The sequence below is a fragment of the Ursus americanus genome, chromosome 12 (assembly GCF_024610735.1).
Source record: "Ursus americanus isolate L20-20 chromosome 12, mUrsAme1.1.p, whole genome shotgun sequence".
NCBI lineage: Eukaryota > Metazoa > Chordata > Mammalia > Carnivora > Ursidae > Ursus > Ursus americanus.
The window spans coordinates 55672839-56160425 of record NC_142138.1 but is presented as its reverse complement, the minus strand read 5'-3'; the positions used below and the strand labels follow the sequence as shown (position 1 = coordinate 56160425).

Sequence of the window (487587 nt, the reverse complement as noted above, 5' to 3'; positions counted from 1 at the left end):
TGTTCTAACACGTAGCATGGTTGCTGCCCCCATTCCCGTCCTGGGACAATTCCCACCAAGAAAGACTGGGAATAAACATGGTGGGGAAGGAACTCTATTCAGATTTCTGAAGCTGAAGTTTTAAATTGCACCAGATCATAAGATACAGAGTCCCATATGTAACAAATATACAGAACATGTATCCCACAGATTCTGTGCAAGCCTCTGAGCAGAGAAACTGTTGAACAGGGATTTTATTTAGTCTTCGACAACGGGTAAAGTATAACAATCCATATCCCATAATGCACAGAGCACCCATGTCAGAGTATGGAGTCTTTACATCCTAGTAATACTGGATTATTGAAGGTGGAGACGGAGGGCAATGGGACAGAAGACCTGACTTCAGGGTTTCCCCACAGCTGCCGCCAGTCCATCCCAAACTTCCTACCATCCAGCAAGGCCACAGCACAGGTCTAAGAAAAGGTGGGGGGGAGCATTCACTACAGGAACAGCTGGACTGTGGCCCATGCCTTCCCCCAACCTGTACCCTTCTGTTACCCGGGTGAGTGATTTGTGCCAACTTAGCGATTTAATTCAAGGGCACCTCCTGCAGCGTTTCCGTCCAGGCATACTCGCCAGGTGGGGCCAGGACAGAAGTACCAATGCAAGTCCATGTGCCATACGGCTAAACAATTAAGGACTAAACAATTAAAAGTCACATGGCAAGCTAACACAGGGTTGAATAAAATACATTCCCATCTGCCACTTTGACACACATGCTTTTGTAAGAGTTGGAGACCCAGGTTCCGATTTACGATCCTTAGCCTGCTCAGAGTTCCTTCCATCCTGGATCCCGGCCCTGAGGCAGCCCTGGTCCCTCCCTCCTACTCTTTAGCCTCTTTCCTTCCATTCCTGAGCTCTGGTTTTCACTGCAAGGGCCTTCTTCTGGCTCATGTGTGAATTCTCCAGCGTACACTGCCAGGGCCGATTCACTAATCTGCCCACACAGAGTCACTGCTGGCCGCCCCAGGTGCGGTCCCGATGCACGGTGCTGCTTGCCTTTGGGAGTGGGGGCCCCCAGGAGAGCTGCATACATGCCCTTAATGTGGGTGGAGGCCATCTGGGTAGGAAATATGAGGTTCCCAGCTCCTCAGACCAAGCGACAGGAAGGTCAGAATGGGCCCCTCTAAGCCAGGGCCCTTCTTCGCTGGGACTGAAATGCTCCCTCTTGGCTGGTACTGGGTCAGGAACCAATCATTCCCATATCACAGCGCAGCAGTCTAATTACTGTCATAGAAGTAGTGATACTTTCTATGTAGCTGAGCCTTTAGACAAAAATCTTGTTGCAGTTTTATGTTCATTCATGCTGTTGATGGATGGAATTGTATTTTTACTCTGCGGGAAAGTTGACAAAGCAAGAATTGGTACCTTAACTATGTGAACAACTTAGTCCCCACTTTTCAGCTGAGTCCTTTTCTGAAAGACATAATATGGTCGATGGAACCCGCTTTGCAAGAACGCTGGAGAGCAGCAGATGACTCAAAATCCACCGAGTTGGGGTTTCTTCAAAGGAATAAACCCTTTAGAAGAACTCGAGAATCCAGATTAAAAAGAACATTTCATCTCCATTTGTTATATACCTAAAAGTGAATTTTTATTAAAAGCAGATCACATCACTTCAGGAAATTCAGAAAACTATATCTAAATACATGGAACGCAAGATATTCCTCATCAATTTAGATTCTTATAGCCTCATAAAGATAAAATGCAGATGAATTGATTTAGATCAAGCCTTCATTAAATTTTAGAATTAGCTTTTGGAATCCCATGTATTGCACTGTGCGGAGTCTGATTCCTGAGCATTGTGACAAAGCCATGAGTGGATAATGATAAAGTGCATCGTTGCTAGAAATAACACAGTCTGCCTTTGGTTTGTGCTAATAAACTCTAAGACAACCTAAATTCCAATTTTAATATGAGAAATCCACCTCATTATAAGTAATCTCAAACTCTGTATGTTATCAGCATTTTCATGTGTATTCTTTGGTGAGTCTGAAATATAATTTGCTGTTTATGCTTCTAATGTAAATCTCCAATTTCTGGTTGGGCACCCTGGCACTAAGCCAGAGCTCTAATTTATTTCCATCTTTCCTTATTTCTTACATCAAAAGAGACTGTTGGTTTGAATAACAAACATTCAATTGACTTAGACGTGGGGTGGCAGGCAGCACAGGCATTACCCGTTTACCTTTTATTGCCTGTTTTGAATTGGCTTTTCTGGGAACAAAACCAATAAGACATGATGTTCCTTCATCTAGTTTTCACCCAGGTTATTTATCAGAAGACACCCCCCGCTTCCCCGCCCCATGGCGGGGTGAAGAATTCCGCCTGGAAACAGGCTTCCAACCTAACACTCTCATGGATCATCGCTCCACCGAGTCGTGAAGGACTTCATTGTCCGACAGACTCTGGCTTGGGCTGATAATTATTTTTGATTCCAGGAGCTGCTGCTGCTAACACATGTGTAAGCCGTGGGACAACAGTGTGCTGGGAACGGAGCACACTGTGCTCTTTGAGCCACCCTGAGACTTTGCAAGGGTTCCGCCGCATCCCCCCTGCCTCCCTGTCTGGCACAGTCGTTGGCCTGATAAAAGGCAGAAACAATGTATTACACCTTGGGTGGTACTTAAAACAAACTTTATTCTCAGGAACAGCAGTTATGCCTACTTGCTGCTGTATATGTTGATATTTCCTCTACATACCAAGTCTGAATATATTCAATCAAATTGCTAATCACTCAATTTCCCTGCCACGTTCCTGGTTCTCCAGGTTGCCTCTCACGATACTCCATGTAAACACTGTATTTGCGAAGATACATAGATCAGCCTCCCTAGAGTCACATGATCACATCAATCTGTGAAAATAGCATGACTTAAACATCGAAGTCTCTTAGTACTCTGCCAACAGGCTTTGGCATGATCTTGGCAATCGTTTAGATTTTTTTTTTTTTTTTGCTGTTATAATTTTTCCCAAGTGGAAATAGTCTCATATTTTGCAGAAGTTGTCCAAGCTAGTGAGCATCAATCCATCTTCCTGGGTACTAAATTCGTCAGCTGAATGTATTCAGTCCACATAGACACCAGTAAAGTGAGCGTGGAACTGCTTGGTGGCTGCTCCTCTCATCTTAAGAAATTGCAATACAGATTCCTGAAATCATTTATGCAGGAATTTTTATTCTTTAAATCTTCCAGTGTTAAAGCAACAAGAAAACACTTAGAATGTCCTTTGGTGGAATCTTATTACACTTGTTATATATGTAAACTGATATTCTTTGATGCCAGCACGTTCGTTGCCCTTACAGAGAAATCTCTGCACAATGAAACAAAACAGAACGAAAGAGGACAAAATAAAATGTCAGTCTTTGCTGCTTCGAATTAGATACATTAACAGATTGTCTGGTAACACAAATTGGCAAGAATACAAAAAATCTACATATTACAGTATTTCAAGAAAAATAACTTCATTTGAATACAAAAGGATAGATACACTTTCTTTTTTCCTAGAGCCACTCTTGGACAGTGGATGTGTGCGCTCGCACTGGGAGTGACTTCAGTGCTGCTAAGATATACGGGGTATGACTGGCTTGAGCTTTTGGAGGGGGCTGGTACACATGTGCATTACTAACATCAGACAAAGAAATCTTTCAACCAACAAGGGTTACAGAGCAACGTTCACTAAAGCACAGGTTGGAAGGGGTTCAGGGACTGAAGCAGGCCAATATGGCAGCTTGTAACAGATTTCCTTATACCCACAGTGCACTGCCAGCAAAGAATGCTTCTATTTGGTTGGTCCACACACGGGGCTGGTGGTGCTGGGGCAGCCCACTGGAGAGTAGCGAATGGTTTAAGGTTGCTTGATTTGTTTGTTGTCTTTCCTGTTTCGGGGGGCTGTCGCAGCCTTCCCAGTCGGCAATGAGCGCTGCAGCTGGCCATGTGACTTGCGGTGACCGTACCAACAGCTGCCAACTCCTCTGGAGTCAGAAATTAACAGTCTTGACTCGGAGGCGCTGTCCACGGCTGATAAATATGGCTTAGTTCAGTTAGGCCTTCTGACTTTGTACACGGTGTTGGAGTGGGGGTGTCTGAGTGTGTGTTTCCTATGTTGGGAGCGAATGCTTGCAGGTCGCGTTGGCCACCCCCCCTACCCCCCGCGGCGGGCCCCGGCCGGGGCTGGTGGCCGGTGGCGCGCTTAGACCAGCAGAGCGCTGGCGGTGCCCAGCAGCGCGCTCAGCAGCAGCAGCGCCAGGGAGCCAGGCGGGGGCGCCCCCTGGCCTGAGTCGGAGCCGCAGCTGCCCGCCTCCTCGCACCGCAGCTTCTCGCACAGGATGCCCGTGTACGCGGCCGGGCACACGCAGCGCACGTTGTTGTGGCACGTCCCTCCGTTCTGGCAGTGCAGGAGCTCGTTGTCGCAGACGTTCGCTGCAGAACGGGGGGGTGGGGGTGGGGGTGGGGCGCGGGGAGGAGAAGCAGAATCAATTTCAGTTCATTGAGTACATCATGTTTCAGCTTAAAAAAGTCTCTATCGATCTTGTGTTTCCCCCGCCTCCCTGCCACAAGCTAAGCACGTGACTCCCAATTTCCAAACAAATGTAGTTTTCTGCCTTTGTTTTTTGTTTTTTTTCTAATCACATTTGTCCTTTTCTCATAGATTTTTGCTGCAATCTTGGAGAGTATCATTGTCCATTTCAGGCTATCGAGTACAAAGTAATGGAATACTCCTGGTTTGGCAGTATCTTCTCTTCATAGAACTGGGACCTGTTGTGACCTCCTGTGTTTTTAAAGGGCAAGTGCCCGATAGGAGAATGCAGAGTTTTAAAGCCAGGTGAACGGTAGTTAAAATGCAAAGCAAGATTGCTAAAATGACCAAGAACCTCCAAGGGGGTGGGCCACTCTCCCTGCAGGTGATTCCAACGGCTGCATGCGGGAGGACAGAGCCAAAGGGAGAAGAAGCTCGAGGAGAGAGGGAATGGGACAGGGGGCAGGCAGCATGCTCCAGGCAGGCGGCAGCCAGGTCAGAAGAGAGAAAGTGGTTTCATGGGAGGAGAGTGAGGACGAGCAGTGGTATTTGCCCCTGACAGCCTATTAGGATATTCATTGCCTTGTAAATATGGCAAGTAGAGTCCAAGGTTACCTTGATTTCCCCGAGTCATAAAAAAATGCAGTGATGAGACCCTGATTACCAAAATTTCACTATGTCCGTCAATTAATAGAATCCGTTTGAATAAATCAAGCAAGTAATTCCAGATACTAAAGTTCATTCATGGTCCCTGTCATGTAATTTTCATCTCTAATAATTACTTATTTCAAAGTTCTGGTTATCCTCATTAATTCCATGCCTCCTATTCTTTTAGATAATCAAGGTTTCACTGATTTAGCAGAATGTTAAATAGAACCCAGGGAAATTAAAATAACAACAAAGAGTAAAAGAGCCAAGAACACTTCCCAGCAACATATGCTGCTTAAGCATTTAATATACAGAACCACTCTGGAGCGGGGCGGGGGGTAGGTGCAGAGCAGAAAAAGTAGATTTTTATAAGTTATAACATTTTTCATTTTTAAAAAAATGTCATGGTCAAATTTCCCCAGGGGTACCACATGAATTACACACACACACACACATGCACACACTTAATATTACTATCAAGTGCAAAGTATTAAAAAAATATCTCCCAAGTAGTAATTCAATAGAGAATGTTGCTTGTCCATTAATCATGTTCAGAAGTCATGTCACTCTCAAAAGAAGTTTCCTACAATGCAAACGTGCTAATGCCCTGTGTGCAAATGAGCTGAGGGAAGATGGTAGTGGGCACTCACAGAGTTCATAACAAAGCACCCTAACCGGGGCCTCGTTTCACCTTCTTCTACAAAAATTCCTTGGTGACCTCAAGACAGCTGCATAATGTATTGGTACAATTTTCAAAAGTACCCACACTTTCTGTCTGCAAATGTCAGAAGTGACTAGTAAGGCCCACGAGATCCTTCAGGCTCCAAATATTGACATATTATAAGGTGGTGTTGCAGGGGCTATAATGCTTAGAGAAGCTGCCTCTCATTGGGCGGTAGAAAGCTTGAATATTAGACCCAAATTATAGTATTTTATGTGTCATGGTTAAAAATGTCAAGAGCTGTAGCTGGGAGGCAAAAATCTACAAGTGTAGAGTGGTCAAAACCGGTTGTTGTTAATTTGAGAAGTACCCATAGGCTTTCAGCATTTTGTTTTGCTTACACTTCAGGAAATATCTGTTTAATTGGGGTACCAATGGAAGAAACAGATCCAAATAACTGTTTCCATTTAAACTTAAAAGATTCTCAGCATTTCTTGTTCCAGGCAGCAGATTGCTGAATGGGATATTTCCTTTCATTTGGGCACCAGAGGTAGGGAAATATCTATTCTATCAATATCGATAATTGCTTGCCTTGAATAATTGAGAAGAAATCAATAGTTAATTAAATATTGCTCCCCTTAAAAAAAAAAACTATTTTTCTTCTTGGACTTGAATGTAAATCAGTTGTTGAACAGAGGTTTCTTTCTTTCTTTTTATTTTTTTTCCAAGAAGCTGGTGATTAAGTTAAAATCCAATACCTTTCCTACATTTAAATAATCTGCTAGTTGATGCTGGTGAATGTGAGAAATTCAATAACTGGGCAAGGAACAGATGTAACCCAGGATTCATAATATCATGGGTTGGGGAAGTACATTTTTTTTCTGTAAGAGATAAACAGAAAAAATCAAACCTAGAATATATTTCATTACTTTAGAATTCACTGTAAGACTTTCACATTCAGTCTCCCGATTGTGCTATTCGACAAACGCAGAACCTCACGATATGGACAGCCTTCTGTTGGAATCATGTGGAGAAGCACATCTGAACCTGAATACAGATCTTACCTGCCATTCATAAATTTATCTTTCGTTTTCATGTCTTTTTGAGCCTAACTTGTGGTGCTCAATGAATAAACTAGGTGGTAACAAATATCACTGAGCTCTTCTTCAGCATATGACGTCTTGTACCAAACACCACGAACAGATAAAAAAAGATAAAGCATGATCTCTGCTCTTACGGAGTTCAAGTCTGGTTGGGGAGATAAAATATATGCAAGACATGATCCAATAATAATTTCATTAGCATGCCTTTATCAGCTCCCTCCACCGCAGCCAACAACTGTTGTGTGCCAGGCACCCCACTCGAGTGTGCGGTTGTTAACTCTCCTTGCCCTAAAGGAGCTCACGGTTTGGCAGAAAACAAATAAAACGAACATGCAGAAATAACTGTGATACAAAAAAAGACTATAAAGGAAGTATTTGCAAAATGCTAGGGGAACTGAGATGCTGGTGTAAATAATTATTTGGGGGAAGATTAGAAAAGATTCTAGAAAGGAGATTGTATTTGAACAATGGTGCACTCCAGGCAGATAGTGGTAGAAGGAGCATTATGGATGGGGAAACCGTAGGAGTACAGACAGGGAGACTCGCAAGTGCAGAGTGCTGGTAATGAAGCAATTGTCTCTCAACTCTAAAAGCACATTTTTTTCTGCACATTGTCTCCGCTTCCACCGACAGGGGGCACTAGAGGCCCCAGAGAAGGTGAAGGGATTTCCTTCTTCCCGTTTGATGGCTCTTCCTAACAGTGTTGCCCCAGGCTGGCCCTTCGCCCCAGCAGCAGCATTAGGTTCCCATGTGTAGCTTTATGCAGAACCAGCTTTATTCTCCCCCTTAGAAGGTTCCTGCACCAACCCAGCAGCATTCCTTCCCTAGAGGTTTGAGCTCAGCTCCAAGGGGCGCTGCCCAGGTTTCAGAGGTACCATACAGCCAGCAGCTGGGCATTATGTCCCCCCCGTTTGTGGGGTCTCCCCTCTGTCCTTTCAGTTTCTAATAACCCATCCTCTTTCCTGTGATCCCCCTGTTCAGGAGTGGTGCCGCTCCCTGCTTACACGGTTCCTACTATGTCTGAGGGACTTCAGTGTCCTCTTCTCATTTCTAAATTCCAAAACACCTGCTTAATTGTTTCCTTTAATGAATTCTCTCTGTTGAGATGCCTAGTGCGGTTTCAGTTTTCTGACAGGAGCCTGAGTGAGAGATGCATGGAACGCATCAGCGGATGGTGAATGGACTGGCGTGGCTGGATGGTGGATCTGCACAGGGAGCATGGAGACTAGAAAGGTAGGCTGTGGCCTGGTTGTGTACCTTCTACATGACACACAACACAGAGTTTCGATAATAGGATATGGGAAGCTGTCAAAGACCCACAAGCAGGGTGGTGTTTTAAAGGGGGGAGAGACAGGGGAGGCTTGGCCAGAGAAGGGACAGACTGGAGGCGAGGGGCCCAGATGCTTCAGTAGAATGGGCTGGGTCTGGTTAGAGCAATGGGGAGAGAAGGGGGCTTGATTTGGATGCAGGTGATTTGAAGTGAGTAAGAGAGATTCTGAGGTTCCTGTTTTCAGTATTCGGATGCATCATAATAAAATTTGTTAAGGAAAGTAGATTGGAGGAAGACTTTGGGCAGGGAAGAAAATGCACTTTTTTGGACTTATTGACTTTGAGGGGTCTATAGGCTCTTCTGCAGGGGTCTTGTTCTTAGTCAGAAAAACTAGTTAACCATTCAGGAGGTAGGTCATCCTGGAGATACAGGTTTGGAGCAGGAGTGATGGTGGTCATTGTTACAAAACGTGAAGTGAAGGGAATAGAAGACCTAATCTTGGTAGAATATAGAGCAAGGACAAATGAAGCCTCCAGACAGAGCACTGGAGAATATCAGCATTGAGGCCACAGGAAGAGAGTGAAAGATCAAGAAGGGTCCTGAGAAGAAAAGATGTCAACAAAAAGCAGTGATCCTATGAGGGTATAAACCAGTCCTGGAATTCCTCTTGCTGTGGGTGACTCTATCTAGGAATAAATAAACAGACTGGAAGAGTGTGAGGAAGGGCACCTTGAGGTGAGTGAAGGAAATTGCAAAATAAGCATTACATGTTCTTGATTGAATCTGACAGAAGGGATTTTGGAATGATTAAAAAAAGGATTGGAGAAATTTAAAGAATTAACATTTAACAGAGGTCTTTGGTTGTCAGTCTAAAATAGTGCTTTTCAACAGCGGATGATTTTGTCTCCCAGGGGACATTTGACAATGTCTGCTGATGTTTGGTTGTCACACCCCAGGGGAGGGCATGCTACTGGCCTCTAGTGGACAGAAGCCAGAGATGCTGCTAAATATCCCACAATGCACAAGACAGCCCCCACCCCCCATGAATCCCTCTTCTGTTAATGTCGATGGTAAAATGATGACATTCTGGATCGGGGTGTCAGCCATAGCAATGAAGAGGAGCGGTTGTCCTTACAACTGCTGGCCAAAGGGAAGTGAAGATGTCTTGGTGATTCTAGATCACAGATAGTGAGTTTTTAAGTGCAGAGCCATGGGAATTAGAGGCGACTATAAATACTTGAAGTTGAAATATAAGAGTGGATTGTCCTTGGAGGGGTGTAAATACAGAAGGCTGGGATTTCAGACAGACCTTTAGCACTGCTCACAATGAAAGAATAGGAGAGAGAAACCCAAATCACCCTCGTTGTTTAATTTGTTCTACCTTGCTCTGTTAGGAATAGTAAAATCGGGGGGTGGGGAAACGCCAGGAACTAGACAAGTTCTAGATGAGGAAACTGAAAGCAATTTCGGGAAGAACTAGAGCTAGAATTGGGCTCCTGATTTGCAGATTCCTGCTCTTTACGTAGAAAAGAACGTTGAGGAGAAACATAGTAAATGGTGGCGTACTGTGCGCGTCTTATGTTCCTCGGGACAATCTGAATAACCTCTGTAATCCACAGTGGATTGTCTCTTGTACTGACCAGCTGTTCCGCCTTCATACCTCACTGTGACTAAGCAGGGGTGTAGGTTGATAGCATTAAATCTCACATCTTCTAGACTCCTACGGCATTCTGGCAGAGCTCCAAATACCAATCAGCTCATCCATAAAATGCAACCAAAAATGTCAAAGGTCTGGGTTGAGAATAGCAAATAGGTTACATATGCTGTCCTTTCCCTTCCTCTTCGTAGAAGGCAGTTACTTAATCATGGCGCTCTCTCCATTGCCACGGATTGCCTTCAGGACTCGTCGCAACATAAGGTTTCCGGTCTCCACCACCAGCTGGTAGAACTGACATGAGGATAAGCACCCATTCACAATCCCGACACTATCTCCAGTCCATCTAGCATGCCATCACAGATCGCAAGTCCAGCAGGATTGAGTGCTACCCGACACACGCCTTGCAGTATCACTTCCTTTACTTGGTGCCCCTCTAAGTGGGTTTGTCTCAAACTGAAACCTCTGACCTTATGTAGGCAAGTATTTACATTAAACATGTCTTGATTCTTTCTTCATTGCTGTTGATAATCTAAGGGCGTGTGATCTCCGTAAACAGGGAAGGTTTGTCTTTAAATCCCTTACACGACACTTGATCCACTATTGGGGGCAAATTGTTATTTGCTAGACACCATTATGTTTATTATGAGAAAATATCCTTAGATACCAGAAAAGCTAATCCTACCTTCTACTAGCTTGACTGTATTCTAAAGGATACTTTTACCACTGATAAAAATAAGTCATTTATGGGTGTGTCTAATATCGCACCATAGAACCTATAACCCCCTGACGTTTCAATATTAGGAACGCTTTCAAGTGGAGCGACCAGAATGATCTGTGGCCCCTGAGAGATAAGGTTAGAGTATTAATGTTAGACCCAAACAGTTACGCGGCTTAAAGATGCAGCGTGGAATCCCGGTGGAGAGGCTGTAGTTGGCAAGGTGTTATAATAGCTCCGATCGCAGCTTCAGTAAGCAAGCCACAATAGAAGATAAATAAGCTTCCACAGTTGCTATGAGTTTATAAAAACACTCAGAATTTTCAAAGTGAAAAAATAAGAATGAGCGGCATTTCTTCCTCCCTGTTTCCCTTCTTATTTTTTCTCTGGCTTCGATAACGAGCCACAGGGATGTGGCTAAATTAATCAATTCTTTAACTTGTTTTTTGTGGGTTCCTTGATTGTCATACATGTTTCCTTTTCCCAAACTGCAATCTCTTGTCAAAACGTGAATGATGAGACCTTGATTCCTTTCCCTTCTGTTAGTCCTTTCTGGAAGGGATGGAAAAGCAGACATGGAGAGGGATCCCTATGCTCAAAATGGGCACCAGCCAGAACTTAGTGTTGCTGCTTGTTCTATTCTTCTTTGCTTTGGTGGCCTGAAGGGTCACTTATCCCCGTTATGGTCATGACGATCCCTTGCATTACAAAAGGGAAGTTTTCTTTTCTGTGTTTGGGTCTTGTTCAAAGCTATACATTTAGGTTCGCCCTGTCAGTGAGCTGCTATGCTTGAGCAATGCTGGGTCTGTATTTATAGACTTGAAAGTTTCTCTTTTTGGCTTTGTCTCAGGCACTTCAAGGGATCGATGCAATGCGTTGCCATGACAGCCTTCCTTGATGGTTGTATTAATAAAGTGACCTCTACCTTCCCCACCTGAAACGAGCCCAGGATTGCCGAGGGAAAGATGTTCCAAATTGTTCCCGTCCTTTTCAAAGAAACGTCAAAGAGTGAATAACCTCTACCAAACAGGCTAATAACAAAGGCATGTGTGCAACATTCAGGTCTGATTTAGGCATTTGAGATTTTGTGGCAGGGAGATAAAGAACTATGATTATGACCCATTTATTCAGCCTTGGCGGCTGTGATACAAAGTTGTGAGCTGTGAGATACATAACTGAGACTACAGGTTAGCTCCTGGGGTATGGCAGAATCTTTGCAGACTGGGGTCTAATGGCATTTTGTGATTTCCCCCCATCTTTTCTCACTTATGTCTCGCTATGACTGGCGACGTGGTACAGCGGAGAAAACATTGATCAAGAGTCATGAAACCTGGGTTCTAGTTCTGACTAGCCATCCCTTTGCTGTGAGGGTTTGGACGTATCATGAAGCCACTCAGTGACATCGACCCATCAGTCCATCCGTTGCCCAGCCAGGCACTGTTCTAGATGATGGGCACAGAGTGGGAGCCACGTGGACAATGTAGCCACTTCTGTGGAGCTTACGTTCCAATGACAGCTAGAAAGTTAGGGAAAGAGTTTGAAGTAGGTATTTCTAAAGTTCTCTTGAACTTTATGATTCGCGTGCATATTTTTCGTGGGGAGCCTATCATCTTAAGAGGCTGGACTTCTCCAATACTATGAGTCTTGGTGATGACTTGGGTGGCTGTTTTGGCTTGATTGGTTTTGCCTGTCCATCTTATCTGGTGCCCCATGGAGCAGGCATAGTTTTTCCCCTGACTTGTACTAGAAGCATGAGGTGGTGTCGAGGGAATGAGGTGAAGAGAACTTGTGATTCAGGTCGGGTCTCTTTAGTTAATGGGCCACGTGAACTTGGGGAAATCGTTTCACCTCTACGTGCCTCTCTTTCCTTCCTTCTGAAGCAAGAATAGTAACACTTCTCCTGTTCACCCACCTCCCAGATGTTGGGAACCTCAAGGTGAATTATGTGGAGGTGCTTTAGAAAATATAAAACACAACCTAAGAATACTTTGTTAATGTTCAACACCTTCTCCATCTCCCCACCCCACCCACCCCGAGTGCTAGAAGCCCGGGGTAGAAGAGTGGGGTGCTTGTTCCTATCCCGGCCAGATAAGGAGTTCGTCACTACCTATCCAATTCAAGGTGCTCAAGTGAAAACGGAAGCAAATGTCCTCCCTCAAACACAGCATCTGTGTATGTCCTCTGTGGGTATGAATCTTGAGACAGCGTGGGGTCAAACATGCAGTTCTTGAATATTTGTGTTCAGCTGTTGTGTCCTTCACAAGGTTTCACGAGGCCAGCTTGGAGGGGCAGTGCCTGTCTTCTCAAAGGTGATTTGTGTGCTCTCACTCAATGTGCATTCTCCTGCACCAATCAGAGTACAGAAGGTGTGTTTTCAGGGTCGCAGGGAGCCCAGCTTTAGCTTCTGCTTTGGGAAGGCAGGGCATAGGCTCAGATGCAAACAGTATCTAGACTGTAACCCGGAGGCCATCGGTTGGAAACACCCTTGCCTTCCTGCTCCCAACCTCCACTGCTGTCTGTGTTTAGATCCATCTGGGGACAGTGGTGCTGGGGGCATGATTCCCACGTGACAGCATCCAGCCTACTGGGTTTCAGTGTCATGAGGCCAAGGAGCAGAGCTGAAGGGGCTGTAGGGACCAATGTGGGAGCTGTCAGCCGGGTGCAGACGTGTGTGGGTAATCAAATACAGCAGGCTCTGACACTAGAGAGAAGCCATTCTATTCATAGTCATCTAATCTCAAAGTACTGATTATGGGAGTGACACTTGCTCTTGTCCCGTCAAAGGAAACACTACTCAAAACATCATTAAAAAAAAAAAAAAGCCACGCTCATTTTGAAGACGCTCGTTTTTGCAGTAGGCAGTAACCCAGCTAGCATGAAAGAAATAACAGGTGATTCCAATGAAGGAGCAAGAGGCACTGCCCAAACACCCCCAAAGTTTTCAGCCTTTGCAACCTGAAGAAAAAAAAAAAGCCTTTGCTGATGTTGAGAAAGAATGAGTTCACTGAGAATCCCACAAAGCCAAAGGCTGGGCACCTTTTCCCAAAGCGATCATTAATGATGTATTGAAATCCTATTTAGGTCAACACCTTCAGACACAGACCCAAGCAAGGTGCTCATAAAAACGGTGCTGAGAAATCACAGAGTTTCTCATCTGGTATCAGGAAACGCACTTGTGTAGTTTAATAAAAAGGCGCAGCCTCTACTCTTTTTGCCTGAGGTGAAAGATGGCGCACACACATCAGGGTATAAAGAGCTGTCTCAAAGGGCAGGACGTGATGTCAGGAGGAAAACAGCCCAAATATTCATCCAGCACGATCCCCCCTAAGTACAGACAAAGACCTCTACACGCAGCTTACGTAACACAGACCTTAGAGGGAGGACAGGAACAAACCATACCAAGATGGCACCAGGGTTTAGCTCTGGCTGGCGGGAGTGCAGGTGATTTTTGTGACTTTAATTTTCATCTTTAGACTCTTCACTTTTTCCAAATTGCCAAGAATAAATACATGGTCCTTTGAAGATATTAAAAGTGTTAATAAAAGGAACTGTTGTTACTTGAGAAAACAAAAGGCATATTTTACTGAGATGATAAAGGTGATTCACGTAAGAAATGATCCATGTGACCAAATTTTGCCATATTTCAGTATTTGTGTCATTCATATATATTTCTAGTCAAACTACCAGTTATCTTAAATGTCTACAAAAATTATCCCAGAGTATGTTCCCTGACTGGGATTTAAGTAAAAACTTGAAACCACACACGCACACACACACACACACCCCAAATCATCTCAGGAAAGATGGAAGAGTTCCTACACAATCCTGTAATTCCTAAGAGGGTCCCAGACACTGGGATTCCTTGTGCTGTCAAGACTATACAGCGTCGGGTGTAGATGGAAGCAGCAGAACTCTGGAGCTAAAGGGATGGGTAGCCCGAGGGCCCACTCAGTGTTAGCTGGTACAGATGATGCTAGATGAACGGACATTTTTACATTGGCAGATCACAGTGATGACTGTGATGGAATTTTCCACTACTGTTTCATTATAGGGGCTCTAAGTCCAGCTTAACTGCATGGAAAGAAAACATATTTCATGCCACTTGAATCTGCGGGAGCCTCCGATGGGTTCCCCTTGGACGTGTCTGTGCCATGTCTGACGTGCTCATTGTGGTTATGTTAGTACCGAGCACTGTCCCTGCACCAAATTGATGCCCAATGAATTATTTACCGAACACACAAATAACATATGTCTGCCTCTTTCTGAACGGTGGGCATATACCTACTATTTGTAGATAGACAAGTAGATCGGTAGCTAGGTCTCCATACACAGAAATACAGAGCTTATAGGCTGGAGAGCGGGAAGTGGAGGGAACTGTCTCTTGATGGCCTCCTTTAGTTTCTGGGCAGTAGGAGGTAAGGCTAGCTCCTGAGCACAAGGAGAGGGAGGGAAGGTGAGATCTTGAGGGCAGTGGTGAACTATTTGGGAGGGAACAGGAGAGGAAGCTAACAGCAGACACCTGGAAAAAGTGCCGGGCAGCATTGACACTGCAGCTCAGCTCGTATCCCATGACTTGTCAAGCTCTCCCATACCTGTTTTCCTGATGGAGAACACTAGCAGGAAGGGAATGGTGACTCGTTTGGGGTTTCTCCCTTCGATGATACAGAGGATGCCTGGGGAACGGTAGGAGGGAGGGGAAGAAGCAAGAGTGGCTCGCTGAGCCAAGTGATCCGAAAGACCCCCTTCGTTTTTCATTAGGCCAAATGTATTGGCTCTTCCTATAATCTTGGCAGGCCAGTCATATGAAGGTGGAAAAGACATGGCCCTGAAGGAATGAGTGACTTTTTTTTTTTAATTGGAAGGTATCTTGTTAAATTCACAACATGGGCTAAAGGAAAATCCGCATGGAACTGGGATGGAGGCGAGAGACTGTCACAGGCACAGAGAAGAATGCAGGTAAAAAGATTTGGTGTTCTTTGAAAGGACGTGGGAATTGTGAAAGGCGATCCATATAGCTGAAGGCAAATCTGTCAAACAGTCCACATTCTGAGGGGGAGGAAGAGAGATACTACAGGCCTTTGATACTTGGCATTAAGAATCCGAGTATCTGTGACTGAAAGGAGATAATTGTGTCATTAATTCACATGCATGTGTTTTGGGTTTTTTTTGAGACAGAATTTTGATGCCTTTGAGCACTGTGTAAAGCTAAAATATAATTTGAGGTTCCTGTTTGTCAAACTATAGCTAAATGTCTCCTTAGAGACTTAATTTTTCCTATATATACTTGGCAGGAGTGTTCTAAATATGGTCCAAGCCCTCTTAGGATTTTAAACAGCGGGGATATTTAAGTATGGCAAATAGTTACTGAAATCACACAGCAGTAACTTTTCTTAATGATTTTTTTTTTTCTGGGAATCACTGTAGTTCACTCTTATCTGTTGTGGCCTTGCTGTCACCATAACCACCTCCTGACAATGTCGAACCAAGTCTTGGGAGGTGATTTTATGATAGGATGAAACAAAGCCATTTCCCTGTTAATGCCAATGTCAAGGCAAAATGAATTGGTGTCAATAAATTCAAGGTGAGGAAAACAACATCATGGAATCAAGAGAATGTGCAAAATGATGACATGAGTCATTTAGGGAGGCCAAGCTCCAAGTAAAAATGAGTGCTAATTTTCAAAAATGTCTTCACCACTGCACCAGAGACCAAACATGTAAGTGTTCTCAAATACATTAGTGAGGTTCAGAAGGGACAAGGGGTTACATTTACAGATGAGTCACAAGCATACCTTCTCGATAAAGTCGATGGTGACTCCTTGCAACTCACATTGTCCTTTCCCATTGATACATTCCCGAGACATCCCGAATTTGAACAGCAAACTTTAGTATTTCACTGCTTACCCTGGTGTTGTCTAAAAGTCTGGGTTCGAATACTGACATCACCACTCATGGCTGAATTTCTGAGTCTCTCTTTTTTCATCTGTTAACAGAGGCATCTCAGAGATGTTGTGAGCATGAGAGATCATTCAGCTCAATGGTTATTATTAAGAGTTTTGTAAGCGTGAGCACTGCTCAAAGTCTTGCAATAAATACCCAGACTGGGAGAGCCACGGAAATGGTGTTTATGTGTTTAGGTTCATGGATTTACGTCTCCTTAGAGAAAGACTTCACACAGGGTGTGCTCTTGTGTCTTCTGGTTCATTTTCATCGTTAATAATTTCTAGCTTCTTTGGGGCTTAATAAATACTTGTGGATTTGGAAAAAAAATCATCTTTCACGCCTACAGTTCCTTACATAGAAAAAACAGCTGCTTACCTGTCGGAGAGAAGATCTATTTGCTCATTTTTCTTTAATGAAGAGAAAAACAGACAAAAGCGCTTCCTGAGGAAAACATTTAGGCAAGACAGGGATGCCAGGCGAGCTCATGAGTGACTTCAATAATTCTACACAACATAGGTTTTACTAAAACTAAACTTCAAACGTGAGGCAGAAGGGAAAGGTACTCGGTTCTTTCTTGACATCCCAAAGAACGTTTTCTTAATTTTAAGGTTAAGAAAACAGCGTAGGAATGAAAACAAATCCAGAATGGATGACCAGAAAAGGAGAACTAGAGTCATTGCAGGTGCAGAGGAGGGTGTTTTCAGGCTTCTTCTAGGAAAAGCTCGGCTCTTGTGTCTTGGGAGAGGGGTGAGCTAGTTAGCCCAAAATCAAGAGGCTAGCGAGCAAGCCGAGCCTTCCAGGGCGTTCAGATCCAGCAGCAGAAAGAAAATACAAGTAGGAATTGCTTTGGATACAATTGGGAGACTGTGAACATTATTTAAAACACAGTGAAAAGATGTTAGCCCTCCTCTTTGAAGCAGGCTAAGGCATATCCAAGGTGAGATTAAGCAGGGATGAACAAGATTTGGGTGGGCTGGTTAAAGAGAAATCACACAACAGGCTTTGAAAATATCTTGTTCTAACACATTTCACTTTCTTCGACATTTCCTATTCTTATTTTTGAATATATATATTTTTATATTAGTAAGGAGTTATTCTAGAATATACACTCCACAAAGATCAGGATTTTGGCTGTTTTGTTCCTTGCTGTAATGCAGTGCCTAGAACAGCGCCTGGTACTGTTGTCATCAGTGAATATCTGAGTGGATATTCTTGAGTGGATGTATACATGAATTTTATAGAAAAAAATCACGTATTTCATACCCATTGCTTCCTTTCTACTTCTAAAATACCTTCCCACTCTGTCTATTCTCTCTCCCCAAATCAAATGCGCAGGAGTGCTATGGGCGGATTGAGTTTCTCACAGAGCTTACAACACCTTTCACTCATTGGATAATTTTGTGCTCAGAATCCCCCACGATGTGCTGAGAATCTCCTCATTGTCTGCTTTTCTTCCCCAACATAAACTTTCCAATCCTGGTTAATCTACTCGTCTTAAATGAGCAGGCATGCACACACACACACAAACACACAAATAAGTTAAATTATAATTAAGATACCTTTGCATGTTATCTTGCCAAATTCTCCACTAACCTGGCAGGATAAGTATTATTATTATTATTATTTCCATTTTATGAGAGATATGTGGATTTTATCCAAGCCCCACAAGCACCCCAGCAGCAGAGGCAGGACTAGAACTTGGGCCCCTCTGACCCCAAGAACCATCAGTCCATTCTGCCTTCCTCTCCTTGGTTGCTACTTATTGGCCCCTGAGTCAGAGCCTCTGCTCCTGGTGTGTCCTTCCCTAAACTCCCCATCCATCTCTAAAAGTCCAGCTCATGCATGACCCCTACCGTGAAGATTTCTCGGACTGTTCCAGCCTTCAGACCCCAGTCCTGACGTGGAAGACAGATCTAGATCTAGACATAGCTATAAATGTAGATACAATTTGAACAGCCTGGATTTAAACTTTGGCTCCACCAAATATGGGTGATCTCATGAAATTACTCAACCAATCTTTGTTTCATTCATAAAATGCAGATCATTTAATTTCTGGTATCCACTTCATAGGACTGTTAGGTAGATGGGTTAACACAGACAAGGCAACCACTGCAGGGCCTGACACACAGAAAGTCCTTTGGTAAATGTCAAGGCTTATTTGACTCTTCAAAACCTACGACAGACACTCCTCCACATGCATTTCTTGTCTCCTCCATGAAAACACGTATCCTCTGACACCTCTTGTATCTTTGTTTTGGGAGTGTCTATTCTATTGCCTGGCGCATAACAAGAGAGTCTTCATGGTGTTTTTTTCCGAGCGATTTCTGCATTCTTAAGATCATGTGAGAGTTAAATCATTCCTGAGACTATAACTGAAAATAATCTGAGTTTCATTACTGACTAAACTAAACAGCAGTTTTAACAGTGTCCCTTACCTTAGTCGTTTTTAATACCTTTTGTTTCTGCTCCTTTTAATTCTTTGGTGAAAAGGACAGCAGCAAGGAGAGAGGGTCAAGGAGGACAGGGAAGGAAGGGAGATGAGGGCTGGGTTGACCTGGAGAGAACTACACACATAAAGCTCTCCAGAGATGCTGTGCTGGTCCTCCTCAGGGCGGGAGTGGAAGGTCTTCAGCTCTGCTTGTTTGGGAGTATGGATCGTACTTAAAGTTGAAAGCCTTCAGAATCTTAAATTAAAACTATATCTTAGATTTAGCTTCTATCGTGGCTATTTTATTCCAAGGACCAGAAGGATGAATAAATCTCATGTATTCCCCATCAAGAAAGGCAGAAGGGTGAACAGGCTTTTGCACTCTACAAATTCAACTTTCTGACTTCTCCTGGGGCCAAGGCTAAGACTCTGACTCAAACACACATGTTTCTTGTCGCTGGATGTGCTGCTTGGCACACTGCGTGATCCTCTCTGGGTCACTTTATCTGGTTTTATCGTCTGGGGTTCTCAATGTTTTGTACCAGTTGTTCCATGTAGATCTCTTGGTTAATCTAAAGTTCTTTGCTCCCGTTCACCCCCCTTTCCCTGGGTTCCTGCTCCCTGTCACTGCTGCGTTAGACCTTTCATGTGTGTCCAAGTCACTCATTTCTATGTACTGCTTGCTTTCTAGACCAGGTGCCCTTAACTAGTCACATCTTCTCCATATACCACTCCACATACCACTCCAGCCTATTAGGGTGTTTCAGGCAGGTCTCCGACCTGTTCAATCAGGCGATTCCTTTGTGCTAATGATGCTGTTGGTTACAGATCTTTATGCTCATCAAATCCCCCTACAATGTTCAAATGCTCTAATCCAAAGGTTTGCCGATGGCTCACCTGGCTTCGGCAAGACAAAACAGGGCAGTTTATTCACAGATTGCAAAGCAAGCAAAGATTCACAAGAGTAGGAAGTGGGCAACAGAGGTTTTCCAACAATTTAATAAGTTTCCAATGAGAACTCTTGGATTTTCTTTTGATCTAATGCTTAAATATCTAAGAATGTCTTAATAAATATTCTGGGTTATTAATATGCTAATTTATTTATTTATTTATTTATTTATTTATTTATTTATTTATTTTTAAAGATTTATTTATTTATTCGACAGAGATAGAGACAGCCAGCGAGAGAGGGAACACAAGCAGGGGGAGTGGGAGAGAAAGAAGCAGGCTCATAGCGGAAGAGCCTGATGTGGGGCTCGATCCCGTAATGCCGGGATCACGCCCTGAGCCGAAGGCAGACGCTTTAACCGCTATGCCACCCAGGCGCCCCTATTAGTATGCTATTTTAATTCATCAATTTTGTTTTGTGGCAACAAGTATAAGAAAAAAACCCCAAAGACACAAAGGTACCATGAACTGAAATTGTGTATTATTTTTTTCCAGTATTACGTAACTAATAAGATGCATGTTTATGATAAAAATTCAGTCAGTAAAGAAGAATTATGCCAAAACTTCAAGATAAATGAGTTTGTATGATCAAGTTATAAGCTACGTGATATGCATTTATTTTACAATGCTAACATCAATAGACCCTTAATTATATTGCCAAGAGCACTAATGTGAGAATAATGTGAAGATTGAATGACACATGAAAAAGTAAAGGGTTTTCAGTGATTTCCAACTTTCATCAGTTTATTTCCTACGAAGCACATAATGAGTTCATGTTGATGATGGGCACTTGCCTGATGACATCAAAATGCATGATCAGTGCTTGCTAACTGGGCTAGGAATCTAGCTCGGGAATTCTTGATTGGAAACCAGCCAAGGCACAAATGAAGATCTGAGCTGGCTGGCATGGGGGAAAGTGAGGGTGAAATCTAATTTCCTGGTTTGTTTGATAGATTCGAGAGATAACTGGAAGTTGCCTGGTATAGTTTGTCTCTAATCCACTCTTTAGGAGAAAGAGGAAAGGCTGTGACGTCATACAAAGCTGGCTCAAATCTTGGCTCTTCCACTCACTAGTGGTGGGAACGTGGCAGGGCAAATAACCTCCCTGAACCTTCCACATTGGTAAAACAGACACAACATACTTTCCTAGCAGAGTGCTTCCGAAGGTGCAACTAGGTACCGCATGTAAAAAGCTTACCAATAAATGGTAACTATTTTGATGATAGAGAGGTCTAAATGAGATACAATTGTCTATGAAACATCTGTCCGGCAGCAAGAGCTTCCTAAATATTAGTTTCTCTTCTCCTCTTAAGAAATTAAAAAAAAAAATCTCTATATAGCCCCTCTTCCTGTTTGGTAACTAAAAAGAAAAGCACATGTTGATATATCATTTTATGCATCACTTGGTACAGAGGGGGTGGCCGGGGGTGGGCGGGTAGAGAAGGGGGTTTAGTCAAAAGACAATAATGACAAAAACTACCATTTATTTATTGAGCACTTAATCTGTGCCACGGCAGTATTCTAAGTGCTTCTCATGCCTTAATTTATTGAATCCTTTCAGCAATCTCATAAGGTAGGTATTCTTATCCTCATAGTCTCATTATAGATTGAGAAACAAAGACCCAGGGAAGGTAAATAACATGTCTAAAGTCACACAGGTGGTGGGCGGCAGAGCCTGGGATCCCAGCCAGTTCTGTGGACTCAGCCACTTCGTCTGACTGCTCTGCTTTACACCCATATGCTAGAATGCTGCGACTGCTACTGCTTTTGTCCCTGTGTTTCCTTCTCTACCACACTGAGACCGGTACAAACCACTTATAAGGCATCCAGGTGGTGAGGGCAACAGAATACAGAAAATGCACATTGTGGTTGCCAACCACTTCAAAATTCAGATATAATACTGAGTTTCTCAGCAGAGGAGGCACAGACTACAATAGGTCCTGAATCCATCCCTTGTCATTACCTGCTTTGCTGCCAACCAAGTCCAAGCCTTTTGCCTGGACTACTGTGGGCTTGTTGGTTCTAATCTTGTTGGCTCTCCCCTCCTCATCCCCTCTACCATTCATTGTCCTCACAGCAGCCAGAATTATTATTATTATTATTGTCTAGAATTACTATTTTTAAATCGAAACCCCCATATCCTCAAGCACTCTACTGTTAAGCTTCTACTGCACTTAGAAGAAAGTCCACACCTCTGGTCCTGGCCTTCGGGGACAGGTGACCTGGTGCACATCTCCCTCTCCCACTCATCTTAGCTGCCCTCCCCCCGATTCACTGTGCCACCCACACTCTTCTTCCCATTTTCTGGGCCAGCTCAGCTCCTTCCTGCCTTCTGGCTTTCTCAGGACATTGTTTTCTTGATCTGGAATACTTTTCCTTCAGAACTTTCCAGAGTGGGCTCTCCCTTGACACTTGGGTATCAGCTGGAGTGTTACCTTCTCTGAAAGGCCCTGGCTAACTACCAGTCTAAAATGGTTTCCACCCACTGTTTATTCCCTTCCTTATTTCCCATCTGCCTCCCACCAGCATGTGAGCTTTTGAGAGCAGGGTCTGCGCCTATCTTCCTATTACCATATCCTCAGTACCCAGAACAGCGCCTGGCACGGAATTTGCGCTCCATCCATGTTTGTTGAATAAAGTGTAGGCTTCTCCATGGCTTGTCTCACCCAGCATCCTTCTTTTAAGGGCCTAAAAATACGGCAGGAATAATGGATTTTGTGGAAGCTCTCCTGGCTGGGATGGATTTTAATTGCTCTCCTACCCCAGGATTAGATAAACTCTTCAGAACTTCTGGGCTTTAAGACGCAAAGATCACTATAGAACACAGTTAGCACCCCAGCGCATCGCGCTGCCAGGCTCTCTAGAGTTAAATACCACCAACGTGTCACAGTGGTGGTGTTTTATGCAGCCTCGCTCCAGGGGAATATTATGCACTTGGCAATCCAGGAGAAAATTCCCCTCAGAGAAAAGATCAATCCTCATGACAGATGGATAGTTTCCAGCATCGGTTTCCACAGCGAGGCTACCTCCTAATTTCTAGTTTGGTATAAAAGTGAAATCTGAAGGATGTACTGCCTTCAAAAGAAAAGAAACTATCAAATAATTACGGCTATTATTTCAATAGAAGTGCCTTTTCCCCTGGCAGTGCAGTCAAGACGCTAGGCATATAAATATTTGTAAGAAGTCAATATGATACCACGGGCCATAGAGGAAATAATTTCATATCCCAAATAGGAACTATTGGATTTCTTTGTGAGACTTAATTGCCAAATTTATTCCAAATTGTATAAAATCCGTGCTGCCTGATAAATGATTATCAGCTCACCTCTGTCCGAGGAAGAGAGCAGAGGAGCGAGGTCACGGAGACAGAGGCTGCTGATGCCCCGCCAGCCTGCCCCTGCGGAGCCGCCAACTTGGCACTGCGCAAGCGCGCGGCTTAGCGGCACGTGGCTTGGCACTGGGCAATGAGCTGAGCAGCAGGACCAGAACCAGGACTAGCCAGCCGTGACGCCGGGGTGGGTCTCAGCCTGCACACTCGTGCTGGGAACTGTGTTTTGAGGTTTTTCTCTCCAGGCAAAGCCAATTGTTTTCTACTCTCAGTGTTCCAAAGAAAGCGGAAAGAACAAAGCGCAGAGAGATTAGCCACCGCTGTCCTAACCCATCAATGCATGAGTACGTCTGGCTAGCCGGGGGCCGGGAGGGATCCTGATTTGCGGGTTTCAGTCTCCCACTGGTAAATCCTCAAGCAAGTAATTTGCCCTGGGGGTACCTTGTTGGCTACGTGGGAAGATGCTGCTGTGAACCCTTTTCTTCAACATTCCAGAACGGTGTATTGGAACAGCTCCTTGGTGCCGGGTTCCAGGTTAGAGCGCTCCATCCCAAAGGTGTTTCAGCAAACTGTCCCCTGCTGGCTTCCCGCTAGCATCACTGCATAATGGATTTTGTCAGGAGAAACTGTGGGGAGGCTAAGGCCTACCCCTATCTGTAAGGAATCATTAATCTCTACTGTGAATAATTTCGTAAGACTTGACTGAATAGAAATAACTCCCATTGAAAGTACAGCTTTTCTTCTCTTGGCAACTTATTTTCCACTCCTGCCTTGCTCCCACCTCACCATGCCTTTCGTTTTCTCACGCTGACATCTATGTCTCCTGGCAAGGGTGTTTGCAAACCTCTCCAACAGCAGTGAACGCAGAGAATGGGATCTTCAGAAAGTATCCATTCTATTTAGAGGCTGAATGAATAGCATAACCTGAAGCTAGTGGCCTGTGTGTTAGGAAAACAAGAACACATCAGAACAGAACCTGTTTTGTCTTTTTTTTTTTTTAAAGCAAAGTTTTGGATTTCAAAAAGGATATAGGAATAAAGTTACCCTAGTCTAAGACTCAAACCAAATTAATCCGATTTCTAACTCACTCTTCTTGAACGATGTATCTACGTCTTTGCAAAGCTGCCTAAAATAGGCAATAAACTGCTCTAACGTTTTTCTCTTCGGTACAGCTCAGGTAATAATAGATATGTGAGCCAATGCTATACAAAATCCAATAATGACATTTTTAAGAGTGAAAGAGATTAATAAAAATACGCGATATGCATTGAGAATGACTTTAACACAGCAGTCTCCCAACTTTCTAAACTGTTTTGATGCCTTTTGAAATTATAGAAAGTAGAGCAAAATTAGGCAAAAATTAAATTATATTCCTTACTAGGGAATGACATTTCCAACTTGAAAATGACGTTTACATCCAATAAATAGGATTCCACATATGTAGGAAAACTATAGAAATCGGAGTGGTAAGTTTGGCCTACTAGTTTTCGGCATGCAAAAGTGTTATGCATGCCATCACACAGGTCCCAGCATATAGAAACTATAACTATAGTAATGGTAATGGTAAGATATCACAGCTTTCTTTTTTTTTTTTTTTTCCTTTCCTGTGAGTTGTTCAGGTTCAAAAAGGCCATCAGGCTATTTTTTTCAGTAACTGTTTCTTGAAGACTGTTAATATGTGAATTAACTGAATTTGCAGGTCTTTAAAAGAGGAAGCTGTGGACACTTTGCTCATTTCTGTCCATGTCACAAATGATACCTATTTTTTAGTTTTAAGCCAGATGGTCAATGAAGGCAGTGACCTCAGTAATAGCCAACGTAATTACCTACTTTATTTTCACTGAAATTGAAACTTCATTGAAAATAATTTTGTCTCTCAGTTTATTTATAGTGAAAAGTGCTTTTTACCTTTTGAACTTGAAGACCACTGGGCTGAATAAAATGGCTGGAGATCTCCTTTAATCGTCTCTAATGGCTTCAGAGCAGGCTAAAGTTAAATTTAAAATGATATAGGGTTCTTCTGCTTCCCCCAGATTGGCAGTTCCTAATTTTAAGAAGATTGCCACTGGAGTGGTATAACAGTAGAACTGATGTGCCATCCCCATTAATCTGACTAATAGATTGAAAGTAAGGGGATTTTGAACTAGCTTTTTATTATACCGTGTTGTTTAATATTTGACATTAGACATATGGTGAATAACACTCCCAAACTTTCATATAAGGATAGGTTAAAAATTAATATATCTGTTCTTGAGCTATTTGAGTAAGTGAGATCAACTTTTAAAAGGAAAGGAAACTGAGACTTTTCCTTGAATATTATGGATAGAAACATACCATCCTGGGGATGGGCTCATTGTCTAGTATCATTAAGGGGTCTGGGATATATAAATGAAAAACAAGTCCAGAAAAATTTCCTTACACTACTCATAACACAAAAAGCTAAGAAATTAATGTTCTGCTTCCTTAGATACTATGGCAAAGTATTAGATTCATAATTTTCTAATACTTTAGGGGGCGAACACATCCTCACACTACAAACTCATAAGTCTACTGATATAAATAATTTATTCTGGCAGCTTATGTATGATTCAAACTGTAATATTTATAAAAGAATGTTGCAATTTTCTTGTTACAAAAAACTTAATAAAAGAAAAATTATTGTTAGATAAACCCCCAAACAAAATAATCTATTTGCCTTTTAGAACATTACGTGAATATCTGATAGACACATGTATGTCATAATTAAGTACAACATTAAACAATATCCCCAAATTCTCTGCTAATTGAGCATAACACATTCAAAGTAACAATGTTGAATGAGTGCTCATATCTATGCATATCTACAGCACTGAGCAGAGTGCCATGCACATGGATAAATGCAAAATGTGCAAATGGAATTCAAATGCATTGCTTCCAGACTTTTCCATATATGTGCTGCTTTTCATAGTTTAAATATTGGATGGAGGATTTGGTACTAAAAGAACCAGAAACTCATACTGGAAAATAAGTTGAGAGATAGATGTATGGAGTTTCCTTTCAAATGGATGCTGCCTACAGGACTTTATTTCGCTCTAAGAATGCTTTTCCTTCTTTCCTTCCTTCTGTCTTTCTTTTAAGAGAGAGAGAGAGAGCAGGGGGAGGGGCAGAGGGAGAGACTCTCAGGCAGACTCCGCGCTGAGTATGGAGCTCGATGTAGGGCTTGATCTTAATGACCCTGAGATCATAACTTGAGCCGAAACCAAGAGTTGGATGCTTAATCGACTGAGCCACCCAGGTACCCCTCTAAAAATGCTTTTCTAATGAAGGAGAACAGACTGGAACAATTTTAAGCATACACATCTAAAATATCATAAAAAGAATTGTGCTAGTCGCGTAGCCTGAGGCTTGAGATTTGTATTTTCTTCAAGTGATACATCACAGATGTGCCAGTAATTTGATTCATGATAGAACAAAAAGGAAGACATTTCTTCAATGTGTGGATGGTGTTGGATGTGGAATTTTTGCAGACAGATTATTAATTCATCTGTACATTGAATTATATGGCTCATGATTCTCCAAACATGTAACTCCATGGACCTAAGACCTAGCGCTCCAGTGTGGTCTTACGGAGAACAGTTTCACGATAGAGTCTCTGATAGCCAATGGCACATCAAAGCACAAGTGTCATCCAAAGGGGGGATTAAAGTCTTGTATGATGGTAAGGCAACAGTATTGCCGTGTGTAGCCAGACAAAGGTATTTGCAGACCAATTCAAAACCAAACGGAACCTCTGACCCTGGGTTATAGGGTTTCTTGGTTGGTACAAGATACCTTAAGCTACTTTGGGCATAGGATTAGATGAAGGGCAGTGTGGTATGTGCAGATATATCAAAGGCTATCCTAAAACCCAGCTGAGAGTCCTAGTAAGCAAACAGGCTGGCTCCTGAGTAGGTCCGCTTGTTTCTGGTGGGAGCTCTTGGAAAAACTTAGCTGATTCATTTGACCAACAGTGATTTTATAATACCAGGGTCTTTGGGAGTAGACATGGACTTACAACAAATTCCAAAGCCAGTCTGGATGAGAGAGGACTTGCTTGTGCCCATCGTGTCTACATCTCACTCCCTTTCCTTAAGTTTGAAAACAGGGATATGGATATCTGCTTGGTGTCTGAGGGGTTTTCACTTTGTTAAACCCAGGCAGCTGAGTGAGCCCATGGCTCAGCAGATCAGCCCACGGAGGGCATCAAGGCTTCCTGTGGGTCACTCCGTTGTCTTGCTACTTTCTGTAAGCAGATCCGTTCACTCCACTTGCAGCCTCAAGCGGTCTTAAGATGCCTTCCACTGCACTATTTGATTTTCTTTGTCCTTCACTGCTCACCCCCCACCCCTTCATGAGATGGTTTTCAGTGTTTGAAGTGAAATGACCTATCTCCCATCATGATGAGTCATTGTGTTCAAGCCCGTGCAATATTCTTCTCTCTTCTAGAAATAGGTGCATCCTTCCAAACCTGATCGGAGATGATTCCATGACACCTACCCATGTTTTTAAAAATCCTGTTTATAGCATTTGCCGCCATTATGTTGAGCCATTTCCATTTTACCTCGTGCCTCCTTCCAAAGAGATGACAGGCACAGGACACGAGAACTGAGACAGTGTCTGCCACCAGCGGCTAATGATTGGATGATGAAGAGAATTCTTGCCATTCCTTGTCTCCAGGGCAACCGAAAAAGCCTGACCATGTAGTCCTGACATGACATCGTGAAAGTTGCTACCACAGTCAAGGCTTGTCTGCACATTGTTCCTGCCATGGCTGCCCAATGCTGTCACCTTATTTCGCTGGAATGGCTGCAATGCAACAGCAGTTACCGGCCCCTGGCTGACTGAGACTATTGGACCCTTAAAGTGAATCAGGCATTTATTACTTTTTGCAAACGCTCGCACAGCCGGTGAAGAATAAGCCTGCTGCTTTAGACACGATGGGCACCTTCCTGTCTCCAGCAGCCAACATCCTGTTTCATTTGATCCCGAGGGGCACCATACCAGGTGAACGGACAACATTGTGAATAATGACTTTTTATTGCTTCTGAAAGTCATCTTGCAAGGCTTTGATGTTCAACAGTCTTCCTCATTATGCCCACTTCTCACCTCGCCCTCCCTGCGAGGCTCACCCCGGAGCTGCCGTAGCTCAGTGCTCTGCCCGCGGCCCCTGACGGTGAATACACTTTGGTGTATTCACTTCCCGGAGAGGAAGAGAACTGGGTTTGGCCTCCTTTTCTCTTCTAATTTCGTGACCGAGTTTGTCTCACCTCTCTAAGTCTGGGAAACTCGGAAAGTGCTATATTCTGTTACAGGGATGCTGTGAAGATTAAACAGGATGATGCAAAGTGCTTGCCATGATGATGATGTCGGAAGAAGAGTATTTCTTTTGTCTTATCTGATCCAGGGACTGACTATCTGACAGCTGTTTATGGATGCATGGGGTCAGCCACGGTTCGATGTCTTTATTTGAATTTCTGACTGGCTTGAGGAATTAGTCAGAAAGTCTTTCCATGACCAGTTTGAGGGATTTTTTCCGTGTGAAAAGACACAGGATTTGGGGCTTGAATTGAATGCTTTGCATCCTTAGAATGAGAGCCCATCACATTTGTGTTAACAAATGCCGCCTCTCAACAGTTCGCACGCTACATGGCAGGGCCTCTCTGCGTGCTCTCGGCACTGACCTTGAGAGCTGGGGATCCAAAAGCATAGCTTGCTGGTTCCAAGTGAGCATGGGTGGACCAGCTGCTGATGCCGAGGAATAAATTCACTGCACATAGAGGGCAGGAAATAAACATTTACTCCTGTTAGCAGGTGATAAAGTGAGAGTGAAACAGAGTCAGTAACCTTTGTCAGTCGATGTTTGTTTTTCTCCAGAAGGCTCTTTCTCTGTTGTGTGGTGGTGTTCGTGTTCATAAACCCTCCTATTAATGAATACTGAGGCTTGTTTCCATCCCACTGAAAGCAAACTGGCCCTGTAGCTGGGCTGTGGTCCAAGACGAACATCGTAAGCTCTTATTACCCTCCCAGTTCCAAAGGAGGATTGAGCTTAAAAGTGTGTCTATTTTGGACCTACAGCAATGAATTTGTGTGGCATATGGGACAAGGAGTCAGATCTTTATCTTGGTTTTATAATAGCTCTATCACCTACCAATTGAACGAATTAAACTCTGCCTTAGTTTCTTCATCTATAAAATGGGCATACTAGCACTTCTTTGCAGGGTTTTAGGGAAAACAATATGAAATAATATGTGTGAAATGTTTAAGCATGCTTATGGCACATGGCGTGTTTATTACTGAAATATTTTTGAATGTAATTTAATTTATGAAGTGTTTATAATACAGGTGTATTTATTTGTAAGACTCCAGCATATTGCCCTATATGAAATTCATCTTTCCTGTTACTAAAGTCATAGCAGTTTGAAAAGAAGGACAATGTCAGCAGGAAAAGCTTAACTACATTGCAGGAGCAGAATTGGACTTATGCTGGCCTGAGGAGAGCCCCCTGGGGGTTTTAGTCATGATCTCTGGTTGTGTTTTCAAACACATTTTTCAGTGAGTAATGCACACTCTTGTAGCTGGAAACTAGGCACCTGCTGAGGGAAAGAAAAGATCCCCTGTGAACTCCTGTCTTGTCTTGAAAAGAAATGTGTTTTCAGTGTCCTTTTTGACTGTCAGTTTCTGGATGAAGTTTTTAGACTGAAATCCATGCTCTAAAGGAACATTATTTTCTGTACTAATGTTATATTTGGAGCCAGGAACAGGTAGTGCATTGCCTTCTTGATTAAAAAGTACAAGACTACCTTTATCTTCAGATTTATTAACAAATGTGAAGTTGACCGTGCTGTTCCACAAAACAATAAAATTCTACTTCGAAACTGGACACAAAAGAGAACTCTTTCTTCCACCATACAAATGGCTAATGCGGGCTGTTGTCTTGAGACGCTAATCTCATGCCATTGAAGGGAGCCCCAGGGAACGGAAGCTCCATCCTCTCATTCAAGGACCCACGGCAGGGGTGTGTGTGGGGGGGTGCCTTAGTCTTCAAGAATCCCCAGCAAGGCAGGAGGGAGAGTCAGGCATTTCCTAGATCTTGGTCACTTCCCCAGGACCAGGAGAGCAGACCTGTGATGTCAGACACCTCCTGAATACAGGACAGACTTTCAACTCCTTATCTTGCCCACACCTCCCTCCCCCACTGACTTTCAGAACATAGGGGAATCCATGTAAAGTTCTGTCCACCACCCAGACACTTCCCACTTTCCCCTGATGACTTCTGAGCACACATAATTAATCGTCTTGTCAAATATTGCTTAAAAATAACATTTATGATCGGACTCTCTATTTACAGGTTTAATGGCTCATTGACAGTTGCAAATCCTTCCAAGCTCTTCATTGATCGCCGTTTCTCACCGCAATGTGCTTATGGTAGAGCGATACCAATCACAGCGATCATTTGTAGAACTTCCTGCGGCCCAGGAACTGCGCCGAGTAATTCACAAGCGTTTCATTCTGTTTCCTGACAGCTCTAGGAGGTGGAGTCATCTCTTCTTTAGAGAGGCAAAATCTTAGGTCAGAGAGGTTATATAACCTGCTCAACCCAGGACAAGGCAGGGCCACGACCGCAACCACGATTCAAGACAGAGTTACTCAGCTAGAGTAGACCTAGAGTACTTTCTGGAAAACTCTCCTTTAAAACCAGACTCATTAGGAGGGTGCTAAGTACTCTGGACACGGAACTTTGCTTCACTGTATGATTTTATGTGCTTTACCCCGACTTCAAATTTGGTGACTTCTGGAGGGCACAGGCTGTAGAAACTTGCTTTACACCTTCCACAGCTCCTATCATGATACAGGCTTCCTAGCAAAAGGTCAATAAATGTTTGGTTATGTGTTGATGAATCCCTCAACCAAGAGTCTTTCCTCCTACCCTGCTTCTTTAGAGCTTGGTACTTCTTACACCCTGCCTGCCCCGATCAGTTCTTCCTCAACCACTAGTACATTCATTTAAAACATAAACTAATATGCCAATATCGTGTACAGAGGGACAGCACGTGGCAAAGGCACAGACTAAACCAAGATTGGCTGACCCTGGCAGAGAGTCCCCTATGAGCCTGTTGCAAGTGACAGTAACACTTCCCTCATGCGCTCCTTGCTCTTTGGAGGTTCTGTTTCCTTCTCATTTTCACATTTTGTAGTGACATTGCTGGGGCTGAGGAAGTATTAGCTCATCTTCTGTTCCTCAATGCCTTTGGTTCACCTTAAAAAGTCAGCCTTCCTTCTTCAAGGGCGCTATGACATGTGGTTAAATTGTTACTCACATTATTTCTTTTAATCTTCTGCAGGAAAAAAAAAACCCACCTTATTCCCTTCAAAGTAAAAATCTCAATTTGAGCATCTTTGTAGTATAAGAAGAGAAATCTGAACTTTTCTGAAAAATAGCACATAACAGGAATTTGCCAAGAATAATAAAAAAAAAAGACTCCTGAGAAGTTCTAAAAAAAAAAAAAAAAGAGGGCGCTGAATGTATTTCTGACATACAAATCCCCAAGGGTATCCATAGTCACCCACCTGAAAATTGTCAAGTATCCAATGGGTCTGATGACGACACAACAGACTGTTAAGTGTCCAATCGTCACTCCCGAGAAACTGGTTTAGGCCCAAGTACAGAACCTAGTCTGCTTTTGGTTTGTTTAGGGGTCACCGTAATTCAAGACCTGGCTAGCAGGCAGGCATCTTAGCATTACAGGGTAACTTCCGGGGTTTAGGGTGATCCGAAAATTGACAAACAAGTGCTGCTAAGGGTAGGGTGAATTCAATGGAGAAAAGTTGACAGTGAGGGCTTTATCTCCCTATTTGGAAACTGCAAACCTAAGAGGCACCGATTTTAGACAAAATCTTAACTAAAATTTTGCATTTACAGATGGCAATTAGGACTTGAAACAACCGCAAGAACATGACACAATGGAGTATGAAATCCCATTCATTGTTCAGTCTTTTTTTGCCCCCCAGGAAGCAGCCGTGACTAGGATCACTTTCATTTTTATCATGTCATCTGTTTGTAACTTGATTGCTTTCTTAAATTTGTTGATCCAATCCCCACCATTTTCAATGAAACCTTGAGGGTGGGTACTATGGCTTCTAGTTCTGTTAACTCACCACGTGCCCTTACGGTGTGACAGGAACTGGGTTAAGTATCGTTATGTCATTATATCCTCACAGAGAGCGAGGCAGATCTGATCCTTATTGTCAGTTTACAGAAGCAGATAGAGGCTGAGTAAGGCTAACTAATGGTACAGGACTGTAACTGTCACGTACCAAATATTTGATTGAGTCTATAAGGATTTAGGCATATTAGCTTAAGTTGCAAATATTACATTTTGTTTCATTATCTTTAAACTTCTGTCATTGCCCAAATGTTCTTACTTCTTTATCCCAAGATTTTAAAAATTAACAGGTGTTAATGTATTTTAATAATCCCACTCATTTTAAAAAAACATAAGTGAATATAAACATAATTTCTTGAAGAAAGTGGATAAAGCTATCAATAGGAATAAAGCAGCCATTTTTTTAATCTTAAACGCTTTCTCTCTGTCTTAGAAATATTTTACCAAGACATGTATGCAAGGAGGAAGTTGATTTTAAAAAATGGTAATTGGGAACCTGATAAAATATACTTCAGAGTAATGCTAGTCATGTGTGTCAAGATAAAGGAAATTAAGGTGGCTTAAGTTTTCAGTTCTCTTCAGAAAAATCAATTATAAAGCAGTTACGCTGCTGACACTAAACAATAAATCCCTGGATTTAGTTAATAAAAAAAGCCTTCCACTTTTTGAAGGTTTTTTTTTTTTTATTCAACAGAAGAAACTCATAACATTGATTTTTTGAGAAAGAAGGGGCTATTTATATCAGGTATCTTTAAATCCAGATATATTCTTGATCTTAGCCTGTATGGATTAGAAATCACTCGCCAGCTAGGGAATATGTCTTTACAAAGCTGCCCATGGTTTCCAGGGCTCCTGGCCGTGGTTGAGTGCCCTCTTCCCTCAGACTCTATTGAGGATTGGCAAACTGGAGCCCACCTGGTATTCACTTGGGGTGCAGAATAGCGAGTCAAATTCACGGCTGGCTGAACTCTCTCCAGCAACGTGTACTTACTGAAAATGTAGTCCTCTATCCTGGCTGCGAGTGGGTATTGCCTGGGGGAGTTTTGTAAAATACGGATGCTTGGGCCCGCCCCCAGAGAATCATACTTAAGTATGTGAGAGTGGGGCCAGCTCTAACTATTTCATTCGATCTCAGTTAACCTTTATATAGTCACTGAGATGTTCACAGTCTTGTCACTTTCTAGTTTTGGACGATTAGAATCTTGCTGTCATTCTTTCCCTTTTGTTCTCATAAAACCAATGACACAAAGGTTAAAGCCACTGAGAAGGAAAGTTTTTCAACAAGTGTGGTTCCGCTCATCGCTTTTCAAATGAGCAATTAATAATTCATAACAATTAACTGAGTTATGAGTTTCTCTTTCAATACGTTTCCAAACATGAATAGATTAAATGGTAATTGCCGTCAAATTTTATGTTCTATTTCATGTGCCCAATAAAAGTTTATCTTTCGGAACTCACTTTGTATTTCCTTTTGATATATTCATAACCAAATGCAATATACTATATTAAAATATTTATTATTAACCTATCAAATATTAACCACTTTTAAATTATATGGATGAAAGAAAACAAATAGGCTACTTGTTTAAGTTTTCATGATTCTCCTTATTTTAATATGATCTGGATTTGTAGAATACATGCTCGTAAAAGCTGTTGACATGAGATACTCTATGAGTTTCTGCCCCTTATACAATTTTTTCTAAGGCATACGTGTGCCCTTGATTTCCCAGCCACCAACATTCTGTGAACACTAAGCGATAAAAACAAGTAAACAAAACACCTGGGCTTTGGAATCAGCCAATCCCAAGGTTAAAATCTATACCTACCTTGTCACCCTCTAAATTCTCAAATTTTAATGCAAATATGCACACGAATCACCTAGAAATATTGTTAAAATGCAGATCAGGAAGTCTGGGGTAGGGCCTGAAATTCTCATTTCTAACAAATTCCCAAGTGATGCTGTTACTGGCAGAAGGACCACACTTCAGGTTTGCAAGAATCTAGATGACTACGTGCAGCTTATTTAGCCACTTTGAGCCTCAGTTCACTTATCCGTAAATTGGGGATAACTGCTAATGGGATTTTATACAGATTAAACAAATCAGGGTAAATGACTTGGCATAGTTCCTGGCACGTGGCGGGCACTGAATAGTGGCCATCATCATCATTATTAATTGCAATAAGGAGAGCTCATGAGAGCCCCAAACAATTTTAAAGACGAAACAATTTTCATCTAGGACTTAAAGTAAGTGCTAAACTAGAGTATGTCTTAAACTCCAACTCATATATAAGATTCTAAGATTAGCGCCTGGAGAAGAGATTCTAGAAAAGTGGTACTAGAAGTCATTCTCAGATTCCAACAAGAGTGAGGGGCTGTTGGATCTGAGACCCTTCTTAAACTGTCAGCCCTTAGAGTGCAGGGAAAACATTTTAGTTGTCTTTGGTGCTAAAATTAGCACAATCCCTGGCACACGGTTGGGCTTTAATATTTTAAAACGAATGACAGTATGAGTGAATGAATGAATGAGTAAATGAGTAAATGAATGATTGCATGAACAAGTGAATGAATCAGACAATCCTCTAGCCATCCCAGTTTGCCAAGTTCAAAAGATTTTGCAAGACTCTGTTAAGAAGCCCTTCTATCACCTTGGTTAAATTGAATTTAGTAACCAAAGATGAAATTGAGGGTCTAGACTTCCTATAGGGTTGCTATGATCTGACAGTCTCTAGTAAAAATGTGACTTCAGAAATTTCAAAGCCTGATATGATCGGATAGAATTCATATGCCATATCTGTATGTCTAAATGTAGTTTAGCATCCTTGGTGCAAATCAGCAACTTTAATTTTTATTTTAATTAGAAAGAAGACAGATGTGATATCTCAGCAAAGACCTCATAATCTACCCAAGTATCTTCCACGTGGGCATCAGTGAAAGCTGGGTCAGCAAGATCATTGAAAATGCAGCGATTGTGACATTACATCACTAATAAACTGCCAGATTATCTTGGTAACAAGCCCTCCCACAAACTCCCAAACTTTGTCTTTTTGTACTCAAAAGCATGTGAGCGATGTAGTGGTCCATATTATTGATTTTCATGATCAAGAATACAGATTAGCATAAGACTAAGTCCATAGGGTCAAAGTACTAATTAAAAAGAGCTTGAAATGTGATTCTTAAAAATAATTACATCAATATTTCATTATTTTTGTAGTTTTGTCTCCGAGACATATGCCCATTTCCCCCAAAGAGTTGTAGCTCAGAAGAAATAACTGCAATGCTTAATATTAATGCTACACTTTTGCAGAATATGGGAAGGAATTCTGTTAAAAATACATTTTAGCAACTGTTTCTGTTTTAAAGCATTCAGGGACGTCTGGATGATCTTGACTGCTAACTACGAGGATGCGCTGGTGATGGAAGTTGGGTGCAGAGCCCATGAATCACGTGTGGGCCTGAATTTCTGTGTGTATGTGTCTCTTCTGGACGAAATCCAACGTCATTGGAATTTACATGGAGATGGTCAATTGCTGTGTGCTAATGCATGTCTCTTCTCCCCAACTTGCAGCAATGAAAAACGGAAGGTTGAGTAAAATTTTTAAAAACAAAAAATTTGACAAAGATGGGATGAAGAGCACACAGCCCTTAAGTAGAGATGGTCATAAGTTAATTCTGTTCCAGAAGGTAGAGCCACATGACCCAGAATGCCCTGGGTTCGACAGTCGCAGTCACATTCCAAAGACCATTGGACAGAAGAGGCAGGGGCTCATGGCACGGACATGCTCTTTATTTAAAATAATTACCTCTGATGTCAAAGCCTATGGTAAAAAAAAAAATTCTCAGTGGGTTCTGTATGTATTTTTTTCCTGTGCCTTTGGTGTCATAGCTGATATTATTACTATAATTCTCTCTTAGTAGAGCTTTTTGCTGATACTCAAGGTGATGGGTTGTTCCTGCAGAATGCAACAGAATGATTCCTCACACCAACACGAGGAATCCTGATTGTGTTATGGCCACCCTGACTTCTCTTTCATTAGTTGCTGATTGTACTAAATTGATGCTAAATTGACTTGGCCGGCTCGTAAGCCTTTAAATGCCTGGCACTGACAACGCCTGTGATCTTGTCCTGGAAATTATATGGTCACAGCCTTCATGTTTCTGGAAATCCTAACATTTTTCTTAAGGTCAATTACAGCCTGGTAAATATGAATCGGTTAGACCAACTCCTCGTGATACCCACATCAGGATAGAAGACGCACTTTAATGAAATGTGTGTGTGTGTGTGTGTGTGTATTTCTTAATGTTCTCTTCTGTCTTCTGCTTCATATTCTCTCCACTTTATTAACCCGGTCCTCTCTTTCTTCATTTCTACTGCTGTGTGAGTTTGAAATAAATCAAACCATGGTCTGCAGGCCAAATGGAGCCTGTCTCCTGTTTACTACAGCCTCTGAACTAAGAATGGTTTTTATATTTTTAAGTGCTTGAAACAGAATCAGAGGGAGAATAATATTTCACGGCACGTGAAAATTATATGAAATCTAAATTTCAGCGTCCATAAATAAAGTCTTAATGGAACATAAATACACTCATTTATTTCAATGTCATCTTGGGCAGAGTTGAGTGGTTGCAACAGAAACTGTATAGCCCAGGAAGCCTAAAATAATAATTACTATCTGACCTTTCATAGAAGTTTGCTGACCCCTGGAATAATCACTAAAGTCTCTGTCTCCATCTTCAAAGTAAAAATGACAAAAATCCTATAAAATGCTGCAGAAAACTCAATTCATAAATACTTGCTAATAACTGGTTTGCCATTTTCAGGCATTTGAGTTGGGGAATTACCCTTTTAAAATCTGTTTTTCTGTCTCTAAAATATGGAAAATAATCTTTACCTCCCTTGTAGAAGGAGATAACGCAAACATGTTCCTGACACACGGGAAGTGCACTATAAATAACAATTTTTATTATTTTAAAGTAATTATTATTCCTCAGAACTTGGTCCATATGCAAGGAGGTAAAACCATCTGTGAGATTTCAGGATCACAGAACTTCAGACCAACAAGGAGCCTGAGAACGTCCAAGCCCTCTCTAGGATTTCACAGGAGATGCACGGAGAAGGCAGTGGTGTTGAGTGAACATTCCTTGGAGAGCTGGTAGCCGTCACAGCCAGAATCAGGATCCCTGATTTCACTGCACTCACCCCTAGAATTTAGTTATCAGGAACCCTGCCACCCTGGTTTATCCATGGCTCTCTGCCCCGGAATTCTGTTCTGATGGAGCCTGAGGACAGGGTTTTCACTTACATAAACATTTTTCTCCCACAAATGTCAAGTGGGGCTGTCCTTTTTCAATTGGGCTGATAGTCACTTAGGGATTACCTTTAGGTACTGAGCTTCAGAAAGTTTTGAGATTCTCTCTCTCTCTCTTACACACACTCACTAGTGTGTAAAGAATGGCTCAGGGTGAGACTCCGTGTATTATCTGAAGCAAGGAAAGAACTTCATGTCTTGTATTTTTGCTTGGCCTCCTGACCATCTTACTCCCAGATGGGACCAGGCTGTTGGTTTGATTCTGGGCTACTAGTAGGTAACGTTGTACCTGCATCTCTCCAGGAATCTTGGCATCTCACACACCTTCCACTGTTAAACTTCTACGGTTCTGTGCTGTGAAATGATAAAATTGGTGCATCCTTGTCATTTTCAAAATTCTCTTCAAATAAAGGGGAAAAATAGTATAGACGGGCAAGTAAATATGGCAAGTTTCTCATTGGGGTCAGAACCGAGGCCCCTCTCTGAGCTGAGCACAGGGTAGGTGAGTAGCAGGCAACCCTCAGACTGTCAGGAAATGGTCTGGAATTGCTATTATGTCCGGCTATGGGTTGCTATTACATCCACTGGATAGTATATCCACTATCTGTATCTGTCTTATGACGAACTCCAACAATTCAAGAGCCTCAGGTTTTAAATGTATTTAGGGTATGATCCAACCGTGAAGGTTGCTCTGAACAACTCACTCCTTTCAAGCTGCTCCAGCCTTTGCCTCTTATGGTTGCTCCAAATGGAGCCATTAGTGGTGTGAAGAGCTAAGGTGCTTTCCGTGGCCTGAGTGTCAGCCCTGGACCGTCCTGCTCACAGGTGGTAGCAGGTCCCTGATGCACTGGAGGTTGGTGGGCTTTTTCTACCAATCCCAAATTAAAGTTATGTTAAGAATGGAAGGGAAACAGGACTGGAACTGGAAAGTGATGGCTATTAGCGTGACTGAGTGCTGTGGCCTCGTCCTGCTGAATCAGGAGAAATTTCACAACTGGGAGCAACCCTGGGGTTCGCTCTTCTAGCTGACAAAATGAGCCTTTTTTCCCCAAGAGGACTACCCGGCATATTTGTAATGCCAACAAATTGCCACTTTCTATCTTCTGTCTTCCTAATATTTTCCTTTTTAAATTACCTCGGGGAGGCTCCTACTCGTTCTGTTTAACGAGCAGTTCCTTCCCACCCTTAGGAGTTGAACAACAGTAACATCAAGTGCCCTTCCAACGATTTCTTTTTCATCACTGTTATGGATGTGGTACTCAGCAAGGGAAATGAGGCTGTTGTTCAAGTTGCTAGCAAGGAAATTAAAAACTTGGATTCAGTGATGCCATTCATGTTCAGTGATAGAGGTGTGAGAGCCAAATGAGTGAGATCATATGTCTGGGACTGCAAATGCTCCGAAGCAGCACAGACATCCTTGTTTAAGTGACATGCCACCTGTCAATGGATTCAAAATGTGAGGTCAACTGGTGAAATGTGAACCGAACATTTTAGTGTAACACAGCGAATAGCAGGAGACTGCAACTGGAGGCAATTGAAAAATTACAAGTTAGGTTCAAGGTATTTGTCCAGGGAGGTATTATCTTCATCTCAGAGAAGCAATTGCAAGCATCATCTTAATGATTGTGAGTTGTCAGGCCTATAGACGTTAATCTCATACCAAAAAAAAAAAAAAAAGAAAAAAAGAAAAAAGAAAAAGTAAAAGAAAAGAAAGCCTCCTGATCTATAGGAGCAAAAATGCTATGATAAGAAACAATTCATCTCTAGAAAAAAAAGGATTTGTGGAAGTTTGGAGTCTGACTCTTGGAAACCGGAAGTGAGGACTGAGAACAGGGCTGGTGAGAAGTAGTCTACCCGTTGGAAAAGAGAGGTGAGACCACAGAGGACAGCAGAGTGGCCGAACTGGTTATTAGTACAACTTGAGCTGGGGATCTCTGTACACCTTCCCTTGGCCCATGTGATTGGTCTGAACGAGTCGAAAAGCTGGAGAGGCCCCAGAGGTCTTTTCACTCAACTGTTCGTTTAAGCAGAAACTCTCCAAAAAGCATCACTCATAGGGACTGTCCAGCTTCTTTCTGAACTTTTTCAGAGTCTGGGGATTTATCAGGACCCAAGGCACTCTACTGTATATTCTTAGACAGCTGGGGAGAATAATTGTTGGGAAATGCTAAGCTGAAAACCACCTCTCTCTTTTACCCACTGGTCTCCGTTGGGTCTTCCTGAAGCAACATGTCCCCCTGTTACGTAATAGCCCTCCGAACCCTGGTTGACATCGGCAATGTGTCAAGTCATATGATTACCAACCCGCTTCCGCTGGCTTTATGAAAATCCCATCAAAGACAGAACTCTCCTACCTCACTGTCTGCTGTGTTAGAACGTGGTCTCCAAGGACTAGACTCCTGATGTGGGCTGCTCAGGGCAGAAGGACTGTAACTTCTTTTGGTCTTTGTTCAGCCTAAAATTGTGTTAGTTTCTTTGCTGCTCATGACATACAGCTGTCTAGAACTGAGCTTGAAGGCGAGCTGAGATTGCCACATCTTTGTCACCTGAACAACTGTGAACACAACTTCATACCATCCTGCATTTTTGCAATTTTTGGTTTTTTAGCCTTAATTTACAGCAGTGTCTAGCACATAGTAGGCACTAAATAAATGTTCATCAAAACCCCATTGGGAACTCTTGTATAGCTATGTTAGTTATTTTAGAAGTCTCCTATTTTCTCTAGGTAGCCTTTTGGGAAAAATTTGTGCTTTTATTTCTAAAAAGTCAGTGTGTGTGTGTTTAAAAGTATCTAAGATCTTACTTTTTTTCCCCTAAGGATATTTTGAATTTTTCTTAAGGTTTGAGACAATGTCCCTTAAAAGTTTTTATTAACATTCGTTCTCTTATGCAATACTACCATCTCTGTACTACCCCAGAGTGGGGGTACTAGTTTCCTGACTCTTCCACTCTTTTGAGTGAAGAAATTCTTGTCAATGCATGTCAACAATTAGCAGAACACATCTTTTAGCAAATATCTTGATATTTGAATTCCTTCATTTTGGAAGATTCCAGGGCATTTAGATTCTCTAATTTGGCTTTGAAAAATATGTTTGTCTTTTAAATGGTTGTGTGGTCTGTAATACACTCTCACAATACCTTTTCTATAAGCTCTTTGGTCTTGACTGAAAAATATTTCACCGTTTCTATCTTCTAATTCACAATGCAAGTCTATACCTTCTTGACACATGGCACTCTTTTCTGATCTATTATATATTTCTTTTTTCTCTTGTATATCTTTATTTCTTTTTCTCTTGCATATCTTTCTTCCAAGCATGAGTTACATTCCATTTCTATGATACCTGCATATTTACGCTTGGCATTAAAACTTGCCATTCTCAATGATTATTGTAGTAGACAGTGTCAACTGTCTTCTTTCCAAAGATGTCTATATCCTAATCCTTGCAACCTGTTTTTTTTTTTTTTTTTTTTTTTTACATGGCAAAACGAACTTTATAGAGAGATTACATTAAGGACCTTGAGGTAGAGAGATTCTCCTGGATTATCTGTGTGCACCCAAGCTAATCATAAGAGTCCTTAAGAGTGGAGATCTTTTCCCAGCTGTGCTCAGAGAAAGATGTAATGTTGGAAGAAAGGCACACAGAGATGGAAGGTTCCTGGCTTTGAAGGTAGAGGAAGGGGGCTATGAGCAAAGGAATACAGGTAGCTTCCAGAAGCTAGGAAGGGCAAGGAAACAGATTTTCCCCTAGAGCCTCCAGAAGGGTACACAGCTCTTCTGACAGCTTGATCTTAGCCCAGTGAGATCCTTGTTGGACTTCCAAATACAGAACTGTAAGAAACACATTCTTGTTTTGAGCCACTGTTCGCGGCAGTTTAGCAGCAGGAGAAAATGAATAGTTATTGTGCATTCTCTGGGAAGGAAAACATCTAAACCATAGAGTTTTGTTCCACAAACCTTTCCTTATTCTTCTCCTGAGAATAGCTGTTGTGTTTTTTTTTTTAAAACTCTGTGGTTTGCTACATGTCCGGTTTTACAGTTTTATAAGGGTATTTTCACAATATTCAAACTTAATTAAAAATCTTCCTGATCAGACCATTGAGCCTTCTACTGAAGACGTTTTTCTGTTCTCAGTAATGTATGTACTGATCCCTTCCAAGAACCCATATTCTAGGCCATGGTCCAGCAACTGAATCTCAGCCTTCCCCATGCTATGTATACTTAGTTCTTGGTTTCCTATATGCTCTGTTATCTTCCAAAATCATGACACTGAACTATGTCACCAAATCTTTTGACTTTAACCCAAATATTTAGACTATAAGTTCTTTTGAAAGTACCATTCATCTAAACTAGGTAAAAATGGGGGATAATTGGTAGCTTTAATATACATTTAATATATTTACAATACATCCTTACACATCCTCCAGGAAACCAACACACCTCCTCCTTAGCCTCACTGGTTCTAGCGCGGCTATTTCCATTCCATTTTCCAAACCAAAATATCAACAAACCTCCCCTATGTCCAATGTCCTTGGTGGTGGTGACAAGTTTGCCATTACTTCCCAATACATGCTAACCCTCTGTGTTTTATGTGAAACACGGAATGTGGCTTCCTTTTGGGAAGGTTTAGCTTTATTCTCTGGGATGTGGCTCATCCTTTTTCACTAATTTCAAAGGGGCACATAAAACCAAAACCAAAACCAAAACAAAACAAAACAAGGCTTCTTCTCCTCAGTGTCTCATTCTTCTATTAGTAACCTCAACACTAACTTTGATTCTGCTTGGTCTCCTTGAAATCTATTTTTTTTCTGCTTTCTTTCCTGGCTTGGGTGCACCCCATGCTGTCTAAAGACCATTCGTTCTGTTGGTCTTCAAGTGTTTCACCTTTTATGTTAGACAGACCAGCTTACGTTTATGAAGCATACAGCAGGTCACCCCCTGACTCAGAAGGTTCACTGATGAGCCTGGAGCTCTTCGTTTCCCCCCGTGAAAGCCACACCATTGTTTTTGGGGTCAGCTTCACTTCGATCTCTTAAATCAGCCTTGCCTATGATCAAGGGCTTTTTTTTAAAGAAGTTTCTAGGTCAACAATTTGGTGACTCTTGCTGCATGTTCTGTGCTATTATTGTACAATAACTTTTAAACACGGATTTTGCTAGCATTTTGACACATCAACATGTGTTTGGAATTAAATAATTGAGTGCTTACTATGTACCATGAGGTTCACATTCATTATTTTCCTTGAATCTTCATGATTACTATATGTGTCATGTCCTAGTATTACCCCCATTTTAAGATAAAAAAACAAAACAGAACTGGGCTTAGAGAGTCTAAGTGATTTCCTCTAAGTCTTGCAGGTAGTAAGAGGTGGAGATGCAATTCAAGCCCAGGGCCAGTGTGTGTCTTCTTACTACAACTCATGGCTCACTGCCAGCACCATTGCCAGCTCCATCTACCACTGCTTTCTTCTTGGCATTGGTTTCTTGTTGTCAGGTTAATCACTGCCACTGATAATGAGGTTAACCCAAGGATGCATTCAGCTCAGTAGAAGTGTGTGGAGGGGGGTGGTGGAGGGAAGAGAGAAAGAGAGATTTGAGGTTAAGGGTATTTTTTTTTTGGAAGGGCATTCTTGAGGGCGTTCATGTGTGTGCAGACATGGGAATGATATGAAAAATATTTGTCAACCTGTGATCATCAACTAATGAGAATGAGTATCTGTTATAACACTGGCACTGGAGGCACCCTACTATGGCCAGTGTTACCCCATTAGTTGGTGGATCTTAGGGGTGGTCTGAGAGATCCCAGGGGAAGGCACTTAGGGTTCCTCAGGCTGTAGCCATTTATCAACTGACAGCAGAATTTCTATATTCTTGCATAACATATCAGCCCTATATGGGTAGATCTGAGGGAAGGAAAAAAGATTTTAGAGTGAGATCAATCTACTGCATACTCAAAGGTATATTGGAAATATGTTAATTTGATATAACAAATCTAGTCTCATCCTGTTCCAGTCCATCCTTTACAGGGCAGCCAGAATAATCTTTCTAAAACTCTGACCATTTCATTCCTCTGTCTAAAACTGTATGATGGACCCCATGTCTGTCTCCTCCTTGATGAGAAGAAACTCCTAAGCTTGGTGTTCATGAAACCATGTGATCTGGTCTCTGGTTGCCTTCTGAACATCTTCCCTCCCTCCCAACACACACATACACACACACACACACACACACACCCCTTATCTTCCCATCATATAAAAACTATTTGATATTTCTGGAACACAGTGTGTCAGCTCATGTACTTTTGCTCAAGAAGTTCCATCCTGGACAGCGCCTACTAATCCTTCAGTACTGAACCGAACATTGCTTCTCTGGGAAGCCTCACTTCCACCTGGGCTTCCCTAAAAGCACATACATAGCTCTTCCTTAGTTCAGACTACTTTCTGTCAAAACTGTTGGTGTGTCTGTCAGCCTCTCACCTCAGATTGTGAACTCCATGCCCATATGTCCACAGCAGCTATCTTTCTGCATCCTTGTAGCCTCTACTGTTAGCTCAATGCCTAATTCATGGTAGGTACTCACGAAATACTCAAGAGGGTAAAGCATTTACTTCCATAATCTCACTGATCCATTCATACCAAGGATGTGAGGTGCTGGAGCTGAGGTACAGAGGGTTTTGTATATCTCACAGCCCTTATGTGGAGGACCACATGCAATCCAGTCTTCCAATTCCAGAAGGGAAATTTGGTGACATTGTACATTTTTATAATACTCCAATAACTAATACAGAAAAATCAAGTTGGGACCTTTTTGGGATATACCTCCCCTAAGGCTGGATTGGCTTCCCTCTCTAACGTCTTTCCCTGATTACACCTACTCATTATGTCCTGCTGCATCAGGAAGTTTACATGAGCCTTTCTTTTTGAGAAGAGTGTCTTAATTGCAAAGTCTCCTTACAATGTGTGCCTTGAGTCTTGGGCTGGTTTGGGTCCTTTCTCTGTCTGTTCCTCCTTCTTTCCTCTTGACTTTTGGCTTTCTCTGGGCCTCCGCATCCAGATGTTCCAGGACCAATGACTGTCCTTTGAATTCTGCCTCCTCACATGGTCCTTGGGATCCACCAAGTCATCCATACCCCTACGGTGTTTTCTAGAAATCTACGTCAAGTAGGACTTTTAAACCATGACCTTATGCAGAGCTTCTGTGCAGGTGTGCTGCCTGACTCTTTGTCTTTTAAAGTTCCTCTCCAGCATGGCTAGAGATGCTCACCTCCAGCCCCAGGGTCCCATCTTTATCTTGGAGTCCTCAATGCCAGATTTCTCAAACTATCACCACAGTTCTTTGCTACCCATGGCAATAGTATGACAGTAAATTTCACTTTGGCTTAACATTATGCAGAAGCATAGCTTATAGATAACTATTAATTTCACAAGTAGCCGGTGAAATTTCCTGCATGGCCTTGGAATTGGCTTTAGACACTTCCTGCAGGCTGACATTGTTTTCAAGTGAAAAGTAAGCAAAGGAAGTTCTAGAGCTGTGCTGTCCAATATGGTAGACACATGTGGCTATTAGGCCGTGCAATATGGTCAGTCCTAATTGAGATGTTCTGGAAGTATAAAACACACACTTGATTTCAAGTACAGTACGAAAAAAATGTAAAATGTATCTTTAATAGTTTTGATGTTAATTATATGTGATTATATATGTTGATTATATGTTGATTATATATGATACTATTTGAGATATTTAAAGGTTAAATGAAATAAGTTGTTAAAATCTATTTCTTCTATTTATCTTTACTTTTTAAATGTGGATAACAAGACACTGAAAATTCCGTATGTGGCTTGCACAATTTGCTATTGGGCTGCACTGCTCCAGAGGACTTGCCTGGTGGCCTTTTAATATTAGTAAGCTAAATGTGTACAGATAGACTAGAAAGTTAGTGCATAATGAAAAAGCAGAAAAGGTTATGAATGACAGAAGGAAGCTTCTGCTCAGATTTTTAAATTTCTGTTCCCTGAATACGCCAACATGCCACCTGCCTGACAAACTTTTAAGAAGGTCTGATAATCCTCAGAGAAATGAGGCTGAACCAAATGGCATCTGTCTAAGGCTCGCTGCATGGTGCCTAACCTCAGAGGCTTAAAATCAATATTGATTTTTGTCATTTCTTTTACCCTGGCATTTAAATATCCCTTAGATTTATTGCCTTCAGGTTTTTGGTTAAGATTCAGCGATGGGTGTGATAGCAGGGGTGGTAATAAGTTATGTAGATATCATTTAATTTATGAACTCTGGAGCTCTGGGGTAGTTTTCAGTTCGAGAAATATATTAACCACATACACATCACCCTTCATTTTGCGGTGAGAATTTCCAAGCCGGGTCCCTATTGTGCCACTTAATTTATGGTCTGGCCAGCTACCTGGATCTGAGCACAATATTTCAATATAAGTTGCTCCCACATTCAGAGGGGAAGAAGATGGGCTTCAAAGAAGCCAGCTGGACAGTGATGGATTGCTCTCTCTCCTCTACATAGGCTGGGGCCTTAAGTAGCTTTTAAAGCTTGTCAATGGTTCGGGTCTTTTTCTGCTCTGAGAAGCTGCACGCACTGGCCTGGACAAGCGGAATCAGCCATGCTGGAGCAGGCAGAAGGCAGCTCCCAGAGTTACTTACGTTGACAGCCGGAGTGCCAGGAATTTCCCGGCAGACACTCATCACACTTAGGCCCTGTGGTTCCCGTCTTACACTCACAAAATCCTGAGCCATTACAACGATCATGGACTGAGCCCAAAGGGTTACAATAACACTCTGTAGAAACAAGACAACACACAGGCTGGAGACAAGTCCGCATGGCTTATAGGTCATAACACAGGAGCGTCACTTAAATGCATCGCTTACTTAAAGGGAGATGTCCGCTAAGGAAATGCTTTGGCAAATATGGTGATTTCGGCCCCGTTTATTGATTTCCTCGGCCTTCCATGATGCCATTTTTATGATATGGGAGGAAATTAACTGAAAACTTGTGAGGAAATAAGACATCATGCTCTTCATGGCTAACAGATCATAATAGAGATTCCATTTGTTAGGGCATTTTTAGATGGTTTAATGAACACCACGGGAAGTTTGTATATCAAGTATAAATCAATATGCCATCAATGTAAAATCTGTTTTAAATTATTCAAATAGGCTTATCTGTTACACTCAATATTTGAGAACTGCTGAACATTTTTAAAGTGCAATCTGAAAGCACTTTGTTCATTCAAAGGCACTTTTCTTTATGATTTGGGAGAGCACTTTATTTTATATATCTATCTATCTATCTCCACACGCACTGTTCTGTGCGGAGCCTGTAGGTGTTGTTTAGATGCTAGGCACGTTGGTAGGGGTTTTATGCAGCCTGGATTAACAATCATGAAAGAGAAATAAAGTTTGAAATCCCAAGTAAATTTCAACATAGGCATAATTGGAAACATACGTTTTTCATTCTAATGTTTACTGGAAGGACAATACAACTTTGTCTAGTAAAAAGTAACTAGAATATGTTCTTGATTCCTCACACACTCTTAAACAGGATGTTTTTGCTTTGGAAGCTCTATTTTGCTGAAAGGCTGAACCTGAAATGGGAATTTCTTAGGTTTCCATTAATTTGAAAGGCAACAACAGCTAGTTTGCAGCTTTTGGAATTTGGGGGCCAAAGTTTCTTTCCTCATAACCCTACTGTATAATCTGGGCAAGCCTCTTTGTCACTCTGTTTCCTTTATATTAAAATGCCCCATTAAGAGGTTTTCTTTTTAAAAACCAAATAAAATACCGACCGACCAACCAACCGAAGAAGAGAAGCCCTGAGAACTTCAGCTTATTAGCATCAAGGTTAGGGTTTTAGACTGGCAGCAGAGATTCAAGATGTAACGCTATAAAGAGGTCTGGAGGTTTGGCTCTGTTTTTGTCATTGGGATTAATTAGACAATTTCTTCAAAGAATATAGAAAGCCTTAGAATTAAGACTTATTTCACGTTGATTTAGTTAAATTTTATGTTCAACGTTATTATGATACAAACATAAGACTAATAGTGACATATGCAGGTAAAAATAAAACTAAATAAACTAAAATGCTCCCTCCTTTCCTGGCTTGGTTTGTGCTTAATAATTAGAGTTTTATTTTAAGTGGGCATTTTTTATTTTAATGTGTGTATATATGGGAGTTGTTTTCTAAAATAGTCATCTTGTCGTGGCTTTAAAAATGTGTGTACATTTATATTATAAATATGTACCTATACTTACTCAACACTTACTTTGTTTCTTACTATTTAAAGTGTATTTAAGTTGACAATGAGTCAACTTTGTAAGCACTTTGTAAACCAGGAAGTAGAGTTATAACTGGCCGTCATGAATTCGCATGCTACTCTAGTCAATTAGCCCATAGCAATTTTATTAATATAAGGGTTTAGATGCAAAGAAAGCAAACAAAATTTTTTAAAAATGCAGAATGTCTACATCATAGGACATCCCAGTGGTTGTCATAGGAAAAGTGGTTGTCATAGTGTTATTCAAACAGAAATGAAAATAAATGACGAGGAGAGGTGTGGTCTACACACCATCTTATGTACAAATATATTAGTTTTTAAAAAAGTATTATTTGTGATACCACGGTCAATGGTAGATATTGGTGATGGCCTTGGAGTATTATATTTTATTCCATGAAATTAGGAAGAATATGCAGGACGGTTAGGCTAAAAACAACATGAAATATTCTTGGAGGTTTGATTAAAAAGTTATACTACAATTGATTTATAGGTGTTAGAAGTTCTTGTCTGTAGAAGGTACTTCTGGTTACCTGATCTTGGGTTTCAGGGGGTATAAAAAAATACAGCCTAATTTGAGATATGTTTAGTAGTAACTGCTGAGCCCTGTGTCTTATTCTGATGTCAAGCTTGTTATCAGAGATTATTAGCAGTGATTACCCAAGGTCATGAACCACATATCCTCTAGCTTTCTGCTTAATGCTTGAGTTTATATGAAACAGAAGCATGCCAGGGTGTCATCTTCATGTAATTGCTGCGTCATACAGGGTAATTACATGCATCTTTGGAGACATGGCTGTGCTTGGAATTTGTATGAAAATGGGTAAGTTCACCAGTAGTCACAAAGCAGAGGTCACTGTGGCAACACGGAATAGTCTGCATTTTATATTTGTCATAATATAAAATGATGTAAATAGTTTATGACATCTATTTCAGTGCGGTATACATTTTGTCAAAGATAAGGGCTCTTCCCTTATAACCAGGGTGGTGGATTTCACTGTCATTTGTTAAAGAAATGGCAAAGTGCCTTTCTCTTCCTCAGAATTAGAGAAGACTTAGATGAAGTTCAAATTTTCCCAGATTGGTGCTTAATTCTGTGAAAGTGAATTAGGTAAATACCCATTCATTTTCATTTGTGCTTTCTATACAAAAAGGCATTAAATTCTCAATTACTTGTGGTGTATGCTCTTAAATTTAATTCTCAGTCCCGCCTCAAGCCTTTTGGGGAGCTGAACTGTGGAAAAGAGTGAACTGGTTCATGCTTTTCCATAGGGCAAGCCTTGGCAATAGGGAACCACAGGCTACCAGTGGCCCTCAGAGAGCAAACGCCAGCCTTAGCCTGGTGGGTAGGCAGCCCTGGTACCTCTACCCTTGACCCTTCAAGTGGGAAAAACAGAATCCATAGCTCTTTTAGGAAATTGTTATCAATTCATTGTATGCATATATAGACTCAAGACAAAAGATAGACTGTAGCATATACCAGCTAGCTACATTTTCCAATTCATTCTTTACAAACAATTTTACCCCTTAGGAAAAGGGCAGCAATTTAAGGAATTCTGGTATGTGGGGGAATATTATAGCTAATTTTAATGGTACCTAAAAATTTTCATCTTTGGGTTTACCAATTTACTTGGTTTGAAGAGTATAAAATACTGAATAGAAACATGTTTGCCTCAATAAAATAAAATTCTCCAAAGAGTTATAATTTTAACTAACAAACTTTCTAGAAATGGAGAAAACAACTGCTTTTGATTTTTTAAGTAGGAAAAATGTATATTAGGCTTTCCATATTTCATCTCTAGTTCATGGTATTTAAAAGACAAAAGCTAAACAGGCTGTCTTCCTGCCTGGAGATAATCAAACATAGATTTGCAACAGAACTTTACCTCTTAAAATTGAATAGGAAGTGCAGATTTTATAGTTCATAAGATTAGTTTAGGACTAGAAAAAGGCCAAAGTTCCTAAGAATAGAATATTCTGAGTAAAACATTGGGATATTATTGTTACCTGTTAGATATTATATGGAATAAAGTATTTTCTTTGAGGGCTTTTTCTTTATTCATTAAAAATAATATGAAATTAACACTGTAAAATATTTTAATCTTAGGTAATTTACATAAAAGATTTTTATTTCTATGTTCCTATTTATTTTACCTTTTCTCTTGTTTCCATATTTATAGTATGACATTTATATATTTTTACAAATGACATTCAGTGAATGTAACTGCATTCAAAATTCTGACAGCTACATGTCTTTTGGGTTATTAATAACCTCAAATCTTTGTAACCCCAATAGTTATAAAGGCAATTGCACTTCTGTTCGCAAGCACATAGCAGAATTGCTACTGTCATCCAAAAAGCATACCGTAAGTAAAAGTCTGACAAGCTTAGTTTTGCTAATTATGTCAGGATAGTTGGGAGAAGGTGTTCAAGCTTTGAAGTCAGGAAACTAACTCTTTGTGAAAGCTGTACGATTTGGGTCAATTTGCCTTACTTTTCTCTACTAGAAAATAGAAGACATTATCAGTGGAATACTTACCCCCACAGTTTTGTTAATGAGGATTAAGTAGAAAAAACATATTTTCAAGTCAGTTCACAGTTTACCAAGTGTTACCTGGGCATCCCGTAGGACCCCAGTTGGACCAGGAGTTCTTAAATGACTTACCTAAGGCACACAGCTATTAAATATCAAACTGGGACTTGAACCCAGCTCTCCGGCCTCTAAGTCCAGTGATTTCTCCACTAATTCCCAAATAATAAATAAGGAGGCACTTTGAAAAATAGAACATACTGTAGATATAAACAGTATTATGTAAACTTGGTCTAACTGATTTCAAAACAACTTGTACAGCTTGCTTATGTGATCCTGGGCAAGTAGCTATATGACCTTGACAATCCAATCAGAAAACAATGATCCCAGAATTGCAGTTTAATTAGATTTCTTTTTTGATCAAAAGACCTCCTGCCATTTTTCAGCATGTGTTTTCTATTTAAATTAGTCTCTATGTGCAAAATTCTACTTTTAAAATTCGTTGCCTATGTAGTTACCTACTGGTGAGGTAACAGATATGCATGTAGCCTTGACCATTTCAAACATATGCACTTCTTCAAAGTAAATTGTGAAGTGAAATTCCATTTATTGTTTCTTATTTTTCCATCAGCTCCCTTTCTTAAAGATGGGTTCCACTATGCAAAAGGTAGGAGAAAGTTTTTTGGGAGGTTCTCTCCAGTTGACCTGAGCAGTGGTCATGGTGGGTGGGGGAGAGTGCTTGAGAGAACCCTGTGAACCCAGTTTTCCAGAGCTTATTTACCTTGGAAGCTGAGAGAATTAATTGCCTAGAATAGCTTTGAGAAATTGTTTCTCCTTTTGGGGGCTATAAGAAAATTAAATAAATGGAATTTCATTACTATGGATGGAAAAGTCAGGCAAACTTCTATATTACCAATTGCTAATGGCTTTCAATTCCAAATGGTGATATTTTTAATTAATCGATATTTGTTGGTTACCAATTACATACAAGAGTTTATCCTAATTTCTCACACCTATAATTAAACCCCATATAGTGAGTTTCCATTTTAAAAGCTAAATGTACAACTTAAGACTTTAAGATTATTTGATATTACCAGGTTTTAAGATTTCATGCAAAAAAAAAAAAAAAGGAAGAAAGAATAATAGAAAGAAAATTTTTCATCTTCTAAACATGATTTTCAGCTAATCATCTTTAAAGCAACAATCACATAAGGATTCAGAATATATCCCCCAATTCATCCAGCACAAGAGAATTTCAAGTCTACCATAAGGGGGTTTTCTCCATTGAGAAAGTTCATTCTGGCTCAGCCGTGGTGCAAATCAACAGCCTCTTCACCTTAAATAGCTCCCCATAGCTCGAAAGGCGCAGAACAATAGCTGAAATTATAATGGAACTGACCTATGCACACATTCTCATCGTCCAGCTGTGCAGAAGCATTTCTGAAGTAGCCCAGCCTGCATAACTCACAGTGCTGCCCTCTAGTGTTGTGTTTACAGCTCACGCAAATGACTGTATTGAGCAGATCGATATAACTGCATCGATTGGAGTGGCCGAAGCATTCACAATCTTGCAAGGAAGAACAGAAATGTATACAGAGTGTATACAGTAGCAGAGTAACAGCACACTACATGCTTGGATAAAATGAGGAGTGGAGAAAAGATGGCGGGATGGCATTACATCTATGTGATGGAACATGACACATGGTGACCACAGGTGGTTGTGACTGGCATGAAAGTAGCATCTGTTTCAAGCAGGATAGAAAGGTTGGACATTCAGAACATGACTGGAGAGTGTTAATTCTTGGCATACAGTATGAATAGAAGCATTTGCAGGTGTACACCTTTTAAAATTTGGGAAGGCTCGGTTGCCATTGATGCAAAAGTCTAATTTTTGTGTATTGAGAACGTTACTGTCTTTGTGCCACTTCCCCCATTTTTTCTTCATATTTGCACTCTTAAAAAGACGGAGGGAAGTATGTGAGCATCGAGGGCCTGAGCCTGCCACTACCCATGACTCCATTGTTTAGAGTCTCATTATCATTTATGCAAGACAGTAACTTAGTCAGGGTTTCCCAGAAATGGTGGCAAATTTCATAGGGATCTAGCCACTAACAAATTTTCTTTTTTTGTTTTTTCCAAATGCTAAGAGGGAAGACAGCTTTTGTAAGCCTTTAATCAGGCCAAATCTGATGTTTGTTTATCTGTGAGAGAAAATATAAAAAGCAGGGAGATGATTTGTATGGGAAAAGTGCTCTTAAAATTTCCTTTTCACCCAAGTTTCAAGCGAAGTCCACTACAAAAGAAGGATTAGGCAGCTAATGATTGGGCAGTACCCTCAGATTTCCTTTTCTTTGTTTCCCCAGAATGCTGGAGATGCCTCTGAGGCTGGGGCATGATGGTGGGAAGAACTAGACAAGGAGACGGGGAAAGAGGAGGAGAGCAAGTGGGGAAGGGTGGAGAGTGACTAGATTTTCTCTCTGTTGCATCTCAGCGAAGCAAGACGTTGTTCATCTAATTCAACGTTTTTCAAAGAAGTGGCAAAGACAAAGCCTTTACCCGTGGCAATAATGATCAAATCAGACAGAAAAAAAAAAGTGGGAGGAGTAAGTAGGGGAAGCTAATATGTCTTCTCAAAATATGGGGGTAGGCCTAGCTGGCCATTTATGAGGAGGGTCAACCATGATACTGTAAACCTTGTTTATCTAATCTAAAAGTACTCCTCTTATTAATGTCTGGCTTTTATTTTACTTCACTAGGAAGCCAAACACAGCCACTATTTGAGCCCATTCATTCATTCATTCATTCATTCATTCAATAAATATTTTATTGAGTTGACCTACCATGTGCCAGGCACTATGCAAATCGCTGAGTTACTCTTTTGGCCTAGATAGATTTTGAAAGTAGTGCATTTGATGAGCAGAGTAAAAATGAATAGGCACTGTCAAAATGAATAAGGAAGAATAAGGAAGAGTGACTAGAATTTTTTTTTTTAACATGCTGCTACTCATCAGAATGGTGTGGGTTCATTTAGTGGAGAGCGGAGGTCAAGGTCCTGAGAGGATAAAATCAAATTTGGATAGAAGCAGAGAAGGACACTGGAAACTGTAAAGAGTAGAAGAAACCAGGAATAGGGTCAGCACCTTGGGGACACTAGATGCTTAAAGAGAAGCAAGAAGAGGGAGGCTCCTGAAAGCAAGCCACTTCCTTTAGGAGAGGCGAGTTTTGTCCTGTAGCTAAGTGTGCTGGGGGTTGGGGTTGGGAGGAAGCAGAGAGAGAAGGAGAACAGAGTGGGAAGGGGGCCTTGGGACTTGGATGTGGGAGATGGGGTAAGAACGTACCTGCATAAATGCAGTAGTTAAGGCATTCCACATTATTAACAATAAAATAATAACAACAAAAATGATACAATTACAGATCACCAAATTAAATTTTCTTGGAAAACAAGCATTTCCCTCCAATACACTATATCTCCCCGAGTTACACGTTGTTTATGCTGACATTTCTGACTTGCCAGGAAACCTAAAAAGCCTCTAAAACCTTCCTTGGTTGAGGATTTGAAATGGGGAGAAGCTTTCTAGAGGTTGCAGGAAGGAGACCCAATTCACAAATCGAATTGCTTCTCAGGACTTCTCCAGAGCTGTCTGGAATTGTTGAGGTGTGGGCACCAACAGCCCTGTCCTTTGGCTCTCCCTCTCCAAGGAAGAGGTTCCTTGGTGGTTGTGGTTCTTCACATTCACCACCCCAGACTGGCCCTTGGTGCACCTACTATAATTTATCCAGCTTTTTTTCAGAGGCATCTTTTATGTGCATAAATTGATCCTAGGAACTTTTTGAAACTACACAGAGGTCCTTGTCAAAAAGCTTGTTTTGTGGGCAAGATAAACACATGCTTAGAATAACTAGGAAACAAAGGAGCATGTGCTTAAGAAAACCAAACAGAGACACAGAGTGATCTAAGGAGAAATTCATTTAACTTGAAGGGAATTAGGAAAAACTAACTTAACACTGAGTCTTCTGTGAGGGTACATAGGGTTTACTAGGAAAAAAAGGGGGGTGTGTGGGGGATGAGCATTTCAGGTGAAAGGGGAATAGAGTGTGCAAAGGTATGAAGTTGGGGTAAGTGGAGAGAATAAGGCTGGAGAAGTTTCATAATGTAGTTCCTTTGTGGGTGTTTGAAGGGTTCGGTAAGATCTGCCCAGTGGCCAGAGCTAGACGCTGAGCTACGTCTGACAGTTTTATCCAAGAAAGAAAACATATCTGTAGATATCCAAGGTCAACACTTTCCAGACCCAGCCCATGAATCTCCACGGACACGTCAAATGTCACACTACCATCCATTATTCTTTGAGCTCAGTGGATAGTAGACATCTTCGTGACAACATTATTTGTTTCTGGGTCTTATGTGAGAACAGATTTATTAATTTCAATAGGAAAAGATAAATAATATAAGTTGTATAAATAATTATATATAGAACCATTCCAGCTAAATACCCACTATTAATAAATTTATTTTAGAAGATAAGTGGATATCCAAATGTCTTATAATCTAGGAAATGGGGTAGCAGTGTGATTCTTTTAAGACTTCTAAGACTCTTCTGAGACTTCAATAAAGCTGTCTTCTCTGGTCATGATATATTTGAGAATGTAAAATGAGAAAAAGATCTTTGAAAAACATGAGAGCACTGTATAAATGCAAGGCATCTCAAATGTAATTATTAGGCTGCTGTATTATTTTTCAGTATTCTGTTCATCTACCACTCTTTAGGAACTGGTCTTTCCATGTAGGCACAGAATCCTTCACTGATCATTAATGATGTGGTCTGAGCTACATTATCATATTAAGGCCCTGCAGGGATGATACTAATGGTTCAATAATTCTTTGATCTTCCAATTCATTGACCGGCCATGTCCTCCCTTCCCTTCTTACAAAGTATAGAGTCCACGGTCCGTCCTTACAGTGACTTCCTTTCATACACTCTCATCTCCCTTCCCCCCACCAGTGCCCACGCCAGTCATAGTCTCCTGGGAAAACCTGACCCTGCTTAAATCCACCTCTCCGCCTCTCCATGCCTACACCCTAGCAGCTAAATGTGGCTGGAGTTTTTCTCCAACTCTTTTGAAACAAGTCTCATTTTAAGTTCATGACCATAAACCTCAAAGGGACCTTTAGAACTGCCAGGCAACCCTTCCTGAAACAGGGGGCTTCTGGGCCATGACTCTCTCTTGTTTCCCCTTCTTCCCTACTCGTTGATGTAGGAAAGATGTTACGGTTCAAAGCCTAAGGCCAGGAGAGAACTCTTGAGACATCTTCCGGTGCAAAAAGGTGGTTTTATTAAAGCATGGAGACAGGATCTGTGGGCAGAAGGGGCTGCACCGGGGTCATAAGGAGTAGCCCATTATATACTTTCAAGTTGGGAGGGGGTTAGGGATAGCTCAAGTCTCTAAGGAACTTTGGAAGCAAGGTTTCCAGGACCTTGAGGGGGCTAGCTATTGTTGGGAAAAGGTCATTTATTACCCTCTAATAAAACCTTAGTCATGAGACCCTTCAGATGTATATTGGTGGGCCATATGCTTGGGGGATGATTGTCAACATGTGTCTTGGGGGTTTAGAGATAAAGGAATTTTTATATGTCAAAGTAGACTTACAGGGTCCTGGATGTCAGGCTAGGATTGCCTGTTGCCCCTTAGCAAAGTGTCAATATCGAGGCAGCTGACTCCCTAGGGGAATGTCACTCTGCCTGTTTCAAGGACTTGTCAGTGGGCTGTAGAGAGTAAGAAATTTAATAATTTTTCTTCTGCTTTTGTTTCCCACATTACTCACCATTGTTTTCCCCTCTCTTTTCCTTTTTGTCCTTTCTCCTCAAATGTTTCAGGGCTTACTTCTTGGAACTCTTTGTTCTTTGGGCTCACCCTAGAGCCAGGGTTCTTTACCTAGACTCAGGACTTCACACACCATCTATATGCTGACCTTTCCAAAATAGTTATTTCAGCCTAGACTGACTTACCAGTCAGTGAGACTTCCTCCAGACTGACCTACTCAGCATTCTTAGTCTACACTTGGACATTTAATGGTTATCTCAACTTCAACATGCTCATAACTGAGCTCTTAGGTCACCTTCCCAAACCTGCTACTCCCGCAGGCAGTCCATCCTATCTCAGTAAATGGCAACTCTGTTCCTCCAATTTTTAGCTTAAAATTCCTGCAGTTGTTCTTGATATCTCTTTTTTTCCTCATCCTGGACAAACAATCAATCAGCAGATCCTGGCTATGCTTTTAAAATACATTCTAAATCTCACCACCTCTTACTATCTTATCTCTAGTTAAAGGCGTCTGGATTATTGCTTTGGTCCCAAAACTGCTCTCCTGGCTTCCATCCTAGTGATAGTTTCCTCTCCACACATCAGTCAGAGTGACTCTTTCAAAACTTTAATTGGGTCATGACATCCCTTTGCTCATAATCCTAATGGCTTCCTATGTCATTCAGAATACAAGACAGTTTAAATTCATTCATTCCCAATTGATCTGGCCCCTGGCCTCCCTGATGGCTCATTGCCATCACTCTCATCCTCACTGGCTGTACAAAGCTCCATGTTGCTCTGCAAACATGCCAGGGACTTCCCCAGGGCCTTTGCTCTTGTCGTTACCTCTGTGTGGAATACTTTTCCCCTGGACATCACTATGACTTGTTTCTTCACTCTGCTTTGAGGTTTCTGCTCAAAGAAAATTCTGTGACCACTCTATCAGAAATAACAGCCCCCAGCCCAAACATTCTAATCCCCAATTTCCTAACCCCATTTAATTTTATTTTTGTAGAATTTGTAGTATCTGAAAAGTATATTTCAAAAAATTTTCTCCCCAATACTCTGAGTATAAATACATGAGTGCAGACCATGCCTGTTTTGTCCACAGACGTAACCATGAAACTCAAACCATCTCCTGGCACATACTAAGCACTCAAAAAATGTTGTCAAATGAACATATCAATGAATCCGTGATGACCCTGAGGTGCCTTCCTTTGTGAAACAGAGGAAGACACAAGAGGCCAGTTATGTTTCAATTCATTCCTCCCTATATGAATGCCATAAGTCTGGCTATATCCCGTATATTAAAGAGTTTAGAAAAACAACAGCCACACAACAAGATATAACTGAGTTAGTGATTATTTTAGCTGAGGGTTGTCTCTATGTCAATGAAGATCAGTTTAAGCAGGAAAAAGGAGATTTGTAAAAATTGTTAGGGTTTTATATAGTTTTTCAATCTCAAATTACATCGTAGACAAGTTTTAATTGCTGTTGTGTAGACAAGCTCATGGGGTCCTCTAGAACACATTTCCGTGGTGTGGCATGCAAGCACTGGCAACATCTATTTCCTGAGAACCACCCTCTATCAGGAAACACATGAAGCCGTCCGGCAGAGTCTACTGAAGTTTCTCAACCTCGGCACTATTTACATTTTGGGCCAAATAATTCTTTGTTTTTCTATATATTGGAGGATATTTAGAAGCATCCTTGGCCTCTGCCTACTAGATGCAGTAGCAACCCCCAAGCTGCGACAACCAAAAGTCCTCTGGGGAGGCAAAAAACCCCCTAGGACACGCACGACATCGTATAAAGCAGTTATGATTATATGGTACTCAGTAACTGACCAGTTAAGACCAATAAAAGCTAGGGATGTTTTAGAAGGAGAGTTCAAAGTTGGCTTTTCAGATCAGGAAAGATCCAACCCTCTTAGGTAAAGGTTCTTTCCGATTGCCACTGGCTGGGTGGAGGGCTGGGCAAGGAAGGGTTGCAGAAACAAGAGGTTGGAGAGAGAGTGTGAAAGAGGAAGAATGGCAGAAGAGGAAGGGTGAAATCTCCCCTTGGTGTCTTCTTTCTTACTGTTCCCTGTTGCCTCTAATCGCGTGTTGCATTGCCTACTTGTTGCAAGTAGGAGATCGAGTACTCAGAATGGCACAGGTAGTTTTTTTCTTTTTAGTCAAATGAGGAAAGCTGGTGAGAATTCATTTTAGTCCCTAAAAAAAAAAAAAAAAAAGGAAAAGAAAAAAAGAGTTTGGGAAAAAGAGTTTAGCTAGAAAGTGAAGGAATGCAAACTTTTAAAAAGTATTTTCTCCTCACTACATTCACAGAGTCACCATGCCCCTGAGGGGCCTCCGCCAGGGGTGGCAGTGAGGTGGCTGTAGCATTTTGTTGGTCCTTTTCCCACCCCCACCCTGTCTTGCAACCTGATGTAGCTTTTGAAGCTCTTCCATGTACATCATTTGATGATGATATGGATTTTTTTTATAAATCATTAGGTGACTTCTTCCTGCCTCTGGAGATGTGTGCGAACCTCATTAGTGCTATGACCCCAAGAAACCCGAGATCCAATGATGCAGGGTCAAATTCCAGGTCAAGAGGCCTCTTGTATTTCCAGTGTGCTTGACATGACATAAAAGAGACGGAATCTGTAAAAGTCCCTATTGCTTCCTTTTCTCCTCCACCTCCTTGGTTTCTTTGTGTAGATCTGCATTTTGGAGATAAAGATCTCTCTCCTGTGGCCTCAATGACTGCCTTCCGATGGGCACCAACAGGCTTGATACCCTAGGAACCTCTGGCTGTTCTGTTCCTCAAGAACTTCACCCCCCAATTTCAAATCCATTCACATTCCCCCCAAAAGGGCACCATCAGTGTTTGATATGTAAAAGCACATTGTGAGGAAAGCTTAAGACATGGTTTAAATACTGTCGGTTTCCCCTTTCCCATCTTCAGACCAGTTTCATCTTTTTCTCTATACACCACAGAAGGACTGGCACAACATTAATTAAAATCTGGAAAATGATTTGATTCTATTCAATAAGGAATAAAGAAGCTATTATGGTAATTTTCACCAAGTGCGTCAAACTAAATTCAATTTTGCTAATAAATATATTTCTTTGTAAGAGGTGTTTCATGAAAGAAAAAATAAAAAACATGACATAAGCCCAACAGTCAAGGGTGGAAAACAAGACACACCTGTCACATAGGACATTTAAAGGAAAATGGTAAAATAAAAACAGGAGTCTTCATGTTTCCTGAAAAATCTTCATTCTGTGAATGACAGATGCTAGCTGGAATGGGCTATTCATGAGTCACAGATGAGATACTGCTTGCTTTCATTTAAAGAAAGCAACATAACTATTATTTTCAGGTCATAATCAATGCTTTACCCGGTGCAGATCTGCACTGGTTATTTGTTCAAATTCATCCCAAACAATGGAAATGGAAATTACAAGGTATTTCATTTGTCACAAAGTCAAGTGGGCACAAAACATGGAACCTGCCATTCTGTTCTCATGAAAAGCATCCTTGAAACTCACTGTAAGTGAGTTTCCTTATTTTCAATGCAAATGAGCAACAATGTTAATACTCTAACATTCATGTTCTAAACAGGATCCTAAACTGTTTTAACGCTTATTCACACATTAATCTTTCAGAAAACAAATGTTGCAGCATTTTTAATTTACAGCAGTCAAATTTCTGAGTGAAGCTCTTTTTTCTCTTACAGATGACATTCTCAGTACTATTTGATGCATTGATTGGAATCAGTCAACATGCCTCACCAATCAGCTGATGGGTACACTTCACAGATATTCCAGATTCATACAGTGCAATGTTTCACAACACATAACACCATGAAATCACTGTATGAATCCAAGAATTCCTACCTCTCTTGTGGTTTGCAACTTGAACAGAAGAAACTGTTGACAAAGCTAATTTGGGAGCAACTGGATAGGTTTAAAAGAATGAACAGCACATTAGAAACAATAGTGAAACGTTCAAACTGTAATAACTTATCATCAACCCACTCGAAAAGTAGCCCTAAAGGAAGAGACTATCTGTATATGTTGTTTCTGGGAGATGGTTTCAATCACAAGGGAAGTCTTGTATTTGGCTGAAAATGGCTTAACGTTGTCAGTAATAAAGTTTAGAGGTTTTGTTTTCAAAGGCAAAAAGAATTACCATTTAAGTTAAGAATCCAGTTATGCAAGGATTATTCCAGTAACAATATGGATATTAGGATCCCCTATTGTCCCTCTCTTAAAACAGTAGTCATGGTGAGGTAATTTGCAATCTCATTGCCTCAATTCACCATGTCATTCTCTCTGTGTAGCCAAAAGCTCGTCTGCGTATAAGCCAGTTAGATCATTTTTGTTGAACTGATTAGACATCACAGAACAGAATCACTATGGTCAAGCACCCGGACCTCAGTCCCAGAGTCACCTTGAATCTGTCTACCTTTAAAAAATGTAGTCTTCTCAACATTTATTACCTTTGTGATGATATCAGTTTGCTAATGGCAGAGATTTCTCTCTAAGTTGCCTGCCATTTTTTTTCCAATTATTCATGATGAGTTGTTTGTGAAGATAGCAAGAGCAGGGTAGAGCCTGATGTTCTTTGCAGATGTTGACAAGATAAACTACGGCTGCACAGAACTGGCCTCTGCTAGAAAGTGCACCTTTAGCTAAAATTTCAAGTTTAAGCACTTTATTCAACTGCACTGCTTCTCCAATAAATTCATTTGAACTCATTATCCACATTCGAAAAATCTGCACCTGGTATTAGCTGGAGATTTCTGAAAGTTTTCAGTGCTGTGACACTGACAGAAAACATAGCAAAATAATTAAGTAGGTCTGTTTCAGGTTTTGAACAATGCATAATCTTGTTCATCTCAAAACTCACTGTGGAGAAGTGTTAAGTCTCCGATCCTGTCTTGTATAATTTGTTGAGCTATGAAATTCAATGGGAAATACTGAGTGACATTTCACTGAAAATGGTCTCATTGAACTTGCCAAGGAATAAAGCCACTAAACCTCCCTTGAATCCTCATAGAATTATACTAATAGGGGTGAGCTTGATCTGTATTTCTTCTTCCACATATGTATGCAGAAACTTGAAAAAATTCATTTGGAGCAGATGATTAAGATAATTCTATTTGCTACTAATATATGTATCTAGGACAGTCTCGATTTCATCACTCTGATCAAGGACTGAAAATGCAGTCCTTCCAATTTGACTCCCCAACAAATTGCTAATATATTTTGTTTTGCTTAGCAGCTATTTCCTGGTTCCTCCTTTTGCTCATTTCCTCCTCCATCTGTATTCATTAGAGTTTAAAAGGAACATCCTGTATGTAACGAAGAAAGGTGGAAGCCAAAAATGTGCCTTTTTTTTTGAGAAGAAAGAAGGCAAAAGAATACAATTTTCCGTTAAAATAAACTCCTATTTATACATGTCTGCGTATATCTATAGGCTAGACGTTAATGGGAATTTAACATTGCACTGCATCTTATGAATCTCATTGCCCAGTTTTTAGAAGTTCTATTTCTTCCTGTGTAGTCACACTGCTGTCAGTCTCTCTCTTTTATTTATTTACTTATTTTTGATGTTAGAAGCCAAAAAATAATTACCGCGCTAAGGACAGACAGAAAGCAGGCTGCCCTTAATGCTGCTATAAATAGTTGTTAATTCACAGAGGATTAAAAAGGGAAGCCAACAGAGAAAAATATACTGTGATGTGAAAGAGAGAGAAAGAGAGAAAGACAGAGATAGAGACAGAGAGAGAGAGAGAGAGAGCCAAATTTCTGCCAGTCAATATGGAGCAACAGTAAAAGAAAACAGGTCTCGTAGGGGTTAAAATACTGCCTTTATGTACTCCCCCCCCTTCAATACAACTGATGTACCAGTCAGGTGAGTTAAGAAGAGCAAAAGGGAGACAGTGGAAGGATGCCTGTACCAACTTACAAGTTTTTAAGACTTATTATTTGTATTCCAAACTGTGATGGCAACAAAACTCTAGGCTTCTCTAGGGACTGACCGACATCCGACCTAAATTTGATAAAGTGCTTATAACTTCTTTGCCATCTAATTTTTTCCTATGTCTTTCGCTATATTTCTAGGATGTTCCTCATATTAGAAATAACATCTGAATCATTATTCTTTCAAAGACATGGCATTCATGATAATGCTCTCATTTAGTGCTAAAAAATAGTATATGGGATTTTCCCCCTGAACATGTGGGATTTTATATCAGTAGGAATTTTACATATGCTCCTACCTTGTTTTGGGTTAGAAACCTCAAGGGAAGAAATATTCGGCCATATCCTATTAAACTTTGGAGGATCTGCATGCATCAGGAAAAATCAGGGTATGTTATTTTCAGCTATAATGTCATTTGGTCTAAACAGAAAATTATATGGACAAAGACACAAACCACACATCTGCTCTTTAACTTGGTTGTGGATGCACTTAACAAAACATGACTCCCGCACCAAACAAGAGCAAGCAATTGATGATTCCCAAAACATTGAATGGACATTAAATATATAGCCCCTTCGCTAACAAAGCTATATACATTTACTTTTGCAATAAACTAGAGTGTTCTTACAAATAACCAAATAGGGACTTCAGCATTTCAAACTGTTATATAAAGCTGGTGCCTGAAACTAGAAGATAAGGAGAAAGAAATAATTTCTCACTTGAGGATTCCATTCTCTGCAATTTATATTTACAGATATGAACTGGTTGCATTAGTCTTTCATGAGAGATTCTTCGGGGTGTGTTTTAAGTGTGAGCCATTATCTCTGCAAAGAAGTGGATTTATTTCCTATTTTTATTTAGGCAATTTCTCAGAGAAAGAAAGGGAATACTGGTGATTCTGGCTTAAGGAGAATAGTGCAAGGCGTTTCTGATCATAGCTAAGGTTTGTATGTATGGATGTATATGTCTTCATGATTTTTTTTTTTTACCTCAACCTATGTTTCTAGAGTTTTTGGTTCCAATCCAGAAGTAATTATAAGCATTGTTAATTTGAGAATTGATGTTCTTTTTTTTCTTAGATTCACCAGTGTGTGTGTGTGTGTGTGTGTGTGTGTGTGTGTGTGTGTGTGTAAAAGACTGTGGAAAACCAGAATAACCAGGTTTAGGACTGGATGCTTTAAAATTGCTTTCGTGAAGTTGCATAATTATTAAAGCAGTCATTTCATGACTCCAATCCAGCACCCATTCAGATCAGCTCAAAACTGCATCTTTTGTGTGGTCCTTTGGGACCACCCAAGTCCACAAAAAGAGCTCTCACCTCTAAACTCCTCTAGCATGTTACTGTCTGTGCTCCTGATTTCTCATTGATATGTGGATAAGGCATGAGTTTTAATATTGTTAGCTTAAATTTCATAGGTCTATTTCTCGTCTCTGTAATTAGATTGGATCTCTTTGAGGAAGGGCAAAGCCTGGCAGGAGGCCTCAGTAAATATCTAATAATTGAGTAATTGATATCAAGTGGCTAGGCTACTGTAAATGGGTATTATCAGATTGTTTCCTCCATAATTAGATTATAACAAATAACATTCTTGCAAGACATGGTACTTTCGCTATAAGTTTGGTTTTTAAGTATTTGTTTAAAAAGCTGATCTGCTGGTGTGTGTGTGTGTGTATACACAAAGGCAGACAAAATCTTAATATGGACATTACTATATCTGTCAAAATTGAAGAACAAAAAAAGAATGCAGTAATATTTTCCACATTTGTACCCAAGAGACTCAGTAACATGTAGGCAGAATACTCAAGCTATTGACTGAGTGTTGCTTTTCACTTGAGCACCTTGGTGCTGGGTAGATACTGAATTAACAGAAGAAGCTTACTGATCACTTTTGAAACACTATCCATTTGCATTTTGAGGGGATTAGTATGATTTCCAGAGATTATTTAGAAAAAAAGTGTGGTTGTATATAGGAAATTTATTTATTTACATTATTAGTTTCAAAGTAAGAATATTTCAGTTTGTCAAAATGGTACTCTCCATCTTCTTGTAGGAGAGACAAATACAGGTCATAAGTGGGGGGTGCTGTTTGCAAATTTAATATTAAGTATTCAGTGACTTGTTTTTCTTGATGAAATTAAGTAATATGATTATTTTGTTAATAAGCGTTGCCAACAAATTTAAGTAAAGACAGAAATGTATAGCAAATCAATTTAAAAGTGAGTTTTGAAAATTAGCTTCATAAACTGTATTTCATATTCCAGTATATTAAATCTTTATGCCTATTTTTAGCATTTTCTGTTTCCAGTGTTTATAATTTTTCCCTAGGATGTGAAGGTTCCACTTTAAGGATCTTCCTATATGTATAAAAAGTTAACATAGGTAATTTGCTTTTAAATTGTTCACTACCTGACTATATGGAATTATCAAGATAGATACCTCAGTTACAATCTGATCCCTACCTAGAATATTACTTTCCTCTGTATTGTGTACTTAAGATGGTTTCTTAAAATCCCTTGTATTTGCCTGGGAATAGAATTAGACATTTTTTCCCCAAATAATTTGCATTATGTGGAATGCCTAACTTCCTGAACAATCAAAACGCAGAATCATCAGCAGTCATACCATATGGAATCCTCGTCTAATCTATACATATCTCTGGGGGGATAAAATTTTATGTGCTGATTTTTCCTTGGGAGGAAAAGTGTCCTGAAAAAAAGATACTGAAATTTGTGGTCTCTTGCTAAATTCTTATAGCATGTTACTGTCTGTGCATACATGTTGCAATATTTGGCCATCATGGGATTTTTAATTTAATATCTCATTTCATTTGTTTGTTTGTTTGTTTGTTTGTTTATTAAGTAGGCTCCACACCCTGAGATCAAGACCTGAGCTGAGATCAAAAGTCGGACACTTAATTGACAAAACCATCTTATTTTTTTTTTTAATTATTTTTTTATAATTCAAGACCAAGTAAGGAAACAACTTAAAATTAGGCAGTTACTCTCCGTTTACTCTTGTTAAGATCCTGGCTCAAATGAATATTTAATCAATATTACTAACAAATGTTTAATTCCCAGGGGTAAATTAGGCACATTGGAGGTGATATTAATAATAGAATTGAGACAAATTCTATGTTATCATATTCAATTCTAATGAAAATAATTGCATAGCATGTAGCCTCTGAAAATTTTTAGCCAGTGGTCCACTTATTTCGAGTAGGTGGAAATTACAAATAGAAAACAAAAATTATACCACATTAAAAGTATTGTACTGCCTCTTTGGAAGAACTGTGGCAGAATCTATTAATTTCATTTTTTCACGAATTAACTAGGGTATATCTATGGGTCAATACGAAGGTCTTGGAGCAGTAGTTGCAGGGCAAAGGGTACTATGAGTCAGAAAAATAGTGTTTGGTCCCAGTTCTACTACTGAGGAACTGTCTGGCTGTTAATTTCTCTAGATTTCAGTGTCTTATCTGTAAATAAAGGTGCTGGGCTAAAAGATCTCTAAGGTTTCCCATCACTCCAGTGGTTCTCTCTTGGTCTAGCAGGGTCCCACTCAAGTTCATGGAAGGATGAAGCCTACTGCTCTTTGAAGAATCTAGGGGACTAAGCCAGAAGGGAAAATTATTGCTCCATGTTTTGAGAGTGGATATTTTGACTGTTGTAATGAAACCCAAACTGGAGTTGAGAAATTACTGGGGCAAGGAGAGGGATCCTCACACGTGTCCAATGGGGTTGTAGATGACCAGTCATTCATGAATAGCCGTTTATGGAAACCCCTATTTCTTAAGGCTGGCACAATACATCTGGGAAAATGGGATGGACTTGTCTTGATGATCTCCTTGACTGGACTCCAAAGACGGGCTCTAGGAGTATGGAGACCATAACCACATACTCCACAACTGTCCCCCTAAAAAGAAACAAAATATCTGGAATGTCCATCAGATGCTACTCTATTGTCATTGTTGAATTTTCAAAGCACATCTATGGGAAGCTTGGAAAATATCTACTTAGGGGAGATTTTTTTTTTAAAGATCTGGTGCATGTAAGTAGAGCTCGAATCCCAGTTTTACCACTTGGACAAGCTCCTTAACTTCTCTTTGTCTTTCTCATGTGTAAGATGGAGATGATGCCATTATTTTGCTGGTTGCTTTCAAGACTCAATGAGTTAATATTTACTTGACATTGTAGTGAGCATTCAATAAATGTTAGTTCTTATTATCCCATTTGTGGTTGCTGTTGTAATAAAAATCAGATTACTGTAGTATTAACAGTTCTTGCTGAATTGAAGTAGAGAAAATAAAGTGCTTCCCCTATGTTTTGCAGTCTTAATTATTCCCAAAGTGAATGATTCTGATATGTAAAAAAGCTCACTTAAGATATAGTTTACTTTAGGGAATAATATAGTTCTAGGGCCTCCACTGATTAATACTATTGTTCAGAAAGCAATAGAAATGATTTTGGGATACTGTGAAAAAGATTTGATTTTTAATATTTAAAGATAAAATGTTAATTTTCAAGTTTCTTTCAGTTTGAAGCACATCCATTTCCTCTATAAATCAAATATATATCCTATCTGAATTTTGTTTCTCATTAGGGAGAGAATTCAGAAAACTGTTACGTGACAGTTTGGTTGTGGCACCTCAAACTTATTTTTGTGAATCAGAAAAACTGAGATTCTAGTTATGAAAGTGAAACTTTGGAAGAAAATTTTTCTCCTCTGTACCCCAAGGAAAGCTCTGCGCTATACGTTGGAGAGAGCTATGTTGGAATTGCTGAAATTGACCATCTATTGCTGATGCCATAGTTTCTCAAGCTACAAGACAAGCTTGAAACAGAAGGCTAAAAACATTTTATTCATATCAAGAAAGCTTTAGAGGTAGGGTTGTTTTAGAGTATTAAGTTGTCTCTATCATCCATGGCACTCCCTTAGCATGAACTGTAGGCAGCTTATAACTTACTTTGTGGGCACCCTTTAAAAACAGAGTAAATTGTGACCGTGATCGCCCATCTTTTTTTTTTCTTTTCTAGAATGGTATACCATGTAGAATTTCATACTTTGGTAGTTTCATCAAGTGAGAAGGTGAATTCTAATCTCATGGTACAATGTGAAGAGTCCTAATTAGGAAATTGGACATTGAGCTGGAATCCTGCCGTGGCCACTGTCCAGATGACTTAGACAATTCATTTAAGTCTTAGTTGCCTTATCTGTAAAATGATGGCATTGGATGAGTGATCTTTACGTTTCCTAAAAATACTAATTTTTTACTTAATTTTTTGGTTCTAAAATACGGTGGGAAACAGGGTGCCACCATGGATATGAAAAGCCACTGCTGAGGGGATGTTAGTGAGCCTTCCGGAAACATCCTTCTTCTGGGAGTGTGTGAGGAAAATATCAGGCAGAGGCAAAGTCACAAGGTCTCTTTGGGTTTATATAGTTACTGCTGCTAGTACTCAGGGAATCTGGAAACATTATTGATGCCCAGAAAGGAATCTATAGAAAACCTTAAAGCTCTCCAGGAGAAATCCCTAGGGCCTTGGAGGTAATCTTACCATTTTCACAGCAAGCTGCCTACCCTCAGGAATACAGTGTTGTTAAACTGGTGGGGAAGATAGAGCTTACTGTGATAGTGGTGGGCCTGCCCTTGAGATGGCATACAGCATTTTATTTTTGCTATGAGTGACTATTTGATAAAAAAAAAATTGGATTTTTACTGTCATACAATATGTACAAACATACTTCACGATTTGCATAGCAAATTTCATAAGCTGTCTCATGTTCTATACTATACTTGACATCTCTACATTTCCCCTCTTCCTCAGAACACTGACGATGTTTAGTGGTAGAGGAAGGACATATATTAATGGGGTGGAGGGTCACAGTCCCCTACCCCTGTCCTCACACATGATGTTTGTAACTTCTGTTGACAACACCGTGAGGTACCAGAAAATGAACCTCTATTTTCCTCCAGGACCCTAAATTTCCCCGCACAAAAATGGGTCAATTCGGGGATCAACAGGTCTAAGGTGCAGTGTGGTGGATTGGAAAAAGTCTGCAGTAAGAGTAAATAAATCCAAAATTCTTCTTTCTAGCTTCTTCCATTTGGTATAACGTTATGAGCATAACTTTTGGAGTCAGACAGGCCTTTTTCATCGGATTATATTGGTCAAGTTACTCAGTCACGCTGAGCCTCAGATTCACCATTTGTAAAATGGAATTCTGTAGACGTGCGGGAACATCTCTCTCCAGTTCTGAGCAAAAGCTGTCTAACTCTTCCCAGGAAGTGAAGCAATAGCTGGCCAGCTCCTTCCTGATACTCCAAGAAGATGTCAATGATACACCCAAGCACGTAGTGCAGAAGTTCATGATTACACGTTTGAAGGTTCATCATGGAACCATTTAGGGATCTTGGCGAATCTTTGTTTAAGCTAGGAATTTCCCGATGCCCCACACAGAGATAGCAGCAAAGGTACAGATAGCAGCTCACACTTAAAAAGTGGCTTGACATTCAAGCTTTGCCTGGGAAGAGGTTAACACATGAAAAAAAAATCAATTTCCTCAAAGTGGACAACTGTTGGTAACATTACTAAACCTCTCCTTTTCTGTTTTCTTTTTCTAGGTAGGGAGTACTTGCCCCTCTTTCACTGTAATATTTGATGTATTCTCCAGGATTAAAGCAGCAGCTATGTCCTAATGTTCATTCAATTTTAGGATAACCACAAAGGTTTCATGAATGTGAAATGCTAGTTACACAAATATGAAATGGATCTGTGATGAGGATACTGGGCACATGATATAACAAAGTCCCAAAGGCATTTCACCTGGGACCTGAGCTTTCCTTGCAGAACATCAGCAAACAGTTCGAAATTAATGTAGCACACCATGCAATTTGCCATACAGCGACACTAGCCTGATCATTTTTTCCTCATTATATAAAACCTAATTAGTTAAAGGGCAATTCAAATGAAACTTTTATTTGGGGGATTTAGAAGTATTAAAGCAAAGGGGAAAACAAACAAACAAACACTGCCGCTCTTTGGATAGCATGAACATGATTATTAATAACCCTTGGGTAGGAAAATGATTAACCTTGTTGTTTTCCTCACGATCCAGGTTTCTACAGTAAATGGGTACGGAACAAAAATATTTGGATGCTGTCTGGAAAACAACTTTTACAAGGTCTCCAACTGGCATCAAATATTTTCAAGTAAGAAAACATCTCTGGGCTTTCTCACCAGGCTGATGGATCCCTGCGGGTAGCACTTCCCCTGTTTAACAGTCCTGTCAATTAAATCAAATTAGAGATGAAGTTTTAACTCCAGGATGAAGGCAATGCTCATTATAAGAGAAAACAGGAAAACGGAATATTTCCCTGAAGTGAACCATTATTTGTAATTGAAAGAGGTAGAGAGGAGGGGACGGCCAAACACCTCCATCAATATTCTAGGCTTTATATACTGTGACCTCAATCACTTAAAAGTAACTTAAAGAAATAATGTATACTTGGGTTCACAGAATGTTTTCATTTCTCTTTTGTTGCTATTCTAAGACATATTTTTATTTATTAAAAAATGTCAAGTTGTTTGAAATGGTGTTTCCTGATGTGATCTCTCATGTCAGGGGCTGGCCTACCTTCAATCTCTGAGTCAACTGCCATCTCCTTTCTTAAGTGATAATCACCCACACAAAGCTATTTGCACATTAGGCCAGTTCTTATTCTAATTGTGGTCTTTCTAGTATACTGTTTAACATAATTAGTGAAATCACTTGCTTTTCAGGACTAAGGATCAGATAATATATGCTAGAAGGTAATGCTTAGTTTATTGCTCTAGCAAAAACATCCACACCAAACCAACTATTAATTTGCATCATCAGCATCAACAAATGTTCACTTGGATAAAATTGTGAATGTTTACTTCTAAGTGTGTGATACATTTTATATACATAAAAAAATGAAACCTGAATGAATTACTGCCACATTCGGTAAAGTAAAAACAGAGATCACAAGGCTCAAATGACTATAGATCTATTTTGGGATTCATTAATTGCCGACAATATCACCAGTATTTTTTCAGCCATGGCCAAAGCACATCAAATGACCACGTTTTAAATCAAGAACCTTAGAAATGATTGGGAAACCTATTTCCTAAAAAGTAGACAACAGCGGGTACAAATGACCTTAATGGGAATTTTGTTTCAAAAACATTTTTAGAAGATGATCGGAAAGGATGACCACCCTGTCCATGCATTTGAACCTTAATACCGGTTTTGACAGTTTGGGATCGATAATGAAATCTATTAGGGCTCCAGAATCTTTAGTCATTGTGTGTATAGCATATGTATGTGAACTGATGGTTACACACATCAATAATTTACATCAATAGTATGTATCGTTCACTTTCCTTGAGATATGCTTTGATGATGAGAGTCTCACGGGTGTTACATCTGTTATAATGGCATTGTCTATATACTGGGTGGAATTATGCTCATTGATTTCTTCTTTGGGATAAGGGGGAAAGCCCTGGCAAACACCCAAACTTAGTTAAAAATCCAAGCAACTCCCTCTTCTCTGGCTTATACCTTGGAAACCCATTCCTGCTCCCTCTAGAGTAAGCAGCGAGTCATCGATGCATAAATTCTTGCCCTTTGGAGAGGAAAGGAATCCGCTAGAGCACCCAATGAGCACCTTATGAGCCCACAAAGAGGGAAGGCGCGAATGCTATTTAAGCAGCCCAGAAGATACTATCCTGTTTGATGGTTTTTTTCGTAAATCTCTTGACTTTTAAAGCCAGCAATCGGCAAGCTAGCTGTGTGTGATGTTGGGTGACTCCTGGCAGCTTTTACACCCTGTTTGCTAGAGAGATCTGAGGGAACACCCACTGCCCTCCAAGCAGAGCAGCCAGAGGCATAAGGATAGCAGGTTACAAGCTATCATTTTATTTGCTAGTGGGTTTCGGTTAGGTATTAAGGAGTTAAATTTTCCCAGGTTCCTGATAATAAAGGTGGGTGTGTTTTCCAAAGGCACAACAAAGCATCCTTTCAGGTCACCACCGATTTTCGAAAAAAAACAAAGCAAAACAAAACTGGAATTGCCTGACTCAGTGTGTAGAAGGTCAACATCTGCTGATGCTCCGAGATGGGGCACGTGGTGGAGGCGGCCGGATGAGATGTCGAGTGAGCAATACAGTCAGAAATTCCATGCAACACACGACTGACACTCCGAACAGAAACACACCCCAGCGCCAAAGAACTACTTCCCATACATCCATTTCTGAATATCTGACAGGTCAGACCGCCTGGGCAGCCCTTAATAATCAGTCTCAGCTGGCTTCCGCTTGGTCCCCTTTTGTTCTAAGATGCATATGTAAATGAAATTGTCAAGGCCTGAAAGGAGCCCACGGTAGGGGATGTGTGTATATATGTTTGTGAATACATACATATACACACACAATTAGGCAAATGCCAGGGGAGATACTAAAGCAGAACACAGACTCTGAGAGCTAAGGTTTCCCCCGCACGTCTGTAGCGTTGATGCCATGTCAACAAGATCATAAAGGCCAGGCTGTAGCATTAGGCTGGTTAACTAAAAGAATGTGAACGTTACCTCTGTTTACAAAGCCACTGCTTTTCATGGCATTTCACGTGTCTAGTGCTTAGCAGATCCACGCCCAGGTCTATTCACAGGCCTAAGTAAACTGGCTCGATTTACAAATTAGAAGACCTGACTGTGCATTGATAAGAAACGGGAAGTTGTTTTATCCAAATTATCAGAGTTTTGCATTTAAGCTGCACATTGGGTATTCACTGGCTGCTGTTTACACCACAATCACCCCGGGGGGCCCGGCACCCATGACGAAGTCTGTGAGGGGTGAGACCACAGTGAAAATTCTTCTCTTCCCGTACAGTGCATACTCTTGGCCTCCTTAGCACTCTGTTTTGAATGGGTGACTCAGCAGCCGTGCAAAGGATTTAGGCATCAGAGAGAGAGGGTGCGAAATGTAAAAACATGTGAGATCCCGCTCTGCAAAGCTGTGGGGCATTTCCTTAATGAGCATTTCAGGCTTGGTGTTGGGGTGTCATTGTTTTATATGTGAACAAGGAGCTACAGAGCTGGGAGCGTGCTCTCTGTAACGGCACTGGAGAAATGTTTCATAGAGGCTTGAAGAGGGATTTCTCTTTCAACTGCTTCTATTTCTACTAAAAGGTTTCTTGCAGGAATTTCTACTAGCAGGATTCCTAAATTCTGCATATATTTTTTATACCCCGTTCTCTATCAAAGTTAAGCCTAAGTAGTCAGGAAAAAAATGGATCACTGTATTTTCGGAGGGAGAAATGGACATACTGATTTTTTCCCCCTTTCATTCCTCCAGAAAGACTAATGATCACCAACCTGCCTCTTTCAGGCCTTCACAAAAACTGGAGTGTAATAAATTACTAAAATTCCCTCCCCTTGGTTTCATGGCATTTTCATTGTGTTCTAATGAATATGCCTAAAGCGTTCATTGGTATTCATTCTCTGCTTTTAAAAATTATGGGAGAAATCCATATTCAGTCCTAAGGAGAAAGTTCAATTTGTTGTTGGTTACTAAGTATGGGTAAATAGGACGGTTTATATTTTTGCTAAATGAGCTATGGTTACCTAAGTAATTGCACCTCTGTAAAGGTCAAAAGCAGTCAGGAGAGCCGTGGTACTGCCATATCCACGAGAAATTATGCATCGGTAACTATTTTATCTGTGCTCTCACCATATCTGTGCAGAGAACACACACAACAGTTCAATTCACAAAGAAAATACCCTCTTACATCAGAAATGGACACTGGGAAAATAGATCTTAGGAGCTCAACAAGAAAACAAAGCTAGCCTAGACTTGGTTTGGTGATTTTTTTTTTTTTTTTTTTACTTACTACCGATACTGGAAATACTGGGAATACCTGGAGAGAAAGAAAACAATAAAGAAAAAGTGTTAGACAATTATTAATACAGGCCATCTTTAACTTAATATAAACATCTCAGAAACTTAACATTTCATAGCATTCAGATCATTAGGAAATATGCACAGAAAAGGCAGGATATCTATTCATCCATCAAGCCCATTTTGCTTTCATTCTAGATCTCCTGAACTTAGCAGGGTTGGAAAATTAATGCTCAACTTCAACAGCTGGTTCAAGACAGCTTCATGACATCAAACATTTTGTGTCTGCCTGTAAGGTTAATGAACATTTGTATGTGGTTCAAAACAGATTTTAAGCTAGGCTCATGTTCTGGGCATAGAGCGCCAAATATACACTATGTGGACCCATACAAATATACCCACATATGCACCAGATCTCTTTAGATGTGTTATGAGATGCATATGTTAGCTGTTGAAAGTCATTTGGCCCTTTATTTGATTAATTTCACAGAGCCATCATTTTTAGTCCTCTTTTACTTGTCAGATATGTGGATTAAACTCTGTAATAGAAACTTAATCAAGCAGAGTAATTCAAGAATACATTAGGTTGTTCTTATTGATCATGGACTTCATCCATTCTCCCAGCTTCAATTTACAGGTTGTGCGAAGGTGGTGGGACCATTGCAGAATGCAATCGACTTGGTACAAATGTGGACAGGAATTCAGTCTGTCCCCTGAAAACTCCTAGCCAAGAGCAGGGGCACGGGAGGCAGGCTGTCCGGGTTTGGAGTTTACTCTTACGCTCACTGACCGTGTGACCTTCGGCAAGTTGCTTATGCTTGGTTTTGTACCTCTTAGGGTTGTTGCAGGGATACACAAATGGATGTGTGTAAAGTACTCTAAGTGTGGCTTGACGGGTAGTGTGTACTCTACCTGTCTTTGCTATGGATTACTGCTGTTGATACAGTCAGTTCACCAAGTAAGCAACACTACGATAGATATTGCTGGTGAAGAGTCGGAGATTTGCATCTTCTCCACTAAATGTGGGTCCTGGTGTGGATGGGAGCAGGGGATGGGGCTCAGAGAGAGCCGAGTGAGAGTCCTGCTTGGCTACTGACCAGCTAGATGATTTCGGGCAAGTTCCCAGCCTCTCTAGGCCTGTTTCCTCCCCTGAAAGGGGTTAATAATACCTACTGCATAGGGCTGCTGTGAGGATTGAATGAAATAATCCATAAAAATGTCTGACACATGGTACATGGCCAATAAGTGATAGCTGTTAATGAGATGTGCTGGCTTGTTCCCCACATCACTGGAGTGTGCTCCTAACAGGTGGTAAACGTAAGAATCATTAAACTTCTATTTTCGTATTTATCTTCGAGCAACTGCCCTCTGCTTGTTTTAACATTTAACATTTAACATAATGGGTTTAATCATTGTACCTTACTCAGAGATTTCGAGCCCAAAGAGCTATTTTCCTATTTCTTAATAGGGAGGGGAGAAGGAGGAATTAAAGCTTACGCTGATTTTTTAAAAAAACCTGGGAAGGCATGAAATTTTGTCTTTAGTGATTAAGTACATTCACAGTCTCTTGGTTTTAAATGTACAGAGTTTAGGGTGCGTCAGCTTAATTACTGATCACTCTTCCACCCAAACTGGAAATCTGGATTTCCATTTCTGTGTTTTAACTCTATTCTCTGAACTGAATTTCAAGCTGAATGCAATCTCTTCAAAGGGCTGCTGAATCCCTGACCCGCCCCTTCAGCCGACTGTCTTTGCTGCAGCGTGACAGTGATGTGGTACTGAATCTTTCCTTTTTTTTTTTTTCCTTTGTAAATCCCCTGTTGAGCGAGGTATGATGGCAGCATCATAATTTTAGTATCAATTGCAGAAGCTCCAAATTTCCCCGTGATTGAAAATCTGGCTCCATTGGAACTGCTTGCCTCTTGTAATCCGTCAAAGAGAATGGGAGTTAGGGTGGCAGGAAGAGACTTTCCTGGTGTTTTCAAACTTACAGGGAGTTAGAGGGCCATGCATAATGCAAGGCGAAGTTCTCAGGGTGTTTGGCCAGATTCAATGGAGAGCAAACCCCCAAGACTGTTTGATGCAGTACTTGCTGCAGCCGAATACTCTAGAATGATGCAGAAATGCTTCCATTCCTTTGGGGATGCCAGTGCAGGCAGAAATGTTCACTGCAGCTATATGAAGCTTGCCAAGCAAGGCCATTATGAGATCCTATTTTCCTCCTGAAGATGTGTTCTATTACCTAACATTTTGGATGCTTAAAATTCAGCCTCTTTCTCATTTTGTGGCTTAGAATTTTGTGAGGTGTTGCCAGGTGAGTCGCTTTCTATTCCATTGCTGTAAAATGGGAATTGCTTGGAAAAGATTTTTAATCCTTTCATTGGGATAAAGATTTTTGAAGTAGCAAATAACTGAACACTAGGCGATGCCCATTAGGATATTTTCAAATGTTACGGTTTTTCCCCAAATGGTCCTTACTGTAATGTCCAAACACCTTGCTTTTCATTCCCTCTAGACAACTAAAGAATTTAATAAACCCACTGCACCCATTAAAAAGGCTACAAGCAAGCCATGAGAAGTCTTCCAGATGCGTAAGGAATAGGACAAGAAAGGTGGGTGTCTTTGGGGTCTCAAAGGGATGAATCAGTGAATGCAACTGCACCTTACAACAGCGAGAGTGCCTATACACCGGGGGAACGAGAGTCAGATTATGCTCAGGAAAACTGTCTACATGCACGTTGGCAGTTTATTTTTTTATTTTTTTTAACATTCCCTGTGAAGTGACAAGCATTATGTAAAGAATATTTTTACTTTCAAAATTGAGCATGGGAGTTCTCTCTTCCCTTCCTCGTCATCTCCCTGATGTGAATTAGCCCCTCCCTGTGATTGCACACCTCGAGAAACTTACCAACTTTTATTTATAATTGTTTGTGTGTTTGCCTGAGAGGTCTGAGGGGCAGTCACCATGTCTCGTCCCTTTCTGTATTTCTAGTATCTGCCCGGGACAATGCCTGCTACAGAAGAGCTGCTCAATGTATATTTGAGCAAAACTTTATCACTTGTCACCAAGAATTTTCTATCCTAGTGAAAATACTTTTGGTCGTAGTATGATCTTGGGCCATATTAAATGTTCCACGGAAACATTTCTCAGAGTTCAGCATGAATGGGTATTTTTGTTCTCTCTGAACGTTTCCTCCATTCTGACAGCCAGAATGCCCCTCGCGACTTTGCTTCCAGAAAGTGCAGAGGCTCAAAACGCAACCTGGTGCCAACTGGGCAAAGTCACTTCATATTTGGCTTATTTCCCTTCTCTTCCTTCCCTCACACTTTCCTTTTAAACTCCTATTTGGATACTCTTACTCGTATTTGTCTTTTTCCCTAAGCCGCCCTGGGGCAAATGCAGATGTTGTGGGGTCTAAAGCATATTCAAATCTGGGAGCTCTCTTTGGGAAAAAGAATGTTAACTTTAAAATATAAAGTTAAATATGAAATTGATTTTTTTTAATTTAGAAGGATTCTAGTGAGGAATCCTGAAATTTAAGCTTCTTAGATTAAATCCATCTCTGAAACAGCCCCAAAAATACTTGTGAAAGAGAAATAGATGATAGGGAGGCAGAAAGGGAGCATGATACCAGGTAAGCTAATTCAGAAAGAGTCATTTAAAAATGAAGAGCAGAAAGGGAGTTAGGCAATAATCTCATTGAGCCTTTCACTTTACAAAAGAGGAAACTGAAGGCACAAACAGAAGCAAGAGTTTTGTCCAAGCCAACACGTTTATATTCAATACTGGAACAGGTGATTCCTAATTCTTGTCTCCCGAGACACTGCTAAACTTGCACTGAGGGAAGGAAGCACAGGTGTGTATGTGCCTCACCAGAAGCTTCTGCAATACTAGGTATCTGAGTTTACAGTAGCTGCTTCTTCTAGAAGACAGATGCTACTTCAGTCAGAGACGCACATACGTGTTGAATAAGCCAAAGGGCTTCGTGTGCGAAAAGAATGAGCAGGCGCTCGGCTCACAGGCACTTACGGTTAGTCCCTCCTCCACCGGCCCTCCCCACTCCTATATTTATTTTAATGTTTGTTTTAAAGGAATTCTGCTGCAATGAGATGGATGAGAACTTAGTAGAATTATATAATTGCTTTCTTCTCCTCCTTCGCCTTCTTCTTGTGATTTTACTAACCCTCCCACCAAGTAAATGGCTAAAGGGGGCATAGTTAGGCAACATGATGGAGATCTCCGAAATAAACATCCTAATCTTCTGAAGCAGATTGATGCAGTACTAAAAGCCATAACTCCTTCCGAGAATCAATGCAAAGTCAGCAGCTTTTCATGGAGGAAATCAGAAGGGACACAGATTTGGCATGGCTCAGATTGAGAGGAAATATTGCCCCTGTTGTGATAGATGGCTTGAAAAAAAGCCCATCAAGTTGATGACTAGATCTCCCGAAGAAGCCAGGCTGCAGGCATCCAAAAAACCCAGTCGAAGAAGAGGTGGGCGATGAGGAAGAAAACATTCTGCAGCCTCATTCGTATTCTGGAGGAATTATTTCCAATGTCCTTCCAGCCCCGGTCCCTGGTCCAACCGTGTTGATAGAATGTACAGTGAGGTGTCTACTAGGAACTTGGAAGTGAAGGAAATAAAGTGCTTTCACAGAACTGGACCATGAAACCGTCATACAGACGATCCAATCAGAGACAGCTAAAGTTATCTTACGACACAAGGGGTCTAGGACCTGAGTGTGTGGGGCAGACTTGACAGACTTGACATCAGCCTGACGTAGCCTATTGCTATGTCTGCAGAGCGGGAGAACAGCCAATCAGAAGGGGGCAACAGAAAGAGCAGCATTTGGAGGCATACGGTAGCCCTGCTGGCAGAGCATTGTCTCAGGGAGAGGGAGGGGTAACCTGTAAGCTCTCAGACCTTCAGTGTTCTGTTGGCATTAGGGAGGCTGATGTGTCAGGATGTTTCAGCCTTATGTGATTAGCGTTCGAGTCATTTACATTTCCTGATCCCATGCTCACCAAGCAACCCTCTGGTTATTATCTGGCTCTGCAAAGAGTCTTAATTACAAGGGAGAGAATACACTGGTCATAAGGACTTAACTATTATGAATATCGTCACAGTTATTTCATATTCTGGATGAATAAATTGGGATTTGGACACAGCTTATCTCCCTAGATAGTTGCTGTCTCCAAAGGGAGAATTTACTTATCAGGCTGGGATGAGTCCACATGTTAGATCTCAGTGAAATTATAATGACAACAGCATCTCACTTCATTGTGTGTTTACTATTGCCTGCCTCTGTTTTAACTACCTTACATGTATTAATCCATTTAAGTTTTATGACAACCGTGTGAGGTCAACACTTAGGTTTATTTTACAGATGGGGGAAACTCAAACACAAAAAGCTCGCCCAAGATCTTCTCTATCAGTTGGGAAAGAAACTGAGACTTGAATCCAGAGGTCCAGGTTCCAGAGCTTGTGCCTCTAACCACTACTCTATACTATCCCTTAATTTATTGTATTTATCTCCAATCTTCAAAAAACAAAACAAAAAGACACAATAAAAACACAACTCCGAAAACTAAGAATCCCCCCCCCCCCCTAAAATTCACCTGCAGCACAACATAATGTGCTCTGAACTAATTTGGTGATCAAACCTAACTGGAAGGGGTGTGAGGTGAGAATAATCATGGGTTTGCTGCAGAAATATTAAAATGTTTGATTAAGTGGTGCTACCTCATATCGTGCTGTGGGTGTGGTTATAATACGTCTACGGTGTATGTATTACCTTTTAAAATCCTAATGATTTTGAATTCCAAATCATGCTCGGTCCCATGAGCTTCCCAGAGAAGGATTGTGGATTGGTAGTTGTAATTTGGTATTCTGGTTTTAGATATTGGGCCAGCAGCTGGGTTCACATACATAAGGCTCTGAGAGGAAAGTATTCTCTTATTGTGCTGATGGAATCGGGGTTCTGAGCCTGAACGTCTGGTGGGCAGAGCCTGACAGTGCTCAAGTCACTGAGGCCATGAATGCCTTTGGGGAGGGCTGTGAAGAGCAGCCATGAACGCCCATGAAAAAAAAAGTCAGTCTTTTCTTTCATTTTATTTCCTCCAAGATAGCTGACTCTTCTTGTAGGAGATTGAAGACCCTTGTGTTGGAGCTGCTGAGCTGTGACGACCACACGTTCCAGGAGACACGGGAAGATGGATGGGAGGGCAATGTACCCACGTGCACATTACAGCAGTATTGAGATTTAGTTATTCATTCACCAAATAGTTGATTCTACAAACATTTATAAAGGCCAGGAAGACAGTATGGTCCTGTTCTCAAATTGCTAACATTTTAGCTCTTGAAGTCAGATAGACGAGTTTAAATCTTGTACTGTAATGCATTTGCTGTGGGACCTTGGGGCAACTTACTTATTAATCTTTGCGTGGCTATTTTTTCTGATCTGTCAAATGCGGATAAAAATAGCACATACCCCATGAGGACTGTTGTAAGGATTTAATGTAAGAAAGCACTTAAAGCCCTTCACAAAGTATAAAAGCCAATGGTAAACTTAATAAATAGAAGCTACCATTATTATTATTACAATTTTGGTTATAGAAAGTCAACTGATTGTAAGTGTACATACACTATCAAGAATCTAGAGTGAAAAGAGTAATTGATTTTGCCAGGGAGAATCTAGGCAGGCTGTAGTGAGGAGTTGACATCGAGGAGCAATCATGAAAAAGGAGAATCATAATAAAGAGCGAGAGAAAGGCAATTGGAGAAAGGAATAAATCCAGTATCCAGCATGTGGCCTTTGAGATTCTCGTAGACAGCTGGAAAAGTCAGTCTGGATCCATGAGAAGGATTCCAGGCTGTAATTGACTGATTACTAATAAACCAATATCGCTAAGAGGTAAAATCCACAAGAATTGATGGAAGGACAAGGAAAAGACTAAGAAGAGTCAGGGTGGAGAGCTTGAAAATTCAAAGCAAGGGCAGACAAGGAGCCTTTGAAGGCAAAGAAATAACAAGCAGAAATCTAGGAAGAGAAGTAGGAGAGATCAGGTTTAGATAAGACGGGCTTGTTCAAGCAGGTGTCAAAAGGTTCATACTCCAGTGGAGAATAGAGGAAGTCACTGAACTTTGACCTGAGAAGCAATATACTGCAATGTGCAGGCCTCGGACTCAAGACATACATGGGTTCAAATCCTCCTTCTCAGCCTGACTAGTAGCAGAAACTTTACACAAGATACTTGCACCCATCAGTCAGTAGATTTCACGTCTATAAAATGAAACTAAGAGTGTTGTGAGTTAAGAATGAACTAATGCATGTAAAGCACTTAGGAAATTGTCTGGATAATGACACACACATGTGCACACCTGGGAAAATATAAATTGGTCAATGCGAATTTAATACTAGAGAAAATAATAGAACGATCATCAAATTACTTTCCATTACTCAGAGGAGCCCTAGATATTGTGTAACAATTCAAGTTGGATTTCTGAACAAACAAATAATGTCAATGTCAGACCAATTTAATTTTCTCTCTTTGAAGAATATTAGACTGTGTAGGTAAGAAGAAAGTGAAAGATTGAATACAGCGGAACTGGATGGGCTTTCTGTCTGTCTTCATGACATTTCTATCACTAGGCTGTAGAAATTGTTTAGAGCAGAAGGTCCCCAAAAGAGTGTTTTATAGAAAGTTATTAAGTGTTCCATGAACAGTTAAGTTTGGGAAATCCAGGGTAAAGTAGGTTACTTTATTACAGGATTCTCAAATGTTTTTTATAAGGTAATATGAATGTCTTAGAGTTATTATAGTTTACAGCATCTTCTAAACTCATTTGCCATGGAATTCTTTAAAAGGTCATAGAACACACCTTTGGAAGCAGAGATATAAATGATATTATAATATCTTTCTTAGAGTTATAATTCCTAAAGGTTAATTGTTGAGTTTTCAGAATCTATATGTAGAAAAATATTGTGTGTTATTCCATAGCAATCAGAAATTTAAGGAAGTGTTGCTTGATACTTTTATTATGATCTGGACAATAGCAATCAAGTGAATCATAACAAAGCATGAAGTTGGACAGAGGTGTTATCTACTTGGAAGACAGAAATGAAATTCAAAGGACACTGAGAATACTATCAGAAATAGAAAGAAGATCAACAGGGAGAAGAAAGATGTCTTACGGAGAAAACATAAGCTTTGTAGAAAAATAAGGAAAACATTTTGATACGCATATATATATGGCTTGAAAAGACCAAGAAAACGCACTGGGTCTCAAATAAAGAGCATGGTGTATAAAGATAAAATCACAAGAGTTATTACTTCTGCCTCTGACAAGTCTATTGTATTGGAAAGCATGGGGACATGTGGTATATCTCACAGATTATAGGGATGGCTCTACTTTAGAATGCTGGGGCTCTCCGTATTCGTCTCTCCTGGCTCTATCCACTCCTTACAAAAGTGACCTTGGAGATGCTCCAGAATCCAGGACTTCCAAAGTCCTATGATTTCCAGCAAATTCCCAGTTGAGGGTACCTCTGAGTGGTGGGTTAACTGTCTGTGAAGGGAGATCTTATCAGTTCCTGGTTTAATGAAATTCTCTGAGTTCTTTTGCTAAAAGCAGGCAGGAACTGACCTTCCTGTGAAAAAAACGATCCCGGCAGCTGAGATTCTGCTAAATCAAGAGACTACCCAGGATGCACGGCGTTTCTAGGCCACTGAGCAGTTGATGTTGAGGGTTCAGAGATCGTAGCCACTCTTTTTATACTTCTTGGGTTTTGTATTCTTGTTTTAGGATATGGCATACCCTAAGTGCTCCTCTTAAATAACTGACTCGTGATGCACCACCTAGAGTTGTGTGTGTGCTCACCGGCATGTGTGCATATGTGTAAGAAAAAGCTGATATGAAATGAGAATCATGAGTGCCAGAAGTCCCATGCTTGGCTGACATCTCCACACTAAAAAATTAGAGGACTCCTGGGGCAAGCAACCCAGGAAGAGACATGAAAATCTTATATGAAAATGGAATTTGATGATGTTAATCTGGAGAAGAAAAGAAACTGGGGTCAATGTAGCTCTTCTACTACTTAAAGAGAAAAAAACTCATTGGAAATTACGAGATACTCAAGAAATAGGTGAACGACTAAGAAATAGGTTTTATAACAATGAAAACGGTCCAATAATGAACAAGCATGCCTTATGAAAAGAAAATCCTAAAATTAAAATTATTTTTGAACACTTAGTTTGGGACAGGTGTTATGCTGAGCACATTACATGCAGTAGCCTACTCGATTCTCTTAAAATCCCTATGAGGTAAGAGCTGCTATTATTCTCGCATTACAGATGCGAAACTGAGTGGTGGAAAGGTTAGTTTACTTTTTCAAGGTCACTCGGCTAGTGAACAGATAAACTGTATTTGATCCTGTAACCTGTGTACTAAACCACTGAACTGCGTATTTCCATCCTTAGCCATTTTAAAGCACAGTCTGATGTGTCAGAAATTTAGTTTAAGGGGTTCGTGCCATTGTAAGGTTATTCCATTGCAAGACTGAACCACTACAGTCATCTCTAAAATCTTTCATCTGATTCCTGCCATATTGAAGACTGAAACACTGCATAGAGCCTTCTTGGGCATTGTGTCCCTCTGTCACCTTCGTATTTTAAAAAAGTTGGGAAAAAGCCTCAAAGTCTAGAGAAGGCCAGTAAAAACTAAGGGACTGATGGGCAATGGAGTCCACAAAGAAAACTTGCTGCAAGGGGTTGCATTCCTTTGGCCAGGGAGTAATTGGTTATCTTCTGCGATATGCAAAAGATGAGGGGTTCATCATTTCCATGGAGAATATAACAAGAAAATCCACTGCAGTGAAAAATGTTGGCTGGCACAAGAAGGGGTTCCCAGTGAAAATGTGTTGAAGTAAATAAGACTTTGAAGCTCACTACGGGTAGAAGAACAGTCATGTGAGGATAGAAGTCAATGCGGCCACCGCTCAGCCCACCTGCCTTTCTGGTCGCCTTGACAAGTTGGCCAGAATGCTAGCAAGTGTTTGTGAACCTTCCTCCGTTCCATCCTGTCCCACTAAAGAAGCAGCAGATGCTGAAAATGAAATCGGAGCCAGTTTCACTTTGGGAAACCTTTAAAGTAAATATGACAAGTGTGGCGATAGGGATTCCTGGTAGCCAGCCACAGGGGCTCGCGAACAAATAACCTCACGATTCCTTCTGAATTCAGGAGTCTATGGCCCTGAACAATTGAGGACAGCCAAAAGAGTCTCTGTTAATAAAATCGCCTTGAAAAAGCAACATTTCTGCTCAACAGAGTTTTATGTATTAATTTTAGGAGCTAGACTGTCCGTTTTTTTCTTTAACACAGAAAGAAACTGAATACCCTTACAAATAGGGATGGGTTTTTTTTTTTTTTAATCTTTTGAAGAATATTTTTTTCTGCTTCATAGAAATTTTATCATAATTTCATGCCCCCATACTTCACGGCTTGTTACTCGCTCCATTACTCTTACATTTAACTTGATAAGGTCCTGGTTCCTGTGATATTAGTTTTTAGGTTTTGGCTTCTCACAGCTGGAACCTGATAACATTCTTCGCCTCGCACAGCGCCAGTGGCTTTTCCAGCCCCCATTCTCCCACTGCTCACTGTCCTGCTATTCCTGTTACTTCTCACTTCATCATAGGTATATTCTCACCCTTACCCCTCCTCTAGTTTTGAAAGAGGGGCTTTCGCAAGTGGCTAATGGGTCCATCCATGGAACAGGGCAGTTTATTCTGGAAGTAGTCATGTCTCTCCCTGAGCGTGTCAGAGCGTGTTTTCCTCTGGATGTTCAGGGATTTTAGTGGGGCGCACGTGAATGGTAATAGGGCATCTCTCATGGTTCCTGGAACCACAGATAAGGCCTGTGCTCTTTTCACAGGAACTCAGACATTCTTTTTCTTAATGTTGTACCTGCAGGTCTATAGTCATGCTCTGTAGCAAGAGGTGGCTTCTACTGACAGGCTCCATGCCAGGCATGACCTCAACTGCTGGCATTTGGAGAAAGCCAATTATTTCACCGGGCAAAGTTAGGCCATAGTGTCAATCGGACAGGGAAGCATCTTCTGGACAAAGCATCTCTCAAGTTACCCAGTAGGGGAAATGGGATTAGAAACATTTAGAGACTTTCTGGAGTTGCTTATGGCTAAAATTAAGTTACCATTGAGGGTTTTGAAGCTTGTTGTTATTTTAATAGGAAATTAATTTGGGGGAGGAAAACAAACATCTCCTGTTTCATCCACTTAGAAAAAAAAATGTCTCCTGATTTCCCTCATTTCCCAACACATTGGATGTGCGTGTTGGAAGACTGAATTTAACAGATGATCCGAGTGTGAAAATGTGCTTACAAGTGGTGAAATAGAGACGAAAGCTTTAGCTGCATTTTGAAGAGGAATAGGATAACCGTAAGAGTAAAAGCACAATTGCAAGTGAAATGGAGAGGAACTATCAGCTCATCTTGCATGGAATGCGGTGGTAGAGAGCAAAGTTACTCACAGGTATTTGCAGTGCCTTTGGGGATAGGGAGATACGAGCCTGGACTCCAAGGTCGGCCCTGATAATTCTTCTTGCATTTCCCACAGTCGGGACCTGTAGTGTTGTGCTCACATTCACAGGTCAGTTTGCTGTTGTCATATACACACACAGTGGCGTGGAGATTGCATTTGCACCTAAGTAGAGAAGAGACAAGAGTTCGTTGTAAGTCAAGTTCATCACTGAGGCTTTACCCATCTGTCTCCTGGGGGGTGGCTCTTACACCTTGCAGTGCTTGCGCTGGATAGAGGCTCTGGGCAAAATGTGGATCTTCAGGCCCCACCCTTAGAATCTTTTCAACAAGGGGGAAGGGGTGGGGTTAGAATACATACTTTGGGGAATCCTAAGACCAGTCTGTTCAGTGGGGGCCTGAAGGTCCCGTAAGACAACCGTGCTACAAAATCAAGGGTTTCCCAACAGCTGTCCAAAATATTGCCACCAGGGAGCAGTTTTCTTGTGATATTAGCAAATCTATGACAATTTCATCTGGGTTTGAAGAGCAATATTATCTTCTTTTTCCTTAAATCAGAAAGATAATTCTTACTTGTTTAAAAGGAAAGATAACCATTAAGACAATTTGCTATTCAGGCTTATTTTATAGACCCATGGAGATCATAATCATAGAGCCCATATTCCAGGCTCTAAAATGACATTACCCCAGATCAAAAGTTTTTCCCACCAAGGCCTCTAATCAATCTGAATAGTCCTTAGATTTCCCAGTCACAGCAAATAAGGTAATTACAAAGGTCTTTCAGAAATCTTCTGAATGACTCAGATAAAAGATGCTTAGAAGCCTAGAAAATAAAAAAACTGTATGTGGCAGGGGTTTGGGGTCATTAGCAAATGCCTTGCCTTTGGTGCCTGTGAAGAGCACTGTGATATATGAGAGGCAACAGCAGAATATGCAATTTCCACAAAAATACATTCCCTTATCCAAAGTCTTGCACTGTAAAATTGCAAAGGCCAACTGGATATTTGTTGAGGTAGCAGGTTATAAATTGCAACATCCCAAGCACAGGCCACATCCTCTGGGAAAGTAAAACCTAGGTTGACAGGGTGACCATGACCAGAGGCCAGAACAGTGTACGCAGGAAGCGATGTGTCCACACAAAGGGGAGAACTAGGACGCCCGAGATGGGGGGATGAAGGATCAAGACCTGTCAGCGTCAGAATCTGAAAATGTTACGTGTGTGTGTCTGTGTGTGTCTGTGTGTCATTTTTAAGATAGTCTGGCCTCTTCCAGGAACTAGGACAAAAATATAGAAAGCCAAATTTCATAAAGACAAGGAAAGATTGTGGTGTTTCACATTTGCTTTCCTTTGTGGGGGATGTCATGAATCGGAAAAAGTAATAGCAGTCTTTCTTAGGTAGGAAAATAAGATTCTTTAAGAACTGATGTTGGTTTCTATAATGTCTGCATAGCAACATCCAAGTTTCTGTCTTGCGCACAGATGATCTGTCTGGAACGCTGACCCATCCGTATGGCAAGGAAGAGAAGGAATGGCTAAGAATATTACTGAGAGCTGTTGGGCTCTCTTCTAACTAAAAGGTGTAATGCCTAAAGTAATGCCCACTCCCCACCCCCCAAACTTCCCTGGATAAGACCACACCCCCCTTCATCAGGGGTCCACTACAGTTTGCAGTACTTGTAGCTATGCTCTGCCATCTGTATAGTGATAAATTGTCATAAGCTGAAAGTTACTATTGAAACAATACCTATTCAAGTTAGATATGTAAACAGAACCTTTAAAATTAACATGTGTACAGTTTTCTAAAAAGATAAGAGAAAAATAATTCAGTTAAGTGAAATAGACAGTGTTTAATTATGAGCTAGGTCTTATAACATTCTCCTCTATGAAGGGAGTCACTTGTGTTAAGTTGCTTATGAAAGGATCTTTCCCTTCCAACATTAGCACCTTTATTTATGGGTGTGTTGTTATATATGGAAGATGTTAGAAACCTAGGTGACAGAAGCACCAACTTATACTGATTTAGCACTCTACCTGGTGTTAAAAATTCCAAATGAGGACATGAACAATACGACCCCAAAGAATGTGCTTGTTTCATATGGGAAGGACCAAGAATACAAGTAGTAACTGTAAATTGGATTAAATATCTTTTAACTGTTAATACTTTCAAACTGGTAGTCACTTTCTGAGTTACAGGCAATTTCCATTTTAAAGACTTTATATTTGCTGAGAAAATATTCCTTGAATAATGAAAGAAGGTGAAAGAAGAATAGGTGACTGTTAAGTCTTATTTCTCTCAGATTTCTTTCAATTAATGGTTTGTCCTCACCTGTCCAAAAGCTAATCCTTCAAGGCTCAACTCAATTCACTCTTCCCTGTTATCTATCTTCCTTGTTCCACTGTAGACACGCTGAGCTCTATCTTCTGATTTCCTTAAATGCTTCTGTGTATTTGGTTTGGTTGGTTGTTACCTGAAGGCTCTTTAAGCTTTTAAAATGTTGACTCCTTGCATAAATCTCTCCCATCCTAAGGGGAGAAAGAACCACCTTGTACCCTCATCTTCTTTTCCAGCTACCTCTTTAACCCTCTCCTCTCCCTTCTTGAGTTTCTTATACCTGCATTTTCCATTTTCTCATCTCCCACTCACTTTCTCGTTCTCATCAACCACGGCCTCTCTTGCCAAGATCATCCATGATCTCTTTGTGGAAAATCCATTGGATACTTTTCTTTGCCTTATTTGATCTCCCAGTGGTATTTGAATCTATGAACCATTCCCTTTCCCCTGATGTTTTGTCCTCGCTGGATTCTCAAGCTCATTTTCAGAACTCTCTTCTTTGTGTTCTCTTCATGTGCTCTTCTTAGGGTCCTGGCCCAGCACTGTCAGCCTAAGTGACTCTCTTTGGACACTCTTTTTTTTAAAGATTTTATTTATATCTTTGAGAGAGAGAGTGAGTGAAAGAGAAAGAACACAAGCTGGGGGCGGGGGCAGAGGGAGAGGGAGACACAGACTCCCCGCTGAGCACGGAGCCCTTTGTGGGGCTTCATCCCAGGACCCTGGGATCATGATCTGAGCCAAAGCAGACACTTAACTGACTGAGCTACCCAGGTGCCCCTCTTTGGACACTCTTAAATAGGTTGTCCCTTCAATTTCCTCTGTGGTCCTTAATGACTTTGAGTTATAGCAAACTTGCATTTTAAAGCAAACTTCCATAATCTTACCCCACCCTGAAATAATAAGCATACGCAAAATAAGCTCAAACATTTGAAAACATTTTAGGAGATTCAGAGATTCTTTGTTACCCATAGGGTTCCATAGAACCCTTCCCTCCATTATTACCAGGTGAAGATTATCTGATCGACAAGCTGATAAATCCTGTATCTATATTTCCATCGCGGATCTCTCTCCTGGGAATGTCCAACTCAACAGATCCCAAACTGAATTCTGAGGCTTCCCTTTCCCACCCACTCCTCCTTCTGGGGTTTCTGTCTCAGGAAATTGCATTATCTTTCAGGCATCTGGTTGAGAATGCCTCCCTCTTTCTTTCCTATCATATCTAATTTGTTGTTCCATCTCTCACCAAGTTCTGAGATCCCTCTTCCTTGATAACTCTCAAATACACACAGCTCCAAGCCATTGTCACCGCCCAAGTTGAGATCACTATCATCTTTGATCTGCTTTATTACAATGGCCTCTGAACAGAACTTACTGCCTCCAGTCATGCTCCTCCCTAGCCCAGTCTCAACACAACAGTCAAAATAATGCTTTACACAAAAATATTGGGGTCATCCTGGCTTAGAACCACTCAGACACTTGTCACTATTCTCAAAATAGAGTCCAAACTTTGTAATGTGGACTCCAAGTCCCTTTGAAGTTGGTGTCTCCTCCCAATTTCAGTCTCATCTGCACCACTAGCAACACTACTCAGTTCCTTACACTTTGCCTTCACGTAATCTTAGAAGCTGTTCCTTCTGCCTGGAACATTCTACTCTACTACCTCTACTTCTCTTATCTGCAAAATTCTTACCATTCAGGGGTCAACTTGTAAATTTCAGTGCCTGGTTCCTAAATGACATTCAAAAACCATCTACTGGTCAACTATCTGAGTGCTTCTCCGACCCACAAGTCTGCCTTTCCTGTGTGCTCCTGGGACCCTGGCAAGGCCAGTCATGTGATAAAGCTATCTCTGCCTTAGACGTAGACCGTGCTGTCATTGCTTTCTCTTCTATCCCCTTTACTGGAGTGTAAACGCCTGGAAGCAGGGGTCATGTTGCCTTATTTAGTGTGCCATCCCTAGCACTGGTCACATAATAAGTACATAAAAAATATTTGACTGATAAATGATTAATAAGCAAGTAAACTCTCTGAAAGCAGGAACTTCATGGGTCTGTCCTACTATGTCTAGCATGGTAATGGACTAAAAACAGAGAATTAATAGGCATTGTACTCAAACACACCACGTCGTGTGCTGAGAACTGCCACATGCCCTCATCATTGGTTTTCATAAGTAACCTTATAATGGGCAAAGGGAACTCTATAAAATTAGTAAGACCTTGTAAACACAATTTAATTTAAATTCCAGAGGATTTACCAAATGCCTGAAACCTAACACAAGAAAAAAATGCCTGAAAAAAATCCCTGAAAGACTCAGAAAAATAACACACTTTAGAGGAGAAAGAAAGCCCATAAAACAAAGCATCTGTGTGGCATAATTATTCTGGAATGTGCGTCTTTTGGCTTCAACCTCTCATGCAGGAATGACCACCCTGGCTCAGACGGTTTGGCAATGTGGCTTGGGCCCTGGAGGAAACCGGAGCTTCCCCAGCAGTAAATCTGCTGACCCAGCCCAGCTTCCGGGCTGTCTTGCCTCCATCCTTGGTGACAACTGTTGTGCCTCGGCTGAGAAGGTGAAAGTGGAGCCGAGGTATCACAACACTGTCTGGTATTGGAAAATGGCTCCCCTTCATTATCCACAGCTTGCCCTGTTTGCCTCACCCCATTCCAATCAGGCACTGAAATTCTTTATTTAAAGCCCCTGCCAGAGTAGCTTTTCCCCCAACAGAAAAAAAAAAAAAAAAAAAAAAAAAAAAGGATGTTACAATGCTGGGAGATTGCTCTCAATTCCTGGGGCTGTGACCTCTAGGCTTGCGATGGGGTGGAGGGCAGTTTCCGTGGCATCCACTTGTCTCTGACAGATTCATGATCCACTTCCATGGTCATCCCACTCCCACGTCCACCATCACCGTGGGCGGGGGAGGAGCTGCTCGAGAGGAGGCCTAGCAGACTTTGCTAGCTGTGAAACAGCTGATGTCCTGGAGAGCCAAGCCTATTGTCCGATTCTGTTTACACACATAGAGCTCACACCAAGACACTGCAGATAGAGTTGACTGGCTTGTACGTGGAAGATCCACTTGTGTGGAAGGGACAAACTGCACATCCCGTCAAATAAGGGCGTTGCTAAGACAGACTTACAAAAAGAGCGAGCTCTATCCTGTGATGCAAGTGATGAAAATCTGTGTATTCTTGCTTTCAACCAGGTCTGCACTTCCTGTATTTTAGTGACCAGCTGTCATGAGTCAATTTAATCTTGCTTATAAAAAGGCTCCAATGTTTAGATCTCTGCCACCTGCCAGTAGGTATGAAAAACCCATACAGTCTGTCTGCTTTTTTTTTTTTAAAGATAATTTAATATATTTATTCTGGGAAGCATGTTATCCACCAGAATTTCCTGTGAGTTAGAAGTCTATATATATAATCTATTACTAGTGTTTCAAAGAGAGGTACCAAGACAGAGAAGTTTGGAACTGGCCCTTGCTGAAGCGAAACAGGAAGGGAAGCCAGGCTTGCTTCCTTGCAAGTCAGGGATTTGGCTGCTTTTGTGCCAGAGGAAGATTCACCATGAAGTGAATGAAGTTTAGCATCAGGGCCCTTTCAAGGCCTTGGGGAAGACGCTGGCAATGCATCCGTGTGGTCGTGTGCTTTTGTATAATTCTCACAAATGAGATATTTTTGCATTTTAAAAAATTTCCTTAATGAGAGCACCCCTCCACTCCCAAAAGGTATAAATTTCAGGCCTTACAAAGCCTCCACCAGCCTCTGGTTGCAGCCCCTGCGTTAGATTGGCAGCAGCCATGCAAATGCTTTTAGAAAATGACTTAGTGCAAACACTGGAGCTTCGAAGATGGCTTTTTCAAAAGGTGATAAGTTATAAAATGTCTTTCACATACTTTTTCTGCCTCTGCAGCCCTTTGACCTTTCTCTTTTCACTCTGACACATGAATTTTTGGTTTCCACCTCAACACATGATTTACAATAGGGGATCTGCAGCAACATCATTTAGAAATTATGAGTTATTGATTATGAAATCAGATAGCCCGGGTTCAAATCCCACCTTTGCCATGGACTTGTGAGGCCACTGGATAAGTGACTTCACAAACACACAAACAGAACTAATGCTGACTGAATACTTCCAAGTACCTGGCATTGTGATAAGTGCTTTTGCCAATTTCACACATGATTTCCTACAAACCTCACAATAGTACTGTGGGATTGGCACTAATTATAGATGATGCATTTGCATATTGACGGGCAAAGAAACCCACCTCTCCCAGCTAGTATGAGATGGAACAGGGATTTAGACCGTGGGCAGCCAGCCTCCAGAACTCTGCTTTTACCACCAAAAGTGGAATGCTGTCTTTCTAAGTATGGCTAGGCCTCAGCTGCCTCATCTGTAAAACAGGGACAATAAATGGATGTGTTTCAAATAGCAGATTTGGGCATTGAATAGATAATGTATGCATGCCCTTAGGATAGTATCTGACACAAAGTTCTTAATAAGTGGTAGTTTCAATTATTATTATTTCTATAGTTACTACTGCTCCTGCCACGACTGAAATAGGCTGATTCATTCTGTAAGCCTTAATTCATAACCTATTCTTTGGATGACACCATGAGAAGGCCCGTGGGATTCAAAACTAGAAGATGACATAGAGTCCTCATCTCCAACAACATACATTTTGTTGAGTAAATAAGATGAAACACGCATAGACTAACTACAGACCATAAAGAGGGTACCACTGAGACCGCCAGGGACCACGGAAACAAGCCCCACGTGAGAAACATCATGCACCTGGGGCACTTCGTGTGGGCTGTTACTGCCAACCCTCTTCTCTGACCATGCAGAACCGGGCTGCGGCCCACTACACAAGCCTAACTTAAAAACAACAGCCGCAGCCCTATCCTGTAGGAAGACAAACAAACGGGCTTCACAAACCGAAAGACTCCGGCTCCGAAAAGCACCAATAAGCTGAGTTGCCTGCCAAAATCAACCAATCAGGACAAGGCACTTTTCTGTCCCTTATTAGCATAACGGACCTGAGTGGGAACTTTCCGGGGGACCTTTATATAAGGAGGGCTTCCCGTTTGTTCGGAGAGGCTGGCTTAAGCGCTGTGTGTTGGTGCTGAGTCTCTGCAGCTCGAGCCGTGGCCCCAGTAGAGCCTTGCCTGTGCCTTTGACCTTTGGGTCTGGCCTCATTTCCGTGGGGCCCGAGATCCGGCCTCTAGTCACAATATTCCATCTAATCCTGACAATACAGGAAAGTAAGGTGGTAACACTGGGTTGTCTCTGCACTGACAATGCTGTATTTGCGCTCAACGGCCAGAGGGACAGCCCCTAACCACTGAAGGCAGGCGGAAGAAGAAAACACCACGTTCCACTATACACCTGGAACTGTGATAGGTGCCTTCCGTATGTTATTTCACCTCATCTTCATTACCGCTGGGAGAAGGAGGTTTAAGTACCTGTAATTTACCGATGTGGAAAGTGGGGCCAAGAGCAGTAAAGCAATTTGCTCAAAGAAACACTTCTGGTAAGTGGTAGTCAAGAGTCAATTCCAAAGGCCAGGTTCATTCTAGGACATCACTCTGTTTGAGGCAGGACAAAGCAAACTGGTTCATGGGGAGAATTAGACTTGTGGTTCTAAACAGTGATATTGATACTTCTGTAGCACTTGCTACTTAAACTGTGGTCCCCGGACCAGCTGCTGCAGGATCACCCTGGGGCTTGTTAGAAATCTCAGGCTTTCCCCAGACTCGCTGAAGAAGAATCTGCACTCTAACCAGATCGCCGGGTGACTTATAGGCAGAGTAAGGGTTGAGAAGCCCTGCTGAGTCACCAGTATGTCAAAATCCTGATGAACAGGAAGACTAAAATCATGAGTGTGATCCTTGTGCAAACCTGTCTTGCACCTATATTCTGTTTGGCAATCTTTGGCCTAAACCTGATAACACTGAGGTTCTAGCTGTACTCACAAACGGAATTGACCATTTCGTTTGTAAATTCTGTCAAGTCTACTGATCTGCAGATTCATAGATCATATAATAATTAAATAATTTAACTATATTAACAGCTGTTTATACTTATTAGTCAAAATGGTATTTATTTCCAGAATACAGAAGGAGCCGTTACAACTCCAATAATAAAAGGAACAAAACAAAAAAACAAAAACCCAGTTAGAAAACAAGTGAAGGATCTTAAAAGATACTTCTCCAAAGAAGGTATATACAAATGGCCATAAACACATGAAAAAATGCTCATCATCGTTAGTCATTAGGGAAGTGCAAATTAAAACCACAGTGAGATACCACTTCACATCCACTAGGATGGTTGTAATTTAAAAAGATGGACAATAGGAAATGTTGACAAGGACGTGGAGAAATTGGAACTCTCATGTACTGTTGGTAGGAATGTAAACTTGTGCAGCCACTTTGGAAAACAATGTGGCAGTTCTTCAGAAAGGTTAACATAAAGTTATCGTATGATCCAACAATTCCACTCTGAGGTCTTTACCCAAGAGAACTGAAAACATGCCCACACACAAACCTGTACACAAATGTTCATAGCAGCATTATTCATAATAGAAAAGGGAAACAACCCAAACATCCATCAATGAATGAATATAAACAAAATGTCATATATGCATATAATGGAATATTATTTGGGGGGGAAGTAATGAAGTACCGACACATGCTCCCATATAGAAAAACCTTGAAAACATTTTTCTAAATCAAAGAAGCCAGACACAAAAGGCCACATGATGTATGCTTTCCTTTATAGGAAATACTCAGAATAGGCCCATCTATACAGATGGGAAGTAGATGAGTGACTCCCTGGAGCTGGGGAGAGGGGCAAGTGGGGGCTGACTGCTCATGGATGGGGGTTTTCTTGAAGGGTGATGACAGTCTTCCGGAATTCAAGAATAGTGAGGGTTGCACAACTTTTTGGATATACTAAAAACCACTGAATTGTACATTAAATAAGTGAAAAAATAAACTGAAAGAAATATTGTATTTGTCCAAAACAGATGTCAGAAAACAGGGGATAAGAGTTTGGGCTCTGAGGTCAAGTAATCTGGCTTTGCAGGTACTTAGGCAAGTTCCTTCAGCTCAGTTTACTCCTCTGTAAAATGAGAATCATAAAATACCTACCTGAGGGGTTGTTGGGAGCCTTACGTGATACAGTACAAGGCAGTAGAGACTGCTAATTGACGTATTCTTCCTGTTTCCACACCACTACAGTTTTAGCTGGGTGCACATTCTACATGTATAAAGACTACATTTCCCAGCACCTCCTCGAGCCAGATATGGCCATGTGACTACGTTCCACCATTGGCCTATTAGTGGGAGGGATGTCTGTGATACTCCTGTTGGGCTGCACTCCTTCCTCCATTTCTACTTTGCTTCGTGGAACCTGAACATGGTGTTAAGCCACCTTGGACTACATGGACCATGGCAGTAACCACAAATTAGTGGAATGCTGGGCCCTAGGGCAGCATTCACTGAAGTCAGGGGAAGGTGGTTCCAGATGGAGCCACCATTCCAGCCGTGCAGCACCTAACTCCCAAGAGAAAGGAGACAGAAGTAAATTTCTAGTTTGTTTAAGGCACTGTTAATGCGAGTCTCTTACACACATCTGAACTTATATTTCAACACAGCACCTGGTACAGAGTAAGCACGTAATAATTTAATATAACCTATTGCTAGTATCATTTCTATCTTAGAGCAAAAGACCAGATCTTCAACTATCAAATGGGTCTGGTCTAATCCTGATTCCATGAGGAAAGAGAGGGTTTAAATCTTTCTAGCTTTCTCCTATTCCTTTCTTCATGAATAAAACCTGGAGTCTGAGAGTAGTTACCACTTGTAAGCCAAACTGTTTTCAGAAGATTTATTTTTATAAACTATGTGATGGTCAAAGTTCAATGTGAAATAGACATCTACTTAGAACAATGTTTGGAAAGCAACCACATGCTAACAGACCAACGAAGCGGCTGGACATCTAACCTGTGTTTGCATTCTTGTATTACAGGAGAAGCGTGCAAGAAAGAGGGGTGCTAGGACTCTAGGTGTCTGCCCTGCAAACCCAGAGGGCAGGTTTCCACATAGCTTTTGTGCTCATTCTTCTGCAATATATTGAGTAGCTAATATGGCCCCTGGTTGATGGGGGCTTTCCTCTGCTGAACTTTGTTCTTGGAAGAATTGTTTTTGAAGAGTGAATGGTCTAGATTTTTTTAGAAAAGATTTTATTTATTTATTTGAAAGATACTGAGAGCAAGTGTGAGAGAGAGAGCATGAGTGGGGGCGGGGAGCAGGGAGACTCAGAGGAAGACAGAAAGGAGACTCCCCACTGAGCAGGGAGCCAGACATGGCTGGATCCCGGGACCCTGCTATCATGACCTGAGCTGAAGGCAGATGCTTAACTGACCGAACCACCCAGGTGCCCCCTAGATTTTTTTTTTTTAAACAAAGAAATTTACAGTTACACAGTTTTCTCTGGGAGTATAAAATAAAGCTGAGATCTTTATCTCAGACACTGGGACCTTACCATCTTTTAAAATATACGTAATTTATTTGCCCCCAAAATTGATAGGACAGGGACCAGAAGTCCTTCTTATACATTTAAGCAACAAATGACTTGGACATCCTTATGGCATTTAAGAAGCCCTCTAAAAGCTCCACTTAAACCTTACTGTAAACCCTAAACTTACGCATAGTGAAGCATCAGATTACATGACTCTCTAAACTACTGGTTTTTAAAGATAATATTAAAAATAGCCCTTTTCTATTTCTAAAGCTTTCCAGGGAGACTAGAGTACCATGATTATGAAATAAAATAAAAATAGGAACTTATAAATTTGAGATAATGCATCGTCCGGGATTGGAGTAGGTATACGATGGTGCCCTGTGACCTGTTTATTACACTCATGAGGAATCTGGTTAGATAAGAGGTGCCGAAGGATAAAAGACATAACAAGATAATTATCGCAATGGAGACTGCCACTGTTCTCTGCAGAACCAATCAATCTGGAGATTGGGAGGTAAAGAGCTTGCTAAATTAAAACTAAACTAATCTGAGGCCAATTAGCAACTAATAGGTGACCCTAGATATTTAAGATATGCATGGTGAATCTTTACATTCTAATTCTTTTCCAGAAAACAGAAAATTTAGGGGTCTCCAGTCCCAGAAATAAAGATGATCATTGTTCACAGAACCAGATTCTATAAGAGAGATAGGACAACATGGCATTAAGAGCTTGAACTCTGGAGAGAAAGGGTCTGAGTTCAAGTCCTAGCTCTACTATGAACCTGGCGGGTTTCTCCATCTGGGTCTCAGTTTCCTTACTTACAACATAGACTTTTATTAGTACCAATAACAGCATTGTTACGAAGATTAAATGAAATAAACCATGTAAAGTATGTATCCCAGATTCTGGTAGATAGTAAGTACTCAAGAAATGTCAGCTACTATTATGGAGAGAGATGGCAAATACACAGCTTGGCTATCTAAAAGTCCTTTACATCCCTTTTTCTCTTGACTCTCTCTTTAAAACACATGGGAAAACTAAAATACTCATTTCCTAGGCTCCCCTGCTTCTATAGTTGGCCATGTCATATAGTCTAACGAATGGGATGTGACCAGAAGTCACTTGGTGGGGTGTTCTGGAAAATATTTTTAAAAGGGGTAGCTCACAAGGAATCATTTCTCTGCTTTTTTTTTTTTTTTTTTTTTTTTTTTACCTCTCTCACTTTGCCCTTTCTTCCTTTTTCTTATGTGGGATCCAGACAGAAATACTAGAGGGACTTCAGGCTTTATGGACATAAGAATGGAGGCTCCATTCAAAGATGGGTAAGCTGGACACTAGAAGGAAACTAAGGCCTGATGGTGTTTTTACACACCGAGCCCCAGCCTGCCCACCTCCCCATGTGCTCTTGCTTGAAGAAAACAAGCCCCACTCTGTTTAAGAGAGCTTTCCTATTTTTAGAAATGGAATATATTCCTGACATAAAAAGCAATAATGAAGACCGTTGATGTATTCAAGTCCTTGTCACACATCCTGGTCCATGTTGTGGCTTATAGTCAACAACTGCTAAGCTAGATTTCTTTTTCTCCTCTTTATAGAACCACATAAGTGAAATACTTTTCTCACCTGTTTTTTGCTTCCAACTGATGTGAACTATTCCATGATAATTTCTAATATGCTTTTTGGGTTAAAAAATGTAATTCTCTTTTTTTCTAGGAGAAACTGGGACAAAAGAAAAAATAGGGCAAGAATAAACCTAAAGTCCTCTTGTGCTCTGCAAAGCCCCTGAGTTCAGTAAGGCTTTGGCTAAAGAGCTGAGAGCCATCTGATACTGTAGGATTCTATCAGGTTAGATTGTCAGGTGAGTTTTGAAATCTTTTAAATATGTACACTTATCCACTCAAAAAAGGTCTTATTTCCTCAAATCATTATATTAGAATCTGATTAGAGATGAAACAGCCTGAATAAACGGCTTTATGACTAGGAATAAAAAATCAAGTCACACCTGTGCAAAAGAAGACAATAGAGCAAACTTATTCTGTATTTTTACTTTTTACTACAGAATTTTAGAGGGAATTGAATTAGATTCCCATGGGTGGTATGGAAAATTGGGGGAAACAGCTTTCTTCTAATTCTCCCTTTTCTGAGAAATAAAATAATATCCAATAGAGCAGAGTGTACCCAGCAAAACCTTTGTTTTTTCCCTTTATTTGGTGGCCTACTTTTGCTAGCAAGCCCTGGAAAAGTTGAAGTGGAAAGATAAGAAGAAGAAGAAGAAGAAGGAGAAGGAGAAGGAGAAGGAGAAGAGAAAAGAAAAGAAAAGAAAAGAAAAGAAAAGAGAAAAGAAAAGAAAAGAAAAGAAAAAAAAAGAAAAGAAAAGAAAAGAAGAGAGAGAGAGAGGAAGGGAAGGGAAAGGGAAAAAAACAACAACTGATCAGTTAAAAGAGCCTGATCTCACTTTCTGTGACCGATGACCTAAATTGTGTGTCACTTATGATTGGAAACAAAGGCTCTACAGCAAAGAAACGAAGAACCCTGAGAAGAGAAATGAAGAACAGCAATGAGCTCTCAAACGATCCAACAGATAGGATATGGTCAGGGAAAAATAACTAGACGGTAGTTGGCTACAAGATTTATCAACATCGTCATCATCAAAGTCTCTCCATCTATATGACTAAACGTTCAGAGGTGGGGTCTGCACCAAATGTGTGAGAAGTGAAGCGTCATGAGAAGTGAAATTTCACATAATTTAATATGGATCACAGTCATATTTTAGAGTCAAATGATATGATCAAGAGGCCTGGGTTTAATCACTAACCAGCTGAATCACTTTGGGTGGGTTACACTGGCTTTCAGGGCTAATTTCTTTGAAATGTGAAGGGTTTGGTTTGTGTTTGAAAAATGCCTGATACTGGCTGCCTGACTGACCCCAACTTCTGGCAGTGTCTAAAGTGTAGAGGGTATGCATGTTGCAGTTTTTGCACCCCCTAAATTCCTTCTTCCTTTGGTAGCAACCTCTGTGGGACCACCCCTTTACATCCTCAAGCTGGGAGGTTGACGTGGGGGATTCCAACCTGCAGCTCCCAAGATGAGCAGAGGGGCTGAGCTCGGCCTACCAATCCATTCCATCAATCACACAGTGATTGTTTGAGGATGGGAACAGGACCTAATTCTTGTGACATTCGCCCCTGGGGCCTTTGCTGAGAATATGAGGGTAAGAAGTCCTGTTACTGATGGTACTGCTAACCTGGTAGCAGGTGGCTTGGAACTGGTCATGGCCATCTTGTCCACAACATGGAGAATCTCAGCCTAAAATAAAGCCAGGACAGGGGAGAGCAAAGCCAAGTGGTAGGGACAACATCCTGATGACTTTGTGTAGTCCCTGCTGCCAGCCTGTCTGAATCTAACTGTCCCAGATTCCAAGATGTGTGGGCCAATATAGTCTCTATTTTGTTTAGCTAGTTTGAATTCTGTTGTTGTTGTTGTTACTAGCAACCAAAATATCCTAAAACAATGCACCGTGTTGCTTCTCCATGATTCTACCACCTCCCAAGCTGATAGAACTAGACTGGATGTACCACCCAAAAGCAGTCATTATGTAAATTGTTCAACAACCCAAAATTTATGGCCTGGCTTGAAAAATCTGGTCAGCCAGATTTTTCTGCCAAGGATTTAGATTTGGAAAATAGACATATGTTATCATTAGGAGGTGGGCATTAGAATATGCCGGATGATTTCAAAGTATGCTGGTTCTAACCTTACATGATTTTTATAAAAAGTGTTTTTTTGTTTGTTTGTTTGTTTTGTTTTTGTTTATGGTTTTGTAAAATGAACTGACTTTTTAAGTTAAGGTGGAAAGTGCTCTATTTTGGAGTTAGAGAAGACCTGAATTTGAATATCTCTATGATCACGTTTAACTTGTTTGACCTTAGGCTTGTTCCTCATCTGTAAAATAGAGATGACAGTGAATGACTTGGTTAGCCTTTATTTTAACTTTGGAATGAGATAGCATGTCAAGTGCCACCATGAACAGTTCATAAATAGGTCAACTTGATAAGTTTTAGTTCCCACTTGGCTGTCATCATCAATCATTATGAAATATTTGTTAAACACTTACAATACATAAGATCGTATGGTTAAGATTTTACTATTTCTGAACAATCTCAGAACAATAATCCACAGAAGGAAGGGGCCTGTTGTCTCAACTTAACTACTCTAGGGTCATGAGGTCTTCTCATTTTTGTTTTATATTTAACAAAAGAAAGAGAAGAAACTTTAATGCATGGTGAGGCACCAAAGTGTGAAAGAAAGGGATCAGGACTGAATGTCATGAGGTCAGGTGGTAGGCAGGGTGAAACCCCAGTTCCCGAACAAGACCTATCATGGTGCCTGGTACGGAATAGGCTCTTTGTAAATATTAGTTGAAAGAATTATCCAGTCCCATTCCGTCACTGCGGAAATGTGGGAAACACAGGATCAGAGGAATAATAATAACAATAAAATAATAAATCAGCTGGCATTTTTGGAGCTTGTTCTGTGTTCTTCTTAAATTTTTATTAAAGATTTTATTTATTTTAGAGAGAGAGTGCGCAAGTTGGGAGAGGAGCAGAGGGAGAGAGCAAGAGAGAATCTTCTAGCAGACTCCCTGCTGAGCACAGATCCTGTCATGGAGCTTGATCCCAAGACCCTGAGATCATGACTTGGCCAAAATCTAGAGTCGGCCGCTTAACCGACTAAGCCACCCAGGCGCCCTGCTTGTTGTGTATTTAAATGTGTATCCATAAGAGTACTTTTCCTAATGGTATGCTATTTCATCTATACAGCAACTTATATGTGTAGTGATACCTACCCAGGTATCACTAGCCCCACTTTATAGATGGAAGATAAAACCAGACCTAGAGGGTTTACATGTAGTAAGATATAAAACCAAACTTGTTTTAATATGGAAACATACTGGTTTAATTTTTCTCCACACACCTCCCTGCCTCCCTTTCTGAGTCCCATTACTGATACTTTGAGCACAGTGAGCCAATAATTTTTTTCCTCAAGGTTTCAAAAACTGAGTTTTTTCTAACATGCTTTTAGTTGCCAAAGATTTTGGCTCTGGTTTTAACAGGTTATCAAAGTCACTTGATAGGAAGGAACAGAGAGGGGGATACGACTTAGTGTATGAAAAGATAAAAAAGTGTGTAACAAAAGCATCATGGCCTCTGTAGTGATTCTGGTTTTTTGCCTTAGCGTGCTTGGTGCTTGGCTTGAACAAGGTAGAGGTGAATTAACTTCCCAAGAGCAACCCCCAACCAATGAAGAAATGGATGTTTGAGGATAAATACTCCAGCTTCCTTGCCTCTTAGGGAAACATTTCTGGGAACAGCACCCTGATTGACTTTTCCTCTCTGCTTCATTTATTTCCTATTCTTTCACAGTGCTTTCTGGAATTATTTCCCAAATATACCATTTGTATCCAGATCTGTGTCTCGGCGGACACAGAACTAAGAAGACAGAGACGCATTAGTAGATTGCAAGAGGAACCATAGGAAGGAAGACTATGAGACTGTTAGGTCAAAGACCTCGACCATCACTCACTGCCTTCCCAGTAAGTAAGAAGCTCCCCCTACCCACTGTCCATGTCTGTTGATTCTTTAGTTACCACGTGAGAGTGAGTTTTGTTCCTTATGTAACAGGGTTTCACTGATTGACTGTCTTCCCCTGGGGCTCTGAATCCCTCCTGGGGTGTTCAGGAAGGAATCCTATACCGTCAGAGTCTAACTGATCCAGCCTGAGAACTCTCTAGAAAGAAGGCAGTAATTAGTACAATACCCTCCTTGTGTATTCAACTTGTCCAAATGCATAAGGATCCAAACTTGTCGTAGGATCTTCTGCCTCTCAAGTCCAAACTGCCTCAATTTGGATTCTGGTTCTACTACTTGCTTGCAGTGTGACCTTGGGCAGGTTACTAAACGTTTATATGCCTCTGTTTCCTCATCTGTAGCACTGGATGATTATAGTACCCGACTCGTAAGGTTATTATGAAGAATAACAAATTATTTTCTTCAAAGCACTTAAAAAACAGTGCCTGGCACAAAGTAAATATTGGCTGTCATTATCACCGTCCCCATCAACATCGTCACCATCCTCCTCGTCATCATTGTCTTCATTATCCTTGTCATCATTTTGGTCGTGGGAAGGAAAGCTAAAGGGCCCCAGAGAAAGCCAAGGCTTCCAAACCCCTTGTAGAATTCTATATAATGCTAGTGCTAAATTATCACGCAAAAGATGTCTGCGTACACGTGGTTGACCGACAACCGAAGCTCTTACTGATAACATTATTTTTTTTTTCTCTCTCACACAAATTGTGTAGTTTGGACACGATGTTAAACTTTCGGGTGCTTGAACCAAATCTGAAGAACGCTGTTGATCCCTAAACAACATCACTGGAAGCGGGGAGTGAGGATATGTCATCTGAAACTGAGGTGGAAGGTTCTGGTAGTCTTACAGGCCCACAGTCCTTAGATTCCGTAGAGATGGCCATAGAAACGAAGTGACCTGTGCTTTTTCTAATAAAAGCCACATGATGGTGACAATAACTGCCACGATGCAGTCTTGGGCCTTGAGATTTCTCTTCATTTGAGGGCCCGCCCAAAGAGCAGCTCCGCAACAAAAGCAAATCAAAATTGCTTCTCCTGCAAGGCTGGAAATATCAAATGCAGAGTGTGGTGCAGCCTTTTAATCCACAGGGTAGCAAAGTAAAGGTCAATTACCTCACTTAGAGGAATGAAAGGCATGTAGTAAAAGTCAAATAGATATGCCATTAGATAATATATTTCAAGCATGAAAATGAGGATTTTCTATTGCCGGGTTATATTTAATGCACTGGTAAACACAAGAGCTTTATGACAGAGAGTAAGATATGAGGCTGACAGCGAATCTGCCCGACACAGTGCCCTCTGTTCGATGAAGGTGTCTGTGTGGGACCCAGCGGTCACCATTGATTGGTGTCAGGACCCTGCCGGGAAGCAAGCAGGCCAGGCCCAAACCCGCCAGACGAGCCAGGAGGAACAGGTGCCTCTGCGGGGGCTCTAGGGATTTAAGGCTGTCAAGACACTCAGGTCGGCCAGACTAGCCTCTCTGTCTCTAGTCTGTTCTGATCTGTGAACCCATACCTTCGCTTTTCCCCTTCCCTGAAATTCTGCTGGTGCTCCTGACATCGGCTCGGCACGCACCCTGCCTTACTGCGTTGGTGCCTTCGGGGTAACAGCCTTATTCCCGATTCCCAGGGTGGCGACTCCCTTCCAAAGTTGTCCCCCACCCTAATGTATCAGAGATTCTAATCTCCATGTCTAACCTGGATTACTGTGCATGCATCCTGGTTTCTGCCTTGGTAGATGATTTGATTTGGAATGTTTGACCCTGATTTTTTCATTCTGATCACTTTCAACACCCTTGTTCTCTAGGAAGGACTCTGTCTCCTAAAGCAGTCACGTGGCTGTATCTCTGGATTGAGCTTCTCCCCTAGCTCTGCCCTCAGTTTTTCACCTCATCAGAAATATCCTCAAGGGTCACAGGCAAGGTATTGAGACTGGGAGGGGTGGGGGGTGTGCTTCTGTTGCTGACACCGGCGCTCCCCATGACCAGTCATTTTTTTTGCCTGGGGAAGCACAGTGTCTATTGGCCACCACTTAAGAAGCTGTGTGTGTGGCTTCGAGATGTTGTTTTATTTCTCTGAGCTTCAGTTTTTCACATTATAAGCACTCAAAATTTCGTTTTTCATTTTTTAAAAAAATAAGTACTTACATTAAATGAAGATATTTAGTAGAAAATGTATTTTAATATTTATTGAACCTGCAAAACTGTCACTTGGGGCCTCTGCTGGACACATCCGCGGTAGATTACATCGATGTGGCAAACTCTGGAGAGCACACCTCAGCGAGCTTTTCATTCACACACAGTAATGCGCATTCCTACCCAGTGTTCTTGGGAGAGGCCTGTGAAATTAGCTCAAATGCAGATGTTTCTGCTTGATACAGTAAGGTTTCTGGTTAGCGATGTCAATTTGGTGTGTCGTTTGCAGATCCAAGCCTTTGAGGAGACTCTCCTCTAAATCATAACGCACGCTACCCCATCTTTGATAAGACGCACTGGCCCCTGGGAGACACACGCGTCCTCTTACCTTTGCATTTGCTCATAGGAAATTAGGGGAGTGTATGACACGAGAGGAATGTGGTGGTGTGATCCCCTATTCTCTTTGGGGGGAAAATGCTATGAAGAGGAATGGGATGAAGCTTGGCACACCCAGCGTGGACTGGATTTTGGTGCCACAAGATGATGTTATGGAGGATTAGACAGACTTGAAGAAACGTACTGTTGAAAAGCACCGTTGTTTTCACATGGGCCAGGAGGTGTGACCACATTCTCTGGGTCTGGGTGGGAATGTACCTTGGAGGAAATGGAAGTTCTCCATCTTCCTGAGGCAGGCAATTAGGTGGGCTTTGGAGATAGAAAGGAGGTTTTCCTTCCCTCTCTGTAGCCAGGAAGTGCGGAACCTGGACTATGGGGTGTGGTGGTGGCTGAAGATTCCAGCCAGTGGTGATGAGATGCTCCTCCCTGCCCAGGCCACCATATCACCCCTGAGTGACGCCTTTTGGGAGTTGGGAGCCGCTTAAGATTGAATGCGAGTCTCTAAAACTAGTCATCCACTCCCAGTGTGATTCTTCAGTGTTCCCCCAAACCTTCCAGAAAGTGTTGTTAAATTTAACAGCCTTGTTTTAAGGAAGAAGGTGTCCGTCATTGGGGAAAACAGGTGTGTTGCAAGCACCCGATTAGCCGCTTGTAAGCAGGTGAGAGGGGTCGGAGGGACCCTGGAGCCACCTCTATCAGCTTGGGCGACCTAAACCTCCCCCTAGCAGAGCTGCATCTCCTTACTCTGTCTCACTGTTATTCTAAATAAGGCCCTGCTGTGAAACTAATGAATAAGTGGGGAAAGAAGAGGTATCACTCAAATAGTTCAGAGTGAACAGAGCTGTGAGTGTGAAGAGTAGGGAAGAATGTGAAGAGTGGGCACTTACACGTGCCTGGCTGGATAGCTGGGGAGCAGCAGAAGACTGGAGGTTGGGACCAAGAAAACCAAGAAATTATTCAATAAAATTTATTTATTCAGCAATCAGGTTAGAAATCACCTCTCCTCATACAAATTGAAATTCAGAGTGTGGCCTGTCAGACACTTAGGGAAAAAACACGATTCAGGGCATATGTAAATTCCAAAGTTCAGAGGGTCTGGGCAGAGCAAAGGTAACACAGCAGAGTGGGCTGGATCGTGGGCACTGGGGCAGGGTCTCCTGGTTGGAATGCTGGCCTTTGCCCTTTTAACTAGTATGTGATCTTGGACAATCCTCTTATCTTCGCAATGCCTCAGCTTCCCCATTTATAAAATGGGCATACTAATAATGTTACTATTATATGAATGTTGTGCTGATTAAATGAGTTAAAAAAAGTGCTTAGAAGAGTTACTAGCTTAATAGAAATACTTAATACATGTTAACTATTGCTATTACTATTATTATTTTCTAGGCAGAGATGAGCTGGGAGCCACTGATGAATGGCCAAACAAATGCAGAAAAAGAGGAAAGGAAATAAACAAAGAATGGGACAAATGGAAAATAAATATCACGATGTTAGACTTCAACTTAAGCATATCAGTAATCACATTTAATCTAAATCTAACAGCCAATTAAGATAGAGATCAAAAAGCCAGAGCATTTATATACTGCCTACTAAAGGAAAGAAAAAGATACATCCTGTTAACACTAATCAAAAGGAAGCTGGGATGGGATGTTAATATCAGACAAAATAATACATGTGACAGACTCAGGAGAATGCTGTTACATGCACAGTGCTCAGTGAGTGCTCACTGTATTACATCACTTATGCAGTACCTCTAATGACCGAAGCAACGAATCACAGCAGACTTAGAAGTCTAACATAGGAGCCTTTTTAAAAGATTTTATTTATTTATTTGAGAAAGAACAAGAGGGAGGGAGAGAGAGAGCATGCACGTACATGAGGGTGGGGAAGAGGGGCAGAGGGAGAAGGAGAGGCAGACTCCCTGCTGAGCAGAGAGCCCTACTTGGGGCTCCATCCCAGGACCCCGGGATCATGACCTGAGCCAAAGGCAGATGTTTAACCTACCGAGCCGCCCAGGTGCCCCCAAACATAAGAGTCTTAAATTCAGCTCTTAGCACTTTATTTACCAGCTGTGAAACTTTAGGTAAGTCAGTTAACTTCTCTCAGCCCCAGCTTCCCTATCTGTAAAATGGGGATAGCAACAACACTTACCATATAGGAATGTTATAAACGCAGGTGAAATGAGCAACATGTACTAAAGAATTCTATCACCCATTTTTTTCTTTAGGTAAAGGCAATAAAGAACTGTGGTATTTTGCACACCTGAGATTGTGGCCTGAGGTTCACCCCTGTTGATTCACCCCTGTTGCACACACCAAGTTCACGTGGTGGAGAGGGAAGGGAAGGGAGGGGAGAGGAGAGACACAGTGAAGACCATTGAAGTAGGAACATGGAACAAAAAGTAATGAGGAGTTAGAAAAATTCTCCAAGAACCCTGGAAACAATGGGGATGGAAATAGAATAAAGGGTTTCCTACTCTATGTCGGATGGATGTTTCAGCCATTTTTTTTTTTTAAAGAGCTTAGGATAGAGTAACCCTAGTAGGCTAGGAACTAGGGGATATCTACATGGCTCATATATTGGGAATATGTTTTGTTTATTATTTTATAATTTATATTTATACATATATTAATAAATGTATAAATATATAACATAATATATTTATAGTTTATAATTACAAACTTGCCTGTATTACAAGAGGAAAAAAAATGTCATTCAATTAGAGTAACATTGACATTCCTGGTTTGACTGGGAGACAATAGGGATCTATACACACAATGATATTCTATGGTTTAAAAAATCACACAGGAAAACATTTTCCTGAGAGTAAATCTGATCACGATAGCAAATGAACTTTGTTAGGCTGTAACAATAATGATTCGCTCGACAACTATTTGCCGAGTGTCTGATATGAGCTAGGCATACGGGTGTTCGATATTCAGAAGATTCAGTGCCCTTCTCCAAGGAATTTCAAATCTGTATGTTTCTACTTCTTATCTCCATTTCTTAGGGTCCTATATATAAAAAAATCAATTTTGGGCAACTATTAAGATCTACACTTCCTGCTTTTGGCAGGAACATGTTTAAAATGCCCTAGTCCCCATTCAAGATTCAGCTCCTTTTCCAATTATATCTGTAGGACACTAGTGATTTATCATATAGCTTAATGTCATTAAACATTTATTAAGCACCCATAGTGTGCAAGACACACAGAAAACAGATAAAAGACATTGTTCCTGCCTAGCAGCTCTTTGTAAAAAGAAGACTAATGAATATATGCTTATTCAATAGATCAAGCAAGCAATATACATTTTAAGAAACTGATAAATATTTAATCAAGATGTTGTACAGTAACTCTGACAGAGAATTCTAGGCTTCTTGGATTCCAAGACTGGATTCTAGATGACTAAAAATTTAAAGGTCTATAGCTTTCGTGGACAAAATGAATTAAAAATGTCTTGAAATGGAAATGTCAAAATTATTCCATATAATTTCTCCTAATTTCCCAGAAAAAAATTAAAAATTAGAAAACATCTTGAATACCCTGTAGACAAGGTGAATTAATTCTGCATCACTTCAATCTAGATATAAAGTGTGGAAGATTTCATATTATCCCAGTAGCTTATAATGATAAAACTTGGAAAAGATTTGAGGTCTGACTTTATCCTTTCATTTTGAGCGTCTTTAAATACAAACACACACATACGCAGCCTTATAGGAGTTTTGCCTACAGATCTACACCCCTGGGTTGGCATTTTGTGACCCGCTGGAATATCATCCTTGACTCTAAACCTTTTTGTTCTAAAGTTAATTTTAGCTATGAATTTCCGGGTCTCTGGAGAGAATGTGTCACAACAAACTTGACTTTGAGACAGATTTTTGGGTCTATATTTAATTAAAAGTGCCCTTACATCTGCTCAGTAGCCATCCTATAAAAGTCCTTCTGAGATGTGAGTGATGACCCACAACTTCCGATCTATATTTGTAGGTAGTATTCCATACTAGCAATTGCCAGCTGGTATCCTGCACTTTTCTCCCTACTGTGTCACTGAAAGGGAACAATTCGTTGTGTGGAAGATCTAAAATTGTGGAGATGAAATTATCACTGAGTGGACATGGTTGCAATACCATTCAAAAACCTTACTTAACTCTCAGCTATGTTTTTATTCCCCACCCCCCAAACACTCACAGAGCTACCCAGTTGAGTTGTTACCGATCTATGTCAACTGCCATTGTTGCCTGGAACAGACATGGGCAGCAGAATCTTTATCTGAGATCAACTTACTGAGGAGGCAAAGTAGAGAAGCTACTTTGACACAGTGGGGAATATAGTACATTTATGAACTGAAAGCAAATGGAGTTTCCGTTGAATTGTTTACTGCTGCTGGAGAAATAGGAGAGATTAATTTCATACTGTTTAATATAGCTTTGAAAGAATCTAAAATAAAATAATGCTTGAGCATAACAGTGGTATGCTTAAAATCTGCCCTCCCCCAAGCAAAACAAACTCAATGTAGTTTTAGACCTTTAAAATACATTTTAAATTCTTATGAATTCAGATCCTGAGGGATTATGTTAAGTAGTTCTTACAAATCATATCTTATGCCAAGTGGCATATAGAAAAAATATGCAAAAATATGATTATGTTTCATTGAAGATTCTGTCTATTCTGTATTATGGCTGAATTTGAATTTTTTATTTATAGACATCATTATATCACATATGGTAAGTGATGATAAAATATGCATGTATAAAATTTTATTGGTTTACCTATATGCAAATGAGTAAATATATTCATTCATGTGTATAATTTTTTTTATTGTAGTTTAACTTTTCAAAAATGGGGCTAAAATCCACTTGTTTCTTATGGGCTCTGGAGTGCCAGGAAGGATTAATGTGTAGTATCAGTAAGTCATTCATCACACTGGTGGCCCTTCTGTTGGTGTGGTTCATCAATTTTTTTTTTTTTTTTTTTTTTGATGGGGGGAGAGACCATTTGTATTACAGGCTCAAGTTATGGAGTTACGGTGTGAATGAAGATAAGATCTTAGGGTTGACTTTGACCATTCTGAATGAAGTCCTTCAGTAGAAGGACTATGTACCATAGTCCCAGTCAATATATCGGATCTCAACTGTTTTATAGGTTAGCATTTTGTAATAAAAATGTGATGTGAGTTGCGGATGCAAACCACGTATATAACTTAAAATTTTCTAACTAGCCATATTCAAAAAAGTAAAAAGCAACAGGTAAAATTAATTTTAATTACATTAAATTATTATTGTAATAATAATTTATAATTAATAATTATAAATTATATAATATTATTATATAATAATATTATATAATAATTATTATATAATAATATTATATAATTATATAATAATAATCAATAATTATTAAATTACATATTAAATCCAGTAATATTCAAAACATGATTGTTTCAATATTTTTTTCTAATACTCATCGAAATGAATGTATCACTGTGCATTGTGTGAAAATGTTTTGCTTCTCCTCAGTACTGTAGGTGCTGTATTTTGGAAAATACTTATTTAAACAATGAGGGGTGTGGGTGACAAAAAGTAGAGAGATTATTAGGTGTGTATTGGACAGATCTGAGTTGGGACTCCAGGTTCTGTATTTGACTATATAATTGACCTAGGTAGGAATTTAGCACTCTGAGCCAGTGTGAAGGGAGAATAATAATACTTGATTCAGGTTGGGTCAATAATAAGCAGTCAAAGTACTTAGGACATTGCCCAGCACAGAACAATTGCTCAATGAACGCTAGGAATAAGATGATGGTGTTGCTTTCTTGATTGGGAACCAAGGGCTATAGCTTGGCTACCACCCTCGGACCTTCACTGGAGAATATTCTCTACCCTACTGGGCACATCATAAATGGCTGCAGAAGCTCCTTGCAAAGTAGTATGTAACACTTAATAAGACTATTATGTGAGTCTTCTTACTAAGTCAACTCATTCCTAGAATATATCTGAACAAACTAATCCAAGTGAAACAACAACAATAAAAAAGCCTTTATTATGAAGGTCTTCACTGAAGTGTTACTTATGAAAAATAAATGGGAAAAGGTCAAAAGTTTAATAATGAGTGAATAGCTTAATAAAACTATGGTACTCTCCTACAAGGGAATATTATGCCGTGTATTATTATGCAGTTAACACGATAATCATGAAGATTATGGAAAATTACTGAAGTGATTATGCCAAATACAAATGAAAATCCAGAATACAAAATGGTAAGTGCATTCCGAAAATGAGTATATACAATATATAGAGATGTGGAAAAGCCTTGGAAGGCACTTTGCAAAACTAGAAATAATTGTGTTAGAGTGAAGTGACTTGAACTACTATTTAATATCACTATATCACATTTTCAATAAAAGAAGTGTAAACAGTTTATTACATAAATACTCATGCATTCTTATTATTTGGTCAAGCACAAAGATTTACTTAGCGTCTATTCTGTGTTCTTCCCTTCACTGGTCACAGGGGGGCAATCCAAAAAAAAAAAAAAAAGAAGGGGCAGTTCTCTGTGGAATAACATAGTCAAAACAAAAATGAAAACTGTTAGATAGACATGTCATTGTGTCTTACTTGGCTTATTTAATAATAAGAGCATTGTGTATAATATCCCAGGAGATATATATATATAATCTGTATCTATATAGATATAAAATGATTAAGTACTAAATTGAATTGAGTTCAGGTAAGAAAGAAGACGATGATCAAAGCAGGATGGTGTCTCTTGGTGATTAGCTTGGAGCTGAAGTTTAAAGGATGGGCAATCTCTGTATAAATGGAAAGAGAGGATCCACATTCCAAAGGGGGAAAAGAGAATTAAAGCACGATGTGAATGGAATTAATCAGAAAATAGACTGATGATATTAGCAAGTTTCTTTTTTCGACAGGGAAAGGATAATGGGATAATTATTCATTTTCCTTAGCTAACATTTATTAAGCGCAAACGATGGTTCAAATAAGGAGCCATCAAATTAGGCAGAATATTGAAAGTAGGTTATGTTGTAGATTAAATCATGTGCGCTGTGTATTCTCAATGATGGTCAAGCTGGATCGAACGGCCCTCCATACCTTCCGTGATTGAGAGTGTCTGTGATGAGCCCCGCATGCAGGGTTCTGACGCGAAGACAAGGCAATGCTGTGCTCCCCTCATGGGCGGAGGTCAGGATGCTGCTCTAGCCCATCTGTTCTAGAAATGGGGCTCTTTCCCTTTGTGTTCTCCAGAAAACAATCCAAAATATAAGCCCTGCCTTCACTCTCTCAAACACTGATGAAATTCATATGACAATATGCTTTATTTTGAGAAGTAAAATTAGACTAATTCATATTTATAAAATAAAGGCAAAATGATGGGACAGTGACAATTTGACAAGATACACCGAAGGCTCAGGAATACTACTTACAGGCAACCTCCTGTCTGACCAGAGAAAGATCAGAAGAAACGCCCAGACAAAGAAGGGAGGAAGAGGGTGAGGCACTGAGATTGAACTCATGCCTTTATTCAGAAAGGTCTCCTGAGCGCCTCCTCCAGGAATCAGCCACAATAAACACAGAGTGTTTAAGAAGGTAGAGAAACTTAAAAAAGACAAATCTAAAAGAGGATCCTGAAATCTTCATCTGCCCTTATTCTATTTTTGCTTAAAATGAAAATAGCATCATTCGCCTGGTGCTTTACAGTTTACAAAGTGTTTTAACATATACTCCGTGTTTAAGTTTCACAGCGACTCTGTGGGATTTTACAGATGACGTAAGAGTCTCGGAGCCTGAGGGACGTGCCCCACACCTCTCCTCCCGCAAGCAGGAGACAGAGCGTGCATCCAGGTCCTTGAACTCCAAAGTTCTTTCCGTGGCACCACATCACGTGCCTATTGGCTCTGGCTTCACGTGGGCTGGGATAAGGTGCAAATTTGTTTTCCTACTTTGATCCTGCTGCACCATGATGGTAGCTAAAATGAGGATTAACTAATGAATATTCAGTCTTTGGTAATGAAAGGAGTAGAATCACATAGCATTTACCACATTCAGCCATGGGTGTTAGGTGGTCCCATGTACCCAACAACCACAGAGTAGACATCAAATGGTGGCATTCCGAGGGGAACAGAAAGCCTCTTGCCCCTAATTCTCCTATGCTGCCTGCTACTGCATCTAGAATTTCCACCATTCAAGTTATTCCTTTGGTAGGTAAGATATAAGCACCCCTTTAAAAAAGCAATTATGCTATCGGAGGGAAATAGCATGGCACACAGATTTGGGGAACTTTATCAGAGAGAAGGCTCAAAGGAAAGTGGATAGAGATCAGAGTAATTCTGATGCGTGGGTTTCGGGGGGTGGATGCTTTTGAGGTGTCTGGGAAATTCCTTCTGGTTGTATAAGAGCACTGCCTGCATGAGGCGTGGATGTGAGATGACTCTTCCTGCAACTTCGTTCAGGGCTTTCCCTGCCCCGTCCTTGTTTCTGTCATATTTAAACCAGCCTGTTCTTGCTCTGTGTTCCATAGACCCTGCCAGTCATACTCTAAGACGCTACAAAATAGGGTAAGAGAAACCATGATGCTAATTTGACACAATTCCACAATTACGAAGTGATCCTCATAACCGAAATAGCAAACACTGTCTTTCATTGGGTTATTGCAGTAGGACGCAAACGGTTTATCATTTCTTCCATATAGAAATCTTTTCCCAAGCGTCAAAAATGATATCAGCTTTCAGCAGGATAAGGAGTGCTGGCAGTGATTAAAAGATTTGTTTTCTCAAACTCATTTCAAAGATCTTTTGCCTTTTTTTTCTGCAGCTGTGAACTTTCATATTGCAGTACGCTTTTCTTTAAATCAAGGTAATTAATAAAAGAGTTAAAGGAGTAACATAGGAGTTCCTTTAGAAGCAGACTTATGTGTCATAGTTATTGATCAATAATAAAACTAAAGTTCTTGGGACTTCTGGGTGGCTCAGTCAGTTAAGCGTCTGCCTTTGGCTCGGGTCATGATCCCAGGGTCCTGGGATTCAGTCCCACATTGGGCTCCTTGCTCAGTGGGGCTCCTGCTTTTCCCTTTGCCTGCCGCTCCCCCTGCTTGTGCTCTCTCTCTGCATGGCAAATAAATAAAATGTTAAAAAAGAAAAACACTAAGGTTCTTAATTCGTTTTTTAATAGTAATAGGAAGAAAAATGCAACAGATATATTTTGGAGACATAGCAGAAAATACTCAGTAACTGGAGAATGGATGTTAGAAAATGGCGTCTAAGCTTTTTGAGCCAGGGACCATGTATGAAATGATCTTACACTGCAAACAGAGCTTAGCATAAGACTTTGCACATAGTAGGTACTCAATAAATGTTTCCTAACATATTGTAATTAGCTAAGCAGATTAAGAATACAGAGAAAATTTCAGGAGCGTTATTTAATTTTGCAAATATTTTAGGAATTTAAAATAAGTTGAAATATTTACGTACTACTTAGGAATACAAATTATCTGTTCATTACCATATAAATTAAATTACTTGATTTCCTTGCTAAAAATCTTCCAGTGGCTTCCCCTTGTCTTGAAGTAGCTTCTAAGACCTAAACAATCTGGCACTTGCTTAAGTGCTTCACCTCGGTGTGTATCACTCTCCCCTCCAGTGCTCCACACTGGTCTCCTTTCTGTTTCTTTTCAGGGTCTTTACACTTGATATTACTCCTTTTGGAAAGTTCTTCCCCCAGAGCTTTATAGGGCTCACTCCTTCACATCACTTAACTCTTGCTTTGACATCCTGCCCTCACAGAAGCCTTCTTAGACCATTCCTAAAATGGCTGTCTTCTCATTCTCTCTCCCTGAACCAAATTTATTTTTCTTCATGGTACATTTCACTGCCCGAAATGATAAAATCTTTTGTTTTGCTTGTGTCAAGTTCAGTACCTGGCATATAATAAGTACCCAGTAGACATTTTCCTCAAAAAGTCAATGCCATTGACTGGACGGTGTTAGACCAAGGGGTCACAACTCAACTGCTTTCAGCTGTCAGGCAGATAAACGCAGCCAGTATAAGACAACAAGGTGTGGTGGGAGATACAACTACCTAGAAAGTTATAGGCTCCACAAAAGCGTATTCAAATTAAAAAATAATTAAAACACTGTGTTGACCAAATAAAATATATTTGAAGACAAGATTGGGCCTGACCTCTTTGACCTTACATAATATATGAATTTGTACATAGCAATGATCACCTAATGGTAGTTGGTTTTGGAGAAAAATACTGTTTCCAATAAATATTTACTCCCATTTCTCTTCCTCTCTTTCTTTAGTCTTCTCTGCCTTAGCATTTTTTCATTAAGATCTGAAGGTAAACAAGCACAGTTTATGTGTTCAATGCTTGACTGTTCAGCAACCTAATGATATGAGCAGTGACTACAAATGAAAACATCTCTAGGTTTTCTTTTCTTTTTCTTTTTTTTTTTTTTTAAGATTTTATTTGTTTGAGAGACAAAGAGAGGGAGAGAGAGAATCCTTGAGCAGTCTCCTCTGCACTGAGGGCTGAGCCTGACACAGAACTTGATTCCAGGACCCTGAGATCATGACTTGAGCTGGAACCAAGAGTTGCCCACCTGACCGACTGAGCCATCCAGGTGCCCCACCACTTCTAGGTTTTCTAATCACAGAAACAGGAAGCTCCAAACTCAAGAACACAGGATTCTTATAAAATTACATAAAATGAGAAGGGAGGGTGCTTGTCAAAGACAAAAAATAGAAAATGCCACCTCTGACTTCTGGTACCTACTCTTGGGTCTGCTGAGAAGGGTAATTCCCAGAGGAATGATCATCTGAGAAAAGTATGAGTAAGGCTAATGAGGCTATAAAGCCTTTATCTGACAACTGGACCTGTCCACTCTGTATTCGTGGAATCTAAGATTGATGTTAGAAGGTGCTCGGATTTCCTGATGTCTTAACTGGTCTGTGATAGGGTTCAGATTGAGTCAATCAATCTGTTATCATCTGCTGTTCATATTTCTCTGGAATCAATGTCCATGCCACGTTGCTTCAGGCTGTGATTCCCAATCATAAGCTGCGGTTTATATTTATCAACCTCAGTTATGAGAAAAAGTGGGCTGGCAGGATGTAATTGCATTGTCATGAGCTTCTAGAAGACAGACAAGGGAGGATCACAGCATAGACCACAGAAGTCAGGCACATTCTGCCCATTAGCTCTGTTTGTGTGCCCACATCTCTGTTACCCCACCAGCATTGAGGGAGCCACAATTTCCTGTGGTTTTAGCTGCCTTGTTCAGGTTTCCGCCACATGGAAGAGTATTCTGTGATAGAGATGTCTGCATTTTCAATAGTACTTTATGATTTTTTGCAAGACAATGAGCAGCCTGGTGATAGTCTGCCATCATTTAGACTAATTTATGGTGGGGCTGTCAAGCCTAGAATTAACAGGGAAAGCCTAGCAAAAATGAATCTGTCAGTTCAAGGCACAGACCTCAATCCTTTAATCACAGCTAAACTCTTTTACTTCTGGGGCACCAAAGCTGTCCTCCCAGCAGGGTGTTATGGCAAGTTTATAATGTCTAAAGGATAGAAATATGCTCAAATTTCAATTCAAATTGTGTGTTTTCAAGCAACCTCAGCTTGTGGATATTGTGAAACCCTCGGCCCTTTTTTTCCTGGGATGATTTGATTATCATCTCAAGGTGCTCTTTAGAATTCATTACTTTCAAAACAGATATTCTAATATCATAGGATATTACTTTGGAAAAAGATGACCAAATTTTCAGTGGGCTAGAGCAACACCAGGGATATAGCAGACGCACTGGATATGAAGAAAAATGTTACTGTGGACAGATTCAGCCAGAACAAAAGAACAGAAAGCCCCCACTAGTGACCAAACCTACGTGCAAGCAGCCACTTGCTGTTGATTAATTCTAGCTTCTTCAAAGAGGGAATCACAGATGCCAAGAAAAACAAATTACATACTATCTCTTCACACCCATCTATTTTCCAGTGCTCAACTCTGGACGATCACCTTTATCGAGAAGGCTTGATAAACTCAACTTTAAAAATAACTCAAATTGAGGTGTTCCCTTAGTCAAGACAGCAATATTTTCTCCCATTTACTTTTCCCCCCACAAAGACAGAAAAGCCATATTTTGATATTTACTTTCAGATTTTGCATGCTGTTGTACCTAAAATCTCTATTGCATTCTTAGGACATGTAAATCTATTCTCCCAGTGTTTAAAATGGAGTTCATAAGAATAGTTTACTTAAAAGTCAATATATCTCAAGATCTTAATGCTATATTTCAATGAAATAATCCATTCTTTAAGAGTAGTCAAAAATTTAAAAGAAGTAATTTGACCTACATAGTTGAGTAGGATGTAATGCAATAGATTCTGTTAGAGTTTCTAAATGTTTCTTAGATGTATGAAATAAAGTGCAGCTTCAATATTCTCTCTAACAAAAAGACTTCATCTATATTTCAGATGTTTCTGATCAATATTATCCTTCATTTCATATTAACTCACCATTATAACCACATATAATTGCAAAGCTTAAGACCAGATAGCCTGTTGTAAATAATTTACAGTTGTCACTGTGAAAAACAAACTGTTAAATACCACTGACGAAAACATTATGTGTATCTTTTTATGTCAAAAAATACATTTTTTTATGTCAAAAAATAAATTCCGCCCCCACCCCCAGTTTCTCTACTTTTCTCTTAGCTTTAAAAACCAGCCCATCCTCTTTCTTTTAATGTTCACTTTGTGATCCAGAATTTCTGGTCATTTCTCAACTACTTATATTAGACCAGTCAAGTAAAGAATGAAATCATTTCAAGTTTTTAAGAAACTGTGAAATGTCTGTGAAAGAAATGAAGGAGTTAAAATTTAAGCTTGGCTAAGCTTACATATTTGTGTGAAGATTCTGGAGCCCAAGAGTTTGACAAATAGATATGAAGACTAAGGTATCCAAAACAGATGTTATAATCTTGAATCATTTTCCACCACTGTGGAAAACAGTATGGAGTTTCCTCAAAAAATTAAAAATAGAGCTACCCCATATGATCCAGTATTTCCAATATGATCCAAAGGAAACGAAAACACTAACTTGAAAAGACATATGCACGCCTATGTTCACTGAAGCACTACTTAACAATAGCTAAGATATGGAAAAAGCCTAAGTGTCCACCGATAAATAAGTGGATAAGGAAACTGCAGTGAATATATGTATATAGATATACATATATATGCAGAATATGTATATTCCTCACAATGGAATTATACTTGTATTTTAGTAAAATAAACAGCCCAAAATATTCATAAAGACGTTTGTTTCTCCCATTATGGCAGTCTAGAACATACTAAAACCTTCTTATAACACAAGATCTAAAAATACTTTGATACATACTTTTAAAACTGTAAGAGTAGGGAAAATCCACTGAAGTCAGGAATGAATAACAACAACAACAACAAAAAACCCCAAACAAAAAGCAAACCACCAAGGACTCAAGTGAATGCTAAAGTCACTGGATTATTACCTTTCTATGGCCTAGAGCTTGAGAGTGGTGGTGATGGAGTTAGATGGTACTGGGACAAGATTTTGAGCCCAGTGGATCAAAAACTACCCTAAATGAGGATGGAATCCAAGAAGGATTAGAGTCTTGCAGGAAAGGGTAAATTAATGTGCACATATAAATGCAATGGAATTTTATTCATCCATAAAAAAAGTAGGAAATCTTGCCATTTGCGACAACATGGATGGACCTTCAGGGCATTACGCTAAGTGAATAAGTCAGACAGAGAAAGATAAATAATGATCTCACTTATATGTGGAATAAAAAAAAAAAACCCACCAAAAACCAAAACCAAACAAAACAAAAACCCAAACAAACAAACATAAAAAGCTCATAGATACAGAGAACACTTTGATAGTTATCAGAAGCAGGGGTGGGAGATGGCGTGAAATAGGAGAAGACAGTCAAAAGGTACAAATTTTCAGTTATAAAATAAATAAGTCATGGGGTGTAATGTACAGCAGAGTCACTATAGTTAATAATACTGCATATTTGAAAGTTGCTAAAAGAGCAGATCTTAAAAATTCTCACCACAAGAAAAAAAATCTGTAACTATGTTTGGAGATGGATGTTAACTAGACTCATTGTGGTGATTATTTTGAAATATATACAATTATCGAACCATAATGTTGCACACCTGAAACTAATGTAATGTATGTCAATTCTACCTCAATAAAAATATATAAATAAATAAATTTTTAAAAATTAAAATAAATAAATCCATCCAAAAAAAAAAAAAAGAAAGAAATTGGCAATTGATTCTGAGCCAAATTGAAACAGTCAGCTTTTGAAAGGAATTCTTACAAGTATCGATGGGAAATGGAATGAGTCCAGTTCTAGCAAGGCTGTTTTATCTATTTTAGGGCACTCTAGTATACTAGTTTTTGGTATTCTGTGGCATAGCCTGTGAAATGCTTAAGTAATATTGCCTATTGATGTGAGAATAAATATATTCAATTATATTGAGAATGTAATATTTCTTTATCTAATTCATACTTTAATTTCTTGAAGAATAATGGATGATGTCAGCTTGTTTTATATTATTTTTAATTAAAAATGAAATTAATATTAATAAATGTCATTAGATATCTATGTGATATCATACTGTATATTTTCTACTTCACTAAATTATACTAATAGATTTATTAACTTCCTAATATTGAAAGATCTGACATGTCAGAAAATCAGCTTTATTAGTGTGACCAAATCACCTCCTTTTGGCCTTGAGAAGAGGAATAACATTATAAATACGATCTAGAAGACCCTAGAATGTTTGCCTTTTCCTATTACTCCATTTCCTGCTGCATTTAGCACTGCTAAGTAAGTTTTTACTATATTGGTTATTTTGACATAATTATATTTGGGTTGATACAAGATGATTCTCTAAATAAAACTCCTTATAAGTGAAAAAAAAAAGAAATGGAATAATCAGATCAAATACAAAATAAGTATGTTTGATAGCCTTAAGAAATAAAGAGAAAATTGAAAACACAAGTTGGGAACAAGAGACTATCAAAAGTGTTCAGTAGGTTGGAAAAAAAAATTAAACACAATTTTAGAAATAAAAGGTACGCTTATGAAATAAATTTAATGGGAGTTTTATCTAGAGAGGAATCCAGTATAAGACAGAAGTAGCACTGCATATCCAAGGGAAAGGATGAATGTTATACACTAATTCTTCCAAGGCCAGCTATTATTCCCATTTTACTGATGTGGAAAATATAGCTCAGAGAGGCAAGGCAGTTGCCCACATTACAGGGAGAATAATTGTTGGGGAAATGGATTTGAACCCTGTCTGTCCAACTACAAAGATGACCATTAAGTAATATAAGTGGTATGACCCTGGTGTGACCATTCTCTTCTCACTCTGGAAGTTTGCTCTTCATGCTTGCTCTGTCTGGTTCTTTTTTACTTTCCTCTGTCTCTGTCCCTTGCATTTGATGCACTTGCTGTATCAGAATACCCTATTTCCCAGGGGCAGTGCACCCCTAGCGAAAGGAAAGTTTTTTCCCCCCAGGGCAGGAAAGAGATGATGGCAGGAATAGGGGACTAAGATGGGACTGCTGTTTTTGAATTCCTACTATGTGTAGGATCTTTACATATGCAAATCCAAGATAAGAAAGTCCTGGCTGTTACGGGGCAAGATTAAAGACACAGTTAAGCAATTTTGAAGGAATGTGTTAAATAAAGATTGCCTTGCAATAACTTCCAAATGCTATTCTGGTCCCCTAAGCCTGATCAAAGCTTCTTTTTAAACCAGGCACTGAACGTTTTATCTTGGATATAAATTTTTCACTTGTTTTGACATCTCTGAAGATTTTTTTACAACTTGCCAAAAAAAAATCTAAATATATAACGTATTTGTGAGTGCACCTTGAGAGAAATGTATTCTGTATCCAGAACAGCCATTCCAACCCATGTAGTCAAGCTGTTATCCAAGGAAGGGGCCACAGGCTGTGTCTGAGCTGCTGCCTGGAGCACACTTTCAGGGTAACCTCTCACTCCACAGCTGGGTTGCTCTCCAGTGACGGGTCATTTTCTCAGCCTGCAACCCCCAAGGGTGCCAAAATGGCTTCTTCAAGCCCTCTATTGCCACTGGCCAGCCAACTATACTAAATTCATACTTGGAGCCAAGGAAATGCAGTTCCCTCCTGGAGCTGGCGTGTCCAGGGAGCAATCTTCTCCCAGAGCCGTGTTACTGATGGAGCGCGCCTTCAGTCACTTCCGGTTGGCTGTAATGCGGCATTTCTTAGGTCTTCTTTTTGAAGCCTATGGAAATTGCACGGCCTGGACAAGTGAGACTGCGGCACATCAGCCACACAGACAGGGAGACTCCAGAGCCCAGATCAAGTCCCGGTTTCTCAGGTGGGCCTCTTTTGTTTGTTCCTGGTTACTACACCTGTAGCTCTCCTGACGTCTTCGGGCGAAGCAGCCCCAGGAGCCCCTTCCCGGAACACAAATGATGAGCAAATTACGCGACGTACGCCGGGTGAACTAATGAACGGCCTCAGTTCTGAGAAGACTTTACATCCCCTCAGTCTGGAAATGGGAATAGGGTACCGTTCGCCATGTTAGATACACGATCTAAAAAGGAAACGCTTGCAATTCAGAAAGTTTTTAAAAGAAAAAGAAAGAATAGCGCAAATCTAGGACAGGCAGTGCACTTCTCCTATGGGGATGGGTTGGGGGGAAAGAGTCTCCGAGGTACTTAAAAGGCTGCATTCAGACTGTTGGCTGTGAGGATGATCAGTCCGCAGGTGGGTTTTCTAGAATAATGGTTCTGGGCTGAAGGGTTGCCATCATGAATAATATGAAATGCCATCTGACATTCTCATGCCAGAAAAATGCCATTTCAAAGGATAAAGCCAAAGTAACTTGATTCCCCTTGCTGCTGTGTCCGTGACTTCTCACACTTGTCCGGTGACCTGCTGAGCTCACCGCCTTCCGGCAGAAACCACACAGAACTTTGAAAACCACCCTCTGGGCTCTTTGGGTTCACACAAAGAACAAGAAGGGTTGGTTATTCTGAACATTACGTAACAAGAAGTAGTTCCTGCTCATAACCTATTTTAAAATGTTAGCTCCCCTCTATTTTAATAACTAGTTCTGGCATTAAGCAGAATGGAGATCAGATACCTGATACTACCCAGATTTTCCATATAGCTTTTGAACACTGGATTTTAACTCCCAGATCAATAAATGAGACTAACTCAAACATTTAGAGATTTTCATGATCAAATCTACAACACAATGTGATCCCTACTCTCTGTTGGAATTATTGAGTCCTCTCTTTCTCAGAAAAAAAATATTAGAAGTGACATCTTGGAACTACTCTTCGAACATTCGTGTTTGAATGGTTTGGGACTGCTTTTCCTGATCGTAAAACAAATTGTGTTGTTTTGGTCGGTGTTAACTAGATATTTTATTCACTAACCAACCTTTCCTGCTATTTTAAAGCAGAATATCACTTTGTAAAGGACATAGCGAGGTTTTAAAAATTCTCCTGATTATTGAGAACACATAAATGCCTGCCTTCACCTAACTGGACAACTTGAAATACATGACCCAGAGGAGTTTTCAGAACAGAGGTGAGATGAGTGTTTTGGAGTTGAGGACATCGCCAGTATAAAAAAGTATTAAGAGAGGGTTTCTGAAATTCGGTTTTGCATTGCTGAGATATCTTTGGGCCCAAGAAGAGGGCCCAGACCTCAAAATACAACAGAGTGACAAGTTTGCTGACAAACACCTCATCGAGTGAATTTGAAAAAAATTAAACCACCAACAGATGGAATGTGTCTGAATGCCCTCCCTGCTGGTGTGTGTGTCACTGAATATCAGCGGAGTGTACTGGGGAGGCCCCACAGGTCCTGCCAAGAAGGAAAGCAGCAATGACCCAAATGCACTTCCCTATACAAAAGACTCAAGGTTGATGAATGCCATGTCTCTGCCCCTGGCTTTTTTGGCTCCTCATATTTCCCTGGGTTCCCTTTACTCTCCTTAAAAAAAAAAAAAAAAAAAAAAAAAAAAAAAAAAAACCTCAGAAAATCAGACTATAATTTTGGATCAAAGAAACTTTCCATTTATATTTCCATATAAAAAACTTTGGTAAATATCATCTGTAGTTTTAAAGAATCAATCCTCCTGTTCCCTGTAATTAAGTGGGAAAATGAATTAGTGAATGTTTCCAAACGTAAACATTAAAAACAATAAATATGCCTCCATGGTGAAGTTTTCCTTTTGGAGGGGAAGAAGTAACAAAATCTAAATTAAATTAAAGTGGTGTTCTGGGAACCAAAGTGGTACTACAGCTCAATAAACTAATGTAATTAGACAACCTAAGATTTTTTTTTTTTTCCCTAGGCTCCAAATCTAAAGCATGGGCTTTGTAAAGGCTCAGGATCATTGTTAGAATCCACTTCAATATTCGAGCTTCTCAAATTCCCAGCCAGCACACTTTGCCTTTAAGGCATTGCCTGTCTGATTATCCTGCCAGTCTCCCCATCTCCTAATGGTTTTGTGTCACTTTCAAGTTCAGCAGCCCCCTTTGGAAACTGACAAGTGTTCATTTTGAAATGGAGTCATCAAATGCATGCAGCCTTCAGGAGGCTCCTCTTTTCATGAGAACAAACAAAGGGAAATGTTTTTAGTACAAAATCCCTTTTTAACAAATAAAAAGCTTGTATTGAACTGCAGGGCTGCCCACCTCCACAAAGCCCCGGCTCTTTTTGGTGGCCCTCAGAAGCAAGCTTTTCATTGTATAATTCATCCAGGGATAGAGCATCTGCTGGGCTAATGAGCTCTCCTGCAGCCTCTTCTCCCGCAGGCGAATCCCCAAAAGCACAGTCTTAAATCAGATACTGTAAAAGCCAAAAAAGAGAGGAGTGGGGGGAAGGAAGGAAAAAAAAAAGTAGGGTAGAGAAAGCCAAGTTAGCAGTAGGCCAATAATGATACTTGCATCTGGCTTTAGTGAAGTTGTGTACTTGAAGATTTTCATCCACACAGTTAATTTCTAAGCTTGTTCTTCATGGCCAAAGTTCTATTTTGAGTATTGTATCATTTGAGCACACCTCCAATGGATATTAATGTAATAGGTCATCATGGCAGCTGGCTCTTAAATATACCGATAGCAACCTTGACCAAGAACTGATTAGAAAGGGCAGGATTAAGGAGCAGTCCCTTTTTTTTTTTTTTTTTTGCTGGGAAGTGGAGCACGACATTGGAAAGCTGATGGCTCTGATTCCTGTCCTATTACTAATTTTCCCATGTTTTACGGTGTCACCGGTGAGTCCGGCAGACATTATTAGGAAGCTATGTGACAGCATCTCATAAAGTATGTTGCGAGAGAAATCATGGCTCCCTTTTGCACTCATGATCTTTTGGAGAAATACAGTATTGTGGATTATGGGAGGTGGAGGTTGCAAACACTGATGATACCCGTGACAATTCATCATCAGCCCGCAACTTGCCAGTGATCTACAGCTATAAAGGAACAGCTTCCAGGAGGGACAGGGATGGAGAGTCTGTCTTATTCATGTTAGCAAAGATGTGCTAGAGAGGATCGTCTGATTATTTATTGGTTGTTCTAAATCCCTGAACACACTTTTAGGGCACTGTAGGTCTCCATGCAGCGTGAAGCCTCCGTAGGGTATTCTGCCTTTAGAAGTGTCCGATGGGGTTGCATTAAAATAGCACAGACTGTGTTATGAGTGCTTTCGTGATGAATTTGTAGAATTCAAAAGGCCAGAGGAGCATTAGTTATGTTGGGGTTAACAGAGGGAGCTCATTTTAGAAATTTGGTATTTGAGTTTTTCAACATCATCCAAAGTAGGTTCACCACATTCTTTTTAACAAACTCTCCAGCACAGAGCAGATGGTTCCTCTATTAACAACCATTTGCATTGAACATACTGCAATGATTTATGTACCACATGCCATTGAGCAAAGCAAAAACATTCAGTAGTGACTAATTAGTTGAGTGTAAAGACACATATCTCAATGTACAGAGCCCTCCTCTGCCTATGTTTTTCATTTTTTATAGTTGAGTGTTTTATTTGTGTAAAGCACTTAAATCTGAACCATGACATTCATCTTTCAATTGCAGTAATGGTGTAATTATGGTTCTATTAATGTTTTGGTCCTACTTTTTGGGGCAGAGGGTAGGTTAAGATTTATAGTCAGAATTTCCCTTAGGACTGATCGGTCAGTCACATTTTATTGTTAAGTGTTACAATGCTTATAAGTTACTCCCAAACTCACCAAAATGCTTATTTTTAGAAGTCCACTTTGCCTTTATAATAGAATAGAGCATAGACTAGAGATGAAATAAGACTACAAGTCAAAAAAAATGATTTACAAAGAATGACTGATTTTAAATGGATTTGAGCGTCATTTATTAATACATAATACCTTTTGTATATCTTCTCCACTAAATTGTCCACTCTAGTGAGCCCACATAATTTTTTACCTTCACCTGCTAAATCTCGGCTCCAGTTCCTTCACAACTCATGGACACACCCCTACACTGGATGTGGTTCTTAAGTTGGTAATCCCTGAACTTCCCCAGCACGCGAGGGAGTTTTCTCCCTTTTCAAATTCCCTGAAGCCAGAGGAAAAACAGAATACAAGTTGCATTAGTTATTACATTCTATGGAAAAGGAGTCCCAAACTCTTTCCCTGTCTTAGATGATCCTGGGACATTTTCTTCTCCTTTCTGCTGACCAAAAGGGTCGATGGACATTACAATCCTGTCACTGTGTGTCAAGGTGACAGCGTTAGGACTGTAGGATGAACCAATGAATCTTTTATAACTACAGTTTTCATTCTCAAGAGTTCTCCATGCAAACTGTCAAAGTAGGCCATCCATCACCGGGGAGGATAAATTCCTGTCTGCAACCCAGAGGAAATGGGGTATAATATAACTGCAGTTATCCAGGACTCAAGGAGCCAACCTGAGAAAATCTGAACTTGCTCTGCTCTGTTTTTTTTTTTTTGTTTTTGTTTTTTTTTTTTTTTTTACAATTCCTGGTTTTAATTTTCATGGTGATCTCTACTGACAGAGAACCCTGGAAATATGGGAATGATAAATTTAACCTGCTTAAGTCTTCCAAGGGAAAGGAAACAATAAAGGCAGATAACATAAGTGCATTAATGAAGGTACGATGTATGAATTATATATTAGTATAAACAGTCCACAATATAAGAAAGTGGAAAGAATTAGTAAACAAAAAAATATTAATGGTGAATGTTGATAGGGCCAATACGTTGTAGTGAGACTAATAAAAAATAATTGAAAACAAAGCAAAGCTGTTTTCAGAGTTATAATATTCAATTGTAGCTACCTTCCTGGGCTCATGGTAATAATCACCATTTATTTCACATGTACTTGCATTTTACATACATGAGTGATCTTTAAAATAACTCATCTATGAGTTATTGCTCCATTTTATAGATGAGTGAGACTGAGACTCTGAGATATTTATGTTGGGCAATTTTTCTGAAGTCTAGCAGGTAGCAAGTGGTGGGGTCTGGATTTGAACCCAGGTCTGCCCTGCTGCAAGCCACCTCTGCTGCTTTTCCATGTAAACCAAAGTTGGTTACAAGCATATGCCTCGACTTAATATTTTCTTATTTTTGTCTGTATCAAAGACTCAACTATGGTATGTAATTTCCTTTGGCGTCTTATTTTGGCAGTAAAATAATATTGGAATCTTTACATATGCCGTTGTTAGCAGCAAAATCTAATAGAATAATCAATATCAAGGAAAGGAGCAAATAATCAAATTGCAAAGAAAGACTCTTGGTTTAAACTCATCAATGCTAAGCAAATATAAAATGTGTAACCCTGAGAGATATCTTTTTGCTTCTGCAGGACTCTTGTTTTCCATAAATAACATTTATATTTAATGAACACAGGATTAACTTTGTATTGAAAATTGAGCCTGTCATTCAGTCTGATTAAACAGCATGCAGTCTTGCAAATCCACATTTTACTCAATATTTCTGCGTGTCTAGAAGTAACTCCACTGTGAATAAATTTTGTGGATATACCTATATTAGGGAAAGAAGACGGAAAACATGTCTTTCTAAGTGTGTACTGGGCCTAAAATAGGACTTGTCAACCATTAGATCATATCCAACCGTTTTTAATTGATTAACAACAATTTCATATGGTTCAACCTAACATATGGAGGTAATTGTTTAGAAATAACCTTGATGAAAAAGACACTATCAGAAGGTCCTCTAGAAACCCCCCTCCACCCTCCTCCCCCTTCCTGGTGTTACTATAGCAATCTTATCTGTATCCCTATCACTGCACAGATCACATTGCCTTATAATTTTCCTGTGAAATGTCTATCTACCCATCCAGATGGTAGCAACTTTAAGACAGGGACTGTGGCTTTTCATTTCTGTACCTCCAGCAATTGGCACACTGCCAGAAACTAGTAAGCACTAAACATTTAAGTGCTTGTATTTGTTTGTATTACATTTCGCATTTTTTTTTTCAGTTCCTGAAAGGAAGGTGAGGTGGGTCTAATTATTTCTCCTGTTACAGTGCTGGGATTAGAGTCCAAGTGATTTGATTGTCAATGAAATGATGTTTTACCCTTTTTTATTCATATGTATTGTCGTGTTCTCAAAAAACCTTTATAACATCATTTCTATTGAACTAAATTTAACGAGTTATTCTATTCATTTTAAAGACCAACATAAATAATTAAAATTGCAAAATGTTTGCCTTGCAGTAACAGTTCAATCAAAAGGTTACTGCTATGTCCAAAAAAAGACTCCTTTCGCTTTTAAATTATAGTCTATGTCTGACATTCCCTGGGCTATCTGAAGTTTTTGTTACACATTATGGCATTTTGGACATTTTCCATTCTATGTAGTGTTAAGGTTGAGCAGGTGGTTGACATGATCTCCTTTGATATTAACACTGCAGACTTTTCAACATGCTTTATTTCTTCTTCTAAATGGGTGACTCTGAAACCAGAAAAGGCTCCAAATTCTAGACAGTGATCTGCTCACTTCCCAGTCTCACAATGGCTAGGGAAGTGGGCAGACCTGTGAGAAACAAACAGCATTTGAACGGCTCTGGTGAGTTGGAGACATACCTCTGAACCAAGAAGGGCAGGTGCTCTACCCTTTATTCTTTTTGATCTGTAATCAGCCATGAAGGTAGGCTACAAAAAGTGCTTCTGAAAAGAATGTGGATGAGATTTCCCAACTCATCTGCTTATCCTGGGTAGGAGTGCAGGAAAATGCAACATGCTGTTAAAGACTTCTCTTGCAAGTTTCAGATTTCCTGAGAAACACCACTAATTTTTTTTCTTTAAAACTTCTTTTTTCCAAAGGAAATAAAACATCCCAAAGATATTTTTGTAATATACTTTCCATCCAAATCCTATTCTTTATGCTTATATTATTGGTATATTTTCCAGCTGAGCTGGAAAACTCATTGAAGAACCAAACCATTGCCCTATAATACCAGTTATTAATGGTCTGAATGCATTCAGGGTTACATATAGGGAAAGAATACTTTCTAGGTATTCTGGTGTCATTCAGAATTACCAGGCTGCAATCAACAAAGATAAAAATTACTGCCATCTGCTTGCTTCTAAAAAAATATCTGTACATGGAGAAATTTTAAAATGTAAAATAGCAATTTATTTTATTCATAGGTCATCAGTAGGCCAATTTGCTCTTATATCAACTAACAAATACTTATCATATCTATGTCTCCTGCCTCATTCTCTTACCAATCTCATGATTCCCGTTTCCTATGGGCCATTACCACTTTTAAGTTAAGTTAAAATATGAGCTCACTGTAGCCTTAAATAGGTGCCCTTCTGAATTTAGAAAATATCAATGGTACCATGACCTTTCTGGCTCCCTAGGATGAAAAATTTGGTCATACGTTATAGACAACTATGTCTCTCTCTACCTAAACCACTGATACCATCAGGCCCCCCACAGAAAGGGTAACTGCCCTGCACTCTGACTTTAGAAGGACCTTTGTATTACCAATATAGAAACATTTTTTTTTTTCTCAAAGGTTTTTGAAAGTTTGGTAAAGATTAAGCAGTTAGGAATTATGGGGGGGGGGGGGACTTCAGAGCTTAGCTGAACCTCGCCAATATCCTACCGGAAGATTCAGGCCTGAGAGAAATCAAGTGAGTATGATGGGAGGTAGAGGGGAGTGGGGAGGTAGGATGAAAATTTTAAGCATTTTCTCGTTTTGTTTTTCTTTTTGTTGTTGTTTTTTTTACTCTTAAAAAATTTTAGGCACCTCAAATTACCCAAAGTGGATGTCTAGGCTGATAGGCTCCCAGATAACTGTGCTTCCTCCCTTTCTGACCTTGGGTGATATAGTTTTGCCTTGATTATATATTCCATAAGATCTCCATTTCAATTTGCTTATTGGCTTTTAAGATATTGAAATTATTGAATCCTATTATTTAATTATTGAATCACTGAATGATTATTATTTATAAGTACTGTAAAGATTATAGTATGTATTCTTAGTTTTCCACCACCTACATAGAGCTAATATCATACCACCTCAGGTCAAATGTAAGAACTTGCAAACATATAGATCCACTTATCCCCTCTTCTCATGCTTTATGCTGTAGTTATCATTTGTATTATATCCACATACATTATAAATTTCATAATAAAATGCTATAAAATATTTTAAACAACCATATATATTTTAAAGAAATAAAGAGGAAGAATACCCACATATTTTCAATTTCCAGTGTTTTTCACTGCTACTTGAAGTTCTAAGTTTTTATCTGTTATCACTTCCTTTTGGCCTGAGAAGCTTCTTTCAGCATTTCTTCTAGTACAGGCCTGCTGGTGATGAATTCTCTGGGTTTTCTTTTACCTGAAAACGCCTTTAATCAGCTTCCATTTGTGAAAGATACTTTCACTGGATATAGAATTCTGGAGTGACCTTTTTTTTTTTTTTTTTTTTTTTCCCCTTTCTTCTTTTTCTTTTCAGCACTCTAAAAATGTTCCGCTGTCCTCTGGTCTTGATTTTTTCTGATGAGAATTTCAGTGGTCATTTGAATTGTTGTTTGCTGATGTGTAATGTGTCTTTTTTATCCTCTTTTTCCATTCAAGATTTTCTCCTTATCATTTGATTTCAAGATAGTCATCTTGCTCAGGGTTCACTGTAACTTTATGTCTCTGGGCAAACTTTGGACATTGCTCCCTCAAATACTTTAGCTCCCCCATTTTCTCTCTCCTATTTTTCTGACACTCTTATTATACATCTATTGGGCCTTTATTTTTTTTTTTTTTTAAGATTAGTATTTTTTTGTCAGAGAGAAAGAAAGAGAGGGAGAGAACACAAGCAGGGGGAGCAGCAGGCAGAGGGAGAAGCAGGCTCCCTACTGAACAAGGAGCCAGATGTGGGACTTGATCCCAGGACCCTGGGATCATGACCTGAGCCGAAGGCAGACACTTAACTGACTGAGTCACCTAGGTGTCCCCTATTGGACCTTTAGATATTGTCCTAAGGTACCTGAAACTTGGTTCATTTTTCCCCCTACCTTCTTTCTCACTGTTTTCTGTATTGGATAATTTCTACAAATCTACTGTCAAGTTCATTGACTCTTCGATCAGCTCCAATCTATTCTTAAGTACATCTAGTAAAGTTTTATAGAAAAATATACTTTTTCAGTACTATAATTTCTATTTGGTTACTTTTTATAGTCTCCATTTTCCTGTAGATATGTTATATCCTCATTTATTGACATCACATTTTCTTACATCCTTCAGTATTGTTTTATGCCTTAAAATCCTAATACCTTTGTCATGTTGAGTTTGGTCTCAGTTGTCTTTTCTGTAGAACGTGGGTTATCTTTTTCTGTTTTCTTCATATATTGAGTAATTTTTAAATTGTATCTGGATATTACAAATGATACTTTGTAGAGACTCTGGATTCGGTTACGTTCTTCTGAAGAGTATTGTTTTTGCTTGTTTGTTTAGTGGGCAGTGACTGTGACCAAATTCAAACTGCACACTGCAAACTGTCTCCTCTGCTATAGCAGCCAAAATCTTAGTTCAGTTCTTTTAGCTTTAGCGAGGCTGCTTGGAAGCTATTCCACGCATTAACAATTCAGGGGCTCCCAGAGATTTAGGCAGAGTTTATACACAGTATTTTATATTTCTCTCTTGACATTTTAGTTGTTGTGGTGGCCTCCACCTGTCCTCTGATTGTTCAAGCCAATAAAAGAAGAAGTTTTTCCATCTGAGTTTTAATTGCACCCCCTCCCCCATCATGCATGGCAGAGACTGAGGTCTACCCTTAGGGAAAAAACTGAAAAAAAGGGAAAAATCACTAGATGCATTTCCTTTCTTGAAAGTATTGACTCCTTTCCAGTATCTGTCTGCTTCTTGTCCCTCTCTAGAATCTTCAAATGTTTTTACTTTTAGTCCAGAGTTTGTAGTTATTATTGGCAGGAAAGTTAGCATAATAGGAAATGCTTGGCCATTACCAGAGGAAGAGCACTTGCTATAGTTTTCAGAGGTGCTTAGAACTACCTAGAAATCTTGGAATGGAGAAGTGAAGTATTGAGAGAAGAACCATCTTGCCTTGGCCTCTTAGATGCTTGCATAGGTAGGTTTCCATTCCAAGTCCAGGCAGATCAGTCACTGCTTATGAGTCTTAGGCCCAGGATACAGTGTCCGCCTTCCTCCAGAAGTATCAGGTTGCTATCACTCTTTCACATGGCAGAACTGGCTGGGTTGAGATGATGGCTCCTTTAAACACTCATTGGGGAGTGGACTATGGGGTCCAGGGTGGGCCAGACAGAGATGCAATTCAATGTATAACATAATTATTTAGGGATGTAGTATTTGAGCTTTCATTTGTATTCATTTCCCACCATGGAAATATTAGGGACAGACTTGCTTCTCTGTATTATTATTATTATTTTTTAAAGATTTTATTTTTATTTATGTATTTGAGAGAGAGAGCACAGAGGAGGGAGGGGCAGGGGGAAAAGGAGCAGGAGAGGGGCAAGCAGACTCCAAGCTAAGTAGGGAGCCTGACCTGGGGCTCGATCCCAGGACCCTGATATCATGACCTGAGCTGAAGTCACACTCAACCAACAGAGGCACCCAGGTGCTGCACTTCTCTGTATTACTAAGACCTGTTTTTCAGATTTATTCCTTCCTTTCTAAATTCACAGCCATCATCGTCCATGATGGTTACTGCAATAATCAATAAGGTCCTTTTTTCAAGCCATTTTATACACAGACAATAGCATAATCTTCTTAGCATTTAAAAAAAAAATTGTCATCCTCCCCAACATATAACACTCTATGTAGACCTACAGTTGTTACTCATTGCTTATCTCTAGTATGAAATCAAAACTCAGTCTGATATTAAAAATCCTCTACTACTATTAAAATGCCTGTCCTCTATGTCCCCTTCTCTAATTGCTCTTCAGCTCTCCACTACACAGAGAATCCTCTCTGCCCATTAACTATTAGCTTGACAAATTGTGATTTCCTCCAACTAGCATGGAATCCCTTCCAAACTCAAAACCCTGCTCAACATCTTTCTTCATCTCAAAGCCAAGAACAACATTTAAAATAGCAAAGGACTAAGGATGTTAAATATCTTAGAATTTCTGTGTTTTATTTTGTTAAGAGATACTATGTTTTTTCTGTTACTTAATTTTATTTACTTTTTATGTGTTAAATATACATAAGAGAATTTACCATTTTAACTATTTTGAAGTGTATGTTTTGTGACATGAAGTGTATTCTCATTGTTGTGGGACATTCACATTTGTTATTGTTGAGTTGCAAGTTTTTTTTTATATACTCTAGATAAAAATTCAGTATCAGATATATGATTTGCCAAGAGTTTCGTCCATCTTGTGGATTGCCTTCCACTCTTGATAGTGTCCATTAATGTGTAAAAAGTTCTAATTTTGATGAAGTTCAACCAATCCATTTTTCTGTTGTTGTTGCTTGTGCTTTCATGTTACATTCCAGAAATCACTGCCAAATCCAGTATCATGAAGTTTTCCCGCATGCTTTCTGCTAAAAGTTTCATATAGCTCTAATATTTAGGTCTTTGATCCATTTTGAGTTAATATTTGATATAGTATAAGATATAGATCTAAGTTCTTTTTTTTTTTTCTTTTTTTTGCATGTGGATATCCAGTTTTCCTAACACCATTTGTTTAAAAGACTGTCTTTTCTCTTTTAGTGGGATTGGCACCCTTTTCAAAAATCATTTAGTGATATATGCAAGGGCTTATTTCTGGACTCTATTATATTCTATTGCTCTATAAGTGTATCTGTGCTCTGATACACACGGTTTTGATTACTATAGCTCTGTCGTAAGTTTTGAAATAAAAAAAAAGTGTAACACTTCCAACTTCCTTCTTCTTTTTCAAGATTATTTTGGGTATTTGGACTTACTTGAGATTCCATATGAATTTTATGGTGGATTTTTCTACTTCTGCCAAAAGTGTCATTGGGATTTTGTCAGAAGTTGCATTGATTCCATAGATCACTTTGCATAGTATTGACATCTCAACCTCTTCCAGCTCATGAACAGGAGATTTCTTTTCATTTATATTCTCCTTCAATTTCTTTCAGCAATGTTTTAAGTTTTTAGTGTACAAATCTTTTGCCTTTTTGGTTAAGTTTATTCCTAAGTATTTTACTCTTTTTGTTGCTATCGGAATGGAATTGTTTACTTAATCCCCTTTTTGGATTGTTCATTGTTAGTTCATTGTTAGTGTACAGAAACACAACTGATTTTTGTGTGTTGATTTTGTATTCCGTAATCTCGCTAAATCTTAACTTTAACTTTAACTTTAATTTTTTAACTTTTTAACTTTATTGTTAAAACTAATTTTCTTCAATGATATGTTCAATGAATAGAATGTGAAAAATACAGAAAAGCACAAATACGTAAAATTATCCACAATTCCTCCACTCTGAGATAGCCATGCATTATGTTCTTTCATTTTCTTTCTCTCTTCTTCTCACAACTATTAATATTTTTAGTCCTCTTTTGCTATTTAAGAGTATATAATGAACTTGAATTATTTTAGTTAAGACATATGTTCATAAAAGGTCACTGCCTGTTTCCTTGTCTCCTCAGCTCAAATTTTTTGAAACCCAACCCTGGCTCTATCAATATTTAAAAGCCTCATTTACAAATTGTAAGATGGCTGTTATATATTTTTTAACTCCTTAGTTACTGAACCCAAGAGACAAATGTCATTTGAAGACTGCTTTGGGACATACAGTGCTATTGTTATTTTACTAAATATTTCTTGAGGGTGGGCAGGAGAGTCCAATTCTTTTCGTGGACTTGTTCTCACTGAGGAAAGAAATTATGAGTCACAATTTTGGTCTTAGAGCACCAATCACACAATAATAAAAGAAACTCACTTATCATGAATAGATATATGACTCTGATATCTGAGGTAGATAAATTTTATGCTCTATCTTTGGACAACTGACTGAAGTCTTAAGCTTTGCAACTTTAGTATTTTAGATGAAGTGGCATTACCAAAAATATTGGGCTTAACTCCAGGTCCCTTGCAGTCTTATGGAAGGGTACACAAAGGGGGTCACAGGATGCCAAGTGAAAAGAGTATAGATACTTAGAATTGTTGGTTTACATGATGCTCAAAAGGGTATTCCACAGACATTCATTCACCCCATCAGAAAATATTTGTTGAATCTCTACTCTGCCAGGCCCAGTTCTAGGCATGGGGGACAGACAGATCAGTGAGTAAAATACAATAAGTTCCATCTGGGTCTAATTTCTCATTATGCAACAGTATCATCCTTGGCTAGTTGGTTTAACCATTCTGTTTCACATCCGAAAAAGAGGGAGTTAGATTACATTATGTCATGGTTTCTTTCAGTTCTAAAAGAAATGATTTTGGAATGCTGATTCTATTTGGCATACACACTGCCTATATAATTCCAGTATAGGAATTCATGATGCTGTCTATTCCCAACCTGACAAATTGCTGACCTCTTAGACTTCCCCCTCCCATCATCTCTTCACTTCCCCTCCCCCTCCCCCTATCTGTTCTCTGTTCCCAGCAACACTGGAAGCTCTGTAATTACACATGGATGTCACCAATATGTTGTAGCAACTTCACTTCCCTGATGTTCCGTTAAAACCAAATTAGTAAAAGCAGCCAGGGCAGCAACCAATTCCTAGACAAGGTGATATCCCTTAGCCGTATACTATTTTTGGCTTTACTGGGCTCTCATTTGTTATTCATTAGCACTCCCAAGGAGCAAAAGAAAGGCAGTATGCATTTAACTAAAATCAGCCTGTGGTTTCAAGAATATCTTCCAAAGCAAATGAAAAAAAAAAAAAAGAATATATTAAATACGAGTTAATCTTATTTTCCTTTAAATACATGATTTTAGTTGATTGCTGTAATTAGAGTTTGAAAAGCTTACATTCGAGAGAAATAGAAATCTTCCAACATCTCTATTTATCTCTGAAACAGACCAGATTGTACCACTTGGCATTTCATTTTTTACATCTTTGCATCTTCCATCACAATTTCTCAAGCTTAAAAACAAAACAAAAATATCCCTATCTATTCCAATACTGTACTTAATTTCCCTTAATTCTTAAAGAAAGATACACAGTACTCCCCAAGGTTCAAAAAATAAGAGCAACAGTTAAAAAAAGAAAGGTACTCCCTATCAAGGCCATACTTTCCTTAACATAGTCTCATTTTTCCCCCAATGTAGCAACAATATAGGAAAGATGATAGCTAAAATTAGATCTCACTGTGAAATATCAATCTGTTCTTAGTGCTGCAAATAGTTCAAACATGCACACTCGTACACACACACACACACACACACACACACACTGTTTTCATTTATTTCCTTATATCATATGAAAAGTCCAATAGTATTAGAGATTGAAGTGAAAGGATTTTGTTACCCCACATGATTTCTGTTGACGCTAGTTATATGAGGGTATTAATAGATGCTTTTTGGCTAAGTTTGGGAGGTTCTGGGTAAGTAAAATGGAAACATTTCTTTATCATAGGATATCTCGGGGCCTTTAATTTGCTCACACACATTGTAATTCTCCTACAAGGAAATACTGCAAACATTTCCCAAATGTGTTTGACCATTATGGCCTTTATTTGAAGAGTAATTCTCAAAAACAAACGTAGTGTAACATTCTTATTTTGTAGATGAAGAGACTCTGCTCACAGTGGTTGGGACTTGCTCTGAGCTCACAGGGTTAATAGCAGAGCTAGAGCTAGAACCTATTTCTCCTGACTCCTAGCCAATGTTTCCTTCTATAGTAAGACAAACAATAATTTGAGGTCCTAATGTTTTAGTCTCTGTCTTCTCGATACATTCCTAACACAGTATCGGTTGTCTTAGGTACCAGTCACAAATCAAGAAAGAGCTGATACAGTAGCTATCCTAATGGAACAATATTCTGGATAGGGATCTGTGGACCATTGGGATTTGTGAGGCTCTTATATACAGATTTAAGACCTAGTCTAGGGGCACCTGGGTGGCTCAGTCAGTTAAGCTTCTGCCTTCCACTCAGGTCATGATCACGAAGTCCCGGGATAGAATCCCACATTGGGCTCCCTGCTCAGCGAGGAGTCTGCTTCTCCTCTGTCCCTACCCCCTACCCCCTGCTCGTGCTCTCTCTCTCTCTCAAGTAAATAAATAAAATCTTAAAAAATAATAAAAAAATAAAACCTAGTCTATCCATTGAGTCAAAGATTTTCAAGTGGAATTTCAGGAACAAATTCATTTCCCAAAACAAGTATTTTAAAAATTTCCTTTCCCCTTTACCACTGATTCAGTGACCTTGTTCACATAGTTTTCTTACCTATAAAAAGGACGCAGAAATAGCAACCATCTTATATGCAATGCAGTTAGTTCTGGTTAAACTAAAATATTTAGTTCTAAAAGTTACTTACTTGAAATATAGACCTATATTGCAATGAAATCAACATATTCACACAATCTGATTAAACCCATTACTATGAAAAAGCCCATGACATTAATACATTTGTTCTTATATCTGGACAATGAATGGAAATGGTGTCTCTTCCGAACCCCTGATTACATATATTCACAAAAACTCTTACACTAAATATAAACCAATGGCCATGGCCTCCTAATTTATCAGGAAATAACTCTGATCCTAGGGACAAGAAAAACAGCAAGACCAAAGATGTCAACCACTGAATTGAAATTAAAAGCATGGCTCCAGAAGTTGGACTCAAGAGCTGAGTGCACCTCTGTTTTCCATAGTTGGGGCATGTAGACCTAGCCAGAATGTAGCTTCTTAGACAAATGCTGAATTAAGTAAGGCAGGAAATTATTTCACTTTTAATTATGTGATATTTTGCCTAACCTTTTGTTTCTTAAAAAGGAGACATCTCTCCTTTAATGACCCACTAGTTTAAAAAAATCTATGGCACTGGGGAATTAAGGATAAGGAGACAAGCTCTTAAACTGGGTTGTTTTTCTGCACACTAATGAAGTTCATAACTTAATTGGAGGAATTATTAGATACATTCTTTCCTTATAATGGTGCAAACCTCAGAGGAAAGTGAGCTGCTTATGCATATATTCTCCTTATAATTCAAGAAATCCTCAAGGATTTAAAAAATATGTTCTGAATCAGAATGGCACTCAGTTGTCCACTTAAAACGGGTTCATACCGTAAATCTTGATTCTAAGCATTGCCACTGGAGTTAAGTAGCAATGCTTTTGTGTTTTTTTAAATTTTTAATTATGATTACTAAGCTTTTCATTTGAGCACTTTTATTTACTGAACTTCATTCTTCCTTTAAAAGAAGAGGAAATTAAATTTTAAAAATTTGGACGGTAAAATGGTTAAATATTCATTTAACTTGAAAAAAAAGACTAGAAGATAGGATCATTGACCGCAAATTTATGAAATGTTATTATATGAAAGAAGTAGTATACTTACTCCCTATAGTTCCAGAAGAGATAATGTGGACTAATATATGGAAGTTAAAAGGAAAAGCAGATTATTCTCAATTGAAAGGTAAACTCTCTTAAAATAAGCTAGGGTAGTTGGTAATTTCCAAGTTAATCCATTAATATCTGTGGTTTGTTTGTGTTTGAAGATGCCCATTAAGCAGAAGTGGTTGCAGGTGTTAGAAGTTTATGGAAAAATATGGGGGGGAGGTGGCAATTGACATTTAGAACATTCAGTTCATTTATTTTTTTCTCCCCAGAAAACAAGAAACTGACATCAGAATTATATTTTAGCAGTGAAGCACCTAGATCTAACATAATATGATAAATTAACCCAGTTACGCATTATAAAATTGATAAAAATGAGTTAAGAAGTTAGGGTTCAGATAAACACACAGTGACCTGGTATAGTGAAATACAAAGCCAAGAGTCATGGAAAGGGTGACTCCCAGAACATTCCAAAAGGGGCAGAGCCACAAGACTCACTGGTTCATTGTTGCCATTGAAAGATGGCACCTTTGGGAATATTCTGAATCTTCTGTATGGATTGAGCCCCCTTCAGGCTAGAGTGGCTAGAAAAGCATAATGTAGACAGCATGAAGTTTGTAATTAGCAACAAGATTTTGTCACTTTATTCTGTGTGGGATGTTAAAAAAAAAAGTCATAGACCTTCTCCGTTCCTCAGTTTTCTCATCTGAAAAATGGGGTTAAATAATCTCTGCCTGCCTCACAATTTTCTTGTGAGGATTCAAAGAAAGAAGGTACCTTCCAAGAACCTTGTAACCTGAGTGCCATACCAATGTAAAGGTATTAACGGGGGCTATTAGAATGACCTCAATTCATCCCCCCTTTTCTGATTTCCTCCTGTTTCTCCAATTATTTCTCAATTTCCTTCAGAAATTACATCTTACATGACAGTACTCCACAGAGTTCTGTAAATGTTCTATAAGTGACCATAGTCGTTTATAATTGTAAGGGAAAACCCCCTATCATATCATTGTCATCCATTCCCTACACTTCAACCATCACATGGAAGGTGATCATTTTCAAACCTATATTTCTAACTCAAACCTCTCTCTGCAACACCAGAGCAGTATTTTTAAATCCTTGACTGGACTCTCCATTTGGATCCCTACCAAAGTCTTTTCTTCAGCCCTTCCTTCTTCAAAACCTGATTGGTCACCAAGTCCTACTGACTTTGTACACAGCTCTTTCAAACCCTTACGTGATGATGGCTTTTGTGGGATTTAGAGAGCTTTTCTGGACTCCCCATTTGGGTATCAAGACTTGGGAGTTACAGTTGTTCCCCCGCGGAGCCACGTTACAGCTCTCTTTATCACCCCTGCAGTTCCTTGCTAACCACAGCTGCACTGAAATATCCCCTTACCATTGCCTTACCATGTGTCTCACCTGCGCTTTGCTGCTATATGAGAATCCATATCATTTTAGATTTCCTAGGACATGGCGGGGGCGGGGCTCAGAGGCCAAGACTCAGGAATCCTTCAGTGCTTCTTGGAGATGCTGAAGACCCCGAGAGAGAAGATGGAAGGGCATCTCGCAGGATTTGTCCACTCCACCAATTCCCAACTACCTGGATTTCCTCAACATGCTGTGCTGTTCTCAAGCGTCACTGGTCACCTAGTGCAGCCATTCCGCCCTGGCTACTTGGCGTTGTACGGCGCCAATTTCAAGTTGCCCATGCAAATGTCACATCCTCATCAAAGCTTTTCCTAGGCTTCTCAGATTAAATTGGTTTATCCTTCCCTGTCATCAGCGCATTTCACTCATTCACGTGGCAAAAGCACTCAACCCAAGTTGTCATCATTTTTTTGTTTCCGGGTCTGTGCCTGCTCTGGTTTCAGCTCCTTGAGAGCGTGACTATGCCTTGTGTATCTCTATATACCCGCCGTCTAGCCCAGCGTCTGTCCCAGGGGGAGAGGAAGTATTTTTTTGGCGACAGAAAGAAGGAAGGTGTTATAAAAGCAGAATCTGTTAAGCAGTAGGACCGCCCAACCTCAATAATTAGGACTAATTGAGAAGAATGAACCAATGCCAGGCCCAATGCTTCCAAAGCACCTTGTAGGACGCCTCTCATAGGAGAGGTGAAAAGTAAATATTCTGGACGATTTATTCAAATGTTGGCTAGGAAAATCCTGTGGTTAGAGAACTTGCAGGGTAACTGGTAAGCCTTTGGTAACTGGCAGAGCACTTCCACATCACATGTTTTTTTTTTCCCCAAATTATTTGAGAAAATTTGAAGAAATACCCTACAGTTTTGATACTTTTAAATTTCCCCAGTGTTCTTGCTTACCTAACAGCACATGTCTTTGCACTAACGATTTGAATGCCTCGCTTCAAGAAAGGGAATTTCAACCTCATTTTGTTCTCATTACAGCAAATACCCATGGCGGTGACATTCAAACTGTGAGCATTTACAAATATATCTGATTTCTCCTGAGGGTGAGAATGTTGGGGGCCTTTCTCACTCCAGACACCCACTTAGAGTGGTTTTGTCCCCACCACTTTGCAGATCCTGGATTAGGCAGGGAGGGTGTTGTTCTGAGATGGGGCAGTAGTGAGATGAAGAAAGCACCCACAAAGGTACACAAACGGAATAGAGAGCTAGCGCCCCCTGGCTTCTTTCTTGGAGATAAACAATGGGGGCACAGAAGGCAAAATCAATTCTGTAAATGGGAAGGGACCACCAACTACCTGTGAGGTGCTCGGGCAGGCACTGCAAGGGGTAAGAAATGAATAAACACCACGGAGAAAAAATTATTGGTAATACAAATGTTAAGAAATATTGTGTAACAAGGCAAGTAATGGAGATGTGTGTTAGAGTTTTCCATGCCGCTGACAAAAGTTCTGACAATTCTGTCTTAAAATTTTTGAGGTTGAAAAAGATTTTCTATTATCTTATGTCTGAAATCAGTACCCCAATACATTGCTGGTAGCACATCTTACAGATAAATGAGCACATTGTCAAATGTTTGTCTTTCAAATTTAACAATTATTACACTAAATCACATTACTTCCTTGAAACTGTTCATCTCAAAGAAATAATAAATAATGTTGAGTTTATAGTCTATAAAATCTGTGACAAAGATAGTGTCCAACTTTTCAATTAATTTAATTATGGAAAGCTTAGAAGGAAATAAAATATTTAAAAATCAAAATTTCCAATTGTGTAACTAAGAAAACATTTTGGACATTATCTGTATTTAACAGCCTATGAATCGAACTCCCTGTCTGTATAAAAAGATGTTCAGAACAAATATCTACTCTTCATTTCTCCTCTCACCCCTCATCTGGGTAGATTTTATTTATGCATTAGACGACCTTTTTGGCCATTAGAACCATCTTGCTTCAGCAGTTAATTAACACAAGTACCATAATTTAATACAGTTAATGCTACTTGATGCCCTTTAATGTACCTTCCATTAGTGATATTATTGTAGTATTACCCTGTAAATTAAAATGAGATCAAGACTAAGAGAGCCACTCTTTAATTAAGGTACTGGCACACTGCACTCGTCTATTATTCACTAGAGAAAATCACCCTGATTTACTGAAGTAGGACATCCATAAGTCAGAATTAGTCCATGAAGATTATTAGGTTTATTGAACAATGTAAGTACTACGGAGTCGCTGAGATTGCCAACAGCCATGTTTCCTCTTTTCCCTCCATTATCTTAATAAATACACAATGAGAGGGAGTAAATGGAAGCAAAATAAGTATGCGGCCAAAGAGGCATAAAATTTTTATGATGGGATTATAGTTTTTGTCACCAGTAAATAGGTATGAGATGTGTCGCATGCTTAAAGGAACATAAATACTACATTAGTCTAACAACAATCAAAACATCACTTTTGCACCAACAACGGTAGCCAGTATAAAACATAAAGGCCGTGTGCACACGTGCATGAGAAGGTGAGAATAGAATTCATTGTCAAGTCAAAGATTCTCCACCTGTTTGTTTCATAGCTGAAAAATCTCGTACTGCCTGTCCACTCTTTTATGGATAGCTGCCCGCTTTTCCCAAATAATTCATGCAATTCCCACATTACCGTGTGGGTATTAGTAGAACAAGAAGTCAAAACGTGTCATTATGATGATCAGATGTAGACACATAGTGTCGTGTTAGATGTTACAGTCATGTCAGGGATGGCAAAGAGAGGGTTGAGGGAGATAAAGGCCTGGTTATATTTTGGAAAGTTTCTATTGATGATGTCTTTGACAAGGAACCCCTAGAACTTTCTTTTGGGCATCATCAAGTATTATTCAATCTTTCTACAGATGATTTGCTATATAGAAACAGACGACCTAGACCGCCAACCCTACTGAGGTTTTCAAGGGGAAAATGTACATCTCAGCTTCTGTGCTGAACGGCTGGTGCACCAGTGGCGCCTCAACTGCTCTCTTTAGTGCCTCCATTTCCCTTATATAACTTAAAAGCTGGAGACACGCCCGAGCCGTCAGGCCTTGCTTCCTCAGTCCCTCCCCTAAGATAAAAATACCCCAGCCATCTGGTGCCTAGCACAGTACATGCCAGCAACAGTTTTGCCCTGAGGAATTTGGACAGAGTTTAGAGGTGACAGAGAAGGACCTTATGCAAGGAGCTCACCTCTACTGGACCTTTCTCTCTTGCCCAGCTGCTTCCTCACTAGCTTACAGCTTGTAAGCTTACTAGTTGACAGCTGAACAGGAAAAGACAGCAGAAGTGAGTCCCAGAGAAGGGAGGATGGTTCCTGCGAACTCCCCAGAGCCCCAGAAATGCAGTCGGAGGATACTAGTAGGATCAGGGATAAAAGAAAAGTGGTAAATCTGGTGGGAGTCTACTTTTCTAGCATGCCACTTTAAAGAGACAGTATCTCTGACCCCCATAGAAAATGCATAAAAACGCCTGTCGCTTGAAAGTGTAGTTACACTCTCTTTTTTAAATAATCAGGGGAAACAAAAACGAATGTGCAGTAACAGAAATAAGCTCCAACAATGGTTTACTTCCCAACCAAAACTTCACAAGATTGCCTTCTTTACAAGTGGAAGATGATACAGTGTTTGCAGAAGTTAGACTCTAAGGACTTTGGCTTGGATTAAAAATTTCTCAGACTGCAAGAAAACTGAATTAGATGATTTTATCTAACAGTGAAGATCACACTAGGATTCAAATTCAAACCTCAGCTTATGAATTTTGACACTTATTCTTGTAGATGAACAGAATACTTGTGACTTTGTTGTAGAATGCTATGGTTAATAAGATCAACATCAATTATTTCTATGTATTATAATCCCCAAGAATAAGAACTGGACACTGACGATCTCTTGCAATAATGTTTACGAGTATAATGGCTACATTTTTCTACAAATAGCCAATTCATATTTCAGGCCACAGTTCCAGATTGCCCTCTCGTGGTGCCCTGCTAATATATGAACTTTCCTCTACACCCTGGAACCCACAAGCTCAGTGCTGTAACAGTGCCTACCTCTCTCAGAAATATTATTTTGCTTTCAAGATATCTTCACTGTATGTCACCAAGACCTCAGTTAGTAGTTTTTAAAGAGGTCCCATTGCTAAAGACTCTTGACTCTTCCTGGAGGAACATGAAGTTGGAACAAAGCTGAGAGGAGGTGGCCACCAGTTCCTGCTACTGCCCACCGTTCAGATTCTGAAACCTCTACTACCACACCGAGGTCATGCCCACCACTCCATTCTGTGTGCCCATTATCCTTCCTTCTAGTGTTCAAATACAACACTATTGTCAAAACATAGGTTGAGTCAACTCTCGGAAAGACCAGGGAGTCTCAACACTTCTCCAATTTCTGAGGACTGGGTGACATGTCCTAAGGGATGCTGGAAGCCAGTTAACCTAATGAAGTCTGCTGTATTTGTTTAAATTTTAGGATTGCTTAATGAAACCTACACAATTTATGGGCCGTTCATATTCTTAACCTCATATAGTCTAACGTGAAACTCACTTGGCATTTATAGAATGATTGTTGCTTTGCTTTCTCTTTTTTCCATTTTGCTGTATACCTCACTCATCTTTAGTTTTCCCAACAAATTATCTCATGCTTCGACTCCCACCAGTTAGTTATTTGGATACCAACCAGACCATCGTTAATAAATCTGGTTGAACAGCTCTACCTTAGTGGTCCTGGTTCTTATGACTTGAGTTTTTCATTAAAGCATCCTCAAAATTCTTGGGAACTTGCGCAAGTGTGTCTTTTGATGTATTATCAAAACCAAAGATATGCCTGACAGTGACCACTAATGGGTTTAAACTCTGGTCCATCTGTAATTGACCCCCAGAATGAAGGGAGCCTGCCTCAGGTCCATATTAAAGTGGCAGTATATCTTTTTAAGGCAATAACCACCAAAACCCTGAAACGCAGAGCTCACTCCTTTTTAACGAATGCATTGTGCTTCCTAAATGGCTGGTTCTGATCTAGTAAATTTAAAGGGTTCTGATCTTTAAACTGGTTCTGATCGAGTAAATTTAAAGGGATATAACTTACAGTTCAGAAACTTTTTTTTTGTGCAAGACCAGGAAGCATAAACAGAGAGATGCACCATGTTGAAACCCTGTCTGGCATTTGAAAACAATGGAAAGACATAATTCTTGTTTTTCGGTATCTTTTATAGAGCAGCTGGCTTTGTTCCCCCTGGCTTCACTGCCTTAAAGATTTAAACCACCCCCTGATCTAGGGACTTCCTTGGACTCAAATAAGATGCTACTTCCCCCCCTCTTCTGTTTAAATTCTAAGAAACCCTGCCAGGTTCAGGTTCACTGAGATTGGGTCTGGGATTACAAATTACTGCTGAGTAAGAAGGGTCTCAAATTTCTCCAAACCCAGCTCTAGACTGGTGTTCCTGAGCAAATGTTGTAGTCGAAACTGCCACGTGTCACTCTACAGCTATGGGACCAACACACTGGCATTTTCTTTGAACAACCATTCTCATTCAAGTCAGACAGATGTTTTCTTACCTTCCGTGCACCTTTATGTCTGAGATCGCATAAAAATAGCGTGCCAAGTGTAGCTCGTCTACAAATATTTCCCCAACCGCTGGTCTCAAAAGCCTTATCCTCAGATCTGTGACTGTAAAGAAATCTCTGAGTTTCTTGGTTGTATCCAGCTGTCCGTAGAGAGAAGCCATATTGCGCAGCCATGGTCCAGCAAAAAATGCAAACCTGTCTTTGATTTCAAAGTGGATTATTTTGCTATTTGTCATATATCCCGTAGAGTACTCTTCGGTGCAAATGATTTCTAAGACCGTATGTTGGGATAAATCCTTCACGGATTTGGGATCCATGTGAAAAGCATCTAAGCAGTCTGTGGCGTAATACTGGTAGGGCTGCCATGTTCGTCCATAATCGAGAGATTTCTCCAGGATCATTTGGTCTGGACGCCCCGATTCAAAGGTAATAACTATGTTGTCTGTGAGCTCAATGGTTTTGCTCCACGACAGAGTGATGTTAACCTGGAGAGGCTTGGGATATTCCTTCCAAGTAGCAGACTGCCAAAATGTGGAGGGATGTCTTCCTTCAAAATCAAACATCAGCTCAGGGGGATGGGCCAGCTCAGGGGTACTTGCATCACACTCATTATTGCACATGTAGGGGTTGCCCTATGGAAGAAGAACAAAAGAGGATGCATCAAAACGCTGGTTTGACACAAGTCTTGCCATATTGCTGCTGCTGAGTAAAAAGCTAGGAAGGAAAGAAACGGGGGGGACCCTGTTTGCAGTAATCATTTTTATTTGCCCTAACTGGATTCTCCTCTTTAATAGCTTTTAAAAAAATGAGGCAATATGGTAATTTTCTTGTCTGGTTTCTTTCCATGGGCTTTAAGAAATGAAAACAGTTTATTTATCCCATATGTGTTAGACCCATAATGCGGTCCCAGAAGCACAAAGACACCGAGCAACTGTCTAACAGCTCAATACCTCTGCGTCCTCTTAGAAAGATGCTAGAGGAAAGCAAGGAAATTCCTCCATGCCTCAAGGACGTTCCTCAAGAGCACAGTTCTTTAAAAAGTCATTTTTCAAGCAAACCTTTAGAATTGGCAATGAACCGTACATACCTGCGCCCTGTTTGGGAAACAATACCCCCATACAACATTCAGCTTCTTCTTGCTTTGCCTCAAATCCATCATACTTAACTAGGTCCCTGCTTCATAAAGTCTGCTCTTAAAGCATTTACTTTGTTCACCACAAATCATTAAAATGTGGTATGCTACAGGCTCTGGGGCTTGGTCCAAACATCTGCCATCCTATTAGCTAGAGGCAAGGGGATTGCATAGGCAAAGACTTGGGGCAGGATTGCGCTCCAAGTTATGAGGACGGGAAAATCCAGTACTTAATTAGAAGGATGAGCCACGGCTACTTGAGGTGTGACTCTGTGCCGGCCCCGAGTCACCTGTCCATGGATGTTAGCCATTACTATTATTTCCCCCGACAAAGGCTGTCTCCTTCACCGTCCACTCAACAAGAAGCTGGAAATAAATCTTGTATCACAACAAGTTATAACACCACTTACGCTACACTTAATGGCTGCTTTCAGTTTTCATCAGATGATTCCACGGAAAACAGCTGGCTCCCTGATTTTTGTTTATTTTGTGTTTAAGAAAATAAATAGTATCATTTGGAGTCAACTATTTAGGCATTTCTCCCTAATCCTCTACTGGGTAATTATAAGCACGAATGGGTGAAAGAATCGACCCTCTGACATTGTCCTTAGGCTTTTTCTTGTAATTACAATTAGATTTTTTTTTTCTTTTTCATGAACTGAGAGCTTTTCATCATACCTGCAGGATGCATGAGCTGGGTCTCAAATAATGAATTTACACTTTAGACCTCGATGCTCAGTTATCAGCTGACTCCCGTGAAATGTAAGATGAACACTGGAGAATTGCTTTGGCCTCTCGAGAGGCCATTTCTCCCACCTAGTCAGCTAATACTTTCACTCTCTCTTTCCCATTAGTGCAACTGAATCCTAAAGCTGGCAACAGGTTTGGGGGACTCAAGCATAACTGAGATGGGGTAGGAGAAAGGAGAGAAGGTACGTTATTTGAGGAACAGAACTGTTTGAAAAATACATTCAAGGCATCAGTGATAATGGAAATGTTCCTGTACTTCTCTCTCAAATTTCAATTCCCTATTCCTGATCCCAGCGTCTGTGGCACTATTTATAGTATCCCCTTCAAAACGAGCCAAGGGGGGGGGGATAAGTTTCTGTTCCAGGTGGAATATATCACCAAATTTATTATTATTTAAACTCTCTTAAGCATACCAGAGAGCCAAATGCAAAGCTCTGCAAACTGGCAAAGGCTTTTTATGGAGGGCTATAAATATTGTGGAATCTGTCAAGATTTATAAATTCTAAATATATGTAAATGCACATTTTACTGGAAGGGGTCAGGTTTACACAAATCACACCTTCATTTGAAATTTACTGAAAAAATATGGTCACTTCAAGATCTACCAGCATGTAGCCATCTGCACAATCATTAACTTGGATGCTACCACCTTCCTCCTGACAAAAGCATCTTCATCTGAGGTCAAGGGTATCCAAACACAGGAAATCAACTCTGCAGGATACAGCAGAGTGAGTTATCAGACATTTGTATTAAGTTATGTTGAAAGATAGCATTTCTTTGACTTCACCATCGATGTGCAGATCCTCTCAGATGGGGATAGGGTGCTGAGACAGAGAGAGAGGCACAGCAGGCTGATTCTGGATATGGGTGGGTCCTAGCAAACCCGTTTTAGGAAATACACTTGACGATATCTATCTAAAAAGCATTCATTCCTACATTAGGTAAAAGGTGTTGACAATAACCATCATTTATTTAGCACTTATGGGCCAGATACTTTACATGCATTATCCTGGGTAATCCTTTCCTCTCCTACTTTATGGAAGAGAAAACTGAGGCACAGAGAAGTGTTACATAACTTGTGCAAGGTCATATCACAAAGTGAGTAAGGGAAGAGCCAAGACCCATTTCTCCTGCCCCTGCCCTGACCTTGTCAGTTCCCAAGGCAATGGTGTTACCTGTGATGCAACCTAGTCTTAGAAACAAGGATTGGTAGTAGAAAGGAAGAGTCTAAGAGTTTTAGAGCCCTAATGAGCATTATCATACATCTAAGATGTCTTCAAGTAATGAATCTTCCTTAGCTTCATGTAATACCTCGTTTCAGAACCTTTATTTGACCATGGAGCCCCTTTTTGCTTTCGTAACCCCTCTTTATATGCCCCAGAGGTGGTGTTCTGGAGAACATCCTTTGAGATTCTCTGCTTTGTATTACTCTTAAAAATTGTAAACGTGTGGATGCCAGACAGCACTGCACAACTTGAAGTTTGAGTCCTTTTATGAAGACATGGCCACACAAAGCACTCAGTCTCTGCTTTTGTTCCCCAAGGACACCCTTCCACGGGGGCTCCGCAGGACAGCCGGCTCAGGATAAATGCTTCCATTTACATCAAATTGTCAGCCATCAAAATGCGTGCCAGGACAAGAAGACAATTTTATTGCTTTGCACTGATCTGGTGCTTTAGGCACCTGAAAAATGAGAAAAAAAGTTTCATGCATGCAATAATTATTTATTGATTGCCCACTGTACTACTATATTTAAGGCACTTGTCTTGGCTTTCAGGATGCAGTAGTAAACAAACCCAAGTCCTGGTTTTCGGCAGACCTTTCATTTTAGTTGGGGGAGACGCACTAAACAAACAAATACATAATGTTCCATAATGTTACTTGGTGGTAGCCGCTCTGGAGAAAAATAAAACCAATTAAAGGGGGAATGGTGTTGGAGGAGGGATACTGACTGTAATTTTATATTGGGAGGTCAGAGAAAGCCTCTCCTGGATAATGTGACATTTGAGCAGATTAAGAACAATTCCCCATTTACACCAGAGATGATCGGAGTTTGACCAGAATGACAGTTTCGTCCTTCATCTGACTCTACTCTTAGTGATAACTTCAGCAGCATAGCAATTTATGGAAATGGATGAGTAAACAAATCATTTCTAATGAGAATCTACACCAAATGGCTGTAGATTCAAAAAAACAAAAAAATCGATCGAACCATTTTTATTTCATAGCCCTCATGTGCTTTTAGGAGATTCATGATTTGATGACCATTATCATAATTTACTGAGAGAGGATGATATTGACAGAAAATTAGTAGGGGGAAAAAAAAAGATTTCATTTTGGTCCCCTAAGAAAAAAGCCTGCATTTGTGGTGAGAGAGAAAGAAAAAAAGAAAAAGCTGAAGAAGCTGAAACCTTACTCTTCTAGAAAGAGAAACCTGGAGGAGAGATTATACGCTAAAATATTTCGTGTAAATATTTCACATGGGTGTGATCTGTAATACTGTTGTTACAGAGAATTATCAATATGAAAACAATTGCTGTTAAAAGGATTAGATTAATTAAATTTTCAACTACTTCAACCCCACCCTAATCCTCCCTAATACCATTAACAATGAAATTTATATAAGAAAAATAACTTTCCCCTACTTGTGAAAGCAAAGAACACTCCTTGCTGCTAAATCTAACAGATTCAGGCATTAGCAAGTGTAAGTAATTATTTTGTGGCCAGCAGGCAGCTTTAAATAGATCTTAATTTAAGTCCTACAAGCAACAGATCCTTAACTGATTGTCTATGGACAAAGCAGAAAATATTTATGACTGCACTGATAATATTTACACCATTAAGAAATGCCTAAATAATTAAACAGAATATTGCTGCTAAATGTTTTTATAACAATTAGAAGATGAAGATTGTGATGCTTAATTTCATTAAAAAAATGTTAATATTTTACCTCTGGGAGAATTGAAGTTAGTTATTAATTAGCACTTTGTAACCAAAGTAGAATGTTATTCTTCCTTAATGTGCTTTCAGAACTTCAAAGGATAAATAAAATTTGAGACATGTTTTTATTGTGTCTATTGATAGAATTACCTTCCTTCTGGCAAGAGATACTTTGACAAGCATGTCCTTTCAACCGAGATCTGCTAGACCTTTCAGAGTTAAAAAAAAAGAAAATCCTACATAAGCAGTATTAACATAATACTTGTGGTTCCTACCATTTTGAACTTCGCCTTCCAAGCTTTACCTTATTGGCAGACTATTGGGAATGACAGTTGGAAATGTCGGGAATTCTCCTAAGAGGTTCACTACTGAACTGTATGTTACATGCCAAGCAGGCATGTACTTACAAGTGGTGGTGAGAAGCATTTGGATTAACACTTACACCGATTGTGAAAAACAGTGAGACGGAGCTGCCTCACATCCATTTGCATCTGGCACGTCCTTGCTTGTTTGGTCACTAAGTGACATTTGAAAAAAAGACACATAGGTAAAGGGAACAGAAACAGTAGTCTGGGATAGTTCTCCCAACCTGCTTCCACTGTGACTTTGAAATAGATATCACCATGTCTTTGCCAATGCAAGGCTCTAAAAAGGTGAAGAACCAGGTAGCATAGTCTACTGCTCATGTCTGAGAGATGAACCACGAGCACTGTGTCTTAACTGCTGGGCTAGGCTATCATCTTGAGGAGATGCTTCCTTTACTTCTCTTTCACTGGTGTAATTTTTGGTGGTTAGGAACCCCTGCTCCCAGTCCCTTTTTGGAACTTCTTGGTTATTCCTTTCCCTAAGTCCTGGATTCTTGCCTGGCTATAAGACAGGAAGGCCCCTCCTTCCATGACTTTTCCGAAGACACTCAGACTATTCTGAGTCCAAGAGCTGATGCTCATCGCTGAGCTGAGGTGCCCCCTCCAGGTCTTAGAGCTTTGTTACTGTCGATAGAAAGAACAGAGAGAAATCAGAACCAGAGGTATGTATAATTCAAGATGGCGGATACCTTTTCCAGAAATCTGAAAGAAAAGTGTCAGCACCCCCAATACTGACAGGCCTTGATGACCCACAGCTATGGGGAGAAACTCTTCATGTCCTCACGTAGGTCCACCAGGCAGCATGTTTCCAGATGTTCATTATCCCTTTGTACATAAAGGGCAGTAATCTCTACCAATCGCAGTGCAATCTCACTTATAAGCTGTCCTGTTAATTGGCATGTTGGGTCCCAATGTGGGGTATACACATGGTAACACTACAGCCTTGAATATCATGGGATTGTCCCAACTTTAGATATTCTGAAAGTGTTGTGACAAAAGTACCTATATATCTGCCAGAGCGTGAGGGCCAAATTTTACTTTGGGAAATATGGCCGCTCTAAGCATAACAGAGGATAAAGAGTTTTGTTTTTGTAACTCCTGAGTTAAAAACCAACTGCTCTGTTTTCTAATGGGGCTCCTTGCTCATCACAAAGATTTCTTTCTGGCATAGACACAGGCTTAAGGCCTGATTGAAGCTGGTGCTTGTTTCAGTCTGCTCCCTGACGATACTAACACCATGTAGACTTTTTTACTCAGGAATAAAGACGGGAGGGCTTAACCTTTCTGCAACAAGAATTCTAGAGGCCATATCAAAGATTATGGGCCATAATAGACACCTGTCTAAATCCCCACAGAGGATTATGGTCAGGATTCTCAAACTGGTGAAGGCTACAGAGATCAAGATGACCAAGTTTCCAAGAAGGAGCCAAATTCATTCTCACGCCATAGGAGCCACAAAAAATGGATTCTTATATAGCAGCCCAAATCATTATTTTGCATGGACTGGAGAAGAAATAAATATTAACGGAATCAAGTTAGTTTGAGAGTGAATATCTACAGAAAAACACTGTAGTGAGGTGACATGTTTATAATTGGTAGGGAGATTGCTTTTTAAAATTTACTGTCCTAAAAAATATTACTTAAAAATCTTTGGTACAGTGTTTTGCCTTTATTGATAATCTTGAAACAGACACTTAGATGTTAATAATACAAAGCTGAAGTGAACTGTTGGCATTTTAAGTTAAAGTAACTTAAGGGGAGTTAAAATATCATGAAGGTGGGAATGTTCTGAGTCTGACGCTGTCATGCACTGTGAGAGTTGGTTTGAACATTTTGGATCCTGAAAGTTCTGACTTGATTCTCAAAAACTGGTTCCCTTCCTCTCTCAAACGAGAAAACAAGTCCAAGACCCACTTGAAGTCCATTTTCTGAAAGCTTCCAGCTTTTCAGTAAGAGAGTTTAGGATGACCAAAGCATCTTCTGTTGAAGTGATCACTTAACCATGAGAGGCATGAAGAGAACTTCCTAATGTGGCACTTTTCAAAAATGACTGGTTTCTGTTAAGTCTATCCTGATTTCTCATACTCCTTATTTCTTTCAAACTCCTCTCTTCTGAAATCATTGGCTGTTTAGTGGGTGCCTACCATGTTAAAAACATTGTGAAGAACACAAAAATTATATAAGGAAAGGTTTGCAATTTACTAATGGAGACTAGATCTATACAAGTGACAATCACGTGTTCCTCCAATTGGTGACTCATGCTCCTAGAGAGAGTACTGGGTGTTCTTGAGGGTAAATAGAGTCACCAACAACACTGTGTGACTTCCTGAAGTGTCCGTTTCACCCCTGGCTACAAAATTAATCATATATTTATATTAAAAACAGACATTTTATGGAATAAAATGCGAAAAGTATCTGCAAGCATTTTTAGGAAACCGCGCAAAAACATTTCATGCTTGGGGCAAACTTGGAGGTATGTGTCAAAACCACTGAACAAGAAAAGGAGGGGGATCTGGGGGACAGCTCAGCTCAGGGACAATTTATTCCATTCCACCACCTTTCCTGCATATGATACTTCATCCAAACCACCTTGGAGAGGTTGAGCAAAGCTAGCTTCACTAACACTGGGAATCGTGATTTAAACCATCCCAGCATCAAGTTCAAGTCTGAAAATATTTGCTGCACTCCACCCCTATGGCAATCTGGGTGGCGTTCTCCATACACTGAAATCTCCATATAAAAAGAAAATTTGCCATCCTCCTACCACCAAGTTATAACATACAGTATGTATTGGTGTACTTATAGAAACTTTAAGGTGCATAAGAAATACCTGGTGAGTCCAGTCCCCACCCACCAGGAATACCATTTCAATAGACTGGGCTGGACCCAGAAACCTAATGCGACAATTACCCTGGATCAATCCAATGCAGACAACCTCTGGACCACACTTTGCTAAACACTGGGGTAATGTTTCTAAGAACCATGGCTCTGAGTTAAATTCCAGCTCTACCACTTAGCTATTATGTAATTCTGAACAAGCGAATTGACTTTTTTGAGCCTTGATTTCTTCTTCTTTAAATTCAATATACTAATATGTTCTTCATGATATTAACTTGAGAAAAAATTACATAATGTATGTTAAGTGTTTAGCATCTCCTTGGCATGCAGTCAGTGCTCAATAATTAGTAGTTAGCATTAAAAATGCTCCTCCTTCTATATTTGTTGAGTCTGAGAAGGACACCAAACTCGTCCATGTCCTAAGCAGGAATCATGGGAATGATTTTTTTTCCTTCTTTTCCTCAATCTGTTTACCAGCTAAGTAAGTTCTCCAGATGCAACCCAGCACCACAGCTGTGTTCACACTACCAATGTTTTCCTTAGTTTTTTAATATTTTAAATATTTAAAAAATATTTTTCTCCTGATTACTGTTAACGACTTCTCAGATGAACTCTTTCCATATTATACTATCCCCTTGCAATCTATACTTTTCATAGCTTCTGCAATGATCTTTCTAAAATCCAGGGGCGCCTGGGTGGCACAGCGGTTAAGCGTCTGCCTTCGGCTCCGGGCGTGATCCCGGCGTTATGGGATTGAGCCCCACATCAGGCTCCTCCGCTATGAGCCTGCTTCTTCCTCTCCCACTCCCCCTGCTTTGTTCCCTCTCTCGCTGGCTGTCTCTATCTCTGTCGAATAAATAAATAAAATCTTTAAAAAAAAAATCCAAATCTAACTGTAACATGCCCCCTTCTTAAGGCTCTTTCATGGGTTTCACATTACCTTCAGGAATACCATTCAAATTCCTTAGCCTAGCTAGTAAGGTCCTTCAAGATCTGGCCTCTGTACTTTTTCCTTTTTTACTCACTCATGTTCACACCTTATGAGTCAATCACACCAACCCATGAGTATTTATATATATATGTACTATATACTGGACCATATGCATTATCATGCAATTCATCGTATTAAATTCCAATTGTTTATTTTTCCCCCAACCGGAGTTCTGTGAGGAGAAGAACTGCCACATAATAAGTATGCAACAAAAAATTATGAATATAAGAAAAATGAAAAAAGCAGAAAGACAGGAAGACAGAGAAAATATGATAAATGAAGTAGGTCTGACAGTATGGAATAAGATGGGAGGGATGTGCCCATAGGTTGGTGATTGGGAATCAAACAGGTCACCAAGCTGGGGCGCCTGGGTGGCACAGCGGTTAAGCATCTGCCTTCGGCTCAGGGCGTGATCCTGGCGATCCGGGATCGAGCCCCACATCAGGCTCTTCTGCTATGAGCCTGCTTCTTCCTCTCCCACTCCCCCTGCTTGTGTTCCCTCTCTCGCTGGCTGTCTCTATCTCTGTCAAATAAATAAATAAAATCTTTAAAAAAAAAAAAAGTTTAAAAAAAAAAACAAAAACAGGTCACCAAGCTTGCAGAACTATCTGGCATCTTAAGTTGTAGATGAATTGGTATGATGTCATATACTGGGTAAAACAAAATAAAACCAAACAAAAGCCAAGAAGTCCAACTCCCAGCGCAGAATGCCTGTGTGCGATTGATCCAGTTACTGGGACTTCTGGTGTGGTTGGGGGACAAAGACAAATGGCATGACTGTAGTTATGTCCCAGTCTTTTCCTGGTGTTATTTCATCCTCATTTGTTCTCCATTAGTCACAGCAGTATTTCTTCTAGTGGTTTAGGCTAAAGATCTCTTTTCCTCATCCCACCTTACCTCACTTCTCCAACCCACAGCATCCTTCTGAGTTTACACTGGTAGCTGAACATCAAGGGTTGGATTTGTTCTTGGGCAATTATGGAGAATAAAATAAAAATGGAGGGGAGAAGCCGTGAATGTGGAGGTTATAATTTTTACAAGGCCCAGGCATAGAAGTGCCTCAGTGGTACAAAGCCCTGGAAAATGTAAGATGTGGTACGTGGAAATGGGTGAAGAACAAGTCTGTTGGGAAAGAAGGAAGTGGTGCTGGTTTATGGCTCTCCTACTCACAGAGGTCCTGAAAATCCTACCTGATTCATTAGGAAGCTAATGAAGCTTACACCTCAAAGCCACTCAATTACACCTGGCGCTTCTTAGGCCTGCTACCTAATTTTGTGCTTGAAGGTTTGCATTTCTCTTTTTAAAAGAGGGCTCCCAAACTGTATAGGCTCCAGGCTCACAAAACTTGATCTTGCCATGGTCTGGGCCATAGGTAGTGTATTTTGGGGATCACTGAATTAAAACAACTCTTTTTTTTTCCTTCTTATTTCTTCTTTTCAATTGATTTCCTTCCCTTTTCTCCCCCAAGGTATCCTTTTCTCAGAATTTTCAAACTTGAAATAAATTTTCTCTAAATTTTCTTACCCAAGTTCACACCTGAGGGTGTGTATATATGTGTTTGTGTATGTATAATAACATACCAATATTTATTATATTGACAACAGTCTTGGTGTATTATCAACAATAAATATAATCATCATTTGTTCGTAAGGCAGAAGTAACGGTTGGCCTATCACAGCCACTGTCATGAACCAAAGTAAATTAAATGACAAAAAATATCAAGCAGCTATCGTGCGCCAAGATTTTGCTAGATCTTATAGATTAGTTTGAAATAAGGTTGATTCTTCCTCATCAGCTATAACGTGGTGGCAAGATATAATTGAGAGAAATGTATCAGTTTGAAAATAAAGAAATGTATTATAGAGGGCTATTTTGGGTAGGTTATATAGGAATGAAGTAGCAGCTAATAATATTCTAATATGCAGTTAATACATGTAAAAATGTGTTGTTAAAAAGAAGTATAAAAGCCAGGAAATCATGATGAAAGAGTTAGAACAGGCAGAGTCTCGGTTTTCAAAGATGTCTCAGATTTGCGTCGCTGAGGAAGACATTCTGTTTTTGGAATGGAGAAGGGATCAATGATCATTGAACACCTTTCATGGTTAAGAATTGTCAGATGGGCTTTATTTTTGTCCTCTCATTTAATCCTCACCATTACCTGGGAGGAAGGTGTTAGAATTCTAACTTCGCAGATGAGGAAACTGAGGTCCAGAAATGTCATGGAATCTATTCAAGATAGATCGTGGAAGTCTGTAAAGATGAAGACGAACCTAATGTTTGGGAGGCTGGGAGGTGGTAGGAGAGAAATTTAAATATACAGAGTGAAGTTGATCTTAGAGAGCACTACAATCTGGGTAGAAGCTTTTGTGCTTGATTAATTGGAGAAGAAAAAGCCATTGGTGGTCTTTACGGCAATTGACCCATACACAGTTAGCTTTCTTCGTTAGTTTTCTAGATTCCTTTCTAGAGAAAACAAAAGGTTCAAGTTGAGTGCAATATTAGGAGTTAATCGAGTCATGAAGAAGAACCAAGAAGCAGGAGTTAGAATTCTCAGAGTGGATATGCAAATAATTCCAGACGCACCTTACTTATCTTGTATCCAGCACAATTCCTGGCACGCGGTAGATAGTCAATATAGGAGGAACTTACAAATGAATGTAAAACAACCTGTTTCTGTAACTGGCTTTTCTGTTTAACAAAATAAGAAAATTCCCGAAATTGAAGAAGCAATTACATTTTTTTCTAATTCAATGATCTGCTGCATGAATCATTTCTGGGGCATCAGGTAAAGAAGCATGATCTTTCATTTTTCTTTTTATTAGAGAGGTACTGCCCAAATCCCAAACACTAGTTCACATTTCACTTAACAATCAAGAGATTCATTGTGGAGCCAGAAAGGGACCAGAACTGACTTATGGCCTCGTGACTCTATTTCCACTGAAGTCTAGGATAGGGACTGAGACAGCCTCAGAAAAAGTGGAATGTCACAATAACTTCAGTGCAGCATATAATGAAAGGGGGATAGGCTGGAGGGAAGCAAGGAAGCCAGGAGGAAGCTGTAATAATGCAGGTGTGAGAACAAGGAGCTGGATTAAACTGAACAGAAAGGTAATAGAAGAGTCAGCAGGAATTAGATGGATTGGAGGTAGAGAGCAAAGGAAAAGAAGGAATCAGTGCTGACACCAAGTTTAATGCCTGCAGACAGTAAAAACGGTGGTGATCAAGTTTTCGACTGAAATGAGTATAAGATTGGGACTCTTATTGCCTCATCCCAGCAAAGTTCCATTTGCAAAATGTTAGTGTGATGTCCAATGTTACTGAAAATCAAGAAAATGTCACAGAGATGCTCTTCATAGTGTACAACAAAATATTTCAAAGTCCTCCATCCTCTCTCTAAATACCCCATGTGCATACTTACTGATCTCCAGATTTTTTCCACCTAACTTCAAGCTCCCATCAACTTGGCCCCAAACTTGGTCTGCACAGGCTTCCTCGATCTCTCCTGGTTTCTCCTCCTTCCCCTCTTTATCTCCTTTTAGTGCTGCCTACTTCATGATAAATCCAGCTAGGCTCCTACGTATTACTCTAGTTTATAAAACAAAAGCCCAAGAGCCTGGAGGGCAAAATAGAACCCTCAGGAGCCAGTGGAAGAAGTTATGACTATTATTTAGGAGCTAAGTGGACCCAACTGTATTTCAACAAGGTGCTAGAGCTGGGAATTGCAACCCGAGGAATGAACAAGGTATGTTATCCTCCCTAGAGTAGGCTACAAAAGAGTAGAAGGCAAAGTACAAATTCCAAGTGGAAGGGACTTGAGTGGAAGAGTGAACAGGGCTGTGTTAGAAAGTAGAAAGAAACCAGTACAAATAGGAGCAGTAACTGAAAGAGAAGCCTTGTCAGCTGCAAACTATGAAGGCATGGGGGTAGTAGTGCTGGACAAAGAATCATCATTTTCAAGCCTGGATAACTGGAGCAAATAGTTACTCTTGTCAAGGAGTGTCAGTCTCTCCTGTAGTGAAGATGAGCACATGTAATAAGAATAATAAGGGTGGGGTGCCTGGGTGGCTCAGTCGATTAAGCAGCTGTCTATGGCTCAGGCCCTGATCTCATCTCAGCTCAGCTCAGCTCAGCTCGGATCCAGCCCCTCCACGCTCAGCGGGGAGTCTGCTTCTCCCTCTCCCTCTGCCCTCCCTGCACTTATGCTTTCTCTCTCTCAAATAAATAAATGGAATCTTAAAAAAAAATAATAAGGGTATACTTTCACAGTATTTTTGTGAGGACTAAATGAGCTAATATGTAAAAAGAGCTTAAGATGGTACCTGGCCCATGGTACGGCCTCAGTACATGTCAGCAATTATTATTACCATCATCATTGCCATCACTACCACTGCTATTCTCATCTATGACCCTTACAGCTTGTCATCCCATAAAAGCCTCCTTTTCCGGGTCCATTGTGCCACCAGATAATTCAGCATTCAGTTCTTCGAAGTGTGCTAGTAAAATTGAGGTGTGAGACCGTACAAGGTCTCAAGGTGCCCTTTGTGACAAATATAAAAACATCCCCAGATGGCTTTTATTGAACATTATACCTACCTCTCAGGATCAAACCTGTTGTGGTGGCTATGGTCAGTGTAGACCAAACCCAGAAGCCTCCCACCCTAGCAGAATTCAGTGTAATTAAAAGCCAGATGGGAAGAGGACAAGCCTGAGACTGAATTCACACTCTTGAATTTATGAGCAGAATAGACTTGGGGAAATTATCTAACTTTTCTGAGCCTATTTGCTCAGTTATACATTAGAGACTACATCTTATTCCCAGGAAAAGATTAAAGTGGCCAACACATTAAATAGATACACACACACACACACACACACACACACACACACACAAACAACATAGAAACTGAAATAAAGCTGGTAATAGAGACTCATTTTCTTCCACTTCCATCCACTCTCTTTTTTAATGGTTCACATCTATGTTTTCCAATATGGTTGCCATGAACCCCATGTTCTTATTAAGCATTTGAAATGTAGCCAGTAGGTAGTCCAAAATGAGATTGACGTAAGTATAAATTATACACTGGATTTCAAAGACAGTACAAAAGAAAAGAATGTAAAATACTCTATTAATAATTTCATACTGATACATGTTAAAATGACAATTATTTTGGATATATTAGGTTAGATAAAGCATATTATTAAGATCATTTTTACCTGTTTCTTTTTACCTTTGTTAAGGTAAAAATTACCTATATGGATACATTATATTTCTATCAGACAATAATGGTTTGAATAACCAACCAGATGTGATGAAGGAAACAAACCTTTTGCAAGTGAGTGCTCATATGGGTCCTTTCTACTCCTAGCCTTGCTTGAAATGACTTTTTTTTCATTGATGCCAATAGGCACTTGAGGTCTCCCTTGGGCAGACATCCAGGAAGGGGAATAAGCATCTCTCCAAAATAATAATAATAATAATATTAATAATAATAAGATAATGATAATAATAATAATGATAAAGCAACATGAGTATGAAAGGGAATGGAAAGCATAGGCTGACCAACTTGTGAAAACAAAGCCTCAAATGAGAAACAGAGTAACAAGGAGCCTTTGAAAATCTGTCTGAGCCTTGTGTATTTTATGATTGGGAAGACCAGAGAGATCAGCCACAAGCACCAAAAAGATCCTTAAAAATTACATGAAAAAAATATGATGCTAAAAATCAAACTGCAACAAGAATGCATTTATGTGCCTCCAGAAAGGTAATCAGAAATTCTTCAAATCCAATATCAATAAGTTATTCCAGAATTTAGGCATATAGGCTGGAACTACTCTTTCGGGAGGAAACTTTCCTGGACCTACCACCATAGGCTATTCATCAACTCCGCTAGAAGAAGGAAGAGTCCATGTATTTGTCCATAAATGTGAAAATACCATTTAGTTATAGCTGTTTTATTGGCAGCTTACAACCCATATTTGAGTTAATAAATATAGGTCAGGTCTCTGTAGATATTTGAAAGTGTATACAAGGAGAGAAATAAAAATTTAATCTGACCTCCAAGAAAATGAAAAGGCAATTCAATATCCTAAAGAATACCAAAAAAAAAAAAAAAACCCAACAACAACAACAACAACAACAACAACAACAAAAAAAAAACCACACACAAAAAATTTTAAAATGCCAGAAAGGAAAACAAAAAAAAAAAGTGTGATCAATAGCGCCAGATACTCTAGAGAAGATAAGGAGCGAGAAAAATCTTTTGATTTGTCTTAAAAACAGTTGTCAGTGACCTTGGAAATACTCGTTAGGATAGTGTTGAGGCAGACCCCTTTTACTAGAGAGTGTGGAATGCTAAAAACAAAAGGGGAACGCAGGGGTTTCAAAACACCCATTGGAGAAATCTGAAAATGAAAGCAAGTAAAATGAGATCGCTTAAATGGGGAAGGGAAGTAAGTAATGCACTTTTAAGAATGATCAGTGTTTGTGGACAGAGTGCAAAGAAACCTAGTGGAAAAGAAAAGAAGGGTTAAGTGTGAAAGTAAGTTACTAGCATCTACATTGTAATTTTGGAAACAAAAGATGTATTCTCAATGCAAAAAAACTTACTTATTGGCTAAATCTTTTCAGTTAGTAGCCAGGATTCTCTACAACTAAAATTATTGGATGACTGTCTCCTTTGTTCCTCACCTTCTAATTTCATTAATCTGCTGTTGTTAACTGTCACTAACAGGAACCAATACAGGGATTGATTTTAAGCAATTTCAGATCTTCCTCAATATTAGTTCAGGACCATATCAGAGGAAAATTTACTTGTCCTGAATGGATTGCACTGGTCTACTCAAGTGATTTCAGAACTGGGAAGTCAGAAGATATTGAATTTTAAATATTAGATTATTTTATATTGCACTTTGGATCTAATATTAGATATTAAAGTGTAAAATCACATTGTCCTTATTGCTAGCCTTCTTTTTTATCTTGCTGCAGGATCAGTATTGTTTTAGTACAGTATTTGATGGCTCATGAGCCTGCAGGCTAAGGGAAAATATTTACACTACTTACTGAATGGTGGACAGCCTAAGCTTTAAAATAAATGTTGCCAAATTTTAAATGCACTAAGTTATTAATATCTGATGGCCAAATCATATTTTATAATTGTAGCAAAAGAAGTAACAAACAAAAACGAAACAAATACCAAGCTAACCTAAAGAAGTGATGAATATGTTTGTGAGACATTTGTAGTGTTGCCTTCAAAAAAGAAACATTCTGGCAAGAGAAAATGCATCTGTGCAGTCTGGTGTGTTGACACCAGAAAGAAGGGGTGTAAAAACAAACAAAAGGTTAAGATAATTATGAGGATCCAAACTTTAAGACCAAAATGGGTCAACACTACTTTTCAACTGTACTCTTATGACATATATTAAGAATAATCACTATTAAGAAATACTTAAAAATATTGAAAGCAGAATGAAACAAAACGTGCACTTTTAGATTCTCAAATGGAACACAAATATCTGATTTTCACTGAACTGCAGAAAAAGTCCAAGTTTCTTGAGAAAAATACCTAATGCAATTATTTAAAACAACAACAGTAATAAAAATTAACATTTATTGTGGACCTGTTATGTGTCCGGACCATTCTCAGTACTCTATTTCAAGTACTTTATGTGTATTAAGAGGCATTTGATTCTCAAAACAAATAAACCAAACCTTTGCGGAATATACTGTTATTCTAATTTTGCTGGTGAGAGAACTGGGACTTAAGTGGCCTGCCAAGGGTGCAGGGCTAGTAGTGCGGAATGTGGACAGACCAAATATAAGTTGTTGGGTTTTTTTGTTTTTTAAGTTTTACTTAAGTTCCAGTTAGTTAACATACAGTGTAATATTGGTTTCAGGGGTAGAATTTAGTGATTCATCTCTTACATAAAACAGCCAGTGCTCATCACAAGTGCCCTCCTTAATACCCACCACCCATCAAGCCCATCCCCCCACCTACCTCCCCTCCAGCATCCATCAGTTTGTTTTTTTTAATGACCAAAATACTGGTACACTACAGTAGTTCCTGAACAGAACCTAATTTGCATTTTATCTTGTTTGAATTCTTGATACTTATATCCCTGTATAGCAAGAGTTTAAAATATTTTTCTTGAAGTGGTCAGGTGGCAGGCAGGTTAGCAATCACCTGGTTATCATCAGTGGAGTACCAAGTGGGGACTGGGTCCTAGGCATAAGAAGGTTATCAAAATAGGTGTTCCTATACATGACCGAGACTAAGCAGGAAAAGTGAATCTGTGGTGAGTACAAATTGTGGAGTACATCTATTTTAAATCCCCTTAACTAACACCAAGATTCATTCTGAAAGCTGAAAGTGAAGCTAAGCTAGCAAGTTTTTTGGAAAGCCGAGAGAGACTAGTTACATGGAAGCAGCCAGCGGAGGCTAAGACCCAAGCAGGGTTTATTCTAAAGGATATTAGCTTCTGGGTGTGAAGGGGAAAACGTGGTCTTAGGAAAGGAGAGAGTCAGGAGATGAAAGGTTTATAATACAAAGAGGCTGAGAATTGATGGCCAGGCTCTTTTCAGGTTTATATGGGAACCCTACTGAAGGAGTTGGCAAACAGCAGGCAAAGATGGTCTTCAGGAAATGAATAGAAGGGGGTTTCACAAAGGAATCTTGTTGGAATATTAGCTCTACAGGTGCTCTCCTTTGTAAGGCCTCACAAGGAGTCAACTGTATTAAAGACGAGAAGTCACGTGGCAAGGAAACCTGTCTAATTTTTACCTAGCATTTCCCAAACTTACTTGACAATTAAACTATGTCTCATACTTATGACAATGACATTGAGCTGGTGTTGCACAGAACAGACTTTGGGAAATGCTGAAATGGACACAATTAAGAAGAGGGGACAAAGTGGCCCATTAGGGGAGTTAAGGAAAATACTAGAACATCTATTTCTACTTGTGCTATTTCATCCTTTACAATTTGTTATTCTGATATGTTTCATCGTGTACAAAATGTAGTAGAGCACGTATTCCATCTTTTATACAAATGAATGTACATCTATTAAGGGCACACGTTCCCTACTTTTTACTGATGGAGTACACATCAGATGGGTTTGGAGACAAGCAGGACAGGAATGAGACCACTTTTCAGATGGCCGTTCGATACCCAGAATGCAACCATCATCTACACAGAATGGCAGGCTGATCTTATTCTTCAGCTACTTGTATTTCTTTTGATGTTTGTCCAGGATGAATTCCAGCCTCCCAGAGTACCACTGTCAGCCATCGAAAGCTGTTTGTAATCAACTTAAATGATACTTTGAAGGTAAGAGTTTTTGCCCCCTCAGAGTAAATATGAAAATAAATCTAAACATTACATGGCATTTTATTGTTATTTCAGTTTTTAAAGAAAGAAAGAAAACAAGGATAGGTCTTCTGAGTAGAAAAATCAGCATTACTTCTCTTCTTTCTAATATTGATAACTATTTAGGGTATAATATGGGATTTTAATAAGCAAAAAACCTTTTCTTTAAAGTACCTACCTCAAAAAGCATCCAACTTTTCAGTAGAAAAAACGAAAAAGAAAAGAAAATCCAGGCTCTCCGCTCAGCGGGGAGCCTGCTTCTCTCTCTCACTCTCCCTCTGTGCTCTCTCTCTCTCAAATAAATAAACAAACGAATCTTAAAAAAAAAAAAGGAAATTCATTCAGTTACTATAGTTATTTGGACTTACAAAAATCCCTTTCCCCCAAAGCCTTTAAAATTCCCTTAGTAAATGTGCTGATGTACATTTTAAAAATGCAATCTGTATTCGCAAGAATATTATTAACCTTTAAATATCCAACTGTAACTAGTTACTAAATCTTAACATTTGATTTTATTTTATTTTTTTAAGATTTTGTTTGTTTATTCGACAGAGATAGAGACAGCCAGCGAGAGAGGGAACACAAGCAGGGGGAGTGGGAGAGGAAGAAGCAGGCTCATAGCGGAGGAGCCTGATGTGGGGCTCGATCGCATAACGCCGGGATCACGCCCTGCGTCAAAGGCAGACGCTTAACCGCTGTGCCACCCAGGCGCCCCTAAATCTTAACATTTTAATGTTGATCTGCCTTCAGGGTACCAACAAAATGTGAAAGTAGAATATAAAAATCTGTTAATTTTTGAGACAATATAACTCCCAATTTAAAAAGAAGGGATGGAGCACTTGCTTAATCTGGATCCCTTTAAACAAAATAAAACGAAACAAAACAAAACAAAAACTAAACTACCAGGGTGTCTGGGTGGTGCAGATGGTTAAGCAGCGACTCTTGGTTTCAGCTCAGGTCAGGATCTCAGGGTCCTGAGATCAAGCCCTGCGTAGGGCTCTGTGCTGAGTGGGGAGTCCGCTTGGGATTCTCTCTCTCCCTCTGCCCCTCCCACTCAAGCTCTCTCTTTCTCTCTCTGAAATGAATAAATAAATCTTTAAGAAAAAAACCCCTGCCAATATAATTCTGAACAGCACAAAATAGATGTTACCACAGCTTTCAACTTTAAAAAAAAAAACAAAAACCTTAGAGTTTATAATCTGTCACAGATTACGTTTTCAAGTATAAACGGCCACCTGAATTATGACAATCATTTAGATTCAAGGTCACAGATCCAAAGCCTGTAGGGGCCAGGGAAGCAGAGTCAACCCATGAAGTGTACTGGGTGCAAAAGGAATTGAGTGTTGGGGTCTCAGGGAACTGGGGTCTCAGGGAACTGGGAGCAATTGCTAGTCAGGGCCAGCTGATGGTTCCCGTTTAAGAATTCAGATCTGGTTCTGCCCCGAATCCAGATTTTAGGTGATCTCTTAGTATTTAAATTTGATACAATTTTAAAAAGAAACATTGCAGGTGACAAAGCAACCATGTGTGTAGGCAAAACTGAAACGCAAGCTGCCAGGGTATGACCTCTGCTGTGGCAACATGCATCCTTTCGGAGATTAGTAACTGTATTTCAAAGACCATGGGCTTTGGGTGCAGCTACATTTGAGTCTGCCTTCTTATTTTGCCATATAATAGTTCTGGAACTTGATACAAGTTACTATTGTCTCCAAGATCTCCTTTCTTGGGCTGTTACACAGGAAATTGCTAATGAAGCCCTGTGGTGATGATTAAGTGACATTAACATTAACGGCCTGAGTCTCCTTTGAAATTGACTACCTTCCTTTTGCTTTATTTCCTGCCAATGCAGGCAGTAATGGGAATTCTGTGGGGTTGTGTGTGTGTGTGAAGGATCTGATTATTTACAATACTATTCTTTGTGGTTGTTGAGGCCATGAAAGGTAAAAAGAATGTAGACTAAGATTGGACTATAATCTATCACTAGCTTATTACATGCTTCTTGCTAAGATATGTAAATCCTCTGGGCCTCAGTTCCTTATCTGTACAAATGTAAAGTGGGTTCCAGACAGTCCTCAGCCTTAAGTCATTCAGAGGCAGTGACAGAGTGCTTGTGTCCTTGGCCATTGGAGTCAGACTGCCTGGGTTTGAGTCTTGGCTCTGCCACTTAACTAACTGTGAGATATATGTTATGTGACTTATTGTCCCTGTGTTTCTGTTTCCCACTCTATAAAGTGAGAATAATAAGAAAACCTCACTTTTAATGAATAAGTAAGATATGTAATGCCCCTCAAATCGTGTCCTGGACAGAGCAAATGCTTAATAAATAATAGCTATTTCTATTGCTCACAGAATCTAAAAACTGCCATTGTATGTACCACTAAAGAAGAAAAAAAATCATTTTAAATTAAATCGTGACGTAATGCTTTCTTATTAGAATTTATTTTCTATTTAATGAAAAAGGGTCTCTAGGCCTTTTTTTGTGTCACATGCTACACTTATGCATATATAAAAAGAAAAATATAAATTTAATTGATTAGATTGACTTTGCTGAATCATTTTGAAACTCCGAGTTATCATAGCAGTGCTTTTCTACCCAATATCATCTTCTGAGCGATGAGGAGCATCGGGAATGCATTATCACCTTAACCCCCCTTCCCGATCCTTCTCCTTCTTCCGATTTGTGAAGACTTTTAATTTCAAAAAAATTCCGAGATGCATATTAGTAGAGAGACTAGTATAATGAACCCGATATACCCATAACCCACGGCAACGCTCAACCCAGTGCTTCTACCATCTGCAGCTTTTTCTCCCAAGCCACTAACATCTATTTTGCAACTTTTGATGCTTACATTTCCTTGATCTTTCTAGAAGATGCAAATAGAAGCTTTTCCGGGAAGAATCAGAACCGTATTCCTTCCTCCTGTTGCCCTGAAATGGTTCGTTTTGTGAAACATCAAGGGGGTGCCCTCATTCAGGCACATCAACGGGAATCCCAGCCGGGTTTGTGCAAGGGCAGCAGATGACAACTATGTCACCACTGCCACCTGTCATGCAGCAAGTGTAGGACCTCATTGATGAGAAGGTGCATCTGACTTCAGCGATGTTGAGTCGAGGGGGGCTAAGTGCGACTTCAGCACTGATGCAGTAGAATATTATCATAAAATGTGATCCAGGGGATAGAAGACCCTTTTCTTGATTTCTCTTCAGTGACTCTAACTCACTGTTAACAACTTTGGCAACAGTGTTCTTGGGCGACATATGCTCTGCTGTATTGCACATCTGAGGATGTCCTTTTATACAAACGACTCATGATTTCTCTGCAGGAATATTAGAGTTGTTCCATCATCTTCAGGCCCATGAAAACGCAGGTCAGGACCTTGACGAAAGGTCACAGTAACTCCTATTGAAGAACTCTAACTTTTCTGCTCTGGAACTTAGGAAATTCATCATCACTATCATCTATAATCTAAAAAATTATAACAAGAAACAGTTTGTGTCATTACCCTGATTACTAAGTTACCTGGGCCATGATAAACTCTTTCAGCTGCTATTTTGGGGTCTCTTTTTTCCCCCCAGAATTCTAAAATACATGTTATTACATCTTTAATGATTAATTTTGACCCATTTGTTGAGTCTATAAGTTTTATCTTCATGACTGACCTCTATGCCCATTATATTCTGTCTCATCTTTTAAACCCATGATTTCATTTTCTCAGTATTCTGGGTATGGCTGATTTGATTATCTGCAATGTCAGGTCTGCTTTTTACTACTTTCAAATAAGATTTTTATTTCAGTTATTGTCATTTTCATTATGTAGTGTGCTCTTCTTACCCAGGCCTGCTTTTCCTCAATAGAGACAATGTCCTCTTTTATTTCATTAGGAATAAAAAATAGGTAATTTCTAAAACCATGTCTCCTATTTCATGAAATAGATCAGATTTATTTTTGAACCTTTATAATGTGACTCTTGTCTGTGCAGCAGAATTGCTGGTATGGTTATTCATCTTTGAGATTGATGTGTTGATATTTCCATCATGGAAGTTAAGGTTTTCTTCGGACATCTTGAGGTAGCAACTGTTGTTTTGGGAAGAGATAGATATGATCCTGTCATCTTAAATCTCAACCAGTGGTTCTCAAATATTAAAGCACATAAGATTTACCTGGAGAGCTTTCTAAGAATGCAGATTCCAGGGCTTTACCCCCAGTGATCTTGATTTGGCACAACTGAAGTCGGGTGCCAGAAACTGTCATTTGTTAAATGTCTTTTTTTTTTTTTTTTAAGATTTTATTTATTTATTTGAGAGTGAGAGAAAGCACGAGAGGGGGGAGGGTTAGAGGGAGAGGCAGACTCACCACTGAGCAGGGAGCCTGATGTGGGGCTCGATCCCAGGACCCTGGGATCATGACCTGAGCCAAAAGCAGACGCTTAACCAACTGAACCACCCATGTACTCCTTGTTAAATGTTTAAGAGATTTTCAAACCCACGCTAAAGTAGACAAGTAATATAGTGAACCACCCTCTTCCCATCATTCAACCGCAGCAATCATCAATAGTATTCTCATCTTGTGTCATCTACCACAGGCATCCTCATCTTATCTTTTTTTGTTGTTTTTAGCTTTTTAATTTTTATAATTTTTGCTACACTGTTTCAGAGCATATCACACACATCAGGTTATTTCATTTTTAAATCTGCAGAATGTATCCCTATCTGATAAGAACTTCTTTTTTTATACACATAACTGCAATGACATTAACTCACCTAATGAAATTAACAATAATTCCCTAATATCTCACATCACATGATAGTATTCAAATTTCCTCTTGAAATTAAAAAATGTCTTTCACAGTTAGTTTGTTGCACCATATCTCAACAATGTGCATGGATTGCATTTGGTTATGTTGCTTATGTTGGAGCAGCTATTCCTAAAACTTGTCCTCTAGAGTCTGGATAAGATGCTGGCATAGGATCCCTTCCAGAAGTGAAATGGTTTGGTTCACAGCACAAGATCAGGAAGACAATGTTTGTCTTCTACCCTTAATGGAGATGGACAGAGACAGATCAATTAAGGATGTGAGTCAAGGAAAAAGTCCAGGGGCGCCTGGGTGGCTCAACTGGTTAAGCGTCTGCCTTTGGCTCAGGACATGATCCCAGGGTCCTGGGGTTAAGCCCTGCATAGGGCTCCCTGCTCAGTAGGGAGCTTGCTTCTCCTTCTTCCTCTGCTGCTCCCCCTCCTTGTGTTCACTCTCTCTCTCTGTCCGATAAATAAATAAAATCTTAAAAAAAAAAAGGAGGGGGGGAGACGTCCAGAGGTGCTTGGAGAGGGAACCATCAGTTCAGAATGGCCCATATAGCACAAGGATATTCACATTTACCCCTTGTGCCATTAAATGATACAGTATATAAAATGTGCTTAGGGTGACCTAGCATATGGTAAGCTCTCAATAAATGCTAGCTGTTATTATAATTACTCAGTGGGACAGGGTGAATAACGTTTGGAGGCCTGGTCAGTGACTGAAAACAAAACAAAACAAAAACTAATTAGCATTTATATGTCTTTAATGCAGAGTTTAATGGCAGGTGGCAAAGGGTAAGTGCAGGAGAGGGACCTGAATGGAGAAGTGGGTTCTATAGCACAAAACAAGGCAGGGACAGGAAGGGTGACACGGTCAATGAATATCATTCTCTGTGGTGTCCACACCTGTCCCACTGGTGTTTCAAACACAATAGAGACTCAGCTTATTTCTCATTAATTTTTACATATGCTGCTGAAGCATCTTTCCTTATTTAGTGTTTCATAGGTAGTGGAGTGAGGAAGCATACAACGCTTTGTGTTTCCCAGGCACTGAGCTAGGATTAAATGATGTGAAAACAAATGAGATGAAATTCATGCTCTCATGTCCCAGTGGCAGAAAGCTAAGTGAAAATTTATAAAATAATGATACTTTATGAAACAATGTGATAAATCTAATGCAGAAGGGAGTGCAGAAGTCTGTGGAAACAGAAAACAGGGCACGCTTAGTTTGGCCTGGGAACAAGGGAAGTTTAGGTAGGGTGACCATATAATGTATAATCTAATGCCCTGAGAATAAAAGGTGGCGCTAATATTAATCAAAGGGAGACAATAGCTATAAACTAAAACTACTTTGATAAACCAGAATGGATGGTCACCTAGACTAGGCCAAAGAAATCTTTATAAGTCAAGTGATCTATGAGCTCTGATGAGAGAGAGCACAGTCACCAGGGAAGAGTGTCTTCCAAGTGCAGGAGGAGTGTGTATAAGGACAGACAGAGGGAGGGAGAGAAACCTAAGATGGCTATGAGTCCAGGACATAGCTTAGAAATGGAATAGGCAGTGTGAAGGGTGTAAGATAGGCAATGATGAAAGAAGAGTCTAGGGCTGGGCCAGGCCATCAGAGAACTGGTCAACTAAGCAGATGAGACTGAATTTTATCTTTAAAGTTATTGGGCATCATTAAAGGGAAAGTGGCACAGTCAAATTTGCATGGAAGGATAATAACAGTAGATACATTCTACTGAGGTTCCTGCCTATCACATACGTTTCCAAATGTAATGTGTCAACAACCTGATGATATGCACATTGTTATTCCTATTTCATAACCATCTACAATGAGTTGAATAATTTGCCCATAAGAGATGGAACTGGCAAATATAGGTGTATCTAACCTCAAAAATAGAGGTGTCTCTACCTCAAAATTCAATCTACACTCAACTTTGACAGCTGGGGGAGTCTAGTGAAGTGTCCACTAGAAATCCAGGTAGGAATCATGACAGGCATAAATTATGGAAGAGACAGGAGGGGAATGATCAAGGAAGAAACACAGGCAAGTCATATTAAAGAAATAAAATCACAGGAGTTGGTTTGTTGAGTGAGTAGTAGGGGCAGTAAGTAGATTTGAAGAGTCTAGATTTCTGTTTGTATGTCTGAATAAATAATGATACCATTCACCACAATGGCCAATTCACTGAAGACAGAAGTTTTATGAAAATTCAATGGGTTTTCTTTTAGAATGTTGGTATAGGATTATTGGGTGATACTTAGCAATTGGAAAGGTGAATCTGGTGCTCACCATTGCATTAATAGTCAAATCCATGGAAGCAAATTATATCAAATGGAAAGATCAGAAGGTTTAAAATGAAACCTAGGTAATGGCACCATTGAGAGGATGAACTGAGGCAGATAAGAACATAAATGAGTCAGAGATGGATGAGCCAAAGGGGTAAGAAGAAAATAAGGAGAATGAGTCAAGACAGTAGGAAATTCTGAGAGGTTGAAAGTGGTTGACAGGGGAAAATACTGCAGTAAAGTATAGTAGAACAAAGATGTTAAAGAATCTTCTGAATTAGACAACTAGTAACTCACTTTGGGGACCAAAACTGAATACTGTATCTTTTTTTTTTTTTTAAGATTTTATTTATTTATTCGACAGAGATAGAGACAGCCAGCGAGAGAGGGAACACAAGCAGGGGGAGTGGGAGAGGAAGAAGCAGGCTCATAGCACAGGAGCCTGATGCGGGGCTCGATCCCATAACGCCGGGATCACGCCCTGAGCCGAAGGCAGACGCTTAACCGCTGTGCCACCCAGGCGCCCCCTGAATACTGTATCTTTATACTTGTTAAATGTAATACTTGTTGATACAAGTTAGAATCTCAATTGTTATCTCTTATATTAGCTAGTTTTTTCTGCTTTGTGTCATCTATACACTTTATACATTCCTATCTACTTTAAGTGTATTCATAATAATAGATACAATTCATTAAATGCCTGCCTGTTCTTTATAAAAATTATTATTTAATTTACAAACAAACCTGCAAAATCCATATTTCCATCTCCATTTTAAAGATGAATACAGTGCTCCCGTAATTGTAATTCAAAGAAGGGGGGGAAGCTAAGTAGGGTAGATATTGAGGACTGTTCTCTTTGTCCTTATACCACAAACCCACTGCTCCCTTCCGGTTTCAATGGCATAAGCCCAATGCCATCAGATGCATCTTCGTTACGACACAGGAAAACTAGTGACAAATAGCAAGGTTTTTTGATGTTTCCATTCCATGGAAGAAACTGGATTATTTACTCCATTATAGAAGCAAAAGCATCTACTAATATGAAGCAAAGTAAAGATGGAGCTATCCACATCCACAATGAATGAACCAAAAGAATGGACCAAAGGTACAGGCAAAGAAGCTTAAAATAATCACATCTAAAGGGAACCAGAGGTAAAGAAACAAGGTTGAGTGAGATCTACAGGAAAATCAAAATGACACAGTTCACTCCACTGGGCTCCATTTTAAAAAGGCGAGAGTGCAAATGATTCTCCCTGCACGTCCCAACAAATTCTAATGTAAATTATATAACTGCTTCCTGACGCTGAAAACTGAACACAGTGTAAAATCCACAGGATGATTTTAATTAAAAGTTATTTTCAAAAGCAAACATGAATGGATTTTGCAAAAGGGCAAGTAAAAATCAGATGTCTGAGTGTTGCAAAGATTTCACTTACTGGGTGCACTTAGGTTGATACTATTCTGGATGAAAAACCTTCTGACTCCCATGGGGTCAGCTTCATTTTATGTGTTGGAACACCCTGAACTTCGGATGAACTCAGGCCCATAGCACATTACGTTTTCAGGTAATGTTACAAAATAGTGGATAAATAAATGATACCGAGAAAACATAAGGAAAATGCTGAGGGATTCCAAATGAACACTAAACAACTATGAATTCTCACTAATCTTTATAACTCTGTTGGAGAAGCAAAATTATCCTGCCCTCTTAAACATGACCCCATTAAACTGGGACTTTTTCAGATCACCTGCTTCATCTAATCTTCCTTGACCACCATATACAGCAGTCAAGGTCTCATTTCTTCTTAAAATATGCCCTCTGACTGTCTAGCAAAGGTACTATTACTGACTCTCCAGTTATAGGGCATATGTTCAGGGTGATTTCTTTAAGAGAGTGTGGAGTGGCGTGGAGAGAGAAGGGAGGAGATAATTTGCTCCTTTCCATTCATGTTCCCAATTGGCCCAGCCTTGGTTAGACATATGGCAACAAATGGGCGTGCAGCCCGCAGGCACACGAGCAGCTAACTACAGAAGTCCTTTGGGGATGCTGTCTGGAACTTTGGCCTTATTAGCACCATGCTCTAGCCCAAGGGTTCTCAAATTTTGGTGTGAGTGAGAATCACAGGTGGAATAGTTATTAAAAATTCAAGCGCTTGGATCCCACCTCAGTCCTACCAAATTAAAATCTCTGGAGGTGGGGCCCTGGCATTTCCGCTGTCCTCAGGCTCCACAGTTGACTCAGACACACATCACAACTGCAGAACCACTGCTCTGGCCACCAGGCTCCACGTCGTCAGCCAGGACTCTGACTACTCGCTGCGTGGCAGATGGTGCTGGCTGACAGTAGCTCTGTCCTGGTGGCCCACGTCCTGGTGGAGGCTGCCGCTGCTGCCTGCCTGATTTACATTTTCTTTTCAGAATCCTTTGTTTGCTCTCTACCATTTGGAAACGAAATGAAACAAAACACAAATCCAATATCCTTTAAAAATTATGAAAGTAGAAAAAATTATGAAAGAAGAAAAAAATCACATAATTGCAACATTCCAAGATAACTACTATTAATGCTGCAGTAAATTGCTTTCACTGTATATTCAGACAGTTGCAACTGTCCTTTTATGGAAATCGTGTGCCCCATTAAAAAAAAATAATAGTTTTTATTGAGCGGTACGTGCATTGTGGTAAGTACTTTATGCTCATTATTTCGTTTAATCCTCATGGCATCCCTGTAAGGAATGCACAAGTATGTCCCCTTTTATAAATTAAAAAATTGAAGCCTAGAGAAGTCATAGTAGACAGTGGGGAAGTGCTGGTTTGAACCTTGAAACACAGTCTCTTCTCTCACTTTAGCATTTGATATATGCAGATTTCCAAGATATTGAAAACATTTTGTAAATAACATGTATAATGGCCACATACTTTTCTACTTTAGGACCCTACCATGTGCTTACCCAATGCTTATAATCCAGCAATGGGTTATAAATTGCTCTAATGTTGCAATATCTTCAGAAATTTAGCTTTATCTGTGTTTCCAATCATTTCTTTAGGAGGAATTTCTAGAAAATGAATCAATATGTCAAAGAGTATAAATATTTAACAAATATAATTCTTGATGCACATTACCAAGCTGCTTTAAACACACAATTGTAAAAATTTCTGCACATCTTTTTTCATCTGCCTTGGCCAAAATGCTTACGGTAGCCATTTTTGATTTTTCCTCATTATAAATAAATCCTACGTGACTATGTTTGTACATTTATCTTTGCCTACACTTCTGATTATTTCTTTCAGTTACATTTCTAAAGGTGGAATTGCTGGATCAATGGGTACACACATTTTAAAATCTGTTAATACTTATGGTATTGCTAAATTATTTGCCAAAAAGATCACAATTATACTCCCACTAGCAGGGAATGTGAGTGACCATTTCTTCACACCCTTGTCAACACAAAACATTTTGTTTTTATCTGAATTTTTAAGAACTGATGAAGTAGAACAGCTTTTCACATGTTTATGTCCTTTGCCTTTACTTAAAAACATCTTTAGGTTGCAAGTCTTTTTCTTATTAATTATTTAGTTGAAAGAGTTCTTTATATTAAGACTATTACCTCTGTCAAATCCATTGCAAAATGCCCCAAGTTTTTCATTTGCATATTTCTCATGAAAGTTTTTGATATAGTGCCGTTTAAATTTTAATGTGGTCATGTCTGTCAGTATTTTCCTTTATGGTGTTTATCTTTGGTTTTAGATACAATTTAGAAAATGTATTCTCACTGCACAAAATATAAATATTCACATATATTTTCTTTTATTTATGGCATTATTTAATCTTTAAATCACTTGGAACATATTTTGGTGTAGGGTATAATATAAAAATTCTAATATATTTCAAGTAGTTAATAAATTAAGTCAGCAATATTTCTCAAAAAAATTATTTTCTTCCTATGTGAAATTCTATTTTTGTATTTATGAGAAAGACCCATACACATGCATACCAATACATTGTGTATGTATATGTATACGCACACAGACATACATATACATATAAAACAGATATATTTCTGCAGGTGTAATCAATATTTTAAGCACTCTGATTCATTGATTCGCCCATGTAGTCTTTCATTTATTTATTCAACACATATTCATGAGTATATTCTACATGCAAGCACATAATTAGATGCTTTAAACTCAATCTCATTGTTATTGTATTGACAGAGAAGAGGTCTTACCATGTAATGAGTTCTACTTTTCTCTAAACTTTATAGCACTGATGGTCTCTTCTGTTCATTAGGCACTTAATCATCTCAAGTACAACAGCATGTCTTATTTAATTTTAGACTGTTTTGGTTTGGGTCCATATGAAGAAGATAAGCTGTTTTCGGCAAGCACTATGCCTACCTTCTAAGTACCATTTCAATGCTTAAGAAATATAGGCTTATATGCACAGTACACTTTTGAGATAAATTTACTCTCAATTAAAAGTTAAGTGTAAATCACTTACACTAATACTGCAAATGAAGCAGATCAAGGGGGTCAAATTACTTATCCGGGATCATACAGTCAATCAAGGACCATGTTAGGATCAGGACCCTGGTCTTTTAGCTGTCAGTTTAGGGAGCCCTTCTGTCACCATACTCTCCCCCCCCCGCCCCCCCCCCGGCATTTTGCTTGGCTGTTCTAGATGAGCTGCTCTCCTAAATATCTTGGCATAAAGGCAGAATCCTTGGCTCTCAAGCCATGAGTGAGTGTCAAATCATGAGGAAACTTTTGCGGATTGTAATGATTCTGTTCTCTATCTCAATATGTGTATACATAGGCATTATGTGTCTGGTTAGCTAAGTTATTAGTGGCATAGGAGGATTAAATACACAAACTGAAAAATTAAATACATATGGCAAAGAGATAATGCTTGTTAAAGTAAATACAGAAATATTAAGGGTGGTTACATCATATGTTGAGGTCAACACTTTTTCAGTGGAAACATATTTGAAATTATAATTGTGCTTAGTGAGAAAAATGACTTCATATGAAAATATTCCTTGCTTTGCTTCTCAAACGAATGTATAAAAATCAATTAATGTAAAAATCAATGGAATCTAAATCTATTCTTTTGATAAATTACATTATAATATATGTACTAAGGAATCTATTAATGAGAATCTGCAATGAATATTCAACAAAATTTTTCTGAATGCTTACTCTATGCCAGGCCATATGCAGTATTCATTATATAAGAACAAACAGGACATATTACCCCTCCTTTGTGAAATTTACACCCTCTTAGGAAAGAACAAGAAGTGACTAGAAGTTTAATAGGTATAATAAAGAAAAGCTTTGAAGCTAGGGTTGAGAAAAGACTCTTCTGAAGATGTGATATTTAAGACTGAAAAGACTATAAAGGAGCTTGAAGGGGTAGAGAAGTTGAGGGCAGGAAAGAATATTCTAAGCATGGACATTTTAAGCAAAGGCAGAAGGCAAGGATTGGTGTTATGTGTGAAAAGTAGGCCAAAGTTTACGAAACTGTGGAATTAACATTAACCTCTCTATAAAGGGAGCTAGAGGGATATAGGAGTAAAGGGGGGGGGCTTTCAAAAAGTTTGGTTGAGACCTGAGCTTGCTTGATGACCGATATGAAGGGATCAATGAGAACTTGCCTACATGTGAGGTAAGGAAATGATTCATGGCACAGGTTCTTGAGAAGGAGGGAGGTGAGAAATCCAGCACAGCAGGTGTAGGGGTTGGCCTGCTCCCTTGTGAAAAGGGGAATGGAATAACCAGGAGACCCAAAGGCATGTAAGTTTTTAGATTTGATGGTGGAAAGTGGAATGAACCGGCATCTCTGATGGCTTGTGTTTTCTCAGAGAAGTAGATTGCCTGATGGGAATGAAGAGAAGGAAGAGGAAGTTGGAGGAATGGAGAGACTTTGAAATAATCACTGGGGTCAACAGGAGAGACAACGTGAGGTCTCTTGCGTGTATACCTGCATTAAACAAAACTTATCTTGGCTTTCATCTACGATGTATCTGAGAAATAAGGGAGAGAAAACAATACAAGGAAAATCATTGAACTCTGATTCAAAAGACACTTCAAAACAATTAATCCAATGAGATTGAATGTATAAACTTCCCATAAAATAAATAAACCAAACCTCCTCAGAATATAAACATTTCTTGACTTCCATTCACTACCAAACTTCTTGAAACAACATTTCATACTCGTTTCCTTTTGTTCACCCCCAACTCATTCCTCAATCCCTTGCAAGGACAACTGCAAGTGTGACAAGTTAAGTGACAATTCTCTGGAGTCATCTTACACCATTTTTCCTCAGAACTTTACATCCTTGAAACTCTTTCTTCTGCTATCTTGAAATGCCCTAATTGACTTTAAAGATTTTATTTTTTTGGAGAAGTTTAAGTTTACAACAAAATTGAGAAGTAGGTATAGAGATGTCCCTTAAACCCCCAGCCCCCCACATTTATAGCCTCTTCAACTATAAACATCACTCACCAGAATGGCATATATATATATTTTTAACCAATGATCACCAGAATCATTTCCTAAATGATTAAACCAGGTTTAATCATGTTACTTCAATGCTCAGAATCCTCCTCATGGCTTCTCATTAGTGATCGCTATCATTTATCAAGGTCTTCCTGAGTTCTAGGCAGTTTTCAAAGCTTGCCTTATATTACCTTATATTATTTATCTTCCTCAGCACAACCTAAGAGGAGTATTGCTCCCATTTTATAGGTGAGAGTACTGCAGATCATCGAGCCAAATTAATAGTAAAGCCAGAATTCAAACAAAGCATCTGGTGAACTTTAATTCTCTGCTCCTAACCCTTCCCCTGCTACCTGGAGAGTAAAGTAAAAGTAAATTCCCTGCTTCACATTCAAGGTCTTCAAGATGTGTCTCAAATATACATCTTCATCTTTTTGTTCTACCATCACTCTTCCCAACTTCAATGAGTTGAACTATATTTCTGGCAGGGATATCACACAGTGGAAAATCTTTGAGGCACTAATTCTCCAAAGAACGTGTAGTAATTAACCAAGGACCATGAAACTTAAGTATTCGATGCCGCACCTGATTGAGGAAGTAAAGATGAACTGGTCGTACCTTAAGCCAAATATTTTTAGTAGTATATTACTTCTACCTTTTTTAATTTGAGGGGATATTTTAAAAGATGGTAAATAATTATTATAATACTTTAGGTAAAGCAACACACACACTATGCACCATTTGTTGGACTTCAGTTTCCACAGGTGGTAGAATTTATTCTTCCTTTATAAATGAATACACCTCTTGCTCCTTTGTAGCAATAAAAAATCTACAGGTGTAAGAGGAATGAATTTCCCACATGCCACAGACAAACAAATGCAGCTGTAAGTAATTGTACAGATTTCAAAAGTTTTTATAAATGTGTAAGTATCATGGTTACATATGTGCGAAGGATACATTGTTTAGTGTTATTCGATTACCCCAAATCTTTCTTGGCCTGAAAAGTCTATTAATATTTTGCATAAATTTGGATGATGAGATTTCCACTTTTCTCGGCAAAATCTCTGGAATTGGAATAAGAGAGATTATGGATGTCACAATGAATCACATCAATAACCAGGAATTAATACTAATCTGTAAGTTTCTCTGTACAAAGAAAACCACTATCCGCAGACAAAAGCCAGCATATTTACAAAGGCACTTACTCTGTTGAAATATTCACCCTGAGGAAGTGAATTTACAATTCATTTCTCTCTTCTTACTTCCACCTATTTATTATAAAATCCTATTTGTTCTCAAAATGTGTAGCTACAACAAATGTTCATACAGTACTGCTGCATAATCTGTGGGAAATCAGATATAAATTACAGAAAGACAATGAATGAGGAGCATGCAATCCTCCATGGTGTTCATTAATGGGTACTTGTGACACGGTACTGTCAGCTTTAGTTTACTAATTTTCCCTTGGATGGTTCCTATTTCTTCAGCAGAAGGTGTAGGCATTACTAAGTTAGCTCACCATTGGTGGCAGGAATGAAATGACTCTCTTGTCACAATGGACATGCCATGAAGCTTAGGGTTATAACTTAGAAACATGCCTGAAGTCCTCAGGTCACATTCACTTAGCAAGTAGGAGAAGAAAATTGCCATACCAAATTAGATAATCCTCCTTATGCCTTCAGACACTTCTACACCACTGACTATTCTCATTTTCCCAGGAGCATCTGGATAATTAAGGAATTAGTTTGGGGGTGGCTCTTAGGTGAATCTAGACAGAGAAGTGAAAACATCAATAAGTCCCATGGCCTTACACCTTTCCTCAAGGATATTTGCAAAAAAACACCTTCACTAATGACAAAGTGATTGCAGGTCTCTATCTTTATAGTCTCTTTAACGTGTGCCCCTTTTTTTAGAGGAAAAGCTGACATTTATTCTTTATTGTGAATTCTATTGCTAATTCCACCGGGTAGAGGGGAGAGGCTCCTCAGATCTGGACGAAAAAGAGAACAAAGGCAAAAACAACAAATGAAGATTCACTTGGGATCTTTGAAATGTACTGCTGGGATTGTGGGCAATTGTGGGCACTCTTTGTGGACTATTGATTCTACACCTGTGGATTCCATGCACAAGTCAGATTTCTAAAATAACCACAGTTTCATGGCTGATCATAAAGCTCTCATTGTTTTCGACAATTTCTGACCTGCCTTTATGCTGCCAATATGTCTGCTGCCATTTTTAATAAGCTTTAGAGCTGGTGGATTAACACTGAATGTCAAGCACCACAATTAGAATTGCTGATCGTATGCAGAAACACTATTTTCATATATTAAAAAGCTGCCTTATTCTTGCCATAAAATTCAGCACTCACTTCTGTTGTATTTGATCATTCTTACATGTACTTTTTAGCTCTCAATAACTCTCGTGTGAATACGAGCCTTTGAAAGAAAAAGAGAAAGTTAACATAAATAAAAATGACAATCCTAAGTGGGACCTAATTTCCTTTCCCTTTTCTAAAAAGGTGCACTGACTCTTTAGCTGTTCATTTTTTCTATGATTCATCATCAATAACCACGTAATCCCAAACCTATAAAAGAGCACATTTGAAAGCTGGACCTCAACAAAGTGAAGTATGTTTCCTTAGCATGGGTTGGAGTTAGGCTTCCTTATATTCTCAAGTCATGGAGTGTAATTCTCTAGACAGGAACGATTTTACTTATCTACTCTACTTCAAATTATTCTAGATAGTTGTGCAAAATTGTTTCTGAATTTAATCCATATTTTTCTACAGCATCCAGTAGTATAAACTCCATTTTTTGGGAGAAGTCAGTATTTCCCAACTGTCTCACAAAAACCAAACGTATGTCAAAATATTTTTTATGCATATGAATGACAATCAGTGAGATACAAATTACTTATTGAGATGTCTCCATGACTAATTTAATGAAAACTAGATTTAAAGAAAAAAAAAAAACAAAACAAAAAATAAAACTAGATTTAAAGCCCCTCCTCCCTGAGGGACACCATTCTCTGCCATTCCAAGTCATTGGACCAATCAGGTATTTTTTCTTCCCTTTTCAATCCATTTTTTAAACACAGTAAAGTCTTGTATATCCACTAAAGGAAACTTAGAATACGTAAAATACTGAAACAGAGAAAAAAGGACCCATCATTATGCCACCACACTAATCATTAACATTTTGGAGGTGTTTCTATCTTTCCCTCAAATCTTGTCTTACGCATACTTTAAAAAAACAATCACAATTAAACTATATATACAATTTTTATCCTACTTTTTCCACTTGCATTATGTAAATATTCTTCATGTTTCTTCAAACTATGAAATATAAATTTTAATGGTGATAAAGTTGACCACAATGGGAATAAATTATTAGGTCAACTGTCTTAAGCATAGATTTGCTGAAGATTCAGACATAAAACAGGTATTTCTAATTTTCTTCAGTCCAAATATCATTATTTGCATACATATATTAAAGGCTTCTGAAAGGTATCTGTAAATAAATACTTTTTATTTAAAAAGGGGGATGTTAAAGCCTGTTGTTCAGCATCATAAGAATTAGGTTCTGTTCATCAAGAGTGGCCCCATTTCACTCCTTGCCTTAGTTCAGACTTTCACAAACCTGCTTCATTAAGTGACCATCTTAATAATTACTTTCTTGGTTCTTCCTTAGTATATAATAATCAATAATTAATTCGTTTACTATCTATTTATTGTCTTCCACATGAAAGATATTGTGTTAGCCACTCTGAGTGAACACTGATGCATGAAGGGGCAACACTGTCCTCAAAGAGATAATACCTAAAAGAGAGGAGGTAAGTATAATAATAAATAAAAGAAAATTACAGTAAATAAAATAGGAGTTTCAAAAAGGGAAAGATCACATTTGGTCAATACAATCAAGAAAGGTTGTCCTAAAGGGAGAACATCTGAACTGAGCTTTGGAGGGTGTATAAAAATTGAATCAGTAGAAAAGGAGAAGACATATAACAATATGAGCAAAACTGAACACAATAATCAAGGGCATGTGACTAAATAACCGAATTAGCCTAGAGTGTAGGAATCAGTGGCTGACTTAATGATGTAGCTTAATCATCAGGCAATGGTTCTTGGACTCCATCTGTTATGCCATAGGGAGCCACTGTAGGTTCTTCAGCACACATATGAGGATTCATGCAGCAAATTAAGAAAGTTAATATGGCAGTAGTGTGTAAATTGGATTGAGCAGAGAAAAAGTAACAAGATATTTAGGTCAGATCTATTGAAATGACCCAAGTCTGACAAGGCGAACTCATTGGAAATGGCAAGAAAGCAACTAATCTGACCTACTCATTCCAACACAATTGTTAAATACAAAGGAGAAATGTTACCATAAGAATTTGGAAAATTAAAAGTGAATAAGTGACAAACTAAAGGAGTTATTTGCACTAACATAACTCATGTGTGTTTGGCTCTCCTTATCACAGGAATTGGGCAAGTTAGAGCTTACGAACTGAAGATTTGCAAGGTTGGAGCAGGCTCTATGACACTGTCCCAAGCAGTGCCCTGCACCAACATGGCGTCTTATCTTTCCATGGGAAAGATGAGCAGGTAGGTCCCATGAGGGAAAAGAGCTGTAATGACTGAGAAAGGTCACAGGGACTCTAACCAAGTTAAACTAGAGTGTAGCCTAACCAGTCTAATGTGAACTGAGTGGTAGAAGTCTGAGAGAAGATAATCTCTACAGGGAAGGATTACATGCTATTCTGGGTGTACAGTGCAAAGATGGTAAGGGCTCCATTTAGAAAGTAGGTCATTCTGAGATGGCCTGGAATGAAACTGAGGGAGAGGGCTATAACGTGACCTCTGGAATCTGTAGCTAGTTGGAACCAGTGGTGAACTGGCAATAGACAGTGAGCTGGGGTTTGGGTAGGCTTTGTCCTCAGGAGAAAAAAGTGTTCAGGAAGAGCACCATGGAACTCTAGGTGCCTACAGAAGAAGGCTGACCAGTGCCTGGTTATGCCACAGTATATTTTCGGGAGCTAGCACCTGCTCAATAGCATTGCAAAAAAGTTTTGTATTTCATCAGTGAGCAGAGATGGAGAGATTATTTCCAAACTCTGGGGGGACTTACCATGGAAGACAGATATTGATATATAACTCACTATCCATCTCACTATCAAAATACACAGTGGTTTGTAGATTTCAGAATATTAGTTAGCATCAGGTGGCACGAAACCCCAGGATAGGGGGCTCTCATGAAGAGAGCTAGGACAGGCAAGGGTTGGCAACAAGTAGAGCTCTACAACAGTTTTGGCTGTTGTCTCATTGGCAACTTCAATGATTGTTTTCTATTGAATAAATCAAAGGAGTTTATGGGATTTTGCCAAACTGAAAAATAATAAAACTTACACTGTGAGAAATTAGCAAAGTTCCCTTATTGTTTTATTAATGAGATAACTAATTATCCTATCTGTGAATGATCATGGTAGTCTTCAAATTTCATTCCAAGAAAAATATGTGTCAGACTCAACATTTCTTCAATGTCTTGTCTGCCAGGCACTGTGCTAAGTGATTTCTACCAATCTTCTCAAAGTGTGGTCCAAAGACCGGTGTTGATCGGCAGGCTATTACCTGTGATAGGATAAGTAACATTTGCCAAAATGCTAATCAATGTACTACTTCTTTCACTTGAAAACTTTGCTAGGAAATAATGTCAGTTAACTATGACTATGTTTAGTAACTTAATTGATTTACATTCTGGAACAAGTTCCTTATCTTGTTATGGTAGGTAACAAACAACTCATGGACATACAGCAATCCATAAACCACATTTTAGGTAGGCTTAATTTATATACATTATCCCATTTAGCCAAGTAGATGAGTCAAACTGAATTGAGGAAAATTTAGGACAACACAGACTTTTATTTCCATTTCCTCAGTCCTATGCCAACAATATGAAAATTCCACAACTCTTAAAACATTGTTAAGTGGTTCAAGTTTCTCAATTATTTTGAAAACTTAAACATAACCATTGAGTTTCACAAGGGATAAAAAACAGGAAACAAATGCATTTTTTCTTTTGATTAGGGGGATTAATCATAAAACTGTAATTAATTAATATGCCCAAAGGAATTCAAGAAGCTTCTATATCCATGGCACAAGAACAGAATACTAAGAAAAAGAAACAAGTGGGATATAATAATAAAAAAAAAATCTCTTGTGTTTTAAAAATATTTAGTCAAAATAAAGTTAACTGAAGGGTTGGAAATGAAGCTGAGAAAATGTCTCTGAAGACTGAGTAAAAGGAAAGACACACACACACACACACACACACACACACACACACACACGAGAGAGAGAGAGAGAGAGAGAGAGAGAGAGAGAGAGAGAAAGAGGGAGAAGGTAAGTGATACAGAGATTCAACCCAGGACATCCAAAGTATATCTAATAGAGTTGGAAAAGGAGAGAACAGAGAACATTTAGAAATCAGGAGAACACAAGAAATTATCAGGAAGGGGCGCCTGGGTGGCTCAGTTGTTAAACGTCTGCCTTAGGCTCAGGGCGTGATCCCAGACTCCTGGGATCGAGCCCTGCATCAGGCTCCTCTGCTGGGAGCCTGCTTCTTCCTCTCCCACTCCCCCTGCTTGTGTTCCCTCTCTCGCTGGCTGTCTGTCTCTCTGTCAAATAAATAAATAAAATCTTTAAAAAATATATATTAAAAGAAATTATCAGGAAAAAAAAGAAAAATTCCCATAACTAAGGAAACAAATTAGTCTTCATATTGAGAGGTCTCAAAGAATGACCAAACAAACAAAACAAAAACAAAACAAAACAAAACAAACAATGAGTAAGAAGTCCAACACCATGATATATCTGCACATCTTTAAGAAATCTAAAATAATCAAGTCCAAAAAGATCATCTAGAAAGCTTCCAGATTCAAAAAGAAACACACACACACTTCTACAAAGGAATGGGAATTCAGAAAGCACCAGACTTCTTTCATCAGCAACAGGAAAAGCCAAAAGCGAAAGGAATAATGCTTTCAAAATTCCAAGGAAATATTATTTTCAACCAGAATGCCATTCTCAGCCAAATGATCAATCCAGAATGAAGATAAAATAAAGATTTTTCACTTATATAAAGTTAATTTCCAAATTCTCTTCTGAAGAAGCTACAGATGTGATCTAGAAAAGTGAAAGAGAAACAGAAGTCAGGGAAGTGAAACAGGAGGACAGAAAGGAGGAACCCTGCTGTGATGGATGTGCCGCTGCCGGGAAACCAAAGTTCATACTGAGGTTGGTGAGCAGGGCTGCTAGTCTGTAGAGCTAGGATGCCCCGGTTGGTTTATCAAGGGTCTCTTTCTTGATTGGGAAGTGATGAAATCATGTTAGCTGTTAAAATAACTTGACTCCAAGAAGAATCCAAGAGGGAGATCAACAGGAAAAAAAGGTGACAATATGCAATAGATTTTGTAATGAAGTAGATGAAAATCTTCAGACTACAATAAACATACATTGCATTGTCAATAGGAAAACAAAAAAGTAAAGGAAAAGCTGTAAAAGAAAGGATGGAGATTTGATATTAAGCAGATATGAGTCAAAAAAATAATGTGGCATAATTTGAAGCAATTAGAAGTAATTTTAAAAGAATCTATTTGACTTCATAGTAGAAATCCTCTTCTTTGAGTGACAGAAGGGTCATAGCATTGGTGCTGTAGAGAAGGAAATGTAATCATGGTACTCAGTTCATCCAAGACTAACATCAACACAGCCATAGTAGCCCTAATCTACTTGAATTCTAACTTTCAGAACCAACTTAGGGGTCAAGCATGAAAGCCTTGGTTATGGTTACAGTGCAAAATGTAAATCTTTAGAATCCTGATAACATAAAAAATAATGATAGGAAGGTGATCAATGGAATGAGAGAAGGAAAAGTAAAAGAAAGTTTCAGGGCATTAAAATTCTCACATAGGGTTAATCAAGGTGCTTACTGAAGTTGATGGAATAAGAAACCAAGAAATACATACTTTCTTTTAAAGTTACAAAGATAATCAACAAAAGACTTATATTAATAAAATTAGTATCAAATAATGGAAAAAGGAGAGCAATTAGTAAAAATAATGATATGTTATTAGATCTTCATATTTCATAATGGGGAATCAGTAGATATTGTCTAAAACTTTTAATCATGGAAGAGAGGTAAATGCATTTTAGTTATGGAGGTAAGCCCACCACAAAAATAAAAAAGAAATAATTAAAAGAAGCTGTCTCTGGGTAGGTAGTGAGATAGAATGAATTAAAAAACCCTCCAACTTGGGTTTTCTTGTCATAAACACTGAGATTTTAAAAAGGCAACAAAACAAGCAGAACAAAAACATTTGTTGAATCTCTCCTGCACGAATGGGAATACTGAAGGAACTAAAGAGTAATCTATTTCCCTGCAGAGTCTCCGATCTATTACATGAGACAAGACATAAAACGACTTTAGGAAAAGGAAACGTATGAGCAGGTGTCTGGCATGGTGTCAAATAGGAGTTAAAGGGATAAAGGGATAAAGTACCCAAGTGACATTATTTCTTCTTATTTTTGTAGCTTCTAAGAGAACATTGAGAGAACAGTTCTCTAGGAAAGACTTCATGAAAGAGGGTAGTCTACCAGCTCAAGGTACCTTCAAGGAAGTAATGGATGCATATGGTTGGGGAGGAAATACAAAGGCATTTTTTCAATAAGATGAAACCCAGGAGAAAAAAATCCAGATATAAAAAAAGTAGTGAACATGGGGTTGAGTGTGGGGGATGACAAGTAGAGAAGATACTGAGCAGAGAAACCATATCATGTAGATTTAAGGGCATGGCTTTCTATTAAGTTCTACTATATATTTTGAATCACTTTTTTCTGGCATGAAAAAATGTTATATGAAATAACGGTTGGATTTTATTTATTTATTAGACTTGAGGTTGCTTCTAAAAGAGACTGGTTTATTTATAAGAATGCAAATTTAAAAAGCCTTCTGGAATTTAGAAAAGGCTTGTCATTTAAAACCTCTATAAATTAGATATGCTCTATTCTACACAACAAACTTTTACATGTTCTTTCTCACAAGATATGCAGCATCGACAATTTGTTAAATGTGATTCTTCTGAGGGAGCCTTTTGAATTTAACCTCTACAATCCAGCAAACTATGACCTTAGTCAAATATCTGCTCATTAGAAACTGCATGTACTTTTGATTTTTCTCTGAAACAATTTCCTGTAGTATTTTCAGTTTATTGAGTTAAGAATTTTATTTTTCTCTAAAATGTCAGAATTAGCTAATAACCGAAGCTTACCCAAGACTAAGTAACTTGAAATGTAGTTAAGATTCCCAGTGCATTGTCTATTGTTCCATTATTTCAAGTGTGTTCCATGCATTGAAAATATGTTTAGCTGCAAATCTGTAGACGTGATAAAGAAACATCCCTACTGCACCAAGATTTCCAAGCCATTGTGGTCACTATGAAAACGTAACCTCTCATATCTCCAACTGTAGGGAGGGTGATTGGCTAAGGGCCTCTTTTGCTGGGCTCTAAAATCCATCTTTGGATTTGACCAGGGAGTCCACACTTCCCAAGACCTGCTCCCAGACAACTGAACACAGAGGGACGATAAGGGAATCTGTTCCTTGGAGACACAGGGTTCCTCTGATGGATGACTATGGGCTCAAAGATTCCCCAATGGCTTTGTTGAAACTTTCTTAGAACTGCACCATTGTCTAAAACTTTTCCTACCCAGCCTTCATTTCTTCTCTCCCTCCTCCATAGGGCACCTACATGGTGATCTGACAACTTTCCCAGCCTTCCCCAGCTGCCTCTCCTTTTTCCCCTCATGCAATCTGTCCCCAATAAATCTCTTGTATACCTAATTCTGTTATAGTATCTGCTTCTTGGAAGACCTGAACTAATACAACATTAAAACTCATATCTTAAGAATAGCTGATTTTCCCATCTTATCAACAAGATAGAAAAAGAAATTTAAGTGACCTAGGGAGGGTCAGGGAATATTAGGTAATGAAGATCATTGTTAATAACTTTATTATATGCATTAATTGTTAATAACTTTATTATATGCATAATTCATCCCACAATTATTGATTACTTACTATGTCAGGTACAGTACTAGGTGCTTGGAAAGCAGAGATGCATAGGACCTTGTCTTTGTTACCTACAATTTCACTGACTGGCAAAGAAGGCAATACTCTCTGGATGAACTCTAATGGAAGTGGATATCCAGTCTTATGGGAACGCAGACAAAGACACAACTTGATTCTTCTAACCAGAGAAAGGTTGAGGGTGGAGGTTCGGTGATCTGAGCCTTGAAATTTGAGTAGGCATTCACCAAGTGAGAAGGCAAGAGGAGAAGTTTCCAATCAGAAGATGTGGCATAAGCAAAGGCAGGAAGCTAGGCTACTTCTTTATGTAAATGTAAGAAGGATATGTAAGAAGTGGTGAAGAGTAGGCACGGCCAGAACTTAGAGGGGTGTCTGGGAGGGCAATAGAGAAAGGAGTAACTCATGCCATGATGACACAATGACTGACTACTAGACTGAAGTCTAGTAAATAAACGTCTTGATGTACTGTATTCCTCCTCACGCAAGGGAGGATGCCATCAATGTGTACTTACAGAGTCTCCTTAGTGTGGAATCACATTTATAGCAGAAACTATGAGGGGCTCTAAGAAAGAGGTCTGATTCCTATCCCTGATGTGCATGAGACTTCATTGGGATATATTAAATATATACATTCAAGATAACTAGCGAATGAAACAAAATTATAATTAATATCTATATTAATCATAGATATTATAGTTACTATCTATATCTTATTTTGTCCAGAAAATATTTCATGTGACAAACACGGTTATAGTTAACACCTTCTATATTCTAAGCTCCATACTAAGTGCTGGGGGATTCATTCACAGGAAAATTAAAGAGAAGCTCTCCTCCTCTGTCATTAGAGCTCATCCTTTGTAGCAGAATGATGAAAGGAAATACAAAGACATGGTAAGGGCTGTGAGAATGAGGACTTCTGGGTCCTCAGGGAACAGAGGGGCATCCATCCCCTCTGTAGGAGTGGGTAGGAGTGGGTGACAGAAGAGTGGTTAGGAAGCTTCCCGGAGAAAGTGTCTAAGCTGAGCCTCAGCACAGAAACTTCTGTAGATAATGAAATGCTAACTAATAAATGCTCAGAATAATTTTAATGTTACTCTAATACCCGCACAGAATCAAGTGTAAATTCCTCATCCAATGTATCTAATGCCCTTCACACTTTGTCAGTAGTAAGAGATCACTTGTCTCAAGTGCTTTCCTACTTATTGCCCAGAGAAAGCCCTCAGATGGCAGAATATGTTTGGTTCTTTCTAAACTTCCTAGATACGGCTTTCATCAGGACAATCCGTCCCCACTCTTAGCTGTTCCTCTAAACCCTTCTCTCACTGGCTGGAAGACCTGGGCAAGTTATTTAACTGTGCTTCAGTTTCTTCACCTGTAAAATGGGCATATTATGTGCCTATCTCATAGAGTTGTTATGAGGCATAAGTGAGTTAATTATAAGCAAACGGTCTCTAGTAAGTGCTATGTCAGTGTTTCAGACTGTTATAACTGCCCTTACTTACTGTTCAAACTCAAGTTCTACCCATGCTACCAAGTCTATCCAAATAGTGTGCCCATAGAGGCATTTCAGTTTTTTGAAATCTGATGGCACTTTAAAAATTCTTTGTGGATGCTTAGCATACAATACGTTGTAGTGTGAGTACTTTTCTCTGAATGGGCCTGAAGACAGACTGCTGGGGCTAGAATCCCAGCACCACCTCCTGTGGCTTTGGCAAAGTGACTCCTCAAGCCTCAATTCCCTCAGTTGTACACTGCGGATAATAATATTACCTGCCTCCATGGATTCTTGTGCAAACCAGGTGGCAAAATATACCTAAAGCCTAACAGGGTGGCTGGCACCCAAGAGCTCACGAAATGTTTGATGTTAATAAACTGTAAGTCCCGAGTACGCAGAGTGTGCCTGAATCCTCAAATTCCCAGCACCTGGTCCAGTACTGGATGATAATGACAAAATTGTTGTAACATTGAGGAGAGGGAGAAGGCACTAGGAAAAAAAAGTCATTGAGAGGTAAAAGGCCAAAGCTTGGTCGGTTTATACTTGATGTATTCAGCTCCATTAACAGTACAGTGAGCACTCACTGGGGCACTCTGGACGACATGAGGGTGAGTGACATGCCAGTCACCAAGAGTCCCACACACCAACAGATGAGATGGCACGTGTACACATAAAACTATTATAAGGAGGTATGTAATTCACATTCTAAACTGAAAAAAAATTCAGAACTGTGAGGAAAAAGAAAACTTTACTCATTTCTCAAATACTGATTTAACACCTATCAGTCACAGTAGGAGGCCTTCCCATGGAAACTTCGCGGAAGAAGCAAGGGGAAGAGGGTGGGTGGGAATGGCTGCTGTTCCAGTTCCCCATTTTTTGTATCTAAAAAAAAACAAACCAGGGAGACCTGGGTGGCTCAGTCAGTTAAGTGTCTGTCTTCGGGTCAGGTCATGATTCCAGGGTCCTAGGATCGAGTCCCCTATCAGGATCCTTTCTCAGCGGGGAGCCTCTTCTCCCTGTCTGCTGCTTTCCAGCTTGTGAGTGCTTTCTCTCTCTGACAAATAAATAAATAAAATCTTCAAAAATAAATAAATGAATTAAAAAATCAAAGCAAACCCAATTCCCTCTGCCACCAAAAAATAAAACCAAATCAAAACAATAACAAAAAACAAAACCCACCACCAAAAATAACCACGTTGCTTTAAATTTTGCATTTCCAAAGGCATATCTCATGTAATTCCCTTAAAAATTCTTAGAGGTGGGTGTGAGCTTGCAATAACTTTAGAGAGTTTATACCTTGTCCTAATTCACAAACCAATAAATTTTTTCATCAGGATTCAAACCTCCTAATGTCTGAGCTCAAGTTCTCCCTCCCAGTTCTATGCATTTTCTTCTACATCCTTCAGCGGCTCTCTTCCTTTGGGTCTTTCACACCTTCCTGACCTTTCCAGTACTTCCTTGTCTTGAAATTTGTCAGCTCTGGGTCACCCCCACCATTTATCAAGGCCTGTTACTGTTCAAAGAAGAAGAAGAAGAAGAAGAAGAAGAAGAAGAAGAAGAAGAAGAAGAAGAAGAAGAAGGGGAGGAGGAGGAGGAAGAAGAAGAAGAAGAAGAAGAAGAAGGAGAGAGCAGCGAGCATAAAAAGCAATAACCTTCATAGGGAAAAATAGATAAGCATTTTATTCCTTTACTAAGAAATGGGAAATTATTGATCTTTACTTCTTATCACCATACAAAAAGCAAGCTGCTTGAAATACAATGAGAGTAAGGAGTATACTAAGTAATCTTTAAGTATTTATGATGCTGTAGATTAGTTGTGTACTATAGACAATTTTACTAGAGCTTTTAAGTGCTTCCGACTTTAGTGTTTTAAACTGCTTAAGCATTTATACGTAATGGTCATATGATGATCATGTCTACTCTCTTAATACAGCAGCACTGAAAGCCAAATTTATACATTACGTATCGCTTTTAAAGATTGGTTTTTAAAGTGACTTAGTGAACACCATTGAACCTCAATGTCATCCCTCAACAACTTTTCCTTAAATGCATATTAACTTTCACTTGCTAAATATGTACAAATGGGGGAAATGGCTCCTTCTGGGGGTTTATGGCTGCCTCTGAGGGTTTTCAGGTATTCCACAGAGCCAAACCGAAGCACAGAAATAACCTTCCCAAGGGTGAACCTCCTTGTCACTTGGCTCCATGCACCTATGGGAATTCACCGTAACAAAATGCCCTGGAGGGCTGATTTGAATACCATTTCCCAGTGGACTTTTTTGTAAAATGCTCATTCATTAGCCATCGAGGACTCTGATGCTTAGATGAGCCCAGCAGAGCGCTAAAAAGTTGTGGAGCAAATGCAGAGAGTTGTTAGTTGATAATATAAACTCCTCAGGGAAGAAACAATGCCCATGATTCTGTTCTGAGAGGAGCTACAGAGAAGGAAACACTTTGCCACATTAAAACGTTATTCAAAAAAATACTAACTTCTTTTGGTTCCTTTAAGAATATAATTATTAGTATTACTTATAATATTATTATTCAAAACGCTGGACAAGACTATTGTTGATGGTAGGAACGAGGTCATTTGTAAAGGCACAGTATTGACACGAGGAGGCGCTCAATAAATATTTGTTGGCGAGTCACTTAAAAATACCAAGGGTATTTTACCGAAACTGATTTCCATGCGACTTTGAAAAGTTCTCTGCGTCCCTATTTGGTCAGAAGGGAATTTTAACTAGAAGCGACGGTTTTAGCTTAAAACTCAATCATTGTTTTTAGAACAGGTACTAAACTTGACAGAACAGGGTCTTACTTCCCCATAATTCCTTCTTTTCATTAATGTCATTTTTTTTTCAATGCATTTAAAAGACAGTGCCTGCCCTGGATTCTGAAGTCACTAATATATATTCATGAGCCAAACATGATTGGAGTGTTATCCTGCAAAGCTCTATACCTTATCACGTTCTTGTCTCAGATTAGTAGTACTTTTTTGACCCAAAGATGGGGAAATGTCTATTTAACCAGACTCAGGAAGGTCAATAATGCTTCTCTGTGTCATGTCCTTGTATATGTTAACTTTATCTCTATTACCTATTTTTCATTAAATATCAATCCATACCAAAATAACTGTTTCAATGCAATATATCAGTTTGATATTATAATTAAATTATTTAGGATTCTTATTCATGTGCGGGTTGGGTTTCTTGAGGTTTTTTGGTGTCTGCCAGTTACCAGTTTTTGTTGTTTGCAACACAACCTCAGATTATCTGGTGTTCATTATTCATAAGCTGAATCTGTTACAGAATGGAAAAGGGAAATTTGGAGGTTATAAACAAAAGTAATAAATGCTTGAAAAGGATAAATGTGTTTAGATTCGACTTGTTGATTTATAACTGGTTTTGTCTGATAATAATGCTTACAGTCTCAATTAAAATATATTTTGAATTGATTTGTGTTACCTAGAGACTAAACTCATAATCTGTGTTTATATAAGCAAAGTTGTTGTAACTATTTATATTTTCTTAGTTTTAGGCTTGTGTCTAAATATTGTGGCCTACTTTTTGTGGTAAGCGATTTGCCTTGCAAATCCTTTTGGTTGAGTCTGCAGAGTATCTTCTGTTGCTTAATGAGTTCTTCAGCACTGGTCATGAACTCGTTTGATGTGGAGTCCACTTCCTCATTATGAGACTTATCCTATACGTTGTATGTTTTTTTACAGATAAAGGATGCTTTAGCTATGTAAGGATCGTCTCTTAAAATAAATCATATTTATGCAAGTAAGGCAAACCCAGAAGCATGCTAACTTGTCTTCTTTTCAGGAGATACACTCTCATTGAAAACCTTAATTCTTAATTTCAAAGAAATATGTCAGGCCTTGACAAGGAGAAAGGAGCAGACATTGCATTTTAGGAGGTCAAGTCAATACATTCAGACTAATTAGCTTCATTTAGGAAGGGATCACAAAGTTTGCATTTTGAAGATGAATTATGAGCTCTTAGTAAATAGTCTTTCTGGCAGTATAATCAACAACAACAGAAATACTAGGAAATGCATCTTAAGTACTAGTAAATGCTGTATATGATTTACTTCCATCATCACGATCCACTTATTTTTCCCATTTCATAAATGAGGAAACTGAATCTTAGAAATGTTATATAATCTTAGGACTTTGCAGAGAGAAGAATCCAAAGAGCTTAGTTTCAAACTGAGATCTGCTTGATTATAAAGCCTGAGCTTTGAAATCACAATAGCGAATTAGCAAATAAGCCAACCATAGTGATCTACAATGGGATTTTAGTATCTTATAAAACTCTTTGCAAAAATGATAAAATGGTTCTGATTAAAGCATGAAAAACCTCAATACAAGGGGCAGGTCAAAAAATGTTAAAAACAATAATACGATAATATGTGGCTCTAACTGGCTGCACACAGCAAGTTTGTTTTGTGTTTTAGAAAGTTATGTGCTGTTTTACATCTGTCTTCCTGCTTAAGGTGACTTGGATTTGGTTTTCACCACATTTGGAACAGTCTGCTGTGCAGAAGCCCAGCTTGAAATAAAATGGCAGTTGATATTTTTCATATTGGCATACTTTGTGTAATATTCAGGGGCTTTTCAATGGCATTTGGAACATGAATAGAAATGACAGAGCCAGCCATCCTAAAAGCAAAACAATTGCTTAGACCACCATTATGAAGGCATTAATATAATTCAGCTTTAAGGCTGTTGCTGTCTACATGCTTCGTTAAATTGATGGTATTTCAAGCCAGAAGTCTGAAGGAGAAATGAAGAAAAAAAAAAAAGTCTCTAAAAGAACTCAGAGAAACGGCTAAGTATTTTAAAAACATAAAATGTAACGTGCACAAGAGTATGTCCATGCTAGCACATTTGGGTTGCAGAGCAAGAAAGAATGTCTGACACGCTAGTCTCCCACAGTCAACTAAGGGCTTCATTCATTCATTTGTTCATTCAACAAATATTTTGTTCCATATACCAGATATTTTTCTAGGTGTTGGGGATAATGATAAATGGGGGTGGGGATGGGCACGATAAAGGTCTTGTCATCATAACGTTGCCCTCATGTGCATACAGGCAGACAATCAATAAGCAAATAAATATATCATGAAGCAGTAACTGCTATGAAAAATAATAATAATAAAGCAGGGAAAACAGAATTGGATATGCCAAAGGTAAGAAATAAGATTTCTCTGAAAAGATGACAAGCAAGCAGAGAATTGAGGTAAATGAGAGTGAGTCATGATGATTGGTGGGGGGGAGGTAAAAAAATTCCTGACAGAAAGAGTAGCAAACACAAAGGCCCTGAGGTGGAGGTATGTTTGAACGTGTATAAAAGCCAAAAAGAGGCCTGTGGGGTTGCAAACTAAGAAAGAGACTAGTAGGAGGTAAAGTCAGACGGGTAAAGTAGGGCCACCATAAAGAGTTTAACTTCGGCTCTTTTTTATTAGAGATAAGAAAAACTGGAAAAGATTTTAATAGAGGAATAGCACATTATGCCTTATATTTTAAAAGAATTGCTCTGGATGCCACCTTGATAAAAGACTATAGGGACCGAGGGTGGAAACAGTTGAGACTAGACAGGAGGTTACTGTGATTACCCACGTGGGAGAGGACAGTGGCCGGGATGATTGGATTCTAGATGTATTTGTTAATAAACTGAATGTGATCTAGAGAAGACTCCAACATTTGCGGATGTGATGAAGAGAGGTGAAAAGAACAAACTCTAAAATTTGGGGGCTAAGCAACTGGCAGAATGGAGCCGCACTGAACTGGGGACGTTTGTGGGTGGAATGGTTTTGGGCAGGAAGTGGGAATCAGAGTTTTGTCTAAGATAAGTTTGAAATGTTTAATAGAAACGGAGCAACAAGTAATAGGCAGTAAGTCTAGAATTCAGTGGCAAGGTCGCGATTTGAGTTATTTGGGCTTATCAGCATGCAGTTGACATTTAAAGCCATGAGACTTGTTTGCCTGTAGATACAAGTGGAGATAGAGGAGAAGAAAGAGATTGTACCTTGAGAGGTCAGGATGGAGAAATCTGCAAAGGAGAGTGAGAAAGAGTGATAAGAAAGATACAAGGTAGAGGGGCCCAATAAGCCAAGAGAAGAAAGAGTTTCAAGAAGGGGGACGTAGGGCCACCTGGGTGGCTCAGTCGGTTAAGAGTCTGCCTTCGGCTCATGTCGTGATCCCAGGATCCTGGGATTGAATCCTGCAGAGTCCCACATCAGGCTCCCTGCTCAGTGGGGAGTCTGCTTCTCCCTCTCCCTCCACCTCTCCCCCTGCTGGTGTGATCTTTCTCTTTCTCTCTCAAATAAATAAAATATTAAAGAAAAAAAAAGAAGGGGGAAGTAATCAACTGAATCCACTGTGTCAAAAAATCAAGAAAGAGAAGTCTGAGATCGCAGGAGATCAGTGGTGATATTGATAAGAACTGATTTGCAAAAACGGTGGGGACAGGAGCCTGATTAGTGCCGTCAGAGAGAGAATGGAGGAAGCCGTAGTAGAGAAAGCCAGTACAGACAACTTTTTCAAGGGAACTTTGTTGTAAAAAAGAAGAGAGAAACAGGGCAATGGTTAGACGGGTGAGAACTTAGGTTAAGGTAATTTTTTTTAAAGATGGGATATATTTTAGCATATTTGCATACACAATGTTAGAGAGGGAAAGTGATGATGCAGGAGAAAATGTAGAATATCTGCCACAGTGTCCTTCCTTTGGTGAGAAGGGATGGGATCTATACATGCAGAGAGAAGTTCACGATAGATCGAACAGGGGTCAATTCATCCATAGTGATGGAAAGAAAGGCAAAGTTTGGGGGTTGGATACAAGGATATTGTTAGACATGGCCCTGGGAACTTGTGGAAATTGGGCTTCTGTGATCGTTAGCAGAGTTCCTTTTTTTTTTTTTTTTTAGATGTATTTATTTATTTGAGGGGAGGGACAGAAGGAGAGGGAGAATCTCAAACAGATTCCCCGCTGAGCGAGGAGCTTGTCCTGGGGCTCCATCTCACAACCCTAAGATCATGACCTGAGCCGAAATCAAGAGTCAGTTGCTTAACTGACTGAGCCACCCAGACACCCCTAGCAGAGTGCCTTTTGTGCTTACATCGTAGTAAAGGACACAGAGAGATAAACAGGCAACGAACATTATGGTAAGGACTTACTGGAAGAGAAGCTTCTAGACATAAGTGTATGTGTGCTTAGTGTGTACTCAGAGTGGGGAAGAAAGATAGCTGGGGACTAAGTGTTCTATGTTAAGCAAACAGCATGTTCAAAGCCCTTGGGGCAAGACAGTGGAGGACACTCTTGGGACTGAGAATAGCTAGAGGGATTGTGGCTGGAGAGAGGTGCTGGGAATGGAGAGATATAGTAAGAATTGCAAGGATTATGTAAGTTTGAGAAACATTTGGAAGTCAGAATTGATAGAACTTGGCCGTGAATTGAGTATTAGGGATAAGTATGAGGGGAAGAAAGGAGCTACAGTTGACAGCCAGGTTTCTAGCTTGAGTACTGGGTTTATGTTGATGATATTAATCTGGTTACCTTTGAGCCTTTATTCATGCAAACTTGGCTTCTGCTTTTAGATCTAATGCATGCTCAAAGTCCCTGATAAACCCCACCTCTTACTCTTCCAGCCCACACTGACTTTTCCCTTCCTGGAATAATGATCAAAATTGCTACTATTGGCTGAATATCTTCTGTATATCAGGCATTGCCCTTGGTGTTGAATATGCATTAAGGCCCTATGAGGCAGGTCTTGTTATCCTTTTTACAGAGGGGAAAAAAATGGAGGCTGAGTGTGGACATGTTAAGAAAGGTCTACATGCCTCCCAAATTCATGCTGATTTGGTAAAATAAAAGTAGCGAACTTCTACTCTCTCTATCTGTTGTACATTAAACCACAATGTGTCATGACTATAGTCAGACTGTAGCTTATGAAGGTGCTACCAATGCCCCTTTAACTCATCGAAGCACTTTGAACATACCAGGAAGTCAATAAATGTCAACATGAAGTGAAGAGTTATTTGTGGATGAGACCCCGAATCTTGAAACTTTAGGTAAAATGGGTAATTTTCACTGAAACATGTTCAGGGAGGGTAGGAAGACCTACCGTGCATTCCCATTGGCTAAAACGTCAGCATGATTATCATATCAATTGAGTAGACTGTTAAGGATCTGAAAGCAGTTCACACGTCATCTTTCTTTTGATTATTCTTTTTTTTTTAATTTTTTTTAAGATTATTTATTTATTTGACAGAGAGAGAGACAGCCGGCGAGAGAGGGAACACAAGCAGGGGGAGTGGGAGAGGAAGAAGCAGGCTCCCAGCGGAGAAGCCTGATGTGGGATCGATTCCAGAACGTCGGGATCACGCCCTGAGCCGAAGGCAGACGCTCAACGACTGTGCCACCCAGGCGCCCCTCTTTTGATTATTCTTTGTAGCTATTCTCCTCCTCTTATAAAGGAGGAAACTGGAGTTCAGAAAGTTAAATGGCTTGCTCATGTGACGACAAAGCTAAACTTGGAACAACTGCACGTCTAGCACACTTCTTTTGATATGCCATTTTTTCTCCCAAATCACCATCAACTGATACTTCTCAGTGGTCCCCATTCCAGCTAACACATACTGGACATTTATAGGGGGAAAAAAGATTAATGAGATGCAGAACCTCACGTTCCAGGAAAGGGAAAAAGATAAGTGGTTAAAATATCATTCTGAAATGTGACAAACACAATTAGAATTATGTACAAAACATTACAGAAGCACAGAGATTGGAAAGATTAATTTTGCTTGGGGCAAGGAGTTGAGAAATGGAGGAGTTTTCAATTTGTCCATTAATTCCAAGATGCATTCTCAAATATATTCAGCATTACCAGATACGGAATTAAAGAGAGGCACCCACTGGTAGTAGGCCAGTCAGAACACCAAAGAGAATGTTCCTTTTTTTTTTTTTGCTATGCTTTCATAGTTTTGCTTTATTTTCTTATATATTTCTTAAGCAAATAATTTCTTGTACTTCTAACAAAAGAGGAGCATGACTGAACATCTTAAAATAAGACATATTTGGGGCTCACGTTTCTTACTCCTAATATTGAAAATTTAACAGAGAGCCATCTGGCTTACAGTAAGTAATAAACAAGTGATTTCAAAATAACCAAGGGTATTGACCAACCAAATCACCTACAGACAAGAACTCACTGCTTTTCAGAAGTCTCCACTTGACCTTCCTCTCATTGTCTAGGCTTGCAGCCCTGCAAATCTTAACTCATGAAAGAGAATTTTCAATGTCTACGATTATTCTGTTAATTATAGTTAGTTGACTATTTCGTTGACTCCCTTTCAGGAAATCCTCCCACTTCCAGACTCTCACCATTCCAATCCACTGCCAAATTATTAAAATCAGTGATGGAGAAGTGCTGTATTTGAATTTTTATTAAGGAAAATCCTCTAATTTCTGCAAAAGTAATTTATAGAGCCCAGAGGGGTGAATTTATAACAGTGTACCAGTGTACAGAGGTAGAGAATTCTGGATTCCTTTCCTTGCCCCACCACTGATTTGTTATACATTTTTAATCAGTTCTCCTCTTCTGTAATTCCTCAGGGAACTCAAGGAGGCAGTCTCCTGAGAGAGGACGGTGAAGTTGAATATTGGAATAATGAGAAAACAAGCTATATTCACCACCCCAGGATTAGTCCTTCATGGGACATTCATTCATTTGCACATTCATTCATTCAGCAAATATTTGTTGATGCCTGTTGTGCAGGACACTGGAGACAAAGGTGGGTAAAGACAGTCAAGGTGTTCGTCATCTTGTGAAGGAGGCAGAAAGGCAAAATTCTCACTGTACCCAAGATACACAAAACGTCCTGCCTGAATATTTGATCAAAACCTTTATTTCAGAGGAGACAAGCCATGTGTAACAGGCAGAACTCCTCCAGGGAATTTCACAGGTGCACAAAGGGACTGAAGTCTGGACCCAGCTTCTGCCTCAGCCCTCCCTTATCACAAATGCGGCCAAACACAGAGATCAAACAGAAAAAAAATGGGAAGGAAGTGACGCAAAGATGCCTTAAACTAATATAAATAGAGAAAACGTCTAGGTCAGCTAAACAGATGCAAAATGATTTCTATTTTTAAGTCTGCCAATATATAAAGAAGAACAAAGAACTATAGCCAGGAATTCTGCTCAAAGAATACAACATGATATGATATAAAAGTCCAAAGAGCATTTATAAAAAAGGAAAGGATGGGGGACATCAATTATCATAGGATTGCAAAGGGTTTTACTCTGTAGCTAAATGGCTTAATCCATTAGAACTTTGGCGTTGCTTTTTTAATGAAGCCATGTCTATAATGAATGGCCCCTTCAAGCATCACAAAGAAAAATAATGGCAGGGAGGGTGTCAACCTCCAATAAATTGTGTGGGAAGTAAGATGATCAATAAGAAGTCTCTCTCGCTGCCACCTTTAGGAACCCCCGGCTACAGAACCTGCGACAGGGTGGCAGAATGATGTTGGAGGTGGGGGGGGGGGTGGTTAAGAATTCTGAAAAACAGAGGCATGTGTGTGTGTGTGTGTGTGTGTGTGTGTGTGTGTGTGTTTATTCTCCACGCAAAGGAAAAGAAGGTGCTTTGGATCGGTTCAATCAAATAACAAAGAGAGAATTGGGATTCTAGATTAATCTCCTGTTATCTACTGACAAGTATCAAACGAGATAGTTTAGTATCTATAATGCCTTGGAATGTTTTGACAAATTATGATAAGAAGACTCCTATGAGAAATTGTATATTTTAAAAAAAGATGTGGAGTTCCGTAATATTTAATTAAGATGTGTTTGGTTCATGATTTATTGTCATTATACCTTATTTCTATTTTTTTTACATAATTCCAACAATAATACATAAATCCAACCCCTAAATTCTTGAATTCTCAAACATTAAAATGAATGTTAAAATGGTTTTTTTTTCAAAAAATTAATAAAGGCAAGTGCCATAAGCATAACTCTCAAATACACCTTTGCCATAGGGAATATCTGGGATTGCCTCAGGTTATAAGGCTTGTAAGGAGACAAGACATGCTAAGTGGGAAGTTACACTGTACAAGATTTGGGAAGAATTTTTTAAACTTGCCTTGTTAAAGCTAATTACCATAGATAAAAAGAGCTAGATAACTTAGAGTATTCATTAGCTCTCTCACTCCACTAAGCAGCCATCCCCAAAGTGCTAATATCTTTCCTACTACATTCTTAAAAGGTTTCATAGTCACTATTCATGATTTGAAAAGACCAACTTCCTGATTAATGCCTAAATGGGAAGAGTAAAAATGTGCCTCAAAAATTAGTACAGGCCTCAAAGGTGTAAGCCTGTCTATCTTAAAGATTTCAGGAAAATAAAAAAATTTTTAAAAAGCTAACCTAGAGGTCTTATTAGCTTTGCCCACAGTTGCCCTCCCTCTCACATCCATACACCATTCTCCTAGGAGCCGTGGCCATGCAGCCACATACTTGGGGTAAATACATTGCGATTTGCCAAAGCTCTGGTTATGTGTATTTCCCATTCTCCTTTGCAATAAAGACAACATTGATTCCATGGCTTTTCCCGCTCCTTGATCGGAATTGTTTGCAACAGTAACTCACACATAAGCGAATGGCCAACTTTGCATTATCTGTGCTACATAACGGTTTCCAGTCCTTTGCCACCATATCCTCTAAATGGGCTGATTCTCAATCCAGTCATTTCTACAGCACTTCCCCTAATTACAAACATTCGCAGCCATGAATCAAGTTGTGCAACCGAGCAGTGCTTCAACTCTGTTTACTACCGACAGATGGACTTACAAATAGCCCTTCATTTTGTCTTTTACCTCCCTCCTTTTCGGGGTGAAGAGAGAGATTCTTTTTTCTTTTTCTTTCTTTCTTTCTTTCCTTTTTTTTTTTAACAGAAGGTCAATATGCTCCTGGGAAATGTGCATACCATATGCTCAAGTCAACATAAGTGATTTTTAAGATCTTCTAATTCATGTATTTATTCCTCAACTCCCAGCTACTACCTTGAGTAATTAAAATATACAATGTCACCCTCGTTACGTGTGTTGCATACAGACTGATTTTTCTACTTTGATCATAACACTCTCCTGCTCCCACAGTATTGTTTAATGGCACAAACTATCAGATAAAATCTAAACTTCTTAGTTGGGCATTCAAAGTTCACAGCAGTTAGATCCCAATCTGTGTGCTTTTTTCTTTAACAATAAAATAAATCTCTATTTTAGCCAACCGGCCTCCTGCTTGTCTCCAGGCATCCCTTGAATTTTTATTATAAAATACCTTCCATTGCTTCTCTTCCCTGAATTACCCTCATTACCTCATCTTTCACACAAATGGTCCATCTGGTTTCTGCTAATCAATCTAGTCCCCTCCCCATCTTCACTTACATATCCCTCACTTCCTGGAATCACTGAGATTTCATCTGATTTACTCTTTATATTACTATATGTGTAGTAGCTTTTAAAAATTACCTTAATAAGGGGCACCTGGGTGGCTCAGTCAGTTAAGCATCCAACTCTCGATTTCAGCTCAGGTCATGATCTCAGGGTCGTGAGATCGAGCCCCGAGCCGCACTAGGTGTGGCGTCTGCTTAAGATTCTCTCTCTCCTTCTCTCTCTACCCCTCCGCACCCCTCCCGTTCTAAAAGCAAATAAACAAGCAAACAAAAAACCTTAATAAAACTTTTTATGTAAATCTATCTATCAGGCCAAAAGTATTAGTCCATGCACTGTAGTTTTTCACTTCAAAATATATAAATAGCGCTTATTATGTACATTAACTCTTATGGGCCTTATCTCATATTCTTCATTGTGCTATTATTTCACTGCATGTCTTATTTCTCCTTCATAAAGGTAAACCCCTAGAATGTAGTTTTTCTATAGTTCACAGTGCTCAGAGTACCTTATACAAATCTTGCGTTTCCCTTATATAATAAATGTTGGACCAACAAATGATATATTGTAATACAGTTTATCTTTTTAAATAATAAATTTGCTGCCTATTTACAACAACATTTATGGAAATAAAATATTAATTATAATATTTATTGAAATTTTTATGAAGAGGCTTTTTTAATCCCACAAAATGTGCAAACGGAAGAATAATTTTTAATTGCCAGCAGTTCTTACATGACGTTAATGAATCAATTTATCGTTATCAAATTGGCTTCTGCAAATTGGTGCTTTGAGAAAAGCTTAGAGGTTTATGTGACATTTACCATATATGTGATTAAATAACCCTTTGTGTATTTATTTGTGTAAAATCTTTATTTCTTAGTAGACTGCCCATTCCATGAAGCCAGGGACCATGCATAACTTATTTATTTCCATATCTCCAGTACTTAGAACAGTGCCTGGTACATGCAGGATCACGGTAAATATGTGTGGGGTCAATGAATTAGGAATGAATAACTTAAAAAATGGAGTGAATTAAAGAATAACTGATATCACCAGCATTCCTAATTCCTTAGGCTCTGATCCATTATAACTACAGCTCTTCAGATGCACTTATCTGGGCTGAAGCTATAGTCTCATCAAGGTCCTCTAGATCCCTTGCCTCACTTTTACCTTCCCCATGAGCTAAACTTGGTAAGAAGTGCCCGCTGGGACCTCCTTTCTCGATGTAAAATACTGGCTTTTAGTCAGTGAGTTCGAGTTCCCAGGTTTGTCAGGCAGCAGAAGCAGCAGAAATGCCAACAGAAGACACCAGAGCAATGTGTGTGTGGTTTGGAAGGGGACATTTCGCCAGATTGATCTCTGGGGATCCCTAGTCACCAGCATCTTAACAACAGTATTGCCTGGTGACCGTGGTGGAGATGCTCTTAGTGTGGAGCCTAGAAAAGCTATACGGGAGGGTGTTAAAACTGGGGCAAATCAGCCTTGGCATTCTCAGAAGTAATGCATTCGGGAAATGATGGTAGTGATTGCTGCAGAAGGTTCTGTTCAAAAGTCAGATGCTTCTGTGGGTCTCTTACTAGCTGTAGTTACTTTTGTCTTATTGCTGTGGCCCCAACCGAACTTCCTTCTGCGAAGATTGTTGTTGCTACGATGGCTGTTGGAGGCGGGGTAGACCCTCTCCCCACTGAAGAATGGCAGAGTGAAATGGGGATCTTCTTGTCCCCACAGTTAGCTTCTGAAGTGACTCTGGAAAGAGATCTCAAAGCACCCCCAAAATATATCCAACAAGAATTGGGTCATCTTATCCCCATCCCACAAAGGCTCTTTATAGTCTGTATTAGCAGAAATTGCTCTGGTCAAGGGCCAATTCAAGTAGGCTATCTAGAGAGCTGGGAAGGACAATGAAGTCATTCATTTTTATAGGATGTTTTCACGGGAAACGACTATTGTGAGATGAACAAATGAGTGTTTTCACTTTTCGACTATTGTTTACTATCATGGAGACATGGCCAAAATTTTAATTTGCAGTGTGTGTCTTCTGCATTCCAGCGTTACGTTTCAATAACCTATAATTTGCATCCAAAAAGAGAGAATGGAACATTCACACAATCGTAGTTCTGTGGTGTCCCTCTCACCTAGCTTAGTTTAAGAACAAATTTTCATTATTCTGGAGTTTGAATCAACAGGATCATAATTAAAGTAACAGAATTTCACATTTATTTCGGACTCAGATATTAAAAGAATTATAAAGATTTTAATCATCATTAAAAAAAACACAGACCTAATAAAAAGAAATAAGTCTGCGAAAAAGCCCTCTGGCACCCGTGGCACACACACTAGAGAGAGGTCGCTGATTGATACTTGAATGAAGCAAACAAGCAAGATTGAGGTTTTTATCTTGTGAGGGAGGAACGTATAATGAGGGTAACACAGAAGTAGCAAATATGAATTATTCATTACCAGCAGAAAATATTTTAGAGAGGGAAAATAAAGGGTAGAGCTTGAGGGAAAAGACCTAGAAACGAGTTCTAACGGTTCTGGATTTACTGTATCTATGAAAACCGTCCAAAACAACAAGTTCAGAGATAAACTAAATGACTTCAAGAGTGTTTTCTGAGTCCAATTTTAATGAGTGTATGGGTTACTAAATCAAAGCTGTCATACATTGTATGCCTTATACAATATGATTCCTAATACTGGTGATCCTTTCAAGGACCCTTGTCAATTGATTCCTGTTGTGGATAACACGGAGTTTTCCCTCATGAACATATTTGCTACCTTGACCCAGTAAGAACTTTAGTGTGAAAGGGCCAGTGATGCATAGGGAAACAACTGGAGGTTTTTAAATTGCAGTCTGCTTTGGATCTTTGGTTGAATAGAAATATACCAGGAAACGGGAAAAAAGAAAAAAAGAAAGAAAATGGCAATAATAAGACAAGGATAAAAATTATTGGTTTCCTTAGGAACAAATGCTTGCAATTTTAATGGCTTTCTGGTTTTGAAAACCCAACCATTTTTATAGTTCATTTTTTAAGACCAGCATTTCCTAAATGATTTCTATTTCCTATCCCTAATTCTTTTTTTTTTTTTTTAAAGATTTATTTATTTATTTGACAGAGATAGAGACAGCCAGCGAGAGAGGGAACACAAGCAGGGGGAGTGGGAGAGGAAGAAGCAGGCTCATAGCGGAGGAGCCTGATGTGGGGCTCGATCCCATAACGCCGGGATCACGCCCTGAGCCGAAGGCAGACGCTTAACGACTGTGCTACCCAGGCGCCCCTCCTATCCCTAATTCTAATCGAATTTTGGTCACCTTTGTTACAGAGCTGATTAGTTTTTAGGGCCCCTTTGAAGTATTCTTTTACTTGGTCTACTTCCTATTTTCCCATTGGGTTTTTCAGACGAAACATTTTGTGTTCCCTAAATTCTGTCCCCCCCCAAGGATTAAAACAAATAAACAATAACAACGACAATAAAAGTAGCAGCAGCAACAGCAAAATGGCTTACTTTCTTTGTATGAAGATGGTCACACTATCAAACTAAAAGCCTTCTCCTCTGGAGACCGGGCTTGCCAGATTGTGCCCACTGCAGGGAACCTGAGCTCTCCCTCTAGGCAAGAGGCACTCAGTGAAGTGGCCTTTTGTACCCTGTGGAGGTGAGGCTCAGAGTTCCCAGCCTACTCTGACACTCGGCTGTTTCTGTGCCTGTTTCCTCATCTGGAAAATAAGGATAGAATCATAGCCATTTTATTAATTAATTAATTAATTATTTTTTAAAGATTTTAATTAATTAATCAATTTATTTGTCAGAGAGAGAGGGAGAATACACAAGCAGGGGGGAGCAACCGGCAGAGGAAGAGGGAGAAGCAGGCTCCCCGCTGAGCAGGGAGCCCTGAGACATGTGCGCGGGGCTTGATCCCAGGGATCATGACCTGAGCCGAAGGCAGACGCTTAACCAACTGAACCACCCAGGTATCCCCATAGCCACTTTAAATAGGGGTTCTGTGAAGAAGGAAATGCTTGTAAGATTGCTTGGCACATTAAAGTGCCATGTGAGTCTTCGCTGTTATAAACTGTATCTGTTTACGCAAGCCCCTAAAAAAATCTAAGCTGACACTCCAGTCGTTCTTGTTTTTTTAAATAAAATAGAAAACCTATAATGGAGCTGTTTTTGTTTTTATTTTCATTCAATTTTTAAAAATTATTTTGTCTAGGGAGGAGATGAAGTAACATGTTTTAATTCAGAGAGGTGAACCTGCATTATTTTCCAGTAATGACAATTTTTCCAGCAACATCGTGTGGATTTTTCCCCCTCAGCCTACTATTAGAGTGAAAAACAAAAACAAAAACACCTCATAGAACCATTAAAACACTTACTATGAATAGCCCTGAGCAAAGCATTAAATAAAAGAACATACAGTCTCAGTAAGAGCATTCAACTTAATGACAGTCATCCTAAAAATCCCAACGTGGATGGTCCTATCTATGTACAGCAGCACGGACAATGCCGTCGTAGAGTCAGGGGTTAGTCTGACAACGTCCTTCATGTAATGCTTTAATCGCACTTGTCCAAAATTGGAAAATGGGAATGAAGGTCCTGTGATCACTGACAACATCCTAAATAATAAAATATCTTGGGGTAAAAGGCTCCTTTTTGGGTTACCATAAGCCTGAGGCTACTGAAACAGAAGAAGTATGGGAAGGATGCGGATTACTAAAGTAGAAGGGTAAGATACTTTCCTCTGCTAAGGTCACTAGGAGAATGCGATATCTGGTTCAGGGAAATTCCATCACGCTGCATCCACATCTTTGTTCACTGCTCTGCTCCACAGGACATTTGTCATAGAGCTTAGTTTCCCTCCTTGCTATATGTCTCCACAACTAACATGTGGAAAGGGTTCTATCAGTGGGGGCCCACACAGAGAGGGCTCTAATCCTCCCCAATCTGAAATTCTCCACTATCCTTAGAGCACGTCAACGTGCAGGGCTCAAACTGGTTGGCTGTACAGTCAAGCCAGGATTTTTGGATATATTCACAATCATTTCTAAGTCAAGTGATGACTACAGCTGTGTAGCACCTCAATCTATTCACTAAGATGTCCAAAAAACTGTCTTGATGGGTTTTGGTCCTTTCATTGTTTTAAGTAAAAAAGGGGGGAAATTCTCTATTTCTAAAGAGTTGACAGGGACAAAGGTTAGATGGGATGCATTTCTTAAATGCAGATTCATATTTCTCCATCTACAGTTAAACTACAAAATAAATATCTGAAATGGACACACATCGAAAGGCAGAATTTTCTCAAATATTTCTGTAGACCTAGTTGTTCTCTAATCATAGGAAACTTTTAACGAAAGTGGATTTCAGTGATATTCTCAGCAACTAAAATATCTTCTACTTTCAATTTAATGAATTATGACCTAATCTAGTTTCTAAACTGATTTATCCAATCCAAATAATTATAAAAGCAGCTAGTTAATATCATATGAACAGCATATCATCTCTTTAAAAATCCTATGTAATTATATTTTGAAGCAGATTTACCTTTCTCATTTCACATGGTGAAAGATCTCAAGCAGGTAGCCGAGGAAGGAAGATAGAAGCTAGAAATTCAAGCCAGGAAGAAAAATCTTTCTTTCAGCTCAGCAAAAACATTTCAAAGTCAAATCTGTCAGAAATGGAAGCCAGCTCAGTTTGGACAATAAAAAGTAAAAAACAAAACCAGTTTGGACATTTTGACAGGTAAAGAAAAGGGATAAAGTATGGCTGATTAATTCGGTTAGAATATGATACTAATTGGACAGAAGTCATGCTTTTGATTAAGTCCTTCATTTGCTCTCCAGTTTCAGCAGGATAAAAACTCAATGCATGGCTTATAAGACCTTCCCAGTCTTGCCCTACCTTCTCTCCCGTCTCCTGTCCCGTCCTCCAGCTCCTCCAGGTTTAAGGAGCTTCTCTTAAGCAGGGTTCTCTGTGCAGTTCCAGCAAGTGCAGCCCCCTCTGCCTGGACCACCCTTCCTTCAGCCGTTCTTCCAAGAGCTTTTATTAGGTCCTCCCCAAGAATGCTTTTGCGGTAACCTCTCTAGGCTCTGTTAGGCTCATTTCAAACATTCTTTATCTTAATTGCTTGTTCCTTTGCAGGTGCTCTCACAAAACCCTGAGTTCTTTGAAGGCAGAGATTATGACTTTCATTCATACAGAAAATAAAAGCATGGGTTCTGGAATCTAGTAAGCATTTCATACATTTATTCATTGACCGAGTCACTGATAGGATGAATGAGAATGTGCCGCCCCAGGGAATAACCCAGTACTCCTGATCCCATTCAGTGTCTCCCAAGAGATGTCTCTCATTACATGACAAAATGGTTGAAAGGCCATTGTCCATAAAGGGAAAAGGCAATTAAACCAAATTGTGGGTCGAGAGTAACAATGGATTGATAATGTCATTTTTTGTTTTAAAAGGACAACCACATTTAGCCATCAAATAATTACAGGGACCTTTAAGTGTTTGAGGTGAGACCATAAAGTAATGAAATTATTTCAATAAACAACATACGGAAGCTAGTTTCATTAACTTATAGTCACACTCTTACAGATACATTTAATATGCTGCTTTTACAATTAAGACAACAGGTAAAACACTCCAGTGAGGTTCCAAGTACACATTTTCAATTTTCTCAAGGAGTTTAAGAGCTCAATAATATAAGAAACTCATTTATTAGACTATGTCTGAGTTGTTAAAGCCAAAATGATGTATGAAAAAGACAGTAGAGGACGGAATTGAGGATACTTTGAAAAACAGGGTTCATTTCTCAGGATTCCAGGCTATTTCTAAACATGCTGAACTAAGAGTTTTCAAACCACGCATAATTTGTTTTAAAGGAACTTTATTCCCATAATAGTCTTGGCCCCACTTCCCAAGATGGCAGTCTGTCAGAACTGAGGGATTTGAGGGCTGAAAACTTGAATTACTAGAATTTCCTACTGGACTTAAGAAGGTACCCACAAAGAAACAACAGGGCAGTCAATGAGAAAGGAAAATGTTTAAAAAAATTAATTCCTGTCTAGTTCCAGTTTCCAAGTCACAGAGGAAAAGAAGAATTTAATCAAAAAGGCCCTAAATATATTTTCAGCTGGGCTAACGCATTTCCTCTTATTTCTAGTCTTTGCAGCACTGTAGAAAGCCAACCAACCCCAAAACAACTGCCCATCTCTCATCATCTGCTCATTTTTCAATGTCCCCACACCTATACTCTAGGCTACTTGTCCTTTGACGGTTTCTTTACCTTACGGAGGGGGACTATCTTCGCCATAATAACACAATGATTGTGATGTTTAATCATCTTAAATTCAAAATGATTTTAAATGCTAAAAAACACTGTATTTGCCAATGGCTTACCTTCTGAAATCTCAAGACATAATGGAAAAGCTGATTAAAACATGAGACAAGTTTTATTTCATTTTCATTACTTTCTTTTTTCTTCTAATTTACTGGGATGTATGTGAAAATGCTTGCTTAGTTTTAACCCATAATATCAGAAGTCGTAAGCACTTTCAGAGCCTTATTTCTAAGTATTTTATGTTATTGTTGCAGTCATTTATGACTATAATTTATAGGCCTAAATAATAAAGTCAAAAGAGTAGGAGAGAGAGTAATATTCTTGAGTCTTTCTCTTCTGGGGGAAGGTATGGTATATTCAGCAGAAATATACGAAGCCTCTTTGCGTCCCACAATTGTTTGTGTAATACGGCCATAGGCATTCAAAGTCACAGATAGGTATAATACACAATTATGCTTCTGCAATGTATTTTTTGGTCCCCAACTAAGAGATTAGTCCAGCCTTTCACTAAACAAAAGGCTGCTCTATTTTTAATCCTTAACTCATTTGCTTCTTTCAAAAATACTTTTCTATTTAAATTTGTTACGATCCCCCATTGCAACAAAATCCTATTATCGTAAATCCTTCCCTAGTGCTTGCAGTCGCCCGTTGAACACAGCAGATAATGCGTGTTCTTATGCATCACATAACCCCATGTCGTTTCCTATAGGGCTGCAAGCACCTCAAAGGGCTGCAGTGTGGGTTCTTCAGGAGGACCCCGGGGCTGCCGAGCCCCATTGCGAGGGCAGACTCTGAACAGACAGCAGCAGCAGTCGCCACGTGGCTGCCACTGGGAAGTGAGGTGTATGAGAGGCAAGAGGTAAAATGATAACAAAGTCACAGAGTTTGTCTTTTTAGCCTACCGGAGACCAAGAAAATCCGGGGAAGTGCTTATTCACCTCAATTTTATAGTCCAAGGACTGGGCTGGGTTTTCAGACTGTATTGTCTGTATTAACTCAATTTTATCATTGATTGCTTCTCCTGATGTTAAACAAGTCTGATGGCCACTCTAGCCACCACTGTAGGTGTTTATTTAAAGAACACATTTGTCCACAGCCTGTTCTCCGTTTTACAGCTTTACTGGAGCGTTCTCATGTCAACCAAGCCCCCTGGGCTTTTAGAAGTGATGAATCCTAAAAGATGTTTTCCCCACAGAAACCACAAGGTAAATGCAACAAGTAATCAATCTTCTGAGCGGCAATCAGGCAACCACTTAACGAACATACTACACAAACAAAATAATTAATCTAAGCACTGTCCTGAATAGTAATGAATCTAATCGGCTCCAAACGATGTGTTTGTTCACTGTACACTATTTTGTTTCAGAGTTGTCATAGTTAAAGGTGTCGGAGACAGTACAAATGTGTCAACCAGTTTAAAAGAATACTAATTTCCGAAGGAAAGTGCGACACAAATGTTTATGCAGTGTGGGATGTTCGTTCCTTTGTTTGCAGAGAGGAACAACACATATCACTGTCAGACGAAAACAAAAGGGACAAATGCTTTAAAATACAATGGGAAACAGGAGCGACACCACCAAACATCAGGCAAGCCATTAAAGAGCTGAGAAAATTATAATATGATCCACACCAATAATTGCCTCCTTGGTAAGGACAGGTAAATTTAATTAGAAATCTCCCGATGAATGAAACTGAAATGAAATGGAATGAAAAATACAGAAATCCCAAGGAGTCCCTTTCTCTAAGATCTGTGACACACAGATTGGGAAGAAGAGTTGGGTGATTTTTCTAGGAAAAATGGGGTGCATGAAAATTAATTCTGATCACTTAGAATAAAAGGCTAAAAGTGAATCCCTTATCAGTTGTTTCTTTTTTTGGATCCTGAAATCAATCATTTCAAATGCTTTCAGCTACCTCTTATCATTGAGCTTCACTTTAGGACATGAAGACCAAACCTTTTTTGCAGGGTGGCCGCAAGAATTAAAAGGAGTCACCAGATGGTGTTTGTGGCTGACAGGTGGCCCGGGAGTGTAATACATAGTGGTATTCAGTCTTATTCTAGGTCAGACCCTACCAAGTAACAGGGGCTTTCTTAAGACTGTGTTTTTAACCCATAGAAACTGAGTGAAGCCACCTTCAGATTTTTAGGCCTTTTTTGAGAAATTTCTATTAAATTGGGATGGTGGGTTTCAAATGACTGGTTATAAAACATTTTCCCTGGCATTCTTTGGTTCTTCCTGGTGAGAAAGGGAGTGAAGGAAGGAGGCACTTCAGAAGAAAACACTCAGACTTATCTTCAAGGCTACAGCAAAGGTGGTGATAGGATATATGGCCATTTTGTGGCGTCCATAGCACCTATGCCCATCTCTGGTATTGGGGGTATCCCGCCCTCTACCACCACCCCTACAGGAGGGCTGTTCTAAGTGGTCATGTTTTTACCAGATAAAGCTACAGCTTTGACTATAGCTAACTGACACAAGAGTGGGCACTTGAGACAGGGAACCAGACCGCAGTCTGATCAGAGCCCTTAAGATATTCTTTCCTAAGAATTTGGAATTCAGACACTGAGAGATTGAGTTTGTTTGTTGTAAGGATCCCTGATGCTAAGCAGAGTGGTGTCTAAGGTATAAATCTGTGCCTTAGCAAACTGAGCCCACCCATGTGCAAGAATCTCGGGAAACAGCAAAATCGAACGAATAGAGAAAATTGGTCTGCTAAGAAAACGAGGGTAAGCACCCAGGAGCAGACCAAAACCACATGAAATGGTCCAGAACTGGAAGGAGAAGTCTCATTTCAGTCTAACCCCATATGGTCTAGCTGTCTGTAATTTTCTGCTTTTAGATGTTGGTGTGATTGCCTCTTGGATCTATTCAGTGAACACCATGTTTACATGCGTTGGTTTCTGTGACTTTCAATATAACATTTCTTGAATTAGAACAGAAACGAATCACCAAATAGAAAAATCTGGGACCAGGCATACAATTAGCAAGTAGCAAATCAGTTGCTGGGTTTAAAAAAAAAAAAACAACAAAAAACAGTGTGTTATGGAGCTTCAGTAATAGATTTCACACAAAAAGGGATGTCAGGGAAGAATTTAACTTTGCCTGAAAAAAAACCCCAGTAATAATAGCCAGCCTTCGTAGAATGGTTACTGTAAGTCAGGTATATTTCTAAGTATTTACTTCATATGAATCATTTAATCCTTATAACATCCTCTGACACAGATGTTATTATCCCCATTTTATAGACAAGGAATCCCCATTAAATAGGCAGAAGTGAGCCACGGAGGCAGATAAGCTCAAGGTATCTGTTAAAAGTAGGTAATGCAAAGAAACACAATATAGAAACATAAATTATGGCAACATTTCCCAGAGTGTATCTCTTAATACACTATACTTACATAGTGTAACTATTAATTCCAGGAGAGGCTCTTGATTATTATTTTACAGGAAAGGTCTTGGTAGTCTGACAAATTTGGAAAACTCCAGGTCAGATGATGTAGAATATATTTATATATATTTATTACATATATGAACGAATAATATGTATGAGCTAATATTAGTGTAGATTTTCAAGAGGGAGATATTTTACGTAGTGAAAGAAATGCAAAATTTTACCACAGAACTCTTTTTTAGGGTAGTCTTATAGAATCTTATAAATCTTACAGAATTTATTCTTATAGTCTTTAATCTTACAGAGTATAGTCTTAGAAATTTTATAAATCTTACAAAATAATGAGAGCAGTAATGTCTTATGAGATAAAGTACAAATACATGCATAGCTCCCCAAACTAACTTCCTAATCTCAATCAGTATAATATCTAAACTTCGGATGGAGTAAATTGGGAACGTTCTTAAAATTTTATAAGAAGCTAGATATATGCACAACCACCCCATATTCTCATTCATGAAAGGAAAATATGAAATTCAGCACTTTGGAAATGATGAAACACTGTCTTCCACTTTTAACACCCTCCTGGACTTGGGATGTGACCAGAATAAGAAAACTGAATAATAATTGACAGGTTAATAAAATCGCTTATATTGTGATTGTCATTATAGATTCAGTGAACTCAATTTGATAGCCACAAGCAATGAAAAATGCTTGTCTTAAATCACAGAAGACTTGAGGACAAGTGGATAGTGAATCTGCATGTATAATCTTAGTTCCTTGGTAAGATTAACTCCTTGCTACCTCTCATGTCTGCCGTAGCGCCAAATTTGTAAGCAGCTAAAAAACCCAGACTTTCCCAAACCAAAAGCTAGCCTCACCACTTGTTACTCTCCTCTTGGCAACTGAAGAAGTCACCATATTATATACTCCAATGTGTTGGTGAGTACTTGAGGCTGCCATGGACCATCACTGAAGTGATCATGAATGAATCCCCACCATTCTTACTCCGCGGGCAAGACCTCAAAGGGAAGCATCTGATTGGCCAAGTCCTGGTCACATGACTGAGCTCCAGCTGTCGAGAGGCTTTGAAAAGTTTCATTGTCCCTTCATGACCTCTGTACTCAGAGTACTATATTTTAATAATACTATACAATGTGGGATTTTCCCTTTAAAGAGAAAGGCACATTGGCAGTATGAAGGCAAAAAATTGACACAAGTTCACCAAGGTGACCAGGGACCATTTTGAGTGACAACCCCAAGTTCTGAAGGAACCTAGACTACTGACCTAAATAAAGAAACATTTGGAAGGTGAGTTTGTCACTCAGCCTCACCTGTGGAGCTCGAGCCTCTGACTTCCTTGTTTGGCTGCACTTGCAAATGTGGGTGCCAGATTCATATTAACTGAGCAGAGAACCGCAGTGCTCCTCAAGGCCTGGCTGGTTGATGGGGCCCACAGTGGAGACCTTCGCTTCACTTGACACTACTATTGTTTCTCTTGCAAGAGAATGTCATTTGGTAGGAGTATTTAAGATCCTCCAAAGTAGCAGATGGTTGGTATTGCAACTTTGGCATTCAGGAAGCCAAGAAAGAAAAGCTGACCACCTGATGTGAAGAGAAGAGAAGGGAAAAGAAGAAGTTCTAACACTGGGATCTAATCCCATAGCGTCCAGGCAGAAACTAGAAGAGCAGGTCCTTGCTTCTAAGTATAGATCCATCTAGAAGTCATCAACATACACTGAAAGGCACGATGCTTTTAACTGTACGTATCATCTGATTTAATCCTCCCAACAGTGAGATTAGGTGGATGTTACTATTATACTCATGTTACAGAAAACACTGAGCCTGAAGTACTTGAAGTCACCTGCCCAAAGTTGTACAGCTCCTTAGTGGCAGTGATGCCTTGCCTGTCCTGACTCCAAGGCCTGTCCCCGCAATTAATGATCTCTTTAGCTCATTGCTCTCCCACTCATGACTCTGAGACCTCATTTTAAACATATGATGGAGAGAGAAAGAGGGAAAGACAAAGAAAAGACCAGCTAATTAAGTAATGATTATTTCTGGGAGGACTGAGGGTGCTATTGTAGTGTGACTAATGATGCAACACTTCCCATTTCGTATTCAGGAAATGACCAGTCGATCTGTGCAGATGGAGAGCCTCTGAGGTATAAGACTATTCTTACGGAGAATTACCCTTTTCAGCTTTTTCCACCAGAGTCTCACGGTGGTCTCCTGAAATGTACCTCGGTGAAAAATCAAGCAGAAAGGCAGCCTCATCTCCGAATTCACTGGGTTTCTAGGGTGACAGCCACATCAATAAAACCATGGAGAAGTGGCAGAAAATGTGACATGCCTTTCTAGGAATAACCCAATGCCTGGCTGAAAGCTGTAATTCTCACCAAGAAAGAAGCATACAATGGATTTTACAATTTATGTGTCGGTGTTGTGTATTATGAAAAATTAAACTTATTGTACAAATACATTTACCTCTTCTAAAAGGGATTTTGGATTTATAAGATCTGCTCTAAAACTCCTTTAAGTAGCCAGTTTCTCTATTATAGTTAAATGTGCTTTGTATAAATTAGTACACAGGGGCCCTGAGATCGCAAAATTTAAGATTTTAGCATTAGCTGTTACTGCAGTAAAAATTTTAGCATAAATAAAAAATAATACTTTACGAATTATAATGTATACTATTATAGGAAATAGGAGTAGATGAGAAAAATCAAATTTAAACTCAGCCTATCAAGATTATGCCAACTCTATGAATTGAGGTTTAGATACTTTTTCCTATTGTAAAACAGGGATTAATAAATTTATAATAGTATTCCTTTATGAACAATTGCATTTATTTAAGCTTTCATTTCCCAAATAGGCCTTTTTTTGGCTTAAGCATAACCAAACAAAATAAAACAAAAACTCTAATGTAGACATAAAGACATAAACAAGTTGAACACACCTAACATGCCCCTGGGTTATCTACCTACACACATTTGCATAAGTTTGCCATAAAGCCATAATTAGACAAATAACCATTATGTAACCAGTATTTCTAAATACTTTAGGGCCTACTTCTAAGAGTTAAAGAAATTCCTATATAGAAACAAAAGTTTTAAACTACTAAATTAGAGATTTAGAATTTACTGTTAGGTCTGTAAAATAACTTGTTTTAATAAGATAATATAAAAAATACATATCATTCCCTGAATACCTAGGCATATGCCCAGCTCCAAATTAGGCTCTTTACATTCATTATAAAATTTAACAGAACCACTTGTGGGATAGGTATTATTATTCCCATTTTGTAGATGAGAAAATAGTAATTTAGTATTAATGACTGATTTATCCAAAAGCCCATGAGAAACAATAACCCATGACAAGCCATTCAAACCCTGATGTGTTTCCATCACCATCATTCCCTACTCATTTGTTCCTGGCCCTTGTCTACCTAAATGCATTGAACATGTTTTCCTAGATTAGCATTCTCTGAATCATTCAAATCATTTGACGCACAGCAGCATCAAACCAGAACCAGAAAATAGTATTGATTACAAGAATGGGTAAAAATCAACGCAATAAATGTGAACAAAAAGAAATATATATAAATGGTGAAAAGCAAATTAAACTTGAAAAATCATTTCAATTTAAAAACTAAGCAGTGGTGGTATGAGCAGAGATTTTTTTTTCTTATAATAGTCGAATAGGCTGATGGCTCATTTCATTGTGCAGCAATATTCTGATTTTTCTCCTGAAGCTGGAAATGCCTATTTACCAGAATGAGAAAAATACTTACACTTATGTAAACTGCAGTGGTAAATTATGCATGCTCAATTAATCCGCAAGTACAGCCCTGGGTTTGCTTAAGGTTCTTGAGGCATAAGATGCAGGTGCCATGATGATAATTTATCAACCCCTGGATTTTTAGTCATCTATTCAGATTAGGCTGATTGTGTAAGAAATGTTCACTGTTTAAAACAAATTGGATGGATAAATTCCGGCAGCTGCCCCTCCCCCACCACACAATTCATTATTGGGCTCCATGGATGTAAAGATGAACACTTCTGGGTCTTTTTTTGATATAGTTCTGAGAAAGTACTGTTCACTAACAAATCTAGCCCATAATAAATCTTCTTTATTTACTGCCCACCTGGCTATGGCTCTATCAGTATCAGCAGGAGAAAAGATAAAATCTTATCAATAAACTGCGCTGACAGCAGCTGCAGTTTCCCTTTCAGTACTTGGGGTATGTGAATTGCATACTAGTTCCAGCAGGTTCCAAAGTGACAGCTAAATTCTCCAGCATGAGAAGCACTGCCGGGCATGTGCCACACTAAAAGTCCTGCTGCCTGCTCCACACCCTTCACCTTATTCTGAAGATCTGTGAATGGCATGTGTGTATTGAGAGAGAGAGAGAGAGAGAGAGGCAAAGACAGAGACAGAGACAGAGACAGAGACTGATTGATAGAGACACAGAGGAAGAGAATGAGCCAGCAATCAGGAGAGGGAGAAGAAAGGGGAGAGGGGTAAGAGAGAACAGGACCCCAAAACATAACAAGGTACAAAATTACTGAAATTAAGGATCACTTATTCCATAAGGGAAGCCGAAAAGGGAAGCACAGAGTGGAAAAATTTAAAGCTATAACACAATCACACATAATGGCATTGTCTGTATTAGAGAATAAAAGGGAGCCTATTATTTCTAAGATGGCAATATCGATTTATATGGAACAGCAGATGTGGGGACATAATACAAGATATCTCACGTGGTACATTTCAGAACAAGTTAAAATGATGGGGGTGTGGGGGGAAAACCAGAGTCAACACTTTTTAATTTTTCAGAACTTCTAATTTTTTTCAGAAATTATGAATTTCTGAAATTACGAGCAACACAAAAGAAAAATAGTTCAAAATTTTCAACTTTTATTTATTTAATTACTATTTTGTCTCCACAGTTAACTTAATGTCAATAACACTAACACTCTTATTTACAGATTTATATCTATATAAAGCATATATAAAAAAAACAGACAACCTCATATATGAAGTTATTAACCTATACCCTAGCTACAATAATAGGTATATCTTTCTAATTTGTTTATTGTATCAACCTATTATCCTCTAGTAGTTATTGCCATGTATTGAAAAATGGTGAATGGTGAAGCTACTTCCAAGATCTTTCCAAAGTGGAAGTTAGCAATTCATTTTCCATTTTAAAATAAAACAAAACATTTCTAATTTGTTATATATTCACACTGCAACTTTACTGGACAAAATGTCAAGCTTTGATGAAATTTGGGATATAAATAATATACTTAAAGAGTGAAGGATGGGGCACCTGGGTGGTCCAGTCGGTTGAGGGTCTGACCCTTGGTTTCCACTCAGGTCATGATCTCAGGGTCCTGAGCTTGAGCCCTGCGTCTGCTTGAGTTTCTCTCTCCCTCTGTCCCTCCTGCTTGGGCTGTCTGTCTGTCTCTCTTTTTCTCTCTCAAATAAGTAAATAAATCTTCTTAGAATAAGAATGAAGGAGGTGTAAGGAATTGAATAATTCTTTTATCTATCTATTTATCCATCTTTATATTAAAATCATTCAATACAAAGTGTCATACAGCAAGAAAGAAATCTCTCAATCACTTGAGCCCAAGTATCTTTCTCTTGCTCAAAAGCAGTGCTACCAATTTATTATGTAATTATTCCAAATAGATTCCACACATATGTACATGAAAATATTGAGTGAAAAAATCAGGTACTTAACAGTGGGGGACAGGTTTTTTTTTTTCATTCATTCATTATGTCTCGGAGATTGTTCTGCTCTTTTAAACTGGTAAATAGGATTTCATTTTAAGAATGCACCATCATTTATTTAAGTAGTCCCGATTCATGTTCATTTAGGTTATTCTCAGTCTTTTTTGAGCTGAAGCATTTTTAGAGCCAAGTTTTGGGGTCACTTTTCCATTTCCAAAATGTACTGCTTTTTCTAGAAATGCTCAAATTCAATTCTGATGTTACAACAAGCATAAAGCCTGCACAAGAATAGCTGCAAAGCCACAAGGAGAAACATACCACATGGAATATAAATGTGAGCAAAAAATATTTTGTATAATTTTTCAAAGGAATAAAAGTCAAGTTCACAAGTTATGAGGATTTTCAACAAACCCCTTGATGCTCTGATCAAGCCTTAGAAATTTAAATCAGAAACCCTCTGGCAACCTCAGTTCTAAGTAATCAAAAGCTCACTTTCCCTGTATATGACATATTGACATATGGTAACCTCTTATTCCAAAGAGTTATTTCTTCTCAAATAAGGCTTTTCATTATTTTGTTCCCTGGTTGCATTTAATCCTTCACTATAAAATTTTTTCCCCTTGAATTTGGAAATCCAACAAAACAAAGGTATTTTTGAAGCGCAATTGTTCACTTAAGTAGCTCAGTAAGATTCAGCCACAACATTAAGTCGACGAGGTGGTCAAGTGGCGAAAGGAACAGATCTTTTGTTTGCTGTACCAAGCAAGGCCTACTTTGATTCATTTTCAACACAAAAATCCAGCAACCATCTTAACCGCACAGAGCGAGGTTAGGATCAGAGTGAATCCAAAGGCCGAGATGGGTTCATATTGTAGACCACAGACACGGGAAGCACACACCGGTTTGCTGTTTTAGTTAACACATCGGACACCAACGTTCTTGGGCATTCTGTAAAGCCCAGAAGCTGATCTGCATTGGTCACATATTTAATACAACCGTGTGGTAGTGAGGCTTTCTCTTGCCCCAAATTTCTAAAGCCTTTGAGTTGGGTGTTCGTTGGGTATTTTTCAGAGTATTTTTCTTGACACCATTTATGCATTTACAAATCTACAGCCACGGTCACGCAGGTGGTCAAAAGTTCTTTAAGCCAGTTCGGACGTTTGAAGACAATCATATGAACCCCCTCCCCTTTATGCCCTAAAACATGTTCATGGCATCAAATGACCCCCCAAATTGAGTCACGCAATCAGTCAAATCTACTTAAGGTGTGGTATCGTAGTGCCGCTCTTGAGTCCATCACTGAATTTCCTTGAGGAAAGAGGTGGGTCTTTCCAGGAGAAATAGGCTACACTATTGATATTTTGCTGCTTTGGTCACTGCCGTGCTTTGCCCTGTTGGAGCTGTTCTAGTTACAGAATGCAGGCGTTAGCGTGAGGCTCTCCAGATTAGTACGGCTCAAACACTGTGGTTTACAGTTTGCTTGTTCCTGCCTCTTTACGGATATCCTATCACAGTGCGAGATTCAATTATATTTGGACGTTCTTTGTGTAGAACATTCACTGAAAGCAATTTTTTCTGCATAATAAACATCACTGCTTCACCCTTTCCATTTATACCCAGGCTCGGCTGTTGCAGGAGGTCTCCCGTCCAAGAACCCATTAATTTATCAAAAGAGCAAATGTCATTATGCAGGAAGCCTAGGGAACTACTTTGCATTTGATTTCTGGTTCTGATAGCATTTTTATTGATTTAGTATTCTCCAGCATGACATGGGCTAGACACAACAGATCACTGTATTTTTGAACTGTCAATCACAAATGATCCAAGGCTTTCCAAAATATTTGAGCATATGAGAGTCGAAGGTCCATCTCACAGCCTGAAAACTATCAAACTTTAACTGAAATTCCCCAGTCCCAAAAGATTTAGTAAAGAGTTGCTTTATTTGCTATGAAGAAAGAGAGAAATTAAAAAAAAAAAAAAGAAATCTCAGTAGTAGTTTCCAAAAATCTTTGAAGCAAATTAACAGCAAAGTAAGAAACTACTGGAAGAAAAACAATGCAGTGAAATCAGTTCTTAAAAACAAACAAACAAACAAACAAACAAACAAACAAACAAAAAACCCAAACCAAAGTGACTTTAAGGATATTTATTTTGAACTTCGAATCTCCCCAGAGAAGAAACCAAAAACACAGGGGGCAGGTGACAAGGAAGGCCCTTCACATAATTTCTTAAATAAGTGAGAAATTGAGGAATTTTACCAGTGTATGGTAGTAAATTTATTTTTTTAAACATATTTTAATTGGTCAAATAGACATCAGTTAGTTATTGGGGAAAAAACTGTTTTTACATTGTATATATTGAGTTTTCTCACCTTTTTTCACTAACTGAACAATGAAAAGCAAGTTAGACCATGAGAACCAAATGTTTCGCTGGGTATTAATGAAAAGCATTAAATGCATGTAACCTTTTTTTGGTAAAAGTGATATTACAAAATACCTAATAACGGCTGGTGCCCAGGCAGAATGGATACCTTCCCCACTAAGCTCAGATGCTGGCTGGGAACAGCCTGAAGGACCCACCCCCAGGCCCAAGGGTGGCCTCTCAGTCCTAGAAGTGGCCTTCGGGCTCTATTGGAGTCCAAAGGTCAAGGGAACAATCTTTGGAGTTAAGCATCCTGACTTCAACTACTGATTCTGCCATTCTAGTGTGAAGTAACTTGACTTCACTAAACCTAAATTTCCTCATCTGTAAAAAATAGGATGTTTCATTCCACTTGAAAGGGGCAAATACCCTTACAAATATTTGTTGGCAAAATCGGATCATCATGCTGTAAGAGCTTTACTAAGCTTTACTCCTCACTGCCAAAACAAAAATTTCTTTAAAAGCTGTTTTGTAGTTGTTTCTGGAAGATAATGAACTGCATTTCTCTGTTGTATCATTACATCCCACACACTTTTTAGAAAAGTACTATCTAAAGAACTTCCTGCATTGAAGGAAATGCTCGATTTCTCCCTGCTGTCCAACATGATAGCCACTAGACACAGGAAACGAGCCCTCGACATGTGACTGGTGCAACTGAGAATCCGAGTATTTAATTTTAGATAAACTTTTTTTAAAAACATTATTAAGTTTTAAATTTTAATTCCAGAGAGTTAACCTACAGTGTTATATTAGCTTCAGGTGTACAATATAGTGATTCGGTAATTTTATGTGATTTCAATTAACTCAAATTTAAATTTAAATTAGTGACCATGTTTTTGGACAGCACAGTTCTAGAAAGCCTAGTGTTCAATGAGCTGGACTCAGTGTCTCTCATGCTTCCCCTCATACTGAGCTCCTCGTCCACAAAATCAAATATAATTTTTGCCCTATAATCATCTGTTCCTTAAGTAGGTCGAAATAAATAAACAGGTCTGAATCTAGAGTGCCCATTCCATCTCAACTCTAACCCAACCTGATCACCATGCCATTGTCTTTCTCTCTTTCCCTAGCCCCATGAAACACCAAGCTCTGAAAGCCACACACCCATTTTAGTCTCTGGTCTGATGGACCTAATAACAGATGATGAACTCTCTTTTGGTTGAATTTCATTTTACACAACTGAGGGATTGTTTATCTATCTTCACTATGGTTTTCAGAAGGATAGGGCTCACTGCCTGGCCAAGAATGAATGTTCCTCCCCAAAAAAGACTTTTAATTCCAGGATCAAGAATGTTATATTGTTTCCATCTCAGGTGTTACTATTATTTTTTTAAATGGTAGTATCAACATGAGTAGGTCATGGTATTTAAACTCAAAATGAGATGTCAGGACCTGTCCTACTCTTTCATTTCTATTCTGATCTAGTGTTTCTTATTGTCTGATCTGGCCCTTGGGCCCCGAGCTACACAATCCCTGGGACTGACTTGAGACAGACAGAGTATGAAACATTCATACAACTTGCTAAGCCAGAAATCGCTGATGCTCCGTGTCTGCCATTCATGTTGCCTGTTCAGGTTCTTATCTGACATGGTCTATTCCTCCTTCTCGTCCTAAATCTCATGGAACTTTCTTTCACAATCCCAGACATGACTATTTGCTCTCTCACTTATGATTTTATAACACTTCCTACTTTTCATTCTGGTAATTATTACATTGCCTGGTGTAGAGTAGGTACTCCAGAAACATGTGTTGAATGAATAAATGAATTTAGATGGTAGTTATTCATTGCTTGACTCTAGCTTCCTAAGTGTATGGACCATACGTATTCATCTTTTTATCCCTAATATGAAACAGTGCCTGGAACATAGTGAGCATTATAAATCATCTTTGGAACCTAAACGACAATACAGGGCTTCCAGAACTATTTTCTGTTCCAGTTACAATCCGACCAGGTTCTTCAAGCCCTAACTGTCTGGATTATCACCTGCATGCTTTACTCTGTTTTCTGTGCTTTCAGTGCCCCGGTTTCTGATTCTCTTCCCAAATCTTTAATAGCTTGAATGTCTTAGTCTATCTGCCTATCTGGTTGAGAACCCCCTGTCAGACCTCATGCAGTAAGTATTTATTAAGCACCTACTGTTTGGACGTTGCCTTCCTGATCATGGTTAAAAGATAGGAGTGTATTTGCCTAGTCCTCTTTTAATAAGTTTATATTTGATTGAGCTCAGAATCTTAGCTCTAGCCTTAATTTTGAGTTTTTAGGTAAAGCAAAGCAGAGCTATCACTAGCATGGTTAGAACATTCCTGTAATCTTGCCTCACACTTCTTCATTCCAACTTTTTCTATTTTCTATCCTCCTAACATATCAGTTATACTTGCTTTAAATTTTTTTCTAGTGTTGTGCTTCTGTTTACAATAAGTCCATCTTCAAATAACACTGCGTATACCTAGCTTCATATGTAATGTGGTACCTACCTTATAACAGTTTTCCCAATTCCTCCCTCTTCTCCCTGGTGACACTGGTGTCTTCATTTCACCATCATCGCTTAATACACTTAAAACACTCTTACTATTACGACCCTAAAGTTATCTTTTATAATAAGAATAAGAACTAAAAATCTTTATTTTACCTTCATTTATTCATACTTCAATGCTCTAGCTTTTTTAAATATAGAATGAAGCTTCTGACCTGTGTCATTTTCCTCCTGCCTGAAGAACTTCTTTTATATATCCTGCAGGGCAAATCAGATGGTGATAAGTTTTCTCAGTTTTTGTTTGTCTGAGAAAGTGTTTATTTCTCCTTTACTTCTAAAGGATATTTTTGGAGGATATAGAAATCTAGGTTGGTGGATTTTCTTTTTCTTTCAACCTGAAATATTTCACTCCATACTCTTCTTGCATGATTTCTGATCGGGAGACCACTGTAATTCCTGCACTTGTTTCTCTATAAGCAGAGGGAAAGTATTTATCCTCCCTGCCTTTTTTCAAGATTTTCTGTCTTTGATTTATTGCAGTTTGAACAAGATATGCCTAGATATGTGTGTGTTTGGTATTTGTTCTGCTTGGTGTTCTCAGATTCCTGGGTCAATTGTGTCATTAATTTTGGAACATGCACAGCCATTATGACTTCAAATATTTCTTTTGATCTTTTCCTTCTCCATCTGGCATTCCAATTATGAGTGTCTTGCACCCTATGAAAGGGTCTTACAGGTCTTGGTCTGTTCTTTTTTTTATTTGTTTGGTTTGGTTTGTTAATTCTTTTTTTAATTAATTCTTTTTTAGTTCTTTACATTTCAGTTTGGGAAGGTTTTATTGATCTATCTTTAAGCTCACTGATTCCTCAGCTGTGTCAAGTCTAATACGAGCCCATCAAAAGCATTCTTCAGCTAGGTTACAGTGTTTTTTATTTCCAGTCTTTCCTTTGATTCTTTCTTAGAATTTCCATCCCTCTGCTTATGTTGCCCATCTGCATTAGTATTTCATGGCTGCTTTAACAAAGTACATCAAACTTAGTTACGAAAAACAACACAAATTTATTACCACACACATCTGTAAGTGAGAAGTACAAGACAGGTCTCACTGGGTTAAAATCAAGATGCAGGAAATGCTGTATCATCTTCTGGAGGGTCAAGGGAATAATCCCTTTCCTTGCCTTTTCCAGCTTCTAGAAGCTGCCTGCATTCCTTGGCTCATCGCCTCCTTCCTCCATCTTTAAAATTAGCAGTGACGATTGAGTCCTTCTCACACTGCATCACTCTGATTTCCTCTTTTGCTTCCCTCTTCCACTTTTAAGGACACTTCTGAGCATATTGGGCCTACCTGGATAAAACCTAGTTCAAGGCTCTTGACTTGATGACATCTTCGAAATTCCTTTTGACATTTAAAATAATGTATTCTTAGCTTCTGGGGATGAGGATGTAGACACCTTGGCATGAAAGGAGGGCATTATTCTGCCTCTTCTACCATATGTTTTTGCATGTTGTATACCTTTTCCATTAGAGCACTCCATATATTAATCATAGTTATTTTAAGTTCCTTGTCTAATAATTCTAACATCTGTGTCATATCTGAGTCTGGTTCTGATGACTACACTGTCTCTTCAGACTGTTAGTTCTTGCTTTTTGGCATACCTTGTAATTTTTTTGCGGAAAGTTGGATATGTTGTATCAAAAATAGGAACTGATGTAAATCAATTTTTAGTGAGAGGATTTATGTTAATCTGGCTAGAAGTTGGTCCGTGTTTAATGTTTTCTATAGGTGTGTGCATGTGGGTAAAATATATATGAGTGTCCTTGTTTTTATGTTCCCTCTTGACTTTGGGAGTCTGTGTCTTGCAGTTTTTTCACCTGCAATTAATGCTTATTATACTGGTTGGTGTGGTGACAAGGTATGGGGAGGGGGAGCATTGTGTAATATTCAATTACATCTCAGTGCTTTAGTGGGCCCTTCCCACTTGGGCTGTGGCATTACCCTAGTGGTACAGCTTATTTTGCCCCCTTTCCCTACATCCTACCTTGGTTGCTCCCAACGTAGTTCCTTGAAAACTTGACCCTGGTGAACAACCTCCCGCCATCCTTAAGGCAAGAACTAGAAGGCTAGAAGGATCTGGAATGGGAAGAATGCCCTTTCCTTAGCTGAGCCACAGATAAGACCCACTGTTATGGAGAAAGCTCTTGGCATATTTCATAACAATTACTCCCTGCCAAAGCAATGATGGAATGTTCACTATGAGAGTCCCATGGGATTTCTGGAGGTAAAGTCTATTGGATCTGTGGGGGACTTTTTGAGACTGAAGTTTCCCAGAATTTCTCACACTCATGCCAGTCCATTGTCAGCATCCAGTCATTCATCAAAATTATATTTTAGTGTTCCTACCAGTTTATGGCTCCCCTGGCTTCTGCTGCAGGTATGCAGATCTTATGTGTTTCTCTCTGAATGAGTCTGTGTTTCTTAATTTGGGGGTAACAATTTGCCTTGTAACTTCATCTCTTATGGTCCAAGGAAGCCCATTGATTTTCACTTTGTCCAAACTTGTCTTTTAAGGACAGAAGTAAAGACTTCAAAGGCTTTACATGTCAGGGTTAAACCAGCAGTCCTAGAGCAAAGCCCTTTGAATTCAGACAAATCAGGTTTGAGTTCTGCTATTGTCTTCCAGCAGCTCTGCAACCCTGGGAAATTGCCTAACCATTTTAAACCCCAAGTTGCTGCATTGATAAAACTGGAATAATTGTAAGAAGCTAACATAAATAAGGCATTGCACTGCATTGGGTCTAGCACACAGAATTGCTCAATAAAAGTTAGCTGCTGTTATTTCCCAAGGGCAGCTTTCATTTTGTGCTTATCCACGATCCTTTGCTGGAGGCCTTGCCCCACCTTCCTGAGGCCTGCCTCTTTGCCCCACATGTGAGGCTTGATACTACATGAACAGTTTCAGTACTGACAAATTTGGAAGCTGTGGGTTCCGTAGCAGCGTCCTCATTTTAGTCATTACCTTTTATCCAATGGAAGAGAGTAATTCCTGATTATCAGTGTTTTCTATGGGGGCCAGCTGACCTTGGGTTTCCCTGGGAATTAGTGTGCTGTTATGTGTACGTAGAGAAGAGATTCAAATATTTCCTCTGTCATTTTCAGCTCTATCATCTTAGGCGTGTTACTTAACCTTTCTGCATACAAGTTTTCTTATCTCTACAACAGACTGGAAATAGAGTCTACTTTATGGAATAGCACCGTGGATCACAAGATGTAACACATACAGCATTTAGAACCGAGAAGAACTCAATAAGCATTAAATATGATTTTCATCGACCATAAATGTCTGAAAAAAAAAACCAAAAAGGCTTTCTTGAGCATCTCTTAACATCCCTGGACTATTATTTCATTATGTTATTAAATTTAGAAGTTATTCCTTTTCTATTATAAACTTTTATCCCATATAAAGGTAAAAATCAATTACCTAAAAGGCCTATCTCCAGAGCATAGAGTGACAGAACAACACAGGCAAAAATTAACACGAGTAGTTCTTTGACCTTTGATCTAATGCATCTCTAACTCTGACACAAAAATCCTGTGTGTCTTCAGAATATGCACCCGTGAAGATAAGCATGTGAGATGGAAAGGTGGTTCTCATTTGATGGCTTCCAGTGAGTAGAATTTAATATAAAGGGGAGCAAAAGAATGGGAAAAATGTCAAAAACCTGATGCTCATAACCATGAACAGGCCTGAATAAGCAGCAGACAATTGTAATTAATCTGTAATCACAATCTACAAATGAGTACACTCCCTAACCAGTGCATTTGAAAGCTGTCTGGGGAGGAATTCTTGCTTCTAGGTGTAGGAAATAGTAAAAGACTATGATTGTCAGGGAACACAGTAAAAGAACTTGACTACCATGCTTAATGCTTTCCAAAATGCCGTAAGCACATTTCTTTTCCAATAGAGGATGTATTTTATCAATTGTTAAGATTGATTTTCTCAGTATGACTCCTTTTTGGATGGGCTTTGAAATTATACCCATCGCATTTCTTTTTCAAAACTATAATCAAGGATGCTTGCTTAAGGACCTAAAATTCTGAATGCCATTAAATGATCCAAAGGCTGCTTTCAGTGGGATACCAGAGTTTAATAGACTTCATATAAAACAACAATCATTTTAGAAATATTTAAGCTCAATGAAATATTTTTCTGGGACCCATAAAGCACAATAAATGGGGAAGTGCAATGCTTAAAATGTAGTTGACTAAGTCTCCAACTGCCTGGTAATATTTCTTATCTTTTATTTCTAAGGTTTTGCTGATTTATACAAATCCGAAATTGAAAGCTATTATTCTCAACACAGGTCTACGTGCTTTAATGTTTTCATAATCTCATATTGATGGATTTTAGACAAATGCATCAGTCATATCAGAGACAATCTTGAGACAAAAGTAAAACAGTTACTAGTGGTACCTGAAAGGAAATGCAATTAAAATGATAAAAAGTTAATAAAAATTATATTATTATCCATAAAACAGTAAAAACACATATTCTGATGGGCTTGTGCATAAACTTCATCCTAAATAAAATAAAATCCAATATTTGAGCTTCCAACCTTAATTTGTTCCTGTGTAATCTGAGCTATGCACACTGTCATTATCAGATAATGTCTATGCAGCTGAATGCTATTAGTACTCTCCATCTTGACTAGACTATTATATTATAAAACATGAGATTGGGCAATTTTACATCTACTCCTTTTATTGATTCTGACTAGTAAGTAGGCAATCAATGGTGATTACAAGATGCAAAGCATTCTAGAGTAGAAAGAAAATTAAATTTGGCTCATCACTTCTGTTAACTATACAAATATAATATCTTCAAGATGAACAGCAGGCAGACTTTAATATAAATAAATATACCGTTTAAGATCCCAAATCAGCAACAAAATTTATGAGACCACTTCAAAATAATGATGCATTTAAAAGGAGATTATATTTTCAAAGGAACTGCTCTCTTTAAACTGTTAGCAATATAGGCACATGGTGACACTAATTAGTGGGTGAGGAAACACAAGGAATATTTATTAAAAGAAAAGGGAGAAACCAGGGAAAGCACAAGATCCAGAGCTTCTGGTTTCCACAGAAGGAGGAGACGATATGCAGGAGAGCTGGTTTCAGCAGATCATTCTGGGGTTTCCCTAAGAATAGGGTACAGCCAACATTGTGTTGAATTTTTTTCACCTATAAAGAACACTGTTCTACATTAAGTATCCTTTATATGTTGTTTTTCTGGATCTGTACTTGGCTTCAGTTGAAAAGATATAGTAAAAGGGATCTGATCTTAAAATGTTTTAGTAGCTAAGAAATGAAGAAGGTTACATATGGTAGCCTTTTATTCCATTCACCTTGACTTAATGGCAATAAAGACCAGATGAGACTAACCCTGAAATTTGGTCTATTGAATGTTCTCACAATATCAGGCTGTTATCCAGAGTTTCTGAATCAAGAGGCTTTTATTCTTTCCTTCTATAGGAAAACTGTCCAAAGTACAAATAACCACAGATACATGGGAAATGCCTAGTGAATCTTTAGACTGAGTTCTATTAAGGCTTCCTAATGGAGGGGTCAATCTGTGGACCAAATGTGTTTCTTCTACTATAGCCTTATATTAATTTCATCTCATCCTCTTTAGCAACAGTATGCCTTCCATCGCCTACCAGTATCCAAAATGGTGAAGAAAGAACAGATGTCATTGAGAACCAACTAACGGATATTAGAAATTTGACCTATTTCAATCTGCACAGGTCACTGGCCTGAACTGGCCAGGTACCACCAAGGGCTTAATCTGTTTATTCCCCTGTTCTTCTGTGTGAGGCAAGAGGTGAAGTTCTCAGAGTTTAATTAATTTGGTAATGTATGATAACTTAGTGAACTAATATCACAAGGAGTTAATGTTTAGCCATTCGAGACGAATTAGCCTCAAGATACGATGAATAGTCCTAGAAAAAAGTATGTCATGTGTTGTAAAGATGCACAGAAATGTATTCAACATAAATAACTAACCTGAATTAGCACCATTTACCAGTAGTAAATGGCAACAGGAGCTGAAGTCAAGCTGCATAAGCAAAAGCCTGTTCACTTGACTTTTGCATTCTAAGATGTCCGGGAAGGACATATCCAGGACAAAGAGGCTGCCAGTGGGTGTAGTGGTGGGCACCTCTGGGTGTTTATGCCAGCATCTGAGCATAGTAAGTAGAATGAACTTTCCTGGTCATCATCATGGCCATCATGGTCATTGCACATATCTTTTATTTTACAGGTAGTTTATGTGCATTATTATCTCTTTAAAAAATCTGGAAGATAGGGATATTTACCTTTGTTCTACAGGTCAGGAAGTCGAGGTTCTGAGGATGAAGTCCTTTGTCATACATTCAATAATTACCAAAATCTGGCTTCACACCCATCTTCACACCCAAAGTCCAAATTCTAGTGACTCCAAAGTTCTCACTCAAACACAATACCTCTTTCATCCATTAGAAGTCAAAATATGGATAACACATTAAAAGCTATCCGTGCTAGGAAGCATCCCATATGGTACAAGGAAAGCTAAACTCACTGATCTTTAAAATTGATTAGTACCATGATGCTGAGTTATCTACCAAGGCCAACTCGTGAGTTAAATATTAACTACTCTACATTTCTAGGTTCTTGAACATAAACTAATATGCGTTCAGTTTTTGCCAGACCTAGAAATGATAACTCATTTTTGCTATAGTTTAAAAACCACATTCTTGTAAAATGTATCATTTGAAGATCACAAAAACTCATCCATTTTTATTAATAATAATGTTATTACATAATTACACAATGTAATAACAGGATATTACTAATATTCCCATTTTTAAATATAAAGAAACATATGTAGGGCAAAAAGTAAAAGGAAAAAAAAAGTGAGGACACATAATTTTAGAGCATTTCTTTAGCTAATACATACAGGGCCAGGACTCAGTTCCACTCTACTGACTCAATCATTCCTGAATCCTGAAAATGTCCATCCTCCAGCTGCCCTGAACCTACTCTTTGGCCTATTCATTCTCCTAGAGTCCTCTCTGGTTTTCCACATGAAGCAAATCCTGCAAGGACTGAAGACTTTCTAGGACTCTCCCTGTGGGACTGACCAGAACCTGAAATTAAGGGCACCACGGTTCTCTTTTCTTCCTGCAGTAATACTGGCACCTTATAGCATTGTGAGGCCTAGAGATGTCCAGAAGTAAAAACGTTCTGTGATGTCACTATTTCTTAAGGATTTGAGCTTTCATAACTTGTTTTATAAGGGCTTATAAAACTAGTACAATAAACAGGTATAATAATCCGGCAAACAATAAGAAGAAGAAATATACATACTGGGATTAGTACTGGTATTATCGCATATATTTCATTCTCAGTTTCCTTAATTTATATTCCATATTTAAGTCTATTGTGATGAATTCTAGAACAGTCTTGTCATTTTTACAAATAAACCAAATTCCCAGAGACCACAGAACAGTGTTTCTTTAGAAACAAATTCACTTTTCAGGGTCATTAACATATTCCCGTGGGTCTGCAGAGCAGAGCAGCTCCAAGGGAAAATGCATTTCCTTCCTGTAGGAGAGAAACTGCTTTTTTTCCCAGCCCCCCTCTCAGAGGATCGTCATCATTTCCAATAGAATTCACAGTAAATGCAGAAATACACAACAATATGACTTAAGTGAAGGAATCACTTGGGATTCTAAAAAGAATATTTTTAAGCCGCCCCCCAAAATATTGAAAAGTTTCTGCAAACTGTCATGGCAGAGCAAACTTTTTAGAAATGGAAGGGAGGGTAATATATTACAGGGCTCAGCTTCCCCGCTCCCCACAGAGCAGACTAACACACCAGTATCTCCACCTCTAAGCCTTTTTCCAATTGTTTCTTCCTTCAGAGCAGAATCCTTTTCAGAAGTTCTCATTTAAAAATAAATGAAAACAACTTTGCAATGTACTAAACACGTCCTAAGTTCCTGCAGTATAAATAAGTCGCTCCGGACGGGCAGGATTAAGAGCCTGCGGGGCCAGCAAAGGAGTCCTTTCATTCCAGCTTTTGTATTGCTCACTATCTTTTATTTTCCGAGAAGGCATACTTGATGAGAAAATGACATCAGGTGTATAAGAGGTGTCTGAAAAGGCCCACCCTGGATCAACTGAGCACACGCTCCTATTGAGCACAGAATTGATTGCCCTTCAAACCGTGGTGGGATTGCTCATCTAAAATGGGGCTGCCACCCAAAGAGTGCATCTTCTTTTGTAACATTTCCACTTCCTAGACTTGCCGTCAACCCAAAGTCTTCTCAATAGGAGCAGCTCCTGGTCTGGTCCCTTGCAAGGCTGGCTGTGCAGCTCTCCTTCCTCTCATCTAGCATAAAGCCAGTCTGAGGTTTGGTTTCACTGCACCCTCAAGGCATTTTTACCAATGTCCTGCTTAGAAGGAGGTCCTCGCTCCACTCAAGAGTGGTTACTTGCATATCGTGAGACTCGATCAGCCCAAGAAAGGCATGCTGGGAAAGCAATCTTCTGTGTCTGGTGGGCTGACCAGGGCACACGACTTCATTCATCACAAGGTAGTCTGGCCACTATGTTTATGCACCTGTGACACCAAATGAGACTCCTCATGACAGTGACGTTTTCAGTTGCTCTAGGTCTCACAGCCTCATCGGAATTAGAAAACGCTATTAATATCTGGACATGAAGCCACGTCAGGGCCATATTTAACTTCCGTAAGCCTCAGTTTCCTTATCTATAAAACTGGAATAATAATACTACCTGTCTCATCAGTTTACTGTGAGGTTATTGTAAATTACTTAGCCCGGTGGGTTGCAGGTAGTAGTCACTCAGTCAGTAATTATTATTATTATCATTGTGTCTCAGCTTCTAAGAAATTGTGCTGGCTCCAAATGTCTGGGATAACTTAACATGGAAATTATAGCCATACTTTCACAGGAGTGTTTGATTCTCTGTAAACATGCAAGGAGCTTACTATAACTGAGATGGGAATTTTCACTGATGTGTTAGTCAAAAGAGGTTGTATAAACAGGTTTTATAGTTCACAAGATAACAATGGAGTCTGATCTCAGATTTAAAATTTCCTCGTATGTAAAATGCAAGCACTGACACAGTGCTTTCTCAATATTAAGAAAGATCAAGAAAGTGAGAAAGAGAGAACGGAAAGAGATTGATACCTAGGTTCAAATGAATTATTGGTGAAGGGTTTAATGTTGTTTTTGTCTTGGAGGCATTGCTTCAACTGTACCCTTAGAAAAGAGTCCTTGTGATCAAGTTTTATCTAGCAAAAAAAAAAAAAAAATTTAAAAATTAAAAATTAAATCTTTTAAAGTTAATGCAAGATTAGCTTAGGTGGATTACCAGATACTTGAATAATAAAAAAGAAGCAAAGATGATCTACTACTATCCAGAAGTCATATAAATAAGTGTTCCTTAATAAACTACTGAAGTCAATGTTTTCATTAGTCTTGAATTCTGGCCTCGGGTAATTCAAGAAGAACTAATTAACGACATTGAAAGATTATTTGGGAGGTTTCCTGTAAGAGACTACCATCTCACAATGATGTTCTGTTGCAACTCCAGTGACAAAGTATCTTTGAAAAAGATTTAAGAAGTCAAGAAGTGTCTGGGTGGTTCAGTCAGTTGAGCTTCCGTTTCTTTGCCTGGGGTCATGATCTCGGTGTGGTGAGATCAAACCCCAAGTTGGGCTCCGGGCCGAACACAGAGTCTGCTTGACATTCTCTCTCCCTCTGCCTCTGCCCTCTCCACCCACTCCCTCATGCTCTCTCTCAAATCAATCAATCAATCAATCAATCTTAAAAGAAATCAACTACACAAAGTTGGTTTTATAAGCAAATTATAATGGAAGGTTTCTGATGTGGAAACAATGTAAGTCCTTGCTTGTATGTGGTGGGGAGGGGAGGGTGCTTGTTGCCCCCTTGAACCAAAAGTAACTTTAGCCAAGAATTCAAAAATACAGACTTATCTTGGTCTATTTGGATGCCTCCTGGAACTGTCTCAATAGGACTGATATGCTCAAGGGAACTGGGGAGCTAGCTAGCAAGGGAGAATCCTAAGGAAGGAGTAGTAAGACACACAAACATAATTTAAGGTTAGTGCTGCAGAGTTGGAAAGCAGGGCATTTCTGAATAAAGCCAAGTGCTTACTATTCATAGCATCTTCAAGCTCATGGCTGAGTCCTGGGGAGAGGGGTTGCCAATAAAACTGAAACAGCAGATTAAAAGCTCTGCACTATTCTGGAAGCCTAAGCCAGTTTGAGCATAATAGTACCAATGGCCAACATGTACTGAGCCTTCACTTTGGACTAGTACAATCCCATGAGGTAAGGAGTATCACAAGCTCCACCTTATGAAGTGAAGAAGGATGAAACCTAGATGAAGAAACCTAGGCAGAGACAGATTAACTCATTGCCCACAGTCACACTACAACTTGACAGAAGGGCTAAAACTCAGACCCGTGGGAGGGGGGAGTCTGGCCCCACACCCCTACCTACTCTGATCTACTAAGAGTGTATGGAACAAAAATCTTCAAGTGGAGAACTGGGTTTCCTCCATTACTCCAAACATACGGAAGTCATTTTGAGACTTCAGTAATTCCAAAGAATGCAGGAAACCACTGGTGCTTCTCAGTTGCTGGGCCCCGCAGTCCTCTTAAGACTCCATATGTTTGCTTGGAGGCCCCAAGAATGGAGGCAGTCTCAGAGACATCCCAGGCCTCTGCAGAGCCATGGCTTCAGGGAGTCTGAACATGCAAGGAGGAAACCAACTGGAAGTCGTTGGTATCAGAGGAAACTTCGAGCAAATCTCCTTGGAATAACTGAGGGAATCTTTACATAGGGATGGAGAACTCACAATAACAAATGGGCAGATACATGAAGAAATACTGTTTGTTACTAATGTCCCAGCTCTTATTTCACCTTTAGGCTGATGAAGCCTGGAGAAACCGCTTAAGGTGATAAGTAAGGTTACTAGAAATAGAGTTGGGGAGGAAATTGCCATTTGTGCGCCTGCTGGGTGCTCAGCTCACATCAACACAACTGCCCTGGAGGCATGTGAGTCTACCCGCGTTTTATTCCTGAGAAATAAAACTTTTGTCACATCAACGACAAAATTCATCTCTTAACACAATGAGAGACGGAAAAAAAAGGAACATGAACACGGCATTTATCTCAGATGCAACATTTTACTTCCTGACTGTGTTAATGATTGTATTTGACTAGCAGGAGGGGAAAAAGACCTAAAACAGTGCATCACATTTAGCATTTAACATCTGGGATCAATTCAGTCAAATTGAGACTCACAGAGTTCACCGGGACATCATGGGGGTTCTGTTGTTGTTCTACAAACAATGTAGTCATAATATATTACATTTGTATATCCGACAGCATTAACACTGGATAAAAAGTGGCTTTAAAGACAACAGACTCCAAGTCAAGTTCTGCCTTCTCTCGCAAGCTGTATCACTTTGGGCAAGATACTTTAGTTCTCTGAGTCTCATTCTGCTTGCCTATGAGGTACATATGATATTTGTCTTTCCCACAGCATTGATGTGAGGTTTGTCTCAGATATTACTTGCCAGGTGCTTAGAACGATATGGGGTCCACAATGAGGGGTTTGAGAGTAGGGTAATGAGTGTCCCTTACTGTTTCAAGAATATAAGAATATTTAATGACATGGAAAAAGACTATTATACGTTTTTAAGTAAAATATAGTTTAAATCACAATGACTTTTTTTTTTAAGATTTTATTTATTTATTTATTTGAGAGAGAGAGACAGCACACAAGCAGGGGGAGCAGCAGGCAGAGGGAGAGGGAGAAGCAGACTCCCCGATGAGCAGGGAGCCTGATGTGGGACTCGATCCCAGGACCCTGAGAGATCTTGACCTGAGCCGAAGGCAGATGCTTAATGGACTGAACCACCCAGGTGCCCAGACCCTATTTTTTGTTTAAAAACATTTCTGTACACATAGTCTAAAATAATACATAGATTATATTTAACTAGTTGCAGGATGGTGAAAATTTCATCCTTCTGCTTAAACACATTGGTTTTATAACAAAAAATAATGAACACTGCTGTTGAATAGTGTAATGAGTGAGAAAGGTTGGTATCTCTGAGGTAAGGGGACTAAAGAATGGCTTTATTTATTTATTTATTTATTTATTTATTTATTTAAAGAGTAGAGAACATTTCTGTAGCTTTTAGACAAGGCAGAGGCAGAGTGAGCTGGAGATAAAATCCTGGAAGTATCCATTTGGAATTGTGTCAGATTAAGTAGTGACCCTAGGAATGGAGAAGAGAGTCATCCTGTGAAGGAATGGGGAGGGAAATATTAATGACTGCTTGCAGAAGAAACGCATTATTTATCTCCACATTTTGAAAATGTTAGTTCGGTTGTTTTAAGAAGCTTTCTTAGAGAACAAGGTTATGGATTTGATCCCCTCATGGGCCAGTTAACTTCTCCCTGTTCCTATAGGCTAAATAATTTATGCTAATATCACCGGCCTGTTATGGTGGAAAGATGTCAAGTAGCCATGGCTAACGTGCTTCAGACCGACGCGGCAACAAACCTCACCTAAACTCTGACGGAGTCTGGGTTTGAGGGTATAAAACTGTAAACCAAGGCTCACGTTTTGGGGGGTTGCTCTCCCTGAAAAGGACTGCCGTCAACTGTTTGCCCAGACCTAAGGAATATATCTTCCAGAAAACGGATGCTTATGTCGACCCTCACGTGCCCTGGCCACTGATTTCAAAGGCTGGTGATTTAAGATACCATTTCCAATGCAATGAGTCTCTGTTTCCTGGACATTTAGGCTGTTTCGTCCTGTCTGCAGCGTCACCACACAGAGAATTCATCCAGAGGATCGTGGAGCAAAGTCCCCTGAGAAGCAGCTCTTTGGGAAGCTTCTGTGGTCAGACATTTGTTGGTCCCAGAAGATTTTACTAAATGGGATTTGATTCAGTTTTCCTGCCTGGAATGTTGCAGATTTAAGTGCTCCCCACTGGATTACTGTCTGCTTTTTCTTCTGAGGTACTGCGTGGTATTTAACAGAAGCTGCAGGATTGCAGTGTGTTCATTTAATTATGCAGGAAGAATGAGAAATTAAATTGCATCTTAGTTCACATTTTACAACTGAGGAGAAATCTATAGCACTTAAAAGTATGGATGTTTATGTCAGACAGAATCCAGTTTGAGACCCACTTCTGCAAATCATTAGCTCTGAGACTATGGCTCAGTTTCTCCTTTGTTGTATAACAGTCACTTCCCTTATAAGGCTATACTGAGTAGTTAAGTGAAATAATGCATATTTACCAATTAGTACTTAGCAAATTATAAATGTTTCATAAATGTTAGTGATTACTGCTTCCACTGCTACTATTACTCTTAGTCTATATACCTGGAGAAAAGAAAAGAAGATTGTCCCAAGGGAAATACTAATTTGCCACTTAACCAGAACATAAGATTTACATGGGATGAAAGTGGACGAATTAGCATTTAGTGGCCCAAGATTCTGGATAAGAGGTTGACTTTGGAAATGGGATCTCGGGGCATTTCTTGGATCAGCAGATATCACAAAGATATTTACATTCATCTGATTGGTGAAAGGCAGGTGAGAAGCTCCCATATACAGGACAAAGGAAAATGGAGCCCAAATTAGAAAACAAACAAATCTTGCCTGTGTTCAATGTAAATATACCAATGCAAGCTTTTTGAGGGGTTAAGACAACATGGATAAAGGGTTCAAACATGACTCGGAAGTAAACAGATCTGGGTTTGAATTCCAGCTAAATCACTTTACTAGCTGATAGCCCTTGAGCAAGATATATAACCTATATAAACCGTATCTTTCTCTTTCTGTGGGAATTAATTTAGATGCTGAAAGCAAATTAGCAGAGAGCATGGCATGAGGTAAGCAATCAATACATGTTAGTTCTATTTTTCTTTATGAGAATGTGACATTGGTGTGTATCCAGGCAGATACAACCTTTCTATCCCAAGAAAGTTCTCACACGTGTCAAGATAAAGTTGAGAATTTGTTTTTTAATCTTCAATTACTCACACCTACATCTTCATTTCTACAGGCATTGTTTCAGTCATCTGAAAATATGTGGCATACTTATTATGCGCTTAGTAGTGTATGACGTAAGGACTCTGGGGGTATGACTGTCACTACCAAGCAAAGTTTCGATGAGTGTTTTTGAAGTTTTTATTATGTTACAAGCCCTGGGCTAAGGACTTCAAAGTAGGCTTTGTTATTATCCCCATTATACAGATGAGGATGCTGAGAGATACCTAGATAAGGTAACTTGTCCAACGTCACTCAAGTACTAAATGGCAGGTACTGGGATCCAGAAGGTTATATATACCTCTCAATTCCTACTTTTAACCAATAGGTTACATAGTCCTCGCTCTGCCAGAGCTTTCATTCTGGAGTGGTTAAGACGCAGGTGCAGACAATCAGGCATGTAACATGAAGTGTAGGAAGTGTTAGCGTAAGGGAAATATGGGCTGCCATGGGAGTACCCAGGAGAGACGTGACCCAGACTTGGTGGATAATAAGCAGTCAGAGGAGGCTTCTTGCAAGAGGTGATGCGTCAACCACGATGAACAATGAGCAGGAGTTAGCTAGTGGCAAGGAGAAGGATATTCAGGGCTTATGCAACTACACGGATAAAGGTTTGAGACACAAGGAAGAGCTCAGCAAGCTGTAGGAACTGAAATAAGTTTAGCACAGTTGGACCTTAGTGTGATGGTGGGGGGGTGTGGAGGCAGGGGAAGAATAGAAGGAAAGGTGAGAGATGAGGCTGGAGAGCTTAGCGGGAACCTGACTGACAGTACGCACACATTCAAGTACCCATGGGTTCAAGAGAGTTCCAGGTGCCGGCCAGGGGCCAGGTACTGTGCTGAGTATCAGGCACGTGATTTGCATTTTACCTTCCACCTCCAGTCCTCATGCATCCTATGTTCTAACCAAATAAATTACACGCTCTGTACATTCCTCCCACTCTTTCTTTGCTCCAAATGTTCTCTCTACCTCAAAAGCCCTCTCCTTGCATTTTTGATAGGTAGACATTAGGCATACATCGGAGCCTAGCACAGGTTATCACCTTCACCACAGAGACTCCCTGGGTCTCTCCCTGGGTCCTTTCAGACAGTGGTGACCCGCCTCTGCTGGAATCATCCACTACTTAAGCTGTGTCTTTGTCAGGGCATATATCAGTTTTGTCTTAAGGGCTTTTGTTTGCTTGTTTGTTTTTAAAAGAATGTTTTCTCTCCCCTGTAAGATTGTGGCCTTCCTTTGGGCTAGGACCCCAAGGTAATCCAGGATTCATCTATGAACCAGCACAGCCCTGCACAGCCTTCTCATAAAAGCTAATATATACTGAGCTCTTCTCATTCCTCTAACGGTATGAAAAACTGCCTTTTTCATAGGTCACATGTGGTGAATATTGGCAATTTCATGTAGTTAAATCTAAATACAGGCCAGGTACTGAGTTAAGCAATTGGCATGTGATATCTCAATTAATCCTCACAGCAGCCCTATAAAGTAGATGCTTTATATACCTATATATATATATACCCTATAACCATCTCCATTTTACAGACTGAGATAACTGAGGCTTATAGAAGGTAAGTGATTTGCTCAACATTACATTGATAATAAGTGGAAGAATTTAATTAAGTTAACTGATTAGAACAAAACAGATCAAAATGGTAACATAAATTGCCTCTTACTGGTGGGAGTAAGGGAAATGTATGCTGTTTTTACTCATTCTCCATATTTTTCTCTTTTCTACAGAAGAAATATAGTTCCTGGTTATGAGTAGAATACTATTAAAAAACTTTTAAAAATGCATAGTTATAATAATTATTTTATTTCATTCAGCACTTGCCTTGTGCCAAGCACTGCTCTAAATCCTTTAAATCATTTAATGTTGTGGCACCTGGGTGGCTCAGTCAGTTAAGTGTCTGTCTTTGGCTCAGGTCATGATTCCAGGGTCCTGGGATGGAGCCCCGCATTGGGCTCCCTGCTCAGTGGGGCGTCTGCTTCTCCCTTTCCCTCTGCCACTCTCCCAGCTTGTGCGTGTTCTCTCTCTCTCACTCTCTCTCTCTCAAATAATTAAATAAATCTTTTAAAAAATCATTTAATGTTCACAACAGGGCTATGAGACATAGTCTGACAAGTGAGGGCACTGAAGCTGAGAGGGTGGAGAACTTTGCCCAAGGTCATACAGCTGCCAAGTGGTGGGGCAAGGACTCAGCGGGCGTCTGACCACGAATACCATTCTTTCCACCTTTATGCCATGCATATGCACAAAAACCCACACCATATATAAAGGATATATTTTAAATGGCAAGAAGCACAAACATCTGTTAATCTAAATCAAGGTTTAAAATGCATGCAAAACTGTGAATGAATTTGCTACTTTAATTCGCCCTTGCTATGGCTGGCATAAAATCACAGGCTGGCTCTTTTTAAAATGTTCCACTTTCAAAGGCAAAATTACTTGTTTACTAGCTTCCTCAAAGAGTAATGATTAGAAAAAACATAAAGGCTTAGAGCCCTACTGAGGCACGCATGATGGTTGAGAATCTTGAATACAGAAGTTATTTCTGACTCTGCCATAGGAATTTGTCAGCTAGACCTAACTGAGTCCAAAATGTCACTGAGGAACTAGTCGTAGCTAATTTAATAAGTGACCCAGGAGAATAAACCAGGCAGGGTGAAGGGAAGGTAGCAAGTACCTAGCGAAGAATCTGTTTGGGGGAAAAAGCAATTCCCAAGTAGGGTTTTAGGAACTGCCTTCCACGCACGCTCCGGCCTTCAGTCTGTATTTCTGTCTGAGACGTGGAATACAGAAACAGAGAAAGTATGGCCGAAGCTTTATTGCCTATGGTTAGCCAAGGCTTAATACATGTCCTTTAACATGATTTCTTGTGGCAGTCTCTTTAGACAAGCTGTTGCGCTTTTCATCCCTTCCAGATGTTGGAGCCTTGATGCAAAAAATTAAAACAAGTGTAATGGGCTTGATTGTGCAAAATCAGATCGATTCAAATTAATGAGCCCACTAAACATTAACAGTCAATGAGTTTACAAGAGATTAAAACTGAAAACAGCACTAACTACAGTATTTCATGACAGAATAAGGAATTTAACAGCTAAAATGAAAATATTTTATTTCACTTTTATGTAGCAGCAATTTTCAAATCACTACAGAATATGTTCCGCTGTGAAGCTTGGCATTCACCACCGTGGCTTTTAAAAGCAGAATCCAAGGTAAGAGGAGCACTGCCCTGGGGTGTTCCCAGTGGGCACTGCTTCTGAATGGTCACCTTCATCACCCATGTAACTCGCTTCAAGTGAGTTAATACATGCAAAATGCCGAGCATGTAAGGGGCACAGAGCAGGTACTCGATATGCAGTGTTTTCTTTCTCCTTCGCCCTATACCACAGAAGCTAAGAAGCCTTTTTCGGCTCTCTGTAGAAACTACTGGACACAAACAAATATATTTCAGGTTCAGTGGAATCATACACAGTTGGAGTTTTCTTCTGTAAGTTCTTGGGAAGGAGATTGTTCAGGCTAAATCCAGAAGCTTCAATGAATAATTCACTACTCAAAGCTCAATAATGTCAAGATTTTCTTTTAAGAAAACAAGATATGTCTATGGACTTTTCATACATTCAGTGACATTGAATTAACAAGGAGAAAAGTGGCTTGACATTATGGTTCACATAACAAAATTAAATGAGCACGGATTTTAGAGCCAAAAGGACCTGGGTTTGAATCCAGATTTCAACACTTACTAGCTATGTGACCTTGAGTAAGTCCCTTAATCTGTCTGGGAGTCATTTTGAAAAGGATAATCCTTTCCTTGCAGTGTTGTTATGAGGATTCGAGATAAAATTAATGTAAAGTACTAGTATAGTTTCTGGAAAATAGCACTCATGAAGTGATATCACATTATCACAATGGGTATTTAAAAATACCCCTTACTACTGACTTCATAATTAATAAAACAACAATATCATAGATTTAAAATTTTTTAACAAAAAATTTGTGGGTTATGCCACTGCAATAGAGAACAAATGGGATTACCTGGTCTAAGGGTTTGACCAACCCTTAAGCCTTCTAGTTCTCACATAATGCTTTCCTCCAGGAAAACAATAATATCTAGTGCTGATTTTCTCCTTAGAGATTTATGAGTATTAAATATATTTTAATATATCTATAAAGAGATTTAAACTCTTTTTGGAAATAAAGCTGAGGGAGCCATTGATCAGAATTTGACATGGGAATAATTTCACTGCTGGGCTGCATTTTTCCAAATACATTTCTCCCCATAAACTGATGGGAAATTCAGTATTTCATTTTCTGAATATTGCCCAAATGAATTGTGGAAGTCCAGCAGAAGTGCTTGATTGTACTTTCATTAGACTTCTTTTCCTTTAGGCCATACAGGTGCAATGAAAGAAGAAAGAAAATTAATTAAATTTATGGGCATGTTTATACCCTCCAGGTGTCATAAAATGTACTGGCTCAGACATTTTTCAAGTAATTAAGCAGACATCTCTGTGTTTCCTAATGAGTTGCTGCCCTTCCCTTTTTAATCTGGTGAGAGATCTCATCACCTGCCTTCTGTCAGCTGATGGGCTTATTCCCTGGACGGGCTCAGCCGTCTCCTCACGCTGCAGTGTGCCAGTGGGACTACACGGATATGGATATGAGATCCTCTTGTCCACAAAAATCTTTCCAAGGGTCAAGTAGTAATGGCACTGGGTGTGGTGGTTTAAAGATATTAAAATGAACTGGTTTGTCTGTTATACGTATTATTAGAGATGCTGGTTCAGATTATTTGAGAAATAATATGACTGAAATATGTTCACAGAGTCAAATATATATACATATATATATGTATACATGCTCAAATAAGTCTCATCTGTGATATGTATTGCATTTTTTATGTATGTATACATGAAAAGAGAGTGACTACTAATTCAGTCTGGGGCTTCGATGAGACAAAATTTAAACTTCAACTTAGAGGATGTATTCATGGAACTTGGACAAAGTGGGAGTGGGAAAGGATTCCAGCAGAGGTGAAGACCACATATAACTGGTTTATGTGATGCTTCTGCAACTCACCCTGCACTGCTCCAGACACCAGAGATCTTTAAGGAGCACTAGGTTCAGCTGACACGGCAAACTAACATGTATAAAATAATTAAGACTCTAAATAATAGACAATATGTATAAGTGATTGCCTTACATAGTAACAGTGGAGTGCAAGCGGATGTTTGGAAAAGATACATAAGGGCTGCAGAACAGAGTACAGTCCAAAGGAAGGAGGATGAGCTGAGCTAAGCCACTGGAGAAGCAGCGAAATGGGAGAGGGCATTCCAGAACAGAGAGCACAGTGAACTTAGCATCTTCAGGGGCACAGAAGGTACTGCTCTCCCTAGAGCAGAGTGTGGCATGGGAAGCTGCTACAAACAAGATTAGGGAGGCACAGGGGGCCAAATTAAAATGGAAGGCTTTAAGAGCCAGGAAGAGAGGTTAGAATTTGAACCTTTTGTGTGGATTCCTTGGCAGTGACATATAATCAATTCTTTTTTTAAAAAAATCCACTTGAAGAAATCTTAAAGATCAACTAATCTAAACCTATCCTCCCTGCACAACCTTTTCACAGATGAAGAACTGTACTGAAAATAGTATTTTATTAAGATTCATCTGGCAGTGACATAAGGGTGGCTTAAGTTCCTGGGCACTCCAAGTGAACGCCTCCTCCTCCAGACCTTGTCTGCCTCCTGAATTCCCTGTCTTAGCCGAGGGGCACCTCCACCCGCGGGTGGCCCAAGGCCTCCCTCTCCCTTACCTGCCCACATCTACAGAGTAACCCCACCCTGGAAGTTTCATCTCTTTATTCCCTCTTATAGCCGCCCCTTTCCCTTGTCCCCAGAGTCACTCCCCTCATCCGGGTCTTCATCATTCCTGACTGAAGTGCCACAGGAGATGTTTACCTTTCCTCCTTGCCTTTGGTGTTGTCCCACTCCAGATCATTCTCCAGATGACTGTGAGTGAAACAAGATTAGGGTGTCCGAGCCATATTTCTTTTGTTAAAATACATTTTTAGTAAAAACCGTACATATTGAATTGTATAAAATGATGATTTGATATACATACACATCGTGAAATTATTATTAAAGTCAAGCTAATTAACAAGTTATCTGTTCACACAGTTACTATTTTTTGTGTAATGAGTGTACCTGAAATCCACTCTTGGTGCATTTCTAGTGTTCAGTACAGTACTATTAAGTATGGTCATCAGACCATCATTCTAAAATGCATTATTTTGTTATTGTCTTCAGAGTAAAACTCCAGACTCTTGTGCTTGACTACTTCTCTCACATCCTCTCAACTGATTTCCCTCCCCCATCAGGAATGTCCCCACTGTTCGTGTTTACATATTATTGCAACCTTTCCTCAAAGTGTTTCTCTTTCCTGGAATGCTCCTCTCCTCCTCCTTTGACATGAAACTCTGGCATCATCTCCTTTAGAAAATATTTAAATCACGCCTCTTTTAGTTGCAATTGACTAAAATCCTAACTTATCCAATTTAAAACCTCAATCAACTGAAACAAAAAAGAGGGATGTATGGACAGAGGGGACCACTATGGAGCAGGGCTCAGGCACTGCCCGATCTGACGACACACCTCTTGTCAGATCTCTCTCTGGACCCTGGATTCCCGCCCTGTCTCCCAATATAATGGCTTCATTCTTTGTTCCTTGAAGGAGCTTCCTCGTTACCACATGAAGACAGACAGGCCTTCTTCATGTTGTAGCAACATGGTTTGCAAGCAAGCGCTTCTTGATCAGACAGAAAAGAGAATTCTAAGGAAAGTTCCGGGAAATGAATGTCTTCAGGTGGCCCAACTTAGGTCATATGTCTATTCCTGGGGCTATTACTGTGGGAAGTGGGATGGGGTACACAAATTAGCCTAACCAAGGTCGCATGTCACAGGTTGTCACCAAGAGAAGGTGATGAACGAACGAGTGCTGAGCAGAGAAGAAACAAGAACCAACATAAGAAGACCTTCTTACCTGTCTGGGCAGAGTCACCCCCACAGATGCTCCATTCCCACCTTTTACATTCTGTCATAAGTCACCATTGCACCACGATGGGCTTCCTTTTCTGCCTCGCTCAAGGATATACTCTGAGGCATACCCACATGACTGCAGTGGTTGGCATATGTTCTCTTGAAGAACATTTACTGAACGGACCCCAAAAATGTCAAAATTTGTGACCAACCAAAAGAGAATGGGTTAATTATCACACAGTGGTAATCAAAGCGGTAGGTAAAGTTTCAAAGAGGACAGGCCAGGGTAGGGGCGCAAGGACCCGGTCTCACGCCATGAGGGTATTTGCAGTTGGACAGAGTGAGGAGAAACGGAATGCAGCAGAGAATAAAAGGCAAGCAGAAGGTTGTAATAAAAAAAAAAAAAAGGTAACGGAAGAGTTTGTGATAGCAAAAAGCAGCTTACAAACACAAAATGTAAAATTTCAGCTTTGTTTGGATTCTGAATAACTGGGAATGTTTTCTATTTTCCTTAAGTAGTTGTATTTACTGCCTAGACCAAGAATCTCACAAATAAATGCTGTGGCATGTGGGCGGGGGATACGGGGGGCAATAGTGGTGGTGGAGTCCTGGAAGAAGCCACCAGAAGCTGCGAGCATTGTGGAGCGAGGGCAGTCTGTCAGATGAACCGGAGGGTAAGCCCCCACCAAAGACCATCTGCCTGAGAGACTAAAGCACCTTCTAGGGGGGAGATGGCCCAAGGGAAGGGGATGTAAAGCAGACAAGTCTAATCCAGGAAGAAAGCCTGAGTGGCAGGGGGAGAAGACTCTGAGTGCCCCATAGTGCTGGTCACTTCCATGCCTCGGAGCCAGCTCTCTGGGAATAGCGGGTAGGGACAAGAAGTGGAAAATTAAAGAGCTCCCTCTCTGTGTTGCTCGAGGACGTATATGATAAAGGTTAACATTGAAGTGAGCGAAGAAGCCCTACGCCACTTCTGCATGGATCAGCGTATGACCTTAATGCTTTGACGTCTCTAGAGAACACACAGTCCTTTGGCATCTTCAGGACTTCAGCATCAGCTCTGTCTGTCCCTCCACAGTCAAGATGAGGAGGGGGTCAGTGGGGTGCCCTGCAAAACCCATTCTCCTGTGGACACCAGAGGCAAGGGCAGCACAGTCATGGGATCCAGTATTATAACTGTTGATACTCTTGTCACCTCGTCTTCAGTAGGCAACAAGTTTTGAACCATCTTGACTATTCAAAAAAAATTAAAACAGCTAACATTTATACCCCAGATACTAAACATACGTACAGGGTCTCCATGGAAGAGTTCATTTTTGTCCCTAATTTCTGAAGCAGAATTTGATAAAAAAGAAAAAGCAGAATCAAGAGAGTCTTACAAATAAATAAAGAAGTGCATGATGAGATCTTTCACCAAGCGCCATAAAAAATTTGGCTTCGTGCTATCTCCTTCTTAGTTACAGTATTCTTCCTTTAGAAGGTGGTTATGGCCAATCTGGAAGTCATTTCTTCAGCATGCATATCTACTGCATAAAGTATCTGATTCCAGAGAGGAATTTCTCACAGATACAGGAGGAAAATGGGAAAGTGTTTGAAGCAAAATGAAATCTCTAGGTATCATAGTTACTGCTAGGAAGAGTGTCTCTTCAGATGGAGGCCATGGAACCACTTTTATAGAGGATAATAAAGCTGTGTCGGACAGAGAAGAGGATTTCTTTCATAAAACCCACACTGACACTTATGACTGGCCAGGACACCTGAGAAATTAGGAACCAAGTAATTGGATGTTTTCATCTCTAAAACACGCTCCATACCACTTTTGAAAAAAATATCAGTGAAAAAAATTTTTTTTCTAGAAAATTATAAGGCAGAAATCTCTCAAGACCAAATTTCAAAGAGGCCTCCATGTTCATATGCTTAAAGTGCTAATATATCAGCTTCTGCCCATCCAGTGGCACCAGAAAGTTGGGAGAACAGAGCCAAGGACATATATTTAAGGAAGGCTCATCTGAAGTCAGCCCTTAAGCTAGGCTGGTACATAATCTAAAAGCTTCCTGAATAAAGGAATTATCTCTAATTCACTCATATGATCTCCCACAACCCAGCTTTACACGGGACACAATACATAGTAGGCACTGAACAAATGCTTATTAAGACTTTTAAAAATGCTTAAATTCCAAAGCTTATATACTTGATTCTCCAGGAATAACGCTTGAGATGGTTACCAGGTGCGACCTCAGGTTTAGACGCCGAAAGCCCATGTTCATTCCCTTAAGCGGGTATCCATGTAACACATTATGAAAAGCACATTAGAAGAAAAACCTTGCGTCAGATTTTGAGGCAATAGTGAATGATATGAGCCCTGCCTAGACAGAATTCATAGTCTAACTAGGGAGACAGACTTGATTAAAAGTTCATCATAATAAATGGCAGCTTCACATAGCCAGAAAACATACAATGCTCAATTTTATTACCCATCAGGGAAAGGAAAATTAAAACTACAGCAAAATACCTAGATATAACCTACAATGTAATCTAGATATACTCTAGAATGGCAAAAGTGAAAAACATGTGAAATATCAAATGTTGGTATGGATATGGAGCACCCAAATTTTCATGCATTGCTGGGTGGTGTGGGTGGGGTCGGAGATGAGGAAGATAGGTATGGCCACTTTAGAAAACTACTTGTCAGTGTCTGGGAAAGCCAGAAGTAAGAATAAGTTATGACCCGGCAATTACACTCCTAGGTATACACCTAAGAGAAACATACATACATGTTCACCAAAAAAATATGTATTAGAAAGTTCCAACAGCCCCAGAAAACTACCCAACTTCACATTCACTGTAGAATGGACAAATAAATTGTCATACAATCACAAAATGAGCAATGAGAATGAACAATCTACACACATTAAGGCAGATAAATCTGAAACACACAATGTTAAACCAAACAAGTCAGATATGAAAGTACACATATTGTAGGGTTCCATTTATATGAAGTTCCAAACAAGCCCAACTAGTTTATGCTATAAGAAGTTAGGACAGTAGTTATCTTCTGGGACTGGGGGTAACTAGGAAAGTGTAAAAGGCAACTGAGTGGGGCATGAAAGGTATTCCGGGCATAGTGATAATGTTCTGTTTCTTCCATCTGTGTGGTAGTTGTATAGATGACTTTCTGTTTGTGAAAATTCATTGTTCTGTATGTGATTTGTGCACACTTCTGTGTATATATTAGACTGATAAAACAGTTTGGTGAAAAGTCTGCTTTATATACTGAAAGAGAATTTTAAAGAATGTACTCAGGATTTGTGGTCAAGGGGGCATTATAATTTCACATTTTGAGGCTCAGCATCCCAGTCCAAACGTTGAACAGTAATAGATACATTATAAAAATTACTATAAAAACTTTAAATAAAAAAGGAATGACCAACCTGTGGTTTTAGCTCTCACATATAAAGAGCTTAGAAGTTATCACTCCCATGTTTACAAAAGGAAAAACCGAATAAATTAAAAAACTTTGACTTTTCTTGGATCTATCAGAGAACTGTGATTGCATGGGAAATCACTACGCTGAAATTTCAGGAGACAGTCACATCCAGAGAGACACTGCTTAGATCCACATACCTGGGGCAGAATCCCCTGAAGCCATAAGCTGATAGGAACACAGAAAAGGGATTTTTTAAAAAAGATTTTATTTATTTATTTGACAGAGAGTGAGACAGTGAGAGAAGGAACACAAGCAGGGGGAGTGGGAGAGGGAGAAGCAGGCTTCCTGCTGAGCAAGAAGCCCAACGCGGGGCTCAATCCCAGGATGCTGGGATCATGACCTGAGCCGGAGGCAGACACCTAATGACTGAGCCACCAAGGCACCCCCAGAAAAGGGATTGTTGAAGGATTGCTGGAGGCTGAGTGTGGACTAGCATAAGAGTGAGACATTTCTGGGGACCATAGCCTTAGTGGGGTCCCCACACTTCCATAAGCTTAATCTCCAGGAATCCCACCAGGTTCTCATTCCAAAGATTCCCTCTGACTCCGGTACAGGAAGGAAAAATAATCTTTGTGCATGTCCCCAGAGCCTCCCCCATAGAAGATTTAGTGTTCAGGAAAAGACTGTCAGGGCATTATTCCAGCTGGAGGAAGGGCATTTCCCCCCACTGCAGCCTCCTCTAAACTTCCTAGATCACTTAACAGAGGAAAAAACATAGTCAATAGGGGCAAGTGTTTTGAGAAATAGGGGTGCAGCCAGGAATGGAGAAAGAGGTGGGGGTGGGGAAAAGCTAGGCCATGAGAAAAACACTTCTGAAGGTCATAACCCGAAAAGCCATGTCCACTGAAAGACAGAGATTTCATCAGAAGATCCTAGAACTCCCTCTTCCTGACACTTTACCATTGTAACAGCGCTGTTAGATAAAAACAGTGAGTCATAGTTGAAAGAGCTCCAAGATTCAGTTTCTTTCTGAGAAGGAGTAACTAGGGAAGCCCAAAATCAAGAAGAGAACCAAAAATAAGAATACTAAAGAAATTTGAAGCCTCTAATACCTACTGCTACAGCAAACATTAAACACAGCTCAAGTCCTAGCCAGATTAATATAAATACACTGAAGGCCTTTTTTCCTCAGTTCTTATCACCCAGTGCACCAAATCTAGCTTTCAACAACAACAACAAAAAAACCCATAAGGCCTACCAACAGGCAAGGCAAAACACAGTCTGAGCAGACAATGGAAGCATCAGAATCAGATTCAGATAGAACAAGGAATTATCAGGCAGAAAATTTAAATAACTATGATTAATATGTTAAGGGCTCTAATAGAACAAACAGATAACATGCAAAAATAGGCAATGTAAGCAGAGAGAGTAAACTCTAAGAAGAAAATAGAAATTCTAGATATTCTGAAACCATATCCCAGTATCCTAGAATTCAAAAATTAAGAAAGTAAACGGTTGATTCTAGGGCTGGGGCAGGAAATACACAAGATGAGCCCAGAGCATCTTGTAGTGGCAGCAAATAAATACTAAAACAAGTGCGCGTGCGCACACACACACACACACACACAGATGGATGGATGTCAAAGGGACCCAGGAGCCAACTAAAAGAGCTTCCAATGGTCAAACTTGTAACAATTTGTATGCATACTTTACCCTCAAGGAAGTGAAACAGAACTCCTGGTTTTTAAGTATGGGCTACACACAGTAACTTTCTTCCAAAGAGTACGGTATAAAAGAGGGATCAAAGAATAACTTTATAGTACAAAAGTCTGACAAACACTACTTCAGCCAGGTGATCCAGGCCCACCACAGCAGCGATAAGCCATGCTGATAGTATGTGGCCTTGATATGATATGAGCAGAATGGTACTTTATGTCTGTGGCCTTCCTACCAAAAATATATAACCCCAGTCTAAGAATGAGAAAAACATCAGGCAAACCCTAACTGAGAAACAGTCTACAAAACATCTCAGCAGTCTTGCTCAAACTGTCAAGGTCATCAAACTCAGGAGAAGTCTGAGCAACTGTCACAGCCAAGAGGAGCTTACGGAGGCATGACAACTAATGTAATGTGGTATCCTGGACGGGATCCTGGAACTAAAAAAGGACATTAGGTAAAAACTTCAAAGAATCAGAATAAATTATGAACTTTAGTTAATAATTATATATCAATATTGCTTCGTTAGCAGTGAAGAACTTCTCTAATAATTTGAGGTGTTAAAAGTAATGGAAACTAATACAGATATATAGAAACTACTGTCTTTAAAATTTTTCTGTAAATCTATAACTATTCTTCTAAAATCAAAAGTTTACTTTAAAAAATGAAAGAAAAATCACATTGATAGATAGGAAAAGAAGAGGGAGAGAGCACAAAAAAGAGACATGGCTGAGCTCCCGAATAAGCTAAACCACTGGGGTCAGAAATGAAAGATCCATGAAGAGCAAATGGGGCCGAATCTGAATGTTTCCTGGGTTTCAAGTCTGGAAACAAGCAAATGTAACTGGGCAGGTAGCGCTTGTGCAGTAGCTGGAATTAAAAGTGTCCACACGAAACGAGAAACCACAGACAACCATGGCTCTCTCGAGCTTGACAGATGGCTCAAGAATAAAAGTGGGTGTTTCTATGAGCTGAAGACCCAAGGATTCAGGATGAAGCAAGCACAGCACTGTCCTGGGCCAAGCTGCTTTTGGCTCAGTGGCTCCGTCTGCAGCATCTCCAGTATCATCTGTGGACAGAGACCCGAAAGCCTAGGTCTCAACTGGTGGAGTGAGGAAATTTAGTGGAGTATCCCAAAACCAGGATGAGTGTGTACAGAGATTCTTGGGGGAGTAGATAGGAGGCAGGAAAACAGTCAGATTCAAGACAAGGTCACGTTTCCATTATCAATTGCTGTGTAGCAAAGTATTCTGAAACTCTGGCTTAAAACCAACTGCCATTTTATTATATCTCATAATTTGGGGGGTTAGGAATTTGAGCATGCTTCAGCTGGGCAATTCTTCTGCTCTACCTGGTGTCAATTATGGTCATTTGATGGTATTCCAATGGTGGCTAAGGTAATAAGAGGGTCAGAGAAAGCTTTGTTCACATGCCTGATTCATTGAGAGGGACAGATGGAAGACCAGGATACTTTCTCTTCTCCCTTGACTCTCATGTAATCTCAGGGCCTTTCCACACAGTCATTTGTATGGTAGTTGGACTTTTTACATGAATGCTCAGGGCCATAAAGGGACTATTCCAAGAAACTGGCTCAATATCATCCCCATTGCATCTTTGTCAAAATAGTTACGGATCCCACCGGATTAAAGAAGAGATACAGATTCACCACACAGTGAAAGTAGTGTCAAGTAATCTGTGACCATCTTTAATTCCCCATCATCCTCAATCCAAAACTCTAAAACAAGTGATAACAATTAATGCTAAAAATTCCAACCAAAGAAATCAACAAGTGGGATATAAAGTGTGTTCCAGATGAAATGAAAACAATAAGAACATATGATAACTTCAGCATAAAAACGTTTAGGATTTTCAAAAAGATACAGGAATATAGCATCAATAAAAAGAAAACTATATCACAAAACACAAAGTAGCTAAGAAGAGTAAGTAGATTAGAACTCTTGAATATCAGGGGCGCCTGGGTGGCTCAGTCGTTAAGCGTCTGCCTTCTGCTCAGGGCGTGATCCCGGCGTTCTGGGATCGAGCCCCACATCAGGCTCCTCCGCTGGGAGCCTGCTTCTTCCTCTCCCACTCCCCCTGCTTGTGTCCCCTCTCTCGCTGGCTGTCTCTCTCTGTCAAATAAATAAAATCTTAAAAAAAAAAAAAAAGAACTCTTGAATATCAATAACAGAGATATTAAATTTTGTAAATATAAAGTTTAATTTTTTAATTTTTAAAAAATTTTAAGTAATCTCTACACCCAACATGCGGCTCAAAGTCACAACCCAAGATCAAGAGTCACATGCTCTACCAACTGAACCAGCCAGGCACCCCTAAGGCTTGTTTAGTAGAATAAACGTTAGATAGTCAATGATAAGAATTAATGAACTGAAATATGGTATTGAGAAATTCACCCAAAAGGCAAAGCAGAAAGATAAAAATATTTTTAAAATATATGAAAAAGCAGTTAAGAGACATAGGTCAGTCGAGACCCTCAAGTCTACTTCAAAAAAGAATTCAAAGCATGAATAAAAAGAACAGATAAAAATTTCCAAAATTGAACAAAAGCAAATACTCTCAGACTGAAAAGTATATAGCAGAGGCCAAGCTGAAAAACTAAAAACAAACTATATAAAGTAAATAAATATATATAACTATAAATATATACATATTCCATAGGAAAAAATTGATTATCTATCTAAACAAGCCCCTCAAGATTGATAAAATTTGCAGTGAAATTATATTAGTAGCAGTAGGTATCAGGAAACAATAGAAAATATTCTTTAAAGATGGATGGAAAGTAACTCTCAGTCTGGAGTTTTCTCTCTGGATAAATGGCTATTCTAAAGAAATAGGGGGAGAAAAGACTTATTCAGACACAGGCTAAGGAAAATTAGTACTCATAGATCCTTACTGAAAGAATGATTAAGGGATTCATTTCAGTTTTAAAATGTAGTAAATGCAGTGGGTAGAATGATGCAAAAATAAATATGAGTAATCAAAGGAATTGGCAAACTCTTGCCAAATTTAATTACCTGTAAAAACAAAGAAATATTACTATGTTTTTAAAGTGTAGAATCAAAATTCTAGACAAGGATAGAAAAAAAAAGGAAGATGGAGGGTCAGGGTATAAGGATCTGAGATCTTTTTCATTTAAAAATAGTAGACAGATTGAATAATTTTAAATTTGGGCTGAAATTTTTGCAACTAAGATACATTTGATGTATTTTCAAGAGCCTTCACAAAAGGCATTATTCTAAGCGAAAGAAGTCAATCTGAAAATATTACATGCTGTATGATTCTATTTATACAGAAAAGGAAAAACATTGGAGACAGAAAACAGATTTGTCACCTTAGACAGTGACAGGAAGGGCTCATGGAGGAAAAACAACTGATTTTTGAAATGAGAACTCAGGCTCTCCTTCACATCCACAAGTTATGTGAAGAAGCAGAGAACTACTGGAACAAGGGGCAACCAGTGGCCCTAAAATCTTTTAACTTTAAAAGGTTTTGAGAAGTTTCCTCATCAGAGAGTCTTAAAAAGACCATGAACCAAAAGAATCTTCAAAGGGTTGGGCAAGAAAGAATGGAGAATGATTTGGTCAAAACTCTCCTCTGGACACACCTTCCCCTAATATACTGATGGGAATCCTCACGACAATAATCCTCATGAAAGTACCCTCAGAAAAAAACTGAAGACACAGTAAGACCATGCATACTGTTCTAACTCAACCATACTATATATGATTAGAGGATATGCTACCGAGGATTATCAGATTTTGAAATATGTTATTTTGAACATGGAAGTTGTTGAGGTTATCATTGTCACTCTTGCACTTACCTAGCACACAGCGGATTAAAGAAAAAAAATGTCAAAAAGGTGTCTTTGAATGAATGAATGAATGAATGAATGAATGAATTAGCTAACAAAGAAGCCACACTAATATGTCGGTCAGAAACAGGAGTGAAAGAAAGAAATGGTTACAAAAGCAGTGCCTGAGAACCCGACATGGTCCTGGAGACCTATCTGACTATAAAAGGAAAGGATCATATGACTTACCATGTCAAGTACTTCTAACAGGTTGATGGAAGACCCCGCCATTCCACCAGGATCAAAGAGAAGCTAGCTCTGAAAGACTCTGGATAGAAGTACCATCATTTCCCAGAGACCAAACACAAATCCTGGTCCAGAAGGTTATTGACCGATAAAATGTATTATCACAAAGACATTGAGTAAGCAGAGAGCGTTTGTTTTGAAAAGCGATAATGGATTTCATAAAGATATTCCATTACAGCTTCACTGAAATAGTCACTTCACTTCACGAGGGCCAGAGTTGGGACTCTGAATTAATTATGGTAATTCTGAAGTATCTGTGCAAGAGGAAGACTGTGTGTATGAATAAGTAAGTGTCTCTTAGTAACATTTTCTGATGAATAAATCAGTTTAAAATTGGAAATCTGTGTCCTCTGGTAATTTGTTCTAAGCCTTCTTTCCTGTGAGATCCCTTTTCAAAATTAACACACCTAGAAGACATTCATTAAACATTTGTGGAATGGATGAATTTTGATGTGACATTGAGATAATACTTTCAGCATTACTATAAAGTAGTACCCAGTGCATATTTTTCATAAGCAGATGTTTTGCAATAATTATAGGACTGCAATAAAAAATGGAATCCTTGGGTAGAAGTTACAAACATGCAGGTTTGCAGTGAGTTAGGGTTGCACTTCACATATTCAAAAGTCTCACCTTTGTTTGAAAAAAAATGACATAAACACAACATGCATAATGTATGCCAAACTATGGAACTAGGAGCAGTTCAAAAAAGAGACAATAAAATTGGTGAAAAGGACAATGTCCTGCTACATGAGAATATATAAAAGATTTCATCAGAAAGGCTAGGGACATAACTGAATGTAATAAAATGATAAAGTGATATAGAGAGACTAAATATGGAATTATTAAGAAAATCCTGGACTCCTAAAATGAGGATTTAAATTTTGAAAGAGTTTATTTTAGCACTGCACCAAAGGGTATTATTCAACTTTTCAAAGTGGAAAACAATTTCTATAACTCATTGACTAGATAATAGTGATAAAAAAAATCAACTAATTTCAGCAGGATTTAAAAAATAAATTCATGTACAGGAGAGCCATAGGAAGCATATACCATTTTGGTATCATATTCTTAATATCTTTAAGTCAAAATCAGTTGTTCCAGAATAGGGCCCTTTGCTCCATTAATGAGGACAGAATAAAGGTTAAACACACCATGAGCCAACTTAATGGTAGACTTGGAAAGCCAGTGTGTGATATCGTCAAGTCAAACAATTTTAGAGCTGAACGCCCTATGAGCCCACAGTGTGATGTTCTCATTTTACATAATGAGAAAACTGAGGCCCAAAGAGATTAAGTATCTTGCCTGAGGTCACACAAGTAACAAAAGGCAGAGACCTGTCAGAATTTGACTCTCTTGAGTTCCCAGTTCTAAGTTCTTTCTATTATGTGTGACTCTCCCAAACGAATATGAAGGGGCGGAAAAAAAGCAAACAAATATCGGGCAGTAAGGCATATGTTATTTCTGTCCCCTAAATATGGGCATTAAAATCTTTCATTTCATGATATAATTTTATTTAATGTCTGTCTAATCAGACTAGAGTTTGGGAATCAAGAATCTAGTTTTGTTTTTTTTTTTTTTAATGATTTTTTATTATATTATGTTAGTCACCATACAGTACATCCCCGGTTTCCGATGTAAGGCTCGATGATTCATTAGTTGTGTATAACACCCAGTGCACCATGCAATACGTGCTCAAGAATCTAGTTTTAACTCTTTATTATGGAAAATTTCAAGCATAGATAAAAACAGAATAGTATAATGAAAGCTCCATGTACCCATCATCCACCTTCAAAAATGATCTCATGACCAATCTTGTTTCAGCTATTTCCTACTCAATCCTGCCTCTTCTCACAGTATAACTTTGAAGCAAATCTAAGAGCACATTCATAAATATATCAGCATGGGTCTCTAAATGTAACTACAGAATTTCTAATAATTCTTTAACATCACTTTAAAGCTAATGTTCAAATTTCCACTTGTTTCATAGATGTCATTTTTAGAATTTGTTTTGAACCAAGGATAATTTAAATTTTACTAAGCTATTGAAAACAAAGAATCACCGAATAAGCTGTAGTCATGAGAGTCAGAATAGAATCTATCTTTGATAACCACAGTGTCTCACTGCACCTTGAAGAATGAGGAAAATGTGTATTATAAGGGTCTGGGAATAAGGTCATTATTTTTGTATAATCACATTCAGTGATCCAATTTAATGCATAGAAGAGGATTTTAATAGAGATGAGTATATGATTAAAAATGCAGTGGCCAAATTGATGGCAATGTTTACGCACTATGGTGCACCAAATTATCAATTATGTCCATATAGCCAAATGATCCCGGGCAAGGTGCCATGCAGAGAAAATGAAACGGATCCTACCCTGTCACTGCATGCAAGTGTATTCTAACAAGTCATGGCAGGGATTAGTTAGGGTACACGGCAGGAGAAACTCCGCAGGAGAAAAACCGCTGAAGTTGGAATCAGGGGGCTGAAATTCCAGCCTGGGCTCAGCCAGGATGTAGCTGTGTGCAAATCTGAGTTGAATTCCCTGGGGGTCAGGCTTCTTACGGCTATAAATAGGAGTAGTGAAGGTGACCTCTAAAGTCTTTTCCATGTATAATAGCTGATGATTTTAAGTATATCGACTTATTCCTATATATTATGCTGAACTTCAAAGATACTATCACATTATTAAATAGAATGTTGAAAAGTCATTTCATCTATCACACAGTTTCAGAAGAACAAAATCCCACAGTGGTGACTATTATTTCTCATTAGATGGTTTAATGGTGGGGAGTCTATGACTATGTAATTTGCTGAGGCAGAGGGTAGCATTTGGGAATAGCAGTAAGCAAGCAGACACCTACTTATTTTCAGCATAGCTGACCACTGTAGCTAACTAAGGGCTGCAGAAGGAATCCCAACATATTTCTTTTATCACACATCTTTGGGTGTCACACAGATATACTTGCGCCCCCTACAGGTTTGCCAGATTTAGCAAATGAAAATACAGCGTGCTCAGGTAAATTTAAGTTTCAGATAAACAAAGAATAATTTCAAGTATAAAGCTTTTTTATACTGAAAACAGCCATTGTTTGCATGGAATTTAAATTTAACTAGATGCTCTGTATTTTACCTGGCAACCCTAACCCCCAGACCCATGCACTTGGGAGGATTTATCTTTCTTTTACAGGTGAGGAGATGGAGGCTTAAGAAAACTATCCATTAATACAGAAAAAATAAATGGTGGCAATGGAATTGAAATCCAGATCTGCCTAACTCTAAAACACATGCATTTTTCAGTAAGTTTTCATTGTTCCCTAAGCACCTATGGAAAACAATTTAAATTTTCTGCAAATACGCAAAGAAACTTCAACAAATTCAAATGTAAGAAGACCACAGCTTGCATAAGGGCTAAGTCTCAAAGTCTGTAAGGAAGCTACTTAGAATCTGGAAGGCATCTTTCCCACAGAAACTCTGTCAAATGGTTATTAGTTTCCAGGTCACCCCATAAAAGTCTCTGTAACCCATATTCTAGCTGAATCACCATAGATATTCTTAATTAAAAATATAGTAGAAGCTCAGTATGTTGCCATATTAATAATTAATAAATGTGAATTAACAGGAAATATATTCTTACTTATTTTTAATAGTGATGTAGGAGGTAAAGTAAGTCATATTGAGACAGAGGAGAAGGTAATGGAAATATTATGGGGACTTGAAAGGGTCTTCTAGACATTTTTAAACATACAGATGGATGCTGTTGGCGTACTGTGCCAATGTCACTTTTCAACACTTTAGACTTCTTTTTCTTGGATACAGATGTTGCCTTGCATATATGGACTGTAACTGGGGCTGTCTCTTGACTCAGATGAAAAGATGCAAGGGGAAGAGAGAAAGAAAGAATAAGAAAGCTGACAAGTAGTCCCTTATGTGCCTGAGTTAATTGGAAAGAGTTTTAGAGAAAGGGGGAGACGGATACATATTTGTGTTTCTGTAAGAAGGATTTGATTTAAGATGTAATTAACTAAGGAATGATAAAGAAAAACTAGGACATTGCTGCGAATGCCACAGGGGAGGAGATTTCAAATCAGAGTATTCCTTGCACTGGTCACCACCTGACATCCCCATCCAAGAACATTCAGTTATTGTCCCAAGCAGGCTTAGAGAAGCTCAGAGTACCACAGGAACAGTGGGTGGGGCTGGGGTGCATGACAAGGTGAGGGGACAAACCACCCCAGAGGAGTGACATTCAGCCTGAGTTCTGAAGAACGATTGCAATTAGCCTGGAAGAGAGGACTTCTGGGCAAAAAAGAAGTGTGCGCAAAGGCGCAAAGACCAGAATGTACGATCCACTGACAACTCCAAACAGTTTGGTATCCATGGAGGTGATGTGTAAGAAAATAAATGGTGAGACATAGTCCTGGACAGGACTGCGGGGACTTGACCATTAAGGGCTAAGGAGTCTGGATTTGATTGGAAAGCCAAGGTGGAGCCTTTGAAAAGTTTAAGCAGGAGAGGAACATGAATAGTCTTGTTTTTTTTTTTAATCAGTCAAAAAAGAAGGAAGAAGGAAGGACAGGAGGAAGGGAGGAAGGGAGGTGTGGTAGCAATAAAGAGAATGAATCTAAGTGATGAAACGGAAGGCTTATTAAGAGTTGGAATATTTCAGGTGAAATTTTGATAACTTGAACCAAGGTAGTAGAGAGGAAATATAAAAAAGAGATAAATTCAAGAGACATCATGACATCATAGGACTTAGTGACTATTGGCAAAACACGGCACTGAAGGTATGAGCCATGTAGTCTTAATGCCCGAGTCTTCACTTGGAACTCTTAGGCAAGTTACTGCATATCACTCAGAGTATATTTCCTCAGCTGTAAACTGAGGATATAATTAAATACACTTTCAACAGCTGTTTTGTATAAAAGTTCCTGACATATAGTAAGTGCTCAATAATACTAGTTACTTCTTGCTTTTTGTAGGAGAGTAAGGAAGGGCTTCTGGTCAGAGAAGGATAGGGAATACAAGAAAAGTGGGCAGCAAGGAGGAAGAGATTGAGTTTGGTTTAAAACATCTAGAATTTCAATCTATTCTGAGATATGGAAATGTTCAGTTGGCAGCTGGTAATCCAGGCTGGGAGAGCATAAAAGGTTAAAATTGAAAATGGCAGCAGCTAGGCAGAACTTGAAATCATATCAGAAAGACTATGAGAAAGGAGAAGAACAGAGAGCAAAAAATTTAATACTGAGAGGCAATAACACTGAAGACGTTGTGGAAGAAGTTCTCAGAGAGATAAGAATACCAGGAGAGAACATCATCCCACTGTTCAGGAAAGTTACCCTATCCATAAAGGAAAAGACAATTTGGCCACCTATCAAGGTATTTTTAATTTCTGAGTATAACAATTAAATAACTAATATATGTTTAAGGGCATTTTCTTTACATTCTAATGCCGGTATATTTTAAACTACAATTCTCCTATACCTTATCTCATCTTACCTATTAATCTCTGTTTACTTTGTTTACGATACACACGGAATTTAAAAGGAAGAAAATTTAATTCTTTCAAAAAATTGTCAGTGGTTCTCATTTTTCAGGAAACCCCTATAGTCTAACTCTCATTATTCAGAATTAGTAAGATTTTATTGTATAATGTGAACCAACTGAATTAAAGTGAACTTTAGAACCAAATCCCATGGCATCACAGTAATTTCCGAGCATGCAAAATGTACTCACACATATGGAATAGTAATTGTAACAAAGACCATTTCATCCATCCAGGAATAGCAATTGTATCTTAAACTTTAAAACTAAATACACCTTTTGGAAATAAAAGGAAAGCAAGATAGGGGAAGAGGTGCCAGAAAAACAGCAAAGACAAGAAAAGAGAGGGAGATTACAGCCCACTATGTTTCTAGTGCCCCAGATTGGAGGGAGGAAGGCAGGGCTAACCCCCAGACACATCTTTGGCTAAGAGTTGGAATCTGGGGCTCAGGGGTAATGAGGACTTCTGGGTAAAACATAGTGAAACACACTGGAACTGAAGTCCTCCCTTGGGATGAGGGTTTTGAACAAAGTCCATCCACTTTCTTCCTAGGAAACACTGAGTGAGCCTATCCATCCAGGATTGATGTGTGAAAAGGAGGCCTGTAGCACAAAGTAGGAGTCAGCCATGAGGGGCACAAAGTAGAGAGTGAGAAAGAACAGAAAGATGCTTGTGGACTCCTGACTTCTTCCAAGACACCTTTTGTTGTTTTTGTTGTTGTTGTTGTTTTTAACGTAGCAAAATATACATAGTACAAAATTTACCATTTTAATCATTTCTGTGTACAGTTCAATGGAATTAAGGACATGTACGTTGCTGTGCTCCCATCACCACTATCCACCTCCAAAACTCTTATCTTCCCCAACTGAAGCTCTCTATCCATTAAACAGTAGCTCCCCACTCCCCCCTCTCCCAGCTCCTGCCAACTACTATTCTACTTTTTGTTCCTATTGCTGCGTGCCTCACATAAGTGGAATTATATGATATTTGCCCTTTTGTGTCCGGCTGATTTTACTCAGCATACTATCTTCAAAATTTATCAAGGTTGTAGCATGTATCAGAATTTCATTCCTTTCTGAGTAATACCCCATTGTATGTATATTCCACATTTTATCTATTTCTCTGTCGGTGGACATTTGGGGTGTTTCCACTTTTAGCTGTTGTGAATATTGGTGTACAAAACCCCATTCAACCGAGGCCCTTTTTCTTCTAAGGTTTGACTTGCATTTACCTGCTAGGTCATAGATGTTCGCTCCAACTGTCTTAGGACATTAAGAACTTTCCATTTTTAGATGTGTTCAAACTAGAACTGTCTATCTGTCCAGGGTGATATATAGGAAATTTTTATACCAGATATGAAGCTGGACAACTGATGAATTATATGCCTATAAGGTTCTTTTTAAAGAGTATAGAATATTAAAGCATTTTATGAACCTACCTACACTATTAGAGTACTACGCTTAATTGGTAGAGGCAAAAAATTGATATTTGAGCCACCAAGAGTAATTTGGCAGGGCTGGGAACTTTGACTCCCATTTTTATCTTTAGAGACTACTAGTTATTTATTTTCTTTTGTAAAAAAAAAAAAAGTAAGAATTACTTACAACTTTGTCCTTAAGCTCCATTTACATTTCTAAATTCACCCACAGTTAGAGACTCCAAAATATGACTGGCTATCAATGTCCATTCTGTCACAGGAAGCCCCTCATATGGGATGGAATTAATACTCTTAAAAATTTCATTGATTTGTATGCCACTAACCAAAATGAGATTACCAGGAAGGACCATTTTAAATTTAAATGAATGCTGCCTTAGATGGAATAACTTACTCTTGATCCTCACATTTGTAATCAATAGGGAACTCTTTGGCTGCATCTGATTTTTCACATTTTTCAGCTAAGTCAGGAATCCTAATGCAAAAATCTGCTCTGTTATGTGGATTTGTGAACTGTCTAGAGGGTTCTGGGTCCATTAACCAATGGATAGATTACCATGAGACATAAATATAATGTTTTTGTCTCCAACCGAGACAGTCTTGCTCCAATATTATTCATGTGATTTCGAGAAAAGTGGTTGCTGTTTTCTTTAGACTCACACCTGGAAATTAATAAAGAGCAAGGCATTCCTCTTGGTAGTAATGCAAAATTCTAAAACAAAATTAATTACTCATGCATTTTTAAAACTCTGGATCCTAGAGCTGGCAAGGAGAGCACTTTAGAATATATTCATTCAAAACCCCAGAATGAATGTGCATAATAAGGAGGTATTACCCCTGCAGGGTGTGAATGGACTGCGGCATACGGGGCCAAGGTACAGACCGGGCAGTTAAATAAGAGACACATTACACCCTGGCCATGACTGAGACAAGACATCTAAGCACCACCCTTTGTCTTACCACCCTAGTGTTGCAATCAGCTAATGTGGTATGTTGGGACTTTCATCCCCCATGTGATAAATAAAATTCCACTAAATGCTATGAATTCATTTGGCTCTATTGCCAGATTCACACCAGCGTGGGACTGCTGATCAAAAAAACAAAACAAAACAAAAATCAATTGATGTTTTCAAAATTAAGAACTGTCAAATAAAATCTTGTCAGCAATGCTGAGTGGCATATAGTGTTTTAAAAAAAGCAATGCCTATGTCATTCTATATTAAACACAGAGGTAAATAACTGGACCAATCATAAATCATTCTTTTGTGCGATCATTCAGCATAGAAATCTAACAAATAGTCTCAAGGAGATTTTTCTTCCTAGCCAAAGCTATAACTGAGCATTTTTACGCCTAATGTAAAATATTAATGGCTTTTTCCCCCCTTCTCCTTTTTTTTTTCACTCCTTCTTGCTCTAACCCCTGCCATCCTTTCTGTCTAAAGGATAAAACAAAGTCATCCTGCCCTTGCTTCTGAATCATATGTGTCCTCGCCAACACCTGAGGCAGTGAAAAAAGATGAAGAAATGACAGTATCTGGTCTCAGTGTTTCTCACTACATTGTTGTAGAGATATTTAGTATCTCAGATACAGCATTAACTCTTCGTTGTCCTTGTGCAGTTTTGATGACAGCCGTGCTCTGAAATCTCACCAATGTGCCTGTTAATGTTTGGAGCTAAAGTCGCAGGGGCTCATAGAGAGAAGGACACCCCCCCCCCACCCTGCCCCCTCGAAAACCAGTTACTATAGGTGAGTTACCATGTTCTTTGCAACGTTCATTCATTCATTCATTCATTCATTCATTCAGTGCTTAATTTTCAGGGATCTTGTGAGTTGGTTGTTAAACTGCTGACTAAAATCAGCCCTGCGGTGGCAGTATGAAAATTCAAGAGCTACAAATCAGTCCCCACCCCCTATCCAAAACTGCTGGTTAAATATTTGCCAACACATCCCTACACTTATTTATCAACTACTTATTAAGTATCCACTATGTGCCATGCACTGTGTTGGGTGCTGGTATACAGCAACGAACAACAAGAATTCTTCAATACCGGTGAGTAAGATAGGCAATAAATAAGTAAATACGTACTTAAAAACTTACAGAGAGTGAACAAGAAAATGAAGAAAATAAATAGGTGCTATGTCTAAGAATAACATAAGGAACACATCTTTCTGGAAAGGCAGTGGGGTCTAGTGGTGGAGAGGGCAGTCTCTGGAGTCAGACAGCCCTGGGTATAATTCTAAACTCTATAATACCTAGTATATGTTACACAGCATATGGCAGTATGATTCTGGGAACATTATTTAAAATCTTAAACTAAGCCTTGGTTTTCTTATCTGTAAAATAAGAATGATAACAGAACATCTTTCATAGGGTGTTATAAAGATTTAAAAAGATAATTCGGATAGAATGACCGGTGCCAAGATCTGGCAAATGTTTTGAGATAAGTCAAATGAATGTTAGCTATAGTTATGATTATCATTATTGTCTGAAGAGGTAATATTTAATATGAAATCTAGAGTGTGCAAAAGGTGAGCCCTAATGAAGAACCAAAGAAAGAGATTTCCAGGCAGAAGAAAGTACAACTGCAAAGTATCTGAGGTGCAAATGTGGTTGGTTTGGTCCAAGGATGGTTCGAAGGCCTGGGCTGCTGGGGACAGTACATGGGGAAGAAGGTGGCATGCCTTTTCACTGAGACACATGGAAAGACAGGATAGGGAAAGATTATGCAGAGCCTCTTAGGCCACTAGGATTTTGTTGTGCATGCAATAGGAAGCCTCCAAGGAGATTAAAAAAAAAAAATGACATGAATCAATTTAGTTTTAATATCTCTCTTCTTGCATCTTGGTGGTAAATGGGTTAGAAGAGGCACAAGTAGGAGCAGAAAGATCAAATAAGAATCTAATGCAGTAATTCAGATGGAGGCTATGCTGCTTTACATGAGTGGGGGGCAAAGGAGGTAAGCAGACAGATTTGGGGTGTATTTTCTGGGTAGAATCAATAAACTTTGGTCATGGACTAGATAAGGACATGGCAGATCGCATTTTTCAAAGATAAGCAGAACACCTCATACCCCACATTCTTCTACAATACGGTCCTGAAAGTCTCTCATTAATAAGCATCTTCTCCCTTTCAGCCTAAGCAAGCATGATTGTGACTGTGTCAACCAACTGGAGAACAGCACAAATGATGCTGTGTAATCTTTAAGACTAAGTTATAGAGACAGTATAATTCCAGCTTGCACTGGGTTAAATAGTGTTGCACAAAAATTCATGTCCAACTGGAACTTCAGAATGTGACCTTATTTAGAAATAGTCTTTGCAGATATAATTAGTCAAGATGAGGACAACACGGATTATGGTGGACCTTAGTTCCAATATAGCTGGCCTCCTTAAAAATGAGGAGAAGACAGACACACACACAGGGAAGACGGCCATGTGGCAAGGGAAGCAGAGACTGAAGTGGTGCAACTGCAAAGCTAAGGACACCAAGGAGTGCCAGCAAGAACCAGAAACCAAGAAGAGACATGGGAGGATTCCTTCCTAGAGCCTTCAGAAGGACTAGCCTTGCCAAGGCTTTGATTTCAGACATCTAGCCTCTAGAACTGGGAGAATGACTTTCTGTTTTAAGCCACCCGTTTTGTGGCATTTTGTTACAGCAGCCCTAGGAAACTAGTACACACTTTGTTGGCTATGACGCGCACGTTTGAAGCGCTGAGCTTTGATGTAGTAAGTTCAACTACTCTCTGCCCACCACGCAGTAAGGAAGTTCCGGCCACATGGAAAGATCACATGAACGTGCTTCAGCGAACAGTCCAAGCTGAGGTCCCCACTGATAGCCCTCATCAAATGCCAGACATGTGAGTGGAGACTCCTCAAAATGATTCCAGCCCCAGCTGTCAAATTGCCCCCCCGCAATTGAGGTCCCCTAGCTGAGATCCTAGGTATTATGGAATCAACAAGCCATCTTTATTTTACCCTGTCCCAGTTCCTGATCCACAAGCTCTTTAAGCATAATAAAAGGATAACTTGTGCCACTAAATTATGTGGTGGCTTCTTATGCAGGAGCAACTGAAACAGAATTTTATTCCAGAATTGAGTTCTGCCATATCAAAAGCTTAAAACAGTTAGGGTTGGGCAGTGGGAAGAAGCTGGAAGGACCTTAAGGAGACAGTTGGTCAGAGTAAGTGAAAGCTAGTGAAGCTAGCAGAAGTTAGAAAGTCCTTAAGGAGACTTTAGTGACAGCTGGGATGACAGGCAAGAAACTGTTACTGCAGGCTAGGAAAAAACTGACCTCTGCTTTATGGTGGCAGAAAATTTGGCAACCCCATTGCCTGTATTGATATGGAAAATAAAAAATGAGCCTAATAAACTGGTGAATTTGTCTAAGGATATTTCTCAGGCAGGATGCTGAAAGTGCCAACCTGTTTCTTTTAGCCATGTGTAAGGCACAGACACAAAGATATAAGGAAAAGAGGTACTGGCCAACTTTCAAGCAAGCTTTAAAGAAAATATAAAAAGCCTCACTGGGTTTGAAAAAACAAAACCAAAACCAAAAAAAAACTTGTTCATTCAGCGTCTCCCAGTAGAAGATTCTCAAAGTGAGAAAGGGCCTCAGTGTGAGGACCAAATCAAGACCTGTTAGGAAAATATCTCATCATTAAGATGAAGACAAGAGTGTGACTGTAAAATTTTTCATTAAAACTTCAGAAAGATATAAGGTGGTGCCTCACAAACCTTTCAAATATATACAAAGCCTTCTGGATTTAAGGGCATGCCTTTTTAAACATAGGCACCTAGACTCTTAAGGGTTTGTCTTACAGCAGCTTCACAGGCAGTCCGTGACAGAAAAAGGCATAAATTGAAGAGACTTCTGGGCATGTCTTTTGTCTAGCACAGTAGATTTCTGTATTGATACACCGGGAACCAAAAAATTTTAAAGGAACTGTATCAGCTTAGACCAAAAGGAGTAGATACATCACAAAATGAAAGGGCTTTGGTCTTTGGATGCATGAACTACTTTGGGCAGGAAGCAGGATGAGAAATCTAGTCAGCTACAAACACAGGCCATTTCTTACGGAAGGCAGAATAACTCAGGGAGCAAAATCAAATGATGAAAAAGATAGACCCAGCAGCTGGGGAAAGCAACTGCTAAGAAGTAGATTTGAGGCCATATCAAGGACCTGGCAAGATGCGCCCAACTGAATTTCAGCACTGCTGTTGGACAGTGACCCTGTGTTCCTCCTGTTTCTCCTTCCCTTTTTTAATGAGAATATTTACAGTGGTGATGCTATGCTTGACCCCCACTGCATGTGGGGTTTATGGGAGGAAGATCATTGGAGTCTTTTACTCACTGCTCTTCAGAGATTGGAAAGAACCATCTTACAAGAACTGCATCCAAAAAGCCTCACTGGTACCTGGAACTGATTTGGATGACTGAATCCTGGACTTCAAATAATATGAGACTTTGGCAATTGTAAGGGAGGGGTCAGATGCCTTTTGCGTGTGGAAAAGATGTGAATAGTTGTGGACAGAGGGTGGATAGTGGCTGATAGTATGTACCAAAAATGGCTACAAGATCTTTCATCCCACACTCTCTGCTTTACCTTGTGATACTGAGTGTAGAGTTGCTTTCTCATACTCAATAATACTAAGATCATAAAGATGAGAGAAAGAGAAAATCAAGGAGGCCCACTAGATTTTTGGCTTACGCAAATGGGGGAATGACAATACCACTTGCTGAGATGATTAGTAATCGTTTTTGAGTGAAGGGGAGGGAAGTGGGCAGAATGGTAAATCACAGTTGTCTTTTGGCCACGTTATTTTTGAAATGTGTATGAAACATTCAAATGTAATCCCTTTAGTTCATTCAGGATTCTGAAACCACAGTAATACTTTTATGGTGGAAATAGCTCACCAGTGACATTTTTATGAAGCATGGCACTACAAGCCTATTATGACATTAACAAAAATAAAAGGTTGATGTCATTCAAATGACATGATCATCCCAAACTAATACAACGACGCGTAACCTGCCCCAAATTTTTATATTTAATGTTCGTTACTTGAAAGGTCACCATTTGGGCCTAATTAAAAAAGTGAAAAAGAACTTTATTATTTTAAAACGTTTGAGCATTTGAAGTGGAAAAATATCTTTAAACAATCACGCTTGCAAGAAAAACACAATTTGAAGTTGACCTAACTGGTCACTGGCCAAAAATCATCTCTTGGACAGGATTCCAGTTTCAGTCGTTTGTAAACGTGGGCTATTCAAAAATGGTGTTTCTTAAGGGGATGCCAAAAGGCCTTAAACACTGCAGTGTACCAGACACAGCCATAAAGCACAGAAGTAGCTGCTTTGCTTCACGGCATTAATCACAAGAACGAGACAAGAATAAACAGCAGTTGGGTGAGGGGGCGCCCCATGAACAAGGATAATAAATGTTTGTGATAACCTCTTCCACCAGTGAATTAAAGGTCTTGAGAGACTTGGAAAAGTAGAGCAAAAGAATCGATTCAATCTTCTGTTACCTGTGTTGATGAAACAATGTGCAATTTGTATGACACCTCTACTCAGAAACAAACCATCCCAGCCTGCCAGACACCATGCTTCTGGTTACAAGTCACCTTGACACCATAGAAATTCCACTTCAGTTTTGGACGTTGTGATTGATCCACGACACTAGATTCACTGTAACCTTCAACAGAACGCCATCATTTATTCAGGGGGCAACTGAACAGCAACAAATCAGCAGGTGGGAGAATGAGTCTCGGGCTCCTCCGCTCCCTTCTCTCCTGAGAAGAATGAAAGCTGCCGTCCACAAGATGTCCTGCTTGCCCCTGATCAACGCACTAGTGGCTCCAACTGAAGGAGAGATTGCAGATCAGAGTCTCCGTGCAGCTCGCACCTCAGACTACTGGAGAATCTCTCAAGGACACAACTAAAGCCGACAGCCCCTGTGCCAAGGAAACGGCGAGCACTTAGAAGATTACTGCGACCATGGGATATTGAGACTATAGGCCAAGGAAAAAGAAGGATATTTTATTGCTTTTCTTGTACCTATCACAAGAATTCTAGAGGTCAGCAGAGCTCTACCCACATTAGGACATCAATAAATATTTTTTCGATAATGACAGGGCTAAAGCTTATAAGAAAATATAATCTTTTTTTTTAAATTTTTTATTTATTTATTTGAGAGGGAGGGTGAGAGAGAGAGCAAGGGTGCAAGAGCAGGGGAAGGAGAAGCAGACTCCCCGCTGAGCAGGGAGCCCGATGCAGGGCTTGATCTCAGGATGCTGGGATCATGACCTGAGCGAAAGGCAGATGCCCAGCCAACTGAGCCACCTAGGTAATCCTAATTGGTCATTGCTTCTGAAGAGAAAATGAGAAGCAAAATTTCAACACTTGGATTTGACCATCAAGAGGGGAAGAATTTATTACCAGCAGTATCTTCTAATCTGTGGCATGTTCTGTTGCTAGGAAATTTCTCTAAAATGAGATTTAGGGAGACTCAAATGCTGTACTTGTGCCTGTATATTTTTTTCCCACTCCCTCCTCCTTCCCATTCCTAATGTTAGATATAGATCATAAATAAATGTCTCGTTTTGCATTTCAATAAAATGTATTTATGTATTCAGATCTTTCATCAAATGTTAAAGCTTTAAATATTTTAAACACAAAGGGGAAAATCACATTGGTTTTGGGATTTGGGGGTGTTTAGGATTTTTTTAAAGAGGAATCATGAATGGTGCAGGACACAATCTAGGACAGCAATCAAGCATAATTCCCCTAATAATTATTATTAATATAAAAAATTGGGGAAATATGGAGAGTTCTCCAGTATTTTTTCACCTAAAGGAGACAACCAGAATGAGATGCAAATCAGTGCTCTTATCTAATGAATAATGCAAACGAGCGTTCTGCATATAGCAAGTCAGTCTGCAGGAATTCTCTCTGCCTCACCTCACATTTCTTGTGGATTTAAGCACCGTGTGTCACAAGAAATTAAAGAAAGGAATTGCCATGTAATGACAGAGCCTTGGAGCCCCAAGTCAGTGTAGACAGCAAGGACATTAAGATGCATGGTACAGCAAGGGAGGGAGCTGACATCTCATTAAAATGAAAATGTTGCTATTTTTCCTTCACCTAGTTAATGGAGTTGTATGACACTGTAATCTGTGATTATTTGTGTGGCTGTTACTTAAAAGAATCCGCAACAACACTTCTTTGGAAGGGTTCCGGAAAACTTTAAAAAGCCATTATCTTTCCAACCCCCACTAGAGGAATAAAAAAAACCCTAGAAGTATTTTACTTTCTCTTTTATGTAAGTTAACCAACACTTAAGATTTTTCAGTAGCATGACAGAATCCACTTAAAACTGTGCACTTTATGCAACTTTCTTGCTACTTGAAAGGTACTCAATTCCCCAAATAACAATTGAAAACAAACCCTCATTTACTCAACACATAATCAATTGATGTTAACCATGGGTGTGCTCACAGTTCCTTTTCAGTCATGGGTTATTTCACTGCAATGTATTTTTGATTTAGAACTCACTGCCATTGTCTCTGGTTTTCTAAGAAAGCTGTACTGAATACAGAGTTATTTTCCTTGTATAACATAACTACACACGCCTCATGTTTTCTGTTGAATCGTTTTCTCTGCTAGTCCTAGATTTTAATCAATCTTAAAGAGTGTTCGACTGATCTTGTGCAAATGTGATACACTTTTGTTTACCAAAATATTTAGGAGAGCTTTAGGCACAAGCAGCCACCTGGCAGAGGGAAACCTGCAGCACAGTCCTTGGGCTATTTGTTTCTAGCCATCCTTAGGGCTAACTCGACATATAGAAGTGGACCAAAATCAAGCAACAATGCTTAAATATTTTTGTTGAAAATTGTTTGACCTGTGTTGCAAATCCTACACCCCCCAAAACAAGCAATACTGACTACATAATATCTCAGTTAAGACAATGACCACATATATCCATTATTATACTAAGCAATCATGGGGTCACTTCTGCATTTTAGCTTGGTAGGCTTTCCTCCAAGTTTGAATTTTGGAGAAAATACCCAGATAACAAAGAATTGTTATGTTAAACCCACATAATAAGACTCTGAGTTTTAAAATAATGTTAAAAAATAAAGGAAATATCTTTAGAGTAGGGAATTTGTGACATTTATTTGAAAACCCAGAGAACATTTCTACTTACTTCATAGGATTTCTATAGTAGTTTTATATACTATAAGGTTGTTAGTGAGTCATAAAACACATTAAGTAAGTCTTGATCAGAATTTTAATATCTGAAATAGAAAGGAAGATATAAAATTGGTTTGTATATAGTATGGCATTTTGTGAATTTTTATTTCCGTTAAATGCATATTTATGTTTATATGTGTTTACTGAGTCTTAATGTAAAATGCATTACTGTTGATTTTAGATTAAAAAAATGTAAAAGCTTGTGCTCTAGGGCCCTTCATCAAATCATCTAACATTCACATTGACATTGGGAAAGAGCACAGAGAGGCAGACCAGCTTAATTATTATGCTTACTAAGTCAAAGAGTTGATTGAGTCTTCCATACCAGTATAATATACAAGTTTTGTGAAATTCACAACCTTATAGAAATGCAAATATGTTTTCATTTCTTAACGGGCTCTTCAAAGAGAAGCAGGCAATTTATTGCATTTCCTATCTTGTTCCCAATGGTGGGTATCAATCCACGTTCATGTCTTTGGAAAGGAAAATATACGGCACTCTCTGGAGTATAGCTGCTAAGAGTTAGAAAAAACCCTGAGTTAACTGTCTGGGCAAAGGTAAGGCTCCTGTGTGGATCTCGTAGTCTCATAGTAGAGCCTTGGTATTCTTGCGTGTCAGTCATCACCAGACATACTATTTCCTAAAGCCGAAGTAGGCCTATTCCCTAACAGTGCTTCTAGTCAGAAATTCTTGAAAAGAGAATCAAGAAGTACCCACAGGGAGATGGAGATAATTCAGGAAATGGAAAAGAACACTAAAATAATCAGATTCATCTACTCAAAGATTCGAGATTCAAGAACGGTTTATATTTGTAAAACAAGAAAAAAATATTTTGAGAAAATAAAAATAAAAACAATAATTTATTATTGTCAATTTTTTAAAATATCAATGGGAAATAAATGCCTCGAAAAATGTCATAAAGCAAAAAGACAAAATAATGGAATGTATATCTAAAAAATAAAGAAGATAAAAAGATACATATAAAACCAATTCAGGGGATTCAACTTCTAGGAAAAATGAGTGAAGAACAGGAAGGAGAATTTATTAAAGAAATAACTGAGGAATCTTTTCCACAAGAAGGATATGAGTCTTTGGATCCACCAGGTTCCCAGCATAATGGATGAATGAAATAACCATCTCAATAGATAATCATAAAATTTCAGAACTCCTAGAATAAAGATTCTAAAATTCTAAAATGTGGCATATTATATTATTGTTCCTACTTATTCACTCTCCCTCTCTATATGGCCCATCCCTCAGGGCCCTCCCCTGAGGCTTCTTCCTGTGGGATGGAGGGTGGGATGCTAGAGGAGGAAGACTCTTGGAAGGAATGATTCCTGCTCCAGTGGTGCCAGGCTTGGACATGTGACTGGTTTGAATGTAAGTGGAAATAACATAAGCAGGAGCTTTAAGTGTCAACATTTGGTTCTATCATAGTTCCTTTCTCTTGTCAAGAGTTGAGCATTCTCTAGGGACTACTTCTTTAGTCTAGATCCCATACTTAGAAGGCAAATGAGGACACGATAGAGATACCCACAGCTAATATGTGACAAGCTACTAAGATTTTGATATTGTATATTACCATGGCCTAACTTAGTGCCAACAAATACAAGAGAGAAAAAATATGTCAGGAAAAGAAAAAATACATCCTTTTCAGCAGCCCTATGTCTAACTATACCTTTAGAATTATAAACAAAAATATTTTAAATTTAGAATTTTACTTTCAACCTATTAGTCACAGTGAGGGTAGAAGAGGGAAATTTTTAATCACACAATACACTTTTTATTTGTTAGCTACTTGAACCTATACTCTAGCAAAATGAAGATGAAACAAAAATTACAAAGGCATGGGATTCAGGAAACTGTGCGTCCAACCTAGGAATATTGGCTTTCAACTTAAAGAGTCAACCTAAGAATATAGCATAGAAGACTTTGTTGTATTTGCAAGACAGAATGAAAATGTCAACACTGTAAATGGTAATATAAATAAAAGTATAGCTGACAGAAGGTGGATATGAAGAAGAGGAAGAAAAGCTAAAAGCAGTGAAGATCTCATCTTACTAAATGGGAGGGTTGAAAAATATTAACTGGGTCTCTATCCCACTCAGCTTCAGAGGGTGTAACATTGTGGTCTTGAAAGCTGGTTGACCAATAATTTATTATTTTTTAAAGATTACCATGTATGACTTCAAATAATCACATACCAAAAAACGGAAAGAAGAGAGGGGAAAAGGCAAATTATATACCTGAGCTATAACCCCATCTTTAAAACAAAGAGCCAACAGATATTGCCTAAAATTGATAAGTCAAATAAACAGAAGTATAACTATCCCTAGAACTATGGAGAAAACTGCTAGAAGTAAATCAGAAACAGCCTTTTTAAAGTTGCCTTAGACATGAGAGAAGAGAGGAACGGAACAGGAGATTGCTTTTTATGGTTCTGTAACACTCTTACTTATTAACAGGCGCATGTAGTATTCTGCTGAAAACGAAACTTGAAAAAGATGGAGTAAGGACAATAAGGCCTGAATACTAGGGTAAAAAGTCACTGGAAGTTTGGGAGCACACAAGTAACATAATGAAAGCAAGGAATAGAACCATTAAAATGGCAGCTACCCTGAACAGAGGTGAGAGGGAGGAAGAATATTTAGAAAATTGTCTTAGGTGAATGGTTCTCCACTGGGGCAATTTTGCTCCTCAGGGGGAAATTTGGCAATGCCTGGAGATATTTTGTTTGTCACAACTGAGGGTGTGTGCTACTGGTTGCCAGGGTTTAGAGGCCAGGGATGCTGCTCGATGGGCCACAATATGTAGGACAGCCATCTACAAGGAATTATCCAGCTCCACATGCCAATTGCTCCAAGGCTGAGAAACTCTGCTTTAGAGTATGTATGCTTATTCATATGAGAGGTAAAAAGGCACCAAACTAGGTAAATGGCAATAAGAACTGAATGGAAGAAACAGGAGGAAATGGCTTTTGAGTCAACCTGGGTGTGGTATATGAAAATTAGAAGCTTTTGCAAATATAGGTTATGAACAATTATATTTACCCATTTTAATGAATTCCCTAATGTAGTACAGCACTGTATTTAACCTGCAGATTTTCAGTATCCTCCCATTCAGATAAGCACCATGGCATCCTTGAGCTTTACTGTAAAAGTACCTGCAGTTCACTCTTGTCAACTAAGACACTTAATTGTCTTAGGTGAATGGTTCTCTACTGGGGCAATTTTGGTGGTGATGTTAAGATTTGCACTTTGCTAACAAATGAGTATAGGCAATTCTTACATTCCTTGGTTGAGAATCAATACAACTGAGTTATTCATAAGAGTTACTTCAGTGAAATTCTTTCTCCAAAGCATCTTGGATTCAGAATCTTAGAGTAAATGTATGCTTTTCGTGTTTATGAAAACTCCTAGTGATTTTTTAAAGATTTATTTATTTATTTGACACAGAATGAGAGAGAGAGTGCACAAGCAGGAGGAGTGGCAGAGAGAGAGGGAGAAACAGGCTCCCTGCTCCCAGGATCCCAGGATCATGACCTGAGCTGAAGGCAGAAGCTTAACTGACTGAGCCACCCAGGCGTCCCTAGAGTAAAGGTATGCTGCTTTTCGTGTCTGTGAAAACACCTAGTGATTTTTACTTCAATTTCAGAAACAAATAATGTATACAGTAGACTCCCTTATCTGTGGTTTTACTTTCTGAGCTTTTGGTTACCCTTGGCCAACTGTAGTTTGGAAGCAGATGACATCCCCCTTCTGACATATCATCAGAAGGTCAGTAGTAGCCTAATGCTATGTCACAATGCCTACGTCATTCCTCTCACTTCAACTCATCACATAGGCATTTCATCATCTCACATCATCACAAGAAGTTTGAGTATAGTACAGTAAGATACTTTGAGAGAGAGAAAACATTCACATAACTTTTAATATGATATATTGTTTTAATTGTTCTATTTTATTATGAGTTATTGTTAATCCCTTACTGTGACTAATTTATAAATTAAGCTTTACCATAAGTGTATATGTTTAGGAAAGAACATGGGGTTCAGTACTATCTGTGATTTGGGGTATCCACTGGGGGTCTTGGAACATATCCCCCCAGATAAGGAGGGACTCCAGTATCTCCCTTATCAAATGAGCTGCTGACTGCAGTTGAACGGGGGAAAAAGGGTATCCATAGGATATGCACAACCATTTGACTTTCCCTAAATCAATCGCCCCTATCATCATGCTACTCTATAAACCATTAGTTTCTTTGCAACAAGACTTTATTTTATAATCAAAAGCTACAGCTTTCGCATGCCACAGGAAGTTCTCTGAGTGTAGGAACCTTGTCTTACTCAACTTCCTTTCCTTCTCAGTGCCTGGCCTTGAAAATAGAGGGTCCTCAATAAGTACCTATTGATTTGTACTGAATTGCTGAATTTAATTTCAAACCACCCCCAGCAAGAATCTGTACTTGTCAACACTAAAATTACTTATGATCTTATGCAGAACATAACCAACTGACAAAGTTATGAATCTTTCCAAAACTGGCCCTAGAACTTCTTGTGGTTCTCACCAGGCATATTGTAAATGAGTTTAGAATTTGCATGCCAAGTTGAAATATGGTGCCCTAGAGAATTTCTATGATTGATCTCATTCAAGCAAATTTACTCCTTGTCCCCCAATACTTCACCATAATTAGAGACTGGCGTTTTGTTTCAAATTACATAATAGTTTTTCATAGAAGACATCTGTCTTGAAACTTGCCTAACTCTCTTAGGAAAAAAAACAAACAAACAAACAGAGAGGAAAGGGAAAAACAATATCTCAGTGACATTAATTATACCAGCATGTTTTCCAGTGCTTTGAAAGGGGGACTCTGAGCATTGATTGCCATTGAAGTGAGACCTAAAGGATATATTACAGTTCTGAAAACCCCACTTAATGTTCTTATGGCTCTAAGAAATCTAGTAATATCCTGATGGCTACCTAGGGTAATAATCAATTGCTCCTATTAAGCTGCCCAAGGCAGTAGCCTGGTGTGTGCTAGCGTCAGGATCCCTTTGCAGGTTGTTGAATTCTATAATGCCTCTTGCTTTCCAACACAAACTGAGCAGGATAGAACATACCAGTAGGTAGAGGTCCTTCAAACCCAAGATAGACTTGAAAAGAAACCTCACACCCTGCTTTTATGAAGCATTGTAGAACTTCTGTGTTGAGTTCTGCTGGGCAAGTACAATATAGTTGTGAAATTCAGAAAGCACTAGCTGAATTTGAAGCTAGTATTGTAAGTGCTCCTGAATACTTGATGGTATTCCAGCATTCATGCATTCATCAACCATATATTAGTTAAGTAAATAAATAAAATATTTACATTGCAAAAATATAGGTCAACATTTTAAAGTTCATTCATTTATTCATTCATTCAAGCAACCACTATTTATTAAGTATCTGTTATATATCAGGGATGGTACTAAATTCTGTGAATATGGCTGAATTATTCTTGCCCTTGAAAAATGTATAGGCTAATATTTCATTCTCGACTCTGAATTTGCATTAAAATTACCTGAGCAATTAAACAATCTGTGTACTTCACCTCGAAAGACAGGTCCCAAACACTGGCATTTCTTTTTTTTTAATATCATTTTAATTTGTTTAATATTTTTTTCAAGTGCTTTTTATTTTGTGAAAGCAGCCATCATCTCTTAAGCCTGTGAAACTTAGTCACTTCAAGGGAAACAAGCTCAACTTTATTTCCATTTCACCTACATGATACAAGTCTCTAATTATTAGAAATATTAAATATAAAATTAAAAATAAAAGAATCTCTTATAAAACAGAATATGCAAACACATTTAAATGATTGGTTTTTAACGTTTATATTTTTCAAGAATATCTGCAAAGCAGTGGAGTATAATGGTTAAGAAAACAGCATTTGGAATCATATATTTGGCTTTGAGTCACAGTCAGCCATTAATTATTGGCAGCGAAAGCCCAAGCTTTCAAGTTTAATAACTTGAAGTTTAAAAACTCCGGTAGGATTCAAACATTGGCGTTTCTTAAAAACACCCCAGCAGAGTGTTAGGTCCTTGCTCTAATAGATGACTACACAACAAACAGGAGATCATAGTACAGTGCAGTAAATGCTATCACAGGCATAGACAGGATGTTTGGGGAACACTTTGGAAGGCCATAAAAATCAGCCTTGCAAGGATGGGAGCAGGGGGTGGTCAGGGAAAGCTTTAGCAATAAAAATAGACTATAGCTTTCTATAGCTTCCACAGAAGGACAAAAGTCCTTCTAAGAAGGGTCAGAGAGGAAGGAGGGAGATGAGAAAGCAAAGAACTAAGAAAATAAGCAAGAAGACATGTATTTTATTATTTTTTTTTAATTTTTTTAAAGATTTTATTTATTTATTTGACAGAGATAGAGACAGCCAGCGAGAGAGGGAACACAAGCAGGGGGAGTGGGAGAGGAAGAAGCAGGCTCATAGTGGAAGAGCCTGATGTGGGGCTCGATCCCATTACGCCGGGATCACGCCCTGAGCCGAAGGCAGACGCTTAACCGCTGTGCCACCCAGGTGCCCCAGAAGACATGTATTTTAGCACAAGAAACTAAAGGGCAAACATCCAACCACATTGCTGGATTCCACAGTGGGAATTCAGGGAATTCGACTCAAATGTCAGCAGTGCGCCCCTGGACAAGTTACTGAACCTCTTTGATCCTTTCGTTCATTTATAAATTGAGGACAATGATAAGCACCTCGCAGGGTTATTATAAAGAACAGAAAATGTAGCATAAAAGACTCAATAAATGCCATCGTTAAGTAGATCGAGATGATTCACATGCAGATACTATTCAAGTATTATTGCAGTGACTGAAATCTCAAGATCAAATAAAAACAATCTTGACATACCTTTCTGCAGTGAGATACCACCTTTTATGCCACATTAATCCTGAACAGGACTCAATTTTCTTCTCCCAATAGTAGTACTGACTAGTGTAATGCACTGATTCATCAAGACCACAAAATTCTGAAGGAATTAGAACAAGATTTAAATTCTACAGAAATGAATTCTAAAACTGAAATCTCTCTTCCAGGACTAAGAATAAACACGCAATGTGACAATGAAGTCTTTTGATGCCTAAGATTTGCTTATCTATCTTAGAATAGTGGGCAAGAATAAAGAGCTATGATTATTTTCTCATTTTATCTCATTGCTTTAAATAAGAACTTCTTAAACATCTCACACTACTTTCACCAGATCGGTATGGTCTTCCTTAACATCCAGAGAGCTGTAAAACCTTTACTTCCAAGGTAGCAGGTGTGTTGGAACATTATTGAAAGATGCTGGGTTTGGCATACAATTTTTCAGGGAAAGCAAAGTGTTGCATGTCATATTTCGTTGTCAAAGAAACATTGGCCCAATTCTTACTTCTTCCCTGCCCTAAACAACAAACAAACAGATAACAACAAAGAAACAGAAGTATGGGATATTCAATTTATCTATTACTGAAAAAGACAAACACCAATCCCTTTCAACTAAGGCTTTGAAATTGGTATTTCTAAAGAATTTCAAGTCTTTCTGTATTCTAGACTATATTGTATCCAACCCTAGAAATAAAAAATTAAAATAAAAAAGCATAAAGGGGTAAAGGAACAAAATAGAAAATGGAAAAGACTTCTAGAATAGTGAAGTATGAGGAGATTTTAAAGGTGCATTGAAAAAATGCATCCTGACTAGATATATCTCAGTAAATCTTTAAAGCACTGTTACTTCTATTCTTTGATAAATATCATACAATGGCTTAGAAGTGAAGTATAATTTCAATTCCTACTACAGAGCCATTATGATGTTCTTGTGGACCAGTTAATTTATTACTGAGCTCTCCTGCACCAATCTCATACCAACTTGGAAACAGAAAAGTCTTCTCTTCTGAATGAGGTGATTTCTCTAGAAAATCAGCTGTTCTCAAAAGTCAAGCTCGTGGCATATAGATTCCAGAAGGATACTACCAAGTTCTCTACTTTAGAATTTCCAAGAAAAATTATTTTCACATACCATAAACACTCTATCAAGTACCAATTGCTTTTAAAAATGCTAGGGTGTTTGTTTTTGGTTTTGTTTTTTGTATTTTTCAAGTATCAATTAATGAATTTATGTTTATGAGAGTCTCCAGTAAGAGGATATGGAAAAAACAGTCTATAATTTAAGGCAAACCCTTAATTGATTTCACAACCCCAAATTGATTTCACAAAAATCCCATTTCTTTTTAAGACAACTTTTAAAAGCAAAGCCAATGGTTGCCACATTCCAAGAATGGCTGAACCAAATGACTGGTCACTTTTCCTTCCTAGTGACAGTACAGTTAAAACAATTCTAAGTCTTGGATTCTAGAATTTTGACTTCATTAATTATACCAGAGCATACAAATGAAACATAAGAAGTTTAAATCAGACTGCCAAGATTTTTGCTAATTGTGTGGCTTTTGGGCAATGACATAACTTCTCTGTGCTCCACCCTCCTCAGCTGAAAAATGGAGCAATCACGTTACTTAATTATTGGAGTTGTTATGAGTTAGCACGTTTAGAAGTTCTTATAATAGTTCCTCATACATAGTAGGCACTCATTAGAAGTTAGCTTTTAATATATTATTGCAAAGACTCCAAGAATTCTCTTGGCAGAGTACAGGTTTTAGAATAAGGGGTGAATCCCACCTCAGCCCTTAATAGCTTTGTGATGACAGACAAAACTATTCGACTTCTTGGAGTCTCAGGTTTTCAAGACTAAAATAAGGACAATAATACCACCTCATAATTGTTTGAGGATTAAACAAACAACAAGCAAAATGCTTGCTGTATAGTCAAGTAGCTATTTCAAGAGCGTGTAATAACTAAAGCAAATAAATAGCATATATACTAGATTGTCAAGTTGGTAAAGGAAGGAAAGCAAGAGGCTGAAGAATAAGTTCAAATCTGGTTCTAAAGACTCCTGGATGTCTCATCCACCATCTCCCTTCCCTTCCCCACTCCCCCAGAAAAAATCCAGGCTGTTGATAAAAGTATTTCTATGTCTCTATGCGAATGTGAGACTAGGAAATCCGCGGTGAGTATAGTCAGCCTTGGGCAACCATACTGACTCGGACAAAGTTAATCATTGTCACTTTAGAGTCTCTCGAAATACGGTGGGTCTTCGGAAGGTGGGTGGTCACTTATGTCTATGAGGGTTGGGGAAATGGAGTTTAAAGTGATAGAGGCAGCAGGTGTGTGGTGACTAATGCTGAGAGCTACAGCAGTCACAGAGCCCCCACAGAAGCTTGGCAAAGAACAGCCCGAGAGCCTCTGAGCCCCTGCTGGGGCACGCAATGGCAGACCAATGCAAGCTATGCAGACTAAAAAACAACCCAGTGTCTTTGCGGCAGCCAGACACACTGAGGGAAGAAAAGCCTTAATCCCAAATCTTAAACCTCCTTTCAGTGCCTTCTGTCAATGATTTTGAGAAGACCGTGAAAGACCAGTGGGGAGGAAAAAGAGATGTTTGCTAGGAGATAGGCGGACTCTTAAGTGCAAAGCTCAGAGCTGGTACAGACTGGATAGAGAAAATTAGGAAGTGTTGTAGTTAAACATGTATGTAACGAGAAAAAAATGTTTAAATATTTGCTGAGCATTTTCAAACATCAATAACTCAGCCATTTATATTTTTAAATATTAAAAAGGGCACAGAGTATGGTATTGATTTGAAAATACAGAAATGCCATGCTAAAAAATGTATCTGGTTTTGAACTGACAAAATAAGACTAGTCAATCTGATTTTATTCACATACTAAGGGCTACATTTCAACATAATGAAATTTTGTCTTATTAAAATGTGGGTTAGGACACTCAATATTTGTATGGTGCAACAAGTAATAATGGTCCCATTATTAATCACCTACTCTTATTAAAAAGTTTCCCCCCAAAAAAAGAAATAGGAATTGAAAGCCTAGATATATTTTATAATGCGAAAAACAGTTGCCTATTATTTTATTTTGGGGTCAGCAAAGGCTATTTGATAAACTATAATGTGTTTTCTAAACCTGACCTATAATAGCTGTTTTTAAAACAAAACATAAATAATACCAAATGGTACATCCAATTAATTCATTTCCAACTGGTTTTGATTATCAGCATCAATAATTATGTTCCGTTTGTATCTGGTTATTAACCTTAATGATACTTTATCTGCCATTTAAGTAATTACTTTTTTACCAGCATCATCAGTAACAATAATTTTTGCTTGTAATTAGTTGATTTGTCATTCATTAAGACTGCTAAATTATCCTATTAAATCATCATCTGCAAGATGATCATAAAGATAAATAAAATATTGCATGGGTACTAAAATCTGTCACTCACTTGAATTTTGAAGTATGACATAGACATGCCCCCCCCCCAAAAAAGACAAATGATTTATTTATCTTCTTTAGGTTCCAATACCCCTTTAACTTCACTTCCTTCAGGTCGTAAAGTATATTTTTATGTAAGAAACCAAAATAGCTAAACACTTTGGAAACAGTTTTAATTTTCTTTTTTTCTTTTTTTAAATAATATTTTTTTGTTACGTTATGTTAGTCACCATACAGTACATCCCTAGTTTTTGATGTAAAGTTCTATGATTCATTACTTGCGTATAACACCCAGTGCACCATGCAATACGTGCCCTCCTTACTACCCATCACCAGCCTATCCCATTCCCCCACCGCCCTCCCCTCTGAAGCCCTCAGTTTGTTTCCCAGAGTCCACAGTCTCTCATGGCTCATTCCCCCTTCTGTTTACCCCCCCTTTCTTCTTTCCTTTCTTCTCCTACCCATCTTCCTACTTCTTATGTTCCATAAATGAGTGAAAGCATATGATAAAAAACAGTTTTAATTTTCTTAAAAAGCAGATGTAATGTCTTTTTTTAATGAATTTTTTAAAAAGATTTTATTTATTTATTTGACAGAGAGGCAGCGAGAGAAGGAACACAAGCAGGGGGAGTGGGAGAGGGAGAAGCAGGCTTCCTGCTGAGCACGGAGCCCTAGCCACAGCAGCTGCTCGATTCCAGAATGCTGGGATCATGACCTGAGCCAAAGGCAGATGCTTAACTACTGAACCACCTAGGCACCCCAGATGTAAAGTTTTTTTTGAAGTGTCTACTCACTAAGCTACAGCCACCAGTTATTCAAACACTATTTTAGGTGTTGCTATGGAGGTATTTTAGACATGTAATTAAAGCCCATAATCAGTTGACTTTAAGTAAGGGAGATTGTCCTAGATAGTCAGGGTAGGCCTAATCCAATCAACAGGAAGGCTCTAAGAGCAGAGTCAGTGCTTTCCTGAAGAAGTTGTGTCTATGGCGAGCAACTTCAGAACATGCCTAAGAGTTCAAGCCTGCCGTTTCAGACCGTCTGCCTTGTAATTTCTGACTTGCCTATAGCCAGCCTCCATAACCACAAAACCAATTCTTTATAATACTTTTCTTTATATATATCTCCTACTTGTTCTGTTTCGTTGGTTGGACTCTAATACAGCAGGCTATTGCAAAGTGGCTTGGGTGTTGTATCAGAAAGAAGAGAGAGTAGAAAGTACTCCCTGACCTAAAATGAACAGCTCACCATTTAAAATTTTATTAGTAGATAGTCATTCACTTCTTTGTGTGAACCTATAAAATTGTAGATATTTCTAGAAGGGGTAGCAGCATAAACTATTCCTATTAAGACCCTCCCCCTTAGAGGTTCCCAATTCCCACTTAAGGCACTAGGAGGGTGGAACCCATGAAGGACAGTTGTAAAGACCAGGTGTAGAGTACATGGCAAATGAAAGTATTGCTACCTCATAGCTTAGCCAAGGGCCAGTCCTGTCAGAACTAGTATTGCTCCATTCAAATCACCACAGATTCCTGCTCAGTTATAAACTTGCCTTCTTCCAGGCAGGCAAGACCTTCGAGAAATGTACACCCCATAGGATTCCATTATTAAAAGGATAATCACACCATGCTTCAAGAAGCTCTAGAAAGAATACACATACATGGAGACTAAATAACACGCTCCTAAATAATGAATGGACCAGCCAAGAAATCAAAGAGGACATAAAACAATTCATGGGAAGCTAGTGCTCACCAAGGCTGAGGCCCCGCCTGTTGGCAAGACTGAGCCCCACCGCATTTTATTTTATTTTGTTCATGGTTTTGCATAGACTGAAGTTTTGTGAGTTAGGTTAAACTCTAGACCTCCTCAAAGAGGACCCATTTATTTATTTTTTTCTTTCTAAAATGGCAGCCTCCAGCTGCAACAAGTGTTAGATCTGTACTAGGCGATGCTGAGAGAGAGCAAGCATTTCAGCACCTACAATTATAGAACTTATGCTGTCAGGAGGATAAGACATGGCTTTAGAGAAATTAAGAATGTAAAAGATCCCATAGAAATTCAAAACCTAGTGAATATAGCCAAAGGAGACCTTGGAATAATTTAACAGGTCTATTTCATCCAACTGACAAGCTTATCATTGAGAATCAAGAGAAGCCCAGGACTTAGGGAGCCGGGACGAGCCACCATTGCAGCTGTGGACCACCTTCAGCATTCACGCTGCTCTGGGAATAGGGGCTCCCAACAGACCACAAGTGGCGTCTTACATTAGCTTAAAATAGCCTCTTTCTCTACCTACCCTGTAGGAGTTTATAAACTGAGTCGGGTTTCTATTCTTCTGCAGCCTTAGTGAAAAACGATGGCTGTCTCTCTCTTCTTGGTTCAAGTGTTAGAATGAAGAGCTGGAGCTCACTCAGACTAATGCTGTGTATTGTTATGTCTCCTCTCCACCCAACCCCTCTTTTGTATCTCATCACCACTTGTATAGAACACCTCCACACTTTGTTTCTTCATCGACAATAAACAGAACTGTCTCCCCCCCCCCAAAAAATACATGGAGACAAATGAAAATGAAAACACAATGGTCCAAAATCTTTGGGACACAGCAAAAGCTGTTCTAAGAGGGAAGATTATAGCATTACAGGCCTTTCTGAAGAAGCAAGAAAAAATCAAATAAACAATCTAACCTTATACCTAAAGGAGCTAGAAAAAGAACAAAACCCAGAGCTAGTAGAAGAAAGGAAATAATAAAGATTAGAGCAGCAATAAATGAAATAGAAAATATAAAAACAATGAAACCTGGATCTGGTTCTTTGAAAAGATAAACAAAATTGATAAACTTTTAGCCACAGTCATCAAAAAGAGAGGGAGGGAGGGAGAGAGAGAGAGAGAGAGAGAGAGAACCCAAATAAATAAAATCAGAAATAAAGGAGGAAAAATAACAACTGACACCACAGAAATATAAAGGATAATAAGAAAATATTATGAAAAGTTGTATGTCAACAAATTGGTCAATCTAGAAGAAATGGATAAATGCTTAGAAACATATAATCTTCCAAAACTGAAACAGGAAGAAATAGAACAGACTGATCACTAGCTATGAAACTGAATTGGTAATAAAAAAAACTCCTAACAAATAAAAGTCTAAGACCAGGTGGCTTCATTGGTGCATTGTACTAACGTTTAAAGAGTTAATATCTATTTTTCTCAAACTATTCAAAAAAATAGAAGGAGGGAAGCTTCCAAATTTATTCTATGAAGTCAGCATACCTTGATATCAAAACCAGACAAAGACTCTGCAAAAAAGAAAAATACAGACCAATATCGCTGATGAACACAGGTGCAAAAATCCTAAACAAAATATTAGCAAGCCAAATCCAACAATACATTAAAAAACACACACACACACACATTCACCTCAGTCGAGTGGGATTCATTCCAGGGATATAGCATGGTTCAATATTTCCAAATCAATCAACTTGCCACATCACATTAACAAGAGAAAGGATAAAAACCATATGATCACCTTAATAGATGCGGAAAAAGCATTTGGCAAAATACAACATCCATTCATGATAAAAATTTTTAACAAAGTCGGTTTAGAGGGAACATACCTCAACATAATAAAAACCATACATGAAAAACCCACAGCTAACATCTTATTCAATGGTGAAAGAGAGTTTTTCCTCTAATATCAGGAATAAGACAAGTCCACTCTGACCACTTTAATTCAACACAGTACTGGAAGTCCTAACCACAGCAATCAGATAAGAAAAAAAGTCAAAGACATCCAAATTGGTAAGAAAGAAATAAAACTTTCACTATTTGCAGATGACATGATACTCTATGTAGAAAACCCAGAAGACTCTACTGAAAAGCTATTAGAATTGATAAATGAAGTCAGCAAAGTTGCAGGATGCAAAATTAATATAGAGAAATCCACTGCATTTTTATATACCAATACTGAAGAAGCAAAAAGAGAAATTAAGAAAACAATCCCACTTGCAATTACACCAAAAAGAATAAATCCTAGAAAGAAACTTAACCAAAAAGGTGAAAACAAACTATATTCTGAAAACTATGAAACACTGATGAAATAAACTTTAGATGACACAAACAAATGGAAATATATTCCATACTTACAGATGGGAGAATAAATATTATTAAAATATCCATACTACCCAAAGCAATCTACAGATTTAATGCAATCCCTATCAACATATCAACAACATTTTTCATAGAACTAGAACAAATAATCCTAAAATTTATATGGAGCCACAAAAGACCATGAATAGCCAAAGCAATCTTGGGAAAGAACAAAGCTGGAGATATCACAGTCCCAGATTTCAACATATACTACAAGTCTGTAGTAATCACAACAGTATGGTAATGGCACAAAAACGGATACATAGATCAATGGAACAGAATAGAGAGTCCAGAAATAAACTCACACTTATATAGTCAATTACTATATGACAAAGGAAGCAAGAGTATACAATGGAAAAAAGACAGTATCAAATGTTACCGGGAAAACTGGATAGCTACATGCAAAAGAATGAAACTAAACATACTTTCTTATACCATAAACAAAAATAAATTCATAGTGGATTAAAGACCTAAATGTGAGACCTGAAACCATAAAACTCCTAGAAGAAAATAGGTAGTAGTTTCTTGGACATTGTCCATAGAAACATTTTTCTAGGTATGTCTCCTCTGGCAAGGGAAACAAAAGCAAAATTAAATATTTGGGACTACACCAAAACAAAAAGCCTTTGCACAGCAAAGGAAACCATCAACAAAACAAAAAGGCTACCTTCTGAATTGGAGAATATATTTGCAAATGATACATCTGACAAGGGGTTAATATAAAATATGTAAAGAACTTACACAATTCAAACACCAAAGAAAAAATCCAATTAAAAATGGGCAGAAGACCTGAATAGACATTTTTCCAAAGAAGATATACAGATGGCCATCAGACATATGAAAAGATGTTCAACATCACTAATCATCGGGAAAATGCAAATTAAAACCAAAATGACATATCACTTTATACCTGTCAGAATGTCTAAAATCAAAAACACAAGAAATAACAAGTGTTGGTGAGGATATGGAGAAAAAGGAACCCTCATGCTTTGTTGGTGGGAATGCAAATTAGTGTAGCCAATGTGAAAAGCAGTTTGGAGGTTCCTCAAAAAAATTAAAAATAGAATTATTGTATAATCCAGTAATTCTACCACTGGGTATTCCCCTCCCCCCCAAAACCAAAAAACAATGAAGAAACTAATTCAAAAAGATATATGCTCTCCTATGTTTCTTGCAGCATTATTTACAATAGCCAAGATACGGAAACAACCCAGGTGTCCATTGATAGATGAATAAAGATGTGATATGTGTGTGTGTATATATATATATGTGTGTGTGTGTGTGTGTATTAGAATACATATACTATATAAAAAAGTGGTATACACACACACACACACACACACTATGGATTATTACACAGCCATAAAAAAGAATGAAATCCTGCCATTTGCAACAACATGGATGAACCTTGAGGGTATAATTCTAATCGAGATACACCAGACAAAGACGAATACCATATGATTTCACACATATGTGGAATTTAAGAAACAGATGAACAAAGGAAAAATAACAAACAACAGCGAGACTCAAATACAGAGGACAAACTGTGGTTGCCAGAGGAGAGGTGGGTGGGGGGGATGCGTGAATCAGATAAAGGGGATTAAGAGTATACTTATCTTGATAAGTATTGAGAAATATATAATTGTTGAATCATATTGTACACCTGGAACTAATATAACAATATATATTAATTATACTTCAATTATAAAAGCTCTAAAATAGTCCATAAAATAAATGAGGGTATGGGTTTGGTAGGAAAAAAAAAGTCAGCCTGCATATAGGAGAACTTCATGATGGTTTTGGCAAATTTCAGACTGGCAAAAACATGATACATATTTAAAATTGGTTAATTTGATCAATTTTTTAGGTATTTAAGATATTTCTATAGATTTTGTTGCTGGTCATTTCTATGATCAGCCCTCTATGGTTGAGAGACTGACAGAACTATACCAAGATTGGAGGATTCAGCTAAATAGTACAGAAATCAAAGATATTGCTATAGATACGGGGGGAAAAATTATACTACGTGCTTGTTCTTATGTTCATTCAGGATGCAATTCAAAAGAGAATGACCTTAAAATAGATTTACTACTGGGTTTATTTTGTTGACCTTGGCAAATGTCACCTCAATGTCGTTCCACTTCTATTTTTCCTCAAGGAAACAGAGCTGCTCAGGAACAGGTGAAGGTAGAGCACATGGTCAAGTTAAAGATATTACAGAGAGAGAAACATTTTAAGCTGTCCAGAATATTAACAAGGAATAAAATTTGCATATCTCCTGAACACAGTGTCTTATTTTATAGATTAGTAACTACTTCATTATAAACATGAATTTAGAGCTTCCTGAAATTATTTATATTAGAATCTACTATTGAGGTCTTTTTTTTTTCCTTGACATTATTCTAAAATGGAAATGAGAACTTTAACCGTGATTTCCTATGATGACTGTGGACTTCCATTCAAGAAAAGGAGAGAAAAGCCAGCAGAAGCAACATCTGAGAACTGCCTTCCTCATTTCAGACTATGACTATATGAAAAACCTTCTATTTTCACAGTAAAGCTCCCATTAGTTATACTGTGAAATTGCAGGCTACCTTTTCTCCAGAGATCTCAAAGTTCTTTTCTGGTATCAATTGGTCAATAGCCCAAAGCCTCTGATCGTATGGAGCCCAGAGGAATCTGTTCTAGCATTATTTCTGTGAAAGCCTTTCATAGGCTTTATGACAACCCAAGCTAAGGAGCATCAATAATGACTGCAAAGTTCTTTTGCCAAGTGCTTACTTAACTAACAACAGACATTTCCATTAAAACAAAAAAGAATGGCTTTGAAAAACTCTGAAAACTCAAGGGCAATGTATTTACATCCTTCTTAAATCTACTCAAGCTTTCATTCAAAGATTAAAAGATTCAAAGATTAAATTTACATACTTTTACAGTGCCCATTAGAGCATCCTCAATAAATTAATTAATTATCCTCAATAAAATAATTAATTAATTATTATTAACTTTACAAATATGTGATAACTCAACATCTATTATTTGTTAGTTATTGTGACTTAGAGCAAGTCATTAACCTTTTCAAATCGCAGCTTTCTCATTTATAAAGTGGAGCTTTTCCACCTGTATACGAGAATTAACATTACTCAAGATGCATGAGACCATTTTTAAGTTATTTTTCATACAAATATAAACTTTTAGTATAGTAAACCTGGGACTTGAACTTCAGACACTTCAGAAATTTTACACTGATAATAATGAATTATATGTAATAACTATATATTGCAAATATTAGACAAACTGGGAAAAATGTACACTGATGTTCTGCCACTTCTGGATAGATTCCTTCAGAATAAAGTTCTTCTCGGCGATCATGCATAAATTCATGCCACTTTAAGGATGGCTGTAGGCAGACTCATGAAGTTATGAAGATTTGTTCTGGAACATTGCAAAGCAAGTTTTAAAAAGGCATTTAAGCAGTTTTATAAATGTTTCTAACTGGAAAACAATGGTAAAACCAATAGTCCAGTGTGCCCATTGAAAATGTCATATAGACTTAAATGAGTATTTTGGGAGAAGAAAGAATGCTGAGATTTGGGCTAGGATTATGGAAGACCCTCTGTATATCAGAGCTTACGGACATAAGCTAGGTTAAGTCACTTGTATTTGAATTCTATGTTCACTGTGATCTTTCTGATTATTCCCACATCTGAACAAGGACACAAACCCATGATACTTAATGACAGTACCCATGACTTTGATATGTAATCATCTATTGTTATGTATTATTATATATCTCAATTATGTAAGTCTCATCTCTCTGGCAAAGATTTTGGTAGGCAAAGGCCTGAGTCAAATCAAGGGTCTGGTATGTATTAAGAGTGACTTTTTTTATACCATGTTTTACAGCTTTCCAGGTTAATTATTTCAGTCAACCTTCACAAAAACCATGCAAAAAAAACCTGGGACTCTGAAAGTTTAAACAGGTGACTTACCCAAAATTACTTGGTTAGGCTTCAATAAATATTTATTGAAGTGAATCTCTGCATCATCTGTTAAGTTCCTATGATTTGTGATCCCTGAGCTTGCAAATACGTACCAAGAGTTATAGTGCCTTCTGTAGCACTTTCCCCTATTTTGTATAACACTTTGCATTTTACAAAGTGCCTTCACCTACATAATTGTGGTTAATGATTGATATCTTAGAGAGTGGGAGAATATGCCAAGTGTAAGAAATGATGTTACAGTATTATGTAGTGGGAAACATAAGGACAGCTGAGCGGGATTTAGATTAATTCATGGGTGACACAGTCATAACATTTATTACTGTTGAGAGAGATCCACAAAAGGAAATTATTTAAAAGGAAAGCTAAAGACAAGGCTTTGCTTATCTCCTTAAGCTGTAATGCCCTTCTCTTTCTTCTTCCTTCTCAGAGCAGTTGACTCCTCCTTCAAAGCCCAGCTCAAAGGCCGTCTCCTCTATGAAGCTACCACTGAGCCCTCTGCGTTGCAATGAATTGCATCCCTCTGTGTTCCCACAGCTCCTTATATGTAGCTCTTGCATAGCATTTATTTTCTTCTTCTTTGTAAATAACTCTTTACTTTAAAAAGCTTCTTGAAGGCAGAGGCTAGCTTGTCCTCATTAGCTCCCATTTGGCCCACAACAGGGCTCTGGCAGTATTGAATGAACTGGAGGCAACATCACTATTTAAAATACTAAATACTCCCACAAAATATCCCCAAGGGTCATCTCCTGCCAGATTCTGCATGAGATTATCTTGATATCGTAAATGATAGGAAGGGCAGAAAAGATTATTGAGGGACAGTAAAAAAATAAAAAATAAAAATGGACAGAGCAGAGATTTAGGAAAGCAGACTATCAGAAGGATTAGTGCCTAATACATAGTGCCACTATGTATTAGGCACTAAACTAATTGCTGGGGATATAAAAAAGGACAAGTCTCTGTCCCTGTTCTCCAAGGAGTTTCCAATCCAGTGAGGCAGGCAGTCAAGTAACCAATAATTACAAAATGAAGTGCTAAATGTATTGTTAAAGATAACTACCTACTACGACATAGCAGTTGCAAGTCTAAAAAAAGTCTTGCTTTTAAATTGTATTAAAAATATGAAGAAATGAGGTTGGGGTTAAATTTCTAGTCTTGTGATGACAAAGTTACTTTACCGTAGGAGTTTCAATAATAAAGTTCTGTGTTTACTAGCTCTTAGAATATATATGCTAGACTTAGAACATCATTGAGCAAATCTAGCACTTGACAACACCCAGACTTTCTTCAAAAAGAATCATTTTTACTGTCCTCTCACCACCAGCATTATGATTACATACTCTCATAGGGACCTCAATTTCTTCTTTGAAATGTTCATCACAGTAGTAATTATTGGTATACTTGTTTCATTTGTTTCTCCCTCTCTTTGATCATGAACTCCCCAAGGTGGGGAAATGTGTCTGTCTTGCTCATCTTTACAACCCTAGCTCAGTACCATGCACATACCAGGTGCTCAATAAGTATTTGATAAATTGGTTAAATTACTAACATATAACTTCCAATACCATGAAATAAAGTTTCTCTATGGCTTGCAACAACTTTTCCCCCAACGTGTGGTGCTCATTCCAAAATGCAGTGTGAGTCCAGAACAAGATTAAATTATAACTGTGAAATCTGCATATTACACAAAACTAGCAAACACAGTTGGGCAGGTTGTGCCCATCACAAAGAAGCCATGCCAAGTAGTAGATGGGGGCTGAGATCTGACCTATTTTCTCCTTTCTAAGCCATGGTGCAAGGATGCATTTCTTGGAAACAGGATCTCTTCCTAATTCACAGTCTGTAGCCTTATAATACAACTTGTTGGTTGCTCTAACTGAATACACTGTATCCAAATACCATGTGCACTAAAATATTAGGAGCAAGAAAGAATTATGGATCTAGGTTTCACTTAACAGTGTTATTTTTTAATAGAGGTATAATTGGCATACAATATTATATTAATTTCAGGTGTACAACATAATAAATCGGTATTTAGACATACTGCAAAAGGATCACCACAATAAGTCAATTAACATCTGCCACCATATATAATTACAAAATTTTTTTTCTTGTGGTGAGAACTTTTAAGATCTACTCTCTTAGGAACTTTCATATATGCAATACAGTATTATTAATTATAGTTGCCATGCTGTACATTATATCCTCATTACTTATTTATTTATAACCAGAAGTCTGTACCCTTTGACCCCCCTTCACCCTCCCCCCATTCCCAGCCTCTGAAACCACCAATCTGTTCTCTGTATCTACAGACATTTTTTTCTTTCTGTCTCTTTTAGATTCTGCATGTAAGATCATATGGCATTTGTCTTTTTCTGTTTGACTTATTTTATTAGTATAAGGTCCCCAAGGTCCATCCATGTTGTCACAAATCACAAGATTTCATTCTTTTTTATGGCTTAATAATGTTCCGTTATATATCTCACATTTTCTTTATCTACCCAGTGTTATTTAGGTTGCTTCCATATCTTAGCTACTATAAATAATGCTGCAATAAACAATGTTTCATTTTGTTGATCAAGACTGTGGTGGGGGTGGAAATCCACTGGATGTTTTTGAGGAAGAGGACAATGTGGATAATACAGCAACCAAGAAAATTGATCTGGGATCCAGCATTTCCATTTCCCGTACTGAATTTCTCTCTTTTATTTCAAAGCATACATGAAAGTCAACGCATTGTGCCCATTCCAATAGCCGATTAATAAAATGAGCTTTTAGGGGCACCTGGATGGTTCAGTCAGTTGGGCATCCAACTTTTGGTTTCAGCTCAGGTCATGATCTCAGGGTCATGTGATTGAGTCCCATGTCAGGCTCTGCCCTGGGTGTGGAACTTGCTTAAGATTCTTTCTCTTCCTCTCCCTCTGTCCCTCCCCCCTGCTCACGCACACACTCTCTCTCTCTAAAAAAAATAATAAAATAAAATAAAATGAGCTTTTATTTAATTTATTTTCCCATACTTACTTACTTTGTTAACATTTTCTTTCTGTTTTTAGACAGAGTCATTATGTTGTCGCTAGACATGTCTAGTGCATTTGTTAAAACATCGATCCATTATAATCTCAATGCAAATGCCATTGCATCCATGAATGATTATTTTAATACTGTGTTATTTAGAATACATATCATTTCTTTTATAACCACAGTTGTGAAATTATTTTGATTTTAAATACCTGGCTTGGAGCCAGAACCTCACAAGCATTTAGTTATTAGATGCCATTAGTAACATCAGGAAAGGCCAGACGGTTCACAGAAAGGGGAACTAAAGTGAAAGCATTTAGAAGTTCCCTTCAAAGCAGAAAATGAGAATCAGAATGCCTTTAACTTTTGAGCAACAGAAATGATCATCACAATGATAAAGATGATTAATATTCATTAGGCATCTCCTATGTGCCAGGCATTGTGCTAAGTACATCATCACCTTACTGTCCCTCAAAACAAAAAAGTGAAATAACTTGAATAAATTGGAACTTGAATGGAGACTGTTTGAATCCAATAAAATAACCTTAAAGGCATGCACTTTCCCAAGTTAGACAACTCATCTTCTGAATACCTGGTTCTAAATGTCTAAGAACCAGGGAGCCTAGAAACTTCCTGTCTGGAAGGGGCAATTGACTCTTGCTTGGGAGAGCATAAAGAAATGTAAAGCTACTCCTTTACTGTTACTACTCCTAAAACAATGCCAATTTTCCCCGAACAAACAAGCAAATGTATAAAATATGTACCGATAGCATACCTATATTGTCAGTATAAATGGAAACTTCCTGGCTGTGGTTTTAATTGGAAATGGAACCCTTCCCTTGCTGTCCAAATTTATTACAGTTACACATCACCCCCAGGTTTTCATCTAGGAGACAAGTCATTCTGGTGATGGATGAAGCAATATTTATATATCATCTTGCAAAGTAAGCAATGAGACTCCAGTTTAAAAGCACTATCAGCTATTGTTATACTCCAGTAATGAAAACAGTGATTTGGGAAAAAAGATTACATACATATAAATATTAAAAATAATTTTTAAGCTGTGATTTTTGTATAAATTGTACAGGTCAAAGTATGTCTTTCAATTCAGGTGGCCAGATGCAAAATACTACTCTTCAAATGTGTTGTCCTCTGTTAAAAAGATCTAGTCAAGGAAGTTTGTTTATAGTTTAACTCAATATTTAGTCCTGCAAATTTCATGCTTCCTCCTGTTGATTTGCCATTATGAATATTCATTTGTGATGTTCATACAACTTCCAAGTGATTTACTATTAAATAATTAAAACAAAGATGAGAGTTTAAGAGCCACGGTATATATAGTTTTATCAAAAATCCTGGTTTAATTATGGTTGCTATGATAAATCATAAAATCCAACTATGAGTGTCCTGACAACTAAGGCAATAAAAGAAACACAATTTCCAGGGGTGCCTGGGTGGTTCAGTTGGTTGAGCGACCGACTCGGTTTCAGTCAGGTCATGATCTCAGGGTCATGAAATTGAGCCCTGAGTCAGCTTCCGCCCTGGGTGTGGAGTCTGCTTGAGATTCTCTCTCTCCCTTTCCCTCTGTCCTTCCCCCCACTCTCCACCCTCCCACCCCCCTGCTCGTGCTTTCTCTCAAATAAATAAATCTTAAAGAAAAAAAAAGAAACACGATTTCTTAAATATTTTTCATTATACAACAAGAGGAAGCACATCAGTAAACAACACAAAACAAGACTTAGAAGAACCCTTATAACCTGTTGGTAGGAATGCAAAGTGGTGCCACTACATTTGATGAAAATTCCCATACTCTATAGCCCACAGATTGGCTTCTGGGTGCACACCTTGAGATAAACAAAACAAGACAAAACAACTCTTGCTCACATGCACTAAGATCTAGTTATGAAGGTTTCTTGTAGAGTGGCTTGTAATTACAAAAAACTAAAAACAAATAAAACTTGCTAAATTCCCACAATTGAAGAATATATTTATCCAATGGAATAGATAGAGAGATAGCACTTCAATATGAAGGAAATATCAAACAGATAATTTATGAAAATAACATTGAATGAAAAAGTTACAGAATAGTTTTTTCAGGATGGTAACATCAAAAAACCCAAAGTCAAAACTCTAAGTTGTTTATGAACATATAAGCTTCATATAAAAAATATAAAAACATGGACTACAGGGAAATATACCACATTTATGATACCGGTTCCCTCTGGAAAAGGGAGGCAAGGAACGGACCAGGGGATGGAAACAAGACGGTTTTGACTCAATCAGTAATGTCTGTTTATGTTTTAAAATCCTAATGAAAACAATGTGACTCCATCACTGTTAATTTTAAGTGGTGGGTATACATATATTTGTTATATCGTTATATACTTTTTTAAAAAAGATTTTATTTATTTATTTATTTGACAGAGAGACAGCCAGCCAGAGAGGGAACACAAGCAGGGGGAGTGGGAGAGGAAGAAGGCAGGCTCCCAGCGGAGGAGCCTGATGTGGGGCTCGATCCCATAACACCGGGATCACGTCCTGAGCTGAAGGCAGACGCTTAACGACTGCACTACCCAGGCGCCCCTGTTTATATACTTTTAATTTAAAAAACTAAAAAAAAAGAAAATGTTTATGATACCTTCAAGATTAAGGACCTCCAATGTAGCCTAAATACTTTAAAGACCATGATGTACTAGAGCAAAAATCTTTGCTATGAATGCTGTCATCAAATTAACATATCTCTGTTTTAGCAGCTCATTGATTCGTTCCACAAATACTTGTTGAGCCCTATGATGGACAGACATTAGACAAATTTCCTGTTCTCTGGATTTTATATTGTGGAGGAGAAAAGAGACATAAATAAATATATGAGCATATATGACATAATAAATGTCTAGTTGTTGGAACTGATGTTCGGTCAGATGGTACCCAGGGAGGCATACCCATTGATGTCTTTTCTGATTGTTTTGTGTTGATGCTGTCCCAGTTGTTAAATAGTTTGAATAGCACCCCTTATAATAAATTCAATGACGAAAATATTACGCAGGCTCAAGGAATGGATAGAGGGCGAAAGAGACGCTATTTAAATAAGGTGGTCAGAGAGGCTTCCTTACGAAGGGTTTTTTAAGCAGAGACTTGAATAAAAGGTGGGAAGGAGCTATAGGAAGATTTTGAGAATGCGGGTCCAAACAACAAGGCAAGAATAAACTAAGTTTTATGTGGAACACGAAGAAGTTGCAGGCAGACTGGACTGAGAAAGGTAGGGAGTAATCAGAGTGGACATCAACGAGGTTTTCAAGGACCAGATTACATAGGACCTTTCGAGCAGTAGTAAGGCTTTAGATTTAATTCTCAATGGGATACAACAACTGGAGAGGAAACTGAACAAGGACAGGACCTGATTGATTCTGATGTTTAAAATTCTATCCATGTGTATATTATATAATTATATTATCTAATTACATAATATTTACATTATATATTTGTATATTATAATATATTTATATGTGTATATTTCTATAATATATTTACATTAAGTGCTATATTATAATATTATAAAATATATGTGAATTTGGTAACAGGGCAAGGGTTTGGAATCAGGGAGATCAGTTAGGAAATACTGCAGTGGCCTAGCCTCAGTATAAAGCTGGCTGGGACCTGGTTGTTAGCAGGAGAGGAGGTGAAAAGCAATCTGATTTGGGATAGATTTTTGAAGGTTTAGCTAACAGGACTTGTTGATATGTGTTGTGAGGGACATAAAGGAGTTAAAGAGGATTCCTAGATTTTTCCTCTTGAGCAACTAGATAAATATAAGCTGCTGTTTATAGATATGGGAAAGACTACAGGCAAAATCCATTTGGGGAGAAGAAATCAAGAGTTCTATTATAAATGTGTTAAGTTTAAAATGCCTACTAGACAACTGAGTGGAGACAGCATGGAGGCAGTTGGCTATATAACAGTTGTTATTGATACTGTTAAAAAAAAAATCAAAAGCATCACACTAACTACTTTTCTCAACACCTCCCCCACAAGAATATGATTTTGTTAACTAGCCAACAGTTGCTGACTTATTATTCTGGTTTTAGATGGTGAACACAATATGTACTCCGCTCTGTATGATTTCTAACAGCTTATTTCCATTTATATGAACACGTTAATGGAAAAGAAAGCAGGAATGGAAACAAACACTGTTGATTGGTTCTCTTATCCCTGAATGAAGACACTCATCACATAATGTGTATTTCCAACATTCCACACACTCTGTTTACAGAATCCAATTTTCTGAGGTTATTTCAGATAAAAGTCTTTTTAAATAACAAAATCATAGTATTGTGCTCATAGTCCAAATCATAAATGTGATTTTTAAAAACGTTTTTGTGATGGTTTTATCCCACATACTACAAATAAAATTAGGGAGGAATTTATGGTATGGTGTAAGAGTAGGACATGCATGTCGAACTGCCTGGGTTTATATTTTGTTCCCATTACTCAGCTGGAAAAATTATTTAACCTCATGCCTCAACTACTCCACCTGTTAAATAAGGATAATGATAGGATTGCAGACATGAACGAACTAAGGCTAAGTGTTTAGTATGATGCATGGCACATGTAAGTTCTTGAAAAATATCAACTACAAACATTATTTGTAAAAATATAGCACAAGTTCAGCTCAACAAGCATGTATTAAGTACTACTATAGGCTTCACACTGTGCTAGGCACTCTTAAAGCAGTGACTCCAGTGATAGCTAAATAGAATGCGATTCTGAGTCAGAAAGTAGACACATTGATGAGAATGCTCCCTAACACCCTGTACAAGTTTAGTCTTCTAAACTTTGAAATCAAAATCCTCATGGAGTGGTCCAGGCATCACAGCCAACCTCAGATTGCCCACCAGCCCACTTTCTCTATCCTGCACACATCCTCTTCTGCAACTTGTGTTGACCACGTACGGTGAATTCTCCTCTCCCTTGACAGAGAGTTGCTCGGAAGTGTATTTGATTTCTTCATTTTGTCATTTCCAAGAAGGAAAGAGAGCAACAGGAAAGAAACAAAAAGTTACACGGAATGGTGAAAAATCATTGTTCAGACATGACCTGATTATAATGTGAGCCGCTAGACTGCTCCATGAACACCAACCCTCTGGAACGAAAAGGGCTATTTCTTTGTACTGAAGCAATATCCAGCTCAATTCTTCATTTAATATTTTAGAAGTCAGTTTCAAAGTAGGTCAAAGAAGGAAAACCAATTCTGGCTTCTTCCTTAGCTCACATCTTTAATTTTCATGGAACTGATACTATGTGAATCTATCTATTCCCAGAAAGATGAGAAGAAACTTACAACCTGCCAATCTCAGTAAGTTCTTTTCCAATATTATGCGTGTGAAACAACTTTCATCACTTTCCTCTTTTGTAGGAAAAGAAATTCTGAATCTAAAAATGGCACATGAAAAACTAGTCTGCCCATTGGTCTGGTGAATTAAGACCAAAGCAGATTTCACACCAGCCACTTTATACAATTAATATGTTTCAGCATGTAACTGTTTCCAAAGGACTGATTGTCAGTGAAAAGGGGTGTTTTACTTAGGATAAATGACAACTTTTCCAAGTTCTTACATGAGGACCAAAAGATATGAGGGGGCACTTAGATGAATTTTTCTCAGCCCTGAGATGATGGCTCTCCACCACCAAAATCCCATTCAAAAATACATAAAATTTCCACAAAATGAAGGGTGTATGAAAGTCTCTGAAACAAGACATGTTCTTCTGGAAGAAAAGATACTCACATTTTTAACTTAATCAGCTGACCAAAAAAAAATGGTATCTGTTTAAAAGGCCCAAATTTACATATTTCTATGTAAAATTTTCAACAGAAAAATTAGAAAAAAATGCAAAAAGTGCAAAAACTACTACAATTAGGAATAAGAAAATTTAAATGGCCAAGAAACCTATCAAACACCTACATAGTCAATTAGCAAAAAATACATCTTTGAAAAATTAAATGTCATTTCACCTTCCAGTATCTCCATTTATCAATGCAAAATGTGAGACGTTATTATCTTAGGAGGAAAGGCAGTGGCAGTAAGGATAATTTTATCATTATTTTTTTTTGGCAAAGTACCTATTTTCACTTATCTGCTAAGGCCCTATGTTAGAAGAAAATTTAGAATATAATTTCGAGTACTGATGAGAATCTCATGTCAACCACATTTTTGTAAAATGGTTAAAAACAGAGTATACTGGGGCGCCTGGGTGGCTCAGTCGTTAAGCGTCTGCCTTCGGCTCAGGGCGTGATCCTGGCGTTCTGGGATCGAGCCCCACATCAGGCTCCTCTGGTGGGAACCTGCTTCTCCCTCTCCCACTCCCCCTCCTTGTGTTCCCTCTCTCACTGGCTGTCTCTCTCTCCATCAAATAAATAAATAAATCTTAAAAAAAAAACAAAAACAGAGTATACTAATCAACTTTCTGGAGGACAATTTGACTCCAGTCAAGAGCCTTAAAGCATAAAAACCAAACAACCTAATGTCTAGAAACAGAAGTTTGGTTAAAGAAATATCCATACAGTAGAATACAACACAGCAGTATACCTCAAACATAGAATGTTGAATTAAAAAAGGAAGTTCTACAATGATGAGCAAGGTATTTTCTCATTTATTCAAAGTTTCAAAAACAACCGTACTTATAAACAATCCTGCTTATAATCTGTGGATCATAATTTATCTATAATTTTCAATTACTTATTAAAGATGAAAAAGAAATAGAAAGGAAGAAAAAAGTATCAGAGGGCAGAACACATAGGAAGGGTAAGTACTTTTTGGTGAAGCTTTTGTTTTGGTTGTGTATGTGGATAGCGCGTTTAATGAGCTGTAATACAAAATGTATTTCTCACTGTGGATCAATTTAAAGCAAGTTTTAAAGCCACAAGTACAGTTTACAAGGTGTAATTTGCTCATCTTTAGCTTGTTGCTCCTGAAGAGATCCCGACTTTGCTCTCTACTATGTGGCAGAAGCCGTCTTCCTGTTATCTCTAGAAGCTCTCCAAGTCCACACAAAAGCAAGGCCCAGAGAGAGGTGCCCGCCTAAGTCACACGTGCTGATTTCAGTCCCCATGACTGACATATAGAATGCTATTTCATTCAGTAACGATTCCATCCTTGAGAACACGAGAATACAGCCCTACTCTTCAGCATCAGCTAAATATGATATCATGAGCTCGACAATCTAAAAACATGTGCATTTAATATGAGAGGTTTCAAACATGGAAGAAGAAGGATATGTTCAGTAAAAAAGCCTATAGTGACATATGTTCATCACTGCATATAACCAATAGGGAAAAAAAACGCAAAGAACATCAAGCTATCAAGGTGAGAAGATAATTAGATAAAATGTTGTATATCCACCTAATAAGATATTTATAGCTATCAAAATCACATGTTCTAAGAATACATAATGATAAAAGTTAATGCTAAAACTGTAGTAGTAAATGAAAAAAAAATGAAAAAATGTATGTGGTATGATTCCAATTCTGTAAAACAAAATATATATAGTGAGAGAGAGAGACTTGTAAGAAATATGGCAAAATGATTTCAATGTTGTGTGCTAAGCTCTTCTATTTTTTCCAAATTTTCTATTTGGAAAAATACATTTAAAAGATTCAATTAGAAATGGAATTTGAAAATCCCTCATACACACTTTCAGTGTTGGAACGCTGAGTAGATTTTGTCTCTCCCATCTCTCTTGAGAACATCATTCTAAGTTGCCCAAGTGCATAGCTAAATTTTTCTAGTTGTCTCTTAATTTGTAGAGGAAAAAAACAGATTCATGATAAAAAGTTCTCAAGAAATAGAAAACATTCTAGAAAATCAAATACTATAGTCAAGCAATTGATCAACTAATAAATTAAAGACATGCTATTACTTATTTGTTGCCTAGGAATATAGTAAATGCTATGAGGTAGAAAAGCAATATAATGCATAGTCTCTGTTGAGTCCCTCCTGGGCATCACAAAGCAGAGTAGGCTCTCTCCTACATATCATCTCATTTAAAGAGTAGTGATCCAGGGGCGCCTGGGTGGTTCAGTCCATTGAGCATCCGACTCCTGGTTTTGGCTCAGGTCATGATCTCAGGGTTGTGAGATCCAGCCCAGTGGTGGGCTCCCTGCTCAGCATGGAGTCTGCTTGGGATTCTTTCCCTCTTCTTCTTCCTCCCCCTCTGCTCCACCCCCTGCTTTCTCTCTCTCTCTCAAAATAAGTAAATAAAAATCTTTAAAAAGAAAAAAAAGAGTAGTGATCCAGATAAAGAGGCAGGATACAATAAACACATGAATGTGCATGTGGGTGTATTAATCAATAAGATGTAATAAGTGCTAACCGATCACATACAGTGCAGTACATAGGCAGGGCTAATATAGATATACAGTCGAGAAAATGGTATGAGCTGAAATTAGCAGAAAGTGTGTAAAGAGAAGCCAACTTCATATAGACCTTGAAGGATGGATGGAATTGAGGTAAGTGGAGAGTAGCACAAATTATTCCAAGCAAGAGGAATGTCCTCTGCCTGTCCTCTCAGAGAACACACGAGATGAGGAACTTCCTGTGTGATGACACTAGTCCTCAAAGTCAGAGGATCAAGATTCCAGCCTAAGACCCATCCCATGTACAGTCCCAAACCTAGAAGAGCAAAGCCCCCACACAAAGTCTGGAGAATATGCTTGAGAGACCCTAAAACAATCTGGAAGGGCCAAGGTATTTTTAGGAAATTGCTTCTCACACTTTTCAAGCAATATTCCTCTAGATTGAGAGCAAACAAGATTACTCCTTGGGGGACAAAGGAAGTAATTCAAAGTGATCCACTACAAGGCACTTACTATTTTCTCATGTTTCACCTTGAAAAATCTTGCATTTGTAGATTCAGTTAAATGCTTCCCCTAATCTTTGTGTAATACAGGAGCTCCAGGTACATGAGCCATGCTTATCTTACTCAGCATACTCTACCATCAACTAAGTTAAAAATACATACATACATACATTATGTATATAACATATATATGCACACATATATAGGTCTAACCCATCAGGTTCTATGATTTTTTTGCTCCTCTTCCATCCTGCCAGATGTAAGGTCAATCTACCATTAACCAGGCCACTAGGCTGTCATTTAAACACTGTGCTTGAATCTGCCCCACCCAGCCTTTTCTATCTTTTTTAGATGCTGTTTAGCATTAGGCATTTGACTACCAGATAGTATTCTCCAAGTGGCCCTTTGATATGCAGCAAAATAATGTTTCACTTTTAAATTCTGAGTGCTGGCTTTGCTTCTCTGCTCCCCCATCCTCTGAGTACACACTACTTCATATTCATTTTGCTTAGGACTCTTCTTTACTTCCTTTGGAGGCAGGGGACACAGGTTATTTGACTTTGATTCTCACCACCACCTCTTGGTTTTGCATGTGCTATATGCTCTGTTCACTTCACTGCATTCAGTAGCCTGGAATAATATTCGTGAAGCATCAGCCCATCAGAAACTGAGGCACTTGTGTACATAGAGAACACTGTCTGAGAACATTTAGTGACATGATGTGGTTTTAAGTTTTGCTAGATCCACAGTAATCTTCCCCAGCTTCCTCCCAAGCCCCCTACCCCATATACGGTGCATGCTATGCCAATGAGCTTTAACCCAAATGCAGTAGTCTTCTGTCAATCATATCACTACCCGTAAGTCCTGTGGATATGCCCTAGGGTCCCAACGGGAAGTAATGGGAAATAAAGTTGAATATAACCAGATTTAAAAACCAGGTAGAGTACTTTAGACTTGATGCAACAGATAATAAGGAGCTCTTGTAGGCTCCTCAATAAGGAAATACTTGGTACAGGGATATATCAAAAAGACTGATCTCCATGAAACTTAATTCATTGCAAACGTGAATTAAACTTTTGTAAGAAATAAGTCTAAATATAAACTAAATAACAATGAAGTGTTAATAATGAAGGAACTGAAGGTTTTTTTAAAAATTCCATTCTGGGATAATTAAGGGATAAATCAGTTCAAATGAAAGAAGTCACTGTTATTAAAACTTCATTCATTTATTGAGTTATGTTCCATGTGAAAAGAGTATATTTTAAGATTATTTGATTATTATATAAGTCAATGTCATTTCCAGTTTTTGGAAAATTGATATTAATGCCTTGTCACTGAAAATGTAACTGAGTTTATCAAATTAATTTCTCAAAGGCCACCTGATAGCCACCAGATGGCAACCTGCACTGATGTCAAATTTGAAATTGAAGTTATAGATAGCCCTGTGACTATGCATTACCCCTCACTCATCCCACTGGGTTCCTTTAATATCATAAAACACAAAGGCTTTCTACTACTTCCCTAAATTCCTTTTGAACAAAATGAAATATGTTCTATCCACAATGCTTGCAATAATTAAAGTCTCTTTTTTTTCCTTAATAGAAGTCTATCTAGAAATAGCACAATATGGAATGATCGTTAATAGACCTGTTATGGTACTTGAATAAATGCCTATCAAGAGCACGAGCACCCATTAGTAAATTTCCTAAAGAAAATCCATTTTCATTTCAAATTCTGACATTTTATTTAGAAAAATTACACCCTTTCTTTTAATTATTTCAGTAAACATAATGAGGGTATTGCTAACTACACCTCTGAGTACTTTATTTTCTCCATTTTTTTAGTAATATGAGTCTACTTGTAATTAAAGGCGCACTGCATTAATGATGCTGGGGGTCTCCAAGGGAAACACTTAATGTCCACCTCATAATATTATGCCAAAATTACATGCACAGAAGACTTTTTAATAATCTTTGTTTCCTAATTTAGTTTTGATTGGCTCTGAAATCCACCGCAGCTCTCGAGGGCTCACATTTCCACAGCCATCAGCACTTCCGCACCATCAATTGTACAAACGCACATGACTTCTTCCGTCTGCAGGCTTCTTTTCAAAGCTTCTGTTTAACTTATCCAGAAAATTAGCTGCAGGCTGGAGATAATTGCAGATAATTTTGCCATTTTTAAGCCACTGGGGTGTTGCGTGGAGATATGACAGCGAAGTTTGTCTAAACACAAAGAACAAGTCATAGCTTTGTGTTGTCACTTCGGCTTTACACGCCGGTTCAGATCATCCTATTTGCTCTTTATGCAAATTGAAACAAATTGTAGTCACTAGATGATCTGTGTTTTCTGACAAAGCCAAGCTACATGAAGCTTTTATGTGGCTGGGAGAAGGACATGATCTCTACTAACATATTATCCCAGCCCAAAAAACAAAAACAAAAAACATGGCTAAACCTCTTCTACCTCTCAGAGTCTTCCTCCTTAACAGAGATACTTCTTGGGTCATCAACAACTTAAAAGGAATATATTAAATTAAAAAGAAAGCATATGGTCTTATACACAATTTGTGTGTGTGTGTGTGTGTGTGTATTTGTTTCCCCTATTCTAGTCTCATAAACAGAAATGTCAGAGTGCCCTCATGAAATTAACATTCATAAATGCTGGTAGTATTAATAGACAATTTAAAATAACTAGACATTAACGAATTATTGAATAGGCCCTCCGTTAGTAAGCAGAGGTCTATTGTCAAATGGAATCATATGGCCCTTTTTCCCTAAAATTTCACAATAAACTACATGCCGTCTCCCTGGACGGTCGCTGCCACGTGAGGATGGAGCGAGGGCAGAAGGCAGCAACAGGGGCCCCTCATGCATTGACAATGAACTTCAACTTTGTACAAAACAAACCAGCTACAGGAACTTCAGGGTCTTTCTCTCACCGGATGTCCCCTCGGTGCTAGAACTGTTATACTCATAGCTAACAAGGGTGTTACTAACGGACTAGGTGATTTCTGGAACCACTTTGCAGCAAACATTTGCATATAAGGGCTAAGTGGTGATTGTGCTTATGTGGCAGCTACCCTGATGTAATGGGCCATAACGACTCCGAGAGAGCAGGTATGGATGCGTGTGTCAAGGAGGAAAGAATGTGAAAGTCATAACACAAATGACTTTATGGATTCCCATTAGACCTTGGGCTGAGGAGCACCTAACAGGTCTGATATGACAGCATCCCGAGACAGCTTTACAGCCTTGTGTCAGGAACCCTTACACGGAAGAGTTTTATGGAAAATCCAAAACTACAAAGAAGAAGTGTTCCTGTATTAGGCCATTATCGTTGACTGGGCATATAATATGCATACAAATAGTCCCAAAGTCTGCGTTTAAAGGATAGGTTATTAAATCTGCTATGCCAATCATATGCATATTAAGGAGTCCAAATTAAGCACTGATAGGTAACATCCCACAGATCTTACACCCTCCCTGGGAAAACAATTCTGCCCATTGACAAGCTTAAATCCACCAAGGCCTCCAAATATCTGCATCAGACTAAGACGTAGCCTTTTAAAAGACTGTCTTGTGGATTTTAAAGTAAACGTATAAAGTACTCATGTTCCTGCACTTGAGAAAGCTGAGGGATATCATTTTAGTTCTTTTTTCTCTTTTGGCCTCTAACATCACATAGCTAAGTGAACTGGGAGGGAACTGACTTGTTTAAAGACTTTAGACCATGTGCCCAGGAAAGGTGGGCATGAGAAGTTCTGTAATGTGCCCTTTCCCACTCACGATGGGAAAGAGAGGCACGCTGAAGACACCAAGTAAACCCTTCCTCATGAGGACAGGAGCAGGGCTCAGCAGGCATTCTCTTGCCAGGGGCTGAGATCGGGAAAGCTGCGCGTTTAAGGCATAGGCTGAACACACCATTCAGGGCTGATGTGAGTGGAAACGGCACTCGGAAGAAGGAGATCTGCTATTTTACTTAGATCTGTAAATTATTAAACAATTCCAGAAGAGGCGTATTGCTACAAGTGTCATGCAAGCCAATAGATAGAGCTAGAGTGTTCTTCATACTATGAAGAGCTGGCCCAGCACGCATTCTCTGCTGTGAGGAGTGGAAGACAACACGAACTATCACCTGCATAGCAATTGCACCCCAGATTTGCAATGTGATCTTGAATTTGACCTTTTATGAGAAATTATCAAACACCTTCTATAAAGCCAACAAATGTCCCTGCTCTTTTACAGATTTATTATAGTTATGCTAATGTGTTGGAATAAACTCCTTTTCTGGAAGTTTCTGGTTTCTAAAATGTAGCTTTTTTTTTTTCTTTTTTGCAAAGTACATACGTGTTTCCCAGAAAGGCGGGTCCTGTCTTTGAAATATTTAGTCTTTCAGGGCACTTTAGTCATAGTGACACCTAATAGCCAAGCTCTTTTTCTCACTCTCCGCAAAATCAGGTTTAGACTATAATTCAAACTAGTCCCCAAAGGCACTTCTGAAAAATGGCAAGCCGTTAGCTTTTAGGTAAAAACACTCTTTATTGCTCGAAATTGTTTCCTGTTACAAAACCTTTTCCACAGTGCTAGGTCTAAGATGATCTTATGCTAATTTAACTCACTGGGGACTGTGAACAGATGCTAGTTTGATTAATAGTTTCACTATCCTGAAAATGCCAGGCCAGGTTCAAGATAATAAAGTCAGGTAAGAATACTATTAAAATCTGCCATATGATTGTATCTGTTATGTGGGGAGAAATGGGATCACAATTCCAGTATAAAATAAAGACCACCTATAACAACAACAACAACAAAAAAAACACGACATAAACCAAATGAACATACGGTCTGAATTCTTAAGCACTCTGATCTACATCACGTTAATCACGAAACAATTTACTAATACCTTATAGGTAAACTTTTAGCCATGTCCTAAGTGAAAATTCAATGCATCACTCCAATGTTATCTTTTCATCTAGAATTTAACTGTCCACCAGGAAAAGACTTATGTATATCACCAAACAATGAATTCTGTAATTCTGCTTATCAAAGGGTGGTATCTGAATTTGTATGCCCGGGTCATTACTTTCCAGCAAATATGTTTTCAACATTCCAACAGTCATATTTAAAATATCCATCGAAAACCGTGACCCTTGAAAATAAAGGCCTGCATGAGTTGACAAATGAGACTTTTCTGGAGGCATTAGCTCCTCTCTCCTTTGCTTCTCTTCTCACTGATCTCCTAACCAAGGAATTCCGCATCACAGCAGTGTCCAAAGGAGGACAACCATGAACTCGAATCTAGCCTTGAACTATGAAATTCAGGGCTGGTCTTTTACAGGCATGTGAAGAAACCTTTGTGCTTCTAAAGTTGGCTTACCAATGGATTTTATCCTTCCCCATGATGCGTAGGACCTAATCATATTCTCAGACTCCAATTGTGAAATTAAACCTTCAGCTGAACTTTTTCCTTTATAATTTATGTACAGTACACCTGTCTCAGTGGAAGCTTTGGTTTGCAGGAAGGCAGAAGGTATGTTCCAGTGCATCAATCACACTGTGACTTGTAATTCCAGGTCCTGCAAGCCAGCCTCCATTGAGAAGGAAGCAAGCCTGTTAGCACAGATCTGTCACGCACAGATTCAGCTCGTTACATGAGTCGAGTCTTTACCCTCACCACATATAGGACACGTTCCCACTTAATATGAAATATTATATTCAAAAGAGTTGCCTCACCATTGCACAGAACGTCTCAGGAGGGTCTCCACAGGTAATGTCCGGAGGATCCAGTTTTACTTTGAGATATTTGGTCATGTCCGTGGATTCCGGCTGACAGGCCATGTAATCCCAAACTTTCCCTTCTTCTGTGTAAATCTGAGTCTTACACACGTCATAATGTCCCCATACCAAAGGGTAGGGCTGCATCACTGAGGACACTGTAACCCAAAGGGCATGAATTGACAGGAATCTTGACAAATACATCTCTAAATTCTTGGCAATCTTCGCGGTAATAAAGCAGGGTTTGGTTATCTGTGAGCTATGTCTATTTTACATATACATATATGTCTATATGTAGGTAGGTCTGTATATTAAAAAAAAAAAAAGAGGATGAAACCTCAATGTAGATTCCAAATCTAAAAGTGAAGGGTCAATATTGTGCGTGTTCAGGTATATTGAGGACTTTGGTGGAAGCCTAACATACTTGTGTGTTAGGCGTTGACAACAACTTGCAGCTTTTTCGTTGTCCTAGAACATATCTATTAGACTCTGGTCGGGTTTGGTTTTTGTAAAAGATGTCCAGTGGCAAAGAATGATTTAGCAAAGTGATGGCTCTCCTGTTGTACATCCGCTAACCCTGGGTGATCCTCAGTGTGCTGCCGGCTCCCGAGGGACAATCAGACGCATGAGTATATCAGTATCTGAAGCAAAGGGATGAGTGTCTATAGCCGGGTGTCTGTTTCTCATCAATCATTCTTTCCTTCTGGCACCAACACCCTTTAAGAAACAATAAGAGTAAGAGTTATTGCCCCAGAATCAATGCATTACACACTGTATGATATGTTGACATTTGGGAGGTTTGATGCAATATAAAGCAAATTGGTATAATATGGATAACCTTTACTCCGCTGCTTTGCTAGAATGAGCAAACCACAGAAATCATTCACGTTGGGGAGAATTTTGATATGAAGGGTTTAACTCTTCCATAACAAAGACAGATGTGCATGTTTCAGGTGCACGCTTCCAAAATTATATTTCCATCTTGACAAAACTGAGAGCAAGCAGCTAGATTTAAACATTTCTCATGGATTGCAGTGCTGGAAAATCTTCCAGGAGAACAATGGGGGAAATGAATGCTTTTATAACAATGACACGAAAGTGACAACTACTTGTATGCCTTTTGTCTATTGGCAAAGAGACCCTAAAAATCTCTAAATTCCTTGTACATTTCTTAGCTTTTGTTAGCTGGAGTGAAAACCGGCATTGTTGGCACAAGGCTGTCCCCTTGGATTTGCTCATTATATTGGAAGAATTTAGCCTCTTTTGTTTAGTTGCATTTAGTGATAAAGATAACTTGGCTCTCTGAAAAAAAAAAAAAAACTCAAAAATAAAACCAAAGGAGCAAATTTTCTTTTCGCAAGAATCTTCTATTTTCTTACGTCTTTTTATAGCCGTTACATCTGCATTTGCACTTACTTTCTGTAACAGAAGAAGAGAATTTGTCCCAAAGGCGAATATTATATGCTGCTTTAAAACTAAAAGCTCTGTAGTAAAACGCACAATTTAAAATGCACACATAAAAATAGCTGAGGGTGAGTTAACAGGCCATGAAGCAGAATAATATGGCACTAATTCTAAGAGAAAATAAAAATTACTGTTTAACAGTACTTTGGGTTAACTGATAATGCAGCCTCCACAAGTATGGGTGTTAGTCATTGGTGAGGTGAACTGGCAACTTTTCTCTTTAGAAATCACTGTCCAAGTCTAACCAAACAATAATATTTGGAATCCAGGTGTAAAAAAAGAGATATCTGCACAATTAGTTGGTTCATATTGTCAGAGTCCCAGTAACTGTTTTGTAAACAACTGAAAAAGGACAAAAAAGCCTATAGTTTAGAAAATACCATTATAGACCCTTTAATTCACGTTAGGCGGTTTAAATTGGGAAGTTTGCTATCTTCAAACAAACTTATAAAAGGAATTCAATATATTTAAATAATGCACCATCTTAAAATGAACTCAGCCACAGAGACTATGAAATGCCAACGGATGGTTGAATAGTGTTTCCATAGCAAAGTAATTTATAATAATTGCTTTATGGATGCAAGTGCAATTTTCATTATATTCAATTCATAAAATGTTATCATACAGCTGCAATTTGTGATATTTTCTATTAGGAAAAGTGTTGAATATTTGAGTTCCTATGAAGCAATAATTAGCAGTTTGTCTAAACATGTATAAACTGCAGATTTGAATCTGCCTTCTCCTTATAACATATAGATGTGTTGGGCACATTTTGATATCTTAAGCTAAAAGCAAAGAAATCACAGAGAAGCATGTGTTGTGGCTACCACAACCTTCTGCTTTTTCAGACTCAGTGGTAATTTTCAGAAACATCCATCAATTTGACAATTAATAATGTGAAAGGTGTTAAAATAATACAAATGCACATTTTCTAGATGCATCTTTCAACTGTGTTTACTACTGCATTATACCAAAAGCAAACACTTTCATGGGGTGTGGGAGAGCTGGGCGTTATAACAGAAGAAGTGTAAAATCTACTAGACTAGAAATTATTAACTTCAATTCTTAGGTTCAAATACATAGCAACTTCTTTATCAAGAACAATATAATCTTGAAGACCGGGAATGGACTGGTCTGAGTTTGAACTGAGTGAAAATTATGAATTCGTTTTTAATATTGTTTTTAAAATGTGACCTTAAGTCTATATTTGAATGCTCCCTGAGATTAACCTTCACTTTTTTTTAACCAGTAAATGTTATCCCCTAATCCGTTTATTCTTTGACCTCTGTCTTTATCCACACTTTGCCTTACACAACCACAAAAGGAAGGATGGCCAGATGGATGTACATGAAAAATTTGGACACTAAGGAAATGTATGTGAACCTGTTACTATTTCTTGACACAACAGCAATCCCAATATAACGAATTCTCATTAAAGGACAGCAGAATTATAATGATGGTCATTACACAGAATTATGGACTACACCATTGATCGAATTTAGAGAACTGACAAGGAAAAATGCAGAGGAGTGCAAGACATTTGAATATTAGGCAGTTGCAGGACTGTGCGACAGACATTCTTGACAAGAAGCAGCCAATTATAGCTTAAATTTCTGGCACATAACCAGTTGTGATTAATAGTTTTCCATTACATTACAGACATATTATTAATGTATTAAAAATGTCAAGCTTTGGCAAGCACTAATATGGCATGGCTCAGTTAGTCTGCACAATTTACATGTAATGAGCTCCCATTGACACAGAAAAAGATATTGACCACGGCATATTACAGATCAGGAGCACAGGGTCACTAAGCTGTTCTTTAACATAATTGCTTAATTTCATTCTAATTTTTGTATTTGTAGCATGTATTCCAGAATGTATTCTTCACATTGGGTCTCCTTACTTTTTTCAGTGCCAGATACACTTCAAAGAAAATCCTCTTAATTTAAAATTAAGAAGAAATTAAATCAATGAATTTCCATGACACACAGTGGAAAAGAGGCCTCTGTCAAAATTGGGAATTTGCTACTGAAGTATAATTATGGAGATTTTGAAGAAAATAAAATGATACGAAAATAGAATATTATTTACCCCCTAACCTCTATTGCCTAATGGTGCCGGTTCCCATGTGGCTATGCTTTCAACCAGGTTAAAATCATCAACAGCTTCTTAAAAGCTAGGTCATCACAGCAAATAGCTAGGCAAACGGATGATGAGAAGGACAGTCGATGACATATTTGGGGATTTAATATATAAAACCAACCCCTTCTTGGCCCTTAACTGAACTAATTGCCAAGTAATGGGGGCTTTGAATTCGTCTCAGGTGTCCGTATCACCTAAATGTGGGCAGCTTCAGAAGAGCTCTGGGCAGCCCCAGCTCCTGTTCTTTGCTCTGGGAACTCACTGTTTTCAAATAATGCCATCATCTCTACCTATGCACTAAAGTGCTGAGAAGTCCTCTTTGATAAAAATACCCATTAATATGCTATGAGAACTCCACAGACTCTCACTGGTATATAAATTTGCAGAGCCAATGTGAAAATATAAAATTATGTCATGTCCTCAAGTTGATAGATGTTATTGATCTGGACTAAAAGGGGCTATAACATAGCTTTGCATCCACAGGACACCTGTTTCCAGGATTCTGGAGCTAATTCCCTTCCACCTGGGAATAACTTTGGAGAGGGTATTTCACAGGCCCTTTCTCTCATCAGAAAAGAAGCCTCCCAAAATAGTACATAGGAGTAGTAATGGTCAAAATTATAGACAATTACATTCTAAAAAAAAATTGCCAAATTCATCAACTGAGAGGAAAATATTGACAGTAAATCTGTTAACTCTAGCTCATTCATTTTATCATATAATCTCACTAGGAGGTGGGGGTGGTAGTAGTAGGCTATTTATTCCATAAATACTCAGCTCTTCAGGGGCACCTGAAATAGATAACTATTGACTCATTCCTCATAAACATTAAGAATTTTATAAATATGCATGTTTCTGAATGGGAAGGAACAAAAAGAACACTGACTACAATCACATTTCATTGAGTTTAAAGCATAAAGAGATAAAGATATACCCACTTCTATAACCTACCAAGATTAGCAGATTCCAACACTGTTGTAATGAGATTGACTAGACGAGATATTTAAGATATACTGAATGCTCTTTGCATTTATTTATTGTTGTGAAGAAAGGATTTTTTAGTCATCTTTAATGTTGAAACATTTGCTTCTACCCTTTTGTTAACTGTCTCTCAAAATATAAGGAATTTAACATGTACTGAAACATCACTGGCACGTTTTACTCATCCTTCATTGGGAATTATGAGCAACTGCCTATCATGAGATTCTTAATAAAACTAAAAGCACACCTTAGTATTTGAAAGACCTCGGTTTTCACTGAGAGAGGAATGATTAGAGAAATCAGATAACATATACTTGGCAGGATGTTTAGGGATGGGATAATACATAAAATTATTTCAGAATCAGTTAAGCCTAGAAGAAATCTGGTATTTCATTACCATAGAACAACAAATCTTTCCTTCTTGCATAGGGAAGTTCAGACATCCAAGGTTTCAAACACACATTTAAGAAAATCTACACCCACCTGAAGTTTTGAAAAAAAACTCTCTGGATTGTGAAGATAAAATTCTATTTTAAAGTATGCTACATCTCTTACTGACCTATAATATGACACGTGCATGTGTGCGCACTTTTTTGGTTAACATAATAACTGACTTTCTAAGTTACATGAAATTTTCTTTCCAAGTGACTTGATGCTCTTGTAACTCTAAAACTCTCCAAATCTTTACAACACTTAGAAAACATATCAACTAAATATGTAATCATTTAATTTTTTTGACATATTACCTGATTTTTTTCAGAAGAGTAATGGAAGCAGACAAGTACTTGCACCAATTGCAAATACAACAAAAGGAAACTGCAAAATACATTAGCATTGTCCTGAAAAAGCTAACCTGAATCACTTCAACACACATGCCCCGTGAAAGCTGACAAAACAAATATCTCAATAGAAAAAAAAAAAAAAGCTTTGTGTGCAAATACAATAAACTGTTGTCATAAAATTTTAAGACAGTCTTAAATTTCACAATAGGAAGTGTAACCACATTAATAGCTCTATATGGAATTCTAAATGCCCTCATGCCCTCATGTGAAATAGATGTCATTTCATGGCATCCAGAAGAGAAAAGAAAATATATCCTTTACATATGCAAGCTGGAACAACATGAAGTGCAAAACACTTGATGTATTTTTTTCTTTGTATCCCGATCCACATGCAAATATCCAAATTTTGTCTTAATGAAAAACTGAAAGTTGCTTATCTTCCAAAAGAATCTTGGACAGCTATTGAGCTGCCTTCCCTTTGCCAGAGAGAAAGGGAGGTGGGTGGGTAAGACACTCAAAGCGACACAAAATACTTCATGAAATCTGAGGTGGCTAATTCCCCACAGGTTAGAGATGCTCTCAAGGGCTAGACAAACCACAAAAACCTTGCCCCTTCTCTGAAAAAGAGAATTTCTGGGAAACTTTTTCTAAGGAGCTGAACCATTAAGTAAATTTGAATAAATGATTTTGTTGGAGGATCTTTCTGGTTAATCCCCCCCCCCGTTTCTGTAAGACAACTTTTAGTATTTTCAGTCATAAAACAGGGCCTTATTTCTAGAGCAAATCTACTGCCAGATACACCATATGTTTAGTGGAATTCTGAATCTTACTCAGAATTTTCCATTCCAAAGACTGACAAACTGTTATCATAACGAGTGGCTCCATTACCATTCCAAGTACAGAGAAGAATGGAAGAGGAGTTAGGTAACAAAAGCCTCTACTCTCTGGAAATCTATACCTGATGCGATGATGGGAACGCAACCTCCGACTTTTCCAAATAAAGTTGCTTTAAAATCCCCGCTAGGAATTTTCCGGCAAGCCCTGCAAGATGACAACCTCCTAAGTGGATAGGGTGGGAGGTGGGGGGTGGAGGTCCCCGGGTGAGGTTACTAGAATAAACAGCAGAGGGCGCAGTTTCTTTTTTTATCTAACTTGTCCCGGGTATGAATCACTTAATTGGTTATTTTGGGCCCAATAATATTCGGAATTATTTGTATTATATATAGATATCCACAGATCCATAGAGGACAGGCATTCGATGTCCCTAGCTGAATCCATCAACCGATTAAAGTAATGCCAGTAACGAATCTGAGAAAACATTCCAAACAGCATTCCTACACCAAGTCTGGTCCTCTTTCAATTCTCCCTTCTCCCCAGCTGCACATCATGGGATAGTAATGCTTTAATCTCGCACCAATAACGGAGATTAAAAGAAGGGGACTTCAAAAGCTCTCAGTGTGGCCACCAGCTCCACAGGGCCGGCAAGAGGGCAAGTTTTTTTCCCAAAGCAAAGACAATTGGCAAAAGGGAAAAAAAGAACCCTCCCGTGCGTGGTGTGTGGCCAGGTGTGTGTGTGTGTGAGAGGGAGAGCGCGCCGGGTGCCTGTCAGCCCGTCCACCGAGGCACCGACTCAGCGCCCAGGCTCCCGATGCAACACACACACACACACACACACACACACACACACGTAACCCGCTCGGGGCGCACACCCAGGAAGACTCCTGTGTGGGTGTGAGAGTGTGCGGGTTGTGTGCGCGCCGCGGCTCCGCGCGCTGCCTCCTCAAGGCGCTTCACAAAGTTCCTCGCCCACCCGGAGCCTCCCTCCCGCCTGTGGATCGCAGGGGGGGAGGGGGGCGGAGGGAGGGACGAGGGAGGGAGCCCGGGGGAGAGGGGCAAACACGAGACTCACGGGTCGCCGGAGGAGGGGACGCCGGCTGCACTTACCGTATGGCCCGTTTGCCCTTGCGCCGGCCGGGAGCCGACCGACGGCGCGGGGCGGTGGCCCTGCCCAGCCGGGTGCGCCTCGGGCGGCGGCCGCAGCAGCGGTGCCCGCGAGCCGCGCACAGGCGGGCGGCGGCAGCTCCCGCCGAGCGTCCTCCCGGGCGCGGGAGGAACGGGAGGGGTGGGGTGTGGACCCGAGCCGCCGCCGCCGCCGCCGCAACCCCGGGGTCCCGCTCGCGCCCGGCCCGCGGTGGGAGAGGACTCTGCGGACCCGGAGCCCCGCGCCGGCCCGCCACTCCCCGCCGCTTAATTACCTTCGTCGCGGGCCCCTGAGGGGGTGCCTCCTGCGCGTCGCCCCCTCTCGGAGCCCTCGCCGAGAGGGGGAATTCCTTCCCGTTGACGTCCTTTTCCGAAATGCAAAAGATCAGTGACTTTGACAGGTAGATGAGGGGGAGGGAACAGGGGTGGGCGGAGAGGAAGAGAGGATGAGAAAGGTGCCTCTCCCTCCAAAAATATAGTGATATTAATAATGAAATCGCAGCCTTCGGGAGGTCTTGCCAGCCCAGTCCCCCGCTTGCCGGCTCTCCTCCGCGCCTCCTCGCGCCACTGCCTCTGCCACTTCTCGCCTTAAACTTTTACTGGGGATTTTTTTTTCTTTTTCTATTTCTATTTCTCTCTCTCTCTCTTTTAAATTTTTTTTTTTTTTAAGCTGCAGGACGATTTCCTGGTTCCCGGGGATCAGAACCAGCGGCCGGGCGGTTCTACCTCGCTTGGCACAGCTTTCATTTTATTTCAGATGAAGACGTTGAGCTTAGTCAGAAGGGACATAAATCAGGACAATTAGCCTTGGCGCCAAGAAGATCCTCTAGTAACAATTTCGCCCGGGCTTCCTTCGCGCATTCCTCCACTCAAGTCAGAAATGTCACTGCACATAGCGTTGATGGCTGTGAGACGCGACGCACCCAAAGTCCATTTGATGAAATATACATGGCCCACGATGCTTCTGGATTGCGGTTCACGGGCTCCCCGCCCCCGCGCGCGGCGCCTGGCCGGACTGGCTCCGAGCGGGCAGCGAGCTCTCGGCAAACTTAGGGGCGCGTGCAAATTAAAGAGTGAGCGCGAAGGCCGGAGGAGGGAGAGAGAAAGAAGCGAGCCCGGGGAAGCCGCAGCCCTCAGAGGGGTGGCATGAACGTTTCACTTAAAAGCAGATCTTCTTCTGCAACTGCCAGCAAGTGGAAGGATTGCAAACCTTATACTACCTCGAGACCTGGGCGCTCCGAGCGGTCCTAACTCCGTCCCGCTCGCCGCTGCTGCTGCTACTGCTCCGGCCGCCGGTGCCACCGCTCCACGACCTCCCCGCGCTGAGGCTCTGAGACCACCTTTCACCTCCCCACCCCCAGCTCGCCCACGGAAGCGCCGTTTCCAGTAACTCTTCACGTACCATCCACTCGTGCCCCCGCCCGTCCCATCCCTCACTCCTTGCTCTCCTCCCCCAAACCGTGCCTAAACACACCCCTCGCCCCCAGCAGTGATCCTAACGGTGATTTTCAACCAACAATTCCCTGGACCTGCCAGCGGCCCCTAGAGCGCAAGCCTTGAACCTCCTCATTTAGAAATCCATTCTCCTTTGGAAAGTTGAAGTTCAAAAAAGAGCCGTGCATGTCATTTCTCCTTGCTTTTCCTAAGGAAAACACAAATGCCCCCGCCCCCAAGACTTCATTCCCCACCAGTGAGGGGCTCAGACTTACCTGAAATCTCTCTTAGCTACACACTAACGTCAAAAAAAAAAAAAAAAATCCAGACTTAGATAGGGAGAGACTTTAATTAGGCAGAAAGACTATTGCAACACAGAGAGCTCTGATCTCAGAAATCTGTAAGCATTTCAAGCCAAACGAAAAAGCGTTTATATGGTAAGGGGAATACGCAGTAAGGGAAAGTTGGGCAGATGAGAGGAAGTAGAGGGAAGGCATGACTGACCTGCGGGGTTTGACAAGAAATGCGTCTCTGTGGTCCACGGATTTGGGGAACAAGCTGACAAGGAAACATGTTCTGCATTTTAGTGCTTGCTCAGATTTTCAGGCAAGCTAACATTCAGGGTTGGGTGGGGAGGAGAGAAGCCTGGCTCAAGTTTAGTTAAGGCAAAGCAGAGGGTAAAAAATGGGCAATTGTGAACATTTAGTCACCAACTACACACCCCACAATGAAAGTACAGAGTAAGAGCAGAGGGGTCCCAGCAATGGCTGGGAATGGGGGGTGGTGTCAGAAGGGTGTTTGGGGGAGAAGGTTGTTGAACGGAGCCTATAACCATACCCTCTTTGGTTCCCAAGCCTCCAGGAAGGAGTCAGGGATTCCAGGCATCCAGCCTCTAGACCCCCCAACACGGAGAGAGATCCCAGTGTATCCTCCTTCCCCTGACTTTATCCAGTGCAGTTTGTGATTTCCTTGCTTTTCTCTGCACCCCCCCCCCCCACCTCGTTGCTTAAGCACTGACATTGCAAAAAGAATTACCTAAAGGGTGAAACTCTCTCAAGTCATGCTTAGACAGTGTTCATTCAGTCCCTGTCTGTGCTCCTCCAGGGCTGATTATATGGAGATGCCACTCACCACTTAACCTTCCCTCATGGGTTTTCAGAGCCTAGAACCTTCAGGGGAGCCAGGAGGACTTAAGAAACAACACCCAGGGTGGTCCTCTCAACTTCTCATTGGCACCCCTCCCCCATTTTAAACACTGAATACAAAGGGCTCCCAGTCTTACCTCTTCCTCTTGTTCTTTTTGGCTCAAACCAAGAAATACCCTTCCGAATTTTCATACTCAGGTTTGTCTGATCTTTTTAGGTCCTTTTCTGGGAAAAAGTAAAGAAGTATCTATGCAGAGATTAAGAAATTCCCTCCTGGGATATATCAAGATCTTTGTGATATTGGCTCCCTCCCTGGAGAAATGTTCCCTTCCAGCTGTCAAAGTCCTGGAACTGACCTCCTTCCCCTCTTCCTTTACTAAGACCCTTCCTCACTGCCAGGGTTCCTTTGACCATGAGGCAGACATGAGTCCCAAACAAGTCTGATAGGTGAAGGGAGACCCTTTCCAGTGAAGTAGCTTCTCCCACTCCAGGAGGGAGAGAGTCTTCCAGAAGTGATTCCCCCCCCCCCAAATATCTGCTCTGATCTTTTCACAGACTCCGTAATTGCCAATAAACACGTGGATCTAAACTTTGACCAGGAAATCAGAATCCCCCAGAGGAGACTTTTCAGCATTAAAATCCCTTCCTCTCCAGATCGTGACCCCTCCTCCAGTGGCGCTGGGGGGGGGGGGGAGAACCTTATCTCAAAAAGTCACTTTGGGTGGATCTGATATACTCCCTCAAGTAGAGAAGCCCTAAATTTATATATTAAACCAGGTTTCCTGAATGTATCTTTGCACATTTGTTTAATACATAGCGATCAGAAATTTACTTTAGATATTTTCTTGGCATCAGAGAAAGTAAGTTAGGGCATGCTTACTTTTCCTATCATCCTTTGCTTTCTCCACCTATATATATATTTAACTTTCTTTGGAAAGAACGATTTTTCTGTTTTTATTTAACCTTTCGACTCTACTTTTTTCTCACTTTCCTTTTAGAAAAGAATTGTTTGATCTTTTAGTTCCCCAGCTTCAGATCTCTGGCAGGTTTCCATGCATTCCTCATTCTTCTTCAACTTAGATTTTCATTTATTTGTAATCCTGTTCGGTGTCTAACTATTGTTCATTTTCCTAGATTATTAGATGCTTAAAAACCTTCATTTTAGAGATTTGGCAAGGCTGTTCAAATACTTGTAATGTCAATATGCTAAACCAGTAGTGGTGGCATATTTGCAATATATCTGGTCCAAAAAGATATGTGTCTTCTTAGAAATACTGTAAAGCACTTAACATAAAGTAGCTATGAGATTAGTGATCATTGCAGGTGTGAATAATTTTTGCCCATTTCCAGGGTTCAGTTATAGCCTCCTTGGTAACAAGAACTAACTCCCACTATATTAAATTAAGGCTTCCATGTCTGAAATATCCAAATCAGGGACAAGTTCTGTTTGGCCAATTGTATACTATATGATAGATGCTTTTTATAACTGCTGCTTGTGTCCCAGGAGAAACATCCTTCCTAGTGGTTGTAAAACCTTTAGCTCTTTCTTGCCTCCACTCTGTGCTCTGGGACATGTTTTATTACAGAGCCATTAGCAGTGTAGTTTTGACAGGTTTTGAAGTTCCATACCTAACAGGATTTTTTAATGCTTAGATATTTTGACATTTAAACCTCTCACAAGCCCTAACCATCTGGTCTGGCCTCTATCACTAGGCTGTATTGGCATTTTCCTGCTGTTGTAGGTGTTCCAAGCACACTTATCTTCAAACTTTAAATTTACAAGCCCAAAGTATCCAGTATCAAGCATGCCCAACATAGATATATCGGCAATCTCATTTAGTGTTTCTGAGGACTGATGGTAGACCAAAGGACGTACTGTTTAATAGAAGAAAATGCACATATTTACTGTGCTACTGATTCTAGAATGTGAAGAATAGCAGATGGCATAAGCTATTGATAGTTAATGACTGATGCAGGGAACATGACCTTTGGCATCCATGTACTTTCTAATATATGGCACTGTGTAAAATAGTTTGGAAATAATAGGACAAACTGCTTGGTTAAAATAAGATAAAAAATTTAACAAAATGTAGATTCGGGTAGTTTTTTAGGAGAAAGCATTCTAACCTAAATGATGACCTTTTTTAGTCAGATATTTTCTGTCTTTTTTCTATTTCAACTTCATGCCCCTAGCAATGTTTGAGGGAGAATTGTTTTCTTATTTTGGTTTATGTTATCTCACCCTTAAGAAATCAACAGAAATCACTTCTTAATTTTTATGCTTTCAAAGCATGTGACATTAGATGTTTTTATCCAACCAGTAAAATCTGTCAAAATCAGGACACCCTGAGCTTTTCTAAAGAACTATTTCAGTGTTTTCGAGACTCAGAACACATAGTCAATATTTGTTTAACAGTTTGTCTTTTTTCTGAGACTACAAAAAGAGGCACCCCACTAGCAGGTTGGATGATGCTACAGTCTGAACAAACTCAGTGTCTACAAACTTATATTTTGTTGGGCTTAGTTTGTCTATCTAAGATCGCAAACTTATTTATTGAAAAAAGGAGACCTTGCCGTTAATCTAGTGTGTTGGCTGGAAAAATTCATCTCCCAAATCAACAGCTATGTAGATTTCTTTAAATGTAATTTTCATATTTTCAATTATTCTTCAACAACAAAATCAGCATCCTTTTCCAACTGAGAAGGAAAATACATGGAGGAAGATTGAGTAACACCCTTTGCCTAATTTAGAGATCTTTCCATCAATTCCATCCCAATGGTTCTTCACTCCAATTCAATAATTATTGATGGAACCCACACCGCCTGCCATGAACTGTATTAGGTGCTGGAGGCAATGCACAGCTCTCAAGTCGGAGTGTACGCTATCATGTTGGGAAAAGAGAGTTGGGCTAACTGTAATGTACATTGTTAATGTTATCCTAGAGAGTGTTTAAGGGAAATGTAATGGTCAAATCCGGAGACTCTTTTTGTACCCAAGATGGGACAAAGATGCACGCAACTCAGTTGATGGCTTCCGTGATCTCTATCAGGCCATTGGCCCAAATTATAATAGAGTGTTGACTCTGCTTTAGCAGCCTCTGCAAGAAGTTCTTGTACTATCATAGCCATGTGGGGTAGAATGAAGTAATGGCGGAGCCAAAATTCTATGAGACCGTAGTGAAAATAGCCATGATGAAAGAAATTCCAAGAATGGAAAAATAATAGAGACAGAAGAGAAATCTAAGATCGCAGGGTGCCATTGGTTTGAGTTATACTCTATCCAGAGTTTTCTCCCTGCTTTTCTTGACTCTCTGCTTCTGGGTTTCATCGAGGTTTACTGTTGAAATGATTACCTGGACTGCTGTTTTTATCAGCTCTATCTATGGCTCCCATCCTTTAGCTTCTAGGCTGTATGGAGGAAGTGGATATAAGCTGGTGTTGGCTTCCAGTGAGTAAGATGGATTTGTGCCAAGTGGCCTTTACTTCCCAGTGGGCTGTCATCTCCTTTGGCAAGAAGCTCCTGCTCCCACAGAAAATGACTAATTCTCTTAAATTCTGCCTCAATTTGTAATGTAGACGAATGAAATCAGAGGCGTTGTGAATTCCCTTCTTACTCCAATGAGCCAGGAAGGAACTCAATTATCAGTTTTCCACACTGTGAAATCCCATAGAAAATAACACAATTGTAAGATTTCTGTGATATCATAGAAATTATTTCTTGTTCCCCTCTTCCTCCCTTTTTCCTTATTCTCAAACATGAATTTAACACCTCCCATGTGCTAGGGACTACATTAGAAATAGTAAGTTGAGGGGCGCCTGGGTGGCTCAGGCCATTAAGCATCTTCCTTTGGCTGAGGTCATGATCTCCGGGTCCTGGGTTGGAGCTGGGTATCAGGCTCCCTGCCCAGTGGGAAGTCTGCTTCTCCCTTCTGCCCCTCCCCCTTGGCGCCAGCGCGCCTGTTTGTGCACACGTGCTCTCTCTGTATCAAATAAGGAAATAAAATCTTTTTTAAAAAAAGAAATTATAACATAAAGAAGGCAGTCTCTGTCAGTTTACAATCTACAAGAGAAAACAAATTTGTAAACAACCAATGTAATGTTGTAGGAGCTGAGATTGAAACAGGGAGCAGCTAAACCCCAAAGGAAACAGTGTATGATTCTCCTTGGAGAAGCCTAGGAAAAGTTGGGTAGATGAAGTGGTAAATGACCTATAATACACCTCAAAAGATAAGCAGTGTTCACCCAGCAAACAAAGGAACAAAAACCCTTCTGACCAGGAACGGGGGGGGGGGGGGGGGCTCGGGGGTTGCAAAGCCAGGAGCCCTAATTCAATAGGGCATATTTTGTTGGTAGTTTGGTATGATTGAAATTCATAGCCCCATACAGATAGCCTTTGAGGTGAGTGCTTACCTGTAACAAGAATTGAGAACAAAAGAGAAAAGCAAATGAAAGGAAGTATCCTATGTTATTAAGATTGAGACATATGAACATGCCAATAATTTACCATGACTGACCTCAGAAATGGCAACTTTATGTCTCAACCTAATAGAACCAAGCACTGCCCATTCAGCTCTCAGTAATCTCTGTGAAGAGAAGAGAGTAATCTAAAACAGAAAATAATTTTTAAAACTTCTATATTCGCTTTTGAAGTATATTATATGCCTTCTTTTGGCAAGAGATGTACTTTCCTAATGAGGTTTTGCGCTGAGACTGGTATTAAAATTAGTTGGATTTCCCTGAGTAAGCACTGACAGTTGGAGAACGAGGCTGCAGAGCAGACTGGTGACCAGGAAACCCAAGGTTCAACCATTTAACCAGGGATAAGCCACACATGAGTAACGGAGAGTTGAGTAATTAGTACTTATAGATACCAATTAAGCCGTAGATGAAAGAACCAGCCCCCAAACATTCCACCATGGTTTACATTTTTGCAATCTTCAATCAGTGTGTTTCAAACTCCTGTGGGAGAATAACTATTTTCAAAAGAAAGGGAAGAAACTAAAACAAGCTAGAAAAAGATGCTAAAATTCAAGAAATCATTATGCATAATGGAAGGGAAGAGCAACAAATTGCTGTTTACATGAACTAGTACTTCTCTAAATCACAGCGGAATTCATATTTTCTTTTCTTTTTTGGTGAAGATGGGACAGTTAATCAATCTTTTTACTATTTATAATTAGAAAGTCAGGAGATGTATTGATGAGGAGGAAAAAATGAATAATCTAGTTTTCTTTTTTTACCTGCCCTCCCCACATATTCCCAACTGCCTTCTGCATTTATAAGTCCTAGTTCTCTTGATATCTATGTAAAATGAGACTTAGGAAAACTACCCCTCTCCTCAGCCACTTCTCTGAAATGATATTTGCACCCACTAGTAGTCTGAAGGCTGAGTTTGCAGTGAAGGAAGAGGGCTAGACTGTCAGTTACTGTATATCATGGTGTACATATCACTGTTAAGATGTGCAATTATCCTCATATTAAGAATTGATTGATAGACAAGGAGAGCTGAATGCCCATACTTTATTTAGGCCTTGAGAAACAGAACCCAGACTTAAGTCATAGAAAATCTGAGACTGACCTAAATATGAGTTTAGCTTAAAACGATTATATGTATGGGGGCGCCTGGGTGGTTCAGTCGTTAAGTGTCTGCCTTCAGCTCAGGGTGTGATCCCAGAGTTCTGGGATCGAGCCCCGCATCACGCTCCTCCACTGGGAGCCTGCTTCTTCCTCTCCCACTCCCCCTGACTGTGTTCCGCCTCTCACTGGCTGTCTCTCTCTTTGTCAAATAAATAAATAAAATCTTAAAAAAAAAAAAAAAGATTATATGTATGGATCCTCCAAATGAATTTTTTTTCTAGAAAATCCATTGAGATACAGTAGGAGTAGCATTGGACTAGGAGCCAAGAGACCAAAACCTTGTTAAGATACTTTCTTGCTGTGTGAATTGGCATAAGTCACTTCACTTCTCTGGGCCTTAACCACCTAACCTGTAAAATGAGGAAGTTGATTTAGATGAATCTGAGGGAGTAGTTATAAAAACGGGGTTCATGGACTTCCTGCCTTCCAATAGCCGTGGGGCTTGCTATAAAGCAGGTTCCTGAATCAGCACCTCCTCCGTAGGTGATTCTTATTTAAGAATATTACATTTCGAAGATCACTAGCCTAAGGTTTCTTCCAGCTTTTGCATTTTGAGTCTTGCTTTGAGGTTGGGATTAATTTAAATGAAAGCTGAGACAAAAATAAATGCATCCTTCATGTTCTTGGATAATAGAATAGGAACTTTGATTTCTGTAATTTTTTTTACATTTCTATATAAATTTATATGTATTAGAATTAAGAGGATATATGTCTGATTCCCTGAAAGATTAGATGGAATGAAGGCCAAGGACTTTGAAACCATATTTTTGATAAAGGAAGAAATCAAGCATTTGCTACATAATACAGTTCATTTGTAACCATGCTCACTGAGGCCCAATTTCTGGAACATATGTATTAGCTATAAGCTGCCATAAATCTCTCCTAGAAGTATATTACTCAACGTGTAAACACCAGTTGTTTGAAACCTACCATAAGATCCAGTCATGAAGTGTTAAAAGCTTTTTTTAACATTTTATTATGGCTGAGTTTCTTCAAAATCAGTCAGTGATTATTGGACTTTCTTTACCATCAGTAACTAATACATGTATGCAAAATGCCCTAGTGAATTATTACAATCAGGCTTCCATAAAGGTCAGAACTTTTAAAGTGTCTTAGATTAAAAACTTATCAAACTGTATATAAGTATGTGTATACATTATCTATGTGCATATATTTTCTGTGTATCTGATTCAAAGTCATTCTGAAACGTAGTAGGAGGTATTGGTGAATCCTTGAAAACCAGAGTTAAGTCCTTGAGACAGTGCTTAACTGTTGTATGGACTTAGGTAACTGCCTTAATCTTTCTGAGCCTCTTTTTCCTCAGCTGGAAAATGGGAATAAGGCTGAGTATAAGATTATTGTGAAGAACAAATGTGATATTTGATTAAAAAAACAACTTTTTGTAAATATTAACTATTATTTACTTCCCATATTATGGTATCAAACCCTTCCATTATTAATGTCAGCATAAATTTGCTGATTTATTTATTAAACAAGATTTTTTTCAGCCATGTATTATGCTTCTAACACTGTGCAAATTCTCTGAAAAATAATACAAAAGAAACATAAGTTGCAATTTCTATGTCTAAGGCACTGAAATTTTATTTGAGGATTTTTATAGTAATATCACACAGTGAAGGTTAAAAACCAAAATACAAATTTTAAAAAATGACTTAAAGTGAATACAATTGGTCTTCAAAGATCAAGAAGTGTTTTATGGAAAGAGGTAGAATAGAGGGAGACCTCTTACCCTTTTAGGGTTAAATGACCTTTAAGGGTTCTTTTAAAAAGACCTTTTAGGGTTTGGATGGGTAAATGATGGAAAGAATTTCAGCAGGGGACTCAGCAAGAGCAAAGGCAGCTGAGCCAGGAAAGTCAAGGCATTTCCAGCAAATTACTTGGAAGAAAGGTATCATTTGAGCGAATTGTGGGAATATGTTTAGAATTTAAGTGTGTGGGCCAAAGGTCAATGCTCCCTGATTCCCAGTGAAGAGTTTGAAATTTACCCAGGAGATGTTATACAGCAATTAAGAGTCCTGACAAGGAGATAATAATGTAGTGGGTTTGTTTATATAGATATATAAATATATATATAAATACATGTGTGTATATATTTATATACACACACACATATATATAAATATATAAAAATACATATATAAATATATATAAATACATATATATACATATATATGTAAATTTTTCTGGAAATAATGTTCATAATGAATCAGAGTAGGGAGATACTAGAAACAGGGAGAACAACTGAACAGTTACTGTATGAAGCCAGGCAGACAATAATTTGCAAGTTGTTGAAATAGAAAAGGAAAAAGTGCATATGCAAGGCAATGGTGAGATTATCAACAGAACTGATTCATAAAAAATAACTTTAAGCTAACTGTTTATTTTGAATTATATCATGAAAATAATCTGACAAAGCTCTTATATTTTCATTTTTCTTCAAACGTTCAAAATGCATATGCCTTTCCTTCAACCAGATATGTATTGAATGGGTAACATGAGCATTGTTTTAGGAGTTTGGGATTCAGTGGTGAGCCACGTAAAGATTAAACTCATAAGCCTTATATTTTAGTTTGGGGGACAAGGGATATAAAGCCAAACATGTTAAGTAAATTACCTACCATCTTTGAAAGAGAAAAATATATGGAAACAAAAAAAGGAGAACAGGATACGAGAGTGATATGTTGAGTGTGAGTTGCAGGGTAAAATCGAGTGGTCAGTAGAGACCTCACAGAGGAGGCATTTAGCAAAGCATTTAAGGAAGAAAGAGAATGAGTGCTACAGATAATTGGAGGGAGAATGTTTCAGGAAGAGGAAGAAATCTGTACAAAGGCCCTTCGCCTCTCTGGCTTGTTGGAAGAGGCCAGTATGACTAACCATCTAGGATTTTGTTTTTAAAGTCTGACAAATTTACAGCCCAGCACGTTAATTCATGTTTTTGCAATTCCTTAAGACTTAACCATATTTGCCCTGTTTTTAAGGTGTCCCACAGCCCTCAATACAGGAATTTTGAGCCTTTACGATTAATTGTATATATATAAAACATGGGGAACAATCCTTTTCACACTTGATATCAGCGACCATTATTATTTTTTATTAATATCATTGATTTCTATATGGAGATTTCATTTCTGTAGCTTTCTGAGAAGTTGTTTTGAAACTCCTTCTTTCACCCATTTCTGAATTTGTGCTACCACCGTATTTCAGAAAGGATTTTAGGCCACTTAATGCAAGTACATAAAATATGACCTCCGAGGAAGAGCAGAAACAGAGGAATAAGGAATAAGGCTTAAAATGTGCATCATGATGTCCCTGTCACATGAGGTTTTCCTTAAGCTGACTCGTGGACGATAGAAACAGAAAAATCTTGGGGTGGCCCAGTCGGTTAAGCATCGGACTCTTGATCTTACCTTGGGTCTTGGTCTCATGGTTCTGAGTTTGGGCTCCTACTTAAAACAACAACAATAACAACAACAAAACCAGAAAAATCTTATAATTTAATTGATCATATCTATGAGATTTAAAAAAAAAAACTGAATATACCATAGAAAAATATAACTGTTCTTTTTAATAAGATCAGTCTTGCATTTTTCCTGGAGGTCCTCAAAAGAGAGTAGGTGTGATGAAATAACATTTTTTACAACATCCTCGCCGAAGATATGAATAGAGAGGAAAAAATGTTTCACGGGAAAGGCAGTTTAATTCAAAACTTCAATTGATTATCTTGAGCACCTCTGGGAAAGTTGTGGAATGCACATGAAATAGTATTTGTTTTAGCAAAAAAAGAATCTCATTTTCTCACTTAGGATGTCACGTAACCACATGTTTACAAACTCTATAAATTATTCCTCTGTCCCTGGTTCCATATTAAGATCTTGAAATCAAACCAGGGAAACTGGGATGGGATTTCTAGTTTGGTTGCCTATCTTTATAGGAATGCTGAAGAATAAGAGACTGGAACACTTTGTCTGATGCTGACAAGCTTCGGAACCTGAGTACCACAGAGGCTAGAAGCCACAACATCACAACCAAGGGCAAATTGGAACTCTTCCTTGTCTCATAGTCTAGTTTTCCCAAATTTGTTAAATTTGGGGTTGTGGGAAAAACTAAATATCATTCATGTATGTGGCCAGGAAGGAACAATACAGTAACACTTCAGGATAATCAGAAAATGGTATCAGTAGCTACAGAGCTGCCGCAAAGCAGCTCTAAGATAAAAATCACTAATTAAGACCCCCTACCCACTGATAAGCTCTCAGAAGTTGTTTTGAGGCAGTAGAAAAATCTTGTCAGTGGTATTACAGTGCTTACATATTTGTCATGATTTATAATGTTTGCCTCACTCTCATCTCTTAATTATAATTCATGTGTTAGATTTCTGTGAAAATCTCTACTCACTGACCATAATGAGGACACAGATGACCACTTGGGTATGGAAAGTCATACAGAAGGAACGAGTGGGAAATTCTGATGAACCTGATTTCAGGTGGGGGGCACGGTGGGGGGCAGCACAGAGGAAGTAATGCACAGCTTCCGGGAGCCCTAAGGTGAAGGTGAGTTATCTCAGCTGGCTCCCTGGCTGATCTTCACGAAGATGAGTCATCTGAAATAATGCACAGCATATGGGGATCCTCACACCTTTGACAACTAACCGTGAGTTGTGATTTGTGGTACCGTGACAAACCAGTAAAGGGCAGCAACAGCCAACAGTTTTGTAACACTAAACAATGAAGCTTAATTGTTATTTCAAGTTGTAAATAAAAGACTGACTTTGTTATATGTAAAGGTATTTACTGCCAATTAATTTTATTATGCTAATAGTTCTGATAGGTTAGCTTTAAACAATAGAACCTTAACCCAAGACAGCATGTATAATTAATTTGACCATTCGTCATTTGAGAATCTGTTTTTACAGAACTTAGAGAGAAAGACGTAGAAATGAAAGGTTTTTCTGCAGCTAGGCTGGGAGCACCTAACCAAAGAAATATTTTCTCACCCTTTAGTCTGCCTTTCAAAAACATATTATCAAATAGCATAAGCATCAAAAAACTGTATTGATCTGAAATTGAAAATAAAAGAGTAATCACATTCCATGAAGCATCAGTTGATAGAGTTCTAAATTCAAGTTCATTTTCAGATAGCAGTTCAGATTGTGACTTGAACTCACATTCTTTGGCCATGGATTAATAAAGTGTACAAGAAAAGGGAAAACAGGGGCGCCTGGGTGGCACAGCGGTTAAGCGTCTGCCTTCGGCTCAGGGCGTGATCCCGGCGTTCTGGGATCGAGCCCCACATCAGGCTCCTCTGCTGGGAGCCTGCTTCTTCCTCTCCCACTCCCCCTGCTTGTGTTCCCTCTCTTGCTGGCTGTCTCTATCTCTGTCGAATAAATAAATAAAATCTTTAAAAAAAGAAAAAGAAAAGGGAAAACAATCTTGCAACAGATTTTGCACTTTGCCAGGGCTTTCTGATTAAATTAATTTGTCACCACAATATGTTAAAAGGGGGGGAGGGAAGGCGTTTTCCTAAGTGATTAAATGAGTCAGGAGAGGGGGAGGCGGAGGCAAGGGCCCCATACTGGGAGCCACATCGCACTTTCATTTTCTTTCACTGGTTATAAACATGATGTGAGGATTCATAATGGCTTTAAAAATTCCAGGATGGCCGCTGGGGACTATGTCTAGAGTTTGGGCTTTCTTATAGGAGCCATCATAGTCTCTGGAGGCAGACTTCGCTGCGATTGCCGGCTCTCCTACTGAGGACCTGTGTGATTCTTACAGTGGCCTCATCCTCTCTGACACTGTTTTTTATGGATAAAAGGGGGATAATACACAACTCATAACGGTCACAAAAACGATTAAGTTAAATGGCCGACGCGGGTTATAATGTTTTTTAACATAAATATAGAGGCAAATCAAATAGACAACAAATTATTTAGCTTTCATGGCTTTAGGTGGTTTAAAGACATGGAACATTTGTTAAGTGTGATATTTACACTTATAATGGAACGTTTATTTAGTGTAATAAGACACTAAACCTTAAATATTTACTATCGCAAAATAAATTTTGCACGTACTTATAAACTATCATGTCATTTGTGGTATTTGTTTTCTTCTTAAAAAGCATCATGTAATAATTTTTAAAAGTAAACAACAATCTTATTTATTGGGAAGCCTTCGCTGATCCTTATAAATTATTGGTTGTAACGGGTTCCAGAGAAACAGAGCAGAGCCTACGGTCACCGCTCCCTTGCAAGGACTCACCAGGGTCATCAATTTGCTCTAGACCTGCCTGGCTGTATCACAGTTTTCTTTCCGTGTGCACATCTAGAGTAAACGAGTGTGTCCTATAAAATTTGCGAAATGTTCACAACTTGAAATGGTCTCTGACAGAGTAATTTTCAAATTGCCCCATGAAGATCCACACCTATGGATGAGAGATTGAGCCAAGGTAGCAGTTGTCCCCATTACGTACGTAGTCTTTCTTTTTGTCCTTGTACCGAAACTGTAGCTGAAGACATTTCCCAGCCTTACTTATATGGCATGTAAAACTTCCAGGAAATACCCTTACTGGGAAGTAGTTATCCTACTTTTCCCTTTTCTCTTTTGAATACAGGTGTGAAGGTCAGAGCTAGAATAACCATCTTGAAGCATCACAGAGACGCCAGGTGTCGAGGGCTACAGAGCAAGGGATAAATGGTCCTGGCTTCCTGACATAACACACCACCATACGAGCCCCAGACCGCGATGCTCCAATGACTAGAGGAGATTATTCTGGGTCTCCTCGCAATGGCTAAACTGCACTTAATGACTACAGCTCCTTTGACAACAGCACAGAGCACGTATAAGCCACAGAACAATCACCACTCATCTGAACTACACCAAATCATATTTCAAGCATTATAGCAGAATTCCTTTTTAAAATAAATAACAATTCATTAAAATATTTTGTATTTACCCTATTATTTGAATCTTCTAACCTCAGTGGTAATGTGATTTCTTCTTTTTCTTTCCAAATACTCAAAATTTTTTTTCTGTCATGGATGTCTCACTTTTTCAATCGCTATATATGTAGTTTCCTATGCTAAAGAATTAAGGGGAAACAGTTATATCTTTCCCTAGGGAACATATTCTAGACTCTTTGACCAGTGGGTCTTAAAAACTGGTTAAAAAACATGTTTTCCTATAAAATATAACTAACTACTAAATGCTTCCTACTATAGTCTTCCTCATAACTTGCTATTTTGTCCTCCCGAAGTTAAGGGTAACTTCTGGTTAGCACTGTACCTGCATGATGGGTTATGGAATAGAGTCTGCACCGCACGTCTTCAAACGCGGTGACACTGATTTATGCTCGGATTATTATAATCCCAACCATTCATACTGGCAGCTTCATGTGAGCAGGCTTAGCCAATAGGTGTTAAAGTGACCAATTCTGGGAGGCTGTGAGTGTTGTGGCACCAGCTCCAGCTTTGAAGTCACGTGTGCCTAGCTGTAAATCGTGACATGGACACTTACTACCCTATTTCCCCTGGGTTATTTCCTTGACTTCTCTGAGTCTATGTCTGTCAATGGGTATAATAACACCTATTTCACAGTCAGGTTGAAAACAGCGCTTCATTCCTGGGAGGTGTTCAATAAACGTTGACCCCTTTCCCCTACTAGAGTGTTCTGACATAATGACCGTATGTGAGCACGAACACTTTGACCCTTGTTTCTCAGGACTTCATGTATTTGCCTATTGCTGGTGCTGGTGGATATTGCTGGCTTTGCTCAGAAGCCTCTTGCGTAGCTGGAACCCTCACCTCCTTTGAAAGCTGGTCGGAGCTGAATTAGAAGGAAATCCATTGGGAATGGAGAAAGAGCAACTCTGCTCTCTCCGATGTGCTGCAGATGTGCTCCGCGGCTCTCCCCCTCCCCCTCCCTCTCTCGTTACCTCTTGGTGGATTTGAGACAAATTTCTCCAGCCGCTTGAGCTTCTGCGACAAAAGGTGTCTCTGAGGAGCTCAGCCACAGCGCGGCCCAGCTAATCGAAGATGGGAGATTGTGTAAGTGGGAGTCCATAGACGTGTATTTTCATTTCCATTCTGTCACTGGCAGGGGGCGGGGGGGTCAGGGTGTCCCAAGGGCAGGGAAGAGGGGCAAAGAATACACATTGAATGCTTAACATGCACCTTGCCATGTGTTGGACACTTGGTGTCATTACTTGATTTCATCCTTAAAAGGGGCCTGTGATGTAGGCGCTCTTACATCCATTCCAGGTAAAGAAACCAAACCCTAAATAACCTACACATAATTAGGAAGACATGAGCTGAACCCAGCATGGTCTGGCCTTGAGGCCCTGCCTCTTTTGTTGTAGAATGTGGCCTCTTCGACCTAACTGAGCTCTTTCTTTCCTCTGCAAAGTGCTGGGGGATGGATACTCTCTAAAGTTCCTTATACGCTCAAATTCTGTAGCTCCATCCTCTTTACTCTGAATGCAGGAATATAAAACTTACTAAGCTTTTTAAGGACTTAATAAGTCCTCCGCAATAAATGTTCACATTGTATTTGCCTCAGTATGGCAGTCACTTTTTAATGCAGAAGACAGAGAATGAGTAAATACACATAATTGAAGGTAAGGAGTAAAGAATTAGGTTCTTATCACTTGTTGTAGACCCCATTTTTCAGCAGATTGCTATTTAAAATCCAAATACCCTTATTTTTTAAAATTCTGATTCTACAACAGAACACAAATGAAACAACTCAGAATCCATGCTGTGTTCAAAGAAGAAGGGGTTTCCATAGGTACAATTGAGCCCAACAGGAGACGCAGTTACACACACACACGGTACAGCTGAAGGAGCTGGGATACAAAAGATTATGTCGAAAAGCCCCTACATTATTAGCTTAACTCCTTTTTAGTCTTCCTGGGTTGGCTGGGCAATCAACACAATATCGAACACTTAGCTTCCGTCATTTGTCACACACATTTTAAATTCGAAGATGTCAGTCTCACACTGATTTATTTTTTTAAAAAAAAGAACTTACCTATTTTGGTATCATAATGCTTTATTTCTTTTCTTTCAAATGGCAAGGCCAGTTCAGGGGAGATTTTGCAGGGCTTCTCTAAAGCTCCACTATAATACCATTCGAGTGGCAAATTCAGTTTTATATTTAATGGATATATCTGCCTTAGTCATAATCGGTAAGCCTCCTTCTGGGTCACCAAGAAATGTTGCCTTTGGTTGGGATTTATTATTTCTATTCATTGCTCTTCGTGTACCTCTCGGAGCTTTTTTCTTTCCTTTTATTATCATCAAGTCTGCACTTTTGTGAAACACACTCGAATTTGCATTTTTTTCTAGTTCATAATATAGTACTATTGCAAGCTGCTAGGAATTAAAGGTATTTAAAAAAGAGACAGAGCCCATTGTCTCAATTATTCAGTAAGCCGTGGAAGGCAGATTCATGATGGAATGGGCATTTAAGTAAAGTGACCGAGGCGCGGAAGTTACGGCTTCTGAGGCAGAAGCTCTGTGGAAGGGTAACCTGGCCCATTTCACTGCAGTTTCTTTAACCGTACTATTTACGAGATACTCTAGCCGACTCGCTTTATGGACCCTTTTTTCGCAGATTTAAAATTCACCGTTTTTGATTCCGCATTCCAGGTTTTATTGCCCCGGAACCTCCGTGGTACAATGCACGATTTTCATGCACATGAGATTTCCACTGGTGTCATGTGCAATATGAAGTTCGGGCAAGGACATATGACTCAAGTCTCCCCTGGAAATGGAATTGCGGGGCCCCTTACACCCCTTCCAAATGTTGCAATTAATCAGCCCCACAAATATGTTTTGGGTGTGTACTGTGTGCAAGGGTATAAATACTGCAGACGGGCTTCTGGGGTTATTTGATTTACCAGCAGCCTGCTTCAGTTCTCCCTAGCCTACCCCCAAGTTTTGACCTAATTAAGCACTCTTTAACACCTGGTGCTTAAAAAGGAAGTCGCATTTAAAGAGTGTGCGAACAAAAAGAAAAGGATAGAAAAGACACCCCTTCTCTTCCCCTAACTAGCCACTCCTGCTTCCCATATGGAAGGCTCTCACAATCCAGGCAGTTGGATGTCTCCAGGGGGGTGTGGAGACCGCCATCTGTGATGTTGATGATCTCCCGGGATTTCATATTGGTGCTAGGCTCCCAAATTCATTTGCCTTGTTTATTTTTCTATGATAGAGTCAAGAGAGGTACACTTGGGTCTCACCAGACAAATGTGCCTTCCAGAGGCCCCAGTCCGGACTAGGGCTCGGTCCTCAGTGGCATACGAGCTGTTTTATTTAGGCAAATCCTTTAATAAGAATATTGCAAAGCAGTGGGTTCTCATTTTGGGGACTGTTTCCTTCTCAGTGAATAAATGAGGATAGAGGACTCTTCTCCAGGGATGGATCCCAGTCAGGAAGGGAGCTGCTGGCGTCCACATCTTGTTTGTTCAGATAAGAGCTTTGAGACCCAAGTTCATCCTTCCTGACATCCCCTGTCAAAACCACCATAGCAACCAGCAAAGGTGAACACACACAGAGTTCAGGAAAATCCCTACCGTACAGGCGGCTGCCTCTGTGCCCTTTCTCTTTAAAACCATGGTTAAATAATTGACCCTGAACTTCTCAACCGCTCTGTAATAAGTGTGACTGACACCCAGGCATATGATTTATTGGACAGATCACATTATAACTTGGTCGTCATGGTGCTTGACAATTTACAAGGGATTTTTATTTAACAATCACAACAGAGGGTAACACTTAGTGGGACCTTACACCAGGCCAAGTGTGATTCTCAGCATTTTATGAGCATCTTCTCATTTAATTCTTCTGGCAGCGCGCACGGGGAGAAGCCTTAAGGATCACATTGCTTGAGTTTCAACTTGGCTCCTAGCTGTGTGGCCTTATTGCTTCTCTGTGTCAAAGTTTCCCATATTCTTTCACAATGACTACATGTGCTGTAACTGCCATTTCCCTGCCTTACAGTTGTGGAAATAGAGTAAAAAAATGTTAGTACAACGCTCTGCGTTTGAATACGATTCTCCAAAAGAAAAATCTCATGTACTTTTGTCTGCTCTCTCTGTCTACTCCAAGCACAACTCGTTCAAACAGCTTTTTTTTTTTTTTGCCAGACCACTGCAGGAACTACCTAGCCTGACATTCACATTGGCCCCAATTCCTAACCTCCCACCAATTCATTCTCTCCATGGCAGCCAGCGTGTTAGAAACATATCTAAGTGTATACGTTATAACCATATTTCATCCAATATCTAATCTAATATGTGATAAACATATCTAATCATGTGTCATGTTCTGCTTTATACCCTTGGTGGCTCTCCATTGTTTCTAGGATGGAAACTAAATCCTTAACATGACATGTATGGAAAGATTTGCCTAGAGGTTCCTGCCTAGCCAAACTGATCTCATAACTCTTTGCCTCTTGCTCTCCTTATGAAAATAAGAAAGGTAAGAAAAGTGGGCATCTTGTCATCTGAACTGCTTTCCAAGGATAAGACCCAGTAGAGAAAATACTAGCCATAATGAGCTGTCCTTGGGCACTCATTACAAACTGCCTGATTCAGACTGTCTCCAACTAATATGTGCCTATATACCTCAATTTTGGATGGAGAATGCAAGTTCCCATAGAGTCAACATTATAAAAATTAGTTAAGTTCCAAGCCCAAAAATCCCTATTTTGCCTACAAGGTAGCAAAAGCTATTGTACTGAAAGTATTACAGCTTCTCATTTGACAAAATAACAATATTTGACAAAATAAAGACAGCTAATATTTATTTAGTACTTTAGAACCTACCAGGTTATATTTTCCACATTCTGTATATAGGAACTCCCCCCAAATTTATAAGATAGTTGCTAATATAATTCCCATTGCACAGATAAAGAAAATTAGGCATCTAGCAAATTTCAACCAAGAAAAGAAATTCAAGAGGTGGTAAACTACACCATAGATTTCATAAGAAAAACATACTCATGTGCCTCCCATTTGTACTTCTAACATTAGTAGGATAGCAGTTTAAGTTTTGGTAACCAAGCGTAGCTCTGAAGATTTTTTTTGCTATCTATGTCATACTTTGAAAAGCAAAAAAAATAAAATTACAATCGTTTTCTAATTAAGAATTCATTGCCTGTTTCTCGGCCTTTGAAAATGCTCTCATCACTATGACAATAAAACAGCTCCTGCTTTTCATTGATTTACACTTCGCTTCTGTCTACTCAAACCTGTGGCAAGATACCCACCATTGTGATCCACTCACTCAACAATTTATGTTTGTGTCTAACTAGGTAATAAGATGGCACACACAGTCCAGTATCTATAGAACACAGAATCAATTTCTTTACAGTGACCCCAGGTAGGACATATTCTCTAGGAATGCTCCGATATAATAATTCCCCATGTCTTACAATTGTCTAGTTCATTCTTCTGCCAAATTGGGATGGCTTCCTGCTGCATGGGGCTAAGTCTCTGTTTAGACTTTTATTTTTTAAAAGCTTAAGTAGATTCTGCAGGTTTAAAAGATCAGATGTCAAGTTATTAATATTTGAGCAACTGCAAAAAAAATTAAGCTAAAATTCCAGACAACATCACTGATTCATTTTCATCTATCGACTTTGTTGTTTCACACTTTGGGGAATATTTGGCTGGGGTCTGTTTGATTTGGGAGGATTACTAAAAAGTGTTTTCATTGCCTACAATGATTTTCAATAATAGGTCAGCAAATGAAGGGAGTTAAATACATGTTTTATTGGAAGTTTAAAAATATTTTGAATTTAAAGGGATGCTCTAATATGACACTGTAATGTTCTGCAAACACAGAACTGTTTCTTAGATGTGAATTAATGTAAGCAAGATAGGTAATTAAACACTGCTTATGTATTTGATATTCTCAGCACGGACTGTAACCAGGGAACATGTGATCTATATTTCCTTCCATCCTCTGCCCCACTTTTTCCAACACCATGGCCCCCACAGCAGCCGGGTGCACATTTCTTCAAATAAATATTGTAAATATATCATAATACGAAAAAAGGTTCAATGTGATTTTTAAAAGAGTCAGTACATATAAACATGCATAATGGACATGATTAAAGGAATATTTAAGCTTTTTTTTTTTTTTCAAATTTTCATCATGAGCTTAATAGATGGAGACCCTTCAAACTATCCAAATACTAAACAAGCAGGATAGCTCAGGTCCTTACCAAACAGGGCTTCTGTTTCATGCTGTGCCAACAATTCAACCTTTAGTTGTGGAGAGATGAGATATTGGGAGTTGGGAGCTGCGGAGTGCTCACTATAATGACTATTTACCAACTAGTTACAAAAGTATTTCAGTATTTTAACTAACTGAATGTCTGTAGTGGTGCATTATTTGTTGAGGGAGGTCATCAAGAGGACATGACTTCCAGTGACCTGTGACTGGATCCCAGAAATCAGAGGCTTCCCCTCCCCTCCCCTGTCCTTGGAATTGCATTCTGCTCACCTTCCCAGCTTACAGAAGCTGCCTCAAGAACACGCCTTGGGATAGTGATGTGTTGTTGTGACCATCTGGATGGTACACGTGACTGGATGGTGCATGTGACTGAACCCTTTTAAGGCCTCTATAGAAACTTTTTAAGATCTGGTGAGGGGGTGCAGAGATCCATTCATCTTGCAGCCTCCTGAGACAAATCTCATATGTAATTTCCCTTGTTTACTAAACCTACCAACATAGAGTGGCTGGCATCTTTCTTCCCTCTCTCCCTGACTCCGGTGTATGGGGGCCAGTTTCAGATTTCACCTGGGAGGGGCACCTGGATGGCACAGTGGTTAAGTGTCTGCCTTCGGCTCAGGGCGTGATCCCGGCGTTATGGGATCGAGCCCCACATCAGGCTCCTCCGCTATGAGCCTGCTTCTTCCTCTCCCACTCCCCCTGCTTGTATGCCCTCTCTCGCTGGCTGTCTCTATCTCTGTCGAATAAATAAATAAAATCTTTAAAAAAAAAAAAAGATTTCACCTGGGAAGCTCCCAAGGAGGTTGTGAACCAAGGCCCTGGCTTACAAAGGCTCAGATCTCAAAGTGAGATCAGCTAGTAATATGTAGTCTGGGAAACCCACCAGTTTGTATTTACCATTTTAAGCTCCTGTCTTTGTATTACTATCTGAGAGCCTAGTTCTAGAATGACAACCTCCAGCCCTGGCTTACAAAGGAGAGCCTGCACTGGACGTCTCATGCTGCTACTGATCAGTGCATTCCTACTGCTTCAGTGAATAGACTATATCAGAATACAGGTGGTGGGTGGGATCTTAGACTTCATGTAATATATCCACTTCTATACGCTCACTTCTCTGAGCCCTTGTTTCCTTCTTTTACTCACCGCCCTGGCAAGGCGCCTTTCTACTTAACATGGACCATTGCATCCCCCAAGCATGTTAGCGTTTTTCCTGAAGGTCCTCGCCAGGATGCTAAAGCCTGTGTTCCAGGACAATGATCTCACAACAACGCATTCTTCCTTATCTAACTTTATATTCTGCCTCTCTTGATCCACGTCCTTAACATCTGTTTCCAGACATACTCTTGCCGTTCCTTGTGGTACATGTTGACCAGGTCCTGCATCTTCTTTGATATTCCTTTTCTTCCCTTAGTGCTGAGATCTAGTGCTTCCCTAGCCGGGTTATGTTTGATCATATGTGATTTCAACCTTAATTATCGTTCGGGAGGTCAGGCTAGATCTGGAGGGAGCACGCGTGTGTTTTCTCGTAATATACCAGCTCCTGTGTCGCCGGGAATATGTGAGCAACTTCTGCAGATCCAGAGGGTTCACTGGAAACTAGGGATTTCAGAGGTTCAAGTACATCTTATATGCCGGGATCCCATTCTTTCCCAGTTAAGGTCCAAATCTTGACATAGCAGATTTGCTTAGGTTGAGAGTTCGGTCTTCCTTGGAGCTGTGCTACTTTTTAAATTCAATTTGGGGCCTAGTTTTCAGCATTTTTTTTTAAACCAACCATCACCAAGAGATGAGAGTCTCGGGGCGCCTGGGTGGCACAGCGGTTAAGCGTCTGCCTTCGGCTCAGGGCATGATCCCAGCGTTACGGGATCAAGCCCCACATCAGGCTCTTCCGCTATGAGCCTGCTTCTTCCTCTCCCACTCCCCCTGCTTGTGTTCCCTCTCTCGCTGGCTGTCTCTATCTCTGTCGAATAAATAAATAAAATCTTTAAAAAAAAAAAAAGATGAGGGTCTCTTTATGTGCTGTCAAAGAGGACATCAAGCTTTCATAGCTACTCCTTAATTGCTCAGAACTTTATTACCTTTTCAAAGCATCAGTCGTTCCTATCAATAACCAAGTAATTCCATTATCCTTATAATTACAATAATTAATACTTTTCAAACACCTGATACATTGGACCCACTAGTGCATTTACTCCTGTTATAGCAACCCCATTCACCACCAGGGAGCAATTTAACAGTTTCACAACAACCTTTGCCAGGAGCTCCATCTACCATCATATTAGGGTCTTCATTGCCAGGGGACTGGCAGTGGTCAAGCTCCAATATCCCATCTTGGTATCTGCATTTTCTGGCCACTCCTGGTAGCAGCTATGGCCGGTTGACTTCCTAAGGAAGAAAACATGAAGCGAAGATTAGCATGCAGGATAAACATCGTGCTGAAAGGAAAACAAACATAACTGGGGAAAGGGTGCAATGCTGTCTCGGTAAAGGTTTCAACTGACATGGGGCATACTCAAACTGGGATAGCTCTTCAGAGTTGTTCTGAGTTGGGACAAAGGGGTAGGAAAGAGTGGGACTTTGGTCAAGGCAATTCTTATTAGTGTAGGTCAATGGCTCTCAAACTTTAGCATATATCAGAAGCAGAACCCACGAAAGCTTAATAAAATTAATTCTTGGGTCCTACTTCTAGAGTTTCTGATTAGGTCTGGGGTGTGGCCTGAGAACTTGCAACTCTGACAAGTGATGTCAGTGATCCAAGGGATGCAGACTGCTGTTCGAGGGCTCAGACTTTGAGAATCACTGATGTAATTCATTTCTTGGAGGGGCTTGTCAGCTGGCAGCACTCCCAACATCTGGGAGAATAAGTCCTACAAGCCTGAAAGGGGATCTGGGAAGCACATCACAGCACCTGGGACCAGCATGGGCTCAAGGGTGAGGCATGTCATCCTAGAAACCCTACCACCTACTTTTCTAAGTGGGAAGTTCATAATTGGGATAGTATCTATTATGGCTATTTTCTCTACCAAAAATGCAAATGATTTAGAAAGTTTAATCTTTTTAAACAATTTTTTTTACCCTAATGTCATTAGTAAAGATATTAGTAGCATAAAAACATTGCAATTTTATAATCTACCATGGAAATGAAAACCATAAATAATACTGCAGGAACATAATAATCTGGCCATAATTATTGTTAATTTACTTTTCAATTATTATTTAGTTGTATTAATGATTAATTCAATTTTTAAGTATTGATATAACACTTTGCAACCATTATATGATTAATAAACTCAGCAATTTTATGATATATAGATAAGCCTATTATTGTTTTTGCAAATGAAGAAATAGTTATGTAGGATTGGTTCAAAGGAGTGAAAGTGGCAGAAGTCAAAGTCTGAATTTTTAACTACAGGAATTGCATATCCCACCTACATCTACTTCCCACGAGAAAGAGAAATCTTTACCACAATCCATGAGAAATAAACAAATAGCGTCGCTTTGGGTAAAATATCGATAGAGGAAATCAGAAGCCCATATAGTATTATAAAGTGGATAAATTTCCATTATGGTACACAGGAGATTCTTATGCTGTTTACTTTCTCCATTAAGGATGCTTGCTATTTACTATTATGACTTCTTAGTCACTCAGCACTACTTTATAGCCTTTACTTCCTATCCACTGTCAAAAATCGCTTCAGAAAATTTCTGCTAGAACACTTCTCCCCAGGGTGTATGGAGCCTTTATAATGTGTCATATCGGTTAGGTGAACTACATTTCCCAGAATTCTCTTTCCTACATGTTTCCACTTACAAACCCCAGAGAGATTCCTCTGCAAGATTTGGAGGACATAAACGAAACAGCAGCCATTTTGTAGTTCACACGCATCCTGGATCTGCTGATGCACTGTATCGGCCTAATGCAGCTGCTGGGTGTGCAACTGCTCCAACCGTTCCTGGATCTTTCTACTGCTTCCCTGACTCCTGGGATAAGCGTGTGAACCAGAGATAAAACTTACCCTCATGAGTTTACCTCATGCTTATGGGTTCCATCTTATTCTTGCTCTTCCCCACTTTACATCCATCTTCCCTTCCTGACTCTACTTGTCCTGTGGACTTAAGTTTCTACCAACAAATGTGAAGAGAGATTGGTTGACCAACTCCAGGTCCCACAATTGCATGAGATCAATTCCCTGCGACAAATCCTTGTCTATCTATCTATCTATCTATCTATCTATCTATCTATCTATCTATCATCTATCATCTATCTATCTATCTATCTATCTATCTATCTATCTATCTATCTATCTATCATCTATCTATGTATCTTATCGTCTAGCAGTTCTATTTCTCTGATGATATCCTGACTTGATACAGAATTTGATACTGGAAGAGAAATGGCTCCAAATAAACAAAATCTTAACGATGAATTCTTTATATTGATTCTAGGTTTTCTGGAATTGATTCTCTGATGTGATTAAATTTAAATACATTAATGATCTTGTATGCCATGATAACAGGGGCACTTGTAATCTGTGGCATGCACAGACAACATAGGCAACACAGTGACTCAATTTATGATCTTTAGGTACGTGTAATCAAGTGCCTTTAGAAGGTAATGTTCTGTGTGATCAAATATTTGTAAACTTAAAATATTATAGTAAAAATACAGAGTATAAAGAGGTTGGTTGGTTGCTTCTAACTGTGCTGGAGAACTGAAGGAAGAAAATAATGAACTCACAGTGCTTTAAATTCCCATCTCAAGGTCTGCATAAAGGAGATGGTATGACCACTCCAAGGAAAACTTGTATTTCCTGTAACAGTGGAACTAAGATTTCTGAAAACCAAACCCCGAAGTTTAATACTGTAGGTGGCTAAACAATAATGTAAATTGAGGTATCAACCTTGAAGAGTCTGTTTTCTGAAAGCAATAGCATTGATTGGGAAGGAATGAGATCCTGAAAATGGGTATGGGACATATGGGCAGATTCTGATGACCTAATCCAAAATCCTTGAGTCTTCTTTGCCGGTGGAAGTAGACCTTCCATCCCTTCCTATGTAGGTTAGTCTTTCTTTTTCTGAGGAACCTGTAATGCCTCCCCAGCCCCCAATATAGTTGTCTTGCAATGCACTGCTGGTCATCCTTTTGACCTACCCTTGCCACCCTTCCAGATCTATAGCCAGACTCAAGTCAGGTACAGATCATGACCTGTGATAAGGCACAATATTCACTAAGAGAATTGTATGATTTGCTAATTTATTTTGATGGGAACTTGAAGGATGTGTGTAAGAATAGACATTACAGGTGTGGAATCAAGGTAGAAGGAATATAAAATTGTATCAGGCCTAAAACATTGCCATAGGTCTACTAAGGAGAGATTTTAGATTTAATGTTTTAAGCACAGAAGATGGAAATGGCCCTAACTTTTTTTTGTAGGCTGGTTGAAATATGAATCTGAAATATCCTATGCCAAATAAGTTAAAATGCCATAACTTCTTGGAATACTGCAGAGGAAGGTAGCCCAAGGCATAGGGTGATTAGAATATTAAAGTGGTTTTCTTATTTAAGACCTGCTCACTCACCTCTGGAGGGTTCAGAGGACATCTTTTTCATGAAGTTATGAGAAATAAATTTGTGAGGGGACCCTAGCATCTTTGAAGAGTTTTGTGGTAGCTCTTCTTCTTGGGTCTGAAATTACAGTTAGAACTGCTCCCATAAAATTGGGATGCTGAAGTGCAATGTGGTTGATGGCATCACTGGGACCAAGTAGCAGCACTTAATCTCCCAAAACAAGCAGGTGGTATGGTTACTGTAATGGACACTGGAGCCAATGCAGTCATTAGAATGGACTAACTCTCAGGTCTGCCAGGTTTCCATGGTGTCCCTGAAAATGATGTGTAGCCTAATAAAGTCTTACTTAATCTTTATAACTAGAAAAGTTCTAGTGAACAGAAATCTGAGTTGAATTACCAAAACAGAGTCATAACTCTTCCATTGATTCCCAGACTTGAGCCAGTTCACACGATAAGAATCCTTTGAGAAAAGACCCTGCTACACTGCCAACAATTTATACTGTTACTCTTCTCAGAATTCCCCCAAAGGGATCTGTGGCCATTTTTGCAGTATGACTATAGATTGTGAGGGGAAAATAATCAGACTTTATGGATATTAATGGAAACTGGCTTAGAACTAATACCAACTCATATAGACTTAAAACATTTCTGAGGTCCACCAGTTAGAGTTGGGTCTTATGGAGAGCAAATAATCAATGAAGTGGGTCCTTTGGCTCAGGACCTCTCACAATGGAACTTGGGGGTCTCCAAACCAACTCTGTGATTATTTTCTCTGTTCTAGAATGCATAATTGGAATGTGTATATTTAGCGATAGGAAGGATCCCCACAATGGTTCCCTGATCCATGGAGTTAAAGCTATTAGGATAGGAAACTCCAAATAAAAGCCATTATAATTGCTGCTAGTTATGAAAATGGGAAACCAAAAGTAATACTGCATTGCTGGAGATATTATGGAGATTAGAGGCACAATAAAGGACTTCAAAGCACAGGGATGGTTTTCCCATTCAACTTGCTATTTGGCCAATGAAGGACACAGGTGGATTTTGGACAATGACAGTGGATTATTATAAATTTAATCAGGTGGTGACTTCAACTGCACCTGCTGCTGCAGATTTTTTTTCTTTTATCTGGACCAACCAACCCATCCCCTGTCACCTGGTATGTGGCTATTGATTTGGTGAATATTCTTTCTCCCCCTATTCTTGATAGTACAGACAAGCAAAGAAGCAATTTTCTTGCAACTGACAAGGCCAGCAATATACCTTCTTTGTCCTATCTGAGTGGTGTACCAACACTCCAGCCCTATGTCATAATTAAATCTGCATAACACTGATCACCATTCTCTTCACAGGACCTTGAGCTGGTCCATTAATTGATAAAATTACATTTGTTGGACCTGGTGTGCAGAAAGTAGCAACTATCTAGACAAGTTGCAAGATACTTGCATGTGACAGGTTAGGGAAAGAAACCTATAAAAATTCAGGGAACCGTTACCTTGGTGAAATTTCTGAAGGTGCCATGGCTTGAGGCATATTAAGTTATCCCTTGCAGGGTGAAGGAAAATTTGTTGTATCTGGCCACTAAGAAAGTGGAGAGTAAGCCACTTTGGATTTTGGAGCAATATAGAGCCCCACTTGGGCATGCCACTCTGAGCCCTGTCCTGAGTGATCCAAGAGGCTGCCAGTATTGAGTGAAGCACAGTACAGGAGAAGGTTCTGTAATAAGTCCAGACTGCCGTGGTAGCTGCTTTGCCACTTAGGCCATATGGCCCAGCCGATCCTACGGTGCTTGTCAGTGGTGAATAGGGATACTATACTATGTAGAGCTTTTGGCAGAACTCGAACTCAGCAACTACCCTTAGAATTTTGGAACAAAGTCATGCTATCCTCTGGTGATAACTTCTCTTTTAAGAAACAGCTTTTACATTGCTACAGGTCTTTAGCAGAGACTGATCTTTTGACCACGGACCACCAACTTACCATGTGACCTGAACCGCCCATCATGAACTACACGTGGTCCCTTGTTCACCAAACCGTGAAGCTAGGTGTGCACGACTACACTCCATTATCAAACAGAAAAAGTGCATGCAAGGTCTTGTTCAAACCAGTTCTGAAGGCACAAGTAAGTTACATGAACCCACATGTCCTTTGTCCCCGCCTGCTACATTATCTTCTCTTTTCTGACATGTTCCTGTGGTCTCATAGTAAGGTCCACGTGACCAGTTGATTGAAGAAGAGAAATCTTGCGCTTGTTGTATAGGTAGTCCTTCATGATATGCAGGCACAACCCAAGAGAAAACAGTTATAATACTACAGCCCCACTCTGAGATACCTCTGAAGGATTGTAGTGGAAGAAAATCCTTCCGATGGGTAGAACTTCAAGAAGTGCCTCCGGATATTCATTTTTTTGTGGATGAAGGCATGACATGATGTATAAATCTACACATATTTATGAAGGATAGCCAATGGTTTGACTGGATGGTCAAGAACTTCAAAGGAACAGATTGGAAATCTGATTATTAGGATTTCTAAGAAAAAGCTGTGCGGTAGACCATTCCAAACAGGCAGAGAGGTCGAAGATCTGTGTCCCGTGTGAGCGCTCAGCAAAGAGTGAGTGTAGTAGACCATGGTTTTTGTAATCAAGTGCATGGGATGACTCGCCCTGTGAATAAAGTTAACTTACTTCTCTAGCCACTCCTGCCCTTGTCTGTTGGGCTCATGGGTAAACGGCCATGACAGCAGACATGGAGGTTATACATGGGCTCAGCATCATGGACTTTTTCTCGACAAGGCTGATCTGGCTACCCCCAATGATGAGTGCCTGATCTCAGCAGAGAACTGCTACAGAGACCAACATAAACTCCTGATGCGACACGATTCCCCTGCTATATTAGGTTATTTACATCAGGACACTTCCATTATGAAACAAGCAGAATTTATTTCTTACTAAAATACTTACTCTGCATATAGATTTGCCTTCCCTAATGCTTTTGCCAAAACGAATAACCATACACTTCCAGCTGCCTTATCTACCTTAATGGTAGTCCACAGAGCATCACTGCGGACCAAGGGAATCATCTCACAGAAAATGACCTGTGACAATGGGTTCGTGCTCATGGAATTCATGGGTCTGAACTTGTTGCCCCTTATCTCAGAGCAGCTGGCTTGATTGGTCAGGATTTGAAACCTTGTGCTAGTGGGGTAGCGACAGTTTGAGGGACTAGTGTAATGTCTTCTCGGATTAGTGTATGCTCTAAATCTGCATCCAGTGATGCTGTTTTCCTATAACCAGGATCCACGCCTCCAGGAAGCTAAGGGCAGAGGTAGATGAACTAAACCCTAGGGGATCTATTAGCAGAAAGGTCCTGTTTCCCGTGTCCACGGTCTGCTGGGAGCACAAAAATGATTCCATTCCAATTGCTGCTTGGACACTGGTTTCTTTAGGTCTTTGAATCAACAGGCAAAGAAGAGGGTTATTCTATTGGCTGGTGTGTGTGATCTTGACTATTAAGGGGACATAGACCACTAATACACAATATTCTAGTATCAGATGCAAAGGCAATAGCCTTCCGGAGACTACTTAACCAACTCAAGCGTCCAAATTGTATAAGGTCAAATCCTTATAACAAAACTCCATATCTATCTATCTGCACAAATATTTATCTCTATCATCTATAGTTTCCTGATAATTCTGCTTTTTTTTTTATTGGATTCTAATGAAGGTGTCAGTGTAAATGATTACAAAGAAATTCAAGTGTTACTTTCTAATAAGAATCGTATCCTTAAGCCACTGGAGAAGAGACGTACTTTTGGAAAAGGGCTTTTGGACTAATTGCCACTAAGGTCAGATTACCACCAAGGTCAGAAAAGATATTTTCCCAGTAGGATCCAGCACGTGTTTTTCACTGAAACAATGTGTGTTAACCTAAATAGGCCTGCTACTTTATTTGCTAAATTGGCACTGTAGCTTGGGTGAATCTAATTAGTCTAATAACACCAAGTCTTAGGAAAATGTTTTCTGTGTTTCTAACAAATGGCTGCAGTAGGACCTCTAGGACAATCTATTTTATATTGGGGATTTTCTATGTGAGGCATTACATGGAAGGAACCAGAAAAGCTGATCATTCAATAGAAAGGAAAAAATCAAAATGGAATTTCTTTGAGACTGCTTCTTTCTGATAAGAACACATATTGTACTATTCCTTGGCCTGAAAGAAATGGACGATTTTCTTCAAACCTGCTTAAGACTGAACTGTTAGTTCTGTAAACAATAATAAAGACGTGACTTACTTTGTGCTATCATGTAATTACGGTAATGAGAGAGTGAGATCAAAATCTCACTAATATAATGAATATCCAGCTACGTTTTTCAGTGTCAGTGAATCTGAAACGTACAGAGTTAGTCAGCAAAGGCTACGTGCATGCACCAAGAACTCAGGATAAAATAGGTTTTGAGAGTGCCTGATGGCCCTTGTTTCAGGATTGTATCCATGATTACGGTAAATAAAGGAGGCCGCCTAATGCGATCTCAGCTTCACCGCCACTTCACAAATACCCTAATTTTATCTCAGAATTTATGTAAACAACTTATTTTTGTCACTTAACACTTTCATGTTCAAAATGCAGACATCTGCTTTTATGGGTTTCTAGGCCTTTCTCTCCTCAAACCAGGAGAAGATGTGTTCCATGTTTCTCCACCCTTTTCAGTAACAGCCTCTTTTAATCGCTTCAATCAATCACAGTCTAACTATGATTAAAATCGTGTAATGAATTACCGGTTTCATGCTGGACACCAGGAAACAGGTAGCTTGAGAAGCATTTATACTGAGGATCACAAAATAAAATATTCGAGCCCCTTCTCCTCACTCTCTTCTTGAATCAACCAAATTGTCAAAGCGCAACAGCATCTGGAAGATTCATCCAAGTATTCATTGTCAGGGGATGCCAGAATGGCCTCCATCCTGTAGGAATTTCTAACTCTAGAACTGTATTTCCAACAATGCTCACTGGCATTATGTTGCAAGCCTCCTTACCATATTTCTTCGAATATAATATCCCCAGGTATTTTCCGTCCCACTTCAATTTTGAGGAACAAATATCTTTTTTTATTTGGTTGGTTGGTTTTTACTACAAGTTATTTTCACAGCGGTGAGCTGCTTTGGTTGTTGACAAAAGTAGTCCCCGCTCTGAAAGAGGCATGAAAGACCCTATTTGCTGAAAGAGAAAGCAAGAGTGTGTATAGACTTTGTAACAATGCTTGAGTGATTTGATACCGAGGAAATTTAGCTCTAAACTGCAGTGGCTGTGGTCCCTGGGGCAGCCACAATCTATTCCTCTAACTTTCATCTTCTACTGACCATCTTCTCTGCCTTGTCCTATTTTACGAATAAAACATTCATTTATGAGGCCACAGAAATTAAGCCCCAGGTAAATACAAAGTGTGGGAGGGGCTTGTGTCATAAAGCAATTTTTGTTTTGAAGATTTCCCTCATTTTAGAGATTTCAGACATGATTACAGGAGAATTCTAAGCATTCAGTTCATCTCAGTAGTTTAAGAATTCAGAGGGTAACTTTCTCAGCATGAAAAATCTGAATCATATTTTGAAATAAAATCATTAGAAGCATTGTTTTCTAATACATTTCTCAGCTAACCCATGCTGAGCCACATAAAAAAGGGGGAGAAAATACAACTAAATGGCATTTTGTCCCTGACTATATTGGTAATTAGAACATTATAAGACTAGTAAACAACGTGTGAGTTGCAAGCTCTAATGTGATCCAGCACATTATTGTCAGTTACCATTGCATTTATTTAAGCTACTAATTAGAATTGTAACCATTCCCAAATAAAACACATAGAGCCCGGTGGCTTAAAAGCCGAGTCATTATGTAAAGAGCTATGAGAAGGAATGTTAGAGAAACAGTTTTATGCTGTCTTTTCTAATCAGTGGAATATGAATGCAATACAGCATGAAAAATGAGTAGAAGAAAGATGATACTGGTATAAAAGGGGGGAAAAGATACTTCTGCCTCATTGAAATCCATTTGTTTGTTTACGATCTCAGTATTCATCTGGGAATTCACCAAATCATAAGATATTTCTGAGTGACAAAAAAAAATGCTCTTTTCTATTCTCCGTTGTAAATTAAAATGCTTGGTTCTGAATTTACACGGTTCACTTATTTGATAAATGAATTGTGGTAAAATTCCTCTTTGGTAGCCATGAATAATAAAGGCTATTTGGTGTGGTCCTTCAGAGCATAAGCCCTGATGACAAATGCAACTGGCTGTGAACTTCAACTCTGCCACTTACTAAACGTGTGATCCTGGACAAATTTCTTAGGCTGTCTGAATCTTAAGTTTATCTATAAAATGGGGCTAAAACAATAGTCTCTATTCAGAAGTTATGTGAAAATAAGATGCAGTAAGATAGAGAAAATGCTTAGCACAGTGTCTGGTACATAATAAAAGCTCAATAAATGTTTGCTATTTTTAAAGTTGCAAGCTTATATAACCTTGCAATCTTCAAAGTACGGTTCTAGAATGTAGATCCATAAGAGGTTGGTCTTTTAATGGAGCAAGGACCCACAATTTTAGATAGAGTATGACGACATAAAGAAACTTTAGATTGGGTCAAATGAGTTCATTGCTCCCTGAAGGTCCAAATGAGATGAACAGGGACATCCAGAATTAAGCATTAAAGCTAACCAGCTGATAATCTAACTGCCTGAAGCCAGGTAAGGGTAGCGAAGGGCTGTCGAGGCAGGATTTCCTCTTATGAACAGGCACAGGATTAGACAGATGCAGGGGTAAAAGATACAGAATCTTCAAGCACACATTATAAGGAAGGATGCTACATCAGGTCACAGACAATTAAATTGGAATCAAAAGCCTAGAAGACAAATCATCAGACAAGAGTTGAGGAATAAAAGCAAATCCTAGAAATGGACCAAAGGGCTAGCTGACAAGCACATTAGCTGAGCCATAGCAAGGAGTAAGGGACAAACTGATGGTAAGCCGATTCTATTCGCTCACCTGCTATGTGTCAGGAGCCAGACGAGTTGGGAGAATAAAACAGTATATGCACGAGAGAGTGAGTGTTGGAATTCTGAAGCATTTCTCAGTTGCTATTTATTCATTTAGTCACTCGACAAGTGTTTATCGACCACTGATTTTGTGCTAGGCTACGTTCTAGACACTGACTATACAGTATTCAACAGAGACAAACATCTCTACCCCCATGGAAATTATATTCTAGTGGGAGAAAGACAGTTAAGAAAAACAAAATATTTTACACGCGAGATGACACGAGTGCTAGGCAGGAAGGGGGATAAGTGCTTTGGGGTTGGGGATGCAACTTTATATAGGCCTTGCTAACAAGTGACACTTAAGTAATAACCGGAAGGAGAGGAGAGAGCACAGCCCGTGGATATCTGCAAGGGAGCATTCCCTGGGGATGTGAATGCCGATTTGAGAGCCCGCTGGCTTGCTCTGAGACCTACTACATCAGGGACTGCAGGAGAACCACCAGTCCAGGCTGGATGAAGGGTCTGGAGGACACCATAGTGCCTTCAGTTGGTGGAAACCACACTGAGATTGAGAAGGCGGGCAGTGCTCCCAGGCTATGACCAAACCAGAGAGACTACATCATGGACAATACAGTCAGAAACTGAATCCCAAAATGTGAGCAGGGCCGCCATACCCCTTGTTGGCAGGTCCGGAGCTAGACCTGCACGCAGGCACTGAGCCTTACCTGCCCTGCCAATTCCGCAAGGACATAAAGGCTGCACGACCCTTCCTCCTCCAACTCCAACCACGGACCCCCCCCACAATATTTAAGGGAAAGAAGCAAGGAGAAGGTTCTGAATCACTGATTACTTTTATTCAAGAGAAGCTGGACCCTACCTAAACATTACAGTATACTAGATTATGTAACTTATAATACATAAATTACAGATGGATTCTATAATTGGACACAACTTTAAATTGACATGCATATTTGGTTTATTTGGTTTATTTTCCTCCATCCTTTACCTACCCCACGTCAGTGGCTGTGGCCCCAGCTCCAGTGCATTTAAATTACCAAAGGAAAAATACAGGGATGGATGTTTCTTCAACTGCCATGGTATGAAAAAGAGGTTTTCTTCTTAGTTATCTATTAGTTTGTTCTAATTGCCCTTGTTTTTCTTTCCTCCCTTACACATAGGTTTAGTCCTTTTATTTTTCCATCTAACTATTTTTATGTTCTTGTTCCAAAACGATTTTCAGAATAAGATGTTCTAGCAGCAGTGCAAATAACAAATATTATTTGGCTAATTCAATACTTTCTATTCTTCTGAGGAAATGTACATTTTTCCTTTCCGATGATGTCATTCTAATGGGAATTTCAGTGATGATGATGATGATGATGATGGTGATGATAATTTTTAAATAATTATTTACTATTTTTTGAGCATTTAATACGTGCCAGATACTGTGCTAATTGCTTCAGGCACATTCATTCAATACTCACAAGAACTCTGTGAGTTGGGAGCTAACATGTTCTCCATGTTACAGATGAGGAAATGGAGATGTGGAGAAGTTAAGTAATTTTTCCAACATGACACAGTCAGTAAAAATATTTCTTTCCCCAAACCTCAACTGACTGTTCTAAAGCGGTACACATGACCCAAGCCGGGAACTTGTCTTTTCTAAAGTGGAACTAAGATGAGGGGGAGGAGGAGGAGAAGGTGGAAGAGGAGGGTAGTTGAGAGTTTTAGGTGCTACAGGCAGCCATGTTTTCCATCAAATGTAAGAAGCCAGACTAAGAGAATGAAACCAAGTTTAGTGGTTTAGAGAAGGTAGGAGGATTCTATTGTTCTAGCCCTACCCCTGAGGTCTGGCGGCATTCCTGCTATTATATAATATAGTTCGAGTTAGGTTTCTGTCACTTGCCACCAAACTTCCTGAACAAATGCAAATGGGAAGAAACCAAGGGGCGTAAATGTTAAATTCTTCATCTTTGACTATATCTGTGGTGATGTAGTAACTTCAGAGTTTCAATTTTGTAACTTTTAACATCGAGCTTCACATTAAGATTTTCATTGTTTCTAGTAAAGGCAATATTGCTTTGTTCCATATACTTGATGGTCAAGATCTCAGTGATTTTTTTTTTTTTTTTGGATCATAGTATGCGAAAGGACTTGGGGAAAGCATCTTTGACCACCCAAATCTGCAAAAAATAATTCATCTTTCAAGGTCGAACTCAACACTATCACTGATTATTTTCTCCATCTCAAACAAAGATTGAGTTTATTCTTCCTCTTACCTTTAAAATATTTTTTCTATGCTGCCAATTTAGTATCTCTCATATTATATGATATTTGGATAGATTTATAAAATGTATGTTGTCAATTTTTGGCTTTGTATTTTAATATTTAGCATATACCTAACATTCTCTAGATATTTAAGATACATTTGTTATGTAAATTTTAAAAATCATTAAATTAAATTTAGCATAAGGAAACAGATAAAAATGAGAGATATGAAGAACCTTAGAAATCACCTAATATAAACTTCTTAGTTTATAAATTTGCAAACTGAGCCCTACAGAGCTGAAGATTTTCTTCCAACTTCACATAACTAATTTTAGCAAAGTTAGAATTAAAACACGGCTCTCCTTTCAGCTATGCCAGGCTGTAGCTCCAAGGAGGTGTTTTCTCAAATTAAACCCTATGTGATACATTTCTGGTTGAGAGAAAAGAGAGCTCAAATACCCAAGAAGGGTGGTTCTTGTCATCCCTTATAGAGTTCTACAAAATGGACAGTTATTCTGCCTCTTAATGTGTTGTTTGGTGTAATCCACCTGGGCTTTGTAACCCGGAAGGGTGAATAGTATTTTGAGCATGTGACAGTTAATGGTATGCTCCCTATTTTGTATTTGAAATGTTTAAACTGACATACAAAAAATTCCTCTGTGTTGGAGGTGTTTAAAAATAAGATATTTATCACAATAAGTGTACTCTTTTTTTAAGGATTTATTTATTTATTTGCAAGAGAGACAGTATGAGCGGGGGTGGGGAAGGGCAAAGGGAGAGGGAAAGAATGTCAAGCAGATTCCCCATTGATTACAGAGCCCAATGTGGGGCTTGATCTCATGATTCTGAGATCATGACCTAAGCCAAAACCAAGAGTCAGACACTTAACCTACTGAGACAGCCAGACACCCCACAATAAGTGTACTCTCCATTTCCATGTGTTCTATGTAGGACCCATGTAGTCTTGGTGTTCAACTTTTGTAATGATGCTGGGTCCTGAGAACACTATGGCACTGAAGAGGAACTCTGATAATAAGAGGCTGATAGCACATTGGCCCAAGTGGAGATTGTCAACTGTTGATTGCTTGAAGGTCTATATCCTTAATGCGTCAAGAACCTTTAAAGGAGAAATAAACGGACTTATGCGGATCAACACCTCTGAATTGGGAGTAATATTTCCCCTGATTACAGACTCAAATATTGTAGTATGTGGCTGCAGATAGCAGAGGAAATAAGAAAAGGCTAATCTGAGTGTGGTTTATAAGTGAGATTCCAACACACGCAGATCACCTCTACGAACTGTCAAAAGAATTTACTCCTTTGAAGTGGAATCAGACATGCATCATCTACTCCCAAGTTGTTTGTGAAATACAAAGTTCTTTTTTAAATTCCATAAACTGGACAGGACCCTAGGAAACCTTATGGGGACTACAAATACTGCAAGGATTAGGTGTAAAACTGGGCCCCAGACACACTCTATTTCCATCAGTGGAGCTGCTGAGATTATAAGAAGGAGACAGAGAGCCATGCTTATCCTTTCATGTGGCCTGTGACCTCCAAAACATTAAGGAGAGAACTGAACCCCTACATTTATATCAGAGCCAGTCGTCAAACCTAATTTTTATTATAAGATTTCCTTTCTCATCTTTTGTATTTTTTTCTACATTAGATCAACACATTTAAGAAATATTTTTATTCATGTATAAACAATATATTTCAAGTATAGCTCATATTAAATATTTATAAAAACACAAACATTTTATTTTTCTGTACACAGTTATTAGACATTCTTTCTCGGTATATATTTAAGATGATACATTTTTTAAAAAAATTATGAGAGTATAGACTTCAATTTATACTAATGCTCTTGAAGGAGAGAGATTAAAACTCATATTCCAACTGTTGGAGAAGACTGACATATTTTATGTTTCTTAATTATCTTTAAAGTTCCCAATTGCATTACTGTTGAAAAGACTCAATTTACTATGTGCCAATGAAAGAATAAAAGAACCTCCCAGACAACTGCTATTTCAGATGAGAAAGTATTTCATTCCTTTGTGCTGTCAGAATATAAAACTTTCATGTGAAGGGCGTTTTTAACCTTCTTTTGTTCTACTCAAAGTCATGGCATCGTTTGGGTCAAGATTGACATTCAACACAAGTATAAAATATTAATTTAATAAAATTTTCCAGTGTATAGATTTTCTGTATTTATTGGCAATGCCTCTAGGTCTTTGTCTCTCAAAAATATTTTTATAATATACGATGCAATCTCAAAATTAGCTTGACAAAATTGATCAATCTCTTGAGGTTTTTAGTAGCCTACTGAGTTTTTTTTTAGCCCTTCTCCCACATTTCCTGTTCTTTCTCCAGATGGTCACTACATTCAAAATCTTATTCTGTACCCTCTATGACCCTTTTCACTATGTGCCTTTTGGAACTAGTAGGGAGAGTTTGATGAATCAATAATACCCTGGAGGAATGGATGCTGGAATTTCTTCGTCATCTGAAATGGCTCAGAAGCAGAAAGCCTATCCCTCTCTCCATTTACATTTGGGCAAATTTCAATCTTCCACAAATCATACTAACTATAAACCTACTTGCATGTTCATGATACAATGTCTTAGATTTGTTTTTTGTTATATGGCTTTTAGCTTTTTGTAGAGAGACTTCTTTTAATCACAGGTCTAGGTTCATGGCATATTATCATCATCAGTGCTCATTTTTAAAAAAATTTTAATTAATTATCCCTTCCTTCAACAGCCACTGGTCTCATTCTTCTCCTGCCCCCTCGTCGCACCAAAGACACTATTTTGTTTAAGATATTGTATAACCCATCCTTGTAGAATGTTTTTTAAATCTTTTTTAAAAAAAATGTGTAGATGGCATTGCACTATAGATTACAGTTCTCTTTCTGTTTCTTACACTTTTGAAAACTCAGGCATCTATTAACATCCATTGCTGGGAGAATGGTCGATCAGGTTGCCTTATGTTTGTACCAACTTCACCATGACCCCTTGGGGGGTTGAGGGGTGGAGGTAGGAAAGAACCATGGGTGGAGGAAATGCCCAGGACCTGGACAGTCTACCCGTACCCCTTGTCAGGGCCTCTATACCATATATGGCTTTGAATGCCACTCTGTTTTGTCCCTATTATCCCTGGTGCTGGCCAGAGATGCTTTTCCCTGTTTCACAGTGAAGAAGGGGACAACAATGTTCTATCTAGGGATTCTTTATTGTTGTTAGGTTTTCAGTGAGAAATTTCACCTTGCTTTTGTGGCATATCAAATGTTGGATTTCAATAAACGGAGCTAGCAGCCTATTCTTAGTGTTTCTCAGAAATCCATCAATATTTTTAGAAGACAAATTTTTGTTTATAATGTAGGGATGGGTTTAGACATTTGGGAGATACAGACTTGAAAATGTACTTTCACTAGGCACATTTAACATGTATATCTACTCTAAATAAACATTAGCCCTATTAACCACATTAAGAACCACAATCCTCCTGTTTCAGTCTTGGTAGTTTATAGGTTGGTAGTTTATAGGTTGGTAGTTTATAGGTTTCCAGGAGGGCCTCCATCTCTTCCAGATTGCTTAATTTATTGGCATATAGCTGTTGATAAAAGTTCCTAATAATCCTTCCAATTTCATTGGTGTTGGTTGTGACCTCTCCTTTTTCATTCATAATTTTAATAATTTGGGTCCTTTCTCTATTCTTTTGGATAAGCCTTGCCAGTGGTCTGTCAATTTTATTAATTCTCTCAAAGAACCAGCTTCTAGTCCTGTTGATCTGCTCTACTGTACTTCTGGTTTCTAATTCATTGATTTCTGCTCTAATCTTGGTCAGCTGCTTCCTCGTGTGTGGATTAGGCCTGTCCCTCTGTTGCTGTTCCAGCTTCTTGAGGTGAGAACATAAAAACTGCACTTTAGATTTTTCTATTCTTTTGAGTGAGGCTTGGATGGCTATGTATTTCCCCCTTAGGACTGCCATTGCAGTATCCCATAGGTTTTGGACCGTTGTGTTTTCATTCTTGTTGTTCTCCATAAATTGTTTAAATTGATTTTTGATTTCCTGGTTTATCGAGTCATTCCTGAGCAGGATGGTTCTTAGTCTCCAAGTGTTTGAGTTTCTTCCAAATTTTTCCTTGTGGTTGAGTTCCACTTTCAGAGCGTTGTGGTCTGAGAATACGCAGGGAATAATTTCAGTCTTTTGGTATCGGTTGAGACCTGTTTTGTGTCCCAGAACATGGTCTATTCTTGAGAATGTTCCATGGGCATTAGAATAGAATGAGTATTCTTTGGTTCTGGGGTGTAGTGTTCTATACATATCTATGAGGTCCAACTCATCGAGTATGGCATTCAGAGCCTTTGATTCTTTACTTAGTTTTTGCAAGGGTGTTCTGTCTATTTCTGATAGTGCGGTGGTGAGATCCCCTACTATTAATGTATTTTTATCTATATGTCTCTTTATTCTGGTTAAGAGTTGGCTTGTATATCTTGCTGCTCCCCTGTTGGGGGCATATATATTTATAATTGTCATATCCACTTGTTGGATACATCCTTTAAGAATAATATAGTGCCCTTCTGTGTCTCTAACTATAGTCTTTAGTTTAAAATCCAATCTGTCTAGGGGCGCCTGGGTGGCATAGCGGTTAAGCGTCTGCCTTCGGCTCAGGGCGTGATCCCGGCGTTCCGGGATCGAGCCCCACATCAGGCTCCTCCGCTATGAGCCCGCTTCTTCCTCTCCCACTCCCCCTGCTTGTGTTCCCTCTCTCGCTGGCTGTCTCTATCTCTGTCGAATAAATAAATAAATAATCTTTAAAAAAAAAAATCCAATCTGTCTGATATGAGAATTGCTACCCCAGCTTTCTTTTGAGGTCCATTTGCATGAAAGATGGTATTCCGTCCCTTTACTTTCATTCTGAATGTATCTTTGGGTTCAAAATGAGTCTCTTGGAGACAGCAAATGGATGGGTCATTTCTTTTTATCCAGTGTGCAACCCTGTGGCATTTATGGGAGCATTTAAGCCATTCACATTAAGACTGAATACTGAGAGATCTGATTTTAATGATGCCATATTGCCAGTAAAGTCTTTGTTTGTATTGGTTGTGACTTTCCGTTCTGTATCCCTCTTGGGGCCTTTTTACCTTTATAGAACCCCCCTTAATATCTCCTGTAGGGCTGGTTTCGTGGTTACGGAATTGGTTAATGACTGGCAATTCTGGAATGTCTTTATTTCTCCATCCATTCTGAATGACAGCCTTGCTGGATAAAGGATCCTTGGCTGCATGTTTTTCTCTGAAAGAGCTTTAAAAATGCTCCCTCAACCCTTTCTCTCATTCCAGGTCTGTGTAGACAGGTCTGACGTAATTCTGATACCTTTGCCTTGGTATGTGAGAAATTTCTTTGCCCTGGCCACTTTCAATACTGTATCCTTGGATCTAATATTTGCGAATTGCACTATGATGTGACGTGGCGTAGGTTTGTCGTGGTTGAGCTTGGGAGAGCTCTCTGCCTCTTGGACACAAATGTTTGTTTCCCTCGCTAGATTAGGGAAGTTTTCAGCTACAATTTGTTCAAATATCTCTTCTAGACCTCTGTTTTTCTCCACCCCCTTGGGGATGCCGATGATTCTGACATTGGATCGTTTCATTGAGTCAGTAATCTCCCATAACCTACATTCGTGGGCATGGATTTTTTTAAGTCCAGCTTCTATCATCGTTTTTTCTTCTACTAACCCATCCTCCAATTCGCTAATACGTTCCTCTGCCTCAGTGACCCTGGCCATCAGAGCCTCTAGTTTTGACTGCATTTGGCTCATAGAATTTTTAATTTCTGCCAGATTCGCTCTCATTTCCGCTCTTAGGGATTCTATATTCTCAGTAACATTTTTGTTAATACTTTTTTCAAGTCTACTCATCATCTTGACCATTGTTATTCTGAATTCCATTTCTGATAATTTGGTTACATCCATATCCATTATTTCTGTGGCAGAGGCCACAGACTCATTGTCTTTTCTTTGCTGGGGGGGACTTCTCCTTCTCATCATTCTGATGAGGAGAGGTTGCGGGGTTGTCCGAGCCCAAATTATTGACTGGGACCCAGGCTGTGCCCCTTGTTTTATAGGGATCTTAGGGATGTGGGCTTCTTCTTTAAAGATTTTATTTATTTATGTGGCAGAGAGCCAACCAGCGAGAGAGGGAACACAAGCAGGGGAGTGGGAGAGGAAGAAGCAGGCTCCCAGTGGAGGAGCCTGATGAGGGACTCCTTTCTGAAATGCCGGGATCACGCCCTAAGCCAAAGACAGGTGCTTAATGACTGCGCCACCCAGGCGGCCTGGGATATGGGCTTCTTGATTTTTCACCCTGCCTTCTGGGGGAGGGGCCTGCCGCGCCGATACTCAGGCAACCCTCTTTGGGTAGAGTCTCCGTGTCCCCTGCGAGGGGGGATGGGGATGGGCACACTGTGAGCTGGTATTTCTGGGCTTTTGTTCTCTGGCGGCTTTCCCTGGCGGTCTGCTGTGACATACAAATGGCTAACAGACACATGAAAAAATGTTCAAAATCATTAGCTATCAGGGAAATTCAAATCAAAACCACAATGAGATACCACCTTACGCCAGTTAGAATGGCAAAAATAGACAAGGCAAGAAACAACAGTTGTTGGAGAGGATGTGGAGAAAGGGGATCCCTCCTACATTGTTGGTGGGAATGCAAGTTGGTACAGACACTCTGGAAAACAGTGTGGAGGTCCCTTAAAAAGTTAAAAATTGAGCTACCCTATGATCCAGCCATTGCACTACTGGGTGTTTACCCCAAAGATACAGACATAGTGAAGAGAAGGGCCATATGCACCCCAATGTTCATAGCAGCAATGTCCACAAGAGCTAAATCGTGGAAGGAGCCGAGATGCCCTTCAACAGATGACTGGATTAAGAAGTTGTGGTCCATATATACAATGGAATATTACTCAGCTATCAGAAAGAACGAGTTCTCAACATTTGCTGCAACATGGATGGCACTGGAGGAGATAATGCTAAGTGAAATAAGTCAAGCAGAGAAAGACAATTATCATATGATTTCTCTCATCTATGGAACATAAGAACTAGGATGATCGGTAGAGGAAGAAAGGGATAAAGAAAGGGGGGTAATCAGAAGGGGGAATGAAACATGAGAGACTATGGATTATGAGAAACAAACTGAGGGCCTCAGGGGGGAGGGGGGTGGAGGAATGGGATAGACCGGTGATGGGTAGTAAGGAGGGCACGTATTGCATGGTGCACTGGGTGTTATACGCAACTAATGAATCATCGAACTTTACATCAGAAACCGGGGATGTACTGTATGGTGACTAACATAATATAAGAAAAAATCATTAAAAAAAAAAAAAGAACCACAATCCTCACAGGAAAGAATGAGTGGCTGTGAAATGACCACAAATTTAGCTGATGTAATGAGAGGGGAAAAAAAATGACTTTGGGAAAGATTTCTCAAAATTATTTCAGCAATATATTTTCTGGTCATGTTCTCACCTTCCAAGCAAATTTTGATCTTCGTGATCTCTTTTATGTCTTTGATCTCATACTTTGAAACAACCCCTTTTTCTTGGTGGAAGGAACAGGACTTGACATACAATCACTCACCTTTCTCTGCTTGGTGAACTCTGACTAGAACATTCCAACACTGCCTAGAGTCTTCCACTGGAAAAAAAAAGAAAGAAAGAAAAAGAAAAAGATAAACAAACAATAAACAATAAAATACCTTGCTTGATCACATATCTCACCCTAGTTACTGTCTTGTTTTCTTCACAGCCAAATTTCTTCAGAAAGGTCTTCCCTTCCCCCTGTGACCGGTCCTTAACACTCCACTAAAACGAATGTCACCCTAGGGGGTTGAAATCAACACTTGATTCTTTGCTCTACATTTTCCCATGTCAGCTAACTGACATTATGAACCCCTTCTTCCACCTCAAAGCTCTCTCTAAAACACCCTCTTGTTCAGTTTTAATTGCTGACTCTCTAGGAAATTCCTGTTTTCTTTGTCTCCTAACACCTCCAGCTCAGAAATGTTCTTCAGCTCACTGTCCAAGGAGCTCCTCTCATCACTCTACTCTCCCCTCCACCCAGGGCAATTTCAGAATCTCATTTACCATATGGTTATTTTTCAGAAATTTTCAAATCTGTATGTTCAATCCAGAAGTCATTCCTAACTCCACATGTCCATATTAACTCTCACCTTCGGTAATTTAGAGGCACCCCAAGCTGAGCTTGTCCAAACTGAACACAGGATCTCTCCATTCGCCTACTCATGTCCTCCAGTCCTCCCTGTTCCTCGTCCAGTTTTTGGACTTGTGCCTGTTTGGTACAACCATCTCTCCAGTCATACAATCTTTATATAAATGGATGAACTGTCCTTTAAAATGCCCTTTCTTTTTTCAGTCTTGATATGGAATCAATCACCAAATCTCATCAATATTTCCCAAATATATTTAAAATATATCCACCTTTTCCCATTGTTGCCCCATTTCCATTCTCGCGTTCTCCCCACACAGTAGCCAGAGTGAATTTCATAATACTGAACCAAATTTTAAAATATTTTCAGATGGTTCCATAGCCCATATGATACAATGAAACTCTTCATGGAGTAGGTCCTGGCTGTCACTCAGAGTTCTGCTCCACGCTCTCTTTGCTATCATCAGACTTGATATAATGCGGTTCCTTGCGCTCTTCCATCTCTCTGCCTGCTGTCATGACTTTCCTTCTGCCTGGAATACTCTTCCTATATCACATTCTCCCACTTTGCCTGAGCAACTCTTACTCGCCCTTTAGCACTTGGTTTAAGTTTTGCCTTTTCAGATTAGGCAAGGGTTCTTTTTGAGGGGCTTATATAGAACATTGCACTTCTCCTTCATAACGTGCTTTAATTTGTAATTATTTGTTCATAGACTCTACACGCTACAAGTAAGTAAATGAATTCTCTTATTCTCCTGGTAGGGTGCCTGGTACCAAAGGCACTCAAAAATATTTGATGAGTTAATGAATGAATGTTTGAAGGGCAAACTGCATCCTTTGAAATTCTCTGATGTATAATCTCCTCAGGAAAGCCTTTCCCTAACTTTCTGTTTCACCTGTGCCCCTTCCCATTACAGTAGCATCACCCTATCCATGACTCTATATTAGCTATTACTAAGTTAGGTGAAAATACCTGCTTTGGGGTCTGCAACTACTAAACTCTGTCCCGGAATTTGCAGTATCCATTAGAACCGAACTGCCTTGGCTTGAATGCCAGTTCTGCTGCTAAATAACTCTATAATAGTCTTGGGTAAACTCTACCTCAGTTTCCCCCTCCATAAAAAAGAGATACTGAAAATTCTTACGCTGTAGTTTGTTGTTAGGATTGAATGACAATACACATAATAAGTGTTCAATAAAAGCTAGTTACCATTTTTACTAACGTTGTGTATTACTTTGTGTATTCTGTATTGTTCTGCTGTGAATGATAAGGCAAATTGCTGAAGTCAGCAAGAAGAGAGAGAGAAACCAAATTACAATTTAAATTAATCTATTTATTCTTTCATATAAAATATGTATTTGAATACCTATTTCTAAATTCAGTCCAATTCGTCTTCCACACTGCAACCAGAATTATATTGTAAAAATGCAAGCTTTCTTTTGCTACTTCCTTTATCAAAGTTTCTCCTGTGATTCCTTAGCACTTACAAAACAAATGCAAAAGTTTTAGTATGGAATGGAATGGTCCACGCTAACCTTTCCTCATTTGCCTCCTCAAAAATTTTTTTCCATCCTGTTAGTCTCTCTTGCTTCAGCCATATTTATCTGCCATTACAGAGGTGGAGGGAAAGAGAAAGAGAGAGAGAAAGAAAAAGAAACAAAAAGTCAATATTCTCTCACTCAAGCACCTGATATCTACATGATCAAATTCTCTTTCCTTTTTAAAGTCTGAGTCTTTTCTCTTCTGCCTCATCTCCTTCCCGCTCAACAGAGAATTATGTTGTCTCTCTTCCAAATTCTCATGACATCTTATGAAGCCCATAATGTGACACTTATCACATTCTATTATAGTGATTTATGGGCCTATTTCTCTTCCAGATTAGGAGCTCCTTGAGGCCAGAGATTTTTGCAGAGCATAGCAGTTCAGAATGCAGGCCTTGCATTTTAATTCTAGATTCATCTTTTCCAGGCTCTGTGATCCTGAGCAAGTTTACTTTGGCCTCTCTGGAAAATGAGATAATGTTAGTACTTATCTGAAAATTAATAAGTGTTTAAGGCATAAGAAGAGCTGAATAGATGCTAGCTATTATTAATAGCAGTTGTTAGCATAGCAATCCCAAACCCTAGTAGTTTACACCAACCACCATTTTATTGTGCCATAATTATGTAGGTCAGAAATCTAAGTGGCGTCTGGACAATTTCGTACTCCTTGTAGCATGGACTTAGACCAGCTGGTCTGGAGCGTCCCAGACAGCTTCATTCGACACCTGATGTTTTGGTAAGGACGGCAGAAAGACTGTGCTCAGCAAAACAGTCGACAGGAGTGCCCACACGTGGTCTCTACATCAGGCAGCCTCAGGGCAGTCGGACTTCTGGAGCATGTTGGCTGGCTTCCCCAGGAGAAGTTTCAAGAGAACCAGGGAGAAGATGCATTGTCATTCATAACTGGCCTCCAAATTCAAGCACTTTCCTTTCTACCACTTTCTCTTAGTTATGAGCAAGTTCTAAGGCTAGCCCAATTGAAGAGCAGAGGAATCAGACTCCAGGGCAGTAGCCAGGTCACGCTGTAGAAGAACATGTGGGAGGGAGACAGTGCTGCTGCCATTTTTGGAAGCTACAGTTCACCACGGAATTATCAGTGGTTAGCGGACAGCCAGACACTCAATCAATATTTGAAGAATGGATAAATAAGAGATTCTAGGGGAAGAAAAAAAAGTAGGGCACAATCCTTGCTCTTTAGGATATTTTAACTCTGTCCTCCCTAGCAGCTGAGAAGAGACAATCACAGTTCGGGTCTGTGTGAAACTGAAGAAATGGGCTCCATTCTTCTTTTTCTCTTTTGCTTCTAAAATAAACCTCAGTGCGGTGTTTTGAAACTAGAAATGAAACAGAGCCTTTTTTCATGGACTGACATCCACTGTTCACTCCCCCTCCCGTGTCTACCATGTTTTCAAATTTAATTAAGTTTCATATCCGTTGTCTTACCAGTTCAACACAAAGAGATAGTCTTTTTCTTTAACATGGAAAATTATAGGAAGTTTTATGATAAAACATTTACTATTTAATTATCTCTATGAATGCGAACTGTAATTTTAAGATAATAACTAATTAAACTTGTAAGTATCATAAAATGTTTCAGAAGTCCAATTTTAAATGAATGAAAACTAAGAATCATTGATCTAAAAGTCTCTGAACAAATTCTTTGTGCAAAACAAAAACGCTTAGAACAAAAAATCCTGTGTCCATTCATGGAATCCCCCTACCCATGTGCCCAAGGGAGCTTTTATAGGCTCCACTCTCTGATGGGGATACAGCTAATAATTACACTACCAGAGAGTATATTTTCTTTTCTTTTTTTTTTTTTTTAAAGATTTTTTTTATTTATTTGACAGAGATAGAGACAGCCAGCGAGAGAGGGAACACAAGCAGGGGGAGTGGGAGAGGAAGAAGCAGGCTCATAGCAGAAGAGCCCAATGTGGGGCTTGATCCCGGAACGCCGGGATCACGCCCTGAGCCGAAGGCAGACGCTTAACCGCTGTGCCACCCAGGCGCCCCGATTTTCTAAGCCCATAGTTATTACGCAAAAGATTATTGGCTTGAAAGTAAGTTTTTTTAAAAAATCACAGCAGCATCAATAGGAAGTACTGAGCCAAAGATGCATGTATATGATAAAAGGCATGTCCAAGTAATGGCACAACAGCGTGCTATATAACAAGGCAAAAAAGAATTATTTCCCAAATTGAGTATGGTGTCTCATGCCCAGTGAAAACAAGCTCCAGCTTCATTATTTACATGCACTGGTTAGTTGCATCTTCTTTAAAACTTGGAATGTCTTACTGAGAAGTGGATAAGCCAAGACTCTAAATTCAAGATTTTCCTTTCTCCTGGACCACAGCCCAGCTCACTGAAGTAGAGAGTTGCATCTATTACAATTCAACAGCACCTAAGGGACTTAGACGAAGAATATGCATTGATTTAATGTGACTATTGGCTGCTATGATTTGGCAGAATCCAAGGGGCACAAAAAATTATACTTCTTTAACATAAACTCAAGCAAATGCAAAGGAAAGAAACCCAGTTCAGCTGTGTGAAATTTAATGATGTGTTTGGCTTAGTTACTTGTTTTGCCATTTAATCTCTGCGTTTATCTCTTAAACTAAATATTAGTGAAAACGTATTTGTTTGACCTTCCTATTCATTGTATCTAATTGTGTTTAAATATAAATGAGTATAAACAACCCCTGAATGAATGTATTCAAACAATAAAAATGGATGTAACTAGTTTCTGAGTGAGATTTAGTCAAACATTACTGAGTCCTCAAGATTTAAGCAAGTGGATATAACTTTTCAGCAGAGATTCTAAAGAAACTCAACCAGGTATCTGTTCAGTAGAACTATTTGACTGTGCAATGAATATTGGAGGCATGACTATTTCTGCTCATTTGCCACTGAATATCCCCCCAGAGTTAGTTTATGCATGGAATCCTTGTCCTCCCTCATGCCTTGCAACAAACACCAAACAGCTTATGGCCATCATACATCTCATCATTAAGTCTGAAGAGAAACAGGCATGGTTTGGGCTCAAAGAAATAATCTCCTTTCCTTATCCTTCCTCCCTTCCTTCCTTCCTTCCTCCCTTCCTTCCTTCCTCCCTCCCTCCCTCCCTCCCTCCTTTCCTTCCTTCCTTCCTTCCTTCCTTCCTTCCTTCCTTCCTTCCTTCCTTTCTCTCTCCCCTGTCTCTCTCTCTTTCTTTCCTTTTTCTTTCTTTCTTTCTTTCTTTCTTTCTTTCTTTCTTTCTTTCTTTCTTTCTTTCTTTCTTTCTGTTTAGTTTTTCCAAAGTCTCGAGTTTACCTTTAAGGTATAAAGCACTATTCATTAACTGATGAATGTATAATTTGATCATGAATTCCGTGAACATTACTGAACTCCTATTATATGCCAGGCACTCTAGAAGGTAGAATCATTACTCTGAGTGTCAAATTATAAACAAAAGAAAGTCATTAAACTTCACTTGCTCATGTGGGGGCAGACAGGTAATTACAGGCAATTATATTGTGCTTTATATGATAAATATATAGTATATACACCCAAGCACATATATTAAACCATGGAAGCCCACAGGAGAGGGACACTCATTCTTTCTCCGGAAAAAAAAAAAAAGTCTTCCTGGAGAAGGTGATAATATGTGGGAAGCAAGTCTTAGGAGACACAAGGAAGGGTCAGAATATGCTTTGATGTTATTTTCTATTTTATTTTTAAGTGGATAGTGTGTATTGCTGAATGGAAACGGTCTTTATTTCTCCATTATTCTCACCTAAAGAGTTAGTCCTAGTCTGCAAACTTCCCACCTTCTCATCACCATTGGAAGAAAACTTGTACAAATTATATATGGGTTTTGTCTGCTGCACAACATAATTGATTTTTGACATTTTAGAAGTCAGTTCCTTACAGCTGAGACAAAGGTGGGAATGGAGGGGGAAGCTATTCAAGAAATCATAATGGCTTTTTTTTTTTTTTAAATCACCATTTAACTCACTGGTTCTACAGAGACAAAACAGGAAATGAGGTCATTTGACACCATTTATTTTATTGGAAAGACTTCCTTAGAGGCCATTTCTTAGGTCACTCTTTTTTCAACAAAGCAGTCCCCAAGGCCATTTCTATTAACATATATTTCCTGATGGTGATATCACTTGTTGTTATTAAATGTTTTATATTCATTTTTCCATTGATTCATTTATGACTATTTATTAAGAGCCACCTGGTCAAGCACTGTCACGAATGTTTGGGGGGTGTGTTAGTAAATGTTTAATAATGGCCGGGGTGGTGGTGGCGGGGCTTGATTTGTAGCACAGGCTGTTTTCTCTGGTTACTCTCAGGAGGGCTGATTTCCAGTTATCAACAGATTGTCTCTGAATGAAGAGTTGGGAGAAGATGTACAGAATCAAATCTTGTGAGCTTGTGCAAGCTGACTTCAGCACACCACTGAATACACCAGGGAACAGAAGACATGAAAATCATGCCCTCGAGGAACGAACACTGTACGTTGTACTGTAGGATCTCAGGACCCCGCCACTCCTCTCTGATAACATAAATCTCCGCGAATGGGATAACGGGAAGCACAATCAGAGACGATAAATAACTTGAACTGACTCGCCCAGCTGAGAAGGTGTTGAAGCCAGGACTCATACCCAGATTTACTGATGGTGAGGACTGTGTTAGTCAAGTTTGCGACCAATCCCAATGATAGCTCATTGCAGCGCTTTGAAAATTACCGCTTGTGACCAGCCAGCATTATTAAAATCAACTAGAATTTAAAAAATTAAAGTACATTGTTTTGTATAAGGGATAAGTATTGTTTATGGAACTCTTGTTTCAGTTATGAGTGCATAATGGATCACAAATTAAAAATCGACTTTTTTCTTCTGGATTATAGTCAAAATTAGTTTGAAAACTGCCTTCTTGACCTAAGCCTCCCAGAATTGCCCTTTAATTGATGTCCTACAAAGGAAATCCCCAAAGGGCATAATTATTGAGCCCCATAGTGAATTTGAATGTCATCCCTTGGGAGAACCTCTGAAAAACACAATTGCCCATTTCAGGTCAAAGGGTAGCTTTTGTTCTACCTTGAATTCACACTTAGGTCTTAATTATATAGACAGTTACTATCCGAACCCCTCTCCAACCCCTCTCCGAGTAGCCAGGGGAATGCCTTCTTACAGAAAATGAGTCAAAGCCTACAGTTGTAAGAACATTGTAGGCTTTTACATTTTCCCTCTCGGCTTTGGTGTTGAAATTATTGTAATTCAGTGGTTATCAGTGAAAATAGTAAAAGATATTGAAGCAGCAAGAAAGAGGAAAGCCTGTCAGGACCAAATCCACTGTAGGACTCATCTTGAGGAACAAGGAGAAGATCGCACAGTGATTCTGGAAAAGAGAAAACAAGAAGCATCGCTGAGCTCCGCGGCTGAAAGGGTGAACCAGAAGAGAGGCACTGGGGCTGAGCCCACATCTTCAGCATGTCCCCTCTGGATCCGGAGTTCACTTGACTGTGAATTTCTTTTGGAACTCTCATTCTACTTGCCCAATTTTCATATAAAATAACACTCAATGAACTAAGTTTTGAGATTTTCTGATCAGAAATCTATGAAGAACGGAAACTTTGTCTGTTTTGCCCCCCATCAATCTCCTCAACACCAAGTAAATAATAGGTGTTCCATAAATAATTGCTGATTGAATAATTATATACTTGAATAAATGTAAAAAAGAAAAACTTAGGAAACTGTATATTTTTAGTTTGTCTTTGGCTTGAGAAATTTTTTTCTTTTTAAGATTTTATTTATCTCAGACAGAGAGAGAGAGAGAGAGAGCAAGGGGTGGGTGTGGAGGGGCAGAGGGAGAAGCAGACTCCCCACCGAGCAGGGAGCCCTATGGGGCCCAATCCAGTTTCCCGGGGATCACGACTTGAGCCGACCTGAGCCAAAGGCAGACGCTTAACTTACAGACAGAGCCACCCAGGCACCCCTGGGCTGAGAATTTCTTAATGATAACAGAATACTAACTTCTTTGAATCTTTTTTTCCTGGTGCATTATTTGCTAATTTTGGTTATATTTTAAAACCATAAAATTGATATAGACTCTGTTACGGTTTCTTATGCCTACTCTAACAAATTATCACACACTTAGTGGTTAAAAACAACACAAGGTATCCCCTTACAGTTCTGGGATTCCCAAGAGCAGAACAGCCTTCACTGCGCCAAAATAGAGGTGTCCGCAGAGCGTCATGCCTTTCTAGAAACCCTAGGGGAGTCTCCATTTTCTTGGCTTCTTAAGCTCCTACCAGCTGCCTGTATCCTCGATCTGCTGCCTCCTTCCTTCCATCTTCCCACCCGGCGGTGGCTGATTGAGTCCTTCTATCACATCACACCGACACTCACTTTTCTGTTTTCTTCATCCGCGTTTAAGGACTCTTGTGATCACGTGGGGTAGTCTCCCCATCTCAGGGTCAGCTGATTAGCAACCTTAACTCCACCTGCAACCTTAGTTCTTTTTTACCTTGTCACCTGACATACTGACAGGCTCAGGGGATGAGGATGGGGGCATTTTTGTGGTGCCTTTATTCTGCCTACTACAGTTACTAAATACTGGCACTGACCTTCTTGTTCTGCTGTCATCAAAGGTTAAATTCCGTAATAGCACCTTGTCCTTCATCGACTCATCCACTCAATCTGAAACTTTCACCGATTCGGAGAGGCTTGAGTCACAGAGTCGGGTTTCGATTCCAGCTCTGCTGCGCCTTCTAGTTTTGTGACCTTGGGCAAGACAACTGGACTTCCTCAGCGTCATTCTGTAGAATAGCAAGGTGTGTTGCAAGAGTTTTGTGAGCAATAAAAAAATATGGGTAGAGGCAATATATAAAATTTATAGACCTATTAAAATATTGATTTATTCTCACTGTTAGGAGAGAATAGAAAGAATGAAAGAGAAGCTAAACCTCTTGGTTCTAGCTTCGCTTGCCCCAGTGGTAATTGATAGCTACTTTAAAGATCCATCCGAAGCCATCTTGAAATCTTTATTCCAGAAGGAGATGGGGCTGATCAGGAAGGGGAGGAATGGAAGTGAGCATCTGAAAGGATAGAAGAGGTGGTCAGATTCTGAGCCTAAGAGGACATAAGTATTGATGGACCAGTAAAGGAGTTTTGTTTTCCATTTGTACCAACACACTAGGGCCAGGTAGGACCTCAGATAGTGATGACTGCCTCTGTACCAATGGAAATTAGGACTCAACACAGATTTCCACGGTCCCACCTGGCACAGAACTAAAGCATATGCTTGCCGTGAAAAGGACCACAAGGATCTGGACAAGAAGTGGCAGAGTGGTTCACACAGACTTCAGAATTCTTGAATCATGGGAGGAGGGGATGTGGATTGAAAATTTTTGATTCCAGAAAATAAGGGTATTTGTTATTTCTTCCGTTGTAAAGGTTCTGAATATACAAGACACTAAAAGAAGTAGCAATTACTCAATTCTTTTTCAGTCTATGTAATCTAATTCAATTCTTTCCAAGTACTACCGTGCTGAATACAAAGTAATAAAAAAGTTTCTGATTCCTTTGTATATTTTTCACTTCAATGTCCTTCATAAATAAGGCTTCTTGAAAACCAAATGGCAACAGGTGTTGAATTTTTACTCTTCGTGAAAATAATCAAGTAATTTTCTCTTTTTATTTGAAATCTTTACTCCTATTCCTGGCATTTGCTGGTTCTTGTGTACTATTTACTATTTGCTATAAAATGCAAAAGCAACATTTCTGAAAGGCTCACTCAATATGATGAAGAATGTATTTGAATGACTCGAAGGACACTTACTCTATTTAACCAAAGTGTGTATGCATTTCGATATTATTTTATTTTAATTTTTTAAATGTACATTACTTATCCAGCCAATTAGAACTATTCTAGTATGCATTTATTTATGAACGCTTTTACAATTCCAAATGGCTCATAATAGCATTTCTGAAACTACTAGAGTTGATGTGTAAGTGAATATTAAGACTCATAACCCAAATGAAAAGCTGTTATTACAGACCACTCAAGTCATTTTCTAGAGCATAATATCTCAGCAATTTTAAAGACGTTTATTCAAAATACCCAGAAAAATTAGACAACATGATGACAACCTCTTTGCAAACTTCCATTGTTAAAATCATTCTTCAACCATCCTACTGGAAAAGCTCAACCAAACTCAAAAGCGTTCATTAGCATTACAATAAACAAACATTGACTACGGTAATAAAAATGCCATAAGAATTTTAGTAGCTAAGAGAAACAATCTTCTAAATAAAAAACCTCAACACTCTAGATATATAGCTAGATTATTCTATAAAAAGGGAGGAGGTATAAATCTCTTCTACGGGCTTGAGAAAGACAGTCATATGGTTAGTATGGTTCATGTGGTTTGCCACGGCACACAGCATCGTACTCTTTACTGGTTTTGTTCTACATAGTAAATATCTCGTTCATTAATATGTATATTCTATGGACCGTCTTATCCTATTTGTAATGCAGTGCATGATTTTTTGTCTGGAATGTATTTTTCTAGTAATTCTTAAGTATCAGTTTTAGAGAAATTTATATATAACTTTTCCTCTGAATTCCTTTTAGAGAACTAAAACGTGTCAAGCAGTTGAGTGAGTCTCAAACTGGGGGCATTTTTGCCTTCAGGGGACATTGGCAATGTGTAGAGACAATTTTGGGTGTCAAAATTGGATTGAGGGTGTTACTTCTGGGACCTAAAGGGTAGAAGCCAGAAATGGTGCTAAATACTTGAGCTCTGAGAAGACTGGAGCAAGGCAAAAGGATGGCATCTTTCCCAAAGGGTTGAAGGAGAGGGAGATGCAGTTGGCTATAAACAACAAAAAATTATCCAGCCAAGGATATGTGACTAGTGCCAAGTCTGAGAAACCTTCCCCCTTTCCTTCCTTCCTTCCTTCCTTCCTTCCTTCCTTCCTTCCTTCCTTCCTTCCTTCCTTCCTTCCTTTCCTCCCTTCCTCCCCTTCTTACCTTCCTTCCCTCCTTCCTTCCTTCCTACCTTTTCTTTTCTTCTTTCTTTCTTTCTTTCTTTCTTTCTTTCTTTCTTTCTTTCTTTCCTTTCTTTCATTCCTCCCTGTCCCCTTCCTCACTCATCTACCTCTCTTTCTTTCATAATGACAGTAAGTCCAGCAGGGATTTATAGCCAACTGCATCTCCCTCTCCTTCAACCCTTTGGGAAAGATGCCATCCTTTTGCCTTGCTCCAGTCTTCTCAGAGCTCAAGTGTCCCATCCAGAGCTCAGGCAGTGCTCCCAGAATGTCATAACCTGGCCACGTAGTAATAGATGGAGATGGGAAGATAAATAGCTTCTGCTAAGAGAGGACGAAAAGGAAGCCAACAACAGAAAAGTACTGCAGGGTACATTCTGAGAAACCATTTGAAAAGAAATGTTTATTTATGAGGGTTCAAGAGAAAATGTCATTTATTGAGTCTCTTGATCTTCCTGCATAGATAGAGCAGAATAAGGACATTCAATCTGTTTTATTATGGGAAGTTAGCACTTTTATTTTTCTTCTTGTTCTTTGCTATCCTGGTACTGTTTCCGATAAGCTTATACTTATATTTCTAATAATTTCAGATCTAATGTTATGGTGCTGTAGGTCTTATTTTAATTGACCATCCATGTCTGTTACTAAAGGAGAAGATTATTTGAGTAGCAATTCCAGTGGTGGGAACGGAATGCATGGGGCATGAACCAGAGGAAGAACTTTGGAGAGGAGAAGCAAGTCTGTGTTTTGGAAATGGAGTAGTCAACAGACGAGGTGCTTAAAGCTTAGAAAGTAAGTCCAGTAAAATTTTCAAAAAGTGAGAAGAGAAGGAAGAACTTGATGGGTATATAATGGAGAACCACTGAACAAGATGTTGACCAGAGTTTGGTTTCTGTTCATCATCTTTCAATCAAGAAGATCATCTTGGGGCTAGACCCCAGGGACTCCGTGGGTTGAATGTCCTGAAGCTCCAAAGAAAATCTTTTTTTTTTTTTTAAAGATTTTATTTATTTATTTGACAGAGATAGAGACAGCCAGCGAGAGAGGGAACACAAACAGGGGGAGTGGGAGGGGAAGAAGCAGGCTCATAGCGGAGGAGCCTGATGTGGGGCTCGATCCCATAACGCCGGGATCACACCCTGAGCCGAAGGCAGACACTCAACCGCTGTGCCACCCAGGCACCCCTTAAAGAAAATCTTTAATGGCACATCCACTTTCACCTCAAGTGCCCAGCAAGAGTACTGGGCATCCATGACACAAATATTAATTTGGTCTTGCCACCCTCTGTGCGCACACACACGTCAGAGGACACTTGCAAGCCCAAAGACAGAGGTCCTGAGCTGGAACCTTTGGAGGCAAAGTCATTTCAAGAATTTTTTTTTGGAAGGGATATTTTTAAGCAGGGCTTGAAGGGGAAACAAACACTTCTCTGGGACAAAAAGTGGCATGAGCACAAATATAGATTTTTTAAAAAATGGTGGTTATTTCGCAAAAAAATGGTGAATGAAGCAGAACCTGTAGTGATTCTATTAGCAGTAACTAGAAAACGATGTTAGTCAATTAAGGGATACTTATGTAGACAGGAAATTAGTAACTTAACTTCTGCAATGTCATGTGTTGGTGTTGGATACCCCTGAGTGCCAACGGGTGAAATAACTGTAGGATATTTCAAGGCATTGCTGAGTGCAGAACATTATGTGGTTAGCAAACATTCTGTGTCTGTGGAGTTACTCCCCAAACCGAAAATAAAACAGAAAAAAATTAATAGTAAAGGCAGGGATATGAAGTAGTTAAATATTTCTAGAAGAAAAAACAATTTTTTAATTTCTTTTACTGGAAAAAACAGTTACATAAATTAAGCATTTCAGCAAATAGCATCATAGTATACCCCAAGCAAATGCTTTCCACAAGGGCGTGCGTCCCTCTTTCTGGACTATATATTTATATCAAAATATGAATCCAATTTTCCAGATGCTATCTGTGAACACTGGAGCAATTCTTGTATATTCGATTCATGTTTTTCCTAAGATTAGCCTATATGCATACTATGGCCTGTGCAGTTTTGTGATAAGAATCCCTGTTGCAAAAATATGGACTCGCTTCTGCAAATGCACGTCTGTATAAAAGCTGTCAATAACTATTCATCAATATGTTTTACTGGCCAGTCTTTTTTTTCAGCATATGCAGTTCCTGTAATTTGTTGTAATAATGCTGGTTTAAAATAGCTATGATTCCAGTCAACTCACATTAACAGTAAACAAACAGACGGCTCACCAAAAGATGGATCTTCTTTTTCAATCACCCAAATTTGCCACATAGCCTACTTTTATAAATATGAACACCTATAAAAATTATCTTCTGTGATGGTTATTTTTTGTGTGTGTCAACCTGGCTGGGCCACAGTGGCCTGATATTTGGTTAAATATTATTTTGGATGTTTTCTGTGAAGGTGTTGTTTGGATGAGATTACCTTCCATAATGTAGGTGGGCCTCATCCAATCAGTTGAAGGCCTTCATAGACCAAAGACTGACCTACCCCCAGCAAGAAGGAATTCTGCCGGTGAACTGACTTTGGACTTGAACTGCAACACTTCCATGAGTCTCCAATCTGCCAGCTTACCCCATCAGATTTTGGACTCTCCAAGCCTCCATAATCAGCCAACTCCTTAAAATAAGCCCCCTCTCCACAGATAAATAGACAGACAGACAGATAAGTAGGTAGATCGATAGACAGAGAGATAGAGATATAAATACGTTTCCTCTCCAAAGTCACTAGCCTTGCCTTTCCATTTACTCAGCCAATGACCTTGATATTTTGAACTTCTGAAAAGCACTGTAAGCCTATTTTCCGCCAAAGGCACAATCCTCTCTGATAACGCAAGAGGATTTGTAATCCAATTATTGTTCTTAAAGTGACCAGTTTCTTTTCTTTTTTATCCCTTCACCACGTGTTTTCAAAAAATCACTTCCAATCTCCCTTGGGTCCTTAACTGGCTTAACTGCCTACTCAAACATCCACACTCTTATTCATAACATAATATATAACATTATAATATACAGACATTATATAGACTCTTAGGTCACAGTGCTATAATTCTGAAATGTTAGAATTAGATAACTTAAAATTAATCAGTGTTTACGGAGTACCTAGTGCATCTGAGAAACTGTATTAACTAATGGGGGACATACCAAAATAAAATCAGAATAAACATCAAGCTTCAGTTAGCAACCGTGTAGTTGCATGGCTCAGTATAGAGCTAGCTATATCAAGACGTATAGGAGGGAGTCCCCCCACCGGGAAGGGAACGACCGCTGATTACCCAATTTCGAGTCACAGATGAAGCATGTGGTTACAGTTTTGTTCTGTTTTCCTTGGATGGGACAAGAATTTTGAACAATTCTGCTGTGGCAATGAAAAATCAGTGAGTTAGAAATTCATGATTACCGTTAGCAACACAACAACAGGAACAAAACTATTAAGTCCAAAGGTATCAACATAGGTAACAATCTGTCATTTTTTATTTTAAAAAATAAGAACTACTAAATGAGGGGCGCCTGGGTGGCACAGCGATTAAGCGTCTGCCTTCGGCTCAGGGCGTGATCCCGGCAACCTGGGATCGAGCCCCACATCAGGCTCCTCCGCTGGGAGCCTGCTTCTTCCTCTCCCACTCCCCCTGCTTGTGTTCCCTCTCTCGCTGGCTGTCTCTATCTCTGTCAAATAAATAAATAAAATCTTTAAAAAAAAAAAAAAAGAACTACTAAATGAACTTAACACGTTTGGGGCCCAGGTTTCTAGTTCAATCCATCACTAACTGAGATTTTTGCCTTCAAATGAAATTCTAGATACCTTAAACACGGTAGGTCTTCAATCCATGCTTGTTGAATTGAAGTGAACCTTGCTGGAGGTGAATTCAGAAGACAGAGCAGGTGGTGTTGGAACCTGCTTTCGATGATCTCCTAAATGCTCCATTTAGCTTATATTTTTATGCTTATCCATACAGATTTGGTGGCCTAAAAATTAAACTGTAAGTCAAAAAAATCTGATAGATCTCCAGTAAGTGCTTTTTAATATCTGTGCTTTACTTTCTTTTTCAGAAAAATGGGAATAGTAAACTTTGTCTCTTCTAAAGGAAAGGTTGAAAGGATTAATTTTTAAAAATCTGTGAGCTTTGCATTATTCAGAAGCAAAATATTAATGTTATTTGTGGTGCACAGGCAACCACGGAAGACCACATCCAGGCTTCAGAGATAGATCAGGTATTATCTTATTAAAACAAAATTAGTAAAAAAAAAAAAAAAATCAACATGTAGTTGATATTAAGTACTTCCAGAAATAATCCTCCCTATCACTTAGGGGATAGTCTCAAATCAAGTTACTTTCTGGATCAAATAAAAAACCCAGATTACTTCTGTGAATCTAATCAAAGTCCCCAAAATGTCTCTTGAAAAATGCAGCCTAATTGATAGTATTTTAATAAACAATTCTATTATGCTTTCCCGGTAAAGTCATTTTCCCCCCAGATAACTATTGCATGCCTCTCCTTCCTTCCGAAGGGAACAGACCGGGACACATAGCCACAACCATGATAAAACTGTGGTTCTGCATTGAAAGGTACTCCCAAGGGTTTATACCTCTCCAAACAGAATTCAAGCACGCTAACTCTTCATTGCTGCTACTTACAGCCTTAAGTCCTAAACCTCAAGAGAGGGGTGGAGGGTTTAAGTCCAGGGACATTACATTTTTGCCTTTCTGATGTTTGTGTGAGAATTTGAATCTAAGCAGTCTTGAGCTTTCAGCCATTATATCATGTACTTCCGGCTTGGGAGATGATGGGCGAAATATTATTCTGTCTGAAAAGCAAGACTGTTGAAATGACTGTTGTGTTTTAATTGGGATAAAGCAGCTACTTTTATGGGGCTCTGGGGTGTTAACTGATGTCACTACTTAGGGACAAATGCTCATCTAGGGCAACAGAAGGAGCCTATCATTTTTACATACTTTGAAGTCTACTCCTTCACAACTCATTAAAAGATGTTGAACGTGTAAATCCTTACTGCACAATGAATTTCAAGCAGCCAGCATAAGTCCCATCGCATCACCACAAAAGAAACATTTTCTTCCAATTTGTTTATTATATTTGACTATAACTGAAATATCACTCCAAATTAATGCGTTCATAAATATCAGATGTATGGCACTGACCTTCCAATCCATCTCATCACAAAGGGAAGGCTTCTTTTTACCCTGCCCCCCCATTTTTTGGTAGTAGGCACATTGGTCCTTTAAAAGGAATTTCACATTGGGATGCCTGGGTGGCTCAGTCGGTTAAGCGTCTGACTCTTGGTTTAGGCTTAGGTCATGCTCTGAGGGTTGTGAGATCAAGCCTCGTGTCACCATTGCGTGGAACCTGTTTAAGATTCTCTCTCTCTCCCTCTGCCCCTCCCCCCGCTAAAAAAATAAATAAAAGTTAAAAATAAAAGGAATTTCACAGTATCTCCCTTGGTGGAACAATTCTCAAACTTTCCCTCACCAGCTGCGTCCCCAAGTCCACTTGCAGTTCTCAGAACTAAGGAAACAGAGCTTTCAAACCAGATACGCTTCCTGAGAACTCTGTGAACTGACCTGCCAGCCTCCACTGGTACCATCTTCCCTGCTTTCCCTTCCTTGTGTCCAGAGAAGTGCTCTGTCACCGTGCAAGTCCTCCTGTTTTGCTGTGGAACCTCTCTGTTATCTTGCCCAGGAGTTCCTTCCTTGCTTTACTCCTTCTTTCTCTTTCATTATCAACCCTTCCCTTTCCACTAGATTATTTCTGTCCACAAACATCTCTCATCTCCTGTCCTGAGAAAAGGAAAATAACGCTTCCTTGCCCCACATTGTCCTCGAGCTTTCACGCCTATTCACAGCTCTTCCCAGCAAAGTTTTGCAAATGCATTGCCTTCATTCACGGGACCCATTTCATTCCTCAAGCCACTGCAGTTAGGCTGGAACTGCTCCTGTAAAAATTACTAACTTTGGGGTGCCTGGGTGGCGCAGCCAGTTGAGCAAGGACTTTTGGTTTCTGCTGAGGTCATGAAATCAAGACCAGCATAGGCTCCCTGTTCAGTGAGGAGTCAGCTTGGATTTCTCTCTCTGCCCCTCCCCTCCATGCTCTCTCTCTCTCAAATAAATAAAATTAAAAATAAATAAAAATAAAAATTACTAACTGTATTTTTTTAAAAAGATTTATTTATTAGAGACAGAGACAGTGAATGAGAGCAAGTGCGAGCAGGGGGAGGGGCAGAGGGAGAGGGAGAGAATCTCAAGAAGACTCCCTGCTGAGCCTGGAGCCCCAAGGGAAGCTTGATCCCACAACCTGGAGATCATGACCCAAGTCAAAATCATGAGTCTGATGCTTAACCAACTGAGCCATGCAGGTGCCCCACTAACTTTATTTTTGAGGCCAGATAACAATGCACACTTTTTCTCTTGTTTGACCCCTTCACCATATTCAACACAGTTCATCCTTTATGTCTTCTTGGCTTTCTGGGTACAACACTTGCCTAGTTTTCTGGACTCTTCACTCTCAAGTCAACTGGGATGCCCCATCCTCTAAATCTGAAGTTCTCAAACTGAACCATTACTTGGTTTTACGTCCTATCTCATGCTGATGACTCTCAAATTTCATCTCAGTTCTCTCTTCTGACCTTGACAATCTAACTATCCATCTGACATCCTCACTAGGATACCTAAGAAGCACTTCAAACATATTAGACCTTGAGGCAGGGTGAATGCTGGCCCCCTCAAAGATGTCTATGTCCTAATCCTCAGAACTGTGACTATGTTACATGGCAAAAGAGACTTTGCAGGCGTGACTAATCTCCTGGATTATTATTCTGATAGGCCCACTGTAATCAAAAGGGTAAGAGGGAGTCAAGAAGGTCAAAGCCAGAGAAGGTGATGTGACCATCCTGGAAGCAGAGGGAGAAAAGAGGATGGGATGTGAGATCACAAGCCAAGGAATGAGAACAGCCCCTTGAAACTGGAGAAGGCAAGGAGACAGATGGTCCCTTGGAGGCTCCAGAAGGAACCAGCCCTGCTGACATTTTGACTTTAGATCAGTGAGTTTGGAATTCTGACCTTCAGAACTGTAAGAGGATAAACGTGAGCTGCTTTATGCCACTGAGTGAGCAGTAATTACCTGCAGCATCAATGGAAGATAGATCTCAATATCTGAAAGTGGGTTTCTAATCCATCCCCAACCTATGCTTCTGCAGTCTAAATGTCTTCAGTAAATTGCACCGTTATCTAGGCAGTTGCTCAAACCAGCAACCAAGGAACCACCGCTGATGCCTCTCTTTTCCTTCACCTTCTCTTTCACTCATTAACAATTCCTATTAATTTGAAATATATCTCAATTGTGTATATTTCTCTCCCTCTCCACTGTGACCACCTTTGCTAAGTCATTATCATTTATTTTCTATAGGACTTAAATGATCTTCTAAAAATGATTTCTCTGGGAAAATTTCTCATATACATAAAAAAAAGGAAAACAGTTTAATGAACTCCTGTAATAGTCTGTTCCAACGGTTATTAGCATATGTTGCTCTTCTTCCTTCTTCACCCCTCCTTGTTTTTCCTGGACTTTTAAAAAAATTTTTTTAACTTTTTATAAGATTTTATTTATTTATTTGAGAGAGAGAGAGAATGAGAGAGAGAGCACAAGAGGGGGGAGGGTCAGAGGGAGAAGCAGACTCCCTGCCAAGCAGGGAGCCTGATGCGGGACTCCATCCTGGGACTCCAGGATCATGACCTGAGCTGAAGGCAGTCGCTTAACCAACTGAGCCACCCAGGTGCTCCTCTGGACTATTTTAAAGGAAATCCCATATACCATGTAATTTCATCCACAAGTGTTTTATTATGTATCTCTGATACAAACATTTTTTAAAACAATTTCATGGCCATTTTTATACCTAAAGAATTAACAACAATTTCTTCATTTTTGATATAGTCTATATTTGAATTTCCCTCATTGCCTCAGATGTGAGTTCTAGAAATGGTTTGTTTATATCAGACCCAATTAGGTCCTCATATTGCATTTAGTCATTATGTCTCTTAAGACTCTTATTCTATAACAAACCACCTCCCTCATCTCCACCTTTTATACATCATTGATTTGTTGGAGGAATTAGACTAATGTTTTCCTGTAGAATTCTCACATTCTGGACTTGGCTGAGTGCTGCGTCATGGTGTTGTTTAACTTATTCCTTCATTCCTTGTATTTCCCATAAATCTTGAGGCCTGACTAGATTCGAGTTCAATATTTCAGGCAAGTATGCTTCCTGTCGCATTCATCATGTTTTAAGACACATATTAACAGATTTTCCCACTTTAGTGATTAGCACAATTGATAGGTTCTGAGCATGGAAGCCTGATTCTTCATTAGAAAACACTCCATTGGGGCACCTGGATGGCTCAGTTGGATAAGCGATCGATTCTTGGTTTCAGCTCAGGCCATGATCCCAGAGTCTTGAGCTAGAGCCCTGGGTCCAGCTCCTCGCTCAGCAGGGAGTCTGCTTCTCTTCCTCTCCCTCTGCCCCTCCCCCTGCTCTCTCTCTCTCTCTCAAATAAATAAATCTTTAAAAAAGGAAAGAAAAAAAATTCTCCATGAACCACTCCCCTCCTGCAAAGATCTGTTATTTCATTATGGGTTGTGACATGGTGATTTTCTCATGCCGTTATTCCTACCACTTTATTTGTTGGGATTCTATAAATAAGAACTTCCCACCATCATCGACTATTGGTTATCCTGAAGTGTAAGTTAGGAGGCTACTGTGATGGGTTTGGCCTGAGTTTTCATTGCCAGGGAGGAAGGTGATGGCAGTGATGGTAAAGAGCAACTGGTTTCTAAATATAGTTTGGCAGTAAAACCCTCAGTATGTGCAACCAATTAGATGTGGTGAGGAAGTAACATGAGTTACAACTGACCTCTAATTTTGGGCTTATGTCACTAACCGGGGACCGGACAGGCAGTATAGCGAAATGGGAAAGCTTTGCGGAAACCAGCGACGGGAGACGACAAGGTAACGAAGGAGACATTGTTGACAAAGGAAAAGGGGGACTTCATACTTGTTTGTTACAATAACTTTTTAGAGAAAAGGAGTTTCCCAAACAAGAAATGACTTCGCTGGAATTTTAGAAACAGGAAAATCGTTCGGTAAGGAGTCAACCAGTTTTGTGTCTGCAATCCCACAGCTAGCAGCCTGGGCACGTGGCCGCGCTGACTGACGCGGCGTCAGCCATGCTATTACAGCGCGGCATTCGTCCTTCTGAAAGTTAAGGGTCTGTCAGTATTTCCATTATAAACTCCAATTTTCAGCGGTTTATAACTTGGCTATTTTAAAATCACATCAGGCTGAAACTTGCAAGTAATAAAACATTTTAAAAAATAGATTTAATGCATTTTTGTCAAGATCTAGTTAAAATATTGCCTATTTTTTTCTGAGATAGAGTGACTTACAGTTAATATAGTGTGAGAAATGTTTGATTAAAGACACTTATTTTAAAGTTTCTGGAAATAATTACTCTATAGTGATGTCACATTTCATATGTATGGAGTAGATACGGATGAACCACAAACATTATACTGAGGCAATTTTAATGGTAATATTTATTCTAATTATAGCAGAGACTGGCGTATGTATTGTTTTGAATGAATTTCTTTCATCTAAAGCTGGTAGATTGGTTCAGTTTTCTTTAGGAACAATAACGTGTTCAATTTTATTTTATAAATAGGTGTTTTATTATTTTGCCAGACAGAACTTAGTCTCAAAGTTATTGTTCAATTAAAAATATACTATCTTTTGTTTGGGATGCAGTGTTTTGATATTTTTTAGTAATAGAGTTTTCTAATATATGGATGCTAAGTTCATCTAAGGCCTTTTGTAAAATCAGGTGAGCCAGGAAGTCCGCCTTAAAGTACAAAAACATTCTCTTTCCTTATAAGGAGCAGGAAGAAACACACTGAGTGTTACAGAATAAAAACTATCGAATACTACATGCTGGGTAAGGCAGAGCATGTAAAGAGGAATCAGAAGTGTGCCCTGCCCTTACAGGACAATAAAACTAATCTACCATAGACCCAGTAAGGCCTCAAAGAGTAAAGCAAGTACAATATGGTGTGAGATTGTGAAGAGATTCCTTCTATCAGGGGAAATTATGTGTGTGTGTGTGTGTGTGTGTGCGCGCGTATGTGCACATGTGTGTGTGTGTTTATGTGCATATTTGACTAACAGGGTAAGCTAGATAAATGCAAAATGGATTCCACAGGGTAAGTTCTTTGATGACCAAATGGAATCCTAGAAAGAAACTTTCACTTTGGGGAAAGTTTGCTCATGAATTCTTTCTTGTGATGACAGAAATATTTCAGTCTAATATAGAGAACACTGATACCATAAAAATATGATTTTTTAATATTTTTAAAAGAGTTCATTAACATACAACAAATTGTCATGTTTAAAATGTATCTATATAGTCTCTCTCTCTCTCTCTCTCTCTCTCTATATATATATATATATATTTTTTTTTTTTTTGAGAGAGAGAGAGCAAACCTGTGAGGGGGTAGGGGCATTGGGAGAAGGGAGAAGGAGAGAGAGAATCTTAAGCAGGCTCCACACCCAGCATGGAGCCCGATGTGGGGCTTGATCTCAGAACCCTGAGATCATGACCTGGGCTGAAATCAAGAGTAGGACGCTTAGCCAACTGATCCCCTCAGGTGCCCCATGTCAATATATTTTTTAAAATAGCATTGTAAACATAACCTAAATGACTCAGTATATATAAAATATTTGTCGCATTTTTTAAAAAGATTTTATTTATTTAGTTTTGAGAGAGAGAGAGCTGGCACAAGCAGGCGAGTGATTGGCAGAGGGAGGGGGAAAAGCAGGCTCCCTGCTGAGCAGGGGATCCCAATGCAGGACTCTATCCCAAGACCCTGGGATCATGAACTGAGCCAAAGGCAGACATTTAACCGACTGAGCCACCCAGGTGCCCTATTTGTCCCATTTTGTTTGGAGAGTTTCCTGCTTGGTTATAATCTCATTGAAGGAAACCTGTATGTGTGCAGAAATAAGGTCAATAGGATATGTTTGCCCATAGCATTTAAAGATAAGTTAAGCACTGAGGCTGATAATGAATGAAGAACACAGAGGTCTGTGATTCCTTCAGTGGCTTTTGGGAAATTCTGTGGGATCTCATCCATTCAGACCTCGTGGGGAAGAGAAGACTGACAGATACCTACTTGCCAAAGAGTAACTGGGGAGAAATCTGAGTAAACTGGTTGTCAAACTAGAACATTGGAAAAAAGATTTCGTCGACCTTAATAAATTATACCTTGGTTTCATTTTTACCCTTTGTGGTAGTTTTTGGTCTTTCTCTTTTGTTTGTGGAAATCCCAAAAAAAGACCAATCATTTTGAAAGTCTTATCAACACTTTTATTTTTCTTATGCTTTTCAAAATTTTATTTCTAAAGATCCAACCCAGTCCTCTTTGACAAGGTTTATTCTGTGTGCTTAGGGAATATTGGTAGACCCCTCACCCCCACTCCAGCTCACCGGTTATAAACTCACTGGGGATTATTCTAGGGCTGGCAAGCCCAATCATTTGCACTGTCCATCTGTGGTATTTTCAGCATGCCAGGTATCACTGAAATTTCCATCTATAGACTGTGATTGAAAAAAAACTAAGCACTTGTTTTTTGAACCATTGTCCTTGCCTAGAACGCCTACTCTGTCCTCCTACAGAAGTTCCATTTGGTTTACAAGACCCATTTACTTAACAAATATTTATTGAATACCTAATTTGTGCCAGATAATGTTTTAGACAATGGGTGGCAAATGACAGAGACAAGATTCCCATTCTCATAAATCTTATATTGGGGAAAGACACTAAACAAGTAAACAACTGAATTTCAGATAACAAGGGGAAAATAGTATCTGTGGTGGAAAAGAAGACTATTTTCATTATGGTAGTCAAGGAAATGTCACTCTGAGGTGACATTAAGCAGAGAACTGAAAAAAGAGAGAGAAAGAGTGAAACATACAGTCTAAGGAAAGGATGTTCCAAGTGGAGAGTACATAGGCTGGAATCTTGACATGATTGAGAATCAGAAAGATCCAATTCCATTCCTCAATTTTCAGTGAGAAGCTCTGATTTCCCCATCTTACAATGACCAAACCCTTACTAATCTTACTTGTCTTTGTGATTCATTTGGCACTGAACACATGTTGTGTTATAATACTCGTTATCTTTGAAAAATTGAGATGCTTGCTCTCCACTTAAGACTCAGTCAGCCCAGGACTTTGTCCTATACTTCTTGATATGCCAATACCAAACATAGTAGTCTTGTGCAACAAGCAATCAATATAGACCCATGTTCATAATCTGATGTAATGATTTGTGCTATTGTCAAGTCTTCAAGAAACATATTAACTCTTGACTGAAGATAGAGTTGGGTAGAGGGTTGAGGTTCTGGCTATTTAAAAAATATATTTAATTCATATATATTGGTTTTGAAAAAACAATCAAATCTTAAAAATATGCTGTATAGATATATATACATATGTGGTCAAATTATGTATATAATTACATACGTAACATTATTTATATAAAACAGTTTGGTTATGTTAGGTTTGAGATGCCTGTTATGTCCAAGTGTAGATGACTACTAAGCAGTTATACATATGAGTCTGAAATGCAGGAGAGATGTCAGGGATAACAATATAAATTTAGGAGTCATCAGCATATGGTTGGTGTACTAGTTATAGTAATGGGACTGGATGAGCGGAGCCTACCTAGGGAAAGAAAAGAAAAGGAGAAAGGTAAGTAAAATCTGTGGTAGCAAAGAATTGCAAACCAGTGTCTATCAATAGAAAATGGCTTGAATTAATTAGGAATTATGCATATCATACATTTGCATATTGCTATTAATGAGAATAAGTTTTAGATACATACAATGACTTTATGGGACATTTAGTATATGTATTTTAACCCCCCAAAAACAGTTTCCAGAGTAACACAGGTAATATATCTACATATTTATAAAAAAAAATAACATAAACTGGTATATAAGAAAATGTAATAGAAAGATACATTCTAAACTGTGGGGAATAGGAGATTAACTTTTTCCTTCTATACATTTATTATATTTGTACTTTATTCATGCAGCTTGTAAAAGACTATTGAAAGAGGGACATAAACAAAACAAAGTATCTGTAACTATATAACTACTTAGAATGTAAAGGAATCTCAGAAATGGTATTTATGATAGCAGCCGTATCCTACCAGTGCTCCATTTATTATCCTTGTGTCACTTTGCATCCCTCTCCCTTTTTTTCTTGTATATCTGCTCTCCCCGTACTTTTAACTTTCTTCACTGGTAATCCTTAGTTGGGGGACTGTCCTTCTGCCATGAAAACGGCCATGCCCACCCAGGAGAGCTGGGAAGTGCCAAGAAATTTATATCTCCCCAGGGGCAGGCACTAACCAATGTCTGATGGGTGAGAAGGTATGAATGTTCCAGCTCCCTTGCTCCCTAACTGGGGACATTCTGAGCTGTGATTTGTGCTGTTTCCCGAGCATCTCTGTGGGACTGAGCCAAAGTTCCCTTTCTGAGGATTTGGTTTAATATCACACTCCAGTCTCATCTCCTTCCCTTCCTAATTCTGCATCCCAGCTGCCCTTTCGGCATTTTCTGGGAACGATTCTTGATAAACACTTTTGTATGTATCCTTGTCTCAAGGTCTACTGATGGGGATCCTGACCTAAGACAATGACCCACCTATTTTCGGTGACTATAGATGAAACCTTAACTCCTGAGAGCCCGGGCATCATAGATAGGAGAGTGTACTAGGTTAGATGCTCAGACTTTAGGGGATGAGTCCCAAGCTCTGTCACTTACTCTCCATGTGGTCTTGGGCAATTCACCAAACTCCATGCCTTTGTTTTCTCATCTGTATGATGGGATTGATAATAGAACTACTTCATAGATCTATTTCAAAGAGTAAATAAGATAATGTACTTAAAATGCATATAGCACATTAGGCACTCAATAATGATTTAAAAATTAATGAGGATGCTTTATATAAGTACGGGGACTATATGTATGCTGAGGCCTGTCCAACAAAAGGAGAGGTTTCCTTTAAATGAAAATTTATAATAGATATGGAGCTTTCCTTAGGATGAAAGAACATTATTTTATTATGTATAACTGATGTGGGGTAAACAAAGTTAATACATCATTGATTTCAGTGGGACTTTGCACAGTTTGATTAATATACCATTATTGCATAAAAACATTCTTCGTGCTGAGAAGTAGGAGCTGGTGCATTTGAATATCATTTGGTATAAAGTTTCAGCATATGCTATTTTCACTGTATGTCTCTGTGCATGCATTATCATCTGCTATAAAATAAATCAGATAATGAATCAAAAAAAGAATACTATACCACGTATTTTAACACTGAACAATATAACATTTTGACGTCTTCAGTAACATCATTATGCGAATGGTGTAATGACCACATCCTTTACTGGGCTACTTTTACTTTTAAGAACCTTAACTGATTGCTTAGAGTAACTCAACTGTTCTCTTATCTATTTCAGAACTTACTATCCTGAAGATAATTTTTCTTGGGGCCAGTACCATAGAATTACTTTATATGTGAACCAATTTTATAATAATGTCTGAGCTCTATAAAATCCCCCTGATTGGGGTTCAAGCAAAGCTAGCTGATATTAAATTGTATTTATTACAAACAGCACATTTCCTGGTAATTTTTAATTTCATTTTGCATTAAAATCCCCATGTAATTGCTGTCATTCTCTTTATGTTTTCTCCTAATTATTCTGACTAGAGTAAATTCTCAATTATTCAGGGACTGTATAATCTGTAGATTTTCCAAATCCTCTCTTTTTAATTGTCTTTTACTGTACATTCTTAACCATTTAAATGTTTCCTATTCTTATAATTAACCAGATGATAAATGATTGTAGAGTAAGAAGCTCACATTAAAATAAGCAGTTTGTTTTTTTTATAGAAACTCCTGGTAAATGTGTGAATAAATGCATAAAATGAAAGTTTTAACTATTTGTGAATCTTAACCCATTCTCCACCATCGTTTATAATTTAAAATTAGAATTCTACACTTTGTTCTTAAATATGATAATTTTACCAAGAGCAAGACTGCAAGAGTTTTTTGTTTTTGTTTTTGGGGTTGTTTGGTTTTTTGTTTTTAAAGGCCTAATGTCATCCCATTCCATACCACACATTCCTAAACGGGCCCAGAACTTGAGATAATGGAGTCTGGAGGCTTTGTTCACAAATTTGAAAGGATTAAGGAGTTCTTAAATAGAACAGTTCTCGAATCAGTTTAGAAATTAAGCTGAAATGAGAGGTTAAGGGCAAATATAAAAATAAGCATAGTTTGTAATCAATCAAAATACTCTTAGTTATGTTCTGAGCCCATTACTTCAGAAAAAATTTACCCTAAGGATATGTTGATGTGGGCAAAACATATACAGGGGGATCTGAATTTTCACTTACGTTCTTCTCTCACTAACTTCATATCTCTTTGACCACAAGATATTTTTTATGTTTCCCTCGGACAACATAAACACCCACTGGCCCCAATTCCATTATCTGACCATCTTCCGAACACTCAACTATTTTCCTTTCACTCTACACATGTCAGGATTTCTATTCCCCTTTCCCTACAATAAATAGATTCATGCTGAAGGATGGTTATGGCCACCTGTAAGCCTCCCCACCTCGACTGTATTTCCCTTTTAAGAAAATTTGCATTAAGAGGAAAAGATCTGCAAACCCAATGGAGTTTTGAATTCCCTTAATTTCTGGAAGTTGAACAAAGAACAGAATGTTCTGCTGCCGTGCATGTTTCTGTAAATGAATAAACTCAAATGATATTGAAAAGTACAGGAGCAATGTCAGAACATCACGTGGATATTGGTTGGTTTATTCATACTATCAGGCAACAACCACCGAACAGAAAGTACACTGACACACTTGAATGCAGCTCGTCAAAAAGAAAGGTATCACACCCTATGTTCTTCCTCTTGGCGTTGTTCGGCCACATGCTCTCGGTCTTGAAATGCTTATTAAACCTCCACTCCATTTTTGTACATTTTGCTTTGTCTCAGGACTCTCCCTTTTGCTCTATCAGGCTGTCTCATTTACTGCAGCATTTATTAGGATTAGCATCTTTTTAACTGCTGCTATTTTTATTGATATTCTTAGTACTCCTGGTTGCAAAGTTTTGATTGTCCACCCAACCAATTTTCCCTGTTACTTTTAGTGCATAATATTGCAGAATGTGGTATGATTTTCACAAATATGTACAACATGTGATTGCAAGAACACCTGTCAAGCACTTTGAAAAGTACGGGGAGGATTTACTTCCATCCTTCCTTCCTTTTCGAGCAGGGGGCAGCCTGGAGAAAGGAGGAATGTTTTCCTTCCTCACAGCTCTCTGTATTCTAAATGTCTGTTATAAGTGATTGTTTTTATTATTTTATTTTATTTTTAAAAAATATTTATTTGAGAGATAGAGAGAGAGTGTGCACAAGCAGGAAGAGGGGCAGAGGGAGAGGGAGCGGCAGACTCCTCCTGGAGCAGGGAGGAGCGGGGAGCCCGATGTGGGGCTCTCAACCCCAGGACCCCGAGATCGTGATCTGAGCCGAAGACAGCTACTTAACATACTAAGCCACCCAGGCACCCCATATAAGTGATTGTTTTTAGAGTTAAAAAGGTAGCTACTTGAACAACTGAAAACTTCATCAGTCTTTATTCCAAGTTATTATTAGAAATAATGATGAATGTAATCATCAAAGCTCCCAGAGAAGTACAATTCCAATGTTACTGGTCATGTCTTTTTATTAAAATGTTGTGTTTAGTTAGGTCCAGATTTTTTGTTTCAAACGTCTTATCCTACAAGCATACATAGTATTTTGAGAAATAGTCTCATTAATCATCTTCCTCCTTACCATCACATTTTTCTCTGAGGATCTCATAGTCTATGTGATGATAAGTAACACTTTGGCACTTGAGAAGCATTTTAAGGTTTAGAGCTGACGAGAGGGCTGGCTTTTCATCCTCTCCTCGCTTCAGCAGAGGTGAGATTTAGTTGGATGATGTCTTTCCAGGCTAAAGAATGTATGCAAACTACTCATGTAGGTAATTTTATTCCCCTACTGTATCCCAGTGGAGGGAAGCATTTGCTTATTTATTATAGAACCTCATTGTTAGATAACTGGTGTTTATTAAATCCTTAAATGAGTGAACACTTATTTCACTGGATGCCGGTACCTATAGCCAGAACGGCAGAGTTCATCTACTTTTCTTTGCTACTGCATTGAGCATTGTTTCCTGGGGACCTCAGAAAGAATGCCGCACTTGATTAGCCTTGTTAGGGAAACAGGTACAGTGTATATTTCATGAGTACCTAGTAATATCAACCTTGAGATCCTATATACTGAAGGTGGCTCTTTGAGGTCTATGAGATATATCTCCAATGGAACTTTTTTAAACTAAGTGGTTGTTTGGGGATAGGAATTGAGCTACTTGTGTTCAACTGTCAAGAATTAGTTAGGTAACCTTAGGGAAATCCTTCAATATCTGTGTAAGTCTTTTCCTAACACCTATAGCATCCCAAGTAGCCCATTATCGTTGATGTAGTTACCTTTTTGGTTTATCCTATGAACGTACCTACTTGGAAACAAAAACTATGTTTTATTGGTTTGTATCCTAAGTGCTTATCACAATGACCTTTATCTGGTATACCCAATAAAATGTCCATTGGTCCAGTGAATTAATGTAGGTATTTGGAAAGTTTCACAGTGCTAAATAAATGTAAGCTATCTCAAGCAAGCAGGTAGAACTTCATCACGTTTTTCCCTCCTTAGGGCTGACATTTCTTCCTGTGGTCCAAATATCCCTAAGCAATCAGTACCAGCTCAGAGAATGGACAGTGCCTGGATATTGGAGCATGTCAGGCTCTCATCCTTCTGGAAATGTTGTCACTCCAAAGGGCTTGGGATTCCTTTGGATCACCTGGTGTCCAGTCATACACTGCTCGTCGTACACAGCCATGCTGATACTGCCAAACAAACCTGTAAGAAAATCAAAATGTTGCATATTTATTCTGTAGCCCATTTTACATGTGTCCAAATGCTTCAGATTTGCATAGTTTTCTGTAATTGCAACAGCTAGAAATCACTGAGATTTTATTGTGCACCAGGCACTATCTGCTTGTGTGTATTAACTACATTCCGTGCACTACATGTATCACGTTTCTGTGGAGCAGGTATGATCATTATACTCTTTGCATGAGAGCACTGGAGAAAAACAGAGGTTAAGTATTTTGCCCAAGGTCACAGGGTTAGTAGTGGAGCCTAGGTTCCAGCAGGATCTGTCCAGCTCAAGTCTTAGCTTTTAGCCATATGCTATGCTGCCTCTTAAGGACTAATTGCTTTAGCAGCTATATTTTTATAATTCATTTTTCTTCTGGGAAACAGTAACAAGAATATTAAAGCTTACTTTGCCTAATTATGAAATACTTACTTTTTGCTTCTATAGTTACTCTAAGTTTTAACTGGTGCTCTCTTTGCATGCTTATGTTGGTGACAAGATTTCTGTAATACACACATATTTATAAAAGATATATTTTAAAAAAATGGAATTCAGGGGAATGCTTTTGTCTGCCCACACAGCAAAGGGGCTGTTACAGGAAGTTAAAAAAGAAATCTACTCAAAACCATACACTAAATTCTAAATAAATGGTCATCTTATAATGTATAGTTGACGCTAAAAAAAAAAGGATCTATTTTATACCTCTAGCTTAAATCAGGCCTACCTTGCTATGACTGCAGCATTTACATAGAGTGTTAACTATCAAAATGGTGACAACTATCGCTGTTATTGCTTGGATCTTGTAAAGTCATTGATTTTGTATGTTTCCCTTCATAACGGAAGATGTCATGTTAACACCAAGTTGGTTGTAATACTTTGGTACTTTAATAGGTTATGAATAAAGGAGAAAACTCAGTTACATAAACAAAACTATGTTGGATCACTTCAAAGACCATTTTTTTTCACACCTGTTTTCTAATAGCATACAAAAGCTACCGGTATGAAGAAAAAACATACATTAAGCATAAATTACCCTGAAGCTGTATTCTGAAGGGGTTGTAACACTTTCTTAAGAACTGACAATATCCAAAAGGCAAAAGCATTATAAGTCACAGTACACAAGACTTCTTACTTCATCTATAAAAATAGAATGCCAATGTTTTATTTGCCACAGGGATGAGGGAAACATCCGTGAAATAAATTTGATAACATGACTCACACTTCATTACAAATGATTTTCCGAAATTCACAACTTTCACATTTGGCTGAGCTAAAAAGAAGAAAAAAAAAAAACACCACCACTAAAAAAGGAAAATTCACTTGATGTAAGTAGGCCAGATCACATGATCCCTCTAAATGAGAGTTTAAATGAGTGCACTACTCTAGCTGGGAAAATATTTTCCTTAATTTAGAGAGCCTAAACAATTTACCCAATAAGATGAACAAACCCTTGGGTTAGGTTCAGAAAACCTTCTATCAACTGAACAAACCCTTGGGTTAGGTTCAGAAAACCTTCTATCAACTGGTTTAATAAAAATCACACAAAACTCTATTATGTAACATACATGAAACATTTCCGTGGTTAAACCTTAATAATAAAGACAAGAATAAAAAAATCCCTACTACTTCACTGTCTTTCAGATCTTTTTCTCCTAAATGTACCTTCTAGATTTTTGGGGTGTGCTGCACAATTATATATAGCGTATTTTACTCAATGGAGAAATGTGTTCAACTTTAGCACCCTATTGGAAATAATAAGTTTAATAACAGGGTTATTCAAACTGCTTCCTCATTACCAGAAGCAAAGTTTATTTAAAAAAACAATGAGTTAGAAGTACTGAAGCCTAGAGGCATCTAGGAAAGGAGGGAATTTAGAGAACGTTAGAATATGGCTCTGGAGAGACATTTAAGTCATACTGGAAATTCATGGAATCTAACTAAACCCCTTTACCCTTCTCCCTGGCTTCAGATTTAGATGTGAGGTGTCAGGGATGTGCATGAAGCCTTCATAAACTGATTATTTTCTTCTGTGTGTTTACTTTCTTCCAGTGAAACAAAAGAACTAGAAATACAAGTGCTTGGTACCACATGCTTTTGAGACTTAAAAAAGCCCATTAATAAACAAGCTGTTTTCATCGTTGGGGGCATCGGGATTCACTTTTTAAATAAATTTCGCCGGAAGAATCTCCTCGAAGGGAGATTGAAGTCACCCTCCCTCCCCAGGAGCCATGAGGGAAAAGGGAGACAGAAGATATTGCCCCCTACTTGCACGTGGGATCTCCCTTTCTCCTCCGACCCCCCTCCGCCTATACCACGCAGGTCTGGCCGCCTCGGGAGGTAGCTGGGAGAAAAGGCAACGCTCAGTCCTCCATGGCAAAGTCTTTGGTCTTTTCCTCCTGGTCGCCTACTTTGTAGCGCAGAAGCACGCGCAGGAGACGGTGGTTGTCCCGGGAGGGCAGCAGCGTGATCTCTCCGGAAATGTCCGTATCTTGTTCCACTTGCACAGGCTCGTTCAGGTAGAGGAGTGCCTGCTTCCAGTGCGTGACCGGGTGAAAAGGCGAGGTGGACAGCACCAGAGGTTTCTCAGAGTCCCCTCCGGGGAAGGTCACCTGGAACCAGATGGCAAAGCCGTGCATGGGCGCTGAGCCGTAGCAACTGAAGCGGAAGCGCCCGCCCACCCCTGCCTCCAGCTCCTGCTCCAGGCCGGAGCGGGCCAGCTCCAGCTGAGCAAAGCACTGTGGCCGGGCCAGTACATCCTCCCCGGACAAGCCCTGCACCACGATCTCCGAGTGGCCCATAAGGCAGCGCGTGGCGAAGCTCTCCAGGCAGCTCATGTCCACACCGTAGAGCTGCTTCACCTGGCTCCAGAAGCCCAGGCGCAACTCCAGCATCTGGTCGCTGATGGGCGCCACGAAGAGCTCGGCGGAAGCCGGCAGGAGAAGACCGCCCTCCTTCAGCCACTTGGTCCGCGCGTAGAGCACAGAGCTCAGCATAGACTCGTGCAAGAGTCCGTAGCCCATCCACTCGCTCACGATGGCATCCACCTGCTCCGGCAACTCCACCGTCTCCACCGGCCCCGGCAGGACGTGCACTCGGTCCTCTAGCCCATTGAGCCGCACCACCTCCCGGGCCTGTTGCCAGATGGCGCTGGCCTCCACCGCGTACACGCGCCGGGCCCCGGCCTGCACACAGAACATACTAAGAATGCCGGTGCCCGCGCCCACGTCCAGCACAGTCTTGCCCCGCAGTCCTGCCCAGTTCCGCAGGATGCCCAGGCGGTAGGCATCGGTCCGGACACGGTCCGCAATCATCTCCTCGTGGACCGATATGTCTGAGTAGCACTCGTAGTACAGCTGGTCACGCTCCCGCCTACCCCTCCGGGGTCGCGGCAGGGCCGCCTCCTGCTCTCCGCCATCTTCCTCTTCAGTTCCCTCCCCTCCTTCGCCGCCGCCCCCCGACTCAAGCTTTCTTTTCTTGGGCTGCGACATCTTGGCGGCTCCGACCGACTCCCAGCGGGCGTTGCGCGACTCCGCGCGGGCTCCAGAAAGCGGAGACTTCTGGGACTTGTAGTGCCAGCTCGCGCCTCCCACTTCCTGGGGGGTCGCCGGGCCGGGCGCCTGACGGAAGCTTCAGAACTCTACTCAACTCTTCTTTGCTTCTCCGAGGTCCTGGAATCCGTATCGCACCCACCACACCCAAATTCTGTGGACGTGTACGTACCTCCCCTTGCCCTTAGCTCCATTCTCTTTCGCTTTCACTCCCTTACTGAAGTCCACTCGCCCGCAAGACGTTTGTCGTGTGTGCTCAACTCGCTGATGTTATTACACCGAATTATCTGGGCGCCGCCCTGCACACACTGCCACCTCACCTGGACCGTTGCTGCTCTTAAAGCTCTCCAGATGGAGATTTAGAAATTGCACTGCACGTTTTCTTTTTGTTTGTGTGGAGTTAGGGTGCAAAGAAGGTGTAAATACAACAAAGAAAATCCCCGACGGTGTAAAACTTTGGTTCTGATTCCAATAAGCCCACAAGTTAACTGAAAGATTGGGACAAATTATATGACTATGCTTGCCTTCAATTACCCACTCACACACCAGCAACAAGGAATCTTCATTGCAGTCGAATTATGTTTCTGGTCTCTATTTCAGGAGAATACTTGGCTCTTAGTCCTGCCATGGTAATTCAGTGGCTCATTGGAGAGTTAAATCTTGGAAGGGTTCAGACTAAAGAACAGTTGAAAAGCAAGAGTGATGTGATACAGTGAAACTCATTGTTAGGTGTATCCTGGTAACCAATTACAATATTTAACTTCAGAAATAACTGAATCCTTCCCTTGTGATTACTTTTCCATTGCAACTCTTTTTTCTTGTGTGATTGTTTGTCTGGACTAGAGTGAACTCTTCGTCTTCTGTTTTTCTTTCAGTCAACTGCCCGGTGTTAATTTCTTCCCTCTGTGTTGTTCATAATAGAAATAAAATATACTTTGAAATATGTGTGATGTCTGTATGAGTGTCTGTGTTTCTAATACTGTGAGAACAAATTTTCTCCCAGCCTCAAAAAAATCACATTGAAGAAAATTGACTTTTATTTTCTTGTAGTCTTGAACTATGTCTATTTAGCCAATGGGCCTGTATTTCTTATCTGGGGGAAAAGTTCCTTCACCCCATTCTCTCTGTTAATCCTTCATTTAATGGAATAGGTTTATTGACCTGGCATCCTCTGCTCTACTTCTAACTCAGAGCTCTCAATTCTCTCTGCTCAGTAGAGCAGCTTTTAAAAAATACCTATGCTTGTGTCACACCTCAAACTAATTAAATCAGAACGACTTCATGGAGACTGGGCATACAGTTTTAAAAGCTCCCCTGGGGAATTTGAATGTGCAGCCAGAACTACTGTTTCTCACTAAAATGATCTTAGTTAAATCTTGCTGCATTATTTTCATTGTATAAATTATCTTTTTTTCAGTGGCCTAGACTAAACCATTTAAGGCTAAAAGTCCTCAAAGCAGTTTCTCTCTTTTTCTGCCCAGTTTGATATCTTGTTTTAAGAAAATAGAGGCACAGAGCAGGCCATGGGATTAGAGTTGTAAATGTGGCCACTTTAATACATTACTTCTAGGCTGTTACTTAATGCATACCTCTCCCATTCTTTCTTTCCTCAAAATCTTACCCTTCCCCTTTTAAATGCACTCACTCCTCCAACCAATTTTTAATTCACTTATGTGTGGTCTCTTTTAAGAACATTCTGAGTATTAGTTTCATTGGTTCTACCTCCAAAATATATCTTGAGCCCATCTTCTTTTCTCCTCCTCCACTGCCAGCACCCCAGTCTAAACTTCCATCATTGCTTGCTGGAAATCAGTCTCCTAAGAGATGACTCAGCTTCTAATCATACCCCTGTCTAATCTGTTGTCTACATAGCTATACGAATGAGCTTTAAAAAACTGAAATTAAACCATGTCATTCTACAGTAACTTCCCATTCTAGGTACTGAAATGATTCAGTGTCTTCAAATAACTTCTCATCTCATCTCATGCTACCCTTCCCTACTCATTGGGCTCAAGCTTTACTGGCCTTTAGCAACAACCTCTTTCCTGGCTCAGGTCTTCACTTACGCTCTTCTAGGGCCTGGGACATTGTTTTTCTCCTTAGTACATGACTTCAGTGGTTTCTTCACATCTATTCAATCTCGACGTAAATATAACCTTCTGGCCCTCCTTGGCTACCTTAAATATTATTTTCTAATACTGTTTCTTTCTTTCATAGCTTTTACACTTTGTATGTATTTCATTTACTTGCATATTTGTTTTTTTATTTGTTTGTTTTGTTTTGTAAAATATAAACTCCAAGAGACTTGGATTTTGTTTCCCCACTGTTGCAGTTCCTAGCACTAGAACAGATCCTGGCACATAGAGTGCCCAGTAAATAGTCTTCAGTGGACTGTTGTGGACACAGTTAAATAGTTATTCATAGGAGAAGGAGATTTGTTTTTTGTCATTCAATACAACAATTTGACTCTAGTAAACTCTGAGATAAATCCAGATATAGATTGAATTTAGTATGCTCCCAGATATGAGAGTTGTTTTATTTTCAAGCACTCTTAATCCTTTTAGACAGAATAATGGTAAGCCCTAAATATTATGCCCAGAGTAGAGAAGAAATGGCCCATGGCACTTTTTCCCTTCTTGCACAGTGGCTTGATATAGAGAGGGATATCTTTACTAATCTTTTCTACCACACCGAGTTGTTTTAAGTAGGAAAGGGACCTAGATCATAGTCCTCCTGTAAGTAGTGTAGCTCCAGCAAACCCCTGGTTGGGAGAAGAGTTGGAGCTCTGCTGGCAGAGCACTCTTTGTGTTTCCATTTCCATCCCAGACATTCATTGGATGCTCAAACCCAATGTTTGTCAAACAAATGGATCTTGAAGTTGATTTAATTGATCTTTGATTTAATACATCTTTCCCAGCATTTAAAAAAAGGAAATAGAATAGAAAATATCAAGTACATAAAATGAGTAAAGGTGAGTATCATTCTAATATTCAGTGGTTTCAGTTAAGTATACTATATATGCATTTCTTGCTCTAGGTTATGGTTTGAAAGTTGGAAGTCCACAGCTTGCTGTTCTCCAAAAGCACTGTGAATTTTTACATTTCTGTACCTTTGCTCAGGGTTTGTCCTCTCACTCATCTTTTTAGATAATGCTCAAATGTTATCATTTCTTTGTAGCTTTTTCAACCGGTCTGTGACTGATAATACTTTATAATTATTTTTTTCACTTATCCCGTTGTACCACAGCCATTTACATATCTGGCTTTGTCATGACAGATGGTGGATATTTGAACACCAAGATTTTGTATTTTTCACTTTTATATTGAGAATCTAGTGCATTGTGCTGGAATCTGCACCATTCCCACATTCCTGATTGTTGGTCCTGAGTGCACATGGGATCATAGATGTGTTTTGTACAACTGAGAGAACCATGATTGATTTTCCGCATCATGCACATTTATGTATTTATCTATTTGTTCAATAAATGTTTTGGGCTTCTACTCTGCACTAAATATTCTAGAAACAGAGAACATATCAACAAAGAGACAAAAATCTCTCCCTCTGCGGAGCTCATGTTTTTATGTTAAAATGCTGTTATTTATCATTCTTACGTTGCCTTACTTAAGCAAATTTTTAAACCACTTTTAATTCTCAACTTTCTTTCCTGTATTATTTTATCTTGAGTTTGCTGATGAGATTGTCTCCCACAAATACTTATTTCAAATTCCTCTCCTCTTTAATGTGAAGGTCTGTTTAAAAATGTATTTTAAGGCCTTGTATTAGAATTGAAGGTAGTTCCTTCAGGATTTCAAGTCATTGTAATTCTCAAAGTGTATGTTGGGGACGGGTAAAGGAGCAATGACATGAAAAATGTTATAAATATCTCTTTGATATGAAGATTCATTAAATGATGTAGTTCTTACCATTCTGTAGTTACTTGGAAACTGTCAGCATAGAAAGAGGCACGTCTACCTAAAAAAAAAAAAATCCTTTGTTGAAAATGAAGACATAAGGTGGCGGTTTTTGTATTTAAACAAATTGGAACATCAAACATAAAAAGTCTACGTATACGTTAGTCTCTTGATGTATATAGTGTCTTTCCATGGTGTATTGGCCCAGCTATTAAACCTAATACTAAAACAGATGAATAAGAAATTCATAGCTCCCTGATGATATTATTATGAGTAGTTGTAATTTCTTCAAAAAATGTTTGTATTGAACCGGTTAGGTAGTCACAACAAAGATATAATGAACTTAATCCATAATTATCAATTTGGTTTAAACTTACTGAGCCCTCTTAAAATATTGAATGTGGTACCTTAACAATTTCAAGTACAAATATTGATTATGACATTTTAACAATTTCTACTCTAAATCATGCCACTATAATGGAAATAGTACAAAAAGCCCCAGGAATGTAAATTATAAAATGGGGAAAGTAACATATCAGTGCATCTATGAAATTAGCATTTGCTTATCTGCCGCAAGAGTAATGAGAATCAGGTAGCTAAATGAAAATTAGGTGTTAAGCTTAATGAATATTATTTAATAAGATCTCCCTCTCTCTCTTGTTTCTTTTATGAAAATCTTTAATATGAAAGAAAGCCAACCAGTTGCTTCAACCAGATGCTTATGATCTCATAGCATTTTGCTCCTGAGGACATTTCAAGTGCATAGAAGTCAATGTAGTCACGGGAGACCTGTGATTCCCAAAGTGTGGTTTCTAGATCAACAATTAGCATTACCAGGGAACTTATTAGAATCACACAAGCATGAACCCCACTCTATATCTAATGAATTAGAATCTCTGGGGTTAGGGTTCTGCATTCTTTGTTCGAATAGCCCTTTGGGTAATTCCGGTGCACGCTGAAATTTTTTTTTTTTAATGTAGAAACAGATAACCAAGTTCTTCTTCTTCTTCTTCTTCTTCTTCTTCTTCTTCTTCTTTTTTTTTTTTTAAAGATTTTATTTATTTATTTGACAGAGAGAGACAGCGACAGAGGCAACACATGCAAGGGGAGTGTGAGAGGGAGAAGGAGGCTTCCTGCTGAGCAGGGCTCGATCCCAGGACCCTGGGATCATGACCCAAGCCGAAGGCAGACTCTTAATGGCTGAGCCACCCAGGCACCCCCACACCACACAATCTGAGGCCTGTCCAAACCAGTGTGAGGCCAGGTGGAGTTTATGGAATGGAAGACCTATTGTTTTTGGTTTGGTTGGTTTTTTCCTATTGCTGTGTAACAAACTGCTACCAACTTAGCAGCTTAAAACAATGAACATTTTTATCTGCTCGTGTCTGTGGCTCAGGAGTTCAGGCGCTGCTTCACTGGGCGAAGCTGGAATTCACTCTGCAGGCTGGAAGCCAGCGGTCAGCCTGGCCACATTCCTTTCCAGAGCTGGGGACTCTCTACCATGCTCACATGGTTGTCAGAATTCAGTTTCCTGCTGAGGCAGGACTGAGGTGTCCCTCCTCTTCCTGATTGTCAGAGAGGGGCTACTTTCAGCTCTTAGAGGCTTCTGGCAAATCCCTGCCTTGGGGCTCCCGCTCTCTCACCACCTGACAGCTTACTTCCTCAGGGCCAGCAGAGGCAGCTTTCTGACCCTGGGGAGGGCCCTAGTCCAAATCATTCTCTTGTTCCCACCCTCTATCAACCTTCTGACTGACTAAAAATCATCCGGATTGGGGACTTCAATTACATCTGGAAAGGAATAGTTTCAGCCAGAGAAATTGGTTCAGGGTAAAGAGACAGAGGCTGTGTTCCTACTGAAGCTTCATAAATATTGAGACATGTCTGCAAATAAGTCTATGTCTCAGAGAACTATGGCTCTGGCTCCTGGCACACGGAGATGACTGCAGCCAACAGATCAGAAACAAAGTTCTGAACAAGCTGTGACCCTATCTGAGCAGAACATTTTAATGCAGCTAGCTGCACAGATTGCCTGTCACTTTTGTTTCTGAACCCTGCTATGTGAAGCCCCACACTCCAAATAGTTGCTAGTCTGGGTCCAAGAAGTGAATACTCCTGCAAGGAAGCCAAGCTGAGCCTAAGAGAACTCAGGAGAACCTACTAGATTGCAACTCCCATGTTATGGAAGCCGGGAACAAAAAACTTACTGTGGTGAGCCACTGGGTTGTTGCTACAGCAAAAACAAAGCTGACTCAGACAAATATATGTACAGAATGAATCCTCATTCTAGGACTACTACCAGGTCAAGACATAGAGCCCTACCAGTGCCAGAAGTGTCCCCGCGTCCCTCCAATCCTGTACTCTTCCTCTTCCCGAAGGTATGTGTCCTGACAATACCATAAAAAGATTCAGTTATCAGAGCTTCATATACACCTGATCACGCAGTATGTGTTCCCTCGTGTTTGATTTCTTTTGCTCACCATTGTGATTGCGAGATTCCTCCATGTGACTATGTGTAGTAGTATTTCCTTCACTTTCACTGCTTTATTTTGGAGTATTCCACTGTACAAATATACCATAATTTGTTTAATCAAGTTTCTGCTGCTGTGCAGATCCTCTGAGATGGAGATAATCATTCCTACCAGGAATTTTGCAGTGTCCGTTTTTCCTGTATAGTTCTTTTGACTCAAGATTTTCTACTTTACACAAATAATTTTTATTATCTTATTATAAAGTGCCTAATAGCTAAAACATATTGTGTTTAGCATGTGTTAGGCATTGCCTAAATGTTTTATATGCATTATTCATTCATTCATTCCACAAATATTTGCTGACCACCTGATACTCTGTAGGAGTAAAAAAGACAGATAAAAATTCCTGTTTCTATGGAGCTTATATTTTAGGAAATAATCTCTATCTCAAAATCTATGGGGTGTATATTATTACCCCTATTTTTATAATTTGGGAAACCAAGGCACATAGCTGCTATATTCATTTCTTATTTATCTTTTCTACTCGATTGTAAACTCCTTATAGGCAGGAACCAGTTCCCTGTATATCCCCACAGTGTCTAGTTCAAAACATACATATAATCATAATATTAATTATTTGATGATGATTAAGATTTATTTCATGTTTCCTATATGCCAGAGACAACTCAGTCTTCACAAAATCTATGCAGTTGTTATTTTTATTAACCCCATTTAGAAATCAGAAAAGAGGCAAAAAGAGGCTGCATGCCTTGCCTTTGGACTAGATTCTTGTTCTGCATCATGTGTTGAAATGGATCCATGGGGTTGCATGTAACTGTCATTCCTTCATTTCAATTACTGTAGAGAATTTCGTTCTCTGCTACCTCTACAGCCACTGTGGTATACCCTATGGTCTTCCTATGAATGATTTTGCATAGCAAAAGGAACTGAGCTTCTCATTTCTTCTCTCTGTGTTCTGCAGGTACTCTATTTCTATACACCAAAGGAAGAAAGCGTGATGGACATTGAGTTTTTGTCCAACCTCTACGTGTGTTTTACCCAGAAGAGTGTGAGGTGGGAATTGTTAGTTATGCTATAGTAGACGGACTATGTTTAAGAATCTTAGCTGGTTTATTCACTGAATATTGCTGAGCTTCTTCCACATACCTAGCACTGTGCTGGGCTCTAGGAAAGGGAGAAGGAAGCAGTCTCAGTTTCAAGGAGCTCCCGATTGTTGGAGGAGATCAGAGAGAGAACCGGTTGCCCTTGAGCTGCATTAGGGTAATCAGAGGCTCCTTACCCCTTCTTGTCCTTCGAATGTGCATTCTGCCCACTACCTCCATAACTGGAGCCACTTCAAGAATGCAGTCTTGAGAAAGTAATGTGTTGTTGAGACCATCTGGACTATAGGCAATTGAACCCAGTTAAGACCTCTATAAACTTTTAAGATCCTGGCAGGTGGGTGTGGAGGTATACTAGTCTTGTAATTGCCCGCAAGCCTTCTATGTAAGTTTTCTTGCTTATCATATCTGTCCGCTACCAGCCTAGATTGGTCTACCCCTTTCTTCAGTCTCTCCTTGCCCTCTGTGAATGGGGGCCAGTTTTAGATTTCACCCAAGAAGCTTCCAAATTTGTGAACAAACAATTGGCAAACCAGCCAGGAGACCAGAGGAATGGAACTTGGGAAAGAAGTACGGGGACAGAAACCCCAAGTTGGCCACCAACCTCTCTGTGGGGAGAGGTGGCGTGTAGGATGCTTGTGGACCTTCATATGAGTACAGGGATGCCTTCAAAACACCCGCTGGTTTGATGTGCTTGCTTGAGGAACTGCAGATAGTGCACTGGGGCAAAGAAGGGAAAGGAATGGTTGTGGCAGTGGGCTGGCCTCTGCTGTGGGCCGTTTGGCTGGCCAACAATGACAAACTAGAGACTGAAGCCAAGTTAGAAAGCTGAAAGAAGAGCTGAGGTTAAAATAGGACATGTGGGTGTCCATTACTCAGCTTCAGGGCTGGCAGACAGGGTGGGAGAGCAGGATAGGAAGCTGGAGAACTAACTGTGCTATTTTGCAAAGCTAGGAGGGTACAGGCTCTGTGAATTAAGGTCTAAGCTCTTGTGACAAAGCCTGATTGGGACCCTAAGAGATGGAATCCCTAGAAAGTAAGGAGTGGGAAGAGGAGGATGTGATTGACAGTAAAACAGACAAAATGTTTCATGCTGTCCGACCCCTAATACAAACACAATAGCACAGCACAGGCAAAACAACCCCAGCCAGCAGGGCAGCCCCCAATTTAGGATACAATCATGATGAAAGAATATACTCCCACTGAGCTTATTGATTTAGCTGCCAAGTTCCAGCAAAAGGCCAGGGAAAGTATTCCAGCACAGCTAGTGTGGCTATGGGATGTGAGGTGGGAGTCAGGGGAGGGGATGATGACATTTTTCTGACCAGGTAGGAGGCACAGAAAATGAGCAACATTACCAGACATCCTGTCCTCTGGCAGGACCTGCATGGTGCTCCGGTGCTCAAGGTACTCAGCCTGGTGTGGATTGGATTGTTCTAGCCTGCAGGAGGTCTGGCCCATTGAAGGGGATCTCTCTGGGCAAATGGAATGCTAGAAATCTATAGAGGAAGTGCAACAAACTTTTAGGAAGTTGGGAATGAGACAGGCCATCTGTCTTTGAAGTCTCTGATTGGGCCACATTCACTGCAGGAATGGAAGCCAATACACTCCAGTCTGAACCCAGGACCTGGTATGGGACGCTGATATCCATGCTGAGCCCTGTCACGGGACAGAACATTTATGATGTTGGGCAATCCATTGCTCATCTGGGGGACACTGACAAATCCCAGTAAAGTAGTAGCTGTGGGAAAGACTTGAGACAGCGATGGGACTTGAAATATCAAAGGTTATCCCAGTCAGCTGTAAAGGATCCTGTAAAAGTAACCTGGAAGCAAATGTGGTTTGACCTCCTGGCTGCTGGGACTCCACCTCAAAAGGTAGACTGACAACCCAATGCTGTGTTGTTTAGCCTGTGCAAAACCTTAAAACCTAAACAACAGTTCAAACCTGCCCCACCTGCCCCTCATCCCTGATGCCCCTATTTGCTCCAGAAGAGGACTTCGGGGAGTAGTCCTATTTGGGGTGGGTGCCTCCTACACCCCAAGTATAAGATACAGGTCAATATTGCCTCTAGGTGAGGGTCAGTGGGGGTGATCAGAGAACTCATGTTGAGTTTGCTACTCACTGAACTCCCAGATATAAACAAAAGGTGATGGCTTTGGTTGACACTGGGACCAGATGTACACTAATACATCTTTGAAGTTTTCTGGCCCCTTCCATTGCCATCTGTGGTTGCAGAAGATAAATTATTCTAGTCAGGAGGTTCCCTTTAACATTGTAAGTTAGGCATTTTCCCCTACCAAAATATGAGGTTTTAATCTCTCTAATACCAGAGAACACATTGGGCAATAATATCCTACAAGATTTGCAAACATCTGTCGGTGAGTTCTGCATCTGGGTTAGAGTCATCAAGCCAGTACTGAAGGGAAACCAACTGGGAACCAGGAAGTCCACTGCCCTGTGAAAAATGGTAACTGACAAACAATATAAATAGCCTCAGGCCCAAGGAAATAGGAAAAACTATCCAAAAACTGCACCCCACGTAGTTATTCTGCACTCTGCCTATAGCACTTTCAATAACCCCATATGGCCAGTGAAAAGTCAGATGGCTCATGGAGGGTGACTGTGAACTACTGAGAACTGAACAAGGTAGTGCCCCCCCCCCATCCATGCAGTGTGCCCAACATTGCCACCATCTTAGATACTTGGCTGTGATCCTAGGAGTGTACCACGTTGTAGTGGACTTAACAAATACAATTTTCAGTATACCCGTGGCTGATGAATCACAAGATCAATTTGCCTTCACATGGGAGGGACAATAATGGATCTTTCTTTCTTTTTTTAAAAAAATTTAATTTTATTTTATTTACATTAAATTAACATATAGTGTATTACTAGTTTCATAGGTAGAGTTCAGTGATTCATCAGTTGTATATAACACCCAGTTCTCATTACATCACGTGCCCTCCCTAATGCCCAACACCCAGCAACCCCATTCCTTCATCCCCTTCCCCTCCAGTGACTCTCAATTTGTTTCCTATGGTTAAGAGTTTCTTTTGGTTTGTCTCCCTCTCTGATTTCATCTTGTTTTCTTTTTCCCTCCCTTTCTCTATGCTCCTCTACTTTGTTTCTTAAATTCTACATATGAGTGATATCTATGATGATTGTCTTTCTCTGAATGACTTATTTCGCTTAGCATAACACCCTCCAGTTCCATCCATGTCATTGCAAAGTTTCTTTTCTTTTTCTTAAAGATTTATTTATTTATTTGAGAGAGAGAGAGCACGAGGGGGAGGGCAGAGGGAGAAGGGGAGAGAATCTCAAGCAGACTCCATGCTGAGATTGGAGCCCCATGATGCCGAGATCAGGACCTGAGCCAAAACCAAGAGTTGGATGCACCCATTGTGCCACTGTGCCACTCAGAAACCCCAACAATGGACCTTTCAAATGCTTTCTCAGGTCAACCTGTACAGCCCCACAATATGTCATGAGACCTCTTCCTATTCTCCTTCCCCACATCAGTAAAACGGGCCCATTACATTGTTGATATAATGTTCACATGTGAAGACCTACCTTTGCCATAGGATATTGTGCAGACTTTGCTGGAACATCTGTGTAAGAGAAGATAGGCCATGAAATCACAAAAAGTTCAAGGCTGAGATGCCACCATGAAGTTTTTAGGAGTCATATGTTTGGCTAAGATGTGTGTGCTGTCCCAGAAGCTATGATGGATGACATGCAAGCCTATCCAACCCCTACGAGCACAAAAGAGAGCCAAGCCTTTGAAGGGACTTGGAGGTTTGGAGGACTTTTACTCTCCACCTGGCAGTGTGTCATCATCCCTTATACCACTTGGTAAAAAGTACAGAGCAGCAAGCAGCCTTTGGGAAGGCCAAAATACTAATGATTAAAGCTCTGAACCTCTCCCAAGTAGGGCTACTATCTGAGTTAGATGTGTCTGTGACTCTGGAAGCCGTGGGTTGGGCACCATGACAGAGGCAATAGAAGGAGAGCGTACTCTTAGGATTTTGGTCCCAGCTTTGAAAGGGGGCAGAAAACTGATAAACTCCCATGGAGCAGCAGCTCCTAGTGGTGTACAGAGCATTCCTCCCAGTAGACCCTCTCACAAAGGAACAGAATATCATGGTAAGAACTTTCCTTCCTATCAAGGATGGGTTGAGAATATGTTCCATCAACTCATCTCTGGCATGGCTCAAACTTGCGTGTTGAGTAAGTGACAAGCCCATTTACAGAAGTGAAGCACTTTGTGCATCACTGTCTCTAGAAACTCAGATGCTTCTGAGCCTTGTGGAATCCAGATGTCCCACCAATTTCCTCTGGTGGCCTGTGTAGTCATAGAGTGGAGCAGGGGAAGTTCCCACTGGTGCTTAGAATACAGATGGCATCTAGTCAGGCATCTGGATAGAAACAGCAGCCAGTGGGCTGAACTCAGAGCCATTTGGCTGGTGATCACTCAGCTGCCCTGGCCAGTAACCCTTTGCATGGACAGTTGGGCTGTTCTAACTCTATGGCTGGGGTACTGGGAAGCTAAGGGATAGATCATTACCATGAATAAGCCCTTGTGGAGTCAAGATATATGGAAAGACATTTGGGTTTGCCTGGGAGAGTCTGAGGCAGTCTTCACTATCTTCTACATCCTGACTCATAAAGTGCTGACTTCCCCTAGCAATCAGGAAGCTGATGCCCTAGCTTAGTACAAGCCCTAGCAACTGACTCTTTAGTAGACAGCAGATTGGGTGCATAGAAAGAGTGGCTACTGCAATGCTTGGGAGAAATTATGTATTGCTAGGGATGCTGGATTGCCCTTGAAATACAGTTACTTGATAAATGCAATAACAGCTGTCCTGCGTATTCTAAACAATGCCCAAGGCAACTGCCAAAGGAGCCTGGGGCCATCTACTGAAGTTCCCAACTGGTGAGGGATTGGCAAATTGATTATATTGACGCCCTCACTCAGAGTGAGGGTTCTAAACATGATTTGGTTTGTGTGGACACTGTGTTTGGCCTAACCCAAGGTTTCTCCTCTTCCTGTGCAAACCAGGCTGCTCCGATTAGAGGATTAGACAACCCGAGTACCACATGTGGATACCCTCTTCAAACAGACAGTGATTGGGGGTCACATTTCAAAGGTCATAGTATGTAAAACTGGGCAAAAGCCATTGAATGGAGGTTCCATCTGCCCTATAACATGCAAGCAGCAGGGATAGTAGAAAGGAAAAATGGAATATTAGAGGAGCAGATTAAATTAACAGGTAAAACCTCACATTAACTGGGTGGATTAAAGTACTGCCCCAAGCCACAATACATTTGAATGCTCAACCAAAACAGCCTGTTGCTTCATATGCCAGACTGTGGACCCCTGCCAAGCCACCCAACAATGTAAAGGTATGGAAGTCCCAGGAAACATCCATTGCCCAGACCCTCACCAAGGATCAACATGCCATGCTGCTGAGAACACCAAGCCCTCTGATGCCTGGGAAAGGCATTGTCTACTGGAATTTGCAATGGGATGTCCCACCGGGATGGGTGAGTTACTTTGCATCTTTGGGTGAGGGGGAACTATTCAATTTCCAATTTTGTTGTCTGGCTACAAGCTAGATGGGACATGCACCACTGAAAGGGGAGAAAGTGGGGGTCCACGTCTGGCAAATCCCACCCCCAGTCTGTCTTCTCATACCTGACCGTGCTGCCTTCCCCAGCCAACCTGTATGGTATGCATGACTAGGTCAAATTCCTAAGCTGTAGCCATATTAACATCTAAGGATCAGGCCACAAGTATAATTCTTGGAGAAGGGGAAGACCTTCCCATACAGTTTCCTACTAAATATCTGTTTTTTTGACCTTAGACTTCTGCTGCTCCTGTGGTGTCTGGTCATGGGCTGGGTACCAGATAGAAATACCGGTGATGGGTAGTAAGGAGGGCACATATTGCATAGTGCACTGGGTGTTATACGCAACTAATGAATCATCAAACTTTACATCGGAAACCGGGGATGTACTGTATGGTGACTGACATAACATAATAAAAAAACATTAAAAAAAAAAAAAAAGAAATACCTGTCTGCAGTGGGCCCACTCATATGCCTGGCAAAGGAATCCATCCAGCTGTTGGGTATGTGGAAAAGAAGCTCCTCTCTAGCTCATCTGGTTTACCATGGTGGGTATCACCACTCCAGGGAAGTGACTGGAAGGTCCTAAAGCAGTACATTAAGGAAGAACAAGCTAGGACTAGTACTCTTACTTCATCTGATATGACCAATACTGATGCAGAAACCTGGTCTATGGCTATCAATAACACTGGGCATAGGTATTCTTTTTCTGTCACTCAAACTATAAAGGCAGTCCACCAAATCGCTAACCAGGAGGTCCTACAAATACCACCAGCAGAGTCATGGGTGGCTAGTCACATTTGGGATGGGTTCATGTGGCTTACCTTGGATCATGGACATTTGAGCACATGGATACTCCCATGTTGGAAACAGAAGAATCACTCTAAATATAACCAACCCAATTATACCAGGAATACGGGATGGATATCACTGGAACTTTGTAGTCATTCTGTCACATTAAAGAATAGTGACTAGTTTGGTCACACTGTCTGAGTATTTATTGGTAGACTTGAATGGGACCATGTGGAAGTGTGACACAGATCTTTGGCCATGGTTTCCACCTGGCTGGCTGGGTCACTGCAACCTAGGTTTTCTCTGAGCACAGGGGAGAATCTGCCCCATGGTAGTGAAAATTGCCAACTTCTCTCTTCTCAAGACCAGATGAACATATTCTGTTTTCCACTGGTATAATCATTTGGCTGCCATCTTTGTCCCCTCCATTGACCTGGAGGACCAATACACAGAAGCCCTTGCCACATTCACCCAACAAAGCCTGTCTTTACTAAACACTGAAATGTCTTTTTTAAAAAAAGATTTTATTTAAACATTTATTTGAAAGAGAGAGAGAGAAAGAGCGAGAGAGAGAGCATGAGTGGGAGGCCAGAGGAAGAGGGACAAGCAGACTCCCTGCTGAGCAGGGGACCCCCCCCCCCCAACGTGGGGCTCAGTCTCAGGACCCATGAGATCATGACCTGATGGCAGATGCTTAACCGACTGAGCCATCCAGGAGCCCTGAACACTGAAATGTCTTTAATGAGAAAAGCTGTCTTCCATAGGATGGCTTTGGACATTACTACTGCCTTGCAAAGAGGCACCTGTGCCATTATCCAAAAAGAAGGTTGTGTGTTCATACCTGATGCATCTGCTAATGTGTCATCTTTCTTAAAACCTATGAGGACACAGTGAACACCTTGAATGATCCAACCACCAGCCTAGGGGACTTAGTAAATCAATAGTTTGGATCATGGGGCTCTTGCTGGAAAAAGTCCCTGATTTGGGGGATCGTTGTCTTCTTAATCTGTGTTTTCTCTTGCATGGGACTGGATTACTGCTGTGGTATGTGCCTCTGAGCAGCCAGATAGCTGCTGAAGGAGCCACCTCCATGCTAAAGAAACCCCTTGCTGACTGCTCAGGGCACACCGCAGAAGATGGAGGCACGTGAGATTATAAGAGCCAGTCTAGAGGAATGGAGTGTTGGAGGAGGTCACTGAGAGGACGTGACCACTGATTGACGGGGGAACTGGACTTCGGCAATGAAGGAACCCGGGTAAGGCCTCTTTTTATAAACTTTCAAGATTCTGGCCGGCAGGTGAGGAAATCTACTCATTTTGCAGCCGCCCAAGACAAGCCTTGTAAGTTCCCTTGTTTATTACACCTGCCGCCTACTGATCTGGAGTGGCCAGCCTGTTTCTTCAGTCTCTCCTTGCCGTCCACAAATGGGACCAGTTTCAGATTTTACCCAAGAATCTCCCAAGGGTGCAAACCAACAACAGTACGAAGAGTTCATAATCCACTTTGCAGTCGTTTCACCCAGGCTTATCTATGGTTTGCAAATGATGCTGAGTGCCTTTCTCAAAAACAGAAGAACTAGGAAGATCGGTAGGGGAAGAAAGGGATAAAGAAAGGGGGGTAATCAGAAGGGGGAATGAAGCATGAGAGACTATGGACTCTGAGAAACAAACTGAGGGCTTCAGAGGGGAGGGGGGTGGGGGAATGGGATAGGCTGGTGATGGGTAGTAAGGAGGGCACGTATTGCATGGTGCACTGGGTGTTACACGCAACTAATGAATCATCGAACTTTACATCAAAAACCAGGGATGTACTGTATGGTCACTAACATAATATAATAAAAAAACATTTAAAAAAAAACTTGAGGATAATTCTTGCATTATCCAAATATTTTTTCCTACCTGGCTCTGCAGATATTTAATTTGCATAGAACTTTGTTGCTGTTTTGAGGAACTATTGTGTTACTCTTGTGATGATGCTGTCATGTTCTCTGCTTAGTGTTATATGCCTTAGGATATCATTGGATAGTGTAATGACCATACTTAAGAAGAATTCAATTAATTGTCACTTTTATGTATATTAAAGCTCTTCGTAAAGTGCTATGAAATGACAATATAATTGTTACTGTTGCTACTGAGGAGCGTATGCTTTCTCAGCATAGTAAACATGAGGAAATACCTCGATGATTGAATCCATTCTTGGTTTTTAAAATGTCCATTGACTTGAAGACTTTTTCCAAGGACAGGAAGCAAAATTTAACACATGCTTCTAAACTTCTCTTTATTTTCTCAAGTATGGTTTACAGCCTCAAGCGTGGTTGTCCTTTCTGACAGAACTACCTTTTATCTTCTTTTTACAAGATAAGATTGATCTATTTTTTAAGCTAATACACCACTGGCTTTATATCCTTGTTGTAGGCTTTGGGAATAGGTTAAAGCCTCTTTGTGTTGCATTATTTACTGTGCAGCTACATTAAAAAATACAATGAATACACTGAAATTGATAACTCTGGAAGAGTGCAAAGTGGTAGTATTCATATTCAATTATGGAGATGATCTATTACAACAATATAATAGTGATGCTATTTGAATGCAATACGGTGAATAAAAATAAAGTGGCAGGCTAACAGAATTTCAGTTTTTGAGTTTAGGAAAAAAAAAAGATAAATGGTTAGCAGGCCTGGTTAATAGCTCAAATGCATATGCTATCAGCTCTTATTTCAATGTCAACTCTTAGCAAGGACACCAGGCAAATGAACTTGAATATCCATTTGATTTACTAGCTTCTTAAAAACTGAAATAAGCTTTTATATACTTTGGAAAGAATTGCTAGCAAAAAGGATAAGAGGGTGGGTTTTAATGGAGGTAATCCTCTAAGAAATTACTCCTTAGCAGTTAGAAATACAGAAAAGGAAGATAAACTTGAAATAAGCCTGATAAATCCTATCTTACTCATTGTCTTCACTTAATAGGTACTTTGGAACTGGATTAAACTGTGCTCTCAGTAGTCACCCTGAGAATCCTATTCTTTATATATTCTCCTTCTCCCCTTTTACTGAACTGATGATTACTTTTCCACCTACGGGTTATGAATGAAGTCACTGAATGCAATTATTGGGTGGAGTTCTTGGATTAAGATCATGGATCTCTAATGAGCCTTCGTGTTCTATAAATGGTGCTTCTCAGACCTGCCTGGGCGCTAGAATCACCTGTGTAGCTTGTTAGAAATACACATGCCTGTGTCTCTCTCCCATAAATTTTTTTAAAAAGATTTTATTTATTTATTTGACAGAAAGAGACAGCCAACGAGAGAGGGAACACAAGCAGGGGGAGTGGGAGAGGAAGAAGCAGGCTCCCAGCGGAGAAGCCTGATGTGGGGCTCGATCCCAGAACGCTGGGATCACGCCCTGAGCTGAAGGCAGATGCTCAACGACTGAGCCACCCAGGCGCCCCTCTCTCCCATTAATTTTGATTCCATACATTTGGGCCAGGACAGATAGAGTTTATGATACATGAACAGGATTGAGAATCCTTACCATTGTTGGTTCAAAATACATTTCATAGAGATGAGAATTTTTTTAAAATTAAGTATATTTAAACATTGATTTGAATTTATATTATTTTATATAGTTTATGCATATAAAATTAATTTTTATTATCCAGGTATACCTGTGCACTGTATAGGCGCAAGAAAATACAGAAGCAAAAAGAACAAATTAACTTCAAATATTCTTAATATTCTAAAACACAAATGGGCATTGAGAGTTTAACTCTAGTAATAGAGCATATGCCTTTGTAATTGAAGCAGAAATTGGTGTTCTCTACTGAAGGGAAGATCTCATCCATCCTTTCTTCCTGTACCCAAATATTTTTCTGTGTGTGTATGTGTGTGTGTGTGTGTGTGTGTGTTTCCTTCAAGGAATTGGCATATATGAGTTTAGCAAAAGCTAATCATGGACTTTTGGAATTATCAGTTCTGGTGACATACCAACCTGGTGATGGCAGTTTATTCATCTGCTCATTTATCCATCCAACAACCATTTGTTGAGTACCGACTAATACGCCAGACCCTATGCTGGTGTTGGTGATATTCAATCCCTTCCCTGGAGAAACTTCACACTCTAGGATGGGATATAGACAAACAAATATTATGGTATATTGTTTATGTGCTATGAAAGATGTATGTACAGGATGGGTTTAGTGTACAGATAAGAGATATCTGGATCAAAATGGAGAGTCAGGGAGGATGAGTATAAAGAAAGGATATGAAAGTAGGGTATCAGAGCTAGAAGACACTCACATATGGCCCTTTCCTAATTTTGGAAATATTTATGGGGGGGTAGATATCTTTACTTACTGTCTTTATTGTCAGGAAGCTCTTCTTTCTTCTCTAATGTTCTTTTTCTTTCCTTCTTCTTCTTCTTCTTCTTCTTCTTCTTCTTCTTCTTCTTCTTCTTCTTCTTCTTCTTCTTCTTCTTTACTTACTGTCTTTATTGTCAGGAAGATCTTCTTTCTTCTCTAATGTTCTTTTTCTTCTTCTTCTTCTTCTTCTTCTTCTTCTTCTTCTTCTTCTTCTTCTTCTTCTTCTTTTTGGTCGTAGTTTGCTTTCTTTTTCATAGTATTATCTTTGATTGTACTTCCAGGGTCTTAATAATATTTTGAATATTTCTTTTCCCTGCATACTTTCTGTTTCTTCTGAGAAGCATTTTTACTGCTGTTTGTTTTGGTCCCTGTCTTTCAAGGTAGAGATCAGAGAAAGCTGATTGTTCTGAGAAAGCTCTTCAATCTTCTGCTGGACGGGTTCTATAGAGACCTGACTTTCCACTTCTTTGAAGTGCCCAGGTAAGAACACTGAGGTCACAGCAGTCACCATGTTCATTGGTGAAAAATGGTCATCCAGCTAATCTGGTTGGATAATGGTGGGATAACTGGTTCTTAAAAAGATTTTTCACTGATTTTCATATTTTGGCTTTATTGTCTCCCATACCCCAGACAGGGGTGGCAGGGGTGTGGTTCTAGGGTATAATAGGGTCGCTTCTCACTCACCCCATTACCTGCTTTGCATTTTGCCTTCCTGGGTCTGCTGTCAGTCACCATTAGTCAGGTATTTACTTTCTGTTTTCAAAATGTCTATTACTTTTCTCTAATTCTTCTGTTCACTTTGCCTTTGTAACCTTGTGTCTTAAAACCAAACAAATAAAACACCACCATTATGATAGGGTTTCAGGAAGGGGAGAAAGTGAATTCATGTATTCTGTTTGCCCTTTCACCTGCACCTAAGTGCCTTATTTTTGTAGGACCCTGTGCTAAGAATTTAATTAATAATAATTCTAGGTAACAGGCATTATTACTGTATTACTTTTGCAGATGAGGGAACTAAATTTCAGAGAGATTAAGTGGCCAAAGAACTAGCAAATGGTAGAGGTATGGCTAGTAAGGAGCTCTCAGATCTGTGGAGTGGTTCATACAGATTATAAGGCAGCTTTGGGGCTAGCACTGCTATCACAGACAGGCTCCTTCTCCTGCCACTTACCAGGGTTCACCCTGATCCCAAACCCGGCTTTGGGGACTGTGACAGTGAGGACCGGGGAAGGGAGGGCTGAATGTGGAATGCTATTAGAGACGTCTTGTTCTGTAGAGAGCAGACTTTTATCAGCTCTATCATCATTATCGATCGGACTGTTTTCTGACATAAATTCTTTCTTTTAGGAACTTGACAAAGTTGCATTTTGATGATCTATTTTAGTATTTTGCTAATTATGAGATGCAGGCCACCTGCTTTCAAAGGAAGGCGCTGGAATGGAGAATAATAGAGATGTAAATATGGTGCCTTTTATGGGCAAAAGCAGATTTTTTAGCAGCATGTTTTAAAAAATTAGAAATTTAACAGCTGTTTTGCAAAATAAGTGAAATGCTTCCGTATTGCTAAAGAATATGCACAGGTAATTAATTTAAAAGTAAAACTTGTGGCCTCATTTGACTGTATTAGCATCACTAAATTAATTAATAAACTAATTTTAGCTGTCAAATTATTGACTAGATTCTAAATCTCTGCTCACTAAAAACACTGATTTTTTTAATGAAAGGTAAATATAAATTAACAAGACCAATTTTCGTTTTTTAAAAAAGATTTATTTATCTATTTATTTGAAAGAAAGAGAGTGTATGTTGGGGTGGGAGGAGCACAGGGAGAGAAACTCAAGCAGACTCCCTATTGAATGGGAAGCCCTGCTCAGGGTTTGATCCCACAGCCCTGAGATCATGACCTGAGCAGAAATCAAGAGTCAGATGCTTAACCAACTGAGTCACCCAGGCACCCCCACAAGACCAATTTTCTTATGTAGTTTATGAAGTGACCTCATGTTTTATGTATATAACTGGTATGAATCACATTTTCTATAAGTGATAACTAGGAAAACGAAGAGTTATAAGATGAGATTTTGGAGGATATAATATTTGTACATTAGAGGTAGGAGTTTGGACTTGAAAAAGATTTTTATGTACAGATGGTCCCCAACTTATGATGGTTGAACTCACAATTTTCCAACTTTACAATGGTGTAAAAGTGATAGGCACTCAGTAGAAACCATACTTCAAATTTTGAATTTTGATCTTTTCCCAGGCACCAATATGCTGTTAGGAGTCTGATAGTGGGAGAAACCTGATTGTCCATACTCACCACTTTTTAACCATAAACTTTTGGACCCAAAGGAGGGAGCATGGACATCTCTTTTCATGTGAGGGCCTTGCATTGTACATAGAAAGGAATCAACAGATGCTAAATATAAGGAGGGTCCCCCCCCAGTTCTACATTTTCCTTCTATTTTCATCACCCACTTTCTTGATTGATATTTCAATAGTAGTGCGGTGTTACTGCTCTGTGGTCCAATTTCTCTTGCTCTCAATGGGAAGGCTTCTCTTTTATTTATCTATTTGTTCCTATTAGGGAGAAATTAAGCTTTAAGTGGCTATACACCTGTTTATTCATTCTGCAAGTGGTATTGCTCACTGTCAGTGGTGTTTTTGATGCTAATACTGCTTCTTGCCTTGTTTTATTTGGAGTCCTGACATGTTTGCCAGCCTACAGTAGCTAATAAATAACAATAATGAATTCTTTACCGGTTCCTGTTCCTCCCTTACCACAGTCTTCCTTGAGTCAAAATGGAGAAATGTTTTTTTTCTCCCTGGTTTCATATTTGATATCTACAAAGTGTTCAATCAGGTGTTTACAAAATGAAGTTAGTTGGCATTTCAATGATGTAGTACTGATATGATTTTCTTATGAGCTATTTTTCTGCAACCATTTTTCATCATTTGATTTTTAGGATAGATAATATGTTTTCATTGTTCAAAAATAACATAAAAATGCAAAAAGATATACAGTGGAAAGTTATACTCCCACCTTTTCCTTTCTTTTGCCCAATCCCTACCTCCCAACTCCATAGGTAACTACTTTTATTAATATTTTATGTATCCTTCCAGTTTCTGTTTATACACATGTAACCAAATACAAATATAAATAGTCTAATTTTTCCATTTCTTAAACACAAGATACCATTGTTGTACTTCTTTCACATTTCACCTAACATTGCATCTTGGAACTTTGGTCATATTGAAATATAGACTACCATATTGTTTTATACAATTGAATAGTATTTCAGTTGATGGAGGTGTTGCCATTTACTTAAGTTAAGGTCTTCTTGAAGAACATTTGTTTTGTTTCTAGTATTTTACTAGGCCACATCATATTACAACAAAAAACCCTCTTATAAACCTCATGTCACATGTATGCAAATAGATTTGTATAGGATGAATTCCCAAAAGTGGTAATAACCAGGTCCAAAGGTCTATGCATTTGTGATTTTGTCAGATATTGGTCAATTGTCTTCCACGGGAGTTGTACCCGTTCATGCTTTCTTCAGCAATGTGTGAGAATGCTATTATAATGCTCACCTATAGAAACCTTGCTCAAGCTCTTGGATTTTATCAGTCCGTTGGGTAAATATAGTATCTCAGGACAGATTTAATTTGCATTAGGAGAGCGGTTGGACATCTTTTCCTATGGTTAAATCCATGATTATTTCCATTTATGTGTGAACTGGATATTCATAGCCTTTAGGTATTCTTCTATTGGGTCATCACTTTGTTAGACAAGGATTAACATTTACCTGTAATATAAAAGTAAAATTATTTTTGGTAATTTGAGATTTTTTCTTGGCTTATGATGTTTTGTTGTGCAAAAGGTTGTTTGTTTTATACATTTTAATTCATTCAAGGTATTTATCTTTTTATGGATTTAGGGTTTTGAGAGACAATAGAAAGTTCTTTCCTACACAAACCCTGTCCTCCAGTCTCCAGCCTAATGCACAGTTTTCTTCTAGCATTTTATAATTTTAGTTTTTTAACATTTAAATTTTTGTTTGATCAGTTGCTCCATTCATTGAACAAGTAATTACCAAGTATCTCTCATGTACTAGGATCCATTTTAAGCACTTGGGATGTATCTGTGATCAAGACAAACAAATATCCTTGCCTTTGCAGAGTTTGCATTCCAATGAAGGAGGTAGATTAACAACAACAACAGCAAAATAAGTAAATTATATAGTATGTCAGAAAGTGATGAATGCTTTAAAATTAAAATAGAAATAATCTGTTAAGAGGAACTGGAATACCAAGTGGTGGGTATAAGTTGCAATTTAAAATAAAGTAATTGAGGGGCACCTGGATGGCTCAGCTGGTTAAGCGTCTGCCTTCAGATCAGTTCATGATCCCTGTTTCTGGGATTGAGCCCCATGTGGGGGCTTCTGGCTCAGTGGGGAGCCTCCTTCTCCTCTCCTGCTTCTCCCTCTTCCCCTCCACCCTCTCTCCCTCTGCTTTCCCCCACCCCGCCCCCACGCTCATGCTTTCTCTTAAATGGATAGATAGAAGCAAATAAAATCTTAATAAATAAATAAATAAATAAATAAATAAATAAATAAATAAACAAATAAAGTAATTGATGCAGACCTCATTGAGAAGGTAACATCTGAGCGAAGCAAGGAAGGAAGTGAATGACTTTCATGCAAATCTCTGGGAGAAGAAAGTGCTAGATTGAGGCCCTAGGTCTAGAGCATGCCTGAAAAAGAGCAAGAAACTAGTGGGACTGAAGTGTGGTGAATGGGGACAATAGTTGGAGAGGAAACCACAGCTTTCTAGACTCTTACAAAGACTTTAGCTTTTATTTTGAGTGAAATTAGGAATCATCGCAGAATAACAAATAGGATATATTTTAAAAGGATCACATCAGGGAATGTAATTGTTGAGAAATTAGGGAAAATGATCCAGTTGATAGGCTGTGTCAGCAAAAATAGAGAGTAATTAGTGATCTAGTCTGATAGCAATAGATTCGAAGCTGGGTTTTTTAGGGAATGGTCTGAAAGCAGCATTGAGGACTGAGGATGACATCTATCACTGGGCTCACTTACAGCCCAGTGGTGTTAAGAGTTACACATTAGAAACAGCCACCACTTAAGAGAACTGCGGGGAAAGAAGGGTCTACTGGGCAGAGCCAGGTTTCGGTTGAGCGAAGAAGGTGAAGGGAAGAGGATTTTGCTGCTAATGGAGTAAGGAATTTCGAAGTGTCAAGTAGAAGAGTTTCTGCCATTGGATGGCCTGAAAGAATGAGACCCGGAAGAGGATGTGGGACTTCTTACTGTGACTAGAGCGAGGAGTTCTGAGGGTGATGAGAGTCATAAACAGAGATGCAGGACATCATGGAGTAAGTTGAGAGTACTTATGCCAGCAGGCCCCTTCAGGTTCAAATTGGAGCATAAGGAGGGTGAGCTTCTGACTAAGAGAATAGATGCCCAAGGAGATATGGTGTTAGGTTTTTGACCTCAAATGGAGTCAGTGTGGTCTTATATTCAGAATGTGCTGTGTCTTGACTCCATGTTTATAGTCTTGAGGCTTCTTGGAAGTAGAGTGTCACACTAAATATATTGACTGCTTCACTTCTGATTATTTGGAAATTTAATGTGTGAAGTGTTGGACCAACTTAATATTGTTCTAGACAATTACCAGGTTGACTTAAAAGTTTTTCTTGGAGCGGTGCCTGAGTGGTTCAGTCAGTTAAGCATCTGTCTTCGGCTCAGGTCATGATCTCAGGGTCCTGGGGTGAAGCCCTGCATCAGGATCCCTGCTTAGTGGGGAGTAGGCTTCTCCCTCTCTCTCTGCCCCTCCCCCTGTTTGTGCTCACTCTCTCTCTCAAATAAATAAGTAAAATCTTAAAAAAAAAATTTTAAAAAAAAGCTTTTCTTGAAAAATCTATCTCCCCTCCTCCCATAGATTTGAGATGGCACTGTAACATATAAATTGCCACATGTACCCTGGATTTTATGCATATATGTATTGTTGTATTTGCAGTTGTTGTGATTAATAGAATAAGTTCCTTTAAGAAGTGTTCTGTGAGTTATAGAACCCTTTTCTTAATGTGACTTTCTTGAAAGGGAGGTCATAAAAATATGCAACTATTATTTGCTGGAGAGGCATGTTAAGTCATTAAAATGTCTTTGTTCTAAAAGAACTCTTAGACCAAAATGTGAGAACAACCTTCTTCATTATTTTTCTTCATTGAGCTTATAATCCTGCAGATGTTGGTCACTGTTTGCTTCTGTGCTAGCGTGGCCTTCACCATCAAACAAGGATACAGCAACACAGCATAACTCCCAGGAAGCATCTCATCACAAATTGCCATCTGCTATAAGGTAAGTTAATAATGCAAGGTTGAGCAAGTCTTTCTTTGAAGTAGGTCCTGGCAGGGCCCAGTATTACAATTTCGCTTGGGCCATAGTCTTTTTGTACTGTCATCAATAAAGTGAGACTTACAATTGATTAGTAATAGTGACTATGATAGTAAAAACAAAATACTACTACTAATAATTAAATAGATATCAAAATTTGAGCACCTTATTAGATGTTTGGTATTGTGTCATAGATGTTGATAGTGTATGTTTAAAACAATAAGAAATTATTGTACATGAAGGCTCAGGGAAGTACAGTAACTTACTGAGGTCACACCGCTGGTAAAGGGCAGAGCCAGTGCAATATCACGTCTATAGTCTACTCTAAAGCAGAATTTTTTTCTCTCTTTTCACTTTACTACTAAATATTGTTTAAATTAAATAAATGATAGAGGAAATCTCATAAAAGACTATCTTTCTGAGTAAATAACATAAGGACACCTTATTTTAGTTTTGCGTAAGTAATTATCATGACCATTTAATGTGTTCATGAAATCAATGCACACGTACTTTAATTCATCTATCATCTATTTATCTATTATCTGTCTCTCTATTTATCTGTCCATCCATCCATCCATCCATCACCGTGATAGAATAAATTTGTGTAAGTGATTGTAAAGATGGCAAACACATAAAGTAAAATATATTAAAAATTATTTTTAAAGTGTTTTGTTTCAATCTTATAAAATCTAGGATTATGGAAATCCCAATGACAAAAATATATAATCCAGTGCCTTTTACCTGATTTTTATAAAACACACACCTCAAGATACAGCATCTTTATTAATAATGCTTAAGAGAGTTTAAGAATAAAATTTCAGTTTTATCAGATTATAAGGTCTGTATTCTGATTTCCCACAGGTAATGAGTAGATTTTTAAGCATTTTTTTCATTTTCCCATTAAATGTAACTTGGGTTTTAATTTTTCAGAGAAAATGCAACTAAATAATTTTCTAAGGAATCAGAAAAAGAGAAAAAACCAAACCAGTGTCTTTGCTTTTGTTTCATACATCATAATACTGTTTTTTTCCTTGACATAAATGTGTTCTGCATGTCGTTCAGATTATTGATTTTTACTCAGTATGCTTATGCATTTTTGTTCAAAGGTTTTTCTCTTTTTGTCTTATGTTGGGCAGTAGGCCTTTTAACACTTTGTGGGACAATCTAACAGTTACAGTATAAGAAGTCTAATAAAAGATGTATGTCCCATTGTGTTCCAGCTACAAGGACCTCAGATCAGTTCCTTGAAACATGCTGATCACTGTTCTGCTTCAGGGCATCTGCATTAGTTTCCTTGTCCACTAATGCATCAACCCCAGATAGCCTCGTCTCTTTCCCTTACTTTAGTCAGGATGTCTTTCATCTCTTATATCTGGGGTCTTTTTCACTGGACTGTCTTTTTCTTTTTAAGATTTTATTTATTTGAGGGAAAGCAAGAGATAGAACACAAGCAGGGGGAGGAGTAGAGGAAGAGGGAGAAGCAGATTCCCTGCTGAGCAGGGAGCCCAATGGGGGGCTCGATCCCAGGACCTTGAGATCGTGACCTGAGATGAAGGCAGACACTTCACTGACTGAGTCACCTAGACGTCCTCACTGGACTTTCTAAGAGTATCTCCTTCACTCTTCAGCCCTGGATCTTGCTCTTCTTTGTGAACATCGAACTATCTCTTGCATATTTATTTGTTTATTGATGTCCTTTCCACTTGAATGTAACTTACATTCTATCGCAGATCATTTTTTTTTTTAAGATTTTACTTATTTATTTAACAGAGAGGCAGTGAGAGAGAGAACACAAGCAGGGGGAGTGGGAGAGGGTGAAGCAGGCTTCCCGATAAGCAGGGAGCCCGATGCGGGGCTCGATCCCAGAACGCTGGGATCATGACCTGAGCCGAAGGCAGATGCTTAATGACTGAACCACCCACGTGCCCCTATTGCAGATCATTTTTGTTCACAAATAGCCCCTAAGCCAATGTCTGGCACCTAATGGACACTCCAAAAACATTTGTTAGTTGTGTTAAGGTTTTTAATGTATGAACACTGTGGGTTCTCTTCCTTTACTTTTCCATGTTCCAAATATCTGATCTATGGACGGCAGCTTTTGATGTCTTTTTTCTTTCTTTGAAGCAAAGTACTAGTATATTGTATCTTCCTTGGGTGGTTCTTCTGCAGCAACATATGGAATCAAATGATTTCCTGAAATAAATTGTCAGAATTTCTACCAATCTTTATACTCTATCCAATTTGTAAAGAATTGTCGAAATGTTCATTGAAAAGAAACAAAGAGAATATTTATCTCTGCATAAGAATCTTTAAAGCATCAAAAAAAAAAAAAAGAATCTTTAAAGCATCTATAGTCCACCATTTATTGAAACATTTGAGACTCATTAGTATGAACAATGCTTATGAAAGCAGTCAGAAGTTCTTTTCAGTTATAAAATATTATAATTTAATATTTTGACTATAGTCATTTAGAAAATATCTTTTGAAACAATATTAGCATTTTAGCTCTGTTTTTAACAGAGCACTTTTACTTATACTGCTGAAAGCTAACTTCTAAATATTTAAACTTAAAATCATGCAAAGTATGTTCTTGAGAGATTTGCAATTTCACAACCATAGTTTATTTTCTTGTTATAGGTGATACATTCTAAATATTTGAACTTAAAATCATGGGGAAAGACATTCTGAGATTAGTTGTCTTTTTATTGATAGGCAGTCTGCCTCTGTTGGGAGTTGGTCTTCATGGAAAGTCTTAGACCATTTAACAAGAGAGTAAACCCATTAAAAATATGCAAGCTCTTGGAAAACAAAATCCAGAATACTAATTAGACCTATTAAGGCAATTACAGAGCACTATAAATGATGCAAAAGTTATGTTGGGCTCCTCATGGTACCAATGACAAAAAGCCATAGAGTTCCTATTTTTTCTAAATAGAGATAAAGAGTGTGGGTGATTAATTTCAGCACCATCGAGTTAATTTGCAATGAGTCAACAGCAGAAGACATTTCTATGGGCATAGAATAATGGTAGAAGATGGTGGTTTTACCACTCAGTGGTAATACAGCTATTTGTCAGGCAATGCTTTAGTAATGAAGGGAAAACTACAACCACCTGTTGGCAAGAAAGAACAAATATAAAGAGTTGCTGGAAACTGTGCTCTTTAGTTGCAGCCAAAGCTCTGAGGTTTCCCTGACGAGCATGCATATTTCAGAAGATTCCTAGCTCCTGCCTTAATAGCTTTTGATGAGTGATCAAAACATTATGATCTCTGTTTCAGAAGACAACTTCAGACTTATGAACTAGTAATAGGAATTTTAAACCTGTTCTTTGAAAAGCACTAATAACTGCGTGGTGCTATGCAAAACCATCTCATTTAAGGAATAGAAAAACGAGGCCGTGGTCAATAAAACCCTAAAGAAAATGTTGTCCCTATAGACTTGTGAAAGACTTTTTAAGTACTTAAAAAAAAAGAGAATCTCAGTTAATGTTTATAACCACTCTGAAGAAACGAGGCAGGGCATATAACTGTCCCCACTCTTCAGATGAATGATCGACACCGAAGAGTTAAGAGATATCCTTCCCTAAGAGCTTTCAGTAAGGGAAGAGAAATATTAGATCAAGACTTGGCTATCCAGACTCCTAGTCTGGCACAAGGTGGCACAGTGAGATGGTCCCTGTTACCATGTGATTATTTCCTCAATCTCAGTGCCTAAATGATTTTTTATTTGTTTGTGCCTTGAAGCATCACACGTTGCAGAAGGGTATTTATTATTATTCACCAAATTACAACAGATGTGCGAAGTCAGCTAGGGCAGAATAAGCGTGAAGGAAGGACAACCAACAGCATATGTGCAGATGTAATATCTGTTAGAGTTCTCCTCGGTGGTTTTGCCAGGGAATGGAAGCCATCAACAGATTTGCTTGAGGCTGCAGAATCTCAGACAATCCCCACCTCCACAATTAATCACAGCAGAACAACTTAGTGGTTTTGGTTTTGCATTAGTGATTGTCATTTCCATTTAATGTGTTCATAAAAACAATATGTATACATTTTAATTGGTATATGCCCCATGACAGAAGAAAGTGGTATTGGAAGATGAACACAGAGTAACCATAATTAATGGACTGTTTTAACCTCATAAGATCCAGGACTTCGGAATCCCAATTGCAAAGACACAGCTAATTGAGTTGCTTTTACCCAGTTGCTGCAGCACTTTCCTTAAGAGTGGATATTTCTTAACTGAGGTCTTACTAAACTTAAAATTTTTAAAATTCTTCTGATAAGGTACAAATTAATAATAGTATAAACTAAATTCCTCAAGGAGTCCATGGTCTGTGGACTGAACATTTCAGCTCTGGTCTGTCTTCAAATTGCCTGTCCCGTAGAGTTCATAATCTTAAAATGCACTGGCCATGTAAGGTTTTTTTGCTAAGTTTCCACTATAGGCTGGGAAGTCACTGAAAGTAGAAATTTTCTATCTCATCTTTTTAAGACCCTTGCTTAATATCACACCACAGGTATTGAAGAAATGGTGCATGAACCAAACAACTTTATATCAGACTGATTAACAGTCAAAGTATTGAACAAGACAGGGCTATCTGTAAGCCTGAAACAGCTAACTGGGAAGAGGACCATGTCTTTGGAGTACTTACACAGGGGACATGGTGAAAGTTGTAGACGATTATTCTGATGTTATGATGTTTAAGGGATTAATAAAACTTCTGAAAAAGACCTAGAAAGCCTGCCTAGGGTCTACGAAGCTTTAGGTTCTTCTTTTCCATACAAGGTATAGAGTATAGAAGAGAAATGAGGATATGTCCAATTAAGAACTTTGTTGCTAGATGATATCATGCCTAGGGAATGGTTTAAGATTATCAAAGTTTTGAGCTCATGATGGGAAAGTGGAGATCCAAGGAGGGAGAAAATTCATTTGCTAAGAGATCTGTTAGCTGGATCAGCTGAAAATAGAAGGGGGATTCTAAAACATGTGGATATGTTATTACCCTAAACTGATCTAGAAAGTGGAATAACATGGAGAAATTTCCCAATAGGTCATACCAGAAATAATAAAAAAAAAAAAGATAAATACTTCAGGTGACAGAAAATGGCACAATTTGATTATATGAATCAAAGATATTACCGAGATTTATTATGATAGGATTGACTACAAGAATTTTGGCTACAGAATGGTATAGATAACTACTATTTAATAGAACTATAATGTGAACCACATATCTAATTTAACATTGTCTAGTAGCCATATTGTGTAGTAAAGAATTTGGTCTTGATCCAAAAGATGCTTTTGTCCTTGCTTCTAGGACTAATTTATGTCATACCCAATAGGATTGTCTTTGTTCAGAGAGGGAGCCAGCCACAGAAGATATAAGGTGGGACAAGCCATACCCAGTGGTCTGAGAGTGGGGGCTGGCCAGGCCAGAAAGACCAACCAGGTGATTTAAGGTGGGGGCTTTGGGTCATATGGTATCAGTTTACCTGAAGGCTTAGTTCGACCATGTAGGACGTCAATCAGTCTTGCCTTTGTAATAAAGCCTCAGTAAAAACTGGATATCAAAGCTTGGGAGAGCTCTCCTGGTTGGCAAGACTCTGTGTGTATTGTTATACATTGATGCCAGGAGATGGTAGCACGTCTTGACACCAGTGGAACTTCCTAGATTCTGCCCTATGAGTCTCTTCCTTTCACTATCTTTTCCATATAATAAACCGTAACTGTGAGTATGATAGTTTTCAGTGAGTTCTGCCAACTCTTTTTAGTGAATTATCAAAACTGGGAGTGGTTTTGGAAACCCCTACAAACTTGTAGTTGATGCCTGAAGTGAGGGCTGTTTTCTCTCTAACATTTAATTGGACTGTAATAACTCCTTGCAATTGGTGTCAGAAGTGTTGGGTACATTTGTCAGTCTGGAGGATTGCGCCTTCACCTTCATAGTTTGCTAATTCTGTGTACATATTAATTAAGTAAAAAGTAAAAAAAAAAAAAAGTCAATATGTCCAAAATATTATCATTTCAATAGGTAATCAAATAAAAATTACTAATCAGCATATATAATGTTAAGTATATTGGCTACTAGCTACCATGTTGGACCAGGCAGTTATAGATTACTCAAAAATAGTAGAGCTCTTAGCAAAAGAGCTCAAGTACTGTCATTTGTTAAGACAACATTTATCTACCATAAAAACTCATGAACCTGAAAGTTGAGGTAGATTGGAGAATATTTGGGTACAGAGTAAAAGGGCAATAGAATGTAAGTAACAGAGGACTGTGTTCCCAGGTCAAGTACATAGATTGGATATCCCTGAATCTGATCATGAAGCTGGCACAGAGGCAGCACTGGGGGGCTTAGCCATCAGGTCATCTACCGATTCTCTCATTTAGCTAAATGCATACATAGGATAAATTCTTGCCATTCACAAGGAATCTCTCTGACTCTGCCTCTCTCTTTCCTCCTTTTCTCCCATTTTTACTCTTCCCTCTCCTTCTTCCTTCCTTCCCTTCCCTCATTTCATTCTTTTTATTACTTCCCTTTATTTCCTTTCTTTCAACAAATATTTACTGACCGCTTATTTCTGTGTCATGTATTATTTTTGCCCCCACATTTTTTTTTAAAGATTTTATTTATTTATTTGACAGAGATAGAGACAGCCAGTGAGAGAGGGAACACAGCAGGGGAGTGGGAGAGGAAGAAGCAGGCTCATAGCGGAGGAGCCCGATGTGAGACTCGATCCCGGTATGCCGGGATCACGCCCTGAGCCGAAGGCAGACGCTTTAACGACTGCGCTACCCAGGCGCCCCTTCTCCCACATTTTTGAGCCCCTACCCCAGTGGATGTTTTACTATGTCTGAAGACATTGTTTTAGGTGTCATAACTTGGGGCAAGGGTGCTACTGGAATATAGTAAGTAGAAGGCAAGTATATTGCTAAATGTCCTACAATGTACAGGATGGTTCCCCACACAAAAATTGATCCAATCCCAAGTGTTAATAGTGTTCAAGTTGAGAAGCCCTGTCCTAGAAGGTTTTAGAGATAAAGGGAATGACTTTTTCAGGCAAAATTTTGACTAAGAAGGAGAAAAGTAGAAGTTTATTTTTTAATTAATTAATTATTTTTAAAGATTTTATTTATTTGAGAGAAAGAGAGAGAGGGAGTGTGTGAGAGCAGGGCAGAGCAAGCAGAGTGAGCAGGGCCCGCCAAGTGCAGAGCCCAACACAGGCCCGATCCCAGGACCCTGAGATCATGACCTGAGCCAAAATCAAGAGTTGGAAGCTCCACTGACCTAGCCACCCAGGCGCCCCAGAGAAAAGGAGAAGTTTAAAAGTCGTTAGAGAAAGCAGTAATTAATAATAGTAATTATAATACCTAACACTAGTGTGTTTACTATTTTACAGGAACTATGATATATATTTTACTTATATTAACCTCTTTAATCTTTGCAACCTAGTAAATAAATACTCCTATTATCCTCATTTCATGGATGAGAACACTGAGACCCTTGCCCACTAGCTAATGCTAGGAGGTGGTGGCATTGCCAAGCTAGAGTAATGGGAGAAAAGAACGATTGAATCATTTGAATCTTTACCCTAGACACTAGAGATACAACTTCCAAAAAATGGAAGGAAAGATACTGGGATTCTGCGATCTGAGGCTATAACAGGGGATGTCTTAGTAGGATTTAGAGTCTCAGAAAACACATTCTAACAATAATAGAGAATCTGATGTCATTGAGATAAAGAATGGCTGTTTTCTGGGGCTCCTGGGTGGTGCAGTAGGTTAAGCAGGCTGACTGTTGGTTTCAGCTCAGGTCATGATCTCAGGGTCATGAGATTGAGCCCCAGCAAGCTCTACGCTAAACACAGAGTCTGCTTAAGATTCTCTCTCCCTCTCCCTCTGCTCCTCCCTTTGCTCTCTCCTTAAAATAAATAAAATAAATCTTTTAAAAAAACCTGGCTGTTTTCTAAAGAGACACATGAATCCATCCTGGTGTGTTGTAGCAGATGCTGTCAGTAGCCTTGTTCATATCCATCAGACACATATAATTCCTGTGCCTATAGGAGTGACCCAAGAGCTTTCTACTGTAAACTTTTGCAACTCTTTGCTTGAGACTTTTCTTGGGAAAGCAGAGAGTTCTCAGCCTGCAAGAGGCAGCCTAGACGTGTTTCATAATTAATTTCTTTGGTAGAAGCCTTCACTGATCGTTGACAAGAGTGTGCCTAGTATGTCAGCTTCCTTGGCCCCTGAGGTAGTCTCTATGCAGTTTCCCAAGCTCCTCAGCAACACAGAGCCTCGGTTGTCCACCCACAGTGGTATCCTGCTTTTTAACACATCTTACACTGAATTACATCCTTTCCCTGCCTCGTTTACTCTGTCTTCTGTGGGTGCTTCCTAGGATGACCTTGTACTCATGACCTTTCTCAAGGTCTTCTGATAGAACCTAACCTAAGATGGGTGTTCTCAGATAGGGTCAGATTTGGAAAGAACATGGCAAACAAGAAATGAGGGACAGCCAGGTAAGGATGAATATGAATAAACCAAAGAGCTGTAAAATCTAGAACAAACCAAGGCTTAGGAAAATTGCTGTAGACAACTGAAATGCTCTTAGGAACTAAAGGCAGAAGAACAAAGATCTGAAAAATAGAAGTTCCAATGTCAAAGAAATAACTAATATTGCTTTATCTTCTAAGAAAAGTTATCTTTATTTTTAATAAAAAGTGTAAAACAAATATCACTGAAAGGGGTTGAAACCCAAATTCCTTGGAGAGGTAGAGACTTTTCAGTCTGGAAGGGCATTCCAGACATATTTGAGTCGATCTCTTTGGGGAAAGCCTTCAACTAATGATGGACAAGAGTTGTGCATAATGGCCGGGCTTCCTTGCACCTCTGAAATGTCCTCTATGCAGTCTCTGAGGGCCTCAGCAGTCTAAATCCAGGCAAAGTATTTTGCAGGAAACAGGAAACTTGAAGATGATATTGCTGAACCTCTGTCAGAAATCTTAGAAGAATCATGAAAAATATGTAAAAATAGATACAATCTGTATTTTCAATAAGTGTAAAGGTATTGATCAACTACATTTTCCCCTACTGCCTCTGGACAGGACTCTAGAATAAATCATGAAAAGAATCGTTTGTGAGCATGTGTCAAATGAACTTGTAATCATTTGGAGCCTATATGGATTATTTGACAATTCCTATTTTATCTGGACTTATAAGGAGTAAAAGGACCCAGAACTCTTCCTACCCGGTGTCAGACAATTTGGTATCACCAGTTATCACCCTGTTACAGTTTTTAAATGATGAGAAAATTAGAAATATATACTAAACCACAGATGTGACCTTTACCTCACAGAAAAATGGTGGTATAAAGAGTCTTACTTAGATGGATGTAAGTAACTTACTTTTAAAAAACAAGCCTCAAAAGAATTAGAAGGGGTGCATTTTGAAACTTTATTTCACTTTTCCTCCTGTTGATCGCTTAGAGCTTGCTATACCCTTAAAGACCAAAGGAAATAAATTAAACCAGCAATAAGAGAACTACACTAATTATAGAATTAACTATTTGAAGTGATTCTCATTGTTTTAACTTAAATATTAGTGTAAAGATACAATTTAGGATGATGATTAATTCCAGTATAACATTAGTGTTTGGAATGTCTGGCCACAGAAATCCAAAGTACGGGTATTCTCCTGTTACTTTTGTGCCCTGATTTTTAACTCATTTAGTTAGACATCTTTGCATTTCTTTTGAACTGTCTGGAAGGAAGTTTCTGCGTGCATATTTATGATTTAGTATGAGCCCTCTATACATATTAAATATTAATCTACTTAAAAGAACACACTGTTCTCACATCTTGTCAGACATATTCCAAAATAGGGAATTCAAGGAGTACAAACAGCTATGCTTCACATTGCTACATTTTTTCCCTCTGACTTACATCACAGTTTACTGATCTCTGAATGTCTATATATTTTTTCTTTTCTTTTAAATGTCTATATTTTTGTATTTTCTGGGGATGGTGGAAGTAAGAAGGAATGAGAGCATGGGTGCTGGTGCAGATGGCGGTGGTTAGAGCCATCAGTAATATGTCAGTAATTTAAAAAAATGAGGTAGGGGAAATTAAGAATTTAGCCACAAAGGGTTCAGAGATCTGCTTCTCATCAGTACATAACTCTGAGTAGGGCTGCAGCCAGCTGGGTCTTGTCCTTTCATGGTAAGTCTCTAGTGGCTGAAAATCATCATCTCATGAATGCCTGCCGGTGGTTTTTAGAGCTCATATTGCTCTTTAAGCTCTTCCCAAGACAGAGCACATGTAGGTAGAAACCTGGTTGTAAGCAATCCAGCAGTTTACTATCTCAGTCAGTGTTTTGTAGAATCTTCTTTTGATGTGAAATTGTTGAGCCAACAGGAAGGTCTTACTTTGTCAACACATTTCAGCTAATTAAATGTTGTGTGCCCAGTGGACATATTAAACACTATGTGGGTCAGTTGTTTTTGGTTTCACATTCATAACTTTTGTCAAAGCTCATTCTCAAATCAGCCTTGTAGCAGCTTTCTCACATACACAGAGAACTGCAGGCTGCTCAGCGGTGTTAGAAAATGGGGGGCTGGATTATATGAGGAGGCGCACCAAATGACATTAACACAAATATCAATTTATGAGTAACACAAAGACATCGAACAAGGCTTTCTCTCTCTTTTTTTAATCAATGTTGCAGTTTTAAAATCGTAAGCAAAATTATAAGTGTTTTAAGTGTTAATCTAATTAAATCATTCTAAGACTCAAATAAACTAATTCAGTAAATAAGATTTGATATGGAAAGCATTAGCCTCCCTCTTTTTTCTCTTGTCCATTTTTCCCTTTTCAGAGAAATCATTTTCACATCTTGTAAATGTCTGTCTCTCTCTAATTCTATCACCCACTTACCTCATATTTCTAAATGACATGCTTATATTGTTACTTGTTGATTTTTTAGTTTTAGACATTATATACTGACTCCCTCCTATGGAAAGCAAGTGTTTAGTTCTGTTTTCCCTTGCTTCCATCACACACACACACACACACACACACACACACACACACACGCATCTCTATCCCTCTCCTTCACCCCACCCCCAACCTACTGAGGAAAACTGCTGTTGAGAATCCAAAGCTACTTGGATTCCTGTCCCTTTGTATAAGAGCTCTTTCTCTTTCCACCCCCTCTCTGGAAGCTTCTAGGATTTTATCTTAGTCCTTGATGTTTAGTTTAGAAATTTCATGGTGATGTTCTGTAGTATGGCTATATTTTTACCATTTTGCTGGCACTTGATGGGCTTCTCAATCATTTCTGAAAAGTTTTCTTATATTATTTCCTGGATGATTTTTCTCTCTGTTCTCTGTTCTTTTCTTCTATCATTAGAAGTTTGGATTATCTAGATTGATCTTATTTTTCTTACCTTTTTTCTTCCTGTTTCCTATTTTCTCCTTCCTTCCTCCCTTCCTTCCTTCTTTCCTCCCTTCCTTCCTTCCTTCCCTCCTTCCTTCCTTCCTTCCTTCCCTTCTTCCTTCCTTCCTTCCTTCCTTCCTTCCTTCCTTCCTTCCTTCCCTCCTTCCTTCCCTTCTTCCTTCCTTCCTTCCTTCCTTCCTTCCTTCCTTCCTTCCCTCCTTCCTTCCCTTCTTCCTTCCTTCCCTCCTTCCTTCCTTCCTTCCTTCCTTCCTTCCTTCCTTCCTTCCTTCCCTTCTTCCTTCCTTCCTTCCTTCCTTCCTTCCTTCCTTCCTTCCTTCCTTCTTTCCTTCCTTCCTTCCTTCCCCTTCCTCCCTCCATTTATTTATTTGAGAGAGAGAGATCAAGGGAGCACAGAGTTGGGGCAGGGAGAGGGAGAGAGAGAATCTTAAGCAGGCTCCACGCCCAGCACGGGGCCCAATGTGGGGCTCAATCTCATGACCCTGAGATCATGACCTGAGTCGAAATCAAGAGTCGGATGCTTAACCAACTGAGCCACCGAGGCGTCCCCCTTCCTTCCTTCTTTACTTCCATTTGTGGCATATATACTCAGTGTTAGCTATTGAGTTTTGCATATCATCTATCATATATATATTTTTTCATTTCAAAGGCCTCTCTTTTTGCTCTCAGTACCTTTTTAAAAATGATATTCTACTCTTATTTCATGGTTGTAACACCTTCTTTTGTCTCTCTGAGGTTACTGATGATAGAGGTTTCTCTTTTTTTATTTTTAAAGTTCTCTCCACTCTGTAGTACATTTTTCTTTCAAGTTGCTTTTCCTGTTTGATTATTTTGATCTCAATTTCTCATGTGAGACATTTTCCTCAGGTGTCTGCCACACCTAGTTGTCTCATATTCAGAAGTGGGGTACTCAAAACTCTGATTGGGAACTTTGAGACTAGGAAGGGAGTTCCCATTTATGAGCTTTGCTGTGGGATTATCTGGCTGGATGGTTTAGTTGTGAAGACCGTGATATCTCCATCTTTAAGGCTTTTACCTTAGGTTGGTCAGATTCTGCAAAGAATGATCTTCTATTCGTGTGTGTGGAGATGAACGATGACTGTTAGCATTCTGGGATTTCCAGCTTTCCATTCCTAAACTCTTCAGAGATTCAGAGATATAAATGGAATGGGCTTTCAGCTTTGCCCTGTTCCCATTTAGAATTCAGTTATATACTACCGTTCCATCTGTTTCTAGATTCTAAACTTTATGGCTATTGTCCTCTCTCCATGCTCCTAGTTACTGAGAAAATGTTGGGGGGCAAAATCTAGTTACTGCTGTTTTGGTGGAATTTTTGAAGGAATAAAGAGTAGATGGGTGTGTGCAATTTGATGTTTTATCTGGGATCTTAATCTTTCTGAAGTTAATCTTTAGAGACTGAAGATGGAAATCCAGAGATTATCCAGGCTATGTTCAGGCTTTCTGGGGAAACTATTCTTAAATTCATCCAGTCAGATAGGCATTACTCAAAATTAAAACATATTCAAAGACTAAGTTTGGCTTTGTGATGACAATCGTTGACACTGGATAACACACACATGTGGGTTCATCATACATACTCTTTACTATTGTATCTATTTGAAATTTCCCATAATAAAAGGTTAAAAAAGACTATCATGTAGTCTTCAGTAAAAGTGTTTCTAAATCTAAGAATCAGGTATTTTTTCCCTTAAATTTTACCTGTCATATATGTTATATATTCAAAAGAATTTAAATTATGTGCCAATCAAAACATCCCAAGTCTTTCTGAATTAAAATCAAATGAACTTCCTATTAGTCTAGTGGGTTAAGTAGACACTTAGTTGCTTGCAGTTCACCTTTTTAAAAACCATTTCTGTTCCTTTTCTTTCTCTTCTGCTTGTAACTCTAACTTAAGATAGTCTCCTCTCCATCTCAGCCCAATATACTTCTAGTAACCCAATTTAGGTGCTTAAATTTTTTTTGCCATTCACTGCTTCCTTCCATGGCAACCAACAAGGTGAGCTTTGAAAAGATTTTATTGTACCTTAATAAAATAAATTCAAGATCACTAATAATCTATGTGATTACAATTTGTCTAAGAAAAATATATCCTCCTCATGGAATAAAATTTTATTTTACTCTTTTATAAAATTTGAATTCTTAAAATATGGAATTTTTTAGATGCAGTATTTTACTCAGAATAGTGCAAAAATGTAGTTATGATATCTTGTATCAGTATTGCTAAAAGTAACTCTTTAGACAATAATAATAATAATGCACCTGACCAAATGTAGGAAAATATGTCATGGAGATTAGGAAATTTTGGCTATTTATAGCAATTACTTTAGGACTTGGAAATTAGAAGCAATCAGGCAGAAATTCAAGATAATAGCAGTAGAGAGAAATGTCAAATTTATGAAAATGCTCTTACTAATCACAGTGTCAACATTTATTAACAAACATTCAGTTCTACTGGCTGCACTTAGAACTTTAGTTATGATCTATTGTTTTGTCTCTTCAATTTAGTTTGGTTTAATTGATAAAAACCCAAGTATATCTATAAAATGACATTTTTCAACAGAGGTGTCTGGGAATATTGATGGTTCTATTTAAGGAACATGTCTTATTGAAATGGAGGAATCAGAAAAAGTTTTTTGTTTGCTTGTTTTTGTTTTTTTCATTTGATTTGTGGCAGATCAAAGAATCAAAGGTTGGAATAAACCACCAGAAACCACCTAGTCAAGTGGTTCTCAGCCAGAGTTATTTGAAAATGTATTTGAGTATTTTTCATTGTTAATATGACTGAAAGGAAGGGGCCTTACCAGCATTTAGTAAGTGAGGAACAGAGATGATATTCGGGATAGTTCAGGATAATGAAGAATTGTCTTTCCCAATTTCTGACCAGGCTGGTTACCATCTGGGGCTTGAATACTTCCCACATTGTGGGCCTACTGTAAGAATTATAAATAGGAAATTCAGTGTTTTAAAAATTTATTATTAAAGCATAATTGACATAGACTATTCCATTAGTTTCAGGTTTACACTGCAATGATTTGACAACTCTATACGTTACTCAATGCTCACTATGATAAGTGTATCATCATATAGCCGAAGCAATCTTGAGAAAGAAGAACTAAGCTGGAAGTATCACAATCCCAGACACTGATATCTACTGCAAAGCCATAACAATCAAAACAATATGGTACCAGCACAAAAACAGACACATAGATCAATGGAATAGGATAAAGAGCTCAGAAATAAACCCATACGTACAGAGTCAATTAATCTATGGCAAAGGAGGCAAGAATGTACAATAGGGAGAAGGCAGTCTTCGATAAATGGTGTTGGGAAAATAGAAAATTTGGTTTTAGAATTACAACAAGGCGATTCTGAGAAGTTGGGGAATAACTCTTACAGTGGAGAGCAGTACAAATTTATTGGAACTGTAAGATCACATAAGAGAAACCTATCATCTATCTGTCTAACTGTCCCCAAGGTTTTCTGAGTAAAACATCTTTTAAATCTGATTTAAATGGATTCAAATAGGTTAAAATGTTTTTTTTCCAAATGGAATTGCCTTTACCCTGATTAATCAAACCAAAACAAGCACCTATTTTCTATAAATAATCCAAAATACAGAAAAGCACAAGGAAGAAGCAACAGGATTAATTTTATTACTCAGAGACATTATTATTAACATATAGATTAGGATTTCTCAACAGTAGCACTACTGGAATTTTGAATTGGATAATTATTTGTTGTGGGAGGTTGTTCTGTGCATTGTACGAGGCTCAGCAGCACTCCCGGCCTCTACTCACTAGGTTCCAGGAGCATCCATACAGTTTTGAAAAACAAATATTTTTCCAGAAATTGCCAAATGTCCCCTGGGGGAGAAAATCACCCCCAGTTGAGAACCACTCGTTTAAATGTATAATCTTTTATCTGCGTGTGTGATTGTGTTGCTGTGTGTCTGTGGATGTGTGTATGGATGGATGGCATTGGGAATTCCAATGTTTAACCAAACTAAACTAACTAGCTAGATGCCATAGTATATTTTGAAACATTTTTCAGGGTTGTGACTTAATAAGACCCCTGGGGCCCAGTGGATTACATGCATTCTTCTACATATGTAGCAGGAGGGCCTTACTATGGTTTTCTTCATCAGTGTGCTTATCTTTTAGATGTGAAGCGATGTCTGCAAGGATGGTGATCTGCATAGGTGAGCCATCTGACCTAATGCACTGGGGGAACATCATGGTCTCACAGTATAGTCATTGAGTTGTTGTACTGCTGTTGTTTTTTAAAATTTTTAAAAAGATTTTATTTATTTATTTGGGGTGGGGAGCAGAGGGAAAGGGACAAGCAGACTCTGTGCTGAGCGTGGAGCCTGGCACGAGGCTCAATCCCTGACCCTGAGATCATGACCTGAGCTGAAATCAAGAGCTGGACATTTAACTGACTGAGCCATCCAGGAACTCCAAAGCTTATGTCTTTTTTTTTTTTTTGCTCAAACGTACGATTCCGAGATCAAAACTTGAGCTGAGATCAAGAGTCTGATGTTTAACTGGGCCACCCTGGCGCCCCCTGCTATTGTTTTTCTTTTTCTCACCACATTCTCTCCATTCTGGGCTGGCACCCATTTTAAGTCAGGCTGGATATCATCCATTGGTGGTTCTGTGTGCTGCCCACATGAAATGAAGATGTTTTTAATATAGCAGCGCACATTTCCTCCTATACCGTATTGGCAATTTCATATTCATTTTTGCCTAAGCTGGTCGCTAGGCTGGTTGATGAGAATTCATTCTCTGAAAGAGCATGATAACTATTTTCTGCTTTTTCCAAGTGAGTCAGACTGTGAATGCTGTCTTGTGATTTATTAAAACATGAAAAATATATGTTGGCAAGTAATAACATGCAGGAGATTTACAGTGGTGCATTCTAAATGGATACATCAGGACTTTGTCTTTTTTAACTCTCTTGTATCCATAGAACTAGGCTTACATGACAAACTGTTTAGATAAATTAAAAGAACCCCTCCATGCCTGAGCCCCACACTTCATTTTCTTTGTCCATGAAAAAAGAGGCAGCCAGGCTTCTATCGACAAGCTACTCACCCCTACCCTGTCTTTAGCCTGACTCAAATTATCTGAAAAGAGTAAACTTTACTAGAAACTGTGTTACCAAGTTACTGAGGAATTCAGTATACTCTAAGAGCAAGAGATGCTAAGACTGGAATAAAATCACACACACACACACACACACACACACACACACACACACACTGCTCTTTCATGGTGAGTAAAACTGTACATTAGGAAATCTCAGGTAAAGAGAGAAAGCATGAACATATCTCCAGAAGTTCAGTCTTCTCTTGGAAATGATTAGCTCTCAACTGCTAGCCATGTACTCCTCTATCCTTCGCAGCCTCCCTTGCATGTATGACTCTAGCCAATGAGAGGTGAGTGTACCCCTCACAGGATGAAGAAGAGCCAGTGAGCCACCTCATCCCTATGTTTTCCTGCTTTGGGGACCTTAGAGCCTGCATGTTCTGGATTACATGGCTATAAGATGGAAGCAACTTAGACCTCTGAAGTTACCACATGGAAGAGAACTGTGCCAATCCTGATCTTATACCAGAATAAGAAATTATTTGTAACTGCATCATGACCTCTCCTCGCGTAAGATATCAGTTGACCTTAAAGGATCTGGAAAATGAAAAGGAAGAAATGTGATTCAGACACAGCCAAGTAAGTGATATAGAGTGGAGCAGAAATTAGTTCAGTTGGGGAATTACAGAAACACTTTATTTTTTAAAAGATTTATTTTAAAAGATTTATTTATTTATTTGAGGGAGAGAGAGCGGGAGGAGGGACAGAGGGAGAGAATCTTCAAGCAGACTCCCACTGAGTGTGGAGCTCTACAGGAGGGCTCGATCCTATGACCCATGAGATCATGACCCGAGTTAAACCAACAGTTGCAACCTCAATGGTCTGAGCCACCCTGGCACCCTGAGAATTACAGAAACATTTTAGCAAAATTTTTTTTTCCTTGGAAGTAGAGAAACAGATTTTGTCTGAACCTTTGCTTTGTGGACGGAAATCAATTTTTACAGCAAATTTCTGGGAGAAGAACCTCACTATATTGGTATTTAATGCTTCTGTTTAAATTTCTTTAATTAAAAAATCTTTTATTTAACATATCTGTGTGAAAGAGTCCCCAGACAATCACAGTCTTATAATCAATGATGACCTTTTGTGTCTATTTTGTTTTAATCCTGTTCCTGTGTGCTAGGAACTTAAAGAAATGATTTTCCTACTATTTTAAAATTCAAATAAATCTTCACTCTTATTACAAATCACCCAAGTTAGGAAAAAATAGTTAAATTGTTTTTTTAGTTTATACTTGGGTGGGGCTCACTCTTTTCAACTTTATTGTTATATCTTACACATATGTGAAATCTCAAAGACAAGCTACATTGTTAGTTTTTTTTTTTAAATATTTTATTTATTTGACAGAGAAAGACACAGCGAGAGAGGGAACACAAGCAGGGGGAGTGGGAGAGGGAGAAGCAGGCCTCCCGCTGAGCAGGGAGCCTGATGTGGGGCTCGATCCCAGGACCCTGGGATCATGACCTGAGCTGAAGGCAGACGCTTAACGACTGAGCCACACAGGTGCCCCACATTGTTAGTTTTTTAAAGTTTTGTCAGAGGATATACTGCTATTGTAGCACTTGACTTCAACTAATTATAGAGATAATCAGAAGATTGACAGAAAATTTAGAGATCCCAGATATTTTCACTTTGATATTCTTTAAAGCAAAATACTACAACATTTCCAAAATTACAAGAGGAAAGGATTCCCCTATTTTGTCCTCCTTAGAAGTTGACAGAAAGAGTTGGCAAATGAATTAAGTCTGGGAAGAAGGCCACCTGGCTTTTGTACATTAGGCAAGAAGGAATAAGTCAAGCCAAAGGGATTTCCCCATAAGGAGACAGTGGTAGTGAGGAGGATTCTTGAGGATGGATAGAGATAGGGACTATAAGAAGCTGGAATCTAGCCTAGATCCACACACAGTTAGAAGAGTTTAGTTTCACACCAAAATGAGCCAAGGCTTATTGGAAGCTTTACACTTTAGCAAATGTCAATTGAGTTTCAGATTTCAGAAAAGAGCCTAAAAGAAGAAACAGAGCATTGGCAATGATGGTGACTGGCTGGTAATGGCAGCTGCTAAGTGATGGCCACACAAATTGCATTATCCTTCCTCCATCACTGAGTCAGTCTAATGATGCAGGGGTACATGTTTACTTTGTGAAAGTTTGTAGTGCTAGAGAGAATCATGTGTTCTGAGCTCTTCGGATGTTCTTCATGTTGGAAATCAAAGACTCCATTAACGATTTAAGAAATATAGAGGAAATTGAGGGCTTTAAAAAAATCTATTTAATTTTTTTTTAAAAAGAGCATCTCTGTAGTTATACATTTATTTTATTCAAACATCTCTCAATCCACAATCACATAAATAATTAGACTCTTCGGGGATGTACTGTATGGTGACTAACATAATATAATAAAAAAACATTAAAAAAAAGACTCTTGGCCATCAGCTATAATAATCTTTCCCTACAACATCTTTATTGTAATAGGGTAAATTGGCTGTTTAAAGGCTTATTAAAACAGACAACTTCCTGTTTATCATCTGTAAAATATTTGATGTTTGTAGCTTATGAGGTACCTGCCTAAGAAGTGACAAGGACAGAGGAAAAAAGTAAGAAATAATTGCAGTATTAGATTCCAATGGCTGTTCCACATTTTTCATGTTGACTAGAGTGAGTTGCTGCTCTTCAGTGTAATAAACATTTAATATCACATTTCAGGTTTGAGTTCCAGTGTTTTTTAGGTTCCAATGTTTAGTATATGTTTAGCAGGCACATAAATATTGGCCCTATCTCTCATGTGTTTGTTTTGTGGGTTTTCAGAGACTCTTCCTTATGGCAGAACTCCTTTTCCTCATGCCTTGACATGGGAAATGCACCCTCCACCACCAGAGAGGTGTTGTATCTCTCTTCAGGCTCTGCCTTCTGGTAGTTCATCCTACATAAAAACTTTTCTCTGTTGGGTTACTTTCCCCTCTTGGGCCTCATGGCTAAGAAGGATTTGCTTAAAAACCATGCAAGTCTGGCTCTCCACAGATCCATTAGGCCAAGTGACAGCTTGTTGCACCATAGCCCAGCCTATGTACCCTGGTATCAGGGTGACTCCATGTGACACCTACCTTCAGATTTCTCAAAGAGGGAGTCAGTTTCCAGAAGCTTCGTGATCCGCAAACTCCGAGTAGAACAAGTTAGTTTTCCAAGTATTTCTGTAAGCAGCCCCTAGTTCCATCTCACTTGGCTTGGTGGAGATGGGACAAAGGGAAAGGGAACAGCACTGCAAAGACAACATATTCCGATGAATTTTCTAATTCTAATCTACCACTATTGAATCCCCAGCCTTCTCTCATACAGCTTGAAAGTAGCCTATAGAGATAGCAGGACAGGTTTGCAAATTCTTCATAAATGATCTAACATATTTGATTTTAAATATGGAGGTACTTGCATGTATTGCATTTGTGCACTGTTGGTGGGAATGCAAAATGGTGCGACCACTGTGGAAAACAGTATGGTGGCTCCTCAAAAAATTAAAAATAGAATTACCATATGATCCAGTAATTCCACTACTGGGTATTTACCCTCCTCCCCCCAAAAATGAAAACACTAATTGAAAAAGATGTATGCATCCTTATGTTTATTGCAGCATTAGTTACAATAACCAAGATAGGGAAGGAACCCAAGTGTCCATCGATAGATGGATGGCTAAAGAAGATGTGGTATATATGGGATATTACTCAGCCATGAAAAAGAATGAATCTTGCCCTTTACAAAAACGTGGATGGGCCTAGAAGACACGATATTGAGTGAAATAGTTGAAGAAAAACAAATACAACATGATTACACTTAAATGTGTGTTTTAAGAAACAAAACGAATGAACAAAAGAAAAAAGAGACAAGCAAAAAAACCAGATTCTTAACTACAGAGAATGGACTGATAGTTGCCAGTGCGGAGGTAGATGGTGGTATGGGTGAAATAGATAAAGGGGATTAAGAATACTCTTATTTTGATGAGCGCTGAGAAATCTACAGAATTTATTATTGAAACTTGCATCTATTGGATGTGTTCTTGGGGTTTTTTTTTAAGCTGAAACTCAGAGAAAGATTCCCATTTTATGCATTGGTTACACATGTCAAACTGCTTAAAGGAGATTTTAAACACTAAAATAATAAAAGTAGAGGGATTAACTCTCAAACCATAAGGGAGGAGAAGTGGAATAATTATAATTATAATAAAAATAAAATGGATGAATCCAGAAGAAGGCAGGAAATGACAAATACCAAAGTATAGAAATAAGGCTAATAGAACAAAATGACTCATATATCCAGAAATATATCTGTAAGCACAATACATGTGACTAGATTAACCTGCCAGTTAAAAAAGAAATGGTCAAACTGGAATTTGAAAAATACCCAGTTTATGTTATTTTTTTTAAAAAAAGCATATTTAAACAGACACAGAAAAATTGGAAGTGAAACAATAAAAAATGTACAACAGACAAATACTAAGCAAAATGAGGATGGTATGTTAAACTCAGACAAAGTTGACTTTAAGGTAAAAAGTTATTGAGCTATTAAAACATTAATGTGTGGTGCTAGAATAGACAAATGGATGGAATAGAGGTCTCAGAATCAGACTCAGAAACTTGACATATAAATAGGAGGCATTTCCTATCAGTAGGGAAAGGTTGATATATTTTAAAAAAATGGTGCTCAAGCAATGATTCACTCATAAGGAATAAAATATATATTGAATTCATACCTCCCATCATGCCCAAGAGTTAATATGAGAAGATTAATAAAACCTACTGTACAAATTAAATCTTTAGATCTTTTAGAAGTTATGAAGAACTTCCCTGATAGAAGATATCATCTAATAAATCTAGAAGCAGAATATAATAAATAGGATCCCAAAAGAATACACTATAAAGAAAAAATTAAATTTTATTACATAGAAGTTAAAGTTTTAAAGGTATATCATGAATAGATGGCATAATAACAACAGAAAAGTAAAAGCATAAGCCATATACTAGAAGATAATTTTAATGCATATAATCAGAAGAGAACTAGGAAGCAGAATTTACAAAGACTGCCAGAAGTCATTATAATAAAGATTAACAACTCAATAGAAAAACATGACAAGATATCTAAACTTAAGAAGAAATTAAAATGCCCAACAAACATATGAAAAGATGTTCAGCCTAACAAATAATCAAAAATGCAAATTAAAACCAGAATAAGATAAATTTTGCACCCATTAGATGGATAAAAACAAAAACAATCTTGAAGACACCAAGAGTTGGAGAGCACGTTGAGCAAAAGGAGCAGCGTATACTTACTGATGGGCTGGGAATACTTATTGATAAACCGCACCGGAGGTTGTTATGGACTGAATGTTTTCCTCCAAACTCATGTGTTGCAGGTCTAACCCCCAATGCAATGGCATTTGGAGGTGGGCCCTTTGGGAAGTAATTAGGCTTACATGAGACGCTGAGAATGCCCTCCCCACCCCCACACCATGGGATTAGAGTCCTTGTAAGAATAGGAAGAGATACAAGGGCTCTGCCCGTATGAGGTCACAGCAAGAAGGTGGCCACCTGCAAGACAGGAAGAGAACTCTCATCAAGAACCGAATAGGCTGGCACCTTCACCTTTGACTTGCCAGCCTCCAGAACTGTGAGAAATAAGTTGTGTTGTTTAAATCACCCAATCTATTGTATTTTGTTACGATAGCTCACATTGACTAAGACAGAGATCTATTTCACAATGTGTGGTCGTGTTTAAGAGGCACAGATGCTGTGTGGTGGATATAATGAAGGTGTCACAACATTCATTCCCACGTTGGTGTACTGTGCCATTCTGTTCTGTTAGAGTTTGAGAGCTAAAATCAACATTTCTCGGATTCCCATGAAGTTAGACCTTCACATTCGATTTTGTCAACGGATATAGGTGAGCAATATTTAGAGAGTGGAAGTGACACGGAGGCAATTCCTCAAGTATCGTTTTGGTTGTCAGGCAAAGTCATGCAAACAGTGGTTCTGTTTTTGTTTGTTTTTGTGTTTGTTTTGTTGCAGCAGTGATTGTCAAGTCACTAGTTTCATGAGAGTTAAGAGATAATTGTAGTTGAGAGGCTACGATTTCCTGATCCTGGGATCCCAGTGATAGTGGTTTGTTTTTCAATTTAATGGTTCCGGTAGTGGCCTACTGACTTCCTATTTTCCTGGTGAAATTCTTTAGATGGGCTCATTTGGTGACATGGTTCTGAGTTATTCCTAGAGAGCTGGAGCCCACTCTTTCAGTCACTTCAATGATTTTGCAACACTTAATGCTCTATCACTTACTTCTCTCCTTAAAATAATTGGAGTTATTCTGTTTCCTATAGTTGAACACTGGCCAATACATCTTCAACTACGAATTCTGCATATAGATACATACCCTAAGGAAACTCTTGCATCTGTACCCAACTTCTAGATAAGGAAAATATTGTGTATGTGTCCAAGGAGACATGCAGAAGAATGTTCATAGTGGCATGGTTTATAATGGCAAAATATACTTGACAAAAAAATGGATAAAAAAATCCAAGAATCATGCAATCTTTTGCATATTTCATAATAAATTAAAAATAATAATTAAACACAAATGGATAAGACATAACATCCTCTCTTGATTAGCTTAACAAAATAGTAGCCATCTGTAAGCACCAGACTTTGGAACCAGATGATTAAAAATTAGTTTGCTCCCCCTTAGTTCTTAGTTATATAATATTCTTAAGGTTTGTTTACCAGCTTTCTTCTTTTCAAGCACACTATTCCAGGCCTTCTCATGAACTCCTATGGTTTTAAGCACATTGTATGTGTTGATGATTGTCAAAGATGTATCTCTGAGTTTCCAACTCAAATGTCCAACTCCACTTCTATGTGTTGAAGACATTTCAAATTCAGTGAGGCTGCAAATGATCTTTGTTCCAAAATCAGCTCTTTATTCTGTGTTCCCTATCTCAGTTTAAAGAAAATGCCACTCTTTATTTCCACAAACTAGAAACCTAGGATCATCCTTGCCAATATTGTTTCCTTAACCTCATGCCTCTCACGTACAATCACTAAGTCTTGCCAATTCCTTCTACTTCATGTTGTTAAAGTTTTTCTCATCAACTGTACTGTCACCTTCTACACGTATGTACTAGTGAAAAGCCTTCTAACCCATTGTCCCCTTGCCTTAAATCTTATACTACCTACCTAGTCCACATAACACAGTCAAAGTGACATTGCTAAAGCAAAGACATCGTTATGTCATCCTTTTGCTTAAGATCCTCCATGGTTTCTTATCGTTCCTAATCATAATATTAAAGGCCCTTCATGACATAGCTTCCAATTACCTTTCAGTGGTCCCACTTACCTCTTTCCTTTCAAACTCTGCAACACAATCATATGGTGTCTTTTAGTTACTTGTCTTTTAGTTACTTTAGTTATGGTCTTTCCAATATGCACAGCTTCCCATGTGCTACTTGATTCATGTGGAGTACCCTTCCTTTCCCTTCCTAGCCACTTATTAGGTCTCAGGTAGGACATTAATAATTTTCAATAACAGGTATCCCTAACATTCTCCTCCTTCTTCACATTACATTCCTTTTTTACAGTCTGTATTATAACAGACAAGCCCTTTTAAAAAAAACAGTCATCATACCATTATCACATCTAACATATTTAATAAGTATTTCTCAATATCATCTAATGTCTCGTCTGTGCACAAATTTCCTTGATTAACTCAAAACAGTATACAGTTGATTTCCTTGAATCAGGACCAAACAAAGTCCACACATTGCAATAGGTTAGTATATCTTATCTATAGTAGTTCCCTTTCTTATTTTTAATGCCATCTTTTGGGAAGAAACCCATTGATTTTTCTGATGGGATTTTTATATACTGTATTTCACTAATTTCAGTCTCATGGTAAAATTTAACAAGTTCTTTTACCTACCACATTTTCTATTAGCCAATAATTAAATCTAAAAGCTTGATTAGGTTCTTATTATAATTTTAGTAAGAATACTGAACAGATTGTTCTGTGTACTTCCTATTGCTTTCATCAGGATACATATAATAGCTGGTTGTCTCTTTTTCAGGGCTATTAAGGTTATCAGTTCAGTTCAGATGGTTTCTGCCTAATCTTCTATTACAAAGTTTCCCATCAACCTTTTATCTAATGGTTTTCACAGATGATTGTTGTCTAAACCCAGTATTCCATTAGAGTTGCAATCTGATGTTTCTCATCCTTTTATTTCTTCTGCATTTTGATATTCTGGAATACAATTGATATGGAGAAGGCAACATGTTTGATTCTTTCTCTTTGCTGATTTTAAGAATATTGGCTTGGTGCGTGTTATGGTCACCCCATAGGAAATGGGCTCAACTCCTTACTCATAATTTGATTTAATGTTGACACTGATAATGCCACAAATGTGTCAAAGGGGTATGAAGAGATTTGTTACATCATCTTTCTGAGGTGAGCAGAGCAAGCTCTCAAGCAGGCCTGAAAATGGCTTTAGCGAACAAGGGGGGTGTAACTAGCTTTGAGTTCTATTGTGGTTAGGGAGTGGGGCTCATGTGAGGGCTCCTGAAAAGTGCTGCAGCTTGCTGGTTTAAGCTTTGCAGGAGGGATCACCTGGGCTTGCCCAGAAATGGGATAATAGGAGAAAGAATGTGTGTGAGGGGGAAGAAGTAGGACTTGAAAGCTGTCAATAATCAGAAATAAAAGAATAGAGTCAAACTCTTTACTATAATTCACCTTTGATATTTGACTGACAATTGAAATATGCCATATTTTATTTAATTAAATTGAACTTATTTAAGCCAGCATGGCATTTATGAGGTCTGAACATGAAGCTGGTAAGGGAGGTGAAATTTTTATTGAATGCCTTATTCAAGAACCCAATATTGTATATTCTGAGAAGTGAAATGAGTGCTTTTCCTCCTTTTCCAAATAGGTCTTGTATAAGAAATTTCAATCCTTAAAGGCCCTGTTTTCATTTACATTAGGCCATATTAATTATTTTTGACCAGAGAGTACATGGAATCCCATTTTATCAAGCTGATTGTAAGTGCTAAATTTTAATTTTATTTAAATTTATTACTTGTTGGGCTTTGGCAAATGTCTAATGACATATATCTGCTATTATAGTATCATGTAGACTCATTTTACTACCCTAAACATCATCTGTGCTCTGCCTATCCTTTCCTACTCACTACCCAACTCCTGGCAACCACTAAACTTTAAACTCTTTCCATAGTTTTGCCTTTTCCAGAATGTCATGTAGTTGGAATCATATTTATAATCATATGCAGCCTTCGCAGATTGGCTTCTTTCACTCAGTAATATACACTTAAGATTCCTGTGTCTTTTCATGGCTTGTTAGTTCATTTCATTTTTATCACTAAATAATATTTCATTGTTTGGATATACCACAATTTGTCCTTCATCACCTATTGAAGGACATCTTGGTTGCTTCCAAGTTTTGGCAATTATGAATAAAGCTGCTATAAACATCCATTGCAAGTTTTTATGGATAATTTATTAACTCTTCTAGATAAATACCGAGAAGTACACTTGTTGGAAAATATGTTATGAGTATATTTAGTTTTGTAAGAAATTGTCAAACTGCCTTTCAAAGTGGCTGTACCATTTTGCATTACCATCAGCAATGAATGAGAGCTCCTGTTCCTCCACATGCTCAACAGTATTGGTGTTGTCAGTGTTTTGATTTTGGCCATTCTAATAGGTGTACAGTGGTATGTCATTGTTATTTTAGTTTGCAATTCCCTAAGGACATATTATGTTGAGCATATTTTCATAAACTATATGCCTTCTTCCTTGGTTCTGAAATTTCTGTTCAGAACATTTACCCATTTTTTAGTTGGGTTGTTTATTTTCTTCTTTATTTTTTTAAGATTTATTTATTTATTTTTGAGAGAAAGAGAGAGAGAGTGTGGGGGAAGGGGCAGAGGAAGAGGGAGACAATCTCAAGCAGACTCCCCATTGAGCACAGAGCCTGATGTGGGGTTTGAACCCAGGACGTTGAAATCATAACCTGAGCCAAAATCAAGAGTCAGATGTTCAACTGACTGAGCCACCCAGGAGCCCTATTCTCTTATTATTAAATTTTAAGAGTTCTTTGTATATTTTGGAGAACAACCCTTTATCAGATGTGTCTTGAACAAATATTTTCTCCCAATATGAAGCTTGTCTTCTCATTCTTCTGACAATGTGTTTTTCATAGCAGAATTTTTTTTTTAAGATTTTATTTATTTATTTGACAGAGATAGCAAGAGAGGGAACACAAGCAAGGGGAGTATGAGAGGGAGAGCAGGCTTCCCAGGACCCTGGGATCATGACCTGAGCCGAAGGCAGACGCTTAACAGCTGAGCCACCCAGGAGCCCCCCGAGCCACCTAAGTGCCCTTGCATAGCAGAAGTTTTTAATATTAATGCAAAGTCCAGCTTATTAATTTTTCCTTCCATGCATTTAAAATTTTTTCTTTCAATTTCTAAAAATTCATTGCCATACGTAGGCCTTCTCGGTTTTCTTATCTTTTTGTAGTTTCATAGTTCTGTATTTCACATTTATGTATAAGATCCATTTTAACTTAATTTTTACTAAGAGTAAAAGTTCTGTGTCTAAACTCATTTTTTTGCATGTGGATGTCCAGTTGTTCCAACACCATTTGTTGAAAAGACCATCTTTGCTCTAATACATTGTCTTTGCTCCTTTGTCAAAGCTGACAGATACTAAGCCTGTATTTGTATGGGTCTATTTCTGGGCTCTCTGTTCTGTTGCATGGATGTATTTTGTCAATTCTTTTGCCATTATAATCCTTTATTGATTATTGGGGTTTTATAGTAAGCATTGAAGTTGGGTAGTGTCAGTCTTTCAACTGAGTTCTTTTCTTTCAAAACTGTGTTGGCTCTTCTGCTTCTTTGCCTCTCCATATAAACTTTGGAATCAGTTTGTTAATGTCCATAAAATAATGTGCTGTGATTCCGACTGGGATTACATTTAATTTGCAGATTATGTGGGAAGAACTGGCATCTTGACGGTATTGTGTCTTCTTATCCATGAATGTGAAATATCTCTCCATTTATTTAGTTTTTGATTTATTTTATCAGAGTTTTATAGTTTCCTTCATATAGATTTTGTACATATTTTCTTAGGTTTATAATGAAATTATTTCATTTTACAATGTTAATGTAAAGAGTATTGTTTCTACGTTCATGATCGTGTTGATTGTTAATATAGTTTTACTTCTTCTTTTCCTATCTAATGCCATTTATTTCTTTTTCTTATCTTATTGCAGTGGATAGAACTTCAATGCAATCTTGAATGGAAGTGATGAGAGTGGACATTCTTGCCTTTCAGTGTTTTAACATTAGCTATGATTCTATATGTGGGTGTTTTGTAGATGCCCTTTAATAAGTTGAGGAAGTTCCCTTTAATTCTCAATTTGCTGAGACTTTAAAAATCAGAAATAGATTTTGGATTTTTGTCAAATGCTTTTTCGGCATTTATTAAGATGATATTTTATTTATCTATTGCTATCTAACAGTAACATCACAAACTTAGCAACTTAGCACAACATGTATTTATTATTTCACAATTTTGGAGAATCAGGAGTATGGACAGTGCTTACTTAGCTTAGTCTCCTACTTCAGGGTTTCCCGAGACCTGGGCTTGGTCAAGGTATTGGCCTGGGCTACAGCCTGATGTGAGGCTTGAATCAGAAAGGATTGTATTCAAATTCAGATCCAAATTCAAATGTTTGCTGGAAGTATTCATTTGCTTGCAGGTTGGAGGACTGAGGCCTATCTTGCTGGCTGTTAGCTAAAAGCTGCCATAAGTACCTCTCTGAGTGGCCCTCTCCGTATGGCAACAAACAACATGGCAGTTTGCTTCTTTAAAGCCAGCAGGGAAGAGTATCTTTTAACAATACTGATATTACAATTTTATGTGATTTAATCATATACACATTGTCACATACATCCTTTCCCCTTTGTGGTAGTCTATCCATTAGAATCAAGTCACAGATTCTGCTCACATTCAAAGGTAGAGAATGACATACAGGTGTGAAATATCTTCTGGTCAGGATCATGGGGACCATCTTAGAGTCTGCTCATCACAGATGGCCATATGGATGATTTTTTCTTTTTAATCAGTTACTGTGATAAATTACACTGATTGCTTTCAGCAGTGAAATTAACCTTGCATTCCTGAGATTACTCTACTTCATTATGATTTATTATACTTTTATATGTTACTATTTTTTTTTTTGCTAAAATTGTGTTTAAAATTTTTGCCTTGTGTAGTTTTTTCCATATTTCTGGTGCTTGAGATACATATGTGGGTTTACAGTTTCAAAATATATGTAAAAATTGGACTTTTGGGGGAAGAATTTTTTATAACTCTCCCTCTCTGTCCTCTGCTTTGGGACGCCTATTATATGTATATTACATCATGTGAATTATCTCCACATTTTACTAACACAGTGCTTATTCTTTTTATTTCTTTTGTTCTTTCGTGTGTTTCATTTTGGATAGTTTTATTTCTACTTCTCCATGTTCTAATCTGCTAATTAGACTTTCCAGTATTTTTCTTCTCAGGAGAGTAGTTTTCATCTCTAGAAGTTTACTTTGATTCATTTAAATATTTCCTATTTCCCAACTTAATTTTTTGAACAAACGGAATCAGTTATTATAACTGCTTTAATGTCCTTGTCCACTAATTCTAACATTTGTGTCAGTTCTGGATCAGTTTTGATTGATTGATTTTTCTCCTCATTGTAAGTTATTTTCTCTGGCTTCTTTGCAAGCCTATTATTTCTTAAAAAGTTTGATTCCAGACATTGTAGATCTTACCTCACTGTGAGCTGGATATTTTTGTATTGCTATAAATATTCTTGAGGTGTGTTCTGGAATGCAATAAAATTGCTTGAAATAGTTTCATTTTTTTGGTCTTTTTTAAAGATTTGTTATACAGAAACAGACCAGCATTTAGTCTAGGACTAATTTTCCTCCACTACAGAGAAAAAAATCATTGTGAGTACTCCATCCAATGCCCTGTAGAGTGTGATGTTTTCCAGTTTGACTGTGGGAACAGGCAAGATTCCCAAGCTTGTGTGAGCTTTGGTATTGTTCCTTCTAGGCTGGTTCTTTCTTAGGTTTTAGATCCTCAGTTTTCTTCCACATCGTGGATATTCAAAGTCCCTGCTCTGTGTAGCTTTTTTTAGTGCTCTGTCCTGTGAATTGTGGCTTTTTTTTGGTGTCCGGATTCACAAATCCATGTTTTTCCTCAGGGAATCATTATCTTCTGCCCAGGCTTCTCCCCACCCCCTTGTGTCATATCTTGGAAATTTCTCAAAGCAGTAAGCTGGGAGAATCTTAAGGATCATCTCATTTAAGTCCTATTCCTCAGGAATTTATATGCTTCATGGTCTGATGTCCAGCGTCTTCAAAACCATTATTTCATATATTTTATCCAGTTGTTTTATTGCTTCAGGCTGGAGGGTAAATCCAATATGTTGTGTGAACTTGGCAGGAGGCAGAAGCTTCATAGATTTCTTTTAATAATTAAATGAAATAGCATGCTAAAATATGTTTTCATATAAAACTCCATACATATCCTCAGTATTTATAGAACAATGTATAAAGGGTAAATATCATGTTACTATTCAAAAAGCAACTATGAAATTTTATTTTAATGTATGTTTTTTATTATAAAAGCCACAATATGCATGTTGTAGATTATTTGGAAAACAGAAGCACAAAAAAGAATATTAAAATCACCTATAATCACACCACCAAGATATAATCACTGCTAATATTTTGGAATGTATCCTTCTAATTTATTTTTAGTATAATTGGGATCCTTTCCCCCATATTATACAATAATTTTTTGGTGACATTAACTATTTTTCAAAACATGATTTTCAATGGATGGTTGAAAATCTATTTATAGATCCACAATTCTTTGTTTAACCATTATACTTCTGTAGGGACATTTAGATAATTTTGAAATTTTGCTAATATAAATAACACATTTTCCATAAATTTTTGTCCATAATTCTGATTATTTCTTTAAACCAGATTTTTAGATAGATAATTACTAGTTTGGTCTTTGTTAGAAACAAAGGAAACTGATAACTTTTGTTTATAAAAGTTACTTCTGACTCTCTTAGTAGAAGGAATATTTTATCTTGTGGGGCTGGAGTTGATTGATGCTAAAGATCATTTTGCCACCCTGCATTGTAACACTATAGGTATAAATACACTTCATTTAGTCAAGACATTTCTCTGTATTCATGCTAGTTAATTGAAAAATCCTATAACCAGGAGGAAGATTCTGAAAGATTAATGAAGGTTGTCAAAGGAGCTAGCAGACAGTGATCCAGATGCTGAGATAATTTGTCCTGCTCTCTTTTCTACTTTCACCATGTTAGAATAAATACATCAGTGGAAAAAAGATGACTTCAATAAAAAATACATATGAAAAGATTGGTGTATCTATAATGAATGGAGTTATGATCTGTGATCACACCATTGGTGTTCAAATTCTGGCCTTTTCATTTATTAGTTACATCAACTTCTTAAATCTCTTTGTGTCCCAGTTTTTGTTTCTGTAAAATGGGGATAGTATAATAGCTCAAATAGTTTTTAGGTTTTTTTTGGTTTTTGTTTTTGTCCATTAGATGCTTTAAATGTATAGCACTTAGAACACTCCTTGGCAAGTAGCAGAGTTAAGATTTAATAGATACTATTAGTGTCAATCCTTTGTAACACCTTTATAAAGAATTCACTTTTCTTTGGTAAATAATTATTAAATATTTATTGGATGAGGCAATTGATTAGTTTTTAGTACTATAAAAAAGAAAGTATATATTACAATCTTATGAAATCCTTAGATTTTACTTAATCTCCTAGACTTTATCATGAATCAAAGACTTCTTCTATGAGGGAAATTGTAACTTCCTGTCAACAGTGAGAATTCCTTTTAAGTATCACTGGCAGCTGGTCTCACCACTCTCATCTGAGAACCAAAGCTGAATGCCTTCTTGAAATGATATCCTTCATTGTGGGGGCAGTGCAGATTAAAAAAAAAAATACTGCTCATGCTATGTATCCATAATTTCTACTTCAGCCTTTAGGTTCCACTTTGAACAAATCAATAACCTCAACTTTTATCTACACTATAGCTTAGTATCGATTCTTCAAGCAATTCATTAGATTTACTCCATCCTTTTCTAATATGGGTAAGATTTCCTTATCTTTTACTACCATCCTAGGTCAACTTTTCTCAGAGAAAAGCAACCTAACTCCATGGATAGCTTTTAGCTTCATGATCAAGTAAAAATTACAGCAAACTTAAATTTAGCTCCAAAAGATTCAAAATTGAGCTACTAAAGAGACATTATATTAAAATTATACTTTTTTCATGTGTGTGAAATAGATTTATCATGGGTATAATTAGTTAATATTGATGCATTTGTATTTTTGAGTTGTCATTTTCAGTTCCACAGTGATATATTTTATCACTACGTCTATTTTTAAAATCGATTTTTGTTTCTTAGAAATTTTCTCTTTCAACAACATCAAACACTAGAACAAAAATTTTCATTAAAAATCAATTCTTACTATACATGTTATATATGAACCTAATGGTAACCACAAATCAAAAACCTATGATAGATACACGAAAAATAAAAAGAAAGAAATCCAAGCATAACACTAAAGAAAGCCATCAAACCATAGGGAAGACAGCAAGAGAAGAAAGGAACAGAGAAAAACCACAAAAATAACCATAAAACAAGTAACAAGATGACAATAAGTACATACCTATCAAAAATTACCTTAAATGTAAATGGACTAAATGCTCTAATCAAAAGACATAAGGTGACTGAATGGATAAAAAAGCAAGACCCAGCTATAGGCTGCCTACAGGAGACTCACTTCCTAACCTATTCTTTAATCTTTTTTCAAATACTTAATTACTTGACTTAAAGGTTCATTTCCCAGACACCCTTTATAATAAATGTTAGCAGCTTCAACTTCCACATTTTGTATCTTCCAAAATTCTGGATTTAATGTTCTTGTTCCAAACATCTCAATTTCGTTTCTGCAAACTTGGAACTTTGTCATCACTCGCAATATATCTGCACCTTTATTTCTCGTGCGCCTACAGCTCACCTATTCCCTCTTTTCCATTTGACCTTTCATTTTCATTGCATCTAGTATACTTCTGTTTTTATTTTCCTTTGTACCATCTGAATTCCATGATCAGCCATAGTAGATGTGTTTTAATCCCCTCAACTATTTACTTCAGAGATTTCCTATCCAGGAATAAACCCCACATTCATTTTCTTTACTACTAATCCCATGTAGTCAGACATATGAACATTGAGGGTTTTTTTTGTTGTTGTTTTGTTTTGTTTTTAGCGCATTATGAACTCATGTTGTTGCCCTCAATCTCAACAATGAGATGAAGGACATATCATTCCTTCATTCCTTCATGTGTTTTATTTCCTACCCAGGAAGAGTGGGATATGACATTGAAAGGGTATGCCAATTGCCAGTCCTTTTTGACATTATTTACGTGCATAAATCTACTACTAAAATGCAGGTATAAGAGAATACCATTACTTGCAGTGTTCCTTTGTGCTCCTTTCTGGACAATCTCTGTCATCCATAACTGACACCTAAGAATCTACTTCCTTTCGGTGAAATATTATCTTTTCCTTTTACTATATTAAATTCTTTACAATTTCATATAAATGGAATGTAGCCTTTGTGTATGGCTTCATTTAGCACAAATTTTGAGATTCATTCATGCTGTTGCATGTGTCAGTGACTACTTCCTTCTTAGTGCTGAAAGGCATTCCATTATATATACCACAATTTGTTTATCCATTAACAAGTAACTAGACATTTGGATTGCTTCCAGTTTTTGACTATTATAAATACATTTTTGTGAATATTTGCAAAAAATCAATTTCTAGAAGAATATTTATTTATTTATTTTTTTAAAAAAAGATTTTATTTATTTATTTAACAGAGATAGCCAGCGAGAGAGGGAACACAAGCAGGGGGAGTGGGAGAGGAAGAAGCAGGCTCATAGTGGAGGAGCCTGATGTGGGGCTCGATCCCATAACGCCGGGATCACGCCCTGAGCCGAAGGCAGGCGCTTAACCGCTGTGCCACCCAGGCGCCCCTCTAGAAGAATATTTAAATACAGAATAATGTTATATGTCTTATACTCTGTGCCATGAAACTGCAATAGTAGATCTAGGAATAAACAAAACTGATTCTCTTCTTTCTTATAGCTATCTACCTATTTTGGTTTTTACACAATTAGCATCAGTTCCTTTGTTCACTTAGAGTTGGAAAAAAAAACTCATTGCTAATTTTTAAAATTATCTAAGCCGACCCATTCACTTTACAGATTAAGAAATGGAGGCTCATAGGAGTTACATCACTTGTCCGAGGCCATCAAGCTCTTTGGTGGCAGAACATAAGTTAGAAATTAGATTTGAAACATATGGTTATCACTAATATTTTAGAAAAGATTTTGTTTCCAAATAGTTTATTTATAGCTATTCTATAATAATTTTAAATTATTTTCATTTTAGCAAATCTTAACTACTACTAACTGCTCAGCACTAAAGTGGGACTCCAAGAAAGCCAAAGAAATTGTTTCCCTGCACATAATACTCTTAACAGAGAAGAGATAGGCCCAAGTAAAATAATTAAAGAGGACTTTGAGGTAAAATATACTGGCAGATGGAACTAGGAGGTTGAAGTGGGGACTAGTTGCAGAGAAAGGTGAGGATGATAGAGCGATCAACTTGACTTGAAACTGTTGTTAGAGAAACTTTTGGGAAATACTTGGAGCATTAATGGATCCATCTAATCACCAGCCTTTTCTTACCCACTCCGTGCTACAGAGTAGAACTGAAGGAAAACACCCAACAGGAGAAATGAGGCAATTATTTACTCTTTGCCTCCATGCTCAGCTGTAGGTCAAGTTCTCAACAATCCTATAGATTCCAATCAGCTTTCTCTTCAGTTGCAATCAGGTGCTTTTCTTAACTCTTCTGCACTCAAACCCCCAACTGTACACACCTCTCATAGTTGATTGATGCTGAAGATTATTTTTGCCAGGTTGGATTGTTAGAAATACAGGTATAAATTCCCTTCAGCTAGAAAGAACGCCACTCTGCATTCACACTAGCTAATTGAAGAGTCCATAACCATTAGGAAGAATCTGAACGACTAAGGCATTTATTTTTCTTTCCATTTAATTCTAAGTAAGTGACACCACCAGGATAGAACACTTGCTGCCTTTTTGCCCTATCACCACCATTTGTTTTCTTTAACTTCATCTATCTTTTCCATCTCCTCTCCCATTGCAGAGGATGAGGTAATCCTTTTTGTCTAAAGTGAATCTGTCTACTTGCTTCTGAACGCTTCTTCAAGGATCCTGATCCATTAATTATTTCCTCTCTTTCCTATGTGTTTAACCTCCTATTCTTTACTGGCTTCTTTGTACTACATTTGCTCAATGATTTCTCAGTTTTATAAGGGAAAATAAATCTCCATCAAGGCTTTCTGATGCTTCTCTCTTTCCTTTCATAGTCAGTTTTCAAGTAAGTACAATCTCTGCAACCTTAGCAAATACCATGTTTTAAAATAGTTTTATTGAGATATAATTTGTAGGCCAGAAATTTTACCTATTTTAAATACGTAGTTCTATGAATTTTAGTAAGTATATTGAGATGTGCAGCCATCATCACATTCTGGTTTAAAACACTTCCATCACCCCCAAAATTTCCTTCATGCCATTTAGAGTTAACCCCATTCTCACTCCCAGCCCTAGACAACCACTGATATGATCCCATCTTCATAGTTTTGTATTTTCTAGAAATTCCAAATAATTGGATTTGTACAACATGCAGTTTTTCTTTTTTAAAGATTTTATTTATTTATTTGCCAGAGACAGAGAGACAGCACAGGCAGGGGAGCAGCAGGCAGAGGGAGAAGCAAACACCCTGCTGAGCAAGGAGCCAGAATCAGGACTCAGTCCCAGGACCATGGGATCATGACCTGAGCCTAAGGCAGGCACTTAACTGACTGTGCCACCCCGGCGTCCCTACCATGTAGTTTTTATATTCAGGTTTTCTCAGATGGCATAGTGTTGTGAGGTTCTTTTGTGTTTTATATGTATCACTGTGTGTTTCTTTTTAGCTCTGAGTAGTAGTTTATTATACAGATATACCACAGTTTGTTTGTTCATCTATTGATAGACTTCCAGATTTTTTCCAGGTTTTGGCTATTACAAATAATACTTCTATACTCATTCATGTACAAGTCTTTATCTGGTTGTATGTTTTCATTTACTTTGGGAGACACCTGGGAGTGGGATTGCTGTATTGTATGCTAAGTGTATGCTTAACGTTTTAAAGAAGCTAACAAACTTTTCCCAAAGTGCTTGTACCATTTTTACATTCCTACCTGCAGTGTATGAGAATTCCAGTGTCTCTACATTCTATCTCACATTTAGAAAGCCTTTTTGATTATATTCATTCTAGTGGGTGTGTAGGTAGTTTTTGTGGTTTTAATTTCTATTTTCCTAATTACTAATAATGTAGAGTATAATTTCATGTGCATATTTGTCATTTGTATATCCAATTTGGTGAAGTAATTATTCAAATCTTTTGTCAGTTTTTACTACTGGGTTGTCTTCTTATTCTTGAATTGTAACTTTTTACATACTATGAACACAAGTGCCTTAACATTTCTATGATTTGCACATACTTTCTCCCTGTTGATGCCTTGTCCTTCCATTTTTTCAACATTATTTTTGTAAAAACACAGTTCTTGGGCGCCTGGGTGGCTCAGTCTGTTAAGCATCTGCCTTCAGCTCAGGTCATGATCCCGGGGTCCTGGGATTGAGCCCCACGTCAGACTCCTTGCTCAGCAGGGAGCCTGTTTCTCCCTCTGCTTTCTGCTCTCCCTGCTTGTGCTCTCTCTTCTATCTGACAAATAAATAAATAAAATCTTAAAAAAAAAAAAGAACTTAACAGATTCAGAAGGTATGGGCTTTGAATTTGTTGGTTTCATATGAAAGTCATGCTCCCAGGCAAGTCCTTTACTGTCTCCAGAAATTGGCTAGCCCTAAGAGGGGCAGTCCCTCGAGGATCAGCAAGGCCCAGGGGTCAGTTTGTTCTCTGTATTTATGAGTTTGGTTTTTTAAAAAAATTGTTTATTTTAGTGTAGTTGACATATAGTGTTATATTAATCTCAGGTGAACGACCTAGTGTGATATATGTAGTGATCCAACATCTCTATGTGTTATGCTGTGCTCACCACAAGGGTAGCTCCCATCTGTTACCACACATCACTATTACAACACCACTGACTATATGCTCTATGCTGTACCTTTTATTGCTATGATGTATTCATTCCATAATTGGAAGCATGTATCTCCCACTCCCTTTCATCCATTCTGTCCAACCTCCTACCCCTGTTCCCTCTGTCGGGGAGGGATTTGTTCTCTACATTTGTAGGTTTGAGTCTGTGTTTTGCTTGTATATTCATTTGTTTTGTTTTTCAGGTTCCACATATGAGTGAAATCATATGATATTTGTCTTTCTCAGTCTGACTTATTTCACTTTGCATGATACCCTATAGGTCCATCCATGTTGTCACTAAATGGCAAGATCTCATTCTTTTTTATGGATTCCTAGTACTCCATTGTATATCTATACCATATCTTTTTTATCCATTCATCTATTAATGGGCACTTAGGTTGCTTCCATATCTGGCTATTGTAAATAATGCTGCAATAAATATAGGGGTACATATATCTTTTTGAATTTTTTTGTTTTCTTTGGGTAAATATCCGGTAGTGGAATATTGCATCATATGGTATTTCTGTTTTTCATTTTTTGAGGAACCTCCATTCTGTTTTCCACAGTGGCTGCACCAATTTACACTCCTACCAATGGGAATGAAGGTTCCTTTTTCTCCACATCCTTGCAATACCTGTTATTTCTTGTGTTCTTGATTTTAGCTCTTCTGCCAGGTGTGAGGTGATACCTCATTGTGGTTTTGGTTTGCTGTTTGTCCATTTGCTTAACTTTTTAATATTCCATGTATAAGTGAAATCGTATCTTCTTCTCATGTTTTTAATTAGCTCTTCAACCTTAATCACTCCTAAGATCACCTTTATCTTGATCCCTTTACCTCTATTATCCTACCATTCTGGACATCTCCACTTGAATGTCTGATATTTCAGATTTGACATGTCTCAACATGAAACAGTATGTATTTCATACACTGACCACCCCAAACCTGATATTTTCCTATATTTCTGTATCTCTAAAAGGCTCCACTAGGCATCAATCACACAAATCATAAACTTCAAATGTTATTTCACTTCTTCCTTGTTACCAAATCAGTCATCATGTTTTCAGTACAGTAACATCTGGAAAAAGTGTTTTCTGCTCTCAAATCCACAGCCACTAATCTTATCTCCTACCACTCTTCTGCTCTGTCAGTGGTTCACAAACTTCAGTGTGCATCCACATCTTCTGGAAGGCTTGCCACAGTGCAGACTGCTGGGACAGAGCCTGTAGTTTGTGATGTGGCAGGTCTGGAATGGAACATGAAAATTTGCATTTCTAACAAGTTGCTGGATGACTCTGATTTTGCCAATTTGAGGACCACACTTTGACAATCATTGTCCTAGATTATCGTAATAACCTTCTAATGGATATCCTTGTTTCTATTCAACACTTCTTCAGGCCATATTTCACACCTAAACCACAATTTGCTTAAAAGTTATAATTGCCCTTTATTGCCCTTTAGGGCCTAGCAAGTGCCTGGCACATACTAAGTGTTCAGTATTTGTGTAAATGAAATAGGCATTAGAGAATGAGTAGGATTTGCATAGGAGTTGAGACAGTTTATGCTAGTGTTAGGGTGGGAGAGGGGGAGGGATATGGTATATAGTTTATTTTATTTTATCTTATTTTTATTTTAAAGATTTTATTTATGTGTCAGAGAGAGAGAGAGATACAGAGCACAAGCAGGGGGAGCGGCAGGCAGGGGGAGAAGCAGACTCCCCACTGAGCAGGGAGCCCAATATGGGGCTCAATCCCAGGACCCCAGGATCATGACCTGAGCTGAAGGCAGACCCTTCACCAACTGAGCCACCCAGGCGTGCCTGGTATATAGCTTTAGTCGCAATAATATTACGTATAAGGAAGCAAAGCCTATCATGGAAATCAATTACTAAATAAGGACAATTTTTTTATATACATATATACAGGCCAGTGAGGAAATCAACCAAATTGGAGCCAAAAATGATACTAGACTGATCTATTCAAGGACAGAGAAAAATTCAGTGTCTTAAACATCTTATTTTGCTTCATAGTGTTAAAGAAATCTGAGTTTACTTTTACACTTTCACCCATCTTACGCAGTTTGAATATTTGTTCTAGCATTCCCCCATGTAGCTTTTTAGAGCTCAAGAAATATATTTATAGAGTTTGTCTGCTTACTCAGTTTGTATGCAGAAACTTTTTCCATTAAAATTAGCTCAAGAACTTTGTTTAGCTTCCCACCACACTCAAGAACATATTCGTTATATCCCTGGAGTTTTCATATTATGATTTCGTTATGAAAAGAATTGTCGGTTACTTGAAGCTTCCTCTTCAAAGATCTTTTTTATGTGGAGCATAGAAACTTGTTTCCTGAAATATTATTCCTCTCATTTAGGAAACTTCATTGAAAACTGTTTGTCTCCTGTCCACAGAGGTGAATGAATTCAAGAAAAATACAAATGTAAACAAGATATGGGTCTTCCACGGATGATAGTTGATCATTCTCTCCTGGGAACTGTGGATGTCAATTAGGGTCTGTATCAGAATCTTATATAAAAATACATATCTCTCTTTCTCCTCTTTCCACTTTCCTTCTGAGAGCTCACAACAGAGGGGAGTGGCAGTGTCTATTTTGAAATTGCTTCTAAGGTAATTCTAATTCACTTTCTGGAAAAGAACTGACTTAGATTGCTGGGTCTTGGATTTTCTTTTTCACAGATCAGATTTTTTTTTTTTTTTATTGAGAGAATATACTGTTGACCTTTAATTTTGATCAGTAAGGGTTTTGGAATGAGAAGATAAACTATCTTATGTTATCAACATCTCTTCTAATTAAAGGATATTTAATGCAAAAATGCTAATAGACACACTCCCAGAATAAGGAATAATCCTTTAAATAAAAAATACACATAATGAAAAACTCATCACTTGTCCTCACTTTGTAGGGGACCAGTGAAAACATCATTATGGACCAGTGCTCTTTCGAACATCTGAGAGCTATTGCCCTAGATAAGTTAGCAGCTTCCAGGAAAGAAAGTTAACATCACCTTTACATTCTTTACCCTTTATTTTAATTCATCATTTTAAAGCTTTGCTTTCCATGTATACCATAGTAGCCTATGTTGGTTCAATTAAGCATTTCCTTTCCAGTTTTTCTCTGTTCTGCTCTAGGGAACCATCGTCAGTGCTAAGAATTCATGCATTAGATCAGATGGTCCTTTTTCTGTCCTTCATCCAGTGGCAGGTTTAAAACCCTTTGATGATTCAGCTCTATAATATTTAAAGTTCTGTTTCAAATCCTTTAAACTTAGGGTTTTAGGAAATAGCTAGCTGCGTGGGAAGGCAAGAGAAGAGTCTATTAAAATCTACAATCCTCTTAGTGACCCATTCATTGAGTCTCTCAACAAATCTGTTCAAGATTTTTCCTCTTCTGAAAACAAAAGACAAAGCAAATGGGAAACTAAAACTCTACCAAGGTAAGCCTAAGAAAAGCCCACTCGGAAAGAAGCCGTATTAAGAGAGAACATTGTAAGTGCTATTTATTTTGTACGCTAAGAGCACCAGAATCTCAAGTTAACAGCTGAGTGGGGTTCAGCCCATTCAGGCAACTTTCTTTTACAATACCTGAAAGGACTTTTATATTTAGAATTCTGTGAATATGGAAAACAACGAAGGCTACATTCTGTACTAAGAACTATATACTGTTTACATACCTATGTCAAAATTTCAAGGCTGTACAAGATTTCTGAAATGAGTTTTCTTTTCCTCTTCGCTCATGGCTTTCCATAAGCTTTGACCAGGTGTGGCAGAGGGGATGCGTCTGGTCCAGGCTTCACCTCCCGCACATGACGTTGTTCTCATTTATCCGGGTCAGTCAGACCCCTTCCACTGAATTTTAGATTTTTGTTTATGTACTTGATCAAAGACTAGTTATTAGATACTGAATCTTCAACAGCTAGTTTCTGTGGAAAGCTTTGCCTCCTTTCAACATTGTTTATTGTTAGTTGGGCCTGTATAATCCCCAGCTGTATTCATCTCTAAGCTGAGCATTTTAAGTGTCTCTTCTTTGGGGATCAATGTCCTTAACACTAAAGCAATGGTTTGTGAGGAAGGAGGATTAAATCCCTTTTGACAAGAAGAATGACTTTCTATTTGAATGAAAGCTGGAAACACATTTATTTATTTCTGTGGGACCATGAGTAGATCGATGAAGTACCATTAAATGTCTCTTCTCTAACCCATCCCAGGCCCCCTGAGTCATAGTAGTTATGTTAAGTGTATTAACAAGAAACATTTCTATAGTACTTCCTATGTGCCAGGCATTATTCTAATGCTTTATTTTTATTAATTAATTTAATATTTAAATAACCTGAATTTAGTGCTATTATGCTCACAGAACAAAAGAGGACTCTGAGGCACAGAGGTTTAGCCCATGGTCACCCAGACAGTGGTAAAGCTGATATTGTGAACATAAGCAGTCTTGCTCTAGAATCTGGTTCTATAACCACTAGTCTTTATTGTGAGAAGGCAAACATTGCTTTTCAACCACCCTATAATCAAAAATTATGCTTGTTACATATTTTTGCAGGCAATGAAATTAGGGTCAAGACATGATATAATAGGGTAATAATCAGCTTGCAAGATCTCTGGGTACCTTGGGGAAGCAGAGGAGAGATGGCACAGATGTGCAATCAGGATTTAAATATTGGGTGTCACTTACTAGCTGAGACTGTGGGCAAGTTCCTTAACTTCAATACTTTGTTTTTTCATATTTATACAGAACAATACCCTTTTCTTAGGGTTTTATGAGTTGGAGTACTAAAAGCACAGCAGCTGAATAACTGAATTAATAGAGAATTTGAGCTCATATGCTGTCCTTTCTCACATGTGTTTATTTCACCAATACATATATCACATTTACTGTTCTGCACTCTTTTTTTTTTTTTTAAGATTTTACTTATTTATTTGACAGAGAGAGACAGCCAGCGAGAGAGGGAACACAAACAGGGGAAGTGGGAGAGGAAGAAGCAGACTCATAGCGGAAGAGCCTGATGTGGGGCTCGATCCCATAACACCGGGATCACGGCCTGAGCCGAAGGCAGACGCTTAACTGCTGTGCCACCCAGGCACCCCACTGTTCTGCACTCTTATAGGTGTTTTGTGTATTCCAACTGGTCAAAGCCTCATATAACAACTCCACGAGAAATTATCATTATTGTGAAGCCTATTTTACAGAGGAAGCTGAAGCACAGAGTGGTTAAATCATTTGCCCAGGGTCACACAGAGTTGGGATTAGCAGAGCTGGCATTCAAATTCAAGCACACAAATACCAGTCCATTTTTAACTGCTATGTCATGCTGCCTAATACGAGTTAAGCCATGGAATGAGACTGTTTGGTATTCCAGCATTCATGCCTTTGCATAAAGAGAGGGGCAGGGACTGCAACCAAAATCGTTTAAGAAACATTTTTGAGCACAAACCGAGTGGTATAGTGGGAACTAGAAGTGTTCTCTTATCCAGCTACAGCTTTTTGTTTCACCATAACTTTGGAACCTAAAGATAACACATAGAATTGATCAAGTAGGAATTTGGGACTCTTCCAGAAAATTCAGGATCTAAGCTCACTATGATTATACCATGCTGCAAATGATGTAAATTCTCTTATCATATCACTGCACAATAACAGATATGCTAAGCTCATATTGCCCTGTATTCCTAGGTAGAGAGAGAGAGAGACAGTGAATAAGAATGAAATGGGATTTTCTGCTTGGTTTGTTAATGAAATATCTTGAAAGCACTTTCCACAACAATAACAAAATGCTCCTGTTCTGGTAACGTAGACAAATTCCAGCTGAGTGATTACGTTCCACCTAATTAAAAATTCTTTCTCTAATTTCAGATTCTCCATGTTTACGATGCTCTTTACCTTCTGTTCTAAATTGTTGTTTACTATGTTTTCCTGCTGCAAAATTCCTTACTGCATTTCTCCCTGGAGGTGGTTGTATACTGATAATGGTTAAAATAATTCTATATGTAAAATATGCACAAAGTATGTAAATATTTGTACTTTAACACTGGAATAAATCTAAATTAAAACGTATAAATATATTGTTTTCAGAACTCCTCTCAAACGCCTCACACAGTCAAAGCTCCTTTTGAATATGGAGTTAAAGATTGGACACATAGTTGTAATTATTTATTAATCATACATTTAATATTCCCCAAGCTGCCATAAAATGTCTGAAGAGACGTGCTGCTAAGAATAACTTGCTCAGCATTGCAGCACAATGCAGACAATTTTCCACAGGGAAAGAAAAAAAGAAACATATCTTTTCACCTATTGCCAAGCAAATTGCTAACGGTTTTGCCCATTTGAGCTGAGAAGTAATTAGTGGTATGGGATAGAGGCCAAGCATATCAAGAACTTGAAAATGTGTTCCTACTTATGTACTGATAGGCCCATTTTGGATTTAGCTGTATTTCTGTACATTTTATGAATTTTCTTTACTTCTGTCACAATGTTAATATTGATAACTTGCCTTTCTGAAATAGCAATTTAAAAATAATGGCCATAGTTTCTATAGACACAAATTGTAATGGTATGAATAATAACAACAAACTAAGCCAATTAGGTGCACATGTTAATTTTGGGGTTTTGACAGCTTAATCTGACTTTTCTTTTTTCCATAGTAAGTAAACCCTGAGAGTACAGAGGCTCATACCAGCCTCAGAATATCATCATGTGTACTGCCAGTGGCAATGGCTTAATGGGCTAATCCCTTGAGTCAAACCTTAGCAATATTTTAAGGCTCTAAGTGGCTTCAAGGTCATCTGATTTACTTTCCTGACATGATATACAAGCATTCAAATAGTGGCCTAATCCAATCTTTCAAACCTCCAAGATAGGCTAATGTGTCTCACTAGACAATTTTTTTCTGGGGGTCAACTACTCTGGAAGTGGAATAAATATATAATTAAATAAAATACAATTTTATTCTCTTTTTCAGGAAAGATGGAAAGTTAGCTCATGCTTACTTTTGTGTTTGTGTGATGTGTTAACTGGCATGGGCCATGGAGAATCATAGAATCTGAGAGCCAATAAAGTTAGAGATCAACTATTCTGGACACTTGAAATGCAGTCATCCAGCCTGAGGGAAGAGGGATGGAAACATGATGGAGAGAAGTGGTCATGGTCTCATCAGTCAGTCATGCTTGTAGTTACTGCGATTTTATAAGTGTATGGTCTTGACCCTATCCACGGCTATTGGTGAGTCATTCTTGCAAAAAAAAAAAAAAGGCATAAGATTATACTTATAAAATGCATTACACAAAACTTATGAGTGGTGTTCCAAGACAGATAAATGGCATTCCAAGAAACAATGAATTCTGAAAACAAAATATGTTATTACACTGGCAATTTTGACATGTGATTCAATGTAGTGCTCTTGCCTTGCTAAGCTATCTGAATAATCTCGTACTTGAATACAGCTCAATAATTTTCACTATCATTTCACAGTGTTTGAATGTTTGCCACAGACCACAGTTCTTTTAAATGCTTAAAGGAGGGTATGTGAAGAGAAAAAAAGATGTGAGCATTGTGTGGAATACTCTAAATGAAATCAGAAATTGATTTAAACTCTGAATTAGCAAAAGCAATATTAACTTCAATGGCAAAACCAAAATCAGAGAAAGGAGAAAAGACATTTTCACCTCTACAAAAGGAAATGAGCTCATATGAAACAACATATACTCTAATGCCTAACTTGAAGTTACTTTTGGAACCGCTCTTCAAAATCCAGTCAAGAAAAATGCAAAATGAAAGGTGTTCTATGCCTAGAATATTTTTTTATAAAACAAAGGTCAATATTATCAAGGAATTGCTGCTTTGTATATTTTAAAATTTCATTTTAAGAATAATAGCTTAAAGGAGGAGGATGACATCATCAAGATGGTGACATAGGTTGTTCCTGGTTACTAACTTCAGTCCCAATAATACGAAGACCAACAAGTCACTATGCATAGACAGGACACCATTGTGAAGATGCAGAGTCCTGGGAGGAGGCCGTAGCACTCCCCTGGGCCACAGAGCCTGAGCAGGACTGCATTTGAAAGGTAAGAGAAGTGGTCTCACTTTAATCAATCACCCCTCTCTGGGAGGGAGGGCACAGAACCTTACTAGGAGAGCCTCCCTGGCCTTCCAGTTTCTCCAGTGGGAAAAAGAGGACCCAAGATTGACATCCAATCTCCCCAGCATTGTGGCATGTTTCCCAGGAGGCTCACTTGGGTCATCCCTCCCAGGGATCATGGGGGAGAATCTGTGGAGTTCAAGTACGGGGGTTAAGATAGAGACAGATAAAGCGGGGGTGGAGCTTAAAGCAACCAGCATACACATCTTGGCAGACCTCATTCCTGCTTGAGCGGAGATCCCAGTCAGCAGCTCTGCAGATCAGCAGACTCCAGCCAGTGACCCTGTCAGGCCAGGAAACTTGGTTGGCAGTTCAGCCTGATTTGGTTCGCCAGCCACAGGGCCACACTGCCTGTGAAGCACATATTCTGGCCTTGCCTGAGCAGGGTAGGAAATTCACAGTTCTGCCCAACTGCTGAGCATGTCTTCCAGACCCACTGCTTCAGGAATAGCGACCACAACACCCTGAAGTTGTGGAATATACCTTATGGCTCTGCCTGGCAGGGAGCCAAGCTGGCAGCACTGCCCAAGTGTTGAGCATAGCCTCTCACTCCACATAGCCAGGGACGCTTGAGCTTCCTGAGGAGATTTGGAGCCCAGCCTATGGTAAGCACCCAGCTGCCAAGCCCAGCCTATAACCCTACTCAGTAGTAGAGCAGAGGATATGGCCTTAACAGATGGCTAAAGAGCCTGTGTCCTCACCCAAACAGGGAGCTCACCAATGACCTTGCTCAATCACAGAGCATAGCTGGCAGCCCAACCTGACTGAGAAGCAAAGACAATGATCCTATCCAGCTGCAGAGCATGGTCACTAGCCTCCCCCAACTGTGGGGTGCAATTAGAGGCACCACCTCACCAGAGAGCCCAGCCAGCAACCTCTCCCAACAGTGGAGCATGGCCAGTGGCCTACTGAATTGTGAAGCCCAGCCTGCAGCCCTGGCCAACTTTGAGGCATATTCTGCTGCCCTAATTGCAGAGCACAGACTGAGGTCCCATCTGACCATGAGGTCCAGCCTTCAGCCCTACCTAAATGCAGAGTCCAGGCTCAGGCACTACTTGAACAGGAAGGATTGCAGAGCATAGCCCCAAACCCTGTCCCATTGCAAAATTTCACCACTGGCACTGCCCTGTGGGGAATATAGCCTGCAACTCCACCCCACCAGAGGTGACTGCAGAGTCCAGAGAATGCACCATCTAAACATGGAAAACAACCAAAAGTCTTGCCCAACCAGGTAGTGCACATAGCAGCACTGCTTGAACACAGAGTCCAGCCAGAAGGCCATCTCAACCAGTGACAAACTCCACCCCACCAAGAGCAGGGGGAGTGGCCTCACCTAACTAGAGACCCCAGGGGCAAACTCCATCTGCTCACAGATGCTACCAGCTGACCGAGTATCCTAAGCTGAGCTGGTTGGTGAAGGTCTTTCCGTGCTGAAACAAAACCTGCAAAATCTGGATGCAGAGTCTGTTTACTCAAATGCAAATGCCAACAAAAGGATATGAGGATCACAAAGAATCAGGTAAACATGACACCACCAATGGAAACTAATAATGCTCCCATAACGGACCCTAAAATGTGATGAACTGTCTAACAAAAACTTTAGAATAATCCTCTTAAGGAAATTCAGTGAACTACAAGAAAATGCAAACAGACAACTAAATGAAATTAGGAAAAGGATTCATGAACAAAATGAGAAGTTTAACAAAGAAAAAGAAATCATCAGGCAAACTAAGTGGAAATACCAAAGCTGAAGAATTCAATGACTAAGCTGAAGACTTCAATAGAAAGCTTCAATAGCAGATTTCAAAAAGCAGAAGAAAAATCAACTTCCAATTCCTGTTGGAAATTATCCAGTCAGGGGAGCAAAAGGAAAAAAAAAAAAAGGAATGAAACACTGTGAAGAGAGCCTATAGAATTTATGGGACATCAGCAAAATAAAATAAATTTATGCATTATAGAAATCCTGGAAGGAGAAGAGTAGGAGAAAGGGGAAGTGAATCTATTTCATTATTGAAAGTTAAGTTTTCTATGGAAAAACTCTGAAACTTGGGAAAGAAATGCACATTGAGATTCATGAGGTTGAAAACGCCCCCAAAAGTTTCAATCCTAACGGGGCTAAATTGAGGTACATTATAATTAAATTGTCAGAAGTCAAATAAAAAGAGAAAAATTGAAAGCAGTGATAGAAAAACAACTGGTCCTGGGGCACCTGGGTGGCTCAGTCGTTAAGCGTTTGCCTTCGGCTCAGGGTGTGATCCCGGCATTCTGGGATCGAGCCCCACATCAGGCTCCTCTGCTGGGAGCCTGCTTCTTCCTCTCCCACTCACCCTGCTTGTGTTCCCTCTCTCACTGCCTGTCTCTCTGTCAAATAAATAAACAAAATCTTGAAAAAAAAAAGAAAGAAAAACAACTGGTCGTGTACATGGACACACCCAATACACCATCAGGGATTTATCAGCAGAAACTTTGTAAGCCAGGGACAGTGAGATGATTTATTCAAAATATTGAAAGGAAAAAATCCTATCAACCAAGAATGCTATACCCGGCAAAGTTGTCCTTCAGAAATGAAAGAGAGAAAAATACTTTTCCAGACAAAACTGAGGGAGTTTATCACCATTAGACCTGCCAAATAAGAAATATTGAATACTGTTTTACTAAATTGAGGTGATGCTAATTAACATTAGAAAAGTATAAATGAATAAAATTTACCAGTAAAGGTAAATACATAGATAAATCAGATTCTCTAACATAATAATGGTGGTGTATATATCACTTATAACTATAGTTTAAAAGTTAAAAAAAATACTAAAAATAACTATAACTGCAAAAATGTATTACTGTATACACAATATACAGAGGATTTAAATTGTAACATCAATAGCTTATAATGTGATGGGAGGAAAATAAGTAAAAGTATATAGTTTCTGTATGCTACAGAAGTTAAGTTCTTATCAGGTTAAAATGGGATGTTATAAGATATTTAATGTAAGCCTCATGGTGACCATAAAAGAAAAACCTGTAGTAGGTAAAAGTTAGGACGAGAGCGTCAAGTCAAAGCATAACAACACAAAAAGTCATCATTTCACAAAGGAAGAGAGCAGGAAAAGAAGAAAGTAACAAAGGATCTACAAAGCAGTCAGAAAACAATGAACACCATGGCAATAGTAAATTGTTATCCATCAATAATTACTTTAAATATAAACAGATAAAATCTCCAATTAAAAACAATGAGTGGAAGAATGGAGGAAAAAACAAGATCTAAGGATATGCTGCCTATAAGCAACTCACTTTAGCTTTAAGGATGCACACAGGCTTAGAGTAAAAAAGTGGAGAAAAGTATTTTATGCCAATGGTAACCAAAAGAAAGCAAGGGTAATAAATACTTATATCAGACAAAATAGATTTTAAGTTTAAAATGGTCACAAGTGACAAAGAATTTCATTATATAATGCAAAAGGGGTCAATTCTTCAAGAAGATATAATAATCATAAATATTTATGCTCCTAATACTGGAGCACCTAAGCATATGTAGCAAATGCTAACATAGCTAAAAGGAGAAATAAACATCAATACAATAGTAGTTGGTGACCTTAATAAACACTCTCAACAAGGATAGATCATCCAGACAGAGAATCAATAAGAAAACAGTGGATTTGAACAGTGCTGTAGACCAAATAGACCTAACAGACATTTACAGAACATTCCATCCAACAGCAGCAGATTACACATGCCTCCAAGGAGAGTTGGAACATTTTCTAGGATAGATCATGTGTTAGGACACACACAAACACAAAAAAAGACTCAATACATTCAGTAAGATAGATATTATGTCAAGAATCTTTTCTGACCATCATTGTATGAAAATGGAAAACGGTCACAGGGAGAAAGCTGGAAAATTCCCAAATAGATGGAAATTAAACAACACGCCCTGGAACAACCAGTGAATCAAAGAAGAAATCAAAAGAGGAACAAAAATTAGTTGAAGGCAAATTAACATGGAAACATAACATACCAAAGTTTAGGAGATAAAGCAAAAGCTGCTCTAAGAAGAAAGTATAGCTATAAATGCATACATCAAGAAAAAAGAAGTTTCAAGTAAACAACCTAATCATACAGCTCAAGGGACTAGAAGAAAACCTAAGAAAAATGTTAACAGAAGGAAAGAAATAAAGATCAGAGCAGAAATGAAATATACTACTAAACATACTAAAATAATAACAAAAACCAAAGTTTGGTTCTTTGAAAAGATGAACAAAATTAACAATCCTTTAGCTAGACTACCCAAGGGGGAAAAAAAAAGAGAGGACTCAAATATATAAAATTATAAATGAAAGAGGAGACATAACAAATGATACCACATAGGGGCGCCCGGGTGGCACAGCGGTTGGGCATCTGCCTTTGGCTCAGGGCGTGATCCCGGCGTTATGAGATCGAGCCCCACATCAGGCTCCTTTGCTATGAGCTTGCTTCTTCCTCTCCCACTCCCCCTGCTTGTGTTCCGTCTCTCGCTGGCTGTCTCTCTCTCTGTCGAATAAATAAATAAAATCTTAAAAAAAAACAACAACACCAAAAACAAAAAACAAATGATACCACATAAATACAAAGAATCACTAGAGACTAATATGAGAAATTCTGTACCACAAATTGGACAGCCTAGAATAAATGGATAAATTTCTAGAAGATACCATGTACCTAGACTATGTCATGAAAAAGTAGAAAATCTGAACAGACTAATAGAAGGTAAGGAGAGTAAGTCACTGATCAGAAACCTCCCAACAAAGAAAATCCCAGGACCAGTTGGCTTCACAAGTGGATTTTACCAAACATTTAAGGAAGAATTAATGTCAATCCTTCCCAAACTCTTCCAAGGAAAAACTTCCAAACTCATTTTATGTGGTCTCATTACCTAGATACCAAAGCCAGACGAAGACTCAAGAAAAGAAAATTACAGAGCGGTATCTTTGATAAATATCCCTGCAAAAATTTTCAACAAAATACTAGCAAATTGAATTCAGCAGCACATTAAATGAATTATACACTATGATCAAGTGGGATTCATCACTAGGATAGAATGATGGTTCAACATATCAACAACAGATCAACAAATGTGATCGATCACATTAATAGAAAGAAAGGAAAAACTCATATGATCATCTCAATAGATACAGAAAAAGCATTTGATAAAATCCAACATCCTTTGATGATAAAAATTCTCAACAAGTTGAGTATAGATGGAGCATACTTCAACATAGTGAGGGCCCTGTATTACAAGCCCACAGCTAACATCATATTCAGCGGTGAATAGTTGAATGCTTTCCTTCTAAGGTCAAGATGAAAACTATCACCATTCAACCTATTACTGGAAGTCCTAGCCAGATCAGTGTGGCAAGAAAAAGAAATAAACAACATCCAAATTGGAAAAGAAGTAAAACTGTCTCTATTTGCAGTTGACTTGATTGTATATATAGAAAACCCTAAAGAAAAGAAAATTTGTCAGTAATCATTCAGAAATACAAATGCAAACCATAATGAGATATCTTCACACTCATTAAGATGGTTATTATTTTTTTAAAAAGCAAATTAAAAAAAAAGAAAAGAAACTACTGTTGGCCAGGAGATACAGAAATTAGGACCATTGTGCATTGCTGGTGGGCATGTAAAATGATGTAGCTTCCATGAAAAACAATATGGAGATTCCTCAAAAAATTAAAAATAGAACAACCACATGATCCAGCAATCTCTTTTCTGGGTATATATCAGAAGGAAATGAAATGACTCTTGAAAAGATATCTGCACTCCCATGTTCATTGTAGCATTATTTACAATAGCCAAGACATGGAACAGCCTAAGTGTCTGTCAATGAATGAATGGATAAAGAATATGTGATATGATGTGTGTGTGTATGTGTGTGTGTGTGTGTGTGTGTTATTTAACCTTAAAATGAAGGAAATATTGTCATTTGTAACAATATGGACAAAATTTCAGGGTATTATGCTAACTGAAATAAGTCAAACAGAGAAAGGTACATACTGTATGATCTAAAATATGGACATTAAAATAATGAAACTCATAGAGACAGATGGTAGATTGGTGGTCACTGGCGCAAGAGTGTGTGGGAGATGGGTGAAGGTGGTCAAAGTACAAAGTTCCTGCTATAAGATAAATAAATTCTGGAAATCTAATGTACAGTATGGTGACTATAATAATCATGTATTTTACACCTGCAATTTGCTTAAAGAGTAAATTTTTAAAGTTCTTACCAAAAATATAATTGAGATGTAATCTTATTGTAGTAATCATTTCATAACATTTATGCATACTAAATCATCTTGTACATCTTAAACTTAATGTTATGTCAGTTACATCTAAATAAAGTTGAAAAAATAATAAATTTAAATTTTAAATATTTGTGGCAGTATCTTTCAATTTCTAAATAATTTTTAAAATTATTACCTTTTTTTAAAAGTGCTGTTTCTTTTTTTTTAAAGAATTTTTATTTATTTATTTATTTGAAAGAAAAAGAATGAGAGAGTGAGCATGAGGGGGGGAGGGTCAGAGGGAGAAGCAGACTCCCCACTGAGCAGAGAGCCCGATGTGGGACTTGATCCCGGAACTCCAGGATCATGACCTGAGCTGAAGGCAGTCGCTTAACCAACTGAGTCACCCAGGTGCCCTAAAATTAATATTACCTTAATTTAAGGTTTTTGTTCTCAAATGTCTACATGGTAGAGGCCATTTTTATATCTTATTGAATTATATAACCTTATCATAACATATTGTTTTATAATAATAATAAAAACCATGTATTTATTATTATAGTTTCTTAACACACAGAAAAATCTGTGAAAATTTTAGTATAATTCTATCACAGAAAACGATTTATTATTATGATCACTCATTTAAAAACAAAAATAATGTATTATGGAAAATACAGAATAATTTAAGATTTTTATGAAAATTACCATGAATTCTTATTTCTAGTTCCTTGACCCCAAAGATTAATATCCCTTGGGTATTTGGAAACATTATTAGAGCATGGCCTGCTCATCCTATAATAATGCGATTTTATTCACAGAATGGTCTGAATTTACAAATTTTTACCTATTTTATTTTTGGTAACTTTTTGGCTGTAGAATATTCTGACATCAACACACACACACACACACACACACACACACACACACACACACACATACACACACTTCCTGGAAGATGAAAAAACAATACATGTTCTTTTTTTTTTTTTTTAATCCATGTTTCCCCATTCTTTTTTTTTTTTTTTTTGAAGATTTTATTTATGTATTTGACAGAGAGAGACACAGCAAGAGAGGGAACACCAGCAGAGGCAGTGGGAGAGGGAGAAGCAGGCTTCCCACTGAGCAGGAATCCCAATGCGGGTCTCTATCCCAGGACCCTGGGATCATGACCTGAGTCACCCAGCTGCCCCGGAACAATACATGTTCTTGAGCTCTGAATTTCCATTTTTCAATTAAGTTGGTGATGAAAATGTAATTTGCATAGGTATTTGCTGACATTTTTCACCCACTGTGGATAATGTCATTGACAATAAGACCGTACACAAACCAGAAACAGTAGTACACACTTCAAAAATTAGTATTAGATTATTGTTCTGCCTTAAAATGAGATGGAATTTGGATACATTCTACAACGTGGACAAACCCTAAGTGCATTATCTAAGTGATATAAGCTAGATACCAAAGAGAAATATTGTATGAGTCCGCTTATATGAGGTACCTAGAATAGGCAAATTTATAGTGACGAAGAGTAGAAGAGAAGGTATCAGGGGACCAGAGGAGGGACAATGGGAGTTATTGTTTAATGGGCACAGAATTTCTGTTTAGGATGATGAAAAAGTATTGAATAGTAGTTATGTTTGCAGAACATTGTGAATGTACTTAATGTCACTAAATCATACACCTAAAAGTAGTTAAAATGGTAAATCCTATGTTATGCACATTATGCCACAATAAAAATAACCTCCCAAATTAATATTTGTTTACAAATGCTGGGCCAAAGTATGATTTAATGCATATAGCCACAAAAGGTTCACGCACGTGTTACTTTGTGAAGCATGAGTTTTCATCTAGATCACATGATTTTGGTAAATTATTTTTCTTGTGGATATTCTAAGATTTCCTGTATACATGTGGAGTGTGCAGTGGTAGCTGTTCACATGTTGCTTTCATAATAGCAGAATTTCATTCAATGTAAACATACACATATGTCATCTCTGTAGTAGAAGAAGCTCATATACATTCATATCAGTCATCAAATTTCAAATCGAAAAATTAGTTACATTCTGGTAATGGTTTAATTCCTTCTAAATCCAATTCACAGAATTTAACTAAAACTTCTTTTGGAAGTTCATTATATTGAAAGTGAAATATCATTATTTTGAACATCTTTATTTGTAAAGGTGGACACTGAAGATGTATTGGTTTTCATAGAGATAATATGATCATAAATTTCGTGTAGCATAATGTATGGTAAAAAAAATGGTTTCCTAGTAAATTAAGACATGTATAGAAATTTGTTATGATACATTCATAATTTACAATTCAAACAAGCTATAGAATTCTATTCTTTGAAATATAAAGTATAATGATCCAAATTTGCAAATATTCTATACATACAATGAGAACTGAACTACGAATTTTTTTTGAAAGAGCTGGTATTGAACACACACACATATTATCATGGCAATATATATTTTCTGTTCTTATGACATGTCACAGATTCAATTTTAGATATGTTTGAGCATAAACAGAACAATTTTGTAAATCATTCTAATTGTCTTACAGTTATATTGATTTTTTTCTAACCAAGTTCCCTAATATTTCATATTGTTAAAAAACAATGAGAAGTATTTAATCCCTGTGTTAGAGTGGAATTTCAACTTTTGAAACTTTGAAGGGAAACGCAATTACTGAAGACAAAGCATGAAAACAGGAAGTCATTGAAATTTATTCCTACAAAGGAAACAATTGAACAAATAAAATGAGAAGAGTGTAAATGTACATTATTTAGTTTTAAAATTCTATAATTTGTTTTGGAATATCTCATCTGGTAGGAAGAATCTTTTGATGGAGCTTCTGGTTTTTATTTGTATACATTTATTTTCTGTATCACAATAAAATGAAATTGAGAGGAACAATGATACTGGAGAATCCAAATTTTGTGAAACATTCAAAAGAATAATAAAATGTCTTAACTTACTGACAAGTATCAATTATAAAACTATTTGTTGAACATTGTTACTTTGAATGGAGGCAAAAGATATCTAAGAAGAAATATTTCCACTTTAATATGAAAAAATAAAATTCAGACTATCTTGCACTTACCAGAATTTACTCTGAACAGACAATATCCCTTAGTGCTGTAAACAGAATATTTCCTCCAATGGTATATTCTACATAGAACAGTCATTTAGAGGTATCAAGAATTTCAAATATATTGACAAAAAATGTAATTTTGAGGATGGATCTAGGTGATATTATAAAAAATTTTCATTTTGCTTTAAGTACACAAATATATGTTATTTAGGTTTTTAAGAAATAATTTCATTTTATAACTATTTTTCTATAGAACTACTTTCTAGGTCTTCTAGCATAAATGAAATCAACTTTAGTGAATATTTCATAGGTCATATTACTTGAGTTATTTTGATGTCTTTTTTCATTCCCAAAAGTATCCCAGTTTGAACAAAAATTGATTTGGACAAAATGATTAAACAGGTAATAATATTATAATTGCTATTTTAGATAAACAGAAATGGAGCCTGGAGAGGTTAAGTAGCCTTCTCAAAGTCACAGAGCTAACAAGTGCCAAAGTGATATCGAAAAAAAATTTTTAAAAATGCAATACCAACTATTACCTACTGGGCATCTCCTGTGGGCTGAGGAGCAGATTTGGTGCATGACATGCACTCTTTATTTCTCAAGAAAAGCCACAAAGTAGCTTATAATTATTTTTATCCTTGTTTTATAGACAAGGAAATTGAGGCTTATTGAAGTAAGATAATGTGCCCCAGATCAACAGCTGGGAAGTGAAAAAATTGGATTTCCTGCTTCTGTCTGACCTCATGCTCATATCTCTTTACCCATTTCTTCTTTTTTTCTTTTCTTTTCTTTTCTTTTCTTTTCTTTTCTTTTCTTTTCTTTTCTTCTCCTTTCTTTTCTTTCCTTTCCTCTCCTTTTTTTTTTTTTTTTACCTTCCCTAGCTTTTTTGAGATTTAATTGACATATAATAGTTTGGAATTTTAAGTTGTGCAATATGATGATTTGATATATGTATATAATGCAAAATGTTTACCACAATAAAGTTAGTTAGCACATTGTGTACCTCACATGATTGCTGTCTTGTTGTTGTTAGTCACACCCATTCTTAATGGAAGTTTTAAAAAATTCTTAGGAAAACGTGAGATACACAGAAAAAGAACCGTAATCATTCCCTTGAAAGTAAAGGAACCAAGATTAGCTAATCAAAAAGGATAAAGCCTGGTCGACATGGTAGAGCCTCTCCTGTTACCTGGGGCTTCACTGTCTGTGGTCGCAGTCACTCACAGCCAACGGTCCGGAAGCACCTGATCCGCGCCATGAAGGGTCCTCGAAGTCAGTAGTAGTCTAACGCTGCGTCATTGTGCCTGCGTCGTTCACTTCTCTTCATCTCATCTTGTAGGCATTTTATCATCTCACATCATCACAAGAACAAGGGTGAGTATGGTACAAAAGTATTTTGAGAGAGAGAGACCACCTTCACGTGACTTTTATTTATAGTATATCGTGATACTATATTATTATCATTATCATTAATCTCTTGCTCTGCTAGATAGGCACAGTAAGTTTAATTAATAAATTAAACTTTATCATAGATATGTCTGTATAGGAAAAAACAGAGTGCATTGGGTTTGATACTCTCTGCAGTTTCAGGCATCCACTGAGGGTCAGAACGTATCCCCCCTGGATAAGGGGAGACTCCTGTATTACCAGCATGCAAAGACAATGGGTTCTAACCTGAGTTAACATTCCAGCTCCACAACCTCCTAGCTGAGCAATCTTGAAGCCCATTTTCATGATGCATGAGTTTCAGTCTATAAACACAATGGCAAAAATAATGTCTATCTTAAAGAGTGGTTTGAGAATAAAGGGAAGTGGGGTTTAGAGAATAAAGTAAAGTAGCACTTTAAAAAATCCAGGGTAGTGCTTCGACCTTTGCCAGTATTGAGTAAATGTTATCTATCGCTATTATTGTTCACATGAACAATGAGGCAAAGCAGTCGTTCTTTGAGAAATGGTTTGATGTGAGTCTGCTTGTTTATGTTGAAGCACCTACTTGCGTCACTGTGTGATCAGGACTTAGCTGCCTGTATGTCTAAACTTGGAAAATAGCTATCAAAATAAATATGTGGGTTACCTGATGAGTGGATAGGTATGTGGAAGACAGCATTTTTTAAAAAGATTTATTTATTTGAGAAAGGGGGAGAAGGGCAGGGGGAGAAGGAGCAGACTCCCTGCTGAGCATGGAGCCAGACACGGGACTTGATCCCACGGCTCCGAGTTCTTGACCTGAGCTGAAATCGAGAGTCAGCTGCTTAACTGACTGAGCCATCCAGGCGCCCTGAAGACAGTGTTTTAATAGGCCAAACCAGTTACAATTTTTATCATATTCCTCTCCTAAAAATTAGGGGGATTCCTCCCATAGCACATTATCTGATTTTAATGAGTGAATGAAAGCAGGAAAACAAGATGCTGCAGTTTTTCCCTAGATAGAATTATTTTAAACATTTTCATTCTGTTGCCAAGGTTACTTAGCATTGTCCTTGGTGGGAGGGGTGGGGGTGAATTTGGTAATAGGATTTTATTACTGGCATCAAAGTTAATGTTTCTCGTGATTGTCTTTCAAGGGAATAAACGACGAGGTTGTTTTTCTGCTCTATTTCTCTAAAAGTTTAAAATTTATTTTTTAAAGATTTATTTATTTATTTGAGAGAGAGAGTTGCACAAGCAGTGGGGAGGGGCAGAGGGAAAGAGAAAGAATCTCAAGCAGACTCCCTGCTGAGCACGGAGCCCGACATGGGGCTCGATCTCACAACCCTGAGACCATGAAAGCCAAAATCAAGAGTCTGATGCTTAACTGACCAAGCTGCCCAGACATCCCTAAAATTTATAAAAGCAATGTTATACAATTACATTCTTTCTTTTTTATAATAATTTTTATTATGTTATGTTAGTCACCATACAGTATATCCTTAGTTTTTGATGTAATGTTCCATGATTCATTATTTGTGTATAACACCCAGTGCACCATGAAATATATGCCCTCCTTAATACCCATCACTGGCCTATCCCAATCCCCCATCCCCCTCCCCTCTGAAGCCCTCAGTTTGTTTCCCAGAGTCCACAATCTCTCATGGTTCATTCCCCCCTTCCATTTACCCCCCCCCATTCTTCCCTTCTCCTACTAGATCTTCCTATTTCTTCTGTTCCATAAATGAGTGAAACCATATGATAATTGTCTTTCTCTGCTTGACTTATTTCACTTAGCATAATCTCCTCCAGTCCCATCCATGTTGCTGCAAATGTTGGCTAATCCTTCTTTCTGAAGGCTGAGTAATATTCCATTGTATATCCATCTTCTTAATCCAGTCATCTGCTGAAGGGCATCTCAGCTCCTTCCAAAATTTAGCTATTGTGGACAATGCTGCTATGAACATTGGGGTGCATATGGCCTTTCTCTTCACTACGTCTGTATCTCTGGGGTAAATACCCAGTAGTGCAATTGCTGGATCATAGGGTAGCTCTATTTTTAACTTTTTAAGGGACCTCCACACTGTTTTCCAAAGTGGCTGTACCGACTTGCATGCCCACCAGCGGTGTAAGAGGGATCCCTTTTCTCCACATCCTCTCCAACATTTGTTGTTTCTTGCCTTGTCAATTTTTGCCATTCTAACTGGTGTAAGGTAGTATCTCAATGTGGTTTTGATTTAAATTTCCCTGATGGCTAATGATTTTGAACATTTTTTCATGTGTGTGTTAGCCATTTGTATGTCTTCATTGGAAAAGTGTCTGTTCATATCTTCTGCCCATTTTTTGATTTGATTATTTGTTTCTCGTGTATTGAGTTTGAGAAATTCTTTGTAGAACTTGAATACTGGTCTTTTATCTGTGTCATTTGCAAATATCTTCTCCCATTCCGTGGGCTGCCTCTTAGTTATTTTGACTGTTTCCTTGGCTGTGTAGAAGCTTTTTATCTTGATGAAGTTCCACAAGTTCATTTTATCTTTTGTTTCTCTTGCCTTTGGAGATGTGTCATGAAAAAAGTTGGCCGATGTCAAAGAAGTTGCAGCCTATGTTCTCCTCTAGGATTTTGATGGATTCCTGTCTCACATCAAGGTCTTTCATCCATTTGGAGTTTATCTTTGTGTATGGGGTGAGAGAGTGGTCAAGTTTCATTCTTCTGCATATAACTGTCCAATTTTCCCAGCACCATTTATTAAAGAGACTGTCTTTTTTCCACTGGATGTTTTTTCCTGCTTTATCAAAGATTAGTTGCCCAAAGAGCCAAGGGTCCATTTCTGGGTTCTCTATTCTGTTCCATTGGTCTATGTATCTGTTTTTGTGCCAGTACCATGCTGTCTTTGTGATCACAGCTTTGTAGTATAGCTTGAAATCTGGCAACGTGATGCTCCCAGCTTTGTTTTTCCTTTTCAACAATTCCTTGGTAATTCGGGGCCTTTTCCGGTTCCACACAAATTTAAGGGCTGTTTGTTCCAGCTCTTTGAAAAATAATATTGGTATTTTGATCGGGATGGCATTGAAAGTGTAGATTGCTCTGGGTAGCATAGACGTTTTAACTATGTTTATTCTTCCAATCCATGAGAATAGAATATTTTTCCATCTTTTTGTGTCTTCTTCAATGTCTTTCAAGAGTGATCTGTAGTTTCTAGAATATAGATCCTTTACCTCTCTGGTTAAGTTAATTCCGAGATAATGTATGATATTTGATACTATTGTAAATGGAACGGATTCCCTAATTTCTCTTTCTTCAGTCTCATTGTTGAGTATAGAAATGCTACTGATTTCTGAGCATTGATTCTGTATCCCGCCACATTACTGAATTGCTCAATAAGTTCTAGTAATTTGGGGGTGGAGTCTTTTGGGTTTTACATATAGAGTATCACGTCATCTGCGAAGAGAGACAGGTGACTTCTTCTTTGCTGATTTGGATACCTTTTATCCCTTTTTGTCATCTGATTGCTGTTGTAAGGACTTCTAGTACTATGTTGAATAATAGTGGCGAGAGTGGGCATCCTTGTCATATTCCTGATCTTAAGGGAAAGGCTTTCAGTTTTTCCCCTTTGAGAATGACATTTGCTGTAGGCTTTTCATAGATGGTTTTTATGAAATTGAGGAATGTACCCTCTATCCCGACACTCTGAAGGGTTTTAATCAGGAAAGGATGCTGTATTTTGTCAAATGCTTTTTCTGCATCAATTGAGAGGATCATATGGTTCTTGACTCTTTTCTTGTTGATATGATCTATCACACTGATCGATTTGCAAATGTTGAACCACCCTTGCATCCCAGGGATGAATCCCACTTGGTCATGATGGATAATCCTTTTAATGTATTGTTGGATCCTATTAGCTAGGATCTTGTTGAGAATTTTGGCGTCCATATTCATCAGGGAAATCGGTCTGTAATTCTCCTTTTTGGTGGGGTCTTTGTCTGGTTTGGGGATCAAGATAATACTGGCCTCACAGAATGAGTTTGGTAGTTTTCCTTCTAGTTCCTATTTTTTGAAACAGCTTCAGGGGAATAGGTATTATTTCTTCTTTGAATGTTTGGTAGAATTCCCCAGGGAATCCCTCAGGCTCTGGACTCTTGTTTTTTGGGAGGTTTTTGATCACTGCTTCAATCTCTTCATAATTAATCAGTCTGTTTAAATAATCAATTTCTTCCTGTTTCAGTCTTGGTAGTTTACAAGTCTCCAGGAAGACATCCATTTCTTCCAGGTTACTTAATTTATTGGCATAAAGCTGTTGATAAAAGTTTCTAATGATCCTTCCTATTTCATTGGTGTTGGTCATGATCTCCCCTTTCATTCATAATTTTATTAATTTGTGGCCTTTCTCTATTCTTTTGAATAAGTCTGGTCAGTGGCTTATCGATCTTATTTATTCTTTCAAAGAATCAGCTTCTAGTTCTGTTGATCTGCTCTACTGTGCTCCTGGTTTCTAATTCATTGATCTCTGCTCTAATCTTGATCACCTGCCTTCTCATGCATGGGTTAGGCCTATTCTTCTGTTCCAGCTCCAGCTTCTTGAGGTGAGAATATAAAAACTGCATTTTAGATTTTTCTATTCTTTTGAGTGAGGCTTGGATGACTATGTATTTTCCCCTTAGTACTGCCTTTGCAGTGTCCCATCGGTTTTGGACCAATGTGTTTTCATTCTCACTGGTGTCCAAAAGTTGCTTAATCTGATTTTTAATTTCCTGGTTTACCCAATCATTCTTGAGCAGGATGGTTCTTAGTTTCCAAGTATTTGAGTTTCTTCCAAATTTTTCCTTGTGATTGAGTTCCAGTTTCAAAGCATTGTGGTCTGAGAATATGCAGGGAATAATCTCAGTCTTTTGGTATCGGTTGAGACCTGTTTTGTGACCCAGTATATGGTCTATTCCGGAGAAAGTTTCATGTGCATTTGAAAAGAATGGGTATTCTGTTGTTCTGGGGTATAGTGTTCTGTATATATCTATGAGGTCCTTTTGGTCCAGTATGTCATTCAAAGCTCTTGTTTCTTTGTTGATTTTCTGCTTAGGTGATCTGTCTATTGCTGAGAACGGAGTGTTGAGGTCCCCTACTATTAATGTATTATTATCTATATGTCTCTTTATTCTGGTTAAGAGTTGGCTTGTGTATCTAGCTTCTCTCCTGTTGGGGGCATAGATATTTATAATCATCATATCCACTTGTGGGATACATCCTTTAAGAATAATATAGTGCCCTTCTGTATGTCTAACTATAGTCTTTAGTTTAAAATCTTATCTGTCTGATATGAGAATTGCCACTCCAGCTTTCTTTTGAGGTCCATTGGCATGAAAAATGGTTTTCTATCCCTTCACTTTCAGTCTGGATGTATCTTTAGGTTCAAAATGAGTCTCTTGTAGTCAGCAAATGGATGGGTCATGTCTTTTTATCCAATCTGCAACCCTGTGGCACTTTATGGGAGCATTTAGGCCATTCACATTAAGAGTGATTATTGAGAGATATGATTTTAATGATGTCATGTTGCCTGTGAAGTCTTTGCTTCTATAGATTGTAAATTTCTGTTCTGTTCACTCTTGGGGCCTTTTTACTTTTATAGAACCCCCCTTAATATCTCATGTAGGGCTGGTGGTCATGAATTCCTTCAGTTTCTGCTGATCCTGGAAGGTCCTTATCTCTCCATCCACTCTGAATGACAGCCTTGCTGGATAAAGGATCCTTGGCTTCATGTTCTTCTCAGATAGAGCTTTGAAAATACCTTGCCAACCCTTCCTGGCCTGCCAGTTCTCTCTAGACAGGTCTGATATAATTCTGATATTTTTCCCTCTGTACGTAAGGATTTTCTTCCCCGTGGCCGCTTTCAATACTCTACCCTTGGATCTAATATTTGCAAATTGCACTATGACATGACGTGGTGTAGGTCTATTCTCATTGACCTTGGGAGGGGTCCTCTCTGCCTCTTGGACACGAATGCTTGTTTCCTTTGCCAGATTAGGCAAGTTGTCAGCTACAATTTGTTCAAATATCTCTTCTAGACCTCTCTCTTTCTCCACCCCCCCCCCCGGGGATGCCGATGATTCTGACATGGGAAAGTTTCATCGAGTCAGTAATCTCACGTAATCTACATTCTTGAGATTGGATTTTTTTGAGCCAAGTTTCTGTTTTAACTTTCTCTTCTACCATCCCATCCTCCAATTCACTAATTTATTCTTCTGCCTCATTTACCCTGGCCATCAGAGTGTCTAGTTTAGACTGCATTTGATTCATAGCATTTTTAATTTCTGCCAGATTCTCTCTCATTTCCGCCCTTAGAGATTCTATATTCTCATTAATATTTTTGTTAATATTTTTTTTCAAGCCTACACATCATCTTGACCATGGTTACTCTGAACTCCATTTCTGACAATTTGGTTATATCTGTATCCATTAGTTCTATGGCAGAGGCCACAGACTCTGTATCTTTTCTTTGTTGGGGGGGATTTGTCCTCCTCATTCTGATGAGGAGAGGTTGTGGGGATGCCCAGAGCCCAAATTATTGACCAGGACCCAGGCAGTGTGCACTTGTTTTATAGGGACTTTAGGGGTGTGGGCTTCTTGATTTTTCAGCCTGCCTTCTGGGCGAGGGGCCTGCCGCGCTGATACTCAGGCAACCCTGTTTGGGTAGAGTCTCCGTGTCCCCTGCAAGGGGGGATGGGGATGGGAACAATGTGAACTGGTATTTCTGGGCTTTTGTTCTCTGGCGGCTTTCCCTGGTGGTTTGCTGTGCCTCTGCCTCTTCTGAGAGTCAGAGCAGCAGTGGCCATATCCTAGCCTCTGTCTTAGAACAGAGGGATCACAGTCCGCTCTCCACTGAGCTCTCTTGGCCTCTTTAACTCTGTTTCTGTCAGTGCTGCTAAAAACCCTGCAGCGTCCTGGGTTTTACGCCCCACAGCCGCTCTCCCAGCCCTCACTTCCAGGGCCAGCGCATCTCTGTCCTTTGTGTTTCTAACACCGCCAGCTGCCCCTGGTTCCCGCGCATGCTCCTGACCTCCCTGTTTCAGTGTGGTTCGCGCACGCTCCGGAGCGCCGGTTTTCAGTCTGGTTGAGTGCGCGCTCCCAAGCTCCCGGTTTTAGTCTGGTTCCAGTGTGTGCTCCGGAGCTCGGATTTTCAGTCTGGTCACACACGCATTCCCAGGCTCACGGTCTCAGTCTGCTTTCTCGAGGGAGCCAGTCCGGGAGTCTGGCTCGCTCCCCAGTGCAGGCGGCTACCGCTTCCCTGCGCCCGAGCGAGGTGGCTCCCTTCCCCTTCCATTTATCTTCCGATATCTGTGCGCGGCTTCACGGCTCCCCGCTTCGTACCTCAATACTCAGCGCTGGAGATGTTCATTTGTAGAGATCCAGATGTATCTTCCTGCGTCTCAGGCTAATTCCGTGGGTGTTCAGGATGGTCTGGTAGCCATCCAGCTCAAAGCAGAGGACCAGCTGAAGAAGGGGTCTCCTCCTCCGCCATCTTTTCTCCAGTCCTTCCCGGCGGTACTGTCTGGCTTCCCTCAGCCTTTGCCCCGACTTTCACAGGATTTTGCCTACAATTACATTCTTGAAGCAATGTAATGCAAGGTAAGGAACACTTGGCTTGACAATTTAAATATCTGCCATCTTACTAGAAATGTGGATTTTACTAATCTCTTAGGTTTCTAAGCCTCAGTTGCATTATCTCCTAACAGAAATGGTGTTTGGGATTTTAAATGCAATAATACAAAATGGAGACACTGTAAACTGGAGAACTTTCAAGGTAGTTATGCCATGTCACACGCCTTGTATAAATTTGGATATTATATGAGACACAAATACTAAATGCTTTTTATTTCTAATACACACAAACAACATTATATGTACAATCATTACAAAGATTAAATGGCTTAATCTGCTTAAGGAGCTAATAATGAACTTTTATTCATTTGGTTCAGGAACTCATATATATTGAACCAGGCAATATGTTACAGTGGTAAATAAAACAAAAAATGTCCCTGCTTCATGGTGTTTATCGTCTACTGGAAAAGTTGAACATAAACACTCGCATAATTATATAATTAAATGTTGCAACAACTTCTATGAAGTAAATTAGCTGGCTCCTAAGAGACAGAATAACAGCTGGGGAATGAGAGCTAAGCTGGATTGGAGAGTTCATGGGTATAATATTTGAACTGAATCTTAATAGATGAGTTGATTTTAACCAAGTGAAGACTGTTAATGGACGGGTGAGAAGTGAAGGAGCTGTCTAAGCAGACAAAATAACGTCTGTAAAACCCGAGGCAGGCAAAAGGTTGGTGTTCTCTAAGAACCTTTTTGTAATTGGGTCAGTGAGGTTGCCATGTGGAAACATGAGATGGAGTTTTAAGATCTGGACAGAGGCCAATCCTGCAGATCACTGGGGCCATGTTAAAGAGATTGGATTTAACTGAAATAGAAAGCAAAGTCATTTAAAGGGATAGTGGAAGAAACTTGTTTGTATTGGAAAAGTTCGTTTGCAATGATCCTGAGGCATTTAAATGGCTGAGTCAAGTAGTCAATTGTATATGAGTCTGTCATTCTGGGGGCTAGGATTGGCATCATTAACACAGACAGTATTTTTAAAATCTTAAGACTGAATGAGACCACTTAGGTAGAGATTCTAAGAAAAGAACCCAAGGAACTTCAACATTGAGATATTGAAAAAAAAAAAAAAAAAGAGTAACTAGCAAAGGAGACTGAGAAAGAATTGCCAAAGATATAGGAGGAATTGTGGTGTCAAGGAGTCAATGAAGCCCATGTTTTTGAGAAATGGTGGCCACTTGGGTCAGTTCTTAAAAATCCATTATGGAGGACAGTGTCAACTTTAGCAGGAGTGAGTTAGATGAAGTGTTGCAGGCAGATGACAGATTTGAGTGAGTTGAAAGGTAAACAGAAGGTTCAGAAATAAAGCCAAGACCAGAAGAAAGTTGTTAAAAACATTGGGATTTGGAAATAGGAAGAGAAATATAGAGCAGTAACTGTGGGAAGATGAGATGCTTTAAAAAAGAATAAACCCAAAGAACTTTTTTAAAGGTCTGAAAAGGTAGAAGACACTCATATGTTAATGAAATAATCCAATTGGAGGAGGGGTTTGAGAAGAAGGGGAAAGAAAGAACAACCAAAGTAGTAAATTCCTTGAGAAGGCAAGAGAGCCTAGGATTCAGAATAGAAGCAGGAGGACTCTGTTAGGAGAAGAGGTTAACGATCATAAAAATGTGTTGATACAAATTTACTCAGCTGTATAAATCTCTTCATTGATGCCCAGCTTCAAAGATACAGCCTAGAGGCAGGTAATTGGGTTTATCTCCATGGAGTTTTGCCAGAACACTTCATGAGACTGAGAGGGACCAACAATGGCATTTACAAGGGAGTGCTTTTAGCTAGTTGAGTTTGGGACTTTTGATAATAGACTAATGCAGACTTGTATTTGTTGCAGTAAGTAGCATGTGGCCTAACTACTTTTGAGATGTGCTCTGCGATGTATATTCAGTTTGAAGGCCAGTCCCTGTTTCTTTATTGCTACTTCTGAAATATGTCTAGGTATGAACATTTTAGTAGCTAAAATGTAGTGCCAATTTTTCGCGTTGGCATTATTCTCTTCGGTAAAATAATTTAAGTTGTAAGAATAAGCGTTTTTACGGATCTCTACAAACATTATTTTCCTTTTGATTTCTAAAAATGGGTCTTATAAACATCTTTTAAAAATTTTATTTCAAGTTGGTCTTCATGCAAAGATTTAGCTTGCTACTGAGACGGAGGGCATGGTGGCTGTTGAGAACAACCACAGGCTCAGAGGATAAGGGCATGGCTTTGAGCAGCCACTTTCCCTTAGAGCACATTTATAATAGCATTGCTTCCAGAAACTTCCTTGTCCCCGGATATCACGAAAGTTTACTTGGCCTACTGGGTGAAAGATGTTACAAATTAACCTTAAGAAATTAAAAAATATGGGGGCGCCTGGGTGGCTCAGTCGTGAAGCGTCTGCCTTCGGCTCAGGTCATGATCCCAGCATTCTGGGATCGAGCCTTGCATCGGGCTCCCTGCTCAGTGGGAAGCCTACTTCTCCCTCTCCCACTCCCCCTGCTTGTGTTTCCCTCTCTCGCTGTCTCTCTCTCTGTCAAATAAGTAAATGAAATCTTAAAAAAAAAAAAAAAGAAATTGAAAAATAGGAGTCTAAATATGAATATAAGTTAGAGTGCACACGTTGTTTTTAACATTTTTGGATAAGATTTCCCTGCTTACAATCTACTCTTTCTTAGGAAGTACATTTGATAGATGTTTTTCAGGATGCACTACCTAGTTACCCTCCTACATACACGTTCTTCCTGGCAGACTCCCTCCTTTCTGTCTGTGAAAATCCATCCAGCAGTACCCACTCTCCGATTTAAGCCCCACCTGTGGGCTCTGTCTCGGCCACCATTACCTTCTTGTCCTTTGAGGTGACAGAGTGCAGTGGTGGCAGTAAGGACACAGAGCAGGCCTCCTCATGCAACCAGCATTTGCAAATGTCTACTATTTAATGGTGTGATTTGGTGTTTTACCCTCCTGCCCATTATAATGAAAAATTTAAAAAGAGAGGTAATTTTCTGTGATTGCTCTAAGTAAGATTAAGATAATTCTTTTCCATAAATAAATAATCAAACATTCATTAAAAAATAAGCATGTTATCAGTGGAAATCAGCATGCACTTTAATATTCATTTATGCACATACATATGTTTCCATTTTAACTTCCTTCATTCTCCCCCTCCCCCCACCTACCAGCGACTTAGTTCATTTTGGAAAATGCTAACAGCTATTTGTAAATTCTAGGAGAGGTACTTGATAATTATTGAATAAATGAGTAACACTGTATGCTGTACCCATATATTATCTCATGTAATTCTCACAAAAACCCCTGAGAAATGGATGTATTATCATCAAATGGAGATAGGAAGAGTTCAGGGGTTTGAGTGACCAGCCTAAAGTGACAGAGGAAGTAAGTAGTCAGGGCAGGAGTTAAGCCCAGGACTCCACCTTCGAATTTCTGTGTTCTTTTTATTATCTGCACTGCCCCTTCCTAATGCGGCACCGTAGGAGCTGGGACAAGTCACGTGACTGGATTTGGCTACAGTGGGAAGACCGTAGGTGAGAGTTGTGGTATGTGGCACGTGCTTTCCTTTGAAAGTACTTTTTGGAGGAACTAGTCCTTCCCACAGAAAAAAAGCCCATGATTTAAATTTAAACCTCTTGGGATAGCCTTGCTTTGTCTATCACTCATTTTATAGGATCTTATGAGGTCTTAAGAGCATAATATCTTTAATAACGTATGATGAAGAGAGCATGCCATGTTGAAAGGCAATTATAATGTAGCAATTTAGCCCTAAATTAATAACCCTCGCCTGTAAACGTTACACCGTTTATAAGATTGTTTTTTGCACCAGACGAAAAGTATTTGTGCTTGTCATATAAACATGTGTGATGTACATAGTTAGCAAAACTGATAGTATTAATAAAAATCTTAATAGGCTTCATGATTAGAATAAAATGATATTTTGATCCAGATCCCTAATTAGAACAGTACATTTACCAACTGTTCTCATGGGAAATGGAGCCAGAATTCATCGTTTAAAGTAATACCTAATTAATCCTTTTTTGTAACAGATGTCAACCTTATTTTCAAATCTTTTGTAGACAATGACTCGCTGTATGAGTCTTTTAATTGTGTATCTTGGGTTATTTATTTTTTTAACATTGTAATATATGGTTAAAGGAGATACAGATCATCAGTTTGACTTTGGTTAACTTCTGAATCTGTTTAGCTGCCACAGTAGAGTATGGAATGTTGAACACAACAAACATATTTCTGATTCCACCAGAATCAACTGTAAATAAAATGTAATAGTAAATCTGTCAGTCACAGTGCAGTGGAGAAACCCTGGGCTGGGAGCTAGGAGACAAGCACTCGATCGTGACCCGGCCATGGATTATTGCATGAACTCAAGCAATTTATCCCGTCTTTTGGACTTCAGATACTGCGTCCGTGTGACGAGGCCACTGGACTATGTGACTTTTAGGGTTCCTTCCAGGGCGAAGTTTCATTACCTTTTAAAAACTATTCTGTTATTATAATTCATATTCCATTTTAATTTACTGTACATATGTATATAGGCATGTGTCTGAAAATATGTATATGTACACATATACACATACTTCAGTCCCTACCTTTATTTACATTTAGTGCTTTGTTCTGTTCCATAGTATCTTTTGATGAAGGAAAGGAGCAAGAGAATGACAGATGATAAAGTTACTTATACTTTTAGACATATATTATCTATTATAGGTAGAAAGGGAACCACTTATTCAGTGGCAGATTTCGGTGTGTACCTCTGGGGAGCATAATATTACATTTTGATGCTTTCTTTATTGATTGGTCAGGAAAAATAATTATGGCAAGAACTTAGGATATGTAACTTTAATTCCTATCAATGCTTCCTTACTAAAGAAATGTGTATTCATATTCCAGTAACTGATTACTAAATATGACAAAATTACAATATGAAGAACAGAATAAATTTGGAATACAATGTGTTAAAAATGGTATCAATACATGCTGTGACAACTATTAAGCTGAGACCTGAATTACAAGTAGGAGTTAGTCAGGCATGGGGTAGATTATGGGGTGGGAGAGTGTATGCTGCTTTACAAGCATCAGCTTGTAAATAGGAATTTAGGTATCACTATCATTGAAGATTTGAACTATGTGATTTATATTAGGATGAAGTCTATAAAAATTTAAACTGTGAGATTCTGTTGCCTTTGTATTGTCTCTGTAACACTAACAAAAATCCATGAATCCAGTAGCCTTTATAATGCCAAACGGCTAATGATGGCTAAGAATTGTTAACATTTATTAAGAGCTCACTCTATACAAGGCTATCTTTTATGCACATTACCACTTTTATCTCATTTCACCTTTGGAAAGATCCTGTGAGGTGAATCCTTTTATTAACTTTATTTTGTAGATGAGAAAACTGAAGCTTGCAGGTTATAAGTAGCTCAGCCAAGACCACTCAACAAAAGTGGTGGGACCTAGGATTCCAATTCAGACAGTTTGACTCCAGACCCTCATCAATACACAGTGACAACAAATCCAAACAACTAACCAACAATAATACAGATCACGCCTCAATGTGTTTATCTTTAGCCTGAGGTCTAGGCATGTATGTTTAACTTCCTACTAGACTTATCCACTAGAAAGTCTGAGCCCAGCCCCCACCCCCCATCCACAGAGTCACTGAACACTTAATCTTGCACCAAACTTGCTCAATCTCCAGGGATTTTCCTCCTTAGGCAATGGCTCCATCATTCATCTATGGCTCAAAGCAGCTAGGAATCATCGTGGTCCTCTCTCCCTTCACTTGCTACATCCAATTATCTATTACATCAATTCAGTTCTATCACTCAAATACTTTTCAAATCCAATTGTTCTTCTTTATTGCCATGGCCTCCACCCTGGTCCAAGAAGCTGTCATTTCTCATGTGGACAATTGCAACTTTTTCCAATACTGGCTGCTCTTGTTTGAGTTTTGCTTCTCTTCTCTGCATTCTCCATATTTTGGCTAGAGCAATATTTTAAAATTACATATTTAATCATATAATACAGCTGCTTAAAATGTACATCTTTTCATTACTTTTGGGTGACGTCCAACTTCCTTAACCAGTTCTGCTCTCTGATGACCCATTTGCCCCAACCCCAAATTATCTTATGCCATTATCTCTTTCCATCTTATGTCACAGCCATAGTGCCTTTCTTGTAGTGCTTTGCTTATGCCTTGATTGCTTCAAGACCTTCACACATTCATTCAGAAGTCAGTTATCAGTTACTTCCTAAGTGATTGCCATTTTCCTAAGCACTCAAACAGCAAGACAGACTAAGTTCCTGCTCTGATGAAATTTTTCTCTTAATGGTTTAGAGGGACAGACCATAAACAAAGAAAATAATATATTTTCAGATAGTTATGGGTTCTGTGAGAATAGGGCAATGGGACAGAGAGTGAATGGACTTCTGGGGTAGAGGGTAGGATATACATGTATTTCTAGATGCCTGGAATATTCTTACCTTCTTCCCTCACTCTCCCACCCCACAATCTACCCCATGCCTGACTAACTCCTACTTGTATTTAAGGTCTCAGCTTAGTTATCACCTGATTGGAAAGCTTTTCTTGACCTCTCTATGCAGACTAGAGTAGGTGCCTTTATATTTTCATGCCTCAGAGTTCTCTTTTGTCATTTCTCAATTTTGTGACTTCTCTTTTGTAATACTCATCACACTTTAAATTATCTATTTAAAGCATTTTAATAATTGTTTAAAATAATTACTTTAAAGATTAAATACTTGAAATAATTATACTCATATAGTCATAATAAACAAATTATTTATTTTATCTATATAATAACAATAAATACTTAAATAATTATTTAAAATAATTACTTAGAGAAACTATTTAAAATCTATTTCTTACATTCAAAATTCCATGAAAAATATCCATTCTACAAAATCTACACTTGGAAGCCTCCCCTCTCTGGAGTTTTAGGGATGGCTTCTAGAAGGAAGTGATCATTAGGCTGGAGCCTGGGTATTAAGAATGAGGTAGGTGAAGATCTGATTTGGCTAGATAAGAAAACATCCCAGGGTAGTATGGTGGGAGTGACAGGGATCAAGGTAGGGATGCTGTTTTAGACTGGGGGTCAGAGGAGTTTCTCTGAGGGGGTGAAAGTTGAGTTGAGCCCTGACCAACAAGAAGGAAGGAGCCATATATATGAACGCAAGGACAGCAGAATTTCAGAAGGAGAGAAGAGTGCAAAAGACAGGAATGAGCTTGGCGTAGCCTAGGAGAATTAAGAGGATGAGCACGACTGAGGTATAAGTGATCAAAAGGGTTTGTGGTAGGAGTTGAGATCTGAGAAGTAGGCAGAGGCCAGATCACAGAGGGCTTTATTGTTTATTGCAAGGAATTTGGACTTTATTTTAGGTGCATTGAAAAACCTAGAAGATTCAAGGCAAGAAGTGACATGCCTGGTTTATATTTTAAGACAATTACTCTGGCTGTTGGATAGACAAAGGATTTTAGGAGGCAGGAGGGTGTGCAATGAGACACCAGTTAAAAGCTCATAAATAACATAAATGATCACCTCTGTAAAGTGAATGAAGAGTCAGAAAGGAATGTCTTGCATTCTATCATAGTGATTATTTCCTTTGGGAACAAAAGAAGTAAAATGTAGTGAAAATACTTAAGAGTCTGGCTGGTTTGGGTTTAAACTGTAGCCCAGCTATGTGACTTTGAATAAGGGAACTTACATGAGAAAAATCCATTCCTCACAGGTTTATTGAGAGGACCAATGAGGACCAATTCTATCATAGTGCTGGCACATGAAGAAGCCAATAAACATGCTTCCCTTCTCTCCTTTTAAAGGACATTCAGTCCATGTGAAGAATAACATGAAATAACCAGTGACTGTTGATTTAACAGCAGTGATGAGTATTTCATGTGGGCCTACTAATCCGGGCACTGTGTTAGGTGCTGAGGGCACAGCAGGAAACAAGGCAGACCAAGTTCCCTTTCTCAGGCAGCTTATAGGACAGTAGGAAAGATAGACATTATGCAAATATTTACGCAATCACAGTTGGGGTGAGTCCTGCAAAGGACAAAGTCTCTAAAGCAGATGATAGTAAGAGCTCATCTAATCTCAAGTGTTAGGGAAGGCTCATGGAATTGTATTTAGTTAGGGACCTGAAGGGTGAGTGTTAGCTAGGTGATGATTTACTTGATCTGGTTTTGCCAAGGTGACAGCTTGCAGAAAATAAATTTTTACAAGGATCAGAAGGAGAAACCAAGAAATGGAAACTGAGAGGAGCCATCTGATACCAGGGATCCAGTGCAATGAGTTGGGGGGTATGTGATCCAACATGGTGAAGAGGAAGCATGCACATTTGATGCTCAGCATAGACGATGGACATTGTCTGTATCACAGAGGGCAGAGGGAAGTATCAGGCTCACAACTTCACACTTTTCCTTTCCAGCTTTCAAGACAGGGTGAGTATAAATGGTGAGGAGAAATTAGACTCAGGAAAGTGGGGTTAGTTGGTAGTTTAGGAGTTTGGGCAGCTTTTTCAGTCAAGGACAACTGAGCAGTTTCAGGCACAAATAATTACATGATAATTTCTCCTTGCTGGTGTCCATAAAAAATAAAAGATCTGTTCAGAGCTCATCTACCAATCTACAACTGCCCTAATTATCAAACATCAAAATATAAATCATGATCCAAAATCTAAATTGATTCATGAATAAAAAGGCCTTAAAAGATATCAAAGTATTTTTGATCCATTTGTGCATAATTATCTCACAAATAATTTACTTGGAAACGTTATATAAGTTCAGGGATGATGAGAAAATTCAGAATGAAGGAGGCCATATCTATAGCCTCAATCCTGCTTTGCCCAAACTTTCAGATTGGAATGAAGGTAGAAAGTGCTCAAAATACAGCCTTTGATCAAGTACCTTTTTGTCTTAGAAAAACATTAGAGGGAACGTGTAAAGTCCATATTCTCATTTGGCAAATTAATGTGTGCACATTAAAACAAACAAACAGCAACAATAAACAGAGAAAAGCCCACGTTCTACCTGGGAGAAAAATATTTTTGGTATTCAAAAACTGTTTGCTCAGAAGGATCTTCCCTATTTTTTAAAGCAATGTTCATTTTCCATCTCTGCCCATTGCATTTAGAGAAGGCCAAGTTGACAGTGTTCCTTCCTGTGTATGCTGATGTGGCTGAAAATCCCAGTGGCCAATCAGCAATTTTTGCACTCTCTCGTTTCCAGTCCAGCCTGTCCTTTGAGCAAGGATTCTAAGTGCAGCTTGCCAAGAGCGCTCTGTTGGTGGTCTTGGCCTCAAAGTCAGAGCTATGTCAAACTGAATTGTTTCACCTCTGATCAAGGAACTCCTACTTGTCCTGCAGGCTGCTGTGTCTTCTCCGTGCCCTACAAGGTTATAGTCCTTTAAATTGGGTCATTGGAAACATTTTTCTTGCCTGCTGCACACAAGCCAAAACTCCTTCAGCTTCCTCTAGTTATTCTCCTGATCCGTTGGAGTATTCCTTTCTTTTCCTGGGAGAGGAAGCTCAACTTTTTAAAAATGAATCAGGATGGAACTCCACCATTTGGAGACAGGGCTTTTGCAAAGGGAGCCAGAATGTGAGAGCACTTTCCTTCATTGCCCTCATACTAGCTGGAGAGTGTAAGTCACTGCGAGCCTCCGGCTTGATGAATTTGGAGTAGGGGTTAATTTTTTCCGTGTGCTTTCCGAGGACAGTCTATGCCTTCTGCCTGTGCACTTGGTGCATATGTTACGTTAGGCACAAGAATGTAACAACATTCTTCAATGGCAGTGTTGAATTTTACTCTGATCTGCTGCTTTCACTCATCCCTCTGTTCTCCAGATTTAGACTCTTTTAACCCCTTGGAGGAAGCATTAGCTTCAGCTGGAATTTTTTTGGCCTCATTGTGTAAACAAATGTAATATGTAAATGTAAAATGCCTAGCAAAGTGCCTCACACATAATGGATGCTGATAAAGTGGTAACTTTATGTCATGTCTTCCAGTTCACTCATCTTTTAAAATAATTAAAATAATAATGTTTCCCTTTTTCTTTGAAGGATTTCCAAAATATATCATTCACTTTTCAAATTGTTTTAAGTCAGTGGAATTAAAACAGCATGCTTAATATGGAAAGATGTACAGTTCATCAGAAAACAGATTTAGGACTGGAGTCCTTTGTTCACAGTTTTTACAAGGATAGAGAAACCACCATGCTTAAAGAATGAATTTCTCTTTTTGTGGTTAATCATATTTATTACCTGTTTCTAGGGAGAAATTTTGAATTCATAAATGGATCTTCATACATTTTAAAATCTTCTTAAAGTGAGAGCTTATATAAAGCGAATGCCATCTAATGATTGGTGACTTTATAAGGGTTTTAGCTAAAGAAACTGCTGTAACAATAAGTTTATAACTCCTCTCTCCGAAAAATACATCCGTCCTTCTGATTCCACTGCTTTAGGATGAATCTTTTCCTCCCAAAGGGAGAAGATTTCCTTTACCATCCAGGACAGCCAAAACAACATTTTAATCAACGGCCTTTGAGGCACCAGTCACATTACCCTCCTTACCATAGATTCTTCCAGGGACAGTTTATAAAAATAGTAGAATTCCCTTTTATTTCCAACTAGGATATCTATTGCCATCTCCCTAGAAGTGTTACATATTTTCGAAAAAGGAATATTTGAGAAACCCAAGGAAGAAATTGATCTTAACATATCAATAATGTGCAGAAGGAAATAAGAGGAAGAAAAGAAGCATCTTCAGGGAAATTGTCTGCA

The 487587-nt window shown here is 39.0% G+C and overlaps 3 protein-coding genes and 2 pseudogenes across 5 annotated transcripts; 3 read left to right on the top strand and 2 right to left on the bottom strand.

The window, feature by feature from the left end:
* Positions 1-1445: 1445 nt before the first annotated feature.
* NTNG1 (netrin G1) lies at positions 1446-312926 on the bottom strand. 2 transcript variants are annotated; one of them, XM_045801633.2, is made up of 8 exons: positions 311844-312926; positions 304175-304933; positions 143925-144565; positions 84807-84979; positions 73250-73276; positions 51965-52132; positions 46408-46542; positions 1446-4457 (listed from the first exon to the last, which is right to left on the bottom strand). In XM_045801633.2, the coding sequence occupies exons 2-8, from the start codon at positions 304418-304420 to the stop codon at positions 4228-4230; spliced, it is 1620 nt and encodes a 539-aa protein (XP_045657589.1). In that variant the 5' UTR covers positions 304421-304933; positions 311844-312926; the 3' UTR covers positions 1446-4227. The 2 variants fall into 2 exon arrangements, with proteins under 2 accessions (XP_045657589.1, XP_045657588.1); XM_045801632.2 differs by lacking the exons at positions 46408-46542; positions 51965-52132 and having other exon boundaries at positions 311844-312918.
* Positions 262483-280590, top strand: LOC123795399 (LYR motif-containing protein 4 pseudogene; annotated as a pseudogene).
* On the top strand, positions 311278-311929 carry LOC148109195 (uncharacterized; annotated as a pseudogene).
* A 71818-nt stretch (positions 312927-384744) lies between the features above and the next one.
* PRMT6 (protein arginine methyltransferase 6) lies at positions 384745-388390 on the bottom strand. Of its 2 annotated transcripts, XM_045801635.2 has the most exons (2): positions 387311-388390; positions 384745-384883 (listed from the first exon to the last, which is right to left on the bottom strand). In XM_045801635.2, the coding sequence occupies exons 1-2, from the start codon at positions 388388-388390 to the stop codon at positions 384836-384838; spliced, it is 1128 nt and encodes a 375-aa protein (XP_045657591.2). In that variant the 3' UTR covers positions 384745-384835. The 2 variants fall into 2 exon arrangements, with proteins under 2 accessions (XP_045657591.2, XP_045657590.2); XM_045801634.2 differs by lacking the exon at positions 384745-384883 and having other exon boundaries at positions 386043-388390.
* Positions 388391-388506: 116 nt separating this feature from the next.
* LOC148109194 (uncharacterized) lies at positions 388507-464708 on the top strand. The gene is made up of 8 exons (XM_087866142.1): positions 388507-388614; positions 393435-394736; positions 395812-395903; positions 401320-401497; positions 403435-403627; positions 407111-413110; positions 452565-452702; positions 457177-464708. The coding sequence occupies exons 2-5, from the start codon at positions 394623-394625 to the stop codon at positions 403447-403449; spliced, it is 399 nt and encodes a 132-aa protein (XP_087722268.1). The 5' UTR covers positions 388507-388614; positions 393435-394622; the 3' UTR covers positions 403450-403627; positions 407111-413110; positions 452565-452702; positions 457177-464708.
* Positions 464709-487587: the final 22879 nt, after the last annotated feature.

Coding starts and splice junctions, on each gene's coding strand:
- NTNG1 (XM_045801633.2), bottom strand. CDS start 304,420: ATGTATTTGTCAAGATTCCTGTCAATTCATGCCCTTTGGGTTACAGTG. Junction 73,277..84,806: donor CAAAGGCACTGCAAATACCT/GTGAGTAACTTT, acceptor CTTTCTCTCCAG/GTATTCCCAGTATTTCCAGT. Junction 4,458..46,407: donor CTGGCACTCCGGCTGTCAAC/GTAAGTAACTCT, acceptor CCCGTTCTGCAG/CGAACGTCTGCGACAACGAG.
- PRMT6 (XM_045801635.2), bottom strand. CDS start 388,390: ATGTCGCAGCCCAAGAAAAGAAAGCTTGAGTCGGGGGGCGGCGGCGAA. Junction 384,884..387,310: donor GCGTGCTTCTGCGCTACAAA/GTAGGCGACCAG, acceptor ATTTTCTTACAG/GTTTGTTTGGCAGTATCAGC.
- LOC148109194 (XM_087866142.1), top strand. CDS start 394,623: ATGTACAGAATGAATCCTCATTCTAGGACTACTACCAGGTCAAGACAT. Junction 394,737..395,811: donor TACTCTTCCTCTTCCCGAAG/GTATGTGTCCTG, acceptor TGTGTTCTGCAG/GTACTCTATTTCTATACACC. Junction 395,904..401,319: donor TTTACCCAGAAGAGTGTGAG/GTGGGAATTGTT, acceptor TTCATATGCCAG/ACTGTGGACCCCTGCCAAGC.